General features: G+C 44.2%; 18 protein-coding genes and 1 long non-coding RNA gene across 47 annotated transcripts; 9 read left to right on the forward strand and 10 right to left on the reverse strand.

The window, feature by feature from the left end:
- Positions 1 to 4,297: 4,297 nt before the first annotated feature.
- On the reverse strand, positions 4,298 to 26,108 carry LOC120832758 (zinc finger MYM-type protein 4-like). Of its 13 annotated transcripts, none has more exons than XM_078089050.1 (31): positions 25,117 to 25,257; positions 23,644 to 23,740; positions 22,668 to 23,247; positions 21,793 to 21,845; positions 21,553 to 21,702; positions 21,310 to 21,373; positions 20,758 to 20,865; positions 20,135 to 20,331; positions 18,826 to 18,950; positions 18,268 to 18,493; positions 17,948 to 18,163; positions 17,384 to 17,534; positions 16,857 to 16,972; positions 16,390 to 16,752; positions 16,122 to 16,272; positions 15,838 to 16,013; positions 15,540 to 15,717; positions 15,051 to 15,164; positions 14,908 to 14,951; positions 14,592 to 14,733; positions 10,005 to 10,150; positions 9,798 to 9,915; positions 9,416 to 9,670; positions 8,881 to 8,957; positions 8,015 to 8,144; positions 7,743 to 7,894; positions 7,540 to 7,654; positions 6,858 to 7,106; positions 6,553 to 6,664; positions 6,372 to 6,440; positions 4,298 to 5,850 (listed from the first exon to the last, which is right to left on the reverse strand). In XM_078089050.1, the coding sequence occupies exons 3-31, from the start codon at positions 23,209 to 23,211 to the stop codon at positions 5,697 to 5,699; spliced, it is 4,695 nt and encodes a 1,564-aa protein (XP_077945176.1). In that variant the 5' UTR covers positions 23,212 to 23,247; positions 23,644 to 23,740; positions 25,117 to 25,257; the 3' UTR covers positions 4,298 to 5,696. The 13 variants fall into 13 exon arrangements, 12 of the variants coding, with proteins under 12 accessions (XP_077945176.1, XP_077945177.1, XP_077945178.1 ...); XM_078089051.1 differs by lacking the exon at positions 25,117 to 25,257 and adding an exon at positions 24,328 to 24,803; XM_078089052.1 differs by lacking the exons at positions 23,644 to 23,740; positions 25,117 to 25,257 and adding an exon at positions 25,973 to 26,108.
- On the forward strand, positions 26,067 to 29,149 carry adprs (ADP-ribosylserine hydrolase). The gene is made up of 6 exons (XM_040199312.2): positions 26,067 to 26,484; positions 26,797 to 26,893; positions 26,989 to 27,196; positions 27,407 to 27,594; positions 27,694 to 27,794; positions 28,289 to 29,149. The coding sequence occupies exons 1-6, from the start codon at positions 26,067 to 26,069 to the stop codon at positions 28,684 to 28,686; spliced, it is 1,410 nt and encodes a 469-aa protein (XP_040055246.2). The 3' UTR covers positions 28,687 to 29,149.
- A 1,796-nt stretch (positions 29,150 to 30,945) lies between these two features.
- Positions 30,946 to 37,734, reverse strand: LOC120832641 (b(0,+)-type amino acid transporter 1). Of its 3 annotated transcripts, none has more exons than XM_078089060.1 (6): positions 36,966 to 37,734; positions 32,275 to 32,408; positions 32,027 to 32,156; positions 31,818 to 31,942; positions 31,643 to 31,730; positions 30,946 to 31,537 (listed from the first exon to the last, which is right to left on the reverse strand). In XM_078089060.1, the coding sequence occupies exons 1-6, from the start codon at positions 37,662 to 37,664 to the stop codon at positions 31,307 to 31,309; spliced, it is 1,407 nt and encodes a 468-aa protein (XP_077945186.1). In that variant the 5' UTR covers positions 37,665 to 37,734; the 3' UTR covers positions 30,946 to 31,306. The 3 variants fall into 3 exon arrangements, with proteins under 3 accessions (XP_077945186.1, XP_040055018.2, XP_077945185.1); XM_040199084.2 differs by lacking the exon at positions 36,966 to 37,734 and adding an exon at positions 34,375 to 35,108; XM_078089059.1 differs by lacking the exon at positions 36,966 to 37,734 and adding an exon at positions 33,032 to 33,836.
- Positions 37,735 to 37,933: 199 nt separating this feature from the next.
- On the reverse strand, positions 37,934 to 45,595 carry utp25 (UTP25 small subunit processor component). Its single transcript, XM_040199078.2, has 12 exons — positions 45,379 to 45,595; positions 43,731 to 43,770; positions 43,419 to 43,602; positions 43,101 to 43,331; positions 42,862 to 42,950; positions 42,353 to 42,763; positions 41,978 to 42,194; positions 41,688 to 41,890; positions 41,337 to 41,519; positions 41,011 to 41,120; positions 40,267 to 40,512; positions 37,934 to 38,836 (listed from the first exon to the last, which is right to left on the reverse strand). The coding sequence occupies exons 1-12, from the start codon at positions 45,477 to 45,479 to the stop codon at positions 38,581 to 38,583; spliced, it is 2,271 nt and encodes a 756-aa protein (XP_040055012.2). The 5' UTR covers positions 45,480 to 45,595; the 3' UTR covers positions 37,934 to 38,580.
- LOC144388345 (uncharacterized) lies at positions 43,865 to 44,205 on the reverse strand. Its single transcript, XR_013452676.1, has 2 exons — positions 44,123 to 44,205; positions 43,865 to 44,065 (listed from the first exon to the last, which is right to left on the reverse strand). It is a non-coding gene; the product is annotated as an uncharacterized LOC144388345 (long non-coding RNA).
- Positions 45,596 to 46,334: 739 nt separating the features above from the next.
- On the forward strand, positions 46,335 to 48,035 carry grxcr1b (glutaredoxin and cysteine rich domain containing 1 b). The gene is made up of 2 exons (XM_040199090.2): positions 46,335 to 47,239; positions 47,412 to 48,035. Exons 1-2 carry the CDS (start codon positions 46,832 to 46,834, stop codon positions 47,454 to 47,456), a joined length of 453 nt encoding a protein of 150 aa, XP_040055024.1. The 5' UTR covers positions 46,335 to 46,831; the 3' UTR covers positions 47,457 to 48,035.
- A 465-nt stretch (positions 48,036 to 48,500) lies between these two features.
- On the forward strand, positions 48,501 to 53,348 carry LOC120832640 (transmembrane protein 151B). Of its 2 annotated transcripts, none has more exons than XM_040199083.2 (2): positions 48,501 to 49,132; positions 49,604 to 53,348. In XM_040199083.2, exons 1-2 carry the CDS (start codon positions 49,055 to 49,057, stop codon positions 51,011 to 51,013), a joined length of 1,488 nt encoding a protein of 495 aa, XP_040055017.1. In that variant the 5' UTR covers positions 48,501 to 49,054; the 3' UTR covers positions 51,014 to 53,348. The 2 variants fall into 2 exon arrangements, with proteins under 2 accessions (XP_040055017.1, XP_040055016.1); XM_040199082.2 differs by having other exon boundaries at positions 48,517 to 49,132; positions 49,601 to 53,348.
- Positions 53,349 to 53,864: 516 nt separating this feature from the next.
- On the forward strand, positions 53,865 to 56,448 carry mtres1 (mitochondrial transcription rescue factor 1). Of its 2 annotated transcripts, none has more exons than XM_040199086.2 (4): positions 53,865 to 53,974; positions 55,151 to 55,613; positions 55,829 to 55,901; positions 56,005 to 56,448. In XM_040199086.2, exons 1-4 carry the CDS (start codon positions 53,956 to 53,958, stop codon positions 56,185 to 56,187), a joined length of 738 nt encoding a protein of 245 aa, XP_040055020.1. In that variant the 5' UTR covers positions 53,865 to 53,955; the 3' UTR covers positions 56,188 to 56,448. The 2 variants fall into 2 exon arrangements, with proteins under 2 accessions (XP_040055020.1, XP_040055021.1); XM_040199087.2 differs by having other exon boundaries at positions 53,912 to 53,990.
- Positions 56,449 to 56,663: 215 nt separating this feature from the next.
- Positions 56,664 to 60,961, reverse strand: bend3 (BEN domain containing 3). 3 transcript variants are annotated; one of them, XM_040199075.2, is made up of 4 exons: positions 60,751 to 60,961; positions 59,932 to 59,986; positions 59,476 to 59,648; positions 56,664 to 59,385 (listed from the first exon to the last, which is right to left on the reverse strand). In XM_040199075.2, the coding sequence occupies exons 2-4, from the start codon at positions 59,981 to 59,983 to the stop codon at positions 57,169 to 57,171; spliced, it is 2,442 nt and encodes an 813-aa protein (XP_040055009.2). In that variant the 5' UTR covers positions 59,984 to 59,986; positions 60,751 to 60,961; the 3' UTR covers positions 56,664 to 57,168. The 3 variants fall into 3 exon arrangements, with proteins under 3 accessions (XP_040055009.2, XP_040055010.2, XP_040055011.2); XM_040199076.2 differs by having other exon boundaries at positions 60,303 to 60,902; XM_040199077.2 differs by lacking the exon at positions 60,751 to 60,961 and adding an exon at positions 60,196 to 60,606.
- A 4,957-nt stretch (positions 60,962 to 65,918) lies between these two features.
- Positions 65,919 to 82,260, reverse strand: pdss2 (prenyl (decaprenyl) diphosphate synthase, subunit 2). The gene is made up of 8 exons (XM_078089061.1): positions 81,715 to 82,260; positions 77,026 to 77,160; positions 72,471 to 72,669; positions 69,502 to 69,576; positions 68,993 to 69,157; positions 68,059 to 68,190; positions 67,743 to 67,778; positions 65,919 to 66,280 (listed from the first exon to the last, which is right to left on the reverse strand). Exons 1-8 carry the CDS (start codon positions 81,960 to 81,962, stop codon positions 66,125 to 66,127), a joined length of 1,146 nt encoding a protein of 381 aa, XP_077945187.1. The 5' UTR covers positions 81,963 to 82,260; the 3' UTR covers positions 65,919 to 66,124.
- A 2,796-nt stretch (positions 82,261 to 85,056) lies between these two features.
- sobpa (sine oculis binding protein homolog (Drosophila) a) lies at positions 85,057 to 117,234 on the forward strand. 4 transcript variants are annotated; one of them, XM_040199071.2, is made up of 8 exons: positions 85,057 to 85,445; positions 94,090 to 94,210; positions 94,975 to 95,184; positions 97,635 to 97,786; positions 99,269 to 99,292; positions 106,087 to 106,182; positions 109,929 to 111,981; positions 113,156 to 117,234. In XM_040199071.2, the coding sequence occupies exons 1-7, from the start codon at positions 85,350 to 85,352 to the stop codon at positions 111,978 to 111,980; spliced, it is 2,751 nt and encodes a 916-aa protein (XP_040055005.2). In that variant the 5' UTR covers positions 85,057 to 85,349; the 3' UTR covers position 111,981; positions 113,156 to 117,234. The 4 variants fall into 4 exon arrangements, with proteins under 4 accessions (XP_040055005.2, XP_040055007.2, XP_040055006.2 ...); XM_040199073.2 differs by lacking the exon at positions 106,087 to 106,182; XM_040199072.2 differs by lacking the exon at positions 99,269 to 99,292.
- A 757-nt stretch (positions 117,235 to 117,991) lies between these two features.
- Positions 117,992 to 145,424, forward strand: rock2a (rho-associated, coiled-coil containing protein kinase 2a). 4 transcript variants are annotated; one of them, XM_078089062.1, is made up of 32 exons: positions 117,992 to 119,999; positions 129,780 to 129,861; positions 129,997 to 130,097; positions 130,347 to 130,484; positions 130,609 to 130,869; positions 131,015 to 131,159; positions 131,277 to 131,415; positions 131,704 to 131,795; positions 132,011 to 132,170; positions 132,254 to 132,308; positions 133,658 to 133,746; positions 133,829 to 133,877; positions 134,177 to 134,312; positions 134,805 to 134,896; positions 135,192 to 135,438; positions 136,344 to 136,450; positions 137,260 to 137,425; positions 137,623 to 137,783; positions 137,947 to 138,131; positions 138,215 to 138,284; positions 138,572 to 138,675; positions 138,798 to 138,984; positions 139,133 to 139,229; positions 139,323 to 139,417; positions 139,535 to 139,726; positions 139,867 to 140,035; positions 140,763 to 140,833; positions 140,911 to 140,999; positions 141,100 to 141,178; positions 141,339 to 141,606; positions 141,701 to 141,914; positions 143,962 to 145,424. In XM_078089062.1, exons 1-32 carry the CDS (start codon positions 119,901 to 119,903, stop codon positions 143,963 to 143,965), a joined length of 4,143 nt encoding a protein of 1,380 aa, XP_077945188.1. In that variant the 5' UTR covers positions 117,992 to 119,900; the 3' UTR covers positions 143,966 to 145,424. The 4 variants fall into 4 exon arrangements, with proteins under 4 accessions (XP_077945188.1, XP_077945189.1, XP_077945190.1 ...); XM_078089063.1 differs by having other exon boundaries at positions 139,136 to 139,229; XM_078089064.1 differs by having other exon boundaries at positions 137,260 to 137,419.
- Positions 145,425 to 145,494: 70 nt separating this feature from the next.
- On the reverse strand, positions 145,495 to 149,325 carry slc66a3 (solute carrier family 66 member 3). The gene is made up of 7 exons (XM_040199089.2): positions 149,067 to 149,325; positions 148,091 to 148,173; positions 147,687 to 147,756; positions 147,537 to 147,594; positions 146,856 to 146,976; positions 146,559 to 146,600; positions 145,495 to 145,914 (listed from the first exon to the last, which is right to left on the reverse strand). Exons 1-7 carry the CDS (start codon positions 149,210 to 149,212, stop codon positions 145,814 to 145,816), a joined length of 621 nt encoding a protein of 206 aa, XP_040055023.1. The 5' UTR covers positions 149,213 to 149,325; the 3' UTR covers positions 145,495 to 145,813.
- Positions 149,326 to 150,036: 711 nt separating this feature from the next.
- On the forward strand, positions 150,037 to 174,305 carry LOC120832639 (CAP-Gly domain-containing linker protein 4). Of its 2 annotated transcripts, none has more exons than XM_040199079.2 (15): positions 150,037 to 150,188; positions 151,216 to 151,347; positions 152,604 to 152,743; positions 153,016 to 153,109; positions 153,289 to 153,450; positions 154,930 to 155,048; positions 158,748 to 158,996; positions 161,774 to 161,909; positions 162,166 to 162,297; positions 166,069 to 166,251; positions 166,357 to 166,491; positions 168,162 to 168,285; positions 171,806 to 171,870; positions 172,010 to 172,085; positions 172,363 to 174,305. In XM_040199079.2, the coding sequence occupies exons 2-15, from the start codon at positions 151,230 to 151,232 to the stop codon at positions 172,718 to 172,720; spliced, it is 2,091 nt and encodes a 696-aa protein (XP_040055013.2). In that variant the 5' UTR covers positions 150,037 to 150,188; positions 151,216 to 151,229; the 3' UTR covers positions 172,721 to 174,305. The 2 variants fall into 2 exon arrangements, with proteins under 2 accessions (XP_040055013.2, XP_040055015.2); XM_040199081.2 differs by having other exon boundaries at positions 150,093 to 150,823.
- A 4,023-nt stretch (positions 174,306 to 178,328) lies between these two features.
- alk (ALK receptor tyrosine kinase) lies at positions 178,329 to 477,528 on the reverse strand. 3 transcript variants are annotated; one of them, XM_078089066.1, is made up of 29 exons: positions 475,981 to 477,528; positions 376,884 to 376,994; positions 365,892 to 366,056; positions 297,546 to 297,750; positions 247,198 to 247,331; positions 233,173 to 233,304; positions 229,036 to 229,170; positions 228,492 to 228,595; positions 226,090 to 226,262; positions 224,677 to 224,771; positions 217,932 to 218,051; positions 210,974 to 211,139; positions 209,491 to 209,638; positions 202,010 to 202,120; positions 200,300 to 200,441; positions 199,231 to 199,398; positions 198,730 to 198,828; positions 196,194 to 196,349; positions 195,036 to 195,149; positions 192,788 to 192,974; positions 192,193 to 192,283; positions 191,740 to 191,804; positions 191,528 to 191,657; positions 191,234 to 191,331; positions 186,721 to 186,813; positions 182,640 to 182,741; positions 182,266 to 182,400; positions 181,209 to 181,299; positions 178,329 to 181,053 (listed from the first exon to the last, which is right to left on the reverse strand). In XM_078089066.1, exons 1-29 carry the CDS (start codon positions 476,726 to 476,728, stop codon positions 179,959 to 179,961), a joined length of 5,313 nt encoding a protein of 1,770 aa, XP_077945192.1. In that variant the 5' UTR covers positions 476,729 to 477,528; the 3' UTR covers positions 178,329 to 179,958. The 3 variants fall into 3 exon arrangements, with proteins under 3 accessions (XP_077945192.1, XP_040055026.2, XP_077945193.1); XM_040199092.2 differs by having other exon boundaries at positions 365,904 to 366,056; positions 475,981 to 477,181; XM_078089067.1 differs by lacking the exons at positions 376,884 to 376,994; positions 475,981 to 477,528 and adding an exon at positions 370,846 to 370,931 and having other exon boundaries at positions 365,904 to 366,056.
- A 57,053-nt stretch (positions 477,529 to 534,581) lies between these two features.
- wdr43 (WD repeat domain 43) lies at positions 534,582 to 546,901 on the reverse strand. Its single transcript, XM_040199503.2, has 18 exons — positions 546,629 to 546,901; positions 545,698 to 545,832; positions 545,442 to 545,563; positions 542,776 to 542,896; positions 542,486 to 542,604; positions 542,267 to 542,369; positions 542,064 to 542,128; positions 541,610 to 541,769; positions 540,213 to 540,299; positions 539,992 to 540,117; positions 539,459 to 539,608; positions 539,237 to 539,323; positions 539,105 to 539,136; positions 538,922 to 538,985; positions 538,237 to 538,350; positions 537,003 to 537,069; positions 535,637 to 535,692; positions 534,582 to 535,555 (listed from the first exon to the last, which is right to left on the reverse strand). The coding sequence occupies exons 1-18, from the start codon at positions 546,833 to 546,835 to the stop codon at positions 535,442 to 535,444; spliced, it is 1,929 nt and encodes a 642-aa protein (XP_040055437.1). The 5' UTR covers positions 546,836 to 546,901; the 3' UTR covers positions 534,582 to 535,441.
- A 21-nt stretch (positions 546,902 to 546,922) lies between these two features.
- Positions 546,923 to 550,328, forward strand: trmt61b (tRNA methyltransferase 61B). Its single transcript, XM_040199505.2, has 7 exons — positions 546,923 to 548,593; positions 548,675 to 548,777; positions 548,862 to 549,052; positions 549,143 to 549,234; positions 549,788 to 549,972; positions 550,052 to 550,135; positions 550,217 to 550,328. The coding sequence occupies exons 1-7, from the start codon at positions 547,913 to 547,915 to the stop codon at positions 550,249 to 550,251; spliced, it is 1,371 nt and encodes a 456-aa protein (XP_040055439.2). The 5' UTR covers positions 546,923 to 547,912; the 3' UTR covers positions 550,252 to 550,328.
- Positions 550,329 to 550,511: 183 nt separating this feature from the next.
- spdya (speedy/RINGO cell cycle regulator family member A) lies at positions 550,512 to 553,808 on the reverse strand. 2 transcript variants are annotated; one of them, XM_078089068.1, is made up of 8 exons: positions 553,619 to 553,808; positions 553,450 to 553,505; positions 552,851 to 553,117; positions 552,695 to 552,753; positions 552,532 to 552,617; positions 552,273 to 552,444; positions 551,788 to 552,124; positions 550,512 to 551,028 (listed from the first exon to the last, which is right to left on the reverse strand). In XM_078089068.1, exons 3-8 carry the CDS (start codon positions 553,086 to 553,088, stop codon positions 550,970 to 550,972), a joined length of 951 nt encoding a protein of 316 aa, XP_077945194.1. In that variant the 5' UTR covers positions 553,089 to 553,117; positions 553,450 to 553,505; positions 553,619 to 553,808; the 3' UTR covers positions 550,512 to 550,969. The 2 variants fall into 2 exon arrangements, with proteins under 2 accessions (XP_077945194.1, XP_040055440.1); XM_040199506.2 differs by having other exon boundaries at positions 553,450 to 553,737.
- A 481-nt stretch (positions 553,809 to 554,289) lies between these two features.
- On the forward strand, positions 554,290 to 559,345 carry pcare1 (photoreceptor cilium actin regulator 1). Its single transcript, XM_040199502.2, has 2 exons — positions 554,290 to 557,936; positions 558,706 to 559,345. Exons 1-2 carry the CDS (start codon positions 554,572 to 554,574, stop codon positions 558,827 to 558,829), a joined length of 3,489 nt encoding a protein of 1,162 aa, XP_040055436.2. The 5' UTR covers positions 554,290 to 554,571; the 3' UTR covers positions 558,830 to 559,345.
- Positions 559,346 to 576,716: the final 17,371 nt, after the last annotated feature.

A 576,716-nucleotide genomic window follows, 5' to 3' on the forward strand; every position in this document is an offset into this window, starting at 1 on the left:
GCGTTCCCAGGCCAGTGCAGATGCCCGAGGTACTTGAACTCCTTCACTTCGGGTAAGGACACATTCCCTACCTGGAGTAGGCAATCCATCGGTTTCCTGCTGAGAACCATGGCCTCAGATTTAGAGGTGCTAATCCTCATCCCGACCGCTTCACCCTCGACTGCGAAACACTCCAGTGAGAGTTGGAGGTCACAGACAGAAGATGCCATCAGGACCACATCATCTGCAAAAAGTAGCGATGAGATCCGCAGGCCCCCGAATTATAGACCCTCCTCCCCCCGACTACGCCTCGATATCCTGTCCGTGAAGACCTCAAACAATATTGCTGACAAGGTGCAGCCCTGGCGAAGGCCAACCCCCACCGGAAACGCCTTTGACTTACTGCCGAGCACCCGAACACAGCTCTCGCTTTGGAAGTACAAGGATTGGATAGCCCCAAGCAAGGACCCCCTCACCCCGTACTCCCGCAGCACCTCCCACAGTTTCTCTCGGGAGACCCGGTCATACGCCTTCTCCAAGTCCACAAAACACATGTAGACTGTATGAGCATACTCCCAAGCCCCCTCCATGATCCTGGCATCACGGCAGAGGCTGCTGCCCTTTGAGCCTGTCGGTACACTGCAACTGCCTCCGGAGTCCCACCAGATATCATAACCCGGAAGGCCTCCTTCTTCAGTTAGACGGGTTCCCTGACCAACGGTGTCCACCACGGGGTTCGAGGGTTACCGCCCCTTGATGCACCTAAAACCTTGAAGCCACAACTCACTGCGGCTTCAGCAATGGAGGTTTGGAACATACACCACTCTGGTTTAATGTCCCCTACCTCCACAGGAATGTGAGAGAAGCTCGGCCGGAGGTGTGAGTTGAAAGTCTTTTGGACTGGGGCCTCCTCCAGACGTTCCCAGTTCACCCGCACTACACGCTTGGGTTTACCGGGTCTGTCCCGAGTCTTCCCCCATCCTCTGACCCAGCTCACAACCAGATGGTGATCAGTTGACAGCTCTGCCCCTCTCTTTACCCAAGTGTCCAGAACATGCGGCCTCAGATCAGACGATATGATTACAAAATTGATCACTGATCTTTGGCCTAGGGTGCTCTGGTACCACGTACACTTATGAACATCCTTATGTTCGAACATGGTGTTCGTTATGGACAATCCGTGACTAGCACAAAAGTCAAGTAACAAACAACCGCTCGGGTTCAGATCAGGGAGGCCATTCCTCCCAATCACGCCTCTCCAGTTATCTCCATCGTCGCCCACGTGCGCATTGAAGTCTCCCAGTAGGACTATGGAGTCCCCTACTGAAGCCCCTTGCAGGACTCCATTCAGGGTCTCCAAAAAGGCCGAATACTCTGAGCTGCTGTTTGGTGCTTATGCACAGACAACAGTCAGAGTTCCCCCCCCCCCCCCCCCCCCTCCCACCACCCAAAGGCGTAGGCGACCCTTTTGTCCACTGGGGTAAACTCCAATGTAGCAGCACTCAGCCGAGGACTTATGAGTAACCCCACACCCGCCCAGCGCCTCACACCATGGGCCACTCCGGAGTAGAATAGAGTCCATCCCCTATCCAGGAGTGTGGTTCCAGAGCCGAGGCTGTGCGTAGAGGTAAGCCCCACCAGATCTAACTGGTAACACTCCACCTCCCGCACAAGCTCCGGCTCCTTCCCCCCCAGAGAGGTTACGTTCCACATCCCCAGAGCCAGCATCTGCCGCCCAGGTCTGTTCTGTCTAGACCCCCACTGTCACTGCCATCCTTGTAGCAGCGCACCCGACCCCATCGGTTTCCCCCACAGGTGGTGAGCCCATGGGGAGTAGAGTGTTGGAGTGCCGCGTCACTCTATTGGGCTATGCCCGGCCGGGCTCCACGGAGAGCCACCAGACGCTCGCTGTCGGGCCCTCCATCTGGGCCTGGCTCCAAATGGGGGCCCCGGGCTTCCTCTGGGCCGGGTAACTCCTTACCTCTTCCGTTTTTTCATAGGGTCTTTTGATGGAGTGTTGTGCAAAGCTGAATTACCTGAATTACAGCCGGTAAGAGAAGGAACTTTCCAACCAAGTATTAAAATCTCGATCGAGGTCTGCTCCCTCTTTCAAATTGGGGAACAGTGCAACAAAGTAGGAAGACTCCGGCAACTTGACACCATTTAGGAGTACTTTAGAGACGTTACATTACATTACAGGTCATTTAGCAGACGCTTTTATCCAAAGCGACTTACATTACATTTTAAACCCATGGCTTTTTCACATTTTTTGCCTGGGAAGCAATTAGGGGTTAGGTGTCTTGCTCAGGGACACTTCGACATGGAACATGGGGCAGCCTGGACTCGAACCCAGCACACCTTCTCTAACCCCTGCACCAGAAAAAAGAAATGCTTTTCTTGTCCCTGAGCAAGACACCTCGCGCCTAATTGTTCCCTGGGCAAAAATGTAAATGCCATGGGTTAAAAATGCAATGTAAGTCGCTTTGGATAAAAGCGTCAGCAAAATGACCTGTAATGTAATTGAAATAACCCCCCACCACCTAGCGGGGTGGAGCTAACAATCAAACAATAACAAAAATGTCTCTTACAAGTAGATACCTAAACAGAACACAATTAAATAAATCTATGTCTACATTTCTGCATTACCTCATTTATGTCTGCATTTCTGAGTCTGTAAATGAGCTTAGGCGGTCCGAACCGTATTTCTACATTCATTTATTTCTACGTTTCTGTATTTATTTATACCTACATTTCTGTATTTCTTAGTGTATTGTTGAATGCTGCCTCAGCAACTATTGCTCTTTGAATCTTTATGTCAATAACCCAGTCTCACAGCAAAAGATGAAATAGCTACATTGTGGACCAACGTGTCACGTGACTATCAACTTTCCCTCAGCTAAAATAAAATAAAATGGCGGACTGTCTGTCTAGTATCTGTGAAAAACACAATGTTTTACAAAAGTATCAACATTTGTATGCATTTCGATGGCATTTCCAGCGAGAAGTATGCGTTATATTTTCATAATCTTCTATCAGAGAATGTAGAAGACCTTCCGTTTATTAGTTTCTAGTGACGTAGTTGCAAGGCAATGTAAATGAACGGGCCAAAATAAAACGTAGTATTGTCACGATTTGGGGGAGAAAGGGTGAGAATACCACGTTCCACAATGTAGCTATTACACCTTTTGCTGTGAGACCGGGTTGATGTCAACATCTTCTTCTATTTCTTCTGTGGCACCTTTCAACTCCTTCCCACTATCAGCTATTAAAACCGTTCAAATATTAAAATATTCAGCTCGTTAAGGAGAGTGGGGCTATGACGTTTCAACTTTCTACCTTTTATGCTTGAATTTATATAAATCAAATTCATAAACTTTTTAAACATGGTTTTCCAATGGAGTTTATATTCCAATCCTCTTAAACTTCATCAACCTTCACTTTTTTCTGCTTCGCCAATCTTTCAGCTACAGACACCATTTAAACTTTAAAATGTTGACAAAAGTATTTGATAAAATAAACAGCTTGTTGATTTGACTTTTTCTATAATCACTGACAATGTTTCATTAGTTTTTCTTAGAGAGGACATTTCAGAATCTACTAGGAGCGACTGTGGTGCATGGAGTACAGGGAGTGCTGGTAGCTGTTGGTGGTTCACGCCCTGGCTGCTCCATGTCGGGTGTCAAAGTGTTATCACTGGACGGGATGGGTCAAATGCAGAGAACGAAATCCACAAGGCAATCCAGAAATGATACTTTGTTTCTTCTTCTAACAGGATTTTAATACTGAATATATTTTAGCTAAGTCTTGCTTGATGAGGGGCAATTACCTCAATCACCTGTTGGGGGAAGGGACCGTGAGCAAGTCCAGACAGGTAAATATACTCCCTGAATGCATGCAACATGAAATTAATTTGTCTGAATGTGTTTTCAACAGGCATTGGAGACAGCCAGTGTCTTTCCCCTATTTAGTATAAGGTAGGTATTTTAATAAGACAATTGCAGGGGCCTTTTATGTTTAATTTTCTTGTGGGGCTTTCTGCTGTGCTGAAGGGAATATCACTGTGTCAGCAGGATTTTCTAGGTTTTACAATAGTGCCACAAATAGTTTAGCAATAGTTTCAATGACCATAAACTGAAAACAATGTAAAATGCATTTGAAAGGAGTTCTAAGATTGGTTATGAACAAAAAATCCAAACCGTGTTTTCAAATTAGAGTCCTTGATGTCAAATGGAAACTATAAGACATGGTTGTGTAAGCTTCACACCTTTTTGACAAGGGCTGTGCTGTGGTTGAGCAGCCATCAATTAGGCCAAACAGGTTTTCCTTATTTAGTTTACTTTTGACTATCTGCCAAATGAGAAACAACGCTTTAATCTGCCACAAACCGTAGCTCTTGACTGGTCAGACAAACAACACAGTGCTGTACACACACCTATGTGTATTAGTTGTCGATCATACCATGGGCACATTGTCATGACACTTCAAAATGATTAGACGTATGGGCAACACAAATACCATAAACACCATTAGCAATAATACAGGAAAAGTCTGGGGTCAGGGTGACAAATAGGGTCACAAGTATTGTGATGGTACTTTGACTGCTCTGCTGCTCATCAAAAGTCTCCCAATTCCATTTCTAAGGGAACAAAAAACAAAGTGGGAAACAAGGTGAGAAAATATTGGCGGGGTAAAAAAAAACCACATATAGAGGAGAGGTCCCATTGTATTAATAATCTTAATCTTGCAAAGCTCCCTGTCATGATAAGGGAGCGGCCGTAACTCTTACTCTAAAATTGATTAACATGCTTGTAAAATGAAGCCATGCAGCTTCAGGAGGGCAGGAGTCGGCCAACCTTTTGGCATGATGCAAAAATATCAATTAGGTAAATGTGGGTAATCAGCTATTTCACTTCAGCTCCAAAAGCTAATAACCCTAAACTCCAAAGGGAATAAGGTCACACACCATGAAGAAGCGAGTGGAACCACATAATCCTCAAGTAGCTCGACAACCTTCAAACAACAAAGATCAGAGATGAGTCTCCTCTCTCAGGGTTGGACCGATATGCAGTATGCTGATTTATGATGAACAGTTAGGGATGAACACGCCACACTGTCAGGTCACAGCTCCTCAGGCGTCTGTGGCTTGGAGCCACACGCTGTTCAACCACAAGATAAGCCAGACGCTGGACATCAGCCCACCGTCCCTAATGCTTAGTGGGTCAAATGTCATCTACGTACCTGTATGTATTTGACAATTTTTTTATTGTTCCCAAAAAAGTCATTATTTTTACATTTCTGTGAATTTTCAATCAACAGATCTGACAGGGCCTGAGGGATGTAAACTCGCAGTCTACGTCAGCAACCGACGTTTCTCCGACACAGCGGATGCTCACGCCTGTCCAGCTTCTCTGACAGGCTTGGCACGGATATTACAGATGGTAAACAAACACGCCACAGTGTTGGGCTTAAACACCGCTCGGGTGAAATGAACTCTTCATCATATTTGAGAGCATGTTTGTAAGCACATTGTGTGTTGATTCTGTGGAGCAGGACGGCCACCTGGTTAGCAGAACGCAAAGGCCGCTCGTGACAAAGTCGTCCTCTCACTGTGTCGCCATCGAGCCCCCGTCTGACTGAGCGGCGGCGGAGCACCTCGCTCACTGCTCGCCATCAGATCAGGTGTCTGCGAGCCGGGTGTGAAAAAGGAGAGCTCTGTGTCACTGTAGGCCACCGTTGTCAGGGGCAACGGAGGGTGGATGCCGAGCTGCTTCCTGCTCCAAGTGCTGGTGAACCTCTCTGACGGCCGAGATACGCGTGAGCATGTTCTGCAGAGTGGTGGCGTCTAGAGGTTGAGAGGTGTACCAGTGGGAACTGTGGAGGTTAGAGAGAGAAAGGAAAAAAAGAAGTAAATAAAATTGCACAGTCCCTTGTGTACGTCTAAATAAAGTTAATTCCTCGAACGAATTCCTTTCCAATCTCTCGCATTTGATGCCCCACACTCGTTAATGTGTAACAATGTAATGTTTGCTATGCGCTATAGAGAAAAAGGGCATCATTCTCATGAAAACCTTAGGAGCCATATCTCCTTAAATCTTCTCCGTCTTGACTATCTTACTTTGGAGAAAGGGAACTCAGAAAGTTTGTGTGGTGCTGTTAGTACCAAATGCACTTACTGTTGTCCAAATGCTACAAGTTCATTTGAGATATCTACCAATCCAAGTCGCAAATAGCACACAAGGTCATTTTCACCGGAATTAAATCTTGATTCCTGTTGATGTCCTAAAAACGAGCACCCTGAAGCACAGTGAATCCACCTGTATGAGGGTGGAGAGGAAGCCCTGGGAATGAGGGACACATTCGTCAGTGGGTGACTTTAGAGGACTGACTCTGACCTGTTGGTGTGCACAAGCTGCTCTGGCTGCAGGAAGAACACGTCAGTTCTCGTCTTCACCGACTCCGGGCTGTTAGGACGCAAAGGGGTCAGAGGTGAAGCGTTTGCTCAGTTGCTTTACATGTCTGATTTTCTCATCAATTGTTAAGTTTCCTATAGGTGTGTGTGTGTGTGTGTCTCACCATCTGGAGAGGTAGAACTCGTAGAGTCTGACAGGACAGTGCAGCGGGTTGGCAACATTTTCAAGCAGCTCATGGTCCTCCGCTTCGCCTCCCTTCCTCTTTCTCGATCGCTCTAAATAGGAAAAAAGGCCATCGCCGTGATACAGGACTCTTTTTGGGCCGAGTTATAGATAGAAGCAAGGTGAATCTGATCCATAAAGCATTACAAGCGTTACCTGATATACTTTGTACTAAATACGGGCAGCGTGAACATTTCATCCGCCGTTTAAAGCAACGCAGCACGGGTCGTTTAAAAAGACACCCACCTGCGTGTGGCGTGGCGGTGCCGCCCCTGTGGTACCGGAGGTAGTCGACTTTGGCGGCCCGTTTGCCGGGTTTGGAGTGTCGAGTGAAGTTGGTAAAGGAGAGGCTTTGGTGCTGCGCCAGCGTGGTGAAGCCAAAGTGTTTGGTGCAGAAGAAGAGCAGCGTGTTGAGCAACACTATGGGGGAGTAGGCGCCCAGCTGCTTGCACTCCCACAGGTAGGACTCCACCACACGGGAGGAGGTAACACCACCTTCGGGGGGGGGGAGAAGCAGGGGAAGAGCTGAGACTCAAAGGGCCCACAGCAGGCATTTGGTGGCGACCGGTTCAGGGCGCCTCGGCTGCATGCTGGGATGTGTTTCAGCATGACTGTGACACAATGAATGAGGGATGGATGATTTCTATTAAAAACACAACTGTATATATAAGCTGTAAACACAATGAAGTGTTAGAAGACTTATTAAAGTGTAGCCTAGTTGAACAACCATACTGTCGTTGGACCCATTATTATAAAAATATAGATTAGTGTAACTTTCTGAATCCATCACGGAATAAATCAATTAAAACCAGAGGAGTAGTTATTTAAAGAAAGTATACTGGATGGATTTTGAACATACAAATCCAACAATAAACAGGGTCAACATTTTGAATGGCGATGGGAAGGCTAATGACGTCACTGATCGTACCACCAGGGAGCAGTCGAGGCTTCCAGAGGGACAACATCCCGCTGATCCTGGCAGCAAACTGACTGTACAGCTCGTCTGTGAAGATGTTCTCTATGCGGCCCTTCATGAACAGATACTGGCCAAAGAGGGTCACAGGACAAAAGTCATTGATAAGAAACACACAAAAAGAATCAAGGTGTGTGTGTGTGTGTGTGTGTGTGTACCTGCTGTATCCCCAGGCAGAGGTAGAAGATGCTGTCTGGGCTGTAGGTCTCTCCGTTGGGCCGTCGCACGTCTCTGATGAAGTGAGACAGAGCAAAGCTCAGCTCCGCTGAGTTGCACTGGAGGACGTCTTCTTTAATGTCCACTAGATTGGCTGCAGGGGGAGAGACCACGGAACACAACTGGTATGGAATAAAATAAGTCACAATAGAACCTGGGTTCAATGGGTCAGAGGAAGAGACCCCACTGGGATGTAAAGAGAGCTGAGGCTCACATTGTCTCGGGAGTTTGTTCTGTTGCTGGACCCAACTCCTCCAGGCTTTGACCCCGTACAGGTGGTTCAGTTTGGGGGCTGCTGGAGTCACTACAGGGCTGCGGCTCAAAGTCACAGATCGTCTTCGACCCTGGAAGGATGGAAATGCAAATGAACGCTGGGCAGTGCGGGAACCGCTCCACTCGACGGGCAGAAGACGCATGTTAGGCTAAAGTTTGTGTATCTGGGAACCTTTTGGTTCTATAAATACATGAAATATTCAATGATGCTCTAATCCAGGGGTCTTCAACGTTTTTCAGGCGAACGGCCCCCAAACTGATGGCAAGATGGAGCAGAGACTCCCTATTCTGCAGAGTTTGGTCCGCCAGCTTTTATTTTTGAGCTTCACGCTCTTTAGACGTGAGCATAAACGCGATCTGATTGGCCGGTGCCTGCGCTGTCGTATCAGCATGAAAGGAGCTGTGAGTGAACCGGTGCTCAGCTTGAGAGCTGCTGTGGGAAGCTGAGTGTGTGTTTTGTGGACTGAAAGATAATGTCCATCAATTTATCTGTTCGCTGTGTTGGATTTGTGTTAATGTGTATTTTAAGACAATAAATATTATTCTGATTCTGAAGACATTTAAATTTGAGGAGAACATAATAAATTGTCTTATCAAGCAAATATTTTGCGACCCCCCCAGCAGCACCTCCGCAGACCCCCTGTTGAAGACCTCTGCTCTAATGGAAAGGCAGGCACTCTTTGTTAAAACAAGTTCCCTGCAGCAAGAGAATCACAGAGCAGCCTGCAAGAGCGCTCGTCTGCAGAATGAGAGGTTCAGAGGCCGATAAGGTGAACACATGAATGACGTGCTGCTGAGCTGTCATACCCGTTTGCGGCCCGAGTAACCTTCTCTAGGTCTCTTCACGCCTCTCCGTGGAGCAGAGGACGTCTGATCCGACGGTTCTGTTAAAAAATCACACACGGTAACTTTCGGTCATGCGAGTCCTTCGAGGGAAGAATGAAAACCTGCTCTGAAGTCTGATCAAGACTCAAGACTCTCTTTACTTAAGAACAGGGGGGAAAAAAAGGTTTTTACAGGACCATCTCCAGTTCCTCAAATCTTTTCTTATCTGTGAAACAGACAGTAACTTTGTCGGATAATAAAGAAAGTTCATTTTTTTATTTTATAATGTATTTATTGTTTACATACATTTTGGCCCAGAGAGGCTGAAGTCCACCACTACCCCATGTTCTTAATACGATTAAAGGCACTCATGTTTTCTTACATCTGCATTCATTTAAACTAAGACGCTGCTTTTAGTCCTTTTTAGGTCATGTGGTAGTGATGCAATTCACCCCCCCTCCCCTCCCCCCTCTCCCCGCTCCGCCCCCTCGCATCATCTAGTAAGATGATATCTCACCGTTCGGGATGTCCGTCTCCAGGTCCATCAGCGGAGAGCATGGCGCTTGAGGGTCAGCCCCGGTGGATGGTGGGTGGCTCGTGGTCGTGGTCCCCTTGGGCTGAGTATTATGTTGGGGAAGCGCTGATGTAGGGACGCTCCCTTCGCTAACAGTACGCGGCAGGTCAGCCTGTACCGCTTTTTCAGTGTCCTCCTCTTCACGCATTACGGGAGTGACCCCCTGTGACTTGTCTGTGTTAAAGGAACTGCATTGGTCTGCAGCAGACAGACACAAGGTTTAGCTTTTGACCTCTGAGTACTGGGGAATAATAAATGTAGCGAACACGAGTCCAATTTTAATCGATACGAGTGGATAGAAATCAGGACAAAAAAAGGCTCTCACCTGCAGTGTCCCCAGGCCCATCTTTTGGCTTTTCATCCTCCAAAGCCACAGGCTCTGACTGCACAGATGCATCTTTCATTTGCTTCTTCTGTGGTGGCACCGCTATGGGCACTGGGAGCTGGAGAGAACCGGAGGAACAGGTCATCATAGCACAAGCACAAAGCACAAGAATATTTTTCAATTCAAAGAAGTAGTGGTGGGACGTACAGGAACGGGTATGGCCATTGGAACAGGTGTGTGCTGGGAGTACATGTTCATAGGCACTGGGATGAAGATCGGCACTGGGACCGGCACAACCACCACTTTCACAGTGTCCTGCCCTGCAGAGGTGCTTACTGAGGGCGAGGTCAGAGCTGGAGGAGGAAATGAGAGGAGAGAGAGAGCGAGAGAGATTAGGCTCAGACACCCAACCGTCTCCATGACAACACAGAGAAAGATAAATTAATTAAATATAAGAGGTGATAACGTCTGTACAGTGCCTTTATGTTAAGATGAAATATGCTGAAAGTTATACAATGTATAATACTACTTTGTTTAGTCCCAGAGCTGCAGAGATGAGGGTGCAGTCCCATGGTCATTCTCACATCAAACTAGTACATGTACATCAAAATACTCAATAATACACGCGTGGACACATTAATATTACAGATGGAGAAATTGATCGACAACTCAATGAATCATTCCTCAGAGCGGATGTAGCAGGAACAGCTCATGACTCCACTGATTCCTGGAGCCATGCAGGGGAACAGGTGAGCTTTTCAACTTCTCCTCAGACTGGAGGAGGGCAGCTGCTATTACATGGGAAGGCACAGCAGAGCGGCGCTTGTATCACACTGGCTTTGTCCTCCTTCAACTGTCTCAAGAGCTCCAGCCAACATATTTAGCTGCCCGGTTTCTGCCTGATGGCAGCGCGCCTCCAGGCACCTTAACGTGAGAACAAATCACTCGGGCCTGTGGCCATCTACTCTATTCTAGATCTATGAACAGCGACAGTGGAATCATGTCCACCAACACAGCTTTGCTTGTATTTTTGTCAATAATATATGAAATGTGTTATTCATTTAAGGCCGGTTTCCTCATCCGTCTGCAAACTGCTTGGAGAGTTCCGGTTGGGCCGTTTTTTTATGTGTCTTGATTAAAATAAGGGCTGCAGCTTTTTGTAGCTCTGGGTCAAATTTATTTATAGTTGAGAACGTTACTAAATGATGGATCCTTGATAGTTTGCTTCACACAAGTGAGTCAGGGTTTAATTTTGGCAGCCTCTGGGCTGTGAAATATCATGTGCACACACATCGACAGACAAAACTGTATTCAAAAATAAAATATATTGACCCTTTTATTTGAGTTTAAAAAACCATCCATACTGTATTATGCAATCCAGGGAATGTCAATGGGTATTCAAAAAAGGAAGAAATAGAAAGATGCATAAACAGCGGAGAAGTCACACCCGCAACAGACAAAAGAAATAAATCATTTGATAAAGATGCACCACTGGGCTGGAATCAACTCAAGCTGGTGGAATTTAAGTCAGCTTTGGCTCAGATGACTCGTTTATTGAACTTTGGCACATACATCACACATTCATTATAAAGATCAATATAGCTTCACAGTACAAATACAGTCAACCACTCACACGGCAATTCAAGTGATCCAGCATCTTTAATTCCAGAAAAAAGTTCCTTAATGAGAGAATTGTGCCCCCACCTACTTGGTTCATCGCTACCGGGGGACAATAAAACAAATCATTTAATACTGATTCAGTACTTGAGTGTTTTGTTCAAAGTAGAAGCACACTTAGCAGCACTGCTGCCTGGATACGGCAACACCAACCTGCATTTTTATGTTTGGGCAAATTATTTTTTTTTCCCCCTGTTGTAAGCAGCATGATTTTCCCAAAAAAAGTATCAGAAGTTAGTTTTCAATCAAACAATGTGGTATCCCTTTCGTCATATGCATCTGGGCGAGCAGGGAGGCACCAGTGACCTGAATAAACATAAGGAACAGCCTACATGCGGTAAGACTGTCATGTTAGAGGGATTCAGCGGTGGGAAAACATACGTGTGTATCTGAACATAAGAACATTTTAAATAACATACACAAATCAAGGATAACAAACAAGGGAAACAAACGTCACGGTTTTTGTCCCGAACGATCAGTAACAGCTTTAATGATATTTTAATGTCTCATGACACAGATTCATAAAATGAGGTATTTTTACTTGCATGTTACAGCACTGTGTTGTAAATCAGTGAAGCACTTAAGGAAGTATCTTGTCTTGACTGTTAGTCCATCAGTCACAGATCACTAGCAACGCAGTCACAAAATCCACTCTTTTTTTAGGAAGACAATCCACAAAGACTGAATAAATACCACCATCTATGATCAAGAGGAATAACAAAACACCCCTTTAAGTGCTTCGTTTCCTTCAGCCGTCACTTTGCAAATACACGTTCATGTAACTGCTGAAGACGAGATGGTGTTAAGCAACAAGGTATCAGGATCAGGTTAAACTGAAACCAGACCAGTAGTGCAGAGTAGGTGTGAACACAGCGGGTTAATCCTGCAGTCTAATCTTTGTCCGGGCTCCGGGTAGACGACAACTTCTCACGCAAGCAGGTCACGAGGCTGTGGAGAGAAAAACTCGGGTGACAAACTCGACCCTCTTGAGAAGTCAGTTAAATTGACTTGGGGAAGGTACATTGATAGGAACAGATCAGATTTTAACAGCATAATATGGGATTGTTTGGATTTTTTTAAAGTGGGTTGCATGAGGTAATTATCTGTAGATGGCGGTTTGGAGAGCAGTAAAATATATTATAGGCCCCTAAAAATATGGATCAGTTTTAGAGTATGCTATATTTACAGCATTTCATATTTTTTTGTTGACCATTCTAATTAGAATAAAGTTGTTTAATTGGTTCATGCTCTCCTCAGAGCGTCATCAGACCTCTCAAGTTGCTGCTCTATTCCAGCCTCGACCTGTAGGTCTGTGTGATGTCATTTGTCTCAGGAGTTAGTTTGGATTTAACTCCGTATTCTTCAAATCTGTCCCTTGTATGTCGCAGCTTCAGCTTCCGTTGCAAAGGAATGTCAGACGGCAAGGTAAAGCGTTGAAATGATTCTACATATAGCGCAGACTATTCATTACTATTAAACTGATTGATTTCTCTGTCCGCGCTCCCCATGTCCAAAGAAGATAATTGTCTTTTTCTCCAAACTTGGGGCGTGGCGACTGCCATCTGCTGAAGTCAATTAACTGAATATGTTCAAGTAGCTCACTTCTACATAAGAAAAACAATTAAAAGAGCTAACCCCTTAATTAAGTGACAATTATCGCAATTGGCATGTGCCGCACTCAAAGGAAGAATCCACGGAGGGTAGACCTGTTACTCACCTGGTGTCTCCGGCTCAGGAGCCGTCCTGTAGATCAGTCGGGTGTGGTAGATTTCAAAACAGGGCACAGGACAGAGGCTGGGCTCTCCTGAACACGTCTTGCAGTAATACAACGTCTTCCTCCTCGCTGTCCCACTCTCCTGCTCACAGTGCTTGCTTTCCGAGTGCTCTCCCTCCTTTGAGTCAGGCAAGTTCACTCCCTTCGCCTCCTCCGACTCTTCTTCGGTTTCCCTCACTGGCTGCTCCTCCTCATCCTCCACCTTTGACCTCTTCTTCTCCTGCTCCTCTTCCTCCTCTCTCTTCCTCTTGTGTTGTGAGCAGACCTTGCAGTCAGAGTCGGTCTCCCTCCTGGCCAGGAAATGGCGCCCGGTCAGGCGCGCTGGCACGCCTTTACGCAGCTGGGTTTCTCCCTGAGGTTTTGGGGACGGCTCCGGAGACGTGGATGCTTCCGTGGACGGCTGGTCAGGTAGCGAGGAGCTATCTAGCAGAGCTGGTGTAATTATTGAAACAGCTAGTTGTGAACAACGAATGATTGGATGAACCAACAAAAAAAAATGAATGAAAATATATTAGATGGTGTGTAGGGTTGTGACAAAGACCCTACAAAAGGCCCGCCAGCCACGGCCAGTAGCATAATAAGCTGCTTTAATAGTTCTATTAATACTGAGAATTACCTTATTCATATTATTGTGAATGTGTGCTGTGGGTATTAGCACGGAATGAAACAAAATTAATAGATCAAAATCGCAAAGAATCTCATGTCTGTGACAGCATTTGGCACTATTGACCATCTTTAAATCATGTCATCTAAATGTAGAATCTCATCTTTGTCATGGCAAATGACCATGATATTTTATACTTAATAGGAGGTTATTATTAATTAATATATCACAGTCTCTCTTTGAGTGGACATCCGGCTTATCGGACATTATTATGGGGAAAAAATATAAAAAACACAGCAACTGCTGACACTCAAAAGCTCTAAAACCACCAGCTGTTGGTTTGACCAATCAGCAACAAGGAGATATTTGAGAGAGATTTTTCCACACACACCGAGCAGGACTGAAGCCTCATCACCACCAGAGGAGGCGCGGAGGCAGCAGATATGATGGCAACGCACGACAAGAAAGAAGTTGTACGAAAGCGGGCGACATTATCCCAAGATCAATTTGAAAATAGTTAACTCCCCTCGGTCTGCACGAAACAATGTCCAGTCAGTAGACGATATGCACATCTGGTGTCTGGACACGGTGGTGCATTTTACAGTCAAGAAACACAGGAACATTCCCAAAGTTTCACACCTCAATCCGGCCGTGAAGCCGCTCGGTTTCCCGTCTGGACGAGGTGAAACAGCTGGACGCCCCAACGTGTTTGAGTGGAGTTCCTTATTTTTGTAACTACCTGTCATTGAATCATCGAAGGGCGTGGGCAGCTGGCACATGCTCTCTTGGTCCATGGTGAAGGGCCGACACAGAACAGACTTATTCTTCATTTGGCGTCGGCGGGGCATCGGCACTCGCATGGCGTCAGTCTGAGTGCTGGCCTGGAACAGACATAAAAGTAGAGCCAACATGGTTCTTCATCCGGAATATGCTGCGTTGAATTGCTTTACATTTCAGGACTATTATAATGTTTCAAAACAAATGTTTTTGTGAGCAGTTTTTTAGATTTGTGTGTTACGTCTAAGAAGAAACACAGACACACATAGGGAACGTACATGGTCTAGGTTCTTGCCGTCAACGTTGGAAGTTGGAAGTGATCCTACAAGAGAAAAATACAACAAAAAAAAGAGCACTGCATTAAATCCCACTGTGAGTAATCCGTATCATAAATGTAGAACAACGGAGTGGTAAAGCTAACCAGTGAGAGCAGTGTCTGCTGACACGCTGGGCTGAGAGGCGGAGCCATTGGCCAGCGATACAACGTCGGCTATGACGGGGTTCATCTTTGAGGAGTGGTGGGGCTGCGTTGGTGCTGGATGAGACAAACATACACAGGTTAGTTCCTCTTTGGGAGTTTACCATGTGACATTTCTATATGTGTTACTCCTTCTGTTCAATGTCATTCCTTCAACATAATAAGATGCCGTAATCTGTTGCACCAGCAATTTCCGACAAAACACAAATCACAGGAAGCTACCCTACATTTGCTACAACCAAATGGAGGACAGCTTCCTGTTGGCAGCGGGTGGAGGTCTGTTAGAAAATGGTGATATGTGTTTTGTCGGAAACTGCTAGTATATGGATTCTTGGATTATTTCCAAAAGCCTGTTTTGTGAGGTCACTGACGTACATGTACACTGCTACTTGACATCATGCTGTACAACACGGATGCAGCAACACAATTTACCGTGCGATGTTTGCGGTGCCGTTCCTGTGCCGTTACTGCTGGTGTGCCGGCTCGCCTCAAAATGCAGGTAGCAGTACTGCTGGAGGCAGGGCAGGTTGCAGAAATTACGGACTGAGCCCAAACACTGCAGCTTCTCAGCCATGTAGCCCTGTTTGCGACAAGTGTCACACCGACCCATCTGGTGGGACAGGAGCGAGAGGGAGGATGGAGAAAAACAAACATAACCAGTTTGAACACAGAGTCCTGCACATCCCCGGGTTCAATGGCCAACATTGCACAGTGCAACAGGTCGCCTCACCCCATAGTAGAGGACAGTGAACTGGGACATGCAGTGGGGTCGACAGAACTCCTCCAGCCTGCCTCCGTAGTGACTGTGCAGCATCTTCTGGCTGATGCCGTAGCAGTAGGCGCACGGGCGCCACGGATGATCCTTGTTGCGAGATGTCAGGTCCTGCTTGAAAAGCTGCTTACAGCCTGGAACAGAGGAAGGGCCGTACGTTATTCTACTTACTTTCTTCTACAGAGACAAGAATAGCCATGTACACATAGCCAAGCTGAATGTGTGAAACCAGGTCTACTCACTTTCCCCGCAGAAGATCAGGTCCTGTTGGTTGTAGTTCATGGTGTCAAAGAACACTTTCTCCTGTTTACAGAACTCACACACAATCAGGATTTTCTTCTGGGTTTTATACTGCTCACAGCACGTCTTACTGCAGAACATAGAAATATGACCCTGAAAGACAGAATCATCATCATCATTATCATGGTTAGTTGATCACTTCCAGTCATTGTGCATAGGGGTTAGTGTTATTATCCATACATGCGTGTACATGTGAGCCGTGTTCCTTACTTGGTGACTGAATAGCAGCGGCTTCGTGTTGAACCGTTTGCTGCACTGATGGCAGGTCAGCTTGGAGGTGTCACTAAGTCCGACCTCTGCTGGTTTCAGGGGCGGACCGGCAGGTGCTCTGGCCTGGGCTTGCCCCGGGACAGAGGGGGAGGACATGGTTGGGTAGGGAGGCACCAGCGGGGGCACTGAGGTGTGACTGAGATGGTGGGCCTGGTAGGGGACTGAAGATGGGTGGCCCTGAGGGACGGGAGGGACTGAGCTGGCTCCTGCAGAGGGCCCAGGTTTGGGGGCTTCTTTGATGGAGGGCTCCTTGAGAACAGAGGTTCCATTGATGAGATCCGGCTGAGAGGTGATACCGGACTTCTGTGACAAAAAAATAACAGGAAAGGTCAAATCTATGAAAAGGTTTAAACCAATGGACACTCCATCAATGTTTGTTGGATACAAGAAAGTTGATAGGTGCCTACCCTGTATATGGTGACACAGTCATAGGAGCAGAAGTTCCGAATGGTGCCGTCCACCATGGCCAGATGATACTGAGGGACAGCTGTGACTTTGCACAGGCAGCAGGGGAATGAAGTACCTACAGGAAAAAGGTAGAATTAACCAGACCAGACTGCTAGCATGTGAGCATGCACAGTGTGAAATAATCAATGGTGAAACGTGCTTTCCCAGTTTTGGTTGAGAAACGGGCTGCATTGAAAGAAAAGTACAGTAAGATCAAACGTTGTTCATCTTGAGGGGAATTGTTCCGCAGTAGATAATACATTTAAAATGGGAAAGAGTGCAAATAATAAGATAACAAGAACATGCAAATGGAAAATAAATACAATATATATTTATTTAAAAGGCAAAGTGGCACAAGTAATGTTTTGATTTCCATTAATCCTTAGTATCATTAGTATATATTTATCATAAACCTGTAAGGAGACTGTTGTGATCGCTGGGATGAACTGAAGAACCTTCTGCATATACAATCTGTGTGTGTCCCTACCAGTGAGGACGTGTCTCGGTGGTCGACTGCGTTCCACACAAGGAGATGAACAGTACAGTTGGACTTTCCCCTTCTGGTCTCGTTCCATGATGGTGAAAGACACTATCGCCACCTTGTGACAGTAGGCACACTCGACAGTCTTTTTGCAATTCTACGAGGAAACAAAAGATTGATTTCAAGACATGCATTTGCTCGACAAACAGGAGTGAAGTGTTTGACTTCTGTAGTTACACATTTTCTAAGTACTTTAAACTCACATCCTATTTTCATTTGGAGCCTCGAATATCAAAACATGCTACAGATTAGGTCTTTTTAAAGTGTCAAGTCTATCGTAGGCTACAACGATAGCAAAGTTGTTCGTTTCGACAGATGGTCCACAGGTTGTCATCATGTGGGGAATTCAGTGCACCTTTCTAGTTTGTGTCTTTGTGTGACTTTGATGTTTTAGAAAAATCAGTTCCATAATTCACGTTTTAAACAAAATATTCTACTTCCATATCTGTTTGTATTAACCCTTTATATTATATTCACCCCCCCCCCCTTAACTTTTACACAAAAGAATACCTGTTTGTAGGTGCCAATACAGGTGGGACCACAGAAGTTGAGCTGCGATCTGTCGATTGTGAGCGTCTGACAGGCGCCTGAGCTGCTGCTGCAGTAAAGTCCGCAGCCTTCACAGCAGTTCATCGCAAGGTGCCGCATCTTGCGCCACGTTACAAAGCAGGCATCACTGCAGAGTCTGTGGAGACGACCTTGATGGGTGACCTCGTGCTCAATCTGCTGCAAAGACAACAGTCAAACACAAAGAGAAGAAAGGATTAGACCGTACAGTGAAGACGTAAAGGACCTTGGCAAGGCTCCTCTGCACCGTTGCTTCTACTTACTTTATTAGAGACCCTGCAGACACTGCAAACGGGCTTGTCAGTTGGTTGCTCCGCCGGTTTCTCGGGCGGCTTCTCGGGCTTCTTCTCTATTCGTTTTTCGGGGATCCTGCTTGCAGGTTTCTTTTTGTGTCTGAAGACTGACAGACAGAACTGGCCGCAGAAGTTAAAGACGGTGTTGTTTTCGTCTCCTGGAATGGTGATGGTGTCCCTGGGCTGAAGGATCTCCCTACAGAGTTACAATACAGCAGTAAGGGCAGACGAGTGAACACAAACCAGTGCAGAGAGTTACATACATGTGGAGTTGATATAGGTCAGACATTCAAGCTCCAATGTTTGAAGGCATTCGTGTCATCAAGTATATTACGTGCACAGAACTTAAGTCAGTATCAAACGGTTTATTTTTGAGTCATGCAAAAAAATATCTGCACGTATAATTAACATTTACAATTACCAGTGAGACAATCATTTGTCCCTTTAAGGCCAAAGGACAATGTGTACATGTGGTCAACGAAGAGAAAGTCAGATTTAAGTTAATGTCAAGAAGAAACAAAGATAGACCTGTTGCACTGGAAACAGGACCGGTTCTTGTTGGCCGCGGGCAGATGGCCAGTCAGACAGACTGTGGAACAGAACAGCTGCGTTGAACCTTTCCTTTGGAATGCTGTCTGGCCTTTCAGCAGAACCTACGGCCATGTAGAAGACCACAAAACATTGGACCAACAAGAAATAAAACCCTAAAATGTGCATACACATTAAAAGCATATATATCTACTAGGGGTGTAACGATTCATTTTAACAACGATTCGATTCGAATCGCGATTCATGGTTGCCGATTCGATTCATGGACGATCTGGGTTAATTTAGAACAATTCGATTCGATTCGATTCAGTGACTTGAAATCGATTCAGTAACTTTACTGGACAGTGCAGGCAAAGTTTCTGAGATCCCTGTTGTTTCTTGTAAGGAAATCAGGTTTAAAATAATTATGGCTATTATAAACAAGCAAACACCAATTAATGGCAAATGTATTAACATTTTATTTGAATCAAGTGCCATTTTCAATGTAAACATTACACAATAATTACACAATGTTTGGATCAATCCACAGAACCCCGGATTTTCAACCACATTGTCGGGTCGCATGTCTTTACAGATAAACCTGGCAATTGTTACTGTGATGTTGAGTTTGGTGCTGGCGAGGCCTGAGGTGTCTGCAGAGCTGGAGTTACCTGCTGCTGCTGCAGCGGTGACGCTGCTAGAGGTCCTGACTGTCGGCGTTGTTTAATCCCACGGCGCCTTAGTAGATGGCCGGAAAGATTTGTCGTGTTTCCGTGGTTTATTTGTCTTCTACATATTCTACAAACAGCGACCGACTTATTTAGAACACCTCCGTGTTTGCAAAAGCCAAAATGTTTCCACGCGCTGGATCGATAAGTTGGTTTGTAAATGTCTCGCTCGCAGTCGTCTCCTCCACGCTGTGTTTTGTTGTTGTTCCGAGTTTCGCGCGGCTGCCGCTGCGTACTGATGACGTCACAGACAGGCAGACTGAATCGAGTAACGTTTAACGTGTCTAAAGTGCTAAAAAACAAACAAACACACATCCATACCGTTTTTGTACTTAAATCCAATGTGCAGTTTCCAAGTATCGATACAAATCGATTATGTATCATTTCAATCGATTTGTAATCGATATATGTCGTCCGGAATGCCGATTTGCGGAGCACAGATCGCTTCAGGAATATAAATCGATTAATCGATTCAGTGAATGAATCGTTACACTCCTAATCTGATCGGTACAGTACATACTACACACTAATAACAGTTTCTCCCTCACAAGAAGGACATCCATGTAGAGTTACACCAGTACCTTAGAGCAGCCACTGCAGCGCACGCTCCCCGGAACTGAGGGCAGGGGCGGGCGGGGTGGAGCAGGTATCAGAGGTGGCATGGAGCTTGTGATTGGAGCTGGCGGTCTGAGGGGGAATGGAGCCATGCCTTGAAGGACAGTTCCTCGACCTGGAATGAAGATGGCCGTCGTCGGGGGAGCTGGGACTGGCGCTGGAACTTGAGTGGATAGGAGGGGAAAAGTGCGTTGAAAACCACAAGCTTCTGGTAAACCCGCGTGCAAGAACAGTGGAAACAATAGACAACAGAACTGAATATCTTGTTTGAATGCAGTAGTTATTAATGCTTTACGGTACACATAAGCTAGAATGTGTCAAACTGTCTGATATTAAAAAGGCCCACTGGTGAATGCCTGTGCCCACTGTTCTCCACTCAGCCCAGTAAATCCTGTCTTGCCCCATCGTTAAAAGAATAAAATCTTCTAAAGAGGGGAAGTTGGTAGCACATTGCCACTCAGCTCAATAACAGAGCACATTGCTCATGTTATTGAACAATAACAAAACAAATGCTACCGAAGGAATTATGAGCGGTTTAAACATATTAAGTCGGAGTGTTTGTTTACATTTTACCAGTGGGTGAACCTACATGTGGGACAAGTCATCCAGATTTGAGATCTCTCTTGCAGATTCACAGCAAAGTTGACAAAGTTGTTCATCCCTCCTTGCAGGATATCTGTCCCGCTAACCGATCCAACTACACAGGAGGATTTTAGTGCCAGGGTAGAAGATTGTTTTACAGGTAAAATCAGAAGAACCGACAGTTCCAAATGTTGAAGTGTGTTTTGGCAGGTGAAGGAGGGAATATAAAAGTGAAATGTCAGTGTATCACCTAACATTTCATTTCGACGGTATAAAATTGTTTGTGAAACACTAAAGAAGCTCAAATATGGTCTTACTACGCGTGCTTTAGAAAATGAGGAGCAGGGTGAAAGCAGAGTTAACACCACAGCTTCTGCCAGCGCCAGCCGGACTGCACACAGCATTTCCTGTTCATGCTTTCAGACTGATTAGCGTCCCACATTAGCTTCCGGCTAACGTCCCAATCTTATCCGACATACAAACGTGAACAGGACACTACAAAATACCAGCCCAGGTGTTAAAATGAGGAAAATCGCTCCCAACAAATGAGTGAACTCACCGGTAGGGGACGTAAAGGTGCTCCCTCCACCCACAGAGTAGACCGAGCTGATCCTCAGCTCCTCCTGCAAAGTGCACACAACAAGGAATATGATTTTGTTATAAGGAAACATTCTACAATTAGTAACAATCAGCGCACAGTATGAGCGGCCGGCAGCGCCGATCCAAACCATCTGTTCTCACACACAGAGATTACCATTTCAGCCGTAATAATGAACGTATGCAGCAGAACCCCCACACCTACCTCCTGGTTCTCTAGCTCCTCTTTGATCTGTCTGATGGAGCTCTGAGGCAGTAGAGCTTTGTCGTAGCCCTCATCTATGGGCTCGTCTTTAATATTGATCGTAGGAGACATTGCGGGATTACTGTCCTCCATCGGAGCTGCTTCGGACCTCTGAAATAATAAAAGAGTATTCATAATTAGCTGCTGAATGCTCAAAGATTTTTGAATTCGAGTAGCATGACAATCTTTCCATATCCCTACGTCTCCCTCCTGGCTGTCTTCAGTCTCCTCCGTCTGGTTCAGGACGCCTTCATCTGACGGAAGGGTAGAAAGAAAAACCTTAAACTTAAACAAATATAATACAGGATATATAGGATATATATTTTTGGAATATAATATTTTCATGTGATGACCCTAGAACGTATAGAACGTAACAGTGTAGTTACATGTGCTAAGAATACCAATTTAAAATTGCATAATAAGAAAATGCAACACATTTGGTTGATTTTGGCTGTGCACTGAGAGCGTCATCTCTCCCAACTCCGGCCTACATGGTAGATTCAACATACTCATCCGGTCCAACCAGAACCCATTAATACCCTACAGACCACAAACTACACCTGATGACTTCAAAGACCACTGCAGTCATTTACAGTGCACCTTCATGAAGACAACAGACTTTCAAGAGACAGATAAAAAAAAAAGAATGCGAACATTGAAGTAGACGCCGAGATATCCAGAAATATGTTGCATTCTATCTGAACCTTTGAACACACCAAGCAGGTGTGTTCAAAAAAGTAATCGCTGCAGTAATGCGCTGCTTATTGTCATACTTTTAATACAACTCCTCTCTGTGAACATGTAGCTACAGTGTTTGTGTGTGCAAAATAATAGCGTTATATCCTTTATCAACGTGTATGGCTAATATTAGCAAACCCCACAGAGGTTTTTGGCTTATCGTACTGTAACGCTCAAGAAACTCCCTTTAGAGCAACAGGGGACATTATACAACTGTTTCCACGTGCTGAACAGCAATCTGTGACAAATGAACTGAACCTGATGTTAAATATGCCATTAGTGAGCAATCTTGGCCTTTACAACGGTCTTAATTTTCATGTACATTCGGCTTTCTTTACCTCGGCTGTTATCAAGCGTGTGGTCTTTTGAGGAGTGGGAGGTGTTAGCAGACCCTGTGCTTCCTCCCCTCTCTTGCTGCTCCTCCTCCTCCTCCACCTCCTCCTCGACCTCCGCCTCCTCTATGGGATGACCGACAGAGGGTTCACCTGGAGTAGCGTTGCTTGCGGCATCTTGTTGGGCAGCTTTTTTACCCACATTAGCGTCCTCAAGGCTGTCAATTGGCAAGACCTCGTCATCTTCTTCTGGCCCAAATACAGGAAGGCCATCTAGTGCATCATCACATGCAGCCCCTCCAACTCCTCCTCTTTCCGTAGTTCCCACGCTAAACGAGGAGGGTCGGACAGTGGAAGGGGAGGACGTGCGAGGCAAGGATGACTCTCCCGCGCCCTCATCCATCTTTTCTTCCTTGCTGCTGTCGTTGGTATCCTCTTCTTCTACCGGTTGGCATTCCCCTTGTCCTGAGGTTTCGTCACCTCCCTTTGCTTCGTCCTGAGAGGAGCTGGCGGAGCCACTGGAGGAGTCAGCAAAGTCTCCGAGCCCCATCACTTCGTCAAACACTCTGGACAGACGCTCCTCGTGCTGTAGGGGGGGGGGAGGGTTTTACTCAGTTTCACTTTTGCGTAGTGTTCCTGATTTATACAGTGTCTTATGCTTTTATATGTTATGGTTTTAGTATTTATACACATTTAATTTGGGGGGGCTTTGATTGTACAACTTGAGAGTTTGATTTGACATGATCCTTTACCTTGTATTTGTTTGTCATGGCAAGAAGAGCACAGGTGAGTAAAATCAAACAAATCTTCTCCATTTAGAAGCAATGTAACGACACACGCACAATACCAATAAGATGTGAAGCCATTTCCCTTAAATGGAATTCAGTCACCTTTAATGTTGTTTAGCACATCTGGGCTGTTCTTGTCATGCCTGCCACAGAATAAGGTACGTATACTGGTCCAACTACCAACCACTGCTTACATTGCAGGTCCGTCTTCATCCACTGTGGACTAGTAGCAAAGTGTCCACGCTCCACAAGGACAGCCTCCAATAACAAACCCAGTGTCCATGCAATTGGCTGGAAAACCAAAACCATTTTATAATAACATAAGTAATAACATAAACATGACCCTAAACAACCACTTTACTCTACAGTATATTATAATTTTGAGCAGAGAAGACTGAATATAGTCTCTCCTACTGTAGTGAGTGGACATGAGTATGTCCCCGGCTAAGAAGACGAACAATGCCATCGTCCTCCCATCACTCAATACGTCTCTCAGTGTCCATTTTTAAGGGAGCGGGCCACATGAACCTCAGTGTCGTCAATGTCTTACGGGTTATTGTGATAAAGGTCGTCCGGATGGAGAAGTTGTCCCACTAAACCACATTTATTACATCCCTCCGCTTGTAATTCACGAAGACATTCACGTAGTTGCAGGAGTCAGCCAGCCACGGGGTCGTAACGCGAGGCTGGCTAACTTAATTAGCTGCCGTTGGCTAACTTAATTAACGCTAGCTACCGTTAGCTCACCCGGGCTCCTCTCGGCCGGAAGCTAGCCCTCCATCACCAGCCGCAAATGTCTTCATGTGGAGACAGATATCCGCCAACGCATTTAGCGGGCGGTTTGTGTGCCACTTTGAATACACGTGTATGTGCCTTACCTTTAATCGTTTAAGTCTAAATTCTTCCGACTCCGCCATGTTTTAATTATTATGCCGCAGACGCCGTGCTTTCAATCACCCGCCCTTGTTTGGTTATGAATCATGTACTTCAGCAGCCGACGCCACTGACTAGAAGAAAGCTGCAGGACGCCCACTGAGGAGACGTGGCTACTTTAGGTCGCCTAACGCCAGCGGGTCTTGGTGAAGCAGCTGTCGAGCAAGTTAAACACAAAAGGATTTGGGATACAACTTATTTTAGAAATATGTTACACGTAAACGCGGTCGCGGTATTTCGTGGCCTCTATCGGTGATGTTGAAGAATGCAACCAATTCGCAAGGGTTCACGCCGCTTTTTCTTGTGCTAGAAAGAATACTCTTATTTGTCAACAATTGTGTTCTCAAACTTCTCCCAAACCAACATGGGAAGCCTGCACCGGTGACCATTAACCACTTCTCCTCTCAACCCGCGCATGTATGCAGACACTTCAATGGAAAAACGCATTGAAACCAGACTTAAGTTTGTCCGTTGTGGGACACGGTAGAAAAATGGCGGCGCAACATGGTGGGCTCCGTTGAAGAGGGACAGTTTATCGTACACGAGAAGCGCTCATTTTCAAATGGCGTAAAACACTAATATTCACAGTTCGTAATCATAATTAGCGTTATGTACTGATGAAAATAAATCATATGATATTTTAATGGCTGTCATTGTATCCTCTCCTACACGCTGGTCCTTTAAAAATAAAGACGACGAAGAAGAAGGTAGGGGAAATACAACGTTAGCGTTACCGTATTTTGGGGTGCCTCTTCTCCGTCTTTTGACATTGTAGGAAGTTGTCAGTTAGGGTTTTTTGCTCATAGAGAGATGATAAATATGTAGTTCAAGCGTGCGCCTCTTTAAAAGTTCCTATTGACTATTACGTCTCAGGTCCTCCATGTAGACCACGCCACTTTATCAAATGTCGTCTCCAGAAAAATACGCCCTGCTGTATTCGCATCATTACGGTAATTCCAATTTTGAATGTCCACGGAACAGGAAATAAAGATGAATGTTGTTGTATGGGTTCACTGTAGTTAATTCATATACAAATCAATATAAAAATATATCATATAAAAATAACATAGCATCTATGGTACTTCCCCACAATCTGACAAGCCTGCCTCAATCAACTAATACGCAAATTAAAGAACTAAGCTGCATGAGCCATGGTGTTTTGATCAGAAAGTAACTTTGGTCTCCGTATATTTGTTTGATGGCTTATAGACACATGATAGTATGTGGCCATTAAGGGTCGTTGTTACTGTTATTTTAACTGATTTGTCAGCCAGCTACCACCTAAGGTTTAGTTACGAGTACGATCAAGACACATTGTACACAGTCAAAAATAATACCAACTCCACAAAGAAATAAGGCAGCGCCCCTGTAATATATTGTAAATTGTCAGTATTTTACAATGTCTACCAATTTGAGAGCGAGACCCGTAGCTCGTCCTGTCAGGGCCGCAGCTCCAATCCGGCAGGGGGCGACCTGAGCAAAAGCACCGCTCTACCGTAAGTGTGGCGTGAGGTACGCACTCTACAGCAGGCGCGAGGAAAACGCGCTCGGTGGCAACAACAGCAAAACACTCCTCGTGCGTAAACCTACCGATGTCCCATTTTAAACTTTAACGAAAAGAACTAATTATAATCCACACACGCAAATGGTTGCACGTATTGCATTCGCTGCGGTATTCGTATAAATGCAGAGCCCGCTCTACCCGACTCTAGATCTACGCGCGCACTGCGCATGCGCCGCTCGGGGTCAAACGGCCATCGCAACGCTGTCAGGAAACAGCGCAGAGGCGGAGTTGGGTCGACCATTTGTTATTGTTGTTGTTGTTATCATCATCGTCGCTGTCCATCGTCGTTCCGACCAACCGGGGGGTTTTCTCCTCAGCGTGACCTTGACGAAGTCTCTTTCCCCGGCCGATCGAATGGCAGCGACGGCGGTGAGAGCGGCCGCGGGGGCCCCGGCGTCTTTGTCCCGGTTCAGAGGAGCGCTGGTCGCGGCCGTGCTGGGGGATTGTGTCGGCGGAGAGTTTGAAGGAGCGGAGGAGGTGCCCATGGAGAGCGTGCTGCAGCACCTGAGCAACCTGGACGACGAGACCAAAGGGAACGGTCAGTGGAAGGAGGAGGAAATCACGTTGGCTCGTTTTAAAGGGGGGAGCATTACTCTGGAAATGTCTGAAATCAGGTACTGAGCCCAGATTAGTGTGGGGTCATGGTTCAGGAAGTGTTCCATACAGGCGGTTTACAGGAGCTCGACAATCCTGTAGTCATTCTGAATGATTCACTTTTAATATTGGGAAAACCAAGCGTCACTTGAACACCACAGCAAAATGGTTTTACATTTGAATTTCCTGTATGATATGCGGTGTAACATGTTCTTGTGCATCATGCACGGTTTCTATATATCTGTGTGTGTATTAGGTATCCTTGAGTACAGCGACGACACTGCAATGGCGCGCTGTGTGGTCCAGTCTCTACTGACTCGCGCTGGCTTCGATGAGCAGGACATGGCTCGCAGGTATTCAAGTGCACACTGCCGATACCGATATGTGCTCTGTTGAGAGCACCACTTGGTTGCAAGCACTCAAAGCTGTGGGTGTCTCGGCCCTGTAGGTTTGCTAAGGAGTACAGCATGTCCCCGGGTCGTGGCTATGGTTCTGGGGTGATCCAGGTGTTGAAGAAGCTGTCGTCCCCTCAGCTCAGTGACGTGTACCAGCCGGCAAAGGACCAGTTCAATGGTCGAGGGTCCTTTGGGAATGGGGGAGCCATGAGGGCGGCTCCCTTTGCGCTGGCTTTCCCCGAACCGGCGGATGTTAAAAGGGTGAGCATTGGGCGTCCTCGGGCCAACCCCCACATCCTTGGTGATATGTCCATTTTTCTTATTCATTTAAAACAATACATCTATTCTCGTCGTACGCCAAGTAATCCATAGATGCCAAGTTACGTCCCACGTCACCAGGACCCAAATCTGGTGAGGAGCACTGACTCGTTGTCTACTGATTTGTTTTTGATGTGTTCATTTCCGCTCCAGTGTGCATGTCAGGGAGCCATGCTCACCCACTCCTGCTCTCTGGGTTATAACGGGGCAGTGCTGCAGGCGTTAGCCGTGCACCTCTCCCTGCAGGGGGCAATAGACAAGCCCCAGCAGTTCATCAGCAGGCTTATCACAGAGATGGAGGAAGTGGAGGACAACAAGGAGACGCGCAACGATGCCAGGATGTGAGTAGTGCACTGCTCTTAAAAGTCCCAGATGTAACCTGATGTTCGTTCGCCTTTCGGCATTGATCTTCCTCTTTAACGTGACGCGTTTTCATGCAGCTTAAAAGAAGCAGAGAAGCCATTCTGCGAGCGCCTCCACAGAGTGCGAGACCTGATGGACAGGAGCACGGTCAGCATCGAGGAGGTCATTTCTGAGCTGGGTCTGTATCTGTTTTTGTATTTTGTTTTTATTGGTTTTTATATCCTGGGTCCCAACAAATGAAAATGTATATTGATTACTCTGAGACATGTTTTTTCAATTAATCATCTGTACAAAAATATGAGAAATATCACCTGGCACAGTTTCCTGAAACCTTAACCTCCTGAAAAGTTATTCCCATTGTTTGTTCTGTCCAAGCAACAGTCACATATCACAAGATATTCAGTGACATATTAGAGAAGATTAAGAAAAATACAGAAATAAGAAATCCGTGTTAAGAAATCACTTATACTTTAACTATAATTGTTTTGTAGAGTTAAAGATTTTATCTTATTTGGAAAGAACAATTGGATTGTTTCCAAAGGGCTGAGGGAACTTTCTTCTGTGTTGCACCCTCACTCTACCCAGCCAGTTTTACATAACACGGTTGCCTTGTGAACAGCTCCCTCTCCAGTCTAATTTCCCTGACTTCGTATCACCCCCCCGCCCCCCCAGGTAACGGCATTGCCGCGCTCCACTCGGTCCCCACCGCCATCTTCTGCGTTCTCCACTGCCTGCAGCCGAGAGAATGCCTCCCGGCGAACTACGGCGGCCTGGAGAGGACAATAGCGTACAGCCTGGCGCTGGGAGGCGACACGGACACCATAGCCTGCATGGCGGGGGCCATCGCCGGGGCCCACTACGGCATCGAGGCCATTCCGCAGTCGTGGATTAGGTGCTGCGAGGGGGCGGAGGACGCCGACACCGACGCAGAGTGGCTCCACGTGCTGTACTGGCGGTCCTCTCAGGGAGGCGGCGGCGGCAGCGGGACGGGGAAGCGCAGCCACGAAGACGCATCCGGAAGCCAGTCAAACGCTTCTAACGGCACAGAGAAGAAAGCTCGACCCGAGTGATTCTTCAACCAGAGTTTGAAACAAAAAAACAACAACAAAAAACTACTTGAAACCACGGGCACAAAAATGACAAACTGTCATTTAATAAATACCTTTTCATTTTTCGGACTGTGTTGGTTACATGTGAATTTTAGATATTGGATAAGCTATCTTAACATTGCAACGGTATGTAAGTGATCAAAACAGCTTATTATTATTTTCTGAGACCCCAGAACAGAGAAAAATAAAAATGCTACATTTTTACAGGTAACAGCAGAATAGTAAAGCCAAAAAATAAGGAAAGATCAAGAAGCCAAACGGATGACAGACTGACTGTGAAAACTCAGTGACACATGCCGTGCCCCCCCCCCCCCCCCCCTGTGATGAACTGTCCTTCGTCATTTGAAAGCTGCATTATAAATTGGCCATGTCTTGTTTTATCCTTTTGGTGGATAAGTTATTTAATAAACTTTTTTTTAATTCACTTTATCTGTACGAGTGTTCATTTCTGATTTAATACTAAACCCTCAAATGTGTCAGGAATGTCACCTCCATTAAGAAGTCTCCTCACTAATCTCGTAGCTCTGCACAACTCCTCACCTACAGACTGCAGGAGAGGCATGTATTAAGTAAACAAGACGTCAGGCTGCACGTGACGATGCTCATATGCTGATGTTCAGCAGGTTCACCTTGTTTGTTTTGTGTCCTAACTTGCTAATATTTGCTAATCTTCAATATTAATGCTATTAGACCTCAGTGCTGCATTTGATACTGTCAACCACTCAATACTTTTGGACAGGTTGGAAAACTGGGTGGGGCTCTCAGGCACAGTCTTAAGCTGGTTCAGGTCATATTTAGAAGACAGGAACTATTTTGTTTCCATTGGTGACTTTGTATCAGAAACAACGACGTAACGAGTCCCCCAAGGTTCGATCTTAGGGCCGACTTTATTCAACATCTACATGCTCCCACTAGGACAAATCATGCAAAAAAATAAAATTGACCACCATTTCTACGCTGATGACACCCAAATCTATGTAGCGCTATCACCAAACGACTATCGCCCCATAGATCTTCTGTGCCAGTGCATTGAGCAAATCAAAGACTGGATGTGTCAAAATTTCCTACAACTAAATGAAGACAAAACTGAGATCATTGTATTTGGTGCTAAAAAAGAAAGGTTTAAAGTAACCCAACACCTTCACTCTCTGTCCCTGAAAACATCAAATAAAGCCAGAAAACTGGGGGTTATTATGGATTCAGATTTACACTTGGAGAGTCACATCAAATCAGTAACAAAATCGGCCTACTACCACCTCAAAAATGTAGCACGACTTAGAGGGCTCATGTCAGCTCAAGACTTAGAAACACTTGTACATGCCTTTATAACCAGTAGGCTAGACTATTGTAATGGTCTCCTTGCAGGTCTCCCAAAAAAAACAACTAACAAAGACCAAAAAATGTGAGCACATTACACCAATTCTTAAATCCTTACATTGGCTCCCAGTATGTCAGAGAATTAATTTCAAAATCCTACTGCTCACATATAAATCACTACATGGTTTAGGGCCAAAGTATATCACTGATATGCTTCCACTACATAAGCCTTCAAGATCACTAAGATCTTCTGACACCAATCTGTTAGTGATTCCCAGAGTAAATACAAATCATGGGAAAGCATCATTTAGTTACTACGCAACAACAGCTGGAATAAACTTCCTAAAGATTTAAGACTCTCCAACTCTGACCACGTTTAAAACAAGACTGAAAACTTTTATGTTCAGCTTCGCTTTCTGCTAAATTTTACCTACATTGCACTTTTAACCTCTGCCTTTAATTAAACAATTTAAATAAGATTTTAATTTATAATTTTATTTGCTGTTTCTATTTGTCTTTTAATTCTCGCATTTTATTTCACTTTATTGTATGAAATGTTATGATGTGAAGCACTTTGAGTCTGCCTTGTGTATGAAAAGCGCTATACAAATAAAATTGCCTTGCCTTCCCTAATCACCGCTAAAAACAATAAACAACTGAGCTTGATTGGAATGACAATAGCTTTGCAGGTTTTTGGTTTGAGACCAAGAAACTACAATTTATGATTTTAACATGATGTTGCTAGACGAAAAGTAACCGGTCCAGTATTTGTTGAGAGACGAGCCTTTTCTACTGGCATCAGTGGGTTTGGAGAACAGAACAGTCTTTGGCAGAACTCTTCCTGCGGCTCCAAGTGAAATGAGTCTAATCATTCAAGACAACCGAATAAAGTGGAACAGCCTGTTTCTTTCTTGTTGCCAAATTTATTTACATATCATTAATTTGGAACCCGACTTTGTGCACAGCCTGCTGTCATTGTGCAACCCATATTCACAATAACAATCGGGTTTCAGCTGGTAAAGTGCACGCTGTTATTTAGCCACTGTTGCACTTGCAAAAAGTGTTTAGGTCGTAAGAAAAACTGGCAGCCGACATTTTAAATACAGATTTACTTCAGAATGTTATTTCTTTTCCCATGGCCTAACGTGACTACGGACCCTCTGCAAATATACAGAACAGTCAAACGCATAACCCAACTTATCAATGAGAAACAGGTGGTAATGTATTAGATGTGAAATGTAGTGTTACATTTCTTCTGCTCAAATCACAGGTTCTTCTCAGCCGGCGCGACCTCCAAGAACAGCTGCAGGAACACCGTCAGCTTGGTCAACAGCCCTGGACAGAGCTGGTAATGGATGAAGGGTACGTAGGCGATAGCTCCACTGGCGATAAATAAAGTCACATAGAGGTATTCAATCTGAGGATTGTCTATGATAGGGGCCAGCACAAGGAATACTGCCACAATCAGGACCAGTATGGGGAGTATGATGGGAACCTGTTGAGAGAGGAGGGGACAGAAACAAGGTGTGTTAACAAAATGACAATTGACGATCGTTACACAGACATTTATTTGTGATAGGAGTGCTTGTGTGACACTGACCTTGTACGGCCTGTGGAGCTCCGGCTTCTTAATCTTGAGATAAAGTAGTCCAGACAGGGTGATGCCATAGAAAAACCAGGCAGTGAAACTGACAATAGCAATAAGGACAAAAAGAAACATTTATTCATACAGGTAACAGAGAAGAAACAATACATACATGCCTTATCCTTCTCACCTGAAGTAGTTGACAATGCTCTGGAAGTCTCCAGGGATCAGAACCAGCAGAGAGACGATGGTGGTGAAGATCAGGGCCGGAGACGGAGTCAGTCGGTGGATGTGAGCCATGGCCAGAATAGCTGGCTGGAAAGCGGACACGTGTCTGGGTGAAATTCTGCGTCAGCGCTCTCGTGCCGGACAAACACAATCACAAGGAGCGCCTCTCACCATGTGTCCTTCCCTGGCGGCCACAAAGCACACCCGGCCTCCACTGAAGAACGTCCCGTTCAGGGAACCGAAAGCGGACAGCGCTGCGGCCACAGACATGATCCAGCCCCAGCTTCCCAGCACCTTGTTCCTGGGGATGAAGGTTGCAGAGTCTTGAGGAGCATTACTGTGTCAATTGGTAGAGTGATCCTCTGACGCTCCTCTAAAAATGTGTTATTTTAAAAGCGGTCCATCAGGTGGCGTCTTACCCCCAGGTCACTGCTACCGCGTTGGAGGACATGAGCTCCATCGGCGTCATAACGGTCAGGTAGCTGACATTCACCAGCAGATACAAGCCAGTCACCAGAGAAATGGCTATCACAACGGCCCGAGGAAGATTCACCTGGTGGGGGAAAAAGAGGGCAACATCATTTCTGTGCTCTGTATAATGTTATTGATGGAATTACAATGGATTGACTCACAGGTTGCGAACAATAACGCTATTTTAAGGACAAAAATGATGAAACATTTCACAAAGAAACAGTTTAAGAGATATCACCAAAAAGAGTCTTGGTTTAAGCTGAATAATTTGTGTTATGATTGTTAATAGCTAACTCTTTTGAAGATGTTTGTAATTATACAATATATCTTGCAGAAAATAAAAACAAATACAGTGGCCTGTGATTAACTGCAATTGTTGTTAGTATTGAATTGTCGATTTACATTTTACATTTACAATAAATACAGCCCGGATCTACACAAATAGAGACTGAAAACTGTGTGATCTGTATTTTCTGCCAATAACTCTTTTAACTGCCGCTGGTTGCAAATTGTTCTCATCTCCATTCACTGCAAACATTCACATGACAACATAATTGGAAAACAGACCTTTATCCCACTGTGATAAGATAACAATTGCAGTAAACACTCCCACGCTCACACACATCTGTACTGCAATGAACCGTTGGAACACGGCTTACATTACTATTAACCCACAGGAGGACACGTGCATCATCCAGCTCTCACCTCTGGTCTTTGCAGTTCCTCTGTGACACAGTTCAAGTTGTACCAGCCAGCGTAAGACCAGAGTGCTTGATAAAAAGCCATTCCTATCGTGCTTAAAGACCACTGAGTGCCTCTAAATGCATTCTCAACTTCCAAATTGTCCACGATGACACTGCTGCTGTGTGTGAGCTCCACTATTCCTCCAATCGCCATCAACGCCAATGCCAGGACCTTGGCTACCAAGAAGACCACTTGGATTCTGACAGCAATTTGGACATTCAAGGCGTTGACAGTGGCAACGACTAGTATTGCCACAGCTGCAACCCACTTCACCAAAAGCTGAGGAGGAGGGCAGCCCGTGTAAAAGAGAGCTAGAGTGTACTGCGCAATGCAGATTGCCATTGCTGCGATGCCGAATGGTTTCATCACCAGGATGAAAGTGACGGCCGCAAAGAAAGCAGGACACGAACCATAGATCCTCAGTATGTAGATAAAGTCCCCACCGGATTCAGAAATGACTGTGCCGAGCTCAGCATACGAGAGCCCTGCAAATATTGCCACGAGTCCTGAGAGAGCCCAGATCAGCAGACTGGCCCCAGGGCTTCCCGCATACGCCAGGACAAACTTTGGGGACATGAATATTCCAGAACCGATCATAGTCCCAGAAACCAGAGCAACGCCTCCAATTAGACCGATTTCACGCTTCATTTTCAGAGCTTCGGGTTCCTTGAGCGCCATGTTGTCGCGTATATCAATGAGACGATGAAAATGCTGTAGTGGTGATTCACCCTTACAGAGCAGACACCCTCGATAAGAAGTAACTCACACATCTCAGACACAATAATTGGTTCTTGGAGAGATAGTAAACACAGCTTAATGTTTTACTAAGATAGATAGATAGTAAATCCACTTAAGCTGTAAATCTTTCAGTTACCAACACAATCAATGAGTGTTGAGAAAGTTGTAAAATCTTGATGATAGACCCGTCTACGATGATAAATCTACTGTAATTTTAGGGCGCTTTTTTAGTCTTTCGATCCCTGAAAGCCCCGATAGTAAGAAATATCCATGGAGCTGACATCAGAATTAGTTCCCATGAAGGAGTTCTCAAAGTTCCTTGACCGCTGTGTTGTAACGGAAATCATGGAGACAATGAGTAACCCTTACAGAATCAACTGGTTAGTAGAAAACTTATCAATGTGTTTGATGAATAATGGATTCCCCAATTAAATGAATAAACAATGCATGAGAAAAAAGAAAGCTCAGGTCTGAGTAGATGGCAAAGTTGATTGCATACATGTATAAACTCTCCATTTTTGAACAGCTTCAGTGACTGTTTAATTGATTAAACAGTAAACTCTTACTTCTGGATGTTTCAGCTCCTCAGTTAGACAATTCAAAGTGTTCCAACCATCATAAGACCACAAGCCCTGATAGAAAGCAATGCCAATGGAGCTGACGTCAGCATTTGTTCCTTCAAAGGAGTTCTCAAAGTTCTCAGTGTGTCCCTGGAAGAGCAGCACCACACCTCCCAGTATGATCACCGCCAGAGCCAGCAGCTTGACAACCATGGACAACACCTGGATGCCGGTGGCCAAGCGGACGCTCATGCAGTTGACTATGGCCAGCGCCAATATGACTGCTGCAGCCACGCACTTCACCACGGGTTGCGGAGGGATGCATCCGTGGTAAAAAGGGGCCGCGATGTATTCCGCCAGACCCAGGGCGATTGCTGTGGCACTGGCAGGCCTCATGACGGTAACGAAGCTGAAGACAAACATAAAGGCCACCACTCTCCCCGCTGTCCGCAGCATGTAGATGTATTCCGCTCCAGACTCTGGTATGACTGTCCCCAGTTCAGCGTAGCAGAGCCCGCCACACATGGCTACCAACCCACAGCAGCTCCATATGACCAAGCTGGCCCCGGGGCTGCCGATGGCCAACAGTACAAATTGGGGGGACATGAAAATGCCGGATCCAATCATGGTCCCAGCAATGAATGACACCGCTCCTATAATCCCAATTTCCCTCTTCAGATTGAGTCTGTGTGCGTCACGCTTCATTGTTTGAAGGCGACTGCGTCAAGGCATTCGCTGTGGACACTGGACAGACAGAGAACTGGTTGTAAATTAACTACTAAATGTTAGGTAACGTTAGAGTCACGTTAACAACGTGAAGTAAAATCTTTGACCCAAGGTCTGGCAGTGTAAGACTGAGGTGGAGCTTCTTCTGCTTGTCTTTGACGTATTAAAGGGGCTAGGATTAATTTTAAAAATGATTACGCTGATTTCAGAGAGAAGTGTCCACAAATGATCTAAAATTTGATTTATATTTGAATAGTGAAAAAATAAGTAGGTGTTCCATTACTTCACACCTGTGTTTAATGCTCCATTTCCCACCTTAATGTGGAAACCTTAACTTGCATGGGAATAAATACAGATGTGCACGCAGAAAATACTAAACAATGAATAACAGATCAATAATGACTAACATATCCCTAACACCATATTTTATCCCTGCAAATCCCCTGCTGATGTCACAAGGGGAACCCTTGAGGATCAGCTCCCGCCTCACTAACACTATTCAGCACATCATTGCCAAGGGTTCAACAATGTTTTCTATCGTACCGTCACTTAAAAGCAAGAGGACCTGAAGATATTTGAACTCCATTGTTCATGGCGGAACTCATCCCAACTCACCATTTTCTATCAAATTGGTCTCCCACTTGGAGGTGTTGGTTCTATGGTTCCAGCCACTGGATGTAATCATGCTGAGAAGCGCCCACATTTACAGTCTGATGCAGGAATGAAAAGTGAATCATCTGCATCAGAAGCGATGTGACCACTAAATGTCCCTCTGCTGTACCAAACGATTCTGTCCACGTAAGATACAAACAGAACTGGTGCTAAAGCCTCAACATTGGCTTTGTTCAGCATACACAGGGGCTACATCAGTTTATTGCTAATAATGGCCCAGGATGCCGATCCCTAGTGCGCGGAATCGCTTTCAATCCACCCCCCTGTTCTCAAAGTTCTCAGTGTGTCCTTTGATGGAAAGATGGTTTGGGCTGAAACCAGCTTTCTTTTATGCCAAATCAATGTTGCCAGAGGTTAAAGTGGAAGGTAACATCACAAGAATATAAAGCAAGTGGAAACAAATACAATCACCAAAAGAATCCTCACTGCTTGTAGTAGCGTTTTATTGCACCAAACTGTTTTCTGAGGGACAAAAGGTTCAGCTGAACTAGAACACAGCCTCCAAATGGCAACAAAGACTCCACTACAACAAGACCATGTGAGATATGAAAACCCAGATCAACTAAATGAAGGCCATTCCAAAGCGAAACACAGAAGCACAATGTGCAGGTCGAATGAGCGCAGGCAACAGACTGCAAAGGATGAACAGTCCTTCTCGTTCCCTGTAACTCGTCTTCTGCAGTCATTAGTCTCACAGCTCAAACAGACATCCCGACTCATCACGGTTTTGTTCCAATGGTCAGGTAAATCCACAAAATGTTCTATTTTATCATCGTAAGCCTCAAACAACCCATTAGGACATATTACCATCAACACTTAAAGCTGGCCGTTGCTTTTTCAAAGAGTTCTTGTGGATGAAGTTGACTTTGGTGAAGTGTCTATTTGCACCTGGTGAGAACATCACACGGCAGCTGTTCGGCCTTGGACTCGGTTTAGCAATTGTTATTGATTCAGATTTAGTCGCAGTGTTAAAAGTAATGATATTTTGCAACAATATGTGTTTAGGTAGCAGGAGGTGGTGGATGAATGAGTACAATTCAGAAACAAAAAACACATTATCACTTTATTGCTCTAGGGGGGATGATGCCCACATGTCACGGTGGCCTTGATGGATTACGTATTGCTCCTATAATGTCAACGCAATAACACACAAGACAATAACAGATTATCCCAGTGAACCCCCCACGTGGTGGACTCACCTCGGGGCGTTTCAACTCTTCAGTAACGTAATTCAGATTGTTCCAGCCATCGTAGGACCACAGGCCCTGGTAGAAGGCGATGCCGATCGGACTGATGGCCAGGTTCGTGTTTTCAAAGGAGTCTTGAAAGTTTTCCGTGTGGCCCCTCACAAGCATGACCAACCCTCCTACGATGATTACCGCCAGTGCCAGGACCTTGACCACCATGAAAAACACCTGGATCGACATGGCGAAGCGGACATTGAGGCAGTTCACCGCGGCGAGGACGACGATTGAAACGGCGGCCACGCACTTGACCAGCAGCGCCGGCGCGGCGCAGTCCGGGTAGAACGGAGCCACGACGTACTGCGCAAAGCTCAGGGAGATGCCGGCGACCCCCGCGGGCCTCACAAACAGCACGGAGCTGAAGATCAACATGAAGGCCACCACCGGGCCCGCGGTCCTCAGGATGTAGATGTACTCCCCGCCGGACTCCCGTATGACGGTGCCCAGCTCGGCGTAGCAGAAGGACGCCAGTATGACCAGCGCGCCGCAGCACGCCCACACCAGCAGACTGGCCCCCGGGCTGCCGATGGAGGACAGCACCGTCTGAGGGGACATGAAGATCCCAGATCCGATCATGGTGCCAGCGATGAGGGACACGGCCCCCACCAGCCCGACTTCCCGCTTCAGGTTCAGCTTCTCCGTCTGAACGTCCATAGTTTTCGTCCGCCACCTTCAGCAGTGGAGGAGCCTCCATAATTACATGGACAAAGTCGCCCGCGGAGTTAATAATTACAGGTTTGGGTGCAGGTACCTTGGGTGGAAAAGGACTTGTGCTGTTGGCCAAGCCTTTGTTGAAGGTGTTAGATATGCAGGACAGTGAGCTGGAAAGGAGGTGAACATGTCACACACACACTTTCCCTTCAAGGCAACAACTCGCACGTGCATGAATCACTTATCGGTTCACATAAAATACCAGCTCTCTGTTTTTGTGTTTCACTTTTTATTAAAACATTTTTCAGGACATTGTTGTGGATTTGTGTGGCAGAGAATTAGCCCCAGAAACGTAGTTCCTGTAGCTTGAAATAGAATTACAAAATGCACCCATGACTTATTTTAAACCCTCTATTTTGGGGTGTAACAGCATACTAATGTTATGTATTCAAATTGATTCATTTTAGCACTTACTATTGCTACAAATAGTATGAACAAACAATGGAGAGATAAAAGCATTAATGAAATACAATCTGTAAACACACATGGAACCAGCGAGCGATGCTTACACAGCTTATCAGCAATTACCTCAGAGATTCATAACACAATACAACAATGTTTTAGGATGTCTTCCATCTGTCGATTGATGTTTCTGGCCGTTTTCCACCTACAACACATCAAACACACCCATAAACGTGTCTTCCCTTGTGCCGGTTGTCTATAAAACATAATGGGTCGTGTTCTCACCATGAGAGAAGTTACGCGCTTCTCTCACGTCGAACTAGTCACCCTGCGATGTGTCACATGACAATCCGCAAACACAAATACACTCAATACAGGGTCCCCTTGATTTAATGAGGTACAGTGTGCATCTGCCATGGTTTCATGAAGCGGTCCCTCGTCCATCCGCCCACCTCCATCAGGGAGCTTTATCTTCCCCTCCTGTAACAAAGAGGTGAACAGCCTTGTTGGAGTGCAGCATCTGTCCGGCTCGCTGTGCTCCTGTGATTGCAGCCAACTTGTGGGCATCGTAACGCGAGTACAGGGAAGTGCAAGTCCAGCTGGCCTCCTCCGCTCGACCGCCCGCTGCGAGCATGTTACACACCTCGCTGTAGAAATGCGGGAACGAGGGCAATCCATAAAATATCAGGTTCTGGATCCCTTTGATGGTGTGCCTAAAGAGAAGAAAAGAGGGAGGTCAGAGTTCCTGTTGGGCTCCACACTTTATACTCAAGACTTTTCAGGAGGCATTAGCAAAGTCAGAGGATTAAAGTATGATGGAAACCAGTAGACGTGATATAATTTATTCTAGGACAAGTCACTTTTTCAGTGTTTTTCAGAAGTTGGATTATTAATCTTCTTCTGCTGATTATTGCTCTCCAGTATTCTGAATTAAGATCCTAATGCATGTAAAAGTGTTTAATGTGTTTAACAGCCTCCAACAGGATACAAAAACATGTTAGAAGTAACAACGTAGCCTAGTCTTTTTAATTTTCTAAGGAAACTGAATTGCTCCAGAATGGTCGAAAGAATATTTTTCGAAATAAGATTTCAGCCAGAACGCCGGTGTGTTTAAATAAGCAATAAAGGTACTTGAGGCAGTACCAATAACGTAACAGTTCGGACACGTTGTTAGGCCGATGCAGAGCGAGCAACCCACGAACGATACGAAGTACTGCCTCAAGTACCTTATTGCTTTTATAATACAGTTACCATCGAAATTATAATTAGTAAGTAAATAGCTGCCTTTCAGCATAAAATAGTTGTAGCCACCAAACGTATTTCCACCAAACATTTCAGTAGTCTAGAGAAAAAATTGTCTGTACGTGTACGTAAACAGCATTGGGTCTCGCACCATCATTCATTCACATCACTGAAGACGCCCACCTTAATTGTCGCAATTAGCTCGCATTGCCTAAAACTGATCATTGGTGGGATTTCTGTGTTTTTTTTCAGAGATCACCACAGAGATAAAAGCTAAAATGCCAACTAACGGTTACGCAAAATCTAATCTGCTACTTTGAGTGCGCAGTGATACGGAACACTCGGGTCAATGACCTGTAATGTAATGTGAACAGCAACTGTACATTATCGCTCAATAACGTACCCCTCCGTGACTCACTCTCAACCAATCAGAGCGCTGTATTTCATCTACCTGTATTATAAACATCAATAGATCACAATAAAGAAGCTATAGTTTCTGATTACCACGTTAAAAAAAGATAAAGGGGCTTGAATGCTCCCTTTGAATAACCTTGAACCTTGAAAGGTCCATCTTTTGAACCGATATCCTTTGTGTTATCGCAATTGACAATAGCTCTTAAAAGGGTAATAAAGGCTTTTCTATCGATGGCGTGGGACTGATTACAGGAAGAAATATCACCAGAATGCTCATTATAGATTTGTGTCTACAATTGTTCTTCCACTAAACCAAAATCCTTTAGCAGGGAATCTCTACTGCCCCCCCTCCCCCTCCCCCCCACTCCTCTAGAGGAAAGATGTATTATCTGTTGTACCAACCGCTGGGTGACTGAACAAATAAAAACCCCAAACCAACCACAGATCCCCAAAACAAGATGGGCTACTAAATGGAGAAAGCACGGACCTCTTGTAGAAGTGGAAGCGTTCAGTGAAGAGCAGGAACTGTTTATCCCCGTTTTGCAAGAAGTGTCTGGCTCGGGACACTTCTGACCTGCTGGAATACTCGCATATGCTCGTGAAGTTGATCTCCTCCTTCCTCATGTAGTTGCGCAGCCGGATGTAGTCGAAGTAAGACGGGATGTAGATCAGAGTGTGGGACATAACCGAGTCCCTGTACTGAGGCAGCACTTTATCTACAAAGAACTGAAACCTACAGGCAGCAGAGGGACAGCAAATACAAATAAGATTTTGTTCGCATCAAGCAATAATTTGTCAAGATCTCATGATCTGTTACATATATTAACATTTTCTTTAATACATTTTGAACTAAATTGTAATATTTAAATTAACATTGAAAAAGGAAAGAAAATGATAATGAAAGGAAAGAAAAAAGAAAATCATCCGAGGTCCAATTGTCCACCAATTTAAAAATGGAAACAAGTGCCAGTGCCAACCAATAGTATCGTGACATTCACTCAATAAAAAAACTCTTAGCCAGTGTGGAGCCGCAGCTCTCTGCTATAACCCCGGCCACTTTATATTCTATAAATATTTACCGCCATCAATCAATCAATCAAACATGGGGCGAAAGTTTGGAGTGTAGCTAACTGAAACAAAAGCAAAATGGGGTTTTCTCTACAAAGCATTTGAATAGCTGCGGGCTATAAGCGTTGACATGTGGTCTGGCTGGACTGGTGGAAGACCTTACCTGGCATCGTGGTCCATGAAACTGTCAGCAGAGAACATCTGAAACACATGAGGCAGCTCAACCAGCACCTGGCAGATGGAGCCCGTCTTTGGCATGTTCTTAGTGGCAATCTGGGACAGAAACCACACAGAAAAATGACTACACAATCAAAAAAGCAATGAAGAAACCAGTGCATGCGTCACATATCCAGCTGCCTACAGTAAACAACCTGTAGCTACGGCTCCAACCGCTGAGGATTAACTCCACCTATGAGGTCATTTGTGCCTCTCGGCCTGCGCTGAATGCTCAGTCCCTGCAGCAGGTGTCATGCTAACTGTAATGAGTACCTGTCCACGGTAATTGCCGCAGTGCTTGGTGAGGATGTTGTTGATCTGCGGGTCCTGGATGGAACTGAACACCAGCGTCTGCCGGTAGTGTTTGGCCCAGTTGTTGAGGTTCCACATCCTCACCCTGGAGAAGTCCACTCCGTGGGAGTCCAGCGGCTGCAGGTTCATGTGCTTCATCACATGCTGTAGAGGGGCAGACCGCGTCCATTTTTATAAACACATCACCTTCACGGCAAAACTTAACATTACCAACTTTTGATAAGTTTATCCAACTTTCATCCATCCGAGTGTTTACATTGAGTATCAACAGCAGCTGCCACTCCAAGAGTAATGTGCCATGTGTGTTCTTACCAACACATGCTCCCAGTTCTGCATGAGTAAGACATCTGCCTGGTCCACCACCAGCAGATCGATGGAGGAGAGGAAGTCAAAGTCTCGGTGGAATTCTCCATCTGCTCCGAGCACCGTACGGAGGCCAAGCGGTGACGCAATGATGATGTCTGACGAATAAAAGGGCGAGTACAGGCGCATGCTGCCTCTCACAATGGAGACGCCTGGGGAGAGAGGACAGCGACGCAGCCTCAGACAGGAAGACTTGGTGGTTCGCCGAACGGTGGGCGGGCTTGTTTGTTAAGGCGTACCTATCTTGAAGTGATCGTCCACGTTGCCCGAGAAGATGGCGCTGAAGTCGTCAGGTCGCTGCACATGGTGAGGCTCGACATCTGCCTCTTCGCCAAACTCTTCCTTGAACCTCTTCTTGTTGCTGACCATGATCTTCTTGCCTTTTGCCTCCAGCAGGCTGATGAGGTTCTGGACGACCCGCAGAGCTCCGCCTCGGAACGGAAGGAGAATCAGGACCTGGCATATTAATAACAACCATTACAACAGAGCGGGGGACCGATGGCTGCTCGTGGCTGCTTTGGAGCCAAAACAGGCCTGATTTGCAACTGAAGGAGAGAAGATATGTCCGATGGAGGAATGTTAAGAAGCACAAAACAGCGTAACCAGTACTTTACCTTGGGCCGGGTCAGTCCTTGGTCCCTGGGTTCGTCCTGCGGCTCAGCTCCAGGTGCAGCTTGGGTTTTATGCTCCCTTAGCAGTGCGTTGTGAGCCAGGACCCGGGAGTTGGCCTTCAGTACGTGGTTGAGAATGTGGAGGCAGTATGCACTGCAGACCTGAGGGGCCTGGACCACAGGACAGATGTCCGAGCAGTAGAGGTCCTTGTAGGAGCCCATCAGCGCTAGCAGCTCGAGCTGCAGAGGGCTGCTCTCCCCAGCCGGCCCATTAGGGTCGACGGTCTGGTTCACATTCTTCCTGCGGGTCTCCAACACTTTGTGGAAAACTGGCAGGTTTGTATTCTTGTGTGGGCCGATGCCTCCAAACCTCTCCAGGGGTGATGTACACAGTAAAGTTCCCAATTTTGGCCACTACATTTGAGAAAAAGCAAAATAGAGTTACACACATCAACTGTAGTTAGAATTGACTGATAACAAATGCTGTAAGCAAATGCTTGTGAACTTAATACCGTGATCTGAGCCTTGGCTTTGGTGCCAGATGTTATCTTCTGCACATCCTCCTCCTCAAGCTCTGTGTCCAAATGCTGCAGAAACATGTCTGCGTGTACAGAAACAAAACTGTTAAATGCTTCCTCAACTTTTAGATTCCAGCATGCAAGACAATCATTATGAAGAATGCCTAGAAGTTACAGGGAACACGTATCGGACTGCATTAATGATTAAACAATTGTAGTGGACTGAGCAGTACCTTTAAGGTCTTCCTCTGCGGCGCTGTCGGCGTCCCCTTGTTCTTCTGCCTCCGTGAAGTTGGTCTCCAGACAGAACTGAGTCTCATGATCCTTGTCTACAAACTCGTCTCCAGCCCCCTTCTCCTCCCCATCTACCGCTTCAACGTCAGCCTCATCCGCACTCTCTTCTCCACCTTCACCTTCATCTTCATCGCCATGCTCACTGTCATTGCCAACTCCATCACTGTCCCCTACAAGAAGAAGCACAGCAATACTCAGTTGACTGATGTGGGTTGGCCTATCCCATCCTCAGTGTGCCAGAAAGAAAAACAACTCACCTTCATCCAAAAGCTCTTCTTCATCGTCTTCATCTTCATCGTCAGTGCTCTCCTCCTCACTGTCATTAATCCCGGGTTGGTGGAGAGTGGAAAGAAGCTTCTGATAGGCGGTTTGCTGCTCCACGTCTGCCTCTTCGTCCTCCAGCTCATCGTGCTCAGCGTCAGAGTGTTCAGGGCTTGGTGGCTGTAACAAAAGGTGAGGACGAATCCGTTAATTTGGTAAACTATTATTAACTAGTAACTATTATTATAATAATACTGTGGGTGAGATATTACATATGTAGTTTTTCAGCGACTTGCACCACTACTCACCAGTTTCAATATCTCAGTTTTTTCAGGTCTTGCCCCAACTCTGTTAAAACAACACAATGGGGTTATGTAGTCACTATTTAGTTTTGTAATTGGAGTGTAATACTGTGTATTAATATTTAGGGACAGCACTTAGGCAGATCTACCAACTCTCACGGTTTCGCCGTGTGACACACGCTTTTGCATGTTTTCACACGCACTCACGCCACACAACCAATTTCTCACGGCAAAAAATAAATTCTGATTTTGGGCCGAAGCGCGTTCGTTCGTTTTCAAACTCCCCGACGATAGACGGCGCTAAGGAGCGCGTCTGTGAACCTATTCGCTGCATAGACATCCTGTTTACCCCGAAGAGTCCCGGAGTTAGCAACAGAAGAAGGTTTTCAAACAGACACAACCGCGGGAGAAACTGAGGAGGAGCAAAGACTAAGGTATGTTAATGACATGTGGTTCAATTAAGTACTCACTCTCTTAAACTTTAAATCTTGAAAGAACTGATTAGTTGTGTTTGTGTGATTTTGAGTGGTGAATGTAAACTGTCACAACAAGCAGCAGGAGAGCACCTTGTTAACCTCTTGGTGTACTGCATGCTCAAAACATCATAGCATTGTTTATTAAGCCTTAATAAACAATGCTTGATAAAAAATGACTAACCAGCTTCTGATCTCCTTCTTAATACCTCATCTTTTGTTATTTTATTTATGTGTATTTATATTATGTGTATAAATTGTTTTGCTTTGAAAGGCTCCTGTTTAAGCACTTTATTTGTTGCACTTTTTTGTTTGATAATGAAAAATATTTTTCCCTAACTAAACTTGTCATTTTTTGCTGAACATGAATCATTAAGTGCTCTTAATAATACAATTATTAACAATATAGGTGAGGTTTCAGTTAAGAGTTAGTTGAATACCATTGTAATCAAAATGTCAATCAACCTAAATTGGTCAAATCTTAAACACAGGTCTATTAATTAGGCTATTTTGTGGTAAATAGACAGTCATTGAGGCACAGCAATAGTTTTCTGGATGAATGTTCAGCTCAAGTCTAGAAGGCCCCACAAGTCATGAGCAGATAAACATGAATCAGAATAAGTTCAGGCATACCACCCAAAGATCCACTAGAATGCATGAAATAAGATCTACTTAAACCAGAATGTCCTTGGGGTGGACCATCAGCTACGTCTCTGCTTCTCAGAATGTAACCAATGTTGTCCACCTCCAGCAGGCCGCCCCTCTCAACGACGTTGGGCCCCACAAACCACCAGAATGCAGGGTACAACATGGGTACTACGCCAAATGAATTCCGATTTCCTGATATGAGCCACCAACGTGTGTGGCTGCGTGCGCGGCAAAATCTTGGTCACCACCGACAAAATCTCACTCCAAGGTTTTTTGAAAAGTTGGCAGCTCTGCTTAGGGGTGTTTTAAAAGTTACGGTTTAAATGAGCCCTTTCGAAAAGTATAACCCAATTAATTTTAGGTAGTTACTAGTAACACATATCTATGTATATGACGTTACGTAAAGTTAAGTTAGCTAACGTTAACTGAATCAGCCTCGAGCGTGACCGCCACCTGAAGCAACCTAGCTAGTTGGCTAACATTAAAGTAGCTTTGTCACTACACGACACTGCGAAGTCCACTGTGCTGCTTACACGTCATGGAATGGATGCTCCTCTCCGAATTCCTTCAAGTGCTTCTTCTGTTTTTTGGTTAAACTGCTGAAAAGCTGCGAATTCTGCCTCCTTTTCCCCATGTTGACAGTAACTTGCACGTGTGACTCTCCGGCTTCTTCGTTGGTGGTGAATCAGCAGCCGCATTAGCGCCTCTGGAGGGAGATCGCATGTGTGCAGTTCGGGCTGTGGCAGTAAAGGGATTTATGCGCACATGTTCTTTTATAGTTTCTGATATATACACATGTATATAATATTAATCACACGTATTCACAAATAGTATAATTTACAAAATAATAAATCCAATAAATAAGATGAATAGCCAAAACACTGACTGACACTATATTCCTTTCCTGCTGTAAAAGGAAGTAAGTAAAAATAAGTTTTAGATGAAGTATTACATTCGAATCGGAATCAGAAGTAGCTTTGTTATTTATTATTAATATTTGAGAATATTGTACTTTCAATTGACATACACGGTGGATACAATAGAGACTAAGGGGCATACAAAAAGGAAATTAAGAAAAATGAATGTATATAATAATAAAAACAGCTAAGACAAAGAGAACATTTCTATATATTAACAATTCTATGACATAAAAATAAATATGTATTCAAAAGTATAAATATGAGTAAAACAAACTCTTTGGATATGGGATGAAAGTGCAGGTAATGTGAAATTAAGGTTCCATCTGGTTGTCCATCAGAGAGACGGCCTGAGGGAAGAAGCTGCTCCTGCGTCTGTTGGTTTTGGCGTGCAGTGCTCTCTAGCGCCAACCAGAGGGAGGAATTGGAAAAGATTGTATGTGAAGGGTCTGCAGGGATCTTTCCTGCTGTTTCCTGACTCTGGAGGTGTAGATTCAGGATGCAGGGCAGGCTGGAGCAAAGGATTCTCTCTGCAGACCTGATGGACCACTCTGTGTCCCTGTACTGTTTAGTGGCTGATCCAAACCACACGGTGATGGAAGAACAGGGAACAGACTGGATGATAGGACCAAGAGCTCCTGAGGAAGGTTGCTCGGGGCTCTTCCTGAAATTATTTTAATGATCTTCTGATATTTGGAAAAGAAAGACAAATAATAGCTTTCTGGAAACATTTGCACACCAAGGCATGAGGAAGGGGCCTGCAAAGTGCACCAAAGGTTATCTGTAGTGCTTTGAACGTGCGTCTTGAAAGTAAAAGATAGGCCGTAGTCTGCTGTCTGAAAACTAACCTTGATCAATTATTGAACCTATGGTAATATCAAATGACTGTTTGCTTGTTTTAGCTGTTACCATGACAGAAGCTCATGTATTATTAACCATTTGGGTGTCTAGTTGTCGCACATGGGATATTTTCAGCCCACTCTGACACGTCAATGGGTATATTATTATTTGATAATTGCAGACCATGGTTTAAGGAACCTGAAACAATGCAAGACAGTCTTGTATTTCAATGGAGGGGCCAGAAGTGAAACAAGAGAAAGTAAAGCCTGCGAAAACCGTTCGATTCAGAGTCGCGTCTGCCAACAGCGGACGGGTCTTGGCGGAGGTGTTCAAGGATGAAGCGGCCTGGAGCGGGTCGGCGTCGGACTCGGTGGGCTCGGACTGCACCAGCAGCCCGGAGGCGGAGCAGGGGAGCAGCGAGGCCAACAGCCACCTGAACGGCCTGGCGGTGGAGACCGGCGTGGACGCCAATGGCTGCGAACCGGATGACCTGCTTCTGTACGCCAGTGCCAAGAGAGAGACGCTCTTCGGCAACACACGCGTCAATATCTGCAGCAAGAACGGGACCATACGGGGAGTGAGGCACAAAGTGAGCGCAGGCCAGGAGCTGTTCAACAGCCTCTCCAGCATGTACTCCGTAAGTACTCCGCCATGTTGGTGTTGTGATCACATTGTTGTCCAAGGCTGTTTTTTTTTTTCTCGCACGTGGCCATCGAAGGATTGAAGACGATCAAAACTATGAATCCATATATTAGGAGTATGGCCTTGGTGAGGCGCTTGTTCAGTCATGTGTTCTCTGTGCCTTTAAGGGGTCCCTTCGTCATCAGAAAAGGAGACCCTGGGAAAAGCAGTGAAACAGTTTGGAGGTTAACGCCATGTGGTCAACAGGAAGAAAAAGATCATGTTGCTGAAGATTGGCTTTCAGTTTGGTCTATAACGCATATCATTTTTCAAGAAAATGAGCCTTTTACAGAATTTAAACCTTTACTGTCCAGTTATTTGAGTCGGATTAATTTCGGGATTTTTTCTAATGCGGTCATTTAATGTATTTGTATGTTCTTTTAAATTCATACATTTATAGTTTTGAAATAATAATTTGAAACTCCTTGTATGACCATTATCCAAATGTATACACTATAATGTACGCACTAAATGAAGTAACCTGTCACTTGAGATAAACAAACAAGCTAAACCACTGAGCTAAACCAAAGTTAATTCTTTTGGCCCATGAGACTTTGAATGGATTTTTTAAAAGAATTTTTCATAGACATGTGCATCTAATTGTGACACAGGATTTATATAATTTTGATACACTGTATGTTTGAGTGTCCTTAATGTTTTATTGTTTTAGGTGGACATGCATGTTTTTCTAAGTGTTTTAGATGATTTCTTATCCATAATTCTATTGGACTGAATAAACTTGCCTTTGTTTTAAGAGGTTGATGTCGGTCTTTCTCATTGCTCTATGTTTATTAGACTATTTTTAGCAAACAGTTATTATTCTTTTCTATTATCGATTATAACAATTGTTTCCTGTTCATTGTTTAGAGATTTGTATAGTATTGTATTGCATCCCATTATACTAATTAAATGTATATTATAATGGGATGTTTGTATTACAGCCTCTGTGATTTATAATAGCATTACTCGTGGCTACTTTATTTTGTACGGTTTACACGGGACAATGCACCCAAAATGTTTTAACCGGCTAATTAGAATTGTCTGCAATATTCAGCTCCTTGGACCCACTTGTCGTTGAGATAAACATCTTCCCCCCCCCCCCAACGTGATCACGTGATGAACTCTACAAGTGTCGAAGCTTTGATCTCCATCTCAGCAACAGAGAAACGCCCCTGCGTCTCGGGAGGGACGTTGCCTTCGCTTTCCTGCACGCGCTCAGTTTGGGGTGAACTTCCCCTTTAAGGCGCAGATTGAAGCAGCAGCATCTCACCGCTCACCTGCCTCGGTCAGCACCACGGACACGGACCCCCCCACAGTCCGCTGACAGGGGGGGGGGGACACAGCCGGGCCCCCGGGGACAGGACATGTTTTTGTATTTATTTTGTAAACGACCACTAGCTACAGCCTATAGTCTGCGACCATGACACTGCGGCACTGACAGCTAAACAGCAGAGGGCGGAATTTATTATAGACCCCCCCCCCCCCCGCCCCTTTTTCTGTTGGTACTTTCTCAGCTACCGGACGGATCCGTTTACTTTGGGAGGGTTTCGGCGATCCGCGAACCTCCCGTCGACTCGTCCCTGCCCGTCTCCGCAGCGGCCCTGAAGGGCACCAGGTGTGATGCGCACCCGGCAATCCGCCCGTCTCGGATGAGGGGGTCTTTCTCCGGAACAAGGTGGTGAGAGCTCCCCCCCTCCTCCTCCTCCACCCTCCTCCTCCTCCTCCTCCTCCACGCCCTGTGCATTTTTATTATCGATAGCCGCCCGCCACCATGTCCCCTCCGGCATCGGCCGCCACAGCGAGTGACAGCAGTGCGACCACCGTCTTCGAGGAGGACTCCAGGGAGGAGGTACGAGCCGTGATCGCCTCCATGCGGGCGGCCGCCTTTTGTTGCTTTGTGCTGCTTGTTCATTGTCGGCGCAGAGATTTGATGGATCCGTGTGAACGGTGTGCAGGACGTAACACGTCAATGAATTACACGGATTAGGAAACGTGACAGGAGATATTGCTTTTAAATTGTTCCCCACATTAATAGCTATTGATTGAGCCTTTGATTGGTCTCTGCTCTCACTACTATCTGCTGTACTGAGCCAGCATCTCTCTCCAGCACTTATAGCTGTAAAATGGCAGAGAACTGAGAACTTTCTTGTTATATCCACTAAACAAAGGGAATGTTTAGAGTGTAAGAGTGTTGCTACTGGTTTCATTGCTCACGCATTAAATGTTAGTCCAACTGTATATAAGACTCGTTAAATAGGAATGTACACACGGCATCAAGCGTTACCTCAGTTTCTTTTTTGTCTGTGCTTTGACTCAGCAGCAAAGACCCCTGAAGCAATCTCTGAGCAAGTCGCTGTGCCGGGAGAGCTTTTGGAAATGCCTGCTCCTGTCGCTTCTCATGTACGGCTGCATGGGAGCGATGGTCTGGTGTCACGTCACCAAGGTGACCCGTCTCACCTTTGACAGCGCCTTTAAAGGGAAATCCATGATGTACCACGACAGTCCCTGCTCTGACGGCTACATCTACATCCCCCTGGCCCTGCTGGCCATGCTTTACCTGGTCTACCTCGTGGAGTGCTGGCACTGTCACGTGAAGAGCGAGCTGCAGCACAAAGTGGACGTGGAGGGCATCTACGAGCGCATCGAAAGGATGCAGCAGGCCAAACCGTGCATCTGGTGGAAGGCCATCAGCTACCACTACGTCCGCCGAACGCGGCAGGTCACGCGCTACCGCAACGGAGACGCTTACACTAGCACGCAGGTTTACCACGAACGCGTCAACACCCACGTGGCAGAGGCTGAATATGACTACGGCCACTGTGGCGTCAAAGACGTGTCGAAGCAGCTGCTGGGCTTGGAGAAGTCTGCCCTCACAAAGATGCGTTTCACCAAGTGCTTCAGTTTTGCCAACGTGGAGTCCGAGAATTCCTACCTGACGCAACGGGCGAGGTTTTTCACTGACAACGAGGGCCTCGACGACTACATGGAGGCCAGGGAGGGCATGCACCTGAAGAACATCGACCTGAAGGAGTACGTCATGGTGCTGTCCGACCCAGAGCGCCACCCTTGGTACTTCTCCCACTACGTCTTCTGGTGTGCCTCGTTCTTCACTTTCTCCTGGCCTCTCAGAGTCTTCATCGAGTACCACACCGCATACGTCCACTACCGCGTCGAGAAGCTCTTTGGCCACGATCACCTCCCGGTGACTCCGTGCGACGACAGGCCGTATTGGCGCCGCATCCCTCGCGTTAACACCATTGACAGCACGGAACTGGAATGGCACATTCGGTCCAACCAGCAACTGGTTCCCAGTTACTCGGAGGCCGGCCTGATGGACCTGGCCCAGTGCCCGTCCAGCTTCAGCGGGATCCGCCAGAACTGCGAGCGCTGCCACAGAGCCGTCAGCTGCTCCTCGGTGTTCTCCAGGAGCGCCCTCAGCGTCTGCACCGGCGCCAGCTCCCGCATCCCTTTCAGCGGCAGCCGGTTCTCGCTGGCGAGGCGCTACGGCTCCCAGCGCAGCTGCTTCTGGCGGAGCGGCAGCCTGGACGACCAGGAGAGCCCCAGCGAAAACACCCGCTGTCTATCGGAGCGCCTCGCCACAGGCGACGAGGGCCCCCCAGAGTACGAGGACGCACTGTGCTACCCGGTGCTCATTGTCCACTGCAGTGAGAACTGCCACAACCACAGGTCTTTCCACAGAAATGGCTCCTGCGTGGAGACTTCTCTATGACTATGCAGAACAAACACAGACGCATTTCTGTAGCATACAAACACTTTGGACCCCAGAGTGTGAAAACCAGTCTTAATGTGAGATGACCGATTCATGCTGTACTGTCATGCCCTCCGAAGCCAATGGATCCTGAATGTGCAAATCACCAAAGCAATAACATGAACGGTGGAAAACAAAGCGACGGCGGCATGCGAACCAACAATGGTGGAAAAATGACATCTGCCTGGCTTCCACGAGCAAGCAGACAAAGACTGTTACGTAACTGTTACGGCCTCCTAAGCGTCTTACATATGAAATAGAAGCTGCTGTTACCTCTCAAGACTTTTTGTCCCAAAGCCACGGGCGAGATGAGTAGAGTCAAAAGTTCTGTTCGGTGAAATGTCAGTCGGACAAACACATCAGATAATTACAGCAATAACCAGGAAATTGAATACTGTGTGAAGTGATAACGTAGAAGGAGGAATATCAATGAAACAGTTGGGGCTATTGCATGTTTGTTAACACACTGGTCAACGTGAAGACCCCCGATTCTAAAAGAGACCTCACTCACTATTATACCTATGATGTTTAAAAATGTATATTGTTTGTGTGAAGTGTTGTAACTTTACTTTTTGGAAGTACCTACTTTTTATCGACATGCCTCCTGCATTTCTACTTCAGTTAGTGGCTTCGTGGATTCCCCAGAAAATAGGTACGCTTATTTTCCGCTGTGGGTTTAATGTGTTATTGGACTGTGACAAAATGAAAGTAAAAACAGAGGGAGTGATATAACTAAGAAAAAAACACTTTATTCAGAGAGACCCGTCTTGTTAGTGTTGGGCAGAGCATTTGGTGTAACTGATATGCTGTTTTTACAATGGATTTCTCTCTTTCTTTGACTGTTGACTGTTGCTACTACCTGGCGGCTCCAGAGAGGAAAGTACCGTTCTTTTCAATGTTGATGTTTACAGTCGCTGTTTTTGAAACATATTATCCGACCAACCGCCACTGTAGATGCTGGAATTATGTCAACGTACGGCACATGGGCACAGTTTGGATATCTGCAAAAAAAGGATTTTTTTGCTTTAACATTTGACAGCTGTTTGGTCTTGACTGAGCCAGAAACTGTTGGATGAGGCTGTCAATTCACACGAGCCTAACACACGAAAATGCATTATGAATTGAATTTGTCAATTTTTTCTTAAATTAGACATTTCTTTCCTACTTACTGCCAAACCGAAAACTTCTGTTCAAAAAAGACAAGGACTTGTTTACATTGAATTTACAACACATTTGAACGGACGATATCACATTGGAGGAAGACGTTTTCTCACACTGTCATGAAACAGAGATCTGTTAAGTCATTATAATTACTAATCAATATATTGATTTAGTGTCCCAAAAAACTCAAAATAATGACTTAGGTGAAAATATTGACTTCTAAACATCTAGATATAGTTTTAATATCTCAAAACATTAATTTAGTAAGACAAAATATTTAATTAGTAACGGAAAATCATACACAGATTTCCTAATATGTTGACATTCTCATTATTTTGTTTAATTTAAGGGTACTAATGAATCATTTCCATACACATCAGTCATTACCATTATCATCTTTTAACATAACAAATCACAGTGCGGTTTTAACTGCCTAAAGTCATCAAATCTATGTTCAAATTTGCATGGTTTTCTTCTGCTAGGACAATGTCTTGATAACACGTGAATGTAAACCACCAGCATATATGATACACTGTTATACATCTCAGTTATGTGTCTTTAGGAGAGTAAAGGACTAATGCTCAGTTTTTGTATGTAAAATGGTGATTTCACTGTCCAGTGTATCTCCAATGAGATACAGTCAGTGAAAGAGCACATTACACACAAACGTGTCACCACGTTTCCTAAAGACATTTTATTAATCTGGGCTCCTTGAAGCTCACAGGCAGATATGCAAGGATGTAAATGCACAAACCAATTAAACTTTATGACACTGACTTTTTTAACATATTGTATGCACCCTAGAGTATTACATCTTGTTCTTACATTGTTTTCAATAATGTGGTGACACCAGTATTATGCACTTAAAGTGACACTAGACATTATGAATTGTAGTGAAGCTGAATGTTGGTGTAAATGCCATTGAAATATTAAAGTAGTCAAGCTGAAATATTTAAAAATGCAAAAGTTGGTCGTAAAACAATAAGACCGCTTACAGTTTCTTGTCAAATGTAAAAAATATTACTGTAGTTATAATCTAATGGGCTGTATAAATAACGTTATTATCTTTTGAAATATGTATTCAATTTGATCTTATGTTGGAAAAATAAAAGTTGCAATAAATGTTTGGGGTGAATGCTGGCATGACTTACTGGAACACCTTAATAGAACAAATGTGAGCTGTGAACAAGGCCAGGAACAGTATCTTTACTCTTTATAGTTATATAGAGCTATAAAGTTATATATATAGAGCTTATATACACAGATATTTACTCAACACTGGTCCATATTGATTTTGCTTTCCAATGAGTTGTATCCCAACAATATGGAAAAAAATCCTCCTTAACTCTTCCAACAAAGCATTCAGTGGTGATTCAAATAAATAATTATTTATATGTTACAAGAAACATTCCCAATGAAATAGATGAAGAAAATGGTTGACAGCGATACAGTCACAATGAGTTGCTTCACACTTTCATCTCATTGATGATCATTGCTAGCGCTGATGTAGTGGACATGAATCTTCCACAGAATCAAATGCAGCCGCATAAACATTGTCGTAGTCTACGAAGGCATGAGACGGTTGTTTTGCATTAAACACTTAAAAAGAATCCTACTGGGTCTGTGTGCTCCATCATAGATATTGTGCTCCATCATCAGTCGGTCGGTAGGTGGCAGCACATGAACGGGGCTTCAGGAATATCAGCCCACGAAGAAGAGCCCGCGATCTGCTGTCACCAGCTATGAAAGGTTATTCCATCGGTGAGTGGACGACCGAGTACGTATTGAGTGTTAGCAACTAAACATTTAGTATTTGGCAAATAAAAGGAGAAACGGGCAGTGCCGTTTATTGGCTGGAAAGCACGTGGTGCGTTGCCTGAAATAATGAGTCCACGCGTTTAATAAAGTAACGTTAAAGCTATCTAACGTTAGCTAAGCTAGCAGAGTCTGCATCTGCTCGCATTTTGACTACTTCAGCCTGGAAAATCATGACATCCTCTAATACACGGACAGGGAATAATATTCAAGGACAAAATACAATATTTCTGATCTGTCTCCGTTGCATAAATGTTTGTTTCGGCTCGTGTCAAGCACGAAAACAAACCTCCACTTCCGGGAAGGATAAATATTTCTATTGTTTTAATTAATAACGAAATTAATTTTGGTAGGTCTCTGCCAAAAAACAACTATGACACTATAGAAGATGGAAATACACAGAGGGAATAGAAAGTAATCAAAGCAATACAACTTATGCCAACAGTGCAGTGTTTAAAAAGTCAACAAACGCAATTTGAAATACAGTTAAGCTGAAATGTTATGTCAATAGAATAGTCTTAGAACAGTCTTGCTTTTGAAATACACTGCCAACGGGAACGTGGCACATCGAGGCTACAAATAAAATAAGTCTTATTTTGAAGGTACATTGTCATACCTACTTACCTGACTCTTTACAAAGGTACTTTACAGGAATCAGGAAACATTTATTGCCAAAATATGTCATAAATACAAGGAATTTGACTTGGCGGTTGGTGCGTGACAGTAGACAGTATGACAATAGACGACAAGACAGCAGTGCACGAGTAATAAAATAAAATGCTAATGCTATGGGTTAGTAGAATAAGGCTATGGGTTAGTTTAAAATAAAAGATTAAAGTTAAAAATAAAAGAATAACGCGCACTAGCGATGACGGGAAGAAACTCTTTGAGTGGGCGGGAGGTCTTAGTCCTGATGGACCTCAGCCTTCTGCCAGATGGAAGGGGCACAGACAGTTTTTGTCTGTGGGGTGAGGGGTCGGCTACGATCTTTTTAGCTCGCTTCAGGGTCCTGGAAGCGAACAAGTCCTAGAGGGACGGCAGATTGCAGCCGATCACCCTCTCTGCAGAGCGGATGACACGCTGCCCTTACCGTACCTTCCTAATAACTCCTGTTCTTTCTAGTGACAGGGTTGAGTGCCAACATGCAGAGTTTGGTGGTGCAGGCACTCGCCATGAGGCAGCTGGGACGGTTGAACCCCCGCCACCTGCTGGCTGCTGGATATGGACTGAGGCAGTCTGAATGGTGTCCCAGGACCATCCACACGCGCCAGCTTTGGGGCTGCTCCGCTATCCCCGCGCTCGGCTGTCACAGGCCAGCTTTCCGCGGCAGAGACCCAATCAGAGGTTGGCCCGTCCACCATCTGAGGTATAAAAGCAACAAGAAGAGAGACGCCGCAAGGGCTGCAAAGGAAGAGGAGGAAGATGAAGAAGAAGAGGAGGATAAAAAAGACTCTGAGGAAAGTGATTATGAAGACGAGGTGGGTGAGAACCCAAATCTACCAAAGGAGTATAAAGACATGGAAAAATATGTGCAGTCCTTTCGCTATGATGTCATAATGAGAGCTGGCCTGGACATGGCACGCAAGTGAGTCACTTCCTGTCGGCTGATCAGAGTTTCTCCAAGCAAACATATCAGGCAGTAATAGTACACTTTTACTATTATCACAGGATTAGTTACTCATGGTGTGCAACCAGTGGTGTTTCATTCCCCTGTGGGAAGAACTGATGGGATTTGGGTGAGATTTGTTGCACGAACATGTTAACATGCACTTTAAAACCCTTTTCCTTCTCTCAACGCAGTAAAATTGAGGACGCCTTCTACAGCAACAAGCTCAGGCTGAACGGACAGAAGCTCGTCAAGAAAAGTAAAGCGGTGAGTTGTGTTGGATCACAGGTTGCACACGCCTGGCACCCCCTCTCACTTCATCCACCCGTGTACCTCGTTTCTCATTACTTCTACTCCATTCCGTATTCAGGTGAAAGCCGGGGACACCTTGGACCTGGTGCTGTCGGAGAACCGGGAGACAAACACGATCACTCTGATGAGGGTTATCCTCCAGAGGGTTTTGGGCGAATCCAGTACAACAGAAAAGCACAAGGTTGCCATAAGACGCTGGAAAAGTATCGAGCTTTCCAAAGAGGAGGCCATTAAGACATGAACTTGAAGTAGGGCATTGTTGACTGGCAAACCATGGGCCATCTTAGGCGATGGAAGCCGAAGAATTGAATGTGAGCCAACGAGCTTGAAGGGTCCCTAATGGATTGTGACGTCTGTAGTTCTCACTGGTTGTAGACGTCATGCAGCTGGTCGGGAGAAAGATTTAGCGTGTTTGCCTTTCCTCCGTGATACTGTGTGACTCTTCCAATAAAGGTGCTCTTGGACATTTTGAGATAATTGTCCTTATGAGTCGGCTAAGAAATAGCACATGACCTTTTCTTGCATCAGAATCATTACTTAACAGTATGTTTTGCGACTGCCTTTATTTTTTCCTTGAATCTTCATTTTATTGGGTTATCAAGGCTCAAGTGTAAAATGGTAAGCATGACTAGAAGCATGATGTATGTTGTCTTGCACAGAGCTGGTTGTAAAGAGTCCGTATCCAACAGGGACAACGTAAAACAGCCCGACCATATGTCATATTTATAAGTGTGATTTTATTAGAAATTGGTTGTCATGATCCATTGTCACGTTAAATCTTCATAATATAAACTTCTATAAGAAGGCTTAACATAAGCACATTATTATTAAAACAGTGGTGGCACAATGCTACATCGGTAACTGCAAAGGAAACGCATCACATCATTGTGATCCATTTCTATCCATAGGGCAAATATGTGGCCTACGCTATTAGCTACTGTCATCCTTTAAGGCTACAACATTTATCAACAGTTGGTTAGAAGAGCTATGACCATTTGGGCTTATAAATAGAAGCAGTTTTATCCAACAATAATGAGACTACACAAACTACAACATCTACCGCTGTAGTCACAAGGTAAAAGAGGACTAAGAATAGTATTGAAGAAACTTCAAATCCTACATAGGACAGTTTGAAAAAGGTTCAACAAAGCGGTTTCAGCTTATATACTGTGCAATATTATTTTATTTTTTCCAAGTGTTGCATAACTGAATGCTACTATAACTAGGACACAGCGCTCGACCTCTTGGCCTTCTTGAGGATGTCGCACTTCTTGCGGTTGGGGCGCCGGCAGCGCTCGTCGATGCTCGGCACGCACTCGTAATGCCACACCTCCTCCATCTTATCCACAGGATACACCGCTTCCACGTAGTGGCGGATCAGTCGCAGGCGGACCGGGTCCAGCTGCTTCTTGTTGCAGGCCCCCGAATGGTTGTACTGCAGCCGCAGGTTCTCCTGAGTGAAGAGCTCAGGGAAGAGGCGCACCAGCAGGCGGGCGGCAAAGTTGCCGACGGAGAGGCTCTGCTGGACGATTTCTCGCACCTCGGAGTCTGCGAGCAGGTAGACGAGGGGCACGGGGAAGTCCGGCGTGGACACAGTCAGCTCGTCCAGGGGGATCTTACAGAAGTCCTTGCTGCTTTTCTCAGGGGGCAAAGAGGGAGCGTCCGGATCCTCCCTCAGGCCGTCCGGATTGAGCTGGTTCAGGTGGCAGAGGAAGTCCTGCTCGGACTCCTGACCGTACACCTTGCGCTGCTGCAGATAGGACCTCCTCTGCTCCGTGTCGCGCCTCCTGCACCTCTCGTCGAGCTTGCCCACAAATTCCAACATCCACACGCGGTCGTTCTTGGCCCGGGAGTAGACCAGCTGCACGTAGTGGCGGATGAGGTTCACGCGAACGGGGTCGAGCTGCTTTTTCCCGAGTGAGCCGCTGCAGTTGTACTGCTTTCGCGCGTTCTCAAGGGTGAAGAGCTCGGGGAACATGAGCACCAGCAGGCGAGAGGCAAAGTTCCCGATGGACAGGCTACATTCATAGTTGCTCTTCAGCTGCTCCCTGGACAGGAGGTACTCTTGGGGAATAGGGAAATCCGGAGGAGGAACCTCGAGATCGTCAAAATCCACAGGCGGAAGCAGCGACTTTTTGGCTCTGCGACCGGGCCTTTCGTTATCACCTGCTTCTGGAACCGTAATGATCGAAACGTCCTCGGGATGGCTGCCCAGGTCGTAACCTTCCTCGTTGATATTGTCTGGGTCGCTCCCGTTGCCATTACTGTGAGGACCCTCCAGAGCATCCTCCATGTGCTGAATACACACTTGAAGCCAGCTGTCTTCGGGGACATCGGGAAAATTGGCTTCCATATACTTTCTTATGATTTCCATCTTGTCAGAGTCCAGAATTAGCTGCCCCACACTACTGAATCGGCCGGAGCCTTCTGGCATTTTTCCTTCTTCAAAAACCTCCGGGAAGAGACGGTGCATGAGAAAAACAACAAAATCCTCGGGTGAGGAGAACTCGTCGAGCGCGTTGAACGCCAGGTCCGACGGAGCCGCGCCGCTCTGCTGGTTATTCAAAGGGACGTGCTCCTCCCGGCCCTCCTCGTTGATGAACCGGTAGGTCTGAGGATGCTCCGCCTTTATCACGGCGCCTGTGATCGTCTGCTTCCTCAGCAGCCGAGCGCTCTCCATGTCCCTCTGTGCCCAGAAGCGATTGAACAAGTCATTGATCTGAAGGAGGCACTCCTCCTGCCAGACGCTGCTGTTCTTGACCAAAGGGTAGCACACCTCCACGTAGTTGCGGATCAGCTGCAGATGGAGGGACTCCAGTGTCCTCTTGCTCGCCATGCATTCATGGGAGCAGTCCCTGGCCTTGAACAGCTCTGGGAAGAGGTGCACCAGCAGCCGGCACCCGAGCTCCCCGGCGCTCGACGTCTGCTCCATCAGCTGCTTCAGTTCGTCACTTGCTAGCAGATATTCTGGGGGCGGCTGGAACTCCGTCACCATCTCGGCGGGCTTGATCTGCTTCTTTATTCGCATGACCTCGAGGGTTAACAAGTCCACTTTGCTGTGCAGTTGGGTCATGCTTGAATTGAGGGTGTTGAGGATGAGAAACATTTTCTCAATCAGCGGATAAAGGCTGGTGTCCGAGGTCGAGGCTTGGCCTGAGGCGTCTGAGGAGGGGAGGCTCTCCGACGGGCCGTTGCCCCATGAGCTCTGGAGCTTGGAGGAGAGGATGCCGGCGTAGTCGAGCTGATTGGCGGCATCGTGCCCGGCCTGCTGCTCCACGCTTGGCGTGTTCCTCTTCTCCGAGATCCTGTGGGAGATGCTGAAGAGAGGCTTCCTGTGGGAGACCCTGGGTTTCGGCTGGACGTAATTCCTCCGCTCCCCGCTTGTGGTGAGGCAAAGGGGCTCGTGTCTGCTGCTCTCGTCCACCACGCTCTGCCTCATCTAGACGGAGCAAATCACAGTCAGAAGAGACAACTTCATCTATGCAACCAGTTGGATATGCACGTGTGGTATACTGTGAGGTCAGCTCACCTCGCCAGAGAGCCGGGGTCTCTTGCAACTGGAGGACTGGTTTGTGTAAGGGCCCGGCCCCACAGGTGGCTGTTCAGCAGCGGCTGCGGGAGGTCCTCCTCGGAGTCCTTCAGGTAGCACGCAGACGGCAAAGTCCTCTGGCTCCTCCTTGACGTCCTGGACGTGGTTGTGTTCTGCAGATAATGACATTAACGCTGCCTTCTTTACACCACTTGTCTGATTTACATTTATAAATACTGGGAAATAAAAATGTGTGTTTGCAAAACAAAAGTAATATCTATTGAGAATAGCATCATGTGTAAATTGTCTGAAAGTACCGGTGTCTGCATTTTTTTTTTAGCTTCATGGCAAACGCTTTTGAAAGAATGAAATCTAACTATACTCCAACACAGACCTTCTTCGTAATCAAGAAGAAAATTCTACTGTTGCGGCGCAGATAGAGGTTGTAGTAGATACCTTTCTCAAGCATTGCTTCTTCTGAAACTTCTCCATGCTCAGAGGAATTCATAGCCTAGAAGGGTAGACCAGACATACAGTCACTCAAAGCAGTCTAATAAGCGACATTAGCAAGAGTTATTGATAAGTCATTACACAGAAAATAAACTGGCAACAAATGTAGATGCATTTATTTCGTAAGTATTTCTCTTAGCAAAAGTTAACCAGTTCCACCTTCTCAAAAGTGAACGTATAAGTCTTTGTTAGTATGTAATGCTTCATAACCTTTGGTATGTGAACCAAAGACTTCACGATGCTTCATTGAGAAACGAACATGAAGCCTCGTGTGAAGAACATTTCCACAACACGAGTCCCGCAAAGCTTCAATGCACCTTCTAGAACCTCCTGCTCGTGACCATGTGGCAGCGGGTCCGGTACCGCTGCGAGAGGCCGCCTGCAGCCCGACCCGCTCGGCCGGGACGCCGCGGCCTCTTCAACGGAGAGGAAAACTGACGTGAGCGCGTGAGAGTCCCGCCGTGCGTGCGCTCCACCGCACGCCCGGCCGGGCGCCGTGAAGCAGCTACTTCCTCATTCCTCCGCCCGTGAACCCGTGAACCAAAAGCCCCGCACGGATCCGCAGCTCCTTCCCCGGCGGGTCATTCCAAAGACCGCCGATGCAGCAGCGCAGCATTTTACGTCATTTGTGTCAATTCTAATGACGCGGCAATGTTTGCGTGGACCAGTCGCCCCCCCCGACCCTCTCGCCCCCCCCCTCTTTCCTCCTGCTCTAACTCGAGTTAAATTAACGGTAAAGGCGCGTGCCCGGCGGTCAGAGCTCACCTTTACGAGTCCACGCAATCCTTCCGGACTGCTGGCGACGCGTCGGACATGTCTGCGGGCTCGCGCGCTGCTCTATTTGCAGGTAACTGTTGTTCTTGTTGATATAAATATATAAATAAATATCTCTTCTTTTTTTTTCCTCGCTCGGCTTCTGTGCTTTCTCGCGTGACGTGACCAAGGCGCGCGCCTGCTGTGTCACTTCCGCACAGCTGTGTGCGATAAAGGAAAATAAAAATAAACCAAAAGTTATTAGAAAAGAAATAACGGAGACGTTAAAGTCGTACTCGTGTATTAGGACAATAGTTACGCGCTTGAAAAAAAAGTGATCGATTAACTGAAGTTGACACATTTTAGCTGCGCTGCATACATCCAGTTTTACTTTTTGCATTATTATTATTTTATTATACAATAAATACAACCGCTCACATTATACGAAAAAGATTTAATCAGTTCCGTAGCCAAATATGTAATTAAAGTGATGCTTACATAATAATGCAACTGTAATAACGATATAATATAGCAATCAGTACATCCATAACATACATGCTTGAACAAATGGGTAATCTTTTGTGTACGCTCTATTTAAATGTTAATATTGCATTAAAATAATTCTGTGGTCATAAAAGTATTTTAGTAAAGCAAAAACAGAAGTAGGATAGGAGTGACACCTCTTCTTGCGCTCATTATCTTTGTACACTTTGAACGACACAACTCGCGTTGGGTGGGCAAACATCGCCCTCAAGTGGAAGGAGACTGTAACTACAGCAGGACGACTTCTGTGGCGTCCAGGAGTAGAGCAACAGACAATACATTTTATGAAACAAAAGATGAATCTATTAGGATGATTATTTTATGAATAACAACCCAAACCACTCACCTCTCCTACATAATGTAAAGTTGCTATTCTACTTTTTTAAATTTCGTAGATCATTGCAGGGGCAGGACAGATCAATAATCACATAATTAAAGATTAAGTGGAAGAAACTAGTGTTGCTGTGAACTTGGAGCTGGTGGCAGCTGGAAGCATCTGGGCACGGAGCTGATTGAGAGGAGGCGGCGCGGTGGAGCCGCACCGTACTGGTGCACATCGGGGGGATCTGATTGGCGCGTGGGGGGCGGGGTCTGCCGCCACTTTACAGGCCTGGTTACTTGACCTCGTGATCTGGTTTCCCCCGGTCAACGGTGCTCACTAGTTACTGAGCAGGGAATGTGTGACGTCACCGTCCCGTAACTTAATCACGGGTCACTCCGCGCGCACGCGGGCCGCGTGGGAACACGGAGAGGATCTAACAAGCCGAAGTGAGCTTCTCATTATGCGGCTAATGAGCCGTCTCCATGGCAGCCTGATCCGCGAGCCAATGGGGTGACTCCTGTGCGGGGGGGTGAGAAGTGTCGTTTTAGGACAATATGCTCGTGTGCGTCGAGGCGCGCCAATCAGCCGTCCTGTCGTCCCATCACCGCCCGCTGTGTGACGACATCAGCAGGTGTTTACGTGGCTCTGAGATCCCTCCGCGCTCAAGCTCTCGCGGTCATTTCACGTACAGGTGTATTCTAGATGGCGTCGCAGGGGATCGATCCCATCATGCACCTGGGTGGAGGAAGCACCACGGCCGATGCACGCCGGTCCACCGCAGGGTTTAAACACACGGCGTCTGACCTCCACGTCTCTCTATGAGTCCTTCAACGCGGACACCATGCAAAGACAGTCCACCTCCAAACACACATGAGAGTACATTTCTTTTTCACAATCAGGTTTCTTGGCATCGTCTAATTCATACAATTTCTGAAGCTGTAAAGAGAATGTCACCTCAAAGTTCCTTTTTGCAACAGTTTTTCTTATCAGCAAAGATTCATTCATGGTAGAACATCTTTTTTTCACAACTGGTTTGCAGCTGCTCTTCAGTTTGGCAAACCCTGACCCCGTATCCACACCCAATGTGCAGTAACGGGCCAAGTGAACCTACTTAGAAAAAATGAAGCATCGCAGTGCCCAGTTTATAAGGGAAACATGGCGACTGTATAGCAGCTTTGTCACTGTGGAGCAGATGAAGATACTCCTTCCTGGCTAAAGGACGCTACAACACATGGAAACATTTGTTTTAGTGATAGCAGGAGATAATAAATTATGAAACCAGCAACAAAGCTACAGCCCTGCTAGTCCAAGAGCGATGCGTCAAAGGAGACGACTTGTCTCACACCGTAACGACCTACAGCGATTGGAGTAATCTGGAACCCTGGCCGGGCGTTAACAATTAGGGGATTAGACCAACACAACTACTCCACCGCAGCAAGCAAGTTATTGAATGAACAGGTTCCCTCTTCATGAGGTCTGTAGTTCCTTTTTAAACAGGTTTGTGTTTGGACACATTATATAATGATCCACACAAGTTTGACAGATTAGCAAAAGCTCCGAATGACTCATCGCTAGTCTGCCTTCGTCGCCTTGCGGCTTTTCTAACTTTTCTAACTCAAACCTTCCAACCTGTAGATCTGTAGGTCTGTTTATATATAAATATATATAAAGTCCTCTTATTGTGCTCTTGCTCGATTGTCACAATCTTTTTTGCAATCACATTTTCTCTTGATTTTCAAGTCTTTTTGTCGAGGAGACCATAGGTCTCATAGGTCGGCCAACTAAGAGCGAATAAGTAGCGTGCTTTATGAGAAGGTTGTCCCATTTTGAGTTTATGAAGAAAATAACATTTTGAAAGGAAATAATTTCAAGGTCAAGATATGTGAGGACTTATTCAGCCAATTTGATAATATAATAAACGTATTAAAAATAATATGCTGTTTCCGCTGTGTAGCATTCCCGATAGATAGAATGTACGGCCTTTGTGACCTTCGCTCGTTGGAAGCAAAGGGTTGTTTGAGAATATCCGCTGAACTCGACTGAAGCGCCAGACCTTAAGATTTAGCATTTCTATTAGAGTGAAAATCATGAAATTGTGTTGAGAGTTCAGAAGTCGGGAGTTTTTGTTACATGAGGTCCTTCCGTCTCCGGCCTCCACAGCTGTGTTTGCAAGAGTGTGTGTGTGTGTGTCTGTGTGTGTAATGGAATCCGTGCTGACCCACTCTCTCCACTGGACCCTGCTGTAATTACACGACTCGTCGTCTGGGCCGAGGCACACTAAGGACGCTTTTGTCCGCTTCATGTTTTGCATGTAAACTCCTGCTTTCGGGAAGAATCTCCAACTGTGGAGCACACAGTCAGTCAGGACCTGCAGCTGACGGACCCCCCCCTCCTTCCTCCGCCTGCTCTTCATCCGTTATGCAGGAGCAGGCAGGAGCAATGTTGTCAGACAAAAAAAAAAAACAATGCTACAATTTTTGGTCTACATTAAACATTTAGCTTGCTTTCCTCTTGGAGTTGTCCCATCAAATCCGCTTCTGCGGCGGCTGGTTGATTTACTGGGCTCGTCTACGCAGTGGTGTCGTTGCTCAGGCCACACCTCTTTGAAAAGAAAAGTTCTGTTTCTTAGGGTTAGGGTTTGTCATTCTGGCAGTGCACCAGCCTCCTTCCTTGTTTGGTCCTTTTAACTTTGCATGGAACTTTCCTCGTGTCTCCTCACGGCGAGGATAAATATTTCATGCGGAGCCGGAGGCTTTCCCTGGCACACGCCGTACCTCGCGTGTACCCAGGCAGCGGAAAACCAAAACAGCAGAGGAAGTGGACGGACGACTCGGCAAGACAGGAGTTTGTTTTGGAAACGGTTCACTCCACACCTACTTTGCCCTTTAGCGCATCATCCCCCCCTATTCCAAACCTCTGAATATTCCTTTTCAGCCAGTTCCTCCATCACTGCTGCTTCGCCACATTTATTTTCTATATGTCTACATTTTATTTTCACCAAGTTTTTTTATCTAATCAGTTCATAATCACTTGCGTTTAAACAAGAGTTTTTCAAAAATAGAAGTATTGAATATCAGCATGGTATCATTGAATGTTTCTTGCATACAAGTTTCAAGCTACAAATCATTGTTTTACACTAAAATGAGCTCTCTCAAAAACTAAAGTTTTCTGAAAGTTTTATTTAAGGAACCATCCGATGAACAACGCTGAGCCCTTGTTGTGTTGAAAGCAAACACCTGCTGGCTGATGTGATCAAACTGAGATGCTATAAAGTTTTCCTCCTCTGGGGACTGTTCCTGTTGCACAAAACATGTCTCTTAATGGTCGTAATGCTCAGTGGACCCTGCAGCCAAATCGCCCATTACTTGTGCGCTGGATAGTTTCTAGCTGGCTGACTCCATGTTCTGACGCTGCTGTTCTCTACAGACACCCAGAATCCTCTTTGTCAGCTCGGTCCTCGTCTCCTGTGCTCGGTCCTTCAGGTGCGGGCCTGGATGTGACGGTCAGCTGCCAGCGGTGGCCTGGTTTCACACCTTGGCTGCTGCTGCCGCCCGCCCCCCTCCGGCACACGGCAGCCCGGGGAACCACAGGCCACCAGGCTGGCGCCAGCCCGTGCGGCTTGCAGCAGGGCAGCTGGCTCGATCAATACCTCTGCATTTCCTGTCCATTTGCTCAGGTCTCTTCATTAATAATTACTGCTTGGCGGAGCTTGAATGCGCTCGCCGGCTGGGCCAAGGGGAGAGACTACGTGACCTTTCCCCGCCCCTGGGTCGACTTGGAACGCGTACGCAGGAATGGGGACGGACATAATAAGGAAACATAGATGACATTGGTGCTGATCCATACCATCTCTCTCCCTCCTGTGGAGTGGATATCACGCCAAACCCCGTTAGGAAAAGACCTTCTTTTTTCACTTTTGCAGCTGTGCTTATCAGTAGCAGCAGACACCTGGCAGAACATGACTTTGGGAAACCTTTACAACCGGATTGGAGCTGCTGTCTTCTGTTTGGCAAACACCCGATACAACCAGTAGCTACGGCTTCTGCCCCATCGGAGGTGTGCAGGGACGTGCGGGGTGAACCTGGGAGAAGTTGTGTTACAAGATGCACAGCTTCATGGCACATTATCCAGATAAATTACAATCCTGCAAAACATCGTGAATTGCGTTCTGCTTGGAATGTGTCTTCCTTGATGAACCAGGTGGTAATAAAACGGGCAAGTTTTTAGATGCAGCTTGGCGGGATTCTTTCTCCAGAGGAAAGGAGAGGTAGGGTATGTATCCGAGCACAACACAACGCACGACACAATGCTGAAGTAATGGGCTTTTCTTCCTTTTAATGATGACCATTTATGGGTATAGCCCATGCTTTGCACGCCGGCATCCAGTACAGAGCAGAGCAGTTTCTCCAGACATGAGAAAGTTGATTTGTCTCAACTGTTCAGTGGTTCTCGTCCTGTTACCTTTGCAGACAAGACGTGTGTGTGTGTGTGTGTGTGTGTGTGTGTGTGTGTGTGTCCAGCTCAAAATCGGGTGATGGCGGAGGCGATGTTCTCCAAGGCGGATCGAGCTTCGGAGGAGGGGAAAACCTGGATGGCCTCCAGAGCCCTGTTGCCATGGTAACGGCATAAGTCCACCGCTGAGCTCACGCCTTTCTCCGACTTCACTGCTGCCAAAAGCTGCCAGGGGGGAGGAGGGGGGGCGGAGGGGGGGGGGGGGGGGGGGGTGGAAACACAAGTTAGCGTTGCTCCCGTGGCCGACTGTTGTGAGGCGCGGCAAAGTCGGCCCACACTTAAAGCGACCGGGTGGTGTGGAAGCACAAAGAAACCAACTGAATTGCCATTGTGTGACACGATCATGGAGGCAGCTTATCATTATCATTTCATATCATTTCAGAGTTTTATCTTGGCCGGGGAAAAAGGCAGATGTTGGACTCGGACATGTTGCAGCCTCCTTATTATGGCACCAGATCACAAGAGGCAGCTTTTGCTGCGGTCGGGGTAGTAAATTAAACTGAGGTGCAAAGTGGGCATATGAGACTGTACTACCCAACCACGCAATAGCGTTAGCAATTACCTTTATTCATTTTGTTAGGCAGTCAATTTGTGATTGATTTGATTTTTATTTTAGTTTAAAAGAAAACTGCACTCTCAAAAAGAGTTCTTGAGAAAGTGTGTAGATGTGTACACAAAGCCTCGCACGTCAACACACACACACACACACACAACAACATATACATTTCATACACAAAGAAGTGGAAAACATGGAGTCCGATCCGCCCAACCAGCAACTTAAGGATTCCGACTGAGTGAATGTGGGCGTCTCCTCGCGTCTCGCTGGCGGTGTGTTTACCTCATGAATTCAGAGGTGGAAATCCCCACCGGCGTTACTTCTTTTTAAAAAATGAAAATGTCAAACTTTTTTTCTTTTCACTTACATTTTACAATGTCTAATATCTTAAGTCTTTCATTCAACAACAACCGAAGACTTCAGCCAACCGTGTCTCCTCCTCCCCCTTTCTTGTTTTGTAGGTGACAAAACTATTGATATCTTGAATATCTACTTTGACCCAATCTGGATTGTAGTTTGATCATTCAATTATTTTTTATCATTTTAATTCTTTGGGTTGTTTTCTAATCGGGCTAATACACTTTTGAATGAATCGAAGCAATGTTTGACACCCCATGGGTCCCACGGGCTTTCTTTTCCCTCCCCCAAAACCCCGTCCCTGCCCACTGTCCCGCTCTCATCTCTCCTTCCCCTCAGCTCTCTCCCAGGTCTGCTGAAGGAGATTCTCTCACAAGGCCACTGTCTCAGAGCCTGAGTGTCTCCTCCACAAATAGGCCTTGGTAACCAATCCTTCCTGCTCTGGTTTCAGACGGGACCAGATAACCCCCACGACACCACCGGACCCCTCCTCTGTAGCTTTGCTCTCTTCTTGCACCCCGTCGTCGTCCCTCACACATTGACTTTGGGAGGCTCACGTCTCAACTTTGATCTGGGTTACGTGAGAAGACGCCCCGTTCCTCTGTGATGGTCGGTCGCATGCCGCGCCGGTGAGCATACAGCAACATGCAGAATTAAAACAACTGTTTTATTTAGAGATGCAACAACAAGCGGCACATAAAGTAGTGGGCTTACCTTTGAGTAATCCAGCTGGTTCCTCAGTGTTGTGGCCTTGCAAAGAGAACAGAGGGGAAGGTTGCCTTTACATTGCAATCATAAACTCTTCAAAGCAAATCAAGGGACAAGTTTATGAAACTAAAGAACCTGGAGAATTTTGGAAAAAAAACACTATTTGTTTTTGATAATCAATACTCATTTGGAATTCTCAATTGGAAAAAAAATGTGAGACGATGTGCAGAGGAAACGTGGGGATTGTTAAAGTAAGCAGGTGAGCACCAACATCTGCAAGAACCAACGCTTGCCGAGACATTTCAGTGGGGGCCGCTCGTACCTGCTGCAGCTGCTGACGCCATCTCTCCTGGCCGACGACCTGCCGGTGGAAAAGCACCGGGGCGGCGCTCAGACTGAACGACGCCGGCTCTCCCGCGTCGCTCTTCACAAACGGCTGCAGGTCAGAGTTCAGCTGCGGGGGAGACGGAGCGCGTCGGCCAGTTAGATGACAGATGGCAAATGGGGCCGAGCTCCTACTCGGTGACTCCCGGGCGCCCATTACAGAGCATAAACAGGTGAGCGTGCGCGCTCTGCCTACGTAACGAGCCGCTGGCCCGATGAGCGCGCTCTCGTCCTGCGTCCCGAATTCCCTCGTAGCTCCTGAGGCCAGCAGACTGGCAGCTGCAGACAAACTCACCAGGCCCAGAGGCATCTAACCGGTGACTTCTGACCTCTCTGTGAACCTTGAGCAGTCATATAAATAAATAAATAAATAAATAAATAAATATGTATGTGTCTTGATTACTGCCAGAAAAGAATCTACAAGGGAACGGTTATATCCCCAAAAAGTTGTATATTTCTTATATATTTTATATGAGAATCAGCTACGATGTGAAAAGGACACACTCGTCAAAAGACAGACTGTTGTTGAACCAAAATAAGGCCACGTTGTGAAGAGGGAGATGTTTCGCTAGTTCATTTTTTAAACCAGTAAGAGAGCGGTGGTCAGGAGGGACAGCGACCACATTAAAGCCGCGGAAACTACCACGTCTTCAGGCCCCGCCAGGACGGAAGGCCTGCCTCGCTTTGGCTGGATATGGACCGTTCTAGTGTTTCCCCATCACTCATAGCAAGACGATGATTTTAAAAAAAAGGGGATTTTTGTGCCTGTGATCAAACCCCCAATAAGTAGCCCCCTGTGGTGGAAGTCACCAGTCATTGATTTGACCAACGTCCCTGCTATTGTGTGGGTGGGACGGTCGGACGGGACTCACCTTGTGGCCCAGCGATATGTGCTTGCCGTACTTGAAGGCCAAACTTTGGGACCCCTTGTCGTGGTTGGCGAGCTCCAAGGCAGCTTGACAGCTCTTGGCCAGCAGCGCCCCGTGCGACAGGAAGGCGCGGTCCTCCCACGCCGCCGCGTCGACGCCGGCGTTCTCCTGCAGGGCAAACACAGGCAGAGACGCCGCGGGTCCTGAGCCCTCACTGCTTCTACTTTGCCACTTTAAAGAAGGTTCCCACAGAGCCCATCAGAAGTAATTCAACTATCACACCAGAGACCTCCGTTTGTTGAGATATGGAGGACTGAAAAGGTGAATCTATGTTAATTAATCCTCAGGCGTTTTTCAAAGAAGAATGAAAACTTGAACTGGCAGTAACTCGGTGCCAGCAGCTCAGTGAAATGACAACAAAGGCCACAAAAGCTTTGGCTACAGCGGCATACTTGTAGGTCAAGTGCTTCTGGTCACTCATGTCGGATATTTTTGGGGTCACAGTGGTGTACCTCAGTAGTACTGTTGTTCTCGCTGTAGATCCCTTGAACCACATCGCCGATGGCACTCGAGATCAGTTCCACAACCTGCCAAACACATTGGAAACACCAGACGTTTGGGTCAGAAGGACGATCCTTAAGCATTATCAGAAGATCCAACTGTACAGTACGATGACACGGCATCTCCTGATTGGTAAGACAGAGCTGGAAATCTGAGGTGAGAAGAGGTTTGGAAACCAGGTGAACTGCCACTAACTGCGTCCACTTATCTTCTGGGAAGCCGACCAAGGCTCCCCTTCATTCAATACACTGTATTAATAGAGAAGTCGTCTCCATGGAGACAGGTCCGGTCAGGGGATCGTGATGTCCAGAGAGCAGAGCGGTTATCACAGATAGAACGACGCAAGAGAAAAACAACTGGAAACGAGGATGATTACTTCCTCCCATTCCACCGTTTTCAAGTCAATCCGTACGGCGCTCAGGGGGAAAACAAGCTGCTTTTGGGAAACAGATGAGAAAAAATAAGACATTTAAAAAAACAGGCAACGACTAAAAACATAGATACACATTGAGGGTCTGAACAATTTAAGTTTAAGACTGCAGTTGCTCATTTCCTCTTGCAGGGGGCATGCATGACTACATTTGAGCTGACGCGCACACACAGCGGGGTCCTTTTCCACCACCACAGAGAAGCTGCGTCTTTCCAAGTCAAGGTTCCAAATGCGGACCCGATGAAAGAGTGAAGTCAGTCTCTCCTCCGCAGGACTGAGGTTACATTTAGAGCTCCTTCAGCTCACCCCAGACACCCTTGGTTGGTCAGAACCGTCTGGTGACGCTGGCTCGCCCCGCGCTGCCCTACGGGTAACCAAATCCTCCGGGGGAAAATATTGAGGAAACCCGAGCTTTCGCCCGCAGACCTGAAAGGACAATGTGCCTACAGTGTTACCAGATGTGGTGTCTCTGCCTGCCCTGGGAAGCGGGGGCCAGTGGTGGGCTTTTTTTGGAAAGTATCAGATAAGCTCCCCCCCCCCCTTACTCCATTCCCAAATCCAGCCAGATCGTGTTTTGCCGACAGGTCTGAGAGGGGTGAGAGGGGGGCTGGGGTAAACCGGAGGGCCACAGTGAGATTACTTTACAATTTATAACAGTAGCGGCACGGGCTTCCTCTCAAGGCCTCCACACATGATCTCAAATCGCTCGCACGGACTTGACGGGAAAAAAAAAAAAAGTAAGAAAAGTTTGAAAAGGTGAAAGAACTCTTCCGTTCTCCTGTGTATGAAGACGATGCACGACAATGACCGCGCACAGAGAATACAACCACGCACACTGTGGAGCCGGCGGGGTCATAAATATACGACAATCAGCAGATTGAATGTGGTTTCTTTTTCACGAGTAGCTGAACCAGAGTGGATGCAGCACCAGAATCATTTCCAGGTCCATATTTGCTTTTCTCAAGGTAGAGCAACATGAGAGGTTGTAGTATCCCATCTTCCCAAAAGTAAACAAGAGCCCATTGCAGTCGGTATCATTGTCTTTCAGTTATCTCATTCCCCTCCTCCTCCTTCTCCTCCTTCTTCACGAAGCAGTGACGAACAGCTTTCCCAAAAGCACAGCCAGATATGAGCATCAGCTGTGGTTTGCCCTCTGTTCATTTTGTTTTGCTAACCTTTTCAACCATGAGAAACTGCCGGCTATCGGATGTCCGTCCCCTTATTACTCTTAAAAGAAAAAAGGGCCACTTTGGGGGACGTTTCCTGTGGCTGCGTCGGATTACAGTCTCCCTCCCTGTAAACAGCGCGGGGACTGATAGTTTCGCCCATCGTCTGTGTGCTGTTTTGGTGCCACTTGAGTTTTGAGCGCCATCGGTCTCCTCGACAATGAACCGCGCTGCAAGAGGGACCAATTTTCCGACATGCTCGCTGTGAATGACCGCTTAATGGGATTAAATCCTCATTAGCTCAACTCATCAGCAGACCCGCCATCATTTCATTCCCAGTGTCGTTGTTTCTTCTCCATCCTTTCAGGGAAACAACAGTATCAACTTTATTACTGTAATCTGCTGCACAGCCACAGATTGACAATTATCGCTCATAGCACTGTTGCATCCTAATGGAAGCTAATTAGCTCTGAAAAGGAAGCGCCACACCTTTAAAATGAGCTTTCATTCAGAAAAGGAAATGTTGGTTGCTTGTAACTCCCGCTACAGTTTTTTTTTTAATCCCACACGAGAAACACCGCGGACGTCGCTTACGTCCTATTTTGGGAAGGCGACATAAAGCCAGACTGCCGCGTGCTGCATCCAAAGCTTTAGGGAAGGAGGAAAGGGCCGGGGGAGGGGGGGAGGAAGGGAGGGAGAGAGAGAGAGCTAGAGGGTTATTTTGATCCGACCGGGCGACCGCATTCTGACGGAGCAGCGTGGTGACAGCATCTGTCAGCGAGGGGCTACCAGGTCCCGCAGCAGATAGGATCTGAGCTGCACTTACGGGACCCGGGACCCCCCCCCCCCACCACCACTGAAAACCAAATACGAAAGGCCGCCATGGTGCCCACGTCTACGGCGTCTCCCGCACCACCACGCTGATGTGGAGGCCGGCCTCAGAGGTGTTTACTATTTACTTTATGAGTGTGAGGAGGATGATCATCACCAGGCCGCAAACAGGAAATGCCGACAGGGCTCAATACCACACAGAACGCCACGCCGTTCGGAGCATGCGACCCATGCACGCTAAGCTGCAGAGATTTAGACAAAATAAAAAAAACAGAGGTATTGCCGGTCGGGTGAAGAGGGCGTTTGCACTGCTCACAAATCAGCTGTGGGAGCCCTGCAGTATATAATCACTGCGGGCGTGAGATGTTGAGGGTGGATGTGCTGGAGAGAAGACGTGAGGCTCAGGACGGACACGTGGACATCTGTGCAGCTCGTATTAGGACCGATCAGGGCAGATGCCTCAAGGGGCTACGGTTGGTTTTGACGGACAGACCTTTGTGTTATTCAGTTGAGCGAGTCCGGTGCAGGCGTTGGCCAGGAGGAAGTCGCCGCTCAGGACCGCCATCTTATTCCCAAACTCCATGTCCTTCAGCGGGCCGTCTGAGTCCGTCCACCCCTTCAGATCGACAATCCCACGATGCACCAGGAACGCCGTGTGGATCAACTCGGTGATTTCTGCCAAGTGTCGCTGGCTATGAAACACAAAGAACAAAAGGAGAAACATTACATTCCCTCGCTTTTCCCACAGCTTTTAAGAGAGGCGTTCCAGAGGCTTGACGGTTAGAGAGCTTTTTGACAGAAACCGTTTCATTGTTTTTATTCCGGCGAAATATGCTGGTTGGGAAACTCATTCACGGCACCACGTACTGGTGTGCTCACCACAAAAGGATCAATCGGGGATTTATACGGTTTAATTTTGAGCAAAAACATCTTTTCAGTCAGTAAAATGCAATATTCACATTGTGGAGTCGTGTTTTTTTTCATTTATTCATTTGACTTCACTACACACCACAGCTCCTCAGGGATCATCACAGTTCATTCAACTGCTATCCCACACATTAACACAGTAGACCACTTAAAATAATAAATTATTGTGCATCTCAAAAAAGAGACAATAGATATCTACAATTTGATTTAAAAACCTTTCAAGTTAAAATCAGCGTACTCAAGGGCACGAACCAGCCCGTATGTCAGACGTCTTGATGCACAGCGTGTCGGGAGGCTTGCGTTAAAAAAAGAAATTAAAACTCATCATTAACAAATAAAAGCCATTCTTGATTAAGAGAGCGAAGACATAAAAGTGGCCTTTGAATAGAGCCTTTCAGAGCAGCCTCAGGGAGGATATAATCAAATGTTGATTCAGCCGTTGGTGGGGGATAATTAGGCCCCTCTCCATATGGAAGGAGCTCGCCGCGCTGCGACAGGAGGGATCCATCCACACAGGGTCGGGTGCGCTGATAGCCACTTACGACCTTCTTTCAGCCACTGTGAGAACCTGATGAGCCCGTCGTCTGCCTTGAGCTCCAACCCCTTTCTGCACGCACACACACACACACACACACACACACCTCGCAGCCAGGTAATTGTCGTGTTCAACGCCGGCGTGGAAAAGATGTGATTAAAATTCAATAATGTAATCTATTTCGCCTCTCAATCACATCCATTGTCTGGCTGGTTCCTCAGCTCGCTGACGCAGAGCAACAACACCGTCGCCCCGAATGAGAATTAATAAAGTTCAGGATTCGAAATAAGTGGAAATTAATGGATTGGCGGACTGCGTGTTCTCGAGGCGCCTCGGCGTGACGACCATGCTCGGCCGGTTGCGTGGCTCGCTGTTACAGCAGGAGGGGGGCGGCAAGGAGCGCTGGCTGAGTCGGGGTCACAGAAAAACTAACGTTTTAGAGGTTTTGGCCAAATACAGAAAGACTGACCGCTTTGCTTGGTCGTTTACCTTGGAAACAAAAATTAATTGATAATCTGTGATGGACCCATCATCTGCTTACGCTTTGGGCTGATAACCCTTTTTAAGGGTTTTTTATAACCCTTTTTATTTCCACGTATGCAATAGTATCTCAATTGAATGAGAAGATTAAGAAACTTTTATTTATCATTCTATCATTATTAGAGGAGCAGTGCCCAATATGGACACAACCATCTATCCTCTGAGATATTTATATACCGTGCTGTAATATAGTACATTTTTTGGAGGAAGCCATGAGAAGCCAGCTATGGATGAGGGAACCAGATGGGGAGGCATTCTTTTGGCATATTCCCCAAATGATAAATCATGCCGCTTCATCACAATGATGCAAAAATCCCAAAGTAATGTTGTAAAATTGCCAGAAAGCTTTAGTTTCTTTAAAATGGCCTGACACATGTGTACACAAAGACGGATAACTGTGGGGGCATCAGTGATATTGAATTGTCCACCGGAGCAGATTTGACTATATGATCTTCCAGCATATATTGTGACATCTCCAGGCTGTAATTCATCGGGTGAATGGAGGGATCAGAAATCTATTGGTTTGGCTTCAATCGACCCTTTTAGCGGCAACACTTGTGTCAGCACAAAATATCAGCTAGGAAATATGAGGAAGTCAAAACCCTTGGAATTAGTTTGAATTTGGGGTCTCAAACCAGAATCAGTTGAGCGCCGGTGCATCCGCATGCTGAAGCTGCGCCTCCGCTAGCAGTCCTGATCCGTAACAGTAGAGCTTGGGGAGGAAAAAAGGGGGACAAGGGGGCCGGTGTATAAATAGCTTTGGTGCCCAGTTGCATAGCAACGGATGCCATCTTGCCGAGGTGCAACGCCCCTCACCACGCCCCTTGTCCTTACTGCTCTGTTCCATTTTCCTCCCTCTGCAGTCTGCCTTCACCATCAAACGCAGCAGATGTGAGTGCGTCCCCGGGCGTGATTTAAAGAGGCGGCCTGTCCATCAGCCCGGCGGCGCGATGTGTTCAGTGGCACGCTTTCATTTGTCACCAGAAATTGAGAGGTGTGGTGCATACGAGTTGCGCCTGTGTGTGTGTGTGTGCGTGTGTGCGCGTGTGTGTTATCGATCTATAGGTCCGTCCTTCCATCCATCCATCTATCACAGTTGGGCCTTTATGAATCATCAGTGTCAGGCAGCAAAGTGGGAAATGTTTTACAAATGCTGCCTGTCAGGAGGGAGGAGACCAACCCCCGGAGGTTTCAATCACCCCCACCACCAAACCCGCCCCAGCCCAACTCCCACCATTCCTCCATGTCCTCCATCAGATGTGCTAATGAGCTCAGGGAGGGAGGGGGGGGGGTCTGGTGGGTTGCAAGGGGGGAGAAAGCCAGAGAAGATAGTGCAAATGAGGTGATCAAGTCATGCTGTGTGTGTGTGTGTGTGTGTGTGTGTGTGTGTTTGGTCTATCCATCACACATGAGTGAGGGAATGCTGCACGTTGGACTCAGTGACCCGGTAGTGCCCGGTTATGACACGAGGCCAGTTTGGGAGAACTCCCCCTTGGCGAGAGACACGAGCCATGAAAGGCACTTCAAGCGCTTCCACGGCACCCGGGGTGATTCCAATTAGTTCTAATATTAGGATGTTCACGCACACACGCACGCGGCTCGCCAACACACGTGTGCCTTGTGTCGGCGGTAAAGAAAGACGCCTTTGAGGCAGCCGGTGCGCAGCCACGCCAAACACAGCAGTCACTTCTGGAAAGCGCTTGGCACGCATCCCCCCTTCAAGACCAAAGTTCAGCGTGGGACAAAACCCAACCGTTCACCCTGTGGGGGTGCTGGAGGAAAGTCAGAGTCCTCCCCTACATTAAGGCTGGCGCATGCTTCTGCGTCTGCGTCGACGCACTCGTTTCAATTCATGGTTCTAAAAGTGTTGCAAAGCAATTCACCTCCAGAACAACAGGTGGAGTAACGTGTTTTTGTTGAAGACGACCTAGAGAGTCACGTCTTTGTGTGTGGAAGTCGTTGGTTTGTTTATTTATCATAGACTTTATTGCCTCGTGCATCGCCACTGCTGCTTTCCATCGCGGACACATTTGTCCCGTATTTTCCTCCACGACTTTGTGCACCTCTCGACCAGCACACCGACGTTTGCGGAGATCTTCCTCCATGAATCCAACCCGCCAATGACGGCTTGTATACGCGGCCATATTTACGCATTTCTTCCAACAAAAGTTCTTCAATCTGATCCGTTCTGTCGTAAACATTCTTCGTTTTAATAATGGCGGTATTGTGCTATGAAAACGGAAATGTGAGACTCCGTAAAGGACGTAGTTAGCGGACCAATCGCAGCCTGGTGCGCTGCGGGAGGCTTAGGCCTAGAAAAATGGGTCGACACACGCAAGGAGGTGTGAAAAGGCGCGCAAGGGACGCACAAGGGGGTCTTGTGTCTGCGTCGCTCTGAAAACGCAGAAGCATAAACTAGGCTTTAGGCATCAGGGATCCATCCTCTGAGGAACACGAATGTCTGAACTAATCTAAATAAGAAAAAGTACAAACATTCCATCTTGTAACTATGGTTATATCGCCCTCACATTCCATCATATTCGCTGATGATTTAGTGCTTCATCTACAGGAATTTATACAGATGATAACCACAAAGGATAAGACAGAATAACCTGTTACCCAGATTTGATGTCACTATTCCTCCCTGTGCAGCTGATGGATGTAACAGATGGATTCGCTCCGCTCGCTGTGCATATTTAAGGACCTACAAAGCAATGTATCACATGTGGACTGCCCCCCGTTTTCTGCGGCCTGTGTGTGGTTACTGACAGGAACCAGTGGCTGCAGCCTACGGCCTGGTGGAGAGCCAGCTGCGGTGCGGTGTGGCCATGGAGCCGTGAGAAGGGTTTGTGGAAACCATTTACCCTCAAAGGCGTAACATTCTTTGTGTCTATCGTGTTCATGCAGTAGCAGACATTACACTTCAGCGCCGAGCAGTCAGGTGAGGAAGGGGGACAAACCGCAGCCAGAAGGACTTCCTACCGGAAGGTCCACGGGCGTTCGATGGATCTAATTTGCGATGGAGGGAACACAGTTTGTCCAGTACCTCGGGTAGATGCCGCTGACCATGTCCTGAGGCAGGAGGTCGGAGGCCGCGTGGCTCGGCCCCGCCGCTTTCGACATCAGCAGTACGATCAGCCCCCGGGTCTGGAGGTTGCTCCTGCTGTCGTAGACGTAGCCCCTGAGAAGAAACAACGTCCGTATAGGTTAAAGTGCAGACACGGAGAGCGTCTTCATCCAGCCGCGTGAACAACTTTTTCCTCGTAGTGACGCTGAGGTCGCCACCGTGTTCGCAGGCCGCCGCGACGCGCCGCCTGGTCCGACCGCTCTAAGCCGGCTACGGACTGTGAGGACTTGAAAAGAAAAAGGAAGCAACGTGTAGCATTGGTGTTTCTAACATCTTTCCAGACACCCTGCTGCCATCTGTTGTTGCAGAGCCCGGCTCCAGTTACACCTGCTCCCACCGCGCCGCCCCGTTTTAATGAGCAATGTTTAAGAGGCCGGTAACAGCTTGAACACATTCGCCGCCGCAGGAGAAAGCTGTGTGGTTTAAATAGTGGAAAAGAATTAACGTCGGCCAACATATTACACCTAGAGCGTGTCGCTCTTTCTCCTTTGTGCTGAAAAAAATAAAAACATGCAGTCAGTGATTTCCAAAGAAGGTGCTTGTGTGCGGCGGCGTGAAGGCTGCGTTACACGCTGTTGGTTCCAATAAAGCTTCACAAATAATTTGGGAATTGATTACTACTTGAGAGACTGACTCAAAACGCCTAACAAGTGACTTGAGTCAAAGGGTGATGAAATGCTGTATGGAGAGGAGCAATTCGCTGTTAAGCTCCTATGAGAGAGGCCTTTGAGCCTTTGTTAATAGGAGAATATTGATTATAGCGGCTTTATTATGTACACATGTTAAAGTTATCCATTTGAAAGGGAACAAAGCAACGGAAACGCTACTGCGACACAACACACATTGTTCTCCATGTGAGCGGACTGTTGAGCTCAACAAACACAGGAATATAATTGATAAGTTTACTGCGGTGGGACTTCACACGGGCAGAAACGCACCCAGTAGACGGGGCATCGTCCGGGGGCGGCCGCCTGCGTGGTGGGCAGATTAAATATCTTTTTGGTCTCTCTGGGGAGCAGTTAGACAGAGCACCTCTAATCCCGTCCCTATGGGAGCCCCTTGTGCCATGAATCACGCTCTCGTTAGGGGCTCCGAGGCAGACAGGCGGCCACGCCTCCACCCCCCCCCCCTCCACCCTCTCCGCTCCCAGACCGCCACCTCCAACAGCCCACACTCTCTGACCCACCCCTGCACCACATGGGGGAGGTGGAGGAACCCGAAGCAGAAAGAGAGTGGTTGCTCGAGATAAAGCGTGACGAGAGGGAGGCGACCAGAGATGGATGGAGGGAAGAGAGGCCAGACAGGAATGAGAATGCCAGAGAACATGACGACAAAAGAAAAGAAACACGCACACACACACACACACACACACACACACACACACACACACACACACACACACACACACACACACACAGGTGATTCAGTGTTCCGATGCTGAAAGGGAGAAAAATATCCCGAAGCTTTGTTCTTTTCAAAAAAGTCATATATTATATATATATATATATTATATAAAATATAAAATATATATATATATTATATATATATATATATATATTAATTGTATATAAAGACTCATTTTGGTCCCCAAAAACGATTATAATTACGATACGGTTGACATCATGCAGGGCCGCCTTTCATCACAGATTTAATGTCACTTTAAATTTTTGCTCAATCAGGAGAAAAAGCCTGATGAACCAAAAACCGGCTACAAATCACACAAAAAAAGAAGAAAAAAAGACAATAAAGCTTCTCTCCTCCCGGGGAGTCCAGTTTATCCGGTGGCCTGGTGTTGGCGGATGATTAATATTTATGTCACTAGCCACACCAGCACACATCAATCAATCACAACCGCCCTCCCGCAAAGGGGTGGGGCAAAGATGACGGGGGAGAGAGAGCGAGAGCGAGAGAAATGGCCTGCTGTCATTTTAAAAAGGGTTGTGAACAGGTCACCACGCCTCCTACTCTGCAACTGCTGCGCAGGAATTTTAGGAACATCAGACACCGTGTGCAGGGGCTGGAGGCAATGCAGGCAAATGTATGACCTCACGTGTGTGTGTGTGTGTGTGTGTACGTGTGCGCGTGTGTTGGCGTATTGATCCTCTGTCTGTTTTTTAAGTACTGAGAGAAGAATGAATGTGGCCGATACGCTCGCATCTTTCTTGAGGACCGGATGCATCCGACGTGTTCGAGTCTAGTGAGCATTGCAGATAAAGCTACATCATTTAGAAACGGTCATGATCAGTTTATTACAACCTTCTGCACTTGATTCTCACAGTTCCACAACGTACAGCAGGTGGCTTTCTCTATGGCGAGGGAATGGTCCACTACAACAGTGATAGAAAAATGGCCCTGATAAAAAGAGCTGGTGGTGGAGCAGGAGGACACCAGGATGCCAAAGTGCTTCTGTCCCCGCGACTCTCCCTTTAAACCAAGCCACTGTACGTCTTAGACCGGAGACCATCTTTGATGGCAGCCTTCACTTATGTGCACAATGTGGCCCAAATGAACCGGGCTAGACTCCATTTAAAACTAATCGCAATGAGAAGCGCATCGATCGAGGTATCGACGACGGGGCTGGAGATTGCAGAGGGGAAACGGTGAGGGAAAAAGAAAAAGCGCCGGGAGGAAACACAAGTCGAAGTCTCAAGGACTGTCCTTAAAGCAAGTTAAGTTTCTCCTCCCGGGCCGCGGTCCCCGTCGCGGTAACTCCAGACTTTGGGGCAAAGCTCGCTGAGCGGCTGTTTTTTGAGAATGAAAGGAAAGGGAGCACCGACACCCGACTCCACGAGGGTCTGCCTGTCTGCTATTATGGATATTTTTATCCGCCGCGCGTCTAAGGCGGAGACGCAGTGGGGAAATACGAACCAGCCAACCCGAGCTGACAGTGAGGAGTCAGACTGTCAAGAGGTCTGCTACACCCCCCCCCCTCCCTCCCCCCTCTACAACACCCAAATGGATTGTCATATCAGATTCAGGTGTATAGGTTATTACACCCTTGGGCTCCGGTTTCCAACACACCCGTCTGGCTTGAGTTTGAGGACTCGCTCTTCTCGGTGCTCCGAGTCCCTGATTTCTTGGATGAAAACATGAGGAACCTGCAGGCTGCTGCCACCCTGAAGCCACTGGACCCGATTTGGAACATGTGACCCATTCTGGCGCCTCCACTTAGCGGTTGCATCACAAATCCGCTCAAACGTAGTTAAATGCTGGATGTGAAAACCAATGGATGCCATGGCCGTACATCGGTTTGGTGCACCTAGTGAGACGCTTTCTACCCTAAAAAGAAGTGACTGTAACACGGTCACATTTTCCCCTTTAATGCAGGTGGTACAACGAATGGAAAGATGCAGGAGTTCTGTGTAAAAAAGTTCACTGCCGTACACAGAATGTTCTTTTGCAATTCCGGGCCCAGTCTCCTCGTGAGGAAGTATTTAGTTTAAATGGCAGCAGTTTTACTTGATGTAGTTGTTCACTGCTACTGAGTGACTGTAATTAATTACAGGCACTGTGCTTTGTGATACTTTAAACCTCTACTGCACCACATTTCAGAAAGAATTATTGGATGATTCTTACTTAAAAAAACATTATTCATACAAGTTGTTGGAAAAACTGCAATGTTTCCCCTTTGTCAGTATTACTTAGACGACAGGAAGTCTGTTCTCTTCCACACGGAGGCACCTTGTGTTCTGGGTCAGCTGATGATCAAGATGAAGAACTTGACATGACACATGACACTGTGTATGTTGACTATTCTGTCTCCGGTTTGCAAACATTATTTAATAAATGTTTAATAAATAATAAAATGTAATTATCCAGTGTTCGAATTATCCGAAGAAAAGACAGCCAATTTATAAACGTCTCCCAAAGACTGCTAGCTGATAAAAACGAGCCCAAGCAAACTCAAATTTCTCAGAAAATCTGATTACTCTGCACTAAAGTGCTTACTACAATGAGTAAACACTCAGTACTTCTCGTTTGTATACGACTCATTCACACAAAAGTATTCAAAACCCCTTCGGTTATTTTATACTATATTGAATTACCAGAAAAACCAGCTTTATCGTGACATACGTTGTTTTTGAGATATGACATTTTGATAATATATCCCCAGCCGAGGCACCAAATGATACAGATGGTTTTGATTTGGATTCCCTGGAAGTAAACTTTGGTCATTTGTATTCATCGTATGCAACAATAGCAGACTGAGGGAAACATTTCAGCATATGAGCTGCGCTCATCCTCGTCTGATAAAGTCAGCACGTTTTTCAGACTTCATCTTACTTCCATTTATCACAATCCATTTATCACAAAAGTACTACATGCAATAGCGCGTCTGATCAGCAGATAAAGCCACAACACACATACTAACCCACAATGGGAGGGCTGAACAATGCATGTGGCAGGTTTCAAAGTTTGAGCTGGTGTCGTAAAACAGGAGCCACGGTGATTAAGATTAAACAAGGGTCTCAAGTTACAGTGAGCTCACATAATAATGCAACCACACACTTCTGAACCGTGACCCAATGTCACGTGCTTGTTTATGGTTATTCTCATCTTGTTCAGCACAACTTGTTCTGTTGTGTGTTGTGTGTCCCCCCCGGTTACCTCGCAGTGTTGAGCAGCGGGTGCTGCGTCCCGATGAGCTTGCGCACGTGCATGGCCACGTTGCTGAGCTCGTCGCTCAGCAGGCAGCGGAGACTCATGAAGGAGGTCGGGTACCCGACGAGCCTCTCCGCGTCCGACACCACTTTGCTCCAGTACGACGGCCCGGAGCCGGCCAGCAGGCTCTGCGTCCTCGGCTCCGGACAGGACGGAGCCCTGCGGCACAGTCGGCGCCACGTAGCGGGAAACATCTTCTCTCGGACTGAAATGTTTTTGTAGTTTGTGAAACAGTTGCTTACGGCGCCACTCGGGTACCTTCCACCATCTTCTGAACCGTGTCTCCAGAGTCACGCGCTAACGTTCTGACATGTTCTCAAATAAAAGCGCATTTGGTGAGTTTATTTAAGCGTACAATCTGCTATCAGAAAGAAACTAACATAATGTCACGGTGGGAGTAACCAGACGCTTCACAACACAAGTCCTGTCGTTTACTGCGAGCTGACATCTTGGAACACGTAATACGTTACGTCGTCCTCAACGCGATGACGTCTTACGTAAAATTCCGACAGGACGCGCCCCATTATATGAAGTAAGAGAGCACCTGGCGAAATTCCGTTACAAAATTAGACCCTTTTACGTTGAACGTAAGAACGTGACATGAGTCCGTTTAGATATTTCCTTATTGTCGCTGCTTTATTCGGCAACTATAACAAAAACAAAGTGTAGCTTTAGAAACATTTACAGTTAGTTCGTGCCTAGTTGTCCCAGTCCACGACTGGGAATGATTGAACAAACGTGATTGTGGAAATACAAAGCAGGTCAATTCATGTTTATTTACAAGTTTCCACAGTTGTATGTGTCACAACACTCACCAACTCAACAACTGTGAGCCAGTTGTGCTATTTAACCTATACTGTCCCGGCAGTAAAGAAGAGTTTACTTCTTTTTTTCAATCAATTACAAAATAGCTTGTTGAAAAATGACTAAATGATGTGATAGTCAAAAGAATGCATTGATTAAAAAAAAACGTAGTGATGCTTTGTCTTGAAAACAAAACTAAGTGAGGGGATCATATTTCGGGGCGGGCATAGATGGATTACATGGTACGGGCCTACGGATGATCTGATGCATTGGTAATCTTACGCTGTTAGAGAACAACTTTTATATCTCTTATACTTTGCTCTCATGAGATATTTATGGTTTCAATTAAATAGATCATTAAGTGGTGTGCACAATGGAAGTGTGAGTCAAAAGAGAGGTGCACTGCTTCAAGCACATGTGTCAGTAACAATGAAGTCCAGCCAACTAAGTTGTACAGAAACTTTGAATAATCGGGGAAACTTCAATAGCATCCTCCTCGTCTGCCGACAATATAATCAACGAGTCTCTAAACGTTACAAAAACAATAATTTCCTTTTACTAATAAGAATGCCTCACGAATCAATTGCTGTCAATGTCTTCATAACGCATCCCGAGACTAAAGTTGAGCTTAATTAAACTAATCCTCGTCATCGGCCCGCCATTCCTGCTTCAACACACATCTAAAACGTAGGGTTTATCTTCGATCCAACCCTCTCCTTTGAACGTCACATTAAGCAAATTACAAAAACTCCATCTGGAAACTTTTCCGTCTGTAAAACCTTCTCTGTCTGTGCCCCTCCCTCACCTCATCTGCCGTTGGACAATTTAAATGAATCAAGGCTGGGAATTTTAACTAAAATATTTCTTCTTGTTCTTTATGGCACAGCACTGCCTCAGTTTGCTCTTCATTCAATTGAGGCAGGGACATCATTGACATTTCCAGTGCCTGTTTAATATATTAAATATAGTTAAGAAAAATGCGTACTGAGACTCAACGCCTACGTGGGAACACTTTTGGATGCAACTCCGTCTTGATTCTCTTCCATCTCGTTATGTGTTTCTATTTCCAACGTCGTAGTAACTCCAACGCTGAGATAGAAAATTATTTAAATGTCAGATATAAAAAGAAAATTAACTATCCAATTATACCAACGTGTTTCAATTGTGAAAACCACCTTAATGTAATTCTATCCTTGTTACGATATGACAGTTTTAGAGCATCGGGAAATGCCCAGATAGCATTTCAATTCGAATCAACATTTTCAGTATTTTGCATCATACTCATTATTGCACATTGTGTCACCGGGAGCATTTCAGTTGCTTTAGGCCAAGCCGAGCTGCTGCAGCGATTTGTTGGTTTGCAAAGGCGGGAGCAGCACTGTAACGCACACGTCATCTCACCCTGACCCTGCATCATGGTTCACGGCTTCTGTTTTTCCACCGATTATCCTGCTCAAATGCTTGTCACAATGCCCCCCCCCCCCCTCGCCCCCGTGGCTGTCCAACCGACACCTTGTTGTAATTCCGTGGCCAGAGCACACAGATACAACAGGTAGAGCAAAAGTTACTTACACAGGTACCTGTAAATGTCTCATGACCCAGTTTTAGTGCTTATGTATATGTATAGTAAGTGAATGGCCTCGTTGCATAAAACTGTCAGAACATTGTCAGAACGTGTCATGCAAAAAGCATGTTGAAACGACAACATAAATCTGAATGCGTGTGGATTTAAAACTTGTGTAAGCACATGCTGATGTAAACATTATATTGTATAAGGTTTTGCCTGTCGTAGGATCAAAAAGGTCAGCATTTGGCTGTAGTATTTGGCTGTAGTACACAATTAACCAATCACCCCATTGGAAGGCAGCCATTTTTGCACTTGTTGCACTGGACAGAACTTTTTCTTATGTATATCAAAAGAGGACTAAACAACTGCATTTCTTTGTAGTGTTTTGTCTACTGATAATCAATTCAAATTGAACTTCGCAAGACAAATAAAGCTGTGGGTTTTTAAATCCCAGCAACATTCACTGACCTACACCGACTGACGTTGAGCAAGGCCCCGCTCTGGTCATCCTTAACCACAGCTGCTCTGGTCAACACTGACCTTTTTATGATCATTGAACTGCACACTGGAACGTCCAGACAAGGACATGTGGTTTGGAGACATGGAGTTTAAGTGTTTTAAGGACTGAAGCAGTGACGTCTGTGACCGGGAGAGAGACCAGTGCATATTGGTCACATGTCGGGGAGACACCCCTGAAGAGCAATGTGTAACTGGGGGACCGTGCGTGGGCACCTGTTTGCTGCCTGCAGACTGCCATCATGCGGGAATCAGCGCAGCGCTAAGCGGATGTGACCGCTTTGATTGCGCTCCGTGGGGAACGCGAGAAAAAAACCTCTGATCACCAACGCGTCATATAATGTTTCAGCGCATGCCCCTCCTCCTGTCTCGTTTTGCCCCCCCCCCCCCCTCCCCCCTCTCCCTCATTCAACCTCTCCTTTGACTCGCGGAGGCGGCTCGCCACTGGCGCACGGACCGCGGAGGATACGGCCAGAAGATGGCTGACTTAGCCGGGCACCGCAAACCCTCGGCGGGATCACCAGCGTCACACGGGCCGCTGAAAAGCCGCAAGACCTCCGCCGTCTGTCAACTGTAAACAGCAGCCGCTTGCCCCCCCCCCCCCCCCCCCCCCCTTCCCTCCCTCTCTCTCTCTCCCACCCCGTATCTCACCCCTCCTCACCGCAAATATTGACAGAAGTATCTCAGAGAAAACATGGCAGAGATGGAAAAAGAGGGCAGACCTCCGGAAAATAAAAGAAGCCGAAAACCAGCCCACCCGGTGAAAAGGGAAATAAATGAAGAGATGAAGGTAAAAAAACAACAACAACAAAAAAACGTGGTTGTGTTGCCCGCTTGCATGTGATTACGCGTGGAAGCAGATTGGTTGTGAGGAGCGTGCATGTCCGTGGAGGCTCCCCGCCGGGTTTCCTCCGTGGAAACCGACGACCCACTCAAGTGAAATTGGCTGCACGATAGTCAAACTTTGATTGATTATTATTATTTTTTGAAACGCCCCCGCTGGATGTGAGTCCGAGCCGCGCGCCGTGCCAGTGTCGCGCCTCGCACAATGGATGCGGCGCCCGCTCGCTGCCCCTGTAGTAAGTTTGGAGTCGGTGAGGCTGCCGCGCGCGTTCCCCGCCGCTTCGTGCCACAATCTCGCCTTTTCACGGCTCGCCCGGAGTTGATGGAAAATCCAGTGCGTCAGTGAAGGCGTCAACAGAGCCTCCACTATTACTACGACCGCTGGGAAAGTACGGCGCAACGGAGGGCATCCGATGTGCACGATTAGTGCGGATCGATAGCGTGTGTGTGTGTGTGTGTGTGCGGGAGGGGTGTGTGTGTGTGTGTGTGGGGGGGGGGGGGGGTGGTTAGGGTTGGGGGGGGCTGTGGTTTTTTAGCAGGTCTGAATGCGTGGGTTTGCCTGAGTTGAGGTGTGTGTTTATGTTTGTGTGCGTGTGCTGTCCAGAGGCGTGTTATCCAGATGTGCGTCCGTGAGCTTTACGCACTCTACAAGGAGCACATTGTCCCCTGTGTTCGGCCTGCAGCGCCCCCCCCCCCCCCCCCCCCCCCCATGTTCACCCCACACGTTGTTTCTATTCCTTATTTTGTATGTGGCTCGTTATGCACGTTATGATATTTGAGCCCCGCGCTCCGTGCGGAGAAAGAAAGTGTTCCTGACGTGTGTGTGTGTGTGTGTGTGTGTGTGTGTGTGTGTGTGTGCGTGTGTGTGCGTGTGAGAGAGAGGCGGGCTGTGTGTCCGCTTTGTCTCCATCTCTTCATTGTTTGTATACACATTTGTATGGAGACACACACGCACGCAGGGCTCCGCTGCTGCGGGCGGACACGTAGGTGATCACATCGGGGATCATTTGGGAAAAAATGAATAAAAAGATGAAATCATCAGAGGAGCAGCGAGGATGCTGCTTTGAGCGGACCCTGAACAAAAAACCCCTGCTGGAATAAAAGCTTCAATTACAGCCGCGTTCACGTGTCACCGCTTATTTTTTGTTCCTGTAAAACGAAAAGTGATGTTTATTTCAATGATGACTGTGTATATGCGTTGTTGCATGTTGATGCACGATTATTTAGCCTATTAAAACCATGCAATGTAACACTGTGCCGTGTTCCACCTCCTTGCAGCTGCTTGAGTTGACCTCATCTACTGCATCCTGAGAAAGGGCTTCTAATCATTTAGCAGAATAACACTTTGTTGGAGTGGAATTTTCTTTTTTTTTGATGAAATAAAAAATAAAATTGTAACGCTCCCCGTTTGAGAATAAATACAGTTAATACATCCTCCTGCTGTCTGGAAGGGAGGGAGTGGGGGTGGTGTTGTCAGTCAGCCACGGTCCCTCCATGGAGACATTTCCGTATTTCCGTACCAGGGGAGCACTTGAGCTGGTCTCACTGGAGCATTTAGAATGGATGAAATCTTTATAAGCATCATTTAGGCACAGCAGTGCTGTCCGTTCAGTTTTTATTCGGTCATTTGTGTCAGCAGTGGAGCAAAAAATGAAATGTCCTCTCTTCTAATCTATCAGATTTGCCAAGTAATTACTGCATGTCAGTCGCGGGTCAGACATGATGTTGTATTTGAAGGAAGTGGTTTTGCTGTTATTTAGGCACATTCAGTGATCTGTCGAATTGTGAATCTCGAGTTTTCAATATTACGGTCCAGCTACTCAACAAATATGTCAGCTTGTGGCACTTTTTATCTATGTGTCAGTACGAAACGCAGCAGACGCTGCGGCGCTGCTGGTGCGTGCAGGGGAAAACACCGCTCTCCCATGGCAACTCCAGTATCTCCCGTCAACGCCGGGGGAAGCTCTGCTGAAGGGAGCAGCAGATGTGGTTAAGGTGTCAAAACACTTTCAAAGGCTAAACATGTTCGATTGTAGCTCATTACGCGCCCTTGAATCTCAGCTCATATTGCACACACGCACACGGTGTTTCTCACACACAAGCGGCGGCGGCCAGTTTTATTTAGGAAAACACTGATTGACGGATAGAAGGTTGCTCTGGTCTCGTTCAGTGCCTTCGTTGTTATTCTGACTCTGGGAGTTGATAAGTCAGATGATGTAAAACAAATAGGGCCGTACAGGTGTGACATGATAAGATTACTGGTTGGCTGTGGGAGAACGTTGCAGCGAGACGCGGATCAGACTAAAGACTTGAAGCTGCTCAGCTGCCTGATGTCAACAGTTAAGCCTGTACGAGAAGTTTAACGCATTGATATCCTGTAGGAAAACTTCTTCAATTGCAAGGGCTCAGATGGAGAACAAAGTGACACAGTTCCTTCCCGCTCTCATCTTCAATATTTCAGGCCCGACCCCCCCCCCACACACACACCTTACGCATACACAAGCAAGAAAGACACACAATGTGCCCTTGTGGGGAGATCATACTCTGCAAAACCAAAGAGCCCGACAGTGTTTCCTTCGTATGACTCCTTAATGTGTGCCTGCGCGGTAAAATAAGCCTCGGTGAGTAATCGAGGACAAGGAGGAGGGGGCATCGGAAGGGATGTGAGAGGCTGGAGAGAGTGGGGTAAGAACAGTGGAGAAAGGAATGTATACAGCGCTGGGCTGGCTGAGCTGTAAAAACTGTAACCCGAGTGTCTCCCCACTGGCTCAGGTATCAAGGAAAGTAGAGGGAAATGAAAGCCGAGGAGAGGCAGAGGCAGAGGAGGAGAGAGGGAGCAGGGGAGTGGAAAAGTGGGGTATAGTGCAGGAGGCGAAGGGAAACTTGGCGCGTGGATTTGGGAATTTTATCACGGTCTATAGTGACCTGCTCTGGTTTCTAAGCGCAGGCCGGGTGTCCAATTCCCGCCATCATCGTTACCAAGAGCCCTGCTGGCCGCGACTGGGCCTCACTGGAGGCTTTAGATGTATTTTGTATGTACGCAGTACGCAGCAGGGAAGTGCAACCCGCAAATCTGTAGTGAAAGTATCAGGAGTCCATGTGTGACGATGTGAAACCACCATGTGGTCTTTCACTCGTAAAACACCTTTCAACACACTGAGATATATTGTTTAACGACACAAGCTCTGAAGTTGCCTCACAGCGTAGATATGATGCTAAAAGTGGTGTTTAAAACGCAGGTGTGTTGAATCAGTTAAATAGTTTTAAAAAAGGTGTAAGAATTCAATAATGTCTCAACATTTCACAATGACTTACGCATTGATTAGCAACAATCGGCCCTCGCTGGCATTATTATGACCTCCCCCGGGAGATTATGCATTCAGTTGTGAGTGTGCGTGCGTCTCTGTCTGTCTGTCTGCATTTTTGACTGTCGTGGCTGTTTTTAATACATGTTTTACCGTATTTTAGCCGGATTTGCTTGTTGTTATTTGTTATTTTTTTAGAAATGATGACTGATGTTTGTCATTTAATTTGCTGCTTTGGAAGAACGGGAGCGATGTGGGAATATCCAGCATATTTCCACATCTAACGTGGTGAATTTAAGGTTTATTTCGACAAAACCAAGATGGGGATAGTTGGAACGGTGGATGGACTAACCAAGACCGTTTTTGTCTGTTTTATCTTGTATCTCTCATGTCGGTAGAAGGCAAGTTCAGGTTTAGGTACATATTTGGTTAAAAATGTGTACATACATACGCGTTTTAACGCGTTTACACGTACTATATATATATATATTGTTCATTTTGCTTGTAGACCTTTACCTTATTTTACTTAATTTTATTCTATTCTTATATTGCACCAAGACAAATTCTTGTACACGTGGCAATAAATGGCTTCTGATTGAAGATATTGATCTGGTTCTAATGCAAAATGTTTCATTATAAATTAAATATTTACAAATATATTCATTATTTGGGTACCATAAATATTTTGAAGCTACTGCCTTTTGGTTTTTGAGAAAACTCCTTTTGGAAAAAACCTTTGGTCAAGGGAGGATTTTTACTTGATGTTGGCAACAAAAGGTCGGCAACATAATGAGGACAAATGGACGGACCAAACGTTGCCATCTCAGGGTTCAGCCTCTTTTTTTTTTAAGGATTTCTAACTTGGTATATACCGATCTGTTAAATGTTTGTCTGCCTGAAACAGAAACCACGCTTCCAGGTGAGCGACCCTCGGTTCTGCTCCGAGGCTCTCAGAACACTTCGGCTAGAATACCAGCTGATTAAAGGGCCACACATCCCGTGTAACGCGTAGACATCAGTAGCTGCCCCGTGTGCTTCCAACGCCTCTTCCTCCCCGGCTCACCCACAGTCAGAGCCCATGCCGCCGCTTTGATGAGCCGCCAGCTGGGATTCGATTCCGCTCTTAATATCACTCCCGCTTTCTCAAAGTAGTAGGGTGACACAGAGGACAGTTTGGTGGAAAGAAACGGGAGACAAAGAGAGATGCTGTGTTCTTTTTGTCTCCTGCGAGGTGGATATTTTGCGGCTACATCCGTTTTAATCTCGGGTTGAGTTATGCTCCAACTCATTAGTTCGAAAGGATGATTTTCCTCTGAAGGTTTGTGTTCTTGCAGTGGTGCTGCTGTTGTGCTGGCCACGTGTTTGCCCTCTGAGTCCGTCGGAGGGCTTTTCCCTTTTGGTAAATTGCAATCCACAGTGAATGTATTAAACAACTTGTGCAGAATATTCAGCTCCTTAGTTTACACAACATACATGTTGTCTACCTAACGGATTCATTGAAGAATCATCAGGAACATGGTTAGAAAACACAGCCGTGGAGTATTTGCAGTAATGTGACATTCACGTATGGGACGGTTGGGAAGAAACCGTAGTGAGAAGAACGTGCAGCATCGGCCCCCCGTTTAAATCAGAGAACCGTATTGTAATATGCTGTGAAAACACTGGGCGTGTCCATGTGTAGAACATCTCTGTCAGGACTTAACTTTGGGATGTGCTGCTGAATCTGACTTGCAGGAACCTTCAGGCGGAGTGAGCACCGCTGTCACTCAGCATTGTTCAAGCAAAAGCATTACGCTCACGTGAGCGAGCATGAGCTGTCCTCATTTAGAGACCGCTTGAACTCAAATCCTTTCATAACCTCTGTGACAAAACCGTTGTACAATTGAACAATTGCTGTAAGTGCTGTAGTTGTTAAACATTGAGTTCCAGATGTTCACACTGAAACGCTCCTGTTGCCAGCACGCTTCTTCTTCTTTGACTTCAAAGCGTGCTCTGCCCCTCTGCTCACTGACCCTCCCACCCCCCTCCCCACAGTGGTATTTCATAACAGGTGGATCAATGGCTCCTGTCATTCTTCATCAATAATCCCTCCCTGGCATTTAGCCCGAGTCCTTGGACCAAGTGTGGCCAGTGGCCCCCTGCACGGAATAGCAGCAACTCTGCTCCGTGTGAACAGAGAGCGGCGCTCCGTCTCTGTGGTGCAACTACAGCACATTGTGAATCTCTTTCCAAAATGCTGAGAAACGGAGTGAATGTTGCGGTAGTATAAAGAAATCCGCCCATGCTGCACCTCTGCTGTGCCGGTGTCTCAAACATGCAGAGAGATACTTCTGCTTCAAGCTAAACAACTGTGTGTGTGTGTGTGTGTGCGGGGCTCTTCACTGCTTGTATCTCTCTTACTATAATCCTACGGTAAGTAATATCCAATCTGCTTTGTGTTGGGGCTTCATTAATTTGATTTGTATCAAGCGATTAGGCTGGTGGACCAACTTGTTGTTTGCAAGCTGTGGACTGCAACATGGCGCGGGTCGGCGAGAGACATCTTTTCATTTTCTTTTTTTGGTTTTGAGCTGCATACTGTATTGTATTGTGGACAAAAAACCACCAAACCCATCTCCACTGAGACCGCGCAGTTTCACTTTATTTGCCCGAATTAAATTCTGGTTGCAGACACGGTCACTTTTCCCACCCACAGGAAATCACGAATCAATACTTCAGCCCCGCCTCCAGCAGTGAGTGCACAGTCTCAAGAGAGACCTGCAGAGGACTTTTTCTCCCTCTCTGTCATCCGGCCCTTATTAATAGAAATGAACTCGGTGTGAAAATGATCCTTATCTTTTAATTTTTCAAACTTGTCTCCCCTGAGAGGTTCACGTGGGACGTGTCTTGTCTTCCAACTGTCAAATCAGACATCCTTCGGAGATAGCTATTGTCTTTTACCTTTATTTGGATACGGGCAACACCTAGGCCCCATTCTGAATGAGCCTTTTCCCTTTTTCTTTTTCTTTTTACAGATGCAGACTCTCTTTTCAAATGTGCGGATGTCTATATTTTGCCGTTACATTTAGATTCGCCCAGAGTTACTGAAGCACTCCGACGTGTCGACACGGGCTGTTTGTAATTGACATCCAGCTGCTTAATGTAATGACTGATGAGTGTCGGTTGCTGCCCCGATGAGATAAAGCACAAAGAGCGACTACGCAGTAATGAACCCACTCGAGTCTTGTCAAGTCGATGTCGAGCAAGACCTCCATCGGCGAGACTAGGCGGGTCATCTCCGTGGCAACGCACCGTACGGGGCACGGTGGTTCACCCATGCGAGCCTGTAATGCGATTCCACAAGCTGTTATCACACGCCAAATTGACAAGCTTGTCCCGCACCCAAGGCTGATTGAGCACATATATGGGCCGGATGTGTTAATGGTTGTCAGATGGATATACCCAAATGCATTCAGCAGCTATATGTCGGAAGCATAATTTACAGCGCGGAGGACCAGTGTTCCATCTGAGCCGATAGTTTAGTGACCTGTGACTAATATTTTATAATTACAGAGGATTCCTCTCTGCTGCGTTTTTTTCCCAGAAAGCACATTTCCATCTATGTTTTTGAGTCAAACGGTAGCTGAACCATTTACCACAATTTAGGGTTCATTGAATGGATGCTTTTGGAAATATTCCAGCTGAGAGGTGGATGGTGATAATGGGCTGTATGCATTAGCAGGGTTATGGGTTTTAGTTCTGAGTGCTTATTGACGGTGTTGCTAGAGGCTGTTGTGGAGGAGAAACTTTAATGTTTCACCTGCATAGATTAGGTGTGTTTATTTTTGCATACATGTACTAACTATCTGAGTGCCAGTCAGCTTCGCTCTGCTGCTGCTGCTGAATGTCAGGACTTTACAGCCTTACTCAAAACATATTGGATAACTGTAAACTGTCAAGTGCTATATACTGCTCCTATTTTGGGTTTTTACTGCGCTGTTATTGGTTGTCTATAGTCTTCTGAAAGACACATGACGAGTGATGTAGGGGATCTACTAACTTAGATGCTTTAACTTTAAAATCACTTAGCTATAGCTCAACATCCATCTGCAAACCGCTTATCCTGCACACAGGGTTGCGGGGGGGCTGGAGTCCATCCCAGCCAACTTCAGGCGAGAGACGGGGTACGCTCTGAATTGGTCGCCAGCCAATCGCAAGGCTGACACAGAGACATACAACCATTCACACTCACATTCACCTACGGCCAATTTAGAGTCCCCGATCAACCTGATCCCCAGAGCATGTCTTTGGCCTGTGGGAGGAAGCCGGAGAACCCGGAGAGAACCGCAGACATGGGGGGAACATGCAGACTCCACACAGAAAGGCCACTGAACCCAGGACCTTCTTGCCGTGAGGCGACAGTGCTAACCGCCACGCCACTGTGCCCTGTAGCGCCCTATAGCTCAACATATTAAAAAAAATATATATTATTGGCTTCTCTCCTGAGACACAGACGATCACATCGATGCACCTCTGTGTGCTCAATAGCATTAGCATCAGCTTAGCTTAGCATAAACCAGCACAAGGTCATCGTAATCATTCTTTCACCTCGTCTTTTGTACGTTATAAACAAAGGTGAGATACCTCCGTTACCTTCAGATGGATTGAGGCCTACTGCCTTCCCTTACTTCCCATCTTTATGTTTAGCTAAGCTAATCTCCTGCTGGCTCAAATCAATAAACAAATCAAATCCAAATCAATCATTATAAATAAATATAACATATTTTTTCCTCTATGGTGAGGATGAACAACAGCCATGACACAAAACACATGTACGTTCTTTGGCATGTTGTTTTTGGATTCCTCAGCTTCGGGCCCCATGAATCACTGGTCCCGATGGGCCACTTAACCCCTGTGCCATTTTTGTCAGCAGAGATAATAATTTCAGCCTATCAGAGAATCTGTAAACAGGAGGAGCTTTAAAACCGCATGAGTTAATCCCCCATCTCTGCTGTCACTGAAATGATATCTTCTCTATGCTGATTTGTGTGTCGCAACGATCAGTCCATCCATTTGACTGTCTAACTTTGGGCATCGGACCTCTAATCTAATTTATCCTCATCCTGTTTTCAAAACGTTTACTTGGGTTACGTTTACACGGTATGTCATTGAGACATACTTTCATTTCCTATTGTTTGCTTACTCAATTAATACTCATCAGAAGTGGCAGCTTGCTTTGCGAGAGTTACAGCTTTAGTTGTGCGTGACTTTGTGTTGTTTCTCACGCGCCGACTGTCTGCGTTGCAGAGCTTTGCAGAGAGCACCATGAACGAGCTGCTGGGCTGGTACGGCTACGACAAGGTGGAACTGAGAGACTCTGACAACCTGGAGATGGGGGAGACGCCGCAGCACATCTCCGTCCTCAAGGGTATGTAAAAACCTAAATGATGAAACCCCTACTTACTAGAAGTAATGAGGTTGTACATGAACCCACTTGGCCTTTTAAAATGTTCGGCTTAGATAATGCTACTCATACTTTTCTTTCTCAAGGGGGCAGTTTCTCACTTGGATAAGTGTGAATCAATCAGGTTTCAGCATATCCTGAATGTTAATGTGTTGACAAATGGGCTGTTTCTGCTATCATGCTGAACCATTGTTGAAACCACATCCCCTCCGATGAAGCAGATTTGCTGACTTTTTTGAGTGTTGAAAGTAAGACACTTTATCAAAGAAAGTTGTTTAAACTCGAAAGGGAATAAATTCAAACTTCTGAGTAATGCCGTCTTGAGCAGGATATAACCGTGGGCTCAGCTGATAACGCTTCCTCACGGATGCATAGCGCCCACGCTCCTTTTCCAATTTTGGAAGTTGTAAAATTAGGTATTTTTCGCTCAATGCTGAAGGACGTGGCTGATGACAGCGGTAAGACTGAACCGAAATTAGTCAAGTTGTGGGCTTGAAAACCATAACAACAAGCTCATGGATGTTAACAGTCCCTTTCACCTTATATATGTAGGGTTACATCCGATACGTTACAGGGATACATTACCTCCAGTACGGTAAAAAGGGACCCGTGGTGTCAGGTTTTAGGCCCAAAAAGCTCTGACACTGTGGCAGGATTTGCAGCGATTGTCACAGCATCTAATCAGTTTTTCAGCAATGCTTTGTTTCGCTCAAATTTCCCCCGTCTAGAAAACTTGTTGCCAAAAATTCCAACTTCAACGGAGAGCAGCGAAGGCTCTCCGGATCGAGCCAACAGCTCCCAGTCTCTGCCAGCCTCCAGGAACGGAGTCACAGAGTCCTCCAGCACAGCGTCCACCTCCATGCACAGCACCAAGGAGCATGGCAGCCTGCCCATCATAGTCCCCATGATCCCCCCGCCATTGATCAAGCCCCCTGCAGGTAGGGAGCACTGACACCGTTGTTGGAAAGACACATTCAGGTGATTAATTAAAATGAGTTTTGGCGTATACAAGTCCTTGTTTATCAGGAAAGGACTTAAACACGGCGACTGCCAGCAGAAAACAGCTGTCTTCTAAAAATGGTAGAACGAGTCCACCTCTGGAGCCGATACGTACATTTATGACTGTTTTATGCTCACTAATGTGTGTGATTTGAACTTGGCCACATCTTGCCTGTGTAAATAGATCAAGGACGTTTTCAGCCCACGGCAGAATGTTGATGTATTCTCCCAAACTGGCAACCCAAAGCAAGCACACAAGCAGTCAAAGCACCTAACGAGAAGGCCAATGATCCCGTCCACAGCTGTTCTCCAGATGACATTGTTCTAATACTTGCTGATTCTTAAAGCAGGAAAACGAAATGTTTATGCATCATGAAAACTTTCTGTCTTTGCAATGGCCCCTCAAACCGTCCAAACCAGGCAGGGACAGGCGACTAATGAGCCAGCTCTACCCTCTGTACACCTTGTTTTCCTCCACCTGCCCAAGTGTCAATATAACCCCGTCAACTCTCTGAGGAAATATCCACGTTCCTCGGCCAGACAGAGGGCTTCATTATCCCTTGCGTCTGCTGTGGCACAGGAGGTTGGTACGCCCCGATGGAGGGAGCGAAACCGCCTTGGCATCACCCAAGAGGAGTCCCCGCTGGCCCTGCCTAGGCGGGGAAACAGATGGTGTGGTCCCACTTAAAGCCCAGAATCAACCCGCCACCCGGCCGCCACCTCCTTCAACTCCCCCCACACCAACCCCTCCTCACACACGCTGAATTATTCATGTGCCCCGCAGAATCCGACAAAGGACCTTTTGAGGTGCAGGTACGGCGGACGATGGTGGCATTTAGTATGGAGGCTGCATAATTACTAGCACCCGCCCCCCCCTGCACCTCCTCTCATGCACATGTGAGTGTTTCGAGACGGGCTTGGTATGAGATGCCAAGACCTGGGAAGGTGAAAAACAAAAAGAACGACTCCACCTCAAGATGCATGATAGTGTGGAGATATTTTGATTTTTGGAGAGATATTGAGGTTCTGCCTTGGATCCCGTTCATTACGCCGTGACACAGACATTATCCCATGAAATGCACAAACCCTGATCCACCCAGTCAGCCCAGAATGAAACTCTAGCTTGTTTTTAGTTTTTTTTCCGGTTATCACTGCAGTGTGCAGCTATCCAGACAAATAAGAGGCTACCGGAATGAGACAGAGCAGCAGACGAGGAAAGACATAAAATATGCATGTTGGGTCCTCTGTGCTTTCTTTGGGGCCTCGGGGAGTTATTCCCTTAATTGTGAGATAGTCTTTACTTAAAATGTGATGGCCCCACAGATCCATTAAGCTCAACAAGAGGTGAAAAGCTTGCGATAAGGAGGTGAGCGGGGGTGAAAGACTAATGGGCTTGCGTTTTGGCGTCCTCACACCCGCGCAGTCATAATGTGATAATTTGGAGATACTGGAGGGAATCTTGGAGGATCTCTCTTATTACAACAGTGACGGCGCTAAAAGCCAGCAGCTCATCACCAACAGTCACAGTTTACCACAGAAGAGGCATTTCATTGTCACAGCGAGGGGTTCAAATAGTTTGTTGCCCAAATAATGTGTTGCCCGAATTGACCACACAAAAGCCACCACAGCCATGTTTAAATCAAAGGCACAAACAAATGGTGATATTATTTTGTATCATTTGGATTCTTCCTGATTTTTTATGAATACTTTTATTTCTCATTACGTAATAAATATTTCCATTGTACTTCTTTTAAATTGGGAATTATTATTTCTTTAACCACATTTTCAAAGTCCTGCCTTTTCCATATTCTTTCAAATTGTATGGTCAATTGGTTGTTTTTGTCTTATGCCGTTTTCTTTCTGCCCTCATTAACTGGTCCAAATTGTCTTACAAATATTTTTAAAAAAAATATGTTTTAAATATGTACAGTATTATCCTGCAAAACAAACCTCATCCATCTGGCATTATGTAAGAACCCAAAGTATCACACAAGCATTTTCTGTGACGGTGTGGTGAATACTCCACTTCAGGTTCTCTAATACGACCAGCACAGCCACGAATATCCTCTTCTGATGTCCCCGACTCATCCGGTCTGCTACGTTTACCCACGTAGCCCTTAATTACAAATCGAACAGTGATTTTGTGGCTTGGCTCTTGAGTGGATTTACCCGTCTGCAGCTGGGCCGAGTCAGTTGGAGTTAATGCCATTTGGTCCTTTTGTTTAATTTGTTTAGTTTTTGCGTGCGTGTGTGGGTAGTTACACGTACAACCGCCAGATCGTCTCCGCAAATATCCTAGAAAAAATCCAGGGAAATGTATCTTCCAAAAAAAGAAGCGTGAAGCCTTGGGATCCGTCCTATCTCTCACTGCTGGTTGTTTCTTTTCCAGATGAAGATGCATCCAACATGCAGATCATGTGCGCCTGGTGCCAGAAGGTCGGTGTCAAACGCTATTCTCTGAGCATGGGGAGTGAGCTGAAGAGCTTCTGCAGCGAGAAGTGCTTTGCCGCCTGCCGCAGGGCTTATTTCAAGAGAAACAAGGTAAGATTCCTTCCTCCTCATCAGCTGGACACTTTATTATACCATATATTTAGGCTTTACAGATACAGCATCTCCTGGCAAGTACATGTGATCTTCATCAGTGAGTCCTAGGGGCAGAATATAAGATAAGGCATACCGTTGATCTATTTATCGTGATACATGTAATGTTACCGTTTTGTCAATGCTTCGCATGACATGCACATGATGACATTGACCTCAGGTACATCAGCTGTAAAGGTTTTGACATTTTAAGGAATAGTTTGGGACATGCATTTATACAGTTTACATGAGCTTAGCTTAGCACAATGAATGGTGAGGTGGAGCTTATATCCAACACATTGATCTCATTTGCCACAACACTAATGAAAAACTGATTATTTGTGGTTTTGTAAGGTGTCACTAGATGTAACTTTTTCTTGATACATAAGTGTATTTCCCATAACGGTGCATTTCTTTAACTTCTGGCAAATTAGCGTTAAGTAAGGTAGCTAAAAGAACTTTGAAACAGTTTGGCTAAGCTAATTCACGGACGTGCTGAACATGAGAACTCAACACAGGGTTTGTAAATAACATTCCACCACCTTATTTTTTCACCATTTCAGTGTCAGAACCACTACGGGTTTTTAGCCATACCTTCTTCATTCACTGTAATCTATTTAGAGAGGGGAAACAATTGTGCCACTGGCTTTTCAAACATTGCACCCACGTTAACAACGTTCCCACAATATCAAGGCTGAAAAACCAGAGGCCCAATAAGATTTCATTATTTTTTAAAGTAGCTTACATAGTAAACATCTACCTTTAGCACTGATACGTTTGAAAGTATTTAGCAGAACGACCAACCAAAATGTTACCACACAACATCTATATATAACTTAAAAGGACGCCTGTATTTACAACAAGATATGCAACTGGAAGTTTAGCTAACATCATACTGCTAGCGTACTAAGCTAACATTATTTACAGACAAAAAATATGGTAAGTTAACTTTTTCTTTTGATGGAACAATATGGAAGGATTTTTTGGGGGGCTAACAAATGGAGTTCAGTTCTGTAATGAATGCAAGAGCATAAAATATGGCTGCCAGATAATGTTACGTGATCTGGTAAGCTCTTTAAAAAAACAATGCTTCTGCTTACTGTGAGCAGTGGCTTTATCTGTTCTAACTTCTGCAATTATTGCGCTTGATCGCACTCAAGAAATCAAAAGGCAATTTCAACTAAAAGGTCTTTAAAAAAATCAAAAAAGGAAACATTCCATTTCAAGCAGTACAAAATGCATAAGACAGCCCGAATAAACAGAGTACATAATAGCCTTCACTTCAAAACGCCGTCGAGGCAGTCAACTCCAAAATGTCTTGGTAATAATGGTGCATAAGACGCCAGACAGCAAATATCGTTTAAAATAAGTTTTCATTGTGTTCTCATTCCCTCCTCCCCAATGACTGTAGTTAAACAATCTCCTTTCTCTCTTGTACCAAAGCTGGGATATATAAGGAATTACGCTGTGAGTATGATGTGTTTTACTCTCCTGCTTGTCTGTCCTAAAGTCAGTTGTTCATCTAAACATAATCACTTTTCAAGCACTGCACTGGAGAAGGTAAAAGTAGGGGTGCACTTTGAGTACTGTCTGTTCATTTTCAGTTAGTGATATCCAGTTTATTTTATTTTCTGACACTTTTTTTCCCAAAGCATGAGAATCAAGCTGATCCTTGCGTCTACTGTACTGTTGCTCATACTATGTGTTTTTCATTTTCTACCTTGACATTTTAGCTCATTCAAGTTAATCAAAAAAGTTTGTAGTTTTTAATTAATTATTTTAATGCATTGCACTAAATGTTTGAACGATGACAGTTGATCTGTCTCGCTCCGACGACGACAAGGAGAGTCTGACTTGTTGAAACCTCGTGGGAGAAAAGTTTGTGCGCAGCTTCAAATGCGATCAAAACACAATTTTGTTCTCTGTGCTTCAGAGCTTCAAGTGGATCAGTGTGTCTTCCATTTGACATACAACAAAGCTGACAGGGAAGCTCCATGTCAAACACAGATCAATCCGGGAGGCCTGACATGAAATGTGAAGCTTCTGTGAAGAAAGCTCCATGCCAGGAATCCATGAGTCTAAAGTTTAACTCATGTAAAGTTTACTTATAAAGTGACAGGCGGGAGCATATCATTAGTAGAGAAAATTGTTCTCCTAATGAGCGCTGACACACAGCAGTCAACCAATCTTTCTGCTGATATTAACATAACAATTAATATAAAACTGAGAAAGAGCTTCAAGACACACATTCATTCGGTTTACTTGAATTATTGTTCAATTTAGCAATCAGTCCCTGTACTTTAATCACACTTTGATTATTACAGTAACTGCTTGATGCAATTATATTTGATTATGTGCTCCACAAATGTTAGCCAGTGTAAAAAAGGCTTTATTAAGTTACACATGGAGGTGAAAATAATTCCTGCTAAAATTCCTGTCAGTGCATCATAATACAACTAAAAAATCTTAATGTTAACTTAAAGACAATTACCTACTTTCTGGCTTCTTACAAAACATGCTACCTTCTACTTATACCCAAGACTTGTTAACTTTATACTATGGTTTTCTGAATAAGACGTTAACAATAAATAATCATCAAATCCATCGGTTTTCTTTGAAATCGCACATAACTAAATATTCCGCATGCTATTCACACAATAGTAAACATGGAGCATGTAGCTTCATGTTTACGACGATATTTCTCCTAATCGGACCCCATGAGCTGTAATTACCACTTCTGAGAGCGTCCAAGCCGACTGGAGACGTGTAACCATGGGTAACCCACGGCAACCTCATGAGAACAAATTATGTTTTGTGTGAATCATAATTCCAAAACCACTTCCAAAAAATAAATCTTGCTTAGCAAATTGAAAAGACTGATATTGAAGCTAACAGAATTTTCCGTCTGTCACGGAGATACTAATAGAATCTTATCGCAATGTCCTACTCGACGTACAGGTTTTATTCAGATCTATTGAGATTTGCCAAGTTAATACGCCTCCGTTGCTCACCAGAACAGCAACGCACAAATACAGTCCAGCAACATCATACCGTTGACACACACACACACACAGTCCCGTGGGAAGCAAGTCGGCCATGTGTCTTTGGTGCATCGCCTGTGAATGCACACCTATCAGACGTCCCAAACACAGGAAGGGCCTGCTCTGCCACAGCGGCTCGGATTCTATATTTTGTCTGGCTCTGGCACATTGGCGCGGGACCGCTTGTGTAAGCGATACCCACGTGTTTCTTTTCTCAGGCACCCACAAGGTTGGCCACAACAACGCAGCCTGCAGCTTTTCCTTTCTTACCCCCCAACTGCAAAATATCGTCATGGCCGAAAACAGAAGTCTCATCCACTGTCTGCGTGTGCGTTGGATAGTGGATGTGGGGGAGGAGGTGGTGGTGGTGGGGGGGGGCTCAAGGGGGCGTGCAAACAGTTCTGGGATTATGTTGCATGAAATATCTTCCGCTGCCTCGTCCAAGAAACCCGATCCCCTCCTAGGGTGACTCTGGTTGCTACTTTCTCACCCTGCATGACTCTCTCTTTATATACATATGTATATTCCTTATGCAGCGTGCGTGTGAGTGTGGTCGTAGATGATTGATGGTTTAACTGCGGCTAATCGGTTATGGGCCTGTGTACTGTACGCCTTAAGCCTCTGGATTAGTTGCACGGAGGCCGCTGCTTCCTCGCCGCTCGCACCACTCAATTATTCTGTCACCTCACTTCTCCGCCCTTTCCCATTCCTTTCTGACTGTCCACCGTTGATCCAAGTCGGTTAGAGTGGTGGCGAGATCGCCGCTGAGGGGAAAGTCTGCAGAGAATCGACACACTACAGCAGATGTTTTTTTGGGGGGGGGATTAGAGGCGTTGAGTTGAAGGTGGAGCTTTGCTTTCTGTCACGGCTCTCAAACCCGCGCGGTATCTCCGCACGTACGGCGATGAACATGCTCATCGGACACAGTGCCAAGATTAAGTTAAGGCAATTAGCGGTGATGAATGACCCTCTGCAAGTGTGAAGCACGGCGGCGAAAAAGGCGTCGGGTAGAGGGGGGGCCAGTCGCTGGGACGATCGATTGAGATGAAACGTTTTCTGCTGCGGTTGCTGCAGTTCGGTTTGTGTGCAGGTGGGTTTTTTTGGGCAGAGCTCGAATTCCCCAGGGAAAATAATACTCACTTGTTGTTGTTGGTAAGCAGCTAGAGAGACTACTCGTTCAAAATCCCAGAGTTGCCTATTATGTGTGAGCTGTAGTTTTTTTTTTTACCGCATTTTGTCATGGGAAGGATCCCACTGTTTTTGCTTTTTTAAAGCTTTTACTTATCTTTATATATATCATTATGCTTTATGTAAAATGATACTTGATGTAAAAAACATACAAACCAAGTCTTCCGTTTTCACAGTATTGAAAAGAGCAATAAAGCAGGTAGTGGAGGAGACTCCAGCTTGTGTTTCACGGGTCGTTTCTGCCGCAGCGTCGGGCTTTTTGTTCACACCATGAAACTCCTCCCTGGGGACCCTCAGACCTCCATCAGTGTCTTTACCCGGGAGCACCCCCCAGGCGGGGGGGGGGGGGGGGGGGGCAGAGTGTCGCTTCATGTCAGCCCAGAAATGTCACATCACCTCAAACGCACGCACTTATGCACACACACACACACACACACACACACACACACACACACACACACACACACACACACACACACAGACACGAGAACACACATTACTTTGCATCTCCAGTCAGCTAGAGGGAATGAGAGGGAATAACAGGGGGAGTCTGAGCATGTGCGTGTGTGTGCGTGCGTGTGTGTGTGTTACTTGTATATGTATTGTTTGTGTGTGATGAAATGTGTCTGCATAGAACAGCTCAGACTTGGAAGCCTTGAGGCCTGCCTGACACAGCTTCAGGGCACAGAGGGGAAGGTGATTATCTCATAGCTGCCAGCCATTCAACTTAAATAAAGATTAGAAAAAATAAAAAGTAACCCAAACTAACAGGGCATTGAGATTGTAAAAAGTGAATTCTTCCTGCGGGTTTTTAATTTTCTATTTGCAAACCCCCTCATTTTGCACATTTTGGTTGCGTCGTCATGACGACCTTGAGCAAGGAAATACAAATTTCAAACTCAATAATCCAAAAAGATAATATTCCAGATGTATTTAGAAAGGTATTTGAGATACTATAATAAAATATATTACAGAGCCTAAAGATAATATACTCTATAATATAATATATATAATATAATAATAATAATAATATATATTTCAATTTTCGGTATGTGTTCGGTGTTGTTGCTGTAAAGAAGGATGAAATAAGGCTGCAGACCTGCAACATTATCTTTGGTGTGCTTACCTCGATCTGACTTCCTTGAGAAGTTTTACTTGTAGGGCATCATAGGGCAGTAACCTGCACCATACAACCCTCTGAGAACTCGCAGCACCTGAACCAAACTGGTGTTGGGATAATGTTTCCAAACATGGAAAGCAGAGACGAGCCACAGCGGTGTTTTATTTCCTGCCCGTCACCAGCGTGCTGCAGTGGGAGGTCTGCACCTTCGCTTCTGGCATTTTGGGATGAGCTGGGCTGCTCGCGGCGTGTTTGTCTTTGGATTTTGGAAAGCCTGCCTGCAAGCGCCTTTCTTTGGGAAACGTGGTGCTGTTGGCGGGTGACAGGGCCCACACACACACACACCCACACCTGGACATGTATCTGTGCCCAGATGGAGGGAAGCGCGGTGGCAGCTGGTGTGACGTCTCCCTCAGGACGACCGGAGTCGCCAGAGGGGGAGCTAGGCGGTCCATGTCCTGCTCTGTCGTTCGCATAGGGAACTTCGTCTGGAGCGGCAGCTGCAGTATGCTGCCTTGATGGATGGGAAATCTATCTATCTATCCAGCTATCTATCTATCTATCTATCTATCTATCTATCTATCTTTCTATCTATCTATCTATCTATCTATCTATCTATCTATCTATCTATCTATCTATCTATCTATCTATCTATCTATCTATCTATCTATCTATCTATCTATCTATCTATCTATCTATCTATCTATCTATCTATCTATCTATCCATCCATCCATCCATCCATCCATCCATCCATCCATCCATCTACCAAGATGTCATCCCATCTCCCTCATCAGTCTGTGGCTCCCTGTGAGCGCCTCACGCCTCGTTCACAGTGCCAACACCTCATTAGTGCAATATGCAAATTAACTGGCTCGGGGCCAGGGGGTCAGCGCACAAACTGGAGACGGAATATTAGCACAATGGAGCATCTTTGTGTGTGTTCCGGCCCAAATCCATGTGTGTGCGTGTGTGTGTTCACATGCGTGTGGTCTGTCTTCGAGCGTGTCCGGGCGATGCGTCCGAGGGGACACGGTGCATATGTGTGTGTGTGTGTGTGTGTGTGTGTGTGTGATGGGTGAATGAGCGTAGTTGAAATGGAGAAGAATGCTACACCCACTGTTCATTTAGTGCATCTCATAAATAGCCATGACCCCATAATCTCAGGTTTACTTTTCTCCAATCTTTTTGCTTTGTTGTTTTTTAACAATAACCCCCCCACACACACATTGTAAATTAACAATATTTTTCTCAGATTCCTACACTGTGTCCTTCCAAGTAGCTTTAAAAGATGCAGTATTGGATTTATTACATGCCTGCAATGAGAAGGCCACACCTGGAAGGTACGATGGAAGCAGAGGCAAAACTAAATCAGTCTTGAGAGAAAAAAAGAGAGAAATACAACCACACCAAAACAGCCAACGTTAGAGGTCAACCATGTTATTCCCTGTTTTGCTGTATTGCTAGGTCATCTAAAAGCCAAACAGCATATGGTATTGGTACTATTATCAAATTATTAAACAAGCAGTGACACCAGCATAATACACATCAACTTACCTTTAACAAAAAATTACTTTTTTATAAAGTTTTGAATTGTAAGGGTTGTCAAAATATAAAAAATATAAAGGAAGGAAAGTGATTGAAATGATTGCGCTTGTCGTCAGTGTCCGCCGTCTCCGTAATTTCACACGTAAAGATTTGACCGAAAAATACCCTACCGTGTTTGGCCACTCGCAGAGGTCATGTGATAATGTTAGTCCTGCTCAAATCGGCATATATGGGATTCAGGGACATATTCTATTTCCTTCCGCCTTCGCCTTTTCTTTTTCTACCTCTTTCCATGTCTTGAATTATGCTGCGCCATTGTAATTGAAAGATAGGACAGCATTTGGGTGCAAATTCAGGAAGCTCGTCTCGCTAAGCAGTGCGTGGGACCTCTTTTGCATGTTTCACACCCCCCTCGCCCCCTTCCTCTCCCAGTTTCCAGTCTGCCACTGCCTCGGTCCAATAGAGGCAAAAAATGCCACCTGTTATTTTGGTTATATGAATGTAATTTATGGTGCTGTAAGATTGCTGCTGACCACCCTCGTTAATCCAGGTCTCTGCACGAGACTAAAACGGCAACAAATATGCATTGAAGCATTTTATTTAGTTTGATAAATCATCGTTTTCGGCAATTATCAGACCTTGATTTTTTACAATATATTTGGGCTTTTGAACTGAGGACTGAAATAATAAGAGAAGACTTATGCTGTGTACATGTTTGAGAGGGGGTGGAGGGGAGAAAAAGTTTCATCGCATGAAACCTTCATGATGTCAACATTAAACGTATCAGCGGTTCGCAGAGACATACAAGTGTTTATCAAGACACATAAAACGTCCTGCGTGAGGAGGTATCGCTGTCTTGGACATTCCGCTTCCAAATGGCAGTGCTCCTGCAAACATCTGGATTAGACCGTACACTAATTTCAAAACGTCCCATATATTTTCCTTTATTCATGGTAAGTGTAGCGTGATTATTACATTAAACTTGTTTACTTTGAGTGTCTTTAATTTTTCATTTGTATCTGACATAAATAGGTTTTTGAATGAATACACACTATTGTTGTAGCCGACAGACCTTTGAATGTCAAACTTAAATGCCTTGCAGACTCCTCCACCATGCACATGCATGCACAAACACACACATGCGCACGCACACGCACACACACACACACACGCACACGCACACACACACACACACAGTTTTGTTGATTGGTTTGAACACAAACCAATTATTGTTCACCCATTTTACAGTCACCATTTCTGTTCATCTTTCTCAGTGTTGTTTTCCATTTCTGAGTTTCCTTGTTGCTTCTGTTCACTTGTTTATTTTGTCCATTCGTAAAAAGAAGCCATTATTTCTCCCCCCCAGGCGAGAGACGACGGTGGCCTCGGTGGGAAATTACCCCAGCACAGCTTTACTCAGGACACGCCCAGGCTTGTCTTCAAGACAAACAGCGATGTGCTTGTAAGGAACATAACCCTCTAACACATAGATAGAGTTTAAGCTTGATGGCTACTGCACAAATATGTTTTGATGTTGTTTATCTTTTCAAAGTGTATAATTTTCATCTCATTTTCTTCCTGACATTTCAATAGACTGGTTCATGTTTTGGGCATTATTTCTATAGCAGACATCCACCATCTCACTCAGAAATAATGTTTTACATAAAGTTTGCCCACGTTTCAATTGGAGCTTTTCATAACTTTCTCTCATTTGCTTTGCTCATTTTCCTTGTGTCATTCATATTCAGTGACTTGTGTTGGGGATTTGAGTTATCAGACAGGTAAACTAAGGATTTACTTATTTATGTTTAATATTTATAGCTATAGTATTTATTATACTTTATATGTTCTGCATAGATCATTCATAATTTAGTGAATGAAAACAGGTTGTGATCTTCATTACAAGAAAACACAATGGAACATATACCACTTACCTGTCACGTATACTGCTATTGAAGGTTTATTATAGTTTGCTCTTAATATTTATAGTTTTTTATTAATATGGTATTGCACATGTCTAATAATAACATCACACTCATGTGTTGGCTGAGATTTTGGATTGTGGCAGCATCACGACAAGGTTTAGGTTTGAAACACACCAATGGATTGGACTAATCATTTTTTGGATTAAAAACAATATACATTTCTCAAATATATATATATATAACTCAAAAACGACATGTTCAGAGTTTTACCTCTGAATATTGTGACTTAGTTGATCGTTTTGGATCGGCTGACTGTTCACGTCTTGCCCCATTGGACTTCCTTCTAGCATCGTTGCTGGTTTCCTGGTCTCATGAAGGGCTTTGATGGGTACAGTCGTATCATGACCCATATAATTAATGGCCAGAAGCATCATGCAAAAAGAGATCAGAGAGGTAGATCACTAAAATGTGCAGTTACTTCATTTTTGGAATTGCCTTTTCTGGTGAGAATTGGATGAGACAATTAATATTTCTTGCATATCAAGACAAGCTAAAGCTAAATATGATTCCACAGCCAGCACCTTGTGAGCTTAGCTTAGCATAGAGACTGTAACGATGAGTGGCTAAATCTCGTACAATACATCTTTTTTGTACATGGTCCCTGACAAATACATGTCATAAACTACAGTAAAGCCTAGTTCTGTCCTAGTTCCTAGTTCATAACACATTCCAACCACTATCACTTTGTTTGTTTAATCCATACAAAAGCCAAAAGCACATAATTCACACTAAAATCCAAAAGTACAACGTTTTTTGGATGGACTAGTTCTATCCCCGTTTCCAGTCCTGAAGCTAAAACACTAGACTGCAGCATCATATTGATCTTCTTGTGGAACTCTCCTCAAGAAAGGGAGGTTTTGCATAACGTGAAGATGTCCCACGTGGGAAAAGAAAACATCGTAGATTTCTGAGTGGTCCAGTCTGCTGCGGTGGCATTCAAACGCGGCCCACCAGCCCGGAGTTATTCTACTCACTGGGCGATTAGAGCTTCACCTGACCTTTGTTTGTCACGTCTATAATGACCCATGGCTGGCTGTGATAAGAGCAACCTCAAAGGGAGTGTGGTCCTGCTCTTCTTGGGCTTTCATCTCCAGTTTAAACTTTTCACGCTCCATCCGTGGTTTTAACGAACACATCAGGTACGCGGCGAATCCAATTTAAAACATTGGGAAAGCATACGAGCCAGAGATGTTTCCCCTCCTTTGTAAGCCAGGTAATTAAAACCATCAGGACAGATATTCCAAAAAATGAGGCCACTGTAAAATTATATTTTTGGCTACTCATCACAATGAGGCAACATGTTGCAGATGGTCTGTTATGGGCTGCCAAAGTTTAATTTTCTTGTGTAAACGCAAGTGAGAGATTTATTCTGTTTTCTTCTTCCAACGGAGGTATTTTATGATTGCAGTCTCTCGCTACATATTCTAGTTTTTGGACTAGAGCCACGATGCAACAAGCGCACTGTTTCCGTTCGCCATCATTGATGGACTTGTCGAAAGACAATAAATTGCTGCAGATTGTTAGGCGTGTTTCAGACAGTTCAAGTCAAAAGCAAACGATCTGTCTCGCTTCAAGCATCTAGTTCATTTTCCTTGGTTTAATCCTTGTGTTTTGCACTCTGCAAAGTCTTCGTTCTAAATATAAAACCACTTCAGGTCCTCCACGTCCTCTGCGATGTCTTCAACATCTGCAGCCTCTTCCCCTGTCGTCGTCCTCTGCGACCTGTTGGTCTCCAACCTGCTCTTCCGACCACGGAGCCTTTTCGCGCTCGTCGTCCAATCCTTTAACCCCCGAGAAAGTCCTCACCTAACGTGCGTGTTTTAAGCTGATTATGACAGTAGCCGTTGCCTGTATTGGCGAAATTCAACCGCCATCGGCCTGGTCACGGAAGCGAAGACTGCCGAGGTGGTTGCACCCGTTTGGAAGCGCGCTAATTGTTGTAATGCACACGGTCGTCCTGCACCGCCGGCGCCGCCGGTTCGTTGGCCACAACGGGAAATAAATGAGCATAATTATATTCAACTGCAAACATCTGTGTCGCGGTGAGGGGAGAGCGAGAGAGAAAGCACAACTCCATTAGCGTAATGCGCAGTGAAATTTCACTCAAAGTGCAGAAAGTCGTTAAGTGCTCTCCATCTGTCTTCCCGAGTCGAGGAGAAGGATTTCAGCACATTCATTATTTAAAATATCCTGGGCCTACCATTATCAAACCCAACTTGCGAGAGCACCTTTTTGACTTTTACTCAGTCACGGCTCATTGAATTAGCTAGCACTAAATGGGCAGTTGAAGCGTGTCAGATTCGAGGCACCGACATGTGAGCGCCACCAGCGAGCTGTTCGCTCTGCAGTCCGGCCTCTGATCAGATGCTCCTCCACACCTCCATCCTCGGGCCCCTTTGGCGCCGCTGAATTCTGGAATGAGTAAAACACATAATCAATGGGAAAACCTGATGTTTCACAGGTGTAGCAGCTGCAGGACAGCATGCTACGTCCCCTTTCGAAATCCCTCTAAGCTGCTGATGAACCAGTGTTGCTATGCAGCGCGGAAAAAAGGAGTTTGTCCACCTTCCGGTCGCATCCTTCGACTTATTAACATTCAGCAGGGGGGCTGAAGGGTCTGTGTGATGGATGGATGTCGTTGAGGGGTCTGACAACTGATTAATGCCTTAATTATCTCCAGAGAAGACCTGCCACTCCTCCCGGAGCTGACGGAGTGATCTGTGTGTGGCCCGACGAGTAACGTCGTGTTAGGGGCTCGCCCACCGCTATCTGCTCGTCCAGGGTCACATTCATTTCCCCCCCCGAAGGGAAAATGCATTTTTATGTGTTGCAAAGGTGTAGAACAGTGATGAAACAGTGCAGCGCGGTGTTTTAGGATCTTCGCCACGGCACTGAGCATGTAGAATGGTCCTGCGTTTGGGCTCAATATGTGAGGAGAAATGTGGTTTGAAACTGAACTGGCAAAATCAAGTTATTTTACAAACCCTTATATATGTTTATATGTTTATCTGAAAGTGATCTTTTAACTGTAAAAGTTGAAGAAGAACATGAAGAACAATCAATTTGGATTGGTTTGAAAAGAGATCAGGCTGAGCTTCTGCACACCGGGTCACTTCAGAGGATATTATGTTGCATTTCATCACAAACAATTCAGAAGTCTCTTATATGCCCAGTGACAGGTGCTGATGTGGTGTGTTTGTACTGTGTGTGTTTTTTGCCACAGGTGTGTGACTGGTGCAAACATATACGCCACACTAAGGAGTACCTGGACTTTGGTGCGGGTGAGCGGAGACTGCAGTTCTGCAGTGCCAAATGCCTGAACCAATACAAGATGGACATTTTCTACAAGGAGACCCAGGCAGCACTGCCAGGAGCATTGTGTAACCCGGGTCACGGGGCGAGTGGGGAGGGTAAGATGGACTGCGGTGGAGGGGTGCAGCTCCTCACTCCTGAGTCCTGGGGGACGCCGTTAACAGACATGCGGCGGAAGGCTCCCTCACCAGGAGGGCCTTCTTCCACCTCTGCATTGGCCCCGTCCTCTGCCGCCTCACCCTGCGACACTGCTGCCCACTGCTCTCCATCCTTATCCTCCTCAGCCAAGATCCCCACACCCAGACCCCATGAGAGCCCCACACTTCACCCCCCGCCTGTTCCCAGTTTGCACCCACCTGTCGGGGTTCCTCCCGGTAGCCCTCCTATGGTGATGACGCCCCGGGGACCCATGCCCCTGCCGCTGTTCATGGAGCATCAAATGATGCAGCAGATGCGTCCACCATTCCTTCGACCCTCGGCCCACCAAGGGGGTTCCCATAGCCCCCTGTCAAACCCTATCATCCCTGGTATTGGTCCACCACCTCCCCCTAGGTCCATGGGCTCAGCATCAAGCCCCATGCACAGACCCCTGCTGTCTCCCCATGTCCACCCCTCATCCAATCCTAACCCTGGCATGATGCCCCCCCACCCAGGTTTCTCCATGCCCGGGCTGCCCCCTTTCCCCCCAGTCAACATGATGCCCAATGGACGATATCCTCTGCCCCCAATGATGAACTTTGGCATGCCTTCCTTGGCCCCATTGGTTCCCCCGCCAACTCTCTTGGTCCCCTACCCTGTCATTGTACCACTCCCAGTTCCAATCCCAATTCCAATCCCAATTCCCTTTAACCCCAGAACTTCCAGGGACCAGCCGGAGAGCAGGGGCCACTTTTTTAGTGCTCCAGAATCCTCTGAAGCGTCATCTTTTTGGCACAACTCTCCAGGGTCTTCTGGGGATGACAGAGGGGAACAGAAAATAGATCCGGCTGTTGCAGAGCGTCTCTCTCCAATCCGCTCAGAGGAAAGCAGAATGGCGCTAGTGGACTCGGCTGTCAAGGCAGAGGACAATTTGGGTACCACCTGTATTTTAAGCGGCCCCGCACCGACGGAGGGGGTTATTGATCTAACTGTGGGCCAGCGGCCATGCCAACAGCAGGTAATTCAGAGGGTGCTAACTGGAGTCCAAGTCAAAGTAGAGGCAGAGGCTGAATCAAGATCCCCACCGTCTGCTGGCCTGAGCTGGGAAGGGAGAAGCAGTCATGATGGGGGGGGAGGGGCCCTTCCTCAGGGGTCTCTCGGTGCCACGGAACTGGAAGGGGCAACACACCCAAACACACTGGAATTATCAGGCCCTCCCTCCAACGACAGCAGTCCTCCGTCCCATAATGATTCTGCAGTGAGCCAGCGAACTCCCTGTATCTTTAACAGTACCACACCACCCTTGCCCAGCACAGCACATCCCCAGCCCCAAACCCTGCCCCACCTCCAAGCCAGCCCCGCTGCCCCGTGTAATGTCATAGTCAATGGTACGGGGTGGCATTCACTTCTTGCCCCTGCCTTTGAGTCTCACGCCGACCGAAGAGGAGACAGCGTTGCAGGAGAAGGAGAGTCAGAGGAGCGGCCAGCCAATGGCGAGCTGGAGCACGAGGCGCTGAAAGAGAACAATTGCTCAGCTGGAGAATGGGAGCGGGGGAAGCGGGGCTTGGTGCAAGACAACACGGCCGACGCATTGGAGGGTAAGCCGGATCCTGACTCCAACACAGAGGAGGGCGAGCACGCCTACGGCATACCGCTGCTGTCTACGGGAGGCTGTGTGGTCATCCAGCCTGTGCCAAAGCCCGGCGCCGACAAGACGACCATCCTGTCCTGCTCCATCAACTCCCCTTTGTCAGCAGACGGGACCGCCGAGCTGGAGCCGCCGCTGAAGAGGAGGTGTCTGCGAATCCGCAATCAAAACAAATGAGGTGGGTTTGTCACAATATGCTCCCTCAAAAATGCTTATTTATATCCACAAAAGTTTAGTATTTTATAAATAACTCTTGATGATTGTCTCTGATGATTCCTTCTTTCTTCCCAGTTTGCATTTCCGATGTTCTTAATATTCTTAACCGAGTTGGTTATTATTCATATCTAGTCTTTTCATTGTAAAATGTGGGTAATTCGGGCGAGATGGTTATTTAATGTTTTGTCTGGTCCAGCGCAGCTAACAATAGGGCTGATCACTTAAGCGGAATTTCACAATATGATGCTTGATTCGAGGGCAGACGCCGTGTACCCTCATACAGACAGTAATCGAACAAGCAGATTAATTTATACCACCAACTAATGTTAGAGTGCATTGATAAAAGTGTCATAACCACACTGTGGCAGACAGTGTCAAATGGAGCACTGACTCTGACAAGCCTCTAAGAGGGACAGTGACCAATGAGGTAAGCCCACTTGTTAATGCCATTAAAATAACAAATTAAAAATCTATTTTAGATTAATTAATATACAATAATATAAATATAAACATATCGTTTTTCCAAGTCATGTGTTTTACCAACAATTTTCCATTTTATACACATGTATTTCTCTCATTTTATTCAACACATTAAAACCAAATCTAATGATGCAATGTTGCTAATTTAATAAAATTGTGTTCAAGAGCAATTGGAGACCAATTCAAGTTGCCGTAACATGAGAAGACGGCTCTGAATGAGGGTAATTAATAACAATAAAAGCTGGGAATCGTGACCCGCGCAGCGCCAGTTCTGCTAAACAAACAAGCAGCTGAGGTGAAGTATACCGTAACCTTCAGCTTACTTAAAAATGCACTGTTTGACTTTTGATATGGGAGGATAAAAACAAGTGTCCGTGCTCTATCTTGCCTTTTCCCACTTGTGTCCCACAGCATTTATTATGAATGATCTAAAACAGTATGTAAAATTAATGCCAACAAAGAAACAGACTCTGAATATTTCATTCTTTGTTTGCCCAAAAGTGTCCTCGAGCAAGAGAATAAAACCCAAATTATGAAGCACTGCTGTAAAAGTGCACTTAATCCTCAGTGTTCTGGACACCAAAACCTTTCTTATATGAGCCCCGTCGCTCCTAATTGACAACTCAGTCTAATTCTCCTCCCGTTCTGTTTCACAGATGACGCTCTGAGGACCACAGTGCCATCAACGACACTCACTCGCCCCCTCCCCCTTTCCCTCCCCCGCCCCCAGCCACAGATTCCCGCACCTCCCGACTATCGCCGCACACGTCACACACGTTTTTCTCGTCCTCGTTCATCACCCAGTCCACCAGCACCACAAATCGCCTTCTGACGACTGATGAGAGTCTACCCGAGGCGTCGAGGTGCGACGCGGCGCCGGACTGAACTTCTACGTGCTTGATGACGTGGCCAGTCGGATCACTCGGCCTCGCCCCGCCGCTTCTGTCCTCGTTTCCAGACTCTCAGCCCACACTGCCCCTGATACCTCACTCGCTCCCCCCTATCAAAGCAAGTGCCCTGCATGTTGTCTGCCGCTATGGAAGGAACACCAGGGCGATTAGAGAAGGAGCCCCAAAAAAGTGATTTCTATCCCTGAAAGAAATAATGTTTTGTTCCAACCAGGGAGCCGCAGGTACAAATCTCTGCGCCAGTGAGATCTGCTCTATCTAACCAGCAAAAAGAAATTGTACTTGGCAACCTGACACAAAGCGTTCTGGATGGGTGGTCGCTTGAAAGGAAAATGACAAGCGTGAGTAATGATAATGCAATATGACTGAAGGGTCATTTTTAAAGAGATGTTTCAATCAGAGGCTGGGAAACTGTCCTTGGACATAAAATCACCAGTTGTATTGAGAATTATTCCCAGCGCACGAGAGGATCAAATATTAACCTTCACCAGCAAGTGATGGTACGTGGGTCATACAATCTACAATGTATTTTTTTCCTTCTTCCTTGTTTTCTCTTAAACTTCACTGAATTGAAATGTTGGGACAGTGTTGTCATGATAATCATTCTTTGACATTTCTAAACCCTCTGGAATGTCTGTGAACGGTGAGCCGTCCCGGTACCGAGAAATAGCTGTCGTTTGAGAACATTTCAGCACGTTTGCTGCGCCTCCAAAACAACCGGGACGGCGATGCTTCGGGGACACTCAAACTGCTGAGGCTACTTGCTCCCGCGGGATAAGGCTTCATCTTTTCTAAAATACATTACCTGAGATGTTCATGAAATGGGCTAGTTTGAGACTGACTGCACTGAATTTAAAGGGTGGTTGAGGGAAGCCAACTTTCTTTTCATCCATAATTATTTTGGGACCTGGGGGAACACAATTTCTTTTTTAGAAATCATTTTTCAGAAATATTTTCAAACGTTGCCTCTCACTTGTACACCAGTCCTGCCAAGCAGCTTGTTTTTTCTTTTTTTTGACCAATTATCATTTTAGAGCCATGCGTTGTCCGTTATTCAATAGCATGCTCCATGTGCAACATTTTGGGGCGAGCCATCGTGTTTGATCTGATCCAGTCACACCGCGTCCAGCTGGGACGGTCAAACAAAGCCAGCATTTAGTTTAATCTCCTATGGAGAAGGGTACGATGTACCGCTGCAAGACAAGTTATCATCAAATGCCAAAGGCCTATGATGCAATGAAAGAAAACATGTCACCTGGTCAGCAGGCTTTTTTTAGAGAAAATGGGAATTTTTAATTGAAGATTTGACCAGATAATTTGTAGTTGCCAAAATAAAAGCACTTAAAATAAAGGATGATAAAGGAGAATACAAGTGGAATGACCGGGTTGTCTCTCTTTAAGGTTTACTCCATCCATAAAGGCCTATGATGTTACACTACAAAGTGAGGCAAAATACAAATCAAATACAAAAATATTATGTGTGTCCCCTGCCATCTCACAGTTTCCCGCCGCAGCCTTTGATTTATTTCTTTTTGGTCACAGTTTGACACTGTGTGGTCCTTTCTTTGTCCTAAAGAGACCTGGCACTTAACACATAATCACATATCACAAGCATACCGACAGTCTTTATGTGGCACACACGGACACACACAAAATGCATTTAGTACATTTAACCGTGGGTACGTGTTTGTGTGAGGCAGGTGCAAGCAGAGAGCCCAGCTGAGATTACACAGTGTTGACTCAGACTCTGTTACTCAGGCATTTAGGCTCAGCTTGCCGCTTGCCAAGGCCCAGCTTCGGTATCACTTTCAGCACTTCTTTGCCCCTACTGGGGCAGGGAAAATGCTCATTTTTATGGCGGCTTCTGCTGTTTTGTCAACCTCCTGCTTAAAGGCATTTGTCCATAATTGGCTACAATGCTTTCTGTAGTTATTTTGCAAGGTAAGCATATGCATCTTTCAAATATTGAACAAATGCACCCTTACTCCAAGATTTCCCTTTGGCAGCTGTCTTATCCAGAATCCAGAAGCCAGGGCTGATGTCACAAAGAAACTGGACACTGTAGTTTCTAATGTCTGTAATATGGGAGTGATACAAAGCCGAGGCCACAGCCAGGATATTTAGAGGTCATTATCCCCCCCAACATACCCCTCACCATTCTGACCAGGAGTCAATATCTCTTAACGCTATTAAATGTATTTATTCAGCTGTTTGTTCAGTTATACTTTTTGCAAATGTAACATCTTATCAAGTGTGTAAAACACCCACCGTGCGCAGGTTTTGGGAATATAATGTCGATACTCCCAGGTGGCAAAAACACAGAGGACACGATCTGCTGAATGGCAGCCACTGACACGGGTCCTTTGTCTGAGGCTGAACATTTGTTAATGAGCCAGGCGGTTAAAAAGTGTGCAGGAGGGTGGACGACTATCATGTTGGGTGAGGAAGACAAAGTTTTCAAATGGTTTGCCCTTTTGTTTGCAGCTCCAAGCTAACCTCTTAGCACACAGTGCTAGCATTTTCAAAAAAGAGTGTTGTCGAAATGGGAAAAGAAAGGTGATGATGTTGTAGGACTGATGTAGGCTGATCAATAATTTTGTCCTGCTAGCAATTGAGACAGATGATGCCTGCGTGGGGGCCCATTGCCATAAAGTGTATCGAGAACATTGATGTTAATCAGAGGAAGAGCCCTTTTCCCATTTGGACTCTCCATGAGCTGTCCTCTAGCGCCACCCTCAGGACAAAACATTTTAAATTAATAGCCAGATTTCCACTAAAGGGATAACTTAATTTTTTGTCAAATACACTGAGAGGCTTTCTTTCTGATGGCTAAATGCGGAGATTGTTCCCACTGTGCCAGTTGTCGTTTAGCTTAGCTTAGCATAAAAACTGGAAATGGAAAAAATAGCTCGCCTGGCTCTGTCCAAAGACAAAAATGTTAAATGATAAATACAATTGTTTGTTCCCAGTGTTTATGCTAAGCTGGTCGGCTGCAGTTTAATAAGGCGGATATCGTTGACATGAGAGCCTAACTCTCACCTGGAAATCCTGGATTATACTGAATCAGCCTTTTGCCAGCATTCCTCTCTTTGATAACGGACTGCAGACCTCGTCAACAGCCTGAATTATGCAATGACAGCTAACCCCAACCCCAATGTAGACGAGGGACCCACAGATAAAATAAAACATGAGACACTCCTTGTCATACTTTTCAGAAACAAACAGAGAAGTTGCCTTAACTTTTGCTTGTATAATCCATTCAGTTACGATAATGATGCTCGCCTGTCAGGAAGACGCTCCCTTCTTTGTACAAAATGAAATGTAACAGAAACAACAACGACTTTGTTATCTCGCTAGTGTCAATGTATAGATAATCAGCTTTTTCTGTAACTTGTATGGACTGTCACATTTTTGCTAAAAAGGAAACCCTCCTCCCAACTCCCTCGTTCCCAAACATTCGATCTGTTCAACGTTTTGACTTGTGGTGGACTGTCAATCTTTTTGTGTACATTTTATAGTATTATTTATTGTTGACAAGGTTTTGCATTTGCAAATAATAAATTAAAAAAAGTAAAATAAAAGTAGAGGTGATTTGACCTGAGCATTGGATTGCGATGTAAATGCCTGGTGAACACTGAATTTCTTTTTTAACTATTAAAAATGGAGAAAACAGCGACACGAGGAGACGATCTCCTGTCTTTTATTATGACGTTGTAACATGTACATAACATGTGGCCAAATTTGCTTTGAATCTTTTTTTGTGTTGTAACAGTATTTGTTTTATCCAGTGAATTGCTCATGAAGACAAATAAATAAGAGGCACACAACCTTGTGTCAGATGGGTCATATCTGGTCATTCTATGTACGAGGGATACTTCATTCACCTTCTTTGATCTGAAAGAGATGAAACTACCGCCTCTTCTTTGGCTTCCTTTTAATTGGGGAGATTTTAACTCTATACATCACTTCATAACGTGCATGTGAGTTCGCCTCTAAAGATCCCATAGCGCCTACCAGTCAAATACATGCACAGCCCTAAAATGTTATGAATAATGAGCAAGCGATTACACATTTTAGAATATTGAATCATTCATAACTCGGCTTAGGCTATACCATTTAAATATTGATGGTTGAAATGGAGTGGATTGAAAATAAAATCAGCACTAACTAATGAGCTCTGCTTCGTCTTTAACTAATTACCTACGAAGTGTAATTGTTATTTTTTTGGGATACTAAGAAAATTAATCCAAAATTCAACTCTCAAGCTCAGAGAATTCTTTGTTAATCATTGTGAGGAAATTATTCTCTGCATTTAACCCATCGTGACGTATCAGAAACAATGAATAGTGTCACGGCGTACAGAGTGATGTGTGACTGCAGACATTGAGGGGTGAATGGTCTCTAGCTCCATCGTATGGCTGCTGTCGGGCATCAGCCCACTGCTCAGCGGAGAGGTAACGGGAGGAGGCTTGATTTCCTCAGGGAGAAATGCAATTTAATGGGTTCACAATTAAATGCTTCCAGTGAAACGGCTTAATGGTGGAGAAAAACAAAGCCGACAGTGTTGTTTTATTTTTTATGAAACTGTATTGAGTTGATGCAACTTTTGATATTTGTATTTTGCGTTTGTAAAAGAACCCGAAATAATTTGTGACTATTCTTGTACTGAATAAAACTTCTCACCGCCAATTCCTAAAACAGGAATCAAACCAGGCCATCCAAATCTGCAGTGTATGCAACTGTCAAAGTGGTACAGCTGATCACAGGATCACAACATTGTTGGTCACATATACAGTATATGTATACATATATATGCGTATATATGTATATAGACCCTTGCTCTCACTTACAGAAGCCCACTTACGTCACAATTTTATCTTTGCCTGTAGAATCAGATGAAAGACGACCTGCCTGCATTGGAATAGCTCAGTACCATGTTATGTTTGGAAAAATAGTCATCATTGAACAATGCTCCACAAGGTGTTTCAATATGGTGTTTTGTTGTTTAACACCACATTTCCCGAACATAACCTGAAACAAACCTTGGAGTCTCTGAATGGAGCGCTTGTGTGTTTGCCTGCTTCTACCACTGCGCTTTAGTGCTCCTAGTGCAAAATAACTATATAAAGAAAATGTCAAATGCATCACTTCCTGTTTGGTGATCCCCCACCCCCGAGATATAGTGAGTACACATTCCAGTTGTGCATTGGAAAATGGAAATAGCTGCAAAGTCGAGTCACATTGACAAAAACAGTTGCAAAACAGTTGTTGCTGTAGGAATGCAAGCACGTCATGATGACAGAGCTCTTACACCAAAGAACGGCTCTGGTCTATACAACGGAAGAATGTGTGTGTGTGTGTATACTGTACATCTATGTCTCTCTATATTTATATCTATCCGTCTATCCGTAACTGAGATTAAAGTTAATTTTGATCGAACTAAAAAAACTAACCGGGGGCCTGAGGATGATCTACAAACTTAAAAAAAAGAGTCCTTTGTCAAAATTCTAAGGCCACAACGTAATACACTGAAATGAATGAGAGAGAGAGAAGCCGAGGTGGCTTCTGGGTAGCGGAGTCCTCGGCGCGTGGCCGTCGGGGGGAGGAGAGCGACTCCGCACTCAGCCAGTAGTGAGTGTCGGTGTGTAGCTGCGAGCCTCTGGAGGACTTGTTCTCTCCTTCTCAAAATACGTATTGCTGCGTGTGTGTGTGTGTGTGTGTGTGTGCGTGCGTGCGCGCGCGCCCATGTAACGAGCACGAGACGCAGCAGGACACAAACATGCGAACAGAAGTGCAGGAAGAGCGCGTCTGCCCGTTGAAGAGTCGGCGCGCGAGGACGGACATGGTCGCCCGGTCGGATGACCTGTGGCAGCGCTGAGGAGGAACTCAAGCTCAGCGGCCTCCACACACTGCTGAATGGGGTGAAAACGAAGCGGAATTCACTCCGAAACAGCGAGTCCCGAATAATTTCCAAACCCCCCCCCCCCAAAAAAAAACAAAAAAAGAGCCCAGCTCGAGGGAAGGGGAGGAGAGGGGCGAGGAAAACGCCCTGCTGCCTGCGGCTGGAACGCTGGAACTTTTATCGGCGAGTTGGGGAAAAAATGCATGTCTGAGTGAGCGGGAGGCGGTTAACTGGAGTGTAACGATTAGCCGAAGGGCTACATCGATCCCACATCGATCCAACGGGCCACATCGATCCCAAGGGCCCCGCTCCTGCGCGCGGCCAGCTCGTCTCCGGGACGCGGGGAGCCTCCGCTTTCGGGAACCGCTTCTCTCCTCGTCGCGCACACCGAGCCCGCTGGAAGCCCGCCGGGTGGGCTGAGAGCCCCGAGGCGGCCCCGCGAGGGCCAGGCCCGCGCCCGTTAGCCACGAACTAAGCGCGTTCGCGTGTGAACTCACGCAGAAGTTTTTGGAGAACAAGAAAGAACCAAAAAAAAAAAGCCCGTCAGGTTTGACTGAACTTTTTTTTGCTGTAAACACCGACTGTGCAGCCATGTCGCTCGGCGCGGAGAGGAGGATGGAAGCCCGGCTGAAGAAGCTGGAGGACATGATCAGAGACCCCCGATGTGCCATAAACCTGGAGAGTTTGCTGGTAAGTGGGGTGGGAAACGTCCGCGCACACCTGGGTGACGCGGCGCCGTGCACGTGACGCCTCTCGGTTTGGTTGTTTTGCTCCCCGTTAACTCCCGAGCTGGGACCTGCTACTGTTACATCATTCACGCCGTGATGCTGCGTGCCCACTTTTATTCTCCGTAAGAAACGACACAATTTGAGTTCTCTCGTGAAATCCGACACCTTGGCATTAAATTAAATAGGCCTGTTTATTAGTTAAGGCTGAGTGCAGACGACCCGCTTTGGGGGCTCTGTGAAGCCTGTCTACAGATTAGGATTAACCAGTGCAGCCCACTTGGTGTCTTTTATGGAGACTGTTTCCAGGCTAATACTCAGCTACTGGGTTACAGCCGGCCCCACCAGACCAGGATTGGTCCCAGTGGACGGTGTTCTGGTCCGTCCCCAATGATGGCTGATTAGAAGGATGCAGTGCACCCAGCTCTCGGGAGTAAATGTACCCGATGTCCCGTCTCTAGATGTCCCATTAGAGCACACGTATTGCTGAAATCCATTCGGATAACCTGTTGTGAATCATAGCGATTCCACTGAAATGTATTCCTCTCCTGCTCACACATGCTTTTCTGGGTGGTGGCCCAGCGCATTTCCGACACTATTTGCAGTTGTCAAGAAACTCCTGGAATTGTAGAATTTGTAGAATTGATTCCCCATTGTTATTGTATACTGCACGTGCTGTGGGGTATCCGTATTGGAAATGTCCTCTTCTGAGATGATCTGACCCCCGGCACAAGTCCCCCACATACTCACGCAATGGTTGCTCTTCCCTTTTTCCAAAAACAAGCGCTCTGATCTTTCATTTTGGGGAATTAAGTTGTATTATTTGATAAAAGTTGCCTCGTTTTGCCAAAAGATACACAGCAGAGGAGAGACTTAACTTTTAATTCTGAACTGGGCCCGGTGAGGAAGCAAGCATTAGACAGAGGCAAAATTAGTGTGCTTACGCCAGCGTATATATCATGAAATGGGCTTTAAGGGGGGAGGTTTTTAATGCCCGGACCTGTGTGTGTGTGTGTGTGTGTGTGTCCGCTGCACAATAGCGGGTGGTGCGTTTGCAGGGACTCCTTTAGCTGTTAAGTTGCATCCGATTTCAGTGAAGGCATCTGGATTTCTGGGCCCCTTAACTGGACTTGACAGAGGGGGAAACACACTGTCGGGGTCTACCTTAAAAAGCATCACCTTTCAATGGGCCCCATCTACCCCCCCCCCCCCCCCTTACTTACTCCAACTCTACTTAAGGCAATCCTGGTCCGATCCCTCTTCTGTCAAGGCGGCGGAATACATGCATGAAGGCCGTCTGTGTTTACTTGCTGCACACGAGCCCGAAGTGACGGAGGCGTCGATTGCATGGAGACTAAAATTGAGTGGGAATGCGTAGGAGGGAGAGGGAGAGCTAGAGAAAAGGATGCAGGGATCCACACTTTTAGCTGTCACATGGATCAAGAAGTTCTGCTGCTCCAAGCTGACGCACACAAGCACACGCAAACACCAAGGCTCAGAAACGTAGTTCTTTGCGTCTTTTATTTGCAGGTGGAATAACAGACTTGATCATTTGGTAAAAAAGGAATGGCACATCCCTTTGCTAGCGTGGCTTAGCAACAAGGAGAAAAACACAAAGCTGCTTTTATAGAAGAAGCTGGGCCGTTATTAACGCAGCGTTTGTGTTCGTCGGCCCGCTCCAGGCGAGGTGTGTTTAGCTTAGGGCTCGGCGGGGAGCAGTAAAGGACATGGAAAGCTGACAGCGAGGAATCCGCAGCATCTGTCGAGCAAAGGCGCCGACATTCCCGTAAATGAGTCCGGCCCGTCATAAGCCGGGACTCTGGACTTTAGTGTCCTGCGTGTCACTCGCTGCTCGCCTGCTTCCAGGAGGCGCTGCTGCACCCGCCGTGGTCATATATGCTGTCAAGCACCGTTTTACGGCCTCTATCAGCGTTAAATCGAGCGCTGCCTGAAGTGCCCCCCTCCCTGTGCAAACCGCTGTGATCATTATTTGGCAGCAGGCTACTGCTGACTGGGGCTGGACTTGGCTGCCAAGCGGCAGGGCCGGGGAGTGATGGTGGAGGGCGCTGAAAGGAGAGGACATTCAACGCACACGCTCCATTGCGAGTCACACGAGTCGCCTCTTTTTCCTTTTTTTTTTTTTCTCTGCCGACCTGAAGGAAATGACCTCACTGGGTAAATAAGTCTGCAGCACCATGTGGGCTCAAAGTCCCCTTCTGAACGACTGCACTTCCCCCCCTCCCCCTTTCACTCTTCCAGCCTTATCTACTATTTTCCTTTGCCCCCCCCCCCCCCCCCCCCACCCCCCTCTGGGCTTGTTAAACACACTGCAGGTATTTTAACTGTAGCTCCAGAGCCTCTCGATGCAGCTGCAGACCCGGCGCTGCCAGATAACCCGGCGCTCGAGCCTCATGCCGGCAGTGATATGGGATGCTTATAGCTAAGGGTCCGGCCTGATGTCTTCCAGATCACGTCACTTTTGTTTGTTTTTGGGGGGGCGGTGGGGGGGTGGCGTCTCGTTTCAGTGTGATCTTTAAACGGCATCAGATGGCCGTGACTCTTGGCGTTGACGCACTCGTTGGGCTTGTAGCCGCGTTTACTCACGCCGCTCCCCGGACGCTGTCTGCTCATTTCCCACCGAATGTTTACCAATCTTCTTCTAACCCACCATGCCCCCCCACACCACGATGGGGCTTAGCTTCTAGTGCAGCTCTCGTGGGGAGGTGGGGATAACCCCCGTGTGTCCTGATGGACGGTCTCTAGCCTGAGAGCGTCCGCTCCGTCTCCGTAGTGCAGCTGGCTTGCAGCAGTCCCTCGATGTGCTAGCAGGATAGAAACGCTGCCTTATAAGGCACTGGGGACGGTGGCCCCAGCCAATTTTTTCTGTCTTTTTCTTTTTTTTTCCCTCTCCCTCTCTCTGCAAAACAAGCCAGTCTCTCTGCTCCGAACCTCCTCTGGAGAGAGAGTCTTTTTTTGGTTTTCGCTCCACTCCGTTGGAGAAGACCCCGGCGTCTTCCGTCCTCGGCGCTCTTAAAATGTCACACTTGACTTCAGCTGTGTATCGTCCGGTCCTCCTTAGTGGTCACAACTATGTCGCTTCGTCAGGGTTTCCCCTGATCACATAGATAGTTCTCCTGCTCCGCTGCCTTAATGCGTCTCCGCACAACATCATTTCACCGCTGACCGCAAAGGGCTAGTTTGACGTTTTGGGAAATACACTTTGCTAACAAGAGAGTTTCGTGATGAAGCTTTGTGTGTCATGTCTGCTCGGTAAATAAAATCTCATTCAGCCACATGAGTGGCTGCTCCTCTGCTTGCCTGGTTCCCTCACTGGGACGATGAGACTTGAAAATAGTTGTGTGCCCCATGAAACGGCAACATGTTTATTGAAGTATTCGTAATTAGTGAATTAAAATGCACTTATCAGGGTTTCACAGACTTCAATGGAGACGGAGCGCAATCAAGTCTAACCTTCTTGGCAGGGGAAAAACATTCCCATTGTGACTGACAGTACACAAGGTGCCTCCTTGTTAGCAGTCAGCAGAGAAGTCTCGAGGGGGGGGCGGTGTGGTGGGACGCGTTCCCAGCAGGGTAGAGAACCGAGTTCAGAAGCTGCCCAACCCAAAAAAAAAGACCCGCAGAAAGCAAACGTGAGGGAGTGTTCCGCTCTTCCAGCTGACGCCTATGTGCTGCATTGTTTATTGATTCATTTGGAATATCGTACAAATTCCCCATGTAAGCATCTTCTACCCATCTGCACAGACATTTCTTGTCCCCTACCACTGAACAAGGGCCGTACTGCAAGTACTTTATGTCAAAATACCAAAGCAATATATTCATGATAAATCTTGCGTCTTGAAGTTTTGCAAAGCTGAAAGGAATGCCCACCCAGCCTGCGTCAAACGTTACTACCAAGCCGAGCAGGAGTCTAAAGCACACAAAGATAAATATACACCTACTTGGCGGCACATTATATAATACCTCGGACGAATGGAACAAGCTGTGAGTCGAGCCAAGATCCACCTCGCAGGGATGTGAGAAGGAATGCCAAAAATGAGGGAGAACTTAACCTCCACAATTGAAAGGTTATTCAGGATCGTCCAAAATATTATGATTATGCTTAAACTACAATTATGATTATTATTATTATTATTACCGCTCTGACCACGGCATCCATCTGGTTGTGTGATGCACCTTTGGGTGAACTGCGCTGAGTCTCATCCCGTGTCATAATCAGACGTTTGGACCACAGAGCAAAGCTGCAACGGGACGTCCCGAGGTGTCCTCCCCCCCCGCTGCATGGCTCTCACGTGAAAGGAAACGTATACACCACGAGCTTCGTCTTAATCTGGCGGATCTCGTCGTCTAGACACAAGGGCCGTGGATGGGATGATCGGGGGGGGGGGGGGGGGGGGGGGGGCGTGTAACACAAACGGATACAACAGGCATTTCAGATACTGATGGAAGATTTGACCTTTGATGGATCACAAAGGACACCGAACACACACATTCCCCCCCCCCACACGCCCCCCGTGCACGTTGTGTGAGCCGCACTGGGTTTGACACCTGCATCTCTGTGTATATTTAGATTCGATCGAGGGTGTCTGAGTTAGCAGAGAAGAGAACGGGAGTCTCCCACGCACGACACATAACACATCCATCTGCACCACAACCCGCTGCTGGAGCACCACCTGACACACACACACACACACACACACACGCACCAGGCTTTTGGTTCCTGTGGACACATTTCTTTCTTTCCATGTTCACTCGATAGGAACCCTGTGTGCATGCAGCAGCAACGGCGGAACAATCTCTCACACACGTTACAGAACCAGCCATGGGTTGTGTGTGTGTGTGTGTGTGTGTGTGTGTCTCTTTTGTCCAGTGTTGAAGCTGGCCGTTGGTTTGAGCCAACACTACAAAGTTGGTTCCTGCATCCTAGTTGGAAATGTTTTCCCTTTTTACTCTTAAATTACAGTTTGGACTGTCAATAAGATTGGCTGCTCCTGGAGCTGTTTACTGACAGCTTTTGCTAGTTGATGTGATTGATGGAGATGCTGGATGGATGCCTCCGGGATGCCTCTTTTATCTGTGACCCTTCATCGGAGGCCGTGTTCAAGTTTAAGCCAAAATGGAGAAAAAAAACAGGGTAATTCTAATATTTATTTATATTGCCTTCCTGGGACCCAATACGACCCAAATCTTAGGTTGTGTGTGTGATCAACCATACAGCTGCCTTGCTGTTACAAAATCTTCCTCATCCCTTTTTTTAATCATGTTTTCTCTTGTGGAACATTACTAGCATTCAGAAAGCCGAGTTCAAGGACAACCCCTTATTTACATGCAGTCTTCCCTTCGCTCCTTTCCTTTCTCGGCCGCATTCCTCAGGTAACGCCGGGTGCCAAACGCGCTCGGGCCACAGGAGCCCGGGGTGGAAATCTGTCAAATGAGAGTAAGAAATGCTCACGTTATTCCCCACAGAGACGTTGGCTGTGCTATTTGCGACGGCCCCAGCGGGGATCCCAGCCGCCGTGTCTTTGCTCAGAGGGTTTACGGGCCCCCAACGCTCCGCCCGGCCCGCCGTTTATCCCCGCCAAACTATTTTTAAAACGACTGGAATTCAATCAAACATTAACTCTCTGTGCCCGATCCTTTTAAAGCCCAAAGCGGTGTTCAGTCCCCCTCCCTCCCTCATGCCCGGGGACGAGTGTCTGAGAGGGAGGCCTTGAGCGGTCGGAGTGATCGGGGTGTCCTCTCTGTGTTCTTTGAGCTCCTTTCAGGTTAACATCACCACATTCCTGCCTGGTGGATCCACGTGGCCGTTTTATAGAGTGATTAAAGAGTGGAAGCAACAGGTAGGGGGGGGGGTGCTCCGTAATGTCAACAGCAACACTAAATCCAAATGTGAAAAGACTAGAATGGGCTTTAAATAGCTCCGGCCCGCTGCTGCTCCCTAGTCGCCACTGATTTCAACACTCTGTATTTTGCAGGAGTTGCTAAGCGACCAGCTATAACCCCTTAGAAAGATAAACGGCTGAAGTGCTGTCGAATAGATCCGAAACGACTCGTGCTGATAAGGCTTCCTATTCGGCTGTGCGTTGAGCGCACACGTCGCGCTCGCACCGGACGTCACGCTGCATAATTGTTCTGATCCCTTGTCCAACGTGGCGGTGGACGAGGAGGGCGGGACCTGTGATTGTCTGGAGCAGCGCCAGATAGGTCAGATATGTCGGCGTCACAATGCCCCGCGCACTTGTCAGCTATTTCATATCTATAGAAAGACGCTTCAGCCGAGTAGCCCACGAACCCCCCTCATTATGCGTGACTGACCGGGTCTCTGCAACATATATCTGCTAATGTGGTTAAATAAAGCCCATTTTCAAGCAGTTCATAAGCTGCAAACGGGCCTCGCAGCCGCCGATCCGCTCGTGCACTTTGCTTTCCAAAGAAAGGAGATGGAAAGACAAGCTGCACTCACATCGTTTCACTACCTCACAGCGGAGCCAACGGCTCGCCGTCACCGGGGCAACGCTTATTTATTTGTTTCTCCTTCCTTCGTACTTGATTGCACTTGTTTAGTGGGCCGACGGAGAAGGGAATAAAATGCCGCGAGGGGCTCCAGCTTCTAGATGGTGATGGCCCTGGTGGACCCACAGCGCCTGTCCTCTCTGGAGTGCAGCGTTTCTGCTTCCGACACTTTGTGTCCAGAGCGTAAACTTCCTCTACCTGCCTCTCTGCTTTCACGGGTTCCCGTGGTACCCGTCCTCGACGCGTTGGGCTCCGACCTCTGGCCATGCGTCACTGCGGAGAGGACTCAACGGGAATCCTGTCGTGGTTTGAGCAGCGGAGAAATCCTCTCTACCCGTCAGATAATTATCAATTGTCAATTATTCATTATTTAACTACTGTAGATGGGCCTCAGGCCTCGATCACAAAGAGCATATTTATTTTATTGTTGCTAGGAGACTCCAGAAGGAGCTAACTGTAGCTAAATGCACACCATGCACTGCCCACTGCCTGATAGTTACATTACGGTGTCATTTCATGGAAACTGCTGTTTCCTGCCGTACAAGCTCTGTGCATCCGGGCAAAAGTCACCAAAAAGATGTAAACATGAGGCAAAAGGTCACTGAAGGCAAACAATAAAAAGCTGCAGTCATTAGGAAACCACATTTTTACTCCAATAAAGTGTGATACATTCAAGGAATACCTCACCAACAAGGTGACCAATGTACATCCATTGCTCACCTTGTCCAATTGAATTCTTGAAGAAAACTAACCCGGCGGTTTTCATCCGTTCACAGACTCTCCAACTGCTGCGGGTCTCATTTATCCAGTCGTATGCTCCATAAGCCTTTTACCAAAACCGTGGATGAATAGATCCACATCCATTCATTTATCAAGCACAAACCGACTTGACTCTTGAAGCAGACTGATTACTGGTTACTGGAGGCCCAAGGCTTTACGTGTGGTGGTTCTGTCATTGCTGCTGGAGGCACGGGGACCGGTTGTGTGGACGTAGCGAGGCGCCATGCAGGAGATCTCACTACGAAACGTGACACTTGTAGCCGGACTTGTAGCTCCGGTGTTTTGGGTTGCCACTGCGAAGTGACCCCAGTGAGGCACGACGACGTCACGGGCCTCCCGGTGTGACTCACCAGTGAGCGGGTGTCAACAAACGGAGCGCGTCTCATCTGCGCCCTGTTGCAGATGTCTTTTAGGGAAGTAATTTGAAAGTAATGCAACGCACACAATGCACTGGAAGTTTTGCACGCACACACTCACACACTTACATGCTGCCACGCATGTGTAAACGATAGATTTGGGGAGGCAGAGCAGCGTCAGAGGAAATGACTTGCACACAGGGACTGGCTTCATGACACAGTGAAATTGTCTGCCGGGGGGGGGTTGGATCGTTTCCTGTATTGCTGAAGGAAGATCCTCGTGCACGCGCCCGGGTTGTTGTTGTTTTTTTCCCCCTTAAATAGTAGCTTTTGTGTGAGGTCAGTCCTTTTAATGGGGAAGTGAACATTGAGATGATAAAACGGAGAGTGAGATTGTGCCCTCCTCTCTCAGCACTGTGATGGTGGGAGAACAATGGTGGGGGGGGGGGTCCAGTTAGACCTTCTGAGCGAGGTCCTCGGCTCTGGCGTCGGGTCCAAACGGCTCCTCGTTGAGCGCCCAGGAATGCGTAGCTGACGGGAGTTGATGGACGACTTCCTCATTGTAACACACTGTAACCATTAGAGGTCCGCTTCGGCCTGTCTTGTTTGGCGGTTTCCTCGCGTTGCCCCGGGTCAAACTGTGCCCCTTACGGAAGGAGCCATTGTACAAGCAGGGCGCATGTGTTCAGTTGACCCGACGTGCTGCCGCAGTGGTTCAGTCCAGCTCCCAGCCTCACCTCGCAGATACGTCAGTACTTGTACGGTTTGTTGAATGGTGTCTAAAAAGAAATTGGATATATATTACATGCTTCCTTTTAACTGAGTTGGTCAAATAAATCAAATCTAACGACGTTGATTTTCCTTTTTATTTATCTTCTCATGTTTTCATGGTTCCCTGACAGCTTCCACAAGGTGTTTTCGCTCTATCCACAGAATCATTTAAGAATTTTTTTTTTTTAAAGTTAATTCATATTATTGACTCTGTTTCAGGGGGCCATAGTATTATTTTGGGTTGCATTAATCAAGGTGGATTGAGAGCAAACGTTGGGAAAGCCTGGATCGGATGCTTTTAGTTGATACAGTTTCCCTTTTAAAGTAGTGTCTTACTTCTAAAAGTGGATAGATTGCATAAACTGAAGCGTTTACATTAAATTAACAGTTCTTTGTAACAAAATATTGTTTGCCGTTAGCTGTCCCGTTAAAGCTGGTCATGACCTGTGCGAGACAGTCACTTGTGTTCACGCAGAAATGTGTGGAAATGACCAATGGGAACTGGTGCGGTGAGTGCGGTGAGTGCGGTGACCACACGCTGTGGCGGTCGGATCGTCTCTCTACAGCGACAGTTTGTTCACAGCAAACAGCGTGTGATCCTCAGCTGTCAGAAGAGGACAGAATCAAGTAGGTTGAAAAATGAGTCATCCCGCCTCTTTATGTCTCTGGGGGGGGAAAAGCCTTCAGTCGAAGCCGTTTCCCTCAGCCTGTAGCTGCTGTATATGTATCCAGTCCGTCAAGTCGATCACTGTCGAATGAAACGCTGGAGCCAAGCGGTTAGAAAACACACCAAAAATAAGCTTCTGAGATGCATTCAGTCGGTCCTGCTCTTCTGCCTTCATTGGGTAGGACTGGTACGTTCACCCCCATGTTTTTATGAATACCATTTTCTTAATGTTCTGGAATGTATGTATGTATATATATGTACTATAAAAGAGTACATTACAGCATTGTAGTCAGTAAAATGTGACTATGAACTTAAGGAATGACACATTTTTATCCATTGCTCAGTGCGCTCAAAAATCCCAGTCACGTATTGTTTGGTATTCGGCTGCATGATTATAATCTTAACAGTTCATATTTTGACACATAAGCTGTGATTTCTTTTTTTCTCTTTTTTTGCACAATCCCATTGCTGAGGAACATAGACGACACTTCTTGTTATTTGAGAATCTGTCATGTTTTAATCGCTGTGACTTGCACTGTGGCGTCAGCTTCCTTCCACCCACACTCGTCTACGCAGAGAGCGCGTCAGAACCGAGGCCTTCTGACATCAGCGCCTTGATTGTTTGCCTCTTTCCACGCAGGACTCCATCAACGCCCTGGTCTTGGACTTGGACTACCCCGCACTGCGCAAGAACAAGAACATCGAAACCTTCCTCATCAGATGTGAGTCGTTATTGTTTGAGAATGAGAGAGAGGGGGGGAGCTGGGCGACATTTGCCACCTTTCAAAGATGGAGTTTGTTCTCTTGGTTGATTCCCAACATCGTGATCGGGATTCTGTTCTTCTCTTCGTACGCAGATGAGGCGGTCATCAAACAGACTCGAGACCTCCAGATGAAATCGGAAGACTTCGACAGAGTCAAAGTCATCGGTCGAGGGGCTTTTGGTGAAGTGCAATTAGTGAGTATTGCTTTCCACATTTAAAGCGGTCACTGTGGAGGGATTGAGACCCCTGCTGTGGATCTCTACACGGAAAGGTCACGGAGCTGTTTTATAGTGAAAGCCCTCGAGTCGATGTCAAGAGTACTTGACTTCAAAAGGCTGTCCGGGGTTTGTTGTACTGTGGTTTGCATTTCTATAAAACCCTGCAGTCCACCGTTTGGGCACTTTTTTCCACCTCTGATTAACTCTGGTCTTGCCACCATTCAGGTCCGGCACAAAGCCTCTCAGAAGGTTTACGCCATGAAGGTGCTGAGCAAGTTCGAGATGATCAAGCGCTCGGACTCTGCTTTCTTCTGGGAAGAGAGGGATATCATGGCCTTTGCCAACAGCCCCTGGGTGGTGCAGGTATGAGCCTTTTTGAATCTACTGCCGAGCTTCTGATTTTCTCCCCCTCTCTCTTCCCACAGTTTGATCCTCAATGTCTAAAGACGGTTCCTAACGAGAGCTTTGTGCGTTTGGGTCCACTCAGTTGTGCTGTGCCTTCCAAGACGAGCACTACCTCTACATGGTGATGGAGTACATGCCGGGAGGCGACCTGGTCAACCTCACCAGCACCTACGACGTGCCGGAGAAGTGGGCCAAGTTCTACACGGCGGAGGTGGTGATGGCCCTGGACGCCATCCACTCCATGGGCTTCATCCATCGGGACGTGAAGCCCGACAACATGCTGCTGGACAGACTCGGGCACCTCAAGCTGGCCGACTTTGGCACGTGCATGAAGATGAACTCGGTGAGCTCCAACAGACCATCAGCGGCTCCAGGAGACGGCTGACCGGTCTCCATGTCTGCATTCGGATCCATGGCGAACCAGAGACTCTATTCCATAAAGCGTACAGGCGTTTTGAAGGGAACTGATTGGTGAATTTGCGTTGCAGACCGGCATGGTGCACTGTGACACGGCTGTGGGGACCCCGGACTACATCTCTCCGGAGGTCCTGAAGTCCCAGGGAGGAGACGGGTATTATGGGAGAGAGTGTGACTGGTGGTCCGTAGGGGTGTTCATCTTCGAGATGCTTGTTGGTCAGTGAGCATCTAGTCCCCTTATTGATTCTTTAAAACAGGGGTGGAGCAAGGGGAGGGGACATCTTACACCAGGTTGTTTTTTATATCGCTAACCTACTGGATTTTTACCGTTAGGTGACACGCCGTTCTACGCCGACTCTCTGGTGGGAACCTACAGCAAGATCATGGACCACAAGAACTCCCTTAACTTCCCCGACGACGTGGAGATCTCCAAAGATGCCAAGAATATCATCTGTGCCTTCCTGACCGACAGGTATCCAGAGAGTCACTCCTCAATGTATTTCGATATTGTTGAATCTAGTTGCAAAGTGTAATGGGATCGGGTCACCGTCTGTGGTCTGTGTTGATCTCACTTGGTGGAGTCAATTTGTAACCCTAAATATCTTCCATGTGACCACTTTCACTTCTTCAGCTCCAATCGATGTCCGTATGTTTAGCTCTGGCGTCTAATGACTCCGCGAGAAGAATATGGATCCGCTGATACCGTTGAACTGAGGACAAAGGGAACATTTAGTCACTGCTTCGCTCTCTTTGTTTTGAGGGAGGTGCGATTGGGCAGAAACGGCGTGGAGGAAATCAAGCGTCACCCTTTCTTCAAGAACGACCTGTGGACTTTCGACACCATCAGAGACAGTCAGTATCCCCACGGTTCCCCAAGCAGCCTCGGCTGAGCTAGTGAAACTCAAACCCTTTTAAAACAGGCTTCCTCTAGAACAGCAGCCAGACACTTGTAGATGCTGAAACGGCACGTTTTGTTTACGTAGTGCTTCCTTTTTTCCGGCCATTCACACCTGCCGTTTCCCTTTCCATCTCCCTGCCTCCTTCTCCCTCTGGCTCTCCTTCCTCAGCGGTGGCCCCCGTGGTCCCGGAGCTGAGCAGTGACATAGACACCAGTAACTTCGACGAGATTGAAGATGACAAAGGCGACGTGGAGACGTTCCCCAAACCTAAGGCCTTCGTCGGAAACCAGCTCCCCTTTGTTGGCTTCACTTACTTCAAAGAAGACCAGTGAGTCAGAATCAGTTTTCCTGCGGCCATGTCTTATCATTTCAGGAGGTATCTGTGCTCACTCATGTTTTCCCCCCGATCAGGTTATTGAATGCTTCCAACAACGTCCTGGTGACCCACGACGATTCCAAAGGCGAGGTGGGTTCTTACGCTTCCACGCGCTGCGGCTGGAAATCAGTGAGCTGGCGTCTGTTTTACACGACCACACAGACCTGCTGACATTGTGATCAATCCACCTTCATTAGCGCTTCAAGACTTTCAGGATTACCAGGGACATGACTCAGGGACGGGATTCTCCACGATGTACTTGAGCATTGTTAGTTTCAGTGCTCTTAGCCACACACAAACACATAAGCAGCTTTTGGTGTAAGTGGCTGAGCTTTAAGCTAATCTTTCATTGGCATCAGTACTATTTGAGCAGCCTTGTCAATCAATTTCGGAGGAAGATGACAAAGCCCCAGGTTTTGTGTTGCAAAAGAATATAAATTATAATCTCTGCAGAACAACTATGAGAGTGCAAGATGGTGAGTGTTGCAGTTTTTCCTCTGTAACATCGAGACACCTTTCCTCTTGAGAAGTTTCAAAGAGCTTACTCTCCGTGTGTGGGTGAAAAGCTGCTATGAAAGCTACAACAGAACACGTATGAATAAGACTTCATACGTGTTACGGGCAGATTATTTAGATGGACGGCAGGTCTCCACTTCCTCCCACTGTACCAGAATGAAGCTGCATGGTATCGCGGTGCCGCCCATAATAACCATAATGCATCCACAGATTAATCTGTGAGCAGACGGTGGAATTGTGCTTCAGAAACGTCGTCTGATATGAAAACCCGCGGCTGTTGTCTTGTGTCGTCTGTGGGAATGTTGCTAGTGACCCAGATGGTGTCTATATGAACTATAAACTCCACAAATAGAGATCTGTACGTGTATATATTTGAAACTGACATCACGGTTATGGAAGATTTTCTTTCGCCTCCTGCTCTCTTTCCTATTTTATAAAGCGTTGAATAACTAATAAAAACCACGAAGCAAACCAGATGCTTTGTGTTTTGAAGAGCTGTCATCTTCATCTATGCAATAAGCACACCGAGGATTACGTCCCAATGGCGGTCTTCTCCTCAACCGTACCGAGCGCTTCAGCACATCTTCCAGCTCATTTTGTCTTTGAAGTCCGGAGTTTCTCTTAACGTGACTCTAATAACCAAACGATGACCACCCAGTCAACACAGCGCAGGCAAACGGAGCTAAAAGCCGCGTGTCCCGTTTCTTCCGGTGAACACCTCAATCGAATGATCGTTCTGTGTTGTTACTGGCTCGTTCAATACTATTCACCTGACAAGCCCACACTGTGTCAGTTTACAGCATGCGGTCAGGATTGTAAAGTCACTGCAGGGTTGAAAGGTGCACGCGTTCCTCTGGCTGTCGAACCCCGGGCTAAAGGTCGCAAACAGCGCGTGTGACCGGCGCTTTGTTTTCTCTCCACAGTCGGCGGCGCTGCAGAAGAAACTGCGTCACCTGGAGGTTCAGCTGAATAACGAGAAGCAGGTCAAAGGCGATCTGGAGAGCAAACACAGGTCCGTTTCACAGCTGTCCTTCACGTGGCAGCGAGCGTCGCCCTGTGAGCCCGCACAGACGTTTCTTTTTTCTTTGTTGTAGAGCTGCCACCAGCCGCCTGGACAAAATCTCCAAAGAGCTCGAGGAAGAGGTGAGCTACGCCCCCCTGCACCCAGAGTGAAGGCACCTGTCAGAGTCCGGAGCTCACTTGGATATTTTGGGCTGCAGCCCACTTTTGGTATTTGCTGGTGCAGAGACTCAACAGCAGATTGGCCCAGTTTCTCTTTTTGGAGCTGAAACTCTAAAAGTCCGACTAAGCTTTTATACTCGTCACCTCAAACGCTTAAAGAACCTGCATCAAAAAGGCCCATCGGATCCCGTCGAGCCGCCTCCTATAAAGCCAGTTGGCGTGAGACACGTTGACCAAAGTGTTTCCACGATTGATTTTAGGTGAGCGGCAGGAAGAAACTGGAGGCGGCGCTGAGGCAGCTGGAGAGAGAGAAGGCCCTTCTGCAGCACAAGAGCCTGGAGAGCAGCCGCAAGGCCGAGGGCGAGGCCGACAGGAAGCGCTGCCTGGAGAGCGAAGGTGACGCTAGGCGCACGTTGACACTCGCCGTTGCTTAATGAGCGGATGAGCCGCCAAGGATCAATCACCTCGTTGCATGATGACATTGTCATGAGACATGGCAGCAAGTTTGATGCATCATTTAGAGCTGTCAAATGGCATCCCAATATAGTTAAAAGATTGCAGTTAATATGTAATGACCCAACAAAAGATGCCTTTTTACCAAATGAATAGCGAGGGCTTTAATTTTAAGTAGAAGAGTTTGATGGAAGTTTGCTGATCTAATGAGGACATTGCTGCCATCACCTGGTCAAATAGAAAGCAAGTCCATGCGCCAATGAACTTAAAACTAGTTTTGTGGATATTGCACAATTTGCCTCATAACTCTCGCAATACTACTCTGATAATCATAATACTTCAACCAATCAATGTTAACAAATATTGCTATTTGAGTATTATAATGGCGCAGAGGTGATTCACCGGAATAATTGTGTCTTCATGTCTGTGATGCAGTGAGCAGCCTTCGAGACCAGCTTGATGACATGAAGAAGAGGAACCAGAATTCCCACATTTCCAACGAGAAGAACATCCACCTGCAGAAACAGGTACTCTATCAACTAGTTGTCAGGGTTTGACTCCTTTCAGGTCCGGCACAAAGCCTCTCAGAAGGTTTACGCCATGAAAGTGCTGAGCAAGTTCGAGATGATCAAGCGCTCGGACTCTGCTTTATTCTGGGAAGAGAGGGATATCATGGCCTTCGCCAACAGCCCCTGGGTGTTCCAAAATAAAGTAGTTGATCGGGGATTTGACTTGGAACAGTAAACACACCATAACTGTCGACTCAAACAAACACGCTGCATTCCCTCGTCCAACCGTTTCCGACTAACCTTCCCCATCCAGCTGGAGGAAGCCAACACGTTGCTGCGGGCCGAGGCGGAGGCGGCGACGAGGCTCCGTAAAACCCAGACGGAGAGCAGCAAGCAGCTGCAGCAGCTGGAGGCCAACGTGCGCGAGCTGCAGGACAAAAGCTGCCTGCTGGAGCGCAGCAAGTTGAGCCTGGAGAAGGAATGCATTAGTCTGCAGGCCGCGCTGGAGGCGGAGAGGAGGGAGCACAGCCAGGGCTCCGAGACCATCAGTGACCTAATGGGTAGCCACATGCACACACACACGCGCGCTTTTGTATCTTCGATCGGCGTTGCTGTCTTTGTGCGTGTGGTGACGAGTTCGGTCCAAACAAGTGTGTTTTGGAGACGCTCTGCAAAGCCACAGCGGCCTTGATTCCAAACCGGAACAAACACATCTGAGATTTCCAGATAAAGGGCTTAAGCCTGCTGGCCTGACCGGGGTATAGAGTCAAAAAGCGTAATACTAGCTGTTGTCTGCCCTTGATTAAAGCTACAGCCAGTCCCTCCACTGCAGCTGCATTGACGGGGGTGATCTAACATCAAGGCTGATGTCGTAACCTTGTCTGATTAGAGAGGTACTCTATGGCTGCTCAAACTAACATGAAGCCTCTTGTCCGATTCTTTAATTGAGCAGAGGTCATAGTTGAAACATGCTCAGGGGCCTGCTGTGTTTTTCAACCTGTCAACGCCAGAGTGGACTTTCATTTTGGCTTTGGCCAAACTGCACGTTGGTCATCGTACCAGATGTTTCTGTAACAGAAACCGCAGTGAAGCGCCGTCTCCGGGCTATTGGAAGAGTGTAATGTAAATGTTCACAATCAAAATATTGCCCTGGAGCTGTTTGCTTTGAATAATCAGGCCTGTGTGTGTGTGTGTGTGTGTGTGTGTGTGTGTGTGTGTGTGTGTGTGTGTGTGTGTGTGTGTGTGTGTGTGTGTGTGTGTGTGTGTGTGTGTGTGTGTGTGTGTGTGTGTGTGTGAGAACAAACAGTGGCACATGGCTGGTTATAAAGCAACACACTCACTGCTGCTCGGTGCCGGCCACTGATCACCGGCTCGAGTTTGGAGCATATTAGGTGTATGTCTGGATCTATTTTTGACTTCCTTTTTGAAAGCTGCCTCTCATCGGACTCTTGGGTTCGTCTCGCAGGACGCATCTCCAGCCTGGAGGACGAGGCCCGCCAGCAGAGACAGACTCTGTCCAAAACCGAGACCGAGAAGAGACAACTTCAAGAAAAACACACTGATCTGGAGAAGGTAAAGCAGGATTAGGCTTTTTCTTCATTGGTTTGTAAATCCATCATTGGTATTTTAGTACTTTGGGATGCTCTCTTGCATCTAATCTACTATGAATACCTCATGGTTCATTTAGACGTCTTGAACTCCCAACTAAAACGCACAGGAGATATTGGATTCATTTTCAGAAAACTTTGATACCTTCAGTACCGCCATAAAACATTCAGCATAGCTGTGGTTTCCTGCAGTGGGAGCATCACAAAACAGGGCCGATTGATACTACATAAACCTATTTAAGAGGCTGGTCCAGGCTCTTTAAAAAGGCTGGTTTAAAAGCCGTATTCTTTAGAGAGTATTCTACCACTGACAATTGCAAACAAGCTGCTGATTACACGGCTGGGCTTAATAGAATTGTAATCTTACTTAATAGCTTAATAGAATCTTGCACTTACGCGGATCAGCTGCTGAGGTCCATTCGTTGACTAAATGATTCAAAGGGCATATTGATCCTAAAGCTTAAAGGGCTTTAGTGAAGAACATTGCTCCTGGACTATTTGGGCGGGTTGTAAGTGAGGCACTATAATCAACCAGTACTTTTAATGCGTTTAGTCATTTCATTACATGCCAAATCCATGGTTTCTTTCTTTGTAAGGGTTGTGTGAGTTATTACTAAAAAGTCTTTGAAGGTAAGAGTCTTTGAAGAGAGCACAGACGGCGGCGTCACTTCCCACATCGGCATACGCTCAGACATTCAACCCAAGATCTGAGCCCGACCTTTTAGTCCAGTGCTCCTCTTCTGAGCTCGGCCCGGCCTCGTTTTTTCTCTGCAGGAGAAGAGCAACAAGGAGATTGATCTAACCTACAAGCTGAAGGTGGTGCAGCAGGAGCTGGAGCAGGAGGAGGCCTCTCACAGGGCCACCAGGGCGCTGCTGGCAGACAAGAGCAAGATCAAAGTAACCATTGAGGGCGCCAAGTCGGAGTCCATGAAGGGTAAAGGTGCCAATTTCTCTCTTTTTTTGGGAATTGTGGAACTCTCACACCTCCTTGTTAACTTTCTGCTTATCATAGTTTGTGCCATCATACACATTTGATGGTGATTGGGAGGGAGGAGCCACAACATTTTCAACTAGCGCCGCTTCACGCAGGCCACGACTAATTCACGTGTAAATCTGTACCATACAACTCCTATGCAGAGATGGATCAGAAGCTGGCGGAGGAGCGGGCGGCCAAACTCAGGCTGGAGAACCGGATCCTGGATCTGGAGAAGCACAGCAGCATGATGGATTGCGACTACAAACAGGCTCTGCAGAAACTAGACGAGCTGCGCAGACACAAGGACCGACTGACCGAAGAGGTGAGGGAGGGTTTAACCTTCTGCGCCGTTGCTTAGATATGAATCTCCCGTCCCGTGTAACTGTGTGTGTCCACTGTGAGCTGTGGACGGGCGACGGTCCACACTGAAACGTCTCAAGGTCACGCACACACCAGCCCGCTCTGCGTTGTCCTCTCTGTCCCAGGTGAAGAACCTGACGCTGAAGATCGAGCAGGAGACCCAAAAGCGCAGCCTGACGCAGAACGACCTGAAAGCCCAGAACCAGCAGCTCAACTCTCTGCGGACCTCCGAGAAGCAGCTCAAGCAGGAGGCGAACCACCTGCTCGACATCAAGCGCAGCCTGGAGAAGCAGAACCAAGAGCTGCGCAAGTCAGTGCGCATCTGGTTTCAACCCTCCGGTCATATCGCGACACCAGCAGGCTCATAGATTGTTTCTGTTTTTCTGACTGCAGAGAGAGACAGGACACGGACGGGCAGATGAAGGAGCTACAGGACCAGTTGGAAGCCGAGCAGTACTTCTCTGTGAGTGTGTTTGTTTACACGTGTGCGTGTGTGAGGAGAGCCCGTGGGCTGCAGAGTGCCATCAGCGCTCCTTTTTGTTCCAGTAGGTATTGCAAGTGGTTGTGTGTATTGAATAGCTGATTGGTTGTTTCACTTGGTCCGTGTGTAAGTGGAATAATCCGTCTTCTACTTAAAATCCACGATTTTACGTAGAAGGCTAGTTATTTGTTCCTTTGTACCACAGCTGTATTGTGAATGCACTGCGAGTACTTCCTGTGTTATGATGCGCATTTCACCGTGTTTTCCAGACGCTGTACAAGACCCAGGTCCGTGAACTAAAGGAGGAGTGCGAGGAGAAGAACAAACTGCACAAAGACGCACAACAGTCTCTGCAGGAGTTACAGGAGGAGAGGTGCTTTGAAGTCTCTTCTCTTTAATCCACTTTAGTAACCACAGGATACAGCAGACGAAAACCATAGACGGAATACGAACGTTGATTCACATCTCCCAATGACACATACTTTTTTGCTCCAGGGATTCATTGGCGGCCCAGCTGGAGATCACACTGACAAAGGCCGACTCGGAGCAGCTGGCGCGCTCCATCGCCGAGGAGCAGTACTCGGACCTGGAGAAGGAGAAGATAATGAAGGAGCTGGAGCTGAAGGAGATGATGGCCCGCCACCGCCAGGACCTGTCTGAGAAAGACATCACCATCGGCTCAGTGAGTCCTGTCACAGTTCATCTGTCTGTCTGTCTGTTGTGATCATGAACCTCGAGTTTAAAGCTGCTGGTGCTGGTGTGAAATGGCTGCGCAGGTGCCATCTGATAACCAATTATGTATTGAATATGACGGTACTTCCTGTCCCAAGCAGCTGGAAGAAGCCAACAGGACCCTGACCAGTGATGTCGCCAACCTAGCCAATGAGAAGGAGGAGCTGAACAACAAACTGAAGGAAGCGATGGAAGGTAATTCAAATGTTTGGAATTTTACTGAAAATGTCATTGGAAGCAAAAATAGTGTCGGGGTCGACAATTACCGCTTTTGTGCGTCTTTTGCAGAATCTGAAAAGTCAAAGGATTGGGAGCAGCAGATCAGCCAGATGAAGCAGAGCTTTGAGAAGCAGCTGCAGTCAGAGAGGACGCTGAAGACTCAGGTCAGTCCGCTGTCGGGTCAGCTCCCCGGACACGTGCTTCCTTCTCACTCGCTCACATGCACGCAGAACCTGAAAGGAGGCTAAAGCACGGTCTGTGCCGCTCACGTCTGTCCGCAGGCCGTCAACAAGCTGGCGGAGATCATGAACAGGAAGGAGCTCCGCGGCGGAGGCAGTCGCCGGGGCAACGACACGGACATGCGGCGGAAGGAGAAGGAGAACAGGAAGCTGCAGTTGGAGCTGAGGTCTGAGAAGGAAAAGCTCAACAGCAGCATCATCAAATACCAGAGGGAGATCAACGAGATGCAGGCGGTCAGTAGCAGCTTCTATACCCGAGGAATTTCCTCACAGCCAATGGGGAAGCCCTTTCCTCTCGAGTTTCTGTAGGCTGCTCCTCTGTTGTCGGTAGCCTTTGACTAGACCGGGTCTCTCCTGTGCCCCTTGACTTGCAGCAACTGTCTGAGGAGAGCCAGATGCGCATTGAGCTGCAGATGGCCCTGGACAGCAAGGACAGCGACATTGAGCAGCTGAGGAACCTGCTGCAGTCGCTCAGTGTCCAGTCCATGGACTCTGCCAGCGTCTGCAGCGGGCCGGAGTTTGACACTGACGACGCGTTCACAGGTGAGAGCGCTCCTCGATGCGTGCTCCACCTGCAAACAACATGAGATGTCACGTCCTGCAGGGGCGTAGCGGCAGGCAGAGGTCTCGGGGCGGTTCATACCCGGGGTTCATTAGTCGCGCTTCAGTCTGGCTCTAATTGGCGCAGTGTGTCACACTGGGCTCTATTCCAATGTAATTGCAGATTTCTGCTGTTAATGCTATAATGAGGGAAGCAGCGGGGAAGAGGTGTTGGGCTCCACTTAGTTTTTCTCCTCTACCAGGTGACGGGTGTCAGCGTGTTTAGCATTCCACCCGCATCTCCCCGTCCTCGTCTCAAACACGGCTCTCTGTTGCTGTTGCAGCTGTCGGGTTCTCCCGCTCCGGCCTTTCACAAAGTGCCACCGACTCGCATGCTAATCGGCCTGTCTCGCTTACATCGGCGCCGCGCGCTAACAGCATACGGCTAAATTTTCCTCATTACGTGCACCACCCTAATTTGCTGTGTGTATTCTGGGAGTAACTAATTTGAGGATTAGTGTTTTGAATGAACCAAAAAAAAGCTTTCGCTGTACACCAAAATAAATATATAAGTGGCTTCGTCCTTGTACCAGAGCCAGTGTTGGTATTGTGTTTGTTAAAGTTTCACTACGTCTGCAGGGAGATCAATATTAAAATATATAACAAAACATTTACAGATTCAGTGTAGCCTCCTCACCGCTGGCTCTTTTCCTGTCTTTCTCCCGCTCAGAAATGAGGCTGGAGGGCTGGCTCTCTCTTCCCGTGAGAAACAACACCAAGAAGTTTGGCTGGGAGAGGAAGGTAAAGAGAGCGCGAACGCTGCAGAGTATTTCTTAATCCAACGTGACTCCCTCAAACATGACTTCTTTTTACCGCAGTACGTTGTGGTGAGCAGCAAGAAGGTTCTCTTCTACAACAACGAGCAAGACAAAGAGCAGTCCATTCCCTACATGGTGCTTGATATAGAGTGAGTGTAACAGCTGGAGACGGAGCGTTTATTCACTGTGGGGGGCATTTGTTGTTGAGCTGAGGTGCAGATATTGACGTGACTATTTCTCTTCACACAGCAAACTCTTCCACGTGAGGCCCGTCACTCAGACCGACGTGTACCGCGCCGACGCCAAAGAGATTCCCAGGATATTTCAGGTCTCGGGAGCTTTTCCATGGTTTTGTTAGCGAAACTTCTAATTTTAAAACTTCATTTTCTGAACTTCCAAATAACCAATATGCCTTTTCTGTTCGAGAGTCAAATAAAGAAATGAAAAATAGGTCCTCATGCTCTCCACTTCTCTTATCGACTGTCCAGATTCTTTATGCCAACGAAGGCGAGAGCAAAAAGGAGCCCGAGTTCCCCGTGGACCCGCTGCCCATCGGAGAGAAGTCCAGCTACATCTGCCACAAGGGCCATGAGTTCATCCCCACCCTCTACCACTTCCCCACCAACTGCGAGGCCTGCACCAAGCCGCTGTGGAACATGTTCAAGCCGCCGCCGGCCCTGGAGTGCCGCCGCTGCCACATCAAGTGCCACAAGGACCACATGGACAAGAAGGAGGAGATCATCGCTCCCTGCAAAGGTGGGCAGCTTCACGTGCACCCGAGGGATGAAAAAAAACTATGCGATCGTTCGCTCCTAAACGTAACTCTCCCCCAATCCTTTTCCACCACCAGTGAACTACGACGTTTCCTCGGCCAAGAACCTGCTGCTGCTGGCCGTGTCGCAGGAGGAGCAGCAGAAGTGGGTGAGCCGACTGGTCAAGAAGATTCCCAAGAAGCCTCTGCCGCCTGAGCAGTTTGCACGCTCCTCGCCGCGCGCCTCCATGAAGGTCCAGCCCAGCCAGTCCATGAGGAGACCCAGTCGACAGCTGCCCATCAGCAAGAGCAGGTAGCAAACCGGACCAAACTGGTCTGTGAGCAACTGACATCCAGAAGATGTGTGTGTGTGTGTGTGTGTGTGAGATGTTGGGACATTGCAGAAGACAAAGAATAGGTTGTGGCTTTCATCAGCTTGTTAACCAATCAGCATACTGGATGGAGTTGAGACGGTATCTGGGGTCCGACTATAGCAACACCCAGACATAATGATTTCCTAGAGTGGCGTGATATAACCGGACCGTATGAAACGCGGCAACAGAAAGAGGCAAAAATAGAAACTAGCAACACACAAAGACCGTCGACTTCAGGCCTCGCCCCAAAGCCAGTCCCCCAAATTTTTGTTATGAAGGAGCTGAGGTCAATGGATGTAGACGGCAAACTTCTTAGTTGTATGGAAGGACTTTTATTGGGACTGAAGAGAATCAGCCAATCAGAGCTCTTGTGGCACGCCTGTACGCATGCGCCTGTTGCTGCAGTGGGTGGGCAGGACACAGTGACCAGAGTTTCACTGTGTGCATTCAGAGACCCAACACACACACACACACACATGCATTGAGGTCGATGCACCGAAACAGTTGCAGTCCTGTAGCTATCAACCCCCCCTTGCATTGGTGCTAGCGGAGCGCCACCAGTGTCATTCCACTCTATTGTACTTCTACGTAATTCACAATCTTTTGATCTCAAACTTGTCAAATAAAAATAATTAGCTGAAAATTGTCTGCTCTTAGCTCCTGACCAGTCTCCAATGTCTCAGGATTTATAGTGCCGCGGCCTCTCAAAGTGATAGCCGTGGCCGTCTCGTTTATTACACCAGGTGTGCATTTATTTTAACCCCGCCTTGAAAAGTAATCTCCCCTTTCAGATCAGAGGACTTTTGTCTTCAGGACTGGCACTGGTCCCTGAATGATATCCATGATGATTGCTCCTCTATTCATTTCTGAGCACCACTTGCGGTAGCAGTGTGTGCTGTGCAGTGCGGTGCTTTCAGTGGCGGTAGGAAAGCTGTCCCCACAGCCGTCTCCGTCGGCACAGCTGCTGTCTGCTGTCTCGATTTGCTGTGGTTTTCTTTTCTGAGAGTCGTGCTTGTTCTCTTCTACCTTTTGGGAAAACGGGCCACCCGTAACTTAGTTGTTGGGGGTAAAGCCGAGGATGAGAAGCTGCCCTTCTGTAGTCCCGTCCTCCTGTTGACGTTCTCCTTCGCGTGTCCCCCCGTGGGGACACCTTTGTTCTCTGGCCTCAGCCCCCGCAGGTCAAACGGCTTCAACATGAGGCAGGAAGAATCCCGCAGCGGTGACGACCGAGACCGTTTCCCCTGTTGAGTGTGTGTGTGTGCTTCCATGTTATTTTGCACTATATGTCCAGACCACGTCCCCCAGGTGGTCCCAGGTTGTAGTGGTGCTGCATGTGCTTGTCGTGTTGATGCTGCTGGGTGTTTTTAAAGAACATGTGCAAAGTGTTGAAACTGATTCACTTTTACTTATAATTATTCATTTTGTGGCAAATGTCACCTTTTTTCTCAAGTAGTCGTGCGAGTGACAAGTATCTCATCTTTGTATTTAAGATCCACTCACTATATCTTAGTTGGTAGTAAAGGTGCAATAAAGTGATGTATGAAGGAAGTAGAGAAATGTGTGCTCCTAAAGTAAAGGTGGAAAATGTTCTCCAGGATGAACTTTCCCACGTACATGTTTCCCCTTGAGAAAGTTTACATAATATATCCATACTTTATGTTTAAATAAAACTAACACTAGCCTGGAATAATTGTATTACATTTTATTAAATTCAGGGCATGTGCATGTGGTGCACATCAGCCTCTTGTGGAAGAGTTGAGTATTACAACAACAAACATTCACTTGAAAGATTTCTTTTTATTTCTTTTATCTGCAGTCATGGACACCGGGGAGGAAACCCCGGTCGACTAGCGATGCATAAAACGAGGACCTGCTTGTGTTCCTGTGCTCCCAAGGGGCTTCGCTGACCCGGCGTGCACATACAGGACCATGTGACTGAAAACCAAAGGCTAATCCTGTATCTGTTCTGTCTCTCTCCTCCTCCAGTTAACCTCTCCCCGAGGATGCTCTGCGTCGCCACGGTGATGCTGGGAGGGGGGGGTGTGTGGGCCCGCCTCAGATCACAACGCTCCGTCTGCTGATCGGCACACTGAACGCCACGTCGCTTCTTCGTGACCCCTTCCTGTCCAGCATCGGGACAGTCACAAAGTCTGGTTTCCTCCTTTTATTTAAGTTTTTTGGGGTTGAACTTCTTTCCAAGGCACTCGAAGCGGTGACGGCTTCACGAGTCACCTGGTGATCTTTCCACCCAGCTGAACTACTTGAGAAGCTTGCTGAGCTCCCGCAGAGCAGAAGAGAGCTCTTCTGTATAAGAAGAAGGGGGGGGGGGGTACACTACCTCAACACCGTCTGAATGAAGGACCCAGCGGGGAAAAACCTTTTCTCACCACCTTTTTTTTGGGGTGATTTATTGTGGCCAAATAACTATTGTTTGAATGATTGTGAAATATATGAAGGGTTTAATGGAGGGGGAGAGGAGGGGGGGGGATTGACGCTACACTACACTTAAACATATGTTGGCCCAACGCAGCTGAGACTGTTGAACTCAAATCCCAGATCCAGTATCTGTACTGGCTTTTCTTCTTTTACGTATTGATTGTAGCTTCCAACGATTCTGCTTTCAGGAGGAAAAAACCTAAACGAGGCACTTAAGGAAGAACAAAAAAAAAGCCTTCTAGGCAACGTCTGGGGCATCAGATCGGCATTAGATGGAGGTCCGTAAGGGGTTGGTGTTTACTGGATTCAAGGGGGTTAATGTTTCTCTGATCCTTTTGAGTTGTTTGAATGTACATTTACACCAGAGACCACACGCAGGCATTATATGACTTCTATTTATCCAAGTATACTTGACCGGAGCCCCCTCTCCATCACCAACTACTCTCGCGTGAACCTGCACGTGTTTGCCTTTTCAGGCCTCACACTTAAGTGCTGTCACCCACCCGCCTCCACCTGTTAGCTGTGTAGTTTTTGTGTGTGTGTGTGTGTGTGTTGTAGTCATTCCCTGCAATGCAAACGAGGAGGAATGAACCAGTAAGAACCAGAAATCAAGAAGGTGTGAAATCACATCATAAGAGTCCAAATACTGAGCAGCACTATTCCGTTGAAAGTTTTTCTAAAAGTGTTTGTCCTGATATTTTTGTATTAAAAATAACCAAACTCATGAGTTTGGGCACATTGTCGTGGCTTATATAGCAGGTGGAGAGTAACCGTGTATGTATGGGTTGTGTGTTTGTTTGTGTGTGCGTGTATGGAGTGCTCTCCTTTAACCAAGAAGCATGTTTTATACATATAAATATACACAGTATATATATTTTACATGCCATACAGTGCACACTTATTTATACAGCCTTGTCCACTTTGTATTTAAAGGGCTTTACATCCAGAATGCATGTTTGCTACCAATCGGCTCTATTTTAGTAATAACTTCAACAATAAAGATGTGGATGTGCCTTTTGGTTTGGGATTTTTTTGTTTTCTACGTTGAAAGAAAAAAAAAGAACCATATCCTGGAGACTGAAATGCTCACAATGTAAGCTGCTAGAATGTCTGCTTTATTAAAATAGTTCAGAAAAGGACTTTTACAAAAGTAGGAAGATGTTTGTGTCACATACAGTATAAAAATGAATTGATCTCTGCTCACACACACTGCCTGGAATGTGGGAATGGAAAAAAATGTGGGTTCAATACCAGGTAATTACAATATTTAAAAAAAAATCTCTTCTTTTATAGGTCAGTATTTCAAGAGCAGCTTTCGTAACTGTTGCAACTCCAGTTATTGCTCTGCTGGGAATGCGATGGGAGCGAACGGGCCCCGTTCCCAGGATCCGGCTCTTTAAGCTTAGTCCCGTTTCTTGGACCCGCCGGCGCGCCTCTGGTAGTGGAGCACGGTGAGAAGCACCCACATGTTGAGCAGTGTCATGGCGACGAACCGTACCACAACTGAGACAAAGAGGACAGGTTTTTATCAGTGAGGTCAGAGCGCCTTGCAGTTATTCTCCCGGGGAAACTGAACATGTGAGCGGCTGCGCAGTCACAGGAGGGATTTAAATCAAATCTATTGCATTCAATTGGAGCGCTGAAAAGAGGGCGGGTTTAGTACGTAGTTAGATCGGAAAGTTGTCGTATCTATGCATAGCAACTGGGTAAGGACATTCCAACGTGGTCAAGAAGTTGCAAGTTAAAGATTAAATCAGGAGAAACCTAACACTACAAGAAGATGTAGATCTCTTCAGATATGGAAAAAAAATATCTCCTGCTACTTGGCTCATGACGTAACACCGGTATGAACGGTATTCATACCGTACGGAAATCGTACACTGGTATACCCTACATGGCTGGATGGATTACTGCCTAACACACTGATACCAGTGTCGACAGGAATCATGTCCCTGTCAGTGCACAGCGTCTCCCTTAGAGCACCTGAACACAGAGGAAAGAGATCAGCTTCACAGGTCACGTGGGGGACGGTGACCTCTATGATGATCGCTTTTTGGGGAAGTGGCTACTTCTGAAACTGAGCACCCTCCGTCTGGGGCACCCGGCGTGGGCCCTCAGCAGCCACTTGTGAATTCAGCTCGACTCACCCAGCGTGTCTCCGGTCGTCGCCATGGTGGTGTAAATCCGTGCTGCGAGAGAAAAAGGGAGACGAGTCAACGGCGTCCTCGTGGTCAAAGGGGAAGCCAGAGTCTGAATTTGTTAGAAATGCTAACATGTCTGTTTGTTAGAAAGTGGGACGGACAGATAAGCGGATGCTTTTTGAAATGAGGCAACGTTGAGACATCATGTCCCAGTCCACTATGGGACTTCATCAACCTGGACATGAGAGGACAACAAAACAAAGTGTCTGTGTGGGTGTTTGAGGTCCAGTGTGGGACACTGACCTGTGCCCGTGTAGGTGGCCAAGGCCCAGGAAAGGGCGCTGATCTGCCCGGCGTCCTTGGTCCTCCACAGGCACTGCAGCTGGGCAAATTTACTGCCAGCGCTGATGAACGTGCACAGGCTCTGAAAAGAGAGCAAAGGTCAGACGCGCGTATCGGACCTGCGCCCTGATTTGATGAATAAATGTGTCAAACTACTGTCTGATTTGATGTGTGTTTTGGTTCCGTCTTTAATTCTAAATGTTTCTGTGAATTTAATTTGACAGGCCGAACATGTGTCGTCCTCGTTCCCCTTTTACTACGTCCCGATGCTTTCACGGGTTGTCTCATTGTTTACGTTGCTCAAGATCAAGATAAAGGGCTCAAGATGTCTGCCAGAGAGCCCTCAAACACTCGACGATGTGACAGGGCCCCAAGGAGTTAGAGGGAGGCAGACCTCCAAGTCTGTGAGTCCGTACGGGGGGAGTTGGGATTGGGCCTGGGTCTCTCTAGGGTTCCTACTGGTTAAAGTATTTACTAAAAATCCATATCTACCCCTAGTCTATGTGCAAATATACACCTTCAGACACTTTCCCGTCGTTGACCAACAAGGTCTCCCGGATAGACCAGCAGGCGCAATGAGGCCTGGACCAGTGTCTGTTCACACTGCTGACTCTGACGGGCTGTGATTCGCTGATTCATTACCATGGCCAAATCTACGATCCACTTCTCCACCGTGAGGAGCCTCCAGCCCCCGACGAACCTGAGCGCCTCACGTCAAGGCATTCATCTGAACAAAGATGTTGTGGAACACGGCCAATTGTCGCATTTGAAGTAAAGATGCTGAAAGGATACAGCAAGGTGTAGGGGAGGCCCTGCCACAGGCGGCCGTTGTAGTGGAGGATCAGGAGGAGGAGAATGGCGTCTGAGGACAGAAGGCGGGTTAGAACACGCACACGGGCAGTGGGCTTCACGCCTCATTCTAGATGACGTAATACGCCTTTCAATGGATGTCAAGTCGTTTGTTTCTACATCAGATTACATTCTAATATGACATCAATTCCTGCCCACATGGACCTCCAAGGAGACCCGTTGAATTCCTGTCAAACCCCTTTTTTTTAAAAACCCGCTTGTCAGTTAGATGGTCTGCTTTTGCTACGACAAGATGGGATGTCTTATGCTTTCATTGAATTCACTAGGCATTGCCTGTAGAGAGGAAACCACAGAATAAGGAGGTCATGTGACTTCACCCCGCTCACCTTGAGCAATGAGGATCGGATATTCCAGGTACGTCGGAGGTGGGTAGTCGTAGTACATCTGGTATGTTACAAAAGCGATGAACCTGTGAAGATGGCGTTAGGTTATCACATCAGGGCAATGTTCATGTTCATTCACACGTATATATCTATACACTGATGTTTCATACCATTTTAAGGCAAAAATAAAGTGCAGCTTCAGGGCTTGTCTGTCCTCCGTGCCGGGGAGTGACAGCCCGATGTCACTCCCCGGCACAGACGAGACATTTATGAACAGTGCAGCTACCGCCGGGCACCGTCTCCTAAGAGACAGGGACGGTGCGAAATGATAGGCCACATATACAACCGGACAGACAATAGGAACTTTTAAAACCTACAAATATTTTGAAATGTTTGGGGGATAATGGCTGTTAATTTCAAAGGCAGGTTTATTCCCTGTTTGTGTCGAAGCTTCCTGCTGTAGAAACAAGGAGCAGCATACTGAGCTGATTTAACCTGAGCTTTTCACAGCTGTTGGGACCAATATAATCAACTGAGGACTCATGTTGTCCCCGATCTGTGTAAACTGCTCACAGTTATTGAGTGTTAAACCTCCACAGGGGGACTATGTGTCAGCGGTTCATCTGTGCGCCTCGAAACTCTGGCAGATGGCCCCTAATGCCCGTGTCCTATATTACACCACATCTGGAAGAGAAACCCTCGCAATAAGAATGTGTTTCATTCGGCACAGACAGGTTTCATCACGTTTCATGCGTGTAAAAAATAAAAGGTCGTTGAGACGAATGCAACGTTCCTCCACCAAAGACACAGTTAATCAGAAAGATTTGAAATGTACTTTGTTGACGGGGTTCTTTCCTGCACAGTAGGAACAGGAAGGAGACACTCGCAGCACGCTCTGCATAACTGTGCAACACGCTTTGCGGTTAGTTAGTTCCCCCTGTAAGGTGCACTCCTAACATCAATCTAGAAGCATACATACCCGATCAACTCCAGGAGAAGACTGCTGAGGCTGACTCCGTCCGATGACTTCGCCCGCATCAAAGCAAAAATCTGCGGGAACTTCAGCACCATGCAGACGAACAGCGTGCTGAAGTTGGCGGCGTGCAACAACGTATCGGCCGACATTATAACTAGATATGAGGTTTATAATGTCAGATCTCAGGGGATTTAGCTAAATGGGACGGCCAGATGATGATGATGATGCTGTGCTGTCACCCGCTTTAAGCCGGAGGAAGTCAGGGGACACTTCCGTTTTGTACTTTCCAAGTAAAGAAAAGTAGAGCTTTTGTTTCTATAGTTCCAACATATTTCATAATGTGAAAATCTAAAAGCAACAGAAAAGCTGATGATATATATTTAATGGAAGTCTTAAAAGCAAGGATCATCCTAAAGTGTTCTTATAGCAAGCTTGACTTTTATTTTGAAGGCAATGTTGTTTCGTTCCCTCTGTTATTCTGTGGCGCTAGCCGCTATTCACTTCACTTCCGTATTTATCCACTGAAGGCTGATCGATTTAGGCTATTATAGAACTTTATAGAAAATCAGCCAAGTCCTGAGAGTACTTTGATCCATATCATACAAGCAGATGACATTTTTTTGGGACCGAGATTTTTTCTTCAAATTTAGATAAATGGGATAATTAACATCAACAGCTTCATCAACAGCTTCTTGAATAACATTAAAACACGGACTCTTTTCATGGGAAAATATCTTGAGACCCTCCCAAAGAAATCCAGAAGTGATGAATGACAGACCATCTGCATAATGTTCATATTCACGCGCCATATTCTAGGCAGGCCCCACATGGCAACTTGCTGCAGTTCAGATTTCGTGAGTTTAGGCACGTTTCCTTTACTGACAAAATACACATGTATGACACGAACGTTAAAAAAGGGCTTTCAGTCTAAAACTGCAATTTTCACATTTATTTTGAAGACGGGCAAAATATGAAATGCCTTTATTGTGAAATGTAAATGCTGCAGCAGGAAGAACAGGCTCCGTCAGCTACGTGGAACACATCCGGTTCGATGGAGGCGTAATCCGCGACTCGCCCCGCGGTCGCTTTCCTCATGAGCGCGTTGCGGCCGGCGGACAGGTGAAGGTAACGCGACCTCTGGTTTTCTCGCGTACCCTCAGTTCCGCGCGACGCCTCACGTGTCGTGACGCGTATCTCGTGCGGGTTAAAACGCGTGGCCTGGTTCTTGTGCTCGATAACATCCCGTTACCTCCGAGGAGCTACGAGGGCATATAGAGAGAAGCCTCCTAATTAATGTCACCTGGCAACTTTTCCCTTAAAGCCCAGAATTCGTGGTTGTATTTGTACGTGTGAGTCGCTGGGATCGAAGCCTGCATTGAACTAACGTTCACACCGCCGTGTACTCCAGCTCACACGTCTTTCCTTAACACACGCTAGCCGGTTTAACGGTACCGTCTGTTCTCTTATCCCGGTATGAATATTGACTGAAGCGACTAAATAAGTGTTTCATATTTATTAAACATTTAATATCGCTTCGGTGCCGACAATCATTGAGACGAGGAAGCGGTCGAAAGAGCAAAGTGAGCAGGACCTCCTTAATAATCATTAAGTTAGTTAACGCAAGTTAACGCAAGCTTAAACCGAACTTCGGTCGATACACGACATGGTGACTATTAAACTGCGAAACGACCTACTGACCAGTGGCGGGACAATGTCTGCGGGTATCTGAGAAAAACTGAGAAGCAGCGGGCCGCATACAGGTGTGTTACATGTTGGAGGAACGATTCATAAAAAATAATAATAATAACGCATAACGTTAGAGAGGTGTCTGGTTAGCAGAGTGGAGCCCTCGGGGACACTCAATTAGTCTTCCTGGTGCAATGGAGGTCGTCCCGTCGGGTCAGCAGGGCACCCGAGGGGAAAGTGAGTGACATTCTTCCTGGGGAGAGTCAGAAGTGTCAAAGGAAGGAGTGAGGGGATCAACAGGGTATAATGAGAGTGAGCAAATATATATCTGTAGATATATTTGATTCACTAAATAAGTAAAAAAGAAAAGTTGTTTTCTCGCGCGCAGCAGTTCCGTGCTCGCAGACGGACTACCAACGAGTAGAAAGCAGACCTCCTCCTAATGTGACTTTGCTGTTTGCCACAGGCCCCGAGGGGGAGATGACAAAGGAGGAGGTTTCGGCGCCCGTTGAGGCGGACACCGTGCTGGGCTGGGCCTCTTTCCATCAGCCATCGGTCATCCACCAGGTGGCCTCTGCCCCGATGCCCAACGACTGTGGTGAGGAAACGCACACATTCAGTAGATGCAAGCAGTGACACAAAGGTTTATCGACGCCCTCACTGAAAGGACCCAGCGCACCGTGAGAAGATCAGACATTAACTGCTCGCTGACTGAAACCTGGAAAAAGGTTTCCGCTGCGTTTGAGATCTTGTGTACCGTAATATATAAATAATTATTTTCAGTCATTGGAAACCAGTGTTGGTCATTTGATCAGGGCACAGCCAGGTGAGACTAGTGAAGATTCCAGCAGTTACTATAATCAATAATGATTATTTTGAGATATCGGTACAGAGTCCTGAAACCACCTTTAATAACGATGCTGGATGATGACTCCAGCTTTAGTGTTCCATGCATCTACTTCATGCTCCTCATTTGTCATAACTTTCTTCAATCAAATTTTGATTGCTTAAGTAATCTCTTAGACTTTTTTCAAAAATATTTTGTATATGTATAATACAGTTTACTGTTTCATCTCATGCAGCTCTGTGTGTTTGCACATACAACTTTCTTATTACCTTTCTTATTATTAGAGGTACAAAGTTTCAGTCGATCGTAGATGTAGTGTACAAACGCTACCTGAATAGTTAACATTTCCCTCACACTTACTATGCCCCTTACCTACAGCACTTAGTGGTTTGGCTTTCTTGGAGAAGTTATTCTTTCTTGATTCTCACTGTTATGAGTCTATATCCTCTTGATTCAGTAGACTGATTGTAAGTGGCTTTGGATAAAAGCGTCAGTTAATGAAAAATGTAAATGTAATGTCGTCCTTCATCAACATTAAGGGCTTCTAAATCCCCCCCGCCTTTATATGTAATATAGGAGTCCGTAATGCAAATGCATAAGGTGGATGTTGGTAAATAATACATGTTGATTTTCACTGTGGAAGGCCAACCCAATTTGTTTTTATCCCGAGGCTGAGCTCTTAATTCTTCTTTTGGTTCACAGCATGCCATCCGTCACATCTGATTGCATCCGCATCTGCAAGCACAGCAAAAGGCATTTCCCAAGATTACTAATTTGATTGAATCGATTGAACAGTGCCTCGCAGAAAGTTATTGTATGGCTGCTTGCAGTGTTCCACACATGCGCTCTCTCTCTCTCTCTCTCTCTCTCTCTCTCTCTCTCTCTCTCTCTCTCTCTCTCTCTCTCTCTCTCTCTCTCTCTCTCTCTCTCTCTCTCTCTCTCTCTCTCCAAAGAAAGACTCAAGGGGAATCACGTTACAGTCGTTTCTGTCTTCTCGTTACCTTCAGATTTCTCCTTCTTTGACCCCAGCGAGCCACAGTGCAGGCAGCTTCTCGTAGACCCCAGCACCACCATCCCAGAGCTGTTCGCTGTGGTCAGGCAGTGGGTGCCCCAGGTTCAGAAGAACATCGACCTCATCGGCAACGAGGTGACACCATTCCATACTCTTCTCTAAAAACATCTCAATTCACAACTCCACTCAGTCAGTTTTGATCAAGTCAATATAAAACTATGTTCTAAGTACATGGTATGATAACTGATGCACCAGAATACTTTTGAATGAAATGAGCCTTTGCAAACTCACCCGCGTCGCGCAGAGTTACGCAAAGCTGCAATGCAGTAAATTGTTCACTTCTTTACATTCTGCTCAGTGAGCGTAGCGCCCCTTAGTGACACCATGCACCTTTTCTCGCCGCACAGATCCTGAAGAGAGGCTGCGGTGTGAACGACCGAGATGGTCTGACAGACATGAGCCTCCTGCACTACTGCTGCAAGGCCGGGGCCCCCGGCATCGGTGGGTACACGCAGGAGTGTTCGACTTTCAGACCATAGACACATACTACTGCCTCATAGCACTTCAACCAGCTACTCTGACCACTGAACGTGACCCTGTATGACCCCATAAGCTCTGCTATTCGTAATACTTCCCTCTATGCAGCGGAGCTGACACACTCCCCTGCCTTTGTTCCTCAGGTGATGCAGAGACGTCTGCCGGCTTTGCCCGCCAGCTCCTTGCCCTGGGTGCAGATCCTAACCTGCGCTCGCGCTGGACCAACATGAGGGCCATGCACTACGCCGCGTACTTCGATGTGCCCCAGCTCATCCGCGTCGTGTTGCAGGCCTCGCAGCCTGGAGGTCAGAACAGGCCGCACATTGCTACTTTCATAACCAGCTCCCGTGGCGATTAAGGCCTCTTTTTCCTGTGCTAAATGTTTCTTAGATCAACCCTCGGCAGCTAGATTCAATCTAATCCAATACGACATCCCTGCAATCCAGCGTTCCAATTTCATTCTAGAACCTTTTTGCGTGTTATTTTTGTGATAGGTGTCATTCCGGGAGGTTGTGTTGTAATTTATGTCCTTTTGTATTTACTTGCTGGGGTTTCTTCTGAATATGATGATGCAGCGTGGATGGACGTGCACAGTGGCAGTAGCAGACCACATTTATTTCTAATTATCACTGACTTCACACATGTATGGAGTCCAATTTACAGAAATCACTCGGCAGATAAAGCAGTGTTGATGTAGCTAAGATGAAACAAAGAATAATGGGAAAAGCACTGAGAAAAACAATCTGTGTGGAAGACGGTTTGCGACCAAAACCTCCTTCAGTTTGCCAATAAGCACAGATGGGAGGTTGTGATTACAGATTAGTACGAACAAATGACTGTACAGCAAATGCGGCTCTTTAGGTGTTTGTTGAAGCCTAATGTATAAAATGTATATTCATTTTTGTTGTTGCTGGCTTCCCATCTAGTGATCATATTTTGCTTTCCTGCAGAGGTATTTCTTGTTGAAGATTATATTTTAAATAATGTGACGTACTAAATTGGTGCTCAATCCGGTTTGTTTATTGTTTACATAGTTTACATCAAATGAATACTGTTATCCAGGCTTGGTGATTCATCATGGCCCAAATTCCCCAAAGCACCTAAGGCGTGTTTTGAAGTACACTTATTGATTAAAATTGCCATAAATGCACCCAAAGGACGCACTTCTACCAAAGCTGTTTTCTTTCTGCTGCGGCAGCACCTGTTCGGAGCGTGAGAGATGAAACGCAAAGGATCTTTCCCCAGAGGACGATGTATTATTAAAAGAAATCAATTAATAATGAACGATGACTGTCGTGTTCACTGGTTATTTGACACATGGCTGCTATTTCTCTACGTTAGTGGTGTATGGAATCTGATGGTCAGTTCAGGTGCCTTCTGTATTGAGGATGATGTCTGAAAAAACAGCCTCCACTGAATTACTGATCTGGTCCTGTATGCTGCGTGGTCACTACGGGCCTTTTTAAATCCCCCAAGAGACTGGGGGATTGAAGGCCTTGTTCACTACAGGGGAAGAACACCTTCGGCCCTGATAACAGCTGCCACATGCTGTAGCAATGACTCGACAGGGGACCTGGGGCTGCAGGGTAACGGTTTACTTTTTGAGTTATCTGGATAAATCCTCCTGTCTGAGGTAGTGTGATGTAGTCTATGTAAGTAACAACATACACTACAAGGTTCAGGACATAAGCAGAATCACTCATTTTTCTGCCAATTGCGTATAAATCATGCCCCAAAATGGATCGTGTCAGTTTAATCTCCCAATTGCCTTTTTGTTCTTGAAGAGGTAGATGCCACCTGCAGTGACTTTGACTTCGGCACCGCCCTGCACATCGCTGCCTCCAACCTGTGCATATCAGCTGTCAAGTGTCTGCTGGAGCTGGGAGCCAACCCTGCTTTCAGGGTAAGTGTCATTGTTCGCTCACATTCGCTTCTCTGTGACTTGAGCATTATCGAGCTTAATCTTTCTGAAATATGGAAATACATGCACGATTCAATGCTTTGGGGTGCTTTGATTTATTTTTAATTTGTGTAATACGAATACAAAGATAATTCTATTAAGTAAAGCAAATCAACAGGGATTTTTTGTCATAGTAGTTATTATCTAAAAGACAAGCAAATTATCATTAGGAAATATTGTTTTCTATTTTTGTGTCCATATTTGCTACAAAAAAATAATTTTGGGGGGCATTAGTAGTTTTGCAACCATTGAAAGCAACTCCAATCAATTTTTTCATATTAAATGAGTCTAAATGATACTGCCTGGTATTCCACTTGCCCGAGCCCAGAGTTGATTTGCCTTGGTAAGGAGGCATTATTTAACCTTGAGCGTCGTGCACTCCTAAAGGTTTTTTTGTTGTTAAGGATCTTTTCAGACACTGAAAACAGAACATTGCTCTGTTGCACAGCTGCTTCTCCCCCTTCTAGTTGCTCACAGACAGAAAAAACTTCCTTCCCACCATTGAATTTAGCCTTTTCATGTTCAATTCAATTCATTTTATTTTGTATAGCCCAAAATCGCAAATTACAAATTTGCCTCAGAGGGCTTTACAGTCTGTACACATACGACATCCTCTGTCCCGAAACCCACCATCGGCACAGGAAAAACTCCCCAAAAAATGAAAAAACCCTTCCAAGAGGGAAAAAAGGGAAGAAACCTTAGGGAGAACGTCAGAGGAGGGATCCCACTCCCGGGATGGACAGACCACAATGGATGCCATGTGTACAGAATGAACAATGTATAATACATGCAATTCCTATGACAGAAATGATTCAAGTAATTGTGAGTAGTAAGCCAGGCGCACAGCAGGACCACTGCAGAGGCAACCACCATCAGATAGAACCACCATCACATAGAACCACCATCAGATAGAACCACCATCCACAGAAGCCTGTGGGGAGGGAGAGCACAGAGACTTAAGGAGAGGGTAATATTGGTTTATGAGTACAGTAATATGATTAATATCTAAAATAATAATGATGATGATGATGGCAGCAGCAGGTGTCAGGACCAGGTTCCAGAAGGAACTACGATCTACGGAGACCTGCTAGGGGAGAAATCACAAAAAAACTCCCGGAAAGAAGCTGAATTAGTCGAAGTCTAAATCTAATAATGTGCATTAATAAAACGTGAATTATTGTAGAGCGTGAGAGAGGAGCTTGGTGTGTCCTAAGAAGTCCCCCGGCAGTCTAAGCCTGTAGCCGCCTAACTATGTTCTGTAATCCGAGGTCCTTTTATTTGTTGCTTTACAGAATCAATTTGATTTGACAGAGACTTTTGCAAAAGAAGTCCTTATGCTCAGTTAGAAATACAATGACTTTCTCGCACAGGTCTCACATTTGTTCCATTTCAGATAGTCTGCCTTTTTGTTCTACATATTCCCTGTCTGCCATCTTCTGACAGAACCGGCAGATACCGGCCCAAAAGGCAATAGTTTGCAATGCAAATTTTGCCAGACATATTTTTGATAGATCTACCACTTGACGGTCTCATGTCTGTCTGCCCCGTTTCTCTTTGGCTGCTGCGTTTGCGTAGCGGCGCTGTAGCCTCAGATCCCCAGTAGATGGTGATGTGGCATCAAGGCTGAACGGCCCGTCACGGCGTTCTGTCGACAGTTTCTACCCATCCTAAAGTTGTCTCAATGTGTCATTAGTATTTATATTAAAAGCATTTTTCCCCAATGAATCAAAGCTATTTCTAAACAAAATGGTGCCTCTTCTCTTGTGTAACTCTTTTCCCACTGGAGGTCACCAAAGCACTACGCTCCATCCTACAATAATGTGCAGAGCCCTGTTTTTCTGTAGTGATGGAATGCCAAGCTCATTGGCTGATATGAACCTTCTTGTTGTCGTCTTTTAAATCCTTCTTAGTTTAAGACTTACTGTGTCAGGAAATACTGTGTGTTCCTTATCCTGCCAAGCGAGCGTTTGGACCCCTCTGACGAGAGTAATTTGCTGTCTTTATTATTTCAGGCTTATTAAGTCCTCTCCTCCATCACAACCTCGTTCCTTCTTTCCTTCCATCTCACCCACACATCCTCTACATAGTTTGAGTAGTGTGTTTACTTTGAGTCAACCTATTCCAGTTGAAGTACAGAGTACATTTTAAGTCTACTAAATTACCTTTTTCTTCCTACTTGAGTTCAGCAATTTAGTAAGAAAAAGAAGATGTGCATTGAATCGCTATAACCCCTTTTTATCCACCACAATATGGCATGGGCAGACTCCTTGGTGGTGATATCCTTAACCGCAGCTACCGAATAGTTTCCTTCACATTTGAAAAATGTAATCGGTGGCTGTCAGTGGAGTTTAAAGCATGAGAACACATCCAAGAAATCTGTTGTGTAAAGGTCAGATCGGGAAGTGCTTTAATTCGATATTTCCCTTCTCGGGCTCGGCAGACATTTGTCACAACAAACCTTGCATTTGATCAGTGGGTAGTTTCATAAGGATGAAAAAGAGAAATGTTGCTGGCCTTTCATGGCGCACCGCACATCTAAGAGCTAGAGCAACGCTCTTTCATCTAGCAGCACGTTGTTTTGTGCATTGCGTACCCGTTGGCTCCAGTTTCAGATTTAAAGTGAGCCACTGTTGTAGTATGTGCTGGTCTTTTTGGTCGCTATAGTGAAGTCTTTCATGTAAAGCCCCCATTAGCTCAATGTCGATGTTGCATGAATTTCAAAAAGTTCAACCAATAGAAAGTCACTTCATCTTGACTCCGCTGCTGTTCTTGAATAGAGCTAAACGAAAGGAGCATTGAGAAGGGTTGGACCATGGGGGCTTGCAGACGCAGCTTTAAGTGTTGACTCAACGGGGGTTACGGTGATTTAATTATTAAATGACTATTCTATTATATATACTATTCTTCCACATACTTTACATGATTGATTGTGTCCAGATTGCGGCGGTTGAGCTCAAAGGTAATTCTCACATTCAATGCGAACCTCATTCAGACCGGTTAAGAGTAACTGAACACTTATATTATTATCCTCATCTACTTATAGCCCGCTTGTGGTGAAGGGGACGCGTCCCCTCGTCCCTTCCACCCACACAGTCCTCTACCTTCACTTACACATCAGGCTTGCTGAGCCCACCTCCACTCAGTCTTTTCTTTTCAGCTGCTTTGAAGCTCTGCGGGTACGGCGGCTCGGGGTTCGTTCTGGGAGCAGAGATAACATTAAAGATTCTGTCAAGCCCAGAATCCTCATTACAGAAATGATATGGGAACTTTGTGTGTTGTGAGCAACAACACAGCTTCTGCTTCTTGTATGTCCTTGCAGCGTTAGGGAGGCTGATGCTGCACTATATATTTAGCAATCATAAATCAGACTCTACCAAATTGTAGCACTTAAGTGCCATTTTAAGTACAATTTATCTATTGTAAATTGGCTTATTTGATGAAATTGCTCTGAGTTTGTACCCCTATGGTTCAATGCACTTATTGCAAGTCGCGTTGGATAAAAGCGTCAGCTAAATGACATGTAATGAATCATATATATCAGTAATCATTCCTGTGATGTTTACATATGCAGAAAGAACAGTTTTTCACCTGTTAGTCACCAGTTTCATGGGATATTATGTGATTTTTCTTCTCGTCCTCCAGAATGTGAAAGGGCAGTGCCCAGCAGACGTGGTGCCGGACCCTCTCGACATGCCGTTGGAGATGGCGGATGCAGTTGCTGTGGCCAAAGAGCTCTGGACTTTGCTCAGCCAGGCTCTACCTAGACCCAGCTCTCCACCTCCGCTCACACTGCAAGCCCAGGTCCTTCCAGTTCTCTCCGACAGGGCCAGGATACAGCTCGCCACCATGGGAATCCGCCTGGGGGGCCGCGTGATGATAGCTGGACAGAAGGTGTGTGGTAGCTCGCTGGCAGAAGGCGCGGACAATCGTTGTTTCCATTTGTCACTTGTGTGAAGTGGCACAACAGAGGGAAGCTTCCCTAGGCTCATTATTAGCTGCATTTAAATGAGCGGACACTTTGCAGTTTCCCCTAGCAGCGGTGAGCGAGTGGGGCAATTATTACAATTCTATTCAATTTATGTTGTCTAGCCTCAGAGGGCTTTAGCATATTTACACATGCGACGTCTGTGTTGGCACCTTTGCATCTGCACTGGAACATACATTTTTCACCAAGGGGGCTTTAAGTGTGGAGAGGTTCATTCGCTGCGAACCACCCCCTAATTTGTACAGAATTCAGACCAGCATGGATGTGTCCTTGAGTGACATGGAGCGCATCCCATGCCAGATTGTTATCCTGCATCTGGGGTGGAACTTGAGTCTCTACAGTTATCAAATGTTCGGTGACAACGTTTTCTCCATGTAGTCAGAGAGCGGAATTACAGGACAGGCCGCCGACTCACTAATGCACACACAGCACAGAAGTTGTCACTTTGGCCCTGAGCAGATTAACATTGGTTTCTGTGCATAAAATGAATGGAGATGAAATTGTGCCTCGCACTTTTGCCGTTGAAAGAGAATGCAGCAAGCTTTTTTTTTCCTCGGGATTATTGATTGTATTCATGTATCTTACAAACACCTATTGTGCTTATAATGCCACATAAAATGAAAAATGCACATCCCAAATGGCCAATAAAACAATAACAGCGTTTGATATGAAGTTGGCCTCTAGGTCTTCTGCCTTTATGCTTTATGCTAAACAAACATGGACGCTTTGGGTCATTTCTCAACAATTATTTCAGCCCCTAACCAAGTGAAACATAGTTTCCAGTTGCTAAGCAACACCCTTTCGGCATACTTGCATACCAACATCGCATGTTATGTTTGACAGTTCACTCCAGCATATCATCAACATGTATCTGAGCATGTTTAAGTTCATTTGACTCCATTTTTGATTGTGACAGATATGTCAGTGTTTGAAAAGTAGTGCCTGCAAAGTGCAGACATATGGAACCACTGAAGTGAAATACAGGTGCCGTTTTTAAGTCTGTTGAGAGGACACAATCTACAGTCATTTTTTAAAAACCCTCCTTTCAAAGCATGCAGTTTACTCTTTGTCTGCATCTTTGATGATCTGCATATCTGATTACACAGGTTTATGTCTGCTTTTGCTGCTGAGTTTTAAATGTATTTAAATATTTTAGTGCTTCATTAAATCAGTCCTTAATCCAACAATCCAACAATTTTTTTTGGCCAGTTTGTCATAAAATGTAAATAACCCCTCTTGTGTGGCTGCTCAACCCAACCACGCATGTCCAGTGTGGTGCTACAAGCCATGTGTAATCCTTATGACAGGAAGCACGCTTTGAAAGTGGAGGTTTAGACCCACAGGTCAAATAATATGCAGTTTTCTCACCAAGTTCATGGCATAATCCAACCGTGACAATTTTCTTCACGGTGCTCCTGCTCCATAAATGCAATAAAAACTCAAGAAATCAGCGCAAAATTCAACCGGCCTTTCTCTTTCTTCTAGTCATTTTAGTCAGGCTGACCGCATGGGCCCCATCTGCCCTCCCTTTGCCCCCTGGTCCAACAAATCAGGGCAAAGAAACCTCCACTGTTAATATCACCTGGCATATTTCATCATTCGCATGAGACTCGTGTGACTAATAGCCTTCAGTTTGTACGGCCACTCAAAGTTCGTTCTAGTGGTAGTCTTTGCAGTATCATTATTACTGAACACAACCGTGTTCTTTTTTTGTCCCTTACCAACTTTCTCTCTTCAAACGTGGATACATTGAAGGATAATGCTGTTTTGTACTTGTAGCACCTGGCTTACTCCAACACCAATAAATTCCCCAAATTCCTTTGTACCTGTGCTGTTAAGCATGTAGCATGTTACCAAACCAGTCATTTCCAGTGCAGATGGTTTTCAAGAGAAAAACAAAGCAAAATGTCTAATCAGCCACTTTATGTCAACTATCCCTTTATACAGGAACCACAAACCATCCATGTAGGTAAACATGAGCTTGTAATTAAAATTATGTAACACGATTTTGAGTCTTGGGTTCTGCTACCTGGATATGGGTGCACCTTCGATAACCCCCCCCTTAATGCTGTGTCTGGAAAAGTCAACTTGGTCATCCTCTCGAGGTCAAACCTTCATGTGACATCGGCCACATTTCAGTGCCGCATCTTCTGATTGCTCGTATCCCCCGAATAAAAATCACATAGAAATCAGCTGCAGGGCGGCTGGCCCGGGTGATCAAGAAGTTTTGGCTCGGCATCAAGGAGCTGCCACGGCGCCACGCCGGCGGCCTGAAAAACTGTCCTGACCTCCAGAGCAATATACAACAGTCTATAGGACCACATGGCAAAGTGATCAAATGACGCTGCTGGTGTTTACCGCTGGCTCACACAGAATTACTGCATCATCTTCTGCCTTTATTGATCACCAGTAATGTGGACTGAAGAAAACCACTGGACATCGTTCCCAGTCCCGGCTCTCGCTATCTCTTCAGTCTACTGAAGACCTCGTGCAACTTGAGTAGTTGTGTTTGGCTCTTGCTGTGTGCTCTTGCCCCGTGGTTTGAGAGCGGTGTTCTACCCTGGATGAAATGCACCTCACAAAGGTGTGTTCTTGCGTTGTTCTCGGTGGACCGGCCCTCTCTTTTGTGGCATTTCATTTTCCTTATTTGTTTCAACCGCCTGTTGTGTTTGTTTTCACGCAGGTTGGAAGCCTGCGTTTCTGCGGCAGCACAGAGTTCTCCGGAGGCCTGTGGGCCGGAGTGGAGCTGGACAAACCGGAGGGAAAGAACGACGGCTCCGTAGCGGGGGTGCAGTATTTCACCTGTCGACTCAAACATGGTGGGTCCTGCCTCTGACTCACCCACTCAGCTAATTACTTCCCCCAGTCCTGACTTCATAGGAATTAATTGGCACAATCAGGTTTTTAGTGGCATCTTTTCCAACCCCAGGAAATTGATTTTGTCCTTTTTTGGTTAATTGTGTTCAACTAAGCTTTTGCAACGTCTCCCTTGCCATTTGTTGTCTTATCTGTATATCTTTAATCCTACATCTTGTAATTTATATACGTTTATCACTCCTTTTTTTTTGGTCACAGGAATCTTTGCTCCCCTGTCTAAGATAAGCAAACCTTTGGAAAGACTTAAAACCGGCACTCGAAAGACTTCGACACCGGTACGCCCCCCTCGTCGCATCGACTTGTCCTGCGTCACCTCCAAGATAAACACAGGTAAAGAGTCTGTTGCAAATGGCCCACAAGTCGATATATTCAAACAATATATTGATACACATCACACAAGCGGAGGAAGTGTTCGCTTCAGTGCCGCTCCACATGCATCAACGTGAGGGTGAGTGAATTGGGGAAATTAGTACAAATTAAGTCATATCAAAAACCACAAAGGCGGTGGAAGCGGATAGCCTGCAGTCATGTGCAGTTTACTGGGGGAGACCGGTCGAAACATTATTAGAAAGCACATATCATATATATTAAAAAAAAACATAGAAACTTTCATCTCAGAAACCATGTTAGTCTGATCAATGGCTTCATCATATTGACTCAAAGTCAATACTATGAACCCATGGGCTTAAAGCACATACGTACGTTGGGAAACAGTCCTTGTCCCGCTGTTATTGTCATCCTCTACAACACTGAAAACGACTTAATTCCTTAATAAACTAGGAGTTGTACCGTGGGAGTGATTCTGAACCTGATTTAAAAGAAGTATGCAGGATCCCAGTTTGTAGAGACAAACCCACCTGAAAGCAATGCAGAGAAATAATTGAGGGGACTCTTGAAATTGCTATTCAATCCCCTCAGTAATGTATTTTCCACTCTGAGATCACTTCAACTAAATGTGTTTTTTTTCGCTGCCATTCGTATTATTTTTTTCTCCTAATCAAGCAGTTATATACACACTCCATTTTCATCTCTTAGGCGTGATACTAACAGTGTATTCCTATAAGTGCTTCGGTAAGCAACAGAATTTTAAACATGCATTTTTTATTTTTTGTAACGGTCTCTCGTTAAGGTGTGCCATATGAAGTCTATTGAAAACAGAATTAGTCTTTGTGTTACTAGTCTGTCATTACGTGAGTCATTCTGGGTACCAAAAAGAATCTCTGCACCGACGTCTCCGCGGCGTCCAGATGAGGCCATGAGCCTCTGTCATGTCACACACCGGCTGCTCTCACTGCATGGCAGGAGGTGTCTGGACTCTCATATTAATCTTCCTTAAATAGGTGAAAATTGGATTCTGAACCACTGCCAAGGTACAATGCATAAATTAGACTGCTAACGAGACCTGGCTTCTTTAGTCCTGGGAGGCCCATGTCCCCGGATCCTGACTTGTGTGTCGCCCCCCCACAGTAATAGTTGGGCCGCCTCAGAGCGTTGTAGAAACCTTGTCGTGGGTGTGCAGGTGTATTGTCATGCTGTAATATTCAAAGGGTTCGAATGCCAATTGCGGCGTGCAATTCCGGTCACGTCCCAACGAGGGTGGCCTATGGAATTCGGTGATTGATAGTCCAATTAAGTAGGAGCTTAATAACCTGGGCATAGAGGGGCTGAATAACATGGCAGCCATTCATCACCCGCTGTGATTGTGTGTGTGTGTGTGTGGCCATGCAACCCGTGTGTGTGTGTGTGTGTGTGTGCGTGAGTGTCAGCACCAGCAACCCAGGAACAAGACTCATTTACCACCAAACACTTTCTAGGGGTTCTGTCGGCCAATTGCAGCTGCAGCCCCCGACTCCCACCCCCCCCTGTTATAGCGTCCTGTTGGCTCAGCCGGTGCAGACAGCTCGCGCATATCTGTGGATTGGACGGCTCATTGTTATGTTGTTGTGCTGGGCCGGCCCCTTTGAGACTGTCAACTACAGGAGCACAGACGAGGCTCACAGGAGGCACCAGCGCCTTCGTCATAAAGGCCCCAGAGGTGCTGCGTCCTGTCGCTTGAAGGGAATGTCAGTGTATGCAAGGGATGGATGGAGCCAGGAGGTCCCTGTGAGCTAAAGGTCAAGTGACAAGAAGTGTTTAGTATTCTGACTCAAAGTGTAGTCTGGAGTTCACAGGAAAGACAAAGCTCTGCCTCTGAGGGGGGACGCTTGGCAGCTCTCGCTAAATGTGAGCCAAAATGGCAATCAATAAAGACCAGGTTGATTGGAGGTCTTTTTAAAAGCGCATTACAAAATTTAAACTTGGGTAAAGTGCTAATGTCATTGTCATTAGAGCCGATAATTTTTTTTATCCTTAATTCTGTTTAGTGGATTTTATTTCTTTTAAAGAATATAGTCTAGAAGGCTTTGTCAGGTTAAAGGTAGATTCAACTAGCAGTATAAAAAGTATAAAGTTTTGAAGAATCTGTGCTATACACCAGTCAAGAACATAATCATGTTTACTTCTGCAAGAAATGTTATTCTCAATGTATTCTATTTGAGTCTGTATTGAGATTCCTTTGAAGTTCCTTTTTATTTTGTTCTTTTCTATTCGCTCTCATCAGAGCGCCTGTGCGCGTGTGTGTCTCTCAGCATATTTGTGTTTTTCGTGTGCATTGGAGTAAAAGAGAATTGCTTTTGAGTCATTTGTCGTTACTTGATGCCGTGTGCTCCTTTAGTTGCATTTCTTCCCTCCTGCTCCACTGTAGGCTTTTTTCCATCTTTTAAATCTCCTTTTCACAGAACGCTCATTGTGTTTGTGTCTGTTTGTAAACTCCTTTGTTTCCCCCAACTTTAGGAACCCTATCAACTTCTTCTCTACATAATGTATTTACATGCAAACCCTCCATCTATGTTGATCATATTTAATACTACAGAAATCATAGTGAGTTTTATAAATGTCCAACGTCAAACTAAAGCACGTCAAAGGGATGCATAGTGCTTTTCACTACTGATCTTACATTATGTACGCCATCATCTTCCAAACGGAGCTCTTCCCTTACTAAGGTGAGCACTGCTCTGTGTGTTGCAGACACGTCACTGTTTCCTTTTGTCTGTCTGTGTTTGTGTTTGTCTGGCAGGGTTTATCTCTCCGTCATAAAAACAACCTTGGTAATTAAAGTCTGACTGGTTCCAATCAGGGCACAGAGGGCGACGCCTCGGGGAGAAAGGCGCGTACCACAGCTCCAGCTGTGTGTGCTTTAACGGGCGGTGTTCATCAGAACAGGGACGTATTTCATAGAATCTCTTTGGTTTGGTTCAATTGTTTGTTCCACAGACTTCCAACCATCCCTTGACTGATATCCAGTGCAGTAATAAAACATGTTCCATGTGTGTTGCTCTGGAGGAACATGCATGCCTCTTCCAAATAAAATTTTATATATATATATATATATATAATCTTCTCAACCCTAAAATATGAAATGCTGGTATTTCGAAGGCTTTCCATTGAAAACATTTTTTGTTTCTTAGCCAATTATCGCCTGGGTTCCGATTTGTTTGTAGCTGGATCTTCCCTTTTGTCTTAAAGCACTTTGGCACAGATTTAATCGGTGGGCCTCCAAGAGTTGGGCACTTAGTGAACTCATGGCCCGTGACGGTCTGCGAAAGTTAAAAGCTTAATGAGGTCCTGCGTCCGAAGGGCTTCTTCAGAGTCACCTTCTCCAGCTCCTTCCCTCAAGCTAGAAGCCGGATTAGCATGTCGGCCCTTAATTGGACCTCGAGAACAGGACGAGGTAGAGCTTTAGCTCAGTCGAATGAGCGGGGCCATAGAAGCATGTGACGCAGCTTGCTTGGATGAAATAAAGGAAAAAAAGAAGCGCGGCAGTAATTGTCTGGATTTGTTTGCTGCAAGCACTGTGATCTCCAGAAGAATGATATGGTGACATGAATAATGGGCTGAGATTCATTGTGATCCCTGACGGAGGCCTCGATGGGTGAATGAAGGGCTCAGCGTTGAGAGGCGAGGCTCGCAAGCATTAACAGCCGACCCTGATGCTCCTTCCTTCTGAATCCCCCCTCCGAGTGCTTCTCTTCACTCCCTCCTCTGGGTCCTTTCCCTCCACAGGCGTCCTCACCCGCTCGCTCTCCTCTTCGTCCTCTTCCCTGGACTCTCGCCACGCGCCGGGCGCCCGACCGCGGCCGCTGCCAAGGCAACGGCTTCCCGCCAGGCAGCGAAGAGAGCGCGCTCCTCTCAGTCACAGGTCTGCGCTGTCGCCGGGCCTTCGCCTCCCCCCCGATGCCGCCGCAGGTCTGTGCGCTTGCCCTGTTGTGCGATTATACAGATCTTATGGAATCAAAATGGGTAGCTGTAAACTATCAAATGATGTGACTTTGTTTCTTTTGCTTCTCCCAGGTATTGAAAGCTGCGCCCCGGCGGCTCGTAGCTCTGTGTGCGGGGGCCCCGTGGTGCGCCTGGGGGAGAGGGTGCTGGTGGTGGGCCAGCGAATGGGCGTAATCAAGTTCTGTGGAAAGACCAGCTTTGCTCCAGGTCAGTTTGAAGTGTTGTTTTCTTTCCCACTTTCTCTCTTCAAACATGGACATAGTATAATGCTCTGTTTTGTACTTTTGTTTCTGGCGAGCACCTGGCTTACTCCAGCACCCACATCTATCTTCCTTTGTACCTGTGTTGTTAAGCATGTTGCATGTATAGCACACTGCAACAAGGCAATTCAAAGTGCTTTACTTAAAACCATTAAGACAGGCAGAAGAAAAGAAAAATGTAAATACAATGAAATAAAAACACTTGTGCAAATACATTAACTGCAATACAAATCCGGTCAGACATGTATTTGGGTGCCAAACCATTCAGGGCTTTATAACAGCAGGATTTGAGTCAATTCTTTTTTGGACCGGAAGCCTGTGTAAAGACCTGGAGCTGTGTGATCCACTGTCTGGGTCTAAGTGAGGACTGGCTATTGTGCCAGTGCACAGAGCGCTTACGCCCACACCGACCACCACCAATTGTTTCACTTAAAGGGAGCCTAAATTTACATCTTGGCAAACGTGTTTACAATTTGTGATAGACCAGCGGTCATGCAGTTTGACATTTTCTTAATTGGATTGGAAGGCTCTCTGATGTTAGTGCACAATAAATGGATATTAATGTTATGGTTTCAGCCTTGTGTTGTTAAACACAAAGAAACTGTTATTTTATATGTGGTTTAGAATAAGTGAGATCTGTCCACAATCGACACAAATGAAGGAATGATCGTGATCGAAGGTGAGATTTTGTCTCTGGATTTAGAACTTTATTGCCCCCCCGAAGTTGTGAAACACTGAATCCTTTTGTAACAATAAAGGCAAAGTAGTTTGCATCGTTATTATAGGTTATGTTATTGTCATTGTTGTGGAACTTGTGCAACAGGATAAACAGATGTATACCTGATGGCTGGGTTTTCAGAATCCGACATTAAACTCATCCAGACGGCATCGCTGTGGAAAACCTGGAGTTTGACAGAACGTACTTGGATGCTTCCGAAAGCTGCTGCCGAGCAAAAGCCATTAAAAAGCCTACAGAACTCATTATTCCTATTCTTCTCCGCTTCATTCATTAACGAATAAGAAGTGCGGCATCTCACACCACTGAGGGTGTTTGAGGGAATTTCAGGGTTTTCTTTGAAGCTCATAAATCCAGCTAGTTCCTTGTTATCTCGCCTCTGCGTTATTATGTAAAAACAACTCTTAACTGCTTGATGCTTCACATGGAAATCTATATGCACGTTTGTTTGTTTTTCTTCACATCTTGTCCTATCCTAGTGTAGCAAAGATTAAACGTGCATGCTATGTTTTTAGTCACCAGCTGTCAAGCGACATGTCTCATTTCAGAGCCATTTATAAAAATAGATGGTTTTAGTGTGACGCCATAAATGTTCCTCGCGTTCCCGGCGCCGTCACAGAGCCTCTCGTCCAGTAATGGATGCCCGCTTCTTCCTCGTGGTGATACGGCTGGAGGGTGTAGAATGTAAAAAAGAAACTGCTCACATCAAGGTCTGTAGATTTGTATCGGGTCATTTTTTGGCACTTGGAGCACCACAAGACAAGAGCTTTGTAGTTCTCTTTCGAGTGGATCTCTCCTCTATGTTCTAGTGCACTACGTAACCTCACTTGTGCCTTTGGCAGTGTGTTTGATTCCTGGTCCCTCTCTCCTTGTCGCTGCAGGACTCTGGTTAGGGATCGAACTGGACAAGCCCAGCGGCAAGAATGACGGCTCAGTGGGAGGAGTGACGTATTTCAGTTGCCCGCCTAAACACGGCGTCTTTGCTCCTCCGTCTCGTGTTCAGAGGTGAGTGCATCCACTTTTTGAGTTAAGCTTAAACACCCCTCGTGACTGATGGTTCCTTCTTGGTTTTTGCCAGTGGTCACCCACACTGGCAGAAACAGATGTTTCAGCACTAAGCAGACTTTTAAAGAATGTGACATCATTGTTTGATTGCCCTCTTAATACACACGTGACACTAACGAGCTGCGTTGACTATCATTTGTGCTCCAGTTGACATGTCTTTGATTTGGCCCTCAGTCCTCTTCTCTACTTGGGATGAAGTGGCGTCTGAAGGGTCAAACTTGAAGCTTGGGGCGTTTTGCAATGCATCACTCATCACTTTTAATGTGGCGCCTCGCTATGAGCTGGACGCCGTGGTTCCCTCCCTCCTTTAAATATGCATCGAGGACCATTAAGGTGTGAATATCATTTTAGTGTGGACATGTAAAGAGGTCATATAACTGCTATGGAATATGTAAGAATACATTTCCATGCATTTGCCTTTTTAATACATGCAATGTTTTTATTTTTCATATAAATTGAATGTAGCAGGTCATAAGGCACAGATCAAGTTATGTTTACAAGAACATCAGACTGAGGCAGCGTAGCGGTAGTTTCTTGTCTTCCGTTTACTGCCAACAAGAAATGATCTGAAGTGCTTGTCTTGTAAAATATCTTGGCTGTCAATACTAATGAGGTTTAATTCTTTAAGATGAGATTAAAAGCAATGAACTCTGGTTTATCCGCTTGTGCTGCTTCACGAAGATGTCATATGCAAACATTATGTCGGACACATTGGTAAAGAATTTAAATAAGAATGGCTTTAAAATCTGAACAGGTGCCAAAGTCCCACCATCAAACACGGCCCATCGGGGCGGCTCATGTGCCATAAACCTTTCTAACGATCCCAGAGAAGATGAAAACGTTTTTGCTGCTTTAAAACCCGCACAGAGCAGAAAAGATCGAAGTGATTTCTCATTACGTTTCCCCGGCAGCTCCTGTCGGTGCTCGTCTAAAGTTAGCAACACTGTTCAAGTACTGTCAAGTACATTGGGCTGTGTGCCGTGGTTCTCAATCCCTCCTCTGTGCGTCCTCAATTTAGTTTTTTTTAATTTCACATTTTGTATTTTGAGAGTTTTGGCGTTAAAGTTATTGCCCTAACCCTAACCCCAAAAAGCACAGCTTTGCTGTACCGGAGGACGTAAATATGTTATGCCAGTAGTCATCTACGTTACGTATCAAACAATTAAAGAGATCATCCTGATAGGAACTCGCTCAGGTTTGCTCTTTTGACGTGTTCGCCTAACAACAAATGAGGCCATCTGGCTTTTGTAACTGTGCATAGCTTCTTACTGACGTCACTGGATATTTGTGCAACTTGAGCTCCATCCCCTGAAACTTTGATTAACGACCTTCTCTGTGAGAAAGTGATACTGAAGCCGGGTTTTGTGTTTGCAACATCTGTTGGGAGACTTCAGATAAAGGGCAGCCGCTCTTGGACTGATGGGAGCTCTGTTGAACAGACCCTCTCAACCCAAGTACACTCGTCTCATGAGGAGTCTAATCAGCCTCTTGAAAGGCTCCCTGATGGGCCCAATCTGCTCTGGTCATGCATCCAAGCTAGTATTGCCTCGCTGTCCCTTAGATGTCTTTTTGAATTATTGTCTCTAATTGTGCATGTTAATTCGTAACAATCTGTCACAGCCGTGACCTCGGAGTTTTAGAAAAGGATGAATAGGTGCACACTGATGGAAAAATAATCAAATAGTTTTATAATTTCTTGATCCAAGCAGATGTTTGCTTGATATTGCCATTTTGCTGGTATATCCCCCCAAAATGTAAAAATAATTGGAAGGGATTAGTTGGACTTAATAACGTGTTAAAAGTGGATTTTTCCGTAATACTGCCTTAGTGTGCATATTGTACACTCAGTTCTTTAAAAGAAATCCAATAATGCTGCAATGGCCGCTATTTAAGCCCCGCTACAGAGATGTTGAGCAGCTGAGCATCTGCATTTGGCACATTACCTCCTTTCTCTTCTCATTAATCTCACCCGTGAAGCGCTTTGGGCCTCTGTTATCTGACAGGCTGTGTCCAACATGCACGTGGGTGTCACATTGAAGGAAAAGCCAACACAAACTGTCCCGACGACTGCACCGTTTGCTCATTGCTCCAGTAGAGGTCCGCAGCACTGGAAAAAGCTCTTTCCATATTTGTTTTTTTATTTTAATTTAGTTTTGCTGGTGGAGATCGCCGTGAAGAGGCCGCGTTGGGACAACGTTCCTGAACCAAAGCGATCATAGTGCTCGCTGTGGGACAAGCTTGATGGGTCGGGTGGTACGGCCAAAAATTCATGGTATATCACAGTATTTATTCAAATAAACGATTTCATCTGCCTGAGCAGATGTGGACCGCTCGCTGCCCAACTCTGGCCACCGAGTTAGCTCGTTAGCGTGTTAGCTTGTTAGCTGTTGTGCCTGCTAGTGTTGCCACCAGAAGCAATACCAGCGGGTCGACAAACTGCAACAAATTGTTTTCTGATCTAACTTACGTCAGACAATCTACAATCCCGATTGTGTTCCTTTTAAAGTGAAAGACCTTGGTTGTTCCCATTTAAGGAATTGCTGGTTAAATGGACAGATTCACCATTTAGCATCATTACTCTTTGCCTTCTTTTGCTGTTTGTGTCTCGATGCAGACACACCAGTCGGGGGCAGATTTCACTGGTCTTCATTGCTTTCCATGTTTTCTTTAACCCACTGTGTCTTTCCTAATTAACCCTGGGAACTTCTGATGGAGAATCGCACATTTTCTCCATCTAGCAACGTGTTTCTCTTTCTCTTCTTCGCAACCCATTAGGGAACAAACGGCTTTTCTTACACAATAAATAATAATAAATAATAATAAATCTTATAAAATATTGTTTTGCCTCTTTTGCGCAAACGGGCTGTCTCCCCCCTATTTTTACTTTGAGAGGGGGGCATCTTCAGATGCGGGCCCAAATCACTTATTTGGTGGTCCAAAGATTATTTGTGAGGGGACATTCCAACATATTTTATGCTTTTTTAGGAATCACTATGCAGAGCTGAGGGGAGCCGCCCACCGGGGCACCAGGAGGCCGGCTGCCAGCTCTCCATGCAAACTAACACGCAGGCAACATCATCTTTACTTACAAAGACCAGACCTCTGCTTTTACCGGAGGGGATGCAAACGCTTTCCGTGTCTCGTCTACATGAAATTAAAAAAAAGTTTAAATGAGGGAAATACTAACCGGGTCTGCACCTCCGTGTCTTTGGGCTTTGAATGTTCTGCCGTTGTGAACAAAGCCAGCTCACTGGATTAGAGAACCTGCTGGAACAACCGCAGAGCTACGACATGTTTTCCTTATGTCCTTGTTGGGACGCTGACCCTCAAACACTCGTGTTCCCAAATGGCCCGGTCCACCTTGACGAGGGGTTTCCGTATTGCCGGATACCGGTTTACACTCGCAGACACACGTCCCCCCACGTCCCGCTCATGTTTGTTTATTCCTTCCCCTCCACAGGATCCACGGATCAGTGGACTGCCTTTCAGAGCTCTCCTCCTCCCGCCTCAGTCAGCCTTTCAGCGGTGAGTTTCACATTCGTCGCGAGCGTTCACTAAGATTTATTTTAGAAAGAATAGCATTTCTTTCTGCTGTGAGTGCTGGTGAATTCTTATCAAGAATCAGTGCAGGAGTACTTGACCTTTTTTTGTGATGGCTGTGCAGAGACAATCCGCCGCAGTTCAAGCACATCGTCGGCTATCGCCGCCCCGAAGGAGACGAGCAGACGTCCTGGTACCAGGTGTGGCTCTTTCTCTCTTCAACACAGCCCTCACATTTCTATCCATCCTCTTCAGCTCCCTGTAAGCTGTGGCTCAATCAATACCGATAAGAAGCAGTGGTGTTAGTCAGCAACGTTTCCTTTTTTCAATGCCCAATGTGACTGAAAGAGGGGTTTGAATCTCAAACTCAAGCATGCAACAATCTCCCTCTTACGTCTGAGATGTCCTCACACGGCAAACCCTTTTCTCTCCTTGTGCCGCCGCATCTTACCCCAAATATCCGGAAACAAATGAAAGAAGTCGCTCCAATCCTCCCCGTCGGCGGTGGAGCACGCTCAGCGGCGGAGTGGGCGGCGTTCCCAGGAGCGCAGCGGGCTGCGGGCCCTCTGACGGACAGGTGCGTCTGCACGTGGGCATGCACGTCCTGCTCAGCAGCGCGAACGACATGGCCGTCATCCGCTACCTGGGCGCGGCGGACTTCGCCCCGGGCGTCTGGCTGGGCCTGGAGCTCCGAAGCCCCAAGGGCAAGAACGACGGCTCGGTGGGCGCCCGCCGTTACTTCACCTGCCAACCGGGCCACGGCGTGCTGGTACGCCCGAGCCGCGTCACCTACCGCGGCATCAACGGCGCTCGCTTGGTGAATGAAGGCAGCTGAGGGCTGTAGGAACGCGGGTGGGCGGGGCTCAGAGGGACATTTGAGATGTTTTGACTTCCTCTTTGTGTTCTATTGTTTTAGGTTTAAGCTTCTCATTCTTCTATGCATTTACTATTACTGCTCATTCCTAAAGTTGTTGTGAGTTACCGTAATATTTACATCTATTAATGTTAGTTTCTTTATTATGTCCGAGGCCATGAAAGCACTTTACTGATTAAACTCAAAATTCCTACTAAAACTTGTCTTGGCGGCATAAAGGTGGGACAAAGTCTTACGCTGGATGACGCTGCACTAGTTTAAATGTGATTGCACTAAACATATCAATTAATTTGATGGAACTGGATGTACGCACATGAACTTTCTGATACCCAAAGCTAATTTTGATCACATCCATTAGATTTCTATCAGATAATTTAGGTGGTAATGTAGCCCACCCTCTAACCAAACGTGTGCATGGGATTGTGTGCTTGTGTGTATTAATTAAGAGCACTTTGAAACAAGATAAATGGACCAATTCTTCCAGGGTCGGCGTTCGGCTCTCAGATAATTGGAGACGAGCGAAACTGTGCTTTCACTTTTATGAATGAGCGTGAAGTCAACACGATTTAATTAAGTGAAAATCAAATCAAAATGTGTGTGTCGAGGGAAGTACTATTTCTACGTACATCGGAGCCCATTGACTCACCGCAAACAGTCCAGTCATACCGACTGCTGCATCCCGGGCTGAGCGCCACCCAAAACAAACGGCACCGCTTTAAAGAATCCTATCCCCCCCCTTACAGTAGCGTTGGTTAGATACGGCGTCTCAGAGCTCACATTGCCGCTACCCGATTGTGAACCTGACTTGTTTCTGACCGCGTCAGACCCGGCAGAGCTGATCATCACAGGATGGCACCGCTCCGTTAGTTGACCACAGTTCACAGCACTGGTGATTGTAGTTGAGGTAGCTTGACAGAGGAAATATGCCGTCATCCAGGAGTTTCAAGGGTCTAGTTTGCGATGTGATTAAATCCATCCGGGCACTGCAGGGAGTCGGCCATCGATCTTGCATGTGGAAAAACCAACGCGCTGTTCAGCAAAACACTCATGTAGCAACCAATTAAGGCGTGTCGGCCACAACAAGAGGTCTGGAATCTCCAATGGCCTCCTCATTGATCCGTCCGCTCGGGCCCCCCTGTGATTAAAAGGCGGCGGTGGTCAGAGCCCAAGGTTGTCTGGAATAGCAGCCGCACGTCTAATAGAGGAAATTACTGCAGTCTTTCTGAATCCCATCAGAAAACATTTTAAACACTTCCTTCAGTCCTTTGTGAACATTACTGCGGCGGTTTTTGCCGTTCATCTCAGAATAAACTTCTTCTGGTGTCTCTGCAATCCCAACTAGTACAGGATGGCTGATTTCTGATCCCGCTGAGGCGTATGAAATTCTTTAGTGGGGGTGTTCTTGTGGGTAATAGATTTTTTTTTTTCTTCATATAATCCCTGAACTGTATATCTGCAGTGTGAGTGGGTGAAAGTCTGATGCATTTACGTGCTCTGTAATACATTTGTTTAAAAAAAAAAATGCAAATAAAAGCTTGTATTCTGATTTGATGTTCTCTCCATGACTCTTCTGTGCCGCCGTGCCTCGATGGCCTGGTTGCACTAATGAAAAAGTGGTGCGCTCGACTCGGACTGTTCATAAAGTGCAGCGTAGCGCTGCCTTCAGGGAATAACAATGAAACGGCACGAGCACTTTGAAATGGTTACACGTCTGTTCGCGTACCCTCGGATTCCTCTGGGCCTCATATCAGCCAAAGCCGAAGAAGGTCCAGGAAGAGGGGCTTTGTCTGCTTAACGCCGGCCTGGGCACACGCATTCAGGGTCGAGTGTGGGTGACGTACTCTAGTATGCCGGGATTGTGGAATAAATGGTTGAGAGGTTGCCTTTCAATATTTTTCTATGCTTATTGTGTCTCTTTTAGCCCAAACGGAGGGAAAGCATCCAGGGATGCAGCGTTTGCCTAAATCCGAGATTGATTCAGAGGTGAGAACTAAATGGAACACAAAGCATCAAAGAAACCCCCAGAAAAGAAAGATACCAATCTTGCAGTGATATTGGGCATACAAATGCAACAAACCTGGGAGGAGGACCAAAGGAAACACACTGATCACCTTCCTTTAGGAAATGATTGCTCGTAATGCACAAGCATTTTTATTTTTCTACTTATTGTCCACCTTGAGGGTGATTTGAAGAAGTTAATGTTGTCATACGTCCAAGTAGTGTTTTATCTCAAAACAAGAAGAAATCTGAAGAAGCATCCAAATATTGATTCAGTCCTATAGCCAGCTTTGTTTTTCAAATTAAGACCATGTACTGCACATAGTGTAATATCCTAACCCTCATATGCCCAGAGGCATATAAAGATTATGGGGGGGGCAGTGCTGATTGCTTTGTGCCTGTGATCAACTCGCACTCCTACAGTGCTTTGTCAGACCTCTACGTGAGTAACCAGCGGCTATCACCTCCATGGAGGTACGGAGTGCCACGCCGTTGATTAGAAGGCAGGGATGGCCACAGAGCAGTACCATGCCGGGGGGCCGTGTGCACGTGTACGGGTGGGTCACAGCATTGCATCACGATGGTGCAGGTACCAGAAGGAGGACAGGAAGTGGCCAGACCTGGTGAGATCCCATCACAAGACGGTTTCTAGCTGTGTTCTTGGACCGGTTCCTGTTTCTATCCTAAACTGTTCTTTGAAGTCCGACCAATGAGGCGAGTTGTGTTGTCTGACCTCGATAACCTCGTGCTTGGTACAGAGGGTGAGCGCCTCGAAGCCGGCGGAGGTGATGCCGCATGCTGCCGATAGAGAATAAATCTGCAATCGCTTGAGCTCATTTTCAAGTTATTAGGGAGATTCAATTCTCAGGCGCAGTGCTGTTGAATTGTTTTTGCAAATAGTGTGAGTGCGTTTCTAAACAACTTGTGTATGCTAATGTGAAAGTGAAGCTCCAGTGGATGAGCAAACGGCTTCTGAATTCCGCCTCTGCGTGGAGATGTCCTTTTTTCCAGGACGAATGGGATGCTTTAGTAAATAACTGATAGGCTTCCATGTGACATCTTGCTGTTTGATGCCCTGACTCCGACTTGTTTTTATTGAGACGCTTCGTTATCGTTAGAATCATATGAGCTGATGGCAAAAGCTGAGGCCCATTCCGCGTCCCGGCGTGGTAAGTGCTTAGCTGCAGCATCAGCACTGTGTGCTGCCGATGCCTGATGGGAGGCAAATGATCTTAGCGAGACCGTGTAGAAAGGCTCCAGTCTGCTCCTTAACAGCATGGAGAGCAAGGAATACGCTTTGCTATCGCTAGCAAATCCATACCGGCACGAGTCTCTGCACGTAGACATGTTTACAATACAGGGATAATCCTGCTGGGTCTCCTTTCACCCTGTCAGGGCTTATGTGCAATAATGACCAGCTCACTGTGCATAATCCCCTTTATTACACAACAACTTTAAGTGAGCTGTAATGGTTTGACACCAAATATTGATTGAAAGTGATTTTATTAGTGGAGCACAGTTCAAAGCTTCTCACTAAGCAGCGGGAACCCAGACATGAATGTGCTGTAACAGCTAACAAACACTTGATGTTAAGATGCTCGCAGCCTATAATCGGAGCGTCTGGACGGATCCTAAAATGTTTTCTTCCCGTCAAAGCATATTTACTCTTTGTGTTTAGTTCAGCTTGACACTGTGTTGCTGGAGAGCAGTAGTTTGGAAGCAGATGCATTCAAGTGCACAAAACTAAATGCATTTTCCCCTTTTATTAAAGAGGTGACTGTTAAGACTTCACGTGACCCTTGTTCATGGACGGTTGAGAGATTTAGGAAATGGAACTACGACCAAACACTGTTGACTTGTCCCCTTGGTTTCCCCCCATGTTTGTCAACGGTCGAGAGCTTCTATCAGTTCTCTTAAAGGACGGCCAGTGCAGAGTTATAATAGTGCCCCTCCTTGCGATTCATCATTACAAGATGTGTAAGTATGCTAAAACAACAGGAGCACACTTCCAAACAGGCGTTGGACGTATTCAAGATCTAAATGGATACTCTCTTCACTGAAGACATAAGAGACATGACCAATTATAAGCTCTAAGCCCGGCTCAACTGATTGACAGCCAGACTCTATGCATCTTGGGTGCATATTCAGAAATCCCTGCTAGTTTGCTATGCATCGTGGCATTTCTCCTGCTCCCAAAAGCAACATCCGGCACAATCGGACCGCACCAAATACGAAAGGTTTAGGCTGCGCGTGAATCATCTGACGATGTGCGATCTGGAACACGGCCGTGGCTTCTCAGCTCTGAAACACGACTCCTCGCAGTAGTGAAGTGTGAGGCCGAGATCAGCTCCAGGTGGGACTCCCACCACACCTGATGCCTCCTCTACTTAGGGAGGTCGATCTACAGCTCCTCCACCTGAAGTTTCTCCAACGTTCTCCTCTCAAACGGCTCTTGGAGGACAGATTCAGAGCTCGCACTCGCCTTTTTCACGGCGTTAAAATGACGCCTATAACCGCTGTTTGGAAAAATTGTATTTTACACATCTGAATGATAAATGTAAACGCCTTTAATCAGCAATTGGCCAAACTGCTTCATAGACCCGCCTCCTGAGGGCCAAATGTCCGTGGCCCCACAGCTGCTAACACATGCAAACAGGTGGATGGGAAAAGCATGTATTTTGCACAGAAATAACCTTCAATCATCATTCCATATCTCAACAAGTTATTTATGTTTTTTTCATTTTCTTTGTGGCCACGCCCCTCTATTGGCCAGCTGCCACGGTCTCCTTTCTCTCTCGTGAACGTCTCACTGAGCCGCTGCGTTTGGATCGATTACTGTAGGTCATTTATACATTTTCTCCTGTTTGTTCTGTCCGTCGGCTTTCATTTGGATGGTTGTTCTATTACAAATTGCTATTTACCTTATTTCTGTCAAGGGTGGTAAAACATGCTATTAAAAGGAAAAACAAAAGCTTTAATCAAATCGACGTTGCAGCACAGTGGAGTTTTATTACATAATGGTCTCAAAAACCATTTCATGAGACTCTGGCAGTTAAAGGAAGACTGTCATGCTGAGAGAAGACAGTCCAAATCACCACTGTAACACCAGGGCACCGGAAGAAAAGGGCTGCAGCTCTAAATATTAAAGATACAATCAGGAAGATTCACAAGTTCTCATTTGTAAAACTTTTATTTTGCCAAATAATACGATCTAGAACAAGTGTGAATGAAGCAATTTGAGAAGACTTAAGTGTTTGTCTGCCGAGCTTAGACGCACTGAAACGAGCAGCTAGGTTTATATTGGGATTCTTCTTTGGGTCGACAATGGTTGGTGCTGCCGATAAGTTTTAAAGCACAGATTTCATCTGCGATATCGCTGAGCTATTATACACAATATTAAGATGAACGGGCCTAACGTGTGCAGTTAAGGGATGTAGTATTAGACGACCCGCGGTTTGTGTGTTTGATGAGCGTTTTTTAAAAGGTAGATCTCCCAATTACAACGTCCTACTTCGATTAATCTAATTAACTTGGCCCCGTTCCCAAAGTAGACAGACAAATGCAAAGCGGCTATTATATAGTAATTTATTAATTTTGGCGAATGTCTTCTGAAGGGCAATTTACAGCTTTTACCAGAGCCATAGTACAATACTTTATAATTACAACATGTACAGGTTGGCTTTTCACATCAAACAATGTAGATGAACGGGAGCTGGACACAGAATGAGTGAACGTTGAACAAGCAAAATACTTTTTTAATTTTGCCAGTGTTTGACTCTCCTGGCCCACAGGAATGCGTTTGTCTTAATGGGTCACGGCGGCTTGTAGTCACTTTACACCAGAAACACTAACAGGATTGCCAAATACAGTCAAGCAAAAGCATTAAAAAAAACCTGACACGTTATCATACAACCTAAATGTCAACAGCGCCGACTCACGCTGCTTTCCTGTTCACAAACTGCCCCTAAACCTGGAAAAAAGCAGTGGTATCGTGTGTGTGTGTGTGTGTGTGTGTGTGTGTGTGTGTGCGCGCGCGCGCGCTCAGAGGGTTTCATTCCCACGTGGAGTAAAAAGCAGTTTGCAGTCAAACCTTTAACAAAGTCTCATCTGTATTCCACAACAGTCCTATAATAGAAAAGATAAAATATGCAACTGTTGGCATGTAGAGTGCTTTGAGAGGCATTTGAAGGTTAGGATTTATTCAGCAATATCCACCGTGTTTCTATATCCTGACAAAAAGAAAAGAGAGGTTTTATTTTTTTGAACAAAGAAATTGATGAAAGGTTATTGAAGCTATAAGAAATGGCTCAACTTCACTGTACAAAGCATTCTTTCAACAGAATGGAGCTGTGAACAAAAGGTCTGCAGAGCAGTGAATTCAATGGAAACAGTGGCAACATCTTCATGACAGGCTAATTTGGTTTGCGTTATAACTAGAACATGTTCACCTTAAAAAACACAGATCATTTCCTGCTCCCTGTTGTGTGTAAACCATCAGGTTATTTAAGGTTGAGTATTTGGGAGGAGTTTATTCAATCTCTTCTTCCTTATTACCAAGATAAATTGATTCTTCTCAAAGAAAACAAAAAGCTGTTGATGTAAAATGTATTTGATTTGAAGAAGCATCTTCATGAATAATTCATAGAGCCACTTCCAAATAATAAATAAACAAGCAGGCAAGCAAACATCAACAAACATTTTTTTTGTATAAATGTCTCTGGCAATCCAGTGTAAAATCCGTGTGATACGAGTTCTTCAGCACGCTGCAGTGTGACGCTCACACATCAGACCCTCAGTAGCTGCAGTCCTACTGAAGTCAAACACAAGGATCCTCCGCTCACTGGGACACACGCTGAATGTCCTCGTCTGTGCCTTCAACTCTCCATCAGATTGTCTCACTCATGTGATCCTTCCAGCATTGAAAAAATACATTTTTTGAACCAGCCTTTACCCGTCAGAAGTCTTTTTTTTTTTTTGTTCCGATGTGCTTCAGCATCCTTCGGGGATTGTTAACTCACCTCCAGGTTTCTCATGGACTCGTTCAGCTTTTTTTGTGAGAAATGGAGGAAGAAACTAAAATGGCTGGACGGAAGGAGTGCTGTAAAACCGCCTCAGTCCTGACGCGGTGTGTCCTCTCGTGTGTCCCAAAGACGCCAAAGACGGGGTCTGTATAAACCAAGAGCAGCGGCGCAGGCACGGGGCTAAAGCACAGTGGCGTTGTGGCCCTCCATCCTGGGCAGCCTGGGGTCCTGTACGGTCCCCATGGTGACCAGCAGTGGACGGCTGTCCTCGGACAGACCCGACCGACCCAGGGACACCGAGGCGGGAATGGAGACCCCCCTCTGATGGGCTGCTGAGGAGGGCATGGCGATGCCCTGCTGGGGCGGTGCAGGAGGGCGGTTGGGGTTACCGTGAGTGGCCTCCAGTTGCAGGCCCTGCTCTTGGTAGCCGTAGCCGATGTTCCCACAGGGGAACCGTCTCAGTCTGTAGAGGGGAACCGGGGGCAGGGTGGCGGAATCCAAAAGCAAGGGCGACTGGGCAGCGGGAGGTGGAGGCGGAGGTAACAGAGGTCTGCAAAACCCCTGCTGCTGCTGCTGCTGCTGGTGCAGCATCTGGAGTTGGTGCTGCTGCTGGAGTTGATGCTGCTGCTGCTGGAACTGCTTGTGCTGGTGCTGGAGCCCAAGCGCCCCCGCCACCTCGGCCACAGTCCGGCCCACATGCTCCTGCCCCTCGCCAGGCACCCTGCCTCCGCTCCTGCACACTCCCCCCACCCCTCCCTGCCTCTGCTGCTGCTTCCTCTGCTGCAGGAACCACGAGCCGTACGTTGGGTTCCAGAGGCTGGTGTTCTTCCCGTTGTGGCCGTCTCTCTCTGGCACGTGGCCCTGGGTGAACGCCAGGTTGATGTGGCCCCCCTCAGGGCCGGGCTGAGCGGCGACGTGTGACCCCTTGGAATTGAGTGTGGAGTTGGCCATCGAGGTGACCGCGTTGGTGGTTGTCATAGTGACGGAGGTCTGCGTGTTGGGCTGCTGGTTCTGGTGGAGGTACGGCTGGGACTGTGCAGACGTCTGTGCTTTGGCCTCGGATGCTGTGCTGGTTTCCACCGTGTGCTCCCCATCTCTGCTGCTGTCATCAGTAGGATAGGATGGGGGCGGCGGGGGAACATTCCCATCAGGCACCTGGGCATTCAGCTGCACGGTCGGTTCTGAGGAGTCTTCAGGCCGCATGGGTACTCGCTCCTCCTCTTCGGGGATGGGTCCATACTCTTCAGGCAGGGGCATAGTCACCACATCAGGGTCCTGATGGGGTTGCAATAACATAATAAGAGTTGTATTTTTCAGTGTTCATCAGTATCAAATCCGCAATTTTAAAGGGTCATTTTTCACATTGCATGCGCTTGAAATCTGGGTCCTAGTTCATATATGAGCTGCAGCAGAATCCTCCGTTCAGTTACCTGTAAGCAGTAGTCGATTCTCTCCAGGATGGTTGAGAAGTTGGGCCTGTCTTCAGGCTGATGCTGCCAACTCTGAGTCATTATACGGTACCTGGAGACGAGCACAAGCTGAAATCATTTTTTACAGCTCCAGAAAACAGCGGCTAAGCAGCCCCCACCCCCCCCCCCCCCCACATGCCCCTGCTGATTTGAATGAATGCCAGATTTAAGTTATCTGGAATAATTGGCTCCCGCCAGTTTGAGTGGTTGTGTTAAATGGGTGATGGACAACATTCTAGTGAAGACAATTAATGGAGGGAGATCGCCGCAAAAAGTTGTGGAGACAAATGTGTCCGCGATAAAAAGCAGCAGTGGCGATGCACGGGGCAGTAGGGTCTATGATTAATGAATAGACGTGACTCTCTAGGCCGTCTTCAACAAAAACACGTCACTCCGCCTGTTGTTCTGGCTTTGCTCTGCAACACACGCAGAACCATGAATTGAAACGAGTGCGTTGACGCAACGACGCAGACGCAGAAGCATGCGCCAGCCTTTAGACTGAACCTCAGGGCCATGCATATTTCTGTTGGGTGAGAAATGCACAGAAGAAGTAAGCTGCAAAGCCGTGGCCAACAGGTGTGGAAATGCGCTTGTCTGTCTGCCCATGTACGTTTTATAATAGAGTTGGCAGTCGAGGCAGTGAGAGAAATACAGCGTTTCATGGAACTGTTTTCTAAGCTCCCTGTCAGCCTCCCACAACTTCTTCCAAGTTGGGAGGCTGGCATGAAAGAAAACTGTTAATGTGGTTTGCACGTCCAAAGCCATAACATTTCCTTTATGTTCTGATATCAGCGAATCATCAGAGACTTGCTAATCAGTGTTTCCCCCAACGTCCGCTCCTCGCTGCGCACGGACAGAGTCTCTGTTTACAAAGATTCACAAACTGCGTATGTGTCGCATGCAGCTGAGCCTCATTCCCCTGCGACGGAGGAGCTTAAATTAGACCCCGTGAGATCGGGTTGGTGGTCGCGCGCAGCGTGGGAATGCATTTGGCGTGCGTTTGCATAGCTGCACTCACACCGGCCCGGGGCAGTTCTTTGGCGGGTCCATTCTTCCACCGTTGGTTACGAACTCCAACACTTCCTGGTTACTGCGACTTGGATACGGCATGTAGCCCAACGAGAAGATCTCCCACAGCAGAACGCCAAACGACCTGCAGGTGACGGAGGGAGGACACATTAGTCACAGGGAGGGGACCATAGAGGGGGGAGGGGGACATAAGGACAACCAGGCCATGAAGTGAAAAGCTGTGAGGATGAGAATGGAGACTAGACGAGGAAAACCTCATTTGGATCAGGGGTTGGAGGACAGAGGAAGGGGGGAGTAAGTTCTGGAAACCACAGTGAGGGTTGGCGTGCTCGTGACCGCGGCCTGTTGAGTGGGGATTCTCACCACGTGTCTGTTTTAGATGTGAAGATCCCCTCCATGAAGGCCTCCGGTGGCATCCACTTCACAGGCAGCATGGCGCGCCCCCCCTTCCTGTAATAGCTCGCTCTGCAGACACGCACACACAGCTTAATGACTAACCTTTTGTCCAATAATGACATCGTTTTGTTCGCCCACATATCATGAAAAAAAGAGAAAGATTGCTAAAAGTAAGTCGGCATCTGCAGTTTGCAACACAGTCACCATGGCAACAACCGTGCCCTCAAACGCAGGGGGTAAAAAAATAAAATGAGTAACATCAGACAATTAAATCAGGGATTGTCAGTGGCTGTATCAGCACTCTGATCTAATCACATTGTCAGCACGCGTTGGCGTGACGGACCCTTAGACGACTCCTCGCCGTTGGAGGGAACGAGATGTTTGTCCAGTCTGAGCGGCTTTGCGTCGTTAAGAGAAATAATCTGATGCGCGCTCAGGCTGATTGTTGATGGAGGTGAACTCGCTCATGTCTGTACGCGCCGTGAGCCGCCGCTCGGCTGCCCGTCTGCCAATAGAAATGGACACACGTTTGTGTCCGGCTAAGCGCCCGCCGTGTTAAAGCCTTTTTTGCCTTTTGTTGCTGCGGAGGAGTGAATCCCTTTGCCCCAAGTGGTTTTGTCATGAATGTGACACTTTTTTCCCCTCTAAGCAGTTATTGGCAAATAGGACTATGTAATAGGCTATAACCACAGGTTGGTGACTGGAAGGTTGCCAGTTGAAATCCCTGGGTCTTTTGGGGAAGTATAGAAGTAGCCGTAACCGTCTGAAGCACCAACTGCTGCACACGGCTGCTCGGGAATAAGCAGCGCGATCACAACAGGCAGCTCCCAGGTGGGAAGGATGAGAAGAGCGCATTATGTTCAGTTGGCGTTCCCTGGACAGATAAGAGCCTAAAACAAAACTACGGAAAAGAAAATAATGACATTTTGTCATTAAAATGAAATGTCTGGGCTACCACGAAAGACCTAAACTTGACTTCAAAATAGGCTTCATTTGCTACGGTTGTCCATCGCTCGTGCCCTCGATTCCTTGTGATATTTACAAGGATGTGAAACAACTGCAGTGTCAATGGTATCAAGTCAGGGAAAATAACAAGTCAGCACTGATTGTTTAACCTCAGAGGAGCTAGTAGGGACTATTATAGATAGTCGATTTATTTATTTATTATGTTTTATTGTTTATTTTATTGTACAGCACTTTGGGAGCCTTTGTTCATTTAAACTGTGCTTCATAAATAAAACGGATTGGATAGATGATGCTGTCAAGCCAGGATAGCTAAAGGGAGGTAAATATACTTAGCAAAGTATTGGCATAAGACATTTGCCTTGAATAAAATGACAGGTTAAACGAGGCAGAGAAGGGACCCACTAGTCGAGCTGTTTGCGCGACAGATAACCACCGCAGGGCCGTCGCACAGATTCCTGCCCAGCGACTAATCTATCACTTAGATCAACACCTATTGACCTCCTGTCCAGCTGTTACAGGACCGAACGCCGAAGAAAGGACGCTTTCAGCAAACATGTTGTGCTTATTATCCAGTTCATGTTTTGGGGATTATATTTTAGGTTTCTACGGGTTTCAATGTTTAAAAACATGTTAAATCTCTTACAGTGTCCGCCTGAGTATACCAGAGTTAACCGCTCCCTTTTAGCACCGGTCTCTCTGAGACCCCCCCCCCCTCCCTGAAGAAAGAACCTGAACAGGAGGTATGATGCAATTGGGACATCGTACTTCCTGCCACATCATGACACATTGCACCGTATTGCTCATTCAACTGCTGTGCAAAGGATTGTGGGTATGAATAGACAAAAAAAGCATACCGCCTTGCATACTGCAAATTCTGACTGGATGTAGTAGGAAATACTTCACTTCACTAAAATAGCCAGATGATATTTAACTTGTGTACACGTCTATACAGTCCGTTATCTGGAAATGATGATGGAATTCTTTGAAAAGGTCGACGGATGGTGAAACGTAGAGGATTAGACTGATAATCCCCCCTATCAGTAGATCGGCTTCTTTTCTCAGCTGCGGCTTTATGGACATATTTATGACTACTGCTAACAACACCAGCACAGGCTGAACGCTAAGCTGCAGATTAGGGAAGCTTAAATACAGTCCCCATAATCTATAGCACAAATAGAGGGGTTTTATACGTCCGTCTGCCTGTGTGTGTCGGGGGGCTGTAAGTTAGAGATACATTAGAGACAAACACTAACAGGTAGAGACAGCAGGAGTGAGAACACGCGACAAACATGCGCACGCCGGGACACGTGCGTCCTCATATTTGTGTCTGTCCTTTGGTTTGAATGTTTTTATTCTACCTTTTCCTGCGTTCCTGTTCACCAGGCTGGTAACAATAAATAACACATTCAAAGGAGCATCACTTAGGTCTCGAAGTGATGCTCCTTTGAGTGTGTGTGTGGTCAATTGATGCTACTCTCTTCTCAAAGCCCAGTGAATTTGTCTTCATAGTGGCGTCTGTGTACGTCAGCATGATTACTCAACGGCAGCTTTTTGTTTACAGCTGCATCACCGGTGTGCGAGCATGCGTGTGAGGAATTTACCACGAGCCAGTCGGCCTGTGGCTCGGCTCTCACAGTATAAAAGGATGACATTAAGCCTCATCCCGGCCCCTCACTGTGACGGCCGTCCCCCACCACGGCCTTCATGAGCCCCCTCCCCATGTCCCACGTCACATAGCAGGAGGGCCGCATCATGGAACAGCACCTCCGTCTCACGATAGACTAATGTGGCAAATAGACTAATAAAAGAAGAGTCGCGGTGCCACGGCTGCAGGCTGAGAGATGAAAAGGAAACCGCACCCCAGGCACCTGGGAAACTGACACCAGCAATTAAATCCAGCGCTCCTTATACGGCTTCCGAGGGGTTTTGGGCAGCAGCCTTTCCGCCGCGCTCCGACAGTGACTTTCCATCAGATGATTCCAAAGTGCTGCGGCGACACAGCTGGATGTTGTCCATGTCTCCCCTGCTCGTATTTGTTACCAGACGAAGGCTTTGGGAGATTTCCCTGCTGGATTGCGCAACCATTTAAAAAGTTTAAACTCAGAATAATGAGACGCCGTTGGGGCTTCAGGCGGATGCAGATTAAAAGAAGGACATTGTGAATGATGAAACGTTCACGGCGGTCATGAATTAGTTGCCTGGACTTTACAACCGAACGTAGAGAGCTGAGGTGCCGCTTCACTGACACACTTTCTCAGATGGATTTTCTTTCTTATATATTGAATGTAATATATGTGCAGCTTAAATACACTAAAGGGAATAAGGAGCAAATAGACTGTCTCACTGGATTGTGTTATTTCACCGCTGTTTGGAGGGGAGGGGGGACGGGGGGGGGGGGGGGGTGGATTTTGCGCTTGCATTTTGATTTGTCACATCCTGGGGTTGAAAATTTGTCCATGCAAAGAATTTCATGCCCAACACGTCTCAGTCAAGGAGGGACTGTTGAGGAAACGGCAGTAGTTGATTTGTTGAAATGGGGTAAGAAAACCCATGTTGATGTTTTGTGAGGGGAACACAGACTTTCCACATCCAACATGATGCTGGGAGCTTTCACTCCACTTAAGACGTACCAAGAGAGGGCAGTGAAAGCTTGTGATTAAACGGTACTTCAACCATTTCCAGATTAGATAATAAATGTTAAATATTCAATCGGGTGGCGTTTGCATGCAGTGATTAATAATCGTTGGTTAGCAGAGGTACAATAGTTCTCTGTTGCAGCCAATTATTGTAGCCGTAATGAAATGTTCCTCAGTGCAGCGATGAGGCCCATTAGGTGTTGATACATCACCTCAAAACAATCACCATTTAAATCCTCGGTATTTATTCAGTGTAAATGTCAAACAAAAGTCATTTGATTCTCACATACCACACAATGTTTTGTTTGAATACAACTCAGCCCCACTGGATGTTCCCCCACACATCTGTTTCTTTCTTATTTTTCAGTTTGATGTGAACTCCGTTTAGACCCGATTTAGACTTGGCAGATTTAGCCTGTTGTCTCACATCATTCATCTAATTGTACCTGTAAATATCTCGAGCCATCCCGAAATCCCCAATCTTGGCGACGCGGCCCGGCCCTTTGCAGGTCAGCAGGCAATTCCGAGCTGCAATGTCCCTGAAAGATGAGCAAAAAAACAAACACATTTAGACGGCCGGGGTCTAATACGCAGCCATGAGGTGTACTGTGCACAACCACAAACATTCACACAGCTCAGGCTTCATGTATTTAAGGACGCTCCCCTGTTGGATCGCCGCCCAGCGATGAAGTGTATAGTTTCCTACGGTGCCTTGATAGCTCGGCCCACATGCTGCATCCAGGGACCAGATTGAAATGTTCCACAGTAATGGCAGGTGGAGCAGGTAGCAAAAATACAGTAGTTCACACTGCAATCTCCGAAAAAGATTATGGTGCCCACACCATCCCTCCAGCTCTCATCCCATGCCGGGCCGAGGTGGGCACACTGCTCCCACAACGTCACACAGTCACACTCAGCGTGGTTACATGGATTCGAATAACTGGCTTAGTCGGACTGAAATCGAGTATCCGTTTCATGTAAACACCTTTGTCCGACTGTGCGGTCCGACTACGATCCGACTAACACCCCTACATAACTCGATCCGATCCAGTTGATAGTTCGACTATTGCGGCATGTAACGGTGAATCGGATAAGGAACTGGACTTTGCGTCTTTGCGCATGCTTGAGACCCCGGCGGCGTCTTCACTCCGTCATCAAATCAGCCGATAGCGCCATTCGCATTCGCTGTGCTCCTATTAACATCATGCACACATAGAGGGATGTAGCTTCACCTTGCTTTCCGTTCGCCATCTTTCTCGTAATGTTGATGTTGTTATTGTTGTTGGTTGTTGTTGGTAGTGGTGAAGCGGTCAAGCGGAAATGGCTGTATCACAACTAGTTGTAATGAAAACAGCGCCACCTATCGTATCGGATATGACAGCTTTCATGACTTTCGGCCAATGATTCGATTTATTCACTGCCCCGAAAGATAGCATAGTCCGACTAAGCAAAGATTCGAATTATACCATCATGTAAACACACTGAATGGGATTGAAACTAGATCACGAGATGGAGAAGGAAACACTGATGTTCTCAACTTGGATGTAAATTGACACAACGTGATAGTTCTAAGTTAACCTGATGGTTTTGGGACGGGCGCCCGCTTCAATGCGCCAGAAACTTACAACAATATGGTACTACTTCAAGTTTGATGTGAAATTGTTGGGTGACTGTCCGTCTTAGACAGAAGCAGCTTAACACGTGTTGGTGTACTGAGTTATCAACCATCTACAGGGAATTTGCTGAAATGTGGCATCAGGGAATATTTGCTATTCAAGAATACACAATTTCCTATCTCACGATGTGATGCAGCTAAATCCAAGGCGTCGTTGTTTAATGGATCGGACGAATTCCTGCCTACGATTTGCTTTTGCTTGGCACGCATGAGCCCTGAAGTGCAGCAGCAGCATCACAGGCTGCTGGCTGAGGGCTTTAGGGAGGGACACAGTGCTGCTGTACACTCAGCCCACGCTTTTATTAAAACAATATTATCTTACTCACAGACCTTATTTACATCAAATGTTAACCTAAGTTCATAGACCAATTTAACTGCAGTACTTTACTGAACCATCTCTGCTACCAGTGGATTTTAACATCCCAGATTTGAATGAGACTACCAGATTCCAATTACCAGATTCCAGATTCCAATTACAAGAATCTTGTAAAATGAAGTAACACAAGGTTGTTCAGTGGCCCAATGTGTCCCTTTCACGGGCAGGACCGCCTGTACTTCTTAACACCAGAATGCCAAGTTTACCAATTAGATGAATGGAGGATGCTGTTGAATGCGGAGCTGAAATCAAGCAGTGGTTATTTGCTGCTCTCCACTTAGCCCTCATACAGTGCATCCGCAAAGTGTTCACAGCGCTTCACTTTTTCCACATTTTGTTATGTTACAGCCTTATTCCAAAATGGATTAAATTCATTATTTTCCTCAACATTCTACACACAACAACCCATAATGACAAAGTGAAAACTGTTTTTTGCAAATGTTTGCAAATCTGTTGTAAAATAAAGAACAGAAACATAACATGTACATAAGTATTCACAGCCTTTTCCATGACACTCAAAATTTAGCTCGGGTGCATCCTGTTTCCACTGATCATCCTTCAGATGTTTCTACAACTTGATTGGAGTCCACCTGTGCTAAATTCAGTTGACTGAACATGATTGAGAAAGGCACACGCCTGTCTATATAAGGTATCACAGTTGACAGTGCATATCAGAGCATAAACCAAGCCATGAAGTCCAAGGAATTATCTGTAGACCTCCGAGACAGAATTGTATCCAGGCACAGATCTGGCGAAGGGTGCAGAAAGATTTCTGCAGCATTGAAAGTCCCAATGAGCACAGTGGCCTCCATCATCCGGAAATGGAAGAAGTTTGGAACCACCAGGACTCTTCCTAGAGTTGGCCGCCCAACCAGACTGAGCGTTCGGGGGAGAAGGGCCTCAGGGAGGTGACCAGGAACCCGATGGTCACTCTGACAGAGCTCCAGCGTTGTTCTATGAAGAGAGGAGGACCTTCCAGAAGGACAACCATCTCTGCAGCACTCCACAAGTCAGGCCTGTTTGGTAGAGTGGCCAGACAGAAGCCACTCCTCAGTAAAAAGCACATGACAGCCCGCCTGAAGGACTCTCAGACCATGAAAAACAAAATTCTCTGGTCTGATGAAACAAAGATTGAACTCTTTGGCCTGAATGCCAAGCGTCGTGTCTGGAGGAAACCAGGCACTGCTCATCACCTGGCCAATACCATCCCTACAGTGAAGCATGGTGGCAGCATCATGCTGTGGGGATGTTTTTCAGCGGGAGGAACTGGGAGACTAGTCAGGATTGAGGGAAAGATGAATGCAGCAATGTACAGAGACCTCCTCGATGAAAACATGCTCCAAAATGCTCTGGACTTCAGACTGGGGCGACGGTTCATCTTCCAACAGGACAACGACCCCAAGCACACAGCCAAGCTAACAAAGGAGTGGCTTCGGCACAACTCTGTGAATGTCCTTGAGTGGCCCAGCCAGAGCCCTGACTTGAACCCGATTGAACATCTCTGGAGAGATCTGAAAATGGCTGTGCACCGACGCTCCCATCCAACCTGATGATGGAGCTTGAGAGGTTCTGCAAAGAAGAATGGGAGAAACTTCCCAGCTATTCCCAAGCTACTTCCCAGGTCACCTGGTGGAGAAAAAGGTGTGCCACGCTTGTGGAGTCATACCCAAGAAGACTTGAGGCTGTAATTGCTGCCAAAGGTGCTTCAACAAAGTATTAAGCAAAGGCTGTGAATACAAAAATTAGCAAAAAACAACAGTTTTCACTTTGTCACTATGGGTTGTTGTGTAGAATGTTGAGGAAAATAATGAATTTAATCCATTTTGGAATAAGGATGTAACATAACAAAATGTGGAAAAAGTGAAGCGCTGTGAACACTTTCCGGATGCACTGTATGAGGGCTAAGTGGAGAGCAGAGGAGACGGCGTCCTAATCTGTTGGCTCCGTTTGCTCTTTATGAAAGGCTAAAGCAGAAAACAACGATGCGAAATGGGTATCCAGCGTGTTAAAAAGTGATGTGGAGGTCCTGACAAAGCTGCTGCATTTGACGAGTTGGTTGTGAGAGCGCGCCGGATAAATATCACCGCAGGAGCAGCTTAGAAACACACAGAACCTGAGTACGGTATTCAGACAACGTTAAACGCACACCTTCCCCTGAGGGAACAACTCACAGGTCACATCATCCAACCCGGTAATCCCTGACAAAAAGCTACTCATCCGCCTGCCCTTGACTCAGCCGCGGGTCAACACACCTCCATACAGATTGAAATGAGCCTTAACACAGGCCTGAGCACACAAAGCCACGCTGAATAGAAACCCAGGGCCGTTAGATGGACTGATGGGGCTCTGCTGCGCCACGTTAGCGCCAACGCGCTTTAATGGGCCGTGTTTGTCATTCTTCAAAAGAGACATGATGGAGGAGGAATGACCTTTAACTGTCTCGATGTGATTCTGGGAACTGTGAACATTTCCCCTTTTCGACATGTACTCGACTTTCCGTACAAGCCGACCATGTGGGAGCGTTTTGCAAGACAGTTTCAAGAGCATCATTTTTTTGGGGGTCTTTCTCCCCTGGTTCAGCAGCAGCTGTGTAATTTGGACAAAGAAGGAGACTAGTGCCTTGGACACAGACCGTAAAATGGCAAGCCGGCAACCACATCTGGCTGCTCTGATGCTAAACTCATCACTTGTCCTTTCTGCTAACATACAAAAGGCAAAAGGCGTGCAGAATCCACATGTTACGCATGGACAGACACTCAGCTCATCTGTCCGAGTGGTTTGTTTGTAGAGCAGCAGGATAGCACACATCTGTTTGTGTGGTTTGTTTGTAGAGCAGCAGGATACCACACATCTGTTTGTGTGGTTTGGCACATTCACAGGCTAAATGTGAGGTCACCTGGTGGAGTACCTGTGTATAAATTGGTTCTCCTCCAGATACTGGCAGCCCTTAGCGATGTCTCTGGCCACATTGAGAAGATCCACCATGGTCAGACTGGACGGGTGCTCCTGATCAAATAGATAAACAGAGAAATACCCAGAATGCAATTTTAGAGAACATTTCAGACGCACACATTGTGGTTGTAAAATGAGAGTTTGAAAATCTGAATGAGCCCGCTTGGATCATATGACAAGAACAGTTGTGGCTGAAGGTGGTTCAATTGAATAAATAATGCACTATGCAATGATAACTCGGGCGTCTCACCAGCCGGGGTCGCGTCTCCCTGAGGAAAGACTTGAGGTCTCCTCCGGTCATCAGCTCCAACAGGATGAACCTGGGCATGGCCTGCAGACTGACGCCCACGCAGCGCACGATGTTCTGGTGGCTGAACTTGCTGCAGGGACGTAGAAGCAGCAGAGGATCAGAAGGCTTCGTGTTTGAGAGACAGAATTCTGTTCCTTGTCCAAGTGGCTTACCTGATAATCAGAGCCTCCATGAGGAAGTCCAATTCGTCCTGCTCCGAGCAAACCTCAGGAAGGGTCTGTTATAAATGCAACACAATAGTATTGGTACAAGTTTGATTCATAGCATCAATGCCTGCTCAGCCGCCTCCACCTCTGACTCCATGTGAGCATCACACGTGAGCAAAACCCAGCCCGGTCCATATTAGATTAATATGCCCGAAGCACATTATCATTATCATCACCAGAAAATAACAGCAGTTATTACATTTTGTATCTGGTGCGTCTCCATTTGTGCCATAAAGTCTTCAATTACAAAACAACATGTCTTGTCCCAGGAACAGTGACTCTTGCTACAAACATTGATGCATATAATTTGTTTAGACGTCCCCGTGGATCTCATTTGATTCTATCAAAGTTTGAACTTTCCAAAACAGGAAGAACGAGTATTGATCTGAAGGTCGTCACCTTGACTGCCACTTGCAGGGGGCTCGGTTCCCCCGGTATCGCCACGGCCAGCCCTTCATACACCTCACCAAAAGCACCGTGCCCCAGGCCCCTGGAGGCAGACAAACATTTGTTATTTCATTATGATTGAATTGATATTGAGCTGAAGACTTTGGCAGCAAAAATTTGGTAAATAAATCTATATGCAGAGAAATATTCATGTATTGACAAGAAAAATACTTAAGGTTAGGATTAGGAACCAGAAAGATAAACTGGCAAACAAGAAACAAATGAAAGATTGAGATACATTAATAATAAAAAAGAGCTCTACGAAAATAACTTCCCAGCCGCTGGGATGACTGCCGTAGACTCCTATTTTAGAAGACTTTAATATTTCAGACTTGATTCAAACTGCTTCTTCTTGCATCATTCTTTATTTATGATTCTCTCTATTTAAATAGTCGGCACGAGTGGATTTACATTTCAATTACGTTGAAATGCTCAGTTTGTCATGTTCATTCAGACACGAGATCTCCCCACAGACGGACGTGTCCACAATGTCTTTATGTTCCAGGGACAGTGGTCGTCTGTGGACCTTTGACCTCGGCTCTCGTACCTGGTGAGGGAGATGTTGCGGCGCGGCACTTCCTTCAGGTCGTTGACCGACGCCGTCTTGCCGGCGAAGCAGTAGTTTGGGTTGTAGTCGGTCATGATGGTGGACGCCCGCAGCTTGCTGAGCTTGCAGTCTGGACTCTGCAGCTCCAGCTGGATAGACTGCAGCTCTGTGTGTTTACGTCTGTACACTGAGGGGGGGGGGAATGGAAAGTTTCACTCACTATTAAAAATAAAAACTTCAGTAATTATTCTTCTGCTTGTACAACATCATTTCTTTTCTGAAATGAAATTCCTTTGTGCTCGTAAATTATTGAGTCCCCTCAATCTGCAGCCAGATCGGACTTTCTAAATGATTCACAGACACAATGTTTCCTGGATTTGTAGACGTATAAGGTGAAAGAATCCCACGTGTACGGCAGCAGCACGTATAACAGCACGACAGGCTGCACCTCCTCCCGTCATGTCATCAACAAATCTCTTTCATGTCTGAAGCCTCTACCTGGGCGGGGAAACACATTAGTCGCAGGGAGAATTGTTTATGTGTGTCTGCAAGGAAGTTCTTTATTAACCACCTGCTTTCCAATGGAAGAGTGCAGTCAGCCGCCGGCCGAGCAGCCATCAATCATTAGCGCAATGCGTTCATCGAGGAGGCATTTCCACACCTGCTGCTGCTAATGTGTATGCACTTGCATAGGCGGGAGTCTTGATTTGCGTGTGTGTGGAAGAGATGACGGCCCAACGAGTGCTCGTGTCTGGCTGTAAGAGCCTGTAAGCAGTGGAGCAGACGTATGTGTGCGATGGCCGCGAGGTCCCCTTCAACAACCTGCTGAGGGCCGTCTGAGAGAGACCAGGCTCTTTACAGCTGAGTGTGTGTGTGTCAGAGAGGGAACACGTGTCCTACACACTGAGCGCAGAAGCACAAATACTACGGAAATGTAAAACATTAAAAAAGTACTTCATAGCGCTCAAGTACTGTGAGTAGAAGCGAACCCTTCAGGTCCTGAGCGGATGTTTAGCACACTGTCACCCACACGGAGGGTTTTTAGAGTCGTGTGTGAATCAAAATACTTCCACCATTTGGGCTCTGTGCATAACCACAACCTTGGAATGAAACAATCGAGATGTGCTTCAATTTGAGATGCATGCTCAGTGGATTCAGGTCGGGTGACTGCAGAACATTCCACTTCTTGAAAAACTCTTTGGCTGCTTTAGTAGAATGTCCATCTGCACGGTGAAGCGCTGTCCAATGAGTTTTAAAGCATTTGGATAAATATGAGCAGATTATATTGCCAGAATTCATCCTGCTGCTTTTGTCAGCAGTCACATCATCAACAAATACTTGGGAACGAGTTCCATTGGCAGCCGTGCGTGCCCACGCCATGACACTACCTCCAGCAGGCTTCACTGATGAGGGGGAAGCTTTGGATCAGCAGCAGTTCTTCCTCCTCTCCCAACTCTTCTTTTTTCATCTTTCTGGAACAAGTTGAGCTTTGTCTCATCTGTGCATGCGATGTGTTTGAGATGTTATTTGGCAAAGCTGATGTCCCAGTTTTAGAGGCTCACCACGGAAGAATTCTTCTGTCATCAACCACAGTTGTTTTCCTTGGTCGTTCGGTGTTCCTGAGCTCACCAGTGCTTTCTTTCTATTTGAGAATGTACCCAACAGTTGGTTTGACCACTAATACAGTAGTGATGTTTCCATCTCTCTGATGGTTTGGTCGGATTCTTCAGCCCACTCATGGCTTGCTTCACTGCAAGCAGCAGCTCCTTTCACTGAATATTGAGAGTCGACAGCAACAGATTCCAAATGCAAATCCCACAGTTGAAATTAGCGATGACCTTTCATCGGCTGCTTGTTATTAGAGTAATGAGGGAACAACACAAACCGGGCCATGGAACAGCTGATCAGCCGACTGCTCTTTCAAATAGGGACCACATAATGTGTCTGAATCCTACACCGTTTACCTGATATGGAGGTCAATAAAGCGTCACTCAGTCTGGATTCAAAGCACATCTTAATGGTTTCATTTCAAATCCAATTGTTGCTATGAGGGCGTCATCATATCAGTTAGCATTTATGCAGCATCATGCATCATTTAGTTTGATAGACTAAATAATAAGTGATATTTTAACATAACTAGAAGGATAAACTGGACGAGGTTAAATAAACATGATGGACATTTGACTGAAACCCAGAGTAAATCAAAGCCATCCCTACATGTCGTCTCTTTACTGCCCTCCTGACTTACTGATCATGACCCCGGACACAGTCAGCAGCAGGGCGGCGATGAGGGCGGAGGTGCCCACGGACAGACCCAGCGCCAGGTGGGAGAGAGTCGGCTGTGGATGCAGCAAGGACACCACTGTAAAACAAGGGGAAACAACGATGCCCACAGTTGTTATCTTCTCCCCGAGGAGTGTTAACATGCACATCGCCGCTCGGATCCACACTTAATTAATGATGTGAAAGCGATGACACAACAGAGCTTAGGAGCAGCGACGGCCGGCGCATGTCAATTCCCTTTTCGGGGACGGGAGGGTGACGGGGGGGATCTCATTACACACGTCTGTGCGAAGGGGAGAAAAAAGAATTCTGCACAGAGAGAAAGAGACCGTGGTGAGATTGTGACCTTTTATGACCTGGCGTCTTGCTTATTCTATGACAGATTTGCAAATCGCAGTGCAAGGAGAAACTCTAGGTCATAAAGATATCATTGAAATGGTAATCGCCCCGTTATTTTGCTTGCACATTATTAAGTGACATTCCGCCACATTAATTCACTTCCGATCTACATTCATGTGCTCAGGATCCATCAGAGATTACAAATCATAATTGAAGGGGCAACTTTAGGCCCAGTGAGAGTTTGGTCTACTCTGCTTTGTTGCAGATTAACCCAGGGAGAAGAACCAGCACGTGTGTGAATACCGATTCTTCTTTTAGGGTTTAAATGGTGTAAAGCACAGAGCCAGATGCAGAGCAGCCCATCATGGAAAGCAATCATTGTACGGTGTCCCCACGCGAGTACCAGGTTATCCCGCCCAGGCCGCCCTTTGCGTGATAAGACAAGAGCTTTTATCTGGTTGATAAATCACAGCAGCTAATACTGTTACAGGTTCATACATTTTCTAGTAATTGCTTGACTTATCCTAGGGATCAATCATTATTATGAATGATTAAGCTACAATTAAAAATATAAAAAAAAAACTTTCCTCAGATAAAGATACCCTGTCCAGAGCCTTCCAGGCTTAATTACTTCTGTAGATGAATTCATCAACTGCTCACTGAGTCACAGTCTATTACAGGAACAATTATATTCTGCTTAAGTCCTTTGAGCGGTTAGATAAATTCCACACAGAGAGAAACAGTCGGGTCTTTGCTTGTGTAGGTGCACGTCTGTGTGGCAGACCTGTGGCGTTGATGCAGGACACCCCGTTCGGGTCCAGGACCAGGTCTTCATCGCAGTAGCAGACGATGCCGCCTTTGGTCTCGTGGCATTCGTCGCTCTCGCAGTGGCTGCAGTTCTGCACCGGACTGATGACCACCTCGCCGTCCCCCTCCACAGCTTCAAACACACACACACACACACACACAGCAGCTTCATCTGAGAGGACGCTTCCATACAGTCTATAACAGCAGCAAAGGCCCCTCACAAGGTATATTCTAACTATTTTGATGGTGAGGTATTTGTGAGCCTGCATGTCCAAAGCCTTGTATCTGTAACGCAGCGCCTCAGGATCCTATTGGTGGTCCAGCAGGCCACAGCTCAGGAACAGTGGTTGGCGGCAGCAGGAGAATCGAGCCAGGGAGCGACATCGTGTGGTGCTTCTCCCACCTCAAACTACACGGACGTACTGATCGGAGCTGAATGTGAGCTAATCAGCGGTTGATCTGCGGGGTTCTTGGCTGGAAACCAAAACCCTGCAGACTCTGCTTTCAAAGACACTTTGCTCTCTCGTGTGGCCCAAAATGTTGTTTTACAACACCCAGAACTTAATTCAGCTGAAAAATAAACACTTTTCTGAATTATAAACTACAGCAAGCCCAAGTGCAGACCAGGCCATCGTGAATAAGTAATGTGCTGCCTGTGAAGACTTGTGCTGTTTAGTAAGCAAAGCAAACGCACTCATCTGCAAAATCAGTTTTTTTCTCATCATTCTGTTATCAGCTTTTAACTGCAAATACATAAATGTACCCTAGAAACAGTTTAAAGGCTTCAAAGGATGAATACAAATGTCTCTAGTGTGAACATGTGTGTCTCAAGTACACATGAATACCCATCCACACCCACTCGTACTAGTGAGTACTCCTTTGTGACACTGGAACGAGGAAGCTGGCCATGTTTTCTGTAATTAATTGAACAAATATTTCTGATAGTTGGAATGGAAGGGGGCGGGGGGGGGGGGGGGGGGCTAAAACAAATACGCGGAAAATACAGAAAACGAAACATAACAACACAAAACAAGTAGTCCACACTCAACGTGGAATTCAAAGTAGTTTGAATTACAAAGAGTAGTTGAAGAAAGGACAACAAATGGCCACTAGTTTAAATGTCTTCCATAACCAACTGAGGGCTGTAGACCTTCATAGACGCAAGGTTTGTTCCTGGGGTTTTACTGCAGCAGCAGCTTTTCCTTTCATGGGGGGGGGGGGCTCTGCTGGCCTCTAACAGGACTGTTTCCTCGGGTCCTGCACAGTGCGTCCTGTCTGTGCTCAGTGGCTTAGGGCCCGGCACTGCGATCCGGTTGCCCATGTCGACGGTAAGTCTTATTTTTGATCCTCTTTTCGGCTTTACCGATGAACATGGCAGGCTTGTCCGCCATCACCTGCTGCTTTTTGAGCTGCAGAACGTGCACCTCAAGCTGAGGGGGGGGGGGGGGGGGGGGAGGGGGGGGATTACCGGCGTAGGCATTTGGGATTGCAACTTCAAACAGCAAAAGCCACTGACCCTCACCTTCACACAGAGGATGTGCTTTCGACGTAGCACATTGCAGATATTACTAATTGATAGTCAGCCCTGTGTGAGATAAAGACTTAGGCCTTGTGTAAAATCAGAGAATATCCCTCGTTTCATGGACTCACATTTCTAGTTGAATTCATAAACCTTAATCTGCTGATGAATAGTCGGATCCAGACCAAACATTTCTGAGGGTCTTTATTATCTGTCCCGAAATGGGATGCTTTAGGTATTTGGGAATTTGCCTGAGCACGGCAGAGTCTCAACATCAGCGGCTCTAGTGTTTAAAAAGGAATCTCCTTTTCGAAGGAACGACTCAGGCAGTGAAGCTGGAATGTTTAACCAGCCACAATAACAACGTGTGGTTTGAAATGAACAATCACCTTTTCAGTTGACGTCTCAGCTGAGAATCACTGAGAAGTCATGAAACGCGGAGGAGTGGGAGCTGCGGACAGCGTCGCTCCTGTTGGAGAGATATCGATGCGTGCTTTTCTACAGCCCGCTGGATGAAAGACTAATCCAAAAAGCACTTCAATTTCTATTTCCCGTTCCCCCCCTTTTGTCTATTAATCTTTTGTATACAGCCGAGTGATACATGGGTGGTCACTTCCGTCAGACTGTGTTTCTAGTACCTGTCAAGTTCAAGTGAACGTCTAACAGGTCTACACCAGATGGACTTATTGAGCGGTTCCTCCTCTCTATCCAGAGGCGCTTTAATCATATAATCTGGGTCTGTCTTCTGTCAGAATGGAAAACTCCTAACCCTGATACGGGCTGCGTTTACAATATCCTCTCTTTGATTTGACTGCGTGAGCCAACTCACTCTGATCCTGCTGTAAAGATCCGTCAGGATTATGTGACGTGATCGCTCTTGTTTGGCAACAAGAACTCATTTAAAAATGTTGATTAAACAGAAATCACTAAAAAGCCATCAGCTGTTGAATGGAACCGTCTTGGCAGCAGACGGGCCGCTGAAGCGTCACGTTACCTTTCAGCGGGTAGAGGAAGGGCTGTCCCTCGGGACCCAGGAAGGAGGTGCCGTCGTCCCCGTCGTGTTTGGGGTTGTTATCCACGGAGGTGTTACCGCCTAGAGACCAGGTGGGCAAACAGGGACAACACCTAAATGACACAGGCTGTATTCCAGGGGGAAAGAGCCACAACAGCTACAATGAGCCTTACCACACCAATCACACTCAGTCCCTCCTGCCCACGCACTTCACATGTCACATATTTCGTCCTTGTGTGTCACAACGCACTTTAATGGAACAGTTATTTGCATATTTGTCACCCTTTTTGCCATTCTCATATTGTTATTGTTTATAACGGCGTCTTTTCATGCCTTATGCTGTGTACTCCCATCTGTTGTTATGACCCAGTTGTCTATCTTATAACACAAACACACTAATTAATGGTGTACAGTACAAGCTGATACACGGTGGGAATACCTTGATACTAAACGCTAAAATCCTCACAGAGCTCTTGGACTGACCTCTGTAGCCTCCGCCGGCGCCCCCCGACATACAGCCACCTCCGCCGCCCCCGAAGCCGCCGCGGGTCTGCCAGAACTTCTGACAGGCCTGCCCCCCCTGGCCTCCGAGCACCAGCGGCCTGCCCCCCTGACTGACCGGAGTCCGGTCATTCCAGCCGCCGCCGCCTCCTGTCGCCAAACACAACACACCTTTGAGGCCCGGCAGAGGGATGGAGGGAATCAATGTGTGTGTGTGTGTGTGTGTGAGAGAGACAGAGGAGGAAATGTATATATTAAAGGTGCACACACACACGCCTCAGTATTTTCCCCACACAAGCATCAATCCCCTATTAGGGAAAAGAATATAGGTGTGAGCAGAGGCCGGACAAATGAAATACTTTAAAAGAGACCTGGTAACACAAGATTAAAATTATAGCTAATAAAGCTCCCACTGTTCCCTCCCATATTCTCTAACAGCAGAAAATGTAATTACCCCCCGACCCCCGATCCCGCCCCCCGCGTCCCTCCCACTCTGGCGCCTGAGAGATAGAAACAAATGAAAAAAAATACACATCTCGCCACACTGGCAACAAAACCCGCCAGAGCTGCTAAATATTTCATTTTTCACTCACCGAGCTTCCTCAAAAGGAAACCTTGGGCTCTGCGACGACGCAAAAATCAATAACTTTTGTTTTCTGGGCTGCGTGTCGACTCCGAGCACATGAATAATGCAGCCTGCGGAGGCCACGGATGGAACATTCCGCCGTGTAGTCCTGGCGAGCCGTGACGAGGGACCCGGTGCTGCGTGTGAACAGTCATGAGCGGGGCCAACAAACGGCCAAGTGCAACCGTTTACACCTTCCAGGTAGATGGATGTGTTTAGGAGCACAAGTGGATTCACGCTAAATGTGAAGCTACTCGTTAGTGCGCATGTTGACATGTTGGTCATGTGATCACCTCAGGCGCCGGCTCCCTGGAACAAGCTCTCTCGCTTACACGCACGTGCCCTGTGTGTGTTGCGTTTTGTTGCAGACGCACAGCACACATGCAAGCCGCACCAACACAAGGAGGAAAGCTGCTGGCAGCGTACCTGCAGCGTTTGACTTCCCGCTGCGCCCCGGTTGGCTGGGGTCATAGTCCATCTGCTCCAGCTGGGTCTCTGATAGGCTGCTGTAACCCCGGCCGCCTCCCCCAGCAGCGATGATGAGGGGGATGTACACTCCTTTGTCCACCTGGGTGATTATTGTCGTAGGGTTGGATTAATGTGGGGGCGTCTGCGGAGGGAAATGCCCTATCTCCTGTCTTTCTAAGAGTTAGAGGACAAGATGAAGACCCGCTCCGGTTTGTGTGATAATTATGACGCTGGTGCTACTAGTTGGTTACTTTAGATAAGCATCCAGCTACTCCGGCCCCGGCCCAAGAAAACTAAGTGTGCCTACCAGCCGCTCCGAAGCTCATCTTGTCTGATTAATGCCTATAAACACCCAAGTATTCAATGCCATACTCAACATTTTTTCCACATAGTATAATCTGTACATGTTTTAATATCTTTTTTTGTATATCCTTTTCTAGGATGTACTTTACTCTGACTTTTGTTTTATTTTTTCAACATAAAGTACTATACACCATGATCCCTTTGCACCTTTTTTTTGACCTTCCAGACCAAACGCCACCAAGCTGCCTCGGGGACAAGAAAGCCGAGAGCTGAGGTGGAAGCTACAGTAACTCAGCGAGGACCGATCCACTGGTGGCTGTATGACGTCCAATGCAGAAAAGAAATGAGATTTCATGCAAACTTAGAAATGGAAGGTCGGTGACCATTGAGAGGAGCTGCACTCTATAATTATACCACGACTCTTGGTGCTTTCTAATGAGAAAGTTTTGGTTAAAATATCAGCAAAATGATCTACTCACAGTTTTTGTTTCTGCTGTGTACATTACTTATTCATCTCATTACAAATTGTGGCATTTTTAATGAATTTTCTTCTTCTTTGAGATTGGATATTATGTCAAAAACAAAGACCACAATATGACAGTTCTTCACCTTTTTTTGCCAAACTACAGTCGGACTTTTAATTGCATTTTTTGTCAGGTGGGACCTTTTATGAGACACCATACTCAAACTTCTTTTTGGACATATTATATTAGAGCTCTTTATGACGTACAATGAATTTCTTAATATGATTTGATGAAATATTCTATATGTTATACTATGACTATTTAAATGTACTATAACATTGACTTAATGACATGGTATATGTGCACCTTTTTGTGACGTTTTATATTATGACTTTTTCTTACTTTATTACTTCCTTTAGCGACACATATGAAAGACTTTCTTGAAATACCATGCTGTGACCTTTTGAGATATGTGCAATAACCTTTTAAATAACATTTTATACCTTGATTTTATGACATTCTAAAAGAGGATTCCTGAGGACCCAATACACATACATATAATAAAACCTAATATACTATGCTATATATACTGATGACATATTATACTATTTTTCTTGTATCTCTTTATATTCATAGAGTGTAACATCACACACACATCTCGGTAGAATTTTCAACTACAGTCCGGCAAATGTAATGCTCCAAAAGACACATGAAATACGGCACATCACTCTGGAGGGTGAAAAACTAGAGTAATTATTAGTATTTTTTCAGATTTCCTAGATATAGCAAAGTTTTGGTTTTCATACGTTCCTCTGGTCACAATGAACGTAACTTGCTAAAATCTCTAGATATTACGTGCCGTTTCAAAACAATGCGTGGCATTGCTGCAGCGTGTTCTCACCTTGAACACATAGGTGGCGCCGCCCCCTCCTCCTCCGCCCCCTTTCACTTGGGTTTTGTTCACCATCGGGCCGCTCTGTTCGAGGCAGATCCGATTCAGCATGCCGTTGGACTGCAAGGAGGGAGAGAGAGACGTTGTCACGGTGTGGTTCACTTCATGTTATATTTTGTAGTTTTCTGCCACTTGTGTCCCCGGGTAACTTCACTTCCTGCCTTGTCCCGTTGTTCCCTGTGATTGTTTAATAGTTTCCACCTGTGTCCAATCACCTGCACCTCCCTTGTGTATTTAAGCCGTGTGTCTCCTGTGTCACTTGTCGCGTCATTGTCTTTAGCCACGCATGTCCTGTTCTTGTCTTTCGTCCTGGATCTCTGTAGTTTTTTGCCTATGTGCTTTTGCCCCCGGTTCCTGTGTTTTTGACCTTTTTGACTATTAAAGTGTTTTGTTTTGGAAAAGTCTGCGTTTGAGTCCTGCCTCCCACCCGCAACCCTGACAGAATGACGCGACCAAGAAAGGACTCAGCAGAGTTTTTTCCCTTGGACGAGTTCAGGGGAACCCGTCTAGCAATGGGCGGTCCACGGAGTCTCCAGCGGGCTGCCCGTAGTGGGGGAACGGTCCTCCCGGGGGTTCCAGCTGGGTACTTGTACTACTCCGTCTCCCCATCTGGAGCCCTCAGTAGGCATCTGGGTCACCATCCGCCGCCCCCCACATGGTCCCCAGAGGAGGAGACCATTTCGTGGTCGTCTGGCGGCGATTCGCACTGGGAGCGGGTAATGGACCTTGCGGTCCGACTACAGGCCACCTATGCTCCCCACGCTCGGCCGCAGCGCACTATGTCCAGCGCTGGGCCGCAGCGACGTCCCGACCCCGCTCGGTCGCAGCGCAAGATGTCCAGCGCTGGGCCGCAGCGACGTCCCGACCTCGCTCGGTCGCAGCGCAAGATGTCCCGCGCTGGGCCGCAGCGACGTCCCGACCCCGCTCGGTCGCAGCGCAAGATGTCCCGCGCTGGGCCGCAGCAGATTCCCGTCCCGGCCTCCCGACCCAAGCCCCCGACCCCCGAGCCAGTGCCACGATCCATGTCCCCGACCCCCGAGCCAGTGCCACGATCCATGTCCCCGACCCCCGAGCCAGCGCCACGATCCATGCCCCCGGTACCAGCACCACGTTCCATGCCCCCGACCCGACCAGTACCGGCCCCACGTTCCATGCCCCCGACCCGACCAGTACCGGCCCCACGTTCCATGCCCCCGACCCGACCAGTACCGGCCCCACGTTCCATGCCCCCGACCCGACCAGTACCGGCCCCACGTTCCATGCCCCCGACCCGACCAGTACCGGCCCCACGTTCCATGCCCCCGACCCGACCAGTACCGGCCCCACGTTCCATGCCCCCGACCCGACCAGTACCGGCCCCACGTTCCATGCCCCCGACCCGACCAGTACCGGCCCCACGTTCCATGCCCCCGACTCGGCCAGTACCGGCGCCACGCTCCATGCCCCCGACCCGACCAGTTCCGGCGCCACGCTCCATGCCCCCGACCCGACCAGTTCCGGCGCCACGCTCCATGCCCCCGACTCGGCCAGTCCCCGCTCCGAGACTCTCAGCCATGACCCCGACGCCCCCAGTCTCCGCTCCGAGACTCATGGCCCCGACGCCCCCAGTCCCCGCTCCGAGACTCAGATTCCCTCCCTCCCGCCCTCCCGTTGGTAATTTGAGGGCCGTCTGGGATCCGGCCCTTAAGGGGGGGGCTATGGGGTGGGTTATGGGGGGGGCTGAGCCGCCGACTGCGGAGGTGTTCCGTGTCCCCGAGCCGCCGCCGACTGCGGACGTGTTCCGTGTCCCCGAGCCGCCGACGACTGCGGACGTGTTCCGTGTCCCCGAGCCGCCGACGACTGCGGACGTGTTCCGTGTCCCCGAGCCGCCGACGACTGCGGACGTGTTCCGTGTCCCCGAGCCTCCGACGACTGCGGACGTGTTCCGTGTCCCCGAGCCGCCGACGACTGCGGACGTGTTCCGTGTCACTGAGCCGCCGACGACTGCGGACGTGTTCCGTGTCCCCGAGCCGACGACGACTGCGGACGTGTTCCGTGTCCCCGAGCCGACGACGCCGCCGACGACTGCGGACGTGTTCCGTGTCCCCGAGCTGGAGCCGCCGCCGACTGCTGCGGACGTGTTCCGTGTCCCCGAGCTGGAGCCGCCGCCGACTGCTGCGGACGTGTTCAGTGTCCCCGAACTCGAGCCGCCGCCGACCCCCCCGGAGGATTCCCGTGTCCCCGAGCCTGCCATGCCAGAGACGTTCTGGAGCCGGCCAAATGACCGTCCGCCGGGCCGACCACCGGAGGCTCCCCGGCAGTGTGCCTATCCGCCAGGCCGACCCCCAGAGGCTCCCCGGTCGCCTGGCCGCCCGCCGGGCCGCCCGCCAGAGTTTCCTGGGTGGCCCGACCATTGTCTCTGGTTTCCCTCCCCCCCACCCCTTGTTTCGCTCTAGTGTGAGCCGCCTGGAAGTCGGCCCTTAAGGGGGGGGTACTGTCACGGTGTGGTTCACTTCATGTTATATTTTGTAGTTTTCTGCCACTTGTGTCCCCGGGTAACTTCACTTCCTGCCTTGTCCCGTTGTTCCCTGTGATTGTTTAATAGTTTCCACCTGTGTCCAATCACCTGCACCTCCCTTGTGTATTTAAGCCGTGTGTCTCCTGTGTCACTTGTCGCGTCATTGTCTTTAGCCACGCATGTCCTGTTCTTGTCTTTCGTCCTGGATCTCTGTAGTTTTTTGCCTATGTGCTTTTGCCCCCGGTTCCTGTGTTTTTGACCTTTTTGACTATTAAAGTGTTTTGTTTTGGAAAAGTCTGCGTTTGAGTCCTGCCTCCCACCCGCAACCCTGACAGACGTCAGCTCACCATGAAATTGCTTTCATGCGCGTCGGTTGGGTGTGAGAGGGCTCAGCAGCCTCCAAACTCCCAGGCCTTCCGCACTATAATGCTGAGCAAAAAGCTTGCAGAAATATCCAGATGAGCATCTGAGAGGACGAATGTTCCCTTTGTCAGACAATTCCAATGAGATTGGAGTCTTTACTAATTTCCTGTTCACATGACTGTAAATCTGTTACGCTATTGTAGAAGAGCTTCCTGTGCTCAGTAATGGATTCATGTTTTTGACTGGGAAAGTCATCTCTGCAGCCGATTTATTTGCAGTTTAAAAAACCTAAATGGAGGAAATGAGCCTAATAGCTTGGACAAAAAAAAAATCATGAAAAACATACTGTATAGGTAATTATGTAAATGTTTTTCTAAGATTTTAAATGTTGTTTACACAATTTATATTGATTAACTGTGGCGTCGTTCACGTTACCTTTTTACAACGTACCTGAAACAAGTCATCTTTTTCATCTTGTGTTGAAAAAGTCAGAGCTGCTAAATCATTGAGTAATTCACTAATAATGATTATTGTAATGAAAAGGTTTACATTTCTTTTTATGACGGTTCTTCTGACTCTAAATCACACATAAATGTACCCATGCAGTTGATGATACTGTAGAGACACAGCATGGTGGACTCTGGATGAGCCACCCACTCTGTACATATGAAGAGCTCATTCTGAATCATTCTCAACCTACAAGTGAGACAAAATAAAAAGGTGCTCTTGAGAGCAGAGAGAGATGTCACCACTGCTTCGCAAAGTAAAGGTCTTCACTTTGTCCCCGGCTCATATACTTCCAGTGGTCCAGTGCCATTGGCTCACTCGAATCCTGATGCCCCATTGCTGAAAACTAACAAGGCCACTCTTGGAAGACAGCTTTTCACGAACACACTACATGCATCCTGATGGAATGAGACTTGTTGAGGAACTGAAAGGGTAAGGCTAGACTTTTGGAGAGATTGCTTGGGCTGTGCTCAACGAAGCGATGCAGGAAGGAGGAAACCGCAAGAGAAGAGATGTGTTTGATGTGGGCCAGAAGACATCGGTCAAGAATGCTGAGAGATGCAGTCGTGGTTCAGCAATTAGCCCTCAATGGAAATACATTTCCCAGGGACGTGGTGCTGCGCAGATGGACCGACAGCAAAATAACCGTGACAACGTTCTACATTCAGTGGAAGTAAAGCTTCAGGACAAGCAGCTGGTTTCAACATGTGGAGAGACATGCTCGCCTCACCATTCTGAAATGTTGTTGGGGAGCTGAAATGACTCGTACGCTCCTACATAAGAAATGGGGCACTCAAATTTGGACTTGGTGCATCAGCATCCATGCTCAGTAGGTGCACATGCTTTTACACGTTGTAATGGAGTAAGTGCTTTTGCAGGATGAGGAACACTGTGTTTAAGGACATTCCAAGAGTCCGTTAAGTTCCTGGGACCATCCTGAGATCTACCAGCAAAATAACGCGGCAACATGGAATCAGAATACGAACCATCGCCGAGCCGTAAATGATTTGTGTGATACTTCTGATCTACATCAAATGGGGTGAAATCCAGCCTGCTTCCCCCTTGCAGGCACAGTTGCATGCACACGGTGCAGATTAGCCAGGAGTCTGGCTGGAAGATTGCTGTACCGGAGCCAAAAGGATATTGTCAACTGGAGCTGACAACTGATGAAAAAAGTATGCCTATAATCAATACGATGAATGGGTGTTGACCATGTTGCTCTCATAATTGAATAAGCATAAAGATATATCCTTGATTTCTACACATTTTAGCTCCTCCATATCTTCAACTCCTTCTGACTGATTTTGATATTCACATATTTGTCATCACAAACTGTAAGGCTGCAAGTGTTCGAACCGGCCATCTTCCACACTGTCTCAGCCTTGCCAAATAATTAAATTGCACAGTAATGTGTAATCTACAAACCTGTAAAATCAGAGTGAGGAAGAGCAAGAGGACGATTGTCGAAGCTGACTATGATGATAATAAAGACTATGATGATGATTAAACAGAATATGAACACTTGAGAATAGATTTTCAGTATGTCAGTGTAATAGGAATATAATAAGAGTTTGTGATGATATGATCATCAGTCAAATACGTGTATGAAAGAGGTGTATAATACTAATGTATTAAGAGTTCTGGTCATATTAATTCATTTTTTAAATTATTTTGATTACGGATCCCTGTCATTGAACGATGTAACCTTTCACCTTATTTTGAAATATCTAAAAAAAAAGAGACTTTTTCAAAATACCCAATAACAATTTTCCACTTTGGGAGGAAGCAATCAGGCTTTTCTTATTTTCTGTTCATACTAAAGACACTGTGATTCGTATGTAACCCCCATCATTGTGAGCCAGTGTGTGCCTCTAAGTTATTCAGGTGACGTACTTGAAAGCGAGTCAAAGTCTACATAAAGGATGAAGCGAGGGTGGATGGCATCTAACAAGTGTAGGACATTCACCCAGGAGACCACTGTTCATGTCCAGACAGGGAAGCCACCAGGACTTTGAAGTACAATAAGTCAGGCTATGTACTAACTAACCCCAAATACGTCAGCAGTTTTTCCAACCTAAACCTCTTTCGATATCATACAATACAAACCTTTAAATGCATTTAGTGAACATTGTGACCGTGGACTAGTTGTCCTTTGTATTGCTTTTTATTGCTTTAACCAGATAAGGTCAAAAATAAGATGGCAGAAGATCTCTCTGTTTGGCCATCTTGTAGCTGTCTTTGCATAACAAATTGCTGATACTAATATTCATTTCATATTACAATAAAAAGTGGTGTCATGTCATCCGTCCTCCGAAATGTTTTAATGTGCAGATGAATATATCAAGGACAGAGGTGTGTACTATCCCAAGGAGGGAAGAACAACCGCCTGTGTGTGAATTCCAAATAAAGGAGCGAGTTGTATTCATCAAACAATTGAAGGGTCGGTTCGGAAAGTCAGTCCCTCGCAAAACGTTAACTTCCTCGCTCGCGAGGTTAGTCTCTGCTCGCGCTCGAAGGTGTTTTCTACGCGCTCGTTGTTTTTCTTTTTGACAGTAAGGGGGCGGAGCCAGTCACCATGGTATCTACATCTGATTGGTTGTAACCCCGTCTTTGGATTGGCTGGAGTGATGCATTCACACAACTATAGAAGCCCATTTCCACACTAATGTAAGGGGATAGAAAATCGAAATTATGAGATAAAACGTTGTCAAAAAACAAAGACTGACAGACCGGTCTGCGAGCTGGACGCATTGCTCTTAATGTGCCGGTAATGATGTTAAATGATGGTTGTAGCTGGTTGTCATCTACGGTCCACTACGATTACTGAGTGCAAGCAAGCCTAGAAAAATGTCTCGACACGCGCAAGGACGCAAGGAGGTGTGAAAAGCGACGCAAGGGACACGCAAGGGGGTCTTGCGTCTGCGTCGCTCTGAAAACACAGAAGCATAAACTAGGCTCATAAATAAATCATAAATGAAATGTTGCATGCAGCAGTAGCTGCTCACCCTGAGCTAACCAGCAGCCTGCTACACAACAAAGGAGCCACGGACAGTGAGCATCAACACACAAAAGCTTTCCTTAAACACGCGCCTTGAATGACCCATCAAACTAATAAGGGGGAAAAGGGCACTGCCAACCGGTCTGCAGGCCAGATCGCTAATTAGCTGCTCAGCCAAAGCTTAACAGCATGTACGTGTTCCCGTCCAGTTGGATGCTGGTGGGATCCTTACTCAAACAATGTGTTATCATGTCCTTTGTCTTTTCCTTGACTTCAATGGGAAACGTCATCAGGTCAAGGAAAAATCTGAAGGACAGTTCATAAAAAAAGTATGAAAAGATGGAATCCTTTATTCCACCTTTATAAGGAGCAGGCTACGGGGAACAAACTCCCACACAACAGAATCATAATCACATCTCCTAAGAAGGATATTTTCAATCTACCAGAGTGCAGAGTTTAACAGCGACGGCTGAATGCTGCTTTGCTCCAAGTGTAGCTGGAGCAAAGCAACGCAGGACGCTCATATCTCCTTTCCCTTCGTAAGGGACGATCCCCTGTACCCTGTGCTCAAGGAGATAGCAAAGAGCACTGAAGCAGCCTTCCTCAGCATTTAGATTATTCAACTCGCTCTTATCACTGAGAAACTGCCACTTAGAAACTTACAGGTCATCTCGCTCAGTGAAAAACCTGCCAAAGCAGAAAAGGCTCTTCGACCACAGCAACTGTCTGCACATGACACGTAGGCCGCAGCGCAGGTCGTTTCTCACCAGCACTCTGGCAGCGCTGCAAGCTGCTGTCAATCAAACACAGACAGGTACACGCCCCTCCAGCCAGCTGAGACGGATAGCACAATTTTCTTCATACGACCCTTTTTCTTCCTTTTATTCATAGCAACACAAAATATATACCGGTATATATATATATATATATATATACCAGATTTTTTTGAGATAACAAAATATAAGACAGCTTATAGAAATGGAAAATATAGGTTCAACTCTTAAATTGAATTTTGCAGCCATTTAAAAAAAGATGAAGAAATTGAATCAGTAATATAATACTTACGTTGGGGCAGGCGTCCTCTCCTTGCTGTCCCACCAAGATGTAAAGCAGCTCGCCCCTCCGAAGCAGGAAGTCCCCTGTGATGCAGACACCATGTGACCTGCTCATGGCCAGCACGCTCCGACCCCCGGCTGCCCCGTAGGCTGTGACCCTGTGGTGTGACGGAACAGATGACACACATATTAAACGGCTCATTAGCTGGACGATCACCCTAATGATGCAGTTTATTTCATTCAGTGTTTCCGTTTGGTTTCAGCTAGTTTGTTAAGGAGGATGGATGTATTGAATATTGCAATCCGAGCAGCAAGTATGTATCAGAAGGTAAAAAAACAACAGAGCGGATGAGCATTCTTCATGTATTCTACCTGCTATTTAACGAGTGCACAAAATCAAATAACCGCCAACATTAATTTGGGAGCTTGCAAACACACTCTTCACCCTGCTGAGCGCTTCTTTATTAAAAAAACAATTTGACTTAAGATGGAAGAAAACAATGTGCATAGACTGCAAAGTCAATGGGCACACACACCGCAGAAGACTCATTTTAAATGCTCCAGCTGTATTGAAAGGAAAAAAACAACAACAAAACATTTGATTGTTTCGTTGGTAACGCTTTGATATTTGTCTTCCCCGGTGGGGGTGCGTGCTGGGGAGAAAGAGCACGCGCGCTGCCCGGTGTTCAGTTGCTACCTCAGCTGTTTGCTAATGACTTTTGGGAGATGCAGAACGCATATTCATATTGGTGACCGTCTGTTGGCTTTATTGAGCGGCTCCGCCCGCTAAACCAGGCCGCCTCAGGACCACAGTTCTGGAGTTGTGTGCGCAGACAGAAGGTGTTTTTCTCAAACGCAGATATGTGTTAAAACAGGGCTGTCCACGCAGTTGTTAGTTTGGTATTTTCAGACTCAAGAGTTTTGGCTCAGCTTAGTGGTGTGTTTTTTTTGAGTCGATGCGGGAGGCTCCAAAACGTTTTTTTTATTAGTTTTGAACCATCCAAGACAAATACAAGTTGGACGCCTCCCGTTGTCATGAATGCCTCCAAAAAGGTTTATTGATATTAAAGCATTAATCCTAGAGCAGTACAACGTTTAAGGTCAAGGTGCTGCAGCTGATGTTTAATGTATTTTGAAGCCTTACAGCCCTCCAACATACGAGTGGGTGGTTTGGGGGAGTGCGGAGTGACTCATGCTATTTAGCAGCCATTACTACAGCATCTGCTCCTTCCTGCAAGGATCTGATAGGGATATTTCTCTGCTTGCTTGTGGAAGATTGATGTCACGCTGATGCGCAGAGGAGTGTAGGGGGGCGTGAGGAAGATGGTGCATTGTTACAAAAGCTGTAAGTTTCACAGTCTGATGCCTCAGGTTAAGTTTATATTCTACAGGGTTTGTGGATGCGCCGATAACGATCAGCAATGTGTTGGGTGTTGTATGAAAATCTGTTTCCAAATAATGCTATGATGTTTGAACGAGGCCAACGGCCCTACCTGTAGGAGCCGGTTTTGGGGATCTGCCACATTTGAATGCCTTTGAAGGGCCCCCGGGTGCCTACGGTCACGTTGACGTTGCTCTTCCTGTAGGAGTTGAGGCATTGGGTGGGAGTGGGGCCTTCTGGGCCCACAGCCCCGCAGGTATGAAAAGTCCATTTTTTGACTGCACATGTAGATGAAAAAGGATAAACGTTAAGCTCCTGTGGAGTAAACAGCTGTACAAGAAAATATTCAGTGACAAATGCAGGTAAAGAGAATTAAAGATGACAGAGTTGATGAAAAATTCAGCACGCAGCACAAAGTCATTGCTGCTCTATTTGTCCCGCATTCATCCTACTTCAACATCCCCCTCCGCTCCACTTCCCCAGCAATGAAAGCGGGTATGAAGAAAGACGCTGATTGTTGGAAAGGCAAGCTCTGAACTGGAAGCTACTCGTTTACGGGATCATATTCACGACAGCAGCGTGGGGACACGGTGACAGGATCACAGGTGACGAGCATTTCTCCTCATTTTCCGTGTAATCCCACGCGGCGGCGCTAATTGGAGCTCTTTTTACTGTAATTAGCACAAGATTAGTCTTGTCAGATGGACGTGGAAGGACTTAATGCTGCTGAAGTCCTCATTTAAGGCTTGCAAGGAGACAGCAGTGACGAAGACACCCGGCTGTGAGGCATCTCTCCCTCTTCATACCCTTACGGCTGACCGGACTGTGAATGCTCTGAAACTACTTATTGATTCAAGAGCAGGGCTGCAAATTTCACTCCAAAGTCAAAGTGCAACACAACAACTCACATGATTTCTTTCAGAGCCTCTGAGTTGCTGCTTAAAGCCAATGTGACACGGTTTGTGATTACATACAATACAGAATGGTCTTGCTATTTATTTTTTGCAAGCACAGGTGCAGTGGCAAAGTGATTAAATGGAGACAGGATAAGCAGGACAGAGAAGAGACGGCGTGTGATTATTCTCAGCAGTGCTTAGACTCATGACTTAGATTTACGATGCTCTCAGTGCAACACCTTTCCCTGTTAGAGCGGCCTGTGAGGCACCTATTAGACTTAATCCCGCCATCTACCAGGATTTCTTGCACACTTTCTCTGAGGAAAATGGCGGCCTGAAGCTGGTATTTTTTGCAATGGAGTGCGACTGTGTGCTTCCCTATGTGTACCTTTGAATAACACTATTTTATTACACGCCATTTTGTCATTGATTATATAGAGTTGGGTTACGGAGAGAAATTGTGCTTTTACAGGAAAAGTAGTAAAGTATAGAAAAAGCAGTCATCCCGGGTGTACGAGTGATGATGACAGCATAACTGCTGAAAACCCGTTTTAAGCATCCTATTGGTCAGTCTGATCCTCCCGATTGTTGGGTCCAAGGGCATCCAATAAGGCATCTAACGTAATTGCTTTATACTGAGGTCCATTATGTCTCCATCCCATTCCTGTTTCCAACTCATCAAAAACCAAATGAATCCCATCACATTGGGATCTTTTTCTGCAAGTTGCGCCCTGCTGGCCAGTAGAGATTATGCATGTTCTGCACTGGCTTCTCTTTTCAAAACCAGAGGTCTACGCGCGGTACCAAGAAAAGGGATGTCTGGCTAATCCTAGCGCTTGAATTCAACACAGATTGCAATTATAACGAAGCCTCTGTCTTTATTTTAGGATTGCGTATCAGTTTTGAGTTACATTCGTCTTCATAACAAGTTCTGGTTTAGGCAACACAACCACTTTAGTTGGGCTTAGGAAGGAGCATGGTTGACGTTAACTTGATTGGTCGACGGCTCCAGGGACTATTGAGTCAACTGACGTCACTAACGAATAAAAGTGTTAATAGCTGCTGAGTTACCGGTAGTCAGGTCAACGTTTGGTTGGCTTCGTACGAGTCGGCTGAGAGATCCGGTTGTGTCTCTTTTTGAGTTTGCTTAAGTTCCGAGAGGCCATTTAAAGCTGCCCCTCAAACACTTTGAAACATCACAATTGTAGAAGCACAATTTGGAGTTCAGCCTGGTCTTAGCGAAAGTAATCTCACAGTAAAAATAGAAAATGGAGTGGGGGTGTACTGGAGCCTGGCTCCCATCCAGCAAAAGTAAATCGATCTCTCGAGTCAGTATTTTCAATACCCAACAAGGTAAAAAGAGTTCGGTCTGTCGGGAATAAATCCATCACTGGAGCAGAAAAGCCTCCAAAGCCAAATGGCGCTTTAGATGTAAATCTTACTGTACTTAAATTTTTACTGCGAGACGGCAATCAGTCAAGGTGGGACACGCAGAAGAGAAAGGAGTGCAGGTGGGATTACAGCCTCAATGTTGTATATTCATTTGTTTTTTTCATACTTGTACAAGTGGATTCTTGGCTCCCTGACATGAATAATATCCTCCGGTTATGTAAAGTGAGCTGGACTTCTTGACACTCAGGTCTTCCTCTCCATTTCTCGCTCTCCTTCTCCGCAGGGTTTCACACTTCAACCTGGACGATCGATCTAGTTGGTCCATCAATATGAGTGAGCTCTAATGCACACAAATTAACACACACACACACACACACACACACACACCACTGTACAATCGCACGTGCACAAACACCCAACAGGCGTAATCAGCCATTCTGTGACAGCCGCTTGGCAGAACAAACATAAACAAGATTTGCTCCCACAGATGATAGTCTGCTCTAATAAGTGGACAGTCCCTCTGACCTGCAGCATGCGCGCACACACACACAAGCACACAAACACACACACACACACACACACACGCGCGCACACACAAACATCCCCGGGGAGACGCTGACTCTGTCTGACTGTTAGATGAACCTCCGTCACTGTGAACTCGGCCAGCGGTGATGCACCATCTTCATAACCGACACTGGCCTCCATCAAAGGGAGGGCGGCGCCATGCGCTGTCATCGGGGAGAAATTGAGAGACCAAAAGGGAGAGTCAGTAGAAAATGTCCCTTGATTTCATTACAATACTGACAGCAATGTTCCAGCAGTCTTTATATCCCCGGAACATGAGTAACAAAAGGCAACAGTAAACATGTCGTTCTTTAGGAATGACAAAAACAGTCGTTGGGCCAATCATTAGCAACTAAACAATCGTTTCATCACCCACATTTTTAAAATGGCGTAATGGGACTTTGAGTTTTGTGAAAAAGTATCATGTTGGTCCCAGAAGGCGCGTCGCGTCAAACTGCTGTTTCACTCAAGATTGCAGTTGTGAGGCACACGCAGTCTTTCATGTTTGGGTTATTCTCACTTTCCCCAGTTAGGCAGCACAAAGGCCACTTTCAGAAATCACAGCCCTTCCATTCGCTTTCAATGGCAACATTGTCCATGGATCTCCTTTCTGTAATCGCAGGCTGTCTATCGTGTGCTGTCTCAATCAGCTGTTCTCATCTGCTCACACTTTCCCAGTTAGCATATCATCCTGCTTCTGTTAAAATCTCTGCCTTCTGATTCGGATTCTTGAGTATGTTCATGTTGCTGTTACACGCGCCCCTTTCACCTCCTCATCACCAACCGGTCTCAGCAGAATCAGCAGAATCATCAGATCAGAAATCTCCCTGCAAAAGAGTCTCTTAAGACTTTACAAACAATTATCTTTTCTTTGTTCGCTTGTCTCACCTGATTGAAATGTCACTCCGGGTGGGTTAAATATATATAAACAATCCCAGCCACTCAAACAGGATATGAAAAAGCCATTCAATCTGACAATCCCATGTCAATACTCAACAAGAGAAGATGACAAACTCATTCTACATCTCTGTGCTTGTTGTTTCAAATTCTAGAACCGTCTGCTCAGATTACTGCATGATAACACATGTTCTTTAGCATGATTTTTAGGAAGACGTTGTCTTCTGGATGCATTGTACCCCTACAGAAAATATGAAACACCCTCCACCGTCTCTTGACATGTGTCTCCCAGAGACAGTTGTCCTCCTTGGGCCGGCCATTAGAAAGACAGATCAAGGCTGACGTGCCAATAATGGATCTGAATGCTGAAAACAAAGCTTATGAGGCACCCAGGTCCAATTAATTACAAAAGTCTGCTGCGCGTGGCGCTGCTCGTTATCAGTCTCATATCTGTCTCTGTGACTAATGTCCTCCCTTCAAAACCCAACGCAACAACAAGGAGCTAACCCGCAGCCACAGGCCGGTGTTTACCAACGAGCAGCGAACGGAGCGGAGACGCACTCTGCCGCTAATTAGCCAGCATGTTAAGGGCCAAAGCTCCTTTTTCTGCACGCAGCAACATCTGCCGGGATGGATTACTTCAATCACCGTCCCTCCTGTCTTTGATTGCGTGCCAGTTTTTATCTACGCCACACAACTCTTGTTTTTTGTTGTTTCCTGTTGTGTACATCGCGCCAGGCGAGGTGCAAATACGACGATGCTTCTTTTGCATCCTGACTGCGTATCGTTTGACGTTCTTCTGTTACCTTAAAGAAAAGACAAAAGCGGTAGTCTTTGCAAAATACACACCCACTGACAGACACACACACATGCACACACTCTCTCACACGTTAAATGGCCGGAGGAAGCCTGGAGCTCATTTTGAGGGTTAGCGACGCATCCCTTTCCCGTCAGCAGAGGTAATCACAAAAGGAAAAGAGAAGCAAGCTCATCTCGGCTGACCCCCCCCCCCCCCATCCTCCCCTTCTTGAAAGCAAAGGATGAGTCAGCAGTGAGAGGCGGGTGCCATACAGTCGGGCAGTGGTGAGAAATGAAAGCTGCCAGGATAGGGAGGAATCAATGTGGATGAAGGAAAAAAAACCCAAGATGAACCAAATAAAGGTGAAGTGAGGATGAAGGGGAAGAAGAGGGTGGGGGAAAAGAAGACTGACAGGAAGAGGCAGGGTGGGGGGGCTGTGAACTAACACACAGTCAGCGGCAGCTTTGCAATGGGGAACATGGGAATCAAATGAAGAAATTAAAAATGCAGAGGCCCGGGAGGAAGTGCAGATTGAGAGGAAATGAGAGACGGGATGTTTTGGTGGGGGTGATCATTGAAGAGGAGGAGCCTTGTTTGAGAGACGATGGATGAAGTGAGACGTGAGGCGAACGTTAACCGCTCTCGGCTCTCTTTCAAATGGCCAATGTACAAGTACACATTCACCCCCCCCATCCCAAGTTAATATCTATGATAATCAGGGGGGGGGCAATAGCAGTGTGATCTCACAGTCCCATCTCTGGCAGCTCTATTGTAACCGTACTGACTAATACCTGTGTAAGCACATTCAAATAGGCTTTTTGCTGCCGCCCTCCTAGTCAGATCCTGGCAGCACAATCCCAGACTATACGAAATAGCTTTTATATAATATTGCATATAAATTGCCAAACCCTGGCATTAAAGATGTTCTTGATAGACTGAGCAGCCTTTGTTTGCTGATGGAGTCACGCCTGTGGCACCGGTTCACTGAATAATCCTGTAACATTATCAAATCATGTCAGCTGGCAGCACATAAACGTCTGATCTTTAAATGTCCCCCGTTGACCTTCGAGAGATAAAGAGCCCGCTGTGTCCGGGACTAGTGGCCCACATCGCCGACATTGAATCAGGCGAGTCGCTGCGCAGACATATGAGGGCGTGGAATGCGGGTCCAGCCTCGCCGTCGTGGCGGACCATCAGTCCTCCTCTGTGTCGGGCAACGTTATCAGAAGGAGGAAAGCCGCATGCTGTTCAGGCTTGAGGAGCGTTACACTGATCTAGTATCACACAGCAAAACACACTGGATTCCAAACTGTGCAGCATAGGCAGATGTCAGCGGTTATGACTCCACTTATTCTTGTTCCTGGTTGAACTTGGCACCTGCATCCCCCTCAGTGCAACTATCTAGTGGCAGCTAATGGCAGCATTAAGCCCAGAGCAGATACTCTAAGAGGAGCAGGCTGTAGACGCCCAGATTGTTTCTTTCCAGACAAACTTAAGTGACACCCCCCTTGGGCATTTATCCTTCTTCCCGCAGCTTCTTTTCGTTAAGTTAAGCTTTGGCTCGTACCGAACACGACACTCTGCATCCATCTTCAAATTGTCCTCACTGTTGTAAACATTTGTTCTAGTATAAACTTCTTACTATAAAATTAGACAACAGATTAATATGTGTTTTTCTCCTGTAATGCAGGGTGATGGTAAATTGGCTGTGGTTTCTGTGTGTGGTCAACGGCAACTTTCCAATGCAGAGCAGAACGTCTTTCCCGACCCAAGTGTGAGCGTGATTCCTCCAAACAGCTTTAAGCAGAAGACAATCCGTGCCCCCTACAACATTGATTTGTTGGGCTTTAACCGCATATGAATGTCATAAAAGCCTCTTATGCTGCCTGTGGGAGAAAACAAGATATGCATGAACGCTATTCAATCCTGGAGGTTGGGAACACTGTCAAACCATCTGTTTGGACTGGAAAACAAGTCCTCAAAGTCAATGAAAACGAGAAAAAGACCACATTTGCTTAACGTTGGCATGAGTGCGATGTACCATGTTACTCTACAATGGTAGTGGCTGAAAGGCCATTCCCAATAACTACCTCCAGCACTTGAAAGCCACTAGCTGAGGAAATGTGTTTGATATGAGGGTGACTTATGACTATAAATAGAGTAACTGAATCTCTGCCTGTTTTCGCCCTTTTGAAGCAGGGAGGAGAGGGACCGCGAGGTGACAAATGTCAAGTTTTTGTAAGTGCTCCATTGACATTCTCTGTAGTCAAACTGGAGGATTTTTTACTTCCAAACTGCCCGTCCTGCTCCATTTAATACCAAAGGAGATCTCTGCAGCACTCAGTCAGACGGTGCACGTGGTGGAGGCCAGTAGGGGGCACACTTACTATGTTACAGCCCATGTGTGGTGCCTTATGTGGTGCAGTGTGCTGAATGCATACATGTGTGTGTATGAGGAGAGAATCCAAAAGACAGAAGACAGAAGGACAAACCGACAATGTCAGTGTGGTAATCACACTCACAGGAATCTGTGTTGGGGAGGTTCATCAAAGGACTTCCGATGGACGGGAGCATGGTCCTGACGGTCGGTCTGAAGGGCAGCCTGGTTGAGCCGGTGAACACAGGTGGAAACTCACCGTTGGCTGAAAAAGAAACACAAATATCTGAGAAAGGCTATGCTTTTTGTCTCCGTCACGTGCAGCAATGGAATCCTGTAGCTGTTAACATTGAGGAGCTGAGCGTGCGATGTGGAGCCAACAGCAGGGGTAATTCTTTCATTTGGCTCAATAGAAGGACTGCACTGCATCCAGCACGTCACATATGAACATTCAGTCCGGGAGTTCACAAGCATGTAGCTTCCCAGCACTGAGGTACCTTGCTCTCCCCCTCCCCAACCTCACATTCTTGCCCAAATGAAGTCTTCCAGGCGAATGATGACTGATTAGAAAAGTTGAAGATATAGAGGCTTTTTTGGAGAAGATGTTAAAGTAGGAGATGTAAAGGTTAGATATTAACGTCGAAAGACAGTCACCAGTTCCTGGAGAAGAAGGAGTTCCCATGGATACTGGAGATTAATGTGCTTTTTTGTGTAGGCCCATGCACAGCGATCAGGGGTCTAATAGATTGGCCCAGATGGCGTTAAAGAAATCTGCTGCTGCATCTGATCAAGGACTGCAAAGGTTGCAGGAACAACCCACACAACCCTTTCAACTGAACAAAACAAAATGACTTTCCAGTATAGGAAATGCTGACATGACAAAATCATTGTCCAACAACAGCTTTGCAAATCCCCTACACGACAAAATAAAAAACAAAATCTTTTTTTATTTAGTCATTTGCTTTAATACTACCCATTGGGGGTCAAGGGCTGGTTCATACTCGGATTTTGGAGTCATGGTTTCGGGCGAGTTTGGTACTGTGAAAAGAAACAAGTGCATGATGAAACTTTCTTCAAACTAATTCTTTTAACTTAAAACTGAAGGGAGCTTTAAACAAATCTATATTAAGGTTACATCCAAACCAACACGTATAGAGATCGGTGGACATTAGAGATGCATACTAATTGGTCCTCTTTCTGGACTCTGCATGCGTATTTGCTACCTCCTGCAGAGAAGTGGCAGTGTGGACGGAGACCACGGGTACATCCTCTGATGACCAAAATGTACCACACCTCGACCCGAGTACACTCCTCGTCTGAGTATCATTTCGGCTTAACAATGTACAAAACCCCCCCACAAAATGTAAAGAAAAGCTATAAAACTGAATTTATGAAAATACAACATAATTGTATTCTGCTTTAAGGGCATCAAGTTACATATAGATACATATATATATGAATTATGTGTAACTTTTAATGGCCCCCATAAAAATTGCCTTGCGATCTGTATTCACACTGATGGTTTCCATCGTCTTTACTCGTCTAATGTCTTCCGTCAGTCTGGCTTTGTTTTAGGTGTTATTAAATGTCAATCACTCCAGCACAGACATGTCAATCTCAAGGCCTGCGGGCCAAGTACAATTATATCTACCATGTAACTACCATTTGTCTTTCATAACTGGGCCGCTGGTCAATAGCACGCACACGGCTGATGCTTCAAGTCCCAGAAGACACTGCAAAAGCTGCTAGCGACAAATCTAGCGACTTCTCGGGTTGAGAAGGAGGCGGGGCTACGCAGCACGTGCTCACAGCGAGGGATCACAGGTATGGAATGCCGTTTTAGTCAAAATTAAATAAATGAATAAATACATAAATACATGAAATATGCATTTGAAATACATCATGAAATAAATAAATGAGGCAATAAATACATAAATATTAAATACATTTAATTATTTCATGGTACTTTTATTTCATAATGCCACTTTTTCATTTAATGGTACTTTTATTTCATAAATGCCACTTTTCGTTTCGTGGTACTTTTATTTCATAACGCCACTTTTCATTTCCAGAGACTTTTATATCATAATGCCGTTTTTCATTTCCAGAGACTTATTTCATAATGCCGTTTTACATTTCACGTTCTTATATGCAAATCAGGGGGCGTGGCTACATCTAACATTCAGAACAGACAACAGAGCCGTGTGCAAAAGAAGACTGGCTTGAAATGTAAAACGGCATTATGAAATAAGTCTCTGGAAATGAAAAACGGCATTATAAAATAAAAGACTCTGGAAATGTAAAACGGCATTATGAAATAAAATACTCTGGAAATGAAAAGTGGCATTGTGAAATAAAAGTACCATGAAATGAAAAGTGGCATTATGAAATAAAAGTACCATGAAATGAAAAGTTGTCATTATGAAATAAAAGTACCATGAAATAATTAAATGTATTTAATATTTATGTATTTATTGCCTCATTTATTTATTTCATGATGTATTTCAAATGCATATTTCATGTATTTATTCATTTATTTAATTTTGACTAAAACGGCATTCCATACACGGGGAGGGGATTTGTATTGAATTCTGGTATCATATTGTAAGTGCCGGGATATTCACGGCAGGTGTTGTATTAAAGTCATCTTTTGCTATCGTGATCCTACTGCGCATGTCCACCAGCCCCCAGTGTAGTCAGTTTTTAATTCTGTCCCTCTCAGTGACTGCGTTTGAAGCCACTGCTCTAGCTTACTCAACACTTGCGTCACTCGCTCGCAGACGAAGGCGTTCTGGAGGGCGAGCCGGCAGCAAAACATAAATCTTTTAAAAGTGGAACTGGAAAGCTCAGGGAGAAAAGGAAGAGATGTCTGGAAGAAGGTGCATCAAAATAAGACTTGTTTTGTTATGCACCTTCAACACCCCCCCCCCACACACACACACACACACCCAGCATGCAATTTTCCACGCAGGGCACTGACTGGTTGAGTGGGCCGGTCTGACAGTAACTCCTGCTTTGTACCCCAGTCCGCCCCTGTTCCAACTTGACATCTTTTCACTTATGTTTTCAGAACCCAAATATGTGCAGTTGAGCTGACAGACTAGTTTCCACGTTTTGTTGAGTTCTGCACAGCGTCTCATTTCTTTGATGTTGTGTAGAAAAAGCCCCCCTGTGGATCTGATGCTCGGTGACCCTTGGTGAGCCAAGCAGAAGATGTGAGACTATTGCAGACACAGTTCACTGCGCAGCGTTGAATGCTCTGCCACTAAACACGGGATCTTGACCAAGCTGCTATTCTGCTACTCCGGTCTCTGGTTTCTAACTTTGGCTTTTTGTCAAAGCTGGATATGCCACGCAAAGAGGCTACACGGCCAAGCTAACTTTAAAACAACCAGGATCACTGCTGATGGGTCATTCTGCCACAATGCTGCAGCCTATCATCACCAATGGGGGTCATCTTCATACCCGTATCACTGAACACTCAATGTGCAGTGCAGACACTTGAGTCATAGAAACAATGCATTCCAAATGAGACAATATGACCCTTATATCAAGCTTCCATTTCTGCTCTGCATACATGGAAATGATAGTTGAGAGAAAGATTACATGGTTTCAGGGCCTATTTACATTTACTATGGCAAGCGAAAAAAACAATATTTGTAGACGTAGATTTGCTTCTCTTGTAAAGCATGCAGTCTGTTTGCTCTGTGGGTCCATGATGTTCTCCATTGGGTTCCTAATGGATGGTAAACAGGCAGCAAAGAATGATTTAAATGTTCCATTAGTGTTTTCTTCCACCCGCTTCGCTCTCGGAAGCCTCTCCTAGACAACCCACTGTGGAGCATGTGGTGTTTCCAAGCCTTGGAAAGGAGGGGCACCAGCCCAATATTAAGCAGAAATCACACTAGAAGTTTACCAATCACAATAAAACAACTAGTTGCCCACATAGTCACGTCCCGCCTACGCCGCCATTATCTGGTGGTGTCAGGGGACAAAAGCAGGATGCTTCATCTTTATCTCTCATTTTGCAAAATCTTTCCCTCATCTCTGTCCGGTCTCCCTTGTCACCTCAGGCTGAAGGCTCACCGTTTATGGCAATATGGCAGGGGGCTCCCTCAACAGCCGGGGGTTTGGAAAGCAACTGTCTTGCGTGTACCATTTGGTCCAAGAAAACCTGCTTTAACGACTAAACAACTTGACATCAATGGTATTTGTGGATGCGTTTAAACTGCACCTTGGATGGAAGTGCTGTCTCTACTGGAGCATTTTGTTACTTTGTCCTCAAAGCTTTAGCCGTCAGCATTGCTTGCCTCAAACCTGCCACCTAGAAAATCAATAGCTCATTCCCTTCCATTGTAATCCTCAAATAAATATCGGCGTCTAAGTCACCACCACTTGGGAGATTTGATCGAGATAGAGTTGATGTGCAGGGTGTACGCAATGCGTTTGATCGTTTTCTGCAAGATACTGTTTACTGAAACTCTGAGATGTGTTGTGCATGTACGCAGCAGTAAGTTACTTTTTACACCTTCAACAACGCCGCTAACAAGGCTCAGCGCATTGTTATTCGGAGCAGGGTGGGGGCGGGAGGCACAGCTGGGCTTTAGGGGAGCCAGAGGCGGAGCGAGCAGCATTGGTATGCTGCTGCAGCAGGAGGAGGAGGACTCGGCAGGTCCACCACGGAGCAGTGAGCCACAGGCCGGGGCAACCGGCGGCGTGGCTGTCACTGGTCATTAGCAAGCCGCTTGAAGCTGACCGTCGCCCACCAGAGAAAAGCCACGGGGGTGGCGACAACCTAAAATATCTGGAGATTGCAGAAGCTCTGAGGAAATTCTGCAGTCAGTCAGAATTATTCTGCAACACAAAAGCAAGAAATGAATCTAACGAGGTGCAGTCTAATCTGTAACCTTGCATGAACTTCTTCCATGTAGAATGTGCATATAAAACACAGCTAATACACCTGGAAGAGCACCAATTTTAATATTGTGCTTTTAATTCGCGCTTGTGTAATGTCATTGGCGTGAACACACGGAGGGCGGCTGAGTGTTTCCCAAAGCCCTCAGGTGCAGTTGAAATAAGTACATTTCAGTAACCTCTGCTTGTACTACAGTAATTACTACAACAAATAACACACGATGCAACAGACAACTAACCCGTCATCACATAACTGTAGTGATGAAACAAACTGGACCGGCACCATACATGGAAAAAAAGGTGTGTGGGGTATTTTTGTGGTTAAAACAGTTTGATCAATTCCCTTATTTCTATCCAATACATCCATAAAGTAGTATTGACGATCCTGTGATGTCAAATTCTGCCACGGAGGGGGAACATTCAAAGTGTGGTGGTGGGGGGAGGCCTCAAAGTGCGTAGGAAAAGAAGTGATGGCCCCGGGCATGTTTCCCCACTGAAACACATTACCGGGTCTGTGTCAGGACGCTCTGGCATCCATCACGCTAATCACTCACAGTGATCACTCTTGGAAGCGACGCCTTTTGCTGAGCTTCAGCATCTCCCATCAGCTGGTCTAACTGATGGGCGATAAAAAGTGTGTGTGTGTGTGTGTGTCAAGTGTGGCTGAATGTAATGAAAGTGAGCAAAGCGTGGACAGATGATGCTGCAGCACTGCCGTACCAGCGCCGCCGCCGCTGCTGCTCTGCAGGATATAAAACACAAATTGGTGTGCAAATTTCTCCTGAAGAATATCATCTCTTTCAATCAAGAGACATCGACCCAATAAGCTGATGCTGATAGAAGACGATCTGTTTCAGCCCAGACCATCATCATATTCAGCAGAAGTACTCATGTCATCTGATTGGATATTATAGTTAAGTGTGTTGGTATTAAATTCTGTGATACGTGATTAAATTCATGAAAAACATCATCCACTTTATACATTTGGATGAAAACTGTCATCTAAATAGCTCTAATTAAACACAACGGAACATTTTTTAAATTAAATCTTAAAGTCAAAAGAGATATGTCTTTGGCCTTTACCTTGATGATGTGAAATATGATGGCTATAAAATAATGACACCATCCATGGATAGATTGGTTCCCTGTAAGAATCACTTTATCATTTTAGCATCACTTTATCATTTAATTGCACAGGCACAATCCCCCTGGAAAATAAATGCTAGTTCTAACGTTAGTTCTAACACAATCAGCATGATGCAAACTTTCAAAAGATCAATGATTCTCTCTTCATTGCATGGCCTGAACAAAAGATACATTTTAGTTTTACATTTAAATAAAAATACTTTTAACCATTACTATTCCTGTCAATGCTCAAACTGCTTCCTAGAGAAGGTGAGCTGGACGGAGGCACTGATCTCCTAACCTTCCATACCGCAGATCCTTTGGTTGTCATACTGTCTCAATGAGAACACAAAGGTGTCCAGAAAGGTGACTTGGGGCTCGACCTTTCTGAGTCTGCAGTACAACATTCCGGCATCAGCCTCTGGCCGTCAACAGGCTGTATAGTGGAGAGCTGGATTTGAACTGTTTCATTGACATTTCAGGACACATCAAAAGGACTCAGAGAGCGTGCGGAAAAACACAATCATTCTTTTGTAAAACTAAAGTCAATTTATACAAATATCTGATCAAATGACTCATAGACTTGCAAAGGGAATGTAATCAATGTTAAGTGGCTCCTGTATGAATGCTTCTGAGAGTTAAAAACTGTCACTCAGTCAAATCAGATCTATAGGCCAGAACTGTTTTGATTAATAATTAAAATACTTTGGTCACTGTTTTTCTGAAGTCCATAAAATGAGTTTACACTTTTAGAGTAATCCAATCCTCCCCCCACCGCACCAGTCAATAATATTTGAGTCAAAGAATACCATCAACTCAACCAAGGTGCGATGAAATGAGTTAGTACTCACATGCCAGGAAGCAGTCCATACTGAAAGAGATGTTGTCTATAGTAATAGCTGAACCGGGTCCAGGTCCATCTTCTGCGCTGAACTGCAGCCAAAACCTGCGGCGGGACAGAGCTGTGTTAACAACGAGCAGGCTGTGAAGGGTCGGATAGCCTTCGACTCGAAGGATGGGGCCAAGATATGTTCTCGCTTCAGGAAAAAAAAAAGAAGTCATTGAGCTTTCAGTGCGCATCGTATGTCTTCCTGCACACAATCTATATCATTAAGGGCTGTTTGCTATTTGAGTAGATAAAAAAAAAAAGAGTTCAGGGTTGAAAGTAATTTAATGACTCAATTAAATACGTCAATGCATCGAATAATATAGGCATGCATGGCATGACCTTTAGGTCTAAAACCTATCAAGGAATGGTTTGACATTTTGGGAAATATTCTTGTCCTTTTCTTTGATGCGAGAATTAATACCACGCTCAGTTCTGTGTGGTAAATATAAACTGTAGCCTGAGGGGTGTCAGATTGGCTTGACAAAAAAAACACATACAGGGTAAAAAATCCTGGCTCTATCTAAAGGAAACAAAGTCCACATATGAGTATATTGTATATGAGCTAAGGTCATTCCAGCTTCATATTCAGCCTACAGACAAGAGATTGGCGTCAAATATATAATTTACATTTACCTCAAAATGTCCAGATCCCAAAAATATGTTTATTCTTTTATGCTCACAGGAAATTATGTCTGGCTGTTAAACTGTAAATACAAATTCTAAATACAAGTTGATTAAGACTCTCAGTCTTACTGATGAGGTTTGTATAAGTGAAGTTGAACATTTAATATGTACATGACATTTTGTTCAAACCTGAAGGCATACCAACAAAAACACAGTACAGTACACGGCACTTCAGGCTGTATTTCTGATTCCATCTAAGCTCTACAAAGGTCATTGGGCGAAGACTGGCAGGTTGACCGGATAGTTAAGGACATGACATTCAAATTAACAGCACAAGCACAGCTGACTACATAACCCAAGAATTAAAAATTAATCACTCTCAGGGGAGCAGGATTATCTGAGCTCCAACGGAGACAAAACCCCAGTCAGCAAACAGATGAAATCATCTGGGGATTCTCTTTTTTCAAATTTGACTTTACTCTATTTTGTTTTAATTTCTCTCTTGTTTGAGGGGAAATCGGGGCCGTGAGTAAGTTGGTTAGAGCTTTGTGAATTGATTTCTCCTTTCTTCATCACAGACTAGAGGAGCAAGAAGAAAGGGGTCTATTTCGTACAACTGTAAACATGGCAGGCCCCCGGTATAAGACGTGAGTCCCCCTGGGAGTCATTCATTCTGCTGAGATGTACTTTTTCCCAGAAAATGTAATCTGCTTCAATCTGAAAACTTCATTTCACGTGCTGTTTGCCGTACCAGTCTGCCAGCCCGTAAAGGGGAATTCTGACAACTTTCCAGCCATATTCGGACACGGGTTTGCTGACTAGATGCCACAGTCTGCGCTGCTCCTTGGCTCCTGTTCCGTTCGCAGCTATCCACAGAGACAACGACCCCTGCTGCAAGCCTCCAGAGCACAGCCAGAATCGCACCTGTTGAGGCAAGGGGGGAGTTTAAATGAGCGATGCAGTAAAGGGGGCCGTAGGAATGTTGATTTTTCATGCACATGCTGACATATGAAGAGATAATTAAATAGCAGAGCAACTTCCTATTTTGAACTTTAAGACCAGCAGCCCAGCAAATGTGTTACTGTGTTACTGCTACAACTCAAAACTGCATTGAGCTCTATCCCTGGTCCTGACACCTGTCGTGGCCCTGCTGACGCCTGCTGCTGCCATCATCATCATTATTATTTTAGATATTAATCATATTACTGTACTCATAAACCAACATTACCCTCTCCTAAAGTCTCTGTGCTCTGCCTCCCCATAGGCTTCTGTGGATGGTGGTTCTATCTGATGGTGGTTCTATCTGATGGTGGTTGCCTCCGCAGTGGTCCTGCTGTGCGCCTGGCTTACTACTCACAATTACTTGAATAATTTCTGTCATAGGAATTGCATGTATTATACATTGTTCATTCTGTACACATGGCATCCATTGTAGTCTGTCCATCCCGGGAGTGGGATCCCTCCTCTGACGTTCTCCCTAAGGTTTCTTCCCTTTTTTTCCCTCTTGGAAGTTGTCTTTTAATTTTTTGGGGAGTTTTTCCTGTGCCGATGGTGGGTTTCGGGGCAGAGGATGTCGTATGTGTACAGACTGTAAAGCCCTCTGAGGCAAATTTGTAATTTGCGATTTTGGGCTATACAAAATAAAATGAATTGGAATTGAATTGAATCACCAACAGCCATCTGTTTGGTTGTAATTATTAGCTATTTTAAGATTAATCAAATTCATCCAGGGCCATTTGCTGTCCACGGTTCTCGTGCATGCTTCGGCACACGTCAATCTCCGTTTGCTCTTTACACGAGGGATATGGTCGGCGTAAGCCTGCTTTGAAATACATACAACAACCCGGCCGTGTCAGGAATTAAATAAAGTAAAAAAGTCTGAAATCTAAAGCTTGCTAACAAGCAATGGGATGTGACCGTGTCCCTTTACAGCATTTCGGCGGCGCCAGGAACATAATTCTTGCTTTCGCCATTTAAGTGGAACAGATGCTGGCTTAAGCCTGATGAAAAGCACACATAGAGACGACGCTATACCCAAACCAATGAATTCCCTCCCTTTCATGTTGAGCGCTTGCATTGTGCTTGTTCGACAGCCGGTTACCGTCTTATCGCCGACCGGCGGACCACATGGTGGCCGTCCAGACATCAAGATTACAGGCACTGCAGAGAGCACACCGGGCATGACATGAAAGTGATTTGTAGCTATTACCCACAACTAATATCCTCAACATAGTTGTCCAAGAGCAGACAGGCTTGATGGAACGGCACCAGTTCAGTGTAGAGAAACAAATTTAGAGTGTTAATCTTTGGCTGTGAGCCCGAGCAGCTGGGAGGGACGTTTCTTTTGCTTTTCTCTCTCTTGCAGGCTACGTCTGTTCCCTCTTGGTCTCTCCGGTGCTCTTGTTTTCTGATCTCTTGACCTTTTCCATAGCCTTCCAACCTGTCTCACTCAATTCTGTGTGTGCTTGTCTCATCAACAAACGCCCCCCTCCACAGCTCTAAATATGCAAAGTACACATTCAGGGGGCCAAAGGTCAAACAACAATATCAAAATAACATCAGTAAATCCTCGATGCAATGGCATCAATCGCGGGTCCAAGTGCACAGCCGATAACCCCTGGAGACTCGCACCGTCAGCGCCATGATCTAAATAATGCATGGCGTCGGATTATTTTCACCACTCGGCCGGCCGATTCCAGTCGTGGCTGATCAGGTCAACCTCAGCTTGTTAGGGTCTGTTTAACTGCTGGCTTGGCACTTTGCCATTTTATTTTGAAACAGTGCTATTCACATGTTTATTAAGTATGCAATTCGTTAACTGTTCAAGAAACAGTTCCCCAAAAGAATATTTTAGAAAAATGCCGCTGTTTGTCTTCTTTGCGAATTAGTATTTACACTTGTTAGCTTATTATCAGATAACCCTGAATTTGTAATTCCAAAAGCTTCAACGTATCATCAACAAGCCGAAAAACACACGGCGTCCGGCACAAAGGTGCAACAACTGACAGGGCTGGAAGACTCATAGTCACAGTGGTACGTTACCATCAACAGATGTGCCACGCGTCAACAGAGAGCTCGACAGGCGCAGCAATAGGGACGGAGTGGGCTGATATGTGCACCTCAGAGAATGGAGACTCACTGTACTGTGCTCACCGTGCAGGGGGAGTTTCTCAGGGGAGGGGGAAAGAGAGGGCTCCTCAGTATGGCTGCGCTGCGCTGGCCTTTGGACTGGCCTCCTTCCACACTGAAGGTGGCACCTTAAAACTCACAAAAGCACAGTTATTAGACACGCAGAAGAAGAAAAACCCGCTCCGCTTGGATGCCTAACTGATACAACCAGAAGGTTAAATCGAAAGCTAATCTGCATGAAAGTAATCTAAAATGACTAAACATGGTATGAAATGACACAAACTCCCTGTGAGACAAAAACAGGCCTCAGCCAACCCGAGACTTTAGATGATCATACAGAGACACACTCGCCATGGATTGCAGATGTAGGACCGCAAGGTTCTGCATGCTTCTGCGAGGTTTTACACCCAATGGGGTTCTGTGTTCTGAAAACTGTGAAGGCTTCAAAACAACATCCCCCCCTCCCTCCTTTTAAGAAGTGCATTTTTTATGAGGCATTAACAGCCCTGAAAAGACATTTGAGCGAGCATGCAGATGTGGTTGTTTGCCCAGAGGGCGTGTGAGCCACCTGATGGCGGGCAGCTGGTTCTGGTGGCCTTGGCTGGCGCCCGCAGTCTTCTCCAGGAGGGACCGCGTCCAGCTACTGAGTGCCAGCCGCACTCGCCCTCTTCAAAGGAGCAGTAGCTGCCATTGAGAAAGGTGCCTGGAGAGAGACAGGAGAGAGAATACATCAGGGGGGGAGATGATAAGTGGGAGCAGTGGGGGGGAATGACTGGACAGGCCCGGCAGGTGGTCCAGAGAAGAGAGCCTGACAGCCAAACTGCCAAGGAGAAAAAGGACAGGCGCGTGAGGGGTGGTGGTTGAGGGTGCGAGGGTCATGAAGGAGATGAGAGGGGGACTATTGGCTCACAAGACTAAATGTGTCGGTGAAAATTAGGGTTGAGCTGCAGAGTGACTGGAAACGGAAAATGGAAAAGGAAGCAGGGAGGAAATAAAGCTGGGGGGGGGGGGGCACGATGTGTTTTGGGGGAGACGGCCATGAACTCGAACATCGCAAGCCTCAGAATCATTCGGATACAAGCGGCGCATTGCAGCGCTAACTGGAATGTAAAGTTCCCTTTCCAAAAATGTCAACATGAAAGGGTGAACTCTCCTTCATCTGCAAACAACGCCGCCCATTTTATCTTTGGGTTAGAAACTGAGTGCAAATATTGGTACATGCCCAAGGACCACATTTTTTGATAGAATTTTTCCTTTTCAGGAGATGTTCTCCAGCACATCATCACCTACAGACAGCCGGGCTGTATGTGAATACGGTGTGCAGCCCCCACATGAATAAACCAAATAGTGTGGATCACGCTGGGTGCTACTCGACAGTAATGAAGCTGGAATGACAGAAGCATGGATTTCTTTACAAACGAAGGCGTTTCTGAACGTGTGTAATTCATGTCAGACTCTGACGGCGAGAACACTGACGTTGGCTCGGGTTTTCAGGTCTGTGTCCAACTCAAGTTTGCTTCATGTTCCTTATCATCGCCAACTACTGCCTGTGAGTGCCCATTACCCATACGAATCTCTGAGTGGCCTGATACCAGTGTGCTTTTTGGAAATGGCCTCATCCAGATAATGGAAGTGAAAGTGGCCTGACCAGGGATCATGAAGCAGGTATTGTTCATGAAGAAAAGCAGGAGAAATGGTCACTAGTTCTAAAAATGTTTTATTTTGTTATAGAAAGAGAAGGTTTCAACGACCAACTGCAACTAATGCCATTTATTTCTTATCTTAATGTATTAAAAAACCCAAATGCTTGCTGCGTGGTGTTTTTTTCCTCAACCAAAATAAAAGCTTCTCTAGACTTTGGGGTGTACCTTGGTTCCTCCGTCTCAGTTGGTGTCTGTTCGTGCAAAGCAAAGGGATCAGTCACATCGTCCAATTATCGCCGATGACATGAATAAAAGCGGTTTGTGATGATGTCACCTCGGAGTCATTAGTACGTGTCACCTAGTGCCTCCCTGCGTTTTCCCTCCCTCCAGTTCAGCCGTCTTCCGATTGGATTCAACTTGAAACAACTTACTTAATGAAGCGTGAGGAGGGCCGACCTCACAGTGTCATTACCAGCTTATGAAAAGCCGACGTGTCCATCACTCAAGTCTTAATGAATGTAGGAGTGTTGTTTGGGTAGAAGTCACTTCAATGCAACGTGCACAGCTACTCTGCTGGTGTCTGTCGTGGCGACAGGACGCGAGGACACGGCCTATAAGTAGATGTCACGGCCGGTTCCATATCTAAGAGTGAGATTGTCAAAGGTAAGGAGGCGCTGAGAGGCATGTGCACACAACAAAAAGAAGCTCTGGTGATCAAAGTCTGAACTAAAACATGTTCTCTCCTTAAGAATAGATGAAAAGGTTCTGCCTAGATAATGTTTCAAAGTAAAGTTTTGGTCTTTTTTTCTGTGAGAACTGTTGAAGAAAGTGTTGCATGCTGTTAAACTAATTTTATCCACAAAGGGCTGAAGTACTTCACTACCTTCTGTTCTGAGTAGGATTAAAGGCATTCATGTTTTCTCCGAGGAGAGTTTTCTCCACACATATAAAATAACGGATGTTCGCTATACGGAGGAAAGAAAAGGTGCATTTTTTTTATCCTGTTTAATTGTGCACTCGAGCATCTGGTGACCAATATCATTACCAACAAACTAATTTTCTTGTTAAAGTTAAATAAAAATCTGAATTGAGGGAAACTTTTCCGGCAAAACCATCTTAAAGCAGGATCTCAGCAAGGCAAACAATTTTAGCTGGATTAAGGAAATGGATCTTCAGATCTTCAGATCATTTTGCTGTAACTCGCACATATACAAAGGCCGTCATCAATAGCTCTCCTTCGCTTGGTAGAGGTGTTAATGAAGATTATTTCATTTTTCAAATGTCATTACAGGAATAGTTTCCATAGAAATAAAGAACAAAAATGGTCAGGTGCAATGTATGTTTGTGGCATCAACTGAAGGAGGACTGGGCGGCTATGGGCAGTTGTCGCTAAAGGAACATTATATATCATTAGAGCACCGCTCTCCAGGTGTAGTGATATCTGGGGGTGGGCTGGAAACTAGGTGCTGTTCTCACAGAATACTGCAGATTACTAAATTGCATTTTTGATTGCATCCGCCTTTGGATGCAGGCAGCGTCGCTCTGTAGTTGCAGCGGGTGCCGTTGGAAAGTAAGGGGGGGGGGGTGTCTGCAGACTTCAGACCAACCAGGCTCAACCGGCGGAAGCTGTGACTCTCAGAGAACGGCGGATGTGTTTATGCATATAGATGCTGTGGTAGGACGGCAAAGAGAGATCCGCAGGGACCTGGTTCCCCTCACATGTCAGGAATCTTTGTGATTGACACAAAGCTCGGTTTGTTCCTCCTGCCTCCCTCTGCCGCTCCCTGTTAATGAGCCCTGGCAATGCATGTGAAGGATTTAAATAGATCAAATCACATGGAGGTAACTTGTGGATAGATCATAGAGAATAGGGTATCAGAGAGGGAGCACGGTATTATTTGGGTAGTGGGGAGTGATGGTGACAAGCGATGGATGGCAAATGGAACAAATGAGGAGCCTGAGATACGGGAGGAGGTGGTTGACAGCGCGAGAACGCCAGCGTGGACTGAATGGTCAGCTGTCCTTGTCCCCACTTATGAAATGAAAACATCTAAGGATTCAGATTAATGCTAATTTAAGAAAAGATGTGTGTTGGGTGTTAACAGCGTGTGGCGATGTAGAGAGAAGAGAATGTTAAAAGTTCCCCAGCTGAGTCACAGCGATTAGCCTTCCCCCGCAGTCTGTGTCCAGTATAATATCAGTCTGTCCCCCCTCGGCTTGTTCTTTACGTAACCGTGCAATTATACCCATTGTGTTATTCATAACCCACAGATTTATATTCTTATATTTACACTGGTCATTACTTTTGCTTCAAATCCAAGATCAACAAGTGACACCCGCCCGCAGGCACACAAACACCCTTATTACACTGGGATGGGGATTCCACCCCCAGGGAGAGCCTCTCAGGCCAATTAGCACTCACAAATCCTCCTTCAGCCCAAAGAGGAACTGGGCCCTGCTGGGATGTTCCACCTCTGGTTAGCCTCTTATCTCTCACATCCCATAAGCACGAGGGAGCCGCCACCATTTATAATGAGCAGCGCATGGGAGGGTGACCTGCACGGGGGGGGGGGGGGGGTTAACTCTGCCTGCTTCTAATGTGGGCTGAAAAACTCGGAAATCAACCCGTGGTGTCAGAAGCAAAAGGCAGACCGCAGGGGGTACGAGCTGTCGACCCTTTGTCTGTTAATCACGGGGACAGTGTAAAAGCGCCTGCATGCAGGTGGGACTCAGACGCACAAAAGAAGCAGGGCCTGGGGGGGGGCTGTGCTTCTGAATGAGATGCGAGCATACTCGGCTAGTGTGCCAACGAGGAAAGCAGAAAAAAATCTTTAAAGAGGTAGAAATAACAACCACGGAATATAAGGGTGAAAAATGAGCATAGAAGCTTAGAACACGCTGCCCTTTATTTTTGAACTATTTTTCCCTTCGCCACCCATTTCCCATTGGGAGGAGGGGGAGAGGGGGCTTGGTTGTGTCTCTACGGCTTCCTCACAGTCACTGGGCAGACTGGCCGATGGTGGGACGGGCCATCGGACAGGTGGGCTTCTCGCTGTACTCACGGCAGAGGTCGCCTTCGTCGTCGCCGAGTGGGCAGTCGGCGCTGAAGTCGCACAGTTTGTCCAGTGGGATCCCAGGGCCCTGCAGACAGTGGTACTGGCCCTCCAGGGTGACGTTAGGGCCGGGCGAGGACGCTGGACAGGGGGAAGAAGAAGAAGCGGAACAATGAAAATATGTCGTATTAACCGTTCCTCACACAGTTGTGTTGGGAATCAACCTTTAAAGCCACAACAAATGGCTCCGCAGCCTCTCCCACAGTCACGTATTGAACATCACGGCTGGATTGAGTGTTTTTCTTAGTCTCAAATCATAACTCAGGGAAAGATTACTTGCAAACAGTACACAAACATACAGTTGATGTGTAAAAGTACATCAGTCAGTGACAATGGCTAATATAACCGATGACAGCAAGCCCTGTACGACACCCGCAGGCCGCCTGCACCATCATAAATAACTCGGCCCAGGCTGCTGAAGCCTCTGGCTTTAAATACAGTACATATCCATCAGACAAGGAACACATGCAGCAAAAAAAACAATGACCTAGATGGGTAGCACCGAGGGGAGGGGGCACACACACACTGACTGACTGACATCACCGGGTCCTGAACAACTCAACTGTAACTTGGTACATTTGCATATCTATGCAAATCAGAGAAATTACATTTCCCAATTGTGAAAAAAACAGAAGCTCACCTCCACCTTCATCATCACAAGCTGTTCACAGTGAAGGGAACAAAACGGTCCCTGTACCCCCGTGGTAAGGAAGAAAGAAGCATGTTATCATGACTCAGGGGACTCTAGTTCTGCCCTTGATCTGCCTTATGTGGATTTGTTCTCCACCGACGGTACGGCAGTCAGAAGTAGGATGTCGTGGAAAGGACCGGCGCCAGCAGGCTAACATGACGAGACGGGGCCGTAACGTCGGTGACGGCGTCCCTAACTTTGGCACAAAGGGACGTGATAAGCCACTTTTGTAAAAGCCCCCAACCTATGCTCCGGGGTCAGGGGTCAACGCAGACGCTTACACGATATGTGAAAAACAAGTGAAAATGTCAGTATTAACTTAACTTTTTACAATTACGGCGCTTTTTGGTGTGCAACTTGCTTACCAGACAGACCAATAAAACTATAGCACATCTCCACAGAGCAAGAATTATTGATGAATCCAATTCTACAGTTATTTCACGTTAGCAGTTTTGATGATTCATTTGACATCAGCCTCCATGAGATCCATTGCACAGACGTGGGGGCGTTATGATGTAGTTTGATGTAGTTTACTCGGTGTGATTTGTTTATCTCAAACTAAAGTCTGATTGATTATCAGCTCAGGAATGAAATACCACATTAAGAGTTTAGTCTTAAGTTGTCTTAAGTAATGGAATTACTTGGGGAGGTGGATCACATATATTGAGATAAACATATTTATATGTTATATTCAACATATTGACATACTTTAATCTTTTTATTGCAATGTGAGGAAAACTCATGAAATGTGCAATTTGAGCCACCGTCTGCCTCTAAGCTATTGATTAAACAGAGATGGAGCTTTTGAGAATCAATATAGTATCAAAAAAAACCATCAAGTGTATCGCTGTATTCCCACCCCCCACCCCCAGGAAACGACTGGCTGGTAATAACACGTGTGAGAGCCATTCTTGTTGCAAACTACCGCTGAGAAACACGACGGCCCTGTCGGAAACTCCCAGAGTCAACTCAATTTCTTTATTATTGGGCAAAACATCTTTCATCGGGGGGGCCTTCAGCTGTCCAACATTGTGACACATTCAAATGTCTGTCAATAAACGAGTTCAAATTCTTCCTTCTCGGAAAACCTATCGGCCTGGTTAAACCGCTTTTTACCACAACGCGGTGCTGCTCACCATGAACGGTGCTTTTCCAGAACTAAAGTCTGCGGTTTCCACGCACCTTAAAGCACAGTCGGTAACGGGTGGAGTACGGACCCACACGCAGCTCCAATCAGTACTTTATTCTCCTACATGCAAACAGACAGTTTAAGGAGTCACTGGGAAAAGACGTGGTCGGAGGGGGGGGGAGCCAGGCGCGGGGGGGGGCGCGGGGGGGCGCGGGGGGGAGGGGGGGGGGGGGGGGGCAACAGTCCACAAGAAAAGAAAGTGCTGGAAGGTCTGCAGAGGACGATCTGACAGCGAGTGACTGAGTGACTGGGGTTTAAATACTGAAGGGAGTGAGTAGTAGACAGGTGAGTGTGATTGGGCTGACGAGGCGAATGTGACGAGCAGGTGTACAGAATGAACTGATTAGGTGGAGGGAGGGGGGGGGGAATAGCTGTGTCTCAAAGTGGCTAGGATGCATTCTTGTATCCTGCAGCCTTCAGCGCTCTCTGAAATGGGACGGTCTGTCCTAGCTTTACCTCCACTGCTCCTGTTGCCTAGCAACCTGCTGCGCTTAAAAACAGTAAAAGCCTTAAAAGCCCAAACAATTATGAACTACAGATAAATAAGAATCTTCTTATTTCACGCTTCTCCTCCGGAGCACAATATATTTCTGGCTGAGAGAAGAACTTATTTTAAATTCAAATGTACTTTCAGCTAAAAGTAAAAATGGCATCTCAAGGCAGAGATTCTATCAATACTGTCAATAAAAACCACAACAGCAAACACATTTATTAACTTGTATGCAAGGACTTCTTATTTTTCTATTGCATATGATTTCAACTGTAACCTTAAGATATTACAGAATATGACCAAGCCACAGTAGCTGAATGTCACCACACACATCGTTCTCCTTCAGCTTGACAACTAAATGTAAAGTTAGTGTATAATCACACAACAAAACAACAGTTCAGCTCAGTTTCTCTGTGTATTTATTCTGTAACGTCACAGACTCAGAAAGTGATATTTCTGGTTCATAACTTGTCTACCTGAGCTCAGTTTGATCCATTTCTCTTCATAATATGAAGTATAAACTATATATAAAACTGTCTCAGCCGCAGTAAGATATTAGTCAGTCTCTAAAGTGTGAAAGTAAAGTCATTAAAGGGACTTTTCACTAATAACTACATACGAGCTGCCGTTAGCAGCACAGCGGCTGCCGTTAGCAGCACAGCGGCTGCCGGTATTGTGAGCTGCTCGTTGTGTATTTGTTATAAATGTGTGTTGGTACATTGATTATATTAATAATGTTACATTTAAAAGTAAACTCTTCCGCGCTGTCGGATCACCTGTCTCCGTCCTGAATAAAGGAAATCCTCATCGCCCCGCATTGCATGCTGGGATATGCTGGGCGCAAAGGATAGATCAGAGGTGTCCTCCACATCGACTGCTGCGTCCCGTTCGGAGGAGCCGACGGATCGGGACACACGAGTCGCAGCGCAAGTGACGTATGTGGTGGACGAATGTGTCCCTAGAGACTTTGGGACACAGCTACCGTCGTCTTCTAGGCCCAGAATGTGCCATTTCCATTCAAATGAGTAGAGGCAGAGGCTTGTTTGTTTATAACACAGTGTGTGTGTGTGTGTGTGTGTGTGTGTGTGTGTGTGTGTGTACTGTGGTTGTGGTCTTGTAAGTGTATTAGTTGACGCTCGGCACATGCATGATGCATGCACGATGCATGCATTGTGCTCACTGGCTTCCCCTCTGTGTATTGTAGACACCGCAAGCAGCGCGATTTATCAAGAAACTGTAAAAAAAAAAAAAAAGGGAAGTCTGCCTGAGTACGCCGGAACCTTTGGGGCGAGATATGTAAATTCAGCAATTTTAGAGCCAGAGAAAAGACGCACGATGCCGCAGAAATGTAAGCAGGTAAATGCAAATGTGTGCAGACACGGCCGCTGCATTCTTGTCCCAACGCGGGTTTATAATCACACTCGCCAGGCAGCGGGAACAACTGGATCTGGGGGGGGGGATCAGGAAGGAACCTGTGGGAGTGACTCTTGTATCTCGCGTGCTCAGTGGGGGGGTGATGTGACTGGACAGGGCGCGGCAGCTACTGACGAACGACGGAACAGGGACTTTTAGTACTTGTCAGATTGTTAGACTTTAGCTGTTAACGTTATTTGTTCCTCAGCGACGTCGCGGCGTGAAAGTCATTTCATCATCATCGAGTATGAGACACTCTCTAAAGCAATGTAAATATCTGTGCAGACAGGAGCTCTTTTAGATCAAGCTATTGTACGTGTACTTCAAACGGGAATATTGCTCCAGGTGTGTACGTCAAATGTTCAAAGGTGTCAGAAATGAAAAGAAATCCACCCGACAAAACACCGCCAGAACCCTTTCATGCAGCAGCAGCAAAAGCGAATCCACAAAGAGCCCGTAGTTCAGTCTCAAGTCGCCTTCATAATGTGACACATGTAGCTTCTGAAGCTACGACACACTCAAGTGTTGATTGAGATGCCGTTGTGTTTGCTTAAAAAATATATTAATTCTGATCAAACAAATCTGCAGGATGGCATCTCGTTCACATCAGCGCCCTCCAGACTTCATTCCTTAATAACGGCAGCTGCACCACCAGATTTTTTTTCAAGGTCCGCTGGGGTTTGAGAGTCCTCTTGCGAGACATTGTGACAGACACTCTGTACGGCTCAGCTTGTTGTTTTTTTCGGAGGGAAGAGAATTAGTCGGAAGCTGTAATGTTCAGGTCACCAGGATTGATTGTTGGCAACTAGCCGTGTGGCCAGATATGAGTCATTCAGAGCACACGGATGCTCTCAGTATGTGCAGTGAAAGGTTTCTCTTGTTTGCCATGTTATTTGGTAGCAGCTGCTCTCATCAGGGGGCTGGGAAGCTTTCTTTGGACCTGATGAATCCATGGCGGCTGTTTACATTTCTGCATTTTATGGATTAAGTGTGAGGAAGTGACGCAGGACGGGAAGCCGTCGTTTCTTGGACAATATTTAAGTAACTAATTATGTCATTTGATTTAATGTCAGTATTGCTTCCTTTACACTTAACATGTGTTCTTCTATTTATGTACTTTAAAATTTTCAGTCGTGTTTTTTTTAAGCAGACCCAATTATAAGAAGAGACATTTTGAAGTTCCTCTCATGTCTGCTAAAGTCAGTTGGCCATGTTTTATAGATGTGTTTTTAAATAAAGTTTTGCTTTTCCTTTCCCTCTCAGGAAGTCCCTTTCATCAGGGTTTTTTTCAACTTTTACTGATGCCATCTGCTTACAGGATAAAAATCAGGGAATGATTTACTAACTTAAGATCAACAGCAAAAAAAGCAATCACGTGTGAGCCAAAGTATACTGAAGCGTTTAGTTACGTGCAGCATCTTGAGAATGCGAAAAAGAAATATGATGAAAGGGAGCGTAAAGAGGGTCCGAGGTACTTTGAGAACATCACACATACACACACTAGTTCAAATCCATTCCAGCCATTACATGTCTCTCCCCGGCAGGATATCTGGCAAAGCTGTTTGTCTGGCCACTGGAGCAGGACTTTGCTGGACATTGGATGTGGATTTGAATGCAGACCGACGTTTCTTTGTTGTCACTCAAGCTGCAAAAACTCACGCTTGATTTGCAGGGAGATGGCGGTGAAATGAACGTACGCTGAAATCCGTCTGTGTGCTCTCCGAGAACAACAAAGACTAAATTGCTGCAGGATCTCGTGGCGAGGCGAGAGTGGTAGACGGAAAATAAAGATAAGATAAAAAAGATTCTCACAGACCATTCAAATGAACATGAGTTGGATCCAATTTCTCTTTTCCCGCTCATTCTTGGATGTGTATTCTATCACTCTCATATGCCGTAGTGCAGACTGTGCTCCATCACGGGGACGCTTTGGCGTCCCGAGCCGGGAGCCTCGCCGCCATCCGGCCCTGCACAGCAAAGGCAGAATGTGGAGTGGCCCGGGACGCTGGAGATGGATACGGCCGAGCTCCCCACCGGTCGGTGGACAGGACAAGACATAGTCGCTCATAAATTCAATTAACTGCACACAGCCACGCTCGATTGGTCAGAGATCTGTCCAATCACTCTCACTATCTGTCACGCTCCCTGCTGGAGAGACAGCGGCACGCACGTGAGTGGACTGGGGGATGGATGCGAAGAAATACCTTTGGAGTCTTTCTCCTTTCAGAGATGAAATGAACCTTCTCTATAACAATAAAATAAGGTGTATTCTAAGTCGAATACTTAATGCTGTCTTGTCTTGCATACTGTGGATCCTTTGCTGTGTCACAATTATCCTGCTCCCTAGATATAATTCTCTTCTGACTGCTTTACCGAGCTCATCAGTGTGGAGGTAAAGCATTCTGGACAGAATATTTACTGGGGAGGTTATTACTTTAATGAGGAGCTCATTTCCACATTCACTTAAGTATTGTAAAGAAAAATCCCCTCAATTCAACGCAGGCAACATGCTTCTTTCTGGATAATACATGCAGGTGGCAGATAAAGGTGGCATTAAAGCAACAACAGTGTGAGTCAGCTCAGTGAGGTTACACGTTGACATTTATTTTGAATGCCAATAAAAATGCTAACCTGGTGCTGGAAGTTAGGCTTGGTCTTTATTCATAGACCTTCAATTAAGAGTATGATACACATACAACTCCAGGAAAAAAGTCATTGAATGAATGTGGAAGTGTCGGTGAACGGTGAATGATGACAGATGACCTGGAATAAGGAGTAACACAGTCTGCTGGTGGGGAGGTCGCAGTGGATGGATGGGTCAAACTGACACAAGAGAGTGCTGCCCGTGTCTCATTTCAAACTATAACTTAAACTGGACTTCCACGCTCAGGTATTACAGCCATTTTAGCCCGACCCACACACTTTTCTATCCCCAACCAATTATCCAACACTACAGGGGCGGATGCAGGGGCATTGATCCCTTGTGCTGCAGGCCATTCGGAGGACATTCGCTCAAAAATTCTCATGAATATACGTATTGAGCAAGTACTTTCTTAATTTATAGTGTAAGCATTCGAACTATTCCTAATTTGCACTGAACACAAAGTAAAAGCTTTGGCAATGGGCATTATTTTGAGATAAGCCAAAAAGACCAATTTATCAGGTTTCACTAAAATCTAACCAACAATTGTTGAGATACTGAGATACTCGTTGCTTTGAGTATCTTGTGTCTTTTTGGCTTATCTCAAAATAGAGCTCCTGCTAGAGGAAAGGTTTGGGGATCTCGAAAGTCATTCGGACTCAATCTGTGGGGGATTATTCATAACATTTCATGACAATCTATTAAATGAATATTTATGAATATTTATTCAATATGTCAATCGGGACACCGTGACCAACATGCATCTTTTACTTTGCTGGTCTGACTTGACAAACATTTTGATACGGCTACTTATTCAAGAATCAGGACAGCTAGCGTGACAATTTGACCCTGATGCCGCTTGAAACACACTTTTGTGATGGATAATCCTATTGCGTGTTATGTATTGAATCACTAATATCACGTGCTGGCTTTCATTACCTTTTGGAGGCTTTTGGCGCACACCAACCCGCACACCAAATACGGCGTTATCGACAAAGCAGCTTTGACATCAAAGCATCCGTCCCGTAGAGGTGAGCAGCTGTGGAGAAACGGTGGCCTCTGCTTAGTCTCATCACCATCAAACCGGAGGGCTTTGATTCCTCAGCGATAACTTTTCCTTGATGTTTCTCAGTTAGGTTACAGAGCGAGCCGGATCGGTTCCAGTTCAAACGGGAAATCAACCCTGCACTAAATTTAAGGTTCAAACTATGTAATTGATATTTTCATCTCAGACAGTAATAACTGAGTTTTACTCCTCCGTTACGACAAGCCTTTTGTTAATGATGGCTTTGTTGACATCCCTGACTTAACGATCACCTCAACAGGCGTCGGTAAATGCCAGAGGCCATTTTCTACGGATATAAAATCACTAAACGTTGTTGAAGTCCGCAGCAGCCATAGATCGAAGTCAGTAAAGGTCATAGAATAGTTAGTGAGTCTTCTCTAGAGCTCAAGACCGAGTCCATGAAATATATTTATCCTGCAGACTTCAGCATGCAACACAGTAAAGCCTGTCTTTTGAGGTCACTCAATGGCCAGAATAAGTACTAAATATGCCCTCTGCAGCATTAAAATGAGATTTAGGATTGCTGTATCTTAATGACCGACTTTTCTTCAACGGTGCTTAGTCTATAATATCCAGAAATGTCCTCCTCCCTGCCAGGTCAGGGTTGATTTAGACATCTGTTCCATCTGGTATATGTATGCTGGGAACACTCTGCCCTGGGCCATTCCACACTTATATCTTAAAATGGAACTGCATGTGTAGATTGCCTTGGACAGGTGCCGGCAACAAAAAGCCAGTTTGTAGCCCATTTGTGTGGAGCGGCCCACCGAATAGAGGTGGGATGCGCGGTGCTGCCGGACGGGGCCGTGTCTCGGCAGGTTGTGTCTTCCATCGTCAACAAATGTCCATCAAATGACCTCCTAAGTTAATATGGCAGGTAGATGAAGTTATGATTGCCCCCAAAGGCTCCTGAAGTGTCTCATTTTAACGTTCTTATCTTCTTATACTTATGAAACCGAGATGCCTTAATCCAGACCCACAGGCAGAACATGAACTCCACTTTGGAGCAAATCAAAAGTAAAGAAAGAGGAAATAAAAAGAGGAAATGCTGGGCTGTGTAGAAATGGCCTCTGGTCTACAGACCTGAATGTGTGCGTTGTTGTATTTTGATGCATTGTTGTGCGTGTGGTGGCACTGTTGATGCTCATCAATTTGTTTGAATGGATTGTAGAGAGCCAATTAATATGCTACCTGGTGTTTCTATTAATCTAATATAGTAAGATTATTCATATTTTTTTCAAGACTGGGATGTTTTTTAACCACTAAATCTACAATCTGAGTGTCAAGGAATTCCTGCACCAACCAGTTCATGCTGTATCCACCTGCTCTCACTCAAACCTCATCAAACATGTCATTATAAAATGGCATTGCTGTTTCACAAACTGTCTAAAAAAAAAAAAAATATATATATATATATATATATATATATATATATATATATATATATATATATATGTATTTATTTATATACCCAACCACATTCACATAATGCAGGCTTTAAATAAGAATATGAAAACCTCAGCTTTTGCCCTTACTTTAATTAAAGGTTATATTATAATTATGTAAAAAATGTTCATGTGCAACCATCATTTGATTGCCGTTTTGGCTATAGGAACACTATTGGATTTTATTAACTAACTTTTAACCTGTACGGCAATGGGAAATTCAAATGTCAGAGAAGCATACCCTGTTGCGAGTACAGCGTAATTGGGGATGTTGAACTCGCCGTCTTTTGGTGGAATTAATGTCCAAAATATTAATTTTGAACATTTAATCAATCAGTATTAACAGTTCAACAAATCATAAAACACAGTTCAAATACTAGCAGGTGAGATTTACAGATTGGATCTCAGATGGGGTCCGCACAAACAAATACAGCAAATCCTTTTACAGACCCCTGATCAATTTGGCCAATCATGGCAAAAAATGTCCCCATCCCATTTCCTACAGCCCGCATACAGTATGTGTCTCTTTTGATTATAAAGAAGTTCTAGAGCAGGTCGCCCAATAGGTTGATCGTCAAAGCCAGGGCTGCCCAACCACCGGGCCGCGGACCGGTACCGGTCCGTGGGCCAGTTGATGCCGGTAATGACTGAAAACTGCAAATTAGAGATCTTTGCTTACTAACGGACACATTTCATTTCATTCAAAAGCAACGCCAGCTGACTAATCAGTGTCATTCAGCAAAGATAATGAGCAAGAATGTGCGGAATGGTTGTGACGGTTCTCTCGCCTCTGACAGTTGAGAGGCTCGTCGTTTTGACGGCATGCAGCGTCGTTGTTGCGTTCGGTTACTATTGCTCGTTTGCTCGACTTCTACACTGTACCGCTGAAGAGAAGCGTCCTCACAGCATGATGCTGCCACCATGCTTCCCTTTGGGACGGTGTGATCAGGGTGATGGTCAGTGTTGGGTTTCCACCACACAGCGTTTTGCATTGAGGCTAAAAAGTTCCATTTTGGTCTCATCTGACCAGAGCACCTTTTTCCACATGTCAGCTGTGTCTCCCTCAAATTCCAAACAGGATTTTTTATGGTTCACCTTCAAGGGCGGCTTTCTTTTTCTTCCATAATCGCCGTATACGGCTGATAGTTGTCCTGTGGACAGATTCTGCCGCCTCAGATGTGGATCTTTGCAGCTCCTCCAGAGTTACCCTGGGCCTCTTGGCTTCCCTCATTCATTTTCTCCTTGTCCGGCTGGTTTGTTTGCGTTTTGCTTTGCGAAGCAGAACATCATTAAGTGTGCGAATCCAGTATACGGACACTGCAGGAGATAAATCCTAGGCTCTCTGTACGGGATGCGTGTTTCCCATTGGAACATCCCACCTTGGGCTCACGACAAGGACTGACCTGATGCACCACTAGACAGATTCTGCACACCTGCTCGACATTATTCAGTCGGCACACGTGCACATCGAGGGACTGAAGAGCAGCAGCGGAGCTTATGACTCTTTACAAGAGAGACGAGGAACGTTATACTCTATAACCCTCCCTTATGGGGCCACTGCGTCACCTTGTGACATCCCTCAACTTTTATTAAGTTTCTCCAATTTTTGACATTCTTTGACCTCATAAATGTGCTCTCACAATGCTGTGACAGTCTTATTTCAGATCCTCGTTCAGTTAAAAGCTTATGTGGGATACGTTCTGCATATTTAAAGGCGAGCTTCAGAACCACACCGTGGTACTGATTGGCTCATTTCCCCCCGTCCCTCCACCTTGCCGACACTCCGTCCAGTCCGCCAGCTGCCTCCAAACCCATTTCCTCCAGCGCCTTCACAGGGCCGCGCATGATTGATGGCCCCGGCGGCTCCCCCCGTGCTGCTGTGTATCCACCTGCAAAGTATAGACTCGCCGCAACGCTCCATTACAGGCCTGCTGCGGCAGAGGTGTAATGGTTAAGGCAATGGGCCGTTGAAGGGAAGGTCACTGGTTCAAATTCCCACATGGTTTGCCGCTGCCTTGTCTTGGCTACATGTCCAATTTGAGGGGAAAAAAATGAATTCTGACAGCTTTGACAAGAGAGCGCAAATGCGAATGTGCTCTTCAGCGGACGAACCTTGTTAGAATGTGCAAACGCAAATGTGACCTTCTGCCTGGCCACAGCGCCATGACGGAGGCAAAGTCAAATCTGCTATTGACACAATCTGGTAATGAGCTTGTCAGTCATCACGCTAGTGTCTGTTTACTCCCAGGACGAGAAGCTGGAGGGGGTTGAGTGTGTCATTGAAAGGTTTGCCACGCTTGAATTATTGCGATGTCTTTGCGGCTGCGCTACAACTGCCAAAAAAAGTACCAGCAATAAGCGGGATTGTAGCTTCCTGCGTGGGTGGGGGGGACGAGCCCCAGAGATAGGCACACCACCACACAAGTCACTTTAGGGGCAAACAAATTGTATTGCTTGTTGGCCCTGTGACTGATGAGTTAATTAAAGCAGAAGCGTTTGGTGGGACACCGCTCCTTTTATTTATCCCGTATTGACTTTATCTCCTTGCACTTCACTTGCTTGATTAATCGCCGCCTTGCTGCTCCACAAAACAACTAAGAGGGAGGCAATGGCCGTTGTGAAATTTCTCATTCAGATTGAAGATAACAGTTACAGGGTGAATTTTGATACTGATAAGTATTTTCACTAGTTTTTCTCTCTCTTAAAATGATCTTTCTTACTAATTTACTGCAGGAAGTGTGAAGGGAAATGTTCCGCACAGCACCACAGAGAAAAAGCAGAACACCGAGTGTCCACAGACCTGTTAAGGTGAGTAGGGAAAGTAATTCGAGCCCCGGTTTGTGACAGGTGCTGGAAGGAGGGGGGGGGGGGGGGCGTGGGGGGGGGGTAGTGGTTAAGAACACCACATAATGTGGCAATGCCACGCGGCGAGCATGGCGAGACGGATTAGGGCTTAGTTGGGAGTGGGCTGTGTGTAGTGGGTGTTGGGGGCCCAGGTGGTGCCTGTTATTCTCTGGAGCAGCCCTGCGCTCGCTTCCTGGACGACGGGGACACAGTGAAGCCGCCATCAAGAGCAATTAGACACGTCTCAGCCCCGTTTGCTTTCTCAATGTTGAGCAGTTTTATCCTCTCCTGTATTTCTCTTGCACTTTAAGGCCAGGGATTTAGTTGTAAAATAGCACATCGCACAGGTGATAGCAGGATTTAAAGTTTTATGCAGGGTTGAGTCAGCGTCGAAGAAATATGAAATGGTTTGGCATGTGAGCTGAGTTTTTTAGCCTCTCTCTCCCTCTCTTTTTTTCAAATTAGCAAACCAAACCCAGATAATGTAATGGGGGTCGGGTGTTGCTGATTTGTTGCCTCTTTGGGGCAGCTGTGAGAAACTCTGGATGAAATGACATTTTTACGTGTCCTCCTTGTTGAGCAATTGCTCCTTCTTCACCGGGAGTCAAATATTGACTGAGGATAATACGACACAGGCTCACAAAAACTCAATTTCAATAAGAGGCCTGTTACCATGACGATCTGTGTGGTTTTAAAGGGCAGGGGTCAAGAAAGATCTGTTAGTTAGTTTAAAACTGTACAATGTTGATATGTTAAATATGTGTATTTATTGTATTGCTTCGATATCCATGCCGACCAGAGAGCTCAATACCGTCCTGTCTTCAATAACCTTTGTACCTTCCAGAGGGAATATTGAATCACCCGTGCAAACGCAGGCAACAGGGGATGTTAGCAGCCATTCTAATGTGTGAACATTTCATCATCCTAAAATATCATTCAGTTTGCAGTGCGGCTGCTTGCTGTTGTTCATTGTCAAAGTGGGATTTTATAATTCCTTCAGCAAGTTCCCCTGCAGGCACAATGAGGCGCGTGATTATATCAGGGTGACTAAAGATAAGTGCACACTCAGCAGCTTCTACAACTATGAGGTTCTTGTTCTTTACTCAAGGATCTTTATACATCATGCAGAGTAGCACTTTAAGTGCTTTGGTACTTTAAAAACATCTCTTTATGGATTTTTACTTTTTAACCATTTTTAACCAGAAAATGTTGGAGGAATTATCACTTGATAAACACTTATTTCTTGTCTCATCCAAATACTTTTGAGCATTTTGAAGTTAATACCTCAACTTGTTTTACTTAACACATTTATAAATGTAGGATTTGAACCGTTATGTTTTTACTTTAAAAAAGATGTGCGTACTGCCTCCATCACTGTTATTGCAAAACCAGTTTTAGAAAAAAGTAATTTCCTCAGTCCGAAAAACTACTTTCTATAAATGTAGGAATCTTATTTCAGCATTGCTGCCAATTTAAGATTTCATTTAGTGTGCTCCTGGAGGGGCACTTTTCTCGGTCATCCTTTACTTTTTAATTCCCTTTCATGTGAGCTCAGCAGACTAACGTGGTCTGGTAAACAAGTCGGGTAACCTTTTTTACAGAAGCCTGAAATGAAGCATCTTCAGACTACATTTACTCGACTACATTCAGATATCTGCATGCTGCTTAAAAAATAATGACATACATACAGTATCCACTCCATTTAAACGGCACCTCCTTGGAAACAAGGATGTTATCCATATTTCCTTGGTAACGCACGCTTGAAATGTTGAGGTGAGTTGCTCTGCTTCGGCGGGGAGCTCGGAGGAAATGTGATCATTCACAATAATCAAACCGATGACGGTGAAGGTTATTATTTCAGTCTAGCAGTCGACTAATTGCATTGCTCAACATGGTGTAATGATGTTGAAAAAAATCACAGAATGAAGCTGTGCAGTTACAGATCGACGATCCAGATTTGTATCCATTTTTTTATCCATTAAGTGTTTTTTTAGTCTTTGAAAGAGTGACAAACTAAACGTTTTATTAAAAGCTTATAAATACTCTATTCTAGTCTTTTGAACAGGTCAGTTTACACAGATTCCTAAAAAAACCCGTCATCAGTAGTTCTCACACATCGAAGTACAGAGCAACAGAGTACAGAGCAAAGCGGCATCTTCATTTCTAAACGGAGCAACGCGGCCGGGCCGACTCACCCATGGTGCAGTTGGTGGTGAAGTGGGGCTCGATGGTGGCCGTGTCATCCTGCGGAATCCGCTGATCGTAGCTGGCGGAGACCCTGAAGGGGGACCCTGCGTGCGTCCCCAGGGTGAGGTGGACCACCGCCCAGCTGCCAAGGAGAGAAAGCAGGAGTAGGATCAGTGCGACCAGCAGACACCACGGCTGACAGAGGCACCCGTATGCGCCGCGGGGGTCTGCGGTTAGGGTGGCCTGGGCCGTCCGTGCGTGCTCCACCCGAGGGCCCGAAGGCCCGGGGGAGGGACGGGCCAGAGCTTCGGCGGAAGCCGTCATTGTAGCTTCAAGGTTTCCCTCCATGCGTGGAAGTTCCAACCCTCCTTTCACTCCCGTCCCCTCCCCCAGACTCCCTTGGTGTAGTGGAGGCAGTCAGGTGCGAGGTGGTGGCTCACTCGGCAGCTTCTGGCTGCTGTGGAGTCGGACTGCACTTTGAGGGCATGACGGCGGCCGCTGGGCAGTCGGGAGACACACTCGGGTCAAGTTCCTGTGTGTTGGTGAGCCGCAGCGCTGTGCTGACTCCTGTACTCCCCCAACCAGCGGCTGGCTTCATCTGGCTTAACTCTCCCTAATTCTATTACGCAAATTGTGCTGTTTTCTCTTTGGCTCCGAGCTCATCAACAATCTGCCTCCCTCCCACCGTCTCCTGACCATCCCTTCACTGTCGGAGACATAGCAGAGAAAATGACTTCCCTGACGACACTTCTACATGCACAACGCACACTGCAGCCATGGCTGATAATTAAAGTACTGAAGGAGACGTTTGCTAACGTCCTGTGTGCTTGAATGTGAAAGTGCCCCCGCAGTAGCTCAGGCATTGTTGCACGTTGTAACAGAAGTTTGTTTCGCCATTTGAAATGTGCCATCCATGCCGTTAATACATCCACATCTCCGAAGAAAAATAACGTACCCACAGATAAATATTAGCAAGCTCTACAACACAAAGCGCAGTCTCATTGCGTTCCTGCTTCTCGCAGATGTTTTTGGCAAAAAAACATCTGTGTCTGACAGGTTAACCCTTCTAATGGCCAGCAGGGGATGACTCCTCTGGCTGCAACACCAATATCCATAAAGGTTTATGAGAAGGTGACCCCACTCCTTCCTTAATTACCTCAGTAAAACATTCTGCCCTTGTGTTCATGGTCTTTAGCTTTGACTCTTTTTCAAGAGCATTTTATCAATTTTGTGAATTATGACTATGTCCGAGGGGTTCGCTGATCTTTTCTGAGAAACAAGCCCTACCTTTTAGGAAACTGTATAGTGTGTATAGCGGGCTTTATTCTGTGCTTTGTGTTAGTAAGAGAACAGCAAACACACATTAGCCAATGCACACACAAACAGGCACTGAGCTTTTGTGATTTCCCCAATGTCTGTGCTCAGGCTTCGCATTACCATCTCTGCCAGCTTCCCCTCTGATGTGTTTCCACTTTGTTTAATGATATGTTGGCTTTCCTCTCTTCGTCCGCTCCTTCCCTGCTTTACCCGGACGCCGGTCAGAGTGGAGGGAGGTGATGACCAGATGGGAAGTGATGTTAAGGCACCGCAGTACACGGAGTGGAGCATGCTCCCTGCCATGTCCCATGATAGAAAGGAAACAAAGCCCCAGCTAAGGGCTGCCACTGTCTCTTTGATTATCTTGAAATAATTTGCTGACTGTGTCATATGCATTTGGTCCTCCTGACTTGCCTTATTGGCTGAGCGGAAGGCCTGCATTTAGAAAAAAACTATCTAAAATGATCAACGTTAACCTGATATCTCTCTCCCCCTCTACGGTAAAACTGAACACAAGTATCCTGGACCGCTGCTTTGCTCTCATGTCTCATTACGCTGTGTCTGCACACAGTGATTAACTGAGCAGCGGCTCAGAGCAAAGCTGCCACAGCACATCACTCAAACATTTAGACCTAATTAGTGGTATACCATGCAAGGCACAGGGCTCCTAATAGAAATAAATAAAATGAAAATGAATGGGAAATGCTTATGCTGGAATAAGATACCCGTGGTCTGAATGTGGATGTAGGGCTGGGCGCTATGTCCAAAAATTCATATCAGGGTATTTTGTATGATTCTGGCGATTCATTGACGCCAAATAGGACCATAGGCCTCCTGAACCGCTGTTTGTGCAGCGCGACCCACTTTGCAATGACTCGTTTTTTAACTTACATCGGATTTTTCCAAATCATAAATCCTCCAAACAGACACAGCTCCTCTCTTGGGCACTAGTTGTGTTGGTGCATCTCTGGTCTCCTGTATCGCTCTTTTACGTGTTTTCATGCAGCGACGAGTTACTTCTCGTTGTGAGCTGTACCCAGCATGCAGTTTGGCGGGGTAATTTTCATAAATGGACAATGATTAGTGTTACAAATTGTTTATGTGATATGCTAATCATTCTCATCGTGCTGCCTTGTGTGCTGGCTGCCGGACGGTTATTTCTAATCACCCGACCTTTGTCCAGACTGCTGTTTGGTAAAAGCTCCTCCCATGACGGGAAGGGCGAGGTTCTTTTCCACCTGTGAGAAACAAAACAGCTCAAGCCAACTAATCTTTGCTGCAAATTGACAATTCCCTTTTCATAATGCTATTCATCTGCTCCCTTAATGCGCTGCTCTGGCTAATGTAGCACTTTTAATTTTTTATTGGGAGTGTGTGTTTGTTTTCGATTGTTTGTGAACATGTAGGATGCATATATCCTAATCACGTTAGGGCGTATTTGTGTGCTGGGATCTGGTTTGCATTATCTTGCAACATCATCCATCAATACTAACAATGCTGTGAGGCCGTTTTGGACACATAGTCAGAGTTAAGCTGGTGCAAGACAGGAAGACTAACGATATAGCTCGCCTCATGAGTGTGTTTGTGCACGTTCAGCCTTCAAGCCTTCTTGCCAGCTTTCTATTCCTCACGTTCGCATTAAGAATTAGAGAATGAAGTTTTATTTAAGGTTAGAGGAGGAACGAATGGATTGAAAGGATCTAAAGTGATGTGTGTGTGTGTGTGTGTGTGTGTGAGACAGTGTATTTGTAAAAGCTTTTATATGCATCACTTGTGCTGCTCTGCACAAATTACAGCCATTGAGAAAAGAATCACTCATACTATACTATACTTTCTAATAATAAAAACAAAATAATGAATATCTTTAGACCAACTGTGTTGTTGTTGTTGTTATTGCCTGGTGCAGTTATTGATCTTCAGCTATGAGCTCAGCAGAGTGAGGGGGGGTGTAAAGGTATGGACAGGAAGTGGAGCTTTATCGTTTTTTAATTTGTTAATTTAGTAGATGCATATCAGGGTTCAGAGTAAGATGTTGCCATATGACCTACGATTCATTTTGAAGTCTCCACATAACTGTGGTAATCCAACATCACTGATCACACAGCATGAAGAGATGATATAAATCCAACCTGACTTCTCTATTAGCTTTATTAGCCCCCCCTCCTCCAAAACAAATGTGTCCAATGGCTCTGCTTCAGGGATTTCCATCACACCTCGATGTGGTTGGTTAGTTTTTCATCACCGTTTTTAGTGGCATTACAGATAGCTAATTAAATCATTGGAAGAATTTGAAGGAAAAGAAAACGTAAATATATTCAAGTAGAGTTTAACAATAAGATGGGCGCTGCAGTGGAGTTTTTCTAAAATTGCTTATGTTTGCATATTTCTGACATCATGTCTCGACATCATGAATGCGTCTGAATGTAACCCGATTAAGTTTCATATTTCTGACCGTGGAGGTAAACACAATCCTCCACAACGGCAATGAATGACACCACAGAGACGTCAAACATGGCGAGCGAGCGATTAGTTCAAAATCATAACCAATTTGTAAAATGCCAAAGCCAATTAGTTTCTGATGTGGCTGCGGGAATTTGCCAAATATTATCAAAAATAATCTCACATGGACGCATCGGGTCATATAACTAAGGGAAGAACAGACCCTTGGAAATTTCTAAAATGCCCTCAAAAAAACACAAACGGCTGACAAAACAGCCATAGTGTGTACGGTATGAACAGTGCACAGTGGTGACCAAGTCACAAGCCTTACATCTTCAAGCCTATTGCGTGACATTAAAAATAAACCCTTGTACGTACCTGCAGTTAAACTGCAGGAAGGGGAGAAAACGGAAACTGCTTTCCATGTTAACAACATTTCCAGTATTGCCATTGGTTTTGAATCAAAGTGGGTTTTCAATGGGGGGGGGGGGGAGGATGAAATTGACGATGCTTTGCTCTACTCTGCGCGGGGGGGGGTTGGGAGGGGGTGTCAGGGCTGGGGATGTCGGCGGGGTGGGGGGGGGGAGTGTCGGGTGGCTCTGTCCAGATTTGCTGCTGAATCGGATCTCTCCTTATTAAGCCGCATTGATTTTGACTGTCAAACTGTATAATGCACAACAGACGTAAGCCAGTATGTCGACAGAAGTGCAGATTGCATTCAACCCCCTGACGTGCCCCGGCTGAATGAATGCCACTTCTCCAAACCAAACACGACACATTTGAATGCTATCTGATGAAGGCAAAATCTGTTCCACCATAATTCAGAGGGTAGATGAGGTAAACTGGATCGACTTGCATAGGGGGACAAGTCTTTGGCAGAATTCTGTGTTTGTTCGGCCAAAATGGATTAAATAAACTTTAAAAGATATTTTGTTTTCTCAAGCTGAGCCAAACTGATTAAAAAAAACGGAAACGTTTAGGAAAACCACATAGTTTTGTGCCATCACTGCTATGCCTCACAGGCAATGAATAACAAAGACATTTTCTTATTAACTGTTTGATCATAATATACCGGGGGGAGAGTGGTTCAGTAATCGTGAGGCTTTTACATGATGTTGAGGACCAAAACTCTCGCCTGCACTCAAGTAAGCAATATTTTGTATATTCATGTGAGTCACACCTGAATGCGGTTATCTGCCATTTCTGCGCTACGCTAATTATTCTGTAACTCAAAAACGCCAAGAGAAAATGAAAGAGGATGAAAGCAACCCCCGACCAAATAAACAAACCCACATGAAAGTCAACCACGGATTCATGTCAGTGTCAGTTTCACATGCCCTCAAAACATACACACAAGTACGCCATGGGACCACTTTCCAGAATATGCAAGGAGGCAGGAAGGCAGCAGAACAATGTTAATTTCGTCGACCAAAACAACACAAAAAATGTTCGTTGACAATCTTTTTCTCATGTCTAAGTCCAGACCACGTGACGAAAATGGATCTTTGAAAAAAAAAAAAATCTATTCTGACTTTCGTTAACGAGACGAGACGAAAATGTTGGTGGTCTTAAATAAAGTGATGTCTTAATAACACATCTTAACCCAAGGGGATAAAAGCCATAAACCCAAAGGGATAAAAGCCATAAAGCGTGAAACGCGTCATTTGGCCAACGTCCGAAGCCAGCGGACAGAAAGCACCAGCGGACTGACAACTACCCCCCCCGTCCGACCACTAGCCTCAGTGGAAAATGGGTTCTCGTTTTATGTGTTCATTCAGCATGGCCGGTCGATACATATGTCCCACTATTGTTTTAGCGTTGCTATGCCTCTGAATATCACCATGTTCCTATAAGATTATAGGAAGGTGACTACAGATCTTGCAACCTGCCAATCGGACGATGGGATCATGGCGATATTCAGAGGAGAGGAAGTTCTCGCCCCTCGCCACTGCTGCATGCTTCCTCGATCCAACTGTTTCACCTGAAACCCTCATTGAAAATGAGGACAGCCAAATTCAGGAGCTTCTGAGAAGAGCAGAATATTACATTGCTCAAACTATATCACCACAGAGGAGGAGGATGATGCTTATGAGGACGAAGAAGAGAGAAGGGAGGCACCAGAGACAACCCCGTCTTCAATGCGTCCAAGATTTCGGTTCTTCCCAAAAGCAAGTACGAGTCGGCCATTAAGACCAAAGCCGTCTGTCAGCCAACAGCTACAAACGTTGAAGGAGCAGCTTTCTCATCCCATACATGAAGAGAGCGCTATTGACTTTTGGGCCGTACAGGATTCTACTGTGACCCTAAAACCATTTGTCTTTGACCTCCTTTGACCTTCATTGCCAGCATCCCAAACATTTGCTGAGCGGGTTTTTAGTATAACAAAATAGAGCAAGGTTCATTTTAGAGAGAAGTGCTTTCCTCAAACTGAATGGAGATGGGTAGCCTCATTCTGGTGACTCGGGGAGGGGGGGGGGGGGGGGGGGGGGGAGGTCTTTGTGGGTGATTGCTACACTGTTCTGTTTAACAAATGATTCATTTTACAGATACATCCATGCATACAATTACAAACAACAAGCCTACACGCACACGTAAACACTGTTCATGCACACAGGCACACGCATTTTGTTAATAGTTTGAGATATGTGTGATGTTTTTTATGTAAATATGGGGTGGAAATGGAGATACAGAGATGTGTTAGATCCCTTCCTCCTCCACATCCTACAGACCTGTCCAAGGAGGGGGATCTAATGGACAGTGTGTCAACTGTACTTAAGTAGAAATTTTGGGTATCTATACTTTACTGGAGTATTTGTTTTTCAGATTACTTTTTACTTCTACTCCTTACATTTTAATGCAAATATCTGTACTTTCTACTTCTTACATTTAAAAAACGCCTCGTTACTTCCGGCTTGTCGTCGTTCAAAAACACAAAAAAAACTATCCAGATAAATTGCGCTATCCGGACAGTGAATTTGATTGTGGTTGGATGAGAAGTATAAACATTTACCATCCAGACACACGATTGGTTTTCTCCGTGATGCGCCGGCAGATCGGAGTCACACCGGGTAGGAAAAGTGGTCGGTGGAAAGTTGGTATTTATCGACATGGATCCTCCTCCTCCTCACGCAGATTCTATGAAACGTTAAATGAGTATCTTCATGACCGTGGGTTTGTCCAGTTTTTTCTAACTTTATTGAGAGTCTGTCACAACACAGCGACTTACAAGTAGTGCAGCGTATTAAATAAAGTCATGTGTGTCTTAATGCGGCTTTGGAAATGAACACAAAGGGATTCTGTATTTGCTCAAGAAGCCTGAACATACTGGTTATTTGGCCAATGTTTTGATAACCGACCGCTGCCAGTTCAGTGTTTCCCATCATTATAAACAGGGGTGCGCCCCCCACCCGGTAAAAAGTCAGACCCCCCCCCCACGACGTAGTAAACCTGGGGGAGACACTGCAGTCTACTTAATCAATGGGAACAACGTGTGTGTCCGTCCTCTGACTCGTGTCATTTATTGTGTCTCTGAGTATCGCCATGTTTCCACCATCCCAACGGCAGGTCACGTGATCTGCAGGCACCTTTCGATCACATTGTAATGGACTGACATGTTCTGTGAGCGAGGTTACATATTAAGAGTTTGTCCTTAATGGAATTTCCTACATTACTTTTACTTTTATACTTTAAGTAGTTTTGAAACCAGTGCTTTTATACTTTTACTTAAGTAAAAAGCTTGAGTTCAACTTCTACAGAAGTCTTTTTAAACCATAGTATCTGTACTTCTACTTGAGTGATGAATGTGAATACTTTTGACACCTCTGCTAATGGACAACCTACATACTGCAAGCTAGACTATTATGCAGCTGTAGACACAACACAGGGGGTCCCTGGGCCTGAGAAGGAGTTTAATATGGCTATTAAATGTGACTAAAACTAAGAAGGATTAAAATGACTGTAATGAATTTCTCATGTTGCTATTGACAAGTATAATACATTGTTAGATTGGAATGCTAAACTTCCATCTTAATTTGAATTTCAGCTTCACATTAAGGTGAAGCTGATGTTGTATTGGCCGACCATCAGGACTTAGATCAGACCAAAATACTTTTAGAGAAATTAAGAAATGAACAGTGACGGCTATGTCCAGACATGGACACGAATGACCTTCATGTCTCAGTATTAGAAGCACATGGTGGCACTGCATCAAATGGATGACAGTTCTACGACAAAACCCATTTTGTAAGCTTGAGTGAGCAGGTTTACCCGTAGAACATTCCATCATGAATAAACTGTCTACAGAGGAGCATAGAGAATAATGGATGGGGGAGGCGAAAAACTGCCAATGGCGGTGCACAGACATGCGCTCATTCATTTGCTACACAATTGCCCTGAATTGTTGTTTTTACGTCTTGATTAGTGAAAAATCGCGTCATATGAAAGAATGCACTTATCGGGGGAAGCGTGGGCACTGGAATCATTTGTGCCGACCACAAACTGAAACCGTGGGTAGATTATCACCTGTAGCTGACAGATCTGTTCACATCAATGATGTTGAACTTTCAATGTTAATATGTCGACCAACTGACCAGAGTATTGTTTTGTTGCTGCTGTGTGCTTTCCTCCTGATGCTATTTGAGTTGTATAAGCACAGGAATGCTCTGCTCTTTTTGTTTGTCACCAATTTCTATGGTGCGACCTTGTGTCGCATGATGGCCATGAATTATCTTTGAATCCTTGAAGGAAAAGACAGAACTAGAAAATGCATTTCCTGCTGAAAATGCGTTGGAATGCAAAAAGCTGAAAGCTGAAATGAACTTTTTAAAATAGCTGAAAATACAGAAAGTTGAAGGGAATTTGAATACATTTGCTGAAATTATAGATATTAGAAAAGCTGAAATGAATTTGAAATTGCTGAAAATACAGAAATGGGAGAAGCTGAAAGGAATTTCAATAGATTTGCTGAAAAAGCAGAAATGAAAACAGCTGAAATAAATTTGAAATATTGCAAAAAAATACAGAAATGAATAGTGAAAAATTGCTGTTGATAGAGGCATAAGAATAGCTGAAATTATTTTAAAGAACTGCTGAAAATACAGGAAGTGGGGAAGCTGAATTTCAATAGATTTTCTAAAAACAGAAGTTGCAGGAGCTTAAATTTGTTTAAAATTGTTTGTAGTAATATTAGTAGTAGTATTAGTTATAATTGTGGTATTAGTAGTACTAGCAGTAATAGTAGGTTTAGTATCAATAGCAGTAGAAACAGCTGTAATACTATTAGCCATAGTCGTATTTGTAATAACATTAGTAGTAGTTGTAGTATTAATAGCAGTAGAAATACTAGTAGTATGGTAGTAGAAGTATCAGTTGTAGTACTAGAAGTACGAGTAATATTCGTAGTGGGAGACAGAATGTTTGTTATTCAAACTAAGAAGTTTTTAATTAATAGGCCTCATCACAAACATTACAGTAAAAATTCCCTCCATGTGGCTTTTATTTTGAAATGATTGGATTGGGTGGGTTGGGGGGGTGTAGATAGAGGGAGGGAGGGTGAGAGGGTGAGGAAGGGAGGGGTGGTGAGGAAGAGATAGAGGGAGAGAGAGAGGAGGAGAAATAGACAGACATACTGACTGACTGAGTGATTAACAGTGAGAAGAGGTCAGGGTGGAGGGGGGAGGGGGGGCGAGTGTCTTTATCATATTGGTCTGTTGACAGAAAGCATAGCTGCGTCATGTGACTCCACTAATCACGTCATTGGAGCAGCTGTGAGTCACACACAGAGATACTGCAGCGTGTTTACGAGTAACCACGGCAACGGCGCACCTATTGCATTGGGTGGGGTGGGGGGGTGTAGATAGAGGGAGGGAGGGTGAGAGGGTGAGGAAGGGAATGGTGGTGAGGAAGAGAGGGAGAGGGGAGGAGAATTAGACTGACTGACTGACTGAGAGTGATTAACAGTAAGTAGAGGTCAGGGGGGAGGGGGGAGGGGGGGCTAGTGTCTTTATCATATTGGTCTGTTGACAGAAAGCATAGCTGCGTCATGTGACTCCACTAATCACGTCATTGGAGCAGCTGTGAGTCACACACAGAGATACTGCAGCGTGTTTACGAGTAACCACGGCAACGGCGCACCTATTGGATTGGGTGGGGTGGGGGGGTGTAGATAGAGGGAGGGAGGGTGAGAGGGTGAGGAAGGGAATGGTGGTGAGGAAGAGAGGGAGAGGGGAGGAGAATTAGACTGACTGACTGACTGACAGTGATTAACAGTAAGTAGAGGTCAGGGTGGAGGGGGGAGGGGGGCTAGTGTCTTTATCATATTGGTCTGTTGACAGAAAGCATAGCTGCGTCATGTGACTCCACTAATCAGGTCACAAGGAGCAGCTGTGAGCCACAGACAGATCCTGCAGCGTGTGAGTGCTCGTAACCACGACAACGACGCACCTGTGCGGCTGCAAAAGTGCAGACACAGGACAGCGAGTTACACAGAATCCACACCTCAAACAAATGAGAACCAGCGCAAAACTATAACAGCTATCTAAAAAATACGGCGTTTGTATGAGACCCAAGACTCTACCGAACGCGTGGATGTGCTTTTATGTCTGTCCGGTAATGAATACGGCTCCTATGGCCGTTGACAGAACGTGTACCTTGTGGATTTTTGTGAGAAATATGTCGGCAGATTTGTATTGGAGCCTATGGGGCTTTTGGCAGAGGTTGTGTCACTCAAACACTCCTTGCGCCAAAACTAAAAAACTCTGGGATTCCATGAACACATTAATCCAATCAGCACAACCATACCCTCATTAATCTGAAGAAATGAAGCCTCTAGAGTGTATACTTTGGCTGCAAGGACAGAAGTTCCATATTTTTTTAACCAGATTCCTGCGATGCCCCACACTCTAGCCTCGAGCTCTCCACTGTAGCAGACGCAATACACACTCATGTAAAAGTCAGAAACGGAGCGAAGAACTAGTGAAACATAATCAGTGATTATGAAAAAAGTACAATAGATATCCACAAGCAGTTTTTTTCATAAAATAGTTTAGACCTGTGTCAACATTTGAAAGTTTAAATGGTGTCTGTAGCTGAAAGATTTGCGAAGCTGAAAAATCTGAAAGTTGAAGAAGTTTAGGAGGATTTGAAAGCAAACTCCATTTGAAAACCATGTTAAAATATTAATGATTATTGATTTATATAAATTCAAGCATAAGAGGTAGAAAGCTGAAAAGTCATAGCCCTCAAGCCAGAAAGGAGCTGAACATTTTAATATTTGAACGGTTTTAATAGCTGAAAGTGTGAAGGAGTTGAAAGGTGCCGCGGAAGAAATAGAAGAAGCTGAAGAATAAAGATTCGAAGAACAATACTTGGAATGCATCTCAATGCATTCCAACAATAACTAGAAAAGGCATTTCCTGCTGAAAATGCGTTGGAATGCAAAAAGCTGAAAGCTGCACTGAATATTTAAAAATAGCTGAAAATACAGAAAGTTGAAGGGAAGTTGAATACATTTGCTGAATATTTAAAAATAGCTGAAAATACAGAAAGTTGAAGGGAATTTGAGTACATTTGCTGAATATTTAAAAATAGCTGAAAATACAGAAACTCGAAGGGAATTTGAATACATTTGCTGAAATAAAAGATATTAGAAAAGCTGAAATTAATTTTAAATAGCTGAAAATACAGAAATGGGAGAAGCTGAAAGGAATTTCAATAGATTTGCTAAAAAGCAGAAATGAAAACAGCTGAAATAAATGTGAAATATTGCAAAACAGAAGTTGCAGGAGCTTAAATGAATTTTAAAAAGTACAGAAATAACAAAAGCTGAGATGAATAAAAAGAGGTTTAAAATTGTTTGTAGTAATGTTAGTCGTAATTTGGGTATTAGTACTAGCAGTAGAAGTCGGTTTAGTATCAATAGCAGTAGAAACAGCTGGAATACTGATACTATTAGCCATAGTAGTATTTGTAATAACATTAGTAGTAGTTGTAGTATTAATAGCAGTAGAAATACTAGCAGTATGGTAGTAGAAGTATCAGTTGTAGTACTAGAAGTACGAGTAATATTCGTAGTGGGAGACAGAATGTTTGTTATTCACACTTAAAAGTTTTTAATTAATAGGCCTCATCACAGACATTACAGTAAAAATTCCCTCCATGGGGCTTTTATTTTGAAATTATTGGATTGGGTGGGGTGGGGGGGTGTAGATAGAGGGAGGGAGGGTGAGAGGGTGAGGAAGGGAATGGTGGTGACGAAGAGATAGAGAGGGAGAGGGGAGGAAAATTAGACATACTGACTGACTGAGTGATTAACAGTGAGAAGAGGTCAGGGTGGAGGGGGGAGGGGGGCGAGTGTCTTTATCATATTGGTCTGTTGACAGAAAGCATAGCTGCGTCATGTGACTCCACTAATCAGGTCACAAGGAGCAGCTTTGAGCCACAGACAGAGATCCTGCAGCGTGTGAGCGAGTAACCACGACAACGGCGCACCTATTGGATTGGGTGGGGTGGGGGGGTGTAGATAGAGGGAGGGAGGGTGAGGGGGTGAGGAAGGGAATGGTGGTGAGGAAGAGAGAGAGGGAGAGGGGAGGAGAATTAGACAGACTGACTGACTGAGAGTGATTAACAGTGAGAAGACGTCAGGGTGGAGGGGGGAGGGGGGGCGAGTGTCTTTATCATATTGGTCTGTTGACAGAAAGCATAGCTGCGTCATGTGACTCCACTAATCAGGTCACAAGGAGCGAGCAGCTGTGAGCCACAGACAGATCCTGCAGCGTGTGAGTGCTCGTAACCACGACAACGCCGCACCTGTGCGGCTGCAAAATGCAGAGACATGGCTGCAAGTTACACAGAATCCACACCTCAGACAAATGGGAACCAGCGCAAAACTATAACAGCTATCTAAAAAATACGGCGTTTGTATGAGACCCAAGACTCTACCGAACGCGTGGATGTGTTTTTATGTCTGTCCGGTAATAAATACGGCTCCTATGGCCGTTGACAAAACGTGTACCTTGTGGATTTTTGTGAGAAATATGTCGGCAGATTTGTATTGGAGCCTATGGGGCTTTTGCCAGAGGTTGTGTCACTCAAACACTCCTTGCGCCAAAACTAAAAAACTCTGGGATTCCATGAACACATTAATCCAATCAGCACAACCATACCCTCATTAATCTGAAGAAATGAAGCCTCTAGAGTGTATACTTTGGCTGTAAGGACAGAAGTTCCATATTTTTTTAACCAGATTTTCGCGCTGCCCCACACTCTAGCCTGCGAGGTCCCCCTCTAGCAGACGCAATACACACTCATGTAAAAGTCAGAAACGGAGCGAAGAACTAGTGAAACATAATCAGTGATTATGAAAAAAGTACAATAGATATCAAGAAGCAGTTTTTTTCATAAAATAGTTGAGACTTGTGTGAACATTTGAGAGTTGAAATGGTGTCTGTAGCTGAAAGATTGGCGAAGCTGAAAAATCTGAAAGTTGAAGAAGTTGAAGAGGATTTGAATACAAACTCCATTTGAAAACCATGTTAAAATATTAATGATTATTGATTTATATAAATTCAAGCTTAAGAGGTAGAAAGCTGAAAAGTCATAGCCCCCAAGCCAGAAAGAAGCTGAACATTTTAATATTTGAATGGTTTTAATAGCTGAAAGTATGAAGGAGTTGAAAGGTGCGGCGGAAGAAATAGAGGAATAAGTCGGAATAAAGATTAGAAGAACAATACTTGGAATGCTTAAAGCATTCCAACTAAATATGGGATTATAATAGCTGAAACTGAGCCTATGAAAAAGTCTGCATCAGTGGCAATAGGTGAAAGTGAAGGAGAAGATGAAAACATGACGCTGCATCTCGCTGTTCTCTGCTCATTAGCAGGTTGCTTCAGCCGACCATCGACATCACTCACCAGCATTCGCTGGTTTCAGTCACCAGATGATTGTTATGTCATAATAATATTCAATCTTGCTACTGAGAAATCCTCAGTCCGGCCGTCTGGAGGAGGCCAACGACGCGGTGACCAATAACATTCATTTAAAACAAACAAACGTTACTTTTTATTCTGCAGATAGCTGTAAATTGATCACCTGTAAACCGTTTTCTGAAAGCATGAGGTAAGTGCCGGACAGTTATCCTCTGAAGTCTTTGTAACGCCTTGTCTCTCTCAGAAAAAAGGGGTTAAAGTAAGGTCGCCAATCAAGATAATTCCCTCCTGGAGTTTGTGAAAGGTGGGGGCCTCTGGAGAGACCATTCAGTCGTTACAAGATAACTAACCTTCTCTTCTCTGTTCTCTAAAGCAATCGTCTCAACGTCTTCTAATGGAGCTGCGTATATTGACTAGTCTTTTAGCAGATAGCTTATCTGAGCACAGGCTGCGGACTCAAGGAGCGAACACATGACAGTGAGCCAGGGAGGGTGCAACGACATGCCATCACAAACATGACCGAGGAACCATGTGGAGGACAGTTGTTTGTTGCACTAAACTGGACCTGAGATGTTGCACACACACACACAGAAAAAAAAAATATATCTAATTGATATATAAATCAAAATAAATATATTGCATACTGTACAGATTTTAGGAGTTTTATTTACAAAAAAATATATAATATATATTATATATATACACTTTGTAATCTGTACTATATGCAATATCTTTATTTTGATTGTGGCAGCTGCGCTTTCCTATATGGATGGAGTTAGTTAGTGGTGCCGACGTTTGTGCTACATGGTTGTTGATCACTAGAAATAGTAAAGTAAAACCACTGCAATGAACTAAGTATCATGCTCTCAAACCCTAGAACCATGAGGCCAGACGTAAGCTAACTGGCTGATCAATGAGCTGTTTTAAGGTGAGCTAATAGTTTGGGTTTTTCATGTGATAGGCGAGGCCCAAAACTAGATAATTGAGTGAAGTTTAATTAGAAGTAATGACACCGGGGATGAACTATGACTGCTCCTTGTTCCAACGCCTCCCAAAGAGCCCAAATCGCAGCATGTGACAACGACACAGAAATACTTTGCCTAATGATAAAGGCAACAGCGCCGCTGACTTAACAGCCCCCCTCCCTGCTGATCCCCGTATTCATACTTACACTGAGTGCAGTAGAAGCATCTCCACACATCAGCAGCTCACAAACGGTCCTCCGGAGGAACATCAGAAGGGAGAAGTACAACAAGCCGACAGCTATTCCAAGCAGCTTCAGCGCTGTGCGCCGCTGTAGCTGCTCACTCTCTTTTCCCCTCCATCAGCCAATTTGGTTTCCCATAGTTCCCTCCATTATCTCTGCAGTCTGTTGCACTTGCTTCTTCTCTCGATCATGCTCAGCACCTCTTGTTGACTCTTTGAGTCCGCGTTATCCTCCCAATTCCCCTCAGTGTTGTGAATAATTTAGAGGTTACAGCTCTACAGTTGCAGAGTTCCCTAATGATACAGTGCTGATTGAAGTGGCGTTGCAACTGTGCGGTGGGAGAAATCAGGGCTCTCAGGGACCATGGAGATGTTCACCGTGCTGGCAGAAAGGGATGGATAAGAAACCCACGCAATAATTCCTCATTATATATTGTAACTTTATTTTCTTTCATGGCTTTGATTCTATGGTATGTCTTCACATTAAACTAATCCTGTCTAATAACCGTGTAATAAATGCCAGATTTCTCCATGGCTGATCCTCAAGTCATTCCTGTCCTCCTCACGCCGGCATCATATCATAAACTACAAATCCATTTAACAAGGCTTCTATAGACCAATATAAATAACCTGCTTTAGTGAAGAAAACTTTGACACGTGAAGCGTTACACTCTTAACGGGGATGAAAGGCACAGCGGGAGGGACCACATGACTCCTTTCACTTTTTAATTATTACTTTGCAACCTCATACTCTACAGAGCCACATGAAGCTCCAATAGAGTAACAGCACTTACTTTACACCAGGCAGGAGTTACCCTCCCTTGACTAATCCATCACGTCAACATGCCGAATAATGGATTGGACATGGATTTGTACATAAAAACAACGAGCCGTTTGTGTCTATGATACTTAACTCAAATGAGTTATGTAACTTGTGTCTTTTGTCACTTTGGCAACATAACTACGTAACAGACGTAGACAATTTGACTTAAAACCCTGTTTCCCTGAATAAAACCAACTACAATTTTTGCAAAAACAAGTAGTTTTCTTTGATGATGATGATGATGCTGATGTACTTAACAAGCGGAAAGTGACACGTGCAAAAGGGGGGAGGGTCGAGAACATCAGATTGTAGCATAGGGCCACTATCCATGCTGCCGGATTTGGGAGTGAGAATGTGTTTAGAAAGAAGACAGTTGTGTGTTTTTTTTACCGGGTCCTCTTTAGATTAAATTTGTGCCCCGTGATGGGGACAATTGACTCAGCCTGCGGTGGAAATGAATAAACAGATATTGGTCTATGTGACACTATGTGGAATAATATTTGCAGGAACCTCGAAATACCTAAAAGTATCATGTGGTTGAGTTTACACTATTGATCAATCTCACATCTCAAAGGAGCTTAAATGGGAGGAGATGGACCTGTTGTTTCTGTATCATCACTGCGTCTCTGTTGATTCTTTATTGAATGTGCTCACCAGGATTTGGATTATGTGCTTTTGTTTAGAACCTTAATGTCACGGTGTGGTTTTATTTTCTGTCTTATTTTGTAGTTTTCTGCTTCTTGTCTCCCTGGGTAACTACACTTCCTGCCTTTTCTCGTCATCGTCTGTGATTGTCTGATCGTTTCCACCTGTGTCCAATCACCTGCACCTTCCTAGTGTATTTAAGCTGTGTGTCTCTTGTGTCACTTGTCGCGTCATTGTCTTTTGTCCTGGATGTTCCTCGGTCCTGCCAGCCCTTTTCCCCTGGTGCTTGTATGTGTTTTGCCCATTGGCCTTTTGCGTTTTTTTTTGCATTTTGACTATTAAAGTCCTTTTTTCCCCCCCGCAAACTCTGCGTTTGAGTCCTGCCTTTTTCCCCACGCAACATCCCTGACACTTAACGCATTTCAAGAAGACAAAGGAATATAGAGGTTTGAATTAGATGAAAGGCCTCCAGCTACACCATGATAACTGCACTGCATCTTCATGCATGTTCTCTTTAAACTCAGCCTCAAATGATTCTGTTTTCTTTTTCCAATTAACTTCATTACTGCAGATTCATTACTGCGTTCCAAGAGAGGAAGCGTGAGCAGTATTTACTTGAAAAAATGTTGCCTTAGGTTATGTAAAATGTCCCCATCTTAAAGTAGGAAGCACAGGGGAATGGGTGTTTGGCTGAACTTGGAGAGCGGACATTGTGGTAAATGTTATAGGATTTGTACAACTAGTATTGACTCAAAATAGCAGTGCATCATAGAGTTCAAAAGTAGGCTACGTTCCTGGAACAAAACATGCAGTAATGTAATCGGAGTTGTCTCGTTGTACTTTAAAAAGAGGCCTTTGTTGAATGTGCTTTATTTTGGCTTCTCAACAATGATAAATTGTTCTTTCATTTAAAATATTAATATTCATTAAGTTTAGAATATTCAGTTAATGTGAACCATGACTTTTTAGTTCTACTTAAAATAAAATAAAAATCTATTTAATGTTATTAAACTAAAAATGGTTTTTCTATGAAAGAAAGAAGAAATAATAATTGAATCCTCAATGTGGAAACAATGCGGGTATAAATGACATGTATTCATTGTCAATTGGTTTTGTGTGATGATATGGGAACCGTCACCTTATCGTGGTGGAGAGGTTTGTGTGTCCCTATGACCCTGAGGGCTGTGTTGTCGGGAGGATTGTGCTCCTGGTAGGGTTACCCTTGGCAAAGTGGTCTCAGGCGAGGGGCCAGACTAAGAATGGTCAAAAAGACCCTATGAAAAAACGGAAGAGGGAAGGAGTTACCTGGCCCAGAGGAAGCCCGGAGCCCCAATTTGGAGCCAGGCCCAGATGGAGGGCCCGACAGCGAGCATCTGGTGGGCGGGTTTACCGCGGGAGTGACGCGGCAGCCCAAGCCTCTACTCCCATGGGCTCACCACCTGTGGAGGAAACCGATGGGGTCGGGTGCGCTGCTAAAAGGGTGGCAGTGACAGTGGAGGGTCTAGACAGAACAGACTTGGGCGGCAGATGCTGGCTCTGGGGATGTGGAACGTAACCTCTCTGGGGGGGAAGGAGCAGGAGCTTGTGCGGGAGGTGGAGCATTATCAGTTGGATCTGGTGGGGCTTACCTCTACGCACAGCCTCGGCTCTGAAACCAGGGGATGGACTCTATTCTACTCCGGAGTGGCCCATGGTGTGAGGCGCCAGGCGGGTGTGGGGATGCTCATAAGTCCCCGGCTGAGTGATGCTACATTGGAGTTTACCCCAGTGGACAAAAGGGTCGCCTCCCTACGCCTTTGGGTGGGGGGGGGGGGGGGGGGGTGGGGACTCTGACTGTTGTCTGTGCATATGAACCCGAGCGGGTGTTTGTTACTTGACTTCTGTGCCAGTCACGGATTGTCCATAACAAACACCATGTTCGAACATAAGGATGTTCACAAGTGTACGTGGTACCAGAGCACCCTAGGCCAAAGATCAATGATCGATTTTGTAATCGTATCGTTTGATCTGAGGCCGCATGTTCTGGACACTCGGGTAAAGAGAGGGGCAGAGCTGTCAACTGATCACCATCTGGTTGTGAGCTCGGTCAGAGGATGGGGGAAGACTCGGGACAGACCCGGTAAACCCAAGCGTGTAGTGAGGGTGAACTGGGAACGTCTGGAGGAGGCCCCGGTCCAAAAGATTTTCAACTCACACTTCCGGCGGAGCTTCTCTCACATTCCTGTGGAGGTAGGGGACATTGAACCAGAGTGGTGTATGTTCAAAACCTCCATTGTTGAAGCCGCAGCAGTGAGTTGTGGCCTCAAGGTATTAGATGCATCAAGGGGCGGTAACCCTCGAACCCCGTGGTGGACACCGGTGGTCAGGGAAGCCGTCCGACTGAAGAAGGAGGCCTTCCGGGTTATGATATCCGGAGGGACTCCGGAGGCAGTTGCAGTGTACCGACAGGCCCGATGGGCAGCAGCCTCTGCCGTGATGGAGGCAAAGCAGCGAGTATGGGAGGAGTTCGGGGTAACTATGGGGTTAACTAAGTGCTTCTGGAAGACCATCTGGCACCTCAGGAGGGGGAAACGAGGAACCATCCAAGCTGTGTACAGTATGGATGGGACCCTGTTGACCGCGACTGAGGAGGTTATCGGGCGGTGGAAGGAACACTTTGAGGAACTCCTGAATCCAACTACTACGCCCTCTTTGGTAGAGGCGGAGCTGGAGGCGGAGGAGGGATCATCGTCAATTGGCCTGGTGGAGGTCACTGAGGTAGTCAAACAACTCCGCAGTGGCAAAGCCCTGGGGATTGATAAGATCCGTCCAGAGATGCTAAAAGCAATGGGTGTTGGGGCGTTGTCTTGGATGGCACGCCTCTTCAACATTGCGTGGAAGTCTGGGACAGTGCCAAAAGAGTGGCAGACCGGGGTGGTGGTACCCCTCTTCAAAATGGGGGACCAGAGAGTGTGTGCCAATTACAGTGGATACCCATTGGACACTACTCAGCCTCCCGGGTAAAGTCTACTCCATGGTGCTGGAAAGGAGGGTTCGGCCGATAGTCGAACCAAGGATTGAAGAGGAACAATGCGGTTTTCGTCCTGGTCGTGGAACAACGGACCAGCTCTTTACTCTTTCCAGGGTCATAGAGGGGGCTTGGGAGTATGCTCATCCAGTCTTCATGTGTTTTGTGGACTTGGAGAAGGCGTATGACCGGGTCCCCTAAGAGAAACTGTGGGAGGTGCTGCGGGAGTACGGGGTGAGGGGGTCCTTGCTTGGGGCCATCCAATCCTTGTACGCCCAAAGCGAGAGCTGTGTTTGGGTGCTCGGCAGTAAGTCCAAGCATTTTCGGTGTGGGTTGGCCTTCGCCAGGCCTGCGCCTTGTCCCAATCTTGTTTGTGGTTTTTATGGACAGGATATCGAGGCGTAGTCGGGGGAAAGAGGGTCTACAGTTCGGGGAGCTGCGGATCTTATCGCTGCTTTTTGCAGATGATGAGGTCCTGATGGAATCTTCTGTCTGTGACCTCCAACTCTCACTGGAGCGTTTCGCAGTCGAGTCTGAAGCGGTCGGGATGAGGATTAGCACCTCTAGATGTGAGGCCATGGTTCTCAGCAGGAAACCGATGGATTGCCTACTCCAGGTAGGGAATGTGTCCTTACCCCAAGTGAAGGAGTTCAAGTACCTCAGGGTCTTGTTCACGAGTGAGGGGAAGATGGAGTGTGAGTTTGGCCGGAGAATCGGAGCAACGGGGGCGGTATTGCACTCGCTTTACCGCACCGTTGTGACGAAAAGAGAGCTGAGCCGGAATGCAAAGCTCTCGATCTACCGGTCAATCTTCGTTCCTACCCTCACCTATAGTCATGAAGGAGGGTTCATGACCGAAAGAACTAGGTCACGGGTACAAGCGGCCGAAATGGGTTTCCCCAGGAGAGCGGCTGGCGTCTCCCTTAGGGATAGGGTGAGAAGCTCAGCCATTCGTGAGGAGCTCGGAGTAGAGCCGCTGCTCCTTTGCGTCGAAAGGAGCCAGTTGAGGTGGTTTGGGCATCTGGTGAGGATGCCCCCTGGGTGCCTCCCTAGGGAGGTGTTCCAGGCACGGCCAGCTGGGAAGAGGCCCCGGGGAGGACCCAGGGCTAGGTGGTGAGATTATATATCTGCACTGGCCTGGGAATGCCTTGGGATGCCCCAGTAAGAGCTGGTAGATGTGGCCCGGGAAAGGGAAGTTTAGGGTCCCCTGCTGGAGCTGTAGCCCCCGCGACCCGACCCCGGATAAGCAGTTGAAAAAGGATGGATGGATGGATAATCATTACAATAGTTTTCATGTCTTGATACGAATGTAGAGGGAAAAAAGGGTTTATTCATCTAAGATGGGTAAAAAATAAAACAAAACCTAACGATGCTGCTATCAAATGTATCGTTTTTGCCGCAATTCTGACAATAAAATAAATAATTACAATTATCGAAAAGTGTAATAAGTAAGTAATTTCAGTACTCCTCTTATGTTGGTTTGAATAATACATTTATTCATATGAGGCTAAGTAAAATTTAATGAGTTGTGCAACAGCCAGTGTTTTCTGTTTTATGATTACGTAAATAGAATGCATTAAAATGGAATTAAAGAAGCTTCAGAAGAAAATTGAGCAAGAAGCATATCTAAGAAACAGGCACGAGGCAGCTTGATTTAGCACCGTAGACCAGGAATATGAAGGTCAATTAAGCTGCGGTCGCATACAAACATGAGGTATGAATGTTTCTTGGTCTTGCAAGTGTGACTTTGTTTTATGCGCAAAACCTTAATAAAGTTCAGATTTTCAATTGGATAATGATCTATTTATGCACGTCATGAAAAATGTGATTAATCAGTGAGGAAACGCTGACTCCAAAAAATAAACTATTTTGCAATTATTAATAAATTGATATTTTGAGCTCACAATTTGTGCTGCACGAATGAAGTCCTTTAAGTGGTGCCAGTGGAATGACACCCTTTGCCTGTGACCATTGAAGCTTGCCATTGCACTGAGGGCCTTTTTGTAATGCGGACCGAGCAGCAACATTTAAGTGTCCAAAAATATCCTTGCATCACTGCATACACAGATTACATGTGAGCAAAGTTGCTATTGGTCTATTGCTGGCTGCACATAAACACTGGTCAAAAAATCCCTTTAATGAAAGAAATGTCCGTCTCAGTTGGATGTAGTGAAGATACGCTTGGTTGTTCCGTGTTGCTGTATGTGGTTTTTGTACATTCGTCTGCAGGATTTGTCCCGTCATGTTGAGAAACGGAATTAAGGAGTGAAGACAAGTTCTTCATCCTCATTGTTTTACTACTACTACTACTACTATTTACTGTACGCACAGAATCAGCTGGTTGGTGGACTTTAATGCCAACTATGTTATAACGGTAATGTGACAAATCTGTTGGGTTAAAAAACCCAACAGATCGCAGCTTTTGCAGTGCCGTCTGGGACTTTTAGCATCAGCCGTGTGCGTCCTATTGACCATTTATGATAGACAAATGATATTGACTTGTGGGACGGATATAATTGTACTTAGGCTGGAGTGATTGACATTTAATAACACCTAAAACAAAGTTGGACTGACGGAAGAGATTAGACGAGTAAAGAGGTTGGAAAGCATGAGTGTGAATACAGATTACACGGAGCAGCATGAATGTCAGTCAGTGATTATTAGCTTTAGGTATTAAGAGTCAATTTAACATGTTCTGTGATGCATAGCATACAGTGGGATCAGGCAACATCAGGGCTGGCCAGTTTGTGATGGAGGTGGGCTGGTAAGCCCAACCCCGTCAGTCCACCGGGGGGGGTATCACCCTGATCATCCTCTGCCATTTGAACAGCCTTGTAGGACAGGAACACCCTATTTTTTGTTGATTAAATCTGAAGACGGGGGAATCCGTGTGTTTGTTCCAGTTGAAGTCGGTAATTCGAGGGATGAGCTGCACGTAACCAAAACAGACCACAATTACACTCACCTCATGTGGATGCCATGATTCAATTTGGTGTAAATAGGGGCTGCTTGCTTGACGACGCACACACAAAAACTGCAGTAATCTCCCTCCGGCCGAGCCGCTGAAATCTGACGTCTCTTATAGAGACATGTGGCTGTGATAAAAACAATTGGCAGGGCAGCCCTCTTCCATGGAATTTATGGCATTACTGTAGAGACACGACATTCTGTGTCTAAGCTGTGACCTGGTTGCTTCCTGCAGCGTAAAGTCAAATCCAGCACACAGTGGCACTGTGTTACAGAACGACATGTGTTGGCTCTACCAATAAGGAAACTTGGAATCAGAGCCTGTATGAATGACATCGACTAACGTGCATTCAAGGTGGTGCAAAATGGATTCACATTAGAACTACAATTCTTATCTGTTACAATATATATAAAAAGCAATTTTCAGCTTTGTAAATGACTAATAGATACGACTTCTCCTTGCAAGAAATTCTATAAAACAACAACTTTGGGCTGCAAACGCAGCACATTTAACATTAGAACTCCTAATCAATATACAATAGTCGCACACGTCCTGTTCCGGTACGGGCTGCATAGCTAAAAGTAACATTCAACGTTTTGTCACGCGAGTCATTCTCAGACACGCTCTCTTAAAGCTGAGTAAGTGGTTTTGTTCCCAGAAAATCCTGATTCCTCACACATCTCACATCTTCTAGCGCTTATCGGGGACCGGGTTGCGGGGGCTACAGTCCCAGCATGAATCCTAATATCCTGTTCACTTTCATTTCAAAAGACACTAGCAAGGCAGTTAGTGTCATAGAATAAAGCTTAATGCCACTGATGAAGCTGCGTTATTTGATACAATCCTGTGAGAATATGTTGGTTGCATTTGACCTCTAAAACTCTGTTAAAACAGTGGCCCAGTTTATCTCCACAGCCAATTCATAGGGGATGTTTGGATGTACAAAGTAAGGGAAGTAGGTGGTGTCCTGTGTCCCCCGATAGTCAGAAAGCTCGACGAACCACAATGACAAGGTTTTAGTAGCTAAGCTGTACCTGTTTTCTGCAAACTAATCCATTGTCGACCATCTGCTTGGTGATTCTCTCGCTGCGTTTCTGGGTTTGAGCCCAAATAATTGCTTCAGTTTAACTTCATCCAAATGACAACCAAACAAACTAATTATTCATACGTAAATGCCATATTCTTATCTTTTATTCAGCAACAAAGTTATTTGTAACTGCACATGATTACCATGTGCATCTTTATCTTCCAAATTAAAACTGCTGGTGCACATCACTGCACACGGGAAATGTGTTGACGGGGCTCCAGAAATGTGAATTTATATTTGGAAAAAAGAAAAAGGCTTCTGGTGTGCTTCATATTTTGGGTGCCACATACTTTCACAAAACAACTTGGGTGAAGTAAAATCCAAAGTATAAGCAGGTACAGCAAGCCGTTGCAGTTATGTAAAAATTCTACAATCACACAGATGCATAGATGATCAACTAAGGAAAATTCTAATTACATGGCTCGTATTGCAGATTTTCTCAAAGCAAGTTCTAATAGATTACTGTGGTTGTTCCATCCCCATTTTATAATACATTACTTTAACAGCAAAATTTAACAGCAATTATGAGGGCGCTGTAAAAATGTATTCGGCAATGACACTGGGATTAAACAAACCGCCCGGAATAGATACACTGGGTATTGGTTATATTTTCATTAACATTTACAGAAGGTTCTGTGGGGTGAAACCAATTTAATTACGGACTTCAGCTTGCTCAGTCCCAGAGATGTGTTTTCACACTTCACATTTTTGCCTTTTCACCACAGACAGAAAAAACAACATACAAATAAAAAAAGGGATCTGGATTGCTCAGTGCTCTCAAAAGCAGGATAAATCCTGAGAAGTATTCCGGTGTTCTTATCTTATGTTATCGTTGTCGTGTAAACATCTTCCATTACTCGCACTTTGCACTCCTCTTTTACTCGGTGAGGCAACAGTTCGATGTCATATCCATTTCAGTCCCAATGTTGCACCATCCTTCTTGTGATGGTGGGTCTATCTTGTGCCATCTCTTTGTAACAGCCTTTTTACACGCTGCTGGCAGCATTTCCCACAGATACCGGTCTTCTCTTAACACAATAGCTCAGGTCTTATTACCAAAGTAGAGAAAAATATGGGACATGGATGTCATATGTTAGAGTAGTGACAATAACCAAATGGATATTTCCCCCAAACTGTACAATTTCCAGACATAGCCAAGACACATGGAAGTGCTTTACATTTACTGCCCCACATTTCCTTCCTAATAAAGAATCTGATCCAAGTTTGCGAGGATGTCTGTTAAGGATTGTTGTGTGTTCCAAATATTTATATATATTTATTCCTCCATTCATCCTCAGTGATATTCACACCAAGTTGTAGTTAACATTGCGGTTTTACATAAAATGTTATATTTTCTTATTTTTCCATCAGATGTTGATAAAAAGTTGGTAAGATTTTATATTTCTTGCAATATATATATATATATATATATATATATATTTTTTTTTTACATTTCACAGGGCGATTCAACCTTTTACATTCAATGACAGTATTGGACTCTAATATTTGTGTTTTTGAAGTGACGTTGCCAACCACCTCTAGCCAAACAAAAAAACAGAACGTGAAGCAAGAAACACAAATTGAACATAAAACTTGTTGAAGTGCTACCGGAAGCCCTTCCAGAGAAATGTAACATTGTTCAGGCTTGTTGTTATCTCCGAGGAGAGGAGATGAAGACAAGACTTTATTTTTCAACAGTAAAGGGCAAAATTGTTCTCATTCCACCAACCCCTGAGGCAATTAAGTAACTTAATTAACCTAAGTAAGTTAAAGTTATTGGTAATAACAATATTAATAGTTGAGAGAAGATGTGGTTAACATCACAAACTGTTTTGAAAAGAGCAGGAAAAGAGCAGTTAATAAGCATTGGATTCCTTTTTACATCCCTGATTTAATACCTCATGTGAATAGCTATCGAGAAACTGCTGTTTTCCATCAAACCAGTCCTCGTGTCTGAGCCCTCTCCCTTTCACACAAAATGGAACCTGATAGAGATACAGAACTGGGCCAAGGCGACTGAAAGCAAACACGTCTCTGTGAATAGGCTGTAAGAACGTGTTGCCATGAGAACTTTACGTAACTAGGGAGAAGATGAATAACTGTTTTGCTGTAGCCTTTGTCATTACAAACAAGGCTTCCACAGCTCCCTGTCTCTCTAATTTGCACCAACTGTTTGAAACTAGAGAGAATCTAACTTTATCTTCTGCATCCCAGAAAGGCTAAAATGAAGACCTTGTTGTCTGTTCTGTCATTTAAGTGTGTGCTTATGTCTGAACATAGGACAACATAGGACTTGTGATCCATGCATAGGATTTAATGATGTGAAATGAAACACCTCCACGGGGCTCACAAGGTTCACAATACTTCCTTTCAAAAAGACCATTCATCTTCTTTCACTTTATTGAAACGCTCCTGGATTTTTCGACATGAGTCGATCCAGGCGGTATTGTGTTGGCAAAAGCATTGTTCATGCGAGAAAGGGAAAATTTGGTGCAGGTCGCGGTATTGTTTCTGTTATTAAAATGTAGAGGGGAGATAAAGGTCTGAACCTTCTGCTGCGTGAAAGAATGATCTTGCAGAGTTTCCATTAGTTCTGCAGGGGCTGAACATCCTCCTCCTCCTCCCAATGTTTGGTAAGGCGATACTGAGTGTTCCTTTAATGACACGCATACGCCCAATAAAACCCCAGCCCTACAGCCGGACGTGTGATCTGTGCAACTAGCGGTACGAACATTTACCTCCTATACCTAAGAAAGCATTTATTACTACAATTTAAAGGTTGCAGTGTGTTTAGGATTAAATGTAAAAGGTCTACATACGCTGGGGCTTCCCAAAGCTGCTCCCACTAAACCGAACCAAAGTCCCACCAGTTCGCATTTCTTGTGTAGAAGGCATTTGTACCGAAGCGTGCCTCTGTGTTCATGCCCCTACGGTTATGAACCGTGTCCGCCACGAGACTCAAAACTATCTTTAGTTGAGGTCCTGGCAAAAGCAGCAGCGACGCGTTCCAACAGACCTGATGGTCCGATCGTTTGGTGGGCACCAGAGAAAACAAAGGGCTGCCCTCAGAGAGCGCCCTCCACACCGGGCTGTTCTACATTCAACCTCAGCGCTCTGGGAACACTCAGGCATAGTTTAGCAGTAAGGACGTGATGCCCATAAAACACGCCCGGCCTCGGGGATGATTTATCAACCGGCTCGCTCGCTGTCGCTGCCGGCAGTAGATTACATGTCAGAAGCGGCACACGGAGACGATATTTCAGCCAATAAGGGCGGGCAGAGGGGGAGCAGGGCCCGTCTCGAGAGTGGCATTGCGCAGTCTCGCTAAGAAATTGGGCTTAGGTTGACCCCTGAACCTATTGTTCCCGAGAGTGATGGCTGACCATAAACCTGCCTGACATCATTGAGATGAAATGTAGCAACAGGGACGGCAAGACAGATTACAGGCCGGGGGAACAAAGCACTCCAACTGCAATCTTATCCTCAGCGCATAACTGCAGAGATCGTCTCCATCTTGTTGTACAGTTGTGGAGGTAATGAGCCAGCGGTAGAAGAATAAATAGATATGAATCTCATACTGTACAATCATGTCAAATGTGGATTTAACTGCTTTCCTTGGCTCAGTATATGTATTCAGATTGGGGGATGTAGACAAAAACAGACTGATACGTGAGTCCCAAGAATCACGTACAGGCATCGGCCCATGTCAGGAAAGAAGCTGCCCGCATCATTGACCTGGGTCAAAAGGAATCCCCTTGCACACAGTTTATAAAATAAAGACAAAAGCCCTTTAGATGTGGCCCATTCCGCCCATACTCATTCCCAAGGCATCAAAAAAAAAAGAGCCTGGTCTCGCCTCTCGCCGTCTCTATGAGACACACATTCAGAGGGAAGGTCAAAGTAATGATGAGTTAGTTTGCAGTGGTTTTCCTCAGTTTTAATGTTACATTCTTATGAGTGTAATGTGAGTTGTATAGATTGACTTTTAGAATCGTCTGTGTGAAACGTGAAAGGCTGATTCCAAAGCAGAATGGCGTTTACTTCGCTCCGCAGCGGGAGGAGCTGTTTGTTCTGTTGTCCTGTGGAAATTATGTCGCTTGTCACTTACCATAAAGGGGGTTGGCGGGGTGGCAGGGCTGACTCATGCATTTGATGTGTAATGACCGGGCTGCAGTTACAGTATTTCTCGTGCTCGCTCATGGAAATCCCGTGCAGCCTGTCACTTCGCATCGCAGGAGGAGGGACCCGCGGCAATGGCGCCTCTATAAACCTCTGCTGCCGGGGACGTCCAACAAGTGGCACGTTGGCGACTTGATTTCAATATTAGGAGACTGTGCTGTCAATCTATCATGATCTTTTGTCACTGCCATGCGCACACAAAGGTGATCGGTATAACAAAATCATCATCTGACACTGCCTGTCTTTGAAATGTTTGGTGAATAGAATCCTGCTCAGAATAGATATCAATGCTTCCCTCACCAAATTAGCACATTTCCAACAGTAATAAAAGGTGAGAAATCTGTAATGTGGTGCAGTCGCTCGATACAAACCACAAAAGATGCAATAGTTCAAATATTTTTATACTGGTAGAATGATACAAATCAGAGGGATCATCCTGTGCAGATGATGAACGCACGGGTGAATCATTTTGCGTTTTTAAACAGAATTTTTGAACACGGAAACAGCATTAAAAGATACCATATGTGATGGCGATATTTCATTTAACTCACTGCGCCAGTATCTTAATTAAAAATACAGTAAGAGGGGTTTCAAGCTTAAAAAGGGAGTTGTTCTTCAAGAAGGAAGCTTTTAAGATTTGTTACAAGACGTTTTTGGTCTAAATGTGAGCAAGGCATTTTCACAGTTTTTGTAGATGGGTTATTGTACACAAACGACACTGGGCAGATGTTTGCAGGTCGCACAGGGTGGCAGTTGAGCGTGGGTGATGTTTGTGCATGCTGGACGGGGCAGTGGTTGGCTCATGATGCTCTTGAAAATGTTTTATCTGAGTTATAGAAAAAATAATTTATTAACAGGGTGTCATTAGAACCTTCTTCAAATGTTGATTGCCAGTTTTTTAATTGAAAACAGCTAATATATCGCTTTAAATTAAACAAATAAGTCAGTTGCAACAAGGTTACAGGTTTTTTTTACACATTGCAATGTCATCTAACTCACATTTATAGTGACCATTAATCTGCTTGCAATCCAGAAGGTCTTTTAAATATATATTTTAACATCACTTGAAACCAAAACAAATCGTTTGATACATTCAAAATTATATTTGCATGATATAAAAACTGCAATAAAGTCATTATGCAATAGTGGCACTTCAATCGAACTGATAAATACGGCTTGACACACTTATAGCATATATTTATTGAGCCATCAGACTAATGTGTTTCAGCATAAGCCTTCATTCAGACTGTTAATGGAGCCAGTTTGTTGTTTTTGGCAGAGTACCAGCCCGCAAGGTTATCCAGAGGGCCCTTTACGCGCCGTAAATCCGTCATCATGTGGAGGATCCCACTTCTCTCACAGCATTATTAATATTATACCCTGACTTATTATGTGTATTAACAAAAGGAACAATGCCCAAAAGCCAATTTGCAAATTGTCTTTCTCAATCAGACCATAACAGGTCTGAGGAATTAGTTTATCAATGGCACCAGGGAACAATCCGATCATGCCGAGCTCGTCCCTGAGTGTAATGTGGATGTCTGGCATTCAACCAAACAGCAATATTGTCTGAGCACACCAAAAGCTACCTTTCATGTCATTTTAAGTTTAATAATAATATAATAATCCACTCAGGATTTGATTGCTTTCTGAAGATTCCGTAGGAGCTCTCATTATTTTGAGATATTTCCTGGATACTTGCAGTTTCAGTGGTTTTAAAGAGGCTCTGTAGAATGCACCGTAACCCTGGCGTTGAGATGAACACTGTAAAAACGTAGCACATTCCTCATCCCTCCCATCAATGCAGAGCTCTTGGGTTTTTTTCTTCCAAGGGCATCCATCCTCTAACTTACCGTTTATCATACAAGTTACAACGACGACTTTCTAACTCTAAAAAGTATTGTTTGGTGGAGTTCAGGGTTCTCTGTATTCTCCTTACATCAACATTCCTGCCGCCATCATTCTGGAAGCGCTGGCCTCTGCCCCGCACGCGCTCCTCGCCAATGCGCCAGATCTGTTGCTTCAGTGCCCTTCACGGCCGGCTGATCCACACGGATCCATAATTGAGCGCCCGCCTCGCTCCTCACTCTTCCCATTGCTCAGTGCTCCCTCCGTTTCTGCCTTTCTCTTGCTTTCCATCTCTCCAGCCTTTGCGTATCGCTTCAATTTCTTTCCCCACCACAAAGTTACCCGGAATCTGTGCTGCTCTGCAGCCGCAGCGCTGTAATCGGGTCTGGGTTACATCCACGCGGCGATCAATCTTGCAGACGGTGCTCCCGCCTTTCACTCTCCCAAAGAGCGTCTGACGCACAAGCCGTCAGCCCGCTGTCACTCACCGGAACCACTGCAGAACCCTAAAGGTCTGCAAACACACTAACATCATCGTAATACAGAGATGGAAAGAAATGAATTGCTGGGTTTATTTCCTCATAAGCCATTAAGATAGTGGCTAATGGAGCTGTGCTTAGACAGGCCATTCAATGTGAATATTGATGAGACACAATGTCAAAGTGAGCTGATAAGGCACTTTATATGCCAAAGGATTTTTTAATAGCACAATGATATTTACGGCATCTTTCAAAACTGCAGTCAAGCTATGCAGGAGGGTTGGATTCCAGCAGCAAAGCCCCATTATGACAGCCTAATGAACAGTCATCAGGGGGTTGCATGAGCCAGCATTCTGTTTTCTGGGCTGGGCTGCTGCATTATTGATTGGAGAAGCTGACTGTCTAACTCCAAGACAAACAGCTTTGTAGCTAAGTCTGAATGGAGACATAATTAGACTCCAAACAGTCATTTTTAACAGAAATAATGCATAAATTCATGGGATTTAAACAGTGTGGGCATATCAATGAGGAATCAAAGCAGATCAGATTTCCATTCAGCACAATGATACCAATCTGCTAGTGAATAAACTGATGAGGAGTAGAGGCTTATACTTTGTTACATTTGCATAAATGTTCTAACGTTAATGAGGAAACTAACAACTCAACTTTTCTTCACTACAAGTTTGTAGGCAATGTGTTGACCGAGACTGGCCAGTGGCATTGGCACATTGAACAGAAACTAATGACTAAATTGTTTCCCTATGCACAATGATTATGAAATTCAAATAATAGTAAAGAACTGTGAATTTAAATTGTACTTCATTTAAACCTTTCAGACACCATCACCACCACCAAGAGTCCACGTAAACTAAAAAGTCTCCTGCCTGAATGGTTGACTTTAATTCAGCTTGTTGTGCCGCCAAGACTCTTATCTTATTTCTGCTTCAGCAGATGTATCGAACTGAATTATATTGTGAAAGATAAATGTTTGGTAAAAAGTCTTTCTTCTATGACCACTCATGCACTCATGTAAACTCATTCTTACTAAGTTGAACGCGTCACACAAAATGTGGGTCTTCTGCACCAAAAGTATGAATGATGTACTTATTGTAAGTCGCTTTGGATACAAGCGTCATCTAAATGACATGTAATGTTGCAAAAAGGTTTTAAGGATTTAATGTATTTTTTGTGGGAACTAAGTTGATATTGTGAATAGAAAATGTGATGATTACATACATGATGTTTATGGTGAAATGTAGCCTAATTCATGGTTTCCTGTACAAGGGACTAGTTGTTTTCAACCTGATCTCACTTCCAGCTCTTCAAAGGCCACCATTAGGTCTGTGCTAAAATTGGTTTTGAAGAGAGTGAGATTCTGGGCGGCCTTAGATGAAGCCTGTGTGTCGTTCTGTGATGAATCACACACGAGTAACAACAAATACATGAAACGTGTACATCTTGTATAGTGTTGTACTCCTGAATATCTCTTGACAAACTAAGCCCCTCTGTATAATTCACCTCTGAGCATACAAAGTGGATTCACAGGCTGCATACAGATCAGCATGAAAACAAGGTGAGGAAAGTGAGACAGGAGAGCTGGACGGAGCTGTGCGGTTACAAGCTTACTTTGACAAGAAAGTAATCCTTACACACAGGGACGCATACGGCCAAGCACTTTTTCATTCCTACTCGTCTCTGATTTGTAGCCTTAAGGCATATTGAAAAATGTTCTGATGGCCAATTCTCGGCCCATAAGCTCTTCCGTTTGTATGAAGGATGTGTGTTCAACAGGAGAGTTTCAGACAACTGTTCATTTTATAAATGAACAGTTGTCTAAAACCCTGTGAATGTTAAATCTTTCAGATGGAAGTCAGTGGGAAACAGATGAGGCAATTGTCGCTGAAGTTACTTGGGTTAGATATTTTACATCAAACAGTTGGTCAGAATGGTGCAGTAAGGACTCCGATGCTGCCTGACCCAACATTTATTCACACTGCAAAAAATACTGTCCAACAGCAAATTCCTCCTGGGCTAAACGACCTCTCTACAGAAAGAACACAGTCCACAGATTCAATATATCTGGAGCCCCCCCCCTCCTCGGTAAAACCCTCAACGCACCATGAAACTGCTCTGCTGATCCTGGTTGGATAAAAGTGACAGCAAACTCATATCTGTCTGTCAACCTTTGCAGAGAGAATGTTAACACATTGTTAACGTATTATGTCATTCTAAAGGTATTGATTATACCTTTTCCTTTTTATAATCCGACAAAGCTGAAACTTTCATTTGTGCAAGGCGGCATCTTCATTTTGCCGTAATCTGCAACATTTACCCTGGTATTTGCACATCTGGACAAGAGCTCACAAGTGTTCCCTTTATTATGATTATTCAAGTAGACCTTATGATTGCAGAGATGTAACCTTTTTTTATCATGGGTGTGCAATATTTGAGCAGGGGCCTGAAAAACGGCTTGGTTCTAAAGTTAAACAGTGTGAGAGACATTGTACCAGTCAGTTTTCCACAACGTTGGACTTCCTAAGCCTTAATATGTGAGCAATTCTCAAGAATGCAGGAGGCTGTGGTGCTCTTTGAAAGGTGTCAGTGTGTGATGCCTCCAACGAGACAACTGTAAGGTGGCAGGTCACTGGGCTGGCGGATAAAATGCAGCCAAAACAGGTTGGAGGATGGTGCATCATGTGTGTCCTCGAAGGTACCCCAAAGACTCTCTGGACTACACTAACCAACGGTGAAAAAAGTCTCTCGGTTCAAGTAAGAGAGATTAGGATTCCCTCGCTGGGGGTCTGGCACCGAGGCTTTTGGCTGACCAGACCTGTCGGCTCCTAATGAGGGAGAAAAAGTGTCAGGTGGTTGTGTGCTAATTGCAAATGATGAGATTCCCTTCTGTTGAAATGTCTCCGTCAGAGGAATTACACATTGCAGTAATCCAATTGAGGTAGCCACAAAGACAATTCTGAGAAAAAACAGTTTTTCCGGCAGGAGTCATTACGTGTCAGAAGCTAGAGAGAGGTCCATTCATCTTATCCGAGGCAGCACCTTGCACTGATATTTAGACTTCTGCTTCGGCTACGTTAAGACTTCAGGCAGATCCGGTTTATTTCTCAAATCACATCTTTAAGACACACTGGCAGCAATTGCAAGTGATCAGATTGGATTTGTGTGTTCAGACCTCAGCAAACTACCTTCACTGGTTGCTGTTGATGTCGTAGGCGTCTGTTTCAACGGTGGTGACACGGACAGATTCTCACTCCAAACTGGTCAAATACTAATACTTGGTCAGCAGTCTAACAAACCAACAAACAAAATGGCCTGATGATTCTCCCCAAGGTTTTCCTGTGTCAATGTGAGTATGTTGCATGAACGGTTTGTTAAAATAGTCAACTTTTACTTGGTTTTGCTCTGGACAGATCAGTCTCCTCGGCAAAGCACTGTGTTTGTTTGACTCCTCAAGCAGCCCTCCATCCTGTCCTACAAAAGCTTCCTTGGTCTACAATGGTGGAAGGGTTTACATGGGAGTTGGTTGACAGCCCAGTGCAACTTGTGCAGATGCTAAATAAATGCCTCTGTGTGTCCGGATCAAACGTGAGAGGGTTCTGTCCAAGCCTTGATATTTGGTATTTGATGGTTTGGAAGTGAGAATTGGTAAAGTTGAATGAAAACTGAAGTTAAAATCTTTTGCCTTTGAAACAATCTATCTGTTGATACACGGTTCAGAACTCCTCCGCCACGCCAAACAGGCTAGTGTACTTTGTTCCATGATGCAATTCAATGTTTTCTCCTCCATGTTGTTTTGTGTGTGAAAGGGTGACTGTAGTTTAATGTAGTTTACAGCATTTTGAGTGGTGGGAAGATGAGAATAAAACACTACAGGATGCAGGTCTATTTAGCACGCTTCATGTCCTTCCAGTGAATGCAGCAGAAGCTTGCTGTGAGAGTGCAGCACGGATTCCCATTGATGCACAATCCCTACGCAGTGTTTTAAAAACAAATGTTTGTTTGGGTTCAAGCTCCTGAAGGATTGATCCCACAGCCTGAGCGGTCTTAAGACCAGTACTTTCAAAGCTGGTATGAATCTGAGAGCCAAAAGGAGAACGTTGGTGGGACTGGAGCATTTTTTTGGAGAGAGAGAGAGAGAGAGAGAGAGAGAGAGAGAGAGAGAGAGAGCAGGTGAATTATAATAAAAAAGGTTTAACTTGATGTTTGCCTTGTTCACAGCAAAGCTATCTCAAGGCCCTATCAAGTCCTTATAATTCATTCTAGAAAGAACTTTGCCTGAAAACTTGTTTTTATCCGAGATTTACTTGGTGACATGTGATTTGTTTTATGTGCCTTATGCGTCTAAACAATTGGTCTGGCATTAAATCCCAAACAAAATGTGCTCATAAAGTTCCACAGCAAGTTTTGTTATCGTTTCTTATATGATTTGAGAGAGCAACTGAAGACAGCTGTTTCCTCCGAGAAGTTGTGGGCCTCCAGTGGCTGGTATATAAACCACAGACGATTCAGCATTGGCGCTGGACGATGCGTTGGGATTTAACAAGGTGAATGTGTTCCAGTTCTTTCTTCACACCTTACCACCGCCGTTTAATACATTGTGCTATCGAAGGTGTTTCACCTTCAAAGAAAACTGGCCCCTTGGTCTGAGAGGTGAAGACGGGTTAACGTGAATAAAGTGCGAGGTCTGCCAGTGCGCGTAGGGGAAGAGGGGGGGGGGCAGACAGTGATTGTGGCGAGCAGGGGGGAGGGAGAGGAGGCTTACGTAGGCTTATAGAACTTATACACAATGAATGCCGCACTGGTTTCACCATAGAGAAAGTTTTTCCATTCTTCGTAGCACACTCTTCGGTTTGCCTGCGTGATTTAAGTCTCACTCACCATCTGTGTGGGAGGGTCACTCAAGCGATAGTTTGGTTTTATTGAGCAATCAACATCAAACAAACCCAATAGTGGGATGATATTTTCTTCACTCAAATTGGAACGGTTCATATGAACCCACAGCTGGAGGGAGCCACGATAATGTAGCAGTTTGCTTCGGAGAGCTGTCATAATTATTGGGAATTGACCCTGAAGTTGAAAGTTCTTTGTTGTTATTGTGAAGGAAATAGAGCCGATTGAAAGCGAGTTGTGTCTTGTCTATTTGAGCCATTGGAACACACTCAAAACACTAAATAATGGAAGTACACAGACGGCAGCAGGAGAGAGATTGAAACTCAATGTTCACCCCCCCTCTGTTGTCTTCTTTTAACTCCCTCTTACTTGTGCTTTCATGAGCGGCAACCAAGCATGAAAATCGGGTGAATGTGGACAATGTTTTATGCATTTAGAGTTTTAACAGATAAATATTATCGGAATTTATCTTAATTATTGTTACTGTTACTGTTACATTTAATTGCTTCATTTCTGCTAAAATATGGAGTTGAATAATGCTGAATATTTTATTTAATTCTATAAAAATCAGATATCAGGTATTTCAACATTTGTCACTAATCGGAAGCCTGTGGTTGGAAAAGCTACTTGGTTAAGGATAGATTTCTGTTGGAATAATAGCTATATAATGTAACACCATTCTGTATGTCATTCACTCTGACTAAATGCAAAAACTCATATTTGTGATTGCAGCATGTTTGTTTATTGGCCCAGTTATCAGAATAATACCCTTATTGGCTCGCCTGTGCCTCCAATTAAATGCATATGTAAAGGCTCCACAACGTGTCACACAATTGCATCACTCAATTCTTGGCATCCCACTGTCTAGTTTCCATTATCTGCCCAGTTTGTGAAAATTAGCTGCGAGGACACAACATTCCTCGCATCAAAACTAAACAGCGTTTGTGCGACTGTCAGGTCATCAAACCCCGGCACGCTCAGCACTGATTGAAGCTAATTAATGTAATGGAGCGCTGACGAGCAGCTGGATATCTTTTTTTATACAGTATTAATTACTAAAGGCCAATCATGTATCAGGACTTCATCGCCAATTGCTTATCTGAAGTGCGCATTAAAATACCTTCAATACCTTTAACACATTGCACAGCAGGATCCACATATCACAGAGACATAGAACATTGATGTCTTCAATAATTATAGCCATGTTAATTTGTGTGTAGGCAAAGCCAGCTATCATGTAGGTGTGTGGGAACCAGCTTTAGTGACCTATTGCAAGTTTCCGTATTCCTGTTTCTTCTGTACTGAATAAAAGAACAGCAAATTCTTCAACAGCAAAGGCTAAAACTACGAGATTACCCAGCGTAATTCCCTATGTATAGCCTCTACTGTATTCTATATGCTAAACAACCTCAAGAGCCTAAGGGGAGCATTGACACGGGAAACAACAACCACAAACCATTAAAAATACGTTAAGAAAGAGATTGTGGGACATTTGAGTTAATTTGACTTTTACATGGTTTGCATTAATTACCACTTCCAATTAAACATAGATTTATGGTCCACTGTTAAGGGAATTCTTTATTGGAAGATTGGCAGAAACTGCATCCCCTTGTTTTCTCTGACCCCAGCTATTTCAAGTGAATCACTTCACACATTGTCATCATTGTATAACATATAGACGCGCTGTTCTATTAACTTATGGAGATATAGAGCTAAAGTTATTTCGAGCATTATGGACAATAAAGCTAAAAGAGGAGTCTGCTGGTGTATTGGTGGCTGTGGAGAAAAGGGTCAGTATTTTCTCAAAAGCCTCCGCCAGGATGAGTGGTCTGAACTTAGCTTTGATTTAGTTAAGAACCAGCAGCTCTGAAACTATGCTTCATAATCACCCATAATCACAGTCCCCTTTCAGATTTTTCTGCCTGTAAATCAATATTTAAATACGATTTACTCCTTGAGTTTATTCCCCAGCGACAATATTCTCCCGCATGTTTGTATAGTGTGTCACTTAGTCTATATGGATTCAGAAGCATTGAGATACTCAATGTGCTTTCTGTTATGAGGCAGCATCGTTTTAAGTAGAAATTGTCCCTTTTTTCGTTCTTGTAGGATAAGCAGCCTTGAGGATGACTGACTGACTTTGACAACTAAAACTATGCATCACATATTGCTTAAATATTTATCCATCCAACACATCTGACATCAATTTTTAAGCTTTACATGCAATAGAACGAGGCCCGCCTCCCAAAATGTCGTCTATAATAATTAAGTTAAATGAATGTTGTAACCAATTTACATCTGTCTATAGGCATGCGATTCCATTCGCGTACTAACTGGGGTATTTCATTCATTTGCTGCCAGAAGAGCTTCTTCATGCTCACAGAATAATTAGATGATCTACTTCTACATATCTAATCCGGCGCAGAAAAGGAGGACTCCATCGCAAAGGGCGGCTGGTGTCTGAGTTGCATCTACTGTAATAACCTCAGATGCTCAGATTAGATCGCTCTTTGATCCCTTTACTTTGTTCAGTCAGTTGGAGGGAAACCAGCGTGCACAGATATACAGCAACTACAGAGTTAGTTTCATCAAGCATTAGAACCAGACTCGGTTGTGCTGAAGAAAAGACGCAGTCGCGTCTACTTAAAAAACATGATATTTATATCAAAGAGAAAAAGTAGAAGGCATCTCTCTCTTACATGATTCCTTTTCATGGAAAAGAATAAACAACAGCTTGTTTCATTCATTAGCAATCCTGCCATTGTCTTGCCAAAAATAGGAAAACATTGTTGTGATTAATATAGTGTTTGCAGGAATCACATATTCTTGTAGGCCAACCCTGGACGGCACCATTGCACTGGCTTGCTCATAAAAACAACCAAATTAATCCAGTGACTTTTTCAATATTGCAGAAAATACGCTCCTTGCAAAAGAACATCACCTCAGGCCATAGGTGTGAGACTCAGGGCCTGCGGGCAGAAAACCTCCCCCTCCCCGGCCGGACTATCCGCTAACAACCCTTCCCTCTCCCTCGGCCTTAAAGTAACACCCCTGCTTTAGGCTATAAAGTAAGTACACCGCAGGCACATGAGCACCAAGTACACATATCAAGGGAATGGTGTCTGTAGCCTCGTTCAGACAAAACACAAATGCCGGTTTACTCCTTCTTCCCAAGTTGTATCAGTAATGCCTATTGGCCTACTTTCTGTAATTGTCTGCTGAACAAAAGATACCAGGAGTGGGGTTCCTCCAGCAAGAAATCTTGATGATTTTTGCAAAAGAAAGTCACGGTACGTTAAAGAATAAAACGTTTCCGCCAGAACTTTGCTCTCCGCTAGAAGATTGGAGGAGGGATGAGGGAAGCCATCCTTCCCCTGTCAGCAAAATTAACAGAATGTTTTTTTTCCGTCTAAACTACACATCTGCAAGTAGCAGAGAGAGGATTGTCGGATAAAAACTGAAACTATACAGTAGTACATTATGACAACTATGTGATTCATAGGAGACTGAAGTAAAGAAACTTGAGAATAAGGTTCATCTTTGGAGTTTATTCTCAATAGTCATGCAGAGAGCGATGCAGTCGGCAGGAGGACGAGCCAAGACTGCAGGATCTGTGTAGCTCATAAAAGGGCAGGAGCACCGGGTAGATGTCGGCACAAAGTCATCTGGCTTAGAATAGGATGCTCAAACATCTGTTGCCCCATTCATCTCCTTCCTAATCAACACAGATGTGCTGATCAAATCAGAGGACCCGCCTGACTACGACTGACCTTCAATCCTCTTGTTAGAAACGGGGTGTCTACAAACTTTACTCTCACCTCAAGTGAATTGAAAGGGTCCAACCATAAAAGTTGAACATGAAAACGGGGAGACGAGTCGTATTGTACAATGACTAACCGAGTAGAGATTTGCCATCACAAGGGAGAGGGGTGTGGTTTGGTTTGAGTATGTAGGTCCAGTCTGACTGACTATCTGACCCAGGTTTGTGGAAGTTAGAATGTATGGAAATATTGAAATTCTGCTTGGATCTATAATAAAAATATCTAAATTAAATAGCTTTAAATGTCAGGGATGGGTGGAGGAGGCAGGACTCAAACGCAGACTTCTCAGAAAGCAAAAGACTTTAATAGTCAAAAGGCCAAGGGGCAAAAACACACAGGAACCAGGGGAAAAACAGCAGGCAGGAAACTACAAACATCCACGACGAAAGACAATGACGCGACAAGTGACACAAGAGACACACGGCTTAAATACACAAGGGAGGTGCAGGTGATTGGACACAGGTGGAAACTATTAGACGATCACAGGAGATGACAGGACAAGACAGGAAGTGAAGTTACCCGGGGACACGAGTGGCAGAAAACTACAAAATAAGACAGGAAGTGAACCACACCGTGACATTAAAAAGCTTAGATAAGTTGAATTAATATGGGTTGAATATTCCAGGAAGGAAAATAGATTCATCCACAAACAACATTCCATGTCTTAACCTGATCTGCTAACTGCTGACTTGAAATCCATCACAACCGCATCGTCTACATCCAAAAAACAATCCGTTTGTGCATGTGTTTGTATGACTAGGGGGCTCTATTGAATACCAATATAACAGGCAAGTTAACAGTTGTAAATCTGTTTACTATTTTTTCTGAACAGGTACCAGCACGGTGTGTGTGGTATACAGATTCAACCGGTATAAGATTTCCCAACGGTATGAAGGTTATCAATAACTTTTGTTCTACGTAACAGTTTGCTACCTTTCTCCATTTTTCTGCTGGTCAGTCTTCGGTCCGCCCCCAAATGCTCTATTGGTTGAGACGTGTGATGCCACCCCTCCCAAACCAATATGCCTCCCCTCCTGTGACCCATGGTTTGTCTCTACCTGTATTCTGAGCCATGGATAATGGATTTTCAAAATAAAATAAGATGACAGTTAAATTTAAAAATGCGTTAATGTGACAACGTGTTTACCCGCCCAGGCTTAATGTGATTATTAAAAAAATAACAGTACATATGCACATAGAGTACTTAACATTTTGTCTTAAAATGTAAAGGACTTTGCGTTCATACGTAATTAAATGTACTAAATTGTACACACACTAATCATAAATGTTACATAATATAATGAGCCTCCCGGATTACAAACATGTAGTACGTTTCTGTAAAAAAGAAATAGGCTTTTTGTGCCTCTCAGGCAACCGTTTTTAAAAAGCTATCAATCCTTTTGGGTTGCATCTTTTTCCTTCTCTGTCAATACACTCCACACCTAAACCCTTTCCATACACAACACAGGCCTCTTATAGCAGAAAAGGCCAATCACAGTTAAACGTGATAATAGTGGCTCAGAAAAGCAAACCTGTGGCCCCCGTGAACACACATCAGCACAAATGTGTACACATGGGCGGATAGATTAGCATTTTTTTCCGTTACCGATACAGAATTAACCGGATTAGCAGTGGAATTTACTGAATATTTCCGGAACAATTCTTGCACTTGCTACTGGCATTATATCACTTGTTTGTGATTTTAGCCAAATAGGACATTTTGGGGAGCATTAGAAATTGCTCCCACAAGCCGTGAGCTTGCCAAGAGATCTCTGTGGGTCCGAGCACGTGCACGGCATCCACAGCTAAGTCATGAACCCCTTAATGCACTAAGATGCAGCATGTGGGCTCCATCCACTTTATCTTCTTGGTGAGGGCTGTGCACGTAACTCAGGACCCCACCCCACTCAGCAGCAACACAGGTACAGCGACTCAGAGAACAACAACAGCTGCATGCTCTGTGTCTACCAAGCTTCCGCTGTCACAAGCGCACACTCAGCGGGGACTCTCTGTGCACACTAACCGAAAAAGCAGCATACAAAACGAGGGTCCTTGCAATATAGCACTGCATGTAGAGCGTGCCGGCATCATTGAGCTCAACATGGTGTACAGGGAACCGGAGGAGAGGGGCGGGTATCCCAGATGCCACTGGCCGTGTCGCGGACGAGCATGAGAGATAATGGACAAATGTGTGAGTGCGTCTCAAGTGGCAACTACTTGTTGGGTAAGTAACCCTCTGGAAATGTTGGCCGGGATGGGGGGGTGACGGCCATCTGTTTGTCTTCCAGAGATGAGCCGATGAGGTACGAGAGTATCGATGGATATGTCCATGAACCGTGAGCAGTAACAGCTGTGCGTTTAGAGGAAAATTTAAATCAACTCAAATAATAACTTCTTAGCATGAAAACAAAATATATTTACGAACATGTTCTCTGCTGGAAAATCCATCCTAGCTTCTATTCTCATTATGATGCTTAATTGATTAATCTGGCAAAATTCCTGCATCAATGCAGGAAAAATCAAACAGAAACATAACGAATGTGCTGATTTCAAACGGCAAGATGGTTTTGCTCATGATGAAGAAGACGCCTCGTTCTCTCGCGTTCAGGTCCTAGATAGCAAATGTAGCTTTCAATGGTTTCAGGACCACGTCCTCTCATCTCCAACCGAAGCGCCTTAATAACCAAAGTTTCCTCCTAACAGATGGCACAGCTGATTGGAGGATGGCGTTGTGGGAGGCGATTATGCATCTAGAATGGTCAAACTAATTTGGGGATCAGGCTCCCAGTGGACGCCTGCAGAGAAAGCCTTTTTACAACCACCTCCCCCCACCCCCCCTCCCTTCACTGTACTCGCCTGTGCCATAATGGATCAAACGAGTAGAATTTTAATGTCGTTCAAAGGGAGGAGACCAAGAGTGAAAGTTCCTTCTTTCATTCTTTTCATGTTGCTGTATGTTCAATGTGCAGCCTCGTGCAGTTGCACAGGACTTGCAGCCCAAACTATCATGTTTGATCGATTAGTGTGGCCATGAAGGCTGGTGCATACAAACGTATCTCAGCTGATTGTCTTTCCATGTTCAATTATAATGAATTAATATTGAATAATGGTCCACAAAGAAAACTGAAAATAGTTTATCCAGTAGTCCCTCCACAGATGATGATCATAAAGGATTGCTTTGCAGTCTAGTATTACATAATTCAGAGCGAGTTCACTACAAACAGAGAGGAAGATCTCACACCACAGGGCGCCCCCCCCTTGATGTAAGTGCTGTCTGCTGTCACAAACTCAATCTAACTGCGGTCTCAAATGACATTACAGACAGAACAGTAACATCGCCAAGCAGCTGTAGTTTGCACACTAAATGTGTCCCAGACAGGTTGCTAAACGGGGGCTAGACAACGAAGACCAGCTCGATGTTTTAGAGTTGATTTTTGTTGAAGCAAATAGAAGAAGAAAATAAGACTGCAAAGAGAAACTTTGATGCCCTGATAAAAGTCCAATTAACATAGAGAAGAAATGATGTATTTAGGAGGAAAAAACATTGATGATCCTGTTTGAACTGTGTCCTGAATTACACTGTGATGATTGAAGAGAGAAGCATCTTTTGGTAACGACGTTGAACTGTACGGCTGTGATAATTTGCGATTACGAAGTCCCATCAGTCTCTGGCTGAAGCTGAGATAGACGTACATTCATATTTAATTGAGCTACCAAGCAAGCCAGCGAGCTAGCTAGCAAAGCAGGGTAACAGCTCTGCTGGTGATGGGGACGTTCATTGGGCAAGATCAAGGTCAGAGGTTTATCAACCCAAAGGTTTAGTGTTCCTAACAGTCAGGATTATAGAGCCTGGTGTGACTCTGGACTCTTATTACATTGCATTGGGAGAAATTGTATTAATGAGTTGGATTTTCACCATCTAATGTGGTTTGACTTTCCCACAGGACACACGGTACACTTTGCCTTGCCCTGAGTGAAGTACGACTTTGATCATGCCACGGACTTATTATTTCTTATTGAAGCTGTAATTCAAGATTTTGGAAAAAAAACACGAGGGTCGCAGCATTAATATCTAACAGAGCCAGTCCTACCTATTTCATTGGTATTATTATGTTTTTTAGAAGAGTTTAATATGTTTTCTTTGACAGCGACAAAGGACGAGACTGGACAGAGTGTCTGTGAAAAATATGTGTATCTGTACAAAGGCGTGCATTGTTTTCATTGTCGTCTGCTGGGATTTATTCCAAACAAGTGAGGACACCGATTATTACTATTACTCTCAGATCTCCACGACGCGTTGCCGCCTCCCATCTCATGTCTTCATTGCTATTTTACTGGGCAATAAATGTTTTTGGAACTTCCACCTCCAGGTCACTACATCGAGCTATAAAAACCTATCAATTACCCTGATGTGGGATGGGAAAACACATAAAGGGAAACGGGATGATCTCCAATGAAATCCTTTTCCATAATAAATTGGGAATAAAAATGTCACGGTTTAAAGCTCTTGCCCTTGGGTTTTACGTTTACATATAACACCTTAGAAGACGGAAACGCTACTGTCCCGCTACATTCTCTAAAACTTTTGAGGAGAATTCCAGTTTTCTCTCACTATTTAGTTCATCACATAATATTATCATTGCCATTATTATGATGCAAAAATGACATTTCCAATACTCCCAATGATAAATGCATAGCTCAGGTGTCCTTTCCCAGTGGCTTTGTTCACACAGCAATATCGCAACGTTTAGAAATCTGCTCGTTCTTGACCATTTTTTGGGGGTTAGCAACTGGCATTTTTCATGGCGAGGTGACACTGTTTCCCCAGTTGTACAGTATATATTGGCGAGACCCGCCAGGAAGGAGAAGGCAATCTATTATCCATCTTGCACCTGGCTTGGTGTATCAAATGTGTATAATACTTTTTGTGATTAAGGGGCTAAGCATTTAATGTCTGGGCTTGACATTTCATCAGGCTTCTTCTATTGGTTCAATCTTTTGTAACAAAACAAAACTAGGTCACTGTTTCGTTCCCCAAATGTCACCTTCCTCTCGTCGTGTGTAAAACTCCATCTTTGAGGAAGGTACATGGCAACTTTGGGGGAAATCTGATTAGAGATCGCTAGATGAGATGGGGCCTATGAGCACAGAGGGGAGTTTGGGAATACAAATCATTGTTCATGTCATGTTTCTGCAGGGAAGGGGGGGAAAGATTAACAGAGTGGGGGTTGTGGAATCTACAAGGTGAGGATGGCTAGATATGCCTGCATGAGGCTCAAATGCTACTTTCCAGGAACTTTTCTTTTTATAAAGTCCCACCAGAAGCTCCCACCAAAATACAACAGACACACAGAAATAATGTGTTGAGAAAACTGTGTATGTGTGTGTGTGTGTGTGTGTGTGTGTGTGTGTGTGTGTAGAGAAGCACAATGTTCGACATGCGGCGGTGTGTAATATACCTGGTGTCCCGATCCGGGCCGCACGGCCATGACAACAAGGAGAGGATACCACCAGCAAGTAGTCAGAATGGAGTTTTATTTAAGTAAGTAGTTTCAGTGGTGGAGGTGAGTACATGCTTGGAAGGTAACTGCATTGTTTGGCTGTATTGATTACAGGCCGTGTGCTTAAATAAAATAATTGTCATGAGTATAATTGAAATATAATGTATCATTAGAACACTGATTGTTCTAACAATTTAAGAATGCATCATACGATTCTTCAAATGTTAATCCAGCAGCGTGGGTTATATGATAAAAGAGAGCCGTTTAACCAAAGCAATGAGGGATTAACATTTGCCATAACAGCCTATTAGCACAGAGGAGAAGTGGATCAAATGGCCATTGTCAGGCAGGCCTTTCTCTAAATGTCTCTTACTCTTTCTCCCTTTCTCTTCTTGAAGGTTATTCTTTTGTTTCAGTTTAGTTTATTTAATTTAATTTAATTTAATTTAATATTTTTATCTTATTATATTGTATATAATGTGTATCTTATAATTATATTTTCTTCCCTGTACATGCTGCTGTGACAAAATGACAAAATTTCCCTCTTGAGGGATCAATAAAGTATCAATCTATCTATCTAAATGAGATGTAGTGCTGCTGTGACAGTGAACTGTGAAGCTTTAAACTGGCAGCATGGAGTTATGTCAACGGCCCAAAACGTAACATTTCAATGACTTGCTAGGATCCAAAATACAATTTCCTAACTTTCGTCATTAACATTCAGTCAGTAAATTTTAAATCTACCACAAATAATCTCTCATTTCTAAGTCACAGAGCAACGAAGATACCTGCGCTTTGGTTTACATCGGAATGCAAATGTGTGGAAGCTGAGGTCACAGTGGCAGAACATTCTACCAGCATGTCACATACCACAAGGCACACAATAGCTCCGCCTCTTTCCTCGAGACGCCACACAGCCTCAAACATCATCGGCAGAGAAGGTGAAAATCACAATTCCAAACCACAATGGTCTCTTCTCCAAATAATCGCAAGTAACTGCAGAAATCCTACTGGCAGAACTCCCAGATCCAAAGCTACAAGGAGGCCACCAGGCCGGGTTCTGTGGTGACCACGGCTTGATTTCTATGCAGAGAACCGAGACGAGCAGCCAGCGAATCTGCAGCAGCTCCATTAAGCTATATTTTAGTAAGTAATGTTTCCAACACCAGAATAATGGCGGTTCTGAAGGACGAAAAGGGTTCAACCCAGTAGGAGGAAGGTGACCTAATTAGTGGCCGGTGAGTGTATATCACCAGACAGTGATTTCAGTGGTTGTCCAAAGATTTTAATTGCACATTCAACGAGATAAAAAGTTAAAGAGCATTTTATTTAATGCTATCCAGCCTCATAGTGCATATTGATTTCTTTATTCTAATTTACAAGCAGAGTAATGCAGCAGTTGGCAATTATTCAACTTGCTAAGTGTCTCTGCCCCGCATATACAGACGCATATGCTGTCAGTGATGAGGTCGCATTTTATTTCATTTATGGGACTGTAGCATTGAATAATTAGGTTAGCAGCCAGAATAATCCTTTTTGCTTACAGGGATTACAGCTGGTTCAATAAGAAGACAAACTGCGGCGGTACTTTTAGCTCCAGCCGCCCGTCTCCCTTGTGGTACACCGTTCATCATGACCGTGAATCGCAGATTGGATCTGCTTACTTTAGTCGTATTTAAACCTATTAAACAAAGAAGATATGTTTGGCTGCATAGCGCAACATCAAGCAAATCATGTTAAGTTTATGTCCCTTTTATGCTCTAGCGATGCTCTGGTGATTCATTCCCCTCATATACCACGGCTGCCACACTCTAATGTGTACTTTAATGTTATTAAAACTTGCCACCTTTGAGGCTTCCTTCCTCCCCATTACACACACTAAGGAAGCGCTGCGACCGGAATGCCACGTTTTAAATGACATACAAACACCTCTCACAGCAACGCCTCGCTGCTCTTTGTCCCACCGGATACACTCGTTGCTTTCAACGTCACATTAATGCACCTTGCAATCACAGCCATTTGGTGCATATGCTGGCAATGCAAGTAAATGAATGTATGGCCTACTGCGAGTAGTACGTGTGTGTATTGAACTAGTTGGAATAGAATGGATCTACGATAAGATACAGCAGTTTGTCGTATTACAAAGTCCAACATATATCACACATGCATGTGCAGACACGTTTGTTAATGTAGAGGTATACACAGGCAGACAACAGGCATACACACATCATGCAAACACACATCAGGCAACCGTCGTCCCGTCTCTCTTTCACTCGGGATGTTGACAGTTACTGGGAGAGCCGAGGCTGTTTGATGAGTCAAGTCCTTTGCTGCCGGTCTTCAGAAGTCCTGAATATGGTTCCCTCAGGTTTAGTTAAATACTGTAAGAGGAAATCTGAGGCAGATGGGGGAGGGCGATGGATTTTTATATTTGCATAGTGGAGAGAGGGCTATGAGTGCATCTAATGTAGGTACTAAACCACGGTGACGGCAGTTAGCACCATTTCAGTAACATTATATGTTGATAAGTTCCATGTTCTGTAAATACAGACTAATTGATTAATACACCCAGAGGTTGACATCACCACGGTGTTCAACAAGGCTGTGGTGTGATGGGGGTCGGTTCTCAGTCGTCATTCTCATTCGCTCTTTCCATTTTGGCTTCTGAGTGGCTAAGGGAGCTGTCGCTCCTTTCCGCATAGTGTTGGTCCGATCCAATAGGGACCAGACAACCAAAATAAGCAGTTGAAACGTGCAAAATGGGCAATCAGAGTCGGATTTAATTCTGCTGTTTCTCTGCCGTGAGGCCTGGAGTTGTTTTCAGTTTGTTTCACTTTTTATGGGTATGACATTTTCGGATTAGAGGCCAAAAAACAGCCTCACACTGGACAGCTAGCGCCTCTTACCACTCACCAATACGGATATCTGAATTATTAGTGCATCCGATTAGAAAAATATATTAATTCACCCGTTAAAAGATAAATGGAGACACTGGCCACATAATAACATAAATATACAAAAAAAAACATAAAAATCTAACACAAATATATCGTTAGATGCATAAAAAACGTTTGGCTCAACATTCTGCTCCAACAAGTTGTTCTCTGGGGAGAGTCGACCAGTTCAAGGCTCTGAAATGACCCTTCAACCTCCAATGATTAACAAGCAATATCTGTCCATTTCCTCCAATCTTCCATAGCTGTTTTACCTTGAAGACCCCTAAATCCAATGAATATCCCTGCACCCCCTGGACTCGTTTACCCCTCTCGCCTGCAGGACGCATGCACTCAGTGTTTCCCCTATCATTATAACTGGGGGGCGCCCCACCCCCCAAAAAAGTGAGCAATTAAAACAAAATGTATGTATATTGTTGTGTTGATGTTCCCTGTCCAACCAGACCCAAATTGTTTTAAAGGTACAATTCTACTAGAAAACAACGCACACCGCAGGAGACAACCAACAGGTTGCAGGTTTATATGCCCCCAGTTTTCCTCCTTTATGTCCTTGCTAATCACTTATAAAAAAAGTACATAAAATGAATGAAGCTTAAATGCTCCTAAAGGCACGTTTCAAATTTGACAATCAGAATGCATCAACCCTTCGTTGAGAGATGCCATTTCACTCAGTGACAATACAAAATCTGCACAAGAGTTCCTTGTTCATGAACTCCTCCTCCTCCCTTTTGGAAAATGAAGGGAATTACTAACAGAACACCTGTTTGAAGTCATCACCATGAAGCCCTGAGGGGAATCGACACTGTGTACATTTTAATCAAGAACATGTCCTACAATATCTACAACTCAAAAATTGCACTCAGAAAAATAAATGAATATTAAACATGACTGACTTGCAACCAACAATATGTAAAGCCCTATTTACAATATAAGCAATCGTAACACAACTGTCAATAATACAGATTTATTTTATTTCATTTACCAAATACTCCATCATAACCAACCCAACCACAGACGCTGGAATCCCCTGGAAACAGGTTGGTAATAACATCTTTTCAAACACCAGAATACAGCTCATTCAATACAAGATTGATTTCAGATAGTTTGAATTTGATTTTTTTTCATTATTTTGTTGTCTGCTTTTAGGCGTTTTTCTTTGCAATGGCTTCCTTTTTTTCTCATAACAACATGAGTCAACAGTGATAATGAAACTGAACGATCGTGTGGGCAGATTCCAGACATAGTTTAATTACAAACTACGTGGATGATATCTGTTTTTTTCAGCCATTTTTGAGCCATTCTAATCGAAAGTACAAAAAAACAAAATTGAAACGCTGCTCACGCGGATCTTGTGTTTCGGTGAATTGAACATGAAAAATGTCAAAAGACAGGATGGGCGCCCCACCAAGTGCAAGGGTTAGTATCTTTGCTTGATTGGTGTTGGCAGATAGGGCTCCTTGCTTTTATTGTTCCCCCCAAATCCTAACGATGAGCATCCGAATATAGGAAGGTACAGAGTTTGGCACAGAGTCTCTGAACGTCAGAGACGGCGTGGGAAGAAGACAGCCTCAGACTACAAATGAGGGCGCCCACAGGGACAGTCTCATCCGTCACACATGAAATGATCGAGTCTCCGAGACACGGCCCTTTAAGACGGCGCGCCATTCGCACAAACACACATGCATGGATCTTAACGTGCATCCACTCCCACGCAGGGACTGCAACTGAGCGTGACGTGCATATGATTCCAGGGCCGTTGAGAGAAGGCACACACAGGCGCCATCAAACTAGCCTGTCTTTGCATTTGGACTTCCTAAGGACCAAAGTGAGTCCTTACTAGCAGTGGCAGCCCACCTATGGGTACGACCAGACATGAAGGCTTGACAGAAGGCCTCTGTCACTGCAGAGCCCCTGATGTAAAGTCACAGTGAGAGTGCAGACTTGTTAGGCTAATAAAGGATTAGTAGCACATAGAGGCCTTCCTGTTCTTGTTCCTCGGCCAGCTCTCCCTCCCTCTCTGTACAACTCAATCCTCATATAAAAGGCTTTTGATGAGGGTGACATCATTTGATTCTGTTTAATATGTTCTAAATCACTGCTTCTGATGGAGAAAATTGACATAAGTTTGGGGAAAAGACTCATAAATAAAAGGTTTTAGCGGGCAACAAAACGTGACAGATAGACCCTTTCGATGTCGTGGCTTTGCTACAGGCGAAACAAAATAGGGCCAGGAGGAAACCACAGATCAGCTCAGAGTAGTACAATAGTCCCTCATTGAAAAGGCAGCCTTGCTGTGTTTTTAGTATGACGGACCACCACGTAACCTTTATTCAAGTGATTGGGTCCTAAACGTTGTAAAATGCACCAATCAGCTGAATCAAGAGTTATTTTCAGTCCACCCTCCATGTGAAAGGGCCGGTAACGAGGCTGGAGGGGTGGGAGGCGGGTCTACAGAAGCGCTTACTCTTCAGGCCCCAGAAAGCTGCAGGATCAAGGAGAGGACAAAACTATTGGAGCGACGGGGGGACACATGTTGATAATAGGCCATAATGCAGAGTGAGGGAGAGAGAGTTAATAGTTTTTCCCGTCAGCTAACCGTAGTTAGCTGACAGGTCCTCTCCATCTGGGACATGTCCAATCCACAGCGTCAAACAACGTTTAGGTTAGCAGTGTAAGCAGCTGTTGCCAAATGCTGGAATACCCACTTTTCCTGCTGGATACTCACAGGCATCCAAAGATTTAAACACCCTCAGATGGTCCTCCACCCTTAACCTTCGGCGGTGTGGAACAACCTGGCCCTCGTGTCAGGGTGGAGGCCCCGGGTGAAATGGTGCTGTTGGTTCACGTTTCTAGAGTTACACTGGCATCCCTTGAGAATGAGTGACTGTACATAAATCAGAGAAACTACCGCTTTCTTCCGTGATTTAAAACAAGTAAGCCAACAAAATTATCGAGGCATTATTAAAGAAAAGCTTCAGGGAATATTCTGGATCCCACCTACGCTGCGCCGACAAAAATACAGCACCATGTGTACTAACAGCAAAGAGGTCTATTAAGGACTCGGACGCAATGACCCACAGCATGCTGCTTGGAACTTCCACAAAACAAAGCAAAGCTGATTCTAAGAGAAAGGTTGGTGCATCGTTATGGCCATCATGCGTGAATGGACAGGGACATCTCCCTATTTATTGTGTCAGTGCACGTTACCATTCAGTCTGCCTGTGTGCTGTACATGCATAAAACAACACGCTTACCCTGTGATGCGCGGAAGCGTGTCAGTGGAGAAGAGGCCGAGTGGCGGTTTGTCCCGCTCTATGAGCCATAAGGTGTACTGCCCACTTTGCTTGGGATGGAGGAACACAGCCATGTCTAGGCTACAGGGGCCCTGCCCCCCCCACAGCCAAGGACTCAGCACCCAGGGGCCACCAAAGGCAGAGCTGTTCACCCAGAAAAACTGACCTGAAGGAGAGAGAAGGAAGAAAGGACTGTTGAACATAGAGCCAGGTTGCACTAGGACGGACAGGAAGGGTTAGAAGGTTACGGTGTTATTCAGCAGCAGTGAGGAAACTGGAAAATGATTATGAATAAACCAGTTATGAAAGTCACGAACACGGCGTGCTGCCACAGTACGTCCAGAGGTGTGATGGGCTGTGATTTCACATAGTTTGGAGGCAATGGCTGAGAGGAGCACTTGATGAAAATTCATGAAATAAATCGGCTTTGAAAAAGTGCACTGAATGACAACCTTTGCCCCAAAAAATGAGAGTTGGAAGCGGGTAAAAATCAAAGCACTTTTTTCTTCTTGCTTTGATATGAAGTTCCATTTCCCTTTAGAATCTATTGCGTGGATTCAAGCAGGAAGTTCATTGGAAGCTGAAAGTTGTGTGTGTGGGTGTGTAGGGGTGGGAGCACAGAGAATCTCAAATTGAAAGGAGGAAAATCTAATTTCAATATGCTCTGTTAAGAAAAGTAGCATTTTTGAGGAAGCTGACAAAGTCAAAGCCAAAAGGAGGATCTGTCCCTGAGGCCGTTGTCAGGTGGTGTGGTCAGCTCCCTCGAATTATTTGATTTTTCTATTATTTCTTTCTTTTCTTTTCTCTTCCTGAGATGTATTGTAGGTCTCTGATTCTGTATTTTATAACACTGATCAATGTCCTGTAAATACTGCTGATTTTAACTACATATGCATATTCACGTGTGCAAAGTGAAACATGATTAATCAGCAAAATTCTTCCAAATAGAAATCTAAAAGTGAATTTTTTGGGAAATACTTTGGTATTTTTCATGTTCATAATATGGTATCTGTTGGGGGAGAATTTGCTGAGCTGCAAATTGTGAGTGTCTCAAGAACTCGGGATGTGACCTTTCTTGGACCTTTCTTGGAAAACTGACCTGACCTAGTTCACAATGGCATCCGGTTTTGAAGATAGGTGCCTTGACTGATCATATCCTGTCTTATATGATTGACTAGGCCCCATTAAGGGAGGGTCACAGGCGTCTCCCAACGACATCTGTGTACAACTAATCTTCCTTTTGGAGCGGGGGGGGGGGGGTCTTCTGTTTTCCTTGACACGAGCCTTTCAGAAGCTCCTGCTCTCCCCCAGAAACTTGGTCAGATCTTCTAGCTCATCCGTGGGAGAAAGAACAATCTGCCCCTTATTAGCTGAATTGTACTCATTTGACTTCTGTCTGTACTTATGACTTGTGTTGATGATTTCTGTGTTCTTTATCATGTTTCTATATTCTAGTTAGTAATAAATACTTAATCACACAGCAAGTTCAAGATACTTTTGATTTCTCACAAGGGCTTAATCCACAAATTTCCACCACAGTATCTACTTGCAAATTTCACATACTTTATTGTTCAAAACAGTTTCTCATACAGTCTTTCTAGATAAAACATTTTGGGAGAAGATCACCAACCCTGCTTTTGACTTTCAGACAGAGAAATACAGATTTTCTAATATATTCCATTTTAAATCCTGCTTACTTATTCATCCAACAATCAGAGTAATAACGTGTAATGAGGGAAAAAAGAAGACATCTGCTGATGTAATAACCCCATCCGATCCTTTTATTTATTAAATGTGATGACTGGCAGTCCAACCTGTACACATACTTACCTCCCTTTGCACACATTGCTAGCCAGTCTTTCACACTAGGTTTGTGATCTTGGAGAATGTTTATTTATCATTTTGGGGATTGGCTGTCAGTTTTGCCAAGTTGGTACCTTTCACCCAAGGTTTAGACATTTGCTGAAGCGCATGTTGCCAGCTACTCTCACTTCCATTTAAACATTGCGCTAGATTTAAAATCTTGATTGTTTCTCAAGATTACCGGTGCCAACTTTCCTGAAAAAGCTTGGTCTGCACTGATTGGCTTTAAAGGAAAATATAGCGCACCTTCATACAGATGGTTTTTCAAGGTGCATGTCACATGGCAGTAGGAGCAACATCTCAATGGCTTGATGAATAGCATTGATGGATAAAGAAAAGACATTCAATTTCAAATAAAAGTTTAAAATAACTACAGGGTAAAAGCAATTTCCGATCCCTTCTGTCATCCACTTATACTTCCCTTTCCCCTGAGGCTGCTGCAGTACTGGCACTTTCGGAAGCCTTCAGATTGGAGTTCTCCAGTTAAGCCTCATTGGCTCTCCCTTCCACATTTGCATGCATGTTACACAACGGGTCCAGACCATTTGGCAAGGACAAACAGAGTGCTTACAACAAGTTTGCCGGCAGCGTGGACTGGATGCATTTACTACACACCCTGCAGCGATTTGATATAAAGGCTTTAAGACTCGGCCACAGAGCTTTGTGTCTGAAGGAAGAAAGCTATTAACTCCTGTTTCCCAGTTAAAATAAGATCAAGAAATACCTGCTTTGGAGCAATAATTGGCAGGGTACAAATTATACGCCAAGCGCAAAGGACAGACTGCAATTCTGTTAGTGGAACTGAGCCTCGACTTCACCTGCGAGTACTTCTGCCTAACAGAGCTCGATGGCCTCATTTACTGCATCACAAGGCTTGTTTCAGCGGATTATCCATCACAATCTGCATGGAGCAACGTGATCATTGGTGGAGGTGAAGCAACCAGAGGTGTCAAAAGTATTCACATTCATTACTCAAGTAGAAGTACAGATACTAGGGTTTAAAAAGACTCCTGTAGAAGTTGAAGTACCAACTCAAGCTTTTTACTTAAGTAAAAGTATAAAAGTACTGGTTCCAAAACTACTTAAAGTATAAAAGTAAAAGTAATGTAAGAAAATTCCATTAAAAAACTCTTAATGCGTAACCTCGCTCACACAACACGTCAGTCCGTTACAATGTGATCAGGAGGTGCCTGCAGATCACGTGACCTGCCGTTGGGATGGTGGAGACATGGCGATATTCAGAGACACAACAAAACAACAAATGTATCTGACTTAAACAGATACAACCACAACCCATTTTCCAGTGTCACACGTTGTTCCCATTGATTAAGTAGACTGCAGTGTCTCCCCCAGGTTTACTACGTCGTGGGGGGGGGGGTCTGACTTTTTACGGGGTGGGGGGCGCACCCCTGTTTATAATGATGGAAAACACTGAACTGGCAGCGGTCGGTTATAAAAACATTGGCCAAATAACCAGTATGTTCAGGCTTCATGAGCAAATACAGAATCCCTTTGTGTTCATTTCCAAAGCCGCATTAAGACACACATCACTTTATTTAATACGCTGCACTACTACGACTACGCAAGTCGCTGTGTTGTGCCAGACTCTCAATAAAACATTTAGGGCAAACCCAGGGTCATGAAGATACTCATCTAAGGTTACATGGAATCTGCGTGGGAAGAGGAGGAGGAAGAGGAGGAGGGTCCATGTCGCTAAATACCATACCATATTTTTAAAATGTAAGGAGTAGAAAGTACAGATATTTGCGTGAAAATGTAAGGAGTAGAAGTAAAAAGTCGTTGAAAAATAAATACTCTAGTAAAGTATAGATATCAAAATTTCTACTTAAGTATTTGTACTTCGTTACTTGACACCTCTGGAAGCAACACAGACGGCGATGAATTTGAAGCCGACTATGCATTAAAAACAGAATTCTGTGGGTGACACCTGTCATTAGATTCATTTCCTTGAATGTTGCCTGTACTGATGATGACTTGTGGGCCCTGTCCAATAATACATGCTGCATCAGGACTCAAACAGTATTAGATATCTATTCCAAGATAAAGGCTTTTCAATTTCAGATGAAATCGAGGCTCTGTTGCTGGAAGGAATGTAAATTACTATTTCGTAACCAACACCAGTACCTGTGGTCTGTTTGTCGTACTTCACCACAGTTGATAGACTGAAACAATTCATAAAAGAACATTGTTTATCAAATGACACTTGAGTGTTGCACCTCCGAGGAAGACAACAAGCCCCCAAGAAAGGAGAAAGATTTGAATCCAAAGTGGAAGTCGTATTCTGTATCAATAAGTCAAGATGGTAAATACTTTTTTTTTTTTACCTCTGTGCGATTGAAGACTCACTAAACTGAGGCTCTTGTTGACATAGCATAGCAAATCAGACCAATTGTTGATTTGAATTCCCACAGATAATAAAATTGCAGCTAAAGGCCTGGGAGAGGGAGGAAAACAAGCCATTCAAATTGTATTCTGTGCCCAATCTTCTGATAACATTATGCATTTACCAAACACAAACACGAGCTTTCGGGGTCCCAACAATTTCAACGGCTCACATTTCAATTTACAAACCATTCAGTGGAGCAGCAAACAGCTTCCACGGTAGAGGGATGGTGAGGAAGTATGTTCAGCATGCCAATAAGCAGCCTACTTGAGATTGTGTGTTGTTATTGGTTCTTTCTGTAGAATGATTTTCTGACAGTGGTTTTAATTGTAAACCTTCCATAAGTGATTTTCTTTGGCCGATTGGGGGCAGCGGAAACAAGTTGTAAATATTGAACATCATCCTCACTTGTTAAAATGGTTAATAAACTTGTTTTCAAACAGTTGCTTCATCCAGCTGTTACAGAGCAGCACAATTAGTTTCAAACCAGTTTTATGATCCCGTGATGAGCAGGACATGCCAATATTCTCTAGCAAACAGGAAGCAAGTAGACACTGCGCAAGTAAATCTGGCTTTGACCATCTATTAAAAAATGTAAAATTAGGAAATTATCGTTATTTTATAACAACAGCAATATGTTTGACACATTTAAAGTATTTTTTCAAAGTCGATACTAATGATATGATATTTTTCTCTAGATATGAGCTTTGCACCCAACAGTGTTCATCACTCTATTCTATTGTACTACCTTGTACAGTGGCAACACTGATCTGTATTGAATACCACTGTTTATTTATCTAGCATTTAAAAATAGTGAAGTTTGCCAAATTCTCAAAATAAAGTGTAGATGTTCCTAAACCCTGTACGGCTAAATGAAAATGTTTGTCCGTATAGATAGGAGGGAAAAGATTCACTAATGATTTACTAATTGACTTGACTAATGACTTCATGGCTTTGCTCCCGCCCACATGATGTATTTCTGTTCCCTTATGAGCCCCATCTTCAGGGAATCTAAAGGTTTCCAAGCTTTGGCATTCAGGGCCTTTCAGCTCTGGAAGATCTGAAAACTTACTGAATCTGTAACTTGTTTTCAAGGATGGTTTATTGTCATTTTGCCACACAATGTTAGAGTTTCAGACTAGCCTCATAATGTTAGACAACACAATAAGGACCAAATAGCAGTGGATTCTTACGGTGCATTTTTGTTTCCAATTTGCATCAGGACGAACGTGAACAGCAGTGACTAAACATTTCTTTGGGCAGATAGTATGGCCAGCATCAGGGGAACGTTGTCAGCTTTGACAATGTTGGAGCACCAGGCATCATTGATGCATAGTGCCCCTTCTCTCGTCCCACCGGACTCTTTGTCCGGCACTCTGTCCTGCAGTCCACCTGTCAAGTGCAGCCTGATTCACCATTCCACATTGCAGCCATGGTCTCTGTACGGATTTGGGCAGAACACACACCGACCTCCCTGAAGTCATTTTTCAGGCTCTGGCTGACTGGGTTAGGGGAGTAGCTCGAGGTCTCAGCTGGGTTAGTTTGGTTCCAGTCTCTCCCCTTGGGGCAGTCAGCTCTTTCAGTGGCGTTTGCTCTGGCAGGAAGATGCAGTGCAATTGCCCATTATCGCATCCTCGCACTTCCTTTTTCGTTGTTGATGATTGAGACATTGAATGAAACATTGCAGATTGCCTTCATGAGCCAAAGTTGCTTTAATCAGTTCTCAAAAGGCATCTTTAAAACAAAAGCTTTTTTATTAATGTGAGCGCATCATTTTGTTGACTCTTTTTATATTGCCTTTTGTTATGTATTTGCCATTTTGAATTGAATTGTTGTAATTGATTGCATTTCATTAAAGCAGGGTTTTTTATAAAATTCTTTTTTTGAAGGCAAATTCAATAATGGACTCCCAACTGACTGATATGAAACAATGAAAACAAGCACACCGAAAAGCCTCCAGAGTCTGTAAGATGCAAGAACAATATCAGTACAACAAACCCCTTTTGCTCCTGGTTATTTAGAAAGCCAGTGCCCAGGTATTTGAGGAAGCTACTTAGTAATGGTGCAGCCACTTTCCACATTATGGACTTATTGATACTTGCCTTTGAAATTCATTCAGAATTCTTTTTGGACTTAATCATTTTGTCAATTATCTTATTTGGTAGTAGCATTGAACAATATTCTACATATGTGTAAAAAGTGTCATAAGTAGTAAAAGTTGCAGGAGATGAGTTCAGAATGTTCAGGGTCTAAATTCACTATGCGTGCTGTGGTGATATAACAATAACTTATTGATTGTTAAATGTTAATAATAGACAGGACTTAATGACCTGGATTACGCCAGGATTTTCTTCCCATCGGCAGTCGGGTTCAACGGAGGCCGGTTCCCCCACTGACTGACTCTGACGTCTGCATTTCCACCGATCACTTTCACATACGGGTGTATGTGTATAGGGACAATACAGTTGTCTAGACTATGGTCATTCATTCGCCTGAGCTCTTTAAAGAAAAAAAGTATAATCCTCTAGTATATATTCTATTTTTACCTGTACATTTAATTTGTAAATTGAACATGTCATTTTTCCTGCATTGTCTTACTGTCCAATGTTATCCACCAACCTGAGATAGCAAAGAGGAGGCAAGGCAAATTGTGCCTTGCCTCCACTAATATAAAATACTAATCCACTGACTAAACAAAAAAATGTTTACAGAGGTGTTACTTACTGTGAATGCATCTCATAAAGCAAAGCAACCGTGACATGAAACACTGAATACAAAGCATATTAAACATCTGGAGCGAGGGGGTAAACCGTGAACAATTCATTTGTGATTCATGAGTGATGTCACATGCTTTCATTGTTTGTAGCACTTTGCTATGTATAATATAATCCTTTATTGCAAGAATTTATTGCAAAACAGAGGTGGGAGATGATGTCTCCACAACCTTTATGATGTGGCGTTACTCTCCAGTTGGACACAACAATTAAGGCAGAGAATTAATCTCAATTTAACTATTGGGAAGGAAATCATGTGGGAATTTACTAAAAGGCCATGATTTTAATGTGCTTGACTGAACTTGTGTTTGGATGGCACACATTTAATAGTTCAACGCTGCATAACTAGAAAACAGAGGAAAGCCTTAAGAACCACTGGAGACTGTGTCTCAAGCCGAGGCCCCATGGCTGCCCATTTGTTTTTTATAATTGTAGATGTAGCATTACAAAGTGAACTGACATTGGCTCTATGGAAATGACATGCAGGCTTAAATGTAAGCCGGGGAATGTCAATAAAATGGGACTTCTTTGTTTTCCATAAATGTTCGAATCTCCATTAGCGAGCAGTTATTGATCTGTATGTTTATCATAAATAACAGTGCAGAAAATACTTCCAATGCTGATTATAAGCAGCACTGGGTGTGAAGTTCACAAGTCAGAGCTGCAACCGACCATCCCTCCGGGTCATTATCACTCAAACTACAGCTGGTCGTGGAAATTTGCCAATCAATGGCCAGCCGGCTCCGGGGAAAAGTCCAAAGAGGGGATTGTCACATGCTGATGACAAAGGGAGTACCTGGACTGTGACGAGTCTTCTCAGATTGTAATAGACCTCGCTAGACTTGGTGGCTCCTCAAAGACCCTAGTGGGTCTATCCACACTGTGGGGGGCATACCTTTTGTTAGGATTCCTGTCTCCTCCTAGAGTGTGCTCCTGTTTCTTGGCTCTTCTTCTTCCTGTTTGCATTGTGCTCTCCTGCCGCTCAGAGTTGATACACCGGTCTATCTACTGTGTCGGACCTCGGGCCTTCACACAGTAGCGCCGTCCTGTCCCTAAGACCGCTCTGGTCAGAGTTGGTGGTCGGCCAACCAAGATTCTCCTCTGTCTATTTAGACTGTGACAGGTTGACTCAATTCCTCCCCTCCCCATTTTGACACAGTTGGACCTTTGTAAATACTTGTAATACAGCATTTTCCATACAGCATTTCTCTATATATCTTTAATGTTCACCGTGGCGTCTTGAGTTGATTTGATAGTAAATCGGATAAACTACAGTGTTACAGATGGCTGCAGTATTTGTTTGTTTTGCAGCAGGAATTCTGCCAAATTGCCGATCATGTCAATTCTAGTCATTTCTACTGGTGTTTCTTTTTTTTTCATTTCAATGGTCTTAGTAACATCTGGACCACTGGTTTGATTTCCCTTTTTTCTTTGTTGTCATGGACTGAACAGCTGGAGATCGGATGTTGTTGTTGCTTTGCTGAGCACTGAAAAAAAGATCTTGATGTCAACAGCAACATTACCGCAGAGCAGGAGAGTGTAGAGCATCAGGCGAGTACGTTCAGCAGGGGGCTGCACATGACAACGCTGCAAGCCAATATCCAGGGCTCCAGAACCCACCAATACCTACAAAACCTATGCAGAATTACAACTATAAAATGTCCCTACTGCTGAAAGCAAAATATCTAATGTTGATTCTTTCCCAAAGTAAATTACCTTTCTGGAAATTTTTGCTTTGAGATAAAACCACTAAATAACTTTATTAAACATTATTATACCGAAGGGTAAAATAGAAGAAACGGATTTGAACAATCAAATAACTAAACAATACAATTATTGATAGAATTTCTGTATTGCAGCAAATCATGCAATCATAACTTATTGTGTAGTTGTACTACAATTAGCACTTTGAAAAAACATGAAGTACATTTTTTTGTGATGAATTACAATAACAAAAGCATAAAAACAAAGGGAGCCTTGTTGCACCGACGGGGGCGTAAGAGAAAAACAGATTGTGATGTGTGAATGGTTTATTGTTGCTCATGTCCGTGTTCCACTTTGAGTCTTTGACTTGGTATATTTGGTATTTAATGAGATGTCTGAGAAGAGAGCTTGCGGTACAATGCCTTGTATGGCCCCATTATTAAAGCACCAGGAAGTCAGTGTCTGGTTTAATGACACTGATGAATTAGACTGCACATGAAATGATGTAAAGCTCCACCACTTCACGTCAGACAAGCCGGAGCCCTCCGCTAACTATCCTCCTTATAATTATCCAAATGATCCCATATCCCTTGAGTCACTTTTACGAGCCATTGTTTCTTCCATATATGTCAAAGGCAAACATTTCTACATAAATCATTTGAGTTTTTTTCAAGAACGAAAAATAGTAATTTTGTCCAATGAAGATATCATTTCAGAGCAAGAAAATATCTCGATTTTAGATTGTAAATGCAAAATACTGTTTTTTTCCCTGATCCCCTTAAAAACAAAACAAATGCAAGATAACTCTACTTGAAATAAAAACGATTTCACGCTGACTGTCATCATCTTACATTTCTGGTGCAGTTAAATACTACATTGACAGACAACATTCCAACCACCAAAATGTGTTTCAATCCATTCAGATCGATTCCTGAGTTGAGTTTCTGTATTTCACAGTAAGTAATAATGAATCAGCCACAGACCTGTATGTCTGTGGCTGATTCATTATCACTTACTGTGAAATACAGAAACAAAAAAAGGATCAAAAGTTCTCATTATAACTTTGAATTGCTATGTTGTTAAAATGTACTACATAAATACTTTGCGTTGCCTATTAACACTATTAAAGTATTTACTACACAGACAGGATTTATAAAGGGTCTGACAACGCAATCACACAATCATATTTGGAGAAAGTGGTGTGTAAAGTCTATCAACCTCACATCGGTCTAACGTTGATACACGGTAGCTGTGGAGATCAAGACAATACATCCAGAGAGAAGGTAAACTTAACTTAACTTTGGAAGTTACGCTCAACATCTTTCTCAACAAATACGTGGGATGCTTTGGCATCACACAACAAGTGTCCTTATCTGAGGGGTGGAGAGTCGGTCCGTTATGACCCCCTCTCCCCCAAACAAATACAAACAAATGGATTCTTACTCAAATGAGTCATGTCGGGGAAATTGTGCTTGGTGGTAAAACACAGGATAACAGAGACCCCGGCTTTTCATCTTCTTTCGCTGTTCCACCGTGTTGACAGTAGAAGAGCGCTCCCAATATGCAACCCATCAACACCAGTGATCTTGTGGCATGCTTTGTCTAACTTCTAAAGTTTACCATAGACATACATTCTGCAGCTGCTTTCTATACCATCTGGGTGGTCTCCATAAGGACTTCATGCATTCAGAATCTGTATTTGCGTGTTCGAGGAAGTGCATCTCTCCGTCAGTCTGCCCATGGCTCTTGCACAGCGCTGGACCCATCAGACTTGTATTTCTGCATCATACATGTGTGTACGATCAATAGCCTATTTTATAAAGTCAATGACTGCCGACTCCCTCCTCCTCTTTATCGGCTACTCCAGTTTGGATTATTCTTGAACAGCGGAACAGACGTTTTCTCTTAAAAGGAAACATGTAACAGTCAACATGAAGTGTTACACCGCAGTTTAACTGCCCAGAGCCCGCAAAGAAAAATGGTATACTGTTGCATGACCTATTAATTGCTGATTGAAACACACTAAGCAGCAGCGGTTGTAAAAGGACACAACCTCTGCACAGTGCACATTTCTAGTCTATTATGTTTCTGAGATGGACACAGGGATCAAGGCTTAAGACGGTACAGCGTTACCATTGTGTTACTCTGCCGCAGCAAGCAGGTCAACGAAGAGCGTGAGCCGCGGTTTAAAGAGGGTTTAGAGGTGGACTTCAGCCTTAGAGTGTCTGCGCTCAACATGCTGACTGATTAAGCGTGCTTGTTTATAGATAGAGCCAATACCAAACTCCGCCAAAAGGCTCTGTCCCAGATGAGCGAGTGATGCCGCAGGTCATCTGCTAAAGATGTCCGCTGCTGCCAAAATGGGTCTTTTTGGGGGCGCAGGAGAAAAGCATATTACACATAACTGCAAGTGGATGATGTGTGATTTCTATTTTAACAAATCTACCATGGTCAGAAGCAACTTGTCTGTGCCAATACAGCAGGTTTTCCTGACCAAAGGCCACGGGCACCCACTGTTTTGTAGAATCCATGAACATCTTGCAGTCTTGATAACATGTTTTTCCCCTAGCAGGCCCATTCGGCAACCAAGCATGGGGTTACCTGGGAACACCTCGTTTTCATTTTCTGCATCGGCAATATCTTCATATTGTATTCATCCACCCCCCCCCCCCCCCACACACACAATTCAATGCAACAACAAAGCTTGTGGTAATATTAAGGGAGTTACAAATGCTGCCAAAATGCAAAAATACTCTCCCCCACTGCGGCAGAGGCCGTGGTTCCCAGCAGCGGCCTATTTAAGTATTCAAACCAAACACGACCGGGCGTCTCTGCGAGCTGCTTAAAAAGACACGGCTGGCTGCGCCGTTTGCATAAACTACAGTGTGCGGCGCTTCTGGACTCGGGGGGCCGCGGCACAGGCCTTTCACGTCTTCATCTATGGAAATGCACACTGGGTAATGCTTTTTTTTTCTCAGCAGTCTGTAGTTTCTTCACAGGTCAGAACCAACAAGTTCTCTCCTCCAACATCTGTTTCAACATTGCATCATGCACATCATAAATACTGACCAAATCTTAGGCCATTTCATCAGTATGAAGTATGAAAAGGATCGCTTTTATTAAAAAGTAAAGAAAAATAAACTAAAAGGTGGATCACTATTGTTTTCCCTTCCATTCTTGTTAGTAAGAGAGACGTTTGGTGGACACACACACCTGTAGAGGTGATTTTGAGAATGAAAGTGAACAAAGTTAAATAACAAAAGTCGAAGCCCAGAACGACTTGAATTCCAACTTCCAGGATTCTGAACAGAATGGTTTATTAGGGTCTTTTGACTGGCAAGCAGGCTCAAGATCCAACAGCTGAGAGAAATATATAAATTTACTGTCTTTGTAGTTGAGACAAAGAGGAATGAATACATAAATTAGTAGATCCTGTGAGTAGAAAAAGGCAGCAGTGTTCATGAAAAAAATAAATCCCTCTCAGCAGCAGTGGGACTCGTAACATGATGTCTGTGGGGAGGGAGATCGCGTGTTGATTACTCCCCAAGCCAATGCCCAAGGTTTTTCCTGCAGTGAACTGCTTGAGGCTGGGATATTACAGAACATTTGAGATAGATTGTCGTAATCAATCCATTAAGGACTTTTCCATTTGTTTTCCTCCCTTTCTTATCCCTCTTTCCACTCTTCTTGTTCAAATGTGACAGGAGCGTTCCATCTGCATTTAGGTTTCCACGCACAATTAATTCACCAAAATAACAATGAACTGGTCTGCACAACTGCCACTATTCTTTCTCGGTGTCGGTTTTACGGGTACGTGTCGTATTCTAGGATGACCGACAAGGGACCGGCTACTGACCATGGGGTTTGAGGGGAGGAGCGTGGGGGCGTTGGGAGGCTGGTCAGCCTTTCTGGCTACCTGAGAGGCAACGGCGGATGACAATCCTCGGGGAAAGTCCACACCTTCCTTCTCGCTGCCAGCACCTCCTTTCTGGCCCTGCATCCCAAAGCTGCAGCCGAGATGGGCGCGTGGGGGCCAGCCAGGTGGTTCAGAATACTGAATGTCTAGTACCTGTGTGCCCGCAAGGAGATGAAAGCAACTTGGATGAAAGAAAGAAAAAGTGTGTGATTTATTGTCAATCGTAAGCATGGCACTCATTTCCCATAAGATATTATGAATATACCTACCATTAACTATAATATGTCAATAGCACTATAGGTGAAGCATGAACATAACAAGTGTATGGAACTTAAAATGTTGTAAAATGTATTTATACCATCCATCAATGATCACTTAGAGACCAACTTGTAATCACATTGTGAGGCATTATTAAACTAAAATATGCGTTGACCTGCCCTTATTGTGTTTAAATACAAAGGAAATGACAAATATTCTGACAGTGGAACGTAAAAGGCAGCGTGCAGATTTGTTTCTAGTAGAACTCTACAGAAGTGTGTCTTTTTTCCCCTGGTTTTATTTGTGGAGGAGTAAAACTTTCCTTCCCACATCTGTGCAAACACATCATGTTCTCAGTGTTGCATTACAGTCAAGAGTTATTGTCCAAAAACATGCAGACTATTGTAGGTAACATGCTGGTCTATGAAATAACAGATACTCATTAATGTCGTTAAGAATATTTCCTTCCCTGCTCTGTTGTTATTGCTAAATTACAAATTATGGAGTGCAAATAACCAAAAGACACATTAACACTAACTCAATGGTTTCCCTGTAAACATCACAGCACTATTACTCTTTGAGTAGGAAGTGCTTGAGATGTGGTGGTCATTGTGTGTCTCTGTGAACAGGCGTAATTGTTAGTACTGAGACATAATGATAGCCTAAAACCTTGCATGCAATCAAAACACAATACACATACAGACACTGTGGGGAAAATACCAAAGGTTGCATTAGCAACATGCTGGTTCAGTGGACCAGTATCACAATATTTTAGAAAACCGGTAAGTTTAGGGGACGTTTAAGAATTAAGTTAATGTCTCAAGATTAGCATTCTCTCCACTGGCCTCACTGTCCAACTAGTGCCATTGAAAAATTAAGTCCTTATAAATGAGCTCAGATTCTTGAGATAGAGCACGATGGTCATTTCGTGAACAATGGTCCATTTAGAGGCAAATAGCCCATAAAGCAGAGTGTGCTTTAAGCCCAGCTTACTGTGATCGTCAGCAATAAACGTCTCCACGTCCCTCCTCTGCATAAAAGAACAGCTGCAATCAAAGACGACAAAATGGCAGTCCACAAATCAATTGTTGACGTTGCAATGACTTCATTCACTTCTTACATATACCAAGTCCATGGTAATAATTTTGGCTGTTTTAACGCTTCTGACCAGAAAACGTCTGGTTGTCAATAGCCTAGTTCTGATGGCTTAACACCAAGTGTGTATATGCAATGGACGTGTGAATCAACTGTTAGTAAGCGATAGGAGCATACAGTCATGAATGAGCACAAAAAAAGTAACCTTGAAACGACGTGACGTGAACACAAAATGTCCCGGTCAAAATAACGACATAGCAGTTTTGAACAAGATTATGCTATTTCCTCAATTGTTTAAATTGGTTTACTAATCTCTACTATGAAAGGGGGATCGATTTTTTCCCATGACAGGCCCCGGTTACTATAGTGTCAGTTGTGTGTTGGGAACGTGTCATTGCTGGGGATGCAGTTGTGATGCCCAGCTCCCCATCACAGATGGTCCTCATGGTATTTTGCTAAATTGCGGTTTCCTGGCACTACTGCTTGTAGGAGCTGTCACTGTTTTAGCGAAGCCTTCCGACCCTTTTCCAGGGGGTGTCAACCTAATGATACAGCACGCGCCCCTGCAGACACTTGCCATTGATGGGAAAAAACTGTGAACTGCAGTCATTTTGAGCCATCCTCCATCACGCAGCAAAATCAGAGTGCAAGAGCATGCTGTCACGCTCAATGGGTCCCTCTGTTTTATTGTCGGATGGCAGACACTCCTCGCGGCAGGTGGCAAATTCGCCGGCGCCTAGACAACAACACGGAGGAATGCGGGGCGTTTGTGGCATGCGTGAGATGACACACATTAGCTCAGGTCACTTTGTTCTTCTCAACTACTTGATTCGCACTGTCCATCAACATCTTTGGATGCAAAACCCATGCTTTCAGACGTCCAGGAGGAGCTATTTGTAAGCACAGACTGTAGATGGGTCTTATTAATTCTAGAGAATATCCTTATTAAAATAAATTGGCTTCTACAGTAATTCATTCATTGTTCATTTTAGCAGTCGAATTAGCCGATATTCAGTATAAAAATGATCAGGTTCAGGTGGAGGTGATTAGGTAATGCCATTAAACCAGTGCCTTAGGAGAAGATACATGAATGGTGAGCGGCAGTAAGTTTGATCCAGCTGTCGTTTGACAAATCAAAATAAAGTAAAGAACACATACATACATTTGCGTTGTTACTTCTAAACGCACACCAAGCAAAAGCAGATATTCTTACTAATGCTGGGCACGTTAATGCGCATTACTTCATTAATGACAACAATTATTTGATGGCGTATTGAAAAGTTCGAAAGGTATCATTAGTCTAAGAGACTTACATGAACATTTGTTCTACTGTTGTATTTTTACACTCGAGACATGAGAACAAGGTGCTCTTAACTCTTGTGGGTAACCCACATTTGTCCTAATACCCTACCCTACCAGTAATGGCTCTTATAAACATCAATACACCAAAATAAAAAAATATTTTAAAATTATATATATTAGCTTGCTATTACTCGGGAGGTGCTCATTGTAATTTTAACTTGTTTTTATAATATAGGATTACATTTATTTGTAAATTGAGATTTACAAGAAATAATTTAAGTTAATGGAATACTGCCGTTAAAAAGCACCTTGTTTGTTAGGGTTTTACTTTTATTAAAATTAATTATTTCATTTTGCGATTAACAACAGCAAGTGCAGTTATGTTGTTGCTAGTAATTAGCTATCCTGCCAAACAGGCGCTTCTTTTAAATGACTTGTGGCCACGCAGAGCAAAGTCGCTTACAGTTTGACCCCTGTGGATTCCCTTAATGTCTGAGGTAAATACATTGAACTGTAATAGAGAAGAAAATAATGTATGCTGTGTAAGAAGTAAAAATCAGCCATCTCCCTACACATGTATGTGTCCCTGCAGGGGAGAAATGGTTCTTAAGAAAGCCGGATTTTCTGTTAATAAGTCAGATATGAAAAATAAAATAAAATGGCAGGGATAGGCCCCAGCAGATATTGTATTAATTTGCTACGATAAGTAAACTAATCTGTTTTGTCATCAAGCCGGCCCCATTACAGAAACAAACAGCATCTGTGCTTTAGATTACACATACAGAAAAAAAAGAAACAGAGTACAGTTCAAATTAAGAGTTAATAAGCTGAACGCAGTTCTTGATGCATGCTGGACAATAATAGAGAATTCATTGATTGCATTTGTGCAGTTTGCTGAAACAGGACAACCGAAGAATACAGCAACAAGCTGAGCAAAAGACATTGCCACTTGTTATTTACCGTAGTCGCATTTAAATTCCATTGCAATAAAAAACAACACTTCAATAATCCTGTTTGGTTTTGTGTTTATATGCAACCTTGGATGAATACGGCGTGTGTCTACAATGTAGAATACAAGGATCAGAAGCACTGCCCGGAGATACAACGGATTCATCAACATGGCTCATGAACAAGCTACTGGCCTTTTCCCCCCGCAGTGTAGAATATGCCGTCTTTACAGGAGGCTATATATTTCTTTATGCACTAGCAGTGAGCCAAGCCTAACCCTGGAGGCCTGAATCCATCTGTGTTGCTCTGTGTTTTAATGCGCCCCTTTGAGAGCCACTCATTCCTCTCCCCACCTCTCAGCACCTCTGCTGCCGACGGTTCATTTATGTTTGCAGGGTAAGGAGAAGATGATGTGATCGCCATGGTAACGGAGCCTGCTTGCTTCTACTGACGGCGGACAGTGTTGGGGTGCAGCCAGTGATAACAATTCAGCTCATCCATGTGCTGAAAGACAAAAAGGTCAGATTGCGTGGAGAGACAAGCTCCTCCCCCTCTGTCAGTGATCTGAATCTTTGCTGTGGTAATCTTCTTGAAACAATCCTTAACCTTCCGATTCCCGATGCAAAGCAGGCGAGGAGAATCTAGCTGTGCAAATACTCAGAACAATAAGCTCTTTAGAAATATGAGAAAATGCTAATTAGTATTCTCTGCCACAGGTTGAAGTGGAGTCTGATTAGTGGGTCTCGTTTTTCTTTTGTGTTTTGCTTGAACGTCATTTTCATGCATGCAGAATAATACCTCTCAGTCATTTTGGGTGGCCAACAGAAAAAGATGTTCATTCATTTGAAGGCCTAGAAAGAGTAGAGCAGGTGTGGATTTCAGCATCTGTCCGTCACAGAGAAATTGACCCTCCTGACATGACAGAAGGATCAATTTTGCATTTTTATTTATTTGTGTTGATTCTCCAGAGAAAATTTTTTTTTAAACATTCAACTGGAACAAAAGACTTTAATGGTTTCTTTTCCACTGTTTGCCACATTTGTCTTCATAATATCAATTAACTAATCCCCAGCAAATGAGGGCTAGAGATCTCCACTGGTCCACCAAATTTTCCTCCCCTGTTTTTGATAAAGTCCCACGTTTTTGACCCGTCTAGACCTTAAAAATTAACTGAAGTTGTGCATACCACAGGCGGTCATTAGATGCCCAGCGGCAGTCCGGCAAACAACACGGAATGCATTTAATTTGGCCGGACTATTTGATTTCACTGGGCAGGAAAAAAAGGCAACTGGGTAGATTTTTTGTAAATATATTTTGCTTGCTTTTTTCATCTTCTTTTGGAAAGGTACCAAGTACTTGATTGCGGACGATATTAACCCTTTGGCTTGGACAGACTGGCAGAGGAGATGCAACGAGCAGAGCACAGATCCCTCCTCTCCCTCTGGCATCCCAGTCCTTGGTGTTTCCAAACAGTTACCCTGTCGGTCTGGCATTTAGGGCAGTGGCTGATGGACACTAATAGGGGCTTGGCTGCTCCATCATTACCCCAAAGAGAACCCGTGTCAGCGACTATGTGATCAGTTGGCCGATCTACGGTGTCAACCTGGCTGGCAGATCCAGGAGGTACTACGGCAGGTTTGGAACGCGGCTGTTTTATCATTTGCAACCCAAAAACTAGAGACCGTCTTGAGATCAGGTAGCCATATCTGCCAGCTGTGTAAAGTAATCCCGTTTCCCACTTTCTACCCCTCTGCCTTGCAGCACCCTTTTCCCGGGAACACTGCCATCTTCCAACTCAACATTCATTTTGATCTCAACTACACACCTGCAGTGACAAAATCTCTCTGAAGACGAAAATATGCACACACTCGGTAAAGTACTTACAGCCGCTTTCATTGGAGTTCGGGCTTGAGTACGAGTCTCCAGAGCCACATTTTGCAATTATGACACACACCAACGTATCGTCATAAAACTCTTTCGTGACCTCTGGCTGTGTTCCAGGTTGCAACCAGCTGAATACAACTGAATCTTTACTTTCTGGTAATAGACCCCACTGAAACGCTATTCGTTGGCCTTTGGAAAATAAAGGATACTGATGTTGAGAATAAATAAGTATTTATAGCTGAATATAAAATTGTTATTTTCTTTTAATTGGATCTGACCACAAAAATGAAATAAGTATAAGATCACAAGCCGTACCATAATTTAACGACAAAGGTAAAACTGAACCAAAGATTCCTCAGTGCAGATAAATACAAATATAAAATGCTCTTAAATATAAAATATAAAATGGCCGAGGTTGAGGAAGTGAGATGTCAACCAAAGACAAGTCTTGCCACCTGAGAAGTGTTGCAGTCGGCTCATAAGAACGTCCTTTGCTTTTGGAAGTCGCTGGAACCAACCGCCATCTACCTCGCTGACATAATGATTTGCAGAAGCTTCTGGCTCCAGCTAAAAAAATAGCCAGAATAGTCAGCCCACACAATTCCTCAGCCGCAGTGAAGAGATGGTCCAGTGGCTTCTGCAAGTTTAGTTTATTGCTCACAGTGCTGTAAACTGCGTCAGTGTGTAAAATGGAAAGAATGTTTCTGCGGGAGGCTGATGGAGGAAGTTGATCAATACCAGTTTACTTTTGCTGAGAAGTCTGTTTTACACGACGCATTTAATGTCAAAAAAACATCACCAGCAAATTACATTTTCTTAGTTAAAGAAGAAACATTGACGAATGATCGGAAAAAAAAACACAGCTTTTTTTCATCAATCATAACAGCGGCCTATATGGCCGATGTATGTTGCATCGTACTCTATATAAAAGCAATCATGAAGTCTTCACACCTCAAACTCAAGACGCAATTTAAAATCTGTGTGATCACCGCTGCGTTTTTGCATCATGGCCTCTCGGTAGTTCCCAGCCAAAGGCTTAGAATTACAGTGGGCTGCACATTTGAGATTGTGTTTCCCAAACTTTCAGTCTATTGCTTTCATCCGTTATTGTGGATTTATTTTATAGTGAAGCACTGGAAAGGTCACGTATGAATAAACCTTAAGAGTAGGAAAAATTGTCCAGTTTATGTAACTCCACGGATTAAATATTTGTGGAAAATTGAAATAAACTTGAATTTATAAAAGGAAGGTGCGGCCACCACAGTAGAATATTTTCTCCTTAAAAGTACATCAGTGTTCATAAACAAAGCCAGTGCTCCCTTTTATCACGATGTTTCCCCTACCATCATAACGGGGGGGGGGGGGGGCGCCTCCAAAAGTCTAATTAAAAAAAACTGCAGTGCGTTTCTCCGTTGGCCGGACTACCTGACCACCCCCCCCCCTGTATTTCACAGACTTTGCACTTCCATTGGTAAGACTGGGATTTTTATGATACGCCCCCTTTAACCTGCTGAACTATTTATGCATCCAAGACTTATCAAACCATGAGGACTACTGAGACGGCTGGTGTCAGACATATCTACTCCATTTTTAAGGTCATCTTATCAATCAACTCTCTTTCTAAGGAAAATCACAGTAAGGCCACTATTTCATCTTCTCTCATAAATGTTCGCCAAGATAAGGATGATTACTCCAGCCAGGAAAGTTGATTAAATACTTGCTTTACTGACATTTTATTTTTCCCAGTAAGGACTGGTTTTATATTCTGACATGCAAATAAGGCTCAAACTATCATCACTGACATCATTAATGACATCATCTTTTCTTCAAATTGTTCACGTGTTCTTGGTGTTCTGAGTCGAGCAGCTCCATTTTCGCTCAAATGTCGGACATAAGTAGGGCACAGAATGTTATCTGCCCAAGACGTCCTCACTCTGGATGACTGCTTATACACTTCATGCGCCTCATATTTACGGCATCCATCTTTCTCTGCCAGCTATTATCTCCAAATCTCTCCCCATCTAATCTCTTTTTACTCCATCAGCACGATGACAATCGTTTCTCGTCTTGTGTCTGCGCGTCTCACTTGTCTGATACTCCCTCTTATTTCAACACCTGCTCTTTCACTCCATCTCCCAGACAACTCCAATCTGTGTTTGCGTCATTACTCCCTCTCAATCCCTCTCTCATCCCAAACAACATGTGACACGATCACCGCCGGCCACCTTGTCCATCTCTCCTTTTGCCACGCTTTCACTTTTACGTCTTTCTCTCCCCTCCTGCTAACCAACCCGGCGTTGGGGACGGCCCTCGCCGTGGGGGAAGGAAAAAAAGGGTCTCATCAGTGGCATCGAGGGGACCGTCCTTTCAAGCCCCTGCGCTTGTGTGGTGTTTCAAAGAGGGACGCGAGGCGACGATAAGCCGCATGAGGAGGCAGCAAGGCAGATGCAAAACTTGTGCTCATTACCACAACTGTTTGACATCTCTGCATGGTCGCCCGTCGCCCGTCAGACCGCTAGACAGCAATTTCAAAATGGGACTTCAGAAGCGGTTGCAGTTCTCGCAGCGTACTGCGCTGTGTTTCTGGTTTGCAGAGACAGTGAAAATAAAAAGGCCCGCGACAGCGTCTCTCAGCAGAGTTCCCTTCAACGTCAGGTGCACATGTGCTTTGAGAAATGCTTGGTAGCGCGCTGCGCTGCCTTAAGCCACGTACCCCGAGGACGGGCCACGACTGCTTGTGCTTCATCAACATTCCTGTGCCTGGGGCTAAGCAGACCTGCCCCTCCTTCCCTGTGTGTGGATGCACTCTGTATACCGAATCTCCCCCTATACGAGTTATCCCCACCAGATGTTTTAATTGGTGACACCTCCTCCATTGACTTCTCCCGGTGCTCAGGCCTCCACCTTCTCCACCCCCCGATCCTCGCTAGCTACAGTTCACTTCGACAATACTGTCTGGTGGTGCCGACTTCTTTTGTCATTTCTATTTCACCCCGTCCTCCACACTTGTTCTCCATCTTATTAGTGTCAATGCTCAATTCCTGTTCTCTTCGACACCGCGCCATCTCTCTCTACCTACCCGCCATTAAAGCTCTTACGGACAGAGTGCGAGGCAAGGGGGAGGGAGACAGAGGTGGAAAACAATTATATTAAAAGGGCAGACGTTTCTGACGTTGTGTAAACTTGGATGGGGTGGGTAACCCTTGTGTGGGAGGTTTGCCCTGTGTGCAGCCCTGCAGGCGAGTGGATAACGTGTACTTTACTAGTCTGATCATATTTATACATTCATACCGATGTGCTGTGCTTCACCACTGCAGGTTACGTTTGAATCTGGGTTGTCAACACAGTTTATGTTTCTACCTGTTCTCACATCTGACCCGTCAAATATACTTGGTCAGATCGTGCCGATGCAGCGGTACCTGAGGAGATGCGGTAAGAACATGATGGTTTAAGAGGAGCGTTCCTTCCCCTCTTTAATTTGCTCTGACTCCACACGCCATCAAGATATGTACCTTCTATGTCATGAGGGTGGCAGAGGTGCTACAGGAGAAGTCATTCGAGATCAAAAACCCAACAACGCGTCTTGGTGAGCAGACAAAGCCAGAGAGGAAAGCCCTTTGAAAAGTCTTTAGAAAGTGCAGCTGGAGCTAAGTTGGGATTGCGACTCGGGGGAAAGTATCAGAGAGAGAAGCAGCAGGGGGGGATTGACATGGGTGAGAAACAAAGGGGAGTATGGCAGAGAGACAGATTGGATGGGATAGGGAGGTTGAGGATGTACCCAGTAATCTTATGAATCAGCCAAACACGCACGCTCTCACAGAGTGGCTATGGAGCTTCGGAAGGAAAGGGGACGAGCTAATATGAAATACGACGTTGATGTCAGACGGGTAGAGAGAGCCTGAGCTATATCTAGCACATGAAGAGACAAATTGAGAGGAAAATATACATCGCTTTAAATGTTACGCTCCTTTCTACACCCGGTTTACCAGCAGCCTTAAAGTAATGTCAGGTCAAACCCTCAAATCCAAACGGCTGTTAAAGGGACAAATCCGCTCAACAGAGCAACAGATAAGGTAGAAGGACAAGACGTGCAGTCTGCCAAAGCAAATGTCACTGAGCAAAAGATTGTCTTCACAAAAATGAACATGCTAAATTGACAGGGGATGAGAAAGTGATAAAGGTTGAAGGATGCAACATTCCTTTGCTGATAAAAGAATCATTGTCCAACAGAGATATTCATGGCGGCGCTGTAATTGACACAGCTGGCACTAGAACTGAGTGGACATCTGCACTTGTTCAGCTGAGGGGTCTGAGCGAAGATGTCTGGCAACTTAAAGGCAGAAGGAGCGAATGAACCTCCAACCTCTAGTCATTCAAGTTGCAAGTTTAAACCTTGTTTATCTGTTCTAAAAACAAATGTTTCTTCTTTGTGAGCTATGTTTTTCTTTATAGAGAACGGGGTGTTTGTAGTACGGAGTTGACCAATGCGCATGCGTGGTTTGGTTCAGAAGACGTGCAGTCTTTGTTGACGTTGTGCGTACATTTCAAGTAAACTCACTTGTACAGTTGTCGCTGGAGTTATTAAACTAACAGAATGTTGAGAGCAGGAGGGACCAGACGAAAGGAGTCTCGGATAGGCTGCAGTCCGCAGTCGATAGTACATACATTTATTGTGTTGTTTCTACTTATTCTGGGGCTAAATTAAAATAACTTGTGTGTAATGAAAAAAGGGTAAAAGAAAAAGAAAAACGGCTGCCCCCGTCCTCCTGGAATTCCAAATTGACAACACAGCCAATTCATGCAGAACGAACACAAGCAACTCGTTGGCTGTGTGGAACTGAAGCCTTAGTGATCCATAAAATCAACACTAAGGAGAGGCGGGATCGCTATCAAAGAGGCGACTGCTGACACGGAATGAGTTGGCCACAATGCAAGAGACCTACACAGTGCCAAGAGGGAGTGCGTAGGGAACGCTACAGTTTGGTTTATTTCTGATACCGCTGCCTAAACGATGCCTATACAGAAACAACGAATCGGCGACTACTGAAATGCAATAAACAACGTTTGGTGGATACAACTATTTTGTGCTGAAAGACAGCTATTTACTTACTATTTATAATGCCGCTGGTAATCGTAAATATAAAAGCAATAAGGTACTTGAGGCAGTACTTTCAGTTCGACGGTGTGGACGATATACACTCGTACACCTCGTAACTTCAATAAAAAAGTTTACAGTATGACTACAGTGTTTCCCTCTAGGAGACGGAAGTGTACGTATTAGTTCAATAGGATTTGGGGAATACTAATCATGTAATTTTATATTCATGCTCATTGTGCAGGAATTAACGATATGTAACATATATTGAAAAGCATTTATGTTGGATTGACGGTCTTTATTTGTCTATTTGTATTGACGTGATTGCAGCAGGTGCAACACAGAAGAGCTGCATGAGGCACGAGTATAGAGTTTTTCTACCGTGTGACAATTTAATAATTATATATTTAGTTAACGGTTTGCTGTGTAAAATGAAGACGAAAATGATGGAATGATCTCCGTTCACGTCGCTACATCCTCGGTTTGGGGATGGGGGGGGCACCTAGTGAGCGTGTGTTCACCTGTGACGCGCACGTGTCTGCGTGGGTCAGAACTGCCATGCACAGGGAAAACACGCACACACTTTAATAACGGAGAAACACTGACTCAAATAAATATAAATAGAAGGCGGATGGTTAGCTAGCTGCTGCAGCGACACAAGCGGTAAGCTATCGTTAGCTGCTGCCAGGACGGAGTCATCACAGTGTGTCAATAAAGTTTTTCAATCGGCTCAGGCACCAAAAGGAAGCACCAAAATCTGCGTTGCGTTTCGGTACCGGTCGTACAGGAACTAGTACCAATAACGCACCGTTTCTAGGTACCCAACCCTAGCTGCCCCACGAGGAATCAAACACTTGTTCAGGCATTTGACAACAATCAAGCACTTTTCACTTCACAGAAGACAATCCCGAAATGTTTTTATTATTTGTTTTTTTAGAGCAAGTGAATAATATCTGACCAATGGGTGACGTCACCGCAAACAGGCCAACCCCAGAGCATTTAATAAGTCACTACCTTAAAATAAAATACTATTGGGATAAAGAGTCCCCCCCTGACAAATAAAACTATAATGCAGATTGTATAATACGATAAAGAACCAACGTTGGGCCTCGGGGCGATGTGATTTGCAACAGAAGAGAGACTTTATCCCTTTACTTGTTCTGTTGCCTCACGCCGACACGCAGCTTGATCAGAATAAAAGACATATTGAAACAACGACTGCGAGATTACCCACAGGGATTTTCTGGGTGGAGGGAAACCTTTTTCATAATCATATTGCTGATTTTCTTTGCGACAGCTATTTATTTGTACATAAAAGCTAAAACAAACATGCCGAGTACACAAACTCCCATTGAAGTGAAGCAGCTTCAGAGCAGCGTTTTAGAAATATTCAGTGGTTGAAGAAGTACTCGGAAATAAAAAATTAAAGGTAAAGGTTTGCATACATCATTTTAAGAAGGCAAAAGTCCAGTTGAATGATAGTAGATAGATTAGTATAATTAAATACGGCATCTTAGCAGAATATATTTATATCCTTTATTAAATAATCTGGTTTGTGCAAACTGAGACTGAAGAATCAGATGTGATATAAAATACAAGCTAGAACCAGTTATTTTATATATATTTTATTTTTTATTATTAAGTTTTGCTGGTGATTTTTACTTCAAATGTCTTAAGACTGTATTGTAAGTAAGAACAGTTATTAATGGTACAAGTTAATTCCAAATTGTAATTCTGAGTAATATGTGTTGTGCACAATTTGAATGAGTGAGCAGACAAATGTTCAAAGAATTTTCCATCATTAGTCTTTTGCTGGACTGCTCATAATTTGGAATTTTGCTTTGACTGCAGATCGAGCAACTTTTTAGAGACTGGAGCGATTCTCTGGTTCGCTGTGCTGAGAAGCATTTGTCTACAAAATACATTAGATGTGTCTGATAAAAATCAATCATGCAAGTGTGAACAACTTTTTCACTACTGGGAAGATACAATGAAGTAAAGCAAAAAACAAAAAAAAGTCCATCAATGACCCAGAGTAATCAATACAGGCTCACATGAACTGTATTTGTCCGTGCACGGACCCCGACGTTACAGCTCGAATCTACAGGCATTCAAACACCTTCTTCCTGCAGAAGTAATGCATTGTATTCTCCTGGCAGGGAAAGAAGAATGGTAAAAGTATAAGATGGTATTGTCACAGAAACAACCTTCAACAACAGAAATACCCAAGGACCAGATTATATTGTACAGAGATGTTTTCATCTTGTTAGAATGATGTTTCACTGAAAAAGTCAGACCTTGGAAGGCTTAATGAATCAAAGAAAAGGTGCGCACTTTTAACTCTGTACACTACCAATACGCAGACAGTGACAACGTGGTTATAGCAGGGTAATAACAGCTTTGGTGTTGGGAAAGGAATGACTGAAGGTCAAAGCACTAAAACATAGCATTTAACTGTGACATTTGACTGCAGCTGCCTCTCAATGTTCACTTCCCTCCTTTACACCAGGTCAGTTTAGCCTTCACGTCTTTTCACACAAGTATCATTATGTATATTATGTCTCAGAGCGTGGGGTGAGGAACACGTGTGCGTGTACGCGGTGGGAGAGGAAGTAACAGTCGCAGCTAATGAAGGAGGAGGCTACCCGTCTTTATCAAAGCTCTTGACGTTGATACCATTAAGGGAGATGCATCGCTATGTGAGTTCATAGAATTAGGGCCGGGGCCAGCGGCTGAGCCAACGCAGACTCAAGCAGTGGGATGAGATTAGCATGGTGCGCTGAGCACCAACAGGCCTCATCAGTTCACATCAGGAGAGGCAGGATGGGCCCGCTGTGAGAGAAACCATACCCCCCTTGCTAGACTTACAGGAGGGGGAGGGGGTAACACAGACCTGCCGGTGTGTCATCAAGTGAGTAGGAAAGAGAGAGAGACAGCAGGACTGATGGAGAGCAGGGTTGGGCGGCATGTGTGTGTGTGTGCCTGTGTTCAAACAGATAAAACCCATCAACAATCAACATGACCCAACCTCTGCACGGGAAGGCCAGATGTTCCACAGCCCAGGGTGCCAAACACTGTCAAGGGACGAGCCAAATGCACTCGCTGATTCGTGACGCTGACTGCAATGCTGATAGGTCAAATTAAGTGTTACAACAAAGTGTCGAGCTGCCTGGAACACAGATCGCAGCTCAAAGGCTTTGGAACGAGTTCCCTGGAGAGGAGACTGAGCTCGGTGGCCGGTTAAGGCCAGTTCTGTTATTCTAGGACGGCGTGGCGACATTTAGCAGTTGTGAAGGCAGCGAAAATTGCACCCCGGCAGCGGACTAAAACGGCCTCAGCTCCAGGGACTCTCACCAGAACTCCCACTAGTCATCGCAGTATTTCAGCATGACTTCATAACAGTGGGGCTTTTTATCAAACATTGTAAAACTTTAAGAAAATACTTTGTAGTCCATAAAAACAAGTCTGTGTAGGCACATGGCCGCCATGCACGGATGTTTTGACGCTAGCAGCGGACAGACTACTCACACACACACACACACACACACACACACACACACACACACACACACACACACACACACACACACACAGTATGGATGATTCATTGTATTCATTCATAAACTAGATTTACCATTTTCCACTGGTAGTGTATTGCTAATAAAGGTAGCAAAATAACAATGTATATGCATATTCAAAAGTAGTAGTAATAATAATGCGTATAATAATACGTAACATACAGTTACCACTCCATTACAACAGTATTGGGGCACTAGTGATAACCTTGTTATTACAATAGGGGCATTACATACTGTGAGGCTCAGGTGGCGGCTGTGGTGTAAAATTTCCATCGCTATAAAAAGGGGTTTGCTCAGACTGAGACTGAATCTTATTACAATTTCACCGTCTAAATCCCACAGAGATTCATGGGATTGCTGTTTAAGTTGAAAGCAGCCGCGACAACATTTGTATTCCTTCCTCCCCTCAGGTTTCACTGCGTTTGGACCGTCTCTGACACCAGAACGGAGGGCGCAGAGTTCAACCCCGACAAGACGCGTTGGCGAAATTTAAGACTGATAGCTGGTTTAATGAAGCTTAATCGTCAGACAGGTACACTGTAATAAAACGTCCTTCCTGACAGGGAAAACACAAACAAACTTTACACAATATGAGCTCAAATGAATTCCCTTCTGAGCTGGACCAATGAAGAAGACTGAAGAGGAGTGATCACTCATACGGACTTACCAAACGGGTCTTTTTGTCACATTTCTACATTGAGCATAGCAAAGAGTGAAAAGTCATTATTGTTAGTTTGATTTGAAGAACGACTGACACTTTGACAACACTCAGCGTCTATTAACTTTGCAGTTTGACAGGCTGGGATTTCAGCTGCTTGAGACGGAAGGGCAACACAGACTTTGGCCTCATTAGCTCAGTAACCTTTCGACACAGATGTTTGTGAGCATTAGTTCCTCCACCAGTCCGACGCCCGCCCGCCTGGCTGAACCCAAACTGTGTGCCACTGTCTCTTCATCACTGTCAGTTGATGTCTGGTTATTTTGGTGCAATCAGAAGCAACCTGATACATACTGATTTGTTTTCTGCACTCCAACCCGTCTGTTTTAAAGCCATTTGGTTTCTGCCTCATAAATTTCCCTTTAGTGTCTGATATCGACTTCCTGGACGTGGAGATTCCACCCACAGTGAGAGCAGCACCAGACTCTACTTTACACAGAGGACAGGCACCAAGGCGTCATCCCAGGGAGAGAAGAAAAGGCCCGCCGTTATCCATCTTTCTTAGTGTTCCTCTCCGCGGACTAAACTTGGTTATCTACATTTCCGCTCCATATTTACTCATCTCCTCAGCGCACACGCAGTCCGTCATCTTCACAAAGGAGTGCAGGATTCCAAAATTAAACTTTTCAACGCTGCTAATGACTTTGTGGGCAAAGGAAATGTATGACTTACAGGAACCGAAGGAACGTATTGATCAAATACAGATGGATCAAGTCAGAAGGAATCTGGGATATCACTTCTCGCTGAGCTTCCAACAGCTCAAAAAACGCTTTGAACCTGCTAGTACGCAAGTTACATAGCAAATAAATCAAAGCTGACTTCTGGTTTCACATGCCCCTCTGTGAGCTGATGGTCTAGGAGGGGGTGGGGGGGGGGGGGGGGGGGGGGTCACGCAAGGACCCAAAGACAGCCAAGCAAAGAAAAGTGATGGAGATGGAACAGGGACCCCCTACTATATACATTGTATGGCATTTTGTTTTAAATTGAACTCGGCCTGTTGCCATTTATTCCATTTTGTAGTGCTTTTTCTTTTTTTTACAACGCTATGTTCTTTTCAAAGAACATTGCAGCGTGCATCCTTGCCCGGGTTCGTAAGTCAGCTGGGGACTAAATAGACTGTCAATCATGGCGAACTTGACAGAGCCGGCATGTAACATGCGGTCTTGTGATTGGCATAGCAGCGATGGGGGGGCGGGCCTACCTGCTTGTGTACAGAAGGCTCAGAGGTACAGGTCCTGGCTAGTCCAACGCTGTGAGTGAACACAGCTTGAGCAAGATCCTCTGTGTCGCTGAATATGTGACTTCTGACTGATGGAATAGGCCCTACGTGTCTTTGGGCAAGACCCCAAACCCCGACATTGCTCTTGTAGCTGTGACTACAATGTGTGAATGATGTGTTATTTACTGATGGGCAAGTGCAGTTCACTTACAATTAAAAGCACATTTTGCTGAGAAACGGCTGCTCTCCTAGGGTGTTTTCCTCGTAGCGTCGTATAATGATGATGCCAATTTGGCTCAACAAAGTGGGGGTATTTGGCCCAAGAATGGGCTGGAGGGTGTTAGAAATCCAACTGACAGGACAACAGCGGAACGTGACGTAGTCGCATTTTCATGACGTACACCGACGGCGCCCTCTGCCAGCGTCTGCAGTCTGCAGTCTGCCAGCAGCACATTTGTTATCGTCCGAAGGCAGCTTCGAGAGTGATGATTCAGCCGATGCATTTTGTCAGGTGTGGGACTTGTTTTGCAGAGAGCGACCCCCACTTGTGTTAAACCGGGTTCAGACCCACGAGACGGGCGTGGAGCCAGTCGATAAGCGCGTTATAGGTTGACTTCTTCTCGTGATTAGAAGAGGTGAAAGAAGAACTGAGTTACTGGGGGGTATAAATTGCTCATCAAATGCCAGGCACTATTTTCTATAATCTTCTATGTCTCTCGGTATCAGAGACAATCTCTTTCATCTCCATTTCTTTCCTACTCACCGTCCGGCCTGCTTGGTCCTCTGAAGCCAACTAAGGCGCGCCGTATCTCCTGCTTTCCCTGGAATACCTCCCCGCCCTCCCCCGCCATCTTAATCCATCTTCCAGAATGATCTCACTCAGCTTTTGACAGTGTCTCTTATATTTGTATTATTCTATGATCTTTTTAGCATCTTCTTGCTCCTCCACGGTGCCCTTTTCCCAGAAAATCATTTCCCATCACTGTGCTTGCACATCTATCATGAATAATGAAGGAAAAAAAAAGATTATTTTTATGAAAATGTTATGATTTCATGAACAGTTTTCATGCTGTCAGCTCACAGAGCCCTGATAAAGTTCCTTCTGGGTGAATATGGGGTCTTGGAACGACAAGGATGTTCATTCGCCAACAGTACATGGGGAACACTGCGTTACAGAAATGCAGACTTAATTTAACTGTGTATATTTTGCATGCATTTGCACTTATGTTTTAGCTTGTTGTATCAATGTGTAGCGTCTACGTCTCTATTCTCAAAAGTCTGACTGACATAGAATATTTTTTCATGTTCAATTCCCATGTTTTGTTCCCCCACTTGGTGAGAATACAAATCTCCTAGAAACAGTGAATATTCATCAAGTCATATTAAACAAATATATATCTTCACCTGTGCTCGAAAACAGCTGCAATTCAAAAGGATACCTTGCTTATTGAGTTTGGTTTATTAGCCATTCAAAGCACGGGAATGCATTTATGTGTTTGTGCCAATTTGTGTGTAAGCTTGTTTGTGTGAGTCACACAAACACTCACAGAGATTTGGGTATCCCCACGGACAGCTGTCAGGCTCTCTCTCTCTCTCTCTTTCTGTGGACCGGGGTAAACCTTCATATCTGATCCAGCCAGATTATCTGTGATTTTGACAGATCCTGTCTGATCTAAACTGCACAGAGGTCTCTAAATATGCTCCCAGCCCCTTTTCCACACCAAATAGAGGAGCTTAGACTGCTGTTGAGTTTCTTCATACCTAATGAAAAATACAGCACATGACGGGATGCTAATATGCTAGAATGTTTTTTTTGTTATTCTTTTTTTTTAATACTTATTCTTTTTTTATACTTAGCGATAGTCCAAACGTTTGGAAGTGGGCTTGTATTCTTTTATCCACAGTCAGTGTAGATGGCGGTCAGCGTGCCTCCAGTTTGGAGGAGACAACTTCCATGGCTGCTTTTTGTCAGTGTAGTGACCTGGAAAAATCCTTATTTGGACTTTAAGGTAAAAACGAACCACAGCTGACTCCAGAGTCTGACATATATCTGCTATGTTTCATCTAGAAAGTCATTTAGTGTGAAGGGCTAGTGGAAGCAAACATCGGGAGTTTGTCAGTCCTTTCCTGACACACACACACACACACACACACACACACTGTACATTTGACTGAACTGACGAATAACTTACTGTGGCACTTCCCATGTTTTACAGCAAAAAAAGCTTGAATGATTTGTATCAGAGTTCTTGTATTACAGTTTCTCATGCAACAGACAAAAAAGAAAAAATCCAATTTCAACTCCAATTTTCGAGCGTCAATTCATCATCACAAGCCGACCAAGTCCAACCGATGTCAAAGTCTCTGCCAAAATACAGGCTGAGAAATAACACGTTTAGAGTATCCTTCTGCCACTTTCAGCATCCAAGCCACAGGGCGGATGTCAGTCGTTCACTAAAGCATGCAGAAGATCCAATCAAGAGCTTTATGGCCCGGTATTTACTTACTATTAATGTTGTGGTGGTTGTATTGCACAGCATTGAGTGACTAGTGCTGCCTCAGGGACTGCGCCCATGTTGACTTTTTTTACCGAGACGCTGTAATGTGATAAGGTAGAGCAAATGGCAGCTGGTAGATTTAGTTCCTTTCCAGCAAATATCAGACCATGAAAATATATGAAGGTGAAGTGAATCGATTTACTGCAGGACAACCCGGAGCTTACCCATCTGTTCCAGTTTCCACACACCTGTTTTACCCTTGGCAACTAAGATCGCCACAACATTCAGTTAAAAGGTCGGCACAATTGAAGCGGACAAATCAAGCAGTAAAGCTACTGTAAAGCATCTGCGGTGCAGGAAATCAATGGTTAGTTTAGTGAACTACAGAAATGTATTCAAGTTAATTTTCATTTGGGTAGTAGTCATTTCAAATTGGCTTTCAGGTCCTCTCAGGGACCCACCTTTGTGTGATTTATCCTTTGAAGGACCCTGAAATAAGAACGAGCAGCTGTCTCTTGTCATCTCTGAATGTTTCTTTTTTGCTAAAAAAACCTTTTCATTTCAATAAGACTGAGCAATAACAGCCAGTTGCTTGGGGGCAAATACCAAACATGACTCCATGAATCAACAAATGGTGTTAATTAATCATTAGAATACCTATATGCGTTAATGTTTAATGTGAATTCATGTTTTTGAGAATCTCAAATAACCAGCACTAACCCTAACTTCTACCTACCTTGTATTAAAGGGATGCTGGCAGCCACGCTCAATACTTGCGAAAATGAATAAGGACCATGTGATTACCACTCTGTGTAAAATGTACCTCACTGGTCGCTGTGACCTGTTCAATAAAGCCATGTCAACCCTCTAAGTCGTTCCATTCCTCACTAACATAACAGTGAGGAGCCAAATGAAAACTTGATCTCACAAATGTTCTCGTGCTGTTACTTCAGACAAGATGATCATTTGACACATCATTGTCAAGCTTTCTTTTTAATCAAATTCAATTAACAGAAAATACCAATAAGGGTTGCAATCAAGATACATTAGGTAGAGCAAGCTCTCTATTACCAATTGCAATGCTCCCATATTGCACCTGGATTGTGAGAACGTGTCCTAGAGTAGGACACAAAGCTGCATAATCAGGTATTAAATTTGTTCTTCTGTGTCAGCACCCAACAGTCTATATCAGTTTCCTCAATTAGGAGTTGACGAAAGAAGGTCACCTTTGAGAAATATTTGCCGAATTCATAAAAAAGTACACTTCTAATCACATTCCCAATCACCCATGATTGGGAATTGTAGGGTAGCGCTTCAAGAAATAGGACCACATTCACTATAATTTAAAGGTCAAGTTTGAAAGTAATATGGTTGATATGCAGATCTGCACAAAACTTGCTCGGGACATATTTGTCAAAGTATAGTTATTAACCTTATACCCCGTCTCTCCCGTCTAATTGGTGACGACATGGCTGCTACGTCAACTTCTTCTACGCATTCTACAATCTGACTTGTTTTTCGGAATTTTTCATTTGACATTTCAACCTTAATCAATCTGATTTGAACCAAATGTTACGTATACAATTGTTGGACAAAGCCAATCCAAAGTCATCAAAAGTTAGCCAATTCCTTGTTTCCTTTTGAAGATAATAAAAATAACTTTGTACAAACATCAACAAACTTAATGGACATTTTGAATCAAGCTGTTTAAAACCAGCGGCAACCTCCAGTTTTGAAAAGTGAAGACAATAAAGAAGGTCCTCAAACAGGCATTCTCTCTACTGGCCAACAAGCAACCACCACTCATAACACCAGTGATCGTATAGTAGGGGTTGATATGGACTCAATCAATTGTTCCAAGTCTTCTTCATTTAAGCATGATGGTTATTTTGTAAATGATCATCCCAATTAAACCATACAGCATCATGAACCGGTTACCGCCACCACCAGAGCCTCATACCCCGTCTCCCGTCCAAACGGTGACGACGTGGCTGCTACGTCAACTTCTTCTACACATTCTACAATCTGCTACAATCTGGATTGTAGGATAGAATGGCCCGGTACAGATGTGTGTGTAAATAAATAGCGTTAGTCTGGTTGTCATGATTCTTTAAAGATGTCTGAAATGTTGAAGGTCGATATGCCTCTGCGCTTTCAACTCATAGCGGGCTGCGACAAATTGAACCCCGGGATCACCGCTTGATGCAATATTTTGTAAACTGCATAACTCCTACTTCTTGTAGTTGCAGTTAATTTGTTTTACTAACCTGCCGGTATACGATGGGGTTAGAAAACGAGCAATTTGTTCTTGCTTTTCATTTTGTTTCAGATCTCCACAACTATGAAAAAAGAAACAGAGCGATTCTTTGAGCCTGAGGCCGAATTTAACCAAGAGGAGGGATTTCTTGCAGTTGAATAAGCACTGAGTCCACAGGAGTGGGAATGTGCTGTTGGGTAAACCATACGGAGACTTTGGACAAAAGTGCAGCAGAAAACAAAATGTAACTTTGGAGTGCAGGGTGATTTAAGGAACCATATTGTCAGAGTGTAGGGAGCTCTTGTTGCGACTCTGGTTTAACATCCCAACGTTAGCGCATTCCCGAGAAGAGAAACCCAGACATTACTATGTGATACTACTCAACCAATCAAGTCGTTGCATTCCAGGCAGGATGATGATATCGTCTCAATACTGCAGATAGACGAGAGAGGTAGCGGCAAATTACAAAGAAAAAGACGGTAGGAAGAAAAGAAAGATGGCGAAATTTGAGAAAAAGACGAGACAAAGAAACTGAGAGAAAGGGACTGATGAGAAAAATTAAGGAAAAATGGGACAGCGAAAGTAGAGCATTTAATCCATAACGGACAGACTGGTGTCTGCTCATACTTCCCACTGCAGCACTAATGCAGTGTCTCATGTGCTCAGAACTCGTTGAAACGCCATCATGAGGCGCAATGAGCTCCTCCACATGATGCATTAAGACCAGGTTTAACATCCTGGCAGGAAAAACTAGATCTTAATTCTCCCAAAACAGTGGATGTATATATTCTATTCAACTGCTCAATTGTTAAAATGTGTTTAGATGTATTATTTATAAATTGCTGAGACTGTCGAGTCCAAATGTGAAGCAGAAAAGAGGAAATTCAAGCTTCTCTTCCCGTTATTTTATTTTTTCTGAATTGAAGTGCTTTATTTGACCATGCAGAAATTTTCACATTTTATTTATTTATTTTTTTAAATGCAGCCGTACTTTTATTTAGTTAATCGAGAGAAAATTATTTATATTTCCAGTCACACATGAATAATAAATATAATAAAAATTGTCAAAAGCTTCAGAATCATGCTGAATTAATTTGAATTTGTTAGTATTGATTGACAAATATTGATACCTCTATACTAAGTAGTCACATTATGATCTTCCGGACCTTTGCTTCTAGAATTTTTCTCTAACTGGACCTCTTCACATTTTAGGGTTAGGGTTAAGACCCCTGATCTACAGGACCACATTTTAGAAGCAAATATTGTGTTATTTTTTACTCCATTGCATTGGTTTTCCTAGTTACCTCTTAAACATGTTCATGCCTCCAACAGCCAGCGATGTCAGCATTGAGTGAGATCCCGTCAATATGAGTTGTGGGTTGTCAGTGTGTGGAGCATCCTTGCAGACGCGTTCGTAGCAAATGAACGCAGTGTAATAATTGTCTTAGAGCAGCGGAAAATTAAAGCTGGCAATGAGTTTCCCAAAGATACGCTGCCATCAGTACGATAATGGTTCCCGCTGACTTTAGTACGGTGGAAAGATTTTGCTGCAAATTGCAGGACTATTGCGAATAAAAAATAAAAGATTGCAATTGTTGCTTATCTACTCAACATACATATTTTACAGTCAAACTCAACACACTGTGTTTTGGTCCAAACCATTGGAGGAAAACTAAATCAGGATATTGTTATCCTGACAGCAACCCACAATCTAATGTGCTCGTCATGCTTGTCGAGCATCAGTGACGTGGCGTCGTTGGTTAAATCTCCCCGGAGTCAAAGACACTCACTCACGCCGCTGCAACTGAAGCATCTGACAGGCGCCTCTGGGCACCGGGAGGCCGGCGCATTGAGATCACCAGCGTGGTCAGCGCTCATGTTTGTCTCATAAAACAATAGAGGACAGAGTGTCTCCGTCTTGTTTGACTGCTGTATGAGGACCAACACGTATAGTAAAAATGAATGTATATTGTAGATCTAAGCAAAGACAGAAGAGCTATCCCATGTTTTACCAAAACATCTGTCAATCACACAATAATCACAATGAATGAATAATCAGCAATGGAGCTGTGCAGGGAAAACCGTCTCTGAGAAGCATTTTACTTTACTTTTTTTAGAAGTTGATGACAATAACAAAACCAGTCATGTATAGCAGAGCAATTGTGTGCCTGTGAACATAAAACAAACCAAAGGAGCCTGCATACACAATTGTGTTTTTGATTAACTCAACCGTGACCATGTAATTCAGCAATGGAGAGAAGAGCCGTGTTAATGCATTTTTAAAGTCATGAGTGTTTCCTTTCCTTGTTAACTCGTTTTAAGTCTTCCTTTGCTCTGCCAAGCACAAAACTGCCCAAAAGTTTCCCTTATAACTTCCATTTTCAATTACTCCCACTAACTAAAAAACAGCAAAAAACAGTTTTCTCTGCTCAACTTTATTGAAAAAGAAATAGCTTCAAAACATTGCAGAAAAAAACAACATGAAATGGGAATAAAGGGAATAATGGGACTATATTAAACACTGTCATATTTTTTTATCCTGTCAAGCAAATTTAAGTGCTGATGGAAACCAATTTCAATTCCTTTTGCTCTTTCATTCACTTTTTTTCTCATCTTTGTAGTCTTCTATTATCATGTCTAATCATAATGTCTTGTCAGGTTTGCACTTTGTAACAAACACGTTTTATATTTCCATTTCGTAAATGTGTTTAAAAGGTGAAAATCTTTATATTAATACAGTAGTCCCTAGTGTATTATTGTGTGAGTTATTAGTGTATTTTATCAGATTAAAATACGTTTTCCTTCATGACATGAATGATATTTTTCTGGTATAATTACAGCAATTGTTTTGAGGGTTGGGATTAATTGAACAAGCACATTTTTAAGAATAAACATTTATTTCTAGTATCCATGATCAGCAATCTGTCATGGTGCCCTGTCGATGCCAATGACACTGGGGATTCCCTGATTTTTACTCGAGTGCTACCATGACATTAAGATGTCTATTCAACAACTATTGGGTGCAATTTAATTTGATGTAAACTAAAAAATCCTCCTAGAGGAAATAGTAATAACTGTTGTGAATATCATGAGTTGCGGTTTTCATCTGTCTTTTTATCATGAACATCTTTGTCAATCTAATGACAATGTTATTTCCATGCTCAGAAATGTCAGTATGTTATCAGATTAAAATGAATTCTGTGAGCAGCTTGAACCTGTTGAACATCAGCGTGCGAGCTATGTCATTGTGAAAATGTAATCATGCTAATGAGAATAGTACCTCGTCTGTGCGCATTGTGAATTTGTGTTGAAAGTAGTTTAACTTAGGGCTGGGCGGTATACCAGTATAAGATTTCCGTACGGTATGAATTTCCCACTTACCGTTCATGTGGCACATAAACAACACGAATAATTGTACAAATTGCCCCGCCGAAGTGTATTCTGGGGACTGTTCAGGTAGCCGCGGTCCTTTTCGTGGTCAATGAATGAATGTGTTTACTTAAAAAAGCAATATATACGGGAATACCAGAATCTTTCTAAATACTGTGATATTTTTGGCCACACCGCCCAGCCCTAGTTTAACTGCACAAAAAATGTTGATTTGCAAAAGGCTAAACACGGAAAAAAAGTACGTACAACTCATTTCAACTCTTGCCATGTCATGCATTTTTATCATACAAATGTTTTCCTCCCCATCAGAAATGCCTATTGCATTATATATATGAGGAATCTTCCATCGCATTTAAGAAAATCTATTTGACCACTCTCCGCATTTCATCTTACCTTCCTCACTACCCTGGATCACATCTGAGATCTACTATTCTTTCTCATGACGCCTGTCTGCAGTGTCTCTGCTGCTTTTATCTCTCTGCCTCTGTGTTTCTTATCAATGTTGTTACACTGCTTTATGTACTGAGAAGGGCAGTTAAAAATCCCACTACCGTACAGCCCGACAACCCACTACAATGTGTAAAATATGAGATCTGCATTTGAAACTAGAAAATGCATTTCCTGCTGAAAATGCGTTGGAATGCAAAAAGCTGAAAGCTGAAATGAACTTTTTAAAATAGCTGAAAATACAGAAAGTTGAAGGGAATTTGAATACATTTGCTGAAATTATAGATATTAGAAAAGCTGAAATGAATTTGAAATTGCTGAAAATACAGAAATGGGAGAAGCTGAAAGGAATTTCAATAGATTTGCTGAAAAAGCAGAAATGAAAACAGCTGAAATAAATTTGAAATATTGCAAAAAAATACAGAAATGAATAGTGAAAAATTGCTGTTGATAGAGGCATAAGAATAGCTGAAATTATTTTAAAGAACTGCTGAAAATACAGGAAGTGGGGAAGCTGAATTTCAATAGATTTTCTAAAAACAGAAGTTGCAGGAGCTTAAATTTGTTTAAAATTGTTTGTAGTAATATTAGTAGTAGTATTAGTTATAATTGTGGTATTAGTAGTACTAGCAGTAATAGTAGGTTTAGTATCAATAGCAGTAGAAACAGCTGTAATACTATTAGCCATAGTCGTATTTGTAATAACATTAGTAGTAGTTGTAGTATTAATAGCAGTAGAAATACTAGTAGTATGGTAGTAGAAGTATCAGTTGTAGTACTAGAAGTACGAGTAATATTCGTAGTGGGAGACAGAATGTTTGTTATTCAAACTAAGAAGTTTTTAATTAATAGGCCTCATCACAAACATTACAGTAAAAATTCCCTCCATGTGGCTTTTATTTTGAAATTATTGGATTGGGTGGGTTGGGGGGGTGTAGATAGAGGGAGGGAGGGTGAGAGGGTGAGGAAGGGAGGGGTGGTGAGGAAGAGATAGAGGGAGAGAGAGAGGAGGAGAAATAGACAGACATACTGACTGACTGAGTGATTAACAGTAAGAAGAGGTCAGGGTGGAGGGGGGAGGGGGGGCGAGTGTCTTTATCATATTGGTCTGTTGACAGAAAGCATAGCTGCGTCATGTGACTCCACTAATCAGGTCATTGGAGCAGCTGTGAGTCACACACAGAGATACTGCAGCGTGTTTACGAGTAACCACGGCAACGACGCACCTATTGCATTGGGTGGGGTGGGGGGGTGTAGATAGAGGGAGGGAGGGTGAGAGGGTGAGGAAGGGAATGGTGGTGAGGAAGAGAGGGAGAGGGGAGGAGAATTAGACTGACTGAGAGTGATTAACAGTAAGTAGAGGTCAGGGGGGAGGGGGGAGGGGGGGCTAGTGTCTTTATCATATTGGTCTGTTGACAGAAAGCATAGCTGCGTCATGTGACTCCACTAATCACGTCATTGGAGCAGCTGTGAGTCACACACAGAGATACTGCAGCGTGTTTACGAGTAACCACGGCAACGGCGCACCTATTGGATTGGGTGGGGTGGGGGGGTGTAGATAGAGGGAGGGAGGGTGAGAGGGTGAGGAAGGGAATGGTGGTGAGGAAGAGAGGGAGAGGGGAGGAGAATTAGACTGACTGACTGACTGAGAGTGATTAACAGTAAGTAGAGGTCAGGGTGGAGGGGGGAGGGGGGCTAGTGTCTTTATCATATTGGTCTGTTGACAGAAAGCATAGCTGCGTCATGTGACTCCACTAATCAGGTCATAGGAGCAGCTGTGAGTCACAGACAGATCCTGCAGCATGTGAGTGCTCGTAACCACGACAACGGCGCACCTGTGATCATTAACGATCTGCTGCAAAAGACAGACATGGCAGCAAGTTACACAGAATCCACACCTCACACAAATGAGAACCAGCGCAAAACTATAACAGCTATCTAAAAAAATACGGCGTTTGTATGAGACCCAAGACTCTACCGAACGCGTGGATGTGCTTTTTATGTCTGTCCGGTGATAAATACGGCTCCTATGGCCGTTGACAAAACGTGTACCTTGTGGATTTTTGTGAGAAATATGTCGGCAGATTTGTATTGGAGCCTATGGGGCTTTTGGCAGAGGTTGTGTCACTCAAACACACCTTGCGCCAAAACTAAAGAACTCTGGGATTCCATGAACACATTAATCCAATCAGCACAACCATACCCTCATTAATCTGAAGAAATGAAGCCTCTAGAGTGTATACTTTGGCTGCAAGGACAGAAGTTCCATACTTTTTTAACCAGATTTCTGCGCTGCTTCAGCCTCTAGCCCGCGAGCTCTCCACTCTAGCAGACGCAATACACACTCATGTAAAAGTCAGAAACGGAGCGAAGAACTAGTGAAACATAATCAGTGATTATGAAAAAAGTACAATAGATATCAAGAAGCAGTTTTTTTCATAAAATAGTTGAGACTTGTGTCAACATTTGAAAGTTTAAATGGTGTCTGTAGCTGAAAGATTGGGGAAGCTGAAAAGTCTGAAAGTTGAAGAAGTTTAAGGAGGATTTGAAAACAATTTCCATTGGAAAACCATGTTAAAATATTTATGATTATTGATTTATATAAATTCAAGCATAAGTGGTAGAAAGCTGAAAAGTCATAGCCTTAAAGCCAGAAAGGAGCTGAACATTTTAATATTTGAACGGTTTAAATAGCTGAAAATGTGAAGGAGTTGAAAGGTGGCGCGGAAGAAATAGAATAATAACTAGAAAATGCATTTCCTGCTGAAAATGCGTTGGAATGCAAAAAGCTGAAAGCTGAAATGAACTTTTTAAAATAGCTGAAAATACAGAAAGTTGAAGGGAATTTGAATACATTTGCTGAAATTATAGATATTAGAAAAGCTGAAATGAATTTGAAATTGCTGAAAATACAGAAATGGGAGAAGCTGAAAGGAATTTCAATAGATTTGCTGAAAAAGCAGAAATGAAAACAGCTGAAATAAATTTGAAATATTGCAAAAAAATACAGAAATGAATAGTGAAAAATTGCTGTTGATAGAGGCATAAGAATAGCTGAAATTATTTTAAAGAACTGCTGAAAATACAGGAAGTGGGGAAGCTGAATTTCAATAGATTTTCTAAAAACAGAAGTTGCAGGAGCTTAAATTTGTTTAAAATTGTTTGTAGTAATATTAGTAGTAGTATTAGTTATAATTGTGGTATTAGTAGTACTAGCAGTAATAGTAGGTTTAGTATCAATAGCAGTAGAAACAGCTGTAATACTATTAGCCATAGTCGTATTTGTAATAACATTAGTAGTAGTTGTAGTATTAATAGCAGTAGAAATACTAGTAGTATGGTAGTAGAAGTATCAGTTGTAGTACTAGAAGTACGAGTAATATTCGTAGTGGGAGACAGAATGTTTGTTATTCAAACTAAGAAGTTTTTAATTAATAGGCCTCATCACAAACATTACAGTAAAAATTCCCTCCATGTGGCTTTTATTTTGAAATGATTGGATTGGGTGGGTTGGGGGGGTGTAGATAGAGGGAGGGAGGGTGAGAGGGTGAGGAAGGGAGGGGTGGTGAGGAAGAGATAGAGGGAGAGAGAGAGGAGGAGAAATAGACAGACATACTGACTGACTGAGTGATTAACAGTGAGAAGAGGTCAGGGTGGAGGGGGGAGGGGGGGCGAGTGTCTTTATCATATTGGTCTGTTGACAGAAAGCATAGCTGCGTCATGTGACTCCACTAATCACGTCATTGGAGCAGCTGTGAGTCACACACAGAGATACTGCAGCGTGTTTACGAGTAACCACGGCAACGGCGCACCTATTGGATTGGGTGGGGTGGGGGGGTGTAGATAGAGGGAGGGAGGGTGAGAGGGTGAGGAAGGGAATGGTGGTGAGGAAGAGAGGGAGAGGGGAGGAGAATTAGACTGACTGACTGACTGAGAGTGATTAACAGTAAGTAGAGGTCAGGGGGGAGGGGGGAGGGGGGGCTAGTGTCTTTATCATATTGGTCTGTTGACAGAAAGCATAGCTGCGTCATGTGACTCCACTAATCACGTCATTGGAGCAGCTGTGAGTCACACACAGAGATACTGCAGCGTGTTTACGAGTAACCACGGCAACGGCGCACCTATTGGATTGGGTGGGGTGGGGGGGTGTAGATAGAGGGAGGGAGGGTGAGAGGGTGAGGAAGGGAATGGTGGTGAGGAAGAGAGGGAGAGGGGAGGAGAATTAGACTGACTGACTGACTGACAGTGATTAACAGTAAGTAGAGGTCAGGGTGGAGGGGGGAGGGGGGCTAGTGTCTTTATCATATTGGTCTGTTGACAGAAAGCATAGCTGCGTCATGTGACTCCACTAATCAGGTCACAAGGAGCAGCTGTGAGCCACAGACAGATCCTGCAGCGTGTGAGTGCTCGTAACCACGACAACGACGCACCTGTGCGGCTGCAAAAGTGCAGACACAGGACAGCGAGTTACACAGAATCCACACCTCAAACAAATGAGAACCAGCGCAAAACTATAACAGCTATCTAAAAAATACGGCGTTTGTATGAGACCCAAGACTCTACCGAACGCGTGGATGTGCTTTTATGTCTGTCCGGTAATGAATACGGCTCCTATGGCCGTTGACAGAACGTGTACCTTGTGGATTTTTGTGAGAAATATGTCGGCAGATTTGTATTGGAGCCTATGGGGCTTTTGGCAGAGGTTGTGTCACTCAAACACTCCTTGCGCCAAAACTAAAAAACTCTGGGATTCCATGAACACATTAATCCAATCAGCACAACCATACCCTCATTAATCTGAAGAAATGAAGCCTCTAGAGTGTATACTTTGGCTGCAAGGACAGAAGTTCCATATTTTTTTAACCAGATTCCTGCGATGCCCCACACTCTAGCCTCGAGCTCTCCACTGTAGCAGACGCAATACACACTCATGTAAAAGTCAGAAACGGAGCGAAGAACTAGTGAAACATAATCAGTGATAATGAAAAAAGTACAATAGATATCAAGAAGCAGTTTTTTTCATAAAATAGTTGAGACTTGTGTGAACATTTGAGAGTTGAAATGGTGTCTGTAGCTGAAAGATTTGCGAAGCTGAAAAATCTGAAAGTTGAAGAAGTTGAAGAGGATTTGAAAAGCAAACTCCATTTGAAAACCATGTTAAAATATTAACGATTATTGATTTATATAAATTCAAGCTTAAGAGGTAGAAAGCTGAAAAGTCATAGCCCTCAAGCCAGAAAGAAGCTGAACATTTTAATATTTGAAGGATTTTAATAGCTGAAAGTGTGAAGGAGTTGAAAGGTGGCGCGGAAGAAATAGAAGTTGAAGATGAAGAAATAAAGATTCGAAGAACAATACTTGGAATGCATCGTTAATGCATTCCAACAATAACTAGAAAAGGCATTTCCTGCTGAAAATGCGTTGGAATGCAAAAAGCTGAAAGCTGCACTGAATATTTAAAAATAGCTGAAAATACAGAAAGTTGAAGGGAATTTGAATACATTTGCTGAATATTTAAAAATAGCTGAAAATACAGAAAGTTGAAGGGAATTTGAGTACATTTGCTGAATATTTGAAAATAGCTGAAAATACAGAAAGTTGAAGGGAATTTGAATACATTTGCTGAAAAGCTGAAATGAATTTGAAATTGCTGAAAATACAGAAATGGGAGAAGCTGAAAGGAATCAATAGATTTGCTGAAAAAGCAGAAATGAAAACAGCTGAAATAAATTTGAAATATTGCAAAAAAATACAGAAATGAATATTAAAAAATTGCTGTTGATAGAGGCATAAGAATAGCTGAAATTATTTTAAAGAACTGCTGAAAATACAGGAAGTGGGGAAGCTGAATTTCAATAGATTTTCTAAAAACAGAAGTTGCAGGAGCTTAAATTTGTTTAAAATTGTTTGTAGTAATATTAGTAGTAGTATTAGTTATAATTGTGGTATTAGTAGTACTAGCAGTATAAGCAGTAATAGTAGGTTTAGTATCAATAGCAGTAGAAACAGCTGGAATACTATTAGCCATAGTAGTATTTGTAATAACATTAGTAGTAGTTGTAGTATTAATAGCAGTAGAAATACTAGTAGTATGGTAGTAGAAGTATCAGTTGTAGTACTAGAAGTACGAGTAATATTCGTAGTGGGAGACAGAATGTTTGTTATTCACACTTAAAAGTTTTTAATTAATAGGCCTCATCACAGACATTACAGTAAAAATTCCCTCCATGGGGCTTTTATTTTGAAATAATTGGATTGGGTGGGGTGGGGGGGAGTAGATAGAGGGAGGGAGGGTGAGAGGGTGAGGAAGGGAGGGGTGGTGAGGAAGAGATAGAGGGAGAGAGAGAGAGAGGAGAAATAGACAGACATAATGACTGAGAGTGATTAACAGTGAGCAGAGGTCAGGGTGGAGGGGGGAGGGGGGGCGAGTGTCTTTATTATATTGGTCTGTTGACAGAAAGCATAGCTGCGTCATGTGACTCCACTAATCAGGTCACAAGGAGCAGCTGTGAGTCACAGACAGATCCTGCAGCGTGTGAGTGCTCGTAACCACGACAACGGCGCACCTGTGATCATTAACGATCTACTGCAAAAGACAGAGACATGGCAGCAAGTTACACAGAATCCACACCTCAAACAAATGGGAACCAGCGCAAAACTATAACAGCTATCTAAAAAATACGGCGTTTGTATGAGACCCAAGACTCTACCGAACGCGTGGATGTGCTTTTTATGTCTGTCCGGTAATAAATACGGCTCCTATGGCCGTTTACAAAACGTGTACCTTGTGGATTTTTGTGAGAAATATGTCGGCAGATTTGTATTGGAGCCTATGGGGCTTTTGGCAGAGGTTGTGTCACTCAAACACACCTTGCGCCAAAACTAAAGAACTCTGGGATTCCATGAACACATTAATCCAATCAGCACAACCATACCCTCATTAATCTGAAGAAATGAAGCCTCTAGAGTGTATACTTTGGCTGCAAGGACAAAAGTTCCATATTTTTTTAACCAGATTCCTGCGATGCCCCACACTCTAGCCTCGAGCTCTCCACTCTAGCAGACGCAATACACACTCATGTAAAAGTCAGAAACGGAGCGAAGAACTAGTGAAACATAATCAGTGATTATGAAAAAAGTACAATAGATATCAAGAAGCAGTTTTTTTCATAAAATAGTTGAGACTTGTGTCAACATTTGAGAGTTGAAATGGTGTCTGTAGCTGAAAGATTGGCGAAGCTGAAAAATCTGAAAGTTGAAGAAGTTGAAGAGGATTTGAAAAGCAAACTCCATTTGAAAACCATGTTAAAATATTAACGATTATTGATTTATATAAATTCAAGCTTAAGAGGTAGAAAGCTGAAAAGTCATAGCCTGGAAGCCAGAAAGAAGCTGAACATTTTAATATTTGAAGGATTTTAATAGCTGAAAGTGTGAAGGAGTTGAAAGGTGCCACGGAAGAAATAGAAGAATAACTAGAAAAGGCATTTCCTGCTGAAAATGCGTTGGAATGCAAAAAGCTGAAAGCTGCACTGAATATTTGAAAATAGCTGAAAATACAGAAAGTTGAAGGGAATTTGAATACATTTGCTGAAATGACAGATATTTGAAAAGCTGAAATGAATTTGAAATTGCTGAAAATACAGAAATGGGAGAAGCTGAAAGGAATTTCAATAGGTTTGCTGAAAAAGCAGAAATGAAAACAGCTGAAATAAATTTGAAATATTGCAAAAAATACAGAAATGAATATTAAAAAATTGCTGTTGATAGAGGCATAAGAATAGCAGAAATTATTTTAAAGAACTGCTGAAAATACAGGAAGTGGGGAAGCTGAATTTCAATAGATTTTCTAAAAACAGAAGTTGCAGGAGCTTAAATTTGTTTAAAATTGTTTGTAGTAATATTAGTAGTAGTATTAGTTATAATTGTGGTATTAGTAGTACTAGCAGTATAAGCAGTAATAGTAGGTTTAGTATCAATAGCAGTAGAAACAGCTGGAATACTATTAGCCATAGTAGTATTTGTAATAACATTAGTAGTAGTTGTAGTATTAATAGCAGTAGAAATACTAGTAGTATGGTAGTAGAAGTATCAGTTTTAGTGTAGAAGTACTAGTAATATTCGTAGTGGTTGTAGTAGTATTTGAAAGAGCAATACGTATTTCAACGAAACCGCTTCATGGTTAAGGTACAGATAATCATTGAGGCTTTTAGTTTGTAATGATGGAATTGGGTGAGGGGGGGTTGGGAGACAGAATGTTTGTTATTCAAACTAAGAAGTTTTTAATTAATAGGCCTCATCACAAACATTACAGTAAAAATTCCCTCCATGGGGCTTTTATTTTGAAATTATTGGATTGGGTGGGGTGGGGGGTGTAGATAGAGGGAGGGAGGGTGAGAGGGTGAGGAATGGAGGGGTGGTGAGGAAGAGATAGAGGGAGAGAGAGAGGAGGAGAAATAGACAGACATACTGACTGACTGACTGATTAACAGTGAGCAGAGGTCAGGGTGGAGGGGGGAGGGGGGGGCGAGTGTCTTTATCATATTGGTCTGTTGACAGAAAGCATAGCTGCGTCATGTGACTCCACTAATCAGGTCATAGGAGCAGCTTTGAGCCACAGACAGATCCTGCAGCGTGTGAGCGAGTAACCACGACAACGGCGCACCTATTGGATTGGGTGGGGTGGGGGGGTGTAGATAGAGGGAGGGAGGGTGAGAGGGTGAGGAATGGAGGGGTGGTGAGGAAGAGATAGAGAGGGAGAGGGGAGGAGAATTAGACAGACTGACTGACTGAGTGATTAACAGTGAGCAGAGGTCAGGGTGGAGGGGGGAGGGGGGGCGAGTGTCTTTATCATATTGGTCTGTTGACAGAAAGCATAGCTGCGTCATGTGACTCCACTAATCAGGTCATATAAGCAGCTGTGAGCCACAGACAGATCCTGCAGCGTGTGAGTGCTCGTAACCACGACAACGGCGCACCTGTGATCATTAACGAGCGGCTGCAAAAGACAGAGACATGGCAGCGAGTTACACAGAATCCACACCTCAAACAAATGAGAACCAGCGCAAAACTATAACAGCTATCTAAAAAAGACTACGTTTGTATGAGACCCAAGACTCTACCGAACGCGTGGATGAGCTTTTTATGTCTGTCCGGTAATAAATACGGCTCCTATGGCCGTTTACAAAACGTGTACCTTGTGGATTTTTGTGAGAAATATGTCGGCAGATTTGTATTGGAGCCTATGGGGCTTTTGGCAGAGGTTGTGTCACTCAAACACTCCTTGCGCCAAAACTAAAAAACTCTGGGATTCCATGAACACATTAATCCAATCAGCACAACCATACCCTCATTAATCTGAAGAAATGAAGCCTCTAGAGTGTATACTTTGGCTGCAAGGACAGAAGTTCCATACTTTTTTAACCAGATTCCTGCGATGCCCCACACTCTAGCCTGCGAGGTCCCCCTCTAGCAGACGCAATACACACTCATGTAAAAGTCAGAAACGGAGCGAAGAACTAGTGAAACATAATCAGTGATTATGAAAAAAGTACAATAGATATCAAGAAGCAGTTTTTTTCATAAAATAGTTAAGACTTGTGTGAACATTTGAGAGTTGAAATGGTGTCTGTAGCTGAAAGATTGGCGAAGCTGAAAAATCTGAAAGTTGAAGAAGTTGAAGAGGATTTGAAAAGCAAACTCCATTTGAAAACCATGTTAAAATATTAACGATTATTGATTTATATAAATTCAAGCTTAAGAGGTAGAAAGCTGAAAAGTCATAGCAGGGAAGCCGGAAAGAAGCTGAACATTTTAATATTTGAAGGATTTTAATAGCTGAAAGTGTGAAGGAGTTGAAAGGTGGCACGGAAGAAATAGAAGAATAATAATAACTAGAAAAGGCATTTCCTGCTGAAAATGCGTTGGAATGCAAAAAGCTGAAAGCTGCACTGAATATTTGAAAATAGCTGAAAATACAGAAAGTTGAAGGGAATTTGAATACATTTGCTGAAAAGCTGAAATGAATTTGAAATTGCTGAAAATACAGAAATGGGAGAAGCTGAAAGGAATCAATAGATTTGCTGAAAAAGCAGAAATGAAAACAGCTGAAATAAATTTGAAATATTGCAAAAAAATACAGAAATGAATATTAAAAAATTGCTGTTGATAGAGGCATAAGAATAGCTGAAATTATTTTAAAGAACTGCTGAAAATACAGGAAGTGGGGAAGCTGAATTTCAATAGATTTTCTAAAAACAGAAGTTGCAGGAGCTTAAATTTGTTTAAAATTGTTTGTAGTAATATTAGTAGTAGTATTAGTTATAATTGTGGTATTAGTAGTACTAGCAGTATAAGCAGCAATAGTAGGTTTAGTATCAATAGCAGTAGAAACAGCTGTAATACTATTAGCCATAGTAGTATTTGTAATAACATTAGTAGTAGTTGTAGTATTAATAGCAGTAGAAATACTAGTAGTACGGTAGTAGAAGTATCAGTTGTAGTACTAGAAGTACGAGTAATATTCGTAGTGGGAGACAGAATGTTTGTTATTCAAACTAAGAAGTTTTTAATTAATAGGCCTCATCACAAACATTACAGTAAAAATTCCCTCCATGGGGCTTTTATTTTGTAATTATTGGATTGGGTGGGGTGGGGGGGTGTAGATAGAGGGAGGGAGGGTGAGAGGGTGAGGAAGAGATAGAGGGAGAGAGAGAGGAGGAGAAATAGACAGACTGACTGACTGACTGAGTGATTAACAGTGAGAATAGGTCAGGGTGGAGGGGGGAGGGGGGCGAGTGTCTTTATCATATTGGTCTGTTGACAGAAAGCATAGCTGCGTCATGTGACTCCACTAATCAGGTCATAGGAGCAGCTGTGAGTCACAGACAGATCCTGCAGCGTGTGAGTGCTCGTAACCACGACAACGCCGCACCTGTGCGGCTGCAAAAGTGCAGACACAGGACAGCGAGTTACACAGAATCCACACCTCAAACAAATGAGAACCAGCGCAAAACTATAACAGCTATCTAAAAAATACGGCGTTTGTATGAGACCCAAGACTCTACCGAACGCGTGGATGTGCTTTTTATGTCTGTCCGGTAATAAATACGGCTCCTATGGCCGTTGACAGAACGTGTACCTTGTGGATTTTTGTGAGAAATATGTCGGCAGATTTGTATTGGAGCCTATGGGGCTTTTGGCAGAGGTTGTGTCACTCAAACACTCCTTGCGCCAAAACTAAAAAACTCTGGGATTCCATGAACACATTAATCCAATCAGCACAACCATACCCTCATTAATCTGAAGAAATGAAGCCTCTAGAGTGTATACTTTGGCTGCAAGGACAGAAGTTCCATACTTTTTTAACCAGATTTCTGCGCTGCCCCACACTCTAGCCTCGAGCTCTCCACTCAAGCAGACGCAATACACACTCATGTAAAAGTCAGAAACGGAGCGAAGAACTAGTGAAACATAATCAGTGATTATGAAAAAAGTACAATAGATATCAAGAAGCAGTTTTTTTCATAAAATAGTTGAGACTTGTGTGAACATTTGAGAGTTGAAATGGTGTCTGTAGCTGAAAGATTGGCGAAGCTGAAAAATCTGAAAGTTGAAGAAGTTGAAGAGGATTTGAAAAGCAAACTCCATTTGAAAACCATGTTAAAATATTAACGATTATTGATTTATATAAATTCAAGCTTAAGAGGTAGAAAGCTGAAAAGTCATAGCAGGGAAGCCAGAAAGAAGCTGAACATTTTAATATTTGAAGGATTTTAATAGCTGAAAGTGTGAAGGAGTTGAAAGGTGGCACGGAAGAAATAGAAGAATAATAAGTTGAATAAAGATTCGAAGAACAATACTTGGAATGCATCTCAATGCATTCCAACAACTAGAAAAGGCATTTCCTGCTGAAAATGCGTTGGAATGCAAAAAGCTGAAAGCTGCACTGAATATTTGAAAATAGCTGAAAATACAGAAAGTTGAAGGGAATTTGAATACATTTGCTGAATATTTAAAAATTGCTGAAAATACAGAAAGTTTAAGGGAATTTGAATACATTTGCTGAATATTTAAAAATAGCTGAAAATACAGAAAGTTGAAGGGAATTTGAGTACATTTGCTGAATATTTAAAAATAGCTGAAAATACAGAAAGTTGAAGGGAATTTGAGTACATTTGCTGAATATTTAAAAATAGCTGAAAATACAGAAAGTTGAAGGGAATTTGAATACATTTGCTGAAATAAAAGATATTAGAAAAGCTGAAATTAATTTGAAATAGCTGAAAATACAGAAATGGGAGAAGCTGAAAGGAATTTCAATAGATTTGCTGAAAAAGCAGAAATGAAAACAGCTGAAATAAATGTGAAATATTGCAAAACAGAAGTCTCAGGAGCTTAAATGAATTTTAAAAAGTACAGAAATAACAAAAGCTGAGATGAATAAAAAGAGGTTTAAAATTGTTTGTAGTAATGTTAGTTGTAATTTGGGTATTAGTACTAGCAGTAGAAGTCGGTTTAGTATCAATAGCAGTAGAAACAGCTGGAATACTGATACTATTAGCCATAGTAGTATTTTTAATAACATTAGTAGTAGTTGTATTAATAGCAGTAGAAATACTAGTAGTATGGTAGTAGAAGTATCAGTTGTAGTTCTACTGAGGTACTAGTAATATTCGTAGTGGTTATAGTAGTATTTGAAAGAGCAATGCGTATTTCAACGAAACCGCTTCATGGTTAAGGTACAGATAATCATTGAGGCTTTTAGTTTGTAATGATGGAATTGGGTGAGGGGGGGTTGGGAGACAGAATGTTTGTTATTCAAACTAAGAAGTTTTTAATTAATAGGCCTCATCACTAACATTACAGTAAAAATTCCCTCCATGGGGCTTTTATTTTGAAATTATTGGATTGGGTGGGGTGGGGGGGTGTAGATAGAGGGAGGGAGGGTGAGAGGGTGAGGAAGGGAGGGGTGGTGAGGAAGAGATAGAGGGAGAGAGAGAGAGGAGAATTAGACAGACTGACTGACTGAGTGATTAACAGTAAGTAGAGGTCAGGGTGGAGGGGGGAGGGGGGGCGAGTGTCTTTATCATATTGGTCTGTTGACAGAAAGCATATCTGCGTCATGTGACTCCACTAATCAGGTCACAAGGAGCAGCTGTGAGCCACAGACAGATCCTGCAGCATGTGAGTGCTCGTAACCACGACAACGGCGCACCTGTGCGGCTGCAAGAGGGCAGACACAGGACAGCGAGTTACACAGAATCCACACCTCAAACAAATGGGAACCAGCGCAAAACTATAACAGCTATCTAAAAAATACGGCGTTTGTATGAGACCCAAGACTCTACCGAACGCGTGGATGTGCTTTTTATGTCTGTCCGGTAATAAATACGGCTCCTATGGCCGTTTACAAAACGTGTACCTTGTGGATTTTTGTGAGAAATATGTCGGCAGATTTGTATTGGAGCCTATGGGGCTTTTGGCAGAGGTTGTGTCACTCAAACACTCCTTGCGCCAAAACTAAAAAACTCTGGGATTCCATGAACACATTAATCCAATCAGCACAACCATACCCTCATTAATCTGAAGAAATGAAGCCTCTAGAGTGTATACTTTGGCTGCAAGGACAGAAGTTCCATATTTTTTTAACCAGATTCCTGCGATGCCCCACACTCTAGCCTGCGAGGTCCCCCTCTAGCAGACGCAATACACACTCATGTAAAAGTCAGAAACGGAGCGAAGAACTAGTGAAACATAATCAGTGATTATGAAAAAAGTACAATAGATATCAAGAAGCATTTTTTTTCATAAAATAGTTGAGACCTGTGTCAACATTTGAAAGTTGAAATGGTGTCTGTAGCTGAAAGATTGGCGGAGCTGAAATATTTGAAAGTTGAAGAAGTTGAAGAAGTTGAAGGAGGATTTGAAAACAATCTCTATTTGAAAACCATGTTAAAATATTAATGATTATTGATTTATATAAATTCAAGCTTAAGAGGTAGAAAGCTGAAAAGTCATAGCCCGGAAGCCGGAAAGAAGCTGAACATTTTAATATTTGAAGGATTTTAATAGCTGAAAGTGTGAAGGAGTTGAAAGGTGCCACGGAAGAAATAGAAGAATAAGTCGGAAATAAAGATTCGAAGAACAATACTTGGAATGCATCTAATGCATTCCAACAATAAGTTGAATAAAGATTCGAAGAACAATACTTGGAATGCATCTTAATGCATTCCAACAATAAGTCGGAAATAAAGATTCGAAGAACAATACTTGGAATGCATCGTTAATGCATTCCAACAACTAGAAAAGGCATTTCCTGCTGAAAATGCGTTGGAATGCAAAAAGCTGAAAGCTGCACTGAATATTTAAAAATAGCTGAAAATACAGAAAGTTTAAGGGAATTTGAATACATTTGATGAATATTTAAAAATAGCTGAAAATACAGAAAGTTGAAGGGAATTTGAGTACATTTGCTAAATAATTAAAAATAGCTGAAAATACAGAAAGTTGAAGGGAATTTGAATACATTTGCTGAAATAAAAGATATTAGAAAAGCTGAAATTAATTTGAAATAGTTGAAAATACAGAAATGGGAGAAGCTGAAAGGAATTTCAATAGATTTGCTGAAAAAGCAGAAATGAAAACAGCTGAAATAAATGTGAAATATTGCAAAACAGAAGTTGCAGGAGCTTAAATGAATTTTAAAAAGTACAGAAATAACAAAAGCTGAGATGAATAAAAAGAGGTTTAAAATTGTTTGTAGTAATGTTAGTTGTAATTTGGGTATTAGTACTAGCAGTAGAAGTCGGTTTTGTATCAATAGCAGTAGAAACAGCTGGAATACTGATACTATTATCCATAGTAGTATTTTTAATAACATTAGTAGTAGTTGTATTAATAGCAGTAGAAATACTAGTAGTATGGTAGTAGAAGTATCAGTTGTAGTTCTACTAGAAGTACTAGTAATATTCGTAGTGGTTATAGTAGTATTTGAAAGAGCAATGCGTTTTTCAACGAAACCGCTTCATGGTTAAGGTACAGATAATCATTGAAGCTTTTAGTTTGTAATGATGGAATTGGGTGAGGGGGGGTTGGGAGACAGAATGTTTGTTATTCAAACTAAGAAGTTTTTAATTAATAGGCCTCATCACAAACATTACAGTAAAAATTCCCTCCATGGGGCTTTTATTTTGAAATTATTGGATTGGGTGGGGTGGTGTAGATAGAGGGAGGGAGGGTGAGAGGGTGAGGAAGGGAATGGTGGTGAGGAAGAGATAGAGAGGGAGAGAGAGAGGAGAATTAGACAGACTGACTGACTGAGTGATTAACAGTAAGTAGAGGTCAGGGTGGAGGGGGGAGGGGGGGCGAGTGTCTTTATCATATTAGTCTGTTGACAGAAAGCATATCTGCGTCATGTGACTCCACTAATCAGGTCACAAGGAGCAGCTGTGAGCCACAGACAGATCCTGCAGCGTGTGAGTGCTCGTAACCACGACAACGACGCACCTGTGCGGCTGCAAGAGGGCAGACACAGGACAGCGAGTTACACAGAATCCACACCTCAAACAAATGGGAACCAGCGCAAAACTATAACAGCTATCTAAAAAATACGGCGTTTGTATGAGACCCAAGACTCTACCGAACGCGTGGATGTGTTTTTATGTCTGTCCGGTAATAAATACGGCTCCTATGGCCGTTGACAAAACGTGTACCTTGTGGATTTTTGTGAGAAATATGTCGGCAGATTTGTATTGGAGCCTATGGGGCTTTTGGCAGAGGTTGTGTCACTCAAACACACCTTGCGCCAAAACTAAAGAACTCTGGGATTCCATGAACACATTAATCCAATCAGCACAACCATACCCTCATTAATCTGAAGAAATGAAGCCTCTAGAGTGTATACTTTGGCTGCAAGGACAAAAGTTCCATATTTTTTTAACCAGATTCCTGCGATGCCCCACACTCTAGCCTCGAGCTCTCCACTCTAGCAGACGCAATACACACTCATGTAAAAGTCAGAAACGGAGCGAAGAACTAGTGAAACATAATCAGTGATTATGAAAAAAGTACAATAGATATCAAGAAGCAGTTTTTTTCATAAAATAGTTGAGACTTGTATGAACATTTGAGAGTTGAAATGGTGTCTGTAGCTGAAAGATTTGCAAAGCTGAAAAATCTGAAAGTTGAAGAAGTTGAAGAGGATTTGAAAGCAAACTCCATTTGAAAACCATGTTAAAATATTAATGATTATTGATTTATATAAATTCAAGCTTAAGAGGTAGAAAGCTGAAAAGTCATAGCCCTCAAGCCAGAAAGGAGCTGAACATTTTAATATTTGAACGGTTTTAATAGCTGAAAGTGTGAAGGAGTTGAAAGGTGCCGCGGAAGAAATAGAAGAAGAAGATGAAGTTGAAGAACTAGAAAATGCATTTCCTGCTGAAAATGCGTTGGAATGCAAAAAGCTGAAAGCTGAAATGAACTTTTTAAAATAGCTGAAAATACAGAAAGTTGAAGGGAATTTGAATACATTTGCTGAAATTATAGATATTAGAAAAGCTGAAATGAATTTGAAATTGCTGAAAATACAGAAATGGGAGAAGCTGAAAGGAATTTCAATAGATTTGCTGAAAAAGCAGAAATGAAAACAGCTGAAATAAATTTGAAATATTGCAAAAAAATACAGAAATGAATAGTGAAAAATTGCTGTTGATAGAGGCATAAGAATAGCTGAAATTATTTTAAAGAACTGCTGAAAATACAGGAAGTGGGGAAGCTGAATTTCAATAGATTTTCTAAAAACAGAAGTTGCAGGAGCTTAAATTTGTTTAAAATTGTTTGTAGTAATATTAGTAGTAGTATTAGTTATAATTGTGGTATTAGTAGTACTAGCAGTAATAGTAGGTTTAGTATCAATAGCAGTAGAAACAGCTGTAATACTATTAGCCATAGTCGTATTTGTAATAACATTAGTAGTAGTTGTAGTATTAATAGCAGTAGAAATACTAGTAGTATGGTAGTAGAAGTATCAGTTGTAGTACTAGAAGTACGAGTAATATTCGTAGTGGGAGACAGAATGTTTGTTATTCAAACTAAGAAGTTTTTAATTAATAGGCCTCATCACAAACATTACAGTAAAAATTCCCTCCATGTGGCTTTTATTTTGAAATTATTGGATTGGGCGGGTTGGGGGGGTGTAGATAGAGGGAGGGAGGGTGAGAGGGTGAGGAAGGGAGGGGTGGTGAGGAAGAGATAGAGGGAGAGAGAGAGGAGGAGAAATAGACAGACATACTGACTGACTGAGTGATTAACAGTAAGAAGAGGTCAGGGTGGAGGGGGGAGGGGGGGCGAGTGTCTTTATCATATTGGTCTGTTGACAGAAAGCATAGCTGCGTCATGTGACTCCACTAATCAGGTCATTGGAGCAGCTGTGAGTCACACACAGAGATACTGCAGCGTGTTTACGAGTAACCACGGCAACGGCGCACGTATTGCATTGGGTGGGGTGGGGGGGTGTAGATAGAGGGAGGGAGGGTGAGAGGGTGAGGAAGGGAATGGTGGTGAGGAAGAGAGGGAGAGGGGAGGAGAATTAGACTGACTGACTGACTGAGAGTGATTAACAGTAAGTAGAGGTCAGGGTGGAGGGGGGAGGGGGGAGGGGGGGCTAGTGTCTTTATCATATTGGTCTGTTGACAGAAAGCATAGCTGCGTCATGTGACTCCACTAATCAGGTCATAGGAGCGAGCAGCTGTGAGTCACAGACAGATCCTGCAGCATGTGAGTGCTCGTAACCACGACAACGGCGCACCTGTGATCATTAACGGCTGCAAAATGCAGAGACATGGCAGCAAGTTACACAGAATCCACACCTCACACAAATGAGAACCAGCGCAAAACTATAACAGCTATCTAAAAAATACGGCGTTTGTATGAGACCCAAGACTCTACCGAACGCGTGGATGTGCTTTTTATGTCTGTCCGGTAATAAATACGGCTCCTATGGCCGTTTACAAAACGTGTACCTTGTGGATTTTTGTGAGAAATATGTCGGCAGATTTGTATTGGAGCCTATGGGGCTTTTGGCAGAGGTTGTGTCACTCAAACACTCCTTGCGCCAAAACTAAAAAACTCTGGGATTCCATGAACACATTAATCCAATCAGCACAACCATACCCTCATTAATCTGAAGAAATGAAGCCTCTAGAGTGTATACTTTGGCTGCAAGGACAGAAGTTCCATACTTTTTTAACCAGATTTCTGCGCTGCCCCACACTCTAGCCCTGGAGCTCTCCACTCTAGCAGACGCAATACACACTCATGTAAAAGTCAGAAACGGAGCGAAAAACTAGTGAAACATAATCAGTGATTATGAAAAAAGTACAATAGATATCAAGAAGCAGTTTTTTTCATAAAATAGTTGAGACTTGTGTGAACATTTGAGAGTTGAAATGGTGTCTGTAGCTGAAAGATTCGCGAAGCTGAAAAATCTGAAAGTTGAAGAAGTTTAGGAGGATTTGAAAGCAAACTCCATTTGAAAACCATGTTAAAATATTAATGATTATTGATTTATATAAATTCAAGCATAAGAGGTAGAAAGCTGAAAAGTCATAGCCCTCAAGCCAGAAAGGAGCTGAACATTTTAATATTTGAACGGTTTAAATAGCTGAAAGTGTGAAGGAGTTGAAAGGTGCGGCGGAAGAAATAGAGGAATAAGTCGGAATAAAGATTAGAAGAACAATACTTGGAATGCTTAAAGCATTCCAACTAATAAAGATTCGAAGAACAATACTTGGAATGCATCTCAATGCATTCCAACTAATAAAGATTCGAAGAACAATACTTGGAATGCATCGTTAATGCATTCCAACAAATAAAGATTCGAAGAACAATACTTGGAATGCATCTAATGCATTCCAACAATAAGTCGGAAATAAAGATTCGAAGAACAATACTTGGAATGCATCGTTAATGCATTCCAACAATGATACAATGATGGTGTTTGAACATGCAAATAGTGAGCTATCTAACTGCAGCACAAATAGCAAGTAAAAAAGAAAGGCCAAAATGGGTTAACAACACTAAAGAAATGTCTTTATCTGGGTTTCTATTCTCAAAGAGTGATGGGGCCGCAAACGTTTTGCTGGAGGAATGATACTAAACCTGGAAGGAATGGGGTAGGCTGAGGGGTAACATTCATCACTGAGCACATGTGTCCTAATCTTTGCCCTTGAATGCCCGATGTTAATAGAGGGCAACAACTGCAAGCTTGGAGACTCACAAGGGGCTCGGATGCAAGATGCTTCAAAGACCAGCGGGAGGAGAAGGGAGGGGTGGGGGGGGGGGGGGGGGGACTAGGGCAAAGGTTCAATTCCATCCAAAATGGAGGATGATTCAGACCCTCAACTCACCTCAGCAGGTCCCCAGTGGAAGCAGAAATGTGTCTGATCACAGCCGCGGGGAGTCCTGCACTGCCACACTTCCCGTGCGCGTGTGCGTGTGCGTGTGTGTGTGTGAGAGAGTGCTTGTATAAAAGCCTGGTTGTGGTGGAGTGCTATGGATAACGGAGAAGAGAAGATTGTTGGTAACCAATAACTAGTTTATTAGTAATTAACTTGGCTATTATACAACCTGATAACCCTGTTAAACAGAGGTTGTTTTCAAAAGGTTTGGCTGACGTTAAATACTAAATGGACAGTACTCTTAAAGTGCTTTTCTGGTCTTCAGAGCCCTCTTACACTACATGTTATCATTCATGCATTCACACTCGTTAATAGACTGATGGCGGGAGCTACCATACACACCTGCAATGAACAGCCTTCAAACCATTCACACGCCGTAGTCACAGCAACGGGAGCAATTTGGGGAGTCTGGCCCAAGTACACACTCTCATGGACACTAGCAGAGCGGGGGAACAGACCACTGACCCTCTGATTGGAGGAGGACCCGGCTTTCCACTGAGCCAACGTTGCTTACGTTCTTTTAACAAAAAGTTCCGCAAACCATTTTCAGTACATTACTTTAACATTCAGAGAAGTTTGCTGGTCGTTATTTTTAAAACCTATAACTGTTAGATCAGGTAGATTCCAATTGAAAAATAGAGGAATAGATTTAGTGAAAGCACAGCAATTTTATCAATTCTTCTTATCAATCTACATAGAGATTTAGTTTGGAAATGTTCAACAACAGTCTATGTACAGCGATGTTAAGAGTAATACTGCAACGCGGATAAGCAACAAAGAGCGCCGCTCATAGTTACGATGCAACATCGTTTACAACAGCATTAAAACAAATAATGTGAATCAAATCAAACCAAATTAGTTTGGCTGAATTAGTAAAAGTTAGGAATTAAAAAAAAAATCAATTCAGGCTTTCATTGAAATAAATAGGAAACGAGGTGGAGGCGAAGCCAGCCGCATGTAGTTTAGGCTGGTCCTCATCAAGGAATTAAATTATCTGAACTGCTGCTGACTTGAGTTTGCTTCATTTGTACAGATGGGTTGAGCTCCAGTGCACAATTTAGCAAAGTCTGAGTAATTCCACGGATGAATGCACACACACACACACACACACACACACACACACACACACACACACACACACACACACACACACACACACACACACACCATTGCCCCGTGTTTAGGTCAGGATCAATAAGCTGATTGATTGAGTGTGGACAGATATCTCGGCAGCAGGCGGGATCCGGGTACGGGATTGAGTAGGGAAGACACCTTTAGGGATCAATGATCTACTCAAGGCTAAGTGAGAAGCATCTGGCAGTGGAAACAGGTTATGCCTTACATAAAAGTTGGAAATGCAGTTTTTAATAAAGTTCTGCACTCATCCAACGGGCTCAAACCAAGTGTTGAACCTGATCTGACACAGCGAGTCATTTGCTGTGTAACTATTGCAGACAGATTGGCTGGATAATTCCACGTTCCTCTCTTCTCTAGGTATTTACGATAACAGGAATCACAGGCGACAGCCTCAGCTATAAAACAAATCCCACGTATTGCACATACGCCCACAGTGACTGCCCTTTAGGAGAGATGTCAGCAAGAACGCTAATTGGATATTCTACAGAGGGCGTCCTAATCCCATCAGAATGAACGTTGAGATAATGAGTTTCTCTTTCTGCGTTGTTGAAAGGTATGCTGTACTTGTAATTGCTTCCTTCTGTTGTATTTGTCTTTTAACTGTAGTTCATTAAACAAGTGAGAGAGTGAGACAATGGAGAATGACACAGTCTCTGTAGATTACACAGGTAATTATTATCCCTGGGGATAGATTTCCCAGCCTCGGTTGGAGTGAAGAGCGCGATCCCTCTACGGGTGGCACGGCAGGATACCTGAAGGTTTTGGCACTGGCTGGTGTATTTTCTTCTCAAGTGTTTCGTATGGGTTTGTTTCTTTCTTTGTTGAGATCCCAATTAGCGTTCGCCTGGCAGCAGCTGTTCTATCTGGGGTCCACGCAATTAACATGGTGGCATTACACGAATAAACATCCACACTATTCATCACAAAGCGCTGACATAACCCATAAATTATGAACGTGCGCAGGAAATAAAACTAACAAGCAACACAATTTAAAAAACAACAGGAAAATGGGGCGGCTTTCACTGAATCCTGCACCCCGATCTAACGAATAGAGATATTTAGATATAGATATTCATGTAAAATGCCCGTGCAACACTCACACACACATATCAGGGAAGAATATATAATAAATGGTGTCAGCACCCTACCATTGAGATAATCTCAAACTCTCAACCTCCAAGCTTTTTTCTACAATTTACAATTAGTGCTTTCCATAATAAATCCATAGATCTATTTTTAGCTATGATAGACGTGTTATTTGGCTGCACACTGCTTTCATAATTATAGCACCAGTTAAAAGTTTGGACACACTCATTAAATTGAATGAGAAAACGTGTCCACACAGATGGCTCGTACTGTATATATTTGTATTTATACTACTGTACAATGAGAGTTCTACTTTAAATGAATAATTTTCAACTATTTTTAACCATTTTCCCCAAACGAAAAAAAATAACAATACAGAACAATAAATCAAAGACAATAAATGCAGTCAAATGAGCAGATGCAGGACAGTATGTCTTTGTGTGTGCACGGCCTTTAGGAATTTACACGTACGCAATCTGGTGTGCTCCAAAAATATCTGCCGCCAGCAGACACACATTTTTTTACGCCACAAATAGAGGTAATTGTGATGTTATTGAATCAGGCTTAAACGTCAGCCAATTAGAGTAGGGATACATCATCGAAACGACACCAAACGTAATAAGTGATGAGCTCAACGTGGCACCGCTGTGCTCCTCGCGTTCACCGTGCAGTGCAGCTCACTAGAGAAGCCGTGTCTACACTGGGCTGTTTGCTGCATTTTTGACAATGGTCGGTGTGTTGTTAGACACTGGACGGATGCAGGTGACTGGATGCATTAAAAGTTGTCCCTTTGACGCCTGGGGGGGGGATGGGGGAGGGGGGTTGCCATGAAGCGGTCACCTCTAGGCCTTTCAAAAAAACCTTCCAGAGTTGATCATTGGTGAAAAGAGAAGAAGTAGTAATGGCTAATCCATACTTTTAACACACCGACGAGGACTGTTTAGAGCCCTACGGGTTAACTTCAGACACACTGATGCAGCTGCATTGCACACGTCTTGGACGTACTATGCTGCTGTATGAATGCAACAAAAGGTCAGGAGCTGGATTGAAACCTCCAATTACATGACTCACACATCATTTTTTACATTTGGGAATATGCAGTGTACGAAACGATCATTTTCACCCCCCGTGAGGTCGGTGCAGCGATCGCTCTTCCTCTATGCATGTCACGGTGTGGTTTTATTTCCTGTCTTATTTTGTAGTTTTCTGCTTCTTGTCTCCCTGGGTAACTTCACTTCCTGCCTTGTCCTGTCATCGTCTGTGATTGTCTGATCATTTCTACCTGTGTCCAATCACCTGCACCTCCCTAGTGTAATTAAGATGTGTCTCTTGTGTCACTTGTCGCGTCATTGTCTTGTGTCACGCATGTCCCCGTCAATTGTCCTGCCTGCATTTTTGCCCCCAGTTCCTGTGTGTGTTTTTGCCCGTTGGCCTTTTGCTTTTTGATTATTAAAGTCTTCTTTTGTTAATCGAACTCTGCATTTGAGTCCTGCCTTCCCACGCACCCCTGACAATGCATAACTAACTTTAATACCCGACCCGTCTGGTTTACTCAGCCCACAACCCCCCCCAGAGGTTCCCTTGTTACTATGCTGATCAGAGGGACACTGGGCATGTTGCTTCCTCTGCGGAAACAGCTTTTTCCCTGAGGGAAAGAAGGCGGTTCAGTGTAAAGCTCACTAGTCTCATTAAACCTTCGTCTGAAAAGAATGCCCTTTGCCCTTTCCTGACATCTAACTGCTACGGCTGTACGTTGGAGTCCATTATCTCCTTCTCATCTCCTAATAATGACTAAGAGACTGAAACGGGTTCACAGGAAGTGAGCAAATGGGCTCGTTACATGTTTAACTGTAACAGTTTGACATCTGTAGGTACTTTTTATGGATGACATTTGTCAAAGCAGTCAGGCACTTTGAACAGCGCGACATGTTTCAAGGGTAGTTGATAGGGGATTTGTCACAGCAAAAGAGAGATAAAGAGGTGAGGCGACACGCTGCCACAGATACAGTATCCAGACCCCCTTTACACCTAGCGTTACGATGCGCCTGGTATCCACTGCGTTTCACAATGAGTCGTCCTCATTACATTACTGTTGCAGCTCACTGGTCTGGTTCACAACACGTCTGGCTGAGTGCTATCGAGTCACGTCCTACGGAGATGAGCCAAGCAAAGCCCTCACAGCGGTTTAACCCGTTCTCCTCAAAACCATGTTCCCAGCCAACGAAATGCACGTTTAATAGCGTTTTCTGGGGGAACATTTTCTCTCATATTACTGCCACAATTTGAATTCAGTTAACGTTTGAGAAACCCGACAAAACTTCACAATGAAGCAAATTGGTTAGGTTAGTTTTTTTTATAAATCAGAGATTTGGTTCAAAACAAAATTTAAAAAAACAGTACTTGCTTTAACATGCAGTCTCCTGCGTGAAGACCCACATTTCCCACCAGAATAGGAAACTGCACAATGTATTGAAATAAAAAGGTAAAAACAGAGCAGTGTTTCCCCTAGATTTACAACTTACCGGTGGCTGGGAGGAGGGGGGGTTAATAGTCGGCCAACCGGGGGTAGTAGTCTGGTGCTCTCTGCCCGGACATATTCGCGACATATTGATGTCAGTGTGAAACTTTAACAACAAAAAAAAACACTGCAGAGTAAATTGCGATACAACTGAAAGAAGATTAAACAATGGCAACAACAATTAAAAACTGGATGGGCTTTTACTAGTACTAAGTATTCAACATGTTCACAAAAAAATTCTTTTTGAACTTTAGCCTACAAAGACCACGTGTTTAAAAAAACTCTTGGAACTGGAATTGCAAAGTGAAGTCCCCATTAAACCCCAAGTAGAGTAACTGGTCGGGTTTTCAGATGGAGGGAACCAATCCCTTGCTTCAAATGCCACGGAAATTGTATTTCAGGTCCAAAATAGATAAGTAGAACACATTACATCTCATCTAAGGTAATGATTGATAAAGATTTGCTCAGATGGAAAGGTTTCTGGTCTCCTGCCCAGACGTAATCTAAACAGGTAGAGGTGAAAGCAACTTTGCAGTCTCAAGGTTTTGTCTGGCTCATTTTAAAATCAAACTAAGAAACTTTTTGCGGAGCTCCCAGTGTTTCCTACAGATCCAACGTCAATGGGTCTGATGTGGCTGACCGGGGGAGGGGGGGTGAGTGACGGAGGGAGAGCAGGGAAAGGAAAATCGAGCGAGACGAATACGCTGCGTGATTTATGGCGGTAAAAAATACACCAAACGCAACCCAAAGTGGACTACGAAGGTACAGAGTTAACTCAGGCCTTCATGTTAGGGCTCAGGAAGCTATTCCCAGACGATCTACCGCGTCACAGAATTTAGTATTCAATACATCATATATTTAAAGACACAGCAAGATGCACGATGCAAGATGAGTTGGCAGATGACGGACAGCCATTTGTTACATCGGGGGCCTCGGCTCCTCGTTCCACCTCACGCTTCTGTTCCATGTGCACGCTCGACATACCAAATGTGTAATCAGATTTGCACGAGGTGGTGAGGCAGTGATTTGTAATGGAGATGACCAGCTCCGTGCCGAGAGGACACGCTCAACACTTCACTGATAGCCAGACACTGCAGACAAACCCCTTTACAACAGACAGGGCTAATAAGTAAAACCGTCAGCCTTGCCTTGCTAAGGGCAACCGTTGCTTCATGAGGTTTTTATTACTTACTTTACCCGGAGCGCTAATGTGGCTAACCGCCCCCGTAAATCAGCCTGAGGGGAGGAGCAGGGTGCATCGTGTGCTGCTGTAACATTGTCTACTGATTGCTAGTCACATCATGACGATCCACCTTTCGTTTCACACATAAATAGGACCCGTATCGCCGCCAAAGTGTAGTATCTTACATTTTATAGACATGAGTTCCAGCAGTGGTGAAAAAGGTATTATTCTTCATACTATAAATGGGTATCACGTATCTTCTAATGGTCACTACACACCAATGGTGAAAGGCTCATTCTGTAATAGTAACAGACACACTTCTTTTTTTTTTTTAAACTCCAGCCAAACGCAATGACTTGTTTCAGATTCATATTACATATATTAATATGTGGAACTGTATTTACTGCGAGGTAACTTAACCTATAATAATACAACATTTATATTTGATAGTTACTAGTATTACTTAACTTATCGTTATGAAGTAAATGTTGATTCCGCAATGTAACGGCTCTAGAAAAATGACACCGTTTGCATTTCAATTAGCTCAGAAAAAAACTTACTGGAAAAAAGATCTTTAATTCAGAGGAGGATTTTTTTATGGCTGAAGAAAATTCCCATAACAAATACACTCAAGTTCTGTGAGTTTATTTACTGCTCCTACATTCAACACAGAGGCATAAATACAATGCGCTGATGATGGTAGCAGGACGGGTCTGCACAACTTCACAGGAGCTTCTGGATAAAAGAAACACTGTGCAAAGAAAAGAGCTTCAAAACGGAACATCTTATAGCAGCAGAGTTGGATACGCGGGAAAACAACTCCAGCAATTCCACTCATCACAGCCATTAAGTATTCATCCCTTATTTCCATCCCTTTTAAATCACAAGGGCCGGTGAAATGTGTGGAGACAGCAGCTCGCCCAGCTCAATTATTCAAAACACGGCTACTGCATTGTGGCTAACCAAGGGCTCGAACATGATTATGCACATATATTTCCTTTGTACCTTCAATCATGATCAGCATCATTTTCTTTTCTTTTTTGTCTTTTGCACATATACATATGCAACCCCTGACTGTGGATGTTACATGGTCAGGGGGCAGGCTGCAAAGAATCCTTGTCCCATTCAAATGCATTACATCTGTCCAATATGTTCAATATGTGCACATTGTATACATGTTCAAAGTAAACTCTCTAGTCTTAAACATTTACCATCCATCCATCCATCTTCAACCGCTTATCCGGGGTCGGGTCGCGGGGGCAACAGCTCCAGCAGGGGATCCCAAACTTCCCTTTCCCGGGCCACATCTACCAGCTCTGACTGGGGGATCCCAAGGCGTTCCCAGGCCAGTGCAGAGATATAATCTCTCCACCTAGTCCTGGGTCTTCCCCAGGGCCTCTTCCCAGCTGGCCGTGCCTGAAACACCTCCCTAGGGAGGCGCCCAGGGGGCATCCTCACCAGATGCCCAAACCACCTCAACTGGCTCCTTTCGACGCAAAGGAGCAGCAGCTCTACTCCGAGCTCCTCGCGAATGGCTGAGCTTCTCACCCTATCCCTAAGGGAGACGCCAGCCACTCTCCTGAGGAAACCCATTTCGGCCGCTTGTACCCGTGACCTAGTTCTTTCGGTCATGACCCATCCTTCATGACCATAGGTGAGGGTAGGAACGAAGATTGACCGGTAGATCGAGAGCTTTGCCTTCCGGCTCAGCTCTCTTTTCGTCACAACGGTGCGGTAAAGCGAGTGCAATACCGCCCCCGCTGCTCCGATTCTCCGGCCAAACTCACACTCCATCTTCCCCTCACTCGTGAACAAGACCCCGAGGTACTTGAACTCCTTCACTTGGGGTAAGGACACATTCCCTACCTGGAGTAGGCAATCCATCGGTTTCCTGCTTAAACATTTACCATCCGATAGATTTACTCTAACAATAATAATCATTTTGGGTGGGCAGAACAAATATTTGTTAATTATGTATTGTCTTGGTCTTTTATTACTAAATAGTTATCTGGGTTGCCGGTAGAATATATTGGAAATGCACTCATTTAATTCAATAGTTAATAGAGCTGTATTCAAAGCAAGTATACAAATAAAACGTGATAGAAAATATTAGAAGTATAAGACAACCAAAGAGACTAGAAACTAAAAAGAGAAAGTGTGTTAAGATCCCTGCGATCTAAGAGATATTTTTTATTGTGATCGCTGTGTGTGTTGTGTTATGCCGCGTGTTTCCCCGATTGTTTATTTCGTCATGTGTTTCTGTCATTGTCCGGAGACTCCGCCTTCTGCGCTTCCCGGCCTTTTTGTCACTCACCTGTCCCCTACCATCTCCCAGATTGTTTACTTGATTTGTTTCTCCTGGGTCTTGTTAGTTTCCCCTTCTATATATAGGTGTGTCTTTTTGTAGTCCCCTGTTGGATTGTAATTCAGTGTGTGAGAATCTATGCCTGAACCCAGCATTTTTTGAGTACTTGACATCGTAAAGACTTTTCTGATTTTTCATCCCCTGTGTTTTTGTCTTCGGAGTTCTGTTGACCTGTTAGCACATGGTACTTTCTGATTTTTGCTCCTATGTTTTTTTCCTTTTGGAAGTGTGTTTTTGCCCTCTTTTGGATTTTTGCGAGTTCTGTTTTCAAGAAAATTAATTCACAAGTGCAACCTGGGGGGTATTCCAGAAAGGAGGATCAACAAACTCTGAGTCTATCCCTGAACTGCGAGTTGACTTACTCTGAGATGGGAAACTCTGAGTATCCGGTTCCAGAACAGCTGATCTGCGTTAGTTCAATCAACTCTGAGTATGTTCACCTTGAGTTAAGCGCGTGCATGACGATTATAAAAAGCCATCATAAATGGAGCCCCGATAGCACGAGTCACCATGACAACAGAAAATAAAAGAGAAACACTTAGACACATTTTTATTTTATACCTAACGAAGTCATTTAAAATGTGACGCTGTAGCCTACACCAACACATTACAAAACAAGTAATAATTAAAAAACAAAGGAACATTGAGTTCTGCTCAGCCAACAGAAAGAAGGCAGGGGCCCGAAAAACAGGTGGAGGGCCACCTCCACCACCTCTGACAGAGCCTGAGGAGCTGGCCCTCAGACTAAACAGTGGTCTCACCTAACAGTTGTCGATGGTGTCATCTGCACAGCTGTAAACCCTGCAGATACTCAGAATACTCTTGCCTCAGATGGTAGTTAAAAGTATTGAGAAACAGTATATTTTCCTGTATCACAGGAGGATGATGATGAGGAGGCGGAAACGCTGTCTGCTGCCACAGGGAGAGATCCGGAGGGGTCTACTGAAGTGTGTCTTAATGTTATCTACTGGCAGTGCTCTGCCCATTCAAATTCTAGAGTGGAGTTTGGAGTTTGACTTGGTATGAATGGGCAACCCATGTCTACCAGCTTTCTTCATATGGGAGGAGACTGGTAGAAACTCTGTGTTTCTTATAGTAAACCTGCCAGCGAGCAGGTTATGTTCACAGAGTCTGTTACCATGGTGATTGAGTTTCAGTTACCTCTCTATCTGAAACGAATAACTGAGTTTCCCTGAGTTTTCACATAACCCTCTTTCTGGAATACCCCCCTGGTCTGCGATTAAGTCCTTACTGGGAGAAAGCCTAACAATGTAAATGCAACCAATGACGAAACAAGACATCTGATGATGAAAAATATCTTCCCACTGGAAGTCAACTTCAGTAGTACACTACATTACAGCTATAGACTGTTGTACTAGGGTTAAGGTGTTGGGATGAAAATGAAGTAATGCCACATATTAAGTAATAACCAGGCAATAGCTTGGTATTAACTATGGGTAAATCGGGCTGATATTAGGCTGAAATTGATTTTTAGTAAACTGAGAGAGAAAGAGCCAGCAACACTTTTTTACCTAACGCGAAGAACCCAGTGGACACGGATCTTAGGGTGCGGACATTTCTTTAGCCAGAATCAAGTTCTAACCCAACAATTCTGTACTCATCACAAACAAATATAACAATGCTTGACACCCAGAGAAAAGTAGAAGAATTACGCACACAGGTGACTGAGTGACATAAGTGACTCCATCGGTGCGCCCAAACCAATTACCTCACTTGAACTTCTTTATTATCTACATTAATTGATTGAAGTAAACTACGGTTTGCTACAATTTACTTTAACTAGATTTACAATTCTTCCAAATGTAAAATATCATTGTAAACATACAGTTACCAAATCTTCAGCTGTTATGAGTGTGTAAAGCTCTTTTTATATGAAAACTAATTTATACTAATTAAGGCAAATACAAAAAGAGTAGCTAAGTGCATATAACTGCAACGACCTGCAACAATTAGTTGTCTTTGTCCGTTTGCACTGTATCAAAAGACTCCACCTGTCACGTGTGTTTGCATGTCTATGTTGCTTGGTAACGAACATATGGTGGCCGAGACGGTTTATCACAGTCTTCTCAAGGTATGGCGTGTGAACTGGTTTAGATGCGTGTGTCTCACGGTCAATGCGCGAGGCTTCAGAACCCGTAGTTATTACCTCTGTATTAGGATTTTTTTCATTATTTTATTTTATTTATTATTATTATATTAAGTTTAATATATAATGTCACCAAGTTATGTGACTGTTGGAAAAAAAAGTCATCTTTCTTATTTGATAATAACAAAAGTGCAATTCTTTTGCTATAGACTATGCCCTAGCCACTGAGCTGAGCGAACGCACATTAACTGCCCTCATTTATAAATTGAAGTATTTACAGGAAACGTACGTCAATCATTCCCCAACTACATTAACTGCAACTACCTTCTCACATACACTTTTTTTCCAATTTCATCCTGCATCTCACCCATCTGGTCTCATACTTGGGGAAAAAAAATGCATTTAAGGAAATAGACCCTTATGTCTCCCTCCATTTCACCATCACCTCAGGAGATAAGACGACAGAAACAGTTTTCTGTTCCTCCAAGGTATGAAAATAAACGATGTGCGTATGGACGATTGGAAGGCAGGGCCCTGCATTTTGTCTCAGACTATCGGCTAAGGAAACTATATTCAGCCCTTTTCCTGAGAAACGTTTTTTTTTCCTATTCGCACCCTGCAGGCTCTTTACACCTGGCCAAGTTTAATATGGTACTTAATTTAGCAATCGTTTGATAGCCATAAGGCTTTTTAAAAGAAGAAGCTATTTGCTTTAGTTTAGGGAATATACATAGCCTACAGCAGGCTACCCTTACACATATCTAATGTGCCACGCTACATACACTGGTGGGAATAATAACCTGCACCAGGCATTGTTGGCTTCTGAAACATTATGCCAAATAGCATCTGCCAAATTGATATCAATAGTACATCAGCAAAAATATGTTTCTGTCAAATTTTTGCTCATAGCTGACAAAGCAGTAACCCACAAAGCAACAGCAACCAAAAAGCTTGCTTCCACAAAACAGACCAGAATACCCGGCAAAACAGCAGATGATGGCTTTTCCATCAAGTTCAATGTGACCACAGAATTAGAAAGTATGAAAATATTCAAAACGTTTTTTTGAAAAATGTAATTCCCCTGCAACGGGGGGAGCGCAATACCTTCGTTCTTACCTTCCTCCCACCCCTGGGGGCTTCTTGCCTTCTTCTCGCTTTTTTCGTTCCTTTCCTCCCGCATGTTCTCGGCAGCCACTATGCTCCAGGTGAACTCCGGGGTACCCTGCAAATGCTGGTCACATGTTCTGGTACTGCCAGGGCACCGGGGATCTGAAAGAAACAAGAGGCATTTAAATATGGAGAAGCCCGAAATGCACACAACGATTCGACTCACAAAACAAGGCCACCTAACTAGAATGTTATTAGTCAAAATCTCATTGTGCTAAGAAAGCTGATGGCAGCAGTGTGCTTCAATAATATCAAGCAAAGATGACTGGAAATATAAAACAACAGCAATGGGCTACAGTGTTCATTTAAGTAGCGGTCAAAACTTGGGCTGGCTTTGGTAGAAGTTAGGGTTATTTATTACCACTTGTATACCCTCCCTAAAAATGTGTCAGGGTGTTTTTCTGTGTGTGTGTGTGTGTGTGTGTGTGTGTGTGTCCGCCCTTTCCCATCTGTCCTTCCCTCCCAGTGAACAGGGATACTCATGTATACTAAATAAATAGCTGTCTGTGGGCTTGGTCCCATGACTTCTTGTGCTAAAGGCTCTGGAGGAGAGGAACTATATGGGTCTTGTTTTAAAGAGAAAGTTGAATACACACTGACTAAGATATCATAAAAAATCATGTTAAAGCTATAAACATACAAACTTATATGCAACAATGCATGCTGCACTAGGCAAATATTTAGTAAAAAGATCACAAATAACATAAAAATATTGTCTTTTGCAGTTTATTTTTTGTTTGCATACTAAAAGGTTTTATTCAATTCAACAAATCTGTGCACCAGAAAAAAGACGCATGTATTGTTTCTCACAACAGCTTGACTACGACAGCTCATAAAAGACAATATGTGAAATCATCAATGCAATGAACCCCCACACCATTGAAATCCTAGAATTTCGTAGAGCTTTATCATACCACATAATAAAATACCAATTGGACATGGCAGTGTGTCTGAGGATGCTTGGTTAGGCTTCATAGGAAACATGGAAACATAATACATAACAGAAGGCCAAGAGTTCTGATTGGTGGCAACAATATAGATATAGATAAATTAAAGCGCCGAGCCGACGTAGGGGAAAGAGCAGCCAGCAGCGCAGTTGTTGTGAGTCACATGACGCAGGCATAGGCCTGTCGCAATATGCGATAAAATGACATAACGCACACTCTCTTAAATCGCGTGCAATAATTTTTGGTGCCGCGATATTCATTTTACATATAAATGAACGTCATCAACATTTCAGTTGATCGCGCACACAGACGCAGTTCCTCAAGACTGCTCGTTCGCTTCTTTGGGCGGGAGGAACGCACGGCGTCGTCCCCAGCTGCCGCGGCGCGCCTTCCCCCTGGACACATTTTCTCGAACCCGACCGCATCGCACCAAGCCCGATGCTTCGCCCGCCCCGTGTCCCTTGCACTTATTTGTTTTATTTATATAGGATATATTTTTTTCACATTCAGATTCTAATGTCTAACTATTCTGACAAATATAACGTTCTTGGTTCTTTGAAATAGCATACCTTTAATAATATGCTATTATATTGTCATTATGTTATTAGTTCCATAAAAGGACCTGAAAATTGCAATAATATCGCATATCGCAATCAATTTTGGTGCAATTATCGCACAACAAAATTTGATATCGTGACAGCCCTACGCAGCCAAAGACGTCTGTTTGAGTAGTCGTCCAAGGTGTCCCGTTTTGAAGTGAGGAACGTAACGAGCCTCCAGCAACGCTGCTGCTGTTTACTCGTCATTCAGCTGATCCAGCTGGCGTTAGCTCGCTAATAACAACAGTAAAGCAGATAGCAGGACTGAGACACGTTTTTATTTACTCGCCTCTTTTGGACGATTCATTTTTCAATCTGTTTTGTATAGATTTCGTGCTCTGTCTCATATAGGTTATTGTTAACAAATATATTTGTGTGTGTCGTACTTTTTAATGCTGTCATATACGGTAGTCCAGTGCGCAAATAATGTGGGTTGTACGGTTGTTGATGTTATGCCTGTAAAGGGAGACACACTGTGATTCAATAAATTAACTAAGAAGCCTCTAATGCATTTATTTACAAATGCCATTTTAAATTCATCTCATAGCACTCATCTCATAGCACTACTACTACTATTTACTTAACTTGGTGGTAATAATTTAATAATTTTATGGTAATAATTTAATGAATAAGCTTCAAGTGAACATGGGGGTTTGTTTGTGAGGGTGAGAGTTTGTGAGTGTAGTAAAGAGAACAAGTTAAAACAAATCCTTTTAAATTTTCTGATTTGTATTTTTTTTATTTTTTATAAATTATTATGTTCAAGGAGCAAGAAGTATTTTTGCAATGTGAATTTGCAGTTCTGTTATACAATTAAGGGTTGGAAATTAAAGCTTTTTGACGCTGTTTTTTTTATCCGATTCATCAATTAATTGCAAGAAATAATTGACCGATTAATCGATTATCAAAATAATTGTTAGTTGCAGCCCTAGTATTTAAGTATGCCGCGTAACTTTACTACATACTTAAACAAATAACATAAAGAATATGAATACTGCATGCACCCTGCCAGGTTCCAGATGAATACTACTTCCTCCTAATCAAAGATAAAGTACAGGCACGTGGTATTCAACCAAAGTCTGCTAATTTTCCTTAATATGAACAATGTTCACAACTTTTGTTCACTTTACCAGGCATCAGTAAGACAAGTTAAACTATTTGAATCACTGATAGAAAATCAGCAGTGTACTCATATCTGTTTAGAAAATGTCCACAAAGAACCTCAAAAGACTGACTGTGAAAAAATGAAATGAGAAATTGGGTCTATCAACACCTGGGAAAACATTTTTTGTCTCCAAGAAATGAAAAGCAATTTTCCGTATTGATTTTAGAGGAAGAGCACTCACTTCAACTTGTTAAAGTTTGGAGATTTTTGTTCAGCCTATACAACCGTGACACCACACTTACAGCAAAGCCTGCTCTACCTTGGTGGTAACAGGACGGATGTTGTTCGGATAAAATACTTTATAATAGAAAACACGTATAGTGTCACACAGGGCTGCTACGGTTCAAACCACGTTTGAGTTTTTGCGTATAAACTATTACCATTACAGCCAAATATTGACTCAATATTCACCAGAAACCAACCTTTGCTGAAACCAAAGTCAATAATGCCTGTTTCTATTTAAAAAAATCATCAGCAATGCACATGAAGGTCATGAATGTGTGCTGTTGATGTGCTGACTGAGCTACTACAGTATAATCATTCATATAAACATGCAAGACTGAAAAGTTTCTGTCCAATATTCCGTTATGCTAAATTTTCACTATCAAACCCCCCTCACCGTTGACAGAGGTCTCCCTAATCTTAAATATCATAATTTACAGTACTTAACATACATTCCGATATTTTTAACAAAGTCATCAGTTCATCGAGACGTAGGAACGGATTCTTAGAAATGAGCAGCTTCAGGGCTGCGTAACGCTTGAGGAGGCAGCTTCCTCCAATAGAATCGTTAAGTCCTGCCACTTAGTGCCAGCACGGGTAATGGTTTCCATGCTTAAAAGTTGTCCTTTGGCAAAAAACATTGATTCCTGCAGCTCATTGCCACTGGGCACCTTGATGGCTGAGATGTGGAGAAAATGTTCCAAGGTTGCTGTGAAAGCTAATTTCCTTCACTTCAATAAGTCTATGTGTAGCATGGGTGGAACGGTGCAGTGTGTTTATTAGAAACAGAGCAAAGGCTTTAAAGTTTCTCTCAGCAGTACATATGCGGGACCAGGGGTTCAGCGTCCCCCCCCCCAAGACTGTCTGGAATTTAAAAAAAAAAAATTGCACATTTTTGTGCATGCATACCACCACAATGAAAGACATGTACAGCGCGTTAACGCAGTTTAGGCAGTAAAGCGTAGTTAGTTCCATAAATATGGTACTAATCATAGTCACTAAATGGTGTCATAGACACATTTGCGTAGACACACTCACTGAAACTAACATCGACACAGGTTTTCAGAGCTGCCTTCTCACATTTCATGGCACAATTGAAATGCAGAATTGCAATTGGCCCACCGACGCGTGTGCAGCCAAATGGTGATGAGGGATGTGATTCAACTGCGGCGAGCGTCCCTTTCATCTAGTTTCGCCCCCCTGCACGTGCAAAGTGACCAAGAACTAATGTGTTACCAGGCAGGGAGGCCGCTTTTATGACCAAAACGTTCACAATCACATCTTTGATTTCTCTCTAAACTATAATGCCCTCTGAATATGTAGTCATCATATACTTTTTTTGACATCACTCTGCACGGGTTTGTTTACCTTTTTGATTAAACCATTGCTCATTTAATCAAAGCAACTCAAGGTTCTACAAAAGAGTAATGGTAGGCTTACGATATAAAGAAAAGCAATAAATTTCCCAGACTGTTTGCGATAACAGTCGATCATAAAAAAAACTTTAATTGAATGTTCATGTACTTTGCCAACAGCTTATTTGAATGTAACTTAATGTCTTAATTATTTCAACTCCTGCAAAACATTTTTAAATCTTCAAAAAAGAATCTGTATATACATTTTTAATGACCTATCTTTTGAATGTAGGCAACTTTAATGATGTAAACATGTTTACTAGAACAAATGAAATGCATTTACTAACCCTAACATGGACCTTAATGGAATAATCCTCTTTACACACAACTATTATTGACAGTGAATTTCTGAAATAGCTGCGTCATCACGCTGTGACGTTACAGGTTTAACCTAGCTAACGAGCTAATTAGCGCTAGCGCCACACGTGCTGATACCTTGAACATTGCTCTGTATTAGCTTATTCAGAAAAACAGCATACACCTTTTCGCGTCACCATGGACTCATAAGAAAATCATTCCAACCGTTTCACAACATTAACATACCTGCAAATGGGGAGAAATAATCACATTTTTGTGGTGTTTCCTCAGTAGACGTGTTTACTAGAATGAGGGAAAGCCGCCAAGTCCCAGAATATGAAGGCAAAAGCAAAAGCAATCGATCCCAGTGTAGCTGATCAGGCTAGTAGATAGGACCAATGACTAATTCGTTTTGAACAAAAATAGATTAAATCAACCATGGATAACTAAAAAGTAAATGGTTGTTACCAAGGCATTGGCCGGTCAGAAAGTTGTCTATATTTGTCATAATTGTGGACAAATTAAACCCTTTCAGTGTCTTCTCAGTTTATGAGAGTTGATTCAAACATTTTGGATTTGCATTCCGTCAATCATCGATATGATCCAAATACTAAATTTAGAACATTTGTGGAGACACATTTCCAGAGTTACCAATAGTTGTGACTGTAAAGTGGTTGGTCAATGGCCCTATCATGTCCATGTGCCAACACAATTCTGAATTCATAAGAAGGTGCAGAGCTTAGGCTATTTTTTGGATTAGACAAACAAAAGGTTATTAAGATGCAAAGTGGGCCGTCATACATTTTTGATATAAATGGTAGTCCATACCCAGTAATACAAACCTATGTAGTTACATTTTTAAAAAGAGACTGAGTCTGCACAAGAGTGCTTTTGACATCAAGTAAATTGCATCCAATGATTAATGCTTTAGTGGTTTGTGAGTGAAAACTGCAAAAATTTTCATCACGAAGCCCTTAACTGCTATGATGAATATATTTATTTCCTGATTACAATGACATTGTGTCTGGCTGAGTTAATTTATGTGTCCATTTGACTTTTTATGGCCTAGGTATTCCAGGCAAATTCATTTCAGCTCAAGGGAGCGGGAGTTTAGACATGCAGAGAAATAAATGTGTCGTTTCTGAGTGATATTATTCAAACAGCGGGTATGGAAGCCATTTGTGCCACTAAAAAAAGGTTGAAGGGATAGAAAGTCATAATATAATAACTTTTTATCTCGTAATTTTCCACTTTCCATCCCTTAAATTAATTTTTTTCAGTGGCGGAAATGGGCTTCCATAGAGAGTACTTTACACGTAAAAAATAAATAAAGGAAACCCTTTAATTCATGGCTTGTTTTTCTTCACCCAGTACAAGTTGAGGTTAATCAATAGGGCTTCACTTTTGCAGAGTAATTCAACGTTTTCTTGATTCTTCTGGTTTTGAAATGAAAGATTTAGCTTCATAGGGGCTGAATGAGTTTATTGACAGTGAGCAGAAAGACGAGATGACTGGAAGTACAGTATTCAGTATTTAGTAATGGTTTGACTGGCAGTGACACTTCTGATTCTAGATCACAGGCGATCAAAGTCATACTATGGGCTCTCGTATCCCTCTAAACTTGCTCTTTCACCGTACGCTTAGGCTCCACTCTTCAAAACTGCAAAGGTGGCACACGCTGGCAGCAGGTCAAGAGAAATCCTTCTCTACACACCCTCTACCCACAGCTATTTTTCAATTGACCAAGTCATGGCAATCTACCCCCCATCAGCCTGTCCGTTCGCCCGACTGCTAAATAGAAATAACAGCAGTAACCAAACGGATCAACTAACCATGGTGAAGAGCAGTGATATACTCTTGTCAGCAAATTCTGTTAATGTGGTTGCAAAATTGTCATCCAAAGTCCAAGACAAACTTCACAATAACAACTTTACATCTTAGATTCCAGCCGAGCGGATGTTTCCATTATTTTCATCATCTTTCCTTTTTGCATCATTTCATTCTAGATGTACTTAAAAGAGGTGTCAGACATAATCAACTGTTTACTCTTGAGTGGGGAATGTGCAAAACTAACTGTAATATTAATGAGACCTAGTGTTCCAAGCATGCAAGTGAGACACTGAGAATTGGTGTCACAGATTTGCTTTCTTTTCTGTTATTCTAATAATGCAGTATTCTTATTTCTATCGACACTTGGATGTGACTTTAAAAAATTGATTGACACTTTTAGTTATCCAAAAGCCTGCATCCTATGGAGACTACAAAGGGTGACTTTCACATTACAGGTCATTTACCTGACGCTTTTATCCAAAGCGACTTACATTACATTTGTAACTCATGGCTTTTTACAATTTGCCCGGGGAGAAATTAGGGGTTCTTCGGGTGTCTTGCTCAGGGACTCAAACCACCAACCTTGTGGTTCCCAGTGCACCCTCTCTACCCAAGTATCACTATTTGACACCCTCGGAGCGCAGCACACCTGCACCACCGCTCTGTCTTTCATACCCCAGCCACCATTGCAAATGTGTTTTTATTCCACTGCCATGTCTCATTACACAAGAACAGCACTACCAGATGAGTGAGGCAGATGCTCCACTGTAGAGAACGGCACCCCCTCAAGTGGCTTGCATCCATCCATTCCAGCAGAATATGGCAACAGACGACCCTGCTGTCGTTTCCCAAGAAGAGGTACACACTCTAGAAGGAATGCAGGTCAGGGGGCACTGACTTTACTGACCGACAAGTTGGCCTGCCAACGCTGAAATGCAAATACCGACATCAACTGGCCCGCTAGACCCTGCAGCTAAAAGCTAGAAAAGGAAGCAGAGATGCACGAGGGTAGGGGGGCAGCAGGTGGTGAGTGTCCAGTCCGTCTGCGTTGGCTTTTGTGCGCAGTAATAAATGCCAGCGGACAGCAGATGCTGCAGGGACAGCTGAAATCTATGAACGTAGCCTAAAGCAATGTTCTTCGTGCCATGTTGTTGTGACCAAAGCTTTTTTTTTCAGCGTCCTCTAAAGCTGTCCCATATGTAACACCCTAATCTATGAAAGCCACTTGGTCACACAGACTTGAGATGTACAAAGCACAGAAATGCACACACGTAGAATTAGTAGGAACACAATGTAATACAAAATCTAAATTAATGTTGTTTGTAACATTTGTATCTGTTTGTTCAAATTGGCAAACAGCACAACATTTATGGTAATTACAATTTCATTTGTTTCTATGAACACTGCCATCATTCGTTTGGAGTCATCTGGCTTTTATTGCCCAGATGCGAAAACTTCATGATCAGCCACATTGGGTTTGGACCACAAATCACGGTGTAATAAAAACATTTAAAAAAACCTTCTCTAGTCCGCTAACATGCATGAAATGAGATGTTAGAGAAATGAGATGTCATCTAAAATCATAGAAATGCAGTCGGCTGTGTGCTCGGCGGATTGATTGACGGTGAGGTGATCCTTTGTCTAACTGACACCATTTACAACGCAATCCCCTGCAGGCTGTCACAGGCACTGGCAGATGGAGAAAGGTCCAAGGGTTCCACAGACAAGGATGTGATCATAAACAATTTGTGTGGCATGTTGGTGGTGACTGGACATTAAATCATCACTTACAAGATAGCCTGCCACTCTCCAACAGGTAGTAAAATCCAGCAAGTTGAGTTGAGTTGGCTTTGAGAGCCTGACATGGCACGGATACGCGCACGCGCCCTTGGGTTCAATTCAATTCATTTTATTTTGTATAGCCCCAAATCACAAATTACAAATTTGCCTCAGAGGGCTTTACAGTCTGTACACATACGACATCATCTGTCCCGAAACCCACCATCGGCACAGGAAAAACTTCCCAAAAAATGAAAAAAAAAAAAACCTTCCCTCGCTCTGATCCTCACAGAAGGGGCGGGAATGCTTTGGTTTTCAGTGCTCCTATTTTACCACTTCTTCTACAGAGCTGCATCAGCTGGATTACAGGATTCTACCCGTAACTCTTCTAAAAGCTGCCTTCGACGAGAGGGTTGAATTAAATTCATTTTATTTTGTATAGCCCACAATCGCAAATTATAAATTTGCCTAGGAGGGCTTTACAGTCTGTACACATACGACATCCTCTGTCCCAAAACGCACACATCGGCACAGGAAAAACCCATAAAATGAAAAACCCTTTTATGGGGAAAAAAGGGAAGAAACCTTAGGGAGAACCTCAGAGGAGGATCCCTCTCCCGGGATGGACAGACTAAAATGGATGCCATGTGTACAGAATGAACAGTGTGAAAGATGTATAATACATTCAATTCCTATGACAGAACTGATTCAAATAATTGTGAGTATTGAGCCAGGTGTACGGCAGGACCACCGCAGGGACCACCACCATCAGATAGAACCACCATCCACAGAAGCCTATGGGGAGGGAGAGCACACAACCGTTTCCCTTTTTCTGATTAGTTCCGTTTTGGGGCAAAAATCCTTTCCAGAAATTGTAAACAAAAGTCATGCGGTGGAAATGTTGACACTTTTTGATCATGCAGCTGCCTCGACTTTAGTGGTGAGCTTTTGTACGCTGTGATAAGAGTGTGTGTGTGTGTGTGAACAACCAAAAACGTTTCGACAATAGCTGGCTAGTTAGCTAGCTAAATCCCAATCCAACCATGCACCACTCGCTACAGCAAATGAGCAGAACAGGCTGGTGGCCAGCAGCAGCAGGCCAGGTCCAAACGCTCCATCTGTCGATCCCTATAGGTCGGGGCCTACAAAACTGCAGAAAGCCCCTCCAATAGCCGAACTGGACTCCATGGTCCAATTCAAGGTACGCAGACAATAAATCCAAAGTTAGCTAGTTGGCAAACTTGGAGATATGGACCAGCCCTGCAAAGCAGTTGCTTGGTTTGCACCAGAGTAAGAGTCTAAAGTTCAGACCGATTGAACTGTACATACAACAACTACAGGGTGTTAACTTATGTTTAACTTCAAGGGTCTGACGCCCTGTGTGCATTAGATGAATGCTGAAGGGGAAAAACTGTTCATTCTTCAAAATGATGCTCCTTTCCTGCTTGCTTTATCATCCGGTCCAATCCCAAGGCTGCAGCTCCATTTCTTATAAACTATTACAATGTATATATTTTACAAGCTAAGCAAAAGGCTTTACAATATATTTATTTACTAGCTGCAGTAAAGTGCTTGTAATCGTATTTGTGACAGATAGCTGCACCCGTGGCCAACAGTCAATTCACATTTGTGAACCGTGAGGGAGAATCCAATAGACTGCATCACATCGTCCACAAGAACATCTGTTCTTAGCATAAATATGTTGTTTTGATTTAGTATTCTGTTAACACTCGTGTGCAACACAGGGACTATTCTCCGTTGCCGTCAGAGTTTCTATGAATTAGGATCCATATTAAAAAGGCGATAAACCCAAATGCACAGGGAGTCTGTGTTGAAATCCTTTGAATAGTAACTTGGCTGCATTCCACGACTTTTATTTATAAAGTATCAATGTTTAAGCTCCCCCTCTCTCACTTTATGTTGGACTTTCAAAGTTGATTAAATATGCTATATCTCTTCTTGTGGTTCTTAAATGATTTAGTGGGCTGAATGATTCTCAATGAAATGATTATTTGGAATTGTTGTCTAATTGTTGTTCTGGCCAAACTTTTCAACAATTTTAAAATAGCTTCTCTTTCTTTGTGAATAAAAAGCACGTAAATGTCTCAACCAAAAGAGCCAGCTAAACTTTGTTTTAAGGTTCCATAGAATAACATGCTGGATGATTTATTGACACAGTTGTCATACAGTATACATTTAATTAAGGCAAATATTTAACCTAAAGAGTATGGTTAATGTGTTTGGTGTATAAACAGGATATGCTAAAATGAAAGCAAATGGAAAGATTAATGTTTTATTTTGACGCTTCAACTTCTATTCATTCATCTGATTTATTTGAAAAATGTCACATCTTGTAAGCGCTCTGGTAGAGAAAGAAATGAATTATAAATCATTGTATAACCACTGGCATAATCCAGATGATTTTGTCATGTTTAATTGACATTGCATTATTCTAGGTCCTTGAGTGGGTCACAGAAAGGCTGATCACCCAGAGCCCAGTTTTGTGATGGCGTCAGTGTGGATTGCAGAGGGCAGGCTGGACAGTGACATTTATGTGTAGTGATAGAGAGCTGGCGCCAGGTGTCACGGCCAATTGGGGTCAAAGGATCTTTGGAGGACGGAAGCACCTTAGCCTGTCCATCTGCCTGAGGAGAGCTGGCAATGTCCCAACTCACCTGACATCGGCACAGAGTTGTTGGGAAAGCTCAGGTCGTCCTCGGCCACCCAGGAGAAGCTCCAGTACCCTCGAGTAATGCCAGCAGCAGGCCTGCCAGCCAACAGTTCACCTGCAAAAACAGAAAATCCACACTTCATTGTCAAAGAACATTTTGCAGAGACACAAGATAATGCTGAAAAACATAATTAATCAGCGATTGACATCATGATTTCTCCCCGCTGTCCCTCCTTATTAGGGTTGAAGAGATTTTTTGTTTTTTAATATGCATGGGACTGTTTTCCGAAAAAAGAGCTTGGTTTACAGGAAACCTAGTTTCTGCTTTCCAATGCAGTTTTTTTAGAAATAACTTGCAATATAAGGTTCAGACAAAAGATGAACCAGGTTAGGTTTCCTAAAAATCTTTACTTTCAAATAAATCAAAGTTCGAAAGCCCCTACAATGTATTTAAAGAATTCAAATTTTGATATAAGAGTAGTGAAAAGGTCTTTAACAGATCGCTTTAGTTCACCTTGACAGGATTAATGTTCTCCCTATAGAGCAGTTCTCACATCTTACAGAAGGGAATATTCACCAAGAGGTAATCAGTGCACAGTCATACAACAGTTAGGGGCCAGACATCTAAAAGTGAGCTGTGGACACTCTTGTCATTAAGAAAAAGTGAGCCTGTTGAGGTGGTTCAAGGGGGTTGGCTGATGAGGGTGCTGCAATCGGGTTCATGAAGCTGATGAATCCTATAATATTGATCGGAGATGGGGAGAATACTAAAGAGTATAGATTTCCTCTCTGAACTCTAGTTTCATGTGTCTCCTGGTGATGCTATTTTTTGACATCTGCAAATGGTAGGAGACAATGGGCCAGAACATGCTGTAGGGATAAGATGGCCTACTGTAACTTGACTGGCCTTGAAACACCTAAGAAGGCTCCAGAAAGAGTGAGATGATGCTGCTGGAAAGGAGGACAGCAGCACCACGTGAACAGACAAGGGTATGAATACAACTTTCTACAAATTAAACTATCCTAATGAAATGTAATAGGGTTTATATGAGGATGTCAAACAGTATACTAATAAGGAAACCGATGTGGCAGATGCTTGTTCCTAAAGCTGAATCTTAATTATGCAATCCTATCATAGCTCACTTTGGTTTTTATATATCACACATTAGTATAAGCTAATTTGAATGAAATGGAGATTAGGTATCTTTAATTACATTCTTTCTTCGTTGTTTCAAAAGATAGCATTTCAGCTCTACTTTACATAAGAACGTGTTCGCCTTGTGTTTTTAGCTTCCTTCATGCTTATTTTCTGACCCGTATATTCATTTTATGTGAAATGTTTACAAGAACATGTTTAAATGCCTTAATGTAAAAATATTGTAATAAATTATACTTTGTACTTGTAGCGTCCGTACCCACGAAAAAAATCTTGCACCTTTGCAAAAGTAAGACAAGCAAAAGTATGTGCACAAGCAATGAAAATAGTTTGTTTTTCCATGTTGGTTTTAATAATTCCTAACTTCAGTCTGCTAATGAAAAAACTTTCAGGCAGCTCCGTCATCCGCGCAAGTACACACACACTACTGTGCACAAACAGCTAGCCGTCCAAGTGCCATTCACCACCACAGAGGAGAGTTACCTCAGCTGAGAGAACAGTCTAATTCGGTCCCAGCCATACTCTGAAATCCCTCAAACGCTTAGTGGATTCATCAATGGGGCTTGACTCGACCTGTCACTTAAACATCGCTACAGGCGAACACATCTCTCTCAGGCTCGCTCTTTTTGACTTCTGACTGCTCAAAATGTCTCACATATTTTTTGTTTTGAAGGAAATTGAAGTGGATAGTTCCTGTCAAATCTATAAAAAAAATACAGCACAAGCAGTAGAGCCGCACTATACGTGATGTATGTGGCGCTTGGGGCTGTTTGAGGCTGGTTCAGTGGACCAGGAATAAAGTCAGTTACCTGTAAAAAGGGGTGGGAGGCTGAGTGTTAAGGTAGTGGATCTGTTAAGACTAAAAAGAGAGCTGGAATGTTGGAAGATGCTTGGAAAGGAACAGTTATGTATATAGCCGGCCAGTTTCACACCCTTTGTCCTTCTGCATTTCAAGCATCCCCCTATTCCTTTTTTGGCCCCCTTAATTAAAGATTTACCTTGGGATACATACATTACTGCCTCAATAAATTGATTACTTGTCCGGTGCAGTGACGCGTCATTAAATGCTCCTCAAAGTCTGCCAGCGCCGTGTCAGGCAGCTCAGGACCCCAGACTTGGCTGCTCTGACTTTGCCTGACAAAAGGCGGCATTGATTTCCATCAGAGGAGCCCACGTGTCCACTAAGCACTCCTGCTTTCATTGAGACCCTCGCAGAATTCCACGCACGTCGCTACCTCCCCCTCCCCCCCCACACCCACACCACACTTGATCTCACTTCTCGCTGGAGATGTGTACTAACAGAGGCGGTATCCTCCACTTTTACAATTAAAATGAGAGGGGTGTGACGGGCAATAATTCATACATGTCTCATCCGCATTAATAGAGACGTCAAGTTCTTCCTGGTCTCATCGTAACGACGAGTAGCCAAGGTCAAGGGTTACATGGAGGCAGGCAGATTTCAAGTGTTTACATGCCACCTACTGCGCTTGTTGGATGCTTTAAGGAGGAATGAGTGTTTTTTAATAAAGAAGCTTTCTGCATTTGTCATAATGTGCTGCGTGGTTTTAATTTTTTTTCTACAGCATAATGAAAAATAAGCCCTGCCTTGTAAACATCAGGGGTTTTGATTCAAGTGTACACATTGAGTAAAGACTGCAAGTAGGGGCGATGGTGGCGCAGTAGTGAGGGTGCGCCGGGAAACGCAAGGTTGGCAAACACATAACCTCTAATTGTTCGCTTGGCAAAATGTAAAAAAACATGGGTTAAAAATGTAATGCAATAGTGCAACCTTTTCTCTGCAGGGAAAACTCACTTTAATCCTTCCCTCGAGCCATCACTGAACTTCAAAAGGGTGAACAAGCAAGGCAAAAATTCCTGTTAACAACTGTACGTTTAGATGGTTTAATGAAAAAGAAAAGATATACTGCATATCAGGATCGGTTGCATCAAAAGTAATAAGCCAAACCTCTTATTTGGAGGAAGAGGATATCTTAGTAAACTCACGTCTGCCCTCATTTGGGTTTTATTGCTTAATAATGAAGTTAATATACCCGTATTCAACCTGTGTGAGCGCCTGTCCCTTCTAAGGAAATCCCACTGATAAAAGATACTCCAATCTGACTGCTGAATGTTTTGTGACGTGGGCAGCCATCAAAAAGTCGCGAGGTTGCCTGACTTCAGTTTGGGGCAGCCGCGGCTCGGAGCAGGCTGTGTTTTAACAACAGTCAGCACCTGGATCTTCTGCTCCTCTTGTCATGTCAAGGTGTGCTTGAGCGAGCCAGAAGCTTTACAGCAGCCGACGCGTCGGCTCAATCCCATTCTCCACCCCGATGGACTCACAGGCTTTGAGGCTCCCTCCGGCTCTGCAGGGGTTTGGTTCTGTCCCACTGTCACACCACCAAGCGTTTCAGGCTCTGTGGCAGACATCTTGAGCCTTTTGTGAACCCAATGTGACATTAGAAAGGGGATAACCAGTGAAAGCATGGAGCATGTACAAAAATAAGGTAGACTAAGAGGACGGATCATTTGTGTTAAGACTGTCCCATTAAAATGTATACATTTGAACAATGAAAAAGATTTTTAAAAAAACACACAAAATCATGCAACATTTACAAATGTTTCCATTCAAGCTATTTAGATGAAAACGGTAATTATATTATTTCAGATGACCTCTCATCTCATGAGGAAAGAGCCCGGAAAACCCCCAAAATGAATCAGAGTAAAACGAATGCGGGCCAAACAATTACGGCAGCAACGGGCCACACTGGACTCCCCGGCAGGCCGGATGGGGCCAACGGGCCGGAGTATGCGGCCCCTGGTTTATGGTTTAGGGGACATTGGGATTGGGCTGTTCTAATGCTGGAATGAGAGGGTCCGATGCCCTGCTTTTTGGGGGGTGGGTATGCACTCCAGACAATGATGAGTATCTTTTTCAAGATATGTCCCACTTTAAATTACCTCTACTTTAATATGGGTGGTCAACAGTGTCACGTGAAATCTTGGCTCTCGAAGTGAAAGACGCAGGTCCAGTGAACAAGCTTCAGGTGCAGTAAACTCTGCATGAACTGCAGCGTTTGATAAAATACCAGCTAGGCCAAAAAGCAGAGCCCTGAAACAGAGGAATGCCTTCTGACAGCAAATAAGACGCTCCCCCTTAACGAGTGTTCATGCGACACGTGCGCCCCCAATTCACAGTGGGATCAAGGGCTGTTTTCTCTCTCAAGACAAACACCAAGTAGCTATTTATAGATTCAAAGGAAGCGATCACACAACTTCAGTCGGAAAGGATTATCTCGGGGACCAAAGGGTTGCTGAAGGGATAATGAAGATTCCCTGCTCATAAAAAAAGAATACATTTTGTACACTGCAATCGTACCTCTTTTTCTTTCATTGAGGCTTTTGCTGCGCCAGTGGCGTACACACACACACCTAATAACATAGGAGCCTATTATGTACAGTACATCTAACGCAGCGGTTCCACATTATTTTACTTTTTGGGTCTCCATCCTCACCGGGTTCATGCACTCCCCAATAAGTTCCAGTTACTAACCCTCTCCACGTGAAGAGCAAAGAGTGGCACATGTTCCAGAAACATATATGGATGAAAAAGGAGGAGTCCATCTGAGGATTTTCACATGCACCGCAGGTGGCTCAGGTTGCAGCGAGAGAGAGGGGGAGGGACAAGGAGGGGGAGATTGAGATATGCATTCCCAGCAACCTAGTATCAATAATAATCGTAGTATGTGATTCGATCCCACATGTCCTCGTAAAGATGTCAATCAAATAAATGATTTCTTGTCCTGTTGTTCGGGTAGCAAGGGGCCGATAGAAGAAAAAATCTTTGTGCCTTTGAAAAGGTAAAAAAAAGGGGCTTTTGACTTGCACCTCAGGTGGCGACGTAAATGAGAGCCAGAACCTCACTACCACCACGCACTGTGGCTTTGGGCAATCTGGATTGCCAATCCAAGTGAAGTGCAGACCCAAATCATTTTCATCATGTTTCCTCTTTTTTCCCCCGTCTGATGCTCACCCTCGTTTTTTCACCTTGACTCTGCGATGGAACTATGTGCTTCCTCCTTTTCCGTCTCAACTCTCATCTTTCTCGTAATGAATGTTGTTGAGTCAATGAAATTTGCTGTTAGCTGATGTTAGCTGCACTAACTAGATTAGCTAGTGTTTACGTAAAAGACTGCATTTAATCTTACAAAAGGGAATGTTTATAATTCATGTTTTTGAAAAATCCCACAATAATTTATTTTTAAATTAAATTAAATGTGAATTATTAGACCACCGTTACATTTTTCCTCTCTTGCACCCCATAGTGGCTGCTTGCACCACAGGGAATCCCTGATCTCACGCATTGACATGACTCATTCACAGAAACAGAGGGACTCCTACAAGTTGGGAGAAAAGAAAAAAAAGATCTCCATTCACATTTGCTCTCGCACTGTAAAATAGCTTGTGGCCACGGGGTGTCTGACTCAATGATAGGAGCACTAATTTAATTATTTACGCATTCATGCTTCCCATTTCATACATTTTCGTTTCCACTGCAGGCTCCTGTGATCTGAATTGAAGGCCCCTTTACCACACGTCATTTGAGCCCCAGAGCCACCGGCGAGGAAAGTTGTCCTGTGCCACACATGCTGTACGTGCACTCGCAGCACGCTCAGGATTCACTGCATTGTGATGATGGCTTCCAGCAGAGCTCACATCTCTGTTAATGCGAGACAGCTGCTTCTGCAACGCCTTATAGAGCAGAGGTTTTCAGAGGTGAGGGGGGGTGGTGCATGCAAAGTCATTCATTATTATATTTGCCGCTCTAATTCATGGCCTATTAAGGTAATTAAAGAAGGTATGTACGCTACTTTTCAAAGAGCCGTTTTTTTTCAGAACCAGATTAATCCAGTGATGGTTGTGTGCAGCATGCGTGTGTTGCTAAGAACAGCTGCAAACGGCCAATTCTGCATATAAACACGTTAATCAATCTTCTCGATGAGAAGGGCTTAGTAGAGTCTAACATGCAAGAGCGCTAACATTACTAACATTACAAGAGCGCCATTACATCGTGCCTCTCACTTGTTGCAATGTAGGATTCCAACATATGAATACCTGGGTACCTTGAATTCTCAAGGAAAACTGATGGATCCAAGAGAGACAAATTGAAATAAATCGGAAGTTCAAAATATATAACACTTCTAACTACAAATTAATGTCATTTGAATATTAAAATGCTCGTTATATGCGTCTCCGCCAAAATTGTGACGCTTCGCACTGCGCCTGGGAAAGAATAGATTTTAAACCGCCATCTTCTTTAATTGGTCGAGACTGTTTGTTGTCTCTATTTGTTGATTCTTTGTTCACCGTGCGAGTAAAAAGCAAAACAAAATGATTTACGAATTCAAGGTGATGAATTTGTTGCCACGGAGATGGTTTTGAAGAAAAATCAAGCCAACAAAAGTCAACATTGTTCACGGCAGCAGGGGCTCCAGCCATGCCCAGCTATTTTTTTCAAGCCGGTGGGTAAAGTAGTCTTTATTAGCAACTCAAGGACAAAGCGGGATCCTGAACCTGGGTCCATTCCCCCCCACACTCCTCCTCCTGGTTCACCATATGTTTATGGTTCCAACGCAATTAATTGTTAAATTGTTAATCAGACAACGTGCAAACTTCTGGAACCAGTCGGTCGAGCCCCAGAACAAATCCCAAAGCTCATCCTCCTCCGCGTCAACTTCAAAGTGTTCGGCCATGATGCAGCAGCGTTTGTTTCATTACATCATCAAAGCACGCGCCAAGCAAGATCTGAATTGACTGAGGCATTGAGCAGTTAGCAGCCACTCGAAGACAACCAACGTGTGTGCGTGTGTGTGTGTGTGTGAGAGAGAGCATGAGAGAGAGAGAGAGAGAGAGAGAGAGAGAGAGAGAGATGAAGTAGTTTGTAGTAGTTTGATATTTCAGTATGAATCTTTCATCAGAAGGGCCGCATTCAAAGCCCACTCGTGTGACCGAGAGGTGATCCTCATATGAGAGGGTGAGGTGACTGAGCCATTACCGCACTCTGGGGCAGAGAATTAGAAACACTAATGGCTGTTCAATTACACACCCTCACTCAAGAGCAAAATGCTTTTTGCTTGTGTTGACCACATTCGGAGGCTTAACAAAACTGCTCTGCTGTGCTCTTTGACCTCATAGCTGGTTCCTCACAAGTGTATAAAGTATGAAAAAAAAAGATGGAAAAAAAATTCATATATGAGGAATTATCCATTGTATAAGTCAGTGGTTCTCAACTAGTGGGTCGGACCCGTCTCCAGTGGGTCGCGACCAGACCGGCTGACAACCAGTGATATGAGACCTCTTCTGACCTCAACAAGAGAAGAAATGGAGACAAAGCTACAGTTTTGTCTCCATAGACAGTACAAATCCCACTACATTCACAAAACCGGGGGAAACCCACACATAATCAGCTAAAAACAAAAAAGTTATCATCATAAGGGGGCTTCACGTTTGTGAACCACAAAAAAAGGAAAAAGGACTCAAATGATATAATGATTGACTCCATAATGAGCAGCACAGTCTGCAGGGATCCATGTGTTCACTACACCCGGCTCTTCCAGGACACCAAGCTCAGTTTCATACTCAACGCACTTTGCAATCTTTTGCATTTGATAGAGCTTGGAGGTCAAGAGGGTCAATTTTATTTTAATGTTTTTTAACCAGCATCCTGAAGCTTTCTGCTCTGTAACCAGGCAACAACGTTACAGAGTGCAACAGGGAAATGCACTGTGATAAAAAAAGAATGTCTCATAATTCTCTATTGAAGCTGCAGCAGTCATTTGCTATAATTTAGAGAGTAAGCAATCACCAAGTCAACTTGTCTTCCTTGTCTGTGGGAATTCAGAGGGTGTGGGAAGGGGGGCGGCGGGGGGTCACCGTATGGCGGTGCTGTGAAAAAGACGTTTGCACGTGTGTCCTATAGCTGGATGCACTTACCAGCAGGGAAATAAAAAAGGAAAACAACATGAATTGTTTCAAACTAATTGAGTATCATGTTGAAGCTCTCCCTTCAAAGGTTTGTAGTTCAAGGATCATTACACACTTGAATATACCATGCATCTTCTGCTTAGTGCACAGATATGCAATCTTAAGAGCGATAAACAAGAGTCCCAGTTTGGTCTGTTGTGTTGGAGAAGCAATGTTCTAAATGTTAAATTCCTTCCCTTCTTTTACGTCCTTTCCTCACTTAAGACATTAACTTCCACATCCTTGTAGGAGAATTCTTCCAAAAGCTTTACAGGACTGACCATTAAACTGTGGCTTCAAACAGAAAGGCTTTGCTACCGTTAACGTCCTCCACCTGTTACAACATCTTGGCAATGTGCCATTGTGCGCAAGAGTCCGCTAACAAACAAAATCCATCAAGAACGAGCCGCTGTATCAAAGTACACATGATTTACCGCAACGCCTCCCCACCTCCCCTGTAATCACTTGAGTTAATGTAATGCAGGCAGGCTTTTAAAAACTGAAATGGTCCTCCATAAATCGGGCCCGTCCCTTGACCTGCCATCTTTCCTTTCACTCTTGTTTTCACCAGTTTCTGCTCATTCACCCTCTCTTTTTACCACACACACGCATAAACGCACAATATCCGTCTTTTGTGGCACCTTCCTCTTCACACAAGCCTTCTGTCTCTTCCTCCATGAAATCGGACTGTTACCTCGGCCTTATTCTGGGTGATTTTCTCCTTCACTACAGAGAGGAAAACCACAAACGACAAATCTCTTTGCCCTCTCAGCCATCGACGCCCCAGTGCTTCAGTGGAGCTTTGTGTTTTTCTACACTGCCCTGTTTCTGCTATGAAACTCGTACTCCACCATTGTGTTAGGGGTCTGATCTGAATACTTGATTCAATAAAAGTTTGCTCTTTTTCCTGAATCATTTCATGTTGAATTGCTGGGAATATAGACTTGTAAAAGTGAAAGAAAATTACCTTATTAAAGTGTGTTGTTTTAGTGTTTGAGATGGCAGCCAACAGGTTTGGTTTGGCCGTTTTGGGCTACCATAGTTGATTTGTTACTTAATTTGAATTTGAACAAGAAGGCTAATCCTTCCCTTTACAAAAACAACCTTTTGTAGGGGATAACCAAAAGAATATATGCACAGTGGTTACAGACTAGAGAATGACTCATAACTCAATTCAATTGGGTTAGGCAGGTTTGCTTTATAAATGGAGCTAAATGGAGCTCAGATGAGTAATGCAGTGCTTTCAGTTCTATGTGATCCAGCTTTAGAATAGTAAGCAAGGAGTAATTCAGTCAGTTGTGAGGTCGACTGTGCAACACTGTTGTTGACCTCAGCGGGAGTGTGTCTGTGATCTGTGTTAGGAGGGATGTGGTTCGGCAGCTGGCGGATTTGTGAGAGGGGGACAGTGTGTGTCTGTGTGTGTGTGTGTGTATCTGTGTCAGCAAGCAATATGCACATGTATCCTTTTACAGATGTCTATTTACTTTGACGGATACCATTTTTTAATTTTCTTTACTTAAACATAAAATACAAACATAAAATATTTGATACACTGGTGGTTTGCATTACCTGCTGATGAAATTATTGAAAGCACAGCTCCCACCACAGTATGTCAGAGATAAACTCCATGGCCATAAGGAGGTTTTTCAGTCAGTTAGTCAGCCCAGGTTGTGCTGCCAACCATTATGAATTATACACAGCATAAATAAACAAATAGGCACCTAAATACAGAAACGTGTATGGTTTAAAAAGGAATTAACCAAAAGGAATTAATAAATATACGAGGTCAAGTAACGAATATCCCCGAGCAGTCCAAAAGGGTTATTTAACTAAACAAAATTGCCATATACGGACCACAAAGTCCAACCAAAATGTCCAAAAACATCCAGAAAAGCAAAATGCAAAGACATAGCTGTGTGTTCCAGAAAACTCTGCAAAATGACTAACTCAACGGTCGTAGTATTGGGATTTGGTAATCTTAGCTCCCCTTTAATCCTCTTCTACTTTTACATGTATGGTCCACCAATCACACCGATTTAAATTTGTATCTCAGATAGGGAGGTACAACCATAAAAAAATGCTAAATGCTTCGTGTTTAACGGAAACTCATTCCCAGCTCCTCCATTTACCTTCAAAGAATTCCATTTCCCACCCTGAATTATTCTCTTCCCTTTTATTTCCCAGCTCACATGCACTCATTCTCATGCACATGTGGTCACCTGACCTGTGGTATATATGTGGTCTATTTCCCTTTACAGCCCTTTACGAGTTTAAAGTGTTCCAGTTATTTGCTTCTAATCCGTCTATTCTAACAAAGGATGTTTGAAAGAAGTGTGAAAGCCTTTGACACAAACAAACCAGAAGCAAAGACAGAATTCAGTCCGAAGGAAGTGGATTAGGAGCCTCTTGCTTCTGAACAAAACGGTCGTGTTCAGAACAGGACGTTTGCCTGGCATTTAATAACTTTACACTTGGTACTATGCTTTATCCGTCCTGAGCATTAAAATATGGAAATAGTCTTTATTACATCACCCATAGGTTTTGGTGACAGTTTTGGGGGAACCTTTTGGTTAGTTGCATGGGAGATTTGGTTCTGAGCAACACACTGCCTAGACATAAGCGTCGGCTAAATGACATGCAATATCTGTCATTATTGTGCAAAAGCACTAAGGAGAGAGTTTGCCAGTTAAACAGTTAAAAGGCTCCCCTGGCTCTCGACATATTTTGACTAACATTAGGCCATCACCTTACCAGTGGCATCTCCCAGTAATGAGTCCTTCTCCAAAAGAGGGCTTTCCCCAAACAACTACAGAGGACGTGGTTGGCGAGCCAAGGGTGTTTTTCGGATAAGGATTAAGGGGACAGGCAAAACACTAATTAAAAGGCCCACTACTACTCCCCAGATGGATAACATTATTAAAACAGTGCAGAAGAAGAGGATTGAAAGGAAGCCCTTTGATTCCATTTTTTTAAAAGTAATTAAGTAACTCTGATAAAAATTACACTATGATTCCATCATCCCACAAGGGCAATACAAATGAAGAAACTGTTTCAAATATGCCTACCATTGAGTCAACAGCTAATATTTGAGTCATGATTTAAAGTGAAGTTCAACTCAATACATATTTTTGCTCCTAGATGCCTCGGTTGAACAGCTAACACTGCTTCTGTTGTTTTCTATGGAGAGTTATGCTTTGTGTTCTCCCTTCAATATAGTCATTTCATTTTGATCCTTGAATAAAAACCTGCAGTTAAACTTGTTAAAAAAAGTAGTATTTCTATGGTGTCTTTGACATTACATATATATATATATATATATATATATATATATATATATATATATATATATATATATATATATTTATATATATATATACATTTACACTTAAAGAAGGGCCTTTGTTAAACAAACCTCTTATTTTCCAGCAGTCACAAAGCGTATTGATTTCAAGAACATTCACACTGCCTTCATTTGATATTTTTTATGCTTGATGATTTTTATGCAGAAATGATTCATGTCCTGTCTGGGTTGATATTGCAGAAGATACGTTATTTTGCACTTCAGCTGCTGCGGTCATCACAGGGCAACTCCTCTCATCAGTGTGTACTGGAGTCTGTATGTGTGACACACTAACTCCAAATCCAACCATATCAGAAGTTAAACAAGAGAAAAGTGTCCTGTGCTCTTGGCTTACACCGGTAACCTTCAACAAGACACTAACTCTCTACAAACTATCCTACTCGCAGTGAAGCCGATGAACCGTGATGATATTGTCTCTGCATGGGGGGAATCCATTTTTCAAGCAAACGGAATGAGAGGCAAGAAGCATCAAAGCAAAATTGAAATGCATAAATTCAGCACCACACACACAAATCAGTGGGATAGCCTAATTTCTCCATAAACGGGGTGTTTTTTCGTGATCCACAGCTCTGTGAGTTTTATTGACAGGGATGCCAAGGGTGCCATCTGGAAGACCCATGTCACACTTGGAGTTGAATAAAATCCCACCGTCACTGGTCCTTCCATAACGCCCATTAGGGCGGGGGAGGAAGAGATGTGCACCGTCACTCTTGTGAAGTCAGACAATAAGAACCAAAATTTAAGTAAAATAAGGAAGCAAGATCAGAAATTCTGGGCTTATTGTTCTGATTTTCAAACGAACGAGCATCTTGCATGCTAACAAGTAACGCGGTGCGTCCGCCGGTCAACTTCTTAGAGGGACAAGTTTGAGCAATAACAGGTCTGTGATGCCCTTAGATGGCCGGGGCTGCATGCGCGCCGCGCGGGCCAGGGGCAGAGCCAGGGCCCCCCTGGAATTGAACTTAGTTTTCTTTAAGGGCGGGTTCAAGGGGTTTAGTCCGATGGGGGGTGCTTCATTTTGGGGGACCGGCTGGAGAAGGTGGTAGTGTGGAGGTGCAGGGTGCAGAGGGTGTTGGTGCATTCAGAGTCTGACCTGACTCCCTTTTGGGGATTTGTGACACGGCCTATACATTAACACGGGGGCGTTCCTTAAATTTGAATCCGACTGGGGGTCTTGGGTGGTAGTCCTGCTTAGGTGCTCCATTTTGGGCCATGTTACTCCATGAGCTACGGTCCGAGTACTGGACAGGGTGGTAGTGTGGAGGTGGAGGGTGTGGTGTTGTACACGTAATCCTGTGTAGGTGCTCTGTTTTGGGCCATATTTCTCAATGAGCTACGGCCCGAGTACTAGGAGGGTGGTAGAAGGGAGGTGGAGGGTGTGGTGTTGTATTTATAATCCGACTTAGGTGCTCCCTTTTGGGCCATGTATTTGTATAGTGACACGGCCCATACATTATGCTGCCATCCCTACTTAGTATGATGAATAAACTTTATTCAATACACAGTGACTAATGATTTGAACTTTAAGGCACCATTCAATACACAGTGATGATTTTTACTTTAAAACATTTATTTTAATACGATTTACTTTAATACATAATTTATACTTTAATAGAGTTGTATCTGAAAACAGTTCGAACCGCTAACCTGCAGTCTCCAGTGCAGCCAACTTACTCCATGAGCTATGGTCCAAGTACTGAAGAGGGTGGAGGATGAGCTGTTGTATTTTGGCTCTAACAGTGACACCGTCGGGACACTGGCAATAATTTTTCTCATTAATGGACCCAAGATAATTCTCTGACTAAAGTAACCGGCAAAGGTTTAGCTGTGAAGGTTAAGGCACGACCTCCATTACCAAGAATTGACATATTGCCTCAACCACAATCCAGGCAACATTCTGTGATACAACAGCCTCTGGGAGATTGGAGTTACTCTTTTGAATCCGAGGACAAGCCTTGGATAAAAGATACTCCAACTGAGCCAGTACTTTTTTGAAAACAACACGTTCTGGAAAAGTCTACAATGGTATTCCCTCTCTGTGTTTGACAGCGGTCATCAGCGCCTGGACGATAAGAGATTTTAAGAGACAAGACAGTAAGAGTTAAGTCCTTCTCCTGGTGACTAATAAGAACAACTCATAAATCTCATAAAAGCAGGTGGCAACCTCTGGATATGAATAGCGAAGCTGATATTTAACTGCTTAAACACTTTGTAATTAGATTCAAGTCTATAAGAAAATGACCCAACTTGTGGGAGTCCTTAGTCTCAATCGCTAGTTTCGAGTCTTCATTTCAATACATGTCTATTTAGCAAAAGAACCCATTTAGAGTAAAATTTTAACCACATTAAAGGAGCACAGTCCAGTGGTGTAAGCTAGTGAGGTGTCTTTCCATCAGTCACCTCACATTACCATTGAATTGGGTTGCATTAGGTACATCACCACTGACAGCTTTTGTTGAATGAGACCATTCCATTTCTATTCACCAACAATTAAACGCAACAATGGGGATTCCAATTTCAAAACAATCATAACATTTGTATTTCAACACCCTTTTTGGGTATGCACGGGTTGTGGTGTGGGCGTTGATCGCGTTTCAATTTACAACTTAAACTCAGATTTTTCTCCAAAGGTTCTCATTCAGTTTTCAGTTGTACTTGGGTTTTGGTAATGCGACATCCTCTATTGTCACTGCTGGTTCCAAAAAGATGGCAATGGCTAAAATTCACAAACTTGTTGCTTTAAAATTGTAAGTAATAAGAAACCAATTATGCGTTATAATGTAAATGATGTCTGCTTCTTATTTCCAGTATATGGTTTAAAGCCACAAAATCTCACATTTAAATACAGTATATGTTTCCCAATGATTCTGACACATTTAGAATTGGTTGCTTTCGGTGGGTCTTCACATCAAAAACAACAAAGTATCTACAAATTACCACACAGAGAGTACAGCTAACACTGCTGAAATACAGAACTTTTTTAAGGCATAACCAGAATGGACAACTTGTTTACACAATTATTCATAACAGCAGGTGCAGCCCACAAACGCGTTGTACTAAATGTACTGCTAACAGGAGCAGGTGGTACCTCCTCGCTAGCTGGCTCACCTCCCACTCCCTCGTTGAGGACGTGGATTCAAAATAAATCCACTTTGTAGTCCACGGTCAACATTTGTTATTTTTCCTCTTTGAATAAATGCATTATGTGCTTGGATGGACAAAACCGTATTGGCATATACAGTGGCATACTTAGCTCTGGTAAAAAAAGGCATGATTACCATGTCGTGACTAATACAATTACGTCACATCTCAGTGTGCTTGCAAGAAATATTAATACCACATTCTATGAAATACCACCCTCGTCAGATCTGATGGTTATTTCAGTCTTCAGAGTTCTGTATTGATCCATAATCCCATTACTTTCCCAAAGATCTCTTGAAGAGTTGTTTGTGCAGTATAAGTAGGAGACATCATATTAGCATTTGTTTGTCAGCAACCTCCCGGTTGTGGATCGATCCTGTGACCTACTGCACCGTGCCTCTTACATCAACGCCGACTGAAGATGCGGCCAAGATGACTGGGCTGCCATTGCCGGCAGGGTGTGGCTGAACCTGCACAAACTCTTCATTAGTGTCAAGTGCCATCTCCAAAAAATACTGAACAATTCATTTTCCCTGGCAGAGAATCCACACCACAAAAAAGCCATTTGCCGATATCAAAAAGGGAATTTACTAGCAATTGTAATGACATTTTTGATCTTGTATGGGCATAACAAAACCAACCCACCAGTTATTGAATCAAGAGGGAAATCAGACCATGTACATATTATGTACAACATGAGCTAAAGCAAACAATCAACACTGAATGGGCGTCGGGCCGTCTCCACACGTAGCATTTACTGGTGATGAAAAACATGCTGTTGTACGTACACAAAGGAAGATGTGAGGCTGTGCCCAGGATATATATATATATATATATATATAAAATGAGTGCTAGCGGTGCTGCAAAACACAACAGGAGGTTTAGAACCACCCGGGTCCTCCTCCAGACACACCAAGTTTAAATGGTCTCCTGCTACTTCTTTAATTCCTGCTGCCCCCCCCCCGCTGTGCAGTAACCCATCAGAGAAGACTTGGCGGCACAATTACCTTGACTCCATCTGTCTCTGCACACTTGCTCACAAAAATCCGCTCAGCTCCCCCACAAACAATGCATAATCATCCATGTGGAAGTAACCACTAACTTCCAATGCGTGCCTCTTTTCCCCCACTTGTCACCCTTTAGATTTAAAGCATCCTAGTGTCATTACCATCACGTTGACCCCACTCAAAGCAATCTACGCTGCCCTTGTGTACCTGTCAACAAGCCCATCATGATCATCTCACAAATCACAGCGCCTGGCTGCCGCTAATCTAGAGAACGAGGCTGAAATCCAGATTCCCATGTTGGTTTAATTTGGGGGTAGATACGACTGAAGGGGGTGACACTACGTAACGCCTGGGGTGATCATGTGTTTTGTTTTCTTGGACATTTTTACTGATGTCTCAGCTATTTTTTGTCTGCGCTGGGACCTACGCTGTCACTGCTGTTTCCAGATTTCAACAAAGTAAATTAAACGAGAAATGGTCTGTAGCAGCGGTGCCCAATAGGTCGATCACAAGGCAGTGCCGGTCGATCGCCTGTCATTGAAAAACACCCGTTGTTTTTTGATATATCAATTCGATTTGCGCTTACGGTATGCAGCGCTGTTGTTCCGTTTGGTTCTACCCACCCGTACTGTCTGCTGGGTCCTCCAGGGGGAGGGTAGATCGCCATGACTTGGTCGGTTGAAAGGTAGCTTGCAAGACCAAAAGGTTTGGGCACCCCTGGTCTCCATTCACTCCATTAAGCAGACTACAGCACATTTATTTGAAGGTGGGAGTCAATGCGACAGTCTCACATTGAAAAACAACGTGTCTTTCTATTTTTGATTCCAAAAGAAAAAATGATGACGTCATTGTAACATTTTGTCCGCCGTTGAATCGCCCCCTGCTGTGCATCAGTGCAAGTTACTTTTCAGGTCATTAAGTGAAATAAAAGATCATTGGGGGTTGTAAAGGGCAGTGAATGGTCTACATGTATAGATCAATACTCCCTTTTCTAACTATATAGCTATTTATATGGCATAGGGCACAAGGATGCTTTGATCAATATCTTTACCAGAGCCATGATTGTTGTCCAAATTGCTCATGATTGAATGTGCGTGTGTGTGCTCGTGTGTGCGAGGGAGAGATTAGGCCGGGTCTACGCGAGCCTTTCACGTGTACGCTTATTCACACAAGTGACCTCGGTCATCAATCAAGCTCTGGCAAAAGCAATACTGACAAGCAGTGAGAGACAAATCCGATGGGATTTCTGCTCACCCCCTGCAGCATGGTGAATGCGACACCAGGCGTGAATTGGGGAGTTGGAGAAACGGAGTGGGGTGGGGATGGGCAGGTGTAAGTGTAAAATCACCTTGCCCAAGGGCATGGCCTGCCCAGATTAATATCTGTAAGAATTGATGCCGAACAGTGGAGAGCAGGTAAATGTATAGTCTGTGTATGCGTGTGCGCGTGTATGTGTGTGTGTGTGTGGGTGTGTGTGTGTGTGTGTGTGTGTGTGTGTGTGTGTGTGTGTGTGTGTGGAGTCAGACAGGACGGGCAGCAGCTCCCCCTGTTGGGTAGAAATAACCTCTGAATTGATTATTGAGGCCTCAAACCGGGATGCTGGTTTAAATTATTATTTTTTTTAACTATAGGCAGTGACCACCAACTACATAACCAGGAATTGATTTATTTATTTGTGTGTTTGTTTTTGGGCTCATCAGTTTGTACAGCAAATGCTTGACTCCCAAACATTATGAGAAGCTACGTGAAACGAAAGTGGTTACTTATTTTGCAGATTGGTCATACTGATGGATTAACGGGTATGGAAGATTTGCATCAGTGGTGATGGGCATTTCATTTGCATGATGCATCAAGTTATGAAGAGGTTTCTGTAGTCCTGAAGAGATCCAAAAGACAACCACATTTTGAAAAATCAGTACAAAAAATACATCAAATGTGTATCAACTTGTTCAAAAGGTTTTAGATGGATAAGCTGATAAAAACAAATGTATTAGCATTTCAACACTAGTTGAAATGTTTTCTACCCACTGGCAGATTTTCATTTACATTTTCAACAGAAAACAAAGATTGAATTGACTCACTCTCACTCATTAGTGAACCGTGTTTTAGAAGCACATCACATTTTTTGTTATCGCTGAAGGTGAAAATACAGCTCAATTATTTCCACAAATCATTGCTTGAAGCTAATATCATATCGGCGCCTGTCATTTGATTGACCAGCATAATAAAGAAGGTGTCGGCGCTTCATTTCTATTTGGGTCAGTTTGGGTGGACCGCATTTTGAATTAATTAATTAATTTGATTCTGTCAAAATATATAGTTCCATGACCCCCTATTAGTTCATAAACCTGAATTTGTGTGTCAAATGAAAAGGCAGCAGCGGGTATTAGAGTAAAAAAACCATTTCACCGATATGAATAGAATAGTGGAGGGATTTCCCAGTAGGACCTGATAAGCCTGCTTTTGTCGCAAGGCATCCCTGCAGGTTACTCCAGCTGTGTGTGTGTGTGTGTGTGTGTGTGTGTGTGTGTATGTGTGTGTGTGTGAGATAGGTTTGTGTATACAGCTTGTTCACAAATGCTTTAAAAAGAATTGTAGATTTAAAAAAAAAAAACAAGATGGAATTTGGCTTTAGAGTATTTACATTTATTTTCTATGCCCCTCAAAGATCTTTCCATCGCAGGCACCAAGCTAGTATTTATGTTCAGCAGCAGTCATAAAACCTCCACCCTGTCCTTGCACACCTTGGATCCATTGAAGCATTTGATAGGTGCTGCCTTCGGTCTTACATTATTTGGCCCATTTTTCCTCTTTTTTTGCTCTCACTCTCAAACAGGAGCCTGTGTGTGTGTGTGAGGCTGATGAGAGTGAGTGAGCAGCAGAGTAAGAACGGTGGAGTAAAGGGCTGTGTGTGTGTGAATGTCAGTCAATGTCAGTGATGTATTTGTGCTTGTGCACTGCACACTTGGACATTTATCCATGTGTAAGCAAGGTAACGGAGCAATAATTTACCCTGTGTAAACTGTCTTACTGAGCGACAAGTGTCCTTCCTCCCCGTGTTGTGATTGAGGTGGGCAGTAAAAAAAAAACTCCCAACACGCCATGGCAACATAAGCAAAGGGATAAAAAGGCAATTAACAAAACTGCGAGTTCTTTCGGTTCAGTATATTCAATGCTGATCGGCCGTCCCTGTTCAGAGCCCCATGAGCCTCTCAATTTCTGTCGGGGATTTATTTTTAAGAAAAGGAAAATGTATCTGCAATCCCGTGTGTGATCTACTCAGGGGCAGTGCAGCTGGAGCACAAGGAAAAAGGTGAGCAAATTGAAAGCAGGTAATCACATACATCGGAGATCTATTCTACGACTGGCTCCCGAGAGACAACAGGGGACAGACTGAGTGTAGGGCGAGGTGGGACCAATTGTCAAGAGTTGTTGTCCTTTTCTTCGCCTTTAATCTGATATGGGCTTGTTTCAGAGAGGAGACTCTCAGCTAGACTACGGTTTGTGGTGGCACCTTTATTTTCACCAGTATACTTGCAAAAATGCACTGGGAGTAGGGTTGGGTACAGAGAACCGGTGCCATATTGGAACCAGTTCCTATACGACCGGTACCTGCCTCACCAAAACGCAAAGCAGATGTCTGTGCCTGGGCCAATTGAAATACTTTACTTACACACTCTGATGACTCCGTGGTCGCAGCAGCCAACACTAGCCTACCTCCTGTGTAGCTACAGCACCTAGCTAGCCATCTACCTTCTATTTATATTCATTGAAGTCAGTGTTTCTCCTCCGTTATTAAAGTCTGGGAGTGTTTTCCCCGCACACACAGTTGAGCAGGTGCCCACCAGGGAAAAAAGAGTCCACAATGACTACAGCCCAGAGTTGTAAACTGACGGTGCAGCAGTGTTCCTTCGGTGGTGTTTGTCATTAAACTGTAATTGAGCAGCAGACACAGTGACTTCATTTTCTTAATGTGAATGAAAGGAGTGGAGGAAAGCGTAAATTCTGCCACAAGGTAGAAAAACTATGTGATTTTGTGTCTAATGCAGCTCTTCTGTGTTGCACCTGCTGCAATCATGACGTCAATACAAAGAGACAAACAAGGAGCGTCCATCTAAGGTAACGCTTTTCAATATATGTTACGAATCTTTAGTTCCTGCACAGTAGCATGAATGTAAAATTAAATCATAACTATTTTCCAAATTCCAATTAACTCATATAGACACTTCTGGCGCTTACAGAGGAGAAACCGTGTAATCATACTGTAAACTGTTCATAGTTTGAAGTTAACATGTTCAAAGCTGTAGTTTGAAGCCAAGTGTTTTTTGGCAATTTAAATTGAGTATTGTTTAAACCTTTAAAAATATTGTTTAATTTAAAGAAAGGAAATTTTCCTTGGCAATAAAAAAATATCCCAAATGATGTCGATCCCTAATCGGGAGGTGGTTAAAAATAGTGCGATAGACACATCACTTTTACCCTGAAGGCCGTTGCTCGCATCAATTATGAAAACGAAACTTTGATAACAAATGTTATTTAAAAAAAGCATCCATTCAATTTCTTTTTGTAACATTTTCAAGTTAATCATGGCGGACACACAGCAGGACTTTCCATTCACAGGAAGCATTGAAATATTCAACATGCTTATACATATATTTAACCAGCGAGAAAAACTTCACTCTTTCGTTGAAATATATGGTCAGGATTTTGCTTCCACTTCGTTTACTCATTTGCAAATTTTATGGTCAGAGAGAAAAACGCCGTAGATATTGATGATATTGACAAATTAATTCATTCCTGATTGGCAGGCACGGAAAAAGCAAGTCCGCTCAAAGATGCTACCTTCACCTATAGTCTGAATTTCTATGGCCTTTTTTGTTTCAAAGCAAAACCCATCTGATGGCACAAGCTCGCTTCCCTAATCAAAGGGCCAGGAAGGCTGATTCCTATAATTCCTTATTTGTGTTAGAACAGAGGGAGACAGCATATGAATCACATTCACGTCTGTGCGTGTGCATGAACCTTCGATCCTAGAGCTGCTATAATATCTTGACATTCACACAATGCCGAATGCTACAGCACTTCGGACACTTTTGCAGCAAAGTGCATCCATGTTCCAAGGGCTGAAAACAATGACAGCCGCCCCCCGCGATTATGGTAACATTCAGAAACCAAGGGCCCAAGGGGGAAGATTGGCAAGAGACCGTCCGGCTGGCAGCTATTGTCACTTAGTCGCTGTCATAGGGCAAGAGGACAAATGCAGAGGCGTCCGATGCCTCGCTGCACGCCACTCCGTGTCAAACAGCTGCCGGTGGCTGCCCAAGAGGCGGGGGGAGGAGCCAAGATGGAGAAGAAAGTAACAGCAATCCATTTAAGTTGAGCTGCCATGTCATGGCCAGACACAACATCCACCGCACATGCACATTGTGGCAAAACCAGCTTTCTTGAATGTCACTGTGTATTTATTTTGGAACATCTGAGGCAAGCGCAGGGGTGCATATTGATCAAAAGCACACCATCAAAGTGTGATCGCTCGTCGTAACGTAGCTCTACATGACCTGCTGCAGAACAAAGCGTTTCCCTCTAACCTGCTTCAATTACCAGACTGACAGAGGATAAATGGTTTACCCTATTACTGCTATGGGAACACTGAACCTCCTAATGCCTCTCCTGATTGGGAAAGGGTAACGTGTTGAACCTGTGTGTCAAAGAATCTCTTGGGAATCCTTTCACACTCGCTAGACCGCCCTCCAAGCAAATCGAAATCAATATTCTACAGGCATGACTTTTTTTGGAGAACTAAATGCAAAAATAAAAGCTACATCAAAAATAATGTTGTTTCTTTGAGCAGTCCTTCACACAATAAATACACCGTACCTCCTAAAGCCCTGGTAAACATTCTCCAAGGCTAAAGCACACATTTGTCTCACAGTTAATGAGAGACTATTAGATTCATTCATTCATTATATATTGCATTATGGAAAATGAAAGAAACCTCTTTTATCACGCAATGTATGAGAGTCAAACCATCACCTTTGAGACTGTAGACAACAACACAAAATAAGGAACACTCACTGAATTAAGGCTGTTAACATAAACGCGTTAATCTATGCGATTAATGGTTAATATAACAAAATATTTTAAACGTAGTTGACATACGTTTGTTGACTTCCGGAAGTAACCCGGAAGTTGACCGCAGAAACGAAACGCCTGCTACCTGCAGTCAGTTACATCGAGATGAAAAGAGCTTTTTGTATTGGATGTAAAACAAACAGAGGCGCGACATACAGCAAAGGAACTGTGCAGAGGAAGAGTGGCAGAGTGGCAAACGGACCACTTAAAGCCCTGCTATGCTAAGCTAGCTGCTAGGCTACTTCCATCTCACCATCTAACGTTATCCTGCACGGCACACAGTCTGCAGAGGACGACCATTGTGTCCCTAAAACACCGTGGTTTGAAAATGTCCTGGCTAACTGTGGGGAGATTGTTGGCACTTCAAACACAGCCGTTAAATTGTGAAAAGTTGAGAGCAAAGTGCACGAGGACAGCAGGAAGAGTCGCTGGTTCAACATCCACCCAGTGGAATTCTGCCTCCAAGATGATCAAACGTGTGTAGTTATGTGTTTAAAATAAAATTAACAATTAAACAACAGTGTCTAAAATGCATGCGTTCTAAAGTGATTACTCATTACTTACAACATTGCAAAAACATTCATTAATCGCCATTAATCAAGATTAATGAATTTCAAAATGTGCGATTACCTAGTTCATTTTGTTTAATCTATTGACAGCCCTACTCTGAATACAAATTGCTAGGCTGACTACTACCTTCCCCATTTAAGAAATCAAGAATGAGTGGGCATTCGCTCTTCAGCTTTTCCCAACATGACTTTGTGGGGAGACTGTGGTTGGAGAGTCAGCATCCCCCTGACAAATATATGTTACGTGTTGAAGTTAAATCTGTTGCAGTAGGTATATATAGACCATCGTTGTAAACAAGTCTGTGCTCTAGGAAAAATGGTTGACCACTATTCAAAAATGTAATCATTTAATCAACAATTAGTTGTGTAGATGGTGATGCGTGTAAACCAAGACTGTAAGTCTCTTTGAGGAGTGGAGCGAGTGTGCAATTTCCAAATATCCACCTCTGATAAAGAAGCAAGCTCCGTTAACCATAAAGCAGCAATTAAAGCAAGCCCTAGTTCTTCGGTTAGTCAGCTATCCTGCAAAGTGTATTTGGGGGCTCATTAACAGGGGCTCATTAAAATAAGTTTGCAAAATGGGCAATTTGTTTAATTGTGTTAAAAGCTAATGTGCATAAATTGTATTAAATTGAATAGCTTTTTAGAGAGTTCTATGTGTGTGTTTTTTTACACAAGCCACTAGAGGCACAGGCAGAAAAGAAACTATTTGACACAATCTACTGCTGCAAGTCTCTGTACTTCAATTTATTTTGGAAAATGATGCACTGGCCCTTTCAATTTGCACACATGGTGCGCATCTTGTGCTTTCAGTTGTTACCTGATTTGGAAATGTATTTAGTAATATATTTTACATGTCATTAGAGAAAGCAGACTCAACTTTGATTTAAATACTACTCAGATTTTCGCTCCAAAAAAATATTTTCTTTGAAAATGTACTTCTGTCTTTTTTTGCTGTGAAACAGTAGCAATCCAAAAGAAAGGGAAGGCAAAGTACAACGTGGACAGGTTCCCAAACTATCCGAGGGGTAAAACTGAAATGTTTCTTTTAAAAAAAGTAAAAACATAATATAAATAAAGAATCATTTAATTTTTTTTTATTTTGTTCATCTACAGATGATTATTTCTGGGTTATATGAAAACATCAACTGTATATTAATCTTTTCTAATGTCAAGTCTCGATTTGATCATGTGACTTTTGGCCTCAATTTTCACCATCAAAGCGTAAGTCATTAAGTAGGGCCGGTCATAACAGGGAGAACTTATTCCATTAAGCCCCCATCGCTGAGAGTTCCCTGCAATGCTGGATCTAATGTCCTATTTGAATGAGACCCAGTCTGCGCTATTTGATACATTATAACGAGGCTCCTAAAGGATGGTGTAGGTGGAGGACATTCCATTACACCCTTCCGAGACCCCAAAGCAAATCTGCTTCGGTTGTTTCCCCCGCTGTATTCCATTTCCCTCTGCATGTTATACTCTCCATCTTTGTGTCCATTTCTCACTGACCTCTTCCCAGAGACTTCCTCTTCCTCCACCTAATTCCGCTATCTATTCCTCCTCCTCCGGACCCGCTCCCCCCACCCCCACTACTATCCAAATCTCCTTCACTTATTCCCTTACCTATTCCCCTGCCTCTCTTCATCTTCCCCTAATCCCTCCATTCTCTTCGGCAGTTAACAGCCGAGGCGGCCTTTTTCCAGGAAGGCGACGGTTAAACCACTTTGGTCTCGACTGTGATGGCTTTTGGCGTGAACTGGTTACTGCGAGAAACAGGTGTTTAATGCTCAGTGGTGTTTCAGATGGCAGTCTTTGGACTGAGGGGGATCCTATCAAGATGATATAATGATGAGGTGCAGTTATTCGCATCGTATATACATTCATACTCCTACTTATAATACTATAAATACTATATGAAAAATCCCAACACTCTTTAATAACTACAACCCCAACATGCATTTGGGTGGGGAAAATCCACTTTTTGGATGAGCAATATCTAAGCGTAGCTCCCAAAATATGTACTTATATATTTACTGAGAGACGTTAAGGGTCTCCAGTGGTCTACGCAAGACGTGTAGCACAATTTTTGCTTTGATTTTGTTCTCTTGCCCCGGCCAGAGAACAACACTATTACGTGTTGAAAAGCTCAGTCAGTTTCACACTGACCAAAATGAATGAAGTAGACCAGCCAAATCCATTTTAGAAGAAGACTTCCTTGAATCAATGTGCACATCTCCAGTAATGGACGCATAGAGCCGGGAAGAAAAAGAAACGGCAGGTTGTTAATTATGATTCAACACATCAGGGGCAGCAATTTACTAGAGGTTTACAGCCCATGACGGACCACCAGATTAAGTGGTTTAAAAGATCAAATTGTTGTACTGAAGCAGAATAACACTTAAAAGTCTTTAATGAAAATTGCATGTCATGTTTAGCTGGAGAACCCCCCCCCCCCCCCCCCCCCACCCCCCTTCTGGCTCTAGAATGTTCAAATGTGAGAAACTGTGAAATATGTGCAGCGACGGCGGTGGTGCATTCGTCAGCACGCATTCACATGGAAATGTTGTCTTGTGAAAAAAAGAGCTTATTTTCATAGAGGTCCTCCAAGGATTTCTTATAAACACAGGAGTCAAAACTATTTTCTAAAATGTCCCACGTCAGAGTGGTTTTCAGTCATCTAATACGGAGTCAATATAACGTCCGATGATGGGGGAGAAAAAAGCGTGCTGCTCAGCCGTTAAGATTCTCATCATTCATCTTTTCATGCTTGTCATGGTGAACTTACCAGTTGACTATTTACTATGATTTGCAGTTCTTTCTTACTAACATTTTGCACGCTTTACCATCCTCCATGTTCTTGTTTAAATTGGGAGTGACAGCCACAAACTGGGCCAAAGGGAAACAGATCAGATTAAAGACCGCCGAAAAGTTCAAACAGGCCGCCGAGAACCCACTGAGGACCAGAACCGCGCTCGTCTAATAGCTGGATCCCAACAGGGACCCCGTCTATTACGCTCCATTTTGTTTTTATTTGAGTGCATCAAGCCTTTTTTTCTGGCCTTCGTGTCAAATGTTTCTTTCTATATTTGGGTTTTTGTATGTCTGCCTTTGATGTAAAGCTGTCGTGGGAATGGGTAATTACCACTGTCAATCATGTTTTATAGACTCGCTGTTGCTAAAAAATGACGACAGTAACACAGTAACAGTGAAGACACAAGCAGAGTGCTGTCATAGATCTTTTCTTTCTTTCCAAAAACAAAATCCGCCACAACGTTTTAGTGCTCGTCGAGCTCACATGACTTCATACAACTTAAAATACGATGTTTCAATGCTGCGTGTGTCCATCACTGTGCCAACTCTCGATGATGAAACTAGATGTGAGTCGGCTAATAGAAACTACCCTAACTGAGCAGAAAATAATGGTAGCTCATTAAAGTTACAACCGGGAACTTTCATTTTGTATTGATTTTGGCAGACCCTGTGGACAACAAACCACACCAGAGCCCCGTTATCAAACCGCTCAGGTTCAGACTGCGTTCTAACTCAGACCTTTCCTGGTTGGCCCTGAAGCCGGCCCAATATGGCCGAGGTGTCCAGCAGCATGAGGTCTGAGCTAAAGGACTTTCTGGTAAATCTGCATGATTTTGTCTGATTTTGCACGGAATTCGGCCAGAAACAAGCATCCAGATTATCTGCAAGATAAGAGATAGTTTACGTTCAAGTTTTACTTATTAAGTAAGAGATTTCAGTATCAAATCGCACAAACACATTCAGAGAAGATCAATGAGGAGCCAGCAATTCATTTTTAGTTTAGTAGCGTTTGTGGAACTCAGCTGGGAAATCACTGAGTCCAACTGCTTTGTTGTTGGACTTGTGATTAAGTGCAGGAGGGAGTCCATCTGTTGTTATTGGTAAATGGAGTGTTTGCTTCTTCTTGAGGAAGATGTTGGAGATCAATACTGATGTAGCTGATGCCTTCTTGGTGTGGGTCATGTTCTGTAGTGTAGGGAAGGTAAAATAGATATCAAAAGTGAGCTTTATTCCCTCAAAGTGTTTTTGTGTGGTATTTCCCATATTTATTACGGTAATCCTGTCAGCACGGTTGGCATTGACACACACACACACACACACACACACACACACACACACACACACGCAAACATATAACAATACATATATAATTGGGATGTAAATTCCCCAAAAATACAAACATAAGGAATGAACTAGTGTTTTTGATCAGTTTTGTTTTTCTTGTTTTGAAAATGGGCTACAAGGAATTTTGTTGTGCCTTGAAATACTCAAGTAAAGTATGTTTAATTCACTAAAGTGATGATTTTAACTGTCAAACTGTCAACATTAGAGTAAAGCTGTAAGTGCCACAGGCTTTGTAATGACAGCTTCTGACGCTATAAATGTGTGAAATAGTTGCTGGTCAAGACGAGTTAACTGGTTGTAGCTCAATGTCCAATTATTAGTAGCTGTAGGAACGGTTTATTAGTTTAATGGTATTCAATGGGAATTTCTAATGTTTATAGAATATTCACATGTAGTTCCCTGTAGAGAATATACGCCAAACAGGGAGAGACTATTATATCCTATGATCTTTTCTATTCCAGCTTTATATATTGCTTCATTACTCCAAAACAAATTGAAAGTGTGCAATTTCCACCTTATATCTGAATTAGCGAATGAAACTGCTCAACTAGGGATCCCAAACAACAGTTATCCTTCATACAACCTCAAAACATTCCCGGCCCCTAGAAGAGCCTGGCTGTGATTCCTTGGCTATTTGGCTCTCCATGCGAGATGAGATTATTGCAGCATACACCATATATGATGCGTCACGCTCCAACCATTAGAAGTTTGACCGTTGCCACCTGCTATAGCCGTCTAGGAGGGTGACAGGGGTTAATAGGAAACTAAACGGCAGTTCCAGGCGACTTCGTGTCCGGGTTTCTCGGGGCGAGATAATAAGGCTGGCTCTCACAGGTAATTACAGTCATCATGTCTGTGAATAAGGTTCTCACACATAATAATGATGTGTTATTACAGAATGGACTGCCTAAACTATCTCTCAGAATTTTTTTCCTCTCCGGTTAACGCAAGGACAACCAGCATGCATACCAGCCAATCACACCTGCAATTAAAGGTAGTTTGCTGCTGTCCAGATCTTGTTTCTGTATTGTCACATTCATCTAACTCAAGGTTTCTCCTAAGCAGCACGGGAATATCTGGCATGAGCCTGAAGCACGTAAGTGAAAGGACGACAGGTGTTCTCTGAAGTAAAGGTTTTATTACTAGATGGAATTTTATCACTTTCCAAAGGCTTTATGAAAGATAATTGTTAGATCAAAATTAGATCTTATTGACCATACGTGGTTATTGGTTTTAGTCTGAATTGACTATCCTTCTTTTGACTGAGCGTACTTTGGAAAGGTTCTCATTATTTCCTAAAAGTTTGGAACGAGGCGAGAATTGTCATCTTCAAATCTGTTTTCTGACAGAAAAATGAATGCTAATGCACACTGCAGGACGTGGAAATAAGCCTTGGTAACCGATGGCTGATATTTTGCAAATGCCATGACAGGTCTGCGATTTCCACAGTGTTTTCACAAAAAGTCTTCACAAAAGTCTTATCCTTTTGGTTGACTGAAAATATCCTATTTAGTAGTAAGTTGTACACAGCTCAATCCTCTGGTGTCCCTTCTGGTTGCAAAAAAGCGAGACGGCGACAGCCAAATATAAAGATGGCCGGAGCCAAACACAAACCGTGTGCACTTCTTCTATACAGCATATTCATTGTGCATAGCTGCAGAATGTGCCCACGCAGCACGTTTGCACATCCAATATGGACATGATAGTGACCATTTTATAACCATCTAATTTGTCACCCTCCTCCCCCCTCTCTGTCAGCGCAACCTGAAGTGCCCTGCTTCTCTTTTTCTCAACACTTTTATAACATCCTCCAAACACTTTTTTTTGGCTCAGCTGAGAGGTTGCCCCCTCCCTGCTTTCTGCTTCAACTTAGAAAAACAAGCTCCCACTCATTTGTCAGTGTTCCCTTATCTGCAGCCGCAATGTGTTCTCAAGGACCTCTCTAGCAAAGGTTACTTGGGTGGGTGGGGTAGAAGTTTGTGGTGGTTTTGGCGAGAGGGGGGCTCGAGAGCCTTGGACGGCCGTACCAATGACCTCAACATCCCGCTCCTTTAGAAAGCTCTCCTCACAATGACAATGGATTTCAATGAATTCACAGTGATGTTTCCTCTTCAGTGATGATTCTCTTCCACAATCAGCATCGTCTTCTACAATAAAAAGATGGAAATTAAGCCTGTGGGTGCAGCCTGAAAACCAGGCAGGCATTGTTACATCACACACACTTGCAAACACTCACAAGGTTCAGTGCTACCTTGCACTACATTATGAAAAAAAATAGGATAATATGTCCTGGAGGTATAAACCAGAGTATGAACCACGCAGTACTCAGATCTAACAAAGTAACCTCATCTAACTCAGCCAAAAGCATACGAGCAGAGTTACATGAATAAAACAAGTGATTGCCCATAGCTTTGCTTCATAAATGCTGCTTGTTGCCTTTCGATATTAAAAGGTTCAAAGCAGCCTGTACAGGCATGACTGTATTTATACATTTACATAACATACCGAAGGGAGGACATGAGTGGCTGTTGGGTGCAATATCACTGAGACTATAGAGCTACACGGCCCATTTGTATCACATCTGTGTTCTTTGCTTGGTATTTTGGAAAGGTGTTGTGTTTGCCGAGTGCAGAATGGGTCAAATTTGAAAGTTCAACAATTATGTTGATCAGAGAATAACGACTAACGACCCCTGGAACATCCCCAAGCACCAGTGTGTGGTGGCCATGTTTCAATTTTAGTCAAATATTTGAACAGCTATTGGATAAATTGCCATAAAATGTGGTTCAGATGTGGTCCCTTTGTTGGTCCTCCTAAACACCTACTGCATGTTGATCAATTCAACTTGAAACTACTGCGCTGCCTCACATAGCTGCTGACAGAATGGGTTGCAGCCGCTGAAAAAACACAAATTTATGAATCACCTGTCCAGTCACTTCATACAAAACTAAAGTTTGAGCCAACAACTTTGATAAAAGTGCTTCGGTTACCACCATCTAAAAACTAATAATAATGATGATCCCACTGTAACGGTGTCTGGCAGCACTGATCTTTATGATTGGGACTGCTTTTTTACTGGCATCCCAATTGGTGCATTTCACTCAATTTCTACTAGTTTTTTGTTCAAATGTTTTTTATACTAACTTGAATGATTTTTAAGTATTAACTATGTCAAAATATTTACCAAAAGTATTCAAGCATTGACAGAAAAAGTTTCTAATCTCACAGCGAGCCTTCTTTATTTATCGGTTAGAGTTTAGTTAGTTTCATACAGAATGCTCTCATTTTTTATAGAAAAAGGCAGAGCCTCTCTTGTCCAAATGCTAACTAGTCCTTTTAGACATTATAGACTCCTGGCCCCGGTTTTTCAAAGGTAATCCACTAGGATTTTGGATAACGGATTTGATCAAATCTTGAAAATGGATTACATAATCGGATTAGATCACGTAATCCAATCTTGGTTTTGATCCGGATCAAATGTTTAGTTTGGGTTTTTCAGAACTTTTTTGTAGGATTTGGATCACTTTAATCCTTAAAATCTGGATTAAACTGATCCCATCAGAAGGGTGGATTCAGCGTGGATTTCATGCCCAAAATGTAATGAAAACTTTAAAAATGTATCAAATAATACTATATTTCGATCATGCAGTATCTTACAAGATATCCTATTTATTCATAAGGTTTTAATTTTATTTGTTCATCCGTCAGGCTACAGTGATTAGGTAGGCTTTAACGTATTCAGCCTTTCAGTATAGGCCTACAGCAAAAGAGTTTGGCCTCATAAAATAATCCCCCAAACAGCTGTCAAAATTGACCCAAAACAATACATTTTTTTCTTTTACTAACTGATATATATATATATATAAATTCATCACAATTAAAAATATTTTTATTTTTAGAATATTTATTAGTGATGCATGCAATGATTACAGAATAACCAAAAAAATGCAAAGAATGGCAATCACTGATTTTTGAAATCCAAAACAAATCCAAATCAGAAATAGTGTCCCACTATTGCTTCCCTTGTTGCACGTCCTGTTTGCTCGTTCTGGCAGAGGAACAACTGACTCTGACCAAACTGCAGCAAACCAAGGCCAGACTTGAGATCCGCCCCCTAAAGGCTACGCTCAGACAAGCTGGTCTCTCCACATCAGATGAGGAAGTCTGAAATTATTGTGGAGTATTTGACATTAAGTGTTTTTTTAAAATTCAATACATCTATATTTGAAACTTGTTATAAATATCCTCAATGTACAGTGTTTGTGTTGTAGGTGAGCGGACTGCTGGAAGAGGATGGAGAGGGGTTTTTCTTGTTTTTATTTTTTTTTTAAATGTGTGTGTGTTTTCATTTCAAATAAAAATAAACTCATATTGACCCTTGGCTATTCTACTTGTTGTTCTTTACATATCTATAGTTCTACATTGTGATATTCTATCCTGTTTGAGCACTGGTTATCCAGATTTGGTGATCCTGAAAAGTTCTTATCCGATTCAGATTGATCCAATCCGATGTTGCTTTGAAAAACTGGCTCAAAAGTAAGGTGGATTACGTGATCACGGATCGAAAAAAAATGATTACTAATTCCGGATCAATTTTATCCGGATTAAACCTTTTGAAAAACCGGGCCCTGGGCATCAGAAGAGATTTGCTGATAAGGCCCTGACTTGTCTGCCTGTACACACGCCTTAAACATAGGGGAACATTTTAGGAATGATATGAGATAACGTGAGCTCGAACAAAAACTACGGTACTGGATTGAGAAACGTGTCCCTCGCGCCTGCAGCCCGTAGTAAGCAGCCCGAGCTCACACAGCTAGGATCAGAAGAGAGCGTGAGAGTGTGAGAAATGTGAGGAAAAGCTCTAATCGCAGTCTTCACCCAGTCAATAGGAGGGCGTCATCCACCAGCCAGAGAATTATCTGTATAATCCAGCTATCGTTTACACTCACACACGCATGACTGTCCCATAGACACATTGGGCTTCACATCCAGGATTAGGCCATGATAGTTTCTGGGTGATGATGACGACCATGGAAAGCGTGGCGAATGACGTAATTGCGCTTGCAAAGACTTGGCGCTTGTGAGGAGTGCAAACTATATTAGTTATACGCTATAATGTATGATAGGAAAGCTACTATTCTCTGGATAATTTATACAGCATTATTAGTTGGGGTGGTGGTATTATTGCATTTATACTCAGTAATTATTATGACAAAAAAAACTAGTTACAGAGTATAAATGCAGCACAATTGCTTTGTACAATGCTTTGTGTAATAATATAAAATATAATACATACAGTACATTACAATACAATGGAGAACATATGCATAACTTCAGATAGAAAAGTACAACAAAAATGATAAAACACTCCTTTACAAGTCTTTCATTCAAAATCATAACGTTGGACACTGGACCGTTTTTTGGCCTCTGGTCCAAAAATGGCATACCCATGATAAAAAGGAGAATATCTCTGGAACTACTTTGTCTATCTGGAAATGTTTTGGATCAGGAAGGGAAACACCTGTGGGTGTGTTCTGATAAGTATATGTATATTTATTCAATACTTTGTAAAAAAGCCTTTGTTGATAATGACAGCTTCAAGACGCCTCCTGTATGGAGAAACTAGTCGGATGCATTGCTCTGGTGTGATTTTGGCCCATTCTTCCACACAAACAGTCTTCAAATCTTGAAGCTTCCGTGGGCCTCTTCGATGAATCTTGATCTTCAGTTCTTTCCACAGATTTTCAGATTTTTTGGCTGGGCCATTCTAGCAGCTTTATTTTCTTACTTTGAAACTAATTGAGAGTTTCCTTGGCTGTGTTTTTGGGATCATTGTCTAGCTGAAATGTCCACCCTCGTTTCATCATCATCATCCTTGTAGATGGCAGCAGATTTCTGTCAAGAATATCTCTGTAAATTTGCCAATTCATCCTTCCTTCAATTATGTGAAGTTTGCCAGTATCACTTGCTGAAAAGCAGCCCCACACCATGATGTTCCCACCTTCAAACTTTACTGTTGGTATAGTGTTTTTAGGGTGATTTGCAGTGTCATTTCTCCTCCAAACATGGTGTGTATTATGGCATCCAAACTGTTGTGTGACACCTTGGCAATGAGACCTTTTTGTAGGTCATCAGTTGGGACTGAACCAGCTAATATTAATTTGCACTGACAAGGGTCTGGATTGCTTTTTCTGGATCACTGATAGTTTTCAGTTGTTGTCTTGGCTTTCCATACCTTTTTGCACCTCAATAATTTCTCCCTGTGTCATTTCCCATTATTACACATAACTTTATTTCTGAACTTCTTTGTTTTCGTTGTATGTATGTATCACTTGGGTTGTTACAAACATCTGGTGAAAATGTCATGTCAATAGCTCCTTTGGAAATATATTTACTGAGAAAAATGGTGACGTGTTCAATACTTATTTCACCCGCTGTATCAAAGGTAACAGTAGGTAACTATAGGAATATGGAGATTCAAGAATACACTGTATTATCTTTCTACTTCATACCCAGAAACGCTCTAAAAAAATACCAAGCTACATAAAAACCACACACAAAAACACACAACAAGCCCCTGCTGTTTAAGAGGACAGCCATTCTGGTTCGCCCTTCATTCCATAATTCATTGAGTCCAGAGGAGAGTTTGGCGGCATATTCCAAGCTGATATTTACTGCAGCTTCCTGCAGGGATCCCTCTCACAGCCCATAACACAACATGGGTGCATCCGTGTGAACACTGTATGTTAAATGTGCATGTGATTGTGGCACTGCAAGTATGAGATCGAGATGAGATAACGAGTGCCAGGAGGAGCGGCGGCTGTGGAGAGGCATGCCATACCAACAGTGATTAAAACAACGCCTCGGGTCAGCAGCGCATTGGGAGAATGGAGAACAAGGGGGCTGCCAGTCCCCCGTCTGCCGACTTTGCCCGCTCCGGTGCTTGAGGAGACATTGCTACAGCTCTACCCCCCTTCCTGCCTGTGTGGCGACATGCGGCCTCCTTTTTTCTGTCACTCAACTAACACGTGTCCAAGCACACGTCTTGAGTCTAATCATCGAGCGTGCGGGAGGTATATTTTTAGGAGTAAGCCTCTTGGGTATTTGGATTTGATTGATTAGATGTATTTTTGTGCCTATAATAATATGTGCAAATTTGTGCACACCAGTTGTGCAGCCGCGTACTGATTTCCGGGGAAGTGTGCTTATTTAACACACAAAATGGGTGTCTAATTGCGGAATTCTGCAGCATTTGTGAGGCAATCACTGTCCTGCATCCTGGGCTTTGAATGAGCATAATGCAAATAGCTTTAGTACTGCAAACAAATGGGATGGCTTACTTCACCTTTGGGCAAAACGACACGCCAGCTCAACATCTCATAATGTACAGTGACTCTTCTCTAGTGTGACGAGCGTCTTGAGGATGTCACGTTTGCCGAGTGATGACAAAGCAGGCGTTTGCTGTGGAGCACACATCTGGGGACCGAGAGCACAATGCTAGTTTTGTCTGAAATGTTGTTTCACAGGAAGCAAAATGTGATTAATAATCCATTAGGAGGAGACGTGCTAGCGTTGCTGAAGTGGAGGAAGATGAGCAACACGGTTCCGATGAACATATTGAGGGCGGAAGGGGCTGCATGCATGATTTGTCTGTTCCAACAGATCTGATCTTAGTTAGTCCGTCTGTTTATAACACATAAGGAAATTCAAATATTCCCAAAAATAAATGAAATAATGAATTAAAAAAAGCCTACTTTTCATGTGTCCAAAAAGTCTGTGATCAATCTGCCGGCAGAGCTTTCTGCTTGAAAACATTTGAGACTTAAAGAAAATAAACAACTGGATCACATTTATGTAAAACTGCAAATTGAATACTAATTACAAATCCCAGCATTCACCAGTTATTAGGCACAGGCAGATGTAGAGCCACTTACTTTTGCATTCTTAATGTGCTCATATTTAGCGCTTCCAAGTACCTGGACATTACTTGAAATTTGGGAGCAGAACAATGCAACAAAGAGAATGAGAATTATGAAATAATGAATGCAGACCATCAGAGGCAAAGAAAAATGAAAGAAAACAGAAAATAAAGTAATTCCAGCACTTTCTCCAACCACTGTTACTGCGATATGAAAAGTTTGTCCAAAGGCAGTTTCAGTTAATTGTTTCGGATTCTGTTTCAGCACAATAGACAGTATGTTAATTGGTCCATCTGCTCTAGTATTATTGTGAGTTTGTCACTTTGCCCCTGGTGCTCGTCAACTTTTGGACAGTTTGTCACTTGATCCATCTGTTGATCTTGATCATCTTGATCCACTGTTTCCCAATATGGACCATTTGCCGATTGGCCCAACCACCGTTTCAGCACCACAGACAGCTCCAGTGCTAAGAGTTCCCTTCAGGGTCAAAGCACCACACGTGTAAACACCAGCCACGATGTAAGCTCTCCTTCTACTGCCTGGCAAATAAACAAATCAAAGCAGCATAGAATTCAGTACCAATTGTGGCATCACAGGCAGCAACAAAGTATAAGGTGTTACACACTCGTACCAGTTGCTCTAGATACAAATCTTTTCAAAATATCAGTGCAGATAAATTATCTTTGCTGCAGCCCCACAAACCAGTTCCTTCGGCGGAAAAAGAGTATATTTTCTTCAGATCAGGTGAATTGATGCAGTGACAAAGATGGTCCCTTTTACAAAATTGGCCCAAAGACAAAATCCTAATCCTAGTCCTAATGGACCATTTGAGCTTGCCCCATTAGAGTTTTTTTACTTTACAGAGGACCACCATTAAGGGCAGACAATACATCTAGGTGGGTAATAGATTTCAGATTGGCTTTTTTCTATTGCACCTGCTTGTCAAAAAGAAAAGAATGTGCGTGTGGAGAGCAATAAATGCATTCCAACTCCCTGAGCGTGAGCCTGTGTGTTTGCTGTCATCAGCATTAGGGGAGAGGACCTAGCTTTTATTGAAAAGGAAGATGAATACGGCTATCGTTGCAGTCTGTTTTAAAGCCGGCATGTTCTCTGCAGTAGTATTTTTGGGGAGCAGAGTACAAGGTGGGTCTGAATTCTGTCCACAAAGACGCACAGGGCTGCGAGACCTGGCTGCACTATTGATTGAACTTCGGAACGTGAGGGACATGCTAAGAGCTGGCAGGTATGCGGGAGAGGAGATGTGTGTGCGTGTGTTGAAAAGATAAGGGAACAATGAGAACACAGGGTGCAGGGTGAGATGTCTCTGTGGATACATGTTGCTCCGTTGGGAGTGAATGTGGGGCTTATTTGGAGGCTGCGAGCGTGCTGTGACAAATAATGGGTGCGGTGGGAAATGGGGGGGGGGGGGGGGGGGGGTGAAACTTAAGAGAGGTTGTGTGAGCTAGACCACGTGACGCATGGCACACAGCAGTGGTCGTAGGAAAGCACAATCGCAGTCTATCGCGGGACGAGCCGCGCTTGTAAGACGTGGGTCTGAAAAAGGGAGGAAATACACGGCGTCACGTGACAACAAGGCCGATTCCCCATAAAACTCATCCACAGTGCTCTCAAGGCTCAAGACAAAGAAAACGACAGCCTGAGAATCGTCGGAGGCCGTGCTGAGATGGCGGACGTAAACAGGCCGTACGTCTTTGAAAATGTGAAAACGTCTTATACTTTGCAATATTGTGCAAGATAAAGTGGAAATGAAAAGGAAAGGCACAAGAGAAAAGCTAAGTCAATAAGCATGAAAATTACAGCACAGAGCATCATTTTAGCATTGGATAAATATGAAAGAATAATTTCCTGGAAAATCTATTTCATTTTAGTGATATTTAGTTTCTTTTAGTCAATGATCGCCAGCCCCTACAGAGAATCTGCCTGGACCCGTGGAGGTTTATGCGATTCTCAACATGGAAACCGGGCAGGCTTCAAAAGCTGGCACCAGGGTATATGATTTATATATGAAGAAAGTAACCAATGCTAAAGATTACAGTGAATGAATACTGATTTTTAAAGCAGATTTCTTTTTGCACCATTTTCCCCCTCATCACATGCAGCAGGAAAAGTGCCATGTGAGCAACAAAGAAAAGCCTTCGCTCTTTTTTTCACTCCCAAATATGGCTTCACTACAAGTAAAACGGGGAGCAGGGTGACCCAAAGCTGATGTCTTCTCCTCACAACCGCCTGTACATCGATAAACACTAGACACACTAGAATGCAGTTAACTGTCTGGGCTCAAACACACAAACACACACACACACACACACACACACACACACACAACTATCCCAAGGTAGTTCAGGATCCCACCAGTTCTTTAATGGCCATTTTATAAATAAACATTCTTTATCTTTCAGATTAGACATTATGGCCATTTACAAACTAAACAGTTCTGAGGACCTTCCGAGCGTAACTGCCAAGTAAGAAGCTCCACAATCACATGAACAGCAGAATAGCCATCACCAAAACTTGTTGGGACTTATCTGTTTTATTTGGCTCAGTTGTAATCCTTAAAGTTCTTGTGAAACGGAAGTAAAAGCGTATTTTCCGAAAGAAATGAGCCATTGGGCAATTAGCTTTCCACTGGTCGAATTAAAACACGCTTTTATGTTGGTGCCGGTGAGTGTTGCGTCTCTAAATACAGTTATGGACGGCCCGACTCCACCACCAACAATGAAAATGACCAAAAATGGGACTTAAAGGAGCTATTGCTGTTAACTTTTCAACGTGCTCCACTTGCGTTTACTTATCACGTCTGTTTTCCAGTCTCTTAGCAGCATATACTTAAAATGAGGAAGGACGACATATCAAGTATGTACCAAAGGTACCCAAAGTGGGTCATTAATGTCCCCTGAGCGCCGCTAACTTATTTAGTTCAGTAAAATCTTCCATTAAAGAAACATCCATTCATTGAGGCCTCGCAGACCATCCTGAAGGATTGACGAGGCCTCATCCAACAGGGAGTAGCGTGTCTCTTCTGAAGGATCTGTTCATTTTGTCTACGCAGAGATTCTTGGCATGGTTTGACCCACTTTGCCACGTGAATCTGCAGCATATTTACACAAGGCGGGAGCTGCAGGAGTAAAGATGCTCTGCTGGTTTGCTTATTCAGGCCTTTCAGATTTCATTCACATCGATTAAGGTTTCCTTTTCGACTCTCTCCACCACTTTTGGCGCGTCTAGGTGCCCGATGGAAAGCTCAGAGCGAAACGCTTGGCTACTCATGCTCCGTTTACAGCTTGGAAGCTGTCGAGGTTCTTGTTTGGATCCTCACTGGGGAAAATATGCAGGTCGCTGTTTTCTGTGTTCTGCCTCCAGTGTATGTTTTCCTCAGGAGGAAGCTGCCAACACCCACTAACCCCCAAGCTTGGTGTCGTAGTGAAGAAAGGCAAATGAAAGCAGAATGAAGAGTCTGGTCTTTCGGTTGTTGAGATCAGTTTACCCTGTGTGGATGTTTGAGGGAGACGTGAATAGAGACAAATCAAGAGCGAATTAGAAGAGTTGAGCATGAAGAGGAGATGTTGGCATGATGATTGACTATTTTATGGGTTTATGCCACAGACCTTCTTTTAAGTATAGAAACATGTGTAAGATAAACCCTTCCTGGGAGAAGAAGCCCTCAAGGCAAACCTCTGCCATGTGCTTCGTATCAACCTGTCCTAGCGTTACCCAGGAAAAGCAACGCAGGTTGTAGTATAGACAGTATAAACACTATACTGGCAATGATCGCTTATGTTGCTGGACGTTCTTAGGAAAACAAATTATAAAAATAATCAATCTGGGATTGACAATGTGGCTCCAACACTGTGTGCTTCATAATCTCAACAACAATTGAATAGATTTGAATTTGAATAGACGTTTGGCCGAAGTATCCATGCCAGCAGGTCAAAAGATAAAGATTTCTCATCATCATTCATCATACCTGCTCAACATCATAACTGTAGCATTATTCTCCTCTGTGAGTGTGATAGTATACTGGCATTAACTTAAGCTCAAAGTACTACTGTGAAGAAGTGCAGCCTCACAGACGCACTGAGATTAGTAGTCGAGTAAGAGTAGACTCTTTGTTATGTATATTATTTGTTTTTTTTTGGCCTCAATATCTTAAAATACAAAAAAAGGCTACAAATCAGAATTAATCCTCAAACGAGCGAAGAAAGAGTGCACATGCCATGAGCACTTGTGAATAATCCCACAAGTATCACATTTTACTAGACTTTAGATTTACGTTTCACTAGAACGTGCTGCCTTTTTATTGTTAAGGGAGTGTGTGTGTTTCAATGAGTTATTCCTGCTTTTATGAAAATGTAAAAATGTTTAATCTTAATTCTTATCGTTATCGTTAACAGTGATACGTTTTAGAAAAAGGACGCACATCCCCTTGGCTCACTCAACAAAGACCCTCGCCAGAGAGTAAATGGTCTCCAATAAAGATGGTGAATCAATTTCATTTAACCACTGCCTATTGTGTTTGTGTTATGGCTGGTAAAATAAAAACTCACAGTAAGGACTTGAGACTACTACATACAACCCAATGCGTATTTCAAACAGTTGAACATGAATTCCTCCCCTCAAATGATCCTGAACACAACGTTAAACATGCGCAGATCATACTTCTGCCACCACCATCGAGGTCTTGTCACAGCGGTGGCGCAGAGGAGAACCCACATGAGGGCAGAGGTGGAGGAGGCACGAGTACTGAATTAAAGCCTCCTCCTCCTTTCTGTACGGACTCCCTCGTTTGAAGGAGCTGCCAGCCAGAGGAACGACATGCTGGGAGGGAAAAGGGCTCCTTGACGTAGCTCTTGGCTAAGTTAATTATGGCCCATAAGCAAACAAACCCAAGCTTTGAGCAAATAAAAAAACAAAAACAACAATAGGCCAAAAATGTTCATGTGTAAAGGAGGACAAATTCACAGCAGCATCCACGTCTGGAGATGGACCAGGAGCAGGCCCTCTCCACCCATCGCTACAGCCGTTCAGTGGAGAACTCTTGTTTGCCAACACAGACAGAAGGAGAATGGAAGACAGGAAGACGGATGGAGGGAAAAGACAGGAAGCACTGGCACGAGGCTACCTCATGGGGTTCTTACTGTCGGTCTTTGCTGGCACAAACATTTCCCCTGACTGGGAGGGGAAAGTCTGACAACATTTGGAAAACCTCAACCAGAAAACGGTGGGCCATCAAAATGTTTATTTTCTGTGTATTTGCAGACAACCCCAAATTGCGTGCTGCCATTTTACAATAATACAAGTATTCATTTTGTGAGGGGATGAAAAAGTATTAATGCCTTGCCTTTTCATTTTTTATTTAAAATCTCTTCATAATTGTGTATTTGCAAAACCAACAAACACAAAATAAAAGTGTCATACTTTGAGAATTTAAAGGCAGTAGTTGGTGTTATTTTGAAAACATTTCTGCCTAAATCAAAATATATGTGGTGGCATCGGTGTGCTGCAGCAACTTCACCTTGGACACGCTGGATCGACACTTCACACAATCCAATTACTCCAGTAGCCTTATCGGGGGCGAACACAACTGCAATGTGTTCTCCGAGCTTCCCACTTGTTCATGTCTTATGCTAAATTATCTCCAATTGAGGTGAAGTTTTTCCCTGACAGATGTCTGTCTAATTGAGTGTTGGAGCTCCAGTTGGTGGGGTTGCTGCTTGGCACCATGCCGTTCTCTGCCTGCACTGACTCTTTCGACTAAAACCGAAGCACAAGCATGTTGTTCCTTCCCTTTGTTTTCTTCGTCTCCTCCACAGTGAATGCAGCAGCCTCTATGAACGATCCATTGCATCTCTCGGACTAGTGATGCGTTAGTATCAACATGCTCTCTCTTTCATGCCACCTTCACCACTGTCTGCTGATCTTTTTACTGCATGGAGCCTCGAAAATAGTTGTGGGTGTGGCTGTAGTGCCTTCTTCATTATACTGCAGTATTTGCGATCGGTACTTTTTGATATTTAACAATATAAAAAACAAGATACAGTCCTTGTGGAGTAAAATATTTGTTCAATAACGCATTATACATGTTGCTGATTACGTGTGAAAAGACAGAACTATATACGTAGTACTGAATTGTGGAGCCGATGAGCGTGAAGTACGTGGGCCATCTTTACCATAACGCCTCACCTAACACTATATAAAAACAAGCACAAGTGGCAGAAAATGCATTTGATGTTATGCCATGAACATGAAAAATACATAATGCACATTTTACCACACTTCACCTCATCTGTCCTTGAATATTTGTGGATTTTTCACTCGAATCCCAGGTCAACTAGATCATGTCAACTATAAAAAAAACAGGATAACGCACACTTACTAATTCCTCTTCTCTGCGCCCCCTACCCCTATGATCCCTTCCATCTATATCACCAGTTCAGAACAGAAAAGGCCACCTCATCAGCATCTGTAGAAACCTCTGCATAGCATCTGTCAGTCACATGCGTAATATCCTCCGTTTTCCCTGGATTGGCTTCACGTCGAAGAAAAAAGGAGAACAAGTTGTGTTACATTTGGGTGAGAGACAGCCTTAGTGACACATCACATTAAGTCTAATGTGACAGGTTGGGCCAAAATCAAAGTCAATGAAAGGTGATGCTTCTTTTCTCCTGTGTGCATCTGGCAATCTGACAGCTAGCAAAAAGCTCTCATTTTTGTACGTCCTCGCAATTTTCCCTCTCGGCCGCAAACACAAATCCAACAGTTGACAGAAAAATGCTTTTAAAATTTAAATTCCTTCTAAGTGTTATGAGTCGGACGTGCACCTGAAAATATTATTGACTTAAAATTGAAGAAGTGATTGCATTAATAACGTTCAGGGAAGGTTGAACCATGTCAATTTGCTTTGCAGATGATTTATCAATGAAAGTCAACGTTCTGTCACAACGATGTTACATATCATCACGCTTTTGTTGGTGGGTATACGCAAATCCTTGACTTTCCCTAGTGGGTATACGGCGTATACCTGCATATCACGTAGACTACACGACTGGATGAGCGTAACCTGCAGACTCCCATTGAAGGAAACTATCATCTTGGCTTTTTGTTGTGACCGTTTGAGGTGAGCAATGTGTTCATCTTTTACACTCCGGTAGCAAAGTAGCAAATTGCCTGTCCTCTCACAAAGTTTGTCCTAGCTGAATATTGACCCCTTGTCAGGTTTGTCTCTTGGCTTTACTTAAAGGGCGTAATATAGAAATAATAAAAGAGAAATTTTATTTTAAGTGGAACTTTTTGAAAATTTACTTTTTAGGTTTACTTACTCATCAAAACTACTTGGTTAGGTTTAACAACACACGTACTTAGATCAATCCAGGAAAAGATTATGGTTTGGGATAAAATAGGTATGTTTGTTAACTGGTGGTCATGGTCCAGAAATTATAGAATAAAACTTTAGTACATTAAGTCAACTCTGACATGGTTGCACCGATCAAATGACCAGTGCTAACCATGTCAATCGGAAAAGGAACAACTCACATATTCATATAGATGATACATATAGTCTATCTGTGCTCTACCGACCTACTCGGGCCGCAGCATCTTGAGCTACAAAACAGTCATTGGGATAGACAAGTAATGCAATCAGGTAGGCGGTTGCATAACACTCAGTCTTATCTAAAATGTTGAGAATCCATTTGCTATAAGACTTCCTCCCTCCCTCCGCCGCCCCGCTTCTGACCTTGTCAGGTAATGGAGTTGTGGCGTCTTGTCATTTTGAATGGGACAACATTCGTCCTTTATGGTGCCGCTGCCTGCTTGCAGTGGGTAATCTCATATCCTTGAGTGCTCATCTCATCTACCTGACTGACTTTGGCAATATCACAGTAGGACTGAGAGAAATGATCAAGCTGCAGCGGTACTCCCCTATGGAACGAGAACACATCGCCCTCTCCCTGAACAAACTGTGGAGAAGAAAATGTACTCCTACTCGTAAAGTAAAGGAATAGTACTCCTGATGAGAAGAAACTGAAAGTAATTTGCATCAAAAAAGAGACTGTTGAAGAATGTGCAAGTCTTCTCTTTTGCTGTAGATTTTTTCACATGATAGAAACTTCCCGCTGTTCCACTTGAGCAGAGCCTTCAAGACTTCAGAGTAAATACTGGGCAAGTTAATTGTTCAATGAATCAGAGCTTGCAGACTCAAGAGACCAGGATGAAAGTAAAAGAAAATCGCAGAACAACTTATTACCACCCACCTGACCACTAGGATGTGGATCTGCACTCTACTTTGACGAAACCATTATCCATTATTAAATATAAATGGCCGTCGGCCCCTAAAATGAACCTCAATGTAGTGAAATCAGTCCCATGACTGAAGCAGTTTTGTTTAATGGTTGCTTTGGGTTGACTATGTTGGACCTTTTTAACATTAGTCTTTTTCCCGAAGCACAGAGATACCAACGCCTCCCTTCTCGGAAACAGGATAAAACTCACCCATTTTTTGGGGGGGGGGAAAACCTTTTTCCATGCTCTCCATTCTTTCGACTTAAAGCTTTTCTTTAATACACACCCTTTGAGTCAGTACAAAAGAGTTTGGAGGATTGCTAAATGTGGGGCAATTAGGCAGATTTTGTGTGATGGCCCATGCTAAGATATGTCAACCGTTGCGGGAACAGTCTTACATTTCGACAGTTTATGCCGCAGGGCTTTTGGATGTCGAGGCTTGTCAGGTACAGTTCGGCTGAACCATTGCGAGCTCAATGCTCAAGTTTTTATTATATAGTTTAAGTTTTGAGTTGTTGAAATAGAAAGACGAAAACGTCAGAAGGAAGGAAAAGTATTTTTGCCACTCAATATAGCACAAAAGATTTTCTAATCAATATAGTTTCAAGATGACAGACAATTAGAGAACTTTTCCTTTTGACTGGCTGGATTCAAAATAATAATAAGGTGAAATGTATGTATGTCTAGGTCTTTGAAGTTAACGTTATCAGACGGAGCTTTACTCTGCTAGCAAGCTATAGCTATGTTAATGGTTTGACAAGGTGAAGGACAACACAAAAAGGATATCAAGTTGACCTTTTCTCCAGTTTAGATTCTTAAAGATGTCATAAACAGAAACGGAAGATTATTATTTGGGTTTCTCCGCATGAACTGTACTTGTTCTAATTTATGGGGTGAAATCAAACAAAGCATCCCAAATATCATCAGCGACTTTTTCAACATTTTTCAAGTAACCATATTTATTCTGTAATTGCTCCCTTGCTCCTCCCCCAATGAGAGTAATATCAGGTTGACAAATGCAGAGCTTCCATGATCAAAGGGATCATTAGGACTGGTTCCATTTACCAGAACATGTCATCTGATCGGAAAACTCCCAACTCACTATGGAAATATATGGAGCAATTATATTATTTTTGGCTATATTGTTTCAAAGCTGTGATTTGAAATGTTTATCACCTCCTGTGAAAGACACTGCATGCAGCATCCTGCTGCTCTATCTACATCTTGCAGTTGGTCATTATTTCTGGGTAAAAAGCGACAACTTTATTATTGATTTGGATATAACCTGACATTGAATAAACCCAGTCAGAATAACGGGGAGTATGTCTTTGGCTTGCTTCTAATGAGCAGGGGAGTGAGCAATAGAACACCTAAGAGATAGTACCTGTGACTTTGTGTGGGCTCACGTTTGGGCCACAGATCCTTCTCAGTGCAATAAATAATGAGTCAGGCCTCACATGGGAGAATGTTGTGCATTTACTTTAAGGGAAGCCGCTTAAGCGCTGCATGCTGATGAGACATTTAAATGAAACTCATGTACAGGTGCACCTCATTGTTGTGATACGTGTTAGTACCCCTGCAGAGAATTCTGCAAAAAAACTGCTTAAAGAGTTTTCCTTCCCTAAATGAGCAACCACATATAAACCACTTAGCCCAACAAATGTGCTTCCTTCTTTAAAAGGGAATGCGTGCGGGATTTAGTGGCATCTAGTGGTGAGGTTGCATATTGAACCCAGCTGAATAACTTGTGTGTAAAACCCCGACAACGCCGTTGGTCTCGCTCAGAGTCGGCGGTTAATGTTAGCGCCGTTTTACGAGCATGCTGGAGAGCCGTGCAGGCCGTCCGTTAACGCAAAAGGCTCTAGAGCCAGTATTTGGCTGCCGCAGAAACCGGTCTCTGCAAAGAGGACCCACCTTTTAGATATGATGCCATTAAAAAACTAACAATGTTTAGTTTAAAATGATTGTACAAGAACAAAACAGTTAAAAGCATTATTTTCAATTGCTGCAAGTGGATTCCCTTGTGCCCTTCAATAACTGCTAGAGTGCAAGGTCATTTACTGCTATCTAATTGCAGTATAGAGCAATTATAAGTAATAAAAATCTTTGGTTAATTAACCAGAAAGCCAAAAAGTGTTGTGTAATCATAAGGTTTATGCTTTTTGCTGCTGCGTTTTTTTTATTAACTATCCAAAATAGTTGATTATTGGAAAAAAAAGCTACAGTTGAAAGAGCAGGAATATCCCACAAGTCCAATGCAATTAAATTTAAAAATTCCGCTCGGAACCTAGCAATTGCCAGATAGCAATTACAGCACAACAATCTCAGCCCTCTTCACAGACAGCCTTTAGAGATAAAATATGCCTCATCTTCCCACTGTCATGGACAGAGGGGTTGCCTCCAAACATCTGTGCACGACAGCGTGCAGAGTTTGACTCCATGCCAGAAGCCCACCTCTTCAGGGAAATCATTTAGTCCAGAACTTGGGCCCGGTCACAGCCTGCTCACTGCTGATAAAGGGTCATCCCCGTGCCCGGGTCCCGTCCTGAACCCCTCCCCACATCCAGTTTCCAAAACCCATCAGCCGTGCGATGAATAACTCAAGACTGGGGAAAGAAAGAAAAAAAAAAAGATTAAAGAAAAGAATATCATGAAAGAAAGGGGAGCAGGGGTGTGCAGTGTCTCTGTAATCACATAAAGTGGCACAGTTTTAGTGACTGGGATATAATGGCTCCCTTTGAAGGAATGGCAACAGGCCGGGGCTTTGATGTAGGACTTCCACATCCCCCTTTCAGGTTTTCTGTCTTCTTCCACCGAAGTCGTGGCCAATCACGAGGCATTTCCGACGTGGACAAATTCCATTCATTATAGAAATCATTCCGATGGGCGGAATAAGTCTGCCTGTCCTGTTCGAGCCTGTGATGCCAGACGGCGTCTCGTATTGCGCCGATAATGAAGCAACTGACGCTCTCCTACATTGTCATGTGAAGGATAGCCTCCTCCATTTATCCATTAAAAAATATGTTGCGATTAAAATGATTCATTATGAGCTTCACTTACGGGCATTAATGCTGTCAAATCTGAAGCAGGATTTTTTTTAAATGGATCCTGCCAAAAAATAACTGATTGGGGGGGGGTGGACTCGGAATGTTGTGCTTCAAGCAAAGTGGTAACTAGCTGGTCAGCTGTCAAACGTGTGAGATACTAACAAGGTATCCTGGCAAACACATCTGTCCTGCAGCCAGAGACAACAGTACATTGATATTCCTCCATGGTAGGCCTGGAATGAGAGCGATACATATAATGACCTAATTTCCCGAAGGTGTGGCGATGCATGGCTGGGAAAAAGGAGACACGCATACACACACAAGCAATTAGCCAGCAGCTATTTAACCTTCCCGCTGAGGGAGAAAACGATTGGGTTAAACACGCAGAGTAGAACAGTGGCGCAGTGATTAAACAAAGAGTGTTTAGTGTCTACAACTGTATGCACTCCCATTTGCAGCTGTCTCAGCTCCCCCACTGATAACTCCACAAAGAAATAACAAGCCTTTGTGAGCTTATGCTATGCGGCATGCCTTTTTTGATCGCCGTGACAGAAGAGTCGTTTCCGTGCACGAGTTTGTTTGGCCTGTTTGCATTGTTGCAGGGAAATTAGCTTGACACCAGAAAGCAGTAAAATACATAATTGGAAGGGATTATTTTGTTTGATAGTAGCCTGGTGCTTATTTAAAGAGCGAATGGAATTCTCTGAAGAACAACTGAATTTAATGGGAGAAGAATAATTGTTTTAGTTTTTAGATTAGGGGTTAAGAGGAGACACAAACAAGTTGGGCATGCAAAGGTTCTCGGCCGGCATCCAAATTTGCAGACATTTAAAAAGAAAATGTGACTTCCTGAAGAGTGAAGCCAAAGCTTCAATTTGCATTCCTTCTATGGGCCCTCAGTGGGAAACTCCTTAGTTTGCAAAAAGATGTCAGATTTTACAAGACCAAGAGAATGTTTCCTTCAATACAGCATGTTGTTATCATGCATAAGCCATTTCTGGAGCAGAGGCCAAGAACAGCCTCTCCGTCCTTTTGTTTCTGATTCATCAATGGCAGCAGGGCGGCGGTGACGGAGCATCTCAACGCTGACTGGCTTTCACGGCACAGCGTTGGGCAAATTTTTAACATTTTGTTCAAATATTTCAACTTGTTAACGCAGCATAAGTGCTGCTAAAGTGCTACCCGGTCCAAGTGTAGTTGGTAGAGGTGTGTTTTTAGCTGTGTAGGCTTTCTGCTGCCCCGATGTCTTTGGGGAGCTCATTCCACCAGTTAAGAGCCAGGACAGCAGTGGGGATGTTGTTGAGTGTTTTGCTCTCTGTGAGGGAGAAACAAGCCGGTTGGAGGATGCAAAGCGGAGTGAGCGGCCAGGGACTTGAGGTCTGACCATGTCATGGATGTAGACTGCACCTGATCTGATGGCCGCATGGTACCAAAGTACCAACGTTTAGAGGCGGATAGAGGCAGCTACTGGGAACCAGTGAAGGGAGCAGGGTAGTGAGGGTGAATTTGGGTTAAGGACCATTGGAGTTGCTGCACTCTGGATGCGCTGCAGAGGTCGAATGGCGCTCGCAGGTAGACTCAAACTATTCGCTAATTCAAATATTTTGACTTTCGACAAGAGCTTTTGGTGTCACGCTTCCTTGAGTTAGTTGCTCAAGTGGCAGATTTTGGAATATGCTCATACCTCCTCTAGTCGCTATGACCTCAGCCAGCAGCTTGTATTTACAGAATACAAAGCATGGAGGGAACGCAGCACGAGTGGAGTCGAATTGTTCAGCTGGCGCTTGTTGAAATAACATATCTAATACTGCGATGTGCTGCAGCTTCGGGCAATGGGTAATTGAAAATCGGTCAAAGCCAGGTCTTATTCTTCTGTGATTGTTATTTTGTTGGAAGCATGTGTTTTAATCCCTTTTCAGCTCCAACTGCTGAAAAGAAAAAGTAAAGCTGCATCAAGCTCCACAGTGATCTATTGCACTTTTGAACTGAATCAATTGCAATGAAAGCAAACAAAAAGTAGGGAAAAACTGTTTGTTTGCTTCAACAGTGAAAAATAAAATGCCCACTAAACAAACAGCTGGAAGTCTAAAACATTTAAAAGGTTTCTCTTTTCTCTCTCTTTTTCGATGTTGAATTAATTACCCAAAGCAATGACATTCATGAGAAAATAAGACAAACAATAAAAAAATAATACTATTTAATTTGTTTTCCCTACATTTTTTGCCATGCGAAAAAAAAACGTCAATGTAGTTATTGAAGTTTATTATCTCTTTTATTTATATTTTATTTCTCTCACCTGCATTCCTTTAGTCACATTTACTCACCTAAATATGACACACTTACACAACACACAGTCACACAAACACTAACTCCCGCAAACAAAAACAACTACAAACGTCCTTTATACGACTTGTGTCATTGAATTTGTAATTCATGTTAAACAAAACAGGTATTGAATAACTTGTTTCCTTTACACCTTCTCTCCACGTACAGTCAGTTGCTCCTCCATTTGCATGCATTGCATGTAATCCATGTACATTTGAGTCTGGAACGGAGTAGTTGCTGAGTGGGGGAAGAGGAAAATGCATTACAGCGTGATGAGGTTCCTTTTGGAGTGCAGTAAATAACAGCAGAGAAGCGCTCCTTGTTTCTGCCCTCGTGCTTTAGCGTCCCCACTCCTTCCGTCCCTCGTACCTTCTGTATCATTCAGGTAATTTTCTGCTTTCATGTTGTCCGGTCTCATTCCCTTTGCAACTCTTGTGCCGTAACGCTTGGAGGGAACATTTAGAACTATGCAATATTTAGTCCCCACGCCGCGGATTGATCTTTCTCAGAGATTGTCCCATTTCCGTCCAGAAAGCTTTGGAAGAGGATTTAGAGCCCGGCGGATGTGAAGGGGTTATGTTCAGAGTTCAGCTTCTCACGAGCCGATAAAGAAAATAACTCAAATTGGAATTGCAGAGAAGATTCGTCATATAAATCTGTCACATCTGTGACCTCTGCAGAGCCAGTGGAAACTCTAACTAGAACTTAGTGGATGCACGTTAAAGCCTTTCTTGAATCATTAGACCTTTATACCGGCCCTTTAGCGACATCACCCTTATCGGCCGCAGATGTTATCCGCGGATGGACCCGGCTCATAGATGTGTAGAAGGGGCCTGTTACGCTTAGATAAAACAATTCAGGGGACGCTAGCATATATTTACATGGTTGATTAATGATGACGACTGTCGGCTGCCTCTCGTGGATGCAGTCATTGTGACCAGAAGCAGGGATTTAGGGTAATGTAGAACTGGCAGTCGAAGGCGATTTATAAAAAAATAATAATAGAGCTGCAAGTAGACTTTTTTTTTTCTAACTTAAATGCAATTCGCATTAAGTTTATTAAAAGCGGAGTTTGTATGGCCCTGAAGTTAAATTTACTACGCGTTTTGCGTTATATCACCTCCCCCCTCAAATTAGAGCCAATTTCCCCCGGGTGTACCTCCTCACGCGCCGGCTGTTGAATAAATGAGCAAGAACAATAATTAATGGTCAGGGGGCTGTCGTCAAACAGTGCTGGCATACAGCTGGAAATTAAATTGTGTTAATAAAACAAAACGACAGCAGCTATGAAATACATTTAAAGTAAAAAAGACACGACTGCTGCACCTTGAGTTGTGCGGTGCTCAGGAGGCATGTTAACAAGAAACGGAGAAGACGTCCACTGAGAAACGGGGAAGAACTGAAAGGTCTCGGGCGCAGCAGCAATTGCCAGCCGCCTGCAGAGCCATGCGTCTCGGTTTAAGGAGTAGCAGAGTATGGCTCGACACGTTGATGCAGTTAAAAGATTGACGAGTGGATATGAACTTGAGCGAGCCGAGGGATTGGAGATAGGTACCTAAACGTAAACATCACATCAAATGTGTTTCATGAATACATTTCATATTATGCTCGACTCGCGCAGGCAGAAACAGACAATGCGACAGGATTAAAGGAACAGTGGTTGAGATTTAGGATCTACTCGCAGAAATGTACGTTTATGTTACTCTGTCTTTTCCACCACTGGATCTTATTCATTTTTTGATATCTTGGATTTGTCGCCAGTTACATATTATTGAATATAATTACATATAATTGTGGTTATATAATGACTTTGCTACTCTACAAACAATAATCTGTACTATACAAATTGTAGATAATTTCTACTTTAGTGATGATTTGATTTGTTTTTTATACTCCAATAATTCAGTCATGACAAAAAATCTAATATCGTTAGAGGAAAACAGGGCCGAAGGGAATGCTGGGGGGTATTTTGTAAGATACAACCTGCAATATCACCACTAGGTGCCAATATATCTTATTCACTCCTCTTTTAACCTGTGATGCTATTTTAAGTTTGAACGTCACTTGGTTAATGTTTGGTTACAAATAATAACACAAATTTGTACCCCAAAAGGTATTCAGTGTTTTTCAAATAAAGGTGAAAAAGTCTATAAAACCGCATTTCTATAATTAAAGAAAAAACAAACAAACACAGAAGCCAAGTCTAATGAAACTTGGAAGATTTGTAGCAACTCATGACTCACTTCATCTATTGGACAGAAGGTGGAAATGTGGGAAACATCACCCCTTTAAATAAATAATCAAAGCAATAAAACATAATTGTGCTCAATTGAAAGAGATAAATCACAAGCGGAATCCAAGTTGTTCATTAGCGTTGAGAGAGAAAAGCGGATCAACATTCAATAACAATCCGTCACAAAGCTTCAAAAACAGGTGACATTTCCACCACGCGCTTGTTATTCTCACCTTTGGCCTCCACCAAACCCCCTGAGCAAAGTCAAATTTGCGTTGGCCACAGTCCTGCCCAACACAAAGTAGCAACGGTGCAATAGATTTAATCCAAATGCCATATCAATGAATAAAGGAACAATAAAAAAAGAAGCATCGCGCTCGACTTTCATGAAGCAATGCCGTTATGTTGAGCCGATTCAAAGGTCAATTTAATTTACTGTCTAGTCTGTGACCAGATTTTTTTTAAATGATAATAATCTCATGAATATTATCATTGTCATTGTTGCATGAATAATGCATAATAACACCTGCTGTGTTTTGTTCTAAGAGGAACAGAAGTATATTTGACCCCGTAGAAAATGTATAGAAATCAAATATGGACTTTTGACACTTTTGCTGCTTGTTGCTGCACAACAAGCCGACGACGAGCTGCAGTCAAACCCCGGCTAATATCGCATACAGGAAACAAAATGAGCTATTTTATGGAAATCTTCAGGATGGTACTTATTGTGCGGCACTAACTGAAACTAAATAACGTTTTTGCAGGGGATAAAAAAAAAAAAAAACTCCATGTGTGGCATTATTAAGAGATAGCAAGGTAAAGAATCCCTTACTTCTGCAGCTTGAATGGAAATAATGCTTAAGGGGCAATAAGTATGATGGCTTTTTAATCTGCATGCGTCGGCTTTCTGCTGACTCGCACCTTATTGCCATATGAATCTGTGATTACCGTTACATTAGGGCATAATGTTCAATATAACACATTACTGTATTACTCACAAACGTTGTGCGACACAGAGAGAGAGATGTGAATAAGATTATGAATACGGATGATGATTGGCACGTGCACTACGTGTTCAAAGCCTCGGGTTTAGCATTTTCATTTTCACTTTTGTTTTTTCCAGTGAACCGATGTGGCCGTATTTGGACTGCAGAGGAGTGAAGCGGAGATGCTGCATACAACTCGCTCTCATTCACAAGGTAGCCCCGATCCATGGCGAACCCTCTACATGGTTTTATAGTAAATAGGACCATGATTTACTAAATAAACATCATACTGTTTGAAACTAGCAATTGAAGGCATGAACTCATGTTTACAATGTCTACAGAGGCAACATATCAAGTGAGAAGAATCGAAATTTTCTCAATTACTATACAATCAGACATTTTGCTTTAAGTTTAAGGCATTGGATTCACTTTTTAGAAGCAGGGGTTGTTCCGTTACTCTATGAGATATTTTACTGCCTGTTGTGATATGTAGCTGTTTTGTAATAGTTTTGTAGTAGTTCTTTGTTCTCACATTATTCCTTTTCATCACGTTGAAAATAGTTTACAAAAGATGCCAGTGGGTGAAAATGAGCCTCAGCCATGAGGATCTGCTCTACTAGCGTATTAGTAAAGACTGTGTACAGACACACATTTTAAAATGAAAGTGACGTTCGTTAAAGTAGATTCTAGTTGCCTTTTAAAGTTTGTAACAAGTTTTCTTAAATCGGAAATATTTTTTCATATTTATGTATCTATAATATTCATGAAAGTTAAAATATGTAGTCTTGTTTTTAGTAAGGACAGGAACAGGACTCCTATGTCCTAAGTATTATTTGTTCAAAGGAAAACTGATTAAATGGTTTAGTTGCTGAATGCATCATGGCACGGGCGAGTTTGTATGTCACCTTTTTTCGCCCCAGATGAGTTTAAATGGCGGCTGATAATTACCGGCCCCCTGAAGGGTTTACATTAACCTAAACCAACCTTTCAAGAGAGAACTTTTGTCAGTGATCTCTCTCATAGTGAGGTTCATGCCGCCGAGTCAAGGCCATATGTGTTTACCCCTATTGAGCTAGAACTGCGATACAATGAGCAGTGGAGAAGGAAAGGGGAAGGATGATTGAGGGGGACCCAATTTGACCGTCAACGGCAGAGAGCGCTGAAAAATGGCAACAAATTCAGACGTCGATGAAGAGAGTGGTGATGAACTGGAGGGAGCGGGAAGCCGATGCAATTTCCATGTTTGATTAAAGTGACTCCTGTGTTTGTGATTCGTGGCCGCACGGTGTCCAACACGCACGTCGCCTCGTGCAAATTGTGATTCACGGCCGGAGTAAGTTAACTAATTGACTGGCTTATTGATCTGCAAATGAAACCGTTAAACAGCGCTCGCTGAGTGAAAGCGCCGAGCTGGCTGCTCATTATCTGTGCTGGGCTCGTCTCGCAGGGCCTCGCTGAGCGTGCGGTCCCAGATGCATCCTGACAGGGGGCTTCAGGGCGCGTCTCTATAGGGCCAGTGCATGTCTGTGCACCACATGGCTAGCTGCGCTCGCATGCTTCAGCAACACGGTTAATGGGAGCTTTAGCCTTGCCGGTGTGAAGCGGTGTGTAAAAGACAGCGTGGTCCTGCGTGACAGAGCGCTGAGAGTCGACTTTTATGACTTTCACTGGTGTTATGTTAACAATATGCGGCGTTTGTGTAATGATTGGATAGTTTAGGGCTTTTTTTTCTTAAACGTAAGCCTTTAAAAATAAAATATTCTGCAGTTTAGACAAAATTTAGCGAATCATATCGTCATCTTTTGCTCCTAGCAATGTCATTTTGTCAAAACCTAAAAAAAGACGTCGTTGCCATTTAATTCTGGTCCAGTTTCTGTTCACACTGGCGTCCTACAAACAAATAAAGAGCAGAAAACGGGAAGTCACAAACTGTAATTACACATCAATGTGTGAAGAAATAAAATCAGATTTCTGTGACTTGTGTCTGAGAAGCAAACTGAACAGAAATAATTGACTATGATCATTTTCAGCCAAAACCGATTTAACCGGGACAAAACGCGGGGAGACTCAAGCTTACCACACCGTCTCTTAAGTGATTTTCCCTCTCTGACGTAGGATGAAAACACACCAAACATGGACCTGTCCACCGCTTAAACAAAGTGCTTCATGTACACTTGCGTCCCGAGCAGTTCACCGACCGACTGTGTGAGTAGTGATCACACCGCACAACTCAACAATTGCTTGTATGTTTAACTGTGACCAAAACCATGCAGATAGAAATTCCTTAATAAACTTGGGTATGAAAAGGATCAATTCCTCGCCCAATACTCAATAAAAAAGGAGCGCTGAAGGATCCTGTAGGAAGCCAATGTTCCTCATGACGGACTCGCCCCCCCTCATGGTTTCACCACAAGTGAGCTGGGGACTATTAGGACGCGTTTCTTGCACCCTTCCCTTGGCAGACACCCCCTTCTTGATGGTGAGCACACGTGGCACTCAACCACCAACAGACAAAGTCAAGGGCAGACTGAGGGAGGGGGGTAAAGGGAATCCAATGAGGACAGGACATGCCGTGAGCAATCAATCCGTAATCGGAGCTGTTAGAGATAGCGAGGGAATGATCGCAGGGAGCAGTGAGGAGGAAGGGGGGGGCAGCAAACTAATCAGCCTTTGTCTATTCATTCCTGACACACTGCTTAACGAGAGTTGACAAGCTCGGAAAACGAGAAGGATAGTTTGATGGGGGAGATATCGGAAAGCAAAGCATTTCCGCATTGGATAATAGGCCAGAGAGTCATATTCCTTACTGGATTACACCATGCAGAAGTTTGAGAATGTGCTTGGCTGGGTCTGCCTTTGTGAATTCCAAGCTCAGGTGTGCGTTTTTCTTTTCTCTGCCCCAAGGCTCTTCGCCTCACCGCAAAACAGGAAGCTTGAAAATGAGAGGCTCTAACAAGACGGGTTTGTTGATGCGCCACTCGTTCCATGAGATGCCAGAGCGCCGTTTCCATCGCTGAGGAAACTGTTGCATTCAGGCGTACTGGCAGCCTAATCCACCTGACTGAGTTGTGTTTGTTTGTTTGTTTGTTTGTTTATGTGTAGGACTAGCTTATACACACAGATCTGGCTCGTGAGCAAAGTTGCTGTCACCTCAAAGGACCAGCACACCTAACGGTAGGACTTGCCTTGGTGTGTCGAAATGAGGAAACGCCTGTAATATACGAGGGAAGCGGCTTCAAATTGTGGAACAATCTGGAATGTGGGATTGCGGCAGCCATCTCATGATAAGGGAGAGTTTGTGCCTATGATTGATTGGCAAGTGTTCAGATGAGGGCTGCACTTGGCATGAAGGGTTGGCTGCCGGTGATGAGGCAATCAAGGCTCTCGCCCTGCAGCACACAGAAAGCGCTTCGGCATAATTTAGCTACTGGACTGACTGGCAAGAACTCCACAGGCCAAAAAGATTTAGCTTTTTTACCCAAGAAGTAGTCAAAAAAAATTTTCCCTAATCCTCTCCGTTGACTCTATTGAGGAACGTACTTCTCTATTTCTATTCAAAGGTACAATACAAGCCTTCAGATAATCTCCTTAGAACCCAAATACACTGCTGATGCCACTTGTCACATTCTAGTTTAGAATAATGAAAAGACAAATGTGAGGTTAATAATGTACAGACGTGTTCTCATTGGAGCGCTACATCACTGACTGGTTAACTTTAATCTACAGTAAAGTTACCATGTTTACCTGCAAAGATGACTTTGTTATTTCCGATTGATTAATTGATTTCCTGAAAAAAGAGAACTTACTACTCACAGCTATGAGGCCAGTTCTTGCCAGCTGTTCTGGGATGAAACCAGTTTGCATAATGGAAAATGTTTAAAATGTATTCCTGCCACAATCACAGTACCGGACGCACACATCATTAGTGAACTGGATTTAAACTTTTTTTAACCGTGATTGACGCCATTTAAAACTTTAATCAAGGTGTTGTGGAGTTCTTCTTGTTTCTTAAACTTTTAACTTCTAAAGCCTCACCCATTAAATGGATCAATGTAATTCAATTGCCTAAACTTAACCAATTGCTTTCGGAAATTTATTCCGTGTTGTTGTCAATTCCAATTACATTTTTGTGAGGAACATAAACAGCACTGAAATTGCAATTGCTTTGCTCTCATTTAATGAAACTTGATGAGCTGTGTTCAGTTCTCAGATGCAATATCAGCAACACGTTGAATAGATCGTAGTTTGGCTGTCTGACACTCGCCTGCGTACACCGGTTGTGATGTTTATTTCTGATCCAGACGAAGCGACAGAGATCATTGCAGAGACAATACGTTTTTTGTGTGTTGTCTAAACCCCAATGGAGGACTTAAAATAGATTTCTCTCTAAATATTTATTTCTCAAAGCAAAGACAGAAAAAGATGATCTGAGGTGTTACCACTCAAAATCTGGGAGGGTTTGTTTCCATTTGAACATTGCATTTGGGTTACAGATGTCTTTATGGCCAAAATGGGTTTTAATCTGCATGGACACAGAGGAGGGGAATCCGCTAAAAATAAAAAGGGTTACGGCTGTGCACAGGATTTGATTTGGGTTCCCTCTCCTTTCAACACTGCTGCCATACAGCTTTTTATAACTCCGACTTATGTTGAGCCAATGTTCAAATAGCCTTTTTGTCAGCGATTCGCCGTGTTTTTGAGCCCTCAGACCTGAGCGGCCACAACGCGAGCGTGACTGCCGGAGCTGATCTGCAAAGACATCACTTCTTGTCAGTGACAGCACCATTGTCAGCGCCCCCCCCCGTTCCTCCCGGTCCCCCCTCACCACCGTGCTGCTTTAACACACAGGACGGCAGATTCCTTCTGCCTCGTGTCCTACACCGGCATCATCGGTGTTTTCTGGGACGCGGAGCGCAGCCGAGACAATAAACGTGTGCCAGCCATCAGAAGTCAAACCTATGCGCGCAAAAAACGACCGATGAGGCACGTCGGCATCGGGTTGATTCGAAAAGGCCTCGAAGACGAAGTGGAATGAACCACAAACGAGGGGCTTTGGCAGATGGGCCTACCTGCCTGGGTTGAAATCATTCTAATATATGCAATACAGATGCCTTCGCAGCCTCGTTCCGAAAACTAGGCTGGGAATGACAGACGGAACACGAGCAGAAGAGGGGGTGAAAAAGTGAGAGTGAAGAAGCAGCAAAGGCAAGCTGGATTTTAATTGGCTGTTTGTTTTTCATCAGTCCCAGAAGAGACAATATTTATGAGTTTGATCTTTCTCCGTTGCTGTGAAGCAACAAGACCGCCTGGTAGTGCCCGACGTGCAATGAATCTTCTTTTCATTTTGTTTTTTCCTTTTTGTTTTTCTCTTGCAGCACCATGACGCTGCGCAGGCTCTAAGCCGGACCCCACTGGGCCCTCAGCTGAAGCAGCGCCGCCGATCCCAAACAGCGGCTGTCGGAGAACTTGAGCTTTGATCCCATCACTCACTACACGACTATCTTACCTGTAGACTAGCGCCACCGGGCCCGGTGGATATGTTTAACAAAAGCAAATCAGAAGAAGCCTTTACACAGAAAGAAGACTTGCCGAATAGCGTAAGTTGTGCGATGGAATTATGAGGTTTTTGCAGTGTGGAGGCAAATGTTTGGCTAACTTGACCTCGGGTTAATCAGAATTTGAGAGATGATGCTGCGGAGGGATGGATCCCGGTCCCTGCCTCTCGATGTGGAGCCGATGATTCACCCATGCCTGAAATACGTTCAGTTCAGACTGGCGTTGTTGCGGATCTGCGCCAATGCTATTAAAAATACTAATAAAAGCCTGAATCACACTTCTGTCTGAGGCGGGGGGAGAAACCATCAGCGTATTCAGGAAATATAATATCTACTGGATTGATATCATTAAAAAGTGTGTGTGGAGGGCTGGAGGGGGGCATTTGAGTCTTTTTGTAACTGAGCACTCAACAACTGAAAGAAAAAAAATGGACTGTACTTGTATAGCGCTTTTCTAGTCTTCCGACCAGCGCTTTAACACTACATGACATCATTCACACCCATTCATATACTGATGACAGGAGAACCATACACAGTGACACCTGAACATCAGTAACTAACATCCACACACTATAGTCGCAGCTACAGGAGCAATGTTGGGTTAAGTGTCCAAGGACACATCGACATGCGGGTTAGCGGGGCCTGGAATCGAACAGACAACCCTCTGATTGGAGGACGACTGTGCTCCCCCCTCACCCACAGTCGGCCCACAAAGAAAAACAAATATACCGCTGTGCATCTGCACTGACATAATGATCTAGAAAGGAGTGTGCTGTAGTCTACTTGCATGCACCCACTCGGGCAACAACAAAATAAAGCCGTTTCAACAGCTGAATTACCGCGCCCCTCCCACGAGCCCCAGAAGCAGCGCGTTTCCGCCTTTGTACGAGATGGGCATCGCTCCAGGCGCGACTGGCTTTAACTTTATCAGCTGTTTATCCCACGAAAGATGGATTCCTGTTACCCAGGAGCCCGCTGAGGGTGAATATGATGTGCTTTGAAAAAACTTTGGAGACCAGACAGCTTGAGTTGCAGTCTGCATGTGTTTAACGCTGCAAGCGCTTCGTGCCAACAACAATAACATCAATATACCTGTCAGGACTTTTAAAATGAGGAGAGGGAAAATGTTGCAACTTCAAAATAAAAATGTGTTTCCTTTGGACAAAATTATTCTGTATTTCAGCAGGCAACACACATTTCTACGTCCAAGACTGAACAGATTGTGGGTCTGTTGCAAAGCTACAGTATCTGGCACATTGAATAATTTGTGTAACGATCTTCTTAGACAGGGGATGTGTTTGTATAATAAATTAGTTACAACCTCCCCTGAAGCCTTTTGCAAAGGCATTAAATGCTTATTCCTATACTTAAAAATGACACATCAAACCCGTCCCTGTAGCTGGCACCTTCTGTAAACTAGCTAGATAGCTAGATAGCTTCGGCATGGTGGGTGTAATTATGTTGAGCATTTCCGAGACAGGAGGAGTATGATTCTCATTTTGAATATAGTAGTAGATACTCTTTTGTTAAGTGTAAACAATATCAAATCCATGGAAGAACAACATGCACACGTTTTAAATGACGTTTTCACTTGAAAGCAAACTATTTTTATTACTACGCATTACAATATATGTATTATAATCATTGGAGTTGTAAATGATAAAGCTATGACAAATAAGCATATTATATCGCATCATAAACTATATACACGATGCATTAAAGGAATCTTACTCATCATCACAAAAAGTGTTTTTACTGGACTCTTTGTTTTCTGGCTCTAATTGCACAATAATCTCAGACTGGAATTGTTATAAATCCTCCGTCCGGTAGAACAATCCCTGCTGCAATATACCCAGAAGGTAGTCGCACTGCTCCGCTGCAACTCAATCTTGATAAACTTTAAATACTGCCGGTGACTCTGCATTCCTTGTGAGGGTAGAGACGGAGGATTCTTAAGGAGAGTTTAAATATGTTTGGCCCTTTTAAATCTGTTAAAACGTCAACGGAGCCTGAAACACCTCGAGACAGAGTGCAACCAGAGATCAACGCTGAGCTCCATGCACTCTCTGGAGTGCTGTGGGACACCGTGCGTGCTGCCCTCCCCTCCGTCAGGTGTGATCTCACACACACACACACACACACACACACACACACACACACACACACACACACACACACACACACACACACACACACACACACACACACACACACAATAACTCAGAATAACGTCTTTTACACCGCCTGCAAGGGGCTGCCGCGACAAAAAAGAAAAGAAGAGAGACTCGGGCCGAGGCCTCTGTGTGCACTGCCTCCTCTAAGCCGCTTTGGTCTGCAGCTTTGCACTCTTTCAAAGTGCCGGCTTGCTCCGTGGATGCTAAGCTCGCCTCTCGAGGGGGGACCTGGCAAGGCAGTCGGCTTGTGCAAGGCAGACAGAAAGGTATGAAGAGAACAAGAGACAGAAGATCACAAGTTCCTCTGTATTAGCCGAGGGGCATCGGAGCGTATACATGAAACACAGAGCTCCATATGCGTACACAATACAGACACACATGCACCTTATCTCCCAGCAGCCCTTCTGGCAAAATCTCCCTAGCGTGCGTGATTTGATTGCAGATCCGTGCTTCGGCGTTTCACTATGGGTGCACCGGGTTCACTCATTCCGCTTTGCCCGTATTTCCCCCAAACAAGCTTGCGCTCTCCCAATGCTGATGATTGAAAAAAATACAACAAAAAGGCCTATTCTTCTTTTGTGAAGGAGCCGCTCAGTTCTTCCTTTCTCTCGGTTTGCGGCGCACGAGGCCGCGCTCTCACCCTCTTCTTTTAAAGGATTGGACATGCTGAGCGTGGAGGGCCTTTGCATGCAAAACACTCGGAAGAAGACAGAGACCTCAGTGTGGACTCCTGAGCGAGTGGCTGGATACGGAGTTGGAGTCAAAGACCAGAAATAGGAGACAACCGTTTTCTAAGAGCTGCTCATTGACGAAACGGAGCTGAGGGAGATTGTTCACTTCAGCCAGAAGACTAACGGTTCAGACTTTTCGTCACAGTTCTGGTAAATTCCCGAGCCCGTCAAACTCATAAAATGACATGGGGTCAAACGTTGAGCTGACTGTCACTGAGAAACTTTCTGAAAATGTCTGTTTAAAAATGCGTATGAGAAAATACCGTATCTTAAGCAAGAACAGAACATTTAGCGGAGGCAGGTTCAGATTTCTTGTTGAATTTTGCTGACATAAAAGTGGAATACTTTTACCCACGAAATTTGGGGATTTCTCTTTGAATGACTTGAGAAATCAGAAAAATGGCGTCAGCAGCCATTGAGACGTTCCATATGAGATCGAGTGACGACTCCTGAAGGAGTTGAATTGTGTCGCTGGAGCCGTGGAGCGAGACCTAGAGGTCAATGCTAATCTGGTCCCAAGTCCCCCTCCCTTTATATACAGAACAAAAAAATATACATCTGCTCATGTTGCCAGGAGTTGTCACCCCTCGACCCCCGCTGTAACAAAAGAGGGAGAAAACAATCTCAAAACACTGACACCTAAGCTGTAGCGTGTGAGTGGGAAAAAAACCCCAAAGAAGTTATTAACAATACCCCGGGGCTATTTCCATAACAAATTCACCCCTGAAGCCAACAACGGGCTTTGCTGAAGAGAGGGGAAAAAGGGACTGAATGCAGTTGGGTAATAGGATAGAATGCAACGTTCATTTTCATTAAATGTAAAGTGCATTTCGCCGTTGGAGTCTGGGGTCAAATGTTTTCTACTGCGGTGTATTTCCATTCGCTCACGAGCATTCATTATTTCAGGAGGTGCTGGCAAAGTATAGATGGTTTGCAAAGCGCTCATTTATCATTTCAAATATTTGAAGTACTTCAGTTGAGACCCCGGTCACCCCCAGCTGCTTTATAGCTTCGGGTAACAGCCATTCCCTGCCAAAAAACAGGTTATTTTTCACATATTTTAAAGCCTAACTTGTGTGAATATGGGGACCGTCTTTACTAAGGAGTTGAGCTGTCGTCAATGATTTGAGTGAGAATGTATGAGAAGACGAGCAAATTACATTTTTACTGCACAATTGATTGGAAAATTAGAAGATAAAAAGTGTGCCACTTATAGAAGTGATCTTTTCCTTAGTTTTCTTTCCCCATTCTGCCCCAGAACCCATCCATAATCAGGGACCATTGTTCTACCTACAAATGTTGTTAAAAAAAAATGAACATAACTAATCTAATGTCTAACAAACTGAACGGCTTGGTGGAAATATTGGTGGCCAAACGAACGCAGAACCGTCACCCAGGAGACGCTGTCCGTGTACCAACCAAGGTGTTTTAGCCATAAAAGCAATCTTTGCCATAACCTAACAACCATTGTGTTTGGCTTTTTGTGGTCTTCCTAGTTCCTGAGTACGTAGTTTATATACAAACTGGTTTTGTTTGATTTGTAGAAATTACAGTGCAGTCTATTTCAAAGCTAACAAGTTAACAAACTAACTTTGGGTTTGTGAGATTTAAAGCCTGACGGAACGTGCTACTGTGCAGGCAGCGTTAGAGCAAACCAGCCAAGGACTTTCTTTTACCAACAAAAACGCATATTTTGAAGAAACTCCAGATTTCCAGACTTATTCTTACCACAGACAGATCCACTATTAAATTGCTTCTCAAAGGATTTCTTCACATTTTTTTACCCGTTTCCTCACTAGCTGGCAGCTTCAACAAGTTAAAATCTGAGGCCGCTTGAATAACCACAAATTAGTAAGCAACAATTATGAAAGACGTGTTTTGGCGTGGAACCAATAGATGTCTCCAACACTGGAGGAGTCTTGTATGTGGCCCAAGGATCAACCCACGAAGGTCCAGGGAATAATCATCCAAACTGTTCTCTCCTCACAGGGCTGAAATTACAAGATCAACTGGGTTCATATGAGTAAATTGCTTTTTAAAACATGCAAGATTTTGCAATTTTCAAATATCTCAGCTTTCTATTGATTGGTTCGCCAACCCCCTTGCTTCAATCATTCCATTCTGCTCTGGTTTCAGCTTCAAAGTAATAGCACTCCTTTGTTTAGTTCCACTGTTCGGTTTTAAAAAGAGTAAAGGGAGGCCGAGGGTGGTTGATTTACGGTTTGTATCGCGCAATGCAATAAGACGGCCAAATACTTCCTCTGTGCTGCATCTCATGTACCATTGTTTAAAAAAATATATTTTCTTGGCCCAGTATCTTGTGTGTCAAAAGCTTTAAAGCAGCTAAAGAGATTAGAGAGCGCATCGAGTCTACAGTTTCAACCTCATTCTTTATCCCCCGAAAGGATTCAACCGAAGATGCCGATGTTCTAATGACATCACGGCTCAAAAGGATACTGTAAATACACAACACACAAGACAAAAAACAGCAACAACAAAGGACATGCTTTTTCCATATTCAGATTACCCTTAATTAAAATACTAATGTAAGAATTGAAGGAGACACATCATACTCAATTTCACATTCACTTTTTTGGGGGGTATCCTACAAAAATGTTCACATGCTTTGATGTTAAAAAGGCTCATTATTTTCCTGAGACCGTCCGTCTGAACATACCTATATTCACCCTCTATTTATGCTTTGTTTTAGCACGTGTTTCTTCAACATACCCTGTTGCAAAGGTAGATCTCAAGCCAAAGGATTTAAGAAGATTTTCAGTGGCAACAAAAATTGTTTTTGGTAAAAGAAAAGGCCTTAAAAGTCTACACATGTTAATATATTCTGGGTCATAAATATGACTATAAAGCTAATTCGCTAACTCATAGAAATCACAAAAGATCATGGAGCCGCAACCCCATAACAAGCAGAGCCTCACTTATGCGTGACTATTCAACATGACGATCATCACAGGAAAGAAAAAATGGACACTGTACCAACGGTAAAATTTATGAACAGCTCAGAAGCAATTACTAATTGATTGAGCATAAAAAGCATTTTCACAGTGTCCCACCGCTAAAGGCGATTTCCACCTTGACCTCTTTTTATTCCCAACTTGGCCTCCAAGCTGCTACAGCCGCTCACACAAAACACGGCTCCTTGTCAAAGTGCTATTCGCACCCAGCCATGCACCTCAGACGCAGTGAAAACTTGTGGGAGTCACGGTGTTTTTTAATGTCCGGTCCCGTGGGTAAAATTTACAAGCCATCCAGGCAGTCTCCAACAAAGACATTTAATGAGCTCATACAGAACAAATGGATGGTGGTAATGGCTGCGCGGGCCAGACAGCATACATTTAAAACGTTTTTAAACGTCATCCAATTTAATGGGAGATGAATAGTTATTTTATTTTATATGGAATGTGGACGGTAATGTTTGTAACTAAAGGGAACATTGTAAACAAAGGGGAGCGCCACCGCAACCAGAAGTTGCTATTAAATTTTACAAAGTCAAAAGGAGCTTCAGGCAAAAAAGCAGCATCACCGCATGATCAAATCTGTAGATCAGTATTAGGAGAGCAGCTTTCTCTTACCCTTGAAGCCACAGCAGTCACTTACCAGTTCTACCCGAGCATCACCAAATTTGATCCAAAACCGAACCAGAACAAAGCCAGAACCAACTTCCAACAAGAATATCCTGTACTCATTACCAACAAAAATATGAATGAGTCACACCGTTCTAAACGTTATTGGCTCTAGTCTCACTTATCAGTTTTGAGAATGCTCAACTCCAACAAGTTAGAAAATATGTTATGCAAATTAGTCCCGACCATTTGCACACAACGGTGCTTATGTACAATTTTTAATCGAAGCCAGAAGCTAACAAAAGAAGGAGGCAAGAATCGCTGGCCAAGACGACGCTGAATACAGCGTGGTGTTACACGCATAGACGTGGTGTTAGTCGGATCCAAAAGGATCAAACAAATCGACAAAGGGGTTGAAACATGCAAATCCACCAATCAGAGAAAGTAAAACTTTCTACAATTACTGTCCACACACTAAGCTGTCACGTAGATGTGTTTTTAGTCTGGTATCTAGTAGTGTTTTATAGGGCTTGATACCCTTTTACAGATTTTTCTTCAGGCTATTCTGACATTTTTTTTTGGTGTGTAACATTCAGTTATTTCTTCTCAAATGACATATAAACTAATTTTCACACATCAGGGGTTACACTTTATCCTGACAGAAATAAATGTCCACATAGAAGTAGTTCCAGAGTTATTACACTTTGTATCATGGGTATGCCATTTTCGGAACAATTGCCAAAAAACAGCTAGGTGTAAACATTGATCCCGCTCACCATCTTGCCTAATACAATCAGGAGGAAGATAATTCCCTCGCACAGGCAGACCATAACACCACTGTCAATGTATCCAATTGTCTCCGCTGTGTCTGAGAAAAAGGTCCCATGGGACAGAAGCCTGGATAATGGGTTTTAGCCACATTAGCCACAGCCAAATACTTTAACACTGGCACATACCATCGAATTGCATAAAGCATGGGATTTATGAAGGCGATGTGATGTCCTGTCGTTGGAAAATTTGGAGTTTTATGGTTCTTGTAGGGAAGTCACAGACTGTTCATTAGCAAGCGGTAGATGTTGGAAATTAGCAAATCTAATTCCAATCAGCGCCTGGTTTTTGTAGGAAATGGACGGGCATTGTATTCACTGGTTACTGTTGCATGTGCTTGGTTTTAATGAAATGTTCTTTATTGTATTGTATTGCATGAAACGGTTTGTTGCCTCTTAAACTCGATGCTATTCCGAATCAATAATATATTATGTCTGCTGTACACTTAGAACACGAAGAGCAAGAATGGAAGAGGTGAAATGTGATTGCTCATGGGTTTAAACACCCGTCCTTCGTCCTTTGTCCTTTCGCTGTGGCCCCTTTTGGGCTGAATGCACGATGTGCAGACAGGCATTGGTGATAAGAAATTGTACGTCCAATCCCAGGAAGCCAAAGTGTTTCTTAACGACTCCAAATTGCAATCAGGCCACCGTTTTAATCATCTTTCGGCATCAAAGCTTTGCCGTTTGGCATCATCTGAGGCTTAGCTGGCTCCCACAACAAAGTGTATTTTTATGTAGAAAAGGCTACAAATGAATGTTTCACGAACACAGCCAATCGCTGTTTTCTCATCGCATTTCTCAGTTCAACACAATGCAAATCACGCAGGACTTTGTTTACTGCAAAGCAAAAAGGACAACATCTACAAAAATAGGGTCATTAGAATCTTTCAGATTTTTGATCCTGTAAAGAAACATCAGCGGTCTGTTGTCAGCAACGCTGATCAAAATTGTTTGCATTTGTTTGTACTGACAATCATGTGTCGAGATCACCTGTATAATCATTTACTAGTGCATTTGCATGTTTGACTTCTTCACATTTCATCTGAACACCACAACAAAATACAAAAATACTGTTGACATCTGTTCTGTTTTCATCTTCGAGATATTGTTGATAGAAACAGGGCGCAGAGTAAAGCAGTAATTCTTTAATGAAATTAAAAACAGTGAGATCAGGTTGACGTGCCAACACTATTGGACATTGATTGGCACATTGCACCTCGCCACTGCTCTCCACACCCAAAGTGATGAAAGCGCAATTCGTTTGGATGACACTTCGCTTGTTGAGCGGGACACCTTCGACAAAATTAGATCTGACGGTTGCATTTCTGTGAGACTGGAAGAACCGAGATAATTTAATCGCACCCTGTTGACAACAGCCGTCATGAACTAAGTGATTGATCCCAAGAAAAATTCACAGAGAGGTAATCAATTGTTCAAGATCAATCAAGATTTTGGCTAAATTAAAATACCTTGAAAATACCTACCCAGCACTAAACCCAAGCTTTTTATTTGAAGACTAGCATGTGGTTTGTGCCATTTCACTGCACAGTTATGAGATTATGCATCAGTGGGAAAGGACAGCGATTAATGCCACGATGCTGAGAGTGGAGCCAAGTCCAACTCCCAATTACTTCCAGTACTTTTGTGCTGATGGGAACGTGGACGAGGGGATTGGAGACAGAGTAGGAGCGCTTATTGTCTGTTGACCGCAGGACTTGAAATAAAGCCAGGCTTCTAAATCAGCGTGTTTTTCTGTGTAATTGTCTCACCCAAACAATCAAGCTGATTTCTGGAGGATTAGCAGCCTTGTTACAGATCATGTACTGTATGCGACCTCTTGTTAAACAGGGATTTGGCCGCTGTGGGAGCACTCCGGCCCGCTCCGAACTAGACAGGACAGGGTTTTCTACTCGGCACAAAGCCAGCAAAGTAATATTGTTTGGTAAGAGGACGAAGAGAGTTCATGTCTCACCTATAACATTCGGTTTAATTAAATCCCCACCCTGGATTCCATCCCACCAACTGGGGTTGTTAGCACGGTTGCACTTTACGGTGGCGTTGAGGCAAAAAGAGGTTGCTACTGTAGCTGCAAGGACATTTCCCAGAGCTGCTTTCTCATCCTGCAATCTGCCGAAAGTGAGAGATGACACATTTTTCAGCTTTTATTTTCAATGTGGAGTCACAGACTGTATCGTGTTCAGCTTGGGTCAACGTAGTCATATTTGTCCTGGAGATAAAATGTTTAACCAAGGAGACAGTTACCGGGGCCCTGTGTAATACCAAAACACAAAAACCTATCATATAAATCATTCATATCCTTTAAATCCACTCATTTTGTGCACTAATTCAATCAACAGCTGTAATGTAGTGTGGCAGTGGTTTATTCATATTAAAGCTGGAGCAACCTTTAAAAAGACAATTCTGTCTCTCGATTTTGAGGATGTCTCTGCCAAACTTGCAAAAACGCACACACACACACGTTAAATTAAGACACTCTAGCTTTACCAATTGGATACCTTAATTAGGAGCATTTCTTTTTGTGATGGAGGTGGGGAATAAATACAGGCGTGTAAAACCACTGCCAATAGGAGGCCGGAGTTTCAACAGGCGGGATTCTTATGTTGAGCATTTGTCAGTGTGCAGCCGAGCATCACAGAGAGAAGTGAAACGCTCTTCTCTCCAGAGAGCCTCTGACTGACATCAAAGCCATGCAAATAGAATCCGTGTGTTTGGTATTGATTTGCCCCCCTGCGGGGGAAAAAAAGGCTTGCGTACGTGTCCACTTCCCTCTCTCTCACACGGCGAATGCGCGTTTGAATGTCGCTCAACAGCGCAGGCAGAGCTAACTGGACTGTTTAAAAGGTCACGCGAGCTTAGGCGAGCGCGCCACTGAGACTCGGGGAGGTTGTGGAAATCTAAGCTGGGACACATGCTCAGCACGGCCAAGTCTTTTCCGGCATTGTGGACAACAAGAAATTAATCTACAGAATTTGTGAGATGCTGCAAAGAAATTTAAAAGAGACTCCACGAGCCGACACAACGGACGCACAAATGTTGCAAATGAGGTCAAATAGAAATTGGGTGCAACAAATGATAAATACAAAAAAATAAAGTGTCTGATGAAATTAAAAGTACAAATGCAATGCACCCCGAGTGAATCCAAAGCCTCAAAGCTGTCTCTACCTCAAGCACTGCATATATGATGCAGTAATATTTCTATCCAAACACGTTTTTTGGTATTTATCGCCGTGGGTGAAAACATTTTCTCACTGGCAAAGTAAAAAAAAAAGAAAACGTGGACGAGGGAGCAGGGCGGTAACTTTGTTAGCACCGCGGTGTCGCTCAGCAGAGCGGAGGGGAAACAAGGAGAGAAGGCGTGATGATTTCATTTTGCGACACCCCTGAACTGTGAAGTATGCTCAGATGAATGAAAGCTAAGGAAAACCTCAGCACGGCGTCATACAATAATTTCCAGATTGATACCACACATAACGATGCTCCAATTCTCTGGGATTCTTGATGGATAACTTGAACCCGGATGTCTGGTTGAAGAAAATATCCCTTTGAAATCTTGAAAAGAGCCAGAACATCACAATTTGCAATAATAACATAATAAAACCAGCGTCGTTGCTACAGTCGATACCGGCCTGCTCAACACACTCTTCTGGAAATGAGCTCTCTCTCAACAGCTGTGAATGACTTTTGGTATTCTGATCAATTTGACCTTTTGGAGAATTCAAACTGTATTTCAACACAGATTAGTTGCAAGGCAGGGTTATTAAATGTGTTATCAGCCCTCGCACAGGTTGAGCACATCCTGGGCATATCCAGCGAGGTAGGAAATAATTACTCTGATAGGATTTATCTTCAATTTTCCTCATTTCCTGCTCTGTCTGACTTGAGGGGAGTGGAAAGAAACCTGGCGTGACGTCTGATCCCGCGCAATGTTCACAAATTAGGATGCCGAATGAAAGCTACACTGGGAAGATACTTTTTAACAGGCTGGCACTTCCTTCCGCAGCGTTCTCTAGAGCATGGGTCTCAAACTCAAATCAGCTGCGGGCCAGATGCAGCCCACTTCAACCGAACGCGGGCCAGACTAGCGTCCGAACGGCATGGTCGACAATAACACAACTTAACACTCACTTTCAAAAGCAGTCATTGAACCCCACCCTGGGCGATCGGTCCGAATGAGACTACAACACTAGTCCTCCTTTAACTCAGCGGGGGAGACCTAAGGTCATGTGACCGTGGAATTCCTTTATAGCCAAACGTGAAGTTACGTGAATCGAAGCTGCGTAGTAATGGACGGAGACGCTCGTCGGTGACGTCAGATGCTTCATGTGTTGTTAGTGTGAGTCGTAAAGGAAAACTTTATTAAACGAGCGATGCTAACGGTTAGTCACATGATCACCTGCGCGAAAGAGGGCAGGAAACTGAATTTCACCCTCCTGCTCTCTGCACCTCGGCCGACACACACGACCCGCCCCCCATGAGGGCCGCAATTGGCCCGCGGGCCGCGAGTTTGAGACCCCTGCTCTAGAGGAACATTAGGGGCACATATGGGTATGTGTGGCCGCTTTGCAGCAACACTGTTGAGAGGATGGGACATCTGAGGCAGATATGTGTGGCATTCTTGTAGACGTGAAGCGGTGACACAAGGCCGTGTGAGGGACTTAGAGGAACATCACGTGTTTTGCTGATAATATAGTTATATGACAACTAATACCATGTAGTTAGAGCAAGCGAGTCTACACATTCACAGCGTTCTCTCTACGCATCTACGGATCTGCGTACTTATTTTCAGATCTGTCTATGCATTCACAGAACTATGGACGCATTCACAGATTCTTCCATGCATTTAAAAATCTCAGTACACACAGTACAGATTTGGCTTTTGCAGAATTTATAAACTTGAATTTGTACATCCATATTCTGAATGTTGAGACTCCTGTACACATTTGCAAATCTCTATATTGCGAGACCGTTATATAACTCTCTATAGTAGATGAAAATATTTCTGCAAAAATAATGTCCCCATGAGTATTTTCGCTAACCATGGCTATCAAAAAGTGAACGTTGGAGCCATTTCTTTAGTAGGACGTGGTTCCAAAAATGTGGATAATGAAAAAGAGACCAAAATCCTGCATTAAATGTAACACTTTAAATTAGATTTGAAATACTTAATCAATGATTTGCTCACTGCACACTTTTTCTTCTTTTTTTTCAGCACTTTACATTCTATGAAATACAGGGAAACAGTCATCTTATCATATTTCATGTGAATTTTACCTCCCACACAAAAACTGTCAGACTTGGCCATTTATCATTTACAATGACTTGCCATTTAGTACTGCAGCGGCTACAAATTTCATTTTCTCGGTTCCTAGATTATACGTACTATCAGTCAATATTGTGTATTATGCAGTCTTTGTAGGGTGCCCCAGACCAATAGTCAGTACCGGCGACAGCTTTTTGGATTTACTACGAATTAGTATTACTTAATAAGTACCAATACATTTCACTTTTGGCAATAACAGTGGCAGTCAATCCATTGCCTCCAAGAGTAGATCGCTGAGCTAACATCAGCGGATGTGTGAACAGTAAACAAGCTTAATAAATAAAGACGCAAATGAATATTCAGCAATCAATAAAATGACCTGTGTGCAATGTGATGGATATCGTAGCGACAAACCAATCCCTTGTTTTCTGACAAAACCACATACAATAGGAAAGCATTAAGCACAGTAAGTAGAGTTTATTTAGATTGAAAATCTGGTTTTGTGCAACATCAAGTGAAACGCCGAAATAATAACCAGTGGTGAGGGTTACAATTCAGAATCCGATATGATCCGCTGGAACACCGGGCTATTTGTGCTCAACGAGAATAAATTAGTGTTAAAGTTTTCCGGGGGGAGCTTTTCTCGGATGGGAGCCCTCACTGGTGACGGAGGACTATTTAGATTCTTTATTAAAGTAGCAGCGCTACTTATGGGCTTTATGTATAAATACAGTATGTTAGGGAATTTAATGATACTAAACTAGCAATAGCTTCAAACTGCAATAGTACAGAACTAAGTGTACTTTTTTGGGCACTTACTATTCTTAGCTTTGAGCAGCAGGGAAGATTGATTTACTTAGTTTACTTATTTGCTCAAAGCTTTCCACTGATTTGCAAGATTTTTGTTTTTAAGATTTCAGGAACAAACATGTCAGATGGCGCCAGAGTCTGTAATTGGATGTTTGTCGTAGGATAATGCTGCCTAATTAGCACTTGCCAGGCACAGAAACCGTGATTACTTAAGGGATGTTGTGATTTCCAATAGAAAACCATCATCTACAAAAAAGTGTAATAACACCTATCTGCATGAGAACACTGCACAGAAGCAACTCCAGCTCTCGCAGTTGGCGGCATGATGAATACCTTCAAAAGTCACCTCCAGTCTAATCTCTCATGTCTGATTCCTCCACCAATCCCCACCCAGATCCGTCTATATTGAGTGACTTCATTTTTCGAGTGTGACAACATGAGCTGAGTATCCGACCTACAGGTTGTGAGAGCACATCGACACAGAGCAACCCTTCTCGCCATGAATATTAAAAAGTTGAGGGAAAAGTTGAGCCGAAAAAGTGTCCACGGCGTTTCTCCAGGCAGCAGCGCCTGTTTGAAAATGACTGTGTCCCCCTGTCGACCGTCCGAGTGACGCCCCCCCCCCCCCCCCCCCCCCAATGATTTTTAATGTGGGCGGTATCTGGCCCAAACCTAAAATGAGTGACACCCCTGCTGTAAACCCATTCACATTAACAACTAAAAAGACTTTAAACCCATTCGCGTCTTCACATCAACTGAGGGAGTGTGTGGACAGATCAAGTCCACTCCGAGTGGGAAGGAGTCAAGGATGGACAAAGTCTTTCGCCCAAGAGACCGCAGAGGTCTACATCAAACCAAGTAAACCTTAACTTATTAAACTGGAGTTTTGTTATGTAAGCTAATTACTTATTTTGACCCAAATGCTTTTCTTTGCCGAACCAAGTTCTGTTGCATAAAAATTATTCAAAAAATGGTTGGGTAGGACGGCTCAAGCTCATTGACTCCAGATACATGTAGACGGGGAAATACGAAAAGCTCCAAGGAATGTTCTTTTATATAGACAATTCCTTTAATTTAAAGCATTATATTTAAGTATTGAGCCTGTAACTAGGTTACTAAGTATAGTTTGAAAAGAGGGTGTTTGTATGCAAAATTTATAAAATGTAGGTTAAATAAAACTGAGTAGCATCTCACAGTAGCTACATTGACTTTACTTTAGTTTATAACAAGCTCTCAGGTCTTGAGTGGCATCATTAGATGCATCATGAGAGCGAGATAGGAGTGAGAGAATTACAGCAGGCAGGGAGCGACGTGACCAAGGCTGGTGACGCAGGGGATTTATTTAAGTGATTTATGTTGCTCTTAGTTGGTGGGGAGGAAGAATCATGACAATCTGCTCCATCGGCGGGGCTGCTCATGTAAACAGCTTAATGGAATTATTCTGATAACAATAATCAGTGAGAAAATGCGGTGGTTGGGTTTTCCTATTGTCTCTCTCTGGAGAGGCTAATAAAAACCCCTCTATCAAACACACAGAAGTACAGCTCCTGCTATGCTTTTTTAGGGACCGCTGGAGCCATACATCACAGGATTGCACAGCAGCTGTCCTCTGCTGCACCCGTAAATTGATGCTAATGCAATTAGCTCTGTTGCCTTTATCTCAACTTCACTCCGAATCTACCGGGAGTGAAGGGAGGTGTGTGTCTGCGTGAGTGTGTGCATGTGGGCGGAGAAGAGATCCACAGGGAAAAAACGCACCTTCCGGATCTAATTAGGGGGAAAGGCGCAAGCGGGAAATGGGTTTGGAACACAGTCAAACGGCCCATATTTCAGAAGTCAGTCGTATAATTTACGCCGACATGAATATTGCAGGAGCAGGGGTCCATCAGGCCAGCAATAACCTAAATAGCCCCCGCAGTCTTAAGGGCTGTGTAAATACAGTCAGGTAAATGGATGGACGAGTGACAGTTTGTCACTGATGCAAACCTGGCCAACTATCACACAGTATTAGTGTGCGAGCGTGTGTATTTCAGGCTGCTTGGCAGCTCTCGTGCTTTGCAGCGTTACATAATTTGCAGCCTGAAAACAATAATTATGGTAAGCACACAATGTACACAGAAACCGGGGATTAGGATGACTGTATTGCAGATGAAGGGAAGCCAATTACGGGTGGTGTAAATGTGACCACGTCAGAGGGCTGAGGGGTTAAGTAAGCACACACAATGGTTGAAAGCAACTGCTTTGTGTTTTCAGAGCAGGCATACACAAAAATTAAAAAAGAGCAACAAAAGGTGAGAATATTACACTGAAAAGAATATTTGAGCGTATAGAAATATTTGTGTTACCGCATCCAAAGCACGGGTTGAGGGTAAGATCTAAAACTCTGTCACACGCCATCAAGCACAATGTGGTTTCATGATAATGTGATCAACCGTTGCGTGACAAAGAACAGAGGAGGGGTTGTGCTCACGGCCGTACATTTCATACGAGCGCTTGCGGCCTTTTCCAGCCCCTCAGGCTTTGTTGGCATATTTCAATTAAAAGCAGTATTACAGGCGACTAATGCCCAACCAGCAAAGCCTGACAGCCTCATTCATCTCCTCTTGTCCACACAGTGGTTTCAACTCACCCCAACCGTTCTCGACAGTGGACGTTAAATCATTCAGCATACAGGCATCCTGGCAGCCCACGAGGGATTCTTTTTACACTTTACCAATTACATTGGCAACACAACTTCCCCTCAAAAACACGCCGAGTTTTATTAGCGCGTGGACGCTAAAGGTGTCCTTATCAGTGTGCCTCCGTCTTTCCTTCATTCTCCCCCCGCTACTCCTTCTCACAGGACATGCACACTGTGCTAAACCAGCCAACCACCACCCTTATCTTGCAGAACTGCAGTCGCCAAAATGAAAGAAATCAAACAAATAGGTAACACCTGTCATTTTCAAAAATGATCTACTCCTTCTTCTCCGGGAGAGTGGGACAGAAGCTGAGGTGATGTCTTTATAGTGGAGCTTTGTGTCTGATTTAACTTATGGCGCCCTGTCAGGCGCTCTGTGTGTCCTTTAATTAACTTACGATAAGAGACATTTTTTTCCATCCTCTTCATTCCCTGTAGTTATTGAGCTAGATCACTTTAACTGGAGCGCTTTGGGAGGGTGCCCGGCTTATCTTCTTTTCAGTTTTTCTGTCCTGGAGGTGTAAATAGAAGAAAAAAAGCCCCGGAATCCATTACATTTGCCTCCGTGAGCGGTTGACAATTATTGGCATGTTGCATCACTTCTTCACCCCCGTCACCATCGGTTAAAAGTCCTGGCGTTTATGTGTAATGTCAGGGGAAACTTACACTGCAATGGCAAGCCGTGTTTGAGTTCATACACAGCTACCCTGCAGCATAATGCAGAATCTGTGTCCGTTTAATGGCTGTAAGTAGTCCGCTCTAAAATATCAAAGGGACATGATATTGATCAGTTGAGGAGATTGTAGTTCTGATACTTCTAAGCAGATAGAGAAAATGATTACCCGTCGCTTCGATCAAGCACCTTACAAGTGCATTTTACAGTGATAATGGCAGAAGCACATGAAAGCTTTGCGTTACGACCCCAGGTCCCAGGTCCCTGAGGGTACACTGTTTAGCCTTAGGGACGTTGGGATTGGGCCACTGACTCCGTTACAAACAGGATTTTGTGGTCTCCTTGGGAAAAGTCAGATGTTTGAGGTAAACCTTCTGCTTAAGCAGGCTATCTCGCTTTTCATAGTGCTCTAACCTTACATTGAAGTGAAGTCAAAAACTTTGTGTGACTCGTACAGACTATGGGTCTATACTATTCAGACAATTTAGCACATTTTTAGTGTTGATTCTTCATTGAAATAGGGCAATCAGCTCTCACTGCTCCGCTCCCCGTCATGCTGCCTGCACGCCTTGCAAGGAGGCAGGGCTGCCCAGCAAGTGTTCGCAACACGTGATCACATGGGGGACATGCGCCCAATCCCAGTCTGCACCCTCACCGAATCACGCACTTTGAGGCGTATACTTTGAGGCGGTTTAGTTCAGTCTCATTGCCAAATGGTTTGGTGTTTGAGGGCTCTCTAGTGGACATTTTCCCCCCTTTATGAACCCTTTCTGTAATTCAGCATTGGATGCTGACTGGAATTCCTCAGTCATTGCAATGTGATTTCAAAAACGGGATAACCAGTGAAAGCATGGAGGCGTAAAAAAAGTATTATATATTTTACATGCATTTAAAAAACAAATCAAGGCTTAAAGATGGAGACCCCCCCCATATAAAATAATCCGATATTTATTGATCTATTTATGAAATATAAAATGTTCTCAACGAAGCAATTTTGACAAAAAAAGTAAGACATTTAAAATTACCTCTCATTTTATGATTAAAGAGCCTGATAGATGTTCAAAAAGGAGTGTAAAAAGTATCAAATAAATACTCTCAATTGAAATTCATATTTTTTGACGTTATCTCTGTGACATGTGACCACAAAGCTGTCCCATTCATATTTATACATTTAAAGCCCTCGCAGACTCTCACACTCAACCACTTACCACGTCAGTTAAGTCCCTGAGGGATCAGGGTTTGGGGAGGAGGATGGGATTAGGCCATGGCCTCAAGTGAACAAGCTCTCGCCAACCGTCCAAGCCTTGTGGAAGTGAAATGTGGAAGTACTTTGGCTACATTACATAGCGGTGTAAAATAAATGCTATTATTGCACCATGTACTTTTCATTAATATCTTTTTGTAGGCTACAATTATACCAGGGGGGCAAAACCTAGAGGAAACAGTGAATATTAATATCAATGCCATTCAAAAAGCTGGGCAGCAACAAGCTGGACAACCATACAGATGATTTATTCCGATTATATCGTATTGTTAATTGTTGTATTGTAAGTGTTGGGTATCATGATATTTATGGCAGGTATCGTATCATAAAACTCATACAACCCTACTACAGACACTATAGGATCCCATCAGTCGTTGGATATCAGACACCGGGGGCCACTGAACAAGCAACAGTAATTGTGTTGATCATGTTGGAAGTAAGAACAGGTTGGCTTCGCACTCAAGACATACATAGCCTGAAAACAACCAAGCCTGCTGCCATAACCGTCAAAGATCATTGATTGAAACAATAACCCATCTAACTGAACGGCGAACTCAAGACAGACTAAACGCTCATAACAGATGGGAGAAGAGGAATCCGATGGACAGACAAGGTGGCGGGGAATATTTGCAGTTCACAAATATTGCTCAAGTGCCTAAACTACAGCAAATTGCATCGGCTCATCTCTGAGTGGAGCACGACCTCTTAAAGTCAATTTCATAGCACTGTGAATGCACATTTGTTTGGGTTCGCCTCGGAGCCAAATCACTGGTGAATTCTCCATACGCTGCTTTGCGTGCGAGGCCAACTGTGGGAGGCGCATGAATAATGATTTACTCTAGATGTTCTAGTGGCTTCTGTTTGATTAGCATTCTCAAATGTGAAGGGGCTGAGATATCTCTGTGACCAATGAAGTATTACAAATACCAAGACTAGCCTAACATTCCATCTCCAGAGGTTGAGAATGAGTCAACAGCTCATGACAAAAACAGATTATTAACACGGTGCCAAAGCGGTACGGGAGCGTGTGTGTATCCTTAGTTAGTATTTAAGGAAGTGTCAAGCACATTGACTGTTGATTTGCAGTTAATTAAGAAACATATGTAAACTGCCTGTTGGCAGCTCTGCAGCTTGAAACATTCGGTCTCCTCGAGTTGCAGGTAAGGACAGAAGAGGCATTGGAGGATTACCGGACAGACACCCTCGGGGGGGGTGGGCCATTTTGCAGCAACCAGCCAATAGCTGTAAATAGTCTCGCTCTGCCCAGAACGTCAAAGTGGTCTCCTGTTCCACAAACAAATGGCTCCAACAAATAAGCGCATCATCCAACATTTATCTGCCGCTGTTCTCCTCCCCCATTTTGACCTGTGGGGCTCCTACAAATGTCCAGCAACGCAAGCCAATTTTTGTTGTCAATGTGCATAAAGTCCTTTAAAAAAAAAAAAAAAAAAACAGTAAAGCAATTTCTGTAAGGTAAGCAGACAAACCATATCTTCGTTGGGATAAGAGCCGTTACTTAAGTACAGAAATGAAAGGACATACATTTAAAAGTTCTGATTTCACACAGAAAGGTCTGGTGTGATCCCCAACCCCTTTCCTACGCAGTGTGTCCCTCTCCATCATGAGCCATGACATCACCTGTCATGGCTCATGTTTGCATTTAATATATGTGGGATGTATATATACGGGGATGACCGTGGTGCATGGAGTTGAGAGGGTGCTCCTAACCCGATCCGCCAGGAACCGCAAGGTTGGCGGTTCAAGCCCCGGGTGCTCCATGTCCCATGTTGAAGTGTCCCTGGGCAAGACACCTAACCCCAAATTGCTCCCTAGGCAAAAATGTAAAAAGCTCCGTGTTAAAAATGTAATGTAAGTCGCTTTGGATAAAAGCGTCAGCTAAATGACCTGTAATGTATACGTATTATAGTAGCTTACTTTTTGTAGCTAGTTACAGTGGATGAGTCTGACAGAACAGTCTGACCTGTGAAAAGGAAACAGTAACAATATGTTGTAAAGGTATATCCCGAGTGCAAAGAGGCTCACTTGACTTTTACATAAAGTATATTTGAAGAAAAATCCATTAGGAGAGAATTTAGTCTGCAAATACAGTGCAGCTTTAATGAGATTTGGCTTGTTTACGCTGAGCCCTGTCCTTGTGTTTCCTGACTATATCTCTCTCAAAAACAAAGTGACAGAGTAGGAGTTGACTGCACTGCGTAATGTTATTTCCCCTGGCTTCCTAGTTCCTAGATCTCTTCAAAAGTAAATGATTTCAAACTAAACGCACAGTGTTCTTTATTGGCCTCTGGGGTGTGCAGTGATTGCGATGTTAAATGGCTGTTAAAGCAGCCATTGTGCTGGCGTCGTCTGGAGATTCCTAGATAGACAGGTGCTAGTGGAATGCCCAAACATCAGCCGCCACCCGCTTATCTGTCGCCTAATTAGATGCATTCAGAGCTTTCTCTGGGATCTATTCGAAGTGGGGAATTAGTTGTCAGTGCCGCACTCTTGGACCCAAGGAAACAATATAATATAAATAAGCCGGTACTTGGTCCGATTATCAATTCAGATATGATATGGCTGCTGTACGCCGCCCCTTTCGATGATCTGGCTTACTTACAACAAATGCCAGGGGAGCAATGATTTCTAATGTGTGGTACATCAAGCCGAAAACCAGTGGTGTTAAAAAAGAAGATATAAAGCCACTATTTATTTATTTATAGCACTCTGTGGATATCCAGAAGATTCCTGAACAGGATCATGATGTGAAAAATTAGCCCTTGGCGGATGGATGAACTGAAATTGAATGTTGAATTTCTTTGAGACATGATGTCAATGAGTGATTCACAGGAAGCGTCGTTAAAAATATGCGTGTTGATGTTGGCAAAGGAAGCAGTGTTTTGCCCCAACGATCCAGACGAGTTTCATGCTCTCTTCATGTTTTTCAACAGCCAATACGTACGCATTTGCCCCCAGTTAGCGTGTTAGGTCATTAAACATAAAACCCTGGCGGCTTCTATGGCTGCCAGCTATGTTGATTATCACTGAGCGGATCTAGAAAGCCCAGGTTTGAACCGTCCCTTGTGTAACTCAATATGAGTCTAGTATTTCAGGTTCTCCACGTCACCAGATCTAGAAACTTATACGCTTGTGATTTCTTGGTCAGACACCGAGTTTCTCCACCAAATACATGTGTATGCACTTCGCTGATGCTCTCTAGAACCTCCTTGTGAACCGTGTGCCCTTCCATACGCACGTGTCTGATTTTAAGGTTCCCACTGGGCCGTGGTATCCCAACACAAACTCCCAGCACAACTCATCTCTTCAAGATGCACTTTGAGTGTGAGTTGGCCGGTTTAGTCTTAAAAGCCATCTGCTGGATGTACAGCATTCAGCAGCAGACCTCGCTCATATTTCATGCTACCAGGACAAGCACTTAACTTGGGCTTAGCGTAAATCCAGAATCCACGGGGCCCGGCTCTGTGTACGATTTTATTCGGATGGTAATTGTCATGTACATTTCAAATCCCAAGCTTCCCCCAGGTAAAATTTTAATAATTCCAACTGATCGCTGAGATCCTGGCTACCATGAAATATCTATTACTCCCACATGTTGCGATGTGGGATTTTCAAAGTTAATGAATGAATGGGTCAGTGGGGCCGATGTGTATCATGTGTGGGTCACCGCAGCAGTAATTATAATTTACTCTTGTTCAATCGAGATAGCATGGAGACAACCTCTTGAGTGTCAGTAGTTGGGGCCATTTCTTTACATTGCTGTTATAAGTACTACTATTCCATCTTTTACTCTCTTCGTCAGAGCTTTAATCTGCACGTTCAACAGAACATATGGTAAATGGACTCGTTGTAGTGCGCTTTTCTAGTCTTGCTCAAAGCTCATAACGCTTTAAAAACAAAGGATATTCAAATTATTTACAAACGCACACTCCGCCATACACAGATAACAGTAGCTACAATGCATTTGCAATCTCCCACCGGGGCTCTCGCTTATCACTCATACCCATTCATGGACCACAAGAGCAACCAGCGGGAGCAATTTGGGGTTAAGTGTGTTGCCCGAGGAGAGGGCGATCGAACCAGTCAATCCTCTGATTGAAGGACAAACCTGCTTCCACTGAGCCAGTTTCCCCAGAACACAGAAGAGTTACATGTGAGGGAATTTTTAGACAGTAACATCATAATTTGCTTGTATTTCCTCTCCTCCTCAGCAAGTTTCCTGCTGTGCCATGACTAACACGTCTATCCCCCTTTGCTGAAAAGAGGCACGACAGCCATTGTGAAGACCCAAGCTCCCCGCAGTTAAAATTCAAAACTCAAAAATGTTCCATTGGAATCCTGGAAGATTTTAAGATTTAAAAAAAGATTGTTTTATTGCAAAACCCAAGTAGCAATAAAGCCAATTTTGACATTAAACAAGTGATAGAATTCTTTCCCATTGAAAGCACCAACTATGGTGATCCATGGCCTCAAGTCAGTGTGATAGGATGCCACTGAGAAATTGGACTCAAATGCAACAATTCAATTCCAAGATTCCTCTGAGGTGCAAGTAACTAAGCCAAGTGAACAATCCCTCCCAGTTTCCTCAGGTCAGTTTGGATGGATAGATAGCCTCATCAAGTAAGCCCAGCATAAACAAAAAATAGAATAGTATTGAATTAAATAAATTAACTAATCAATTTGAAGATCTGACGAAACAAGCCACCTTGAGAAGTTGTTGCAGAGATGACAAGTCTCATCGCAGTGGGCCGGAATGATCTCCTGTCTGTGTCCTTGTAATGGTTTAGGGAACCTGCTGGAGAAAGTGCACCGCTGTTTCTGCAGTAGCTGGTGGGGGGGGGGGGGTTATACAATATGGATAATAATTTCTTCAGCTTCCCTACAGAACAAAAGGTCACCGCATCGGAATTTTCCATTAGGTCCAGACTTTGGTCGATTTCAATTGAAGTTTTTTCACTCGCTCTGCAGCTTCCACGGGATGGAATGTATCGTCATGGATTTTAAATAAATGTGACTGGTTCCTGCGAGTTGGTCTTGTAGTTAATTACATTCATTTGAATACATTGCCTGTTAATTAACGGAGATACGTGTTCATGTATCTGCAGTTAGTGTATTTGTGCTGAGCTTCATGTAACATTTTATCTCACTTTAAATTTTACAGTGTTATGTGAATATTTGGTGTTTAGAAGAAACAAATAGCTTGTAAATGTGGCGTCATAAGGAGGTTGAACAAGTTATTTAACTGTAGTAAGACAGCACAGAGGGCCCTGGTAGAACATGCACGGCCTCCCACTGCTGCTTATGTTACCTTAAAGAAATGAATATGCCAACAAGCAAAAAGCCCTGCTTAGTGATAAAAGTCTATATTTATAAAGTCTTGCAATTAGCACCACCTCATTGCAATAATAGGAACAATATGGAAAAATGGTCAACCTTAGTACTCAACGTGTTGACACCTGGCTCCAATATGTAACACTTGCTGGTTAGAACTCCTTTTATAGCCGCCTTGGTTTAAGTGTATCAGGTCAGATCAGGCTCAATAACAGAAAATGCAAAAAAAAAAAAGCGATTTACAAATATATTTGATTTACAAAATGCACACAGAAGGATTTACAAATACATTTCAATGCACACATAAATATATTACGATTTATATATTTAGTCATGTGTGCATTTGCGATTCTTCAGACTGATCTGACCGCATAATGTGGTCATGTCCATTTCAAAAGCCACATTTTTCCCCAATCTTAAAAATGTGGTTGTCTACGTTAAATATTTGTATTTCATCTTTATGGATGGCTGGTCTTTAAAGCTTTGAGAATGAAAATTGAAATTGAATATCTACAATTCCACAACTACATACAAACGCTGTGGGCTAATAAAGGTCATCTTGAGGTAACATTTAGTGCCAGCACAATTCGAGGTGGAAAGTGCCTCTGAGTTCAGCATGAAAGAAGCTGACAGAACATAATGGCTTTTAGGGAGTTTGCTAGCACAGTAATGACAGCCGTAACTTGGAGACAATTTGAGTTTGCGGGGGGGGCATCATCTTTACGATCAGAATTTTAAAAGACGTGTCTTTCTCAAATCCTTTTGCCAGCATGCTCTGTGTCATAAAGAGGTGAGCCTCCCCACTTCCTTGCCATAAAAGAATAGAAACTTTACTGTTATGAACTGAAAGGAGACAATAACTGGGAGGGAGAATATAACATTATATTATTATCTGCACCCTTCGAAGAAATCCACACATACATATATGCACCAAGCCAACAACCACATATCTGGTGTAATATCCTCACTCTTAGATTTGATGTACTTTCATGTCATTTGCTTAGGAATTAACTGCGTTGAGACAAGTCTAATACCAAAAAAAAGATATTGCAAATGATGGCCAACTTATTTGCTGATGCATCCATTATTTCAATTTGAGGATTCTCAAGCACCGTTTTCCATAAAACATCCCCTCCATTAACCTTTGGACACTAGCCTTTTTTTTGGCCTTGCCTCCGAAAATGGAGCACCCATGATAAGAAGTGTATTAACTCGGGAACTACTTCTTCCATTTGTACAATTTATGTCTGTGGGAGTAAAGGGGAACCCCTGTAAGTGCTATTATGTGTCATCAGTTGTATATGTAACTGTTGAAAAAATCTATTAATATTATTGTTAATATTAATATATATATATGCCAGCTCTGGGCTCTGGAGAATACACATAAAATGTGTGTGTGGGATGATTTCAAAGACTTCTGCATTTAATCAACATTGGTAAAACAGTTTGATAAGAGTAACTCAAAGTAAATAAAAATCCTCATAAATATGCTAAATTTATTTTTCTCCTTGCTTTTTTGTCCTGTCAAGCTCCAGTTTTAAATGTATTTCATTTCGTACTACTTTGAAAGTACATGTAAATATCTGTCCTTATACCGGTATGTGCGTAAAAGGCCCAGCTGCTTTCCCTACTCTGTCCGTCTACCCCTCAGCTGGGAGAGACGGCATGTGAATGTGAATGTCCTGGTTCTACCAGAGATCCATTAGGTCTATGCGCCGGGCAGCAGAGGAAATGTGAATTGTGCAGATTGACGGTGGAGTGGCACAGAGGCTGTGGGAGCCTCACAAGCACATAATGCATTTAAGGAGACTCTTAGCACACAATGAGCCATAAAGGCTGCGGCGTCGTGGCGGACCAGAGGGAGGCCGAGCTGCGTACATGGGCCTGAGATGACGGCAGACATCAATGGGTCTCGTTGTGGGCGACGTATTGAAGATCACATCGCTTTGAAACGAGGATTTCAATAAACGCACATCATTGATTTAACTGTAGTGTCGACCCTGTGCCCAGACAAGTATCCTTCAATAGTCATTGACTGCTCGTTAGCACAGTTATATTTGTAAATACTAAAAGATTGAGAGATCCTCACTGAAGTAAAGTACTTGATTTTTATCAATACTCGTAACAATGTGAAAATGACAATAAAAATAGAGAATAGAGAAATCGAAAATGAATTAACAGCATAAAAATGTGGGATACTTCCCAAAAAATCAGAAAAAACACCCGAGCATCAAAGAAAAGTAGCAAGCCGCACTAACTCCAATAGTAGCTGAATCTGGCCCAGATTTAGCTACATTCACCCTCCCTTCAAAGCCACTCCCCCAAAAACGATCCATATAAACGTTAACAAAGAAAATGGTTTGCGATGATTGCTGCTGGGATGAGAAACACAATATTTTTTTTACATTAACATTACCAACCCAAGCTCTAAATTGTTAATTGATGTGTGTGATTTGATCGGCGCTTTTTTCTGGTTGCGTTTACAAAGTTACAGCTGGCCTGACTTTGAATTGAGGGGATTCCCCAAGAGACGCAAAAAAAACCGAAAGCAAAAATAAAACTTGTCTTGTTATCATTGCTGACGAAAACGTCTGGTGAACCTCGACGCTGCAAACACATAAAAGCGTGCACACGAAGACAAGGGATTCATAAGTGGTTAGGAAGTTTTAATTCCAGCGCCATGTGTAGGATTGGGATGTTTGTGCCGTTTTCGCTTATGAGGGCCGGAGGGAATGGGGCTTGCTTAGCTTATATGCACCGGCCTTGTTTTCTGTCACACATTCACGCACAGCTCGGCAAAACGCAATCTAGGTCATCCTCCATCATCTGGATCCTCCTGCTCAGGCACAAGATCAGAGTTAAATAGACACAAGTGTCCATGAAGTCCTCTGCAGAGACATGTGGAACATAACGTATAGGTGGCGCTAATGGCGGCGCATTGGGTTTGCCTTTTCATAAAGTCCTTACTTTGTAAGTAGTAAGATTTATTAATTTTTTTTAATCGAAAAATACTGTAAGGTTTAAATAGTTCTTGTATTTCAAGTCTTATACTTCAGTAGTGAAAAAGGTTGGCCACATGGCACTCATCTCCATTTCCTTTTTAATTGTATGTTTAAGTAATTAGATGTATTGGTTAAAATCACATGGCGACCATGGCGACCATTTCGCTCAGCAGAGGTTGTTCTTCCTGAGGCAGCTGAAGAAATTCTACCTGCCAAAGACGATGATGATCCACTTCTACACGGCCATCATCAAGTCCATTCTCTGCTCCTCCATCACCGTCTGGTACGCTGCAGCCACAGCCAAGGACAAGGGCAGGCTGCAGCGGGTCATCCGCTCTGCAGAGGGTGATCGGCCGCAATCTGCCGTCCCTGCAGGACTTGTTCGCTTCCAGGTCTCTGAAGCGAGCTAAAAAGATCGTGGCCGACCCCTCACCCCACAGACAAAAACTGTTTGTGCCCCTTCCATCTGGCAGGAGACTGAGGTCCATCAGGACTAAGACCTCCCGCCACACCAACAGTTTCTTCCCGTCGGCAGTCGGGCTCATCAACAGAGCCGGTCCCCCACTGACTGACTATAACACTCCACCGGTCACTCCCCTTCACACTGCACATGTCACTTTAACTGTAATTCATCACTTTGTCGTCACTTTGTTACTTGTTCGTTAGTGCACTTTATGCTTAATATATCTTTTTTTAAACTTTAATATTTAAAATGTTTAACTTTATTCTCTTGTTTTATACTAACCCATAGCCTTATTCTACTAACCCATTGCATTTGCATTTCATTTTACTTTATTTTATTACTTGTGCACTGCTGTCCTGTCTATTGTCACATTGTCTACTGTCACGCACCAACCGCCAAGACAAATTCCTTGTATGTTTGGCATATTTTGGTAATAAATGTTTCCTGATTCCTGATTTGGGGCGAAAATATAGGAAGAAAGTAGCATTTCTTGTCACTCACAATGTCTAAAGACGTTGGATGTGGGAGACCTCTAACCTAAACTATGTGTTGTCATCATTAAGTTCCAAGCTTACATTCATTAAAAACGTAATTATAGTCCTGCACTGTTTGTCTTGTTCTTTGCTTTGCCCAATTAACATGAAAGAAACGACTTAAGTACATTACAACAGCAACAAGGGGTGTTCCATTAAAATATAGACCAGTTGTTGGCATTAGAGCCCCTCTCTCCTATGTGACTATCTCCAATTTATTTTTGCATGGCTTTCCAGACGTTTAGAATTGACTTATCACACAAATTAGCCGGTTTCACTTTTGACTGATGCACCTGCAACTGTTTATGGTCCAGGCCATCCGGCTTGTTTGATACTCTGTTCAGTCTCATGTATGAATGTATGTTTCACATCAAAATCCCTTTTTTTCCAGACAAATGTGGAACATTCATATTCAACTATTCAATTTCCCTGGAATAAGCATTTACACAGTTCCCACAGAAAGAAACTCCAGCTTCACTGTATTCACCTCCCCCTAAGAAAGCAGCCTGCTCTCCACATCTGTGGGTTTCACTCGAATGACGGCGATTACACAAACGCTGCTTTCCCCACATGCAAACCGACAAAGGCCCAGGGAGCGTCCAGGGGGAAATTACATGTTGGTTTTCCTGTGCTATGGGGGCCTCATTGATTCAATGTTCACAGGCACATTGAGCCGTGCAGTTAGCTGCTGTAGACCAAAGCCTGGACACTTTCCTGCCTTGCCTCCACGTTTTCGGCTTTTTCTTCCTTCTAAAAGTTGTTGTTTCATTCAGAGCACAGCGGCAAGTCTTTCAAACGAGCGCTTGAATGGGAGCAGCAAAGCAACTTTGAGTTTATGTATTTCCTCACGTTTGATTCCTTTTATGTGTGAGGTTTATTGATTTCCGTTCTTTTCAAGGCTTCCGTCATGTCAGTCCGATTGTATGCAAATCATTTAGACAAAATTCGCCTTGTGTCAGATTTAGAGGACTGTTGAGTGTTAATAACAGGTTTATAAATGTGTTTTGATGTACTGTCAAGAATTTCTTCTTTCCCTCTTAATGACTTAAAAAAACAATATGTATGCTAAATCCTGACAAGCTGCAGCCATTTCTACACGTTATTTTTTGTATGGTTTGAACTAAATAGGTCAAACTTTTAACCAGTGAGATGAATACATTAAAACTGTAAACGAGGGGGTGTATTAGAGTTAACAGTAGCAAACAAAAAGTAGACATTAGCTTTATATCATTGTGAGGAGGTGATCAGATTGTATAGAGCTCCTTCAGGTTCTCTATAAAATATGAGATCGAGATGATGGTGCAGCCTCTGCTGAGCTATGCACTATTGCCTGTTCTGTTTCCCGCAAGTTCAAACCACGTAATCCAAAATTCAAAAGAAATCCAATACATTTGGACAAATCACACATGCTAATCCTCCAAGCACGTTTTTGCTGCAAAGTTCTTCGTCTGCCAAACTTAAAGGATATCTCAAAAGAAAAAAGTGCAGGAAAAGAAACTGTATACTTTTCCTTCTGAGTAGAAGAAACAAATGTCAGACAATTAACGACCACTGGAACTTATGTATTCTTTTAACAACTACAGCAGTACCTCACCAGTGTGTGGGACTGAGATTTACAAGAACATCTTTGTCTTTTTTTCCTCAGAAAACCAAAATGAAAAGTAAGATGAGACATACAATATTTCCCACAATTTTTTTAGGTTTCACTTCAAGATCGCGTGAATAACTCAATGGTGTTCATTCAACTAAGGATTGCATATCTTTCTCATCTTCCTTCGTATGTTACCCTCCAATCTTGAGCCACTCTTCCCTTTCATCTCTCCGGCTTTTATTCAGTATCTAATTATTTCACTAGATTTGTTTATAGCTGCCCGCTCCAAATCCAGACAGTCTTATACAAGACCGGAGCTGGAGCTGAGGAGGGCATACAAATGTGTTATCATGTATATATATATATATATATATATATATATATATATATATACACACATACATGACATATATATATATATATATATATATATATATATATATATATATATATATATATATATTATATATACACACACACACAAACACACTTTTTACACACACTTTGAAGAGAGGCATCAAACTGCTCATTGGGTTAAATCCAGCAGCTAAACACCCGGACATGTATTTCACCAGACATGCGCTTACTTGAAATGACTATTTGTCCTGCGGGAGACGCCAAAAGGTCAGACCGTGCGTCCTGAATTGCACAGCATTTCAGCAGGTCGCAGCACAGCTGCTGTGAGCATGTGTGGAAAGTGTATGTTTTCATGCCTGGAAATTCAACAAAAAAACAACTTTTTTTAATCTCCCCCATGTTTTACTGGAGGCCCACAAACTAACCACACGCTTCTTAAACGGCTTCTCTTTACTCAAATTCCGGGAAAGCCCTTTGGTCTAAGAGCGCTTATATCTCAGCGTATCATGAAACGTAGCGCTAATGTACATGTTAATGAGAAAAAAATATTTCTATTACTGAAGAAAATGGTTCGTTTGCACTCAAATTATTACCCCATTTACTGGCAAAGGGACCCAACTGCAGATGAAACAGTAGCCGTTTAAGCAGTCATTCATCCTGGGGAGATAAGTAACTCTGCCAGATGGAAGACAATGCACCACGATGTAATTAATCAGGGTGTTCCCCGCTGGGTCTACTGCAGGGAGGGGGAATAAAAGACTGGATTTGCAGGTTTACTTCTCAGTGTTCTCCCTCATACAAAGCTGGACGTGTTTGGATCTTCTTACGCATTGATTTCTCGACCTTTGAGCGTTTGTTGAGCTTTGCGATGAAAGTTTTGTGTCCTCATTAGCAGAATTTCAGACCAAAGCCATTTTCCTTCCAAACCTGGCCACGTTACCACATGGCTGATGGAAAGATTGGGTCCCTGGGATTTGAGATCTTTTGCTGGCGCAGAAACGAGAATAAGATCGGAGTGAAAAGAGAGAGAGAGAGAGAGAGAGAGAGAGAAAGAGAAGGCTTAACAGCCCCCTCCAGTGAGTTTATGACCGTTTAGTGATAAGAACCAGGTCTTTGTACCCAGTAAATTTACGAGTGGAAAGAAAAAGCGCTTTCTCGTGTCATCAGGCTTATTATTTTTTATCCACTACGTCCATCCAATAAAGAACCATATGAACCGCGGAGGGGGTTTGTGTGCTAATTAAAACAGGTCTAATTTGACTTATTTGAACTGTGATCAGTCCACCTTAAAATGATAATTAGGGCCGGAAGATCGCTGCGAGTGCTTCGTGCTGCGATTACACGCATGTAAACCATGCACGTTGGTTAATAGTTCCAACGTTTCCAAAGGACTCTTACAGCAGCCTGAAATAATCGCTTTAAAACCCTCATCTTAATGATACTGAACTGAAGCACTGTGTGTCTCATTACGTCTCCCCCCGTCTCACAGAACAGGACTATTACTGCGTCATCCGCAGCAAAACAAATGGCATCTCTTTCCTTTTAGTTACCTCTTGATTAATTTTCTTCCTCCAAACCATCGTCCGTGCATATTGGCACCCAGTGCACTTTATAAACTTTACTTCTAAGCAGGAAAAAGGCTCTCAAAAAAGGGTCACAACTAACCAACTGGCTCACATTAATTCTGAATAAGTGATGATTACAATTACACTAATGACCATAAGTTTAGTTATAATAGTTTGTGGACTCTGGTTTTGTGCAGTTGCTTTCGTTTTGCACAGAATTAACGGAAACGTAACACGTATCTGAAAGCCGCTCTCTTCACCGTAGACTTGAGCGAACGCATCCTCTGCGTTGGGCGAGACCTCTCTTCACCGACTTGTCTCGCCTCAGAGCCAATGCAATCTATCTGTAATGGCTTGCTGCCCTTTGATGGCACTGATGTTTAATCAGCGTAAGAGCTGGGTCTCGCTTCCGTTGGCAGTCATTAATTTGGCCCCTTTTTTTTCATTTGTTTGTTAGTTTTTCTTCTTTTCACCGGCCTTAAAAGCCAGCTGGCATTCGGTAGCAGCCCGAATGAGTCCTGTTTTAACACAAAGGCAGCAACTGGGATGGAGATGAATTACTCTGTCACAACTGGCCAATGCCTGTGCTCACCAAACCAAACGGCGGCCTGCCACCTGATCACGACTGGGTTCATCAAAAAGGGCGATTTGCTCCTTCTCATTTTCTAATCAACTTTTTTGGCACGCATGGGTACAGTTGTCTTTATCTCCAGAAACATTGGCTCTTACTATCACGGATATCACGACCTAATCATTGTGGACATATTAGGACAGAGAAGCTGGACAACTTTCAACATCTAATTACATCACAATGATGCCTATGAGAAAAAAGGGAAGGTCAGGTCAGCTTTTCAACCATAAACAAGATGTCTATTCATTTAACAAGTGCAGCTGGATTTGTCAGTGTCATGTTTGGCACAGTTTATATGGGGCTTGCCACAAGTGAGGCAGAGGAGCGATTTATTAACGTGTTTTTAAGCAGATACAAAGATAGATAAATCATTCTGAATTTTCATATATATATATCTATGCTGCAGAAGGAGGGAAATCCATCTTGGGTGGGCAGGCCAGCAAAGACTACGACGAGACAGAAATGATTCAGACTACATTCTTTAATTCAGTAATGTACAATATTAAGTGCTTCCGCTTGTGTCATTGGTGCTCATTGGTAACTGCATTAATCTGATGGCTATCAGACATGAAAGATTAAAGCATTTACAAGTGAATCCTAACAGATACACACCAAAGGAGAGCCAGTTACATCAAAAGGTGATTTGATTATTCAATATTGATAATTGCAAAACCGCTTTTGTTGAAACACAGTTATATATTGTTGGCCACCACATCCTTGAGGATTGCTTTTAAAAAAATGGTGTCATCTTTGCGAAGCAAGCCGAGGAATCAACAGCAGAATCCATGTTTCAAACAAAAATGACTTCATCAGCAAAAAAGAACAAGGTGAAGCGAATCACAATTACAGTCAAGGTCGCAACTCATCGGCAGCTAAAGGACACACATGGTCTCAATACACTGGGAAGCTGCAGATGATCGGACAGAGATGGGAACCAATGGGGACAAAGCGGACAATCACAAGGGAGGAAGTGAAGAACCCCCGGGACACGAGAGGCAGGGAAATACAAAATGAGATGAAGACAAACCAACAGCGTGACAAATGATTTGCGAACATGATATTTTTGTCAGCATTAAATCACTCTGGTTCTTCAACTGACTCCTTCTTACATCTCCTTTAAATTGACGACATTTACACAAGTTTCTTGCCAAAAACTGCATGTTACACATTATGATGGATTACAATTAGCTCAGCGCAGGACTGCACTGTTTACCTGCTGATTACTAGTTTTGACAGTAGAAACCTTAGAAATTAGAGATCAACTGGGACTGTCAAATTTAGCAACAGTTCAGTCTGGTACAGTTTTTGAGACCTTCTTGTAAGTGAGAAAAGGCTTCTCAGCCAATTGTTCTGGTAGAAAAAGAAAAGCATTTTCCAAAAATATTAAACCTTACCTTTTATAAATACTTGAAGTTGTTGTATTTTACCCCAAACTTTTATAAATACTTGAAGTTGTTGTATTTTACCCCAAATAGTTTTTGAAGGTACCAGTAAATTACAGGTGCCATGACAGGTTGGCAGCAGTAATAGATCTCTAAAAAAGGGCTTGAGGTAGCACGAGTCCTACTGCGGTGTGAAAAACGGCCTAACTTAATAAATAAAATGAACAGGTCTGAGACGCGATTCCCCAGACCTTGAATGTGTACCCCCATCTCCAGAAGGTCAAACCAATGGCCTCAATGTATCCAATGGATCCAAACAAAGACACACACACACACACTTTGTAGTGCCACAGAGAAGTGTGAACCGTTTCCCATAATTCCAACTCTTAGGTTGAAATATGTTCAGATTAGTCATTTATGGGCAGAACATATTGCCTCGCCTGAGGAGGGCTCAGTCTGGGGAGAAAAAATGAGTCAAAACTGTTGACATCTCCTTTCTGAGGAAAAACACTGACCCTCTCCCCTTATTAGCTGTAGCTGGTCCGTTACAGTGTTCCCCTAGATTTACTTCTTTGGGCGGGGGGGTTAGTCTGTCCGTTGGTGCGACCAGGGGGGGGCCTGATATAATGGTTTGAGAAACACTGCTTTGCACAACCGGTCATTGCAGTTGTCAGTCAGCAGCTTTGCGCCCGTGGAAACCGGCAGCCTGGCATCCAGAGTGTATGACAGTCGAGTCAGGCTTTTCATCAGAGAGTTTGGTCATGATTGAGAGATGCGTGTTTCTCGTGGAGCTTTTGTCATCCGCAGTGAAATTACACATTGGCCCATTCACTAACGCAGACACCTGCACCCCCGCTCGAATGTCCGATATCGCCCTGTGATGCGTTCAACATTAGCGCTCCCCGGTGTGCCGTAAGAGCGGAGACGACATCTGGCCCTTTTGTCTTGTTCTCTGAGACAAGACGTTACCTAACTGACTGCATGAGCCTATGCAGCTCAAAGGAAAAACCCGTAGCATCTGGTTATAACAACTAGTTCATACTTGAGAGATGCATACCCACAACCAAAAGGCACCAACAGAAGGGGCGTTTTTGGACATAAACGCAGTGGCAAATCCCCACCAGTTTAGCTCACGTTTCACTTGGCTCCCTCCACAGTCTTTGCAAAGCGTCCACCTGTACATGGCTGACCATACGGCTAACTCCCTCCCCTTATTTTTAGTGTGTGCGCGCAGGTGAAAGCAAAACTCATCCACAAGCTGCACCAGCCAACCAGGCCGCGTTTCCTTGGACATTGTGCTCTTTTTCTACTGGCCACCAAAAGAACCGCTTAGGTCCGGCTGCATTAGTACTACACAGAGACAAGGGGTGTGTGTGTGTGTGGCAAGAGGAAGAAGAGTTGGGAGGCAGTGGGACGAGGGTTGTGGCATAATTTCATAGACCGTGCAAGCGCGGCAGGGTCAGCATGTTGCCGTCCAGCTGGCACTAAGAAAAAAAAATATCTGAAGTGCTGATTTTTTATTTTTTATTTGCTGCATTGCTGATATGGCTGCTAGCTGTTGGCTGGAGGAGGAGGCTTGTGTAGCCCGAAGACACCCCTTTGCTTCTTGATAGACATGCACGTGTCCATACGAGCGTGGCCATGAAAGCACACTGGGACACACACTGTCATTAGGTCCTCTACCTCAATGCTCAAGCAAAGCTTGTGCAGACTGAAACAATTAAAATGCCTCTGAGGGCGAGAAAGATGTGCAGCGCCTTTCTTTTTATCTCTGCACAATTTACACACAAATTCGCAGTTTGTTATTTCAGCTTAGACCGTTTTCTCAGTACAGGTTAAAATAAAACGTACAGCACGGCCGTGTTGAGTGGACACATGCTTAGACACCGTAACGTTACCCAGAACAAAAGCCCCCTGACAGGCACAGAGCAGCTGGGGAAAGGAAATTCATTAAAAACGGTTCTTGAATGTATTAGAGAAGATTATTTGTAGAGCAACTTTCAACAAGTAGCAGGTTTGACAGTAAGCAGTCGCAAGGTAGTAATTGGCATCAATTTTGAAACATTGGCAAAAAAAAGCATTTTTATTAGTTTATTATTATTTTTTTTAGAGGCAATGGCGTTACACTGGGGCGGGAAAGGTTTGACTTAGAACAATGCTTATTTACAAATAAATAACTTGAAAGTTAGTAAGTTGTAAACCTAGAGGAAACACTGATCGCTTTCTGACTGTTGTGGCTTGAACCAAAAACTTTATCAAAAACTCGAGCTAGCGATCAGGTTTGTTGTCAGAAAGTAGACGATTGGTCTAGGTCCTCATTGGCAGGCGGAGTCACCACCCCCCCCCCCTCATGAATCAACACGCCAGCCTCAGCCAGGCCAATGGGCGGGGTCGGGGATGTGGACGTTTCGTGGAATCAGTGGGTTAAGTGAGCAGCAGATCTTCCTTGCCTCTTCAAGTGGGTTCAGTCCTGTGAGGAGGATGCTGCTGGCGCTCTTCAACAATCCCATTACGGATCATAAAGGGAGCTGGGGACAGCACTCGGGCTGTGTGTCTGTGTGTGTGTGTGTGTGTGTGTGTGTGTGTGTGTGTGTGTGTGTGTGTGTGTGTGGTGACAGCTACACGTCTTAATGTCTTTAACTCCAGGTGGCTGTTGGGAGCTTCTTCTCCCCCTCAGACTATCTGCGTCACAGGGACAGATTTTACATAGCTCAAATATCAGTTGGACCTGAAAAACAGCAGTATGAGGACTGAGACGAGGATTAGTGGTGCTCCACTGGACTGAAAAGACTAAAAAGTCCCTCTTTTTCATACATCCTCCTTTCATTCATGCTGCGGCCTGGTTTGAAAATTATATGAAATTAAAGGAAAACTCGTTTCTTCCTTCAGGACCTCAGGAAGTGTCAGGAACACTTTCTTCCCCATCACACTCATTAAAGCTGCAGTAATTCAGTATTTTTGCATTTCCACAATTTAATTTTGAAAGCAGTCACCTTTCAAGGTTTATCTCTACAACGATGCAGTGTGGCGTCCGCTCAACGAAACCTTTAATCCCGAAACACAATATATTGTTACAGGAGACATAACTAGTTCAAAAAATTGTATTTTGTGTTTGCATACGTTAATGTTCAAAAGACACATTACACTGTCGCCGTGCGTCTAACATCGTAGTCACCCTGTGCTAAAAAAGCTAAATATTTATGCTCGTTCTGCTGCCCACAAGTGGCTGAAAAAAAATAATTACTGCAGCTTTAAAGTCTGAAGAAACGTTGCTCCAAACTGCAGATTGTAAATTCAATATCTGCACAACCAACAAGTATGCAACAATATATGGTTTACAGTTTTAAAAGTCAAAAGGGATTTTCAGCCGTGGCTTCATATCTGTTTACTCGACTGCTACCTTCATCTTACCAATTTCAATTCAGTTACAAATCCAGAGGACGAGGCTTTTAGAGACCAAAGGCTCTCATTCACTTCCCCTCCCTCCTCTTCCTCGTTCCCTACAAGTTAGTCACTGACAGGAAGCGAGTTGGGGAAAAGAGGACACAGGCAGGAGAGCGCAGCTGGCGCATTTTCTTTTGAATAAATAGCTAATATAAAAACAAAGATCAGTGGGATTCAAAAAGACGCATCACACAGGCAGTGAACATCATGGCAATAGCCAAACATGGTAATTAGTTTAGTTGTTTCTATGCTGCTCCAACTTTGGCCGAGAGGTGAAAGATGATGCTTTGAGCGAATAAGCATGTGTTATTTTACATTAGTTGTGCAATAAATACATGAGCCAATTATGTATTTACACTTAAGGTTCTGTAATACCAAACACATATTTGGGCCCTATTAAAAACTATTTAGTGCTAATGATTAGAGGAGGTTTGACTTAGGAAGGTCTAAAACAATCAAATTAGTAGCGTAACAAGAAACGAGGGAAATGTAGGGCCACTGTTAAATGATTCTAATTAATAATTCTAATCTGAGACTTAACTCCTTAAGTCATAATAACAGAATAGTACCACAGCACAGTAATAACCCTGAATAGACTTTTGAAAATTGGGTGACCTCATTTAATTTTGACTTTATTCTTGCAGTAATCTTTCCCCTCAAAATATTACTACTTCATTCTTGACTTCTCAGAAGCAATTGCTGTATAAGGAATGATTGGGATGTGCAGATAGGGTAGAAATGTTTGCACATATGAGCCATTTAAATCCACGGGTTTATAACTTAAATGAATATAGGGAAAATGGGTGCCAAAAGCACATTTACATTACATTTTCCAAAACAAAAAGACACAGTAGAGGGAATAGTGCATTCATGTGTGTTGACTCGGCACAGATAACATGAAACCTGTGCCCCTGATAGCAGTCTTGACTTGCACAGGTGACCTTCCTAAATGTTTGCTCCCTTACATACATCTACGGCATAAAGAACACCTAGTGCACAACAAAAGTACGACAAAGCATGCTTACAAAAAGGTAGAAAAGGAGCCAAATTGGGCCTGTGTGGCATCGTGGCATTTAAATTGCAAACGCATACAGAAATAGATGTTCCCACGTTGCATGCAGGAAAAAGTAAGACCCCCTCGTTTATTCATTGGTCTCGTTATGGAAGTGGGGCGTCTCGTGGTGCTGAGCGTGCTTCACATTCGGCTACTGAACGTTCTCTGAGCCAAACTCTTGCCACGAGGGCACATGAGTTTCGCCATTAATCAAACTGGCAGCCACACGATTGTTTTTTCTCTTTTTGAAAGTATAAAAGAAAAAAAAAACATTGGGGGAACGAGAAGTGTAAGAAAGACCGTGCTGGATGAGAAGTGGAGCATAAAAAGGGAGGGGGGGGATCACAGCGTAAGTCACCTTGACTACCCACTAATTTACAAAACAGGGACACAGGCATTAAATACGACGTTGGTTATTATCACAGATGGCATTAGCTATTGTTTAGTTTCTGAAAGTGTTTACCCACTGAGCTCTCAATTTGACAAGCTCTGTGTTTTCATATTTTAAATGAAGTGTGGCTGGCTACAGAATGCTAACTGCTGTCTTTCTATGCAACTGTTGCCTTCCCCCAACACCGCCCTACCCACTTCCCCTTCCGAGGACTTGAGATGGGGCCAACCGATGTGAGGGCTGGGTACGCGGGGGCCGTACATTTCCACCAGCCAAATAGATGATTTCCCTGGTTCCCCTCAAATTCAGGGGAATCCGCCGCGCCATTATGCCGACAGCAGCCCTGTTGAATGTGACCTCCCTGAATGGATCCCCGAGGGTTCAGGGGTCATCTCATGACTTTGGATCTCCAATGCCGAAAAACCTGCCGTGTCTGGTGAGAGTTGCATACGCCACGAAAGTGTCATCGTTCACATGCTTAAAGAAAAAGAAAGCGAATCAAGGAGAGTCCCTGACAGCACTGCAGCGTGACAGACCTTGACAAAGGCAAGGGGGGGGAGGAGGGGGCCTGTGCGCCCCCTCGGGCTAACGCACCAACGAGCGCGCTTTATTGTGCCAGCTAAAACCTGTAGCATCTGGAAGTCGCGGGTCCATCTATGAGGGGCGGGGGGAGGTCTGTGGGGGAGGGGGGGGGGTTTATGAACGAAGCGGGTCAATCAGAGAAATAAATAAATAAATAAATAAATAAATAACAAAGTGGCATGTCATTCTGACTTCCTATCGACTTTCCATTAGTGGCTGATTGATGCAAGCTTTAGATGTCAGAGGTGTCATTGATTACCACTACTCCACACACTCATTCGCCATGTCATTCTTTGGTGGGGTTCCGTCGGCACTCTAGCCTCCCACCTGGGCAGACTAAATCAAAAGGTCAACAGAGGTTTATATATATATATACAAACACACACACACACACACACAAACTTCAAATCAAATCATATAGTCTGGACTATATATATATATATTATATTATTTGAACGCAGAATTGAATATAGTTTTGATAATTGTAATTTGTGCAACACAAATTTGCATGTTTCAGCTTTTCAATGCATGGATGGTTTTGCGGTTTTATGTAATAAAAGAAATTCCCTTTTGGTCTGGAGATCGTCCATCGAGCTATGGAGGGATATGACACAAAAAACTTTAGACAAAAAGGGAAACGCATGTAACCTAAAAAGCTAATCCAGCTTTCAACAACAAATAACTTTCAAAGAAAAGGGGGGCCACAAGCGACGCAGGGTAAACAGAAGTAGGGGGCGTGTAATCCAACTTCTAATTGCACTAATAGCCTGACTGCTGAGAACGTTCGGATTCCTAAGCCTCTCAAAGGGAGTCGGCTGGCGGGGGTTTCGGTCATGTGTGTGTGTGTTGCATTCGGGGCACAGCTGAGGGGGCCAAACATTGGGAAGATGTATGGTTAGGATGTATGCTAACCACCCCTTTCCTTCTCTTCTCAAGCAGGAGGACACTTCCAGGGCGCTTCTTGTTCCCGTAGAGGAGAGATGGTGGTAACTATTCTCCCGCAGCCTGTTAATGCCAGCGCTTTGGTGAACATAACAGGTTAATAAAGTAGCGGTCAACCCTTTATCACACCTGCCCAGCACCCGCCGGTCTCCCGCCCAGCCCCCCACCCCATCACCGCCATAAGTCATGCAGTGTTCCTAATTAGAGGGGGGGGGGGGCTTAGGGCAAGAGGAAGTGTAAATGTACTGCAGAGTTTTAATGCCTCGATTCCCCCAGGCGCGTTTGCTTGATCGTCAAATTATTCCGGGTTGAGGCGGCTGGTATTTACTTCACGCTATTAGTCGGCATCTTACCAGAGGCCAGGAAAAGAAAAAAAGAACAAGAAAGAGAAGCAAGTGTCTAGCTTTCATATTACACAGGAATATGCCAAACAGAGCATTAGCTTTTTCATATTAATCTGCAGGCCCTGTAGCGGTGCTCCACAAGTATTCAAATCCAGACCATAAAGGAGTACCGGCACCGAGGCTAAGCAATCCACTGCTATGGTCACAATAACACATAACCATGCAGTTGTAAGAGTGCAGTTTCTGCAGTGGCAGAGAGGAGAGCGACATAACGGCTCCGGTTCCCTCTGACGGAAATTCATTTCCTTTCTTAAAAAAGTGGACATTAATTTCTGAACTCCAATTCCAGTTTCAAGTTATGGTCCCATTTAAAGTAAAATAGACCATGAAGCAGGGTGCGCTTTAGGGCGGGGTTACCCTGTGATTGACACGTCGCTACCTGTGCGCATCCCTTTGACAGTGTCACGAGTGAATTGTCATGTCTTGGACTTCTAAAAAGGTCTCATTCAGGTTTCAGTTGTACCCCTCCTTCATGTGTCTCTTCTGATTGCAGCAAATAAAGAAATGGCAAATTCACTGAAAACCAAATAGGGACGAGCTAAAATGTTACGGATTGAGAAACCAATGGGTAATGTCACTGACTGCGTCCACCTTTTCATTTACAGCCTACGTGGTACAACACAGCACTCTGCCTGTGCATGCAAAAGCATTTCAGTGGAACTAGAGCTCCAAATTAAGTCTTCTTTGTAGCGGCCTTCTAAAACAAAACCTATCGGATTGAGGTCCCCACTAAGAAGGACACCCCTGGCTGGCTTCCCCCCTGCCAACACTATACCAGCTGTGTTAATTGAATGCCTGTGTGGTGCTGCAGTGGATACGTCATGACCCGGTGAAGCAGCAGTCCCTAACCTTTTTTGCCTCACGGACCGGTTTCATGTTAGACAACAGTTTGCATATGACCCTCAGGAAATGTGTCATGGGGGACAAGCGCATGTAATTGGAAGAAAATCTTTCTGTGTGGCCCCGTGGTCTGGGAGCGCTACTGTAAAGTAAAAGAACTAGAAAACAGTGTGTGGGGGTATATCTTCTTCTCATTTGGTTAAATGGCTCATGCAGAGGTCAAACATTTAAACGAAGATATTAGTTTCAGTCCATGAATCTGAAAATACAATCAATAGCCATAAAACATACCTGCCATTCAGGAATGAAATTTCCATAAATCGGGGTATAAACTATGAACACACCCCTCTGTAATAACTGAAAGTAATGCAACTGGTTTGGTGTTTCAAGGTAATACTAAAAAAAACATTTTTATTGTAAAAACTTTACGCTTAAGACACTACAGGTAATTTTTTTTTGTATCTCTAGTAAGCATGAAACTCTAGTTCCTGGTGTGTTTTGTTCAAATATGCTCGTAACTAACGCACTCGTTGGTGACTTAGGAGAAATCTAAATGATGCAAATAGACATAAGCAGCAAATATCTACTGTACATGTAGACTTCATGTCGTTTTTATTCCACATTTACCGCTTGGAACCATTTTAGGGTTTAGTGCCTTCCTAAAGAGAGCCTTGAAGGTTGTTATGACGAGAAGGGGGTGGGGGGGGGGGGCCTAAAAACCACAACAAAAACACTGCCATCATCCTCAGCTGCCATCCCTCCTGCCAAGCTGCTTTTTTCGAATGCCTGCTGGTAACTGCAGGGCTTCTGTCAAGTTCCATCACCAAAACAAATACAATGCAAGCAAAATCATAATTGACACACAAATAAGTAACATGCATTCTAAGCTGCTGTTTTAGCTTCCAGGTTAACCAGCCACAACGGGTTCTTTTTTGTCTGGGCCGCCTTCCCAAATCCAAGTTATTAGGCAATTGGACTGATTGTGGCGATGCCCAGAAGAACCAAGGGAAGAACCCCGTCTTTCCACGAGATAATGGCTTAATTTGTACATAATCATAACAGCCATGTTCTTTTAAAATACCAGGACGTCCCTTTCCGAGAACACAAGGCTCCACCAAAAAACCAATCGGCTCAAATATCGTTGCACCATGCAACAGCTCCGAAGGAAATGATGAGCACTGAGGATAAACGAAGGAAAGCCTCGAGAGATGCTGCACATGGCCCAGCGAGTTTTGGAAGTGCAATCAACATGCAACGCGTATTTCCGTCCCGCATGGGGATATCAATAATGAAATGGAGTGTGGGAATTCCTCCCGGGTCACAGCAACGGACCTCAACATGCACCCAGGCTGCTTTTCTCTTCGTCGGGAAAGGGCGCACGCGCACCCAAACCTCAGCCATCGTTTACAAACTGCTAGCTAGTGTGTGCTGACATCTCTTTACCCGCGCATATTCACCATAGGAGAGGCACGTGCGTCCTTGGACACACGGTATTCAACGTCAAAAAATGAAACGCACAACCCGAGACAGAGCAACTCCAATGTGCGCCCACGTGTGTGCACGTGAAACTGGGAACGCGGGAGAGAAAGACAAAACAAAAAGAAACGCAGGGTTATTCAAATAAAAAAGATATCGAATCTCACCCCCGGAGGATATCTGGAGGAAGAGGCGCGGATCTGCGGCGCGTATGGCCGCGGTGTAGCGATCCTCCATACCGGGAACCTGGGCCTTTTTCTCGGGCATGAGCCGGACCCGCAGCCGCCCTCCCTCCGCACCGAGCCACCACTCCAGAATAGTTGTGAGGTCCATTTCCAGGTCGAGTCCCGGGGCATCCTCGTGCACGGACAAATCCCCGCACCCGGTTCGCACTAGATCCTCTCCTATTTCCACAACGACTTGGTTTGATTTCCTGCTGGCTTTCGTCAAGCCCAGTTTCAGAACTTTGGACAGCGGCCGCGGGTGGGAAAAGGGCAGCTGTCCTTCGGGGGACGCGTTCCTCAGCGCCGAGTCCGCAAAAGTGGATACGGTCTTCTGCAAGGGTATGCAATGCATTTTTAAGTTTGCGCGTACCGTGTAGCACCCAGTGGAACCCTGGCAGTCGACGTCCAGGGGTCTTTTTATGAACTCCGCCAGGTAATAGCGCAACAGAGACGGGACCGCAAAATCCACTGCCAGGGTTTTCCTCTTGAGTCTGGAGTTTATGGTTTGGTTCGAGTCCCGTTTGCTGCCTGTTTCCCCGCTCGTGCCACCGCCGCCGCCGCCTTCACCGTTCACGCTGCTGAAACCGGTAGTGGGGAGATCAATCCCCGCCGTGGCCGTTGTCGAAGCGCACAACAGCCCGGCAAAGAACGCCACAGAACAACCGAGCCAAAACAATATCCTGGCGGTCATGGTTCCAAAGGTATGTGAATCTTTCGGTTGGTATGGGAGAAGACGCACCCGGTAATCCCTCCGTTACACCGTCCCCTCTCCGTCTGGTCCTGTCACACAAGCAGCAGCGCAAGATCTCAAAGTACGAATCGATGATCCTGCGGGTCTCTTGCGCCTCCTCGCCGGTGCGCACCAGTGGCAAGACGGGGGGAGGGTCTTTTTTTACATTTGTTTCTTACTGTCTGTAGTCGTCCACGCTGCTTCAAAACGTGAAAAGTGCCATATCCCTCTTCCAACCTCCCCACACACTCCGATGCCTTTTCCTCGCCGGTGCTCCCCGGGACGCTGATTGATATGCCGGTCGAGTCCTCCCCGGTGGCTTACAAAAAAAGAGACTCCCTCTCTTTGGCACAGTTGCGACGGCGGCACACAAGTGGTGTCTCTGTCAACAGCGGGATGCAGTCTCGCTCTGGTCTCCCCCCACCTCGCTCTCTCGCAACTAAATCGCAAATTCCGAGCGAGTTAATGTTTTCCTCTAAAGCAGCAAAGCATAGTTTAAAGTTGTTAGAAAAAAATCGCTGCGTCTCACGGCGTCGGCTAATTGGAAAAAGCCCGATGCGGCTCTCTGCCTAATTCCCCGCCATGGTAGCCGATTCGGCGCCCGTGCCTTGATCACAGTCACCAAGTCAGTTGGTTTGACGTGAACACGAGCCGTTTTTTCCTCCCCTTGCCCAAGGAGCAGAAGAACATCTGAAGAAGCCCTCTGCAGCTGTTGCGCACGCGTCTAAAGCGCACCTCGGCTCAGCCGAAATGGTGCCCGCGTCTTTATTGGAACACGCAGCCAGCGCACGGCTCCAACAGTTTGTCTCCCTCGGGACTCGTCGATGAATCACCGAGCCCCCGTTTTTGTGTGGGTCCGGAAATGATATATACATACACACATATATCGTGCGCAAGAGGCCACTAACGGAACTTCTTTAATTAGGGGGGGGGGGGGGCAGTGTTTGAGGCCTGGATGGGGAGGAAGGAAAAGAACTCACAACAATACGCTCTCCTCCCCCGGGCCCGTTCCTCACCTGAACATTCTCCCGCTCTCACAGTCGAGAAGTTGATCGGAAGAGACGCCCGCTAGATGGCGTCAGCACATCCTCATGCTCCTTCTCGCGCTCCACTGTTTCCCTGACAAATCCATTAATGACTTTTAATTGCTCTGGAATTTTCACACCCTCCTCACGCGAGCCGTAACTATGGAGGAGGATGATGTTGAAACATTCAATACGAGCAGTCGGGTATATAAGAAAAGTCTACACGGAAAAAAAGCAAACGGGTACAGTTCAATACAAAGGAGATTTTCTACAGAGGACACAGTGAGCGACTGATGCGGGTGAGCAGAAAGACCAGGTGAGCGTAATTAGGTAGGGGTGGGGTCAAACCACGTGACAGGTGAGGTGAGAGCCTATCAAAAAAACTCCATGGACAATAAGGCGCAATCCCGATCTCCCCCCGCAGTGCACTTTAAGAACCCCTTCTGTAAATTAGCATTGCAAACTGACTTTCCCCAAGGGAATTACCCACAAGTCATTGCAACGTGACGTCAAACACGGGATAACCAGTGAAAGCATGAAGGGGAAAAAAAGGGAAACAAACTGCAAATGTGGGTTCAGACTGTCACATCAAAAACGTGAAACAAGAAATATGGATTAAAGACAGAAAAAGATCAGTCAATATTTGTTAATTTAATCATCAAGTATTTCATTGAGTCATTCAAGCTATTTTGACAAAAAGCAGAAAAATATTATTTGAAATGGCCTCTCATCTTATGAGGAAAGAGATCGAGAGACGTTCAAACCTCTGATACATTTATTTGTCCATAGCGACCTGCCCGCTTTTTGTTTTTTTTGCCCCAGCGATCCTTGGTCCTCAAGTAGTTTTACATGAAAAGGAATTATACTCTCTGAAGGGGGTAAGCAAATAAAATAGTTGGATCACTGCATCACTACAACCCTTTCTGTGGTTCTATAATCAAATTTACTTTAATCATGTTTATTCACCTTTATTTATACAAAATGATCAATAACCAGGAGCCCAACAGTATGATCCAGCTCTAGTATGGTTGGAGACTTTTTGATTAAGTTAGAATCAGTAGGCGATGATGTTATACAAATATCCCCTCCATTCTTCCCACACAAACAACTACCACACTACTAGATTCAGTGTACACCTGCTACTGTATTCAACGTTATTGCCATCTTAACTGCTTACGGCATCCAGGGCCTGCTGACTGCACATTTCTTGCTTAAGCCATAAGCAACAAACAGCTGGCAGTGATTCATTATTAACGTGGAGTTATTGTGGCCCGGCACAATTCGAGCCCATTCTTTCTCACTAATCATACACCACCAACGGCTGCTCTTAATTACTCATAGCAGAGATCATGCATTCAGTCGTGTGTGTGTCTGTGTGTGTGTGCGTGTCGTATGGCCGCAGCTAATTTCATGAACTACTGGAGCCATCAGCCTAAAATCTTCTGCACAGCCTTCTGTGATTGGCTGCACATCCAAACATAGCTCCTCCCAGGTGGATCATCGTGCTTTCTGTCCACGCCAAGTCATTTTCTTCTTCAATTCAACATATTGAGGCATGCATTATATTATCATTATTATCTAACATGTAACACACCTCACCATTATCCTTATATTTCAGAACATCTAAAACATTATACTTTACTCATTTTATATAGTTCAAAATGAATCAGTTGGCCTGCAGGTTTTTCCCATCTGTACACTTACAATGTCCTTTTTTTCCAAACTTGGACCTGGACACAGAAAAAACCCTCAGAAATCAGGAAGAAATCCGTCAGGTATAGACAGAAATCCTCTGCGAGGGTGGACATTACATTATGGATGTAATGTGTACGGTACTAAATGACTTACAAGATATACAATGTGTCAAATTCCTAATATAAAAATGAATAAACTATCTAATAACACACAAACTGTAATTCGACCCTTAGTCATGATCACATATCTATATAATTTCCACCGCCGGGCGTGTTTTTCTTCTTTCAATTCAGTTCAATTCATTTTATTTTGTATAGCCCATAATCGCAAATTACAAATTTGCCTCAGAGGGCTTTACAGTCTGTACACATACGACATCCTCTGCCCCGAAACCCACCATCGGCACAGGAAAATCTCCCCAAAAAATGAAAAAACCCTTACAAGAGGGAAAAAAGGGAAGAAACCTTAGGGAGAACGTCAGAGGAGGGATCCCACTCCCGGGATGGACAGACTACAATGGATGCCATGTGTACAGAATGAACAATGTATAATACATGCAATTATATGACAGAAATTATTCAAGTAATTGTGAGTACTAAGCCAGGCGCACAGCAGGACCACTGCAGGGGCAACCGCCATCAGATAGAACCACCATCCACAGAAGCCTGTGGGGAGGGAGAGCACAGAGACTTTAGGAGAGGGTAATGTCGGTTTATGAGTACAGTAATATGATTAATATCCAAAATAATGATGATGATGATGATGGCAGCAGCAGGCGTCAGCAGGGTCACGGTAGGTGTCAGGACCAGGGTCCCGAAGGAACCACAATCTACGGAGACCTGATAGGGGAGAAAGCACAAAAAAAAACTCCCGGAAAGAAGCTGAATTAGTCATGTCCATTAATAAAACTTGAATTATGGTAGAACGAGAGCGTGAGAGAGGAGCTCGGTGTGTCCTAAGAATTCCCCCGGCATTCTAAGCCTATAGCAGCTTAACTAAGGGCTGGTCCGGACTAACCTGAGCCAGCCCTAACTATAGGCAGAATCAAAGAGGAACGTTTTAAGTTTTACTTTAAAAGAGCTGACCAAATCTGCCCCCCGGACTGAAAGTGGAACCTGGTTCCACAAAAGAGGAGCTTGATAACTGAAGGCTCTGGCCCCCAGCCTACTTTTTAAAACCATAGGAACAACAAGTAACACAGCATCTATGGAGCGCAGTTGCCTTGAATTCCTGACATTACCAAATGCATTTTGAGCCCGGTTAATTCCATAACTGATATGTTATGATCCATTCAATTAAGGAAAGATGAAGAAATCTCTTTTTCACTCTGACATTTAATTGCAATTACATTTTTCTTTTTCTTGTGTGGGACAGGGAGAACCATCTCTTGGACACACGTCTGGGGGCACATTTCTAGTCTACAAATAGAACACCTACAAATACTTTTTAATTCTTTCCGGATTGGGAAACAGTCAGTTTTTGTTTAAGGGTTAATTGAGCAGCACCGGTAGCAGGGGGATTATTAATATATTTCTCATTGATTGATCACTACCTTTTGCCTGCGTAATTACTTTGCAATAATGGATCTCCCCTTCTCAGAGGCTGTTCCCCATGTCTATTGTCTTGTTTTTCATTTAACCTGTTTTGCCATGATTGGACAAGGCAGCATTGTTTAATGTGTGAACATACACACATCAGATTCTTAACGTGCCCAGTTTTTGACAGCATTGTCTTCTCTTCCCCCTCTCAAACACACACAAACAAACTGTGTCCAGCGTGCACGTTCATGTTGCTACATTGTTACGGACCCAGCGCAAAGGTGAACAAATCTTTTTTTTCTTCTTCTTCAATCATAGAGAAATCCAAGCATGTTATTCAGGACAAGGTGTTTTATTTGCATTCAAGTTTGTCAAGTAATGTCAGCCAAATTGATTTTGAACTCGCCAAAGCCAAGGTAAAGCGCAAGATGCTTGAGTTCCAATTCTTTACACTGAATTGATTTTGATAAGTGGATATTTATGTGCATAATTGTGACCCAGATGAAAGCTGAAGAGAAGGAGATGGCTTATGTATGTATAGGCACTTTGTTAACAGCCGTTGCTGTATTCTCGGTAATAATCGTGTACTTTGAAAGCCATTTGCAGAACCGCCAGGGCAAACTTAATTGCTTTTAGATTGATCATTCCTTTCGGTCCTCGTGCAATAAAAATGAACTGAAGCCTGGATATCCATTACCAACAATAGAAAACCACCATCTGTAGTGTCCATTTCATCTGAACCATGTTTAGTATCCAGCTCACAGGTCAGCACACAAGGGAAAAAGGTCGGCGTGCTAAGTGTTGGGGTGATAAATTATACGCACGGATAAGTTCCTAAAAAGATTCCCCCCCGAGCAGAGCTTTTCAAAGCTGTTGATGAGCCTCATAAATCAGGGGCTGAGTCCCCACAACCAGCGGACCTTTCAGAGAGCCAGCGAGGGGTCGTACTTCACGGCCTGCTCCGTCCACCTGCTCATCGGCCTTCCAGCTGCAGAGACACAAACAGATGGTTTTGTCACAATAAAAAATAAATCCAAAATACCAACACCAAAACCTCCCTCTAGCGTTGTCCCACTGCCTCCCACTCTCCCTTTTCACAACTTCAAAGCCAATTTTTAAAATCTTTTGTCATTTGTTTTGTTGCCTTCCTGCATGCGCAACATACGTCTGCAATGATTGAGGAAGGAGCCGCTGAGTTTCGAGCACCCAAGCAATGCAATTTTACAACACCAAGTCCTGCCGCTTCCTTTAGCATTCCTATTGCGGGGCCGACATATCTTTTTCTCCATTCCATAAATCAAAGTCCCTCTCCCGTCCCCTCCCAAGACCTGCCGAGTGGAAGAAAAAAATATGCTTTTGCACAGAAAGAGTTTGAGATTCGGAGAGCTTTCTGTTGACAGCTGAGTTTGGGGGTGGTTGTCTCTTGGGGTGCGTGATCACAAGTGCGAGGTGTGAGGGGTATTCCCAGTTAGTGGACATGAAGAACGTCAGCCTTCTAGCTCCGGTCCACTGAGCATTCTCTATGACCAGCACTCAATCATTGCACTGCATCCCAAAATCATAACTATTAACATCTGCACTCAACAGGGCACATCTTATGCCGCCGGAGGGTCCGCTCCAGACAATTCTTGTGATTCCACAGAGAGAACTTAGCGAGGTCCAGAAGCAGATGTTTTTTTTAGCCAAAAAGATATATTCAGGCATGTTCTGTTTCCAATGGAGACCCGTGGAGTTTCACAGAGCAGATCGAGCTGAGTCGCAGGTGAAACGGGTCGAGCATACGGCCAATTTTTCAAGTAAACCCCTATGCGCCCCTACTTCACATAATCCACAGATCCTCAATCCATCTTGTTCATCACCAGATTTTTAACGCTTTTCCCTTTCTCTGCAGGATACAGCCGACAAAGTGCTCTCTTTGGAAAATGAGTAGGATTGGTCAAATTTGAACATGTCAGCAAAATTGTTGCATCCCCCCTTCAGTTTAATTCAGTAGACGAAAAAAAAAAAAGTTTAACACAACAGTGTTTATTGGAGGGATACCATATTATTTTTAATCCATTTTAATTGCAACCATTGTAGCGACCTAACTTCCATATATGAACCAACTTGAGGCAAGTCCCGGACTCCCTGGTGCCAGTGTGACACGTGAAACAACAGCGTCGGCATCCGCGCTGTGTGCGTGCGTAGTACCGCTTTGTTGGCTGAATAGGCCTCATGAGGCAGTAGTAAACCTCTAGTGCGGACGACTTATTGCCGAAGCAACGTGTATTGTCACCATGACAACCATCCCCATTTCTTATTGTGCTTGTCGAATGCCACGGCTGGAAGCTCGATGTCTACTCAACTTTGGTTCTATTTCTATGATTACATCAAGTGACAAAAGTCCAGCGGCTTTTCTTGTTTTGCTCAACAGAAGGAACAATTTGAACAGTTTGAGTGTCAGATAATAACTCCCTATAGTTGCTTACGCAACCCAGAAATCTGATATAGCCACGAACAAAAAGCGGCAACAGTTAGCTGGACTAATGGCGCACATTAATCTTTATAAAGGTTGAGCTCCTATTTGACAGCTCCTCCACAGCAAGGTGTGGAAAAAAATATTGGTGCATAATGCAACTAGGACTTTTCTGCGGTCCTGGAGCAAAGGTTTTTGGTAAATTTTGTCGCCCTTAAGGACCAGAACCACCGTCCAACCAGAACCAACCAAAATATCCTACACAGGATACAGGATATTTTGGTTGGTTCTGGTTGGACGTATAATAATAATATTATTATAATAATAAATATAATAATGCTTAACAACATTCAAGTCTTGGCAGCAATGACCATTCATCTGTTTTGAAAATGCTCCAAACACATTTGAAAAAAGTATTTAAGGTTAAGTGAAGTTCAAAAATATATATTTTATCGAAATCACTCCAGAAATTGTACACGCGGCAGAGTACAAGTTGAATAATCCGTCGAAGCTAAAAGCTAACAACAAAAACGATCCAATTACCAGCGCATTCGACACTCAAGCAAGTAATATCTGTATCACTGGATTGTATCCTAGACAAACCATGCAAAAGTCAGAGTAAAATAACCACCAAACACTGTAATTGTAATAATCATAAATTCCCTTTACGTTTTCAACAAAAATATGAATTCAACCCGCTGTTTGTCTTGTTGCTTTTGAATGACGTCAGAGGTTGAATTTCAAAGCAAGACATCACTCTCACAGAGTAATTTACGTTCTACCCGTTTTGGCTTCTGAGTCCCGCTAAGGGACCTGTCTCCTCTCTCCTCGTCATTCTAGTCCAATCCCATAGGATGAGACAATTCAAAAAAGTGGTTGAACCATGCGAATCGGCCAACCAGAGTTGGCGACATCCAGATTGTCACACCTGCCGTTTCTCTGCTGTGAGGCCTGCACTAAAACCTCCTCTAGAGTAGTTATCAGTACTTCCATATCACTGTCCACACACTGGGATATCACTTTGATGTGGTTTTAGCCAAGTATATCATATTTTAGGGGCTTATCTATAGTTCATCCCTAGGTTGTTTTTAATGAAATAGAAATACAACTTTTCAAACTTTTTTTACACGTCAAAGTCCATTTACCAGTCATTGGGAGCATTACTGACTAGTTGCGTTTCTGACTGGGATTTGAGTCTACAAGTGAAGTATACACTCGGTTGCCAGTTTATTAGGAACATCTAGATGCACGTTAAACTACCACACCAAAGCAGTTCTGCATAAATGCCTCCTCTCACGAAGGTCATATTTAGTTTTATTTGGTAGAGAGGTGTTGATTCAACCGCTGCATTGCAGTTGTTGGCGCTGTCAAATTGTATTCCTTCATAAACACAGGTGTTTCTATTGTTTTGTCCACCCCATTTGTATCAATAACAATAAAATAAAAAGCACAATAAAAAATATCATATATCATCTTTAAATGCTTGTATTTCATCTTGTCCCTTTGTATTATTATTATACTTGTTGTATTTCCTTGGAGTTTCACATTTTTACAAGACTTTATATTTGATGCATCTAAAGCTATTTGGGAAATGGTCTTAGAGGTTTGAATTTCATTTCTCTTGTTTTCAAAATGTTTGAAGATATTATTGTGTAATACTTAAGGTCACTGACTGTGAAAAATATTTATCTGGTTATAAAACAATCTCAATGAATCCTAATTCCTCCATATGACCCACATAACATATCATCATCATTCCTTGTGCTCACCATCCGCGCCATGCGGGAGCAACCACAGCATTCATTTGTAGTGACGTTTCTGGCCATCTGATGAATGTTAATTCCAACATTTGTGTCTCCGTGGACGCTAAACACTCTGCCATGGTCACCCGCAAGTCACATGGTGTCACTTTGACGTTCCGTGCTGAGCCGGTAGGCCCGACAGGTGAGAGCTTTCATACTAAAAACAGCTGCCTGCTGAGGTTGATGAGACTCACTTGATCCTATATCAATATAAATCAGTGTAGCTTTGAATAAAGCAATAAGAGGGAATAAGAATACGAATGCAATATGAGAAAAAATGTATTCATTTTTTTTCATTCTATTTTAACAGTTTAACTTGGAGGAGATTTTTCTGTTTTACTCTAGACTGGCTTTTGTATGAGTGTGATTACACATGGTGCATCCAATTGTCTGTTAAGACACATTTTGAAAAGTGCCTGCACTTTTCAAAACAATTTCCTGTGATCGATTCTCCGACGCTTCTTTGTAACAGACCATTTGGCCGGTCAGGTTTGGTAGAACGGTTCATGTCAGGTAAACTGGCCGGGGTCAAATGAGCACTATCCAGGTGCATTGTGGAAGGTGTATGATTTATTATTGTGGACCCAAAGAGTGAGTTGGGATTTCTGAGCCTCTGCTGCATCAATTGAATTTTCTTTTTCAATCACAAGTCCCCCAGTGCAAGAGGCGCAATCCTTCATTGCAAATAGCATCATGATTCCTCAATCTTCTGCTGTCCGGTGGCTCTTTTTCACGGAAATGCAATTAATCAAATATCTTACGCTTCTCAAGAAGGATAATTTCATTTGGATAGCTGAATGTTAATCAAGTTTGGTTTAGTTGTTATACAACTGCGCCGACAAAATTACATTGGCCTCCGGTCATTGCAAATTACAAGACTATTGACTACTACACCAAATTGATGGGGAATGATATGGTTGGGTTCTTCACCATGTCAAGCTTCACACAAACCATCTCCTCCCTTCAAGCAGAGAGGCTACAATATGTTTATATTTGCCTTATATATTGTCGGCTTGGTTCCGTAATAAATTCATTCCATACCTTTGTTCGTTCCACCACTTCCGGTGCTTTAACAGAAATGTTTAGAAATGTACAAGCTGACCACCTCCAAAGAAACCTGTCCATCCCTGAAAATCAATTTTTCACCATCCACGGTCCTCCAATTTAATGAAAAGGATGCAGGATAAAATGGGAAGCAGTCAGGGCACTCGGGGTTCATGAAAAAAACGCACAGACACACAAACAACACCTCGGGTGCTTATCGTCCCGCACGGGATTAGATCTCTACGTTTTTTATGTGCTTAAAGCTTCTAAATGCAGCTTTCTTCATTTCAAGGCTTATCCCTCCATCTATTAAAAATTCCATTTTCAAGGCTTGCTGATGCTTCTTGTTCTCCTCTATCAGTAAGTGCAGGGTCGTATTTGTACAGCGAAATGGGTTTGGCTCAAGGATCATTCATCACCGTGTAGAAACACGCTGCTGATCTGAGGCGCAGCACGTCTGGAGCTTCACCTGAGATCCCCCTGAGTCATCCCAGGACAAGTGTTTCCTTTCCTCGACCTTATCCTGCATATATGAATATGCAGTGGGGAAAAGGGACACGCCGCGATGATTCATCACGTTGCTGTCACGGTTCTGTCTATGCATCCGTCGTCTGTGGGGCCAATCGGAGGAGCTCTAGTAGACTTTGGAATTTTAATTGGTCCTTCAACAGTTATGGATTGGATTGGACAGCCAAAAGAAGTTTCCGCTGGAGCGCTCCTCAATTAGTTAAACATCGACCCACCCGGAAGCCTAATGGGCCCTTCAGCCGCCGCCGCCGCCATTAGTGCAACATCTGATGAATTTCCGGAATTTTAACACGGTCCGACATCGGGCGGCCAGATGGTGAGCACCGATTCAATCTTAAGCTTCTCACGGAGAAAATGGGAGAGGGCACGATCGCTGATCGTATGTGGAGTGATCTCCTTGGTCAATATGTCTTGACATCAGGAGGAAAGCGATACGGTGGCTGAACCCAGCATGAGGAAAGGTACGGCCGGCATTTGAATCTGTGACATACATCTCAAAGGTCGGGTTTAAGGTGAGCTAATAGTGAATGATCTGGTGTCAGGGGACTGCCGGAAGGGCGGGTACCTGTACATTTGTTGTGCCTTTAAAAAAAGCAAACCTTATATCAATAACTCAAGTTGTAAAAAAAAAAGAAAGTTACAGAACAGGGTGGCATTTGGGCTGAAGCGTGGGGGGGGGTCAAAAATAGACTGCAGCAACGCTACTCTGCTGTGTATCTTCCCTTCTTTCCGTCTCAACCGTTTCCTGGTAACAGACATCCACAGGAATATAAATCACATTGTTTGGTTAGTATTCATACAAGTGAGTTTTCATTACCACCCTCCTCTTAGAAAAAAACAACAACCGCAGAGACGCAGCTGCACCCATGTATTGGCAATAAGCGGCGTATTATTGCAAATGCAGTTACGGTTAACCTCACGCAGGAAGAAAAAAGACAGGCGGCCGGTGTGGGGAGTTGCAGCATGAGCTGACCATCGAGAGCTGACTGAAAACAAATTGCCCTCATTTCAGTCTCTTGTTTTCTCCAAATTGCTACCAGTAAAAGCAGATCAGGCACCTCCAGATCAACCAACTTCGTTGCCCAATGTTTCACTTTCTTATAGGTTTGCTTGTTGCCATCGCAACTGCCCCCGCCTCCCTGCCTTCCCTCCGTGTGACCTCATCTTGTTTTGGACAGCATGTATTCAGCTTACTGTCTGAACAGTGACCTGAAAGCTGGAGCTCTGCCCAGATGAGCACAATATGTAGACAATAATTTTTCTATCTGACATGTGGAAGTATTTACACCGAATACCATAGGCTGTCTATGAGATGTGGACATAGTCCTCCATTTGTGAACTGCTGTAATGAAGCCTAAAGTTAATCAATTCCGCTGTTGTCATTCTGGATTCACGGCGTTGCATTGTCGTTTTTTTGCTGTAACTTTTTACTATTTTTGGAATGCAATATTGTCTCGTACAACAATATTTTAACAAAAGGACCAGTATACCCAAGAAACAGTGAAGCAGCTCTCCTTAGAATCTCAGCTTAGAATAAACAGTTACCGCGCATGGCTCAGCTGCAGGAATTCTAATTAAAGCCATTAAAATGTGCTTCTCCCTGAAGTCTGGGCGAAGGATTGTTCTGACAGGGGAAACCTTTTGCACAGCTTTGCCTGAAGCTGACCACCTGGCTGGCATTTAGCATAACTTGTCGATCCTTTCCCTTGTGCCTGTGTGTGTGTCCGCCCTATCAACAATGTCCTATGTATTTTATTGCTATTTGGTACTAATGCAGTGCCTTTTAAAAGTTATCTGATCTATGAATTTCAACTTTGACTTTATGACTTTCCAAGTTGGTGTAGCAATTTTTATAGATTAACAAGGATCATCTGCCATGTGTATCCTTCTTTGTACTGATTTGTAGTGATTCCCCACAGGGAATTACCACACAACTCTGCCTTCAATTTAAGCTCTGCAGTATTGTATTTCATGAAACGTAGTTTTTGTTTTGAAACGTTGACATTGAGCGCTTGGTTCACAGAAACCTACAATTTCAACGTGTTCCGTCTGAGCTCCATATCTTTCAGACACAACCTTGTCTTGCTTTCATTTGGTATAAATGATTAATATCCTACTATGAACAATCCCAATATCGCACTCTTCCAACAAACAGTTGGCATGTTTTTTGGCTGTCAGGCCTGTAAGACACAAACCTCATTGTATCCATGAAAAACTGAGCAGACAACATGCATTTGTTTAGGTTGAATTGCTGGGTCAGAATGGCCGCTTTAAATCTCTACACACTGAAACAAATGGGCATTACATTACATAACATTACATGTCATTTAGCTGACGCTTTTATCCAAAGCGACTTACAATAAGTGCATTTCAACCATAGGGTACAAACTCAGAAGAACAAGAAACAAGAAAGTGCAATTTCCTCAAATAAGCAAATTTACAATTTGGTATAGATGAGTGGCACTATAAGTACAATTTAAGTGCTAAAATTTGTTAGTCTTTAGTCGAGGTAGAGTCTGAAGAGGTGTGTCTTTAGTTTGCGGCGGAAGATGTGAAGGCTCTCTGTGGTCCTGGTGTCATCAGAGAGCTCGTTCCACCATTTCGGAGCAAGGACAGCAAAGAGTCGTGATCTAGTCGAGTGTTTTGCTCTCAGTGAGGGAGGGACGAGCAGTTTTGCAGATGCAGAGCGGAGAGTGCGGGTCGGGATGTAGGGTTTCACCATGTCCTGGATGTAAGCTGGACCCGATCCATTCACAGCATGGTAGGTGAGCAGCAATGTTTTGAACTGGATGCGGGCAGCCACCAGTAGCCAGTGAAGAGAGGGGAGGAGTGGAGTAGTGTGGGAAAATTTCGGAAGGTTAAAGACCAGTCGAGCTGCTGCATTCTGGATAAGCTGCAGAGGTTGAATGGCGGTAGCAGGGAGACTGCCAGGAGCGAGTTGCAGTAGTCCAGGCGTGAGATGACAAGAGCCTGAATCAGTACCTGGGCAGCCTTCTGAGTGAGAAGAGGACGTATTCTCCTGATGTTGTAGAGAGTGTATCTACAGGATCGTGTTGTCGCAGTAATGTTGGGAGTCAGGGAGAGTTGGCTGTCGATTGTGACGCCGAGGTTCCCAGCGGTTAAAGTGGGCGTTAACATGGAGTTGCCAAAGTTGACAGTCAAGTCCTGGGTCAGAGAGTCTTTTCCTGGAAAGAGAAGTAGTTCAGTCTTATCCGGGTTGATTTTCAGATGGTGGGCGGAAATCCACTGAGAGATGTCAGTCAGACAGGCAGAGATCCGTGCTGCCATCTGGGTGTCCGAGGGAGGGAAGGAGAGAATTAGTTGTGTGTCATCGGCATAGCTGTGGTAGGAGAAGCCATGCGAGCGAATGAAATCGGCGAGAGAGTTGGTGTAGAGCGAGAAGAGAAGGGGACCCAGGACGGAATCCTGAGGAACTCCCGTAGTAAGAGGACAAGGTTCCGACACAGATCCTCGCCAGGTTAACCGGTAGGTGCGGCCATCGATGTAGGACGAGAGAAGGGAGAGACCAGAGCCTGAGACACCAAGTTCCTGAAGGGAGGAAATAAGGATCTGGTGGTTGACTGTGTTAAATGCAGCAGAGAGGTCCAGAAGATGAGGACAGAGGAGAGAGAGGCGGCTCTAGCAGTGTGGAGTTGCTCTCTGAGCAGTCTCTGTGGAATGGCCTGCCTTGAAGCCTGACTGGTGGGGGTCAAGGAGGTTGTCATGGTTGAGATAGGAGTAGAGTTGGTTAAAGATTGCATGTTCAAGACAAAAAGGGAAGAAGAGAGACCGGTCTGTAGTTGTTTTCTTCAGAAGGGTTGAGGGTAGGTTTCTTCAGGAGAGGGTTAACTCTTGCCTCCTTCAGAGAATTGGGAACAGCCAGATAACAGAGCATTGTTGATGAGACAGGTGAGGAAAGGAAGAAGGTCAGGTGCGATAGATGTAGAATATGTGATGGAATGGGGTCAAGAGGGCAGGTGGTCGGACGGGCAGAGGTTACTAGGGTAAGAATTTGGTTAGGAGACAGGGGGTGAAAGAGGAAAGTGAGGGCGATAGAGGTGAAGCCAGTGGGATGCAAGAAGTAGGAGGTGGGATTGAGAAAGAGGAGCGTATGTCAGCTATTTTCTTGGTAAAGTAGTTGACAAAGTCAGCCGGAAGAAGAGTGGAGGGGGGAGGAGGACTAGGGGGTTCGAGGAGGTTGGAGAAGATCAAAAAGAGTTTTTGGGGGTTAGAAAATGAAGATTCGATTCTGGATTGGTAGAAAGAGCTTTTGGGAGCAGAAATAGAAGCAGAAAAAGAGGAGAGAAGAGATTGAAATGCAAGCAGGTCGTCAGGTCGTTTATATTTACGCCATCTCCTTTCCGATACTTGCGTGGTGGCTCTCATGGCACGCACCGGTTGAGACAGCCATGGAGCCGGAGGGGATTTGCCAGTCCGTCGGGTCGTCAGAGGGAAGAGAGAGTCTAGAGAGGAGGAAAGAGTTGAGAGGAGAGTCTCAGAAGCAGTGTTCGGATGAAAGAGTGAGAAGGAGTCGGTGGAAGGGAGAGCTGATAGAACAGAGGATGCTAGTGAGGAGGGAGAGAGGGAGAGAGGGAGAGAGGGAGCGAATGTTGCGACGAACAGGTACAGAGTCAGTCAATGGGGCAGGGTCGTTAGTTATAGACAGTGGAAGAGAGTAAGAGATGAAGACGTGGTCAGACACATGAAGTGGAGTTACAGAGACGTTAGTGGTGGAGCAGTTTCTAGTAAAGATGTAGTCAAGGTGATTGCCGGCTTTGTGAGAAGAAGGTAGGTGTAAGAGGTCAGATGACTGGATGTTGAAGTCACCCAGGAGGATGAGCGGCGGGCCATTTTCAGGGAAGTTGGACAGGAGAATGTCCAGTTCTTCCAAGAAATGACCCAAGGAGCCTGGCGGACGGTAAAGGACAACAATGGTTAATTGCACCGGGTGAGTAACTGTTACAGCATGGAATTCGAAAGACAGTGGGGTGGATGGTGGAAGAGGGTAAAGAGAAAAGCTCCATTTGGGTGAAATGAGTAGACCTGTGCCACCACCCCTGCCAGTGGGCCTTGGTGTGTGGCTGAAGGAGAAGGCGGAGGAGAGAGCGGCTGGGGTGGATGTCTTCTCAGGTGTGATTCAGGTCTCGTGAGAGCGAGGAAGTCAAGCGACTGCTGGATAGCGAAGCCGGAGATGAAGTCTGCCTTGCGAGTAGCTGACTGGCAGTTGCAGAAGCCTCCTGTGACGAGGTGTTGGGCATGAGTGGAGCGGGTGGGATAGGTGAGAGAGGAAAGGTTACGATAGAGAGCGGATCTGGCCCCGAGGCCTGTAGTATCTGCGGGAAGAGGTTCGGACAGGTATGGGTAAAGGGGTCAAACACATAATTAAAACTAGAAGACGGCGCCGCATTCAGCCGCCCCGAAGACTCCACGAAACCTCCTTAGTCTTTGTCCTGCTCGTCTTGACTCCACGAAAGACTCCTTAGTCTTTGTCCTGCTCGTCTTTGTCCTGCTCGTCTTCGTGCTGCGAGGATGAGCTAACGCTTCACTCGATCTGTACTTAAATACTCCCTCGTTAGTGGAAGTCGGCTACGGCTGCGCTGACCACTCCCCCGTTGTTTACGAGACAAAAGATTGATTGGCCTCTACAGAAACTCCTCAAAATGCAAAACACCAATTACCTGACACTCTAATCAGTGAACAATCACCATGTGGCGTTTTGACAAGAAGTAGGAACAGAGGCGGTTCGCCGGGCTGCCATGTCTTAGCTAGGATAAGCCCACCTCTACATCCCCCGATCAGGGCAACCTGGTTATTGGCTGGCTGCTGGTTGATCCAGAATAGGCCCCTGTCTTCCACAGCTAAATCAGGCCATATTTGGCAAAAATGAAACGGAGCAAAGCTTGCTCACATTGAGTCAGAACACAGCGTTTGTGTGTGTCCGTAAGTTACCTATGTCTACATCTGATGTTGCCCGTGTATTTTAAAACTGTGGCTATAATTTTGGAGAAAATGTGTCACAAAAGACAATGGAAAACAAGTCATGTCAGTATCTGTGCTGTACTTGCAGAATCACAGAATAGCACCAGAATAGGAAGCAGTGACTCCGACAGCATTGCATCTTCCCTCCTCTCTGAGCACATTGTGCACTGTTGGCCTCTCCACTTTTACAATTAGTTTGGCGGTTACTTGATTTCTTGATGGTGAAGCGAGAAGGGTGAAATGCCATCAACATACAAGGCCGGATTCAAGGGCATTGCGCTTAGCTTTCGGATCTGCCCAGGACACAACGATCCCATCCTGCCACTCCACCCACCCTCACACCCACACGCATCCTGTGAAAAGAAACAGCCTCATAAAACTGCCTCAACACACAGCGCAGCAAATCCACGGCACAGATACTACTGCAGGAATAACTCTAGCTGGGTTTACCAACTGCCCCTGTTCCTGTCCTCAGCTCAACTCGCTGAGCGAATGCAGTCAGGAGATAAAGTGGTTAAAGGGTCCTGCGCTCCTTGTTAGCTCCCGTGGAGCACACGCTCACTCACCGGGAGGGCAGTAAATTGGGAAACGGCAACTCTCGATAAGCCTTCCACGCTGTCGCCTCTCCTTTGTGCGCTCAGAAGTGGGCGACAGAAGTAAAATCACAAGGGGGGGGTGAAGTGATCTTCTAATGAGCCGATTAACCCCGGTGCTAATAATCACTCTAGAAGATTGACGCTCGCTGAGGGCAATCCACACCGTGTAGACCTATACAACACAATACAATATATACCAAATACACATGGGTGGAGTATTTCATGAGTAATCTAAAGATGTTTTTTTTTATCTTTGAAACTCAGGAGAAACTACAAAGTGTCACGGTGTGGTGCACTTCCTGTCGTATTTTGTAGTTTTCTGCCACTCGTGTCCCTGTATATCGTCTGGATGTTCCGCTTTCCTGCCTGCCTCTTTTACCCCGGTTTGTGTGTGTGTTTTTGCCCGTTGGCGTTTCGCTTTTGCCTATTTTGACTATTAAAGTCTTTTTGCTTTCCACGTCTACATTTGAGTCCTGCCTTCCTACCCAACCCTGACAGAATGACGCCACCATGGGACTCAGCAGACCCGCTGCCAGACTACGGTCCGGACTACTTGGACGTAAGAAGTCCCTTCTTTCAGCGGAAGACAGATTTTATTTTTGGTCCCAGAAGCTCGCCTGCCTCGAGCTCCGGGACCTCCTTAACCCTCGAAGGAGGAGCAAGCGGAAGAAGCGATCTCCCGTTCCCGCTGGGCCGGCGCAGCCGTCTCCCGTTCGCGCTGGGCCGCCGCAGCGCTCTCCCGTTTCCGCTGGGCCGCCGCGGCTATCTCCCGTTTCCGCTGGGCCGCCGCAGCCATCTCCCGTTCCCGCTGGGCCGCCGGAGCCGTCTCCCTTTGCCGTTCCCCGACTTGCTTCTCCGACGACGCCAGTACCGGTCCCGAGACTCATGACCCCGACGCCACCAGTACCGGCCCCGAGACTCCAGGCTCCGACCCCTCCGATACCGGCCCCGAGACTCATGACTCCGACGCCCCCGGTCCCCGGTCCCCGGACCCCGACTCAGGTATCCTCCCTCCCATCCCGTGGTCCTCTCCCACCCTCCCGTTGGTGATTTGAGTGCCGTCTGGGATTGAGGGGGGGTCCTGGCAGGGGTTGCGACAGCGACTCCGGGGGCTTCACGCTCCCTCCAGCTGGCAACTTTGGTTTCCTTTGTCCCCGAGCCGCCGCCGCCGACTGCGGAGGTGTTCCGTGTCCCCGAGGCGCCGCCGACGACTGCGGAGGTGTTCCGTGTCGCCGAGCCGCCGTTTGTTCTGTGCTTGTGTGAGCTGTCTGGGATTCGGCCCTTGAGGGGGGGGGGGGGGGGTACTGTCACGGTGTGGTGCACTTCCTGTCGTATTTTGTAGTTTTCTGCCACTCGTGTCCCCGGGTAACTTCACTTCCTGCCTGGTCCTATCATCCCCTGTGATTGTCGGATTTTTTCCAACTGTAGTCGAATCACCTGCACCTCCCTTGTGTATTTAAGCAGTGTGTGTTGTTTGTCACTGGTGGGGTCATTGTCCTTAGTCACGGATGTCCCTGTATATCGTCTGGATGTTCCGCTTCCCTGCCTGCCTCTTTTCCCCCGGTTCGTGCGTGTGTCTTTGCCCGTTGGCATTTTGCTTTTGCCTTTTTTGACTATATTATTAGTCCTTTTGCTTTCAACGTCTGCGTTTGAGTCCTGCCTTCCTACCCAACCCTGACACAAAGAACATGATAGACATAACAAAAAGTAAGTAAGGACATTTTATTCCTTGCTTTTCTTGGTTATGGGACAAGTTTTTCAGCCCGAGGGGGTTGATTCATCTTTGTTGGCAGTGGGACACCTCTCAATGATATTCATTGGCCTAAGGGTTTGTTTCATAATCCTGTTTACTTGTGCTCCCCTCTCAGCACCCCATCTTTCTCCCGCTAATGTGACTCATGGTTGTATTTGTTTCCGTATTTCTCTGCCTCTGCCTCTCTCTGTGCAGCTGTTCCACCACTGTCACAGTCACTTTATCGACAGCCCGGCATGGAAAATCCGCTTACTCATACCGTCCCGTTATTTTGCCTTTAATACGCCCTTAAACCAAGTCTGTGAGGGTCATAGTTCCTTATAACATTGGATTTATTCCTGCTTGCTCCACATTAGTTTTGCTGTTCACTCATGGTCCACTTCCTTCCAAAGTCTGCCAAAGCAATGTTCATGTGGAGGACTGAGAAGAGGTTACGGACTCCATTAGAGGCTTTTACATAATTTGGTGTCATCATTTAATCACGGTATATTTACATGCCACTTTGCAAAGGGCTGCGGCGCGTCTGGGCGACTCCTCGCCTGTGTCGTTCGAAAGAAAGTGTCCTTTATTTATTAATCCCCCGTGGTGAAATTATTCTCTGCATTTAACCCATCCCCCAGGGGTCAGTTAGGGTTTTGGTGCATTGCTCAGGGACACTTCAACACTGGAGATATAGCAGTTCGGGTTCCAACTGTAAACCCTGCGGTTACCGACGCACGCTCTCCACTCCGTTTGCCACAGTCACCCCTAATAGCAAATGTGGAGAGCTGCCACCGCTTGGCGTGCTTCGCTCTGTAATTGGAGTGGATGATGCACACAGAAGCAGGGCGGGCTGAGTCGCGGCCGTTGCGTGCCTCTCGCTGTATGTTGTGGATTCATTGGGGCTTTAAATCTGTAATAGTGACTTCGAGCATTGTCCTTGGATGCTCATTAATTCCAGTGAATTATTGATGGATTGCTGATAAATATTTTCAAATCTTCCTTAAGAACTATCTTGAGTACTAAAGTAGTAGAACCAATTTGGTGGGGGGATTACCCAGCAGAGGAGTGTTGGTTACACTGTTGATTGGTTGTTGCATCACTTTGGGTTCTGACAAAAAATCTAAATTGTATGTACTATTGTATGTACTACCATGAGATTTTGTATGTTTGTTAATCTCGGAGGATGAGTCCTTACACACAGAAACAGTTACAGATGTACCGTGAGAGAGACCTATCAACCACCACAAGCGTGCCACTTAACAACAACATAAAGAGTGTCGAACACCAGCTTTATGAGTGAAAGTCGTGGGATTATTATTGTATAGTCTTTGTCAGGAGTGCTGGTGGAAGGCAGGACTCAAACGCAGACTTTTCCAAAACAAAAGACTTTAATAGTCAAAAGGTCAAAAAACACAGGAACCGGGGGCAAAAGCACACAGGCGAGAAACTACGGCGATCCGAGACGAAAGACAATGACGCGACCAGTGACACAGGAGACACACTGCTTAAATACACAAGGGAGGTGCAGGTGATTGGACACAGGTGGAAACTATTAGAGGAACACAGGGGATGACGAGACAAGGCAGGAAGTGAAGTTACCCGGGGACACGAGTGGCAGAAAACTACAAAATAAGACAGGAAGTGAACCACACCGTGACAGTCTTTATACTGGTACAAGAAGCCAGATGGACAACAAAGAGCCATGAGACTGTCCTGAAATGGGACCTTAACTTACTAAATTCCTTGTTCTTCTGAGTTTGTACCCTATGGTTGAATGCACTTATTGTAAGTCGCTTTGGATAAAAGCGTCAGCTAAATGACATGTAATGTAATGTAAATCAACACCATGCTGTATTGTAGAATCATCTAAACTAATTTTTAAAAACTTAATAAATCACGAAATAGTATTAGGGGGTAATTTCAGCACAAAAGGCCGCTGGGTGGAATTCTTCTTAGGACCAAGGACCTTCTTGCTGTGAGGTAACCACATACAAAAATACTTTTTGTGTAGCTGGACCGATTAATGAAGGGAAGTGTAAAGCACTATCCCATCTCGTGATCTTGTTGTATTGAAATAAAGTGCTTCAATATTACAGTACTAATTATGTGAAGCTTTTATACTGTATATACAGGTGAAAAGCATAGCTCTGCTAGCTTTCCTGTCATAGGTTATGATTCTGACTATATATATATATAAAATTACCAGGTGGTCAGCTAATGTCAAAGAGTTTAATATTTAGGGAGCAATGTTTCTAACAACCACCATTACAACATATCATTTGTCAGCTTGATTCATTTCCTAAGTAGAATGAAAGCAAAGGCTCCCACGTAAGTGGAGTGCTCACAGCACACAAATTCATGTCATATTTTCCTCTAAGTGAAATGGGTGGGATACATTCAGAACATTAGGCAGTCTTTTGCAAGATAAGTTATGAACAATGAATACATGTAAAATATGTCCAATATATTACCATTAAATCAAAGAACAAAACGACAGAGTAGCACAGAGTAGGGATAAAAGGTGTAACAGCTTTTGTATGAAGTGGTGACAATATGGTGACGGCCTTTTCCTTTCACATACTCAGACATTCTAAGCGTTAGGATACGACATTTCCTGCAGTGAGGCCTTCAAACTGTTTCTTCTCTTTTCAATTGCATTTGTACTTCAGGCCACTCTCCCTGAACTTTCACCAACACTTCGAAAACATTGGAAAATAGTTGGAAAATAGTTCATCAGTGTACAGCTTTCAAAGAACACACATAAGGATTCAAACATTTGGATCTTCTACGGCTATGTCATGTTATCCATGTGCAGGTCAGCTTAAACACGGCCTCAGTATGTGTCTTCCTCTGCAGATCCACTTTGTATGGAAAGGATGAGTGAGTTGTCTAGACTTCATTTGACCTCTTCTCCTCCCCAATGTCCCCTCACTTCCTCTCAGTGGCTTCTTTCCAGGGCTAAAGAGGTTTATGGCGGGACGGAGAGGAGATCTTTTCATGTCAACTGACGCGATGGAGGTCGACGGCAACGATGTCATAAATGCCCAATGAAGTCAGGTCGCAGCCGGGCTCTTTTCACTGGGTACAATAACTCACTTAGCTGTTAACCTTTGTCGTCCCCTCAAGATCTCCTGCTTAAGCTTCTACCAGGGTTTCATTACGCCGCCCATGATGCTACAAGCAGGTTTTTTTCATTGCAAGAGCAGGACCTGCAGACTTTACAACGCTGCCGCGCCGACTCGGCACTTCTCCCCCGAGATATAAGGGCTTTAAACTGACTGGTGTATTCAGATTCAAGCGATATCCCCGCTGCAGCCCCCCCCCCCCCCCCCATCCCCACCTCCTTCCTCCCTCCTCCCGCTCCTACGCGGCAACTGTAAACAAGCCTTCGGCATCACACTAACCGACACAGGTTTCTTGACAGAGAAGAAGACAGCAGTCTGACAGGCGCCGTTCTCTACTGGGAAAAAGGCCTGGGAAGTACACCACCTACAGCATGCCTTCACCGAGGATGAGAGGAGTCTATTCACGCTGACACACTCACGGTATCCTCACAGAGAGCAATGAAGGCGTGCCTCTTGCGGTTTGAAGATGCAACGGAAAACAGAAGACTTGTTTTATCCAATTTATCTAACATTACTGTTTTGAAGAGAGTCTCTCTCGCAAGTTTGCAGAGGAGACTGCGTCAAAAGTGTCAAGTCTCCATATTCCCATCAAATTTGTGTCGGAAAATGTGGGATGTGTGGGAGGTAGGGGGGTGAAAAAAGCCCATGGCCACACCAGAATTGCTTCAAATCTGCATTAAAAAGAGATTCTTCTTACTCCAGTGTAGTATTTTGACTTGATCCATGTCGTCTACCACACACTCAAAGAATTCATCCACTTCCACCAACCCTATGTTCCCTCACCATCCTCCACAGTTGGCTGAGGGAAAAGTGCTGAGGGAACATCGGCTGAAGAACACACGTGTTACACATTGCGTAACGCCCTTACAAAGTGAGAAGTGTTGAATGCAGTATGAGTTTAAATGTGACGTTATACTTCATCAAAACATTGCACTTTAAACTTTGACCCTTTCGCTAACATATCTACTGCATTATGGGACGGAAACGGACAGAAAATCCTAGTATTTTTCCCATACTGTATTTGACATACCATGTATTGGGCCTCTTGCGAATGTTTTTCTTGCGTACTTAATAGTTATTTTGTTTAAGTATTGGAATGCAGACAGAGACACGCTCTCCATGCAGACCACTCTGCCTGAGCTACATCATACTTTCTCTCCATTACTGTCAGGGACGACCAGGCTCCACCACCACACAATCACAGAGATCGCTGTCAGTTTTAATCACCCGCACCCGCACGTCATTAATTCATCAGCATTGTCAGCACAAAAGCACGATCCTCACACACTTTGTCTGGTCTTGTTTTTGAGTAAGGACTCTCGTCGATGCACCGCTCACCTAATCCGATTCGGTATAGTGTGCTATCTGCCTACCTGTGTCTCCATTGTCTCCTTCGTCCTCCTGGTTCCCATCACCATGCCGCTACTCACCTCTCACCAGTCCGCAGTGTGAGTCCCAGCGATCTTCCACCTCCTCATCCATCCTCAACGAGAACGACTGTCAGTATTCCGATTCTCTTGATCCACATTATACCTCCTCGGATACCCTCACCGTCCAGTTTGACCTAGACCTTCCCAAGACTATATTGGTTTGTCAGTCATTTGATTAATAAGGTCTGTTGTGTACAGATTATCCCCACCTTTCTCAGTAGGAAACACCTGCTAGTATCTTTTGGACCAGGTCTGATTATATGCAGCATCATGCAAGCTCTGCTCTTTGATGGTCGGCAGCACTAATCACGAGCACGTATCCCAAAAAAACACTAAATGACAGCTATTTCATTTGGTTTCCCAACCTCTGCAGAGCTGCAGGAGTATGCTGGGTGGTATATGGTAGTTAATGTGTGATTTGATTTGATGTATGTATATTGGTATGTCTGGTTCCGTTTTGTTGTTCTGATGCAGTTTTCACTTTAAGTATTTTATTGCTTTTTTATACCACCATGATTGCCTGTTTTACTAACCAGTGCACATAGCACATTTCTCCCCAAAATACTACGTTTCGTTTTGGCCCATTCATTTACATTGCCTTGCAACTACGTCACTAGAAAGTAATAAACGGAAGGTCTTCTACATTCTCTGATAGATTATGAAAATATAATACATACTTCTCGCTAGAAATGCCATCAAAATGCATACAAATTCTGATGCTGTCGTAAAACGTTGTGTTTTTTACAGCTAATAGGCCGACAGCCATTTTCTTTTTTTAGCTGAGGGAAGTTGATAGTCACCTGACCTAGTTGCAAACGAAACGTTGTATGCTCTTGGGGAGAAAGCGTGAGAATACCACGTTCCACAACGTAGCTATTACACGTTTTGCTGTGAGACTGGGTTGAACATTTACAGTATGTTAAGGATAATGGAGGTCGAGGAGCATTTGGGTTTTTTAACAGTTTAACGAGAGTTTAATTATGTCATGCGCTTTCCCTCGGTTAGTGAGCGATACATAGGAGGGAATATTGACTCAAACAAATGGATTATTTCCTCCCATTGATGTTTCCCCTTAGCAGAGAATTGTTGGGCCACACTGCAATACGCTGCAGACAAAGGGAAAGAGGTGCGCCTGCACAGAGCCGTGTAGGATTTGACTTTCAGGGGGAGGAAGGGGAAGAAATAATACTGTTGGGTGTGTTTGTTTTCATGTTAGTGTGTCTTCCCTGATTCTATTGAGTAATTTTAGAACCTCTCTTTTCCCAATAGAATTTCAACGAGGATAGTAGGCGGCTGTTTGCTCTAGTTTCCATTGAGTTGCCGCAGTCACTCGAGGGTGGTACAGCAAATTACACAGTTTGAGATCGAAATTTTAGTATGTTGGTAGGATACGTAAACACAGTTTTATTATTTTACATTATCATTTAAATAAACTATTGTTATTTCAGTAGCCACTCATCAAGTATTGTATTATTATACTGAGTGCACAATTATTAGGGAAGTGAGAATTTGACCATAGTATGATTCTTTTGCATATTTTCTAACTCCAAGCTGTATAAACTTGAATGCCGATTTGATCTAAGTTCATCAAGTGATGTGTATCTGTGTAATGAGGGGGTATGGCCAAAGGAAATAAACAACCCACATCACGGTGTGCATATTTCGTAGGCAGCCAAAAAAGAGATTTCACTGACTCCAAAAAGTCAAATTGTAAAAAAGTCTGTCTGAGGGATGCAGCACTCTAGAAATTGGATAGATACTGAGTTGTGATGACAAAACTATCACAACTCTTGCTGCAAATAGTCGATGTGGTCCCAAGAAGCATGTTGAGAAAGCAACGCAAATCAACTGCCGAAGACTAGAGAATGTCAAGCTACAAACGTTCTTTACGTCACTGGAGGAAATACTATCTACCTTGTTGATCTATGAACCTGAAATGAAGCCTCTTTATAGTTGTTCAGCTTCACTCTCAAAGAAAAACCTTGATTACTGTACACAAAGGCTGCCCGATTGCAGGTCGATTGCAAACGTATTTCGTCCATATTTGGGAGTGATATGAAGTCTGTTAGAAAGAAAATATCTGCACTTTATGATTCTGTTGTTATTCCAGGAATTAAGAATAAAGTTTTATTAGTAGGACTCAAAAAACAATCTTCCAGTTTTCAGGAGAAGCTCAATGTACCGGACTTTATGACCTTACACACAAGGTGCTGCAGAACAGTTTTGCTGGATCAAAAGGTAGAGCTTTGGAATGATCTCGTCCTAGTGGTCAGGAAGCAAACGGCCAGCTGATCCAACGTCTGCTGTCCCTCTGAGCGTGCGAGTGGTGACCACCACAGTTCGCCTGTCCTTCCTCCGCTCCGGGCTGTGGAGACCACTGCCCCGTTACCGTGTGTGTGTGGGTGCTGCCTACTGCCTAGCAGTTGCTATGAATGCTGCCTGTGATTCTTTGTGCGGGGAATACCTCCTCTTGGCAGTGACAATCAGGATAATGTCCAATCTGTCCTATACGAAGCATACGTGACTGGAAAATACATTTCCAAATAGTTTTTTTTTCATTTTTTATTCTTCAAGGAAGATTGTGTATTTTCACAATGGATTTTTGTTTTTGAGATAACGGGCTCTTGGCAAATGGGCTTTTCGTCCAGTGGGACATTTTTAGAACATTGGGGTCTCGGATGATGGTCCGTCGGTACAATTGGCATTCCCCAATGAAAATTATTCTTTCTCCAAAATAAGTCTGACATTCTGTCCTACTCATTGTGATATTCTGCTGGATTGTTCAGGTATATTCAACATATAAATGTCTCTGTCACCTAAAAAACTGCTGCAATACTCAACATTTCAACGCACAGTTCCCATAATAGTCTAAAACTCTAAGAAGTCTATCAACAGTACTTATGTAATTTCATGAATACATTTATGTGAATCCTTTGTAATGCATTTACAGTAAGTCTTTATAATGCTGTAACTTTAGAGATATATACATATATGGTAATTATAGTTAATGTCACATGACAACACAGACCTACACTAACAAATTGCTGTAAATTAGTTAAAGCTGTCAATTTACAATAATAGCAGACTACCGTAATTCAACTGCATGTTACATATATTTTATGAAGTGGTGGAAATACACATACAAGTGCAGTGAATCACAATCCATCTACATCTTTTGTAGGTTAATGTATGGAAGCCCATGTCAGCCATTGAAAAACAGGTCCTGTAAGTCATCATAATGAGATCAAATCTCATGAGATACGATGATGACTTTGACTTACAGGACACTACCATACATGCATCTGTCACTTTTATCCAAAACGCCAATGGTTTGACATAATTTTATGTGGAGTAATTGGGGGTTAGGTGTCTTGCTCAGTGACACTTCAACTTGGCACAGGGAGCAGCCAGGATTCGAACCGCCAATTTGTGCTGCACAGCACACCCTCCCTATCCCATGCGCCACCTTCGCTGTCGTTTCATTGGCCGGAATGTAAAGATTATAAATATTTGTATTATTCAAAGTGTTCATTGCCTAAAAGTTATTTGAGTGTTAATCGTGACCTACTGCTCCTGAACGTGACGTCAGACGGGTAATCTCAGTTCATCCAGAACACCTGTCAGTGCAGTTCAACATCGGAGGAGTTTCTCATTGCCTCGTCTAAGGCAGTAACGTTAGTAAGTGTTATTTGCCTAGCATGATTAACATTCTCCTTCCTTACATCCTGTTGTCTTCCTCAACTTTGTAATTTTAATATTTTACCAATGACAGTGTTTCTAAATATTTTATTTTTTTTGTTTGTTTTACAGAGGCACTGGATTAAGGACGCCAGCCGTTTGCTGCGGTCAATTGAAAGTGTTCCATAGCGTATTGTTGCAGTTAGTTTACCTTGTTCCTATTGATTTTATGATTCATTTTTTTATTATTGTATACATGCGGCATATTTTATGTTTTGATCTTGGTTACAAATGCCGAACATTTTTGTCTTAAAGGCATCTAATAAACTCCAACCACCATGACCGAAATGAGTTTGGTTGTCTTCCTTTAATTTGTGGGGAATTAAATGTAAGCAGAATTAAAAGTATACGGTTAAGTAAACAGTAACATTCTGGTATTTATAACACAAAAACAGTAATCGGGTGGTAAGAAACTGTAATCCAATATACGACAACCTACCGTAAATTACGGTAGGACACTGTAAATAAAACAGTAAGTTACTAGCGTTGACTGCCAGTAAATTGCAGTTAATTCACAGTCAAATTCGTTCAAGTTTACAGTAACATACAGTTATCCATTTTACGGTAACATAATGTAAAAACCATTTACGGTATTATACCGTAAAATAACGGTAAATTCGTGTATGCGTTTCTCCTGGATGATAAAATAGTAATAGACTTAGCCATAAAGAGAGTTGATCCTGATTCATTAAATAAGCAGTGCTTTGTAAACAAATGCTCTGTTTAAAACAAATTTGCATCACTGTGTGAAGGAGCCTGGACTTGGCTGGGCAAAAATGGGCAAAAAAGATTTTAAAAAAAAGCGTATCGCTCCCCCTTGATGGAACTGAAACAAAACCAGAGGAGCACATTCAAAACGTGTTCTGAGAAATCCTCCACCCCGTGTGAAGTATTTTGTTGTGTTTTATACAAGCACTGATATGCAGGCACCGTCTACTGTCCTTTTTCAAAGAATTTATGAACTCCTCACACTTTATAAAAGGTACAAAAGCTGCAAACAATATAATGAACCTGTTGATTTTTCTCTCTTTCACCTCCCTAAGCTTCTCTATGCAGCAGTCCTTTGTGTGGTCATCACAGATGATAAAATGATACATGAAACGGATGATTTCTAAGAGGGGCTTGGTATTGTTAGTGGCATATCATTTAAATAGACAGCGACAGACCCCCGCCCCATTGACTACACTGCCCAAAAAAGCCTATTTCGATGCAAATTACCCTGATTTTAAAAACAGTCCAATTCACAAAGATCTGAAGTGTTTGCTCAAGCCCATTTGTTTTGGCATGCAGTGACCGGATAGCATGACAGTTCGGTCCTGATAAATAAAGGCAAACATCTGAGCCTCATGTCACAAAAAAAATGCAGAAAAAGAAAAACAAGATTAATTCATTCAATGAAGTTGCGCTGCTGTGCCTCTGGTGAAAATGTGCAAATTATCGGTCTTGATGAGGAGACAAACCAACAAATGTTGCGTAGGGATCGCTCCAGGCATCTATTGAACTGAGCGCAATCATTTTGATGAATCCGATGTCGTGACGGGGTTAGATGATGGTTAAAATTAAAAATGAAGTCAAATTTAACTGGTACCAAACTGCAACTCGTAGTTTCCAAAGAGAGGCCGAAGTCAACGCACTTTACTGCATCTACTGCTAACCAATGCACCTCATGCGCCCCTCCCTTCTGCCCCGAATAGGCCTGGAGCCACACAACAACGTTCTTTATTCTGACACCTTGCGCCTCCTTTTGGCCAGGGCATCATATATATATTGACGTCATTTGCAAATTTCCAATGGTGCTCTGTGATGACGACAGCAGACGCAGCCAGGAGCCTTCATCGGTGATGAAGGCGGCAGGCGACGCCACCTTGTGCTTTAGTGGCCGTCTTCCGGCTCTCTGGTGAATGAAAAGAAAACACTGGTAATGGTAATGTCATGCCTTTAAAAACAACCCGGAGCAAATCAATGATGACCTCGCTCTGTGCTGATCATTTTTTATTTTTGCTAATAATGCTTGCCCTGACAGAGAGATTGACGGCATGACCCAGATGCCTTGATTATTGGTGTAAGAGAGAGAGAGAGAGAGAGAGAGAGAGAGAGAGAGAGAGAGAGAGAGAGAGAGAGAGAGAGAGAGACAAACAGTCTTTAAATAGAAACAATATTCAGTCAATTTGACACATTCGGAAAGTCTGACAAATGACAGACCTGGCATCGGATCAGAGAAGTTCTCAGCGTAAGATAGACAATCACATTACGCCCAACAGCCGTGAGATATTTTGGAAGACCTCCTTTATGGAAATATGCTTTTTTTCCCCCACTGCGCCCTTTATGGGTCAGAGGTGATGTTACCAAAAGGACAGTTCTAACATTTTCCACAGAGGTGAGTATGCCGACCTTTGGGCCTTTTAATACTGATCTCCTTGTTGACAATGTTGTCCAGTATCTGTGGGCTGACACCTCACTCACTCATAAATAAAATGATTGATTTGTTTGTGAAAATGCATACTGCAGCAATAAATATATCTATCTTTAGGGAATCTCTGCCTTTTGTTCACCCTGGAAAGTTACTCAGTGCTTTAATCAGATGACCTTTGTGCTTTTTGGAGATATCTCATTCATGAGACGGGGCAACGCACAAAAAAAGGTTTAATACTTTGCTTCTGTTTAAAAACACAATCCCCGCTTGCTGGTGGTGGTGTGCCTATAAACTGCTTTGAGGACAAACACTGATCAAGAGAAATGAAGTTTGAGGAAATGGAAGCACGGTTCAGATAGATGGTCATTATACCGAATAATTAAATTTTTTGTTGTTTTATAATTACTAACATAAAATGAAATGATTATCTAACACTTTATACAATTTCACATACAATTAATTAATTTGTATTATTCTAAAGTGAAACCCTAAACCTGTTGTGCAGAGCTGCAGTGAAACGAGCCTCACTAAAAACTCATTGTTAGACACAAACAACCAAGTTGTGGAAACTTTGATTGACTACTGTATGTTCATCAAATTCAATAAAGTCTTCTAGCATCGAGTGATCCTTAAAGGTAACTGCAGCTTAAGGGCTTTTTCATATTATTCAGCCACTGTAGTGGCTGTTTGAATCAAGAGATATCCGCATAACTCATAATTTGTTTCCCACGAGGCCCCCGGAAATGAGGGGCCAATCAAATAACAATAACTTTTTGGAACTTGCTGGAGGAGTCCCTTGCTACACAGGAAATGTACTTTCCATTGGAACTCAGGGCAAAGTGGTAATTACGATGAGTCAGAGCTCGTTGGAAAAGTTGCAAATAAGGTTTAATTTCCTCTGTTGCATCTAACAGGCTGACGTTACCGCGCCTATCTAATTACCTTCAGCACAATTAGGCCTCAACGCTAACAAATGCTCCTCACTTCATCTTTGGGTTTCTGTAATTGCATCCTGTGTGCTGGCTCCGTTTGCCATTTATTCGGCGAATGCTTCCCATCTCTGTGGCCACGGGAGACGTGCATATGAATGGAACGCGACCACAGAGTCATTGTCGGGTCGTGTTCATTAGTTCCTTAATGATTTTCCAATCATCGCCACGGTGTTGTTTTACAACTCTCAAGGCCATCATGGCAGGATATTAGTACGGTGATGACTCAAATAAAGAACGGAAAAAAGTGGAATCTTTGGTGAAGCAGGAGCTAAATTGCATGGAGAAAGAGGCAGAAAGAAAAGGCCGGGGTTTTCACCACCCTGCGTAGAGGATCGCGTCTCATACGCGTATAGCCGGCCGGGTGTGACACAGTGTCAGTCCAAACGGCCTCGTCCTTTAGACCAGTCCGTCATGCAGAACGTGAGGAGAGCGACCAATTCCTCCGTCCTGACGGCGTCGCCCCGTCACCGCTTGTCCCCATTCCCAATCCTTCAGCAAGTCCGTGTGCTTTCAGCTGTCGCTCTCTGAGAGCAGGAGCGGGGGAGCAAAGTTGGACCAATCAATGCAGATAATGTGCTTAAATCAGCCAGTTGGGTGTGAAAGCCGACCACTTGGGTTTCAGCTCCTCACTTCAAAGCCTCCAAATTTGCCTGACTCTCCTCATTAGCTCTGAAGTATATACTACAAACACTGCTTTCAGTGATTAATCATTCGGATAATGAAAGTCTTGATGCTGTCTTTTGCCTTGGGGCCATCTGGAGCTGGTTTCTAGTAGGTGCAGGGAAAAAAAACCTGCATTGATGCTGGAATCAGACTTGAAATGACTGAAAACATTGGTGTTCATTCATATATGTCTAAGTGTTTTAGACCACTGTGGTCTACACTACCAAAACGGTTACAAAAATCAACCAACATGTATATAAGACAAGGGACGTGAAAGTCGCGTGAGAAATGTGAGGAGGAAAAGAACAAGTTGTACTTTTGAAATGCTAAGCTAAGCAGCTGTTGCCACCAACCTTGTATTTTAGCAATGAGACGGGTATTTTCTTCTCATAACAGTTAATGTGAAAACACAATAAGCGGAGCATAACATTTCCCAAAATGTTAAACTTCAGCTTTTTAACATGCTGTAATTAATATTACAAGCAATAAAATGACTACATGTACTGGTTCCTTGTGAGAGCAGTTCTTCAATGCGTCCATTCATCCATTTAGTTCCGCTCATTGGTGATCGTGGCAGCACTAAACGAGTATTTTTCTTTTCCATATAATGCCATATAATACAGTCTGAATGTGTGTCATTTGTGTCTCGTTTAAGATCCTTAACATTGTTCCTCCGACTGTGTCCTTGGGGCGAGAGAAACATTGACACCTTGTCACAGGGATAATAACAGTAAGACGCAAAAAAGAGAAAAAGCTTCCTGGATGCATGTGTGAATCAGCAGCTCCAGACGGGGCAGGTGGCCTTTTTTTGACATTTGTCAGGTTGCCACAAACACAGTTTGAGATAAATACCAATAAGGTGTGCTCCAGTGCGCCAGAGACTGCAGGATGCGTAAAAAGGCCGCTGCTTGCCAACACAGGTGATAATACGTCAGTGAGTTACAGCTTGTTGTGCCAAAGAATCACTTGAGATTAGAAAACGGCTCCTTGCCGCTGGTTGTTGCTTAAACGCCTCCCCAAATATTTGAGTAACGTCGACAGAATCCTCCATCGCCCTCTGGCTTTCTGGAGAATAAAAAACTGGCTCATCATTTTTACTATTTTATTAGGCATTATTTTATCACTGGCTCAAAATAGAACTTCCCGGTGTGGTTTGGCAACGTGTGCTATACAAAGAGGGAGTCTTAAGAAAAAAGCAGAATCATTCAACGGGAACAGGAACTATGTGTAGTGGATCTAATAAAGTATGGATTAGATGAAGAGCTAATGGAGCCCTGTGGCCTCAGCGAGTGGTTGACAAGGACACTCAATAGCCACAAAGAGCGCCAACTGGATGTTTGACTGCGACAAATGTGGTTTAGAGGTGAAGTAGTGGCCTACTGTGTGTGTATAAGTGTGTGTGTGTGTGTGTGTGTGTGTATTTGTGCTGAGGTTGATGAAAATCTCTCTTTAATACCTGGCAAAGACATTCATCCCTGTGAGTTGGATCCCTGAGGCCACAAAGTAACTTTGTGTGTCCATTCATGCGAGAGCTGTTCTACTTTACAATGTTTTTGAAGGGACATAAAGTATTGAGTGACTTCAGTTTATGATCCTAGTGACTATACATTTAACTTATGGTCGCACTCAGTGCTTTTATCATCTTACTGTGATTGACAGGCCATTGTCGCTGCCGTTCATACGTCGCACCTCCACATTCCAAATATGGTGGATGTTTATTGTTTTTTTAATCATCCATGTATTGTTGCGTTTGAGACCTGGCTGACTAGTTGTGATAAACCAATGAGATGGGTCGTGCTTCCAAGACAAATCTCTCCAGAAAACCGCCTTTTCTAAACTCCATTTACAGCATTATTGTAACACACTTTTGGCAGATGGTATTTTGACCAGCCCTGAGTAGGGTTGTAGGGCCTCACCGTCTAGCAAATTTTCGCTCCATCGAATAGTTGCTTGGACGTTGTTTAGCGGCAACGTTACTTCTATTAGCGTTAGCATTAGCTTAGCAGCTAACCTGGTGATGTCTTCCCTCCCTGCCTCTCCTGCTCTTTCTTGCTCGGTGTGTCACATGTTTAGCTATTCCTCTGCCTCCCTTACCGATAACGGTACATGTAAGAAGTGTAGTATATTTGATAAATTGGAGGCGAGGCTTAGTGAGCTAGAAGCACGGCTCCGCACCATGGAAGCTCAGTCGTTAGCCGCTGTAGTTACCCAGCCCACCCCCGTAGCCGGTGCGGGCCACATAGACGTAGCGTTCGCTCCTGCTAGCCGTCCCCCGGCAACCCCCGAGCAGCCGGGAGGCTGGGTGACTGTTCGGAGTAAGCATAAGTCTAAGTCGAAGCACACGGTTAACCACCAACCACTTCACGTTTCAAACCGCTTCTCCCCACTCGGCGACACACCCGCTGAGAAGCCAACTCTGGTGATAGGTAGCTCCATTCTGAGGAACGTGAAGTTAGCGAAACCAGGGACCATAGTTACATGTATACCGGGAGCCAGAGCGGGCGACATTGAGTCTTATCTTAAACTGCTGGCTAAGGATAAACGTAAATACAGTAAGATTGTAATACATGTCGGCGGTAATGACTCCCGATTACGTTGCTCGGAGGTCACTAAAGTTAATGTGGAATCGGTGTGTACATACGCTAAAACAATGTCGGACACCGTAGTTTTCTCTGGCCCCCTCCCAAACTTGACAAGTGACGACATGTATAGCCGCATGTCGTCATTCCGCCGCTGGTTGTCGAGGTGGTGCCCAGTAAATAATATGGGCTTCGTTGATCACTGGAAGACGTTTTGGGGAGAGCCTGGTCTGATTAGGAGGGACGGCATCCATCCCACTTTGGACGGAGCTGAACTTCTTTCTAAGAACCTGACCCAGTTTCTTAGTGGACTTAATCCATGACCCAGAGTTCAGACCAGGGAGCAGAGTCGCAGTCTTACACACTTCTCTGCGCTTCAATCTGAGCAGTCACTCAGCATAATGAACCCTATAGAGACCTTGTCTGCCCCACGGACACACTTATCTAAGTTAAAGGTAAACAACCGAGGAGTTGTAGTAAATAACTTAATTAAAGTTAAAACTAATAATGCAATAGTGCAACAAAATAGGAGAATTAAAGGGGGTCTTTTGAATATTAGATCTCTGTCATCTAAAGCTGTTTTGGTAAATGAACTAATATCAGATCACCATGTTGATGTATTTTGTCTTACTGAAACGTGGTTGTTGAATGGGGAATATTTCTGTTTAAATGAAGCGACTCCTCCGAGTCATGTTAATACTCATATTCCCCGAGGCACAGGCCGAGGGGGGGGAGTGGCAGCTATTTATGACTCCTGCCTTTTAATAAACTTTAAACCTAAGGTGGATTGTAACTCATTTGAAAGCCTGGTTTTCAGTCTTTCGCAACCGACCTGGAAAATAATCCAGCCGGTTCTCTTTGTAATAGTGTACAGGGTCCCAGGTCCTTATTCAGAATTTCTTTCTGAATTTTCACAGTTCTTAACGAGTTTGGTCCTTAAAACGGACAAGGTAATTATTGTGGGTGACTTTAACATTCATGTGGATGTCGACAACGACAGCCTTAGTACTGCATTTCTTTCATTGTTAGATTCAATTGGTTTCTGTCAGTGTGTAAATAAACCAACTCACTGTTTTAACCACACTCTCGACTTGGTTCTTGTGTATGGGATTGAGATTGAACATTTAACAATTTTTCCACAGAACCCTCTCCTGTCGGACCATTGTCTGATAACCTTTGAATTTCTACTATCAGAACCACCTCCTCCTGCCAAAGGTTTCTACAGTCGACGCTTATCGGATACCGCTGTAGCCTTATTTAAAGAAGCCATTCCTTCTGCTCTAAGTTCAGTGCCCTGCCTCAAGATACAAGAAGACTCCTGTGAAAACCTCAGTCCGTCTCAGATCGATAATTTTGTCGATACTGCTACAGGCTCTTTGAGAGTGGCGCTGGACGCTATTGCTCCTCTGGAAAGAAGAATAGCAACAAGAAGGAAGTCTGCTCCGTGGTATAACCCTCAAACACGGAACCTAAAGCAAACTGTGCGGAAGCTTGAACGATTATGGCGTTCCACCAAATCAGAAGGATCTAGGCTAGTTTGGCAAGACAGCCTTAAAACGTATAAGAAGGCTCTCCGTAACGCAAGAGCATCTTATTACTCATCATTAATAGAAAAAAATAAAAACAACTCCAGGTTTCTCTTCAGCACTGTAGCCCGACTGACAGAGAGTCACAGCTCTGTCGAGCCGTGTATTCCTTTGGACCTCACTAGTAACGACTTCATGAACTTCTTCAATGATAAGATTCTGACTATCAAAGAGAAAATTGATGGTCTCCTGCCTTCAACCAGTGCCGACCTGTCCTCCTTGGATGCAGCAGTGGGCCCTGATGCCTGTTTGGATGCCTTCTCTTCCATCAACCTTGATCAACTGACTTCTTTATTTTCAAAGTCTAAATCTTCTACTTGTCTCTTGGATCCGATTCCGACCAAACTGCTTAAGGAAGTTTTTCCTTTAGTTAGCACATCCTTATTAGATATTATGAATCTGTCTTTGTTAACAGGACATGTACCACAGTCCTTCAAGGTAGCTGTAATTAAACCTCTTCTTAAGAAACCTACTCTTGCTCCAGAGGTGTTGGCTAACTACAGACCTATCTCTAATCTTCCCTTCCTCTCTAAGATCCTTGAGAAATCCGTCGCAAATCAATTATGTGACTTTCTACAAAACAATGCTTTGTTCGAGGATTTCCAGTCAGGATTCCGAGTGCATCACAGTACAGAAACCGCACTGGTGAAAATTACGAATGATCTTCTACTTGCATCGGACCAAGGACTCATCTCTTTTCTTGTCTTGCTGGACCTCAGTGCCGCATTTGATACCATAGACCATTGTATCCTGTTGCAGAGACTAGAACATTTAATTGGTATCAAAGGAACTGCACTCAGCTGGTTTAAATCCTACCTATCGGACCGATCCCAGTTTGTGCTTGTAAACGGTGAATCCTCAAAGACCACCAATGTTGGTCACGGAGTCCCACAAGGTTCTGTACTTGGACCGATTTTATTTACCCTCTATATGCTTCCTTTGGGCGATCTTATCAGGAAACACCGCATAAACTTCCATTGTTATGCAGACGATACTCAACTGTATCTGTCGATCAAGCCAGAAGAGACGGACCAGTTAGTTAGACTCCAAGAATGTCTTGGAGACATCAAAACTTGGATGACTGGCAACTTCCTGATGCTAAACTCAGAAAAAACGGAAGTTATCCTGATAGGCCCAGAGCGCCTTCGAAGCCAGCTGTCGCGTGATACAGTTTTTATGGATGGAATTGCTCTGGTACCCAGCAGCACCGTCAGGAATCTGGGAGTTCTCTTCGACCAGGATATGACCTTCAACTCGCATATAAAGAAGACTTCAAGGACTGCCTATTTCCATCTACGTAACATATCAAAAATCAGGAACTTCCTGTCTCAAAGTGATGCAGAAAAATTAGTTCATGCGTTTGTCACTTCCAGACTGGACTACTGTAATTCTTTGTTATCAGGCTGCTCTTATAAATCTCTTAAGCCTCTCCAGCTGATTCAGAATGCTGCAGCACGTGTATTAACAAGAACTAAGAAAAGGGATCATATCACTCCTGTATTAACTTCTCTGCACTGGCTCCCTGTTAAATCAAGAATAGATTTTAAGGTACTTCTCCTCACCTACAAGGCACTTGCTGGTGAGGCACCGTTGTATCTTCAAGAGCTTGTAACACCGTATTGCCCTACAAGGCAACTGCGCTCCATAGATGCTGGGTTACTTGTTGTTCCTATGGTTTTAAAAAGTAGGCTGGGGGCCAGAGCCTTCAGTTATCAAGCTCCTCTTTTGTGGAACCAGGTTCCACTTTCAGTCCGGGGGGCAGATTCGGTCAGCTCTTTTAAAGTAAAACTTAAAACGTTCCTCTTTGATTCTGCCTATAGTTAGGGCTGGCTCAGGTTAGTCCGGACCAGCCCTTAGTTAAGCTGCTATAGGCTTAGAATGCCGGGGGAATTCTTAGGACACACCGAGCTCCTCTCTCACGCTCTCGTTCTACCATAATTCAAGTTTTATTAATGCACATGACTAATTCAGCTTCTTTCCGGGAGTTTTTTTTGTGCTTTCGCCCCTATCAGGTCCATAGATCGTGGTTCCTTCAGGACCCTGGTCCTGACACCTACCGTGGCCATGCTGACGCCTGCTGCTGCCATCATCATCATCATCATCATTATTTTAGATATTAATAATATTACTTTACTCATAAACCGACATTACCCTCTCCTAAAATCTCTGTGCTCTCCCTCCCCACAGGATTCTGTGGATGGTGGTTCTATCTGATGGTGGTTGCCTCTGCAGTGGTCCTGCTGTGCGCCTGGCTTACTACTCACAATTACTTGAATCATTTCTGTCATAGGAATTGCATGTATTATACATTGTTCATTCTGTACACATGGCATCCATTGTAGTCTGTCCATCCCGGGAGTGGGATCCCTCCTCTGACGTTCTCCCTAAGGTTTCTTCCCTTTTTTTCCCTCTTGTAAGGGTTTTTTCATTTTTTGGGGAGTTTTTCCTGTGCCGATGGTGGGTTTCGGGGCAGAGGATGTCGTATGTGTACAGACTGTAAAGCCCTCTGAGGCAAATTTGTAATTTGCGATTCTGGGCTATACAAAATAAAATGACTTGACTTGACTTGACTTGAAAAACACGTGCTTCTGTGTGTCTTTTTGTTGCCATATCATTTGTTAACTGGATCAGTGTGACCTAAACTGAAAAATAAAGAGCAAGAAGATGCAAACTGCTCCCTTCCCTTCAGAAGATCTGCGATTGTTTGTCTTTTTTATGTGCAGCACCAAAGGGAATTCCCTCCCAGAATACAGTAACCTATTTAGTTAGCATTAAGGATGTCATTTAAAATGTAAATTGGGATCACTGCTCAGATTATGCAGCTGTAGGGAATGAATTAAAGATGAGTTTTAGAGCTTGTAGAGAATGTAGTGCAGGAGGCCGTGAATTTTAATACAATAACATTGGTTTCAGTTCAGCGAGAATTCTACGGATTCTTTTTACAGTTGATATGTATATGAACAGGAACAGCATGGAGCTCCTTTGTCGACCGATGAATTATTTTGCCCCTGATTGAAGACGTGCCATCTGCCCGAGAGGAGTCGTGCCAGCAGTTTGGCCACATCACACTTTCCGCCGCGTCTCTTTGATCGAGACGTGGCGCCGACTCGACGCCCCTTCACGAGCAACCGACTGGGGACCGAAACAATGTGGCGGAGGGAGACGCGTCCTCAGCTCGCTGATGATGTGAGCCGACCGCGGCCTTTTGTAGCCGGGGCTGCTTATGTCCCTTTTGAGAAAGGTGTTGGGGGGCTGAGGAAAGGGTGGAATATTTTAAACAAATTGATGACCCGGTTCATAAGTTAGACCAATTAATAAAATGCATTTAGTGTACAACAGTATATAGCTACGATTCTGAAACTATGAAAAGACATGAGAATAGTGTAATACCACTGTAATTAATAGAATAATACTGATGCACAGCTATGATTCTATTCAGTGTAATGTAAATCAACCAAAGTGCATGTAATACTTGGTACCACCGAGTGTCATTAGACTCACCATCCAGTGTAATACCTCATTGCACCACCATATTCTGTAAAAACTCTGAGTAACTAGTCAACTTGAATGCACTATTACATTATTACATTACAGGTCATTTAGCAGACGCTTTCATCCAAAGCAACTTACATTACACTTTAAACCCATGGCTTTTTCACATTTTGCCCAGGGAGCAATTAGGGGTCTTGCTCAGGGACACTTCAACTTGAGACATGGGGCAGCCGGGACTCAAACCACCAACCTTGCGGTTCCTAGCACACCCGCTCTACCCCCTGCGCCACGACAACCCCAGGAGAGGTATTATATACCCAGGGGCATGAAGGCACTAACTTTCACACCTTTACTGACCTGTATAAATACCTGTAGGCCCCAACAGTGACTATAGGGTCCGTGAGCTCCTCTGTGCCCAGTGGGTTGCAGAAACCAGCGGATCCTCAGCTGAGATGTTCTTTTCAGCACAACACCTTTTCTTTGATTACATTATTTAGATTTTAACTTCCAAACCAAGACGTCTTCTGTCCATCCAGGGTTTCTTCAATTTTGAACACAACAAAAGCAGCTGCTGGAGGAAAAGAAAGGGAAATACTTTGGTTTTGTTGTATTTGATGGGTGTGTGTGGCCGTACAGCGGGACGCCGGTGGCTGTCCGCCATTCCCGCCGCCACTTCCATTACTTTGTGTCGGCATAATGAGAAATTAACATAGAAACACACGACCGGTCTAATGCCTTCATTTTGAACCGTTACTCTGCAAGTTTCCTTCAGACAGACGGCACCGAGAGGGAAAACCACGTTACGGGCAGACTTCCTTTTCTTACCACCGGCAGAGTCAGCATCGCCCCAGGACGCGTTTGTCCTCGGATGGCGTTAAGTCGTCTGAGAAACGAAAAAGGAAGAAATAACAGTAACACAGAGCGTGTTATTACATTTTTGTCGTTCGGGGCCGACACACAATGCTGACAGAGACAGGACCGGTTTCCGCCCGCAGCCATCGGGCAGACTCATAAATAACACTTCTACACTAATAAACGGATCCTACTGCTGCAGCGCCGCTGTGTGTCCATGCAGCGGCCCAACCAAGGCACGCACACACACACACACACACACACCCCGGGGAGGAAAAAAACTTCAATTGTTGCAGTTAATCCTGTCAGGGCCATTTAGGATAAGCACATTATATTTCATTTCAATACGTGAAAAGCAATGTCACACGGCCGTCACATCTCCGCATCTGCTGCAGCTCGTGTTGAATTCAACTTTATTAATCCTTGTGGAGGAAATTGATTTAAAGGTTAAGAACACTGCCTCAGACAACAAGATAAGGGACATAAACACTGAGTCATGGCGTAGCAGGCGCATTGTACAAAAGTAACTTTGTGTGGAGACCAGGGTGAAGTCTTCATCGTGTGGGCTCCTTTTCCAAGGATGGTAAAAAACGTATTTTTTCCATCCTAGCAAGCTGCTTAGAATAGTGGGTTGGAGTCAAGCTGAGGCAGATAGATAGTTCACTTGTGTGTGTGAGCCGTTTTTAAATTACATCAGTGAAACACAGGGATTTCAGGGTAAGAAATAGCGGGCAAAAAATCCTGCTATCAGACAAGATAATTGAGCTTCTTGGTGGTTAATCCCAAACAGTCTTCGTTTTTTCTGAACCGAAATGATTATTTCGTATTTTTATCCCACCTCGCCATCATAGCTTGGCTAAAAAGATTGGCTTTACACAAAGGCGTGAAAGCAATGGCACACTTTTTGCCGGTATAGAGTGGGGATTTATTCATCCAGGTCGGTAAATTACATTTTACAGACACATTTTTGGCATTGGAAGAGCTTTTGGAGATGGGCACTTTGAAGCTGGGAAAATCAACATTTTAACATGAGCAATGGGTGATATTTTTCGGTTTAATGTGAGGGGTGGTACCAGTGTTACCAACCCAGAAGCTAATTGTCAACCAATCAGTTTGTTTTGGATTGGCTGCCTGATACTTTTCTGATCTGTCCATTCTTACCGCTCTCATCCATGTTGCTACGCATCACCAGGTGTTTTTCTTCAGCGAACACAGAGCGCGCGACTACTACACCTCCCCCCCCGGTCGGACCTTCTCGACCGGTCCGCGAAATATTGTCTGACACGAAAACGGTCCGTGAGGTACCGTTGGGGACGAGTATCTTGACCTTGACCTTGTGGTGTTCCGTGTCCCCGAGACGATGACGACTGCGGAGGTGTTCCGTGTCTCCGAGACGATGACGACTGCGGAGGTGTTCCGTGTCCCCGAGCCGCCGCCGACTGCGGAGGTGTTCCGTGTCCCCAAGCCGGGGCGACCCCCAGAGGCTCCCCGGCCGTTTGCCTGTCCGCCAGGCCGACCCCTGAGGCTCCCCGGTCGCCTGGCTGCCCGCCGGGCCGCCCACCTGAGTTTCCCGGGTGGTGCGACCAGCGTCTCTGGTTCCCCTCCCCCCCGCCCCTTGTTTGTTCTGTGCTAGTGTGAGCCGTCTGGGATTCGGCCCTTGAGGGGGGGGGGGGGACTGCCACGGTGTGGTGCACTTCCTGTCTTATTTTGTAGTTTTCTGCCACTCGTGTCCCCGGGTAACTTGACTTCCTGCCTGGTCCTGTCATCCCCTGTGATTGTTGGATTGTTTCCACCTGTGTCACCTGCACCTCCCTTGTGTATTTAAGCAGTGTGTGTTGTTTGTCACTTGTGGCGTCATTGTCCTTTGTCTCCTGTCTGGATATTCCTTGTTCCTGCCTGCCTTTTTTGTCCCCGGTTCGTGTGTGTGTGTTTTTGCCTGTTGGCCTTTACTTTGTGGAGTTTTTGCCTATTTAAGTCTTTTTCGTTAAAGTCTGCGTTTGAGTCCTGCCTTCCTACCCAACCCCGACAAAACCAGGACGATTAAGAAAAACTAACGAAGCAGTTTTATTCAATTTTCGTTTCAATTTACATTATTCACGTGTTTAAAATCTATGACCGTAAACCCCAGAAGAAATCCCTTTCCCCACACAGCACCAACAGCAAACCAGACTGCCGAGTAGAAGGTGTGTTCAGGTGTGTTGCATGAAACCCTCCCAGAACTTTTCCCCCAAAACACGCAGAGACGTAATTAAGTCAAGGGACGTAACAGTAAAATGTTTAATACAATGTTTGTGTACTGATCTTTAAATAATCAGGTTATGAAAGATACGTTTTGCATTTGAGAAAGTAAACTTGTCCACAAGAGAGCACTGTTTTGTCCACTATCATAATGTAATGCTGATGCGTATCCTGCGCAATGGAATTTCTTAATAACGATTGGCTGATATGATAAGCTAAACTTTGGCAGTGATGTTTTTCTCTCGTTCCGTCGGTTCCTTATGTTTACAGTCCCAGGGGAGTGGAAATGCCGCAGGCCAGAACTGTGAAAATACGCTCAAACGGTATTTGTCTCCATGTCGCCAAGTCAACATGTGCAATTGTACACATCGTTCAAACCTACGTTTTATCTCAAGCTGTTTAGTCCCCACGTTGCCGTTGAAATTCATGAGCATGCAGATGCACATCATTTCAACCAAACTGGAAAATCTGCATTGAACTACCTTTGTATACAATGTGATGAACTAGAGGAAAAGTGAAAGAAGGAAGACCTGTCAATTTCAGCTTATTTTACAGAGCTAGAGCTTCCAAATAATGTGTAGATTGAGTCTTGGTAATCACAATTAAAGGAAATCTAATTTTAAACGGCTTTAGTTAAAGATGCTTGGCAACAATCAATGTTTAATTGTGCATGTTTTTTTTTCCTGACTGTAACACTGTATGCTCCTCCGCACTTGATAGTTGTGACCGCCCACCAGTGTGCAGTTTCAACATACAAATTAGTTGCTTCTTTATGTAGGTCACAGAGCTTAAAGGTGTCTTGCTGAACCAGCATCGTGAAATTATTCTCATACATAAGAGAGCTGTAGTGATGACTACAGGGTAACATTAGAGTTTTCCAACAGAGAACGTCACAAGATCAATGATTCGTCACCATCACTCATAGCCACTGGGCTTCGTTAAAAAAAAGAAACGTTTACATTGTGTCTATCAAAAGATTCTGATGAAAAGTGTTATGGAAATGTCAACAGTTGTTTCAGTCCTTGCACTTAAATTTAGTATTTGTTAAAGGCTGACACATTTACTGTTGTGTGGCGTTGCTGCAATTAAAGGAAACAGGCCCTACCTGGAGCCAGTGTTGGTTTGTCTGTACCATGCGGTTTTGTAAGAAACAGCGTGTCATTTCCTGTCTTATTTTGTAGTTTTCTGCTTCTTGTCTCGCCGGGTAACTTCACTTCCTGCCTTGTCCTGTCATCCCCTGTGATTATCTGGGTTAGGGTTAGATTTCTATTTTTAGGGTTAGTTTCTAGTTACGGGAGTGGGTTTCCATGCCTGGTGTTATGGCATTAAAGTAATATTAAAGTCGTATCGGACACCTGTTCCTGCTATCTCTCTGTCCGATTTGTGGAGAACAAAAAGTAATCTGTGGAAAAGCAATCATTTGCATGCTAGCACGTAGCATTGACTCCGGCCATTAGCTGCACGGTTGGAGCTACGCACGGCACCTCTTTTATCACATTTAACTGACTAAATGGCAGCGTTGCTGACTGTAGGAGTGTGTCAGAGTCCTCTGTGGGACTCGCTGGTCGCTCTGTGGTATTTAGCCACACATTTGTGGCGAACGCTGACCGCTGCGCTTCCTCTGCACAGCTGCCGCCTCTCCCTTTACGTGACTTCATCAATCCTCGAGCTGCGTGAGCCACTCTCCCCACGGACAGAGGCAGCTGTCTCTCCAGCCGCCCAGACCTCCGATGGATGATTTGTTGATCATTACGCAGGCCAGTCGTTTAACTCAGAGCGGCACTTCTGGATTTACTCAGCCAAGATGGACCGGTGGCATCGTGTTGGGGACTAAATGGGCCTTAAAACTTGACCCTCCGTGGCTCTGCTGCACTGTGACTCACTGTCCATTTCAGAAAAACCAAATTGCTGAGTTGGAGCCACTGACACAGTTGTGAAGCACACTTTCAGACTGTAAAAGCATCTTCATCCTGGGTGCTTTGTAAAATATCAGGAACTCCTGATTAGATGCCTGAACATGCACAAATTAGTCGGCCTACAGTTTTGAATGTTCGGTATGTTTTAAATATAAAGGCTTCATGTGTTGTCGCTTATTTCCATTATGGAAAAAGTAAAAAATGAAAAGGCGAGCGTTACGAATCGATAATAGCTTGTATTTTAATACACAGAATTGTTATTTTGCGGATGCAGCACCGGTGATGCCCTACCACATCAAATGGATTTATGATATTTTCATACTTAATTCCAAAGCCTTATGGTCAGTAAAAGCAGCACCACATGACAATAACCTACCCTGTCTTCAATTTGTTACCAGAGTGCCTTCATTTGCTTTTGGGAACATATTGGCAGTGAATGCACCTGGAACAAAATGACAGGTCACCCGGCAAGGAAGTGTTCTTGCAGCTGGTTTTGGCAGATGTGACTGAATTTGACATTCCAGCGCACCTGTTTGCATTCCAGCAACACACATTGAGGGAAGTGAGATGCTGCATTATGCCACGCTAAAGAAGCTAAAAAGCAGAGTGTAACCGCCAATCTAGGGACTCATGTTCTACCTCAGTACAGGATGTATTATGTAACATATCAGGACATGTTTTTTCACTAACGTATGTTGTGTTTTGAACATAATTGCAGAAAAAACAAATTCAATAAATACATACCCAGTACCCAGAGGGAGTAAAGGCCTTTTAATCAGCTGCGAGCAATAACTAACCACGGTTTGGATGCGTTTAGTATTAGGATGTTTTATAGTTTCATTATTTCCTGGTGCAATGTGTCACTGTAGCCTTGTGCATGTGATGTTTGTTTTGGCCTTAAATTGAGTTTTCCTCAGTTCAGCTAAATATGCCATTTTTAGCTCAGCCAAATATGCCAACATCCTGTTAGTAGCCTGTTTGATTGCTGTCGAAAGGAGTCCAAAAACCTACTCAGCATTTATTTCCCTTTCCAGGATATTTGGAATGGCTTCTGGTTAAGATGTATATAATAATTTCCGATACAAACACAAGCTAACGAGATTTTTACTTCTCGTTTATTTTTTACGTCTTAATTTTCCAGCTATCGCATTTTTGTTTAAAGGTTCTGGGAGTATGACGTTTATCTTTCTAAAAATGTCATTATCAAATGTTTGTTCGCCACAGGAAAGACAAATCCCAGGTAGGACAACAAAAATGTCTCATTGCTGCACAAATCGATTCACATCCCTTCTTAGGACTTTGGGGTTTCTATAACAAGTGTGTCCCTTGGACCAGATCCCACTAATGATTGAATTATATGTGTTGAGTACTTATATGCATATGCTGTTTATCACGCAGCACTAATTAAAGCTCCAGTCAGTTTCCAGAGATAAAGCAGGTCTCCAAACGTCTGGTTTTGCGATAACGGATAAACGAAGCTCACCGGAGTGTAAATCCTTATTTATTCTCCGAGCATACACAGTCTGCCTCCCCATCACTGTCCTTTCAGCCTTCGTCTTCTGACACAGCTGTCTGCATGGCACAGTCCTTAGGTACACCTTCACGGACGGACATGAAAAATAAAACGTGTTTCATACCAAACTCAGCGGATGCAGAGCCCTGGATGCAGCTACCGGCGCATAGAGCTGGTCTCCATTGCAGCTCCTTCATGTTCTACTTGCTGTTGTTGTGATCCAGAAGGTTCCAGGCAGAAAAGGAGGAATCCATCCATCCATCCATTGTCAAGCCGCTTATCCTGCACACAGGGTCGCTGGAGTCCATCCCAGCCAACTTCAGGCAATAGACAGGGTACACCCTGGATTGGTCGCCAGCCAATCGCAGGGCTACACAGAGACATACAACCATTCACACTCACACATCTACGGGCAATTTAAAGTCCCCAATTAACCTGATCCCCAGAGCATGTCTTTGGACTGTGGGAGGAAGCCGGAGAACCCGGAGAGAACCCACGCCATCGTGCCGCCCAGGAAAGGAGGAATGACATGCTTAATTTTCTGATGCTGCTGCTGCTGCTCTATACGGGGGCCTTTTGAACTCAGTTTACATGCAAGGTTTCTGCGTCTCACTTAAAGCCAAAAAATAGCTGCAAAGCCTTTCATGAATGTATAATTGACCTCTGCTCGGCGATTAAACCCATCAACGCATTCTGGTTGGATGGGAGCTGCTTTCATACTTCAACAGTTCTATCTAATGGGCTCAGTTGGCAAGATCTTAAATCAAACATGACTTCATTCTGAACCGTAGGCCGTTGCCAATGATGCATTTTTAACATGTTTAAACTCTTGTCTAAATACAAAGGTATCTCATCGCTCAGTCCTGTCTGCTATCATGCTTCCTCACACATACATTCCAAATAAATTGAACTGTAATTAAATGCTCGGCCAAATGGTAGGTCTTCCTATTGGACCTGACATTAAATAGGTTGGAGCAGCTCATCCTTATGCAACATGCACATGTGCAGTGAGAAGATTGTATCTGCAAAATGTTCGGCAATTCCTAAACTAAGGAAATCAGCCTTTCGAACGGCGCAAAAGACGCGACGCGCAGGAACCGAAAAAGCGAAACGAAGCGAATAAAGCGCTTTAAAAAAATATATATTTCAACTTTGCGCTCCGCTCGTCATCACCTCCGTCCTGCTGCCATAGCGTGAATACACTTTATTAAAAGGCCTCTTCCAGGCGCTAATGAAGCGGAAAAAAGGTAATCGAATGAAGCGAAATAACACGCTTTAGTCGCACGAGTGTGAACGTACCATAAGAGTCAAGAGTATCTCTCTAAAAATGTGCTAAACAAAAGATTTGGATCGCTGGCGGCTTGCAGCTCACTTTGCAAACAGGCAAACTAGCAAGCACCAAAGCAACGATGTTTATCGGAGGACCAAGCAGCGCGGCACGTACACATGCACTGACGAGCAGTAAAAGGCACCCAGTTAACTTTGCAACCAGGGTCCAAATCCTAAACAGGCATCCAAAGAGGAAGCCAAAAAAAATGCAAAAAAAGAAAATCGAGACAAAACGCCAAACCAGCAAAGCTCGTTTCAAAATGAAAGATAACGTTATGTTTCCTAAGAAACCAAAGTTACAAGTGGTGATGTTTCACCCCATTTCTGCATCAATTTATGATGGACATTTTTTTTGTTTAACCAAAGACACACATTCAAAATGACAGAGGGAGAATTCATTATCAATATAATGGCCCATAATGCATTAAGGCTCTCAGGCTTATTTAATGACTTAATGACTCAGCCAATTTAACGTTGTCCTGAGTCACCATTTACTCTTCCGTTCTCTTTTGGTTGAGGAAGAAGCAGCGCCGTCTATTCACATCAATGACCCATTTATTCATTTAAATTAAGCAACCGCTTTAATAGCTAATGTATTCCAGCAGTATTTCCCGCAGACATGGATTCTCTCAAAAGTTGAGAACAAAGTCATTATATTTTGAGAAGACAAAAAACAAAATATTAGGAAAATAAGGTTATAATCTATTGAGTAAAATTTTCCCGTAAGGTCTAAAATCATCAAATTGCGTGTGTGGTCACAGGCGGTGGCAGAGTTCATTTCATTGCCTCTGGGAGCCAAAAAGTCTCACTTATTATAGATAACTTTTGCTCCAGAAATGAATGGCCCCCAGGCATGTACAAGATGGAAAGTTCAATTCAATTCATTTTATTTTGTATAGCCCATAATCGCAAATTACAAATTTGCCTCAGAGGGCTTTACAGTCTGTACACATACAACATCCTCTGCCCCGAAACCCACCATCGGCACAGGAAAAACTCCCCAAAAAATGAAAAAACCCTTACAAGAGGAAAAAAAGGGAAGAAACCTTAGGGAGAACGTCAGAGGAGGGATCCCACTCCCGAACTTCACAGAATGAACAATGTATAATACATGCAATTCCTATGACAGAAATGATTCAAGTAATTGTGAGTAGTAAGCCAGGCGCACCGCAGGACCACTGCAGGGTCAACCACCATCAGATAGAACCACCATCCACAGAAGCCTGTGGGGAGGGAGAGCACAGAGACTTTAGGAGAGGGTAATGTCGGTTTATGAGTACAGTAATATAATTAATATCTAAAATAATGATGATGATGATGATGGCAGCAGCAGGCGTCAGCACGGCCACGGTAGGTGTCAGGACCAGGGTCCCAAAGGAACCACAATCTACGGAGACCTGATAGGGGAGAAAGCACAAAAAAAAAAAAAACTCCCGGAAAGAAGCTGAATTAGTCATGTGCATTAATAAAACTTGAATTATGGTAGAACGAGAGCGTGAGAGAGGAACTCGGTGTGTCCTAAGAATTCCCCGGCATTCTAAGCCTATAGCAGCTTAACGAAGGGCTGGTCCGGACTAACCTGAGCCAGCCCTAACTATAGGCAGAATCAAAGAGGAACGTTTTAAGTTTTACTTTAAAAGAGCTGACCAAATCTGCCCCCGGGCTGTAAAGCATTCCACGTGAGCGTTTTTGTAGTTTTTATCTGGGTCATATAAGGACGTCATAGCAAAAGGGTAAAAAAAGAGTGAGGCTAAACAAGCAGCAGGTGGTATCAACAAATAACAACAAACGCCGCCATTGTTGATTTTATTGCACGTCCCCAGCGCTTTCTTCCTCTCTCCGTTTTTGACTTTATGCATTCCGGATAAGGCCTGAGGCGGGATGCCATTCGGATGCAGACAGCTCATCAAGCCCAGTGGCAAGTTTCGAGGTGTGAACGTGACCGGGAGGCGGGCGGGACTAAGAATACAGCGCAGCAGCAATTCGGTGTGAAGTCACACCTTGTCTTTAAAGAGCAAGTCGGTGCTTAATGTTTGCGTATTTGTGGCCCTCTGTATGAAGCCTGCGCCTGACTCATTACAGGAGAAGGAACCCCTCGTCATGAGAACCCATGTGAAGCTCCTCACCTTCTTCTACTTCTACCTACAGTCTAATTGCTTTCTCTGAAGCTTTGCTTCACTTCTCTCACATGGACAAGTGATGCATAACTGAGCTGTAGCTTTTTTTTGTATAATATTCAGCCACACATAGAGATTTTACAGTTTCACATGGAGTGATGTAAAGCCGTAAGAAGTTTTCATCATTCAAAGGTTTGGTTCGTAATGGCACCTTACAGTGCAGAATATTATTTGAACTCAGCCACAACTTTTAGCCGGGGTGCCGCCAGCTTGTTGCACTAAACGCCCCTCAACCAGCTGTTTGGCCTGGTGCCAGACATCGCAGCCCACATCTCAGATTTGCTCAGAGATTTCACTGAAAGAGGGAAAACAAAATGACAATTCTGGTTGCTGTTAGCGAGCTCAAAACGGGGGAATGGATGCGGTATCCGACAAGATTTAAAAGTGGCGGTAATAAAAAAGGTATCATCATTTCATTAAATATTTTTTTAGGGGAAATTGTTGGTGGCCAAGAAGGCCGAGCACCCGGCTGGTGCAACACAAGGAGGAACAGTCACCTCAGGACTGCACGTTGACGCTAGCAACGGGCTACGTGGTTTTGGCTCTGAACTTTGACCTTTTGTCCTGCGGGGAGTAAAAGTGTGACCGTCAACCCAGGCCAGGACGACCTCAGAGTGGTCTTTGGCAACATCTGCAACCCACCCCACCCGACATACAGAGCCCGGTGTCGTTCACCATACGTTGGGGTATTTGACTTTGACTTTATTTCCTTTGTCATTAGTTTTCCTATCTAACCACAGTGCTTCTAATCAAATAGTTTACAAGACCACAACATGCTTCAGACGGCTTGCATGTTTTCTTTTCTCCCAAAGTGTTCTAGTTTGATGCATTTAACTTTAAATGTATCGTATTTCCTCTGCGGTCCAACGTTTCTTTCACATCCTGGGGAATATGGGTGAACACTTATAGGGTTTCTCTGCCCAGCGAGGTTCAGCTGAACCAATTCCTGACACCCGACAGCGTGGCCTCGGACAAAAATCCAATTTTCTGTTTGCCTGAATGGCAACATCCTTTCCGTCCCATCTGCCAAGGAGAGAACTGAAATTACATTTCTAAATGCTGTTTTCTTAGCTCAAGTTCCACGAACAAAACATGGTGGTCCACCCACATATCTAAATGATCTACATCTAGATACAAGTCCATGTGATTCATTTACACCGCTGTCTCCTCCTCCTGTGGGAGTGCGAAGGGAACATTGAGCGGACCAGACTGAGCTGTCACATGCCAGACAAACACCTGGATGTGGCTCTGCCTGATCGTCTTCTGCTTTCCCCATTCTTCCAGAAACGGTCCGACTAATTCCTCATATGCATTTAACACATATCCAGCTGCCTGCACCATCACGTGTATTAAAAAAAGACTCTCTAAGCCCTGCTCCCCCCCGAGTGATTGATACATCTATCAAGCGATCCCATTATTGAATCTCACATATGCAATTTAGCATAATTATGGTGTTGAATATATTTGAAATTCTTAAAACAATGGGTCATTGACTTCAGGTGCCAGAAGCAGACTAAAGAGGCCTATTCTGACCGGCAGCTTCTCTTCTGCATGACTGAAATTAAACAGATTTATCATTTCAATTAACTTCTTTTTACGTAGCCAGTCAGCTAATTATTTTATAACTTTGACTCAGGGGCAGACATAGAAATGTGGAAACAGCGTTGTTTTTGTTTTGCAGTGCAGGGAGCCTTAGTCCTACTATACAGTGTTAAAAGGAAGTGTGTGGTAGCTTGACGAGAAACTGAAGATTTCACCCGCTGAGATCTATTTTCCCATGTAGCATCGGGCTGTTTCACTTTAACATGGACACACCTGACGGGGATGTGTCTGAGTTTCTGCTCATCAAGCTCATCAAGCGTTAAATTTCTCGCCTAGCTTGTACATTTCCAGCATTTACCAGTTTTCGCATAAATAATGGAGGCAATTGAGGGCTGGTAAAAGTAGTTTCAAGCATTACTAAAAGGCCCTGATGCTCAGAATCAAATTATTCCAGCAATAAAAAACATAGACCTCCTCTTTGTGTTCAGTCAACACGACTGACAGAAAGGTCATGGAAGCCCCCTCCCCCACTGCCCCCCCCCAGCACACATGCACTTAGAAAGAGTGAAATGTTGCTTGAGCACTCCTCTGGCGACGTCTTTTCAATCAGAACACTGTGACTTCACCTGCTGCGTTGTGACAGCTGGATGCATTTGGAAGAGAGGGCCTTGGATATTGTGGAGAAACCATCACGTATTGTTGCACGTAAATCAAGTGAACTGCAGTACGTTACATATTCAAACGCTGCTTTGTTCCAATCTAGTCCAATTTTCCTCAATTTAACGGGATGTATCACAAAAGTATGTATCCAGTTAGTGTTGAATTAGCATTTTGGATGTGTGTCATTACAAAACAAAATGATTACAGGCACTTTCAATGAAATCTTTTAATAAGTAGGAGGTGTATAATGTAGCCTGTAATGTAACTGTATAACACATTTCTATATAATCGATATAATTACTCTCAATATTTGTTGCACTTTGAAACATCAGACTCAATCATATACAACATAGTCAGTAATGCTAGTGGCTCTGAGAGGCGTTATTAAGGCACAGCAATGCTTTGAGCTGCTAATATCAGCACGCCGTCATGCTGTGTTACTGTGCTCACCGTCTTCATTTAGCATGTTAGCATGCTAATATTCACTAACTACCTCCAGCGACCAACACTCATCATCCATGCTAAAGTAGTATAGCAAGAAAACATTGCAACCAACTAAAATATCTGAAGACACATGTCCCAGCTGAAATGTAAATGTTAGTAATGTCATGGATTTTGTTTTCATGGTGTATATCACTTTTTTAAAAAGGCCCTCACTAACTAAATGCATTTTTGTCATTCAGTGCAGTTATATTAAAATAACCGCACTTCAACGATATCTTTCTCCATGTGTCTCAAACAGAGATTGGCTTGTTTTTATTTGGATTACTACAAACGATAAAATAAAGACAGTTCCTTGATCACTACATTTTTTGGGATGTCAACGTAGCACCTGAGTACCAAAGAAATATAGCAATTGATTAGTTTGTTCTTGCACAATGGTGTCCTCTTTAAGAAACAAAATAAAGATCATGACGACATCTTACATGAAGACAAACAAATCGGGAGTTGTCCATTGGTTGAACTTGATGGTGATTGGCCAACTAAACAGTGATAAGCATGAGGTTTACTTTGTTGTCATGGTAGAATACACGGAGATGTTCATTTCTAAGGGCACAAGCTTTGGTTTTGCAATATATTGGTGGTGTCAGATAGAAGATGTAGTAGATTAGCTGTTGTGCAAAGACCTGACCATTTAGTTTAGGAGCACGAAGCAACAGCGTCACTTTCAATTATAAATATTATCACCAGCAAAGGAAGCATATGAGCTTGCTGAATTAATTTGAGACAACCCCGGAGACGCAGAGGAATTACAAGCCTGCCATTATGAACACCCTATAGGTATTTCTGTATTAGGCCATTTATCAAATAAACACATGAATATATATATATAACATATATATAGAATATAGCTGTTATAGTGGTCCAGTCATGCGTGATGAAAGTCTGCACATGAAGCTCATCATTTACACGTATAGCAACTCCATGGGCCCCCCCATGTACCATTCACTGTGACCTCTCTACACCAGCACGTCTCTAGTGCACGAAGTCTTCAACTTGGAAATTGTATGTGATACATTGTATATATATTCCTTATTTTAGTTAGGGTTAGGGTTAGGGTTAGGGTTTTATTTCTTTTATTTCTTGTTGGATCTGGTTTCCATCCAGGTGTGAAAAGCCCCCGTCATGGCAAAAATGTATGTAACCCTTCAAAATGTTTCATTGAACGAACAAGGTTATAGATTGCTGGGATGATGTGGCCATGAAAAATAATTGAGCTGGAGAGTCTCACACTGACAAGATGTCAGTCTGCTGGCTGCAGAGACACAACAAGTTGGTTTGGAGGCCACCTGCAAGGAAACAAACAGAGACATATTTTACTCAGCGCCTTTATTCTTATTTTCCTATTGTCTGCGCAAAATCTTCCACCACACCTCATACAAGAGTGACTGACTGAGGTAGTGGTCGCTATGTTGAACTGAAGAGCATGGAGGAGTGGATCTCAGCTAACATTTATGTTTCTATGTGTATTAATGAAACTTTTCTGCGTAACGACAAAGCCTCAAGGGGAAGTGTGTTGCCACAGTATGAAATCAATGTCTGTTGTGTGTCATCAACATCGTACATTTTGAACGTCAAGTGCCTCAACAGTTTCCACAAAGTGGAGTGAGTGTGTGTGTGTGTGTGTGTTGACTTTTGTAAGCATTTACAGCAGGTGTAGAAAGCTGGAATGGAGCGAGGTAATGGACAGCTTTGAGTGATACAGGCTTTATGAATTTGAAGGGATGAACATGTTGAATTGGATAAGAAAATAAAGCACCTCTCTGCGACTGTGCCGCGACATGAATAAAGAGCCAATGTTCAGCTTTCAGGTAAATAACGTCAGACCTGTCCCATTTATGACTTGATGTTGGTGCTAGTCTGCATTACCGGAGACACGCGATGAAATATTTAAGATACTCTTGTCGAAATCTCTTCAAGCACCCGATGAGATCCGTTTTCCCAGGTAGCATCCGGCTGATCTTTCTCATGCATTATTCTCCGTGGACGGCGGATGAAGTAAGTGTGCTGCCTCCGCTGCTTGTCAGGAGACTCGAGGGGCTATTTGTTATTCCTCTGTCTGTGAGAGGGACTGACATTTCCCATTGGCAGTAGCAGCACACCCGGCGCTGCCCTTTGACCCCCCCCTCGTCTCCCGTGGTTTGCTCAACCGAAGTAGGACAAAGCTCAGAGGGCTCGTAGATATTCAAGGGGGAATTCCGGCGGCGGCACATCCACAGGGTTTTCTTTCTGACTGATGTTCCACTGCAGAATGGTGGATCATCTTATTACTTACATTTACACAGGAAAGCATGATGGTAATAAGGGGTAAGAAGGGGTTTAATCGCAGGAATAGCATGAATGCTTTCCAATGAAGTTATTTTGTTCCCATCGTTAGTGCTGATCTTATCGTGTTATATCCATTTTTTAAATTCAATTGATTGGTTGACATATGAAAACACACTAATTCACTTACTAAAGACATGTTTTACCGCATGTAATGGTGCAGTTCTTAGAGTGAGAAAATGATCACTTCTGGCAGTGGCGGCTAGAGGAAAATGTTCTAAGTAGGGCCATCAAATCAATTTCAGCAAACATCTTAGGTTGATTTAATGCAACACAAATAAGGTATCAAAAACACATTACTACTTGGCAGTTAAATATTTAATATTTATTCCAACATGGGAAAAAAGCAGTAAATAACGCTTTGACAGTCTTATTTTTGTCCCCCTCACAGGCAATTCAGTATAAAATAATACTGAAATCAAATAATAATCAGTATGATTATATATATAGATATATGTATACCTTCTAAACTCCAGCAAAGATAACTCTGGAAGGATGTAAGGTCATCTGGCCATGCCCAAATGTGGATGAAATAACTTTCCTGCAGCAAATGGTTCCCAGCATACAAAACATTTTACAGCAGCAACAACAAACAGGTCGCTGGGCAAATAACTATGATCTTTTCTATCTACCATAATTGTAGATGAAAAATGGAAAGTATTATTTACATAACAGAAATGACTTGAAGGATACAGAGCACACATTTTCTAATAAAAAGAAGCAAAAAAATAATTTCATTAAATAAATGAGTCCCTCAAGTCCCCTCAGAAGGAAACATGACAACCGTGTGGACATTTTCGCGCATGTGACTCTCATTGCTATAAATTTATTTCCAAATAAATTTAGATCAACAATTATATAATGTATAACGTGGAAAACATAAAATCTAAATGTTCTCTTTAATGCTGGCAGCCTCCAGTCCAAACACTAGTACACCAATATTCATAAATTAAAGCATCAACTGAAACTAAACAAGTTAGTCTTTCCACCTTCTCATCAATCCAAACTGAATTGCTAACCCTTAAAAGCCGGGAGGTGGATGGACAAAGTAACTGAAATCTTCCTCAAAACTACACGGCTCCGTTGACAGAAAGAGTACTTTTATTTGCAAAACACACATTTCACCGAACCAGAATAATCCTCAGTGCCCCATGAGCGAGTGTGAGTCCAGACACATCCCCGTTATACAACATCTAACATCTATCGTGTACCGTCTGAAGAGTTAAGACTATTGTGGCTGTAGCTTCGATTTGGGCATGCTGTTTATTATTCCTGCACGCTCATGAATACAATATCCATGGAGTCTGGAGGTTTTCTTTCACGCAATTATAGCTACACAGTAAGTGGTTAACCGCCGAAACCTCCGGGTAGCAAGTCCCCAGTAATCATCTCTTTTTTTCCCTTTCAGTTCCCTCGGATGAACTCATCTGACCCGAGTTCAACCTGGATCTCCGCTAATGATCCAACATCTCACCTCTCCATCATCTGCAGTCTTCTGGGCGTGAGAGCGGGTCAACAGCACGACAGAAAGAAGCCTCTCTTGGGGGGCTTTAATCGATACGTTGGGCAGCTCTCCCTCATCTCAGAGATCCTGAGGGGCGAATTCGAGGTCAAAGAAAATGTTGACACATCCGGTAACTCTGACGAGGAACAAGTGCTGTGATGTTTCTGCGCCGGAAGATTAACTCATCGCCACATTACACAAAGTAGCCCGACGGATAACAGAGGAGAACAAGCTCAAACCGACACGTCTGTTCACAGAGAAGTAAACAGACAGAACTGGGATGTTCACGACTAACGGCAAACTCATTCTGGAGAATAAAAGAAGAGAACTTTTGCCTGCAAGTTTCTGTCCAGCAGTGACACTTCATCACAAGTTCCAGCTCAAGTCCCCTAATGCAGGTGTGCGTTGATGACAGCATTGATGCAGCCAACCAGCCACAAACAACCATGCAGTGATACAGCGTGCGGGAGAACTGTACACAAACCAACGCAAAATTCAGACGAATGGTTCAGAAAAGTGGATGTTAAAAGTTAATTTTATCATTGTGTAACTGCTCAACCTGAAAGTGTTTTTTTGGTTGTTCTTTGACTTATACTTAATGGAAATCCACAGGCTTTACTGATTAAAAAGTCCCCTGCATAGTCAATTCCAACTTTGTTCTTTTTTTGTGCTAGACCACTTTACCTCCCTCTAGCAGGGACCTTACAACTGAACATATGCTGCATTATGCGGTTCCCTGATAGAAGACAATTGTTTCATCTGGTACCTGTCCAGAAAAAAGGATGTATGTACTGTATGTTAACTTGCTGCTGCTCCAAGAGTCATTTATATATAATAAATAAATCCATGAATTTGTCAGATGCATTACGTACAGTAAGAGGCGTGTTAGATTTAGCAAGTGAATTCACACAGAATGAAAACACAGGGGCGACAGGGGAACAAGGGACAGGCGGAGCTGATCATCAAGCAGGTGGGAAAACACACAAGGGCTGGAAGTGAGACGAACGACAAACAAAATTAAACAGGAAGACGTGAGACACCGTAAACAAGAAAAATATGCCCTAACTGGAAACGTATGTTTTGAAATTCTTTAAGACATACATGGAAAGAAATTAATTTAAACTCAAATTAGCAAGCTTAATCAAGCCCACCCCACACAATAACATCTAGTGACGTGACTGCCTTCAGACGGGGTCCATCTGTGAATGAAAGTTAGAAAGTTCTGTCACAACGATGTTGTTTCGTATCATCGTTGGTGAGTGTATGGAAACTTTCCCTAGTGGGTATACGGCGTGTACCTGCGTATCACGTACACCACGCCACTGATATAAACCAGTTCCAACACTGAACATGACAAAACAGAAAAGAATTCCAATGGGAACCCGAGCAGTTTATTTATTTTATATCATGAAATGCCACAAAAGGACTCTATAGAGTTTGGATTGACTCTGCCTGAGTGGCCTTCATACAGACGCGAATAACGGCGAACGCGCTGCAGCCACGGATGAAGATGTATAAAGGCTGATAATGTATAAAGTGGATGCTTATCTTTGAAGGGCACACTGAGTGCAGCCAATGTCCAAAGACGATGAAACTGTCGCGGTTCGGGAGGAGACGTGGTGTTGGTCGGCTGTGACGCGGCTCAGCCTGAGGTGAAGCTCAACCCTGGAACCGGGACCAGGGGTGCAGAGGGACAGATGTGGGTAACAGAGGGGACGTGCTGCCGATGGCGCCTACCCAGGAAACTAAACAATAAGGAAAATAGTTGTGAAACTATATTGTGAATAATGACTAAATTAACAAAACATAGTTGTGGAGTCCACCCCAGGGTGCAAGAAGGTGCAGTATGATCCACCCATTGTGTCCCAGGGTAATCAGTCCAATCTGCTTCTCCAGGCCCAGTATAACCAGTCCACTTGAGATATTTGGGCCAAGTTCAACCAGTCCACTCTGCCCCAATAAAACAAGCTCTGTGGTCCCACAGCGCCAGTCTAATTCAATAGATCTCGTGTATTTTTAAAAGAACTATTACGATCACCTCCACTGATGACAATAAATAACTTTCAACTGTGTTCCCCGTTTACCACTGGGGTGACATTGGTGTGGTTATTTCACAGGCCACCTTTCTTTTTCCGGCTGCATTAAAACTATAATTCTCCACAACGGCTGTGAGTTAGGCCCAACTTAATGAAGGCCATACTTGAGTCCCCAGACTTCATAAATGGATTCTGACTCATTATTGCCCCCCGCCCCAGGCCCTATATCAGAGATATTGTAGTTCTATTTTTCATTTTTATTCATGTGTGCAATTCCATTTAGTTCCCTGAATCTGTTTGCTGCTCGTCCCAGTTCCTGCAGTCTTTATTTTGTTGTTGAAAACTGTTCTCAGCTTTCATTACATACATACATACAATCATATGGAGGTTAGAGGATTTAAGAAGTCAAACACTTGGGAAGGAAACTCATGTAGACATGCTTGCTGTGTCGATTCTGCCAGGCTTCAGTCTGAGAACACGTGTACCGAATAAATCGGCCGGTGAGAGAAGTACATAATTGTAGTAAACCAAAAACAAGTCCCAGACTTTTAGGCTGTAACGTACAGGCCTAAGCCAACCAACAATCCTAATATCACAGAAACCGGACATACATCCAATAAGTGCTTTTGATCACGCATGTTATATTACGGATACATTTCTCAACTTCCCTTTGGCTATAGCGCTGCCCTCAGGCAACTGGCTGGTGCAAAAATAGAAGATGCCCTCATACGTGACGTTTGTACCAGCTCCTTGCCATCTTTATTCACCTGAGACCCTAAACCCCCCCCATCAGACACACAAAGCCATTTAGAAAACTCATTTATTGCCCTATTTGAGCAAAGTTTATTTCTCGTCTTCCCTCGGTCAGCCCCATAGCAGGGTCACGGTTGTGTGAATACTCGGAAATTTGATGCACAAAAGGGGAACTGAGAATGCAACAGAACTTGTATATATAAAAAAAACAAAAAAAAAACCAACAGCATTCAAGAGATTTAACAGGAGTTCATTTAATCCCAAGCATTTGAGGGGGCTAGCTGCAGGGGGAGGAGCTCATACACACTGTACTTACAGATGTACATTGTTTGGGAACATGATGTGTGGTCACCAGAACACCTTCTTGGAGGCGGGGCTGGTGGCTGCATCACAACTCCACGCGCGTACCACGTTGCAGTCTGGAGCAACGAGCCGCCGTTCCAGATGACACACGGAGAACCGATCGATCGACCCACCGCCTCTACCACGGCGAAGCTTAAACAATATTATCTAATACTATTTATTATAACATAAAAAATTTGGAACGCACACCGCAGTGGAGGCAAACTGGAACGCCGCCAAATGATTTTATGTTTTCAATGCAGACTGGTCAGGAGGGTTGGGCCGGGACGCTGTCTGGACCAACAGGAGCATGTTTCCACGCAACTCCGCTCAATGCTGCACCCGTCCCTCTGATTGGGGGGCGCGGCACAGCAGCACAACGGCATCACTTTGCTCGTGGTAGCCGGCCAGTTTGCCACCATGAGTCCTTCGATTTGTTTTTTTTGTTTTTTTAGTAAAACCATAACTTTGTTCTGATGATAAAATCAAGTCGCTGAAAATAAAATGAAAGTATATATATAACTCTTTCAGGTCCGTTTTACGTGCGATTGGCATCACTCCGCACTCGACCTCACTCCTCTTCGCTCTCGTTCCCGCGCTCCATGTCTTCCTCTCCGTTCGCTTTGGAATCCCCTTTGCTGTCTGGATCTTTGTCTTCCTCCATAGCCTCCTCTTCCTCCCAGTTCTGTGAAGGACAACCCAACAGGTCAGAGTTACTGCAGTTTGAATAGAGACTTGCTGAGCTCTGGCCCGTCTCATGACTTACATCTGAGTCGTTGTCGGGGAGACCTTCGTCACCAGAGGCCTCGTCGTCAGATGATTCTGTAAAGGGGAAAAAAACAAATCCATCACTATGCGCCATACATAACTCTTTCCACTCCCATCAGTGCTGCCAGGATGGTGAATAATCAGTGAGGGAGAAGAGAAAGGAAGAGAACCCCTTTCAGGCTTTCACAATTACGAGAACTCAGTCGCCACATTAAAAACACAGAAGAGCGATGCAGGAGGAACAAAGACCAGAGATGCACCAACACAACTTAAGCCAAAGAGAGGAGCTGTGTCGTTTTGGAATAATCCCACGTCAGTTAGATCAGAAAACCATTTATTGCAAAGTTTCTTGAGCCGCTGCTATTGCCTCTGGTGGCAACACTGGCAGCCACAACAAGCAGGTCAGTTGCGAGCAAGTTAGCCAGCGAGCGGTGAACAGCTGTTCAGGTGGACGTCAGTCTTTTTCGGGTCAATGAAGGTGTTTACTTGAAAGCAAAATACCTTCAGAATCTTACAAAATACCGTGATGTGGGTTTTGGACCATACTGCAGAGTGCTAGCAGGAATATATATATTCTTTTATCCAAATAACCGAATGACAAAGACATTTTAAGTCCTTGTGTTGACAAAATACAAAGAAAGCGCTTGTACTGATTCATCTGAGGCCTTGTACAGACTGCGTTGACACAACTAGAACTATCAGCCGATTCATTCAAGATCAGAGGCAAAAAAAATGAATTGTAGGGTTTCTCTTATAAATTATATTTTCTCGCAGCTTAATTATTTCATGAAATCCAATTTTCTACGTGGCTCAATAAAGTGCCATATACAGTGCAGATAATGAGAAATGAGAATAGAGTGGGCATTGTTGTTCCACTCAAAAAAGAAAAAAGGGGCTTAGGAGGGAGGGAGGGCTGAACGCTGGCGGTCAGGTTGCCAGGCAACAGGAATCTGTTTGCGTGCGGTGCATCGCCAAGAGTGGCTGCACGAAGGGCAGCCGGGTTCATAAATCATGGCTGATTTTGAGCCATCTTAGCGGGCAGGCTGTCGACTCGCGGCCAACAGGACGAGATAACGAATGCCCGTCAAAAATAATCAGAAAGCACCGTGAGACGGGGAAGCGGATCCACAAGACCGCCGCAGTGACCCGTTCCATGATTAGGGAGATGCACAACGAATTTGGGCACCACAATAAAATCTTGCTTTGCCTCCGCTCGTTCAAGCGGTTCGCCGCGGCAACCAGTAGAGGACTGATGGAATTCTACACACGGTTGAAGCGCCAAAGGAACAAATCTCAACGAGGGAAGTTTTACAGAGAAAAAACATCTAAAAGTTGACAGAAAAGTGAACATGACACACACTCACCTTCTTCATACACCAGCTTTGCTTTGTGATCAACATCCGCGCTGCTGCTGCAGTCACTTCTCGCCACCTAGTGGTGAAAAAGGAGATGCTTTTAGACACCATGACTTTCACATTCATGTTAAAGACCTCTTCACATTAACACGCTGCATGATAGAATGTTGAAGGCCAGGCAGTGCCTGAGAGATGCCTGCAGCGGGGACTTCACAGGGCAAATGGCAAGCTCCACATTTAGTGAATCACATCGCTGAGAGTTTATGCAGCGGTGGGATTGCATCTGAATATTTATCTGCGCCTGAGATGGTGGTGCAGAGGCTGTGGAGCACACCGGTCTGCTCACAAGGAAAGCACCCGCTGACCACGTCCTCCACAAGGTTGGAGCTGTCAACTTTGCATTTGGGGAACTGGTAGTGGGTCCTTGTCCCATCTGCAGACGTGTCTTTGTCTGAATTATTGTGATGCCAATGTCAGGGATTGAGCCAAAAGAATTTGTCATTTACATGAATGATCGCTCTGTCAGTGACGACTGGGGAATTAACATTTGACGCAAGGTAACAAGTTGCTCATTTTCTGGAACAGGCAAGTGTCCCTGGGTTGGAGTCCAACTCAAGGTTGAAAAACAAAGCTCAATAACTAAATTAATTTACCCGTTGAATTAAAATAAACCTTGTGCAGATAGTTGCCAGAGAAGTTGTGTAGGATGATGCGTTAGTCATACATAATGGCACATGGACACCTTATTCTCCCTTTAAGGCAAAAATCACAGTAGTTTGTATAATGGCTCTATACTTAACTGCTCAATCTTTGAACTCCTCACATGTCTCAGCATTACAAAGACTTTCAGCCAGTAGCCGAATCTAATTTTTTTATGAAGATTGTGACTTGCAGATACAAACAAAGACAATGAAGATTAAGCAGTGAAGCCCTGGCCTCTTGCTTTCCTCCTTCCAGTCTGGTGCCTTTAAGGCAGATTTGCCGACAAATACGGCATCGGAGACCCGTTACACCAATGAGCTCGTCCAACCATAACATTCTGTTGGAGTGACCCTGTGAGCACAAACAGCTTTTTGTCGGATGTTTTCTTTTCGTCCATTGTGGTATTTCTGGGTGCGCTTACTCCAGCCATCAGCAAACAGGTGACATTTCAGAACATTTTCATAGGCGCAGCAGGAAACATGCTGAGCTTGTGGAAAAAGCACTTTTCACAGTGCACATTCCTGGACATAGCGATCCATACCTGTGTCGCTAGCAGATAGAGTTTCCCGTTTAGCTTTGTTAGCTTGTTGAACGTCTTCACTCGGCTCTCGATCATGTGATAAAGCACTCCCAGCTGGGTAACCAGGTCTGGCAGCTGTTAGGGAGACAGATGGACCGGGTGAAGGTAGATGAAAAACAGACAAATAAGCAAGATGGCTGTGGATGATGGGAAGTCTGCGAGGGGATTACATTACCTGTTTTTTCTTAACCGCAACATTCTCAAAAGCTTTGTTGTGCATTTTATTCCCTTTTATATATATATATATATTATTAAAATATGTATCTAATTAGAGTTCAAGTGGAAAATTGACAGTGAATATGGTTGATATGCTATTCAATTGATCTTTGACTTCAAAATGGATGAAACTAAATTTTAGTGATACTTAGAATTGATTGTGATGTTGATATTGCACAGTGGATCTGGTTGAATTTGACCATCCCTGGGAGCGCTGTGCTCAAATAATTTCCAGCAGCAACGTGCACGTTAAGTGACTAGCCAGCGGCTAAGTATGGAGAGAGCTCGATTAACAATCCTACAAAAAGGCCAACGTGGAAGGCAAGGGTGTAAATAGTTTTGTGGCAAAGCTAGAGGCCAGAGATCTGAACGAGATTAAACGTTAACTGAAGATAACCAGGGGTTTGCTGCGTTGGTAACGTGGACTCACCGATGCCAGGTATGATGTGTGGTGCATTAGCACAGCCCTGAGCCACCGCACCATTAAAGTGGCCCTGTGGAAAGGAACAAATACAGACATGACTGACTGCATGCAGCCCACGATGTTGTAAAGTTTAACAAAAACAGTCAAAGCCAGTTGAAAGCTTACAGTTGTTCCGTCAAGCTTACTTACGCTATGGGGTGCCCTTGGAGCCGCTTTGTAATCTATGGGGGAGATGAAGCACTGATTACACACAGATCAAAACCTTCCTTTAACACTTGGTTGAGTGGTAGGCATCCGATCGTTCCATCGAAAGTGACTCACCACTTCCATCAAAGGTAAAATAGCAGGGAGGGGTAACCGAGCAACGGTCTTCTTTATCACCATCTCTTTACGAGTCTGGAAAACTTTCTGTGGGAGACACAAGAGTGAAATAAGTTATTAAACTAACAAAATTGTGAAAACTGAACGGCAAGTGAGCAGAAATCTTCAGGCAAAACAATCCACTGTTTCGTGAACATGCTGACTCTCAGACGGGACACTCACATTGAGGATGTCGGCGTCGTTGCTCTCCAGGCCCTGCAGCAGCAGCACCGCAAAGTTGTCAGTTTGCAAAGTCGCCGTTCCTTTAGGAGCCCCCTTCTCGGTGGAGACTGCAGACAGATCGATTTCCCCGAGTCGCTCTGCTATTGACATCTACACCAGAGCAAAGATATGTCAATTTTCCCACCTACAGCGACAAACACTTCCCCTTAAAAAGCCATCCAATGAAATTGCGGTATTTTATCAAAAAATATTTATCCTATTCCCATCACTGCCCAAAACCAGAAGAGGAAATTGAAAAACAAGGTAATACAAAGCACATTGTGACATTCAGCCCGGAGGCTCCTTGTTTTTCCACAGACTTCCTGCTCTGTTTATTATTTATGTCCGTGGTTATAATTTCCAATTCACATTCTGAATCTATACAGAAGACAATGATCATGTAGTGGCCCATTATGGAAGAAGAGTGCGTAACTAAGCCAAGCACGTACTGTGACTGCACTATGTTAGTGTGTATTCCCAGATGCTGGACCCACCTCTCTGGTTTCTGTGCCTTTTTTCCTCTTCTCTGATCCCTGTGTGGTTCCCTTGACGGGGGCTTGGTGACCAGGAAGCCCCGGGGCCAACACTCTGCTCTTGTCGCCGACAAAAGGGGTTTTCACCTTGACAAAAAAAAAAAAAAAAAAAATAGAATCTAGGTTTTCCAACAAGCTCAGACTACAAGTGGTCTTCTTGACTCAAGGAAGAGAAGTGTTACCTTGGAGACAGCAGTTTCCAAGGAAATTGACATGCTGGTCTGGACATCCCGGGTCAAACACACATGTCTCTCTGCTGTGTTGATCTCCTGCACAGATAGGAGGGAGAATTGTGGGTAAATCAACAGTTTAGCGAGCATGTGGGATAGTAATGCTATTGTTGTGAAGCTCCAAGCCGGATGAACATGCGTGTTGCCTTCAGGCTAAGTTTGAAAAGGTCAGTCGAGCAATATATAATCTAACTTATGCTGTCAAGCATCCAGTATTACTGGATTATTATCCAGTTTGAGTACAATAAGTCACAACCGAATCTATGGCTTTCTAGAAATGGGGAGATTTTTGTTTTTTCCCTGTTGCTTGTAAAGTTCCTGAACACACAGGACAGGTTTGTAAAAAGGAGACATGCGATGGCTGTTAAGGCCGGCGCATGCTTTTGCGTCGCTGCGTCAATTCATGGTTCTAAAAGTCTTGCGTGTGTTGCAGATCAATTCACCGGCAGAACACGTCTATTTAATTATTTATCATAGACTTTATTGCCCCGTGCATCGCCACTGCTGCTTTTCATTGCGGACACATTTGTCCCGTATTTTCCTCCACAACTTAGTTTACCTCTCGACCGGCAAACCGGCGTTTGCGGCGATCTCCCTCCGTGAATCCAACCCGCTTCTACAACCCGCCAATGACTGGTTGTAGAAGCGGTCATATTTACGCATTTATTCCGACAAAAGCTCTTCAATCTGATCCGTTTTCTCGTAAACATTCTTTGTTTTAATAATGGTGCTATTGGGCTGTGAAAGCGGAAATGTGAGACTCCGTAAAGGATGTAGTTAGCGGACCAATCGCAGCCTTGTGCGCTGCAGGAGGCTTGCGTCAAAAGCGACGCATGCCTAGAAAAATGGGTCGACACACGCAAGGTGGTGTGAAAAGGCACGCAAGGGGGTCTTGCGTCTGCGTCGCTCTGAGAACGCAGAAGCATAAACTAGGCTTTAGTTTAACGCAGAGCTACTACGCCCCCGTTTCGGTGGCCCAAAAGTAAATTAATGTAAAAAACTAAAATCACGCTATCGTAACTGCAAAATTTAACAAAACATTTAAATGTATAAATTGGAAATTTAATATGTTCCATATTCTAAAGTTGCTTCATGCACAAGTATGAAAGATGCAGCTTTCTCACAAAAACAATTCAAGCGAACTAAAAAATAATTAATCATTTATTAAGTTTAACCATTTGCTTTGATTAAAAACAAATGGCGGGTGGTTTTACTAATTAACTAGTTGTCTAGCTGCTACAATGTCTAGCACCTGGATTTAGACTAACTGATATTACCTGTTTTTGCAGAGCATGAACCCTGAAATGTTTATCCCTTGAAATCGTCACAATAGTCTCCTGTAAACTCACCAGCTTCTCCATCACAGGCTGCAGGTGGGTGCCGTAGCCAAGCAGCACTGCCCGCGTACCGGCTGCGAGGGCAGCAGCCAACATTGGAATTGGCACCGGGGAGTCCTTTGTGTCGGACATCTGCACCGAACACATGGGTGACAACGGCTTCTTACAGGGACTGTGGAAGCAGATGGGATCAACATTAAGAAATGCTTCAGAGGAGTGAAGTCATCAGTGGCATCTGGTGGAAGTGCAATGTCCCCCGACAGCCGTTAGAGGGCAAACCGTGATCAAATATGAAAAAGGACTTTCAGCCTCCAGTCATTCGGCCTCTAAATACAGCAGCCAAAACACGAGCAGCTTCGCTTGAGCCAAATCTTTGGTTTTAGGATCATTATTATACCTTGAGTAGAATAGAAAAAACCCGACAACATCCTATGAATAAGAAAATTATCGCATGACCCGTGCTTACCCATTTAAAAAGTGCTCGAAGAGATGTAGCTGGCCATCCTTACACACCACCGCCAGCCTCACCGCCTGTGTGGAACAAACATTTGCATAAAATGTAAACAAAGCACAGGGAGGAACACAGAGCTCAAATCCTTATCGCTTTACTGTACACATTAAGACGTCTGTCAAATACATGTAATCCGAGGACTGAATGACCACTCTGACCTCTTCCTTATTGTTTGACGCGACAAGGTCGATGTGCTGAGGCTCGTCGGTCAGCGTGAAGGACACCACAGAGTTCTTGTCCTTTCCGTCTTCTCGTACTTGCCTGCGGGGGAGATGCCTCCGTGTCAGTTCAGAGAGAAAGAAGCAGCGGTACATTTGCACAGGAAGACCGGCGACACAGCGTCCCGGACGGGCTGTAGGTGTTAAATGAACACTCACCAGACACTGAGCAGCCGGTCGTGTGCCGCGCCGGACAGGAAGTAAAGGCCGTTGCTGTCGGGTGGTCGCGTGGTGGCAAAGCGCAGGGTTGTCACGGCCGTGGAGTGGCCTGTGAACTTCTGCGGCGGGGACGAGGACAAAACGGGAATCAGTTCAGCTGAAAAACACTCAATGTTTGGCTGGTTTATAACCGTTGCGCTTCTCACTACCAATGACCCGGGCTTGTATGAAGCCTCAGAATAGTGCCCCTCCCGTCTGATTAATGCACAAACAAATGAGACAGCACTCACCCTGTAAACCTCTTTGGTGTCCAAGTCCCACATCTTGATTATATGACCAGCTGAGAGCAGCAGTTTGCCGTCTGGGCTCACACACAGACTGGTCACTGCTGCACGGTCCGCCTTCCACTTACTGCGGAAACAAATAGACTGTGGCTCTTCCAACTGCATTTTCACGGCCCGATTTTTCTTCTTGTTTATTGACAGACCCAAATAGCCATTCGGATTAGTTTAGGACGATTGTGCAAAACCAGTTTGGGGAGCACAAAACTGGCGTCAGCCAGGATAGATGGGGACTTTGTGCAGACTGTGCCGCCGCTAAATCACCAACGTCTTTGCTGAAATACAGTGACCAGGCCAGTCATTTATTTTCCCGCTTAAGCCTAGTTTATGGTTGCGCGCAAGGACACGCAAGAGCCCCAGGCGGGCTTTTTTACCCCTTCTTGCGTACGTCGACTTATTTTTCTAGACTAGCGTCAAAAGCTCTGCAACCCTCACGCAGCCCACATGGCTTTGATTGGTCTGCTGACTGCATCCTTTACGGAGTCTCACATTTCCGGTTTCATAGCACAATACCCCTATTTTTAAAAAGGAAGATTTTTGAAGAGAGAATGAATCAGATTGATTGGAGCTTTTGTTGGAAGAAATACAGAAATATGACCACTTATACAAGCCGCCATTGGTGGACTACAAGGACGCAGGATAGCCTCCGATTCATGGAGGGAGAGGGTTTTTATTTATTTACTTCCCAACGACTTCCATACACAAAGACGTGACTCTAGGTCGTCTTATGTTACTCCACCTGTTCTGGCGGTGAATTGCTCTGCAACACACGCAACATTTTTGTTGTTTTTGTGAGAAAGCAACACACGCAAGACTTTCAGAACCATGAATTGAAACGAGTATCAATACGACTGCGTGAAAAGCCGCAGACGCAGTTGCATGCCAGCGCCTTTGGTCCCTTAAAGACTTATTCACTTACATTATGTGTTACGGCAGTTCAGTTAGTGGGTATTGGTGATGAGTAACAAGAAAAAAAGAAAAAAGGTTTAGGCGAGGTCAACATAAATATTAAAGAAATTATTTTAACTTCAGCTCTCAGCAGTTAACATGTCAAAGAATGTTTGCTTTGATGTGCTTAATCCATTAAAATCGTATTTAGTATTTGAATAGTTTGTCTCGATAAAAAATGTACAACAGGCGGGACACCACCCTGCACCTTCGGGTAGGCGATGGCCAGGCCAATTTAGAATTTGATTTGAAGCGGTTTAAAATGATTTTCTCGGTGGTGGGTTGAAAAATAAGTCCTTTGTATCTTGTTTGACCCGCTGGTATAATTCACACAGCAGAAACCCATCTGCCTCCGTGGATGAGGAATGAAGGCTTGACAGTTCTCTAATAGTTATTAGCTGCCCGTTTCTTTTCTGCTGGGCGGATCCAAACCCAAGGCTCAGCATCAGCTGCACGCCGCATCACAACAGCAGAAAAAAAGCACAGAAACATCAGACTGAAGGACGTTTTTATAAATGGGTTGGCTGTGGCGGCCTAAAACAAAAGTTAGAGGGATTCTGGGTGCAGTACTAAGTATCCACAGTGAAAGACACCGGAACGAGGAGTTGAACAGAGTAAAGCATCTGAAGTGTGAAAACAGCCCTTTGAGAATAGAATTGACTTGAGACAGTATCAAGTTAGTGTTTTAAGGCACTTGTTCTTATTTGGCACACTTCAATTTGACACTTCTCTGTAGTGCTTTGTTTACCGTAATAGGTTTTTATTGATTATTCTTGTGTGTATCAGTGCATTTGATGTTACAGAACAAGTCACTGGATGCGCAAATTTCCCTCGGGATCAATAAAAACACTTTTTATTATACGACTTAAGAAAATCAGTGCGGCATAAAATACTGGAACCGTTAGTGAGTGAGCGGATGATTTAATAAAAACCTTAATTTTCCATTAATGTTGACACTGACAGGAAGTGAAATCAGCAGTGCCGTTTTAGATCAAAAAAAGACTATTGTTAAGTTGCTGCTCACCTCGAAGTCTTGCTATCGATTTAAAGCCAAAACGAAAACTTTTATTGCTGGCCTGTGTTAGTGATGAACAGATCTCTCACATGATAGTAGCAGAGCCCCAGGTGGGTTGGACAGATTAAAGACACGATGTGGTCAGAGTTTACAGCTGCGCATCGCTACGTCACATTTATCCAGTTTATTGCATGCACGAAAAGTTCAGGCAAACGCTGTCAGTCACATAAGGGTTGGAAAAGAAACCCCTTTGGGGTTCATCCGGGTCTGTACTTAATTTGAAATTGATATATTGGCAAAGTAAATTGTGAGAGACATAAAAAGAAAAGACAAAATGCCATGCACTGAGAAATGGCTGCTACAGGTATTGCAGAGCCAGACCCACAGGTGGTGGGACTATACCATGAATGATCAACTCCCACAGAATTGTGGCTACAGTCGGTCTAGAGTGGGGGTGTCAAACTCATAAAAAAAAATAAAAAAAAAATCATATGGAGGGGTGGCGCGGCTGATGGAACATAAAAATTCTGATTCAACTTTCCAGACGGGCAGTTTCTTGATTTAGGTCATTTGGAGAACACTCAAATATGAGATAATAAAATCCAATTTTGTCTACGTTGGCTGTAGTGTGAACACAAAACTAGATACTGACCTTCTCGCCTTGCCCGTCTGCAGGTCCCACTCTATGATGTATGTATCATCGGAACCACTGTATAATAAACTGTCTTTAGGGTGCCACTGGACACAATTAACCCCTCCGCTGTGGCCTCCATCCTGGAAGAGACAGGAAACCGATTGATATTCAAGCAGAAAACAGGAACCTAGTACCTTGACAGAAGCAAGTGGTTTTCACATACAAGTTTGTAAAATATAGCACCGTTAAGTCGGGATGCGAGTGCAGGACTCACCAGCGTGCAGTGCAGGACTCCCTTCACTGTACTGTAAATGAGGACACTGCCTGCTGCTGTGCCCATCGCCAACAGGTCTGCCTTCTCCTCCCCCAGCACCACCTCCGATTTCCTCTTCTTCCTCTGAGGCCCCTCCTGAAAACAGCACATTAGAGATGTAAACCAGTTCACCATTGAGATTAGGATTCCTGTTTAGTGTACTTTGGGCTATTTATACGATGAAAGAAAAAAAACACCACACACATTTAAAACCCAAACACCTCATGATAACTACTAAAACAATTCACAAAGCTTCCTTTAACTTTAAATCACTGCTGCTGAAAATGAGGTGCTTACGAGCTGTGGACAATAAAACACCCACGACACAACATTTTGAAATCAACACAGTAGTGCGATAAGATGTTTACATTTCTGTTGGAAACAGAACACACTCGTGTGAAACTGTTTTCTAATCGACTTCAGACGGTAAAACTTTTCAGCCTCAGCATGCAGAGGTGTCATGGTGGCACACGCTTCGGAAGCCTTGGTAGGCTATTGCTAACTTAAATAACTGTATTAAACGTGCTAGCGCGCTAAATGCAGTCAAAGATCGTTGGACGGACTTACATACGCGCGGTACGTATAACGGTTGGTTATTTGACGCCGAACTAGTGCATTTATACACTGTCCGGGTTTTCTTCGCCACCATGCGGGACTAACATGTGCGTCTTGCGTAGCTGTTAGCTAGCTGCTAGCGTGGCTGCTCCAACGTCACCGGGTCCGTGTCGGCCACATGGAAACGTTTCGCAGTAACGCGCCGCTGAGGTTTCAGGCTTCCCGTCGTGTGATTTCCTTAAACAATATCGACACGTTCCTGTCGTTATTGTGCGCCCTTCTGTTGGGAAAAAGTCCCGGCCAGCATTGCTCGGCCTCGCTAACTAGCCTCACGTACCTTGACTGTCCGGCATGGTCCCCAGGCTATGCAGATGCAAGTGGCACTCAAATGGGCAGAAGGCACGTATTCTTGGTGAAGTGTTTTACTATCTGTGTTCCAAATACGAAGTCTGCCATCCTGGGCACACAACGCCAGGTACTGTCGAGATTGTGGTGAAAAAACGCAGGGTAGCTGCAGCGAGGAGCTGCTAGTTTCGGCCGCCATTTCTGAGCCGCTGCCTGCGTCTGCCTGCGTGGTTTACACAGTACCAACCACGTGTGGACCTCTGCGCACATGCGCACTAGAGCGCGAGGGAAAGGACCGCCCCCTTTTAGGCAAAGAAGTCGTTTGGATGCATGTTGACTTGATGTGTCCTCGTAACAGGTTAACGAACGGGAAAAAAACATGTCTTTGTTTTCCAAAACACTTAATATATGTCTGGTTTAGAATAATTATCGGTTCCTTCCTTCGCATACTTTACTAAATAACAGCAACAACTTCCTGCTTAAAATGTTCAAGAGTGACAGATTTCATCTTGTTCTAGTAAATATCACTCTTTACAAACAATCGATGCATTTTTATTGTTTTCAATGGAAAATAAGTCAATATTAAAACTAACACTATAACTCAAGTCCAAAATACCCTTAAAATCATACACTCAAGAATGCTTCTCTTCTCTTCTATGTCATGTTGGGTATCATTATGAGGTTTTGACTAATAACCCTCACTACATTCATCTATTGCAAATCACTGTGTGGATTGGCATCTACGTAACCCAAGATAGTATCGTAATCTTAGTGTGAGGAATTTGTATATTGCATGAAATCAAAGATATTTATTTTCTTTCTCATCAACAATTACCAATCTATTTTGGCCCAGTTTACTGTGGATCTTCATCATATTACTGCAAATTACGACGATCCTCTGAAAGATTTACAGTTGCAGTATAGGACAGCACGCTTCATGACATAAAAGATGAGAGTATTCACGGACTTCACAGAGGGGTTTCAAAAGTTCCAACAGTGCCCCTGCTGGTAGACGTGTATTACTACTCCCGTCGCTTAGTGATGACGTGCCCCATGTGTTTTTTCCAGCATGGTGACCTCTTTGGTCTGTAAATACTGGCTGTAAAACAGAAAAGAAGAATCGTGAATTGAGTGAGTGCACTTTCAGTCAGGCTTCATCATTTACCAGTCGTTCTTATTATATTTCACAATTACGCCTATAATTTTCATCCGTATATTATATATATTTTCGCTGGATGAGTTTTTGCTTTGAGCTCTGTTACTATGATTTGACATAATGGCTGCGCAGATGCCCTCAGCGGGAATGGCGCGCGTGCATAGACTGCTGAAGATCGGCACGTCCTGTCAAAGACGTCTCCGATGTAAGGACACAATCGCGTTTTCAACCTGTTCCGTTAAGTGTAACGCGAGCCAGGGAGACAGCTCGGACTCGCCCCCAAGTACTGGGCTCGCATCCGGGTCAGCACTGCTGTCCAGAGGGAGACGACCCCTGTCCCCCCTGGAGAGGATCAGCAGCCTGCTGGCCCAGGAAGCCCTGAGCCCCGAGGTGCTCCAGCTGAGGGAGCGCGACCACCTGGACCCGGAGGAAGACGTGAACGTCCGGCTGTCGGGCACGCAAGGGGAGGAAAGCGGGGCAACCCCTGAAGATGACCCCGAGAGCCCGCGCGCATCAGACGCGGCCGTGGTGACGAGCGCGTGGCCGCCGCTCGCCCCCGGGGAGCTGCTCGTCGCCGAGCATCGCAGGAAGGGCCGCGTGGAGTTCAGGAAGATGTTTGAGCTTCAGACCGGGGCGCGCCTGGGGAGCAGCTGGGGGGTGATCCCGCACGACGACGTGGCCGGGCGGCCCGCGGGCAGCTTCGTGAAGACGAGCAGGGGCGTCAGCATCCTCGTGCGCCGGGCCAGCCTGGAGGACTACGTGCTGTACATGAGGAGGGGCCCGGCCATCGCCTACCCAAAGGTGCAGGGTGGGGTCCCGCCTGTTGACGGTTTGAGTTCCCGTTGGCTCTTTCTAATCATTTGCGGTCGCTCTCGTTCCCAGGATGCCAGCGCCATGCTCATGATGATGGACGTCACGGAGGGAGACTGCGTGCTGGAGTCGGGATCGGGGTCCGGGGCCATGTCTCTGTTCCTGTCCAGAGCAGGTGTGGACCTGTTGTCTCGCTGATCCTCATTTATCGTCACTAACGATCCTCATTGACAACCCCTCGCCGTTGCCCCCCCCCCAGTCGGCTGTAAGGGAAGCGTCCTGAGCGTGGAGGTCAGGGAGGACCACCACAAGAGGTCAGTGCAGAACTACAAGCGCTGGAGGGCGTCGTGGAGCGTGCGGCGAGGCGAGGAGTGGCCCGACAACGTCCGCTTTCACACAGGTGACCTCTGCGAGGCCTCGCCGCTCCTCGCCGCTCATGGATTCCACGCGGTCAGTGTCATCCTCAGTGTCAACCTCATCACGTGTATTCATTTATTTCTGTACTTTCTTTGCTACTCCTGCTGTGCTCCTCCATTGCAGGTGGCTCTCGACCTGCCTTACCCTCAGCTGGTTCTACCCACCGTGGTTCCGCACCTGCACCCCGGGGCCGTGTGTGCGGTCTACCTCGCCAAGTGTGTACATCTCCACCTTTGAAAGGCCGCACCCCCCCGAGAAGAGGGGTCGGCAGACATTGAGCCCTGGAAAAAAGCAGAGACTTTGCACTGTGAAGCAGTAGACATAAAAGAGGAAATCTGCCAGGCTGCTTTCTTGCAGAGAAGAATGAGACCCACACATTTGTCCGCTCAATAGCTTAGCATAAAGGCTGTGGAGACACAGCTAGCCAGATGTGGTGAGATCTGCCCATCTTGTACCCCTAAAATTCACCAATGACCATGAAACTCCTCTCAGTCTCCTTTATTTCATTCAGTCATAAAAAGTGACAGGTTGCAGCCCCCGCCTTGAGGTTACTGCTCCTCAGTCAAGAAATAAATCACCCTTATTGGAACACCGTTTCTTTGTTAGCACATGTTAAACAAGATAATTGTTAATTGGGGATTTTGCTGTTCTTTTTAAAGAGGGATGTGTCTTAATTTAAATGTGCAAAATAAACATTTTGATTGCCCCAAAGAATGATTTTAAGAGCTGAGGCCTTCTAACCGCCCCTTCGACCTCCGTGTATCACAGCATAACACAGGTCATCGACCTGCTGGAGGGGCTTCGGTGTCTGCCGTTGCCGCTGCTGTGCGAACGCATCGTGGAGGTTCCCATCAGGGACTGGCTGGTGGCGCCGGCCCTCCAAAAGGACGGGAGGCACTGCGTCAGGAGGGATCCCACCCTGGGCCGAGACCAGGGGGAGGAGGCCAACGCAGGTGATTTAAAAGCCACGCGACCAGCGCCTTGTAGGTCAAATGTTGTGATTTTTAATGAGGTTTCACCATCACATTTCAGAGGAGACGAGCAAAGAGGAACAGCCGGCCTTCGGGAGCATTCCCTATTTAGCCAGACCTCACCCCGCACAGATGAGCCACACAGGTCAGAGAAGTCATCTCCAGGCCCCGCCGACAGCGGTGCCCACGTATACAAGCGCTCATCTTCTGCCTTTCCCTTTTTCAGCGTTCCTGGTGAAACTGAGGAAGTGTGTGCGGTAACCATCCTGCTCAGAAGGAACCCCGGGAGGACACAATTGCTGTAAATTATCCAGAGAATAAAAAAGGGGGAAAATGTTTATTGTGGAGTATCTTGATTCGATTTCACTGTCTAAAATCCTGAGCAGGGCATTTAGTGAAGGTGTTTTTTTTAAATAGAGCATGATGCACTAGACACATGATATATACAGTAATTATGTTTAGAACAAAAAGGTGTACTTTGAAACTTGAGTGAAGTGGGTAAAAAAAAGCTGTCAAAAAGACCAATTTTAACTCCTTTATTTAAAACTCAAGAGGCAGCATTGGATCATGAAACAGGCACATGGGCAACACTAAAAACACAATCCCAGCATGTGACAGACAACGTTAACAAGAATGAGTGGCTGAACATTGATTCGTCCAGCTTGTCATTACATTTGACATAAGTGGTGAAAAAATAAATATCCCACAGGTGCTTCAGTACATAAATAAATAAATATATAAATAAATAACTCAGTGCAGGTTACAACAATATTGGAGAAATGGGGGACATAGAATGAGAGGAGCCCATTCTAAACACGCCACACAACTTTTTCTTAACTTTATTCACACCGGTTCTGTTGAGTCGGTTCCACGTTCTTATTTAAAAAGCAGTCAATAACCAAAAAAATGGAGGAAGTTGTCAGACCTTTACTTTAGAGTAAAAGTGAAAGGAGACGGTGACACAAAGCGGCTTGGCGCTCTACTCACACATCCAGTCCATGGACGGGTCGTACGTGGACCCGCATGGCGACTCTTCCCCTGAGGAGACAAACTGGAGTTTAGAACTTAAAGAACTTTAGAACAGGAAATATCTTATGGAGATATTTGATCCAGGTAGCAGAAGCTTAAATCTAAATTCAACACAAGATAATCCTGTCCTTTATTAAACACTGTTGACATATACACATATACATATACAATATTAGTTGTATAAATTATCCACGAAAGGTGTTCTTCGGACTTTCATATAAATCTGACTTCTTGTCTTCTGACTTGGGAAGACAATTAACTGTTGTTATTTAATAACTACAATAAAAATGTGTAGGGGCAATAAAGAGAAGTCGGTATGACAGGACATGCTGTCGATCACTTTGTCACCGTGCTCCAAGGTGCAATACAGATGAATCACATCAATACACAATCCAGACAGAGTAATTCAGTTTAACAAAGACGGCTTTAGAATCGATACAGCTGCTACGACCCGAGGCAGCCGTTTAGACTATAATATTAACACGTTTAACCTAATATCCAGCAGGGAGTATTTCATCAATGTGCATTGATAATGTACATTTGTCATATTTAGCTACTATAAATAAGTGTGTGGCAAACATACACACCCTTAATTAAAATATGAAACATCAAAAACATGACGTTTTTGGCGCCGCCTCCTGCAGGTTATTCACATTACAAGTGGGTAGAAGTTACTAGTTCATTTGAAAATCTTTTAGTTCAAAGTTACCGAGATGGATTTTACAATCATCCCGGCCTTTTGGGAAGCCTACTGGGAAACCTTCTTACCACAACAGACGGAAGGGTGCGTCTGGTATTTAGCCTCCGCCGCCCTCCTGAGACAGGCTGCAGCCCTGGGCGGGGTGACCTCCAAGCTCAGTGCGAAGTTGAACGGTTGGGGAAAGGCGTGGTTTGTGTTCGAAGAGCCTCTGGAGGGAGAAGCTGCAGAGCCCGGACCCTGATCCGACGCAGCGCCACGTTTGCAGAGGGAACAGGGGACCGGGGAGGCAAAGGGCCCGCGGGGGATGCGGGTGTGGTCCCGCTCCCCGTACTGCCGCTGGGCGCCGCTGTGGTGCTCTGACCGCTCACGCTGCCAAGCTAGGTGAGACGGCACAATGTCCATCACCTGGAAAGAAAAAGAAAGTACAGCCCCATCAGGAAAACAACAGAGATGACCATAAAAACTGCAGTGTGCATCAAAAACTAGACGCTTGAAAAGAGTCCCGGAGTAACAACTTTTGTCTTTTCCCTCGGGCGATGACACTGGCGCGTACCTCTTCACAGCAGCGCCTGCTGACAGCAGCTCGGTACTCAACGCGAGCCCAAAACATGTCTCGCTGCTTGAGGAAGCGGGGAAACTGCTTCCTCCAGTGCTTCCCAAGTGCCCATGGAAAAATCTCATACTTGCCCTCCTCTTCGTCCTCCTCCATGGTGTTTGCAAGATACCTGGCGACGGAGCACAAACGTCACGGCTTACCGAGCGGTGGCAAACAGAGGGTCATCTTTCAGTATGTTATTTCCTTGAAAACCTACAGTGCGATGAAAAAATTCTTCCTGGTGTATTGGGCGATAGTGAAGCAGGCCCGTTTGAAGTACACAAAGGTCATAGCCAGAAGGTACTGTGAATTTGGAAGAAAAGTTGTTGTTTGTAAGCAGCTTTTAATGCTCCAAATGTGCCAATTATTTGGCAATTTACCTTGTCAGTCAATTTACAACAATAGTCCATCCACAGAAAGTCATGGATCACGTCATCGTCTGTAACCAAACACAATAATTAGAACGTTTCTAGTTGAAAAGTAGCAGCGATCCCTTGAATGCCATTGAACTTAACATTTTACTGGCGCATTCATACCCAGAAGTCTGAAGAAAGAGGACATCTCCTGCCGCTGGATGACAATGGTTGGGGGCATGGTCTTTTGGGCCCGGAACATCTCCTCCCGACGCGGGCCCGCCTGGCTCTTCGCGTCTTGGCGGTTGGCTCTTCTGGGCCGGAGACCTCTCCTGGTCTGGAGGGAGTGCGAGCTGCCGGGTTTCACCCCAACAGTGACCGGGGGAGAAGCCTGGCACCGGCCGCGTGTGAGCTTCATCATGCTGAGCTGACGGGGAGTGACGGTGAGTTCTTGAGGAAATGGATGACAAGTTACGAAGTGGCAGAAAATAACGTTAAATTCCGAGCTGCAACCCGCCAATCAGATCCCTTTCTATTACGGCTTCAGCATACACAACGTGTCAAACTAGTTTACGCCAGTGGCTGACGTCAACCGAATTAATCTCAATGTCAACCTAGTTAATGTTGGTAAACTAAGCTAACGTTAGCACTGAGCTAGCAGAATAGCCGAGGGATTGGAGCTCGCGTGGAGTTAGCGTTAAATTTTAACATTTCGTTGTGTGACGTTATTTCCCAAAATAACGTTAGTTTTGTACGACAAAAGTATTAAAAGTAAAGTCAACCTTAACGCTAACAACGTCCGTCAACAGAGTCCTCCTCTGCCTTCAGTGAAGTTGAGCTGTGAAGAAAATTGTTGAAAAAAAGTTGAAAACTGAACAGATTTTACGTTACTAACACCCGCACTGGTGACAGCACCCAGTATCTGATGCAGTGACGGCTAAAATGTTTTACTTTTTAAGTGAAACCGCGAATAAAGCGGTGCCCACTTAATGCGCGAGGTGACGGCGCTTTACAGCACGCGCACCGGCACAGCGCCAACCCCTCAACAGCTCGCCTGCACGCGGGGGACCGACGACCAATCAGGGCGCTCCCTGTCAAGCAATGACGCGGCCCCGCGCTGGATCCAATGCTAGACAAGGACTAATACAGATGACGATTCAATAATGGATAGAACATTAATATTCTAAACATTATTAAAATAACATTAAAATAACATAACATTGACATTTTAACAGGTCTGTTAAGTTTGACTTTTTAAACCATAGCCTCTTCAATAAGTGCATTAATTTGTATGGGTAACACCTAGTTTGAGTGATTTAGAAGTCAATATTTCAGTAAATTGCAGCCTGAGGCGAGTATCGTATAGAGGAACAAGACAGACAGGTCATGGAACCGTGAAACTACTACTTTAATAGCAGAAAGCAGTTGTTTAGCTACAGTAAATAAGGGGTAAAATAAGGAGATATTGTTTTGCTGGCTATAAAAAGCTACCTGAGGCAAGCTCTCCTTACACAAATGAGCTTATAGTCTTACAAGTAGGTGAGTTGTATATGCTTGACATGTGCGTGACATATGCGCATGCTGAGGAGTTCACTGAAAGCCTCACTAATCCTTTCAGCTGCTGGTCTTGTGTGAGGTAGAGAGGGATGTGTTTCAGAGCACGCTACAAGGGCCGTTTTTCTAAACATGAGCATCGGTCGGTGGATTTATTTTGTGAGAAATAATTTTAAAATGGATGTATCAAGTTTTTTTTTTGGCAGCATTTGGCAGCATTCTTGTGGGGAAGGATGTCATCAGACAACCTAAGCCATCCAAAAATGACAGATACAGCGGGTGGCTGTCATTCACACTTCTAGGGTCTCAGAGTAGACAAAGCAATCAGCCTTTATTTGAAAACCTCCAAAATGGGTTGCTCACCATCCAAAGGTAACCATTTTGGGACTCTGGGTACCACGGGTAAGGAGAGAATGCTTCCCCCTGCACCTCAAGGGAGCATCAGAGATTCTCATTTTGAAGTTGTTGAGGATCGCAATTTGATGAGATCAACGGAATGGGATACAACGGAGAGAAAGGCTGCTGGACAAAGAGATGTACTTCAGAAAGAGGCTCATTCGACACCACAGGAAAATGTAACTGAGCTAGACCCTGAAGCAGGACACATGGGTACACTTGGGAGTCAAGGAAATGACAACAATGCAGTTTCAAAAAGAAAAGACAAAAATTCTGACATGAAGGCGGCAACAGAAAAGAAGCCTGGCAGAAAAGCCAAAAGAATTACTAGAGGTAATAAGGGGCTTAAAAAGAAAGACAAACAGAAACCGGCAGAAGAGAAAGTGGACTTCCCTGAACCTTTGGTTAAAGCTCACCAAGCTGCTTATGCCTTTTTGAATCCAAGCATAAACAAATATGACTTTCTACTGGGACTTTTGGAACAAGCGACCCAAACACAGGTGTCTGTGCAGACCATGGTTGCTTTCACGGCTCTACGCTACGAGGAAATGATTCAGGGACTGGAAGAGATGGCAGATGAGGGAGAAAAACTTTTAAAAGAAAATGGAGAACATCTTGCCTGGCCAAGTCAAATTGAAAACCTCTCATCTTCTCCACATTTGAAGTCTGCCTCTGCTAATATTGAGCCCCCACCAGATTTGTTGCAGCAGCTGCTTCAGTACACCACACAGAGAATGCGAAATGTGAGCCAGACTGTGGCCAGAATTGGGGAGTGTGCATTGGAGGAGGCAGTGGGATACTTTTCCTCTGTCTCAGAGCTTTTAGAGGAGAAAATGAAAGTCAAACGTGCAGTGGAGACTAGGCTAATGCGACTCTTATCTTGTATTGAAATGGCCTCTCTGCGTAAGCCCGGACCAGAGGATTCGGCTCTCTTTAGTGAGGACAGTGGAATTGGAGCTGAGAGTGAATCCCTTGCGGGGTCTGAAAGACGCCTTAGACGAGAGAGTTGTGTGTCCACAGGGACAAATAGAACTACACCTGTCAGTTCCATTGGATACAATTCCACGGACATTAGGCCAGGAGTATCAAAACAAAAGTATACAAATCAAATAAGTTCAAGTGTTTCCCTCACCTCACTCAACTCATTAGGTTCCACATGTACTATATTGGACAATTACCAAAGAGACTCAGTGCTAGGATCAGTTTCCTTAGATTATGGGGAGGAAGAAGACTATGATGAGGAGGAGGAGGAACTGAACAGGGGCATGGAAGATGTAGGGATTAGAAAGCAATCAAATTCTTCAACTGTAGACCGTGAACAACAATGTCCTCGCCGCCTGCCTCCAAAGCGCATGGAGAATCCTCAGAATGTAGAAATGACTCTTAAAATGAAAAAGGCAATTAGTGGAAGGATACAGTTCGTCCCATCACAGAATGCTAGTGCTAAAACAAAGGCAGGTGGCTGCCCAAAAGCAAGTAGACGCCAGTGGATGGAGGAGGAGGAACGCTCTCCAAGGAGACCTCAAACAACAGCACCTATCCGGAAGGCGGTAGTAAAAAAGACGGCAGTGCCTCGAGAGCGACGTTCCCAGTCAGCAGAATCATTGCGGAGCAAAGGTGAAGATCCTACTCTTCTTGAACTAGAGAGGACCCAAAAGGATTTAAACGTGAGGTTACAAAGGATGAGTAAAAGCAAGGCAGGTGGGAATATGAAGACAGCTCCAGTGAAACAAAATCAAGGAACCTCACCAGCACAATCTCCAGCAGTACATCGCAAGCATCCCTCACTACAGAAGAACAGCAATCCCCAACCACCCAATGACCAAATAGGCCTTACAAGTTGTAAAAGTAAAAAACAGGAGGCAGCTAGTGATGTGGAAAAGGATAAACCTACGGTTAAGAAAGCAGCCAAGGGCCCAATAAAAGCGACCCCACCTCCCAGCCCTCCTGCATCACCACGACCATCTTCAGGGCTGTACAGAGGCAGGAACTCAGTCAAAAGACTGATTGATACATTTAGCCAAGGAATAGAGGATCTAGAAGATCTTAAAATTGTGGGGCCCCTAAAAGGAGTACGGAAGTGTGGCGTTCCTGTGTTACCTGGTTTAGGGAATGTGGAAGCCGTGCTCAGTAGTAGGATAACCAGCTGTAGACCTGACTCTACTCCATCTGAGAAAAACAATGATTTAGATCTAGAGAGTCTTCCTCCACCTCCATTGGAAGTATTAATGGACACTTCATTCGAAAGTGCCCAAAGTCTTTTAACTTTCATAGCAGATGAAGCGGCGCCAAAACCTGTAAATTCACCTTTATTAAAAAGGGCTGCAGTATCGCAACGACTGAGGGCTTCAGTTAGGTCAGTGACGGTGCTGCCAAGTAAAGGAGGCCTGCAACCAACTTCTAAAGTTATTTCCCCTTGTAGAGCGGACCAACCACATGTATCTGCTCTGTCAAAGTTCAATCAACCAGAAGTCCAGTTGGAGGCAGACCCAAGGAAGGAAAAGGATTCCTTGTACCAACAAGACAAAAAGATCTTATACCTAAGACAATCTTCAGTCTTACAGAGATTGTTAAAAGCTGATGTATCAACAACTCCGTCTGCCAGTTCAGAAGAATCAGCAGACATACAAAATTGTGGCGACTTCTCAGTGCCTGGATGTAACACCGTAGTGTCTACAGTGCCTCCTCATTCTGTGGTCAGAGGCCAACCATTTGCCACATCACCTGTGAATAGAGGGCGAATGTTACCCTCTACACCTTCTACGCCAAGCAATCTACATGGAAGACTTCCCAGTCCCCGAAGCTTCAAAAAGCAACCTACTTCACCTCCTCCAGCCAGCCCCCCTGTTAACAGGAAACTTCCCACACCGCCAGCGTTTCAGGGGAGACTCCCCAGCCCCCCTGTCACAAAGCAGAATATTTTAAACTCGAACTCCTCCTCCTACCCTTTCAAAGCTCCATCTCCCCCAGCCTCACCAAAAGTACAAAGATGGTCAAGGGAGAACAGCACTGAAGATCTATCTAGTGTTCGGAAGATCAATAACGCACGTTCAGTCTTCTGCCCTGCATCGCCATCCTTGTTTGAGGCCCATCCATGTCCAATTCCTCGACCCCCTCAAGCGTGGACCTCTTCTGGGGTCTCCTTTCTCTTGCGTTCTTGGGGGAGTCGTGGGAGGTTTCCTGTAGCTGGTCAAGGACCTCGACCCTTCATCCGACGAAGCCATTCGGATCAGAGGCCAAGCTTGAGTTTTCCACCAAGATCGCAAGCCGTCTCAGTGGCTGAGACATGTGGGAGTGAGCCATCGATATGCTCACAGGGGTGAGTGTTTTATTAGTCATTTTGCATTTTATATGTACTTATAAATAATTTGCTAGTATGGGATGGTTATTTCCTCCAAAATGTTCTATAGTAGGCCAGTAATTTAGCATTCATTATAAGTGTTACCATGTAGATATAAATATTCCCCTTTTTCCCCCACGATATTAGCTATTAGTTACCAACTGTACCCACATTAAAACTTACTGAATTTTACAATGTAATTAAGGGAGTGCAGAATTGTTTCTCTTTTTTCTCTCTCTCTCTCCGAATTTTTGGAGACATTATAAACATCAGTATGCAGCTCTACTGTCATTAGCTTTGAAGGTGGTGGAAAAAACAGCAAAGCCATAAAATTATACCACATCATTAACCTATCTACTCTGCATATATAATATACTTTATTAAGAAGAGGGATAAGATAATATTTAAACTATAGAGACATCAGCTAGAGACTTTCACATAGAGTATAATATATTTCACTCACACTATGAATTCGGCTCTTTACGTTTTAATTCTGCTTTACTTTTAAATGTTGAGCATAGGGTTACGTATCACAATAGTCCAAAGCCACAATCAAAACAAATCCAACGTGACAACAGAAAATTCTATTTTCTAAATCATGTTAGAGCCCTTACATAATTTCTTCAAGAGTCACTGAGAGAACACAAACACTTCACTTATCTTTGCGTCATAGGTTTCTAACAGACACAAACCCACCTGACCAAATGACCCGAATGCTGTTGACAACATTCTCCGTCCATTCTCATAGGCTGGACGATGAACCAACCAGGGCCGAAGAATTTTGGGGAAGCCAATCAAACCTGAGAGCAACTCTACGCTCGGCATCCCAGCCGGACCTATGCGTTATCGGACAGGCCTTTCACAGAGACTAAAAGGGACCAATGATGAGCCAGTGGGATTATGGATTAGTCGGCTTTAACAAGGATTTAAGAAGACAGTGTTTATGCCAATGTATGAGAGAAAGAGCAGATTGTGTCCAGCTTGCTGTGGTAATGCATCTTCACAATGTTGAAAATAAAAAGGTGCGCATACTTAAACATGTGCACTGTCTCTGCTCATCATGTACACAATTACATTTTTACAATATGGGTCGGTCATTACCTGGCTTCGTAATAAACCTGCAGATTGAGGTTTACTAATGCTTCCACACAAGGTTATGTAGTTTACTTTCAGTTCACTCAGTCTGGAGTATTTCTGAGGGTGATTCATCTGATCAATAATGTTATCATCGATAAAGAAATATCATTGTCATTGACTATAGTTTTATTATTACAGGGAGACGTCTTTTCAATCAGTATTTTCTGTTTTTTAACTAGTTATAATTTTTTGGTGTCATGATTCATTTTTACAATGTATTTGTTAATAATAAAGAAACTTGTACTGTTGCATCTTGCAAAAATGTCATTCACATGAACTACCTTCTATATTCCGTGATTAATTGACAGCAGACCTAACTGTCTGCTTAAGAAAAAAAAAGGGTTAATGCGGCGCCTTATTGGAATTCCATTGATGATTTTTGAAAAATAACTAAATTGAGGCGGCAGAGGTGTTCATGCAGGATGAGCCAAGCTCCAAAGACTCTGGATCCTAAAATACACACAATGCAAATTAGCACTGTCTGTCATTAGGGCTTAAATATCATCATGCATTGCAGGCATGATAATGACCACAGACATTATATATACCAGTTTATAATAGGACTGATCTATATTTGTAAAACAGATGAAGCAAACCCTTTAAACCCTTTGCTCTGATAATATTTTAGCCGCATTTTCAAAATCTCCAAGTGTGGTGAGCGAACGCCTATATGTGTCTGGGGCCTTCAAGCAGAACAAAATCCACCGGTGAACTCGGCACAGGTCCCTTTACCAAGCACAAGCTATATTCTAAGGTTCACCTAATAGTAGAGCAAGAGGCAATTATTGTTATCCAGTTATCCAGTTGTAACTGTTTAAATGTGGCAGACACAATAAGCAACCTGACAAAAAAAAAGAAATATTGTAGGACTTTTCGGCTCTTTCGTTGTTTAGTATATCTGACATTTCCATCCAGCAGATCCACGACCTGAGAGCATTTTATGATTACCTCTGGTGCTGCAACGACAATGTAATCAACTCCTACAACGGAGCCATGCAAAGCGGATCTTAACACATAATTGAAAGTGCACAATAACTTGGGTGCCTTGTTTCGTGCCAATGAAGAGCCTTTCCTTTCTACCCAGCTGCGACCCAGGGCTGAGCATATTTCCTGTTTTTGGCCTTTTGATAGAATCATGCATTGTAATAATCTGTTTTCCTTCTAACAATTGAATTCAATAAGGAATGAACACGATAGGACACCATTGTTGACCACAAACTGAACATGATTTAAGGATTAAAGGAAGAAGTTGACATTTGGGGCTGGAGATTCAGTTGAGGATGTGTAGCATATATGAGAATATATCGGCAGAAATGGAATATAAACTTTTTCTTTAGCGCATACCATAAAAAGAGATTTGTGACCTTAGAATGAGCCATTTTTGTCAGAAAGAGAGAGAAAACACATTGTTACAATAACTAAACAAAACAGCTATGTCAATGTCTTTTATTTCCTTTCTACTATGAATAAATCAAAAGAAATTATGACTTGCAGGCAAATTTATTTTCCTCCCTGCCTACAACCCTCCCGCAAAGGCGCTGCAGTGGTCAGATCGGTCGATCAGTGAACATCAGTCAACTTATTTACGAAAGCTTGTTTGAAGCTGCATTTCCTGCAGTGAGACCTGACCTCCAGCAGAGGAGTATCTCGCCCCACCGTCACCATCACCCCTCTGCAGTCGAACGAATCCGTGTTTTGAATGCACTGCGACAGATGCAAATGGGATGCAGCGTGATCTCGCTTTGTCGTGTCATCCTTTCACATGATGGGGCCAACACGCATCAGTTGCCTCTTACGTGTCAGACACTGAATGTGTAATCATGTAAGGACGACATGGTGGAACACACCTGCTGGATGTGAATCCTCTGCCGAGGAACACTAGCACAAAACACGTGCATTATACCAAAGGAATTACCACTGAATAAAATAACCCGCATTTTGATGAGGGAAAGTTGACATACAGATTTATCAATGCCAGCATTACCTCAGAGACTCAGATATAGTACTTTTAGATTCACGCTGCGTTGCTTTTTGATGGACTATGCTCTTATTTAATGTGAGCATTAATGTGTATATTCATAGAAATAATTCAGTTGGTCAGTTTTTTTATTGTTATTTTTTTAATCCACAAGCATCCACAAGCATTGTAAATAAGTTATGAATCTGCACACAAAGAACAGAATGTTCATACAAAACATTCACAAAAAGTGGCATTATCATTTTCATGCATCTATTATGACTGAATAGGATGAATATGCTGGCTGGTCTATCTTTACATATGTAGTTTCTTACTTGAAATTGTATTTGATATAAAGCTCCTTAACAGCCTGCTTTAAAAACCACACCCACTTTAAAAGGTCCTTAGCATGTCAGTCCATGTTGAGTTGTATGACGAGGACAACACAATTCCCAAAACAATTTCAAATAAATTCATTTAAAGCCTGTTTGTGTTCGGTTACATAGAAATAACACCAAAAAGTTGTTTTTTTCAAGAGAAAAATCCTTTGCTTCTTAGTGATCAAATAAATCCCTTGTACATGGCCCAAGGAGGACATCCACTTTCTTTGGTGGTGCATTTGTCATAGTATTAACTCTTTATGCTGGAGGCCAGAACCAAACTTGCTGTGAGAGTCAGTGTGGGAACATTTGTACCCTCCTGGGGGGACGGGATGTTGTCCACGGCCTTTGCATTCTAACATTCATTGGAAACAGTTCTCATCCTAATCATAGCAATCAAAGGACATTTTGAGGCTCACCATGGCACCACTATTCCCCAGGTCTGACATTATAAACACAAGAACACTTTACCTTTTGTACTATGGGCTTGAATGCGGTGTGTTGTGGACTTTAAATGACGAGTTAAAGGATGATATTCCTTATTATGGCTTATTTCTCTGTTAATGAGATGACACTAAAAAGGGATATTTACTGAATAAGCTGCTCTCATAATTGCCTTCTCCACATTGCTATTGCGTGTTCGCGCAGCCTGTCAGGAGGTGAAATCAACATTTGCCTCACTCTCCAGCTCTTTAATGGATGTCACGGTTCCAAACATTTGCATTTGTTGCCCGGATCTGTCTGGCACTAAAACAAACACAGTAGATGCTCAGACACGAGACACACATTAATAATCACAATATCACTTCTTATCCTTGTAGAAATGAAGACGTACTTCCATCAGAGCAGTTTCTCTCAGTGCCTTCCAAATACAATCCCCACTGTCGGTTAACAGAGAATGCAGACGTCTGGTGTTACCAGATCTGACGGACAGAAAATAGCACCCTGATTTACCCTGATCTACCCTTCAAATTAGAGGAAAACTGGTGGAAACCTCCTTCGATATGTTTTGTAGAAATAAAGTAGGAGCAGATCGATAGGAACAGGACCTTTGCAATAGTGATTTGACTAGTTAAAAAGAAAATACCAATAGTTATTCTCTTCTACTTTCCCATGTGGTCTCAATCCAGCATTTGTCAGTGCGACACTTAAAGAAAGATCTCCGACACAAAACCCAAAGTATCGCTATCTAACAACTCCACGCATCTAGCTGAGCTGGCCCTGGGTTCCATTTATCGCGCAACAGTCCTTGACCAAAGCAAACATTTAAGTCCACTGTGTCTCTCTTTATCCCATTTACACAGGCAGATTCTTCCGGCTGGCTGACAGATACACTGAGCTTTCTGGTCCAGCGGGGCCGGGGAAAGAACGTGAACCGCCAGCCGGCTCTTATCGGTCCCGGTGTGTGTGTGTGTGGCCAGCACTGGTCCCAACATGGCAGCTCCTGGATAATACGATCTGATAACCTTCTGTGTCAAAGCCGCCATGACCTGAGGTTCAGCTCCAGTTTGGTCTGATGCAGGAGGTGCAGAAAAACACTGTCTGATAGGAGGGGTGAGCATGGCGGGCATTGAGAGATTTTTTGAGGGCAAAGTGAAACCTCGCACAGAACACTCATCTACCGGCCACACCAGATTAAAAGTATTCTGGTCCTACTCTGTGTGCAAATTAAAGTTTTTTTTAAACAAATTGATTCCACTAGGTACGCTGCAAAAATAGCGTGTCAGCTTTATGTTAACTCTAACCCTGTTAACACACGGTCACACATCGGAAGGAACGGGAGAACCTGCAGCGCGTTCAGGAGAAAGGATGATGCTTGCACAAGTCGCCATGTCACCGGTGAACAAGTTAGTTGACAAGCCTACTGATGGCTCACTCCCACAAGTTTACGGATTCAACTCAATAACATTCAATATTTTGAGATCTCCCATCTGAAAATAGAATTTTTTTTGCTGAATGTGTTATTTCAGAAATAATTGTAAAAACAAAATAATTTTTAGACTGATTATGTAGCAGTTTTGATATGGATTTTCAGGTTGACGTCCGAATCCATAATTAGAACTAGATTCCAACTTGGTTTTGTTGGGAGTACACAAAAGCAGACTCAAGGCGAAGTAGCCAGGTTCAAAAAACAAGGTCTTTACTTCAAGCAGCGGTTCGGTACACGGGTAGTGAGACAGGTCAGGCGGATTAATCCAAATCGGCAGGCAAAGAATCACAAGTTGACAGAAACACGTCGAAACACAGGCAGGCCCTCTCGTGTAAATCGCTGGTAAGCTTGTGACCAATTAGAGACAAACTGGCACAGAGCAAGCAGTCGACACAGACTAAATACACAGGGGAACGAGACACAGGTGGAAACAATAAGGGCGGGGCTTGCAATCACAGAGGGCTGCGGCACACAGGGAGAGAGGTGTCTGAAACGAGAGGCAGGGTGAATGACAGAAAACAGACAGTGACCAACTACCCAAAAAGTCTGGGTGTTACAGGTTTGTAGTTTTTAACATCAGTGATTGAAGCTCAGCGCTGACTTTCAATCATTCATCTTTGTTACCAAAAACAATTACTTCTGCTTTATCTTTGTTTAATTGAAGAAAGTTTTGAAAAATCCAGTTGTTGATTTGTTCAATGCATTTACCCAGCACTTGTATTGGAATGAAGTCCGCATGGTGATGTAGTTGCATACATTTGTGTGTCATCTGCATAACTGTGATAACACTCAGACATGCCAGAGAGTCCCTCCCAGTTTAGTCTGTCTGTCCAGTAGTATGTGATGGTTGACTTTGCGACACATGTTGAATCAGAATACCCGTCCTGCAGGAGATCCCGCCTCTACGCCTTTTTTTTTCTCTGTGCTCTTGTTCCTCCTCCTTCTCCTCCTATCTAGGTGACTGGTGAAGTTCAAACAGCTAGAGCCTGGGCCACCCATCTCCTGGTTGCCATGTAACCAGGATTGGGTAACCAGGAGATGGATGGCCCCAGCTCTAGCTGTTTTGGACAGCATCTGGAAGTTAGTGGTTAATATCCCTACTTTTTTACATTTGTCTACATGTATATATATTTCATCTTTGGCAAGAAGATTTTACAACATTTATTTATTTTTGCTTTGTCCAAGACAATAATATCAAGAGTATTTAAACATTACGTTCTAGAATTATTGCATAACTGTTTGTGTAAAAATTGCGATAAATGGAACATTACTTATTCAGCTGTTGCAGTGAATGTGATTTGTAAGGTTAGAGTGACCTTTGTCCAGCAAGTTCTGGATTCTAACGAGCAACGTTTTTTCTTCTCAATTTGTGTGTGTAGTTGTTAAACGTGGCATGGGTCCATTCATATTGATTCTATTATCTACGTTGTCTGAAGAAAGAACATTTCTAAAAATCAAAAAGTGTGTGTTTTGTTGTATTGATAAGCCTTATGTGAAAGTATTCAGAATGAGAATCTACATGTTACTGGCAAATACCGCTGCCTTTTATCTACTGTAGATCAGCTGCCCCTTTTGTTATCTGCCTGCCCTCACGCCCGACACTCTTTCATCGCTTAACAATGCAGCTCAAGCTGTGATGCTAATCTTCGCAGATTGCTTGCTTTTAAACATTCAGGCTGGTTTGCCCTGCATGTCAATATTCATCGAAATCGATATACAAATGACTTGTGTTGGAGACGGAATTCAAAATTAAATGTTGTTCATTTTTCATCAACCAAACTTGTGGCCTTTTTTTCCAGTCAAAAAGCTAGTCAACACGACGAATATGTCAGTTTAGAGAAACACAGAGTAGATGGCGATCAATACTAATTTTTAAATGGCATTTGTAAATCTATCCGCAGGTGTAATACATTAATGAAAGTTTGCTAACTGTAATTCTAATATATATTGGTAGTTAAGGGTCAGGGTGAAACGCCCTTTTTTCTTCATGTCTCAAAGTTAAAATTAGAATACATGTACAGTGGGGAAAAAAGTATTTAGTCAGCCCCAAATTGTGCAAGTTCTCCCACTTAGAAAGATGAGAGAAGCCTGTAATTTTCATCATAGGTATACTTCAACTATGAGAGACAGAACCCTAACCCTCCAGAAAATCACATTGTAGGATTTTTAATGAATTAATTGGTAAATTCCTCTGTAAATTAAGTATTTGGTCACACTCCAAACTCCACTATGGCCAAGACCAAAGAGCTGTCAAAGGACATCAGAAACAAAATTGTAGACCTGCACAAGGCTGGGAAGACTGATTCTGCAATAAGTAAGCAGCTTGGTGTGAAGAAGTCAACTGTGGGAGCAATTATTAGAAAATGGAAGACAGACAAGACCACTGATATGGTCTTGTCTGTGATATATAATTTCCCTCCCCATCTGGGGCTCCGCGCCAAGATCTCGACGCAGATGCAAGAGCCCCTTGCGTGTCCCTTGCGTGCCTTTTCACACCTCCTTGCGTGTGTGGACCCATTTTTCTAGGCTTGCGTCGCTTTCGACGCAATCGACGCAAGCCTCCCGCAGCGCACAAGGCTGCGATTTGTCTGCTAACTACGTCCTTTACGGAGTCTCACATTTCCGTTTTCATAGCCCGACACCACCATTATTAAAACAAAGAATGTTTACAAGAGAACGGATCAGATTGAAGAACTTATGTCGGAAGAAATGCGTAAATATGACCGCGTATACAAGCCGTCGTTGGCGGGTTGTATAAGCGGGTTGGATTCATGGAGGGAGATCGCCGCAAACGTCGGTTTGCTGGTCGAGAGGTGCACAAAGTTGTGGAGGAAAATACGGGACAAATGTGTCCGCGATGAAAAGCAGCAGTGGCGATGCACGAGGCAATAAAGTCTATGATAAATAAATAAACCAACGACTTCCACAAACAAAGACGTGACTCTCTAGGTCGTCTTCAACAAAAACACGTTACTCCACCTGTTGTTCTGGAGGTGAATTGCTCTGCAACACACGCAAGCCTTTTAGAACCATGGCGAGCTGTAGCATGCATGATGTTCGACGGTTATTAATGTCCCTAAGACCCCGTCTTCCCTACAGTCATTTCTGTAGTCCCTTAATCATTTAAGAAAATGTTAATTCAATGTTAGAAGGTATTTTTTTAAACCAGAAGAGGTTGGTAAAGTTGATTTTAATATCGAGACCATTGTAAAAGTGTTTTTCTAAAACACATTTCCACTCGTCAGCGATTTGTAAGGCCAGACATACGTTACACATTCAAAGCTTGAGTATGAAGAGGCCTCTTGGTTTGATTTCTTTGTAAATGTTATTTATCCACTCGTGGTGGGAGAAACAAGCTGGTGGAGGATTTGCATGCTGAAATCTAAAACTAACTGTATATAAAACTGGATTGCATTGGGAACCATAAAGCTAGAGAAAAAAAAGCTGTGCTCAGAAGCCCAGTATCTGTAGACACGGGCAGCCTTGACTAGATGTGGCTGAATATTTTCATTACAGTTTGGCAACGTTGCTGCCAATAAATATAATTATGATCCCCAGAAAGCTGCTTAATAACTTACTGAAAAATAACAATTTATTCTTTGAGATGAAGTTGAGTTAAACAGGCTTGTTGGTACAGTCCTCCTGAACGAAAATCTTCTTTATACATATACTGTGTCACTGTCAAATTTTACGGGTCATTTCCATATAGATAGAATAATCAAAGATTTGCAACGACACAAGAGTTTAATTTTTTTTTTTTAGATTGCTTAGGTGTCAGAACGCTGATTAGATGAAAACTATGTGATTAACGGGAACAGGTTTAATCAGTCGCTTGGATGATAACAAGCAATAATAAGAATAAATAGCAGGGGAGGGAGACAGAGAGAAGGGCAGAGTGTTATTGGTATTCCGAGCAGCATGAATAAGCATACTAAGGGGTAGGTCTCAAAGCTTTAAGATGCCCTTAACATCCTCAAAGACAAATTGTGAGTGTACGTTGGTTAAGCTATTAGTTTGGAGCGTGTGCATACATCTTTGGGCTTCGTACTTACTCACCGGGTGAAGGCCTGGGGGATCCAGCACACTGCTGGCATGCTCTGCATCTCAATAGTATCATTAGCATTCAAGGTCTGTAAGAAATGCAGGCAAACTGAGAGCAGGGCTTGATTGGATGAATGCAGTTCACTTGCATGCTTTTTGTCTTTGGATAATGTCTGAATTTGCTCCTGCAAACAGGCAGGGCATAAAGTGACGCTGCCTTGGGGATAAGCAGGGGCTGCAATGTCTTTATATTGTACCACTGGGTTACTGAGTAGGGCTGCCAACTCGCAGGACAGCGAGTGCAGCAGTGCTTCCATGCACCGGGAGGCAGTGTTGGCAAAGAGATTGTTGACCATGGCGTCACACACTTCTCCAATGTTGCTGATTAGTTTCCAGGAAAGTCAAATACACAAGCAGAGGTGCACGTTAACCTCATATGAAGTTGATGAGATGTAATAAAATCACTAGTTGTTATCATGGCAAATTCTCACACCTTCACTCCTCGATCTACACAGCGACTGAGAGAAACTCACATGGGCAACATCCTCCCACTCCAACTCAGGAGCACAAGACCAAGTTCTTGCTGGAGATCGCGTGGTCTGCAAACATGGCGGAGGGAGAGCGGCCGAGCCATTCAGCGCTTTCTCCTGATATGCTGCTGGGAAAGGTCGCGCTGACACTGTTCAACTCGCCAAATGTCACGATGTCCCAAAGAACGACTTGACTGAGAAAGGGGCACCTTATCTTGTGGGATGGCACCACTGCTGGTGGAGTGGCGTGCTAAGGGGGTCACTGCGGGGCTGGAGTGTTTGAGGGGGACTGTGGCTCACTGGTTTAATGGAGCACTCTCAGTAGTTTGCTAGTGTGATGAGTCGAAGTTGGGCATGTCCACCATCTTGGTTTAGCATGGAAGACACCCCAAGTGAATAACGTAAAACAAGAATGAGGAACTAATAGATATTACGATGAAACATTCCCAATTGATTACTAAAATGAAGAGAATTATTTTTTCCAAATGATTGGTTGGATTCGATGCCATATGAGGGTCAAGGGTTTTTTACTTTGAGATATCTCTTTTCACCGTCCAACCTCCCCTGTAAAGACGTTCTGAAAACCAATAGGAAAGAAAATTTTGGACCTTTTTGCTGTGAGAAGGAGAGATTTCTTGCTCGGAGCTAGAAGTAACTAAATAAATATATTACGGAGCCAAATCCAGGTCAAAAGTTTTGTTCATTTGAAAAACAAATGTGAACCTGAAAGTTTAAGTTTTATTGTTGAACATTGAAAAATACGACAACGTATTCAAAATAAAAGTGGACAAATCTTTATGTGTATATATACACACACACACACTTTTTTTTTGTCATTCACCCTATTCTATTTTTCGATTGCATTATATCTAGATTCAAAACTTTTTCACTTTCAGATTTTTTTTTCGCGTTCGGATCTTTTTTTCCGTCTAGACCCCCCACTGTCATACTAAAAGCAAAGGGTGTTGGGGGGCTGTCTTGGAGGACACGCCCCTCAACATTGCGTGGAAGTCTGGGACAGTGCCAAAAGAGTGGCAGACCGGGGTGGTGGTAACCCTCTTCAAAAAGGGGGACCAGAGAGTGTGTGCCAATTACAGGGGTATCACACTACTACTAAGGTGCTGGAAAGGAGGGTTTGTCTGATAGTCGAACCAAGGATTGAAGAGATACAATGCGGTTTTCGTCCTGGTCATGGAACGACGGACTAGCTCTTTACTCTTTCCAGGATCATGGAGGGGGCCTGAAAGTATGCTCATCCAGTCTACATGTGTTTTGTGGACTTGGAGAAGGCGTATGACCAGGTTCCCCGAGAGAAACTGTGGGAGGTGCTGCAGGAGTACGGGGTGAGAGGGTCCTTGCTTGGGGCCATCCAATCCTTGTACTTCCAAAGCGAGAGCTGTGTTCGGGTGCTCGGCAGTAAGTCGAAGGCGTTTCTGGTGTGGGTTGGCCTTCGCCAGGGCTGCACCTTGTCACCAATCTTGTTTGTGGTCTTCATGGACAGGATATCGAGGCGTAGTCGAGGGGAGGGTCTATAGTTCGGGGGGCTGCGGATCTCATCGCTGCTTTTTGCAGATGACGTGGTCCTGATGGTATCTTCTGTCTGTAACCTCCAACTCTCACTGGAGCGTCTCGCAGTCGAGGGTGAAGCGGTCGGGATGAGGATTAGCACCTCTAAATCTGAGGCCATGGCTCTCAGCAGGAAACTGATGGATTGCCTACTCCAGGTAGGGAATGTGTCCTTACCCCAAGTGAAGGAGTTAAAGTACCTCGGGGTCTTGTTCACGAGTGAGGGAAGATGGAGTGTGAGTTTGTCTGGAGAATTGGAGCTCAGCCATTCATGAGGAGCTCGGAGTGGAGCCGCTGCTCCTTTGCGTCGAAAGGAGCCAGTTGTGGTGGTTTGGGCATCTGATAAGGATGCCCTCTGGGCGCCTCCCTAGGGAGGTTTTCCAGCTGGCAAGAGGCCCCGGGGAAGCCCCAGGACTAGGTGGAGTGATGATATCTCTGCACTGGCTTGGGAACACCTTGGGATCCCCCAGTCAGAGCTAGTAGATGTGGCCGGGGAAAGGGAAGTTTGGGTCCCCTGCTGGAGCTGTTGCGCCATATTGCGTGCGCAATATAGTTCAAAGAGTTAGTCCTTGAAGAGCGAGGACTTCATTAACTTGGGTGTGAATGTTGTATATTCTGGACCCTAGAATAAGCATTTTCCACTGCGTCCTGGCGTGACTCTGCTTCCCTAAAAGCGTGAAACAAAAAACAAGACTAGCTTAAATACAAGATAAACAGTAAAAGGTAATAACTTTAATGTACTTGACTGAACCAGTTAACACATGAAGGATTAAGTGGTGATTCATGCAGAGCCCCCCCCCCCACCCACAGCTCCTTCAGCTTGTCTCCTCAACCTTTTAGTATCTGTCGACCCTTTGTGCTTCCTCTGTTTCCTCTCACCTGAAGTGTCTCTACTAAAACAATGTTCCGGTGCTTCTCTGCTCTCTCTGCACTCTCTCAACACACTTTGAATCCTGTTTGAAATCACAATTGAATCCCTGACGAATAGGTAAAAGACAAATATACACAAAACATTAGAAAAAAAGAAATGGAGGCAACAGGGAATTAGACAGAATTCTCTGGTGGAGCGATAGCAACAATCTTTAGATTGTGGTCTTTGATGAATCGGTCCCCTGGCTGAGGCAGCTTTAGCCCTGTGGCCCACCTCTAAGAAAAAGAAGATGTGGATGAGGCAGTTGAAATGCACTATTTTTGGAAAGCACAAACATGTGACTTACTCTACCATGTAGCACCAGTCACCATTTTCATCAGCGGAAAACTACACCTAGTGCACCTCCCTTCATTTTTCATCAATGATTGTGTTGCCATCCCTGCGGAGTGTGATACCTGCTTGAAAAGTGGCCATTTATCGGTGCTTTATGTGCCATTTGAAGCTAACAGCCGATCACTGCGGTATACACAACACAAAGAAAAGAAGAAGAACATCTTCTTGCAAATGAGCATAGATGAACAGGTAGATGATACACTCGTCTTTTGTTTAAATACTTTTAGGTAATAATCATATGAATGCAAAAGGGGCCAGCATGCCAGTGGGCTAAATGGGTGTGCGGGTGGGCGGGGGAGGTCAGGTGATGGGTGGAGATGGTGGGAGCACAGGGGCTACTGCAGCACAGGAGCAAGAGAGGGAAAAGATCAACAAGGTCAACAACGTTGTTTAAAAAGAAAAATAGAAAACTACAATGGCGCATTTTTTGCACAACATTTTGAGTCCTTCCCCCTGGCAACAGGATTAATACAACATGTTCAGAATTCTGGTTAATCTTCACAATGATCTTATGTGATCCAGTTTAAGACAACATCCCAATATACAATACCTTCAGTAAATGAATACTTGCCACTAAACCTACATACAGTCTCAAGGCCGAGCTCATTACGGCCCTCCATCTGTTCAGTCTCATTAACACTTTCTTCTCTGCTATTAACTGATGATCTAGCCAACGAAAAAGGTCTTATGCACATAAGGTTGGGTGTGGAATATTTGAGTAGAACGTTTTGAACTGTGGTTTAATTGTTCGAATTTGGCATGAATGTTTCCTGAAAAATACAAATTCCTGTTTAAAAATGCTTGGGAATGTTTCACGTGGGCAAATTTCCCCACAGTCTTAATATGACATATTCAAGATTTCCATAATGGCAGATTAGTGAAGAATAATTAGCCAAAAAAAGATTTTAAGATGAGGGTTGTAATGAATTGCAGCCTCTAGTGGGGAAAACGGGTATTGTTACAACAAACATCCTCTCCGTAAACTAAATAAGAAAGATTACACCCTCAACACATTTTATTTTTAACCCTGTTCTTAGGTTATAAACAGTTTTAAAATACAAAATCGATGCAGCATAACTAGACCTACCTGCTGCTGCAACACCCATCGACTCCACCCCCTGTGGATCCCCTCCACCCCTCTCTCCACAACTCTTACTCCCCTCCACACTCCTCAAACACTGAACATGCACTTTAACAACCAACAGCACCCACCGCCGCTCTGCAACTGGTCCTTCATAATTATCCCAGTGAGGAAAGAACTGGTGAAGATGAAGGTGAGGACGGCCAGGGGTCAAGACGGCATCAGCTCCAGGCTCCTCAGAATAGAACCGGCATTGTTTGTTTCTGGAGCATATCTTCAGTTTACCACAGTTATGGAAGACTTCCTGAGCGGTACCAGTACCGAACACCTCACGGCCCAAAGGACCTCAACACCTTCAGACTGGTGGCTTTAGCATCCCCCCCTACCAGTGCTGTAGTGGTAAAATTAGAGGTGGGTAAACTCTGAATTTTGTGATCATTCAGACCTCGACGCGATGTGAAGCAACGCAACACAAAGCGTCGCGACTCTGTAAGGCTGTCCTGGCTATATTGCATTACGTTATCAGTAAAAGTCGTATACAATCAATGACAATGAATAAATGTGTTAGTAGTTTGTAGTTTTTTTAATCTAAGAAAACAGTGAAGAAAAGTATGTCAACACAACACAACAAGACAATTGCAGATTAAGAACTATCTACATATGGAGTCTCCTTTTTACAGTAGTGCCCAGGGCCTCCTTGTCCTCCACGTCAGGTCCTGCCTTGCACAGAGAAGCCATCAACCCCCAAACACGCGTTCTGGGGTTCATGGCTCCTCTGTGCTTCTCCTCTCTCTATTGGACCTGGTGTTTCTCTGTGCTCTCTGCATCATTGCCTGTCCTCTCACTGCCTGAAAAAATATGTTGAATTTAAGAGTTAACCAGTTAAGCAGCCTGTCAATTACACTGACAACATAAGTTAAAGGAACACTCATGTACTACCTATGTCATCATAAATAGCCTATACAGCAGGGTTTTTTTCACATTGAGAACTGACTTGTTTTCTAATCTACGCGTCACCAGGCGTTTTTCTTCTCCTCTTACCGTGCACGACCAGCAAACACAGAGCGCGCGACTACTACACCCCCCCCGTCGGTCCTTCTCGACCGGTCCGCGAAATATTGTCTGACATGAAACGGGTCCGTGAGGTAAGAAAGGTTGGGGACCACTGGGCTGATCCACACTGTTTATGTGTTTACACACCTCCTGGATCCTGATTGGTCGCTGCTGCAGCCGCAAGGCACTGATTGGATGCTCACAGACCGTAATACAGCGCAGATGAACATGATTCAGACTACGGCGTTTATATGTTCAACAATAGGAAACGTAGTCTTAGCTATTTTAAAATTACACCAAGTTTATTTCGGATTATTCCAACGGAAGAATACAAGGCGCAGGGAACTTTGAGGTGCGTAAACGCCACTTAGGGGTGCGTAAACGCTATTTATAGGTGCGTAAAGCTATTTCCAAATTCCAGAGGTGCGTAAACGGCGTTTACGTGCGTTTACCCTCCACTACAGCCCTGCCCCCTACGGAGGACCCCATGAGAGGCTGGTCCTAAAACATCTCCGCCTGAGTGGACCACCACCTCACTGCGTGGATCCTGGACTACCCCACCAACCGTCCACAATATGTGCGGACACGGAGTGTGAGTCAGACCTGGTGTCCCAGTTTATAAAGAATGAAGAACACAGACATGAATGATTGTCTGTCCTTCCTTCTGTCTTCTGTCTTCCTGCCAACTTTGTCTCAGCCGGCAGAGAAGTTTATGAAAACTAAGAGCTTGTGGCTGATGGTGGGTGGTGGGCTTGTGTGATGGATGAGCCTGCCAAAAGAGCACGTTGATTTAGGTTTCACTTTTGTGTAGATGTCCGTTGTAGCATGGTTGTATTGACAAAGTATAGGCTATTTACGCTCTTAACATTCCATTGTACGTGGCTTTTTCTAAGCTAAGGAAGACATAATAGTCAATGAATAATCACCTATAACTAAATCGTTATAAATATAATATTCAATCTGCCAATAAACCCCACCACAACATGGTTCCTTTGAGTTATTAATAACATAACATAACAATAACAAAACAGTTCTACTAGTGCTCAGGACACTACTGCTGTGGGTTCAAACTTTATATAAGGTTTTCCTTCTCATTCCTTAGAGAATCATAAAACATGCCCCTAGGGAAGTTATGATCTAGACTACATTTCTCCAGCGTGTCCTTGCCCCCCTGGTACAGCAGAAAAATAAACAGTAAAAACAGAGGATGGAGTAGTCTTCCCCCAGGAAACACAGCTCTGTACAACACGCACACACACACACACACACACACACACACACACACACACACACACACACACACACACACACACACACACACACACACACACACACACACAAACTGGAAATCAGGACGCTCCATTGGACTCCAAGATTATAAGTGAAGCTGTTTTGTAAAGACATTGACACCCTGGAAGTGCCTGGAAGACATGGCTTCTTGCTGTTTGTTTTCAGTCCATGGAGATATCGCGCTTGTGTGTGTGTGTTAAATATTTTCATTGCCTTTCCTTCCTCCGGAGTCCTTTCCGGCGGGGGTTAACAGAGACTATCTACATATCAGTATACATGGAGTTACCATCCAATAACAAACAAACTCCCCGAGCAAGGCAGCAGTAGTCCAGCAGCTCCTGTGCGTCGGTGAGGTAAAGTTACTCTGGCTTCGAAGATAGCAGCAAAACGTAAGTCCTGGGTGGAACTGAAAATCTTACGGAGATTTCTGGAGGAAGCTGCATTAAAACATTTTAAAATCTCTGACTTATTTAGGAAACCACAGACTTAGTCTTTTGTTATGCACCTTCACCACCCTACACACACACACACACACACACACACACACACACACACACACACACACACAAACCTCTAATTTGGAGTTGGATGATGTAGAAATAGTCTGTCATCAGTGGCAGACTATTTCTATCGTTTTTTACATCCTCGCCTGTTTGATTAGCACCTCATTCTACTCTCTGTAAACTGTAAACTATAAATATCTTATGAGATCTGACACCAGAGACCAGATTTCATGAATGTATCGGTAAGTAGTTTTAGTTGATAAAGTTGATACGTTTTGAACTATCTTGACAAGCGTGCTGCATTTTTATCACACCATAAAAACAATCATAGTGTTCATTTCTCTAGTGTGTTTTCTAATGCCACATGTGCTTACATGCATCGGTAACATGGACAACCAACTGAATCTGACCGTGCTGTACTCTCAAAGCCTCAGCTTCTTAGTTCATGTCCACATACTACAGGTGGAGGTCTGTGACGAGTGACAGGAGGCAAGAAATTTATCGAGGGGAAATAAAAAAAACTGGTTGTAGTCCACCAGTGATGCCTTAAAGGATACCCAAACGACACGTGTGTTGAAAGATCGTTTCTTACACACACACACACACACACACACACACACACACACACACACACACACACACACACAGACACACATACATAGCCAGCATGCAACATCACTGCTCGAAGAAAGTTGTTTGAATCCCAAGTTCGATATTTGGGGGGTTCACCCACTACTTATTCTGTTACGATCAACTTTGGAGAAATCAGTGACCCCTCGTTCACTCATTAGATGCGAGTAAATCCTGTAAAATGTGTTTTATAGGAAGCAAACTATGGGAGCATACTATGGCCGATACAGGGTATCGAAAAACTTGTCTTCCTTTTTGGGGCCAGTTGCGGCTGTTTGTGCACCTGACGTTATGCTAAATATGTCTAACTGGCAGACGAACCAAAGCAAACACAGATCCTGGCGAGATTACATTTCCCATCTGGCCTTGGACTACTTTTGGTTCCCTCAGGAGGAGCAATTCAGACGTGGGTGGGTAGAAGGACATCTGGCTGTCGCAGTATCCTCAGCCCTTTGGCTGACAGAACAACGATTGACAACAGATGAGTTTGTACTTTTAGAAACACATCCAATTTTGCCTGGAGAGGCCAGTGAGTGTGTTACTCCACTTTGAATGGGTCATATATATCTTTTCCATATGCGCTGTTGCACTCAGCAGGTTTGAGGATTGAGCCAATGACCAGCCAGAGGCCTTGGCACTGTCTCCACTGACCTGAAAAGCATGTCCTTCCACTCTCCTCAGTCGGAGTGATGAAAACATACGACGGAAAGGCCATTTTAGTAAATATCAGATTGGTAAATGGGTGTTTTCACCAAAACAAAACCCTGACTAAGTCTTTGTTTGCTGTCAAAGACAACTTTGTTGCACTGAATAATAGAGGGCCTGTGTGTGTACGGCATTCTAGTTCAGTATGCATTTAAGGCACATTTGCTAGAATGCCAATTATTCTGTGCTTATGCCTGTCTCGCAGTAAATTAATAAATCCACTCCTACTGTATGTAAAAGGGACTAGATAAATGGAGATATCAAATGAAGCAGGATGGTGTGTTTATCAGTGTACAACGAGGAAAGCATCCCTATTAGACTATTCAGTGGCCCTCAATTAAGCTCCACCGAAAATTGTAAGCTTGAGTGTCAACTCCTTCCATTCTAAATGAATCACTGTGTCTTGGGAACATTTGCCCCCATGACCACACTGTAATGAATATTTATTAGGAAATGGTATGATTTGATATGGAAAATGCATGTACTGTATGCTTTTCTTGGTTGACCCTGTAGGGGGTAAAGTTGCAAGGGGGATGAGATGAAGGAACAATTCAAACTGATTCAATGACAAAGGTGGAGAAAGAGCAGTTGAAAAACTGTTTCTGTGTAACCTCTGGAAGTACATGGATTACACGTGAGTATAGGCCCCGTTAGTCTTCCACACGTCCCACCTTTAGCGCTCACTTGGTAAA

The sequence above is a fragment of the Gasterosteus aculeatus genome, chromosome 15 (assembly GCF_964276395.1).
Source record: "Gasterosteus aculeatus chromosome 15, fGasAcu3.hap1.1, whole genome shotgun sequence".
Lineage (NCBI taxonomy): Eukaryota > Metazoa > Chordata > Actinopteri > Perciformes > Gasterosteidae > Gasterosteus > Gasterosteus aculeatus.

Bases quoted from the DNA above. Each gene is read 5' to 3' on its own strand.
- adprs (XM_040199312.2), top strand. From the start codon at position 26,067: ATGCAGAGCCCGCTCTACCCGACTCTAGATCTACGCGCGCACTGCGCA. The intron at 26,485-26,796 runs GTCAGTGGAAGG...TGTGTGTATTAG, and splicing joins CGACGAGACCAAAGGGAACG to GTATCCTTGAGTACAGCGAC. The intron at 26,894-26,988 runs GTATTCAAGTGC...TCGGCCCTGTAG, and splicing joins GAGCAGGACATGGCTCGCAG to GTTTGCTAAGGAGTACAGCA.
- LOC120832640 (XM_040199082.2), top strand. From the start codon at position 49,055: ATGTCCCCTCCGGCATCGGCCGCCACAGCGAGTGACAGCAGTGCGACC. The intron at 49,133-49,600 runs GTACGAGCCGTG...GCTTTGACTCAG, and splicing joins AGGAGGACTCCAGGGAGGAG to CAGCAAAGACCCCTGAAGCA.
- spdya (XM_078089068.1), bottom strand. From the start codon at position 553,088: ATGATGAAGCTCACACGCGGCCGGTGCCAGGCTTCTCCCCCGGTCACT. The intron at 552,754-552,850 runs GTATGAATGCGC...GTTTGGTTACAG, and splicing joins CTCTTTCTTCAGACTTCTGG to ACGATGACGTGATCCATGAC. The intron at 551,029-551,787 runs GTAAGAAGGTTT...TTGTCTCCTCAG, and splicing joins GCACCCTTCCGTCTGTTGTG to GGGAAGAGTCGCCATGCGGG.
- alk (XM_078089066.1), bottom strand. From the start codon at position 476,728: ATGACCGCCAGGATATTGTTTTGGCTCGGTTGTTCTGTGGCGTTCTTT. The intron at 209,639-210,973 runs GTAGGGCCGTTG...GTCACACCACAG, and splicing joins CCCAAAACCGGCTCCTACAG to GGTCACAGCCTACGGGGCAG. The intron at 198,829-199,230 runs GTCAGTCCAAGA...CCTGGTCTCTAG, and splicing joins CGCCGGCGGAGGCTACAGAG to GCGGTAACACCTCCGTGGAT.
- mtres1 (XM_040199086.2), top strand. The intron at 55,614-55,828 runs GTGAGTCACTTC...CTCTCAACGCAG, and splicing joins GGCCTGGACATGGCACGCAA to TAAAATTGAGGACGCCTTCT. The intron at 55,902-56,004 runs GTGAGTTGTGTT...TTCCGTATTCAG, and splicing joins TCGTCAAGAAAAGTAAAGCG to GTGAAAGCCGGGGACACCTT.
- sobpa (XM_040199071.2), top strand. From the start codon at position 85,350: ATGGCAGAGATGGAAAAAGAGGGCAGACCTCCGGAAAATAAAAGAAGC. The intron at 97,787-99,268 runs GTAAGATTCCTT...CTTGTACCAAAG, and splicing joins CTTATTTCAAGAGAAACAAG to CTGGGATATATAAGGAATTA. The intron at 99,293-106,086 runs GTGAGTATGATG...TCTCCCCCCCAG, and splicing joins GATATATAAGGAATTACGCT to GCGAGAGACGACGGTGGCCT.
- bend3 (XM_040199075.2), bottom strand. From the start codon at position 59,983: ATGAATTCCTCTGAGCATGGAGAAGTTTCAGAAGAAGCAATGCTTGAG. The intron at 59,649-59,931 runs GTATCTACTACA...CATTATCTGCAG, and splicing joins AGAAGCAATGCTTGAGAAAG to AACACAACCACGTCCAGGAC. The intron at 59,386-59,475 runs GTGAGCTGACCT...TGCTCCGTCTAG, and splicing joins GACCCCGGCTCTCTGGCGAG to ATGAGGCAGAGCGTGGTGGA.
- LOC120832639 (XM_040199079.2), top strand. From the start codon at position 151,230: ATGACAAAGGAGGAGGTTTCGGCGCCCGTTGAGGCGGACACCGTGCTG. The intron at 168,286-171,805 runs GTGAGTGCATCC...TCCCCTCCACAG, and splicing joins CCTCCGTCTCGTGTTCAGAG to GATCCACGGATCAGTGGACT. The intron at 172,086-172,362 runs GTGTGGCTCTTT...AACAAATGAAAG, and splicing joins AGCAGACGTCCTGGTACCAG to AAGTCGCTCCAATCCTCCCC.
- rock2a (XM_078089062.1), top strand. From the start codon at position 119,901: ATGTCGCTCGGCGCGGAGAGGAGGATGGAAGCCCGGCTGAAGAAGCTG. The intron at 137,784-137,946 runs GTGAGGGAGGGT...TCTCTGTCCCAG, and splicing joins AGGACCGACTGACCGAAGAG to GTGAAGAACCTGACGCTGAA. The intron at 139,727-139,866 runs GTCAGTAGCAGC...CTTGACTTGCAG, and splicing joins AGATCAACGAGATGCAGGCG to CAACTGTCTGAGGAGAGCCA.
- grxcr1b (XM_040199090.2), top strand. From the start codon at position 46,832: ATGGAGGGGCCAGAAGTGAAACAAGAGAAAGTAAAGCCTGCGAAAACC. The intron at 47,240-47,411 runs GTAAGTACTCCG...TGTGCCTTTAAG, and splicing joins GCCTCTCCAGCATGTACTCC to GGGTCCCTTCGTCATCAGAA.
- LOC120832641 (XM_078089059.1), bottom strand. From the start codon at position 33,748: ATGGCGCTCAAGGAACCCGAAGCTCTGAAAATGAAGCGTGAAATCGGT. The intron at 32,157-32,274 runs GTAAGACGCCAC...CTTCATCCCCAG, and splicing joins GCGGTAGCAGTGACCTGGGG to GAACAAGGTGCTGGGAAGCT. The intron at 31,538-31,642 runs GTCAGTGTCACA...CTCTCTCAACAG, and splicing joins AGCTCCACAGGCCGTACAAG to GTTCCCATCATACTCCCCAT.
- slc66a3 (XM_040199089.2), bottom strand. From the start codon at position 149,212: ATGTCGGCCGATACGTTGTTGCACGCCGCCAACTTCAGCACGCTGTTC. The intron at 148,174-149,066 runs GTATGTATGCTT...CCATCTTCACAG, and splicing joins CTTCTCCTGGAGTTGATCGG to GTTCATCGCTTTTGTAACAT. The intron at 146,601-146,855 runs GTCAGTGTCCCA...TTTCTCTCGCAG, and splicing joins GGCCACCTACACGGGCACAG to CACGGATTTACACCACCATG.
- trmt61b (XM_040199505.2), top strand. From the start codon at position 547,913: ATGGCTGCGCAGATGCCCTCAGCGGGAATGGCGCGCGTGCATAGACTG. The intron at 549,973-550,051 runs GTGATTTAAAAG...ATCACATTTCAG, and splicing joins GGGGGAGGAGGCCAACGCAG to AGGAGACGAGCAAAGAGGAA. The intron at 550,136-550,216 runs GTCAGAGAAGTC...TCCCTTTTTCAG, and splicing joins CGCACAGATGAGCCACACAG to CGTTCCTGGTGAAACTGAGG.
- utp25 (XM_040199078.2), bottom strand. From the start codon at position 45,479: ATGGGGAAAAGGAGGCAGAATTCGCAGCTTTTCAGCAGTTTAACCAAA. The intron at 42,195-42,352 runs GTAAAGTACTGG...TTAATATGCCAG, and splicing joins AAGGACTGACCCGGCCCAAG to GTCCTGATTCTCCTTCCGTT. The intron at 40,513-41,010 runs GTAAGGTCTTCC...TGCTGCCTGTAG, and splicing joins TTCATGGACCACGATGCCAG to GTTTCAGTTCTTTGTAGATA.
- wdr43 (XM_040199503.2), bottom strand. From the start codon at position 546,835: ATGGCGGCCGAAACTAGCAGCTCCTCGCTGCAGCTACCCTGCGTTTTT. The intron at 542,605-542,775 runs GTGAGTGCTGTC...TCCCCGCCGCAG, and splicing joins ACACCAAAGAGGTTTACAGG to AAGTTCACAGGCCACTCCAC. The intron at 542,370-542,485 runs GTGAGTGTTCAT...TCTCCCCCGCAG, and splicing joins GACCGGCTGCTCAGTGTCTG to GCAAGTACGAGAAGACGGAA.
- pdss2 (XM_078089061.1), bottom strand. From the start codon at position 81,962: ATGTTTCCCGCTACGTGGCGCCGACTGTGCCGCAGGGCTCCGTCCTGT. The intron at 77,161-81,714 runs GTAACCGGGGGG...GTTTCTTCTCAG, and splicing joins CCGCTGCTCAACACTGCGAG to GGGCTACGTCTACGACAGCA. The intron at 66,281-67,742 runs GTAAGCCCACTA...CCCCCCTGGCAG, and splicing joins ACCAGCTGGATTACTCAAAG to CTTTTGGCAGCAGTGAAGTC.
- LOC120832758 (XM_078089048.1), bottom strand. From the start codon at position 24,366: ATGGCGGAGTCGGAAGAATTTAGACTTAAACGATTAAAG. The intron at 10,151-14,591 runs GTAGTTACAAAA...TTCCTCCTCCAG, and splicing joins CTTCGATGATTCAATGACAG to CTCTGACCTCGCCCTCAGTA. The intron at 7,895-8,014 runs GTGAGCCTCAGC...CTCCCCCTGCAG, and splicing joins GAACAAACTCCCGAGACAAT to CCAATCTAGTGGACATTAAA.
- pcare1 (XM_040199502.2), top strand. From the start codon at position 554,572: ATGGGTTGCTCACCATCCAAAGGTAACCATTTTGGGACTCTGGGTACC. The intron at 557,937-558,705 runs GTGAGTGTTTTA...CCATTCTCATAG, and splicing joins CCATCGATATGCTCACAGGG to GCTGGACGATGAACCAACCA.